This window comes from Balaenoptera musculus, chromosome 1, assembly GCF_009873245.2.
Source record: "Balaenoptera musculus isolate JJ_BM4_2016_0621 chromosome 1, mBalMus1.pri.v3, whole genome shotgun sequence".
Classification (NCBI taxonomy): Eukaryota; Metazoa; Chordata; class Mammalia; order Artiodactyla; family Balaenopteridae; genus Balaenoptera; species Balaenoptera musculus.
Window position 1 is genome coordinate 184395513 of NC_045785.1, and position 542788 is coordinate 184938300.

The 542788-nt window shown below is 48.8% G+C and overlaps 10 protein-coding genes and 2 long non-coding RNA genes across 45 annotated transcripts; 4 read left to right on the plus strand and 8 right to left on the minus strand.

The window, feature by feature from the left end:
- Window positions 1-5925: 5925 nt before the first annotated feature.
- Window positions 5926-17963, minus strand: UBE2T (ubiquitin conjugating enzyme E2 T). Of its 3 annotated transcripts, none has more exons than XM_036833467.1 (7): window positions 17685-17963; window positions 9105-9275; window positions 8462-8531; window positions 7336-7441; window positions 7126-7224; window positions 6914-6991; window positions 5926-6321 (listed from the first exon to the last, which is right to left on the minus strand). In XM_036833467.1, exons 2-7 carry the CDS (start codon window positions 9211-9213, stop codon window positions 6196-6198), a joined length of 588 nt encoding a protein of 195 aa, XP_036689362.1. In that variant the 5' UTR covers window positions 9214-9275; window positions 17685-17963; the 3' UTR covers window positions 5926-6195. The 3 variants fall into 3 exon arrangements, with proteins under 3 accessions (XP_036689362.1, XP_036689352.1, XP_036689372.1); XM_036833457.1 differs by lacking the exon at window positions 17685-17963 and adding an exon at window positions 17197-17259; XM_036833477.1 differs by lacking the exon at window positions 17685-17963 and having other exon boundaries at window positions 9062-9269.
- A 3133-nt stretch (window positions 17964-21096) lies between these two features.
- On the plus strand, window positions 21097-230479 carry PPP1R12B (protein phosphatase 1 regulatory subunit 12B). 12 transcript variants are annotated; one of them, XM_036864294.1, is made up of 26 exons: window positions 21097-22114; window positions 22515-22562; window positions 75299-75429; window positions 80288-80406; window positions 86457-86616; window positions 87784-87928; window positions 89109-89183; window positions 90904-90983; window positions 91653-91846; window positions 96467-96579; window positions 104842-105042; window positions 106028-106110; window positions 107093-107218; window positions 112940-113122; window positions 136867-136957; window positions 145705-145908; window positions 148674-148785; window positions 148950-149062; window positions 150060-150101; window positions 208323-208339; window positions 212110-212239; window positions 213133-213237; window positions 216401-216454; window positions 217092-217142; window positions 221122-221282; window positions 225047-225130. In XM_036864294.1, the coding sequence occupies exons 1-25, from the start codon at window positions 21824-21826 to the stop codon at window positions 221254-221256; spliced, it is 3003 nt and encodes a 1000-aa protein (XP_036720189.1). In that variant the 5' UTR covers window positions 21097-21823; the 3' UTR covers window positions 221257-221282; window positions 225047-225130. The 12 variants fall into 12 exon arrangements, with proteins under 12 accessions (XP_036720189.1, XP_036720153.1, XP_036720160.1 ...); XM_036864258.1 differs by having other exon boundaries at window positions 21100-22114; window positions 148674-148863; XM_036864265.1 differs by having other exon boundaries at window positions 21100-22114; window positions 148674-148863; window positions 216404-216454.
- Window positions 230480-235278: 4799 nt separating this feature from the next.
- SYT2 (synaptotagmin 2) lies at window positions 235279-319866 on the minus strand. Of its 3 annotated transcripts, none has more exons than XM_036864364.1 (9): window positions 319715-319866; window positions 241859-242046; window positions 240832-240998; window positions 239862-239981; window positions 239485-239652; window positions 239145-239312; window positions 238123-238240; window positions 237267-237400; window positions 235279-236608 (listed from the first exon to the last, which is right to left on the minus strand). In XM_036864364.1, exons 2-9 carry the CDS (start codon window positions 242028-242030, stop codon window positions 236402-236404), a joined length of 1254 nt encoding a protein of 417 aa, XP_036720259.1. In that variant the 5' UTR covers window positions 242031-242046; window positions 319715-319866; the 3' UTR covers window positions 235279-236401. The 3 variants fall into 3 exon arrangements, with proteins under 3 accessions (XP_036720259.1, XP_036720251.1, XP_036720240.1); XM_036864356.1 differs by lacking the exon at window positions 319715-319866 and adding an exon at window positions 270691-270854; XM_036864345.1 differs by lacking the exons at window positions 241859-242046; window positions 319715-319866 and having other exon boundaries at window positions 240832-241356.
- LOC118901244 lies at window positions 237411-241041 on the plus strand. Its single transcript, XR_005021309.1, has 7 exons — window positions 237411-237564; window positions 237933-238178; window positions 239169-239303; window positions 239569-239647; window positions 239736-239909; window positions 240171-240227; window positions 240929-241041. It is a non-coding gene; the product is annotated as an uncharacterized LOC118901244 (long non-coding RNA).
- A 10999-nt stretch (window positions 319867-330865) lies between the features above and the next one.
- KDM5B (lysine demethylase 5B) lies at window positions 330866-403101 on the minus strand. Of its 11 annotated transcripts, XM_036856230.1 has the most exons (27): window positions 402787-403101; window positions 378729-378806; window positions 377264-377386; window positions 376443-376613; window positions 364190-364324; window positions 362300-362396; window positions 360846-360955; window positions 359205-359363; window positions 358616-358735; window positions 356425-356583; window positions 355612-355793; window positions 354189-354351; window positions 352050-352169; window positions 350895-351089; window positions 347825-348006; window positions 347587-347711; window positions 346529-346679; window positions 346283-346397; window positions 345510-345865; window positions 344059-344197; window positions 341732-341911; window positions 340905-341063; window positions 336899-337384; window positions 335438-335549; window positions 334606-334760; window positions 333065-333385; window positions 330866-332600 (listed from the first exon to the last, which is right to left on the minus strand). In XM_036856230.1, exons 1-27 carry the CDS (start codon window positions 402973-402975, stop codon window positions 332463-332465), a joined length of 4620 nt encoding a protein of 1539 aa, XP_036712125.1. In that variant the 5' UTR covers window positions 402976-403101; the 3' UTR covers window positions 330866-332462. The 11 variants fall into 11 exon arrangements, with proteins under 11 accessions (XP_036712125.1, XP_036712134.1, XP_036712144.1 ...); XM_036856239.1 differs by lacking the exon at window positions 377264-377386; XM_036856249.1 differs by lacking the exon at window positions 359205-359363.
- Window positions 403102-413186: 10085 nt separating this feature from the next.
- LOC118883732 (alpha-1,3-mannosyl-glycoprotein 4-beta-N-acetylglucosaminyltransferase-like protein MGAT4E) lies at window positions 413187-415265 on the plus strand. Its single transcript, XM_036830904.1, has 2 exons — window positions 413187-413441; window positions 414522-415265. Exon 2 carries the CDS (start codon window positions 414630-414632, stop codon window positions 415263-415265), a length of 636 nt encoding a protein of 211 aa, XP_036686799.1. The 5' UTR covers window positions 413187-413441; window positions 414522-414629.
- A 28325-nt stretch (window positions 415266-443590) lies between these two features.
- On the minus strand, window positions 443591-450646 carry RABIF (RAB interacting factor). Its single transcript, XM_036826782.1, has 2 exons — window positions 450454-450646; window positions 443591-445669 (listed from the first exon to the last, which is right to left on the minus strand). The coding sequence occupies exons 1-2, from the start codon at window positions 450577-450579 to the stop codon at window positions 445424-445426; spliced, it is 372 nt and encodes a 123-aa protein (XP_036682677.1). The 5' UTR covers window positions 450580-450646; the 3' UTR covers window positions 443591-445423.
- Window positions 450647-452988: 2342 nt separating this feature from the next.
- On the minus strand, window positions 452989-481877 carry KLHL12 (kelch like family member 12). 4 transcript variants are annotated; one of them, XM_036847004.1, is made up of 12 exons: window positions 480893-481877; window positions 478535-478778; window positions 472567-472720; window positions 471315-471532; window positions 466907-467056; window positions 464615-464729; window positions 457404-457510; window positions 456414-456609; window positions 455821-455979; window positions 455411-455509; window positions 454526-454712; window positions 452989-454384 (listed from the first exon to the last, which is right to left on the minus strand). In XM_036847004.1, the coding sequence occupies exons 1-12, from the start codon at window positions 481189-481191 to the stop codon at window positions 454258-454260; spliced, it is 2055 nt and encodes a 684-aa protein (XP_036702899.1). In that variant the 5' UTR covers window positions 481192-481877; the 3' UTR covers window positions 452989-454257. The 4 variants fall into 4 exon arrangements, with proteins under 4 accessions (XP_036702899.1, XP_036702869.1, XP_036702878.1 ...); XM_036846974.1 differs by lacking the exon at window positions 480893-481877 and adding an exon at window positions 480499-480614 and having other exon boundaries at window positions 478535-478768; XM_036846983.1 differs by lacking the exon at window positions 480893-481877 and adding an exon at window positions 480378-480512 and having other exon boundaries at window positions 478535-478768.
- Window positions 481878-485611: 3734 nt separating this feature from the next.
- ADIPOR1 (adiponectin receptor 1) lies at window positions 485612-499559 on the minus strand. Of its 2 annotated transcripts, none has more exons than XM_036847026.1 (8): window positions 499405-499559; window positions 493015-493249; window positions 491169-491285; window positions 489969-490140; window positions 489336-489522; window positions 488150-488337; window positions 486808-487001; window positions 485612-486461 (listed from the first exon to the last, which is right to left on the minus strand). In XM_036847026.1, exons 2-8 carry the CDS (start codon window positions 493153-493155, stop codon window positions 486333-486335), a joined length of 1128 nt encoding a protein of 375 aa, XP_036702921.1. In that variant the 5' UTR covers window positions 493156-493249; window positions 499405-499559; the 3' UTR covers window positions 485612-486332. The 2 variants fall into 2 exon arrangements, with proteins under 2 accessions (XP_036702921.1, XP_036702911.1); XM_036847016.1 differs by having other exon boundaries at window positions 489336-489546.
- Window positions 499560-502518: 2959 nt separating this feature from the next.
- Window positions 502519-507665, minus strand: LOC118904930 (NADH-cytochrome b5 reductase 1). Of its 3 annotated transcripts, none has more exons than XM_036871088.1 (9): window positions 507590-507664; window positions 507134-507283; window positions 506947-507019; window positions 506321-506427; window positions 505951-506080; window positions 505207-505290; window positions 504236-504321; window positions 503661-503760; window positions 502519-503330 (listed from the first exon to the last, which is right to left on the minus strand). In XM_036871088.1, the coding sequence occupies exons 1-9, from the start codon at window positions 507605-507607 to the stop codon at window positions 503158-503160; spliced, it is 921 nt and encodes a 306-aa protein (XP_036726983.1). In that variant the 5' UTR covers window positions 507608-507664; the 3' UTR covers window positions 502519-503157. The 3 variants fall into 3 exon arrangements, with proteins under 3 accessions (XP_036726983.1, XP_036726972.1, XP_036726991.1); XM_036871077.1 differs by having other exon boundaries at window positions 507527-507663; XM_036871096.1 differs by lacking the exon at window positions 505207-505290 and having other exon boundaries at window positions 507527-507665.
- Window positions 507666-507742: 77 nt separating this feature from the next.
- On the plus strand, window positions 507743-519408 carry LOC118904939. Of its 3 annotated transcripts, XR_005022135.1 has the most exons (5): window positions 507744-508315; window positions 509753-509814; window positions 515324-515435; window positions 518013-518114; window positions 518305-518812. It is a non-coding gene; the product is annotated as an uncharacterized LOC118904939 (long non-coding RNA). The 3 variants fall into 3 exon arrangements; XR_005022134.1 differs by having other exon boundaries at window positions 507743-508315; window positions 509753-509810; window positions 518013-518812; XR_005022133.1 differs by having other exon boundaries at window positions 518013-519408.
- Window positions 514527-518819, minus strand: LOC118904927 (alpha-1,3-mannosyl-glycoprotein 4-beta-N-acetylglucosaminyltransferase-like protein MGAT4E). Its single transcript, XM_036871062.1, is given in 4 exon segments — window positions 514527-515995; window positions 516563-516719; window positions 517968-518097; window positions 518812-518819. Coding segments are annotated over 4 exon segments (1440 nt in total). The 3' UTR covers window positions 514527-514850.
- Window positions 519409-542788: the final 23380 nt, after the last annotated feature.

Here is a 542788-nt window from a genome sequence, read left to right on the forward strand (position 1 = left end):
CAGGATGGAGCTCCGATCCGCATCCTTCCGGCCCATCCGCAGGGGGGGCCACTCAGCTGCCCTCCTTACACTGTTCGGGTTGGGAGGAAGGGTGTTTCTTAAAAGGAAATCGCGTAGAGCGGGAAGGGAGGCAGAATCTCAGCAAATCGAAGGCCAGGAAGAGCCGCGGGGCTGGGCTCACGTGTCTGAAGCCCGAGGGCTGGGCTGGGGTGAGGCTGCGCTGAGATGGGGGAGTGTGAGCTCCCCCGACGGCCCTGCCCCGTCTGCAACCTCCTCCGTGTCCCTTCCTTTCCTTAGTTTTGGATAAGTATCTATAATACACTCACGTGTTGTGAAGAGCACGTATCTTTTCAACTGTCCCCCCGTGCCCGCACCCTGCCACCGTCCCTGACCCTCACTGGTCACCACCACCACTGTTTTCTTCTACATCCTTCCAGAGTTTTCTCCTGCACAAACAACAAGCATGTATGTTCTTACGCGTCGTACCACAGCGTACCACACTTCTGCTTCTGCTTGTTCACCTGCTAATACAGCCCGTATCAGTGGAGAAACGCTCTCATTTTCAAAGAATCCTAGCTGATCTCCTGTTACGTGGATGGAGCATACACTTTATTCATCCCCCTTCGTGGGCATTTGAGTTGCTTGATCTTTTGCTCTTACACACGACACTGCAGCCACTGGCCGTGTGTCCTTCACTGCACTTGTCATACACCCGTGAGGTACCTTCCCAGAAGTGGACCTGTGGGGTCAAAGGCTACTTACAAGTCATGACATCTTCTCTTCACCTCGTAGCTCCTTTTGACGAATGGTCTGTGTTTATTCATAAATTCTGCTTCCAGGGGCCTCCCTGTGAGCCCTGCTCTCCCTCAAGGCCCCACTGTGCATCCCTCGCTTCAGCTCCTGGGCTGGTGGCCTTGTTTTCTCTTGGGGTTTCCGAGGCAACGTCCTGAGAGGTTGAGTGAGAATCCGACTAGCCGGGTATCCTTCTCTCCACCAGGCCAAATCATAGGTCAAAGGTCAACTGATGGGTTGACCACTCAGGCCAGGCCCCTACCCTGGTCCCCTGAAGGGCAGTTGTGTGGACAGGTCTGTGGGGGTCCTGCTAGAGTTTAATCCCAGCTAAACCACCTACTAGTTGACTGAATTTTGTCAGGTTAATCATCTTCCCCATGTATAAAATGGGAATAATAATCTCAAACACTGTTAAAAGAATTTTAAAATAATTTATAAAAAGTGCTGGGACATCCCTGGAGGTCCAGTGGTTAGGACAGTGAGCTTCTGCTGCAGGGGCCTGGGTTCGATCCCTGATTGGGGAACTAAGATCCCACATGCCGCTGGGCACGGCCAAAAGATTTTTTTTTAAAAAGGTGCCCAGTAAAGTATCTCATATATAAAACAATAAATAAATCAAAAGAAACGAGTACATGTAAGCAGACCCTACTCTCAAGGGGCCGTCTGGCAGGGGGATGGGAGCTAAGCCATCCCGTCCCCGAAAAGGGCCACCCGGACACTCAGCCTCGGGTCTGTTGTCACAGCCTCGTCAGAAGGAGGCAGAGCCGCAGAGGCCTCAGCGGTGAGACCCAAGGGCCGCCGCGTGCCCGCCCCCTCTGTCTAGGGAGTAGCCCTCCGAGGGACCAAGGTGGCTGAAGTTCCGCCCTGTGGCTTCTTTCTCCTTGGGGTGGGCCTGTGCCTGGGGTGCCTGTTGCTCTGGCCCAGTGGCCGCTTTCCTCCTTCTGGGAACATCGATTCTACTTCAGCAACTGCCCCCACCGCCCCCTAATGCATGCGGCTTGCCGGGGGACTCGGCTCCGGGTCCAGTGGTGGCCGTGACCCCGGCTTCTCGGCTTATTCTCTCTCTGCCACCGCGATGGGTCCGAGGACGGGCTCCCATCTCCGGGGCTCCCAGCGACCTGGGGAAAGCATGACTGGACCCCTCGGTTTGTGAAGCGATGATTCCTTTGCTCGGGTGCGAGTGTGAGATCTGTCGCTCGGCTAGAGAAGACCCCTCTCTCAACACCCCCCCGCCCAAAGCCCGGAGTAAACCTACTCACCTCTTAGCAACCCCTGGGGGAAGAGGGCAGCCGTGAATGGGGTTTGGATGGGCAAGGAGGGTGGGCGGGGTGGGCTGTCAGGTGGGGAGAGTGGTGCTGGGAGGGGGTCCGCAGGGCAGAGGGGGAGGGGTGGAGGAGGGGGAGGATGGCAGGGGAGGACAGAGGGGCAGGAGACCAGCCTCCTGGCTTCCTCCCTGAACCTGACCCCTGCAGGCTCTCCCCTGGGAGCTCACAGGTGGCTTCAGAATCACAGGACCGTCAGGCGGCAGCACAGGGACACGCCTTCGGGAGCATCCACGCCCCCTCCTCATCGGGTGGAGGAGGCACCACCCCACAGCTGCCCGGGGCCGAGGGGCAGATGCACAAAAGCCAGAACATTGTCTGTGTAGTAGGTACATGGGGTCGTGGAGTTGGTCCAGCCTGGGTTCAGCTCCCAGACCTTCCATTGACAACCCGCTGTCCTGAGGTTTTACTTGACTTCTCTGTCTTATTATCAGTAACATGGAAATGACAACGGTACCTAAGCTCTGAAGGTTATTGAAAAGATTAAAGGAGATTTTTCACGTAAAGAGCTTAGCTTAGTTCCGGGCACCTAGTAAGTACTTGAGAGATGTTAGATGTTATTACTTAATCCAAAAACCGAGGAGAAACTGGGGCTCTGAGCTGTCTTCCGGCTCAGCCTTGAGCACACTTGACAAGGAAGAGGAAGGGTCCCCAGAGGAGCTGCTCCCGAGAAGGCTGGCAACCTGGGCTCCCAGCCTGGCAGGAAGGCTGTGGGTTCGCAGGGGTCCATGGGTGACGGTGCCGGGGGCCCCGGGCCACGAGAGAGGAGCATCCCCTGGCACGGGCCAAGGTGGCTGGTGAGCTGTCAGCAGGGGGAAGCTGGGGGCTCCCCAGAGAGGATGTGTCCAGGTGGTCCCTCAAACACACCTCCGGGTCTGGGGAGAACCCGGAGACTCAACCTCACCCCCAGGGCAGCCGCCTCTGATGGGGGGTCTGGGGGAAAGCGGCTCAGCAGGCCTTTCTCCAAAGCCGAGCTGCAAGGTCCTGCTCAAAGGGAGGCAGCGATGGGTGGGAGGATGGAGGTCCGGCCCAGTGGGAGGTGGGGTCGGGGAGAGGCAAGCGCACGAGGGGGAGAAACCGAGGGGACCTGTCACCTGATGGAGGCTGAGAGCTGGGGCGGATGGGCGCTCGGGGGCCCCGGCAGGAGCCATGCTGACTGGGCAGAAGGAGAAAGTGCAGGCGTAGCTTCTGGGCACAGAGACCTGCGCCCACCACCCCGCCTCTCACAGCCGCCCGGGCTCCCTGTGTGGGATCCAAGCCTCCCAGCGGCCAGTCAGCCCGGGGGCGCCCCCCCCGGCCCCCCCGCCCCCCATCCTTCCCTCCCCCAGGCTGCCCCAACCTAAACAGGGCAACCTCAGGGAGCTGCTTGCTGATGGAAAAATAACTTGGCTGGGAAAGGAGCTTTATTTGTCTGTGCCGAATTCCCGCCGCAGCCGAAGGGTAAAGAGCTAGTCTCCAGCCTCAGCCCGCAAGGTGGGTGCTAAGGTCTGTTCCTACTTAGATTTTGGGGAGCCGCAGGGGCAGCAGGAGAGGATACTTGGAATCCGCAGGGTCTCTGGGATCAGTCACGACGTCATCTCCTCTCCGACTCGGGGGAACGGCGCAGCTTGCTTGTCCTGGCAAGCAGCGCTTTGGGGCCGTGTGTGGCTGGACCGTTGTCCCTGCCCCCAGCCCGCTAAGCTCGCGGGGTCGGCCCCGTGCTGGGCGCTCTGGGTGCAGCACCCCGGTCCGCCCCCACAACTGTCCCCCCTTCTACAGGACAAACCCAAAGCGTGGAGAGGTTGAGCAGGGCTCTGGGGGCGCACAGTTGGCGAGCAGCACTGCCTGGGCCGGGCCAGGGTCTCCTGGACCCGTGTTCATGCTTTTGATGCTTTTCCATCCTTCCCTGGGCTGGGGGCGGGGCTGGGTTTCCTCACCTCCCTCTTCTCTCACTCCTGTTCTCTGCCCAAGGCCCCTGTACTTGTCAACCCAGAGATGGAGGGATGGCCTCTAATGACTCCTGGCTTTGGTATTTCTTGCAATTAGTGCAAAGGCCCTTGTGGCCACTGTGTCCCAGCACTTGGGGTGGACACACTGGCAGACGGGTACAGGGCCATGAGGTACACCAGGTAATGGGCACGGCTCCTCCAGAGGGGCCGGACAAGGGCGTCCCAGGGCAGCTACATGGGCTGAGACCATCACGGTCCAGGTAGAGTCAGGGGGACGGCACAGGCCAGAGGGGCTGGCGTGCTGAGATTGGAGGGGGCCAGTGCGGCTCAGCGCGGTGTACAGAGCGGAGGGTGTGCGGGGAGGGGAGGCTCAGGGAAGGCACTGGAGGGTTTCAGGAGGAGGTGCAATCTGGCTTTTTCATCATCTGAAGATGTTCTTGCTGCTGTGAGGAGCATGGACCGCAGAGGGTCCAGGCTGGAGGCCAGGGGACAAGGTACCGGCCGTGACGGCAGTGCAGGTGAGAGACCTGGTGGTGGCCAGCTGTGGAGGGGGCTTGTCCTTTCCCACAACGACCCCTAAGGCCATCCCACTTCACACCTGGCCTGTACCCCCATCAGCACCATCAGCACTTGGTGTCTCCCTGCCACAGTGGCTGGTTTTTCCACCGCCGCTGGATGTGAACAAGAAACACACGACCCTGAGGGCCGCGGGTGGTCACTCCAGGAGGGGAAGAAGCTGAGGGAGGGGACGGTGAGGACGGATGGCAGCTGCGAGACAGCCTCTGAACCACCAACCCAGACGCCCGCCCTGGCCCCAACTCCCGGTAAACAGGGCAGAGAACTTCCTGGGTATTATCACCAGCCAGCTGGATCTCACAGCTGAAAGCATCCTGGCTGATATACTAATGGCATATAGAAACCCCAAATCTGACTTAAATGTGCCCAAGTATAGGAGACAAGCCTGGAACAAAATTAATTCCTGGGCTTTAACAAGAGAACAGTAGCTGATTTTGAGAAATGGGTTCAAGAATTATGTAGAAGTTGGAAATTTATGAAATGGTGGGGGGGGGGACACAGAGGAAATTTACATTTTCGGTTGACACTGTCGTCTGTCGCTACCACTCGTGCTCTAAGGTGGGCCACTGCCGAGCGCAGGGCGGTTCCGCAGCGGATGAAGGGAAATTGCTTGCTCACTGGATGCACTCTGCGTGCACGGTGCCCAGCCTGGTACAGGACTACCAGCCTGGGATACGAGCGGGACATGACAGTCTCTCTGCCTAGGCGGCCCCGACATCTGCTCTCACTCGGCACCTCATTCCACTTAAGCCGATTTCTGCCCAAATCTGTTTTCTCCGTCATCTAAACAGAATGATAAGCACAAGCCCAAGTGTACTGTAAAGTCACGAGCAGGGATTCGAGCTTGCACCTTAGTACTTGCCGTGAAATGAAGCTAGAGACAGAAAGGATTGTGAAAATCCATGTAAATCTGTACGATTATCTGGTTAATCCCATGCCTGATTTTCTCACCATTATATTCTAAAACACTTGGCACATAGCAGGTGTTCAGTCACTATTTGTTGAACAAACGAAAGTTATACCACAGCCATGTAAGTAAGTCACAGAAAGCGCAAGCTGCAAGAAACATTAACAGAAGGGTAATTATCTTATCCCCACACTGTGTTTAAGACTCCTGAAAACCTAGAATCCCGGAAGCGTGACAGTCACCAAATTGTCTCTAAGGCTATTTGACCCCCACGTCCATCATTCAGTGTCCTGAGTGATGCTGGTGAGTTGGCAAAATAAAGGACAACAATTCCAAATATTTTCACGTTCTTACTGTATAGCTCTCTGGCCAGTTTGCTCCCAGACACACATTCAGGATAAACACATACTCAACACTAAATGATTATTTATTTTCCAGGTTTACAAGTTTTGGAATACATATGTATGAGCTAAATAAAACAAACTACACTCAGAGAATCAATGTAGAGCAGAACATATAAATACACAAGGTCTGTTTCACAGGATACAAAAATGATAATGCCATCAAATACAAAGAAAAACATTCCAGAAATGTAAGCAAATTGGACCATGCTGGCAAAGAACGCTGGCAAAGAACATATTAACTAAGACGGGCCTGGACAAACCCCACCCTAAACATCAGGGCAAAATTTCTTTTCTACGCCCCCCAGGTGCCTGGCTCTCCTTTTCTGTGCTGCGCTTTGTCCTTCTGAGTCACCCGCCTCGGGGGGGCTATCAGGCGTCTCTTCTTCATCAGCCTAAAAAGGAGCAGGCGGGGTAGAGCACAAGGTTCACACCGACTATTCTCCCAGGTCCTTCTCTGCTGCCTCCTGGATAGGACATTCTCTCCGACAACAGCTTCCCCCATCCTCTGTACTGTTTAACTTTTAATTCTTCTCACAAGTGACCCTAACTGCTGCATAACTCAGCCTGAAGCGCGGGACAGCTCAGCGACAACCTCGTGTGCTCATCTCCGCTCCTCAAGTTTGTCTTTTGTTAAATGAGGAAACTACCGATGTAAAACGGGGACGTTTCTCCTTCTCCCTTCCTCCACGTCCATGTCCCCTCCTGCCCTCCCCGACTCCTGCAAAGAGCTCCTTCTGGCCTAAACAACAGACCTCGGCTGCCCTGTGGTGGCGTGGGTGGACCGCAGCTGCTGGGCAACCCTGCAGCCGGTTGAGCTATCTGCTGAGTAATGATGTAGAAGGCTGCGGTAGGAGGAGATCAACCGGCCATCCCAGTGTCCAGTACGAACTTGGCACATCTAATAAACACTTACACACACAGAGACGCATTCACGCTTAACAGAGCAACAACAGGAGTGCAGTCAGAGCTGTAGAGACACCCTACCTTCTGTCTCGCGTGCTTCTCTGTCCACTGCCTGGCATTCCTGAGGAAGACTGGCTTGTTGTATTTAAACTCTGAGGACTAAGATGGAAGCAGACAGTCAATGGAGAGAGAAGGGGCTTGGTAACCAAGCTGCAGCCGCTACGCGACCCTCCCCAACGGAGAGCAGGACGTGGGGAAAGCAGGCCGTGAGCGGGGGGGCCGGGGGCGCTTACGATGTCGGCCATGAGCGGGTCATCAGGGTTGGGCTCGGCCATGAGCTGCTGGACAGAAGTCAGCAGGGTCGCGATGTTGAGGGACGGTCTCCAGGCGCCCTAGGCAGACAGACAGACAGACAGCGGCCCTAAGAACGTGCTTCTCTAACACAGGTTTTAGAGCCGAGGACCACAGAAGGCGAGAGGGTCGCCTCTGCTCCCACCACTCACTTTTGGCGGCAATTTGAGAACATCTAAACAAATCCTTCCAGCGGAATCGATGTTGGGATGGTAGATGGGAGTCAGAAATCGGATCTGAGGAGGTTCAAATGGGTACCTTTGAAAGCGCAGGAGAATACGGAAGTTTTACTAAAATACTGCTTCTTACATTATATACAGCTGCTGGTGACTAATGAGGACGACAGCCTTTGAGAGGCAAACCTTTGCTCTTGCCAAATTTTTATTACAAAAATTTATGAACAGTAGAAAAGTTGAAATAATAGTACTGAAAACCCTCTTATACCCACCACCTGGATCAAGCCCCTTCACCCTCTAAATACTTCAGCATGTCTCTCCTAAGAATAAGGTCCCTCTCCTATAGAGCTGCAAAACTATCAGTATACCTGTGAAAAAAATATAAAAATTATTTTCCAATATCACCTACTACTCAGATTTCCTCAATTTTCCCATTTTTTTTACAGATGGGTGTTGAAAAACAGGATCCAATTTTGATTTATACACTGCATTTGGAAAATCTCTATCGGTCTCAGAACTGACGCCCCCCGTGATTACTGAGCTGCTTCTCTCAGGACTTGTAACAAGCCTGGCCTGGTGAACAGCTGTCTACAAATCACAAACTACACTACAGCTACCACTCCCCTGATTAGAGCCTTACAGGAGACCTGTATTAAAAGGGCCTTAACACAGAGGCAGAGAGAATGGTGGCTGCCAGGTGCCGGGGGAGCCAGTGTTTAATGGGTGCGGGGTTTCAGGTTGGGAAGACGAAGAAGTTCTGGAGATGCATGAGGGGGACGGCTGGATGACAATGTGAATGCATTTAATGCCACTGAACCATGTGCTTAAAAACGGTTTAGACGGTCAATTTTATGTATATCTTACTACAGTGACGGGCAGGGGGTGGGGTGGGGGTGAGGCCTAGATGTGATCCAGCTCAGGGTTAAGAAAAAGAAATCGAACTCCAGAGACATGAAATAACTTGCCCAAGGTCACATTAAGTCATGGTAAGACGAGGATTAAAATCCAGGTCCTTTAACTCCTGCATTCAACACTCTACGACACTGCTGTCTTCCAGTAACTGCGCTTTACCCTGGAAATTTAGGATATAGTTCACACTGACCTCTCAGGAATGTTAACTTCCAGCTTGAAAACACCTTTTTCATAAGGTGTGTTTGCTCCACCTAATATCTCTTAAAAGAAAAAAAAGAAGAAGAACAAAACGTCAAGAGGTAATCAGATGATCTGAATTACCACACCCCATGGACCTAATGAAGTCTGGTCCTAACGGAAAAGCTGGGTCTGGGACAGAAACTCTCTCAGGGCTTAATAAGTCCCCATGCAATGTACCAGTGTACCCAAAGTTGGTGTCAAACAAAGAATACACAGGAGATCAAAACAGAAGGTGGACAACGCTGGCCTCAGATCACATACAACCTGCAGTTCTGCTTTGGTTGGAACGCAGTGTTCTGAACACTTACGTTTCCCATCTGGCCTCACAGATATTTGAGAAGGTGAGCTTTGGTACTAACACTGCTTCAGAGCTGATACCCAGATCTTGGCTTACAAATCAGTAAAAGATGGAATCAAAGGCCAAAGAAGAAATGTCATGGAAACCTTTTATAAATGTAAACAAATCAGGTAGAAAGATGGCGGGGCACTTTGACCTTGCAATTGTCCCCTACTTTAGAAGAACACACAGGTGTTCAAACTTCAGCACAACCTTTGACAGGGTCGTGACCCGTCACGCCTGGTGCAACACCTACGAGCTCGCAGATCTTCCATTCGGTCCCCATCCTGCCAGCATGTGATGCCCGGGGGTGGCTCCGCGGCCAGCAGGCTCAGCTCTCTCTTCAGACGGGATGCTCTCTGCATGACCCCAGGGAGAAGCACCCACACACGGTTCCTGGCGCCGCACTCAACACTGGCTGGGATCCCTGGGGAGAAAAGGGGCACCCACGAAAGGGTCAGTAACAGTGACCCCAGTTTTTAGCACACGGTTTCAATTCACTGAAGGACAAAGTCCTCATATTAATCTCTATTCTGAGATGGGAGTCTGAGTTTTTTCTATTTCCTTCTAGTTATCTATTAAAGCAAACATATCGAAAAAAATAAAGTATAAAACAATGCAAAAATTTCTACAAAGACTCTACATGCTTTAAATTAATGTCTGTTTCCACTGATAAATAATTAACTACTGAGGCAGAGCCTGGGTGTAGTTTTGCTCACCACTGCGTCCTCAGGTGCCCAGCAGAGAAACGGACGGTCAAGTACTAGCTGTGGGGGGAGAGCAAGGGCAGTGACGGGGGACAGTCATCACTCCAACGACAGGTTTATAAACTAATGCTTCAACGTCTGGGGTTTTCTCCACGTAGTTTGGAATCCACGTACTTCTCAACCCTTCAGAGTCCACTCGGTCAATTTCACCTTTCTTTAGTACTTCCAATCTTCCTTCCTTCTTCCCGTCAACACTCAAACAAGTTCAACATCTCTCTCATCTAACACAAGCCCCTCCCCCCTTCTCAGCCCCACTCCCCCCTCTGGCCGCCTCTGGCTCCACAGGTGAGTCACAAACACCACCTCCCAGTCTCCTGCCGTCTCTACACTTCATTCATGACATTTTTGACAAATACATAATATTAATGTAATCAATTACATTAATATTTACACTTTCGTGTGTGAAAATTTTCCTTACCTCCAAACTCAGATACTTTCACATTTAAGTCTTCGATCCACTAGTAATCAATTTGTGTGTATAGTGTGAGTAGGGGTCCAAGTCTGAATTATTTCCCTCATATGAAAAACCAATTGTCCTAGTCCCATTTATTGAAAAGTCCATCTTTTCCCTGCTGATGTTGTCATAAATTTCCATACATGTATGGCCCTGTTTTGGGATTATCGAATTTGTTTCACTGATCAACCTGTATTATCTTTCAGCCAATACCCCACTGCTTTAATTGTAGATTATTAGTAAGACCTGGTATATGGGAAGGTGAGTTCTTCCCCCTTGTTCTTTTTCTTCAGGAATGCCTTGGTTATTTCTTAGTCCTCTGCTCTCCCATATGAATTTTATAACAGTTTAAAAAGTCTACACATATATACACACACACATAGAAAGCTGCTGTGATTTGGACTGGAATTCCACTGACTCCACAGGATCAATTTTGGGAGAACTGACATCTTTATGGTAGTGAGTCCTACAATTCATGAACATGCTATGTTCAGGTCTTTCTGGATGCTTTTCAATCGTTTTATAATTTTCTCTATAAAGAGTTTACCTTTTGTTAGATTCATTCCTAAGTACTTTATATTTTTATCTTTTTTAAAACTCTATTTTCTCCCCATTTCTTATTGATATATGTAAATATAGTAGATTTTTAACCAAAACTTTATAATGCTAATGATGAATCTATTTGGGAGATGGGCTGTGGTTGGTAATTCTACATATATCATCCATGAATAATCAGTTTATTTCTTCCCTTCTAACCTTTTTCCTGTCGTCTATTCTGGCTATAACTTCCAGTACAATGCTGAACAAAAGAGCTGATAGCTGGTATTCTTATCCTATTCCTAACCTTAGAGGAAAAACTTTCAACACTATTGCTTATGGGTAAGACTAGCCTATAGTTTTCCTTCCTAATTTCGTCATCAGTTGTCAAAGTTAAGCTGGCCTCCTGAAATGAGTTAGTTTGACATCCTATAGAAGAATCTGGGAGATTATCTGTTTCTAAGATGTTTGACAGAATGATACCTGGTAATGGCGTTTTCAATGTGAGAAGATTTTAAACTACAAATCCAATTTCTTTAAATATTACAGCATTATTTAAGGTTTCTATTTCTTCTTGAGTCAATTTTGGCAAGTTAAATTTTTCTACAAATTTATCTATTGCATTGTTTTACATTTATTTATATAGAGTTATCTTTTCAATTTTGACATATAATGCTATACATTGCTTTCTAAGTACCAGTGCATTACAAAGTTTTGATATGTAGAATGTTTATTCCTCTATTCTCAATATTTTCTAATTTCCATTACGATTTAATTTATTTAGAAACAGGTTTCTCAATTATCAAACATGCAGGAGCTTCAGAGTTGTATTTACTATTGATTTCTAATATGTAGCTTTTCAAATCCTTTGAAATGTGTTGAGTCTTGCTTTATTGCAAAATATGCAGTCAATGTTCATAAATGTCCCAGGTGTGCTTATAAGTAAGACTGCCCCAAAGTTACAGGCTCAGCGTTCTCTACATGCCCACTAGAGAGGTGTGCTGGTCGTGTTGCTCAAATCTTCTCCAGCCTTACTGATTTTCCCTCCTCTGTGATTTATCAGTAATGAGAGTGATGTTTATTGAGAGTAGATCATTCTGATGCGAAATCTCTTAATTTCTCCTTGTAGTTTTATCAATTTTTGTCTTATGTATTTTAGGCTAAGCTGTTAGATACACACAAATTTAGAACTGCTACATATTCCTAGCAAATTACAGCTTTTATCACTAGCAAAGAGCCCTTCTATTCCCCGGTCATGCCTTTTTCTTAAAGTGTATCTCATGTTAAAGCTACTCCAGCTTTCTTCTGGTTGGTATTTGCTGAGACATCATTTTCCATCTTTTTATTTTCAACCTTTCTGCACCTTTACACTTTAGATGTGCCTCTTGTATATGTCTGGATTGTTTAAACCCAGTCTTTAAATCTTTATCTTTTAATTGGTATATTTAATATATTTACATTTACCAATATATTAGTTATCGATTATCATAAAACCACTCGAAACTTAGTGAACAAAAACAACCACCGTTTTGTTTGCTATAATTCTGTGGGCCAGCAATTTGAGCTGGGCTCAGCTTAACAATACTTCTTTTGGTCTTGTCTGGGATTACTAATGTGGCTGAAGTCATCTGGGGGCTCTACAGACAGCTGAATGGACTGGGAGGTCTAAGCTGGGGTGGTTCATCTCTCTTCCACCTCTGATGGGAGGACCGGCAAAGTCACGTTGAAAAGGGGCACACAGCCTGAGTTGGGAGGAATGATGGCCACCTTTGCAAACAACCTACCACAGTCATAATTACTGACATGTTTATATGTTTCCATATCTTACTTTATATTTTCCATTTGTCGTTTTTCTAATTTTCTTTTCCTCTTCTTTTGGGTTGATTTATTTTCTCATTCCATTTCCCATCTACTAGCTTGAAAGTTATAAACCATATTTGTATTTTTTTCTTAAGTTACCACATAGATTTTAACATGCATATTTAACTCATTCAAGTCTAAAGTTACCATTAGCCTCCTCCCAAACAATACAAAGACACTAGAATGACTTAACTCTGATCACAACCTTCACTGTTGACTTATACTGTTTTCTACTTTGATTCTATCATTTTCTTTAAATCCAACAAGGCATTGTTATTACTATTTTATACAGTCAAAGTGTAAGAAATACTGGGTGAAAAATTTCCAAATATTAAAAAAATAACAATCTACAAACCCAGGAAGATAGGAGCTACCCAAGCAGGATAAATACAAAGAAAACCACACCTAGGCTAGGCATGTTAGGAGAATAGCAAGAATGACAAGGATGGTAAATAACTATATAAGTATATTCCGTATGTTCAAGACGTAGAGAAGAGCATGAGCATGTTAAGAAGAAACATGGAAGATATAAAAAAAAAAAAGATGCAAATTAAACGTCTAGAAATGAAAAACACCATGTCTGAGATTAAAAATATAATGGATGGGATTAACAGCAGACTAGACAGTGTAGAAGATTAATGATTTTTAAGACACAGTGATAAATACAATCCAAAACCAAACAGTGTAAAAAACCATAAAGAAATGATCAGACCCTTATCAAGTGCCTGTGGGGACACGGAAACCTCTGGCTTCCGAGTACTTCATCTAAGGCTGCCCGTCAGTTGCCAAGGAGCTTAAAGATCTCATAAGTTAAATGTTCAGCGAGGATGGAGTGTCAAGAGGGTGTCCCAGAGGCTAACAGTAGGAATGGTAGCACTCCTCACATCTTTGCCCATCCTAAGCAAGGTGAAGGAGATGTAAAAGACCAAAATTCACTTATATGGATATGCGGGTTTGTCTACCAGACCCTTCTATGAGTTACCGTCTTAAATGACATATTATTTTATACTGCTAAACTTTCACAAAAGAGAATGGTTGAAAGATATGATATGTAGTAAGAACATTCTGGATGAATAAGGGCAATAAGCATTCTAAGTATTCCACATACAAGAACATCAGATAAAAGTGTATACTGTGAAACCCTTAATCAAGGACTTCCATGGTAGTGATCAGACAGCACAAACGTCAGATAAACACATTAAAGAATTGTATGTTTTATCCACCAGACATGTTTACTACTGAAGGGACTTTAGAGATCATCTAGTTCAACTTTTTAAAAATACAGACAAAAAAAAAAAATAAGACAAAACAAGTGAAATGGCTTGATTTTTCTGTTTAAAAACTAACTAATGGTTATTTTTGGATCACTGTGACTATGAATAAATAACTTTCTTTTAAAACTTTTTTCTAGAATGATTATATTATTTATAGAATGAGAACAGTAAGTTATTATAGGAAAAAGCATACTATTTCCCCTTAAAAAGAATTTCTGGATCTACCTGAATGAGTTTGCCAGGTTGTGCCCAGTTTCCAGCTTCTAAAGTCTTCATTTCCCTTCAACTAAGATTTCTTAACTACCAAGGGAAATCCCAGTTTTCTAAGACCAATTGTAAGAGCTTCAACAAAAACAGCTTGAAGATGTAACATCAGCTCACCCTGCTAAATGTCCAGTACCTGAATTCTAATAACATAACCCTATCCTGACAGCTTCTCTAATAGCATAAACCCCATAAGAACAGAGCCAATGGTGCGCACGCAAATTCCATGTCCCAAGGGAGTCCAGACCAGGGTTGTCAGATAAAATACAGAATGCCCAGTTAAATCTCAATTCAAGTAAATAAGTTTTTAGTATAAGTATGTCCTAAAAAAAGAAAAATTAAAAAAGAACAGAATATTAGTGATAACATTAAACAGACTTGAGTTGGGAGAGGGAAGAGGAGAGAAAAAATATTTGAAGAAATAACAGCCAAGAAGTTCTCAAATATGATGAAAACTATAAACTCAGATTCAAAATGCTCATGGAGCCACAAGCATAAGAAACATGAAGAAAACACCAAGACACATCCTTATTAAATTGCAGAAAACCAGTGATAAAAAGTTTAAAAAGCATCAAGAGGAAAAAGAAGTCATATTATGTGCAGAGGAACAAAGGAAAAAAGGCAGCAAATGTCTCCTCAGAGACAATGCATGCCGGAGGACAGTGGAACCACATCTTTAAAATATGGAAAGAGAAAACTGTTGACTTAGAATTCTATATCTGGCAAAAATTAAGGAGATAAAATGGAAAAATAATTAAACATAAGAGTAAATCTTTGCGACCTTGCATTGGGCAAAGTCTTCTTACATATGACACCAAGAGCACAAAAGACAAAAGAAAAAATAAACTGAATTTCATCAAACTTAAAAGCTTTTGTGCTTCAAGAACATCGTGAAGAAAGAAAGTGAGGGACTTCCCAGGTGGCACAGTGGTTAAGAATGCAGGGGACACGGGTTCGATCCCTGGTCTGGGAAGATCCCACATGCTGTGGAGCAACTAAGCCCGTGCGCCACAACTACTGAAGCTCATGCGCACCGCAACAAGAGAAGCCACTGCAATGAGAAGCCCACGCACGGCAACAAAGAGTAGCCCCTGCTCTCTGTAACTAGAGAAAGCCTGTGCAGCAACGAAGACCCAGCACAGCCAAAAAAAAAAAAGAAAGTGAGAAAACAATACATAGTAGGAGAGAAAACATTTACATATCATACACTTGATAAGGAACTTATTTGTATCCAGAACATATAAATAACTCAATAATGAAAAGACAACCTGATTAAAAAATGGACAAAGGATCTGAATAGGTATTTCTCCAAAGAGATACACAAATAATTCAATAAGCACGTGAAAAGATGCACAACATCATTAGTCACTAGGGAAATGCAAATCAAAACCACAGTAAGCTGTAACTTCACAACCACTAAGATAACTATAACCAAAAAGACAGCATCTAAGTGTTGGCGAGGGATGTGGAGACACAAATCCTCATATGTTGCTGGTGGAAATGCAAAACGATGCAGCTGCTTTGGAAAACAATCTGCCAGTTCCTCAAAACAGTTAACAAGGAGTAACTTATAACCCTGTAATTCTACTCCTAGGTATATAATCAAGAGAACTGAAAACATATCTACATAAAAATCTGTACATGAATGGTCACAGCAGCATTATTCATAATACCCAAAAAATGGAAACAATCCAAATGTCTGTCAACTGAAGAATGGATAAACGAAACGGGGAATGTCCATACAATGGACTATCATTCTGCAATGAAAAGAAATAAAGTGATTCACCAATTCCACTTCTGGGAATACATCCAAAGGAAACAACTCTAACTTGAAAAGATATCTGCATCCTCATGTTCAAAGTGTTATTAACAATAGCCAAGACTCAGAAACAACATCCATCAATGGATGAACAGCTAAAGAAGTTGTGGGATGTATACACAATTGAATACTATTTAGCCATAAAAAAGAGGAAATCCTACCATTTGCAGCAAGATGAATGGACCTTGAAGGCATTATACTAAGTGAAATAGGTCAAAGACAAATACTGTATGACCTCACTCACTTATATGTGGAAAAGGTCACATTTCAGGATCTGGTTCTCAGTTTTGTAGTCTAAAACTTCAACTTGGCAGTAAACCTAGATTTGATAGGGCTTAGATGTACTAATTCATGCCAAGCTCACTCACAAAGACTTAAACATTAATTAAAAGGTCAATTTATTAATTTGTAAAACTACAGTAAAATTTTTAACTCCACATATTCTCTCCCTAAGTTATTCCTACTTGGAAAACTAATTATAATCAGAAGATTACCTGGTGGTCATAGATTGTAGTTAGGAGGACGATAGCAACTTATGATAATCATAAACTTAAATTGAGGCAGCTATCTTAACCATATGTTTAAAGGTGACTAAGTTTGTGTATTGGTTGGGTCAAGGTACTCTCCTGAACTGGGGTGCAAACACAAAGGGTCCTTTGGTTCTCCTTCTAATCTCCAGGGCTGTTGCTCCTCCACAACTGAGACACTCAGAAATATTTAAATAGAATTGGTAATACTACAGGCAAATTAATACGTTAAATAGAATCAATTACACTACAACAGTCATTCATGTAAGTTATTCCAAATTTCCTTAGCCACACCTTTAAGACCATCATCTCTGGGACCAATTACTTTACTAGGTAATTAACCACTATTTTTATATACTGATCCTCACCACTTTTTCTCAGTAAGCAGACACTGGGAATCAATGACAATAAAACAAATATGCACAAGTCATAGAGTGTCGGAGGGAGGCAGGGGTACGTCTGAGGGGGCAAGGAGGAGGCGGGGGAGCGGGGCCGGCAAGGAGAATGTGTAGAGGAGAGAGAGGAGGTAGCGGGACGGCCGGGGGGAGGGGCATGTCTGGAAGGGATGGGGGAGGCCCGGGGGCTGGGAGGGGGCGGCCGCTGGGGCGTGGTGTTGGCAGCTAGATGGCTGGGGCGGCCGGGGGACAGGGGGACAGGGAGACAGGCCGGGGGCGCGCGCCCGCCACGGCTGTCAAGACATCCATCCAGAGCCTCCGTTCCACAGCCGATAGTCGGAGAAGAGGAAGGTCCCCCGACAGGCAGAAAGCCACCAACCCACCCACCGCCCCACCGCAGACCCCCGCGGGCGGCCTCTCTGCAGAAGAGCCGGAGGACCCGCTCCCTCACCTGCGCTGACGCCCCTCGCAGTGCAGCGGCACAGACCAGCCTGCACCGCGCCTGCACGAGCTCGACGGTTGCGTCGCCCCGCCTCCCGCCCGCGAGGGTGTGATTGGTCGGGAGCGCTGCCCGGGAGGAGCGCGGCTTCCGATTGGCTGGACTCCGAGCGGGCTCCGCCCACGCGCTTTGAACAGGGGCGCGGCGCGCGGGGACTGGCTCGGTTCTGGCTCCGTCTGTCCCAGCGAGAGGCGCGGTAGGAGGAACCGGGAGAATCTGATCGGGAGAAGGGGCTACGGTCAGGGTTTTTCACGCGGAGGGGCTGCCGCTCCAGGACAGTCATACCCGCGGAGGGCGCTCCGGGAATTCAACGGAATCTGAGGGACTGGGGATTCGGAGCCGGGTTCCGACTTGGGGCGCGCGGCCCGGCGGCCCTGGCTTCCCGCGCGGGGAGCGTCCGTCGTGCTCGGACCGCACTGCCGGCCGGAGGCCGTACCCACCCTCGCCTCCTGCTCCGGCCGCGGGAGGGGCGGCCGGTCCTCCTAAACCTGCGGACCGGTACAGTCCGACCGCTGCGGGATTTGTGCGTTCGGCCCAGATCTGCGTTCAGTAGCCGTGGCTCCCGGTGACCGCTGCGTGGGGCGTCCTCTCTGCCCCGCAGACCCGCGCTCTCCAGGACGGTCCGCGGCGCTCCCGGGGCCTCACGTCGGTTGTGGGAGTGAGCCACGCGGGGAGCTGCGAATCACACAGGAATCCTGTTACAGTCCAGTTAGCTGTCGGGTTCGCACCTACTGTTAGCATTTACTCATTGTGGGGAAGTGTTTTCCTTCTTAATTCTGGAGTTGGCTGCTTATTTTAGTACTGATATTTTCTATTTTAATCTCTTCAATGTCTTCTCTTATTTTCCACCCCAACTGTAACTGTGTCACAATTACAGTTCTGTCTTCGGAGCTGAAATTGATTACTTTCTTGGGTGGTTTTCTGAGAATCGAGTCTTTAAAATGTCTCTTAGAAAAACCAGGCACTATGTTGAGTCTGGTGGAAAGGAGAGATAGTATGATAAAACAAGCAAAGACCTGTAGTTTTGGAAGCCAAACCGAAAGAATTGGATAAAAGAAAAAAGAAAAACAGAAAGAACTCCGTAGGCTAAATGTACAGTCTCTGTTTGTCCACCAGAGGGAGGTATGTTGACTGGTGGGAACAGAGGCCACGCTGAAAGGTTTTCATAAACTGTACCGGTGTCATTGCTTTAAAAAATGGAGTATTCTGATTTGTAGTTCATGTTTTAAGTGTATGGGAAATTATTATTTAATAAAAGTTTCCTCACTTTATACAACAGTGTATGTGCATCATAGCTGGTGCACTTAGTACATTTAAAAGTTCAAAAATTGTGGTGATGGTTTTGTAATGTGTAAAAATACCAAATCACTATGTTGTGCACCAGGAACTGACGTAGTTTATAGGTTAATTATACTTCAACAAACAAAAAAATCTTATAGAAAAAGAGAACAGATTTGTGGTTTACCGCAGGCAGGGGAATTGGATGGAGGTGGTCACAAGGTACAAATTCCAGTTATAAGATAAATAAGTACTAGGGATATAATGTCCAATGTGATAAATATAATTAACACTGCTGTATGTTATATATGACGGTTAAGAGAGTAAATCCTAGGAGTTCTCATCACAAAATATAGCTTTTTCTTTTTCTTTTATTTTGTTATCTATATGAGACGATGGCTATTCACCAAGCTTACCGTGGTCATCATCTCATGATGCATGTAAGTCAGATCATCATGCCGCACACCTTAAACTTATACAGTGCTGTATGTCAATTATATCTCAGTAAAACTGGAAGAAAAAAGTACAAAAATTATGTTTTACCTATACACAGGATTATTTGTCAGGATTTATTCACTTGTATATAAAATATTTTTTTCTTTAGAATATTTAGGAAATCTAAACTCTCATGTTTGTTTAATGGTAGTAAACAATTGTATAAGTTTATTGTTTAAGTTTACTCTCAGAGAGCCCTGCTTGAGGGAAGACGTTTCAGAAAAAAACTTAGATGATTTTAATTTTGAAAAGCTTTTCAAATCATTATACACAGATTGATTTGTTTTTTTTTTTTTTTTTGGTGGCATAACTTTTTTTTGGCTGAGCTAGTTAAATTAATTAGATTATAATAATTATCACTGCATTCCGTAATCACATAGCTGGAAGATTCATCTCCTTCCAGGTAGGTTTGCACTTAAATTATGTAAGGAACTTAACTACTTATATTTTTCTTTAAAATCTCCAAAGAGGGTATCATTTTCTTACTACCTCAGGAAAAAAGCAAGTAAAATAGATACAGTAAGGAAGTACTACCTGGAACTTCCTAGTATTGAGACTGAATTCTTCCTATTGAAATTTAAGTTCATACCTCTTGGGAAAGTATGGATTTAACTTGGACTTGGCCAATTTTAGCTTATTTTTACAACTGGAACCAGATGTTTCTTCTTTCCTGATTCTGAATGCGAAAAGAATACAGCCAGAAGAAATATAACATTATCGAGCCATGAAAATTTTACCCTAGTTTAAAAATCCTTATTAGAAAACCAGTATGTAAAATATATGGTCCAATTATACATACTTTTTTTGAGCCGATATTGTGTACCAGGATCGTAATATTAAAATGGTGCACGTGGATTGCTGTCAGAGATCTGTTTCCTGAGATTTCAGCGATTTGCTGAAAACTTGCCCTTCTCTTACTTTTTTGTTTCCTTGCCAGACTAGCAGAGTTCAGCTAATAATGGTTTCTTGAAGAGGGTTAGGTTCCTAGCTGAGTATTATTTCCTATCTTGTTTAATATCAATATTTCTTTTATTCTATAGGGACGGTTCTATTTGAGAGCTTGTGAGCAATTTTAATTATTAGCAAGAGGCTGAGTTGGAATAAGAAGAGGTTCCATGCTGACAAGTTATAAAGTAAACCTCATACAGAATTTTTAATTCCAATAGATGATGAGGCATGAGAAGTTCTATGGTGACTAAATTAATGCAAGGAAAATATGGCTATATAAAGTATACAGTGTTACATCTTTTATTTTTATGCACATTGTTCTTCACAGTTCTCAAAGATGTATGACTTAATTAGTATTTATAAAGAATTCAAGGATACCTAATTAAAGCATATATGGATAGACGTAGTATTATTAGACATAATAATTTACATTTATATGTCCCTTTTCATTTGATTCTTGGCTTGTCTCAGCGGAAATTGAGGCACATGATAGAACATAGTAAAGTTTCCCTTTACAACGACCTAATCATTTTTGCAACATTTTTTTAAATGAAAAACTTCAACCATACAGGAAAGTTCAAAGAACCTAATAATTGTATATGTTCTCTTTCATAATGGAAAACACAGTTATGTTTTGTCCAGGGCTAAAGCCCTGGGGAGTTAAAGTTACTAAATCAACCTGACAGGTTTTAATAACCAAGTTCACTGTGAATATGAAAATGGCCTGCGTGCTGCCTTAGGAATTTAGGACGCGCATGGTATTTTTTTAAATTGAACTATAGTTGACTTACAATATTGTGTTTGCACCATAGTATTTTTTTGTAGCTTTGGGAAAAAAATCATGGAAGACGGGACATATGTCCCACATATGCCTCCCAAGAACTTAAGATCCATGAAAAGAGTAGAAGAGGAGAGAGAAGGGAAATTAATATTTATTGTGAACTGGTATACGCACAGAGATAGTACTAGATATCCTTGCATGTATTATCTTATCCGCTCCACACGACCACCCTGTGAGATTTTTTTTTTTTTATTAATTTTTTGGCCGCGCCGGGTCTTGTGGGATCTTAGTTCCCGAGCAGGGATTGAACCGGCGCACCCGGCCGTGAAAGCGCCGAGTCCTATCCTCTGGACCTCCAGGGAATTCCCTAAGGTATTATTATTCCCATCTTACAAATCAGGCTCGGAGAAGTCAAGTAACATGTTGGGAGGAGAACTGAACTTGAATGCGCTTCCCACTATACCTGCGAGCATCATTCCCAGGACCTCTTCAGGGCCATGTGTTAATGCGTTCTAAATTACAACTTTAATAAAGCTCTGGATTTACAACCAGGACACTGTTTTGAGAGTTTCGGGTACTTTCCGTCCAGTTTTTCCGCAATAGAAAGTAGGGATAATTGCCGACCCCTTTTCCACTTCAAAAGACTGACGTGATAATTAGGGAGCCAAGATTAGCTGGAATTCAGAACAAGAATAAACTACGACTCCCAACAAGCCCGCGGAGGTGACTCGGGCGGGGGACAGCTCCCGCTTCGGGGCAGAGGTGACCCCGCGCGTCCGTGGCCAAGCAGGGACCCCCCCCCCCCAACCCGGGCCGCGCCTCTTTCCCGATGCATCCAGGGACTTGTAGTTCCCGTCGGGCGCCGGTGCGCCCGGGAGATGGGGAGCGCGCGGATCTTCTACTACAGGTCCCGTGATGCCTCCGGGGCGCCGCCGCGCCTGCGTGCTGAGGCCACGGGGGAGTGCGGGCGGCGCGGGCAGCGGAGCAGTAAAGATGGCTGCGCGCGGGTCTCCGCCCTCCGCTCCCGGCTGAGGTGCCTGGCGGCGGCTGCGGCGGCGGCCCGCAGCAGCGGCGGCGATGGCGGAGATGGAGCACCTGGGCGGGAAGCGGGCCGAGTCGGCGCGGGCACGGCGGGCCGAGCAGCTGCGGCGCTGGCGGGGCTCGCTGACAGAGCAGGAACCCGCCGACCGGCCGGGCGTGGGGCTGCCGCCGCAGGCTCAGCGCGGGGGCCCGCGGGTCCGCTTCGAGGACGGCGCCGTGTTCCTGGCCGCCTGCTCTAGCGCGGACACCGACGAGGTGAGGCGGCTCCTGGCCCGGGGCGCCGACGTGGACACGGCCAACGTGGACGGCCTGACCGCCCTGCACCAGGTGAGCGCGCGGGGCCGGTGGCTGAGCCGCCTCCCGCCCCCCCCGCGGCAGGGGTCCCCGCCGCTCGGCAGTGTCCGCATCCCGCCGCCCCCGGTCGGCGCGGTGTCCCCCGGTGCGCGCCCGCGCCGCCTGCCTGGTGCCCTCTCGGAAGCCGGCTTTCCGTTCTCCCGGGAGCGAGTCCGGGGTCGGGCCGGGGCTGGCAGGTCTGGGTCCGTTCCGCGTCCTCTGGTTTGCGATGGTTCGAAGGCAGCTTCCGTGTCCCGCGGGCCCAGCTCGCGAGTCCCCGACCTCACGCTCTCCCCGCCAGCGTTACCCCCGCCGGCGGAGAACCAACCTGCGGAATCATCTGGTTTGCTTGATGCTCGTGCAATAGCCTTTCTTTCTTTCTTTTCCCCTAAAGCCCCCTGTGGAAATGACACGCCCCGGATCGGGCTGTAATCTGTGGACTGTGGGTAACTTGACAGTTAGTTCTGTGCTTGGTGCGAACACCTTCACTTTCCCCCTCTTATGCAACCATGTTCTGTGTGGCTGTCATGACTAACTCCACCCTCCCTCTCCACGTGGAACTCCATCAGTTATTTCGGTGAGCCGGGAGCTGGACACCCACTCGTAATCTCTCTTGTTTTCCTTCTTCTGCTGTCTGTGCGAAGTGGATGTGTTGGCATGAGAATCCACTTCTAAATAATAATTCAAGTTCGCGTCATGCCACGTTCCTGAACATATTAGCCAGTACCTTAAAAGTCGTCCTCACTACGTTTGCAGTCCTTTTTTTTCCCAGATAAAAGAACCTTCTTTTCACTCTGTTATATGCATTTCTTCATGCTCTTAACCGTGCCCCAGCTAAGGTAGCAACCAACATTTGTGTAGTCCTTTGCTGTTTAAAAATTATTTTATATGTCTTACTGCATGTAATCTCAGCAGTGATCCTTTGAAGTAGGTGTGGCAGGTCGTGTTATAATAACCGTTTTACAGTTGAGGAATCCGAAGCTTAGAAAATTGTTGCTTGTGCGAGATTAGAGCGGCTAGAAGTTGCCCTTAGGCATGGATTTTTCAGATTTAAGCTCCAGAGCTGTATATCTCACCTAATAAAGAGCTGAATATAAATAAGATGGACACAAAGAGTGTAACCGAAAGTGGTGGGGTCCGGCCGCTCGCAGCTCAGAAGCCAATAAAGAGGCAAGTTTGGTGGAAAGGAAAGTTTGCTTTACTTTGGATGCCAGCAAGTGGAGGGGGGCGGGGCGGAGGGTGGACGCCTGCCTAAAGGCCGACTCCCCCCACCGACAGTCAGTGGGCAAGAGCTTTTACAGGCAGAGGGAGGGGGCTATGTGCAGAGACAGCACAGTCAGCTCTGACGGTCATCTTCAAATTGGTCATTGGTGGTCTCATCAGCATCATCTTGATTGTTTTAAGTACAGTTAGGCTTCAGTTCCAGGGTCGGTTTGTTCCCATTTCTTGAGGCCGATTCTCAGAATTGTGGCAGCTTAGGTCATGGCTACAGCCTGGTCATCATGTAGTTAACTTCTTCCAGCTGGCCGGGGTTTCGGTATCTACAAAGTAAACAGCTCACAGGATATGGCTCAGAATATTATCTATAGCCCTTGAGGAGGGACTGAAGGTCCTTGACCATGCTTAAGGACTAAACTATTATTATTTGGTCTCCTTTGACTGTTTTCCTTTGTTTCTGCATTTTGTCACCTCTCTGATTAAACTTATTCTTTGACTAAAGTTATCCCACAGACAAAAGGCAGGCTGAGGACATGGGGGGGCATAGACCATAGGGTCCTTCTGTGTTTCAGGAGGGCCACGTGCATTATTTTAAATTTCTGAGCTCTTTGAGAGGATGAATTTTTACTTTTCAGATGTATTTGGGATGTAGATTCTGAAAGAAAACACTTGAAGGGGTCCTAGAGGCTAGAGGAGTAGAAACCTGTTTCTAGTCCACGTGTTCTTTATTGAAGCACAGTGTTCTGAGTATAACTCAGTAGCCCTGTTTCTCTTAAGGCGACTCTGCTAGCTGAGTCTGGCCCTTACCACACACGTTTTAACAATGCCCTGAGAAAAGCACCTGCTTTGAGGTTACTCCTGGTAGGTCTCCTTCCCACACCAGGAAAGCAGTTTTCTGACCCCTTTTCCTGAGACTGGTCCCCTTGGTGTCTTTCTTTCTCTCTTAATTACCACCCTAGATTGTGAAGTGCAACCTCTCTCAGTTAATATTCTTTCACGTTCCGTAATCTCCTGAAATAGGAGAGGAAGGAGATGACAGCTGTGGAATTTTTTGAAACACCTGCCAGTGCACTATGGCATTCCTCCCTATTTACAGGGCTGGCGGTGAGTTGAGTTGACCAGGTATACTCAATACTAGAAAATTCAGCTAAAGATTAGGCTGCTTGAAGATGTGAGGTCAAACAAACCTTATGTTGAGAGACCGTCCCTTTGTTTGAATCAAGACCGGGGCGTTTATTGGCTCAGGCATCCTTTTACAAGTCAGTTTCTGCAGAGTTACAATATGTTTCTCCCATGTCTGAAGAACTCTGAAGATACATACAAGATTATTTTCGAAATGTGAGGCTGGAGCCGCCAGAGGCTGAACAGCCATGGAGTGAATGACTGCATGTCCCGTGAAGCGGAGAGTGGTACACTTCCCTGAATCACTTAGTGAAAATACCCACCTGCCGTACAAGTGTGATGTGAACTATCAGGATGACTGCTTCCAATCTCTCTTGTTCTGGCCGCAGCCTCTTGACCAGCTGTGCACTATTACCTGAGCACATTGGAAGAAACTCCCAGAAGATGTTGGGGGGATGAGTTTTCCTCTCCCACAAGGTTATAGTAGATGTTTTGCACTTCAGGTTGTGGTGCCTTGATGCTACTTTTGACTTAGAGACCTTTCTTTCTTGGCAGGCTTTGCTTCTGCCACGAGGTGCTTGAGTCAAAGATAAGCTCCAGGGGGCCTATTAATAATGCTTGAAATAGACTGGGATAAGAAGTATCTCAAAGATTAGAACTACTCTGATGAAAGCCTTGGAAACTGATGCAGTCTAACCAAACTTGGGCAAATAAATTAAGATTTGGTGTGTATGTAGAGCTGTCAATGAAAAGGGCGTTAATCTGATTATATAACCTTGGAAGCGCATGTTTGCTCACAGAGGAATACCCGTTTCATTTATGTGTATATATTACAGGGCATGAAGTGTGGGCTAATAATTGTGTGGGCTGGTCCTTTTAAAATTTTCTTTTTATTTGTTTATTTATTTTGTAAGGTCGATTATTAGCACCTATCTTGTATCCTTAGCATTATGATCTTGGGTACTGTAGGTCCAGATACAGGCTCTTAGAACTGTATCTACCAAATTATCAGGTTGCTGAGGGGCAAGTGCTTGCTTTTGGAAAGGAGGTTTTCTGGGATTTGTTAAAATGGCTGCCTGCTCTTCCTTCAGAGTGTATTATATTGACACTTACGTTTACGCGGGTGTGGGGAGGACACCAATGTCAGTACACGTGGATCTTAACACGAGGCCAGGCTGATCAGTCTTCATTTGGAGGGATACCTAGCAGACTAGAATGATACTGTGCTTGACTTAGAATTCAGGTTGGTTTTGTAACAGTCTCAGAGTCCACGTTTGGACCCTCAGGGTCACCCCAGACTGGAATTCAACTCCTAGTAGCCTCTGTCATTCTAGAGCTGCCTCAATCTGACCCTGTATCCTCAGGGAAATCAAAGTTATCTATTTCCCTGGAAGAGAGGTGGAGGTAGGGATAGATGAGGGAAGGAAGAAAGGCAGAGCAGTTTATATTCAGAGTGAGACAGAAGAACACTAAGATGATTACATGTTCAGTTCAATTTCAAATAGTATGTATGTGTGCCAACTTATAAAATAAAACTTGTATTCTTTTTTTAATTGGGGTGTAATTGACATTTAACATTATATTAGTTTCAGGTGCACAACATTTGCTTCAATATTTGTGTGCACTGTGGAACGATCACTGTAGTAAATCTAGTCACCATGCAAAGTTAGTTTTTTTCCCTTGTGATGAGAACTTTTAAGATACACTTTCTTGGCGACTTTCAAATATGCACTACAATATTATTGACTGTGATCACCTTGCTGTACATTACATCCCCATGATTTATTTGTTTATTTAACTTTTTATTTTGTATTGGAGCATAGTTGATTAACAATGTTGTGATAGTTTCAGGTGTAGAGCAGAGTGATTCAGTTGTACATATACAAGTATCCACTCCCTTTTCAAATTCTTTTCCCATTTAGCTTGTCACATAATATTGAGCAGAGTTCCCTGTGCTATTCAGTAAGTCCCTGTTGGTTATCCATTTTAAGTATAGCAGTGTGTACATGTCAATCCCAAACTCCCTAACTATCCCTTCCCCCCACCCTTCCTCCCTGGTAACCATAAGTTCATTCTTTAAGTCTGTGAGTCTGTTTCCGATGACTTGTTTATTTTATAACTAGAATAAAACTTGTATTCTTAACCTTTTCTCTTTTATTCCAAGTTCATTATTTATTCGTCTTATAGTTCCATGTGTGAAGGGACTTATCCTGTATATTGGTGAATTTTGCTTAGTGTTGGGGAGCAAGGTAATCTGGGATTAAGAAAATCCTGTTGGAGTCTTTCTTATTGTGGATCTAGAACAGTCATCCTGAGTCATTTTGGTAGTTTACCTCTTCACATTGGTTAATAGGAGGCATCAGAACATGTTGGCCACCTGGCCACTTGCCTTATGAGTATTTGTCTCAAGTTGCCGTGCCATAATGGAACTCAAAGCCAGATTTGGAAATTAGGCTTATTTTTATGGTGGTTATTTTTGGGGGGGAATGGGTTGGGGGAGTACAGATGCAAGTGACTTTTTTTTTTTTTAATTAATTTCATTTTATTTTATTTATTTTTGGCTGCGTTGGGTCTTTGTTGCTGCATGCGGGCTTTCTCTAGTTGCAGTGAGCGGGGGCCACTCTTCGTTGCGGTGCGCCGGCTTCTCACTGCGGTGGCTTCTCTTGTTGAGGAGCACGGGCTCTAGGTACGCAGGCTTCAGTAGTTGTGGCTCACGGGCTCTAGAGCGCAGGCTCAGTAGTTGTGGCGCACAGGCTCTAAAGCACAGGCTCAGTAGTTGTGGCGCACGGGCTTAGTTGCTCCGCAGCACGTGGGATCTTCCTGGACCAGGGCTTGAACCCGTGTCCCCTGCATTGGCAGGTGGATTCCTAACCACTGCACCACCAGCGAAGCCCTGCAAGTGACTTTTATTTGTTCCCTGGCCAAATTTTTTTCCCCATTCTTAAAGTCCTGTACAGTAGCTATATACTATCATTTGGGCTTTGGAATCTTCTCTGTATTTTCCAGTAGCCAAGCTGTAGTCGTGTGTAGATGATGCACAGTTCTGCTAAAGGTAGAGGGCTGGACAGGTCTTATTGGTAAATTAAAATTAAGTCCTTGCTTATTTTTATTTTTACATATTTTTAAATTAAAGTATACTTTACATACAGTAAAATAACCTTTTAAAAATGTAGAGTTCTGTGAGTTGTGACAAGTGCACACAGTTGTTTGACCACCACAGTCATGATATGGAGCATGTTCGTCACCCCCAAGGTTTCCTTGTGCTCCTGGTAGCCAGCTCCCCCTCCCACCCCCAGCCCTTGGCAGCCCTTCCTCAGTTCCCTGTTCCTGTAACCACGATGCCACGTAGACGGATCGTACAGTATGGAGCCTTTTGAATCTGGCTGCTTTCGTTTGCTGTCATGTGTTGAGGTTCCTCCATGTTGTTGTGTGTGTCTGTAGCACATTGGTCTTTATTCCTGAGGGATGTTCCACGTATGGATGTACCACAGTTTGTTTATCCGTTCACCAGTTGAAGGACATTTAGGTTATTTACAGTTTTCGGTAATAATGAATAAAGCCACCATAAACATTTACGTACACATTTTTGTGTGAACATAATTTTTCATTTCTCTTGGTTACATTCCTAGGAGTGGGGCAACTGAGTCACATGGTAATGAATGTTTAACTTTAAAAGAAACTGCCAAGCTGTTTTCCAAAATGACCCCACCATTTTGCTTCCAAACAGCAGTGTCTGAGTTCTAGTTGCTTCCCGTCCTTACCAGTACTCTGTGTTATTTTTTTTTAAGCCATATTAATAGTCATGTAGTGGTGACTCATTTCCAATGACAGTTATAATACTAGTAGTAATCGTAGTGGCAGCAGCAGTAGGTGGTAAAAGTACTGATCATAGCTCCCACTGTTTATGATGGTATTTACTCTGAGCCAGGGACTGTTCTGTGTTCTTCTGATATGTTAACTCGTGAGTAATACTCAGAAGAACTCACGAGATATGTACTTTATCGTTGTCTGGATTTTACAGAGATGGGGAAACTGAGACACTGCCCAGGGTCACACAGGTAATGAATGGCAGAGCTGGAATTTATTTAAGCTCAGATCCCCAGTGGACACCTGAAACCGTGTGCAGTGTGGAACCCTGTATGTATGTACCCCGGGTGGGTTGGAGTGCTGACCCTGCAAGAGAAAGGCTGTGTGTGACTTTACAGCCGGTCCTGCATTGCCAGGGCTCCACATCTGTGGATCCAACCACCTGGGTATCGTCTAGTGCTGTAGTACATGTTTATTGAAAATATCTGCCTATAAGTGGACCTGCACAGTTCAAACCCCTGCTGTTCAAGGGTCCATGGTACTGTTATTTCCTTACTGACGGGTGGGCAGTGTACGCAGACTGGGTGTTGTGGACAGAACAGACTGGGGCGGAGCGGGTGGATGGGAGAGTTCATCAGCTGTTCTGAACGGCGGTCAATTTAAAACTTAGGAATTGCTTATTTCTGGAATTTTCCATTTGTTATTTTCCGATGACAGGTAACTGAGGAAAGTGAAACCAGGGGTAAGGGGGGGAACTACTGTATATGTCTGCCGATAGGCACAGTTTCTGCTGTCAAGGAACCCAGTCTGGTTTGGAGATAGATAAATAAAAAAACAATTCCTTTTAGAGGGGTACGTTCTATGATTCACTCCTAAGTGGAGGGACAGAGGAAGGCAGTTCAGGGTGAGAGGTAGGAATGGGTGTGGTGTGTAGGCATGGACGTGTCGCAAGGGGTGGGGATGGGGGCATGCAGTCCTTAGTAGAGAACGGTGGGTTTGAGCAGGAGAGGTAACCCAACCAAAGCAGGGTTTTAGGAATAGGAAGCTGCAACTGGATTTCAGAATGGATGGAGGGACAGAGATGAAAGAACCAGCTGAGAGAATAGAGGAGAGAAAAGTGTAATACAGTTCTAGCCTGAGTCTGAGAGACTTGTGTTATTCAGACAGGAATAGGATTCAGTCCTGCATTGGACTGAGCTGCTCTGAAGACATCCACATAGAAATATCCTGTTGACATCTGTGTGATTCAAGGCCAGTCATCACCTCCCATCTAGGCTCCGGTTCTCTCACATTTAAAATGAGAGACTTGGATATTAGCATAAAGGTGAGTGTTGAAGCGATGAGTGTGAAGAGAATGGGATAAAATATGAAAGAGAAGAACAAAAAGCACAATTCGGTGGCAGCAGAGGAGGCAGAAGTTCCAGTTGGAGCTGTAGGGTAGGTGGTAGGCTGAGTGGTGCCCCTCAGAGCTGCCCCAGTCCTAATCCTCAGGACCTGTGGGTGTTACCTTACCTGGTAACAGGGGCTTTGCAGGTGTGACTAAGTTTAGGGTCTTGCGCTGGGAAGATTTGCCTGGATTATCCAGGTGAGCCCAATGTAGTCTTAAGGGTCTTTGTGAAAGGGAGGCAGAACAGTCAGTAGTAGGAGATGTGATGGCAGAAATGAGACTGGAGCCGTGGAGGAAGGGGCCAAGAGCCAAGGCGGGCGGGCAGCCTCTCGCAGCTGAAAAGGGCACGGGGACAGAATCTTCCCTCAGAGCCTCCAGAAGGAGCTAGCCCCGCCAGAAACTTGATTTTGGCCGGTGAGACTGAGTTTAGACTTCTGACCTCCAGATCTGTGAGACGGTAAATATGTGTACTTTTAAGCCACTGAGTTTATTATCATTTGTTGCAGCAGCAAGAGGAAACTAATGCAGAGGAGCACCAAGAAAGCAAGTGATACTGAGGAGTTTCAGGAATGAATGGTCAATAATGTAAAAGGAAATGGAGGAAGAGGCCTGAAAAAAACTTAGATTTGGTCATTTATAATTTTTGTAAGAGCAGTTTCAGTGGGAAGGTGTTTTGAGGACTATTCATGGAGATTATATCACATTTTTACTATTAAGGATAACTTAAGTTAGTCTTTCTGTTGACTTTTGGAAGGGGGAAAAAAAAAACATCTACCATCAGTGTGATTACAACTGTAAATTAGGGCCCAAAATATATGAGAAGACTCCTAAAAGGCTGGTTTCTGGTTAGTTCAAGAGGTTTCATTACTTATGAGTTAAGAATATTTTAGGATATTAAACCTGGCAGGAAGGTTGCATTCCTGTTACTGAAGGGCTGACTAGCTAGTTTAGGTTATTTTATTTCCCAGTTCTGCTTCAGCCCATTTCCCACTCATTAGCACTGTGGCTGGAAGGCAGCCTTAGCGGAGCCGTGACAGGGAGGTTAGTGCCAGCAAACTGTTTCATCTGCTGTTTATTCTTTCACATTCATTTACTGAATGAATAGATGTGCCGGACTCTGTGCTTCTTGTTACATAGCAATTGATACATCTTAGAATCTAAATAGAATTTGGGGAATGCCCTCCAGAATAGCTGGTTACTATTATCATTTATAATAGGAAATTGGCAATGTAGTGATTTCCTTTCTTCCTTCCTTTCTCTTTCTTTCTTTCTCTCTCTTTCTTTCATTTTTGGCTGCATTGGGTCTTCATTGCTGCGCACGGGCTTTCTCTAGTTGGGGTGAGTGAGGGGTACTCTTCGTTGTGGTGTGCGGGCTTCTCATTTCAGTGACTTCTCTTGTTGTGGAGCATGGGCTGTAGGCACAGGCTTCAGTAGTTGTGGCACGTGGGCTCAGTAGTTGTGGCGCACAGGGAATAGTTGCTCGGCTGCATGTGGGATCTTCCCGGACCAGGGCTCGAACCTGGGTCCCCTGAATTGGCAGGTGGATTCTCAACCACTGCGCCACCAGGGAAGTCCCATGTAGTGATTTTCTATTTTAGCATTCTGGCTTTTGGAGGTTGGAGTGAAGTATTACATTCATCGGTATTTGCAACTGTTTTCATCTATACTTAAGGATGAAAATCATCCTATTTTCCTAAAGATGGTGGAAGAGGGAAGTTTGAGATCTTTAATTAATCTTTAGTGGTTCAATAACTCCAGGTAAACGATCTTGACCCAGAGTTTTATGTAAGGCAAGGAATTGAAAGCTCATTTGGGTTACTAATCGAAGGTTGCTCAAATTGTTGACTTTTTTTTTTTTTGGCTTTGAATTTATTTCTTCTTCTGCTTTTGAAGTATAATTTAAAAAATGTTTCTTAGATTTTAGATTGTAACCAGTTTGAGTAAATTTGGGGGGCTTGAAGTTTTATCAGGCACGCAGAGTTTGTATTTGTTTCATAAGTCACGTTAATTGGAAAACTGAAGCCTTAGTTTTCAATATTGAAAATTGATCTGTATGTAGTTTCTGATGCAATGTTGTACTACATTGTACTTACGGAATGAGTTTATGTAAGAATTTATAAAAGATTTTGTTCTTAGTATACTTAAACATCATAATACTGTGGCGATCTGTTGGAATCATGTTCTAAGGCAATTTTCGGAAAATATTTTACAGTGTCACGCTCTGAACATCCATGATATATCTGGCTTTTACATATGAATTTTTGGTCTAGTGACCCACTTTCTTTTTGTTTTTAAATTTTTAAATTATGGAATATTTCAAGATAAAAAAATAGAATAGTATAATGAATTCTCAAAAGTTGTCAACTCATGCCCAGTCTTGTTTCATTTTTAGATCCTTTGCTCCCCATCCCCAATATACTGGATTATTTTACAGCCAGTCCTAATTATCACATAATTTTATTTGTAAATATTTAATATGTATTTGTAAGAGATAGGAATTTAAATAAAAACAATTACAATTTCATTAACACACCTGAAAATTGAACACTCATTCCCTAAAATCATAAGGTATTCAGTAGTGTTTAAATTTCCCTGGTGGTTCATGAATTTTTTTTTTTTTTTTTTTTTTACTATTGGTTTATTCAAATAAGGTCTGCATTGGTTCATAGGTACCTTAAGACTCTCTTAATCTATAGTTTCCCCCTCGTTTTTTTCCTCTGCATTTTATTTGTTGAAAAACTGAATTGTTTGTACTGTAGAGTTTCCCACAATCTTGATTCTGCTGACTGCATGCTTATAATGTTAACATGTTCCTTTGTCTCCTGTATTTTCTATAAACTGATGACCAGATCCAGAGATTTGATTTGATTCAGATTTGAATTTTTTGGCAAGAGTACATCATAGGTGGTGGTATATACTTCTATCAGGAGGTACCTAATACCAAGTTGTTATCTCTTTGTGGTTTAGTGGCCGTTGGTGGCCTAAACAGAATTTTGAAGTTTCAAGCCAGTCTTGACTAGACCTGAATTCTATTAATCAATACATTCTTCTAATCATCATCACATCTCCCTGTGTTGACCTTCTACTTGGGATACCAAAGATCGGTTCAAAGCATGTAAGCTGTGAACCTTGTGAATAAAGTGGCTCATACAGGTCAGTGTAGTGTATTGACTGTTGCACGGCTTGATGTGGGGCTCGGCAAATTTAGATCAGTGCCTTCGTGTGTAAAGATTTGTCAGTGACGATGACCGTGGGGTAAACTTTATCACCTTTTCAAATCTGTTTCATTAACTCTTAGCTGAAGTTCCCCCTATTTTGAAATATTGTTCAAAGTTCTAGTTCAGTACTGTGGTTTCTTGCCCCCCAAGGTCACCACCAGCCCTTGAGCTTCATCATAAAAGAAAACTTCGAAGGAAGGGATCCAAAGAAAACTAAAAATTAGAGTAAATTGGCTGTACGGGGAGAAGAGAGACTTTCTTCCCAGGGCCCTGCCTTATAAGGGGGGAGGCAGGAAGAGAGGAGTGTCCATGCTGGGTGTATCGGTCAGCTGTGGGCAGATGATGTGCTCATCTTTGAAAATGGAAGTGACATTTGGAACATTCAAATGGAGACTGGGTTGGTCGGCAAGGAGAGGTCTGCCCTTCTAGTTGAATGGGAATTTCACAGCAGGGTGTATTGTTTTACAAACTATGTTTTATTTATATGGGGCATTTCATGGGAAGCAGGTTTACTTACTTTCTGCTTCTCTGCAGCATTTTTGCTAGGTGTCTTTTTTTAGTTAGTTATTTTTATTCTTTAATTCATTCATTTTAAAAGTCGGCTGGCCTAGCTATGAGATGTGGCTTTAAAGTGCCAAACACATTATGTTTGGGTCCTTTGGATGCAGCTTCACAGTTTTGTGCTCATGCCTCTGGTATTGAGGCATGCTTAGATTGTCCCCTTTTGATGGTAAATAGCATGAAAAATGAGGTCAGAAGAATGACTCACCTCACTGTAAATCACTAGGGGCGATGGAAATGGTTCTGAAGGGTCACCAAGCTGCTTTCCATCTGCTGAGAGCCTTCTGCCCTGCTGGAGAGCTCCTGCAGCACAGGGGCCAGGTGAAAAGGCCCATCTGTTCGCATCTCCCGACTGCCGCGCTGGGCTCTGGGCACTGGACTGGCGTCAGGAGAGTCTTCCTGCTGGGAAGTGCTCTCAGTGCTCAGTGGGTATATATGGCAGGCACGGACTCATGGTCATGGTTGGCACCAGTTGTCAGGTGCAAGGAGACGCTGTGTGCCTTGCTTAAGCTCTTTCTTTGCTAAAGCCCGTCCATGACGGGATCACCAAGGCTCAAGGGTTTTGAATGGGAAATAACTTTGAAGCATAAGTCAGTATCTACATTATTGTTAAGAAGGCTATTACTGTATCTTCTTTTTCTTTTTTTTTTTTTAATATCAAAAGAAGAGAAATTTCCTGTTCTGTCTCCATAACGCACTTCTGTGGTTTGGATCTTTAAAAATTTAAATGATCCTTTATTAAGTTTTTTTGGGTTTTTTTTTTGCCAGGTATTTATTAAGTACTTCTTAGATGCCAGATCCTATAGTAGCTGCTGGGATACAAAGATGGCATAGTCCCTGCCCTCAGGGATTGGGAAACTCACAGGTTTAAAGACATAGTCTAGTCCATATTGCTCCTGTTTAGCATTGAATCCATTTCCTATTACCCTGTTCATAGTAAAAGTGGAGAAAGAGTATTGATCATTATCTACAATTTGCCTTTGTACATTTTTAGATAATCAGCCTTCTCTAATCCAGTCTTCTTTATTCTGATCTAATACCCATCCCTTTAATTTAAGATCAGTTTCCAAATCATTAATCATTTTGCTGTCTCTTCTGTGGATTTCCTAGCTCTGCAGCTCCCTTTGGCCTCACTGGCTCAGGGGTAAGAGTCAGTAATGGCTTCAGCTCTGGGGGCTACCACTAGGGGAAAAGACTTGTTAGAGGGGCACTTGAATGCAGAGTTGCAGGACTGGCCATATATATTGTTTTGTTATAGGATTATCAAGTTTTAGGACACCATAGCAGAAAGAACCTTAGAGGACAACATCTGATCCACCTCTGTCATTTTTACAAATGAGCAATCTGAGGCCTAGAGAAGGAAGCTGAAAGAATACCATAAGCATGGAACAGAAATAAAATATAATGAAATGTTTTATTTATAAGACATATCAAGTTTCTGCTTGATATTCTTTTCTGTCTCTGAAAATGTGGTTGTTTGCAAGATAACTTCAAGAAAAAGCAGAATATTCTCTAACTCCTTTTGAACTTTTGAAGAAGGATGATACCATATGGTTGTATTTCTCTTTAAAAAACTTCAATATAATAGAAACATCATGGGATAATTATTCACATTTCAAGAAAATGAATCTAAGAGTTCTTTTAAGTATTGGTTTCCCATTTGATTTATTCATCTGTATATTTACTGCTAAGCAACATAACATTAAAACGAAATTATATAAAAGAAAAAACAATTCATTAGTACAAATACCACCTTAACACATTAATTGTTTTTATTTTTATTCTTTCCCAGGTCACGTTAATTTTTACAAATATTTTAACTTGGTAGAACTCACGGTGTGTCATAACTATAATAAGTGCTCTTTACTGAGTGTACACTGTTGAACTGCATTTTGCTGTTTTTATTATCTTTGCCTCAACAGTTCCACCAAGTAGATGGTATTATTCCATTTAATACTGAGGAAGTAGAATCAGAGAAGACAATTTGCCCTAACCTAGATACCATAGGTCATGCCGGTGTTGGAACCTAGATCTGTCTGACTCAGAAGCTTCTGGTTTTCTACCTAGGATACACTGCTTTTCTGAAGTCCTGGTTCCCCTCTCCATCTAGACCTTCTGTTTACTTTCAAAAGACCTCTTAGGTACATACTATTTTGTAGGGGGAGGTTTCTTTTTGCATTCTTTCGCTGCTTTGATTCTTACATAATTCTGCCTTTGCTTAATGTGAGATAATGCCAAAAACATTGCTTCCAGGCCTCATTCATGTCTTGGCATACACAGAAAATGACAATATTTGTATAGCACTCTTGGTAAAGTGGAGATTTGGGAGTTTGGTATAAAAATTCATTAAATTTCTTAATATATCATGATAAGAAAATCTATTAAAAACCAGACTTTGGCTAATTGTTAGCATTAAAATCTATTTTTTAAAATTGAGGTATAGTTGATTACAATGTTGTGTTAGCATTAAAATCTATTAATAAGTAAACAGATCAAGAAGTAACAATCAAGAAATTAATAAAATCAGTTATGTTTTATTTAAGGACATCTAATAATATCAGCTGTATCAATAATGATGATGTTGATGATCATGATGACAATCATGACAACCATACGTATCTTCTAGTTAGAAAAGTTGTGGAAAATTAGAGCAAATTCAGTAGAAAAACAAAATATTTTACATGTGCATGCAAAACATAAATCTCCCCTGATGTTGAACAATGTAGACTAAAATAAAAATATAGATTAAAATGATTCAATAGGAAGAGAAAGGGCTATTTTGTGGACTCACTGTAGCATGCTCTCTGGCAGTGGACTATGTAGCAAAATTATCGTTACTAAATTTAGGAAGTTTCTGGAAGGAGCCATACAAATTAAATATGATTTTACCATTTAAAAATTTTGATTGGTTGCAAAACATTTTTTAATAGCAATACAAAATTTCATTCAAAAGATCTTTGTGTCATACTTGTAACCCATTTGTAATACAATATATGACTGGGGAGATCCAATATAAAGTCCTTTAGCTTAAATATATTAATAAGAAGCACTCAATAAATACTGGCTATTACTATGTTGAGTTACTATTGCAAAATGATTAAGATTATGAGCTTTGGAATTACCTGGGTTGTAATCCTGGTTTTGCTACTTACCTAAGCTTTGTGTTAAGCTATCTGAACTCAGTGCCTGATTCTTAGGAGGCACTTGGGTGACGTTCTGTTAGTCCTAAGACAAAGACCACAATCTTTAATGAGGCCTTACTGTGACCCACCGGGCACTGTATGATCTCATCCCCTGTTATCCCTCGGAACTTGTCTCCCCCTTGTTCTGTCACACCGGCTGCCACTCCAGCCACACTGGCCTCCTTGTTTCTCAGGAACCCCAGTTGCTGCTCTCCCTAAAAGGCCTTGCATCTCTTGTTCCTTCTGCCTGGAATCCTCTTACGTCAGATATCCCCATGGCTGGCTTTTTTTTTTTTTTTAGACTTCCGCAGAGTCTTTATTCAAATGTCACCTTTGTAGTGAAGCATTTCCTGGCCATCCTATCTAAAAATGACAGATGAACTTTCCTCACTTTCTCATTTTTAAAAATTGAGGTATATTTTACTTGTAGTAAAAATGCATAGATATTAAGTCTGTAATTGATGGGTTTTGAGAGTGTATACAACCATGTGCCCATCACCCAGATCAAGAAACAGGACATTTTCATCGTCCTTGGAAGTTCCTCTCGAACCTCCTTTCCCCAGGGAATCATAGTTAGGATTTCTATCATTCTGCATTAGTCTTGACTGTTCTTAAAATGGATTATATTGTGTGTACTGTTTTATGTTTGGTTTCTTCAACTGAACATGTGTTTGAGGTTTATCCATTCCTTTGTATGGCTGAGTAGTATTCCATTGTGTGACTGTTCCACAATTTGCTTATCCTCCTGTTGATTGACATTTGGGTTATTTCCTCTTTTGTTGGTGGCCATTATGAATAAAGCTGTTATGAATGTTGTTCTATAAGTCTTTTCATAGATATATGTTTTCATTTCTCTTGGGCAAATACATAGGAATGAAATTGCTGGGTCTTAGAGTTGTAAAATTCTAACTTTATTAACAGCTTGCAGTTTTCCAGTGTGGTTGTAGCATTTTACACTATCCTAGCCATGAATGAGAGTTCTGTTTGCTCTGCATCCTTGTTAAGTTTTGATAATGTCAGTCTTTTTTTGTTGTTGTTTAGTCATTTTAATATTAGTCATTCTAGTGTTTGTGTATTGTTATCTCATTGTGGTTTTAATTTGCATTTAGTGACTAATAATGTTGAATACCTTCTCAGAATTTTTTGGTCATTTGGAGAGAGAGAGAGAGAGAGAAGTGTCTAGTTCAAATCTTCTGCACTTAAAAACATTTTTTGTCTTTTTATTGATTTGTAGACATTCTTTATATTTTCTGGATATAAGTCCTTGTTTTGATATACATTATAAATATTTTTCTCCCAGTCTGTGACTTGTTTTGTCATGTTCTTATCTTTTTTTTTAAATAAACCTTTTATTTTAGAGTGATTTTAGAGATACAAAAAAGTTGCAAAGCTAGTTCAGAGAGAGCTTGTATCCCCGTCACCCAGCTGCCCCTACTGTTAACATCTTACATAATGATGGCACGTTTGCCCAGACAGTATTGTGTTGTTTTATGGATGTTCTGAATGGCATTTTCCTCATATTATCTAACCAGTTTAAGCTGTTTCTTTAAAAATTTATTTATTTATTTATTTATTTTTGGCCGCATTGGGTCTTCACTGCTGTGTGTGGGCTTTCTCTAGTTGTGGCGAGCAGGGGCCACTCTTAGTTGCTGTGCGCAGGCTTCTCATTGCGGTGTCTTGTCTTGTTGCAGAGCACAGGCTCTAGGCGCGCGGGCTTCAGTAGTTGTGGCACGTGGGCTCAGTAGTTGTGGCTTGCGGGCTCTAGAGCGCAGGCTCAGTAGTTGTGACATATGGGTCTAGCCGCTCCGCGGCATGTGGGATCTTCCAGGACCAGGGCTCGAACCCATGTTCCCTGCATTGGCAGGCGGATTCTTAACCACTGCGCCACCAGGGAAGTCCTAAGCTGTTTTTTAAAAATAGTATTGGGCTTCCCTGGTGGCGCAGTGGTTGGGAGTCTGCCTGCCAATGCAGGAGACACGGGTTCGAGCCCTGGTCTGGGAAGATCCCACATGCCGCGGAGCGGCTGGGCCCGTGAGCCACAATTGCTGAGCCTGTGCATCTGGAGCCTGTGCTCTGCAGCAGGAGAGGCCGCGATGGTGAGAGGCCCGCGCACCGCGATGAAGAGTGGCCCCCACTCGCCGCAACTGGAGAAAGCCCTCGCACAGAAACGAAGACCCAACACAGCCATAAATGAATAAATGAATGAATGAATGAATAAGTAAGTAAGTAAGTAAATAAATAAATAAAAATAATCTTCTAAAAAAATAGTATTTATTTGATTTCCTTACTGAACTCTATTTATTAGTTTTATCAAGTGCTGGTTTTTCTAGTTAGATGTTAGCATCTATGAACCATGATGGTGTTTTTTTCCCCCCCAATATTTAAACCTTTGAAGCACAAAAGTTTAAAATTTTAATGATGTCCAATTTATTTGTTTTTTTCTTTTGTTGCTTGTGCTTTTAATATATCTAAGAAATGATTGACTAATCCAAGGTCACAAATATTCACATCTGTGTTTTCTTCTAACAGTTTTAGAGTTTTAGTTACTACATTTTGGTCTTTGATCCATTCTGAGTTAGTTTTTCATATGGTGTGAGGTAGAGATCCAACTTCATTCGTTTGCATGCGAATATCCAGGTGCCTCAACACCATTTGTTGCAAAAACTCTAAAGTTTAAACCTTTCCTTTTCTGGTCTGCATTTTTTGACCAGAACCTCAAAGAGTGTTGAATAATAATTGTGATGGAAGGCATCTTCCATCTGTTGTCTTTCTTTAATTAGGATGTCTCTCATATGTCTCCATTAAATATGATGTTTACTTTGTTTTTAATAGCTTCTTTTGATTAATTTAAGCAATTTATTTCTAGTTTGTTAAGGTTTTTAAAAACCTTTTTTATTGCAAAATTTAATATACATACAGAAAAGTATATGTAAAACAAAAATATATAATCAATGGATTTTTATAAAGTAAAGGCCTGAGTTACCATCCCCTTGGACAAGAAATGAAAGATTATTTGCTAACTGTTCTAAGATCAGGAATGAATATTAATTTTTTGATACCTTTGATGTTAGAGCCATTAGTTAATAACCCTGGGAAGTTTAAAAGGTGATTGGAGTCATGTGACACATAGTATGCTTTAAAAGTGCCTCTGGGCTTCCCTGGTGGCGCAGTGGTTAAGAATCCGCCTGCCAATGCAGGGGACACAGGTTCGAGCCCTGGTCCGGGATGATCCCGCATGCCGCGGAGCGACTAGGCCCGTGTGTCACAACTACTGAGCCTGCGCTCTAGAGCCCGCAAGCCACAACTACTGAAAGCCGCGTGTCTAGAGCCCGTGCTCCGCAACAAGAGAAGCCACCGCAATGAGAAGCCCGCGCACCGCAACGAAGAGTAGCCCCCGCTCGCTGCAACTAGAGAAAGCCCGCGCGCAGCAACGAAGACCCAACGCAGCCAAAAAAAAAAAAAAAAAAAAAAAAAGTGCCTCTTCCCCCCAGAAAAGTGCCGGTTATCAACTGTAGTTTAGCTGAGCCACTGAGGCTGCCGTGATTTAACATTTCCAGGAAGATCTGTTTTTCTCCTGAGCTTTGTAAGGGCCATCCACCTGCATTCTCATTGTCTGTCCTTGGATGGCTCACAGGTATGTCAAACCCAGCATACTTCACGGGTTCCTGTGTTTCCTCTCTCAGTAAATGGCACCTCCCTCTACCCAGCTGTTATGCAAAACCTGGGTAACATCTGTGGCTCCTTATTTTTCTTGATTCATTTGTTCACAGTTACTGTGTGTTAGGTGCTTATTAGGCCTGAGGGTGTGCAGGGAACAAAACAGACATGGTCCTCTCATGAGCTTCCAGCCACCAGATCCTGCGGATTCATCTCCTAAATGTCTCTCGAGTCTGTCTGCTTTCATTTGGTCTCTTTTTCATTACTTTAGTCCAAGCCTTTATCTCTCACCTGGGTAATAGAAATAGTCTGCTGAGTGGTTTCCCTGCTTCTCCTCTTGTTTCCTCTATTTCCTATACTTCAGCCAAGAGTTGCTGAACATTCCATACTTCCCTTAAAACCCTTAAGTGGTTGTCATTGCCCTGTTCTCTAGTCTCCTTCTCACCATTCCCAACTTTGGATTCTGTGCTTCAGCTACATTGATTGTCTTTCATTCCCTCAGTTGTGGCGTGTTCTCTTGTCTCCCCTTTCCCAACCTTATTGTCTCTCCTCTTTGCCTGCCCATCTTTCAGGTCTCAGGTTCAACATCGTTGCTTCTAATCGCCCCCGCCACCCCATGGCTTACCCATACTCTGTTTTCCCATGTTAGGTGCTTCTCCTATGCTTTCCCTTGGTATCTTATAGCTTACCTGTCATGGCACTTGACATATGGTCTTATAGTTTCTCATTTAATTGTCTGTCTTCCCCTAACCAGACTGTAAGCTCTGAGAAGCCAGGGACTGTGCCTGAGTTATTCACCATTATGTTAGCTACATCCACCATAATATCTATTCAGTTTTAGACATTGGGAATAACTATTTATTCAGTGAATGAATTCATGAGAAGAAGCTGGTGGTGGCAAGGGAGGAGCAGTGAGTTGTTCCAGAGACTAATTTAATGAGAATAATCAGAATTGGAATTTGGGTTCCTATTTATAACTTTCTTTGCTGCAAAGTATATGATTTTCTTTCTTAATAATTGATTCTTATTTTAGATTTTTTTTGTTTTGTTAAACTTTGCTTGGTTAGGTCTTAGAGATAATTAGGAATTGGATATCATGTTCTTATGACTTTGAAAGACCAGCAGAACAAGGAGGAGAGCATAAAGCAGGATTTTAGATGCTAAAAATATTGCAGAATTTAGAGCCTTGACCTACAAGCAGTATGTCAACATGAGAAGTACAGCTGTAGGAGTGTCTCTGATATAGAAAGTTTTTGCAAAGTTCAGACGATTTGCTGTAGCAGAAGTACTACAGCTTTTATATCAGCTTGAAGCAAACTCTAAATTGAATGAATTGATACAAATATGAGAGTTGTAATAAGAATAAAACAGATTTTTTTTTAGTACAGTTTGGGGATTGGAATGTAAATTCAGTCTTGTACGTAAAGATAAAAGACTTGCATCCTTTTAGAAATTATATGTGAATTAAGTAAAATTAGTCTTTATTTGATATAAAAATTACCCTGGAAGTTGTTGTATGTAGTAAAGTAATATGGAAAGAATCATTAAAGTGTTTTCAATATAACATAAACATCAAACACTAAAATAGGGTGATGGACCGAACCAGAACCCATCAAGGGCGATGTGTCTGCTCTCTTCCTGAGCGCTGGGCGCTGCTGGCCGGGAGCAGCAGGGCCGCTCTGTGCCCCGCGCGTGCCGCAGGTCCAGTGGGGAGAGCAAAAGAGACACCCTCCCCGCTCAAGAACTTGTGCGCCTTCGGGTGAGATGAGACGTTATTACGTGAGAGAATAAGGACTAGCTGTGTAAGACGGGGCAACTGGGATGAATAGACAATTAGTGTGGGTGTTCTGAGGAAACGGGTTACTTTCAGTTGGAAAGGGCACAGTTTCTGGCAGGTTGGGCATCTCATAACTGCTTCTTGAATAAAGAGACTGAATATTTTGGAGCAGAAGAGTAATGTGAGAAGGATAGTATTTTAAATGATGAATTTGGTAAAATTATATTGGATTGAGGAGGGAGAAGCAAAAATTAAGATGCACAGTAGCTTATTAGAATAGCTTCTACAGCAATGGTGAAAAGGGGTTAAGAGAGCAGTAAGGTATGAGTAGGCATGTAGGCAAAACACAGGATGTTGAGAATTACTGGATGTAGAAAGCAGGAGAAGCCAAAGTCAGAGACAATTTTAAGATTTGGAGAATAAACTGAAATTCAACAAATATTTATTAAGCATCCATTGTGTGCCAGATACTGAACTAGGTGCTGGGGAAAGATGGTGAGAAAGTCCTCTTTGGTGCAGCTTTTTCTCTACACTGTGCTGTGACAGACATGGGGAAGGCACGAGGAAGCTGATGTGGGGCAGAAGCAGAGCTTAGCTTCAGGCATTTACAGCTTGAGGTAGGATTGTGAGATGCCAGACCACTAAGGTGCATTGAACAGTTGGAATATGGAGAAGAGTTTAGGGGCTGAGGTGTATTTTGAAGTCGGAATCCGCTGGACTGGTGGGAAGTCCACTGTTATTACAACCATCCTTTCATAAGTGACCCCAACTTCCTTTAGTGTGTGCTGTTCACAGCACGTATGCTGCCTCCTCCCAGTCCTGCTTTCCTAAGCTTCTCAGAGCGCAAGATGAAGTTTATCCCATTTCCTCTTGGCTACATTACAGACGTATGGATGTTGTATTGAAGAAGCAGCAGAGTAGTCAAGAGCAGGGCTCTGGGGCCAGACCGTGCGGATTTCAGTCCTGGTCCTACCACTTTCGAGCTTAGGCAAGTTCCTTAAAGCCTTTGTGCCTGTTTCACCGTAGGTAGAATGAGGATAATGAGCCTTTCAAACTCATAGAGCTATTATGAGGAATAATTGAGTTAATGTATGTGAAGTGCTCAGAACACTGCCTGCCACCAAGAGTGCTTATATATGTATCGGTTAAATGAAGTGAAATGCCCTCCTCTGGGCCTTCATTACCACCCGCCAGTGTTTTCATCATCCCCAGGGACTCCGCGTCTCATTTTCGTGCTCCAGCCACATCTTCACTTTCTTTCCTAATAAGGATGGTGACCTAATCATCATTTACTCAGCAACAACAACAAAAAAGACATGTTCAGTGCTCCTGTCTGTCCCTCCAGACCCTCTCTGTTGTCATTCCTCCTTCCAGCCTCCTTTTAGAGGCTGGTACCACCCTCCCTGCCTCATCTGGAATGTTACTCGGTCCACCATCTCTTATCACGTGCCCCATGCTTCTCTCCCTTCCTTTCTCCTTCCTTTCTTTAAAACACCTCAAGTTGTCTCCATTCTTAAAATAAAAATGGCCTCCAAAAGAACTTACTCTCTTTTTCAAGCCACTGATTCATCTTTTTTTCCTTTGTCGTCAAATTCTCTTTAAGAAGTGGTGTATAACTGCTCTTCTAGTTTAATTCCTGCCATTCTACTGAAACTGCTTTCTTAAAGGTTACCACAGACTTCCTAAATGCCTCACCTTATCGTTCTTCTTAGTTTCTTTCCTTTTGGACCATTTTATAATATTTTGTCCACATGATTCCTTTTATCAGTGAAAACTCCTGTCCTTTGGCTTCTGAAGCATCGCTTTCCCAGCCCTTCTCTAACCTCCTGAATCAGCTTCCTGCACTTCCTTTACTCTAACCCTCCACTGCCCACTCTCTTCCCAGATGTCCATTCTCAGCCCACTTTTCCGTCCATCATTTCTCCATTTGTAACCTTACCCACTCCCAGGGCCTCGTCCGTAGCTCATGCACGAATGGTGTCCAGATCTGTCCAACCCTGACCTCTGTATAGTTGATCTTTTTTCTGGACTCCAGATATATATTTCTAACTGTCCACTAGACATCATGATCTAGATGTGTTACTCAGGTTTATCTCGGTCTTGGTATTTCCAGAGCAAAACTGTTTTCATGCCAGTCACAAACTTGTTCCTCCTGTCTTGTCCTCGGGGGAGGAAATTATCATCTAAGACATCGGTTCCCAGTTGTCTGTCCCACGTTGCTGCCTGGCTGACCGCATGAGAATCATCAGGGGCACGTGTTGAAGACAGAAACTCCTGAGCCCAACCCTCCAAAGCCCTTCACTCGGTAGGTCTGGGGTAGGACCCAGGGACCCTTTATTCTGTGCTTATCCACATTGGGAGTCACTGTTGGAAACTGGGATTTGCTCTCTCTCCGCCTTCCCCTGTGATCTGCTGAATCATCAGGACTTGCCAGTTCTGTCTTTTAAATGTCTCCGTTCACACTGTCGGGACCCTGTTCGGGCTGTCCTCTCTCCTGTGAACTGTAGGCACATGTTTTCTGAGTGCTTGTGGAATAAATGAGTGCATCATTACTGTAGTCTGCTGTAGGTCTGCCCTTTTCTAATTTTGCACATTTACAGTCCATTTTAGTAGTACCTTCCGAGTTATCTTTAAAATACCAATCTAATAATGCAACTTTTATTTAAAACATTATCAGTGGTTGCTAAATCTAACTATATACCATAGTATTCATTAAAATACGGATGCCTGGGCCCTACCTTTGGAAATTCCAATTCGGTAGCTCTGGGGCACAGCCCAGTAATCTATATTTTTACCATGCATCCCAGGCAATTCTGATGCAGCTTTGTTTTGAAACCCTTGGAACGCAGGTAAAAAGGCTAACAACGTGGCATCTAAACTGTTTCCAACCTGTCTCACCAGTTTCTCTCCCTCTGCTCCCCAGCCACGCTCACAGACCTGCAAGGTTATCCCTCACCGTTGCCCACCCACTCCTCCTGAACTTTTGCTCGTGCTTTTCTCTCTGCCTAGTTGCCCCCTCTGCCCTTCTACACCTGTAAAACCCTCTTAATCCTTCAGGGCTCCGCTCAGATGTCACTTCCTCTGTGACGTCAACCCTGTCAGAATTTATCCTTCCTTCTTGCTCTCATAGCATCTTGCTCGTGATGCTGGTTTAGCAGCCGCATGTGACAGTGTCTCCCACAGATTCATCCTTGCCTTGTCTCGTGCTAGGCCACGAGCCCCTGCCCGCAGAGTGCGTCTCAACCATCCTTTCTCCTTAGTGCCCAGCACACTGCTTGAAAAAAATGAATCAGTGCCTGGGAAGGTTCTGGAAGAAGATGGGCTCTCTCAGTGTCGGGGAGAACAGAAGACCCGGGGCTACCCTTGGGGAATTTGCATATTGAGGAAAGGAAGAGGAAGAGCTGTCAGAGGGGAAGCCGGGAGCCAGTTAGTACATTGCGGAAGCTAAAGAAGGAGAGAGGTGTTGTTCAGTCGTTCATTCATCTAGGCATTTACTTAGATACATGTTTATTGAGCTTTTATTGCTTGTCGGGCACGGTTCTTGGTAACAAGGAACATCACGTGCTGCAGAGAACTTGGATGTGCATTTGCATTTAAAATAGAAAAACAGAAAAGTCAAAATCCTAAAAAACTTGATTTTCTGATGTGATTTTTGTTTTGTTTTGTTTTGTTTTGCTGTGCTGTGCGGCTTGCAGGATCTCTTAGTTCCCTGACCAGGGATCAAACCGGCCCCGGCAGTGAAAGCACCAAGTCCTAACCACTGGACTGCCAGGGAATTCCCTCTGATGAGGTTTAGAATTGAGTCTTCTTCCTATTATGTTCTGGTCAGTTATCTCCATCTCTCAGAGGAGATAAGACTAGTATGTAAGCATCACTATCCCCCCAAGTCCTTGGTCACTACAGGGCCTCAGGTCTGTATTTTTCCTTATTCCCTAAGGATGTAAAGTCCAGCTAGCTGTAGGTTAGATAAAGTTAGACCCCAGTTTTCTAAACTGAATTTTCAAAAAGGTTGTAGGACCTTCTCAGCTATTTGGAATAGATTGTTAAGCTGACCTGAAGGCAGAGAGACTCTGCAGTCTTAGAAATCATAATGTTTTTCTGATGGGATACTTGGGGAAGCAACTAAATCATGTGAGAAAAGTTTAGCTGGAGTGAGAACATCTTACCTACTTTCTCTGAACACATTCACCAGAGGGAATTGTCCCATTCCTTTCCTGTGGGGTCTCACTCACGAAGAGAGCAGGGTGATGGAATGCCACCTCCCTCCCAGACCCCCTGGGGGTCGTGTGCTTGGAAGCCTGACCACATCTTGACTGGAAGCCTTGACTGGATGCTGCATTTTCATGACTACTGTTGTTGGCCAAAGATGAGGAGGCCCATGTCTACCCTATCCTGCTTTTAATAGTTTCTGGTAGTGCCTTCAGAACATTCCTATTTTGCATCTGTTTAGCCCCATCTTAACACAATTTAATTAGGCATGAATGTCAACGATAACTTATTGCCTGGATTGTGGCTTTCTCAGATCTTATTTGTTACTGCTAAAATAAAAGATGTTTCGGGACTTCCCTGGTGGTCCAACAGTTAAGAATCCATCTTTCAACGCAGGGGACGCGGGTTCAATCCCTGGTTGGGGAACTAAGATCCCACGTGCCGCAGGGCAACTAAGCCTGCATGCCACAACAAAAGATCCCTCGTGCCCCACAACTAAGACCCGACACAGCCCCCCCCAAAAAAAGATAAATAAATAAAAATATAAGATGTTTCATTTTTTAAAAATAAATTTATTTATTTTTTATTTATTTATTTTTGGCTGCATTGGGTCTTCGTTGCTGCACACGGGGCTTTCTCTAGTTGCGACAAGTGGGGGCTACTCTTCGTTGCGGTGCGCAAGCCTCTCATCGCGGTGGCCTCTCTTGTCGCAGAGCACGGGCTCTAGGCGCACGGACTTCAGTAGTTGTGGCTCTCGGGCTCAATAGTTGTGGCTCGCGGGCTCTAGAGCACAGGCTCAGTAGTTGTGGTGCACGGGCTTAGTTGCTCCGCGGCATGTGGGATCTTCCCAGAGCAGGGATCGAACCTGTGTCCCCTGCATTGGCAGGCGGATTCTTAACCACTGCGACACCAGGGAAGTCCCAAAATGTTTTATTTTTAATTAATCAATTAATTAATTTATTTATTGGCTGCATGGCTTTCCGGATCTTAGTTCCCTGACCAGGGATTGAACCTGGGCCACCGCAGTGCAAGTGCCATGTCTTTACTACTGGAATGCCAGGGAATTCCCAAGATGCTTCGCTTTAAACAATGGGGAAAAAAAATTAGCTTAGGACTTGACTCTAAGTCAGCATCCAAATGCATAAATTTAATTATTGTAAATTCTGCTCAACTACCAAACAATCAAGATTTGGAGACACAGAGCCTTTGAGCTTTGCAGGCTGTCTGCCAAGTCGTTTGCAGAGTCACACTGGCAGGTGGAAGGCTCAGGTGGGGGTGAAGTAGTTTCATTATTTACCTAGTGTTTCCAGCCTAGGGCTGCTGTGGCCCCAGTGGAGAGATGTATCAAGCAGTTTTGATGTGACCTGTAAATAAGGAGGAAAATGTGTTTCAAATAATTTCTATGAACATAATGGAATTTTGGATTACTGTACTTGTTTCTATCCGCCTATAGAATGGATACACCCACTTCTTCCCCTGACAGCAGAGCTCTGAAGCTTTATGCTCTCAAACTCTCCCTGTCCCTTGGTTCTGTCCTTCCTGGTCTTCTTTTCATGGTGTCAGTAGAGGCATTCCCTCTGCTTTGCTGTCGCCTGCTTGGTTACTGACTTATTCCAAGATTTCTCCTGTCCTGATCATTTCTCTGAACTTGAGTGCATCCCTTTTAAGACCTCTTACTTCTCCAAAGAAATGATTATGTGTATTCCTTTTGAATATGAATTCTTCATATTTGAGTCACATTTGCTCTGGTCTAACACTTGAAGGCCTGAGGTCTGAAGTATCTATTATGTAGTCTTTGAAAGTCACTGTTTCATTTTTATCAGGGTCTCACATGGTCACTTAGGGTAATTGGATTGCACTGATAGCATTAGAATTTGTAAAGCAATTAGTTGTTTTACTAATGACTAGCCCTGTTCTTTATCTTATTCATAGATGCTATCTTTTATTGATGTATACATAGATTGTTTCTTTCTTTCTTTTTTTTTTTTTTTTGAAGACCTATCCAGCATTTTTTTTGGCTGCGCCATGCGTCTTGTACCATATTAGTTCCCTAACCAGGGGCTGAACCCAGGCCCACGACAGTGAAAGCGCTAAGTCCTAACCGCTGGACCGCCAGGGAACTCCCCATAAATTGTTTCTTAATAGCATTCCCCTTATTCAGATTTTACCAATTTACATATATACGTACATGCATGCATTTCAGGTTATTAAAATCCCAAGGGGCCCTGAAGATATTTGCACTTATTCAGTGTAAAACAGTAATTCTTTCTTCTCTGAACTTTATTGGAGCAGAAGTCAGTACTGATAACCCATCTTATTCTTACAGAAAAGGGGGAAAATGCACCTTTTGGTTAAACCTAATTCAGGTTATCTGAGTCCAGTATTGTGTGTTAATGAGTGCTGGGGTGGCTTTGATGATCTTTATTTTGGTTGTGTGAGAGTGTGTGTGCCTCCCGTACCTCAGCCAAGACTCAGGGGGCAGTGCTTTCTGGCCAGGTTGCTGCTTATCTGGGCTTTCAGTGATGACTTGTGAATTTCCATTAGTGTTTTTCCTGAGCTAATGGAAAAACTTCATCTAGCTTAGCAGCGTATCCTTCTCTGTGCTTTTGGACCAGCTTCAAGACTCCTTCCAAGTAGGATAGTCAGTACTGCATTGTCCATGCTTCCTGGGAATAGCCTAAGAAAGGGAAATCTAATCATTCCAACCCTTCCTTTGTGGTATCTGTGAATAAGTAGCATATTAAAATTATTAGAATTTCACCTTTCTTCTTTCTCCTCACCCTCTCGTGCACAGTGAGTAGCTTAAAGGCCAGAATTATTAGGGTAGCAGCAAAATATGTATTTGTAGTGCTGATTCAATTTGTTATGCAGCAGAAACTAACACACCATTGTAAAGCAATTATACTCCAATAAAAAAGAATTATACTAGTCTCAAAACAAAAAAAACAAAAAAACAAAGGACTTGAGGAATCTGTAAACCAACAACTATGGGACTGAAAAATGTCTGGATAAAGGAGTCTCATGCAGAGCTCAGAGAGATGTAGGCAGATTATTTCTCAGTATCTAATGTCAGATCCCAAGAATTTTTTTTTTTTAATTTTTATTTTGAAATAATTGTAGATTCATAGGAAGTTATACAGAAAGGTCCTGTATATCCTTCACCCAATTTTTTCCCACTGGTAACATCTTACATAACTATTTTACATTATCAAAACCATGGAATGGACATGGTACAATTCATAGACCTTATTCAGATTTCACCAGTTTTATGTACACTGAGTGTGTGTGTGTGTGTGTGTGTGTGTGTGTGTATGTGTATAGTTACGTGCAGTTTTATCACATGTGTAGATTTGTGTAAACACCAACACAATTAAGATACAGCAGGAATTATATTTTTAAATTTCCAAGCTGTGTTAAGCTTATTCTGTTAATTTAGGTGATGTGACTTTTTTTAAACAATCCAATTTCCAACTTGGAATGACTCGAAAAACAAAGCATATTATGTTGGGGAAAATGAATTTCTTCGAGAACTTTAGAAAGGTTGATTGTGAAATGTGTACTTAAAATCCAAGAATATTTTATGTTATTTAATAGTGATATCAATAAAGTTTAAATCTTATTGATAACCTGAATTTTTTTTAGACTGATTTCCTTATGTAGAGATAGTTATACAACAAAATGAAATTCGTCATATTTTAAAAAACAAAATGAAATTGGTCATATTTTAAAAAGTGTGTGGGATAACAGATTCTGTTAGGGTTTGGATAGGAGGAAGCCCTGTTGCTTTTTAAGATTCTTTCTCATTAAACTGAGAAGTCTTAGGAGATATCATCTATGTTCAGTTGTTTCCTGAGCTTTAACTTTGGTTGTGTATTTGCTAGCAGTGTAAAGCATGCAGAAGGGCCAGATGTAATAGCCAGACTTTTCCTCTCTTTGACTTACTATTTTTAATAAACCCTTTCAAACATTAGAGAAAATGATATAACAGATACCCATGTAGCCACCAACCAGCTTAAGAAAGAAACTATAAACAATATAGTTAAATATGTCTTTATATTTTTACCTCATATAAATGTATCCCCAAATAATTTATAATACTGTTTTACATATTTTTAAAGTTACACAAATGGCATCATATTCTACATATCCTTTTGCTATGTGCTTTTACAGTTTTGATATTACATTTGTAAGATTTGTCTGTGTTGATTCACATAGCACTAGTTCATTCATCTTCACATTGATAGTCACATGGTAGCCCAGCATATGATTATACTAAAATTTATTTACTTTTCTTGTTGATGGACATGTAAGTTGTTTTCAAAATAATGTTTGTGTGTTTTTTGTTTTGTTTTGCTATTAAACATAATGTTGAAATGCAAATCAGAACCACAGAGATAGGGACTTCCCTGGCGGTCCAGTGGTTAAGACTTCGCCTTCCAATGCAGGGGGTGTGGGTTGGATCCCTGGTTGGGGACATAAGATCCCACATGCCTCATGGCCAAAAAATAAAACAGAAGCAATATTGTAACAAATTCAACAAAGACTTTAAAAATGGTCCACATCAAAAAAAAAAAAACAAAAACCCACCGAGATACTACTTCACACCCACTTGGATGGTTTTAATAAAAAAGGTGGCCAATAACAAATATTGGTGAGGTCAGGAAGAAACTGTAGCCTCATGCTTTGCTGGTGGGATTGTAAAATGGTACAGCCACTTTGAAAAAAAGTCTGGTAGTTCCTCAAAGTGTTAAACTTAGAGTTACAATATGACCCAGCAGTTCTGCTCCTAGGCATATATCCAAGGTAGTTGAAAACACATGTCCAAATAAAAACTTGTACATGAATGTTCATAGCAGCATTATTCATAATAGCCAAAAAGTGAACCAAGTCAAATGTCCATCACTGATGAATGGATACACAAAGTATGGTGTATTTATACAATGGAGTATTATTTGGCCGTAAAGAGTAATGAAATCCTGATATGTGGTACATGTGGATGAATCATGAAAACATTATGTTAAGAAGCAGGAAACCAGATGCAGAAGGCCATGTATTGATTCCATTTGTATGAACTGCCCAGAATAGGCAAATCCACAGAGACAGAAAGTAGATTAGTATTTGCCGGGGGCTGGAGAGAGAGAGCAATGGTAGGTGACTGCTGAGGATGTGGGGTTTCTTGTTGGGGTGATGAAATGTTGAGAAATAGATGGGGATGTTGCACAGCTCTGTGAGTATACTAAAAAGCACTGAATTGTAAGCTTTAAACAGGTGGATTTTATGGTCTGTGAATTACATCTCAATGAAGTTGTTGTAAAAACGCAGTTTAAAAACTCATAATGCTATGTGAACTTTCTTGTACAAGGTTCTGTGTGTAAATGTGTTCAGGTTTTTCTGGGATTTATGTGAAAGATCAAATGTTTGTGCACCTTCGCTGGATAGCACTGTTCCAGGTTATTGGCTGCACCAATTTACACTGCTCCCAACTGCCTTTGAAAGTCTCTGTGGCTCCACGTTCTCATCTGCACCAGCTACTGTCAGGTTCTCTATATCACTGACTTCTCAGGCCAAGACTGACACGGTTCCCAAATCGATTACTTGGTGTTCTCAGACAATGTCAACAGCGCTGCATAGAATTCTTAGTGATTAGCTGTAAAATATCAAAGCCCAGGTAGCATATTGCCTGATGTTTGGGGCTTGTGCGTGACTAACTTCACATAAGCTTTATGGAAGTCAAGAGGGGATTGGACACGTCTGTTGCAGAAAACCTTCCTAGCTTCGCGCCAGACAACTGGGTCTCAACAATTCATGTTTGCGCGGCTCCGTTTGCATCTCATCTCAACCCTGTACATCTTCTCCCGCGGCCGTGCTCCCTCAGCAGGTATTTCATGCAGTAGCAGCTCTTTTGTTCCCTGTGGCTTCTTCTTAGTGGAAGAAGTTTTATATGTTGTACTAGGTGTTTTTGTTTTTTAATTCTGACTGAACATCTGGGGAAAAACCCCCTTGGATCCTTTAAATGTATTTTCTATTTCAGTCATAATAATTGCCACTTTTTCCTCTGGTTAGTATTATGATGGTTTAAATGATTATTCCAAGAGCTGCTTTTTTTTTTTTTTTAGTAAGGAGAGACTATTCAAAACGATTTTTGCAAGGGAGGAAGGGACTGTAGTAATAGGGGGAGGGGGATTTTTGCAATAGGGAGAACTCTGTGGCTATGAGAGCTATGAGTGTCTTAAGACCTGTTATTTACAGTATTATTCATGACTGATTTCAGAAATGTACCTGTAAATCTGAATACTTTAATGGGTTCCTGTGTATTTAGCATGTTCCATTGACTCTCTTTGTTGGCAAACTTAAGGCACTGAATAATTAAGAATTGGCTTAAGTGCTATTGTATCAAACACCTTGACACTTTTTTTGTTTTTGTTTGTTTTTTAAGGGCGATATATTTGTCTTACTGCCACTTGCTTTTTATAATATACTGGTCTTCAAGAGGGCCATTTTCACGAGAACATTTCTAGGCATATCTCTGCCTAAGGCCTTTTCCAAACTGCAATTAGAAGAATAGAATTACACAACTTTTCATGGCATCCTTTTTTTTTTTTTTTAAATGAAAAGGCATGAAGAAGCTCAATAGGAGTCCAGGGAGAAGGATGTTTTAGGAGACATTCAAGGCCAGTTCAAACAGTCTGTTGACTGAGAAAGTGGAGCTGATGATGGCTGTGTTCGCACGCAGTTGTCAGTTTTCTGTCAGAAGCTTTTTGGTGCTTTTGCTCTGGTCTTTCCACTGCCCTCTCGGCTAACCCGGAAAAATGACTTTGCTCTTGGCCTTTACCATAGCCTTTGAAAACAGATACTTTAAATTCCTTTAAGACCTTGAATTGCCATTCAGCCTTAAGAACTGTCAACCATGTCAGTGTGGCATATTAACAAGTAAAATTAGCTGGTGCTCTGGGAAGTAGGGTGGGCTAGTACTATTTATGTAGGCTGTCTCATTGAGCTTTTTAAAAATGTTCAGAGCAAGAAAGGTGAAACTTGGTCTCAAAAAGATAAAGGGTTTCTTTCTGCTTAATTCTTAATTAAATAAAGACTTTGGCATGTCGTAATCAAAATTTCCATGAAAATTTGGCAAGATAATTCTGAAGTTTATCTGAAAGAGTCAATCAGAATGTCTTCAGAAATAGCCAGGAAAATTCCCCAAAGCCCAATGAGGTGGGTCTTGCCCTACCAGATGCCAAAACATAGTACCTATAGTAAAGTAATTAAAATCCTATAGTACTGATACAGGAATAGATAAATATTATAGATCAGTGAAAGAAATAGAGATTCCAGAAACAGACTTAAGTACAAATGGGAATTTAATTTTGATAAGGGTGGCATTTCAAATTAATAGGACAAAAATGGACTGATTTATCAATGGTGTTGGGACAGTTGGTTCTTTACTTGGGGGGAAAAATTAGAGCCCCTAATTCTCACCATCCACAAAAATAAATTCCAAAGAATCAAAGAACTGTGTGTGTGTGTGTGTGCGCACGTGCGCACGCATGCGCGCGTATATATAAAATTGTTTTTAAGAAGGAAATACAGGTGAATATTTTTATAACTAGGAAAGAAGGGGTGGGAGGGAAAGGGCTTCCTGAGCAAAATGAAACTCAGAACTTCCGTATGACAAAAGACATCATAAAAAAAGTTGAAAGACAGATGACAGATTAGGAAAAAGGTTTATGATCAAAGGATTAATATCAAGAGAAATGAATTCTTCATACAAGCAATTTTTTTATTTTTTAACTTTTATTTGTTTATTTAATTAAATTGATGTATAGTTGATTAACAGTGTTGTGTTAATTTCTGCTGTATAGCAAAGTGATTCAGTTATACATATATGTATATATTCTTTTCTTTTCCATTATGGTTTATCATAGTATATTTAATATAGTTAGTTCCCTGTGGTATGCAGTAGTACCTTGTTGTTTATCCATTCTGTATATAATAGCTTACATTTGCTAACCCCAATCTCCCATTCCATCCCTCCCCCAACTCCCTCCCCCTTGGCAACCACAAGTCTATTCTCTGTGTCTGTGAGTCTGTTTCTGTTTCATAGATAGGTTCATTTGTGTCATATTTCAGATTCCACATATTAGTGATACCATATGGTATTTGTCTTTCTCTTTCTGACTTACTACACTTAGTATGATAATCTCTAGGTCCATCCATGTTGCTACAAATGGCATCATTTTGTTCTTTTTTATGGCTGAGTAATATTCCATTGTATATATGTACCACATCTTCTTTATCCATTCATCTGTTGATGGACATTTAGATTGTTTCCATGTCTTGGCTATTGTGAATAGTCCTGCTATGAACATGGCGATGCATGTATCTTTTTGAATTTGAGTTCATACAAGCAATTTTTAAGAATTTAACTATCCAAAAGAAAAATGAAGAAAGGCTGCAAATGGGCAACTATTTGTATGGTTAACAAATATATGACATAATATCCATATGGAATTACCAGGGACCCAGAATAGCCAGAACAATCTTGAAAAGAAAGTAGGAGGACTCACACTTCCTGATTTCAAAATTTACTACAAAGCAATGGTAATCAAGACAGTGTGATATGGGCACAAAGATAGACATATAGGTCAGTGGAATAGAATTGAGAGTTCAGAAAGAAACCCATCCATCTATGATCAACTGATTTTTTAAAAAAATTAATTTATTTTTAGCTGCGTTAGGTCTTCGTTGCTGTGCACGGGCTTTCTCTAGTTGCGGGGAGCAGGGGCTACTCTTCATTGCAGTGTGCGGGCTTCTCATTGCAGTGGCTTCTCTTGTTGCGGAGCCCGGGCTCTAGGCACACGGGCTTCAGTAGTTGTGGCACGTAGGCTCAGTAGTCTACATATTGTATGATTCCATTCATATGAAAGCCCAGAATAGGAAAATCTATGGAGATAGAAAGTAGATTAGTGGTTACTTAGGGCTGAAGGGAAGGAAGCTCCGAGGTAGAGGGGTGACAACTAAAGGCTATGGACTTTCTTTTTGAGGTGACAGAAATTTTCTACAGTTGACCGTGGTGATGGATTCACTTATCTGTGACTATACTTAAAAAAACAAAATGCTGAAAAGTAAGCATACCATTGAATTATGTACTTTAAGTGGGTGTGTTGTATGGTATGTGAATTGTGTCTCTGTAAAGCTGTTGAAAAAAAACGAGAAACTGCCCACTTTCATTATTAATCAGAAAAATGCAAATTGAAGCATTATTTTTGTTCAAAGCTTTAATAGGAATTTAAAAATTGGTTCTGTCAAATGTGGGTTCTGGTATGGAGTTGAGACACTGGGCACTCTTAAACACTGTCTTGTGAATGTTAAAGCCTCTTCAGAAGGCAGTTTGGCAGAATTTATAAAAATATATGCAAATTATTTGGCCCCCAAGTTTTCTTTCCTTACACTGGCACATGTGCTGAAAGATGTTTGTACAGAAATGTTCTTTGATTTGTTGTTTTAGTGAGAAAAAATTAGAACAAAACTAAATTTATATAAATAGGGGAATGGTTAAATAAATTATATATTCATAGCATGACAATCTTTTGCATTTGTGAACAAAAGAGGTAGACCTGCATAGACCTGTATTAACATGGAAGGTCTATAAAAATATTGTGAAAGAAAAGTGCACAGAAATACATATAATATGTCCCTATTTATGCTTTAAAAAATCCTAAAAGAGAAAAATCTGTCCATATAGAAGTATATAACTGTTTAGACAACATTTTAGAAAGATATACACCAAACTGTAGATAGTTTTCATTTTTTCTTATTCTTACAATAAAAATATACTCTTATGTTACTGGATTACTTTAAAAAACATGAGTTGGAAGAAAAAGGCTGTAGTATAAGCTGGTAGTGGACAGGCCCTTGGGCTGGGAGTTAGGAACCCTGCTGACATACACTTAAGCCCCATCAAGTGGTTTTATTCTCACATCTCACCTAACTCAGGGTCAGGGAGGAGGATTGGTACCCATGTTCCTCCCCATTATCACTTCCTGAGCGTTACTTTCAGTACCTCTTGTAACAATAAAATACTTTCTGCTCCTTGGATTTGCATGCCATTGAGCTGTGCCATCTTCTTACCCCTCATTCATCAAAGACAACTCATAACTTCCATCTAGTTACTAGCAGACCATCGGACACTCTGGCCTCTTATTTTCTTAACTTCCTCGTTTTGGGTGACTTATCCCTCCGCATTGCTCTGTCACCCACTTCCAGTCACCCCCAACATGGTTCTCACCTAGACTGCTCTTCCTCTAAGCACCTGGCGTTTTTTTTTTTTAATTTTTATTTATTTATTTATTTATTTTTGGCTGTGTTGGGTCTTCGTTTCTGTGCGAGGGCTTTCTCTAGTTGTGGCAAGCGGGGGCCACTCTTCATCGCGGTGCGCGGGCCTCTCACTGTCACGGCCTCTCTTGTTGCGGAGCACAGGCTCCAGACGTGCAGGCTCAGTAGTTGTGGCTCACGGGCCTAGTTGCTCCACGGCATGTAGGATCTTCCCAGACCAGGGCTCGAACCCGTGTCCCCTGCATTGGCAGGCAGATTCTCAACCACTGCGCCACCAGGGAAGCCCGCGCCTGGCTTTTTGACCATCACGGTAGTTGCTGACTCAGTCACTCCCATTATAACCTAGTTCTTATTGGGACTCCCAGTTCCTCCCCCATCTCTCCTCACATCAGCTTCCCTTCTTATCTTGCTTAGATTCTGTGTGCACTCTGTAATGCTTTCCCTGAATCCTAAACTCCTTTATCTCTGAAATGTTTGAATTTATCTGGTAATGTCCTAACTCTGGATGAACCCAAGTCTCTGATTTCTCTTTGGTTCCACCGAAGCGGTGGAAAAATCACAAAATAATACAGATTTTTACCACTTTACATTTATGGTCACCAAGTTCAAACAGGTCCTTACCATTGTCTGGAAATGCTGTTACGTTTTCTCTGGTCAGCTCACCACGCCTTCCCTGAAAAGATCATTTCACACCTCTCTGCTTTCCTGCCCTTCTCACCACCGCGCTTCGTCCTCTCTCTTCCACAGCTGATGCCGCCTCCTACTGCTCTGCCTCCCAGCACAGAATCTCCCACCTGGCTTTTGTCTCCAGCACTGCCCCAAATAGAGCTCTTTAAAGAGCTTTGACGCGGGGCTGTGGGGGTGCTGGACTGAGAGCTGGTTCAGCGAGGAGGCTCAGGGGCAGGCTGATGGGGTTTGAATGCTGTCGTCTTAGTTTTTAGCCTGTGACCTTGGGCAAGTTGTTTAACCTTTAAGAAATGAGAATAATAATAATATCCTTCTTAAAAGCTTTCTAGGAGGATTAAATGAATTAACATATGGGACAGTGCTTAACCCATAGTGCTAAAAAGTTAACTGGTTAATATTGTTTGATATTACTATTTATTAGAATAATTACTATTCTGTTCATTATATAAAATATAATTATATAAACATCGAATCATTATATTATTTAATTACTAGTACATTTTATAATATATTGACTAAATATATTAATTAAATAGATTAATATTTAATATGATAAACACCAGTATTATGATTACTCCCGCCACCACTTCCATTACTGTTATGGTTATTACTGCTGTTTCACAGATAAGATAGAAAACAGAGAAATTAGATGAGAATTTCCTTACCTTTTCACCTCCAAACCACTCTGCCTTTGTCTACAGCATTCTCTGTTCCTTCCCTCCTGTTGCAGTGGCAAAGGTGTTTCTTCCATCTAATTCTTCCATCTTTGTTTTAGAACCTTTCTCCACAACCGAACACCATTCAGTCTTTCTTCAACCTTTTCCTTTTATTTGGACCCTTCCAAATGACATTAACCGTGCTGGCCTCTTCCATTGTACAGTAACACCCCCCAGCCTCTCCCCAGCCTCTAGTTGTCACCCTGTCTCTTCCCTCCCTTTCTTAGCTGTATTTTCCAAGGCTTAGCCGTGCTTTCCTTCCCACTCACTCTTCATTCCATTCCTGTCTCACGTCTGCCTCGTTACTGCGTCGAAGCACTTCATGCTGAGGGCACCTGGGGCCTGTGGGTGGGCCTGACGCTGACGTTTCTGTTCTTTGTTTCACTCGATGCTCAGCAGCATCAGCCACTCTCTCCTTCCTTCTTGAAACCGTTTGATTCTGTGGCTTCCGTGATCAGTGTTTCTCTCTTTTCTTCTCTGGTTGCACCTTCCTTGCTTGCGTGTCCTTTTCTACATGGTTTTGTTTTGGTTTTTTAAATTAATTAATTAATTAATTAATTAATTAATTAATTAATTAATTTATGACTGTGTTGGGTCTTCGTCTCTGTGCGAGGGCCTTCTCCAGTCGTGGCAAGCGGGGGCCACTCTTCATCGTGGTGTGCAGGCCTCTTACCATCGCGGCCTCTCTTGTTGGGGAGCACAGGCTCCAGACGCGCAGGCTCAGTAGTTGTGGCTCACGGGCCCAGTTGCTCCGCGGCATGTGGGATCTTCCCAGACCAGGGCTCGAACCCGTGTCCCCTGCATTGGCAGGCAGACTCCCAACCACTGCGCCACCAGGGAAGCCCTCTACGTGGTTTTTAAAGGCTAGAATGTCTCACCCGGCGTGTCAGGATGGCCGAGTGCTCTAAGGCACCAGACTCGAGGCGTGCACCCTGGAATGTCTCAAAGCTTGGAGCTAGGTCTTCTTTTCACTCCATTCTCTCCCCATCTCTTGTCCACATGCCCAGCTTCAAATAGTCCTCAAAAAATATTGGCTGCTGTCACCATTGTTAACATTATTTGCCAACCTTTCCCTTCCTTAGAGGACTGTTGAGAAGACCCATGGGAATATATTTAAACATTGAATATTTTGGTAAAACGAATGGCATTATATTATAATTTACTTACATCTTATTATTCCACTGAAATTAATCTGGCTCTAAAACACAGTAAAACCCAATCCTATTGACCAACTTTATTACAGTAATATATTATTGGAATAAAAAAGTTGTTGATATGATGTGTCTAGAATTACCTTGTTAAGAATTAGCAATCATCAGAGTGTCCAGATTGAGCAATGTTCAGACACTATACATGAAGCCGTTTCCAGGCACTGAAGAAAATGATATTGATAATAATAGTAATAACAATGACAATGACAAGAATTCAGCATAGTCCTAACAGAAATATCTTCTATATGTTGTTTTCTGTTCCTTAAATTCAGCAGATTTTCATAGGATATGATCTCATGGCCTAAAAGAAGGAAAGAGACCTCTGGAGAAACTGACAATTCTGAGTCGGTACATCACACCCACACCCACGCCTACACATACATATACACGCATACACACACAGAGACACCCCCCCTACATACACATTACACACACACACAGACCTAGACACAGAGACGCACATACACACACACACACCACATTCACACATACATACAAACACAGACACACACATACACACACCAGAAAAAGCAAAAACACTAAAACCAAGGACAAATTGTAATGTCATTTCCACAGCAACAAGCTGGGATTTTAGAAATGTGACGTTAACTTAGAAAATGAAAGGCTCCTACTCCGTGTGACATCATGTTAGTGTCACCTGGTATACGGTGATCTGGGTCTTCACTGGACTGTCTTCATAGTTGTTACAACATTTGACTGATTTTGATGACATTAAATTGCCTTTCAGGAAATGTTCATCATTTAGTTACTTTGAAGTCCCTCCCCCACCAACCTGTTCTTCCAAAACAGTTTTGACTTCTTTAAGAGACGGTGTGCCAGGCGCACGGGCAGCCCAGCATTCCCGGGGACAAGGGTGCTTCCGTCAGAGGGAGTGTTGTGTCTGGTGCAGCACATAGCTTGCCTGGCAGAGGTCTGGGCAGAGGGGCAGATTCCCCAGGCCTGCTGGGCGTGGCGTGGTGGTTCTTGGGTTTCCCTTAGGATGCTGACTAGCTCAGAAAGCATCCCTCTCTCAGTGGCCTTGGTGACGCCTTTTGATCACTATTTCCTTACGAGTTTAAGAGTAGGATCAGAAAAGGGTTCCCCGTTTCCTTCTTGCTCTTTGCCATGTGCAGTGCTACGCTGGTACCGTTTCAGAGTTCGTTGTTCAACCCACTCTCTCCCCTGGTACCAAACACAGATCACTTTGTGTAGACTGAGGTGGGAGATGAACTTCTGAATTACCTAAAGCTGGTATTGTGATCGTCACCGCGTGGACGCTGACACTTCTGCTCCCGGCTAGCGGTGCCAGGACACACTGTGTGCTCACCGGACGTGCCTGGGGGTGAAGGTTAACATGACTGACTGTATTAAAGTAGGATATTAGAAGTTGTTTTCGTATTTGGCTCAAGTCACACATTTGTCCTATAACCAGCAGATTTCTATCCTAGTTACACTTGATGTGTTACGTTACATTCTAAATAGTTACTGGTACCATTAAGCAAATGTGTATTGAATGCTTTCTGTGTGTAGAGTGCTATTCTAAGGCCTGGGGATATACTTAGTAAGTCACAGTCTCCTTGGAAGGAGTTTAGCCTGGTGGGGAAGTTGACAGTCAGCGATAAGTACAATAAGATGCAAGGCGCTTGGAGACGTGGGTGGTGGTAACTGAGTCTGCTAGGATGGGAGGTACAGCAAGGCGGGCTTCATAGAGGAGGTGATGTGTGGACTAGGTCACTGAGACCACGTAGAAGCTCTAAGCAGGGAAGACATTCCAGGCAGAGGAAATGCGTGTGCAGATTTGTGTGGAAATGTGGCACGTTTGGAGACTTGTCATGGTAACGGCATATAATAGCTGGTAGCAACATGCGTGAGCGGGTACATTGACCAGTCCCGTTCCAACCTCTGTACACATATGAAGTCAGGTAGTCCTCATAACAAAACTGTGAGAAAAATACTAGTGTTATTCATCTTTTAAAGATGAGCTAGCCCAGGCAGAGAGAAGGAACTTACCTAGGGCCTTAGAGCCATTAAATTTCACAGCTGGCATTTGAACTCAAGCTTTCTGGCCAATGCTCTAAATTGGGTGTCAGCAAACTAGAGCCCACAGGCCAGATCCAGCCCACTTCCTGGATTTGTACATCCTACAAGCTGAAAATGGATTTTGCATTTTTAATTGGTTGAAAAAAGAAGAAGAAGAACAATATTTTGTGGTGTGAAATTTATATGGAATCTAAATTTCAGTATCCATAAAATTTTTGTGGAGCACAGCTACCCTCATTGGTATTGTCCATGGCTGTTTTCACACTGCAGGCAGAGTTGAGTGTTTGTGGGAGACTATGTGGCCTGCAAAGCCTAAAATACTTACTCTCGGGCTCTTTACAGAGAAAGTTTGCCATCCCCTGCTCTAAATCAGTGGAGCCTCATAGTATATTTTGTTTTATAAAATCACACAAAGACCGTGTGTTAACAGCAGTACTTGGATTTATGTACTAACCTTTTTAAACACCTACTTTCGTATTTGTTATCTCTCATGTCCTCCCATCAACCCTGCGGTCAGAGGAGGGTCCAGTTTGGTGCTCGCTCTCTTACAGCTAGGAAACTTCGCTGTGGAGAGATCGGGCTGGGCTCTGGCATTTGTGTTGGATCTTCTGCTTGTGTCGTACCTTGTGCTGCCCCCACTTCTGTTCTGAAATGTGCCCTCCACCTCTGTCCTGGATGTGCCCGTGCTCACGCCTGGGCTCGGCCCGTCCACGAATGAGTTGATGGAGACCTGTTGAAAGAGCCCACGCTGCCCTTCACCTTCAACACGTCTGCAGCAGCGGCTGACCTGCCCGACCTTGGCGAGGGCTGCCTAATCCTGGGTGCACTGCCCGCCCAGTGCTTCAGGAGTCTGGGGTTTGATTACAGATAAGTAAGCACTTGCCATCAAAGGAGACAGGGACATTTCTCATTTTTATTTCCATAAAGGGACGCCGTTGCATAGCTGGGCTATGTCTTCGACTTGAGTAAATTTTTAATCCTTTTTTCAGGTTTTCACTTGTGCATTATTCTACCTTTGGAACATGAGGTTTCTTTTTGCTATTCCTGATCTTTTCCTGGGCTTAGTAATGCCTTCTCTTAACCAGTAAATAACAGAAGCTCTCCTCGTTACCTTGGCAATACCACTAAGCTAGTCAGAGAGGATGGAGTCTAACTCTTCCGTGTGTGGCCTCAAGGGATGTTTGTGTTATTTATTGATTTGTACTATTCACTCCACTGCCTTACCTCCAGGACATAGCAGTCTGAGAGTTGGACTATAGGCCATGTTTCTTAAATTATTTAGATTGATGCTTTCAGGAAAAGAAAAGTTATTTAGATTTCTAAAGTCTTAACTGCTATTACCTTCTCTTGGAGCCCCAATAGTGAATTTATATTATCAGCAAAATTGATTATCCTTAAAAAACTAGAAATAGAGTTGCCATATGATCCAGCAGTCCCACTCCTGGGCATATATCTGGAGAAAACTCTTAATTCAAAAAGTTACATGTACGCCAATGTTCATAGCAGCAGTGTTTACAATAGCCAAGACATGGAAACAACCTAAATGTCCATCAACAAGGTGTGGTGTACACACACACACACACACACACACACACACACACAGGAATATTACTCAGCCATAAAAAAGAATGAAATAATGCCATTTGCAGCAGCATGGATGGACCTAAAGATGATCATACTAAGTGAGCCAGAGACAAATGTATGATACCAGTTATATGTGGAATCTAAAACAATGATACAGATGAACTTATTTACAAAACAGAAATAGACTCACAGACATAGAAAACAAACTTATGGTTACCAAAGGGGAGGGGGGGAGGGATAAATTAGGAGTTTGGGATTAACATACACACACTAATATATATAATATAGATAAACAACAAGGTCCTACTGTATACCACAGGGAACTATATTCAATATCCTGTAATAAACCATAATGGAAAAGAATTTGAAAAGTAATATATATATAAATATATATATGTATAACTGAGTCACTTGGCTGTAAACCAGGGAACTAACACAACAGTGTAAATCAGCTATACTTCAATTTATTTATGTATTTATTTATTTAGGCCCCGTTGTGCAGCTTGTGGAATCTCAGTTCCCCAACCAGGGATTGAACCTGAGTCACGACAGTGAAAGCACTAAGTCCTAACCACTAGAGCACCAGGGAACTCCCTACTGTACTTCAATTTGAAAAAATGCAATACTTCTAATAAACAAAACAACAACAACAAAAATTGATTATACCCAGATTTGGTCTGTTCAGGCCCAGCAGAAATAAGATGCTGCCTTAAGAAAGGTCAACTATGATTCTGCTCATAGTCAGCGTTTCCTTGGCCACAGGCAGTGCAGAGGTCAGAGCAAGTTGGAAAGCATTCCTCTGTGTCAGGGGTCAGATGCCTCAGGGATGCAGCTCAGACACCCACAGCGGTGGGCAGCACGAGTGCAGACGTTTGTCCAGCCCCAGTGAGTGAAGCACATAAGGTGTGTGCTTTCCCCGTGTGCAGAACCTACTTCAAAAGAAAAATAAGGCTGTGCGCACGCATTGAGCGCTAGTTAACGATATGCAAGGTGAAGGGTTTCGGGGAGTTGTTACGAAGGTCTGAGTCAGCGCGGGGTGGGTGTGTGATACAGCAAGTCTAGCGCAGGGCTCGTGGTGGACTACAGGCCGGGGGGAAGTTGAAGTTCTTTGAACTTCTCTGTATGTTTGAATGTTTTCATGATACAGTATCTGGGGAAAGTGGCTAGGGCATGTAGCGGGCAGGGTAGAACCCAGTGGGGATGGTGGGGCGTCAGGAGCTCACGCTCTGCCCGGAGGCAGCAACTACTGCTCGGCTCCAAACGCTCGTCACTTTGTGGGAATCTGGCCCCAGCGTGGCCAGGTGTTCTTGTTTTTTAAACGCCTCAAATTGGAACTTTTAATGTGAAAAATCTTTTTTTATAATGCCACATGGGCCCAACAAAATGCTTTTAATTTACCAACTCCTTTCCTATCCCAGAGATTTAAACTTCAGAGAAAAAATTGGAGGTGTTCTCTTGAGTTGCAGAGCCACCGCTGTTGTCACTAACACGTGACTTTAGAGAGATTTCAGCTGCAGCTGAGACCTGATCCGTAACCTCAGCTCCCCAGCTCTGTGGGCTGCTGTTCAGTAATGCTTTGCCAGGGCCGGGCCGCAGCACTCCTGACACTGACCCAGCCGGGGCTTAGCTGCGGGGCCGGGGAAGCTGCGAGGTCAGGCTGCTTGGCCTTGGTTTTCCTGGGCTCACTTGGGGGTGGTGTCAGAGGGGAAGGGCAGCAGGCAGTACCCGCTGCACATGGAAGTCACTGAGGCCTTGAGAGAAATCAGCGCTGCCTGGGAATCAGGCACAGAAAGACTTCTAAGACTTGCTTAGAATCCCTGTTTTGGCTCAGTGGTGCCACAGTCCACGCAGGGTCCTAAGCTCCTAAAAGCCTGTGTACCCCTTTTCACCTTCGGCGCTCTGACCAGCCACCCTGTGCCTTCCGCCTCGGGAGCGCTCCTCAAACCCATCCCTCCTCTGTCTCCACCGACAGGACGTTCCTGCAGGACCTCATCCTCTCTGGCCTCGGTTGTGGTTCCCAAGAGGCGTCTCCGTCGGGAGTTTCTCCTGCCGGCAGGTCAGGCCTCATGTTCCCACTGCAGTTCTCACTCTCGGACGGTTTTGATGGTCTCACCCCCTGGCTTCAAAACCTCAGGCCCTCCCTGCTGCCTTCAGGATAAGGTTAAAGTCTATAATTATAGGGGGATACGGGGCCTTCATTGCTGCCAATCTACCCTACCAGCCTCTCCTCCTTCCATGTCCCATTCGCCTGCAGGGTCAAGTTCAAACTCTTCAGTCTGGCAGATGGAAACGCTGTTCAGATTTTCATGTATGCCCCGCGGCCCCCCCCCCCCCACTGAGTACAAACATGCCAAACTTCTCACCATTCCAAAAAACTGTTTTTTTCCCTCTCCTCTGGACCTTTGTATATCTGTTCCCTTTCTTCTGATTCTCTTTATCCCTGCATTTTCAGCTGGCGACGCCTCCTTTATGACTCGGGTGAATAATATCCATTTTGGGAGGTGCTCCCTGTCACCCCCAGACAAAGTTAGTGACGTCTTACTCTGAGCTCTAACACTGTACATGTCTCTTATTTTGTGTTAGAGTATGATTCCTCTTGCATGTATCATTTAAATGACTTTTTCTACCACTAAATGGTAAAGTCTTACTCATTTTTGATTCCTGCCTCTCTTCCTAAGGACTATGTCTGGCCTAGTATAGGCCTCAGTAAATGTTTGTTACATGAATAAATGAGAAGTGCTTCATACTCAAGGCACATCACTAAGATGAAGTCTTAACCTGTTCTTTGGTGATGTGTCAGTGTCAGGTCTGCAACTTAAATCTGTCTTCTCAGATTTTCTGCCTGTGCTAGCAGTAGACGTGATGGGCCTCTACAGCAGTGACTCTGCTGTGTTTGTAAAGCCCTGGCTGCAGCCCCGGAGCCCCCTTGTGAGCTGTTCTTCCAGTCCTGGCTCGCTGTCTCCCTGTCTCCCTCTCCTCTAGTCCCGCCTCTCATTTACTTCCTTCTCTTTCTTACTAACAGAACCTGACTTCTGTGGTCTGTTGGCACCTATTGGAACTTACGTAGAGTTTATACTATTTTTGTGTTTATTTTAAATGAAGTATATAATTTTTGCCCTTTCTTGTGCTCTTAGAGACTAAACAAAAATAATAATATACTGATAATAGTCACAGTAGCAGCTAACACTTCCATAGCATCAAACTATATACTGGGCGCTAAGTGCTTTTGTGTACCTTAGCTCATCTGTGACCCATGACGTAGGTACTGTGATTGGTACGATAATTTTGCAGATGAGGGAACGGAAGCATGCAGAGGTCACTTGTTTCAAGAACACAGAGCTACTGATTGGTCGTCCCAGTGTTTGACCAGGCGGTCTTACTTCCATAGTCTGCACTGCAGACTACCGCACCGTACCCGGTAGGGTTGCGTGATCGCGTTCCCTGCTGCCTCTGCAGTGTAGGACTCTGCCCATGGGAAGACATGACAGTAAGTGATACGGACTAATATATTAGTAGCTTTGCCTATGCAAAACTCTGGATGAAAATGCTGGGAAAATAATAACTTCTTGTTTAATGTCTTCTTTTAGGAATAAAATTTGCTGTACTGATTTATACTTTGAGAGTCTGACCTTCCTGTAATTTCTTTGTGGCTTTTACTCCTTACCCAGCTCAGGTCCCAGAATTGCCTGCCTTCCTTTTCTGAGGCTTACTTGACAGCGTGGAACATTGCCCGTGCCCTTGCTTTCAGACCATACTCTTGCGGCTTGTGAAACACTTGTTTATGGGCACAGAGTGATCTGGAGTTAAATAGAAAAATCCCTCTCCATGGGACAGCAGTTTACATGCCAACTGGCAGCAGGGTGGACCTTGGGCTGCGGTTAGGACAGGTAGCCAAGCTATGAGGGAGGTTTCTAATCTAGACTCATGCTAATAAACAATGGTAACCCAGGCACTTTAAATGGGATCTTTGTGTTTTGCATTTAGTCTAGTCAGGAGTGACCAACTCACATCAACCAGTTGGCCACATTCCTCATATGAAATTATTGCAGAGCTAGACTAATGTCAGTTTACCCTGTATATGCTAAAGCAACGTCATTTTTAGGAAGATAGTGTCAGGTATTAAAAATGTTCCGTCACGCACACACACACACACACACACACACACACACACACACACACACACACACACACACACAAAAGGGGCTTCCTTGTCAGTCCAGTGGTTAAGACTCCCCACACCCAATGCAGGGGGCACAGGTTCGATCCCTGGTTGGGGAGCTAAGATCCCGCATGCCACACAGCGCAGCCAGAAAAAAAAAAAGTTCCATGGGCCAAGTGGTATCTTGAGCATGGCCCATGAATGCTGTTTTGGGTGCCTCTAAATTGGTAGGTAGAAAACTTAGGTGGTTCCACAACTGAGTATGTGACCTTAAATAATTCATTTAACTTTTCTGGGCTAGTTTCTGCATCTGTAGAATGCGAAGTCACAATGCTGCCTGCTCCAGCTGCCACATTCCTTCCTTCCTTCTACAGCTTTGTTATAGTCTACTTTTCCCAAGGAACCTCTTTTGATCTAGCCTGTTAAGGTGAATCATTTCATGACTTGGTATGCCTCAGCCCTTATGTGCACAATCTGTAAGAAGATAATCTCTCCAGGGGCTTTCTTATTGCTATACACATGTCAGGCTGATTTAGCCATGTACACTCTTTTGATCTGAGAGAAACTCATGCTTGGGATTTACCACAATTATTAGGCCTCATTTATGGTTCCTCAATATTAGGATTATCAGTGAGTGACAGGTAGAGGTTTGGAGACTGGAACTATAAAACTTCTGTTTGAGAATAATCATGGGCTTTGAGAAGATGCAGCTTTCATTTTCTGGGCCCTTTCTTCATCTTCTTTCTTCTTCTTGACTTTCCAAAAACCTGCCTTGATGACAAAAGTTAGGTCAGCTGTATATAGCCTTTATAGTACAGAAGTTGCCAAGGTGATACCTGTAAGACAACTTAATGGGCTTTTCTTCATTTAAATGCACGGGGAAGGTTGAGGGAAACATTATTTGAAGTGTTAGGGCTTGTGGCACTTTTAGGATGTCGTATTAGAACCCAGAATGAACATATTTTTGAAATCTAAATACTGTCAACCCTTAGACAGTATAATACTTGCTCTTAACTGAAGGAAGGTGTTCTCTGGTCCCAAATTATGAACACTTACAGTCTGGGGATAATATGCCAGTTTATCGAGAACAAGAATCTTAGTGTGACACTCCATGGAAAAATTCTTTCCTTCTGCTGTCTATGTTGGCTCTCTCTCCTGAAAGGCCTCAGATCTGTGTCCAGAGCCTGCCTGACCACTGAGTACATAATCAAATATAGTTCTCACCATCTGGGAGCCAAACTGTCCGTGCCAGTGGGGCTGTGAGTCTTTCACACAGAGCTGACAGTGGCTGGGTCACCTGTCTGTTGGAGCAGACTGCTGTTAATGGTTCTCACTTCAGTAGTGGTTACACTGTATCACGGTCGGAATGGAAGGTTTGACTCAAGCACTGGGTCAGGCGGTATGAACTACAGTAAGGTAAAGCCTTCTCGTGCTGATCTGCTGATGGTTGAGATTTCCAAATGTACTGACTTCTTTATCACCTTGAATCTGTTCGTCTGAATTCTTGTCACACGGTGCGGCTGCCCTGCTGGAGCAAGGGGACTTTGAGCTCAGACATGCTGGGTCCACAGCGGACTCACATGAATGAGTGAGTCCGCTCACCCACTGCCCCCCGAGCTTCAGCTCCAGTCCTCGGCCAGAGCACCTGCAGCAGCGTGCCTCACGCAAGCACTTGGTCCGCTCTTCCAGGGCAATTGCTCTGTGGGCTGAAAATTGATTGAAAAACCTTCTAAAACCTTCTGTTAAATGCAGCTGTATCTTAAGAAGTGGTATAATTAATTTTTTGACCAGTTTTCATCTGGCAAAGAAGGGTGACCCGCTGCTGTGACTTTTGTTAGTACCAAGGGGTGAGGACGTGGCAGGCTCTCTAGGTTCTGACTTCCTATTCTGCGCCAGTCGTATTAGTTTCCTGCGGCTTCTGTAACAGATCACCAGGAACTTCGTGGCTTAAAACAACAGAAATCTGTTGTCTCACAGCTCTGGAGGCCAGAAGTCTGAAATCAAGGTGTTGATGGGACCACACTGCCTCTGGAGGCTCCAGGGCAGAAACCTGTTCTTTGCCTCTCCCAGCTCCTGGTGACGGTTGGCGTTCCTTGTGGCCGCATCACTCCAGCCTCTGTCTCCGTGGTCACACTGCCACCTCCTCTTCTGCCTTTGTCAGATCTCCCCCTGCCTGCCTGCCTGCCTGCCTACCTCTTCGTTGGACACTTGTCATTGGATTTAGGGTCTCACCTCAAGACCTTGACCTCATCACACCTGCAAAGACCCCTTTTCCAAGTCAGGTCACACTCTCCAGTTCCAAGGATTAGGACGTGGACGTATCTTTTTGGGGCCACTGTTCAACACACTGCATCAAAGGAACGGAGATCTGTGAACAGAACAAAACGTATGGGAGGCAGCAACATACAGCGTCCTCAGTCTGGCCCCAGCCCGTACTGGGAAATGCTGTATGATTTTGTGGGATTAGTCTGGAGAGAGGTCTTTGGTGAATCCAGATAACCGAGAATCAACTGAATGTATAGAAAATGTGACTTTCTGTGCATTTGGGCATTCGTTCTTTTTATTCAACAAACATCTTTTGGTGGCCTCCTAGGTGCCCCGTGCTGTTCTAGGTATTTGGGATATATCAGTGAACAAATAGCCAAAGATTCCTGCCCTTGTGGGATTTACATTCTAGCTTTGCTAGCAATGACTTGAGAATTTCATATAGGTGATTCAGGGTGTTTGGCTGATAAATATTTTTGTGAACGAAATTAGGCTCTTTGCTGTTATCTCCAAGCATTTAGGGTTTTCAACATAAAGTTGAAATTATATAAATTTTGTGTTATATACACTATATGTAAATTATTATTATTGAATTATACAGGTTTGGGAGTATAACGGACAAAATAGTTAAAAGTATGGAATGGGGATGTATTACAAGCATCATCATCTCCCAGCACTTTTGTCAGCATGATTTGTTGAAATCAAGGCAAGCGTGGGCTGAAAAATCCAAACAAGTAGGCGTCCCGCTGCCCCAAGACCAGCGTCAGCATGTCCCCTGTGCTGGGGTGGACGGGACTTTGTTGGGGAGATGCCGTTCTGGGCCCGGGCAGGTAGTCTGAGCAGTGTCCTGAGACACGGCAGCAAGGTCAGCGCTTGGACCAGTGGCGCTTGGTGGCGGTGACAGTTGCAGGCTATTTTGGGAACGGAGGAGGCTTTGTTTTGTAAGGCCGCCTCTGCACTGCCAGATTAACTCTGGCACTGGTCAACCATCAGCCTTTGCTGTAGAGAGAGCAATACTAGGTACAGTAGAGGGACTGTGGTACTCTTTCCCATTTTACTGGTAAAATCAAGGATTTTTCCTTGGAGATAGCTTCTCATTGCCAGGGAAATGTGACATGCTGATTTTAGGAAGCTTTAAATTATTACCTGGCAATTTTTCTGATAGCTTTCTGGACTAATAATTAAATGATATCTCCTTTTCTCAAGGAGCTTAGAACAAGTTGTTACTTTAGTAATATCCTGTGTGTCTTTAGGGAAGGAAAACAGAAAGAAATGGACATAAGCCACAGCAGAAAGAATAGGGTTAAACGCAAAGAAGAATTTTCCCACTGATGTCAAAAGTAACATGAGAACGCTGTTTAGCCTTCTTTGCCTGTTCAAGAGAAGGAAAGAGCCGCGTGTGGGGAAGGCTCGCGCAGCCCTGTGTGGAGGCGCGCTGCTGGGGGCCGCGGCCCCGGACGCGGCTTTCGTAGCTGGCGAGTCTGCCCATCCTGCCCGCTTAGTCCCCGTGAGTCAGCAGCACAGCTGCAGACGGACTGGGCAGAGGGCGTCTAAATTTAGTCATCATTTAGTCGAGAAGGTTTTCAGGGACTGTTTGTCTCTCCCCCATGACTTTAGTCATATTCTTTCTTCTGGAGGGAAAAAAAAACCAACCAAAAACAAAGAACAGAGAACGGTCACTCCAAGATATGTCATGAGAGTGACTGTCCTACAAATTTGTTGACCGGTCTGCCCGACGACGATCCTCTTTAGTTAACTGTGGACGTACTGTTTGAGTCCTATGGCTCCTGACCTTAGGAACCCGCAGGATCCTGGGCCCTGGAGGGAATTTCCTGAAGTCAGATTAACAAACAGGCTCCCAAACCTTGCTTGTTCAAAGACATTTGCAGCCAAGCTGCCTTCCTCCCAAAGGGCGCTGGAGCTGGAGGGCAGTGGTAGGTGAGGAGTAAGTACGACTTGAGCTTTTTCCTGGGGAAGTTGTTGCTGCTTGTTAAAACCATGGCTTGAAAACAGCAGTGCCCCTCGCCCTGCCAAGGGCTCATCTCCTTACACCCTCACTAAGGCCTGCGGGGTGGGCGGCATTCCCGTGCTCCAGGTGAGCCGCTGGCGCTCAGGTTGTATCCTCGCTCAGGACTCCGCGCGCTGGCAGGGCTGGGGCACGAGCCCACGTCCGCCTGGCTCCAAAGCTGACGCTTCTCGCGATACACTGTCCTGCACTCTGTCGAGGGGGTTGGGAATCACCTCACTGTTGTCCTGCTTTATTTTCTCTGAAATGATTCTTTGGAGATTGATGCTTTGTCAGATTACATTGCAGATTAGGCCAGCTTTTTGTTGTCATTGCCTCGGACATCCTCACAGTGTCATTCTTATAAAATACTGTATCAAGGATTCAAGATTCATAGACAGAAATTATGAAACTGAAAAGGAAGAGAACTAAAGTTATGATGGGTGAAGGAGATTAAGAAAAGGAAGGGAGATAAGTAAGAGGGGAGGAGAAAGAAAAGACAGGTTTTCTCCTGTTTGATACCTGGACTAGCTGGGGTTATTTCAGCCTCTGGAATTTGGATGCCATCATCTGCAAAGGGTGAAGAATCATCTTGAAAACACTGGCTTCCAAAATTCTGCCTAGTGTTGGTGTGGCCGTTGGCTAAGTGTTCAGGCTGTTCTTTCAGAGCCAAATACATTTTGCAGCCAAGCAAGGAGCAGTTGGCCCAGCTGCTTAACACAGGTCAAGATGGCACATTTGACCTTCCTGACACAGGAGTTTATGACTACATGGGCAGAGAGTGTCCTTAACCTCTAAAACACTTTCTTCTCTTGGACTTTAGCACCTTTTTGAAAAGTGCCCTCGGACTTCCCTGGTGGTGCAGTGGTTAAGAATCCGCCTGCCAATGCAGGGGAAACGGGTTCAATCCCTGGTCCGGGAAGATCCCACATGCCGTGGAGCAGCTAAGCCCGTGAGCCACGACTACTGAGCCTGCACTCTAGAGCCCGTGAGCCACAACTACTGAAGCCCGGGCACCTAGAGCCCGTGCTCCGCAACAAGAGAAGCCACCTCGATGAGAAGCCCGCGCACCGCAACGAAGAGTAGCCCCCGCTCGCCGCAACTAGAGAAAGCCCGCGTGCAGCAACAAAGACCCAACACAGCCAAAAATAAATTAATTAAAAAAATAATTTTTTTTAAGTGCCCTCTTCCGTCCTCGCAGTTAAAGTATTAATAGTTTTTAGTGAGGTACTCTGCAAGGGGTTGGTTAAATCTTGCCCTGCGGGATTATAGACTGGCAGACATACAGTATATGAGAGATTTAGTGATAATCATAATTATGAAATAGTTTATAATGTTATGAATAGTTATGAAATATTTTACATGGTAAAGAAGTATAAATGGGGAAAGCTTGTAGAAGTTGATCAACCCAAGAAAACATCATAGAAGAAATGTAATTTTTGGAGCTTCTTGTTGAAAAAGAGGCTGTCGTGAATACTGGCTATAAAAGTTGTCTGGCCTCAAAAGATCAGGTTGGAGGAATATATTACATGACATCAAATCAAATCTAGGTTGAGATGTTTAGCTAATCTCACTAATTGTAAAAAGAGTATCAAACGGTTTGGGGGAAATGAATAAAGATGTCTTTTTGTAACCAAGGTTGCCTAATTAAATATCCTCTAGATTGAATCAACCGCTTTTCATCCATCCTTTGTTTCTAAGTGGGATTGACACGCTGTTTATCTGGAGGGGTTTCCTGAAGTCCTCTTGGTAGGATAGGTGCTTCTTAAGTGTAGTAGTTACCCTCTGAATTCTGGCTTGAATTCTTCCCACAGTAATCTTTTGCTGTTTAAACTGTTGCTCATTATCACCATAAAATATCCCTTGGTATATTTCACTGAAGACATCAATTCTCAAACTGTTTGATCTAAGGAATCCTGTACACTCTAAAAACTTATTCAGGACCCCAAAGAGCTTTCGTTCATAAGTATTATTATATATTACTGAAAAATCTTGAAAATACTATTATTATTAATTCATTTAAAATAGCAGTGACCCATTATATGTTCATATAAATCACATATTTTAATTGAAAAGAGCTATATACTTTCAAAAACAAAAGCAAAGTAAGATAAGTCCATTGACATGGTGGCATGAGAAGAGTGGCATTGTTTTACATTTTTACAAATCTCTTAGTGTCTGCATTCAGTCTTGTGATACATTGTTTTCATTAAAGTATATAAAGAACATCTGGCTTCACATGGATGTCTATTTGGAAAAGGGAGGAGTATTTTAATAGTCTGTCCAGACAATTATGGGTATTCTTCTTGGCACTGTACTAAAACGCCAGTAAGTATATAGTAGTTTCTTAAATGTTAGTTGCAGTGTGGAATCTGAAACCATGTCAATGGACTTTTCTTACTTTGAGATATTAAAATCCAGTGGTCTAACTTGTATTTTGAATGAATCTTCTACCCGTGTATGATTTTATCACACTATGCATCTGATTATGTGGAAAATATGGGTTCATTGAGTTATGCACATCTTCCAGATGTTAATACGCTTCAGTCTGTAATATCAAAAAACCACATTTGTTGATAATCCCATTGACTGCATCAGAAAACTGAGTATTAGGAAGCTGTCAAGCTCATGGTAGTGGGTATGTTTCCCAAAATTCTTATTTTAATTGGATGGTCAAATTTTATCATTGGCAACAAATATTAGGTTTTTTTCTTTGAAGTGACAGGCTCACCTTGTTCGTTTTCAAGTCTTAATCATTGTAATTTACCTGTCGGTTGCTCTTTTGAGGAAAAGCAGCATCTGTGGAAAAGCTGCTCGTCCACCTCGCAACTCAAACAGATGCACAGGAGCTTTTTGCTGAGAGATGGCGCTGTGCTTTGTCACGTGGAGAAGGGCTTTATGTGTGCCCGCTGTTTTGTCACACAGAATATTAAGAACACTTACAGTTTAATAAAATTAATAATGTTTACTGCTCCATCAAGGTCATTCTTGAGTGAAACTGGCCTTTTTTGGGTTTTGTTTTGCTTGAGATCATGTGGCCCGGAAGAGTACAGTCAGCACCCGCACCCCCTGGTGCCTCCCTTGACTTGTGCAGAGGCTCCAGGAGTTCTCCCCACCATGGCTTTGCATTGTTAGTGCAAATGTCAACACAGCAGAAAAGGCAAATCATGTATTAATATCGTTATAAAAATCATTTTGATCCAGATAGTTTTAGAAAGAGGAATCTCATTTGTTTCTGGTCCTGAATTGTCTCAGCTGTTTTGGATCCGCCTAAGCCTTGATGATGATCACTTTTATCGGTGTGGGCTTTTTGCCTCCTTTTACTCTGTAGATAGTCCAGATGGCCTTTGGGTCTTGGCAGGCCTCATTGCTGTTTGTGACTGTTCCTTTTAGGCTTCTGGTAGGCCTGAAGCCTTTATTCAGAAAGCTTCTCTGCCTTCTCCTAATTGTTGCTGTGAGTTGGGCAGCTAAGGGTGCCTAACCAACCACAACTGCAAACATACTTCGCCATATTGTCTGCAGCTATTCAGAAGATACATGAAAAGAAAATACATTTCTTCTGTTTGAAGGATCACTGCACCCTTTCTCTCCAAAGTGGGGATAGTTTAGCAACCCTAGAAGATAAACTGCAACTTCCCACTGAGAAAGTTGCATTTGATCCGATGTGACTATTTTCCTCTAAAATTCCTGGGCAAATTAGTGGTTCCTAACATTCCCTCTTTTCTTTATAATGATGAAAGAGCTCACCCACTTATAGTACTTTAGAAGTCGCTTTCCTCGTTTGACCCTAACAGCACTATAAATAAGATTAAATATCATTATACCTGTTTCACAGCTGAGATACTGAGGCATGGAAAGAATTCAGGGATTTGCATAAGATCACAAAGCTGAGAAGTCACACTCTGGACACTTGCATCAGGATGCAAGAAATGGAAATCAGTATTTCATCAGCGCTGCTGCATTGTCCGTGCCCAGAGCAGTGTCTGGCACGGTGTAGAACTCAGTAAGTGCTTGTCGAGTAAATGGATGGACTTTTCTTTCCAGGCTTGTATTGATGAAAATTTGGACATGGTGAAGTTTCTGGTGGAGAACGGAGCCAGTGTAAACCAGCAGGACAACGAGGGCTGGACACCCCTCCACGCAGCAGCGTCCTGTGGCTACCTCAACATAGCAGAGTGAGTCCCTGTACGGGTGCGGTGCTTGTAGGGTAGCCTCTGGTTCTCGTCCACTCTTAAGAATTTGAATTTCATAAATAGGAGTAATTTCTCTTTACTACAAACTATAAAAGCAGGAAATTGAATATGTTTTACATAGCTGCTAAATCTATAGTTCTTTTAGTTGAAATTTTGTGTTTGCTTCTATTTTCAGGTAATTCATATTTGTTGGGATATGCAGAGGTGGCTTCTGTCTGTTGCACTGTCTGGGTTGACTTTTTGAGCGACTATAGCTGGACACATGTGGGCAGGCCTGGAGAATTTTTCTGGACTTTTTTGTAAACCTGTTTTATTGTTTTTTTTTTAAAAAAAAGCAGTGCTTAATACAAATGAAGGTGGAGAATGCCTGGCTGCTGGTCACAGAATTCACGTAGGTAATAGCAGAAGAGTGAGAGCCAAGCATCCGAGCAAAGGAAGGGTAGGAGGGGCACGTGCCCCCCTGCCCGGCCCTCATTGAGACCAGCCTCCAGCACAGCCGGGGCCCTTCCCGGGGCAGAAGAATCCCAACCACATAGTGTCTGGGCTGGAAGGGGCGCTAAGTTGATGTCTGTTGAATGAAGGAGTGGTCAGGGAGGTTATTTTTAAATAGAAAGAGATGTTGGCACTTAAAACATCTTTAAAATGAGGCAACTGAGTGTATTCTAGATGAGAGTAAGTGTAGATTGCTAAGGTAAGTTCTCTAAATAAAATCATGATATGCTATGGTCCTTTGAAGATCCGGTTGCTTGTCTTAAGGCCCCTTTCAGTAGGATTAGAGCTCCGTTACATTTCTCCTGTTCAGCAAACAGCTCTGCAGAGGCCTGGGAATGGCCTCCCACAGAAACTGCTTTGCCCGGGTGTCCCGGGGGAGGGTGCCCAGTGGGGGAAGTCAGACAACGGCAGGGTCAGAGCCAGAGAAAGATCAGGCCGAAGCACTGGTGTTGACTGGGCTTCTTGTTCTGAAAAGCGGGCGGCTGGACTGGCCCCACCGCCAGCAGGAGTCAGCAGTGCGGTTTTCTCCTGTCTCCGTTCTGGTTCCGTGAATCAGTCGCCCCCTCTTGCCGGGCTGCCCCTTCCCAGGGCCTAACGGGAGGGCTCTGATTCTCAGCCTAGCCCACTCGCCGGCGTTCCGATGCCCAGGAGTGAAGGTGGCTGCCTCAGAGGTTTCCATTTTCACTTGAAAACTGTATCTAAGAAACATTTATAGGACATGTTAGTCCCTCATCACTGATGTTTGGTTATCTGTTCAGCTGGCTTGTTTGTGATTTTGAGCTACCAAATCTCATTACATTCAAGGATTTCACTTTTCTCCATTGGAAGGTAACAGGCAGAGCTCACGCTTGGAATTAGGGCCCCTCGTGTTGGCGTAATCCACGGAGGCTCTTTTTTCTTCCTTTTGCGAAGCTGAGTACAGAGGATGATTGTAAATGCTTTTTCACAGTGGTTTCTTTATCTCATCTTTATGGATGAACATAGTTCCTTTGGAAATAAGTTCACAATTTAAGTGTCTCTTGCCCAAATAAATATTACCTTGAGTGAAATGAATTGGTGAGAGTTACTGTTTCCGCATACAGGTGATTAGTAGTCAGACATGAAAGTCTGGCCAGGAAAGGTGAACTGGACCAGACCCCCTTGTGTGATGGGGTGGTGGGAACGGCCCTCCTTACCTTCTGCTGTGCGTCACCGTTAGACGGTATCCACCTGACCGTCCTTACGTACTCATCTGTGCAGCAGCGTTTTGCGGACAACGAAAGAACCCCGTTGCTTATGCTACTCATGTTGGTTGGCTCACCTCAGGGCCTCTGAACAGTGTTTCAGATACGATTAGCATTTGATCATTTTGTCATTTTTCTTTTTGTATCTTAAAGACCTTAAACTCTATATTCTTATTCCCGGAATCATTAGAAACTCTAAATTTCGAGGGAGTGGAAACAAAGAAAAGGCAAACTGGCTTTCTAGGGAAGAATCTAAGAGCATTCTGTTCCATGTTCCATGATGACCTTTTTTTGTCTTATATTTGAACTCAGTATGACATATTTTTTAAAAAGAGGTTTAGGGGCTCTTTATTCCTGATTTTGAGTTCAGGCTTATTGCTAGTTAATGGGATGTTTTCCATTTCTATTACCAGTAAGTGTTTAACTTAGAAGCAGATTATTGACCCAAGGGTACAGCATTTAGTTTGGCTTTATAGTTTATTGGGGTGCTAATTTATTCTGAGTTTTTGAACACGTTTCATTTTCTTTCTTCCCCCCTTAGAATAGTAGCAAAAAGACCTTATGTCAATGATGAGTTAAGAAGAATACAGAGGCTTTATTTTCTTTCTGTCTTTCTTGGCCACACCGCACGTGGCTTGTGGGATCTTAGTTCCCCGACCAGGGATTGAACCCGTATCCTCGGCAGTGAGTCCTAACCACTGGACCACCAGGGAATTCCCACAGAGGCTTTATTTTCTAAAGGGCATATTTACGGAGCTAATGGGTATTTCTGAAGCCTCAGGAACTATAAAGATTCTCAGGAATAAAGTAAATATTACTTTTTAGGGACTTCCCTGGCGGTCCAGTGGTTAAGACTCTGTGTTCCCAATGCAGGGGACCCAGGTTTGATCCCTGGTCAGGGAACTAAGATCCCCCATGCTGCATGGTGTGGCCAAAGGTTAAAAAAAAATAATAATAAATGAACAAATCTTACCTCATAGGTTGATATTGATTCTTGTTCAGGTAAAAGTGTGAAACTAGAGAGGTTTTTCCTGTTTCCTCCTCACCCTTAAAATGGTTTAGGAAGGTAGCCTTACTTAAGAAGAATCTCTTCTGAACCAGATTACTTTCTAGAAATGTGTCTTCTTGATCATGGGTCTAAGAACTTGTCAGAAAAGGGAAAAGCAGGGGCCTGTATGCCCAAGTGACATTGTGCCTGATCCAGTAAAGAATGGAATAGATGTCAGAGCAGGGTGGCTAAGATGTTTTATTTATTTCACGTAATATTTGTGGATTGCCAAAAGGAAAAAGAGCGTGTCAGACCTCATGATGGTGATAACCATGAGGAAGGCACAGCTGTTGTCCTGAAGTAGCTTTCAGCCTGGTGGGGCGGTTGCATCAAGATCCGTGTATGTCATGACAGAAGCGCAGACTTAGTGCCGGGGAGGACGGAGTTCAAGGAAGGAAAGGGAAGGCGTGGTTGGTGAGAACAGGCAAAGGCATTTTCAATGGACCTTGAAAGATATGAGAAGTTTCTAGCAGGGAGAGGAGAAGGGGAGGGTGTTTCATCGATTGGGAGAAACTACTCAAGCTGTGGGAGAGGCTGAGCGACAGTGGGGTGTGTCTGGGGACAGTGAGGCGTTGAGTTTGATTGGAGTAGAGGGTACAGTTCCATCCAGAAAGCATTTCTCGAGTGCTTACCGTGTATATTATTTGCATTTTGATTTTTCAGGGTTGGGGAGGTGTAGTTGAATGTCCTCTTTGTCCTGAAGGGGAGAAACCAAAAGAGAGGAGCTCTTGATTCGGGAAATGAGGGGCAACAGATGGACAGAGGACTGGGCCTCAGCACAATTAAGAAAACACATGGAGCAGGTTAGCCTTGGAGGAGAAAGAGTTTGTTTCCGTCTGAGTCTGTGAGGGAAAGATGGAGAAAGCCGAAAATGAGATGAGTTCATATATGTGGAATCAATCTGTAAGTTAAAAACATTTATTGAAGCTCTATTTATACTAGGTACTAGGCAATCAGAAAGCAAAAACGTGGTCTTGATGTAATCTTTGTTGATTCTCCTCTGCCTCCTTGAATACAGTGGCCATGCATTGATTATCCTCTTAAGATCTTCTACAGTGTCTAAAATGTAGTACCTTTAAATGCAGGAGGGGACCAGTACATGCTTACTGAATTGTTGATTCGTTGAAGTTTAATTTAAACAGTTTTTCTTTCTCCTTTAAATACTTATATTTGATAGAGCTCCCAGCATAATTGGGATTCTCACTGGCCCAAAAGTAACTTGATTTAGTGCCAAGGTGAACTAGACTTGAATTCAAAAGACTGGAGCATAACCTCTGCCATTTGCCCCCTAATAGTACCCACCTTGCCTACTTCATAAAATTGTTTAAGACTCATTATATAATTTTACGTGAAAGTACTTTGAAAATCAAAAAGGATCTATGTAAGGTATTAAAATTGTCAGACCTTTCCTCTTTAGGATCAAGTATTATATTTCAATATAGAATCTAATCATTTAGAATAGAACAATTTGTTTCTTCAGGAATTTAGTTTCTTCTTAGAGTGTAGATTTCATGTATATGGCTGGTTGAAGGGAGAGTTTTATGGAGGCGTAATTTAGGCAGACTCATGAAAATTTTAATTCATCCTTTATTTTTCTGTTTTCATGCCCCAACACTACTTAATATACTCTTAATGTGGCATTGGGAAAGTTTCTGTGAGAATTACTTCTTTACATGTCTTCTGGGAACTCTCATTCTCAACATTACAGGTGTAGTAAGTCCTTTTGGGAGCCTGTGTTTGGACCCCAGGGATGGTGGGTGAGCTTTAGGGCTGCATGTCTTCCATGTGATATTTAGAAAGTCTCTTGCTGTCCACTGGGAATGAGAGGGTGGGGTTAGGAACATGAGTGTGAAGGAAATCCCGCTTGTAGGCATTGTTCTTACCAAGAAATAGGGAAGCTTTTGATCCTAATTATTGAAGGCTAGTGGAGTTAGAAATTAACAGTGGAATACCTTATATGGGACCACATTAAAAACTCCAGAACACAGGCCGTGCACTGCACTGAACCCCAGGGATAGGAGTGTAAGCTGATGTTAGACTGGGGAGAGAACCTTGATTCTGTATCTTGTCTGCACAGGTATTTCATTAACCATGGAGCCAGCGTGGGTGTTGTGAACAGTGAAGGAGAAGTCCCCTCTGACCTCGCAGAAGAGCCTGCCATGAAGGATCTTCTTCTGCAGCAAGTGAAGAAGCAAGGTAAGCTAAGGGGTTAGAGGGGCAGGTGAGGCTCTGCTGTGCAGGGCCGTGCGCTGTAGTGTGATAGGAAGGTTGGGTCTACCCACACAGTGTTAGTCATCATTACCCACATCACATACCCTCTTAATACTCACACAAGCATTGGCCAGATGCCAAAAGGAGGGCCAGTCCTTCCTTGTTTTTGCCGTTCTGGGGCTGTGTACCCATTGTGCAGTTAGGCGACCTGACTGTTCTTTGATGACGCAGGTTAGACTGAGGAGGGGCATGAGCGTGTCTTACTCTGTGTACACGGTGTGGACTTTGCTTCACACTGTGAAGTCTAAAGAAAGGATGAGATACAGTGTCCCTTCGAGTACTGGCCAAATTCTGTTTATGACTTTGCATCTTTTCTCTTGATGAGAGCTGAAAGTGGTGCTGGTTGAGGTATTTATTACAACCTCTGAAATGATCTTTAACCATACTAATCATGAAAATTATTCTGGTAGTTTGTCACGGTAAGGAAGCTAACTTAGAAGAATAAACTCTGAAAGAACTTATTTTATATTTTCAGAAGAATCCATTTCAGAGAATAGGTCAGGATTCTGCTACTGGAGGTCTTTGGGTTCTTTTAGTTAAAAAAGTTGCAGATAACACTTGTTAGCAGGGAGGACAGGTCTTAGGGCGTTTGCTAGAACCACCACAAAACTGTGTGGACGTGGTTTATAGTGATGTGTAGTCTTTCTGTTAAACCACTTTACCCACAATCTGCAGTTGAGTCCAAAAGATTTCTCTCCAGTGACCTTTTCTGACATGATGCTTTAGAACAGTCAGGGCCAGTCCTGGCCATATCCGTTTGCTCACATGTTATCCAAAGCTGCATTTGCACTCCTACAGCAAAGCTGAATAGCTGTGACAGACCAAATGGTCTGCAACGCTGAAAACATTTAATATCTGGCCTTAAATAGAAAGTATGCTGACCCCTGCCTTAAAAGAATGATATTCTAGGGCAGAAAATACTTGTATGAATACTGTGTATAGTTTTTGTGTCCTATTGAATTGAAGAACTTTATGCCTAATTTACCATCAAGTCCCACTCAGCCTTATCTCCTCAGATTGGTGTTACAATTTACAAGTGACTTTTTAAAAATAAACTGGATTTTTAATAGTAGTTTTGATTTTAATTTCTGACTCTTCCATTAAGGAGTATACTCTGTTGGAAGAGGTATGCATATGTATGCTTACCTTTGCAGCACTGTTAACTCTTTGTGTGTGGAATTCTGGTCTGTTCCAGATCAGTTACCCCTTTCAGTTCATCGAGAGGATATAATAATTGTGAATACAATACACGTGCACCCAGCGTCGGAACACCTAAATATATTAAGCAAATACTGACAGAGCTGAAGGGGGAAATAGACAATAACACAATGATAGTATCCTGCTTTCAACAATGGATAGATCATCCAGGCAGAAAATCAACAAAGAAACGCTGGACTTAAACTATCCTTTAGACCAAATGGACCGAGTAGACATACAGAACATTCCATCCAACAGCAGAACAAACATCCTTGCCAAGTGCACACAGAACATTCTCCGGGATAGGTCATATGACAGGCCACAATACACGTCTTGGCAAATTTAAGAAGACTGAAATCATACCAAGTATATTTTCTGACCACAGTGGTATGAAAGTAGAAATCAATAGCAGGAGGAAAACTAGAAAATTCACAGACTGTGGAGATTAAACAACATGCTACTGAACAACCAGTGGGTCAAAGAAGAAATCAAAAGAAAAATCCAAAAATATCCTGAAACAAACGAAAATGAAACACAACATACCAAAACTTGTAGGAGGTAGCAAAAGCAGTTCTAAGAGGGAAGTTTATAGCGATAAATGCATGCCTTAGGAAAAAAGAAAGATCTCAAATAACCTAACTTTACACCTCTAGGAACTAGAAAAAGAAGGACAAGCTAAGCCCAAAGTTCACAGAAGGAAGAAAATAACAAAGATCAGAGCAGAAATAATGGAAATAAGAGACCAGAAAAACAATAGAAAGTATGAATGAAACTAAGAGCTTTTATGTTTTTTGAAAAAATAAACAAATTGACAAACCTTTAGCTAGACTAAGAAAAAGAAGACTCAAATAAATAAAATGAGAAATGAAGAAGACATTACAACAGATACCATAGAAATACACAGGATCATAAGAGACTACTGTGAACAATTGTGTGCAAACAAATTGGATAACCTAGAAGAAACGGGTAAATCCTCAGAAATATGCAACTTACCAAGACTGAATCAGGAAGAAATAGAAAATCTGAATGGATCAATAACAGATAAGGAGATTGAATCAGTAATCAAACAGCAAGAAAAACCCAGGACCAGATGGTTTCCCTGGTGAACACTACCAAACATTTAAAGAAGAATTAATACCAGTCCTTCTCAAACTCTTCCCCAAAAATTGAAATGGAAGGAACACTTTCAAACTCTTTTTACAAAACCAGCATTACCCTGATAACAAAGCCAGATAGGTACACTACAAGAAAAGAAAACTCTAGGCCAATATTCCTGATGAATATAGATGCAAAGATTCTCAACACAATATTAGCAACCTGAATTTAACAGCACAATAAAAGGATCACACATCATGATCAAACGGGATTTATCCCTGGGATGCAAGGATGGCTCAACATATGCGAATCAATAAAAGTGATACACCAGTTAGTAGAATGAAAGATAAAAATTATATGATCATCTCAACAGATGCAGGAAAAGCATTTGACAGAATGCAACATCCTTTCGTGATAAAAATTCTCAACAAACTGATTGTAGGAGGAATGTCCCTCAACATAATAAAGGCCATATACAACAAGCCCACAGTTAACATTATCCTCAGTGGTGAAAGTTTGAAAGCTTTTCCTCTAAGATCAGGAATAAGACAAGGGTGCCCACTCTCACCACTCCTATTCAACATAGTACTGGAAGTCATATCCAGGCAAGAAAAAGAAATAAAAGGCATCCAAATCAGAAAGGAAGAAGTAAGATTGTCTTTGTTTACAGATGATATGATCTCATGTATAGAAAATCCTAAAGACTCAAACAAAACACTGTTAGAATTAATCAACAAATTTGGTAAAGTTGTAGAATACAAAATCAGTATACAGAAATCAGTTGCGTTTCTATACAATAATGACAACCTATCTGAAAAAGAAGTAAAAAATACATTCCCATTTAAAATGGCATCAAAAACAATAAAATACTTAGGAATAAATTTAAGGAGGTGAAAGATCTGTACGCTGAAAACTGTAAGACTCTGATGAAAGAAACTGAAGAAGACACAAATAAATGGAAAGATATTCTATGTTCATGGATTGGAAGAATTAATATGGTTAAAACATTCATACAACCCAAAGCCATATATAGATTCAATGCAATTTCTATCAAAATTCCAATGGCATTTTTCGCAGAACTAGAAAAAACAGTCCTAAAACTTGGTACCACAAAAGACCCTGAATAGCCAAAGAAAGAAGGCAAAGCTGGAGGCATCACATTTCCTGATTGCAAACTATAGTAATCAAAACAGTATGGTACTGGCAGAAAAGTAGGCACATAGACCAATGGAACAGACTGCAGAGCCCAGAAACGAACCCTCACATATACGGTCAACTAATATTTGAACAAGAGAGCCAGGAAGACTCAATGGGAAAAAGATAGTCTCTTCAATAAATGGTGTTGGGAAAACTGGATAATCACATGCAGAAGAATGACATTGGACCCTTATTTTCATGCTCACAAAAATTAACTCAAAATGGAGTCAAGTAAGTCCTGAAACTATGAAACTCCTATGAGAAGACCTTCTCGATGTTGGTCTTGAGAATGATTTTTTTGGATATTACACCAAAAGCACAAGGAACAAAAGCAAAAATAAATAAATGGTTCTACATCAAACTAAAAAACTTCTGCACAGCAAAACAAACAATCAACACAATGAAAAGGCAACCTACGGAATGGGAGAAAATATTTGCAAGTCACATATCTGATAAGAGGTCAATATCCAAAATATATAGGGAACTCATACAACTCAATAGCAAAAAACCAAACAATCCAATTAAAAAAGCAGAAGAGCTGAATAGAAATTTTTCCTAAGAAGACATACAAATGGACAACAGGCACATGAAAAGATGCTCAACATCACTAATCATCAGAGAAGTCCAACTCAAAACCCTATTGAGCCTCACACCTGTTAGAATGGCTATTATCAAAAAGACAAGAAATAACAAGTGTTGGTGAGGGTGTGGAGAAAAGGGAGCCCTCCCACACCGCTGGTGGGAATGTAAATTGGTGCAGCCACTGTGGAAAACTGTATGGAGGGTCCTTAAAAAATTAAAAATAGAACTGCCATATGATCCAGCAATTCCACTTCTGAGTGTATATCCAAAGGAAATGAAATCAGAATTTCAAAGAGATATCTGCACTCCCGTGTTCAATGCAGCATTATTCACAGTAGCCGAGATAGGAAACAACCTGAGTGTCAGTGTATGCATGAATGGATGAAGAAGACACGGTATGTGTATATATATCTATTTATACTGTAGCTAGTAGAATAGTATTCAGCCACGAGAAAGAAGGAAGTTGTGCCATATACGATGACATGCATGGACCTTGAGGGCATCATGCTAAGTGAAATAAGTCAGACAGAGAAAGACAGATACTGTATGATATTGCTGGTATGTGGAACCTAAAAATGCAGAACTCATAGAAACAGAGAGCAGAATGGTGGTTTGCAAGGGCTGGGGAGTGGGGGAGATGTTGGTCAAAGGGCACAAACTTCCAGTTATAAGATGAACAGGTTCTGGGGATCTAATGTACAGCAGGTGACCATAGTTAACAATACTGTATTATATACTGGAAAGTTGCTAAGAGATCTTAAATGTTCTCACCACAAAAGAGAAATGGTAATTATGTGAGGTGATGGAGGTATTTAATAACTGCTGTGGTAATCATGCAATATATAGGTGTTGTACACCTTTAACTTATACAAAGTTATATGTCAATTAAATCTCAATAAAGCTGTAAAAAAAAAAAGAAGAAATAAAATAAATCAGTTACCTCTTCCCCCCATCCATCTCGTCAAATCAGACAGGTAATCCTCAGGTAGTTCCCAGGGTCTCGTTCAAGAATTGAGAAGGAGGGGAGCAGACCGTGCACAGGTAAAGCCTACCAATGAGTGTGAGACTCCTTGGGCGGGTGTGTTGGTCCTAGGAACAGGTCATTGTCTTACGCAACAGGGAATACCCCACCCCAGCTCCTTTTCACTGACACGGAGGTTGGAGAGTTGTTGGCTAAAGGGAGGCACCCTGGGATTTCGTCCATAATGTTTTAAAGGGAAACAAAATCCACATTCCCTTGGAAGTTTCACTGTGCATCACCTACTCCTCGGCTCTAGGGCATATAGCTTCAGTCAGCGTATTTCCCTACACAGGGAGATGAACTTCAGAGGTAGTTAATTTTTTAAAGTATATTATACCTGAAACTAAGATTTTTGATACCAATCCTAAGGAGTAGTGAGTGGAAAAGAGGAGCAGACGGGGACCTAGGATATCAGCGTTCTGGTGACAGCTCTGATGTGTCCTGTGGCCTTGAGTGAGGCACCTGACCTTTGTATGTTTATTTCCTCATCTGTTAAGTGGGGATAGCAGTATCTATTATATTTACCTCAAAGGATTGTGGGGAAACTAAAATGGTATAACATGTAAAAGGACTTTGAAATGTGTACTTTGTACAAATACTATAATATAAAATTACATCCCCTTTGGTTTTTATGTTCTTAAAATTGAAAACACTGTTAAGTGTGGTCCCTTAGTGGATCTGCCATCAGGTACTATTTAACCTGGTGATTTTACCCTGATAAAACCACTGATAAGTCGGTGGATGTCATGGCTCTTCTAAATGAAGATAAATCTGAAGACTACCCCACTTGATGACTAAACTGCCATTAGTGGTTGTATTTAGGATGTGTCTTGAATCCAAGGGACCTTTGGTGATGCTGGCCGTCTGGATCTGGTCTCTGCAGGGGTCGATCTCGAACAGTCGAGGAAGGCAGAGGAACAGCAGATGCTGCAGGACGCCCGCCAGTGGCTCAACAGCGGGAAGATACAGGATGTGAGGCAGGCGCGCTCAGGGGCCACTGCCCTCCACGTGGCTGCCGCCAAGGGCTACTCTGAGGTCCTCAGGTAACGTCCACGCACGTGGTCCGGGCTGCACGGACCGGGAGAAGAGGAGTTGGTTGGACGCGGGATGGATTAGGTCATCAGCTGTGCTGCGTTTCTTTGCTGCTTCCCTCCTGGGCCACGCAGTCTCTCCTTCTGTGTTTGCTGGTACTCTTCACCTCCCTCCTCCCGCCACACCGCCCTCTAGCTTCTCCTGACGGGTCTGACGTGAGGCAGAGTTGAGCTGGACTGGCCTGAAGGGGACCTTGCGTGAGCGCTTCCAGCTCCACAGTTCGTCATTAGCATCCCTGGCACCTCCTCTCCTGGTGACATGCAGTACAGAGCAGACTCGCAGTCCTTTTGGTCCTCTTTGACTCGTTAGACTAATGACATAGGTCTCGAGTGTGCAGCATCCAGCTGGAGCAGGGTGGTCCCACGTACACGAGGAATCTGGACTCTTCTCTGCCTGTTCCCTTTCCCTTTACATCCTTCCCCGCTTTGTGTGGCCCTGCTCCTGGGCTTGCCCGGTACCTGGGCTGCTGGCGGCACCGCATGTGTCCTTGTCGCCAGATGCTCTCACTGCCTCGTGTTCCACCCAGTACGAGCTTCCTGGTCTGCGTGGTGAGTGTCGGTGCACCTTTCTGCCTGGCAGCGTGTTCACGTGCTCGTTTCTTGGACGGCGTCTGGAGGCCCACAGCGTAGGCCGCCTGCGTCCGCCCGGTGCCGCCAGGGCCTCAAGAGTCACGCTGTCCTCCACGCACACAGCTGGGCTGTAGCCTTAGCGTTAGCGAGCGGCCCCCGCACGTACTCCCGTGGAGTCGGAGGTGCGAGCGTGGTGTCCGGGGAAGACCAGCCAGAGAGCTGGTGAGGGAGTGAGAGAATCAGGTGCCCGAAAGCCCCTGCCTGCGCTGCAAAGCTGACAGCACCCCCCCGACGGAGCTGAGCTAGGCGCTGGCCGGCCTCAGGTGCCTGCGTGGTATGACGCGGGTGTGCCAGGGAGCGCCGCGGCCTCTGGGACAGGGTGGTTGCAACTTACCCGTGGCGGCTCTCAGGCAGCAGCTGGCGCCGACTGTGCCGTAGAGGCCGGGGGGCGGCGCAGGGCAGGGCCTGAAGCGCCAGCTGGGTGGCCGCTGGCGTGGCCCGGAGCTCTGCCACTGAGCACGTAATGGCTGGTTCGGGGTTTCTCCTCAGACTTTTGACTCAGGCTGGCTATGAGCTCAATGTCCGGGACCGCGACGGCTGGACCCCGCTCCATGCCGCCGCACACTGGGGGGTGAAGGAGGCGTGCTCCATCCTGGCAGAAGCCCTCTGTGACATGGACGTCAGGAGCAAACTGGTTAGTGAGCGCCACCCTCTCACGGGGCTCGGGAACAAAAGGCTTCAGGTCCCTGCTAAGTGACCAGGCTTGCTGGCCGGGCTTGGGCATCCCTGGTGGTCCCTGCTAAGTGACCAGGCTTGCTGGCCGGGCTTGGGCATCCCTGGTGGTCCCTGCTAAGTGACCAGGCTTGCTGGCCAGGCTTGGGCATCCCTGGTGGTCCCTGCTAAGTGACCAGGCTTGCTGGCCGGGCTTGGGCATCCCTGGTGGCTGTAGTTCTGCTTCCCGCCCCGTTATCCACGCGGACATGTTGGCTTTGTGAAATAAAGCTCCACTGAGCCGGTCTGCTGATTCTGTTTATGCTGAAGCCCCTAAAACAAACAAACGGGAAAAAAAAAAAGGTATTTTTCCCCTTAGCAGAAATGAGCAGTGGGGAAGCCCAAGGCCACTATCTGTGGTGAACTATGAAATATTTTGGTTTTACTTTTAATTCAAAGACTTAATAGCTGAGCCCTAGTCACATCCAGTTGTTAAAAAAACGTTATAATGATGAGATCCTGCAGTTTGGCTGAAAGTAGTCTTATTCAGCCTCACTTCAAGCAATATAGAAGTCCTGCAGCTTCTATCCCTACATCTACTGATTTTCTAGGAATCCAGAGACATGGCTTTTTACTTAGTAGATGTTCTTATCTACCTCCCATCTCTCCTGACCCAGGGTTCATTCTCACATTATGGGTTAGGGTCCTTAACTGTGCTGTTTCCTGAGGTAACCCTTCTCTCACTTAAAGGGAGATGATTCCTGTGACTTAGTCTTTAGTGCACCCATGCCCTGGACCTCCTTCTGAGGCTTCTAAGAGCCCTTTGTTGAATTTATCATAGCAATTAAGAGCATTTTAGAATAGGTACAAGTAGAGATTTCAATTGATCATTTGCCAAGAGGCAATAAACGTTAGAAATAATGTGGTGATTTCCTCCATCCAGCTTTACAAAATATAAAGCCCTGTATTTTAGGGTTTGCTGTTTCTTGTTGTGTTTCCTCTGTGATAGATGAAGGTATTACCACGGTGTCGAGTAGGCTAGTCAGTGAAGCAGCTGTCACTGGAGTCAGAGGCATACAGTGGACATCCCCTAGTTCTCTGATAAAGTCCCGTGATCGCTGCGCCTGCTTCCGATTGGTCATGGCGCCCCTTTTCTCTGCCAGGGCCAGACACCATTTGATGTGGCTGACGAGGGCCTCGTGGAGCACCTGGAGATGCTGCAGAAGAAGCAGAGCGTGGTGAGTCTGGGGGGACAGTCCTCACCACAGGCCACACCAGCTGTAGTTTGTCCGCTGAGAGTGGAGTTGGACGTCCCTGCATTCCAGCAATGGCAGTGGTTCCCTCCAGGAATATCCACAGTCTGTTAGAAGAAAATATCCCAGACACTGTTGTTGCTAAAGTTCGCTTGTTATCTCCTCATTACCTTAGAGCCTTCAAGCAGCTGAAAGGCAAACATGACGACGACGACTCTAGTTACACTTGAGCTCTAGGAAATGAGTGTGGTGGGTTCAAGGCAGAAGTTTTTGCAAATAGGGGTAGAGGACCCCTCATAACTTTTCCTTATGGACTGAAAGGACTTCTTTGTTGACAGAACATCGATTACAGGGGGGAATATATTTCTTAAAAAGCAAACAAACCCACAAAAACTAAAACATTTGGCATTGGACAGTGCTTGGTCAGTGATTCATATTTATTCCATTCATCAAATATCCAAAATTCAGTCCTTTTCTCCCTCTTCTAGATCTTTGATGGTTTCATTGTCTGTGCCCTTCTGCTTAGTGCAGCACAGGAGGACCATGTAAGCATGGTACCCACGTCCAGACTGCAGGGTGGAAAACCCTGCCAATACTCGGGTGAACAGGGAGTGAGTCACACTCTGCCTGAAAGAGGGAGGAGTAATTAGGTGAGGAGGATAAAGTCAATCACATTAGGGGCTTGAGAATCTCCTGTTTAAGCAGAGTAGGACAGAAAAAAAATCACTAGCTTTCCTTGTGTTTTCCTTTGCATGGGTTGTGGCTCAGGGCACATGAGCTCAAGGTCAGGAGAATGTGCGAAGCTGAGAGCAGTTCTGAATGAAAGACCCGTGTGGTTCAGTGATGGGACAGATCAGCTGTCCTGCCCGCCCCTGTGCTCAGCACCGTCTGGAGTGGGAAGTGGAGATGCTCATTTCTTCAGGGCTGCCTGGGAAAGCTGCAGACCCAGAGCGCAGGCGCAGCTTGCGGTTCAGTTTTCTCCTCTGATGAGCAGCTGGAATCTGTTTCTGAGCAGCAGCAGCCTTCCTAATATAAGATTATAATTTGCATGGTTAGGTGTTTGTTGTTTCTTAAATTTTTTATTCTGAAATAATTTTTAAGCTTACAAAGACGTTGTGGAAATAGTAGAGAGTTCTCGTGTATCCTTTACCCAGCATGGTTCGGTCTTTGAACATGAGTAATATCCTCACTAAATAACATTTCTGTGCTACTGGGAATGGTGCCTGCCTTTGCCCCCTGCATAACTTTGGGGTCCAGGGATTTAAGTACATTTTTTCTAGAGCATGTGTCTAAGTACCAGACAGTTTTTTCCAAGGGCTTATTTCCCATTTGGCACCTGCTTCTTCTTTAGAACTGTTGCCAACTTAATTCAGTATATGGATCATAAAGAGTTCTTTCAGAGGTACTTCTGGCGTTTTATCCTTTACACCTAGGTTTTTGGGACGATTGGGTTTGGATATTTGACGGGGCAGTTTTCACTGAAGCTCTAACGCTGTGGATTTCCTCTTCTCATTGAATGAGGATCTTTCTCTGTCATTATCTTCCAAGGAGACACAGCACACAGCTGATGTGTTTCCCTTCTCCCCAGTTCTCTCCTCCCCTTTGGTGTTGGTCCAGTAACAGGGCCATTTTAGTTTTTCTCATGGCTGCTGATTTTTTACCAATAGTCAACGTCTTCCCTTTTTTCTGTTTTCTCAATTTCCAGCTTCGAAGTGAAAAAGAGACACGGAATAAGCTCATTGAGTCAGACCTGAACAGCAAGTTGCACGGTAGACTCTTTAAGAAGTAAGATATTTGGGTTTGAGAAATGTGATGAGCCCTGCTGAGTGTGACACGTTTAGCTTGAGAATTTATACAGTGAAGAGACCCCGTGTTTGTAGCCAAATGATCTTTAAACACGTGGGAATGTTTGAGGGGCAAGGAGGTGAGTGGCATTGACTTGTGGGGGGACACTGAGAGTGGGTGGATGTGTTTTAAATTTGTGAATTAACGGAGACTGTGTGCATTGCTTTTCTCCCAGCTTAAGGGTTCTTAGTCCCAACTGCTTCCCTAACTAGAAGGTCTGAGCTCAGGGGCCGTGTCTGTTTTGTTTACACCATACTGTTGCCTAGCATGGTCCTGGCGTGTGAGAAACACTCAGTAAACATTTGTTAAATGATTTTTAAAAAATATTTACCTGGTCACTCATCATGAAGATGCATAGCCCTCCTTGTTCCTGTGTGTTAAACAGGCTGGATCTTCTTCCATCACACTCTCAAATCACATACTAACGCTTAGTCAGCAGAAAACCCAGGATTCAGAAGAATACGGATGTAAAGGAGGATTTGAATATATTTCTGTTACTGCTTCCACACAGAGCTTCATAGACTTGTCCTTCTCATACCGGATCCCCAGTGAGCGTAGGAAATGGTGTGTCCTTTCTGAATTACGCTCAAATTGTCATCTTTAATTTAGCAAAGAGAAGATGCTCTATGAGGAGGAGACACCGAAGCCCCAAGAAACGGAGGATGAAAACAAAGAATCCAGCAGCTCCAGCTCAGACGAGGACGAAGGTGCAGATGAGGCTTCTGAGTCAGAAACCGAGAAGGAGGCGGGTGATGCCGAGACCCTCTGTCCCCAGAGCACGGCGGGTCGCTGCTTGTCACAAGGCAGGTGATGCCAGGGCCCTCAGGTGGAACCGATTCCCTAAACAGAACCTCCAAGTCTTTTTCTTTTTCCTTCCCATTATGTGAAGCTGCTTCAATTCCTGATTTGGGGATTGAAGAAGGAACAAAATCATATTTACCTTTGTGACTCTTATTGATGATACACATCATATGGAGCTTCTTAAGTTTGTCATGTGGCGAGACAGGAACCCCAGCGGTGAGAGTTGGGTGCTGAGCACGGTCAGAGTGCCAGGCTATCCATTAGCCTGGGGTTTTGATACACAGTGAGGCAAACACTTAGAAAAGAGACATGGGGTTTTGCTGAGTAGAGGTTCATCTGCCACAGAGTAGTTCTCATGGATAATTGGGAGCTCGTGATAAACTAAGATTTCACCGTGCCCATGTCCTGCAATTACCGGCATGTTATTTCTCCAGACTGGTGTCCGCGAGAAGATGCAGTGTTTTCAGTGAGAGGACCGAGTTAGAGGGAAGAGTCCACATTCAGTTTATATCAATAGTAAAGTCTGTGTTTCCCTCTGAACTCTGCCCCAGCCAGCTGCCCATCACGAAGATGTTCAGCTCTTTCTGTTTCCTGGGCCCCAGCTCCCATAAAGTGGGTCTGCCTTTACTGACATGGTTTCTCTCAGTTGCAAGAGAGCACTGCCTTTGTCCATGTCTCCGTCTCTCAGAGGAAGTTAGAGACCCTTGCTTCTGTAGAACAGACGGGCCCCAGCTAGGTTTGTAGTGTAGGAGACGACCTTTTGTTCACTGAGTCTTGAATTGCTATTCTTAAGCAGGCACAGCTTGCTCTGGAAATGCCAGTGTAGTATCTGTCAAAATCTATACATGTTCATCTTTTTAATATTTGTATTGTTTACTGAGTGCTTACACATCTTAGGCTTCCAGCATTGTCTGGAATGAGCATCTAGACTTGCTCTGTGCCGGGTCACTGTGTTAGCTACCAAGGCGTTGGCGGAACGGGAGGGCACCGCCGGGGCTACTGGAATTACCCACGATGTGTCCCCAGGCCTCAGGTCTCTTGTTCCCTGCAGCCCAGCGCCACGTTGCTATTGGGGTGAAACACCCCGCACCCCTTGATGATGCTGCACTCCTGTTCAGGAACCTTCCATGACCACCTTCCTGACTCTGCCTGCAGAGTGAGTCCCAAGCCCTGTGGCCCGGCCTTCAAGACCTCTCGTAGTCTAGCTCCCGCTGACCTTTCCAGTGTCGTCTGTAAGTGCGGGTGTGTGCTATCCAAGCCGGATCGCCGGGGTTCCCAGACGAGCCTGAGTGCTCTACCCCTGAACAGTTATTCATGCTGTAGCATTTGTTCCTGGCCATCAGATGTTTATTGCATGGTTTCTGGCAGAAGCTGTAGGGTCTGCCAGATTGAAGAGTCCTTCTTTAGGTTTCTCCTGTACGGGAACCTGCAGAGGAGGGACCCCTCCCTGTGCGCTCACCCCCCGTGTGGACCCCAGCACTGCTCATTCCTCTCGGTTGCAGCGTCCTTGGGCTGGGAATTCCAAGTGTGTCACTCCCAGGTCTCAGCACCGCACCTGGCACGTGACAGGCAGCCACATCCACTGAACGTTTTGCTGAATGTATCTCGGGGACGTAGGGGGCTAGGAAGGCGTGTACATGAGTAAAGCCCATGTCACGTGAGAGAGGTAAACGCAGCCAATGGTGTTCACTAGTACGAAAGACTGCGTTGAGTTTGGGGGTTCATCGTGACACCTTAGGGTGGAGATCAAGGAGGCGGAATAGAAGGACACAGAGCTCACCTCCTCCCACGAATACATCAAAAATACATCTACACATGGGACAGTTCTCACAGAATATGGTAACACTTCACATTTATGTAGTGCTTATTTATTTATTTATTTGGTTGCGCCATGTCTTCGTTGTGGTGGGCGGGCTCCTTAGTTGCGGCACACGGGCTCCTTAGTTGTGGCATGTGAACTCTTAGTTGCAGCATCCGGGATCTAGTTCCCTGAGCGGGGATTGAACCTGGACCCCTGCATTGGGAGTACAGAGTCTTATCCACCAGGGTAGTCCCTATATATGGCTTTTTAATTTGCGACACACGTAACACATTTTTCTTTAATCCTTACACCCCCACTCCGAGGTGATGTATTATTGCCTCCACTTTTTAGAACGGAAGTGACACCGCAAGTGAGGTGACTTAGGTCTCACACCTGTGGGTGGTGTGCCCGAGCCCCCGCCTTTGACCTGGACTCCTCGGAGTAGCAGGGGCAGAAAGCTAACACGGGGGGCAAGAGCGAGAATTCCCCAGGGGAGGGGTTGTCACAGAAGAGCTACATACTCGGTCTGGGAGGTGAGATGGAGTCCGGTGGAGGAGGGGTGCTCCCAGAGGATGTGTGTGTCTGCGTCAGGAAGGCCGGGCAGGAGTGAGGAGGAGACCAGAGGCGCCAGCGGGTCAGTCTCAGAAGCTGGCGACTGCAGTGAGCTTCCCTGCGCACTTCTGTCTGTGGACATTTTACTCCTGACTAGAGCCCGGCTCAAAGCAGCGTCCTTTGTGAAGCCCTGTCGTCACAGCTACAAGGTTTTCTCACCTCTTCTGACTCCTGTAGCTGTGGTCGGAGCCTTTGTGTTGCTTGGACTACTTAGCGTTAGTGTTACCTCGGTTCTCCTCTCGTCTGCTCTGCTCTCCCCCCACCAGCGAGCTGCGGGAGCACTGGGACACACCGTGTGTCCTGCTGACCTCCGCGTCCTTCCTGGTGCCCGACGCCGGGCCTTGTGCAGGGCAGGTGCTCAGCACACCCCGGCGGGGGCGTGGGGGGCGGGTGGTGCCTGAACCTCCAGGTGCCGCCTGGCACCCGTGCGCACACTGAGCAGGCCCTTGTTGAGTGCATTTCTCCTCTTTTTAAACCTCCACAGGTGCAGCCTCATAAAATGACAGTTTCCATGTGTGTTACAAACAACCGTAGTTGTAAGGAATGTTAATTATATTTTGAGGTAAATGTAAGCAGTTTGATTTGGATTTCTGTTTTTCCCTTTCTTTTACTTATTTGACGTATTACTTATCTACTGCTGCATAACAAGCCATCCCAAAACTTAGTGGCAGGTAACACAACTCTTTGTACGCACCCAGTGTTACAGGTTGGTAATTTGGGAAGGGCTCTGCCGGGGCAGCTTCTCTGTTGTCCGTGTGGCAGTGCCGGCACACTCACGGGTGTGATGAGTTGGTGCGTGGCTGAGGGGTGGCCTTCTCCCTTCCTGGTGGCTTGCCGGGACGTTTGGGGCAAGTGGGCCGTGTGTCTCTTGCCATCAGGCAGGCCAGCCCCTGCTCCACATGGCAGCTGAATTCCAGCCTTCATCAGAGAGGGCGAGCTCTGCGCACACGCACTCTCCAGGCCTCTGCTTGTGTCCCGTTTGCTAATGTCCCAGGGGCCACAGAAAGTCACAGGGCCAAGCCCGGAGTCAGTATGAGGGGTACCACACAGGGTGTGGACTCACCTGGAGTCAGCCTGTGACAGTGTCAGTGAGGTTTGGCAGTGAGGTCCATTTCCTGGGGGTAGAGACGTTCAGATTGTATTCAAAGACTGCCTTGAGTATTCACAATAGCCACAAAGACAGTGACGTTAATAATAATAAACTATTTTCTAGGGACTTAATATTGAGTTATGCTATTTAAACACATTTTATCTCTAATCTGTACAGCAACTCACAAGACAAGAATTTGAGTCCCTGATTTATCAGTGAGAAAATAGAAGTTCAAATATGCTAAGTAACTTGCCCAGTGTCCCACATCTAGGATGTGGCTTAAAACTGTCCCGTCGTTCATGAGGGGGTTACCCTGGGGCTGTGTTTCTGGAGTCCAGGGACCAGAGGCCCAGCAGCCACTGGACGCAGGCAGACGGGGCTTCTGTCAGCGCCCCGTGAGGGCCCCCTCCCGCTTATGTCACCACAGTGTTCTACACGACCCTCCTTCTGGCCTTATTTCCTGTTGTGGCCCCAAGAGCCCTTGTTACTTGGTGGCTGCCTTTCCTGACCAGCGGACGCGGGTGTTGTGATTTCCCGGCCCTTCACCGTCCCTCCCGCCCTTCCTCCTGCTGCTGTGTGCCCTCCAGCTTCCTCCACAGCGCCTTCCCTACGTTCCCTCCCTCAGGGGATCTGCCTCTTCTCTGAACCCCCGGAGCGCTTGCTGATTTAAATCAACCAGTTCAGCGCCGGACGTCTTTGACCTTGTGTTGTTACCGTGATTATTTTGCATCTTATGTCTCTTCTTTTTGTAACTGCCTAGAAAGCAAGGTCTATCTTATACCTTCTCTGGCTTTTCCTGCCCAACCCCCCAAACAGTAGATTCTTACTATGTACTTACTGATGAATTTTATATGTGACATATAGTGTGGAGAAGGTTGTCAGCTCTACATGTGGGAATTAGAATTGGCGCCTGTCAAGACAGGAATTCCACTTGAGTCTGTTTTCTTATAAGAGACAGTGGTTGCCAGAGGTTTCATAGTAGTTTGAATCCAAGCATTACAGGGCCCTAGTGATCTGTCTTGATAATGGGTAAACCCTTTCTGTTAGCTGAAAAGTACACATACACACAGATAAGGTTTTCATCCTTGTACTTGTTGCTTCTCTTGTCTTAAATAACAGATAAAAAGCTGGGAGCCATCGTCAACCATTCCGACTCTGAAAGCAAGAGTAGTGCCGCAGAGCCGACACCAGCGCCGGCGCAGAGCACCTCCTCCACCTCTTCAGCCAGGAGAGTGAGTATTTTGGAATTAATTTGGATATTTCCCACTATTGCAGTAACATACAGTTAGAAAGGCCTTAAAGGTACATTCATGCTTTTTTTTTTTTTTTTTAGTTGTTTTGTTTGTTTTTTTATACTGCAGGTTCTTATTAGGCATCAATTTTATACACATCAGTGTATACATGTCAATCCCAATCGCCCAATTCAGCACACCCCCATCCCAACCTCACCACAGTTTTCCCCCCTTGGTGTCCATATGTCCATTCTCTACATCTGTGTCTCAACTTCTGCCCTGCAAACTGGCTCATCTGTACCATTTTTCTAGGTTCCACATACATGCATTAATATATGATATTTGTTTTTCTCTTTCTGACTTACTTCACTCTGTATGACACTCTCTAGATCCATCCACGTCTCAACAAATGACTCAATTTCGTTCCTTTTTATGGCTGAGTAATATTCCATTGTATATATGTACCACAACTTCTTTATCCATTCGTCTGTTGATGGGCATTTAGGTTGCTTCCATGACCTGGCTATTGTAAATAGTGCTGCAATGAACATTCGGGTGCATGTGTCTTTTTGAATTACGGTTTTCTCTGGGTATATGCCCAGTAGTGGGATTGCTGGGTCATACGGTAATTCTATTTTTAGTTTTTTAAGGAACCTCCATATTGTTCTCCATAGTGGCTGTATCAATTTACATTCCCACCAACAGTGCAAGAGGGTTCCCTTTTCTCCACACCCTCTCCAGCATTTGTTGTTTGTAGATTTTCTGATGATGCCCATTCTAACAGGAGTGAGGTGATACCTCATTGTAGTTTTGATTTGCATTTCTCTAATAATTAATGATGTTGAGCATCTTTTCATGTGCTTCGTGGCCGTCTGTATGTCTTCTTTGGAGAAATGTCTATTTAGGTCTTCTGCCCATTTTTGGATTGGGGTGTTTGTTTCTTTGATATTGAGCTGAATGAGCTGTTTATATATTTTGGAGATTAATCCTTTGTCTGTTGATTCATTTGCAAATATTTTCTCCCATTCTGAGGGTTGTCTTTTCGTTTTGTTTATGGTTTCCTTTGCTGTGCAAAAGCTTTGAAGTTTCATTAGGTCCCACTTGTTTATTTTTGTTTTTATTTCCATTACTCTAGGAGGTGGATCAAAAAAGATCTTGCTGTGATTTATGTCAAAGAGTGTTCTTCCTATGTTTTCCTCTAAGAGTTTTATAGTGTCCAGTCTTATATTTAGGTCTCTAATCCATTTTGAGTTTATTTTTGTGTATGGTGTTAGGGAGTATTCTAATTTCATTCTTTTACATGTAGCTGTCCAGTTTTCCCAGCACCACTTATTGAAGAGACTGTCTTTTCTCCATTGTATATCTTTGCCTCCTTGGTCATAGATTAGTTGACCATAGGTGCGTGGGTTAATCTCTGGGCTTTCTATCTTGTTCCATTGATCTATGTTTCTGTTTTTGTGCCAGTACCATATTGTCTTGATTACTGTAGCTTTGTAGTATAGTCTGAAGTCAGGGAGTCTGATTCCTCCAGCTCCATTTTTTTCCCTCAAGACTGCTTTGGCTATTCGGGGTGTTTTGTGTCTCCATACAAATTTTAAGATGATTTGTTCTAGCTTCGTAAAAAATGCCATTGGTAATTTGATAGGGATTGCATTGAACCTGTAGATTGCTTTGGGTAGTATACTCATTTTCACAAGGTTGATTCTTCCAATCCAAGAACATGGTATATCTCTCCATCTGTTGGTATCATCTTTAATTTCTTTCATCAGTGTCTTATAGTTTTCTGCATACAGGTCTTTTGTCTCCCTAGGTAGGTTTATTCCTAGGTATTTTATTCTTTTTGTTGCAATGGTAAATGGGAGTGTTTCCATAATTTCTCTTTCAGATTTTTCATCATTAGTGTATAGGAATGCAAGAGATTTCTGTGCATTAATTTTGTATCCTGCAACTTTACCATATTCATTAATTAGCTCTAGCAGTTTTCTGGTGGCAGTTTTAGGATTCTCTATGTATAGTATCATGTCATCCGCAAACAGTGACAGTTTTACTTCTTCTTTTCCAATTTGTATTCCTTTTATTTCTTTTTCTTCTCTGATTGCCGTGGCTAGGACTTCCAGAACTATGTTGAATAATAGTGGTGAGAGTGGACATCCTTGTCTCGTTCCTGATCTTAGAGGAAATGCTTTCAGTTTTTCACCATTGAGAATGATGTTTGCTGTGGGTTTGTCATATATGGCCTTTATTATGTTGAGGTAGGTTCCCTCTATGCCCACTTTCTGGAGAGTTTTTATCAGAAATGGGTGTTGAATTTTGTCAAAAGCTTTTTCTGCATCTATTGAGATGATCGTATGGTTTTTATTCTTCAATTTGTTAATATGGTGTATCACATTGATTGATTTGCGTATATTGAAGAATCCTTGCATCCCTGGGATAAATCCCACTTGATCGTGGTGTATGATCCTTTTAATGTATTGTTGGATTCTGTTTGCTAGTATTTTGTTGAGGATTTTTGCATCTATATTCATCAGTGATATTGGTCTGTAATTTTCTTTTTTTGTAGTGTCTTTGTCTGGTTTTGGTATCAGGGTGATGGTGGCCTCATAGAATGAGTTTGGGAGTGTTCCTTCCTCTGCAATTTTTTGGAAGAGTTTGAGAAGGATGGATGTTAGCTCTTCTCTAAATGTTTGATAGAATTCACCTGTGAAGGTCCTGGACTTTTGTTTGTTGGAAGATTTTTAATCACAGTTTCAATTTCATTACTTGTGATTGGTCTGTTCATATTTTCTGTTTCTTCCTGATTCAGTCTTGGAAGGTTATACCTTTCTAAGAATTTGTCCATTTCTTCCAGGTTGTCCATTTTATTGGCATAAAGTTGCTTGTAGTAGTCTCTTAGGATGCTTTGTATTTCTGCGGTGTCTGTTGTAACTTCTCCTTTTTCATTTCTGAGTTTATTGATTTGAGTCCTCTCCCTCTTTTTCTTGATGTGTCTGGCTAATGGCTTATCAATTTTGTTTATCTTCTCAAAGAACCAACTTTTAGTTTTATTGATCTTTGCTATTGTTTTCTTTGTTTCTATTTCATTTATTTCTGCTCTGATCTTTATGATTTCTTTCCTTCTGCTAACTTTGGGTTTTGTTTGTTCTTCTTTCTCTAGTTTCTTTAGGTGTAAGGTTAGATTGTTTACTTGAGATTTTTCTTGTTTCTTTAGGTAGGCTTGTATAGCTATAAACTTCCCTCTTAGAACCGCTTTTGCTGCATCCCATAGGTTTTGGGTCGTCGTGTTTTCATTGTCATTTGTCTCTAGGTATTTTTTTATTTCCTCTTTGATTTCTTCAGTGATCTCTTGGTTATTTAGTAACGTATTGTTTAGCCTCCATGTGTTTGTCTTTTTTACGTTTTTTTCCCTGTAATTCATTTCTAATCTCATAGCGTTGTGGTCAGAAAAGATGCTTGATATGATTTCAATTTTCTTAAATTTACTGAGGCTTGATTTGTGACCCAAGATGTGATCTATCCTGGAGAATGTTCCGTGCGCCCTTGAGAACAACGTGTAATCTGCTGTTTTTGGATGTGATGTCCTATATATATCAATTAAATCTCTCTGGTCTATTGTGTCATTTAAAGCTTCTGTTTCCTTATTTATTTTCATTTTGGATGATCTGTCCATTGGTGTAAGTGAAGTGTTAAAGTCCCCCACTATTATTGTGTTACTGTCGATTTCCTCTTTTATAGCTGTTAGCAGTTGCCTTATGTATTGAGGTGCTCCTATGTTGGGTGCATATATATTTATAATTGTTATATCTTCTTCTTGGATTGATTCCTTGATCATTATGTAGTGTCCTTCCTTGTCTCTTGTAACATTCTTTATTTTAAAGTCTATTTTATCTGATATGAGTATAGCTACTCCAGCTTTCTTTTGATTTCCATTTGCATGGAATATCTTTTTCCATCCCCTCACTTTCAGTCTGTATGTGTCCCTAGGTCTAAAGTGGGTCTCTTGTAGACAGTATATATATGGGTCTTGTTTTTGTATCCATTCAGCCAGTCTGTGTCTTTTGGTTGGGGCATTTAATCCATTCACGTTTAAGGTAATTATCGATATGTATGTTCCTATGACCATTTTCTTAATTGTTTTGGGTTTGTTTTTGTAGATCCTTTTCTTCTCTTGTGTTTCCCACTTAGAGAAGTTCCTTTAGCATTTGTTGTAGAGCTGGTTTGGTGGTGCTGAATTCTCTTAGCTTTTGCTTGTCTGTAAAGCTTTTGATTTCTCCATCAAATCTAAATGAGATCCTTGCCGGGTAGAGTAATCTTGGTTGTAGGTTCTTCCCTTTCATCACTTTAAGTATATCATGCCACTCCCTTCTGGCTTGCAGAGTTTTTGCTGAGAAATCAGCTGTTAACCTTATGGGAGTTCCCTTGTATGTTATTTGTCGTTTTTCCCTTGCTGCTTTCAATAATTTCTCTTTGTCTTTAATTTTTGCCACTTTGATTACTATGTGTCTCGGCGTGTTTCTCCTTGGGTTTATTCTGTATGGGACTCTCTGCGCTTCCTGGACTTGGGTGGCTATTTCCTTTCCCATGTTAGGGAAGTTTTCGACTATAATCTCTTCAAATATTTTCTCTGGTCCTTTCTCTCTCTCTTCTCCTTCTGGGACCCCTATAATGCGAATGTTGTTGCGTTTAATGTTGTCCCAGAGGTCTCTTAGGCTGTCTTCATTTCTTTTCATTCTTTTTTCTTTAGTCTGTTCCGCAGCAGTGAATTCCACCATTCTGTCTTCCAGGTCACTTATCCGTTCTTCTGCCTCAGTTATTCTGCTATTGATTCTTTCTAGTGTAGTTTTCATTTCAGTTATTGTATTGGTCATCTCTGTTTGTTTGTTCTTTAATTCTTCTAGGTCTTTGTTAATCATTTCTTGCATCTTCTCAATCTTTGCCTCCATTCTTATTCCGAGGTCCTGGATCATCTTCACTATCATTATTCTGAATTCTTTTTCTGGAAGGTTTCCTATCTCCACTTCATTTAGTTGTTTTTCTGGGGTTTTATGTGTTCCTTCATCTGGTACATAGCCCTCTGCCTTTTCATCTTCTCTATCTTTCTGTAACTGTGGTTTTTCCATGCTTTTTTTTTTTTTTTTTAAATTGAGTATAGTTGATTTACGATGTTGTGTTAGTTTCAGGTGTACAGCAAAGTGATTCGGTTATACATACATATATATCTTTTCCTTTCAGATTTTTTTTCCTTTATAGGTTATTACAAAATACTTAGTAGAGTTCCCTGTGCTATACAGTAGGTCCATGTTGTTGATCTATTTTGTATATAGTAGTGTGTATATGTTAATCCCAAACTCCTAATTTATCCCTCCCCCCTTCCCCTTTGGTAACCATAAGTTTGTTTTCTATGTCTGTGAGTCTCTTTCTGTTTCGTAAATAAGCTCATTTGTATCCTTTTTTTTAGATTCCACATGTGAGTGATATCATATGATATTTATCTTTCTCTGTCTGACTTAACTTCACTTAGTATGATAATCTCTAGGTCCATCCATGTTGCTGCAAATGGCATGATTTCACTCTTTTTTATGGCTGAGTAATACTCTATTGTATATATGTACCACATCTTTATATTCCTGCCTTAGTCAGCTCAGCTGCCATAACAAAATACCACAAACAGGGTGGCTTTAAATAGAAATTTATGTCTCACAGTCTGGAGGCTGGAAGTCCAAGATCAAGGTGCTGGCAGGTTCAGTTCATGGTGAGGGCTCTCTTCCTGGCTCTCAGACAACCACCTGGTCTCCAAGTATAATCACACTGGGGGCTAGGGCTTCAGTATATGGATTTGGAGGAGTGGACACAATATTTGTGTCCATGACTTTGCCCACAGTATATTTAAGAAAACTATAGGGCTTCCCTGGTGGCGCAGTGGTTGAGAATCTGCCTGCCAATGCAGGGGACACGGGTTTGAGCCCTGGTCTGGGAAGATCCCACATGCCGCGGAGCAACTAGGCCCGTGAGCCACAACTACTGAGACTGCGCGTCTGGAACCTGTGCTCCGCAACAAGAGAGGCCGCGATAGTGAGAGGCCCGCGCACCGCGATGAAGAGTGGCCCCCACTTGCCGCAACTAGAGAAAGCCCTCGCACAGAAATGAAGACCCAATACAGCCAAAAATTTAAAAAAAAAACTAATTAATAAAAAAAAATAAAACTATAAAGCCATCACCAAACAAATTTGGCTACAGTGTGTTTAGATGACACAGGCCCTAGTAACCTGGGACCAAGGAAATGTTGTCAGTTGCCTATTTTCTTTGTATCTGACGTTGAGGTGAGCATATGTGAAGCTCAGATTGGGCTGGGAAGATAGCCAGCATCCAGCCTTGATTGTTCTGATGACTGCTCTTCTTTTTTTACTTCTCGTGTTACATTTTACTTTCCTGAGTTGTCTTTACAGTCGATGATGAGTAGAGAGCAGAGGTTGAAAGCACTTGTTGAAATACGTGAGTGCCCCCTGCCGCCTCCCCAGGCCACTCAGAAAATGCGGGCTCCTCACTGGCGATGACGCCGCCCCACAGCGTGGGGGCTTGATGTTGAGGAGAATTGGCCCGAGCTCTTTGGAGTGCAGCTCTTGGAAAGCTCTGTGCTTCTGCACATGTTAACTTACTGATCTTCTTAGAGCCTCGTGAACGTGCAGGTGGGATTCTGGTGTCCTTGTGGAAACGAGGAAGCAGAGGCTCAGCTGTGCGTTGGTTTCTGGGAGCGTCCAGCCTCTTAGTCCTGCACACTCCCCCTGCTTCTGCGCATGACTAAATCGCCTGCTTTTTTTAAGAGGAAAAGTACTAAATTAAAAAAGATACAAACTCACACCCATACTTATTCCACTTTGCTAAAAGAATGCTGGGAAAGACATTTTTCCCCTCAAAACCAGGGTGGCTTACAAAGAGCCGACAGGATTGATTCTCTGAAGCTGGAAGGAGTACGTAAATATATCCGTTCAGATGATCGGGTAAAAGAGAAAAATCTAAGCATGGTTTTACATTTCTATTGCGTTTTCACTATGCCAGGCGGTAGAGGTGGCCTGGTTCTGGAGAAAGACCGACGCTTCTAGCAGCGCCCCCCACGGCCCAGGAAGAGGCCTATGGCTGATGGTCTGTAGACCAGATGTGCCCCAGCCTGGTCTTCAGGCTGACACTAGTCTGTGATGTTTTCTGTGGTTTATAGCAAGATGAGATGGTTAAGGACAATGTAAGCTTTCCATGAAGCTTTCTTTTTCTAATGTTAAAATTACTTCTCTCTCTTTTTTTTTAATGCAATGATGGTACCAGAAATGGTAATCCATTTCTGAAAGCTGTTCTCCTGGCAAAATTTAAAAACTGGCAACTCTGTGACTTGTACAATTTTTTTTTTCTTTTTTAATTTTGCTGCTCGCTGAAATCTGAAATGCTTAGAACTGCTGCCCTCGATCAGATAAACCATTGTCTTGAAATAAGCAGTCAGAATTTGAGTGGAGTGGCCTTTAGCATCTGTGTGTGTGTTACCTTCCACCAGCTTACCACAGTCCCATCACAGGACCTTGAAACACAGCGACACCTGGCCCGCCCTGTGTTTTCCAGTGTCCACGTGGTATAAGAGGGGTAAGCTCTTTGCCAGGGTTACAGATGGGCATGTTGAGGCCTGGAGAGGTGAGGTGTCCTGTCCCCAGGCACTCAGCGGACAGGAGAGGGTTACAGACGGGCATGTTGAGGCCTGGAGAGGTGAGGTGTCCTGTCCCCAGGCACTCAGCGGACAGGAGAGGGTTACAGACGGGCATGTTGAGGCCTGGAGAGGTGAGGTGTCCCGTCCCCAGGCACTCAGCGGACAGGAGAGGGTTACAGACGGGCATGTTGAGACCTGGAGAGGTGAGGTGTCCCGTCCCCAGGCACTCAGCGGACAGGAGAGGGTTACAGACGGGCATGTTGAGACCTGGAGAGGTGAGGTGTCCCGTCCCCAGGCACTCAGCGGACAGGAGAGCGCGTGTCACCAGGCCTGGATCAGCACTCAGCCCGCTGTTGTATTCCTCAGAGCAGCTCTGTCAGGTGGGAGCCTCTTAGGCTGTCTCTGGCCCAGCAGAAAGGGAGCCCTGCCAGGGCCTGGTGGCTGCCAGGTGGGACAGGGCCGCGGCGCCTGGCCTGCCGCGTGCTTCTCCCTGCTCCGCCCCACATCGCCCCACGGAGCTCAGCTGGGTGTGGAAAGAACCATCAGGACCTTTCTTTCCTTTGCTTCGTCCCTCGTAGTTCTCCGGCCTTTTCAACAAGCCGGAAGAGCCCAGAGATGAGTCTCCATCTTCGTGGAGGCTGGGCCTCAGGAAGACCGGCAGCCAGAACGTGCTGAGCGAGGCGGCCAGGTCCAGGGAGGCCCTGCGGGACCGGGGCGCGTCCATCCACCGCTCGGCCTCCAGCCCCCGCATCTCCGCTGTGCTGGACAACAGAGAAAAGGTGCAGTTTCCTTCCGTGACAGTTCAACCTCGGGAACAAAGGAAAACATTCTTTAGTCCCTAATTTGATTCTGGAAGTACAGAGTCTTTAAAAGGAGACAGGCATGTTGATTAATCATGTAGCTGTTTGCTTGCTATTATTTGCTTGGCCAAGAAAGAAAGAAACCCCTTTTCCTTTTGGCATATACCCTCTGTTCATTCCTCCTTACCCTCCTTACCTAGGGCAAAAAAGTGTGTCAGAAGCATGAAGATTTGGATACGGCCTAAAAGGTTCCTCTGAACCAATAACACTAATTTATTCTTTTTATGTTTAGAAGCAGAGTTCCTTGGTTGGGCATTCAATCCTAATGAGGCTCAGGCAGAGTAGCACTTAGAAAAAAAAATTTTAGTGTCTCATTTTTTCATTAATTGATGTACGATCCGGCTACCTTCTCATCTGCTGTTCATCCAGAAGGAGCACATTTCTGTGTCTTCACTCTGGTTCCAGAGTTCACAGGGCTCGCTTGGTGCACCTTTCTGAGGCTGGGTCTCCTTTAACCACAGACCCCTCGCTCGGTGCTGGGTTTCCGGAGACACTCGGGCCCGAGGTGTGTTGGCTGGATTAGCTCTGGGGCCCATTTGTACCTGAGGCTGCATTTCGAGGAAAAGAACTTCAGAGTGCAGTTGCTGTCTGTGGCTTTTCAAAAGCTCCCTGTCTCTGTAGGGCTGCTGCTTGGTGTAATTTGTGCTGCTCTTTCCTGTTTGATGGTCCTGGCTTTTCCCATGAGAATTATTTCCCTACATATTGGTTTTTAACGGAGGAGAGCTGGGAATGAGCCTTTGAATGCTGACAGGTATACCTTTTTTAATACCACTCAAACTGGAATTGGTATTGAATCTGGAAATAAGATTATATAGGTATATTAAGTTCTGCTTTTTTACCCAAAATGTTTTACACTGTGTCAGTACTGTGCCTTCCATGTGCGTTCCTTGTTTTGATTTTACAGGAGAGAGAAAACAGAAGCTGTCTCAGTTCACTGGGGCCGCGGAGGCTCAGCAGCGCCGGCGACCTGGAGGAGAAGGAGAACAGGTACTCCGCACACCGGGGCCCTGCGGCCGCCCTCCCGCTCAGGACCCCTAGCCCTCAACCCGCGCTTTGCCGCTGCTTCGCCCTCCAGGTCGACCCTCCCGTGTGGGCTCGCTTTAGTCCACGGCTGGCTCTGTGCATGTGGGGTCTGTGTCCACTGGAGTCTCAGGCGCTCCTCGTGCCCAGGACAGGGCCTGTCCCCTGGTGAACACCAAAAATGTGGTTATTTAATTGAATTGATCAACTTCTAATTTGTAAGTAAAGTCTTCCTCATCAGTTAAAATGGATATGGGAATGTTGAGGTGTCGCTGCATCTCAGAGCAGAGCCTGGGCTAAAGCCTTGCTTCTCAGGGTGCGGTCCTCCACCCAGCAGCACTGGGGCCACTGGAAGCCCGTTAGAATTGCGGAGTCTCAGTCCCACCCAGACCTGCTGAAGTAGATGGGCACTTGCACAAATCCCCTCGGTGACTAAAAGGCACGTGAAAGCTTGGGAAGGACTGCCCTGGGGGACCTCCCCGGGTTGCCAGCTGTGGTTAGGAAGAGGTGCCAGGGCCACTCCTGGGCGTCGCTCCGTGTAGGAAGCTGAGGAGGCGCCTTCACTTGCGGCGCACGTTCTCTCTGCCTCCCCCGCCCCTCCTCTGCGTGCTTTGAGCGACCCACACCGGGCTGACCTGCCAGGCTTTCTAACTGAGGAACAAAGTGCCCTCTCCTTACGGAAGGGCTCTAGATCCTCACCATGAGGACTTGGTACCTACTGAGATGGGTTGGCTTTGAAGTTGCTAAAAGGAAGCAGACAGGAAGCCTTAACCAGTCCCCCGTCTGTGCGGGGAGACAGGTGTATGAGCACCTATCTCTTGAAAAGGGTCCCGTTGCTGTCTCTGCAGCCACATGCGCTCCGCCTGCCCGGCCCCCCTCCCAGTTTATGCCGTGCCCTGGACAGAGGGCAGGGCCAGTGTTTTGTTTTGTGTCCGTCCTGCATCCACAGAGAGTCGGCTGCTCACCTGGTGCGGAGCGGCCCCCCTGCCCGCCAGCTGTGGAGGGACGCAGCGGAGGGGAGCGAATCTCTGCAGACGGCCGCTCCTTCCACCTACGTGACAACCTACCTGAAGAGGTACCAGGCTCCAGGGCTGGGCGGTGGTTTCCTTCACTCTGGCCACGGGCAGATGGGCAGTAGCTTGCATGCCTGTTTACACCCAGTTAGCACCACGAAAACGAATCAAGAATGAATTGCTTTTACATTTCTTGGGAGTAACATCTTAAGTAATTTTAAATCAAAGTTAATTTCTTTCCCTAACTGAATCAGAGTAAGCTAATTCCACGTTCTCCCCACAGACAGATCTGAATATATACTCCATCCTTTCAGTCCTGTAAAATCTTCAACCAGATAGGACTTCGAGTAGACTCTGAGCAGGGCTGAATTTAAATCTCACCCTTGCCCGGTAGCCAGCTCTCCTTCCTCATCTCAAGTCACGCTTTGGGGGGAGGCAGGGAGGGACCTGTAGGGTGTAGCGGGGGCAGGATGGGGACAGATGTTAATTGCATTAAAAAAAATTTCATATTGAAGCCTGTTTATTTAGGGACTTGAGTTGTTGTTTTTTTTTTTATGACTTTAATGGCCCTCAGATCCATCAAGATATGAAACTCGCAAGTTTGGTGCAGAGAAGGTACCTGGGTCTCCTTCCCCTTTTCTCATCTGTATACCCCTTTCTGCAGTTATCTTCTTTACCATGTACCAGCCAGCAAGCAAAGCACCTTTGCCAGAGCCGTTAAGCTACAAGACACACTTAATTAATATTTCCACTTGAACTTCGCTGCCGACGTGGAGGAATCTGATTCTCATTGCTTCCTCTGAATTCTTTCTTCACTTGTACTCTCTTAACCAAACCCCTCCAACTGCCTTGTCATGCCACAGCCTTCATCAGTAGGTTTTTAGGTGATTCTTGGCTACCCTAGACACAGGCTTTGGCCACAGACTGTATGTTTGGGATCAAAACCTATTTTCGCTTGATAGGAATAATCTCGTCAACCAGTTAATGTCGGAATGTGGGGACTGTGCCATAAATCAAACAGCCACTGTCACCTTTTAACGCCCTTCAGCTCTGCAGATACGTCCTGTAAGAGAGGGCTCAACTTTGAAAGTGAGCAAGTAGAATTCGTTGATGTCACTGAAGCTTCGTCCTACAGCCTCAGTGTTTTTGGCTTTAATGAGGCTGTTGCCTGTTTGTCTTTGAGGGTGAGGCCTTAGTCTGAATAGATAACTTATTACTCCTTATAGCTGGATCCAAGACCAAGAAAAGAATGTTCTAGAACTTAGGAAAGATGAAGGTGCCATCTTCATCTTCATCTTTAATGTTCAAGCCTGGTGTTATTTTGTGGTAGGGTTGGTGGCTTTCTGGATCCAAGTCATCAGCAGATGGATGGAGTGGGTAGTATTTGGTTTCATAGATGTCGTTTGGCATAATCATGGTGAACAGAGGAGAGGGGACACTTCTCTTTAGGGTGGGAAGCATGCTTAATTATGTGAGCATGTTTGAGAAAGTATCTACAGCTTGCTCTATACCTTGGACTTCCAAAGCTTTTCTTCTGTAATCCTAAAGCACTTTTTTATTTTACAAATCTTATTTTATGATCTTTCACAAGGAAAGAATCATATACAATCACTGTTTCAAACAGAAAGTGTGAATAGACATTTGTCATTCTTGGACTATGCCAAACCTCAGAAACTTTCCATTTTCAGTTTCCTTCTTATTTTTTAGGCAGAAATTCCTTTTATAACAGCCCAGTAAAATGCATCTTTTGTCGAAGAACTCTTCCTGGCTTTTTTGGGTCACCCCTGCCTCAAGTGTTTCATTACTGTTATAGTCAAGAAGTTTTTAAAAAAATTCTAATCCAAATAATTTTTTGCCGCAGTTGAGATGGTTCCTACCTGTCTTCAGCTGAGACAGGGGAAAGCTGTCCTCTGTTGCCTGTACAGTATTACTTGCCAGACCTAAACCTTTAAATCCTCCCAAGGCGTTTTGGCCTCTGTCCTCTTCTCTACTCTTTAATCCTGAGTCTCTGCTCCAAACCCTCTGCAGATTCTCGGGCTCACTTTAGCTTTGGCAGTGTTGCTTCTGTCTCAGGGAAGCAGCTGGGGTTGCATGACTTTGTCGGGGGTGTTGGAGTTCCTTTTTCTGGTACGATGCCTCTGTCTCCCGTCTTTCCCCTCTCCCAGCCCCACTCCACGCGTGCACTCCGCTCCCTCCTGTTGCTCTTCATCTCTCCTCCTCTCCGCGCCTTCCCTCTGTGGGGTGATGGACGGAGGCCTGCTTGCCGCCGGGGCCCGGCTCGAGCCGGGCTGGGCCCCTCCACTTCCCAGCTGTCGTGCCCTCTCTCCATCCACCTTCCTTTAAGCGCGTAGTCTGGGTGGGGCGGTGGTGCTGGGCGGGCGGCGAGCAGCGTGTCCTGAAGGAAGTGACCGTGTGCTGTTTTGCAGTGCGTCCTGTGGTGGACGTAGTGGCCCCTCAAGTCCCTACCTCTCAGCCAATCGCAACCCACCTCCTGCCGCCTCACTCATTACCATTGGGTCCTCCAGCTCTGGGGCGGCAGGTGGCAGCCCGCCGCCTGCGCCCCGCGCCACTCAGTGCAGACACTGCTGCATCTGTGCACCACGCAGGTAAGGCTGCTGGGGGCCGCTGGAGTCACGTCTGCAGGCTCCAGCCAGGAGACTCCGGACTCCTGGAGCGTGTCCCCGAGTCAGTGAGGACGCTTTTGCCGTGACCTGTGTCGGCCAGGCAGCAGCTGCTCGTCAGGCAGCCGTAGGGCGTGCTTAGGCCTTGCCTCCCAGTCGCTCTCCCAGCTGGGTTACAGTGTAAGGGCCCTGCTATCGTGCTAAATCGCGTGTTACAAACAGCCCACACGTCATTTATACTGATTTCCCAGGAAGTATCAGGAGGGATCTCTTCTGTTCACTCTTTTTGGAAGATGGCATTCAACCCAAATCGAAAGGAACGCTAATTCTTGTCCCAGAAGCCTCCTACAGCCCCCTTCTGAGAGTTTCCAGCAGTGAGTGTTTTGCGGCACCCGTTGTGGGAAGCAGGAGATGTGTGTTTGTCTCCACTCTGTTGCCGGCTGATATCTTCTTGGTTTCTAGCTCATCCAACGGGTGGCACGGGCAGAGTGTCGTGTGAACCTGGAGCAGAACTTCAGCTGTGCTTGTAACTATGGCGTGAATGTGGTCAGAGACCTTTTCCTTTGGGTGCAGCATAGGGGCTCCTCCACTGGGTCTTGTTTCTACAGCTGACACAAAGAAAATGAAAAATGTCATCGAGGCCAGTGTTGCAGCAAGGACACGGCTGGTGGTGGTGCCCGACTGGTGCCTGACTGGTCGCTGGGTTTCTTTTCCTGACAAAAGTGGTGCTCATTTGTTTGGCCAAGTGGGGTGGCTTATGATGGACCGCTTCTAATAATACTGTATGATTATTTACACATTTACTAGGCCCCATAACAATCCATTTGCACAGGCATGGTAAACGTTATCCCCACAGATGGAGACACTGAAGCACAGAGGGGCTACTGATTAATTCAGAACGAGGCCTGGGGAAGAATGGTAATGGCCACCCTTTGTTGAACCCCAGCGTGTGCCAGGCATGGGGCTCGTACCGTACAGAATTACATCAGGACTTGCTTTACTCACACATAACAGCGTATCCAAATAATACTGACTAGGTTTATTTTAAAGGTTTATTTTTTTTCTCTCAGTTAAGACAGTCCAGAAATAGGCAGGGCTGGCACGTAGCTCCAGAGCCACCAAAGGGTCTGTGTTCCTTCTGTCTTTCTGCTTCACAGTGTTTAGATCGTGGCTTCCATTTCCACGGGTTGCCTAATGGTCCAAAATAGCTGCTAGAGTTCTAGCCATCATGGCTGTATTCTAGGCAGGGAGGAGGAGGAAAGGGGGAAGTATGCGAAGAGGGAATGCCTCTGAACTGAGAATTTCCCCAAACGCACTGATCTTCTGCTCGTGTCTCCCTGGCCACCTGTAGCAGCCAGGGAGGCTTTGAAAAGTGTAGATTTTTAGCTAGGCACATTGATGCCCTGAATAGTAGGGTCCTGTTAGTAAGGAGGGAAAGGAACATGAACATGGGTGAGGCAGCTGGCTGCGTTACATATAGCCCTAAAGAGCCCTCCAGTGTATGGAACTTACCCTCATTTTATGGATGAGGAAGCTGAGACCAAAAATGTAATGATCTGCCCGAGGTCACTCGGCCAGGAAGGAACCGCCAAGGCAGGATTGGAGCCTAGATTTGTGCGTTTTGGGGCTCTTTTCTTTTTCACTATTTTCTTTCCACTGAGTTTATCTTTTGTTGTGGGCACTATACTGAGTGTTCCACAGACATTATTTGATTTAATCATCACAAGATCCCTGCACTTCAAGGCAGCATTATCCCCATTTTACAGGGGAGAGATTGGAGAGGTTACACTCAGCCCCAGGTGGTTCCAGAGCCTCTGATCCCTGCTCTGGAGCTTTTTCTGTTCTGATCCTAACAACCTACTTGTAAAATTATAGATTTCAAAATAATAGTAAGAATCCTATTCTATAATTTGACAAATAAAATCCTTGGCATTTCTCCAGCATAAGATATTGCAGAGACCGAAGCATGTTATGAAGCTAAAAAGAATTCCATGTAAGGTTTCGATAAGTGTAATTATTTTATAGCTTTGTTCCTGGCTGATTTCATTAGTGCTTCCTATAGGCTCATACATCTTGTAAGTCTGAGGAATTATTTGCCTTCATTTTTTAAATTAAAAAATAAATGTAAAATTTCACCTTTTTTCTGAGCTATTAATTGCTTCTGGAGAAGTGGCTTGTATTTTTTAGATGCCACTTCAAAACTGTTCTCATTTTATACTGGCATTTAGGTACCATATTTAGGTTTTTATGATCTGATTAATTCTTTCAAGCTTATTATAATAATGTGATTATTTGAAAATGAGCTTATAGCTACTTATAAGCATTTTGGTAATTGTAAGTAGGTGAAAAAACCAGATTTTTTAGCATTCATTATTTTTATTTCTTTCCCCATCTCTGTGAGTATCAATTTTGGATCTCTGTTACCCCAGCAACAAGCTGTGACATCACAAATGATAGCTTTTTGGGTGGAAAGCCAATGGTTGATCTCAACTCTTTGTTAAGAAACAAAGGTCTTGTTTTCATGTAAATGAATGTAATTGTACAGCTTGCTATTGGAAAGTCTGTAGTTAAGGTTGCATGTAGAATCCTGTTAGTTTTGGTTTCAGTCTCTCCTGTCTGCAGTTATGAATACGGACAATCAGGCATTTGGTTCCGTGGAAAGAGAGCAGTTGCTAAGCTAGGTGAGGTTGCTGAGTGTCTGTCGAGTGTGTCTGGGTGATCCAGGAAGACGGCCGTCCGCTGTGAGGCCACCGCAGGCACTCACTGCCCGGGACTGAAGGGCAGTGACGTGATCGTAAGTGACTTCAGTGTCTGTTGTGTGTGTGTGGAGACCAGATGGTGCTCAGGACTCATTCAGAGCTCTCTCGCATGTGTCACTATCTTGCCTTGTGCCATAGCTAATCAAAAAAAAATTTTTTTCTAATCTCAAGTAAAAAATATTTTCTGTAAAACATAACTGCTTGGGCAGAAGATATCAGACGGAAGGCGTAATCACTGTTCTAAGATTTAAGAGCTCAGAATTAAGAAAGCAGACCAACCACAGACAAATTCTGAGCGAGAAGATTCTCTGGGTAAACCCACCTCGAAGCTCTGTCTCTGCCACTGCGTTGTCAGTGTGCGTGCCTGACCGCTCTCTTTCTGCTTGTGTCCTTTCGATTTCAGGCCTCCTCACAAATCCCAGGCTGACTCCACAGCGGAGAGAACAGTAGACAGTGTGTCTTGCGGCACCCCGCTCTGTGTGATCACGAATCGCGCCCCACCTAGCACTGCCAATGGGGTCACAGCTGCCGCTCTGCTCTCCACTCCTGGGACAGACTCCTCTGTGGAAGCCAGGGAGAGGAGGAGGTGGGTCACGACTGATGTCACTTGTGGGGCTCTGCTCTGAGGGAGTAGGTAGAGGGGTGGGCGGGAAGTGTTTTCCCCAATCGCACACACTTCTGTGAAAACGGGTCTTCATGTTACAGCTTGGGATTTCTATTTTGCCTGTGGGAGATTTTTGGTGGAGATCTTAATTCTTTCTGATTATTTAACATAGATACTTCTTCTGTTATGGATCTAGGTATTTCTTCTTTCTGTTTGTCTTACGAGAGAGATCACTGTCAGGCACTATTTCCCCCTTTTGTGATGGAGCACCTGAGCAGAGAGAAGCATCTTTGGTTTTGCTCTGGGTGGTCCACGATGACTTCTGGCAGCAAAGAAAAGCAGTGGTATGATAAAAGGCTCAGAGAAACAGAGCTAGGATATACAGTTTTGATTAATTTGAGAAGAATACCAGAAAAGGAAGTGGATGGCACATGATGATACTGTAGAGGGACGGTGGCCAACTGTTCTGCAGGCTCCTTGGAGGGATGGTGGGAGCAGCCGTGAGCTGACCTCAGAGAGATCTAAGGCAGAAGCTAAGAGAACCTTCTGAGTGTCAGGATTAAGAGACCATGGAAGGTGTGACCAAGGAGAACAGGCCATTTTCTTCCACTAGAAGAAGTGGTAAAAATAGAATGCATTCCATTTGGGAGTTTCAGATCTACATAAAGACTGAAGCCATAATTATCCCTTTTTTAAGACTAGAAAAAGAGGTCAAATCTTACCAAAATTTAGATTTCACTTTGACTTCATTTTATTTTGAATATCCAAAGGAAGGAGGTGTTATATTTCTGAGTGTGTCTATATGTGTAACAAGTCAGAGTGTCTTTTCATCTACAAGGTACAATGAGTTAAACTTTTTAGACGTTCGTTTATTATAAAGATAGCTCTAAGACATGCATTTTGAGAAGAAATAGAAGGAAGATGTTAAGTTGAAAAATAGTGTTTTTCTTCCTTTCCTCCCTTTCTTTTTTCATTTCTTTACGTAAAACTTGAAGAAATTCCATTTTCTGGGCTAACAGATTGTAGAGCTAACAGTCGTCATCTTTTAATAGGCTTCCAGCCAGGAAAGTTTTAATAAATCAATCTTCAATATTTAATGTCTATGTATTTCATAGCTCAGACGTTACTTAGATACTGTTAGTTTCATCTAGAAACTAAATGCAAAAGCAGTCTTTCATTAGCTGGGGAAAAAACTCTCTTTAAAAACTCCTTCTGAGCTGAGACAAGTGAAATGAGTTAAATTCATCATTAAGATCATGGTCCCTGGAAGGATGCGTAAACCAGGTTCTTTATCAAACTGCATTATTAAATACTTAGTTGCATGAACCATCATTTAGAGAAATCTGGAGAAACAATTACCGTCTTCTGGGAATTTTATAACCTGTGTGATCAATGACCTGCTACAGATTGTGATTTTTGTTTTAGAAGTTCTATTCAAGCCACAAATATTTATTGAGTACCAGCCGTGTGCCACATGTTTTATAGAACTAGGATGTATTTCCTCAAGGAGCAGCAAATGTAAGAATAAAAGAATTAGGTCAAGATATTAATGAATTGTAATATGAATGTGGTATATCAAGATGAGTGCATTTTAGGGATGGCACAGAATAGGTATAGATATTTGTTAGATAAATAATTACTAGATAATAAAATAAATAAATAGCTGGCACAAGATAAATAGCTGGGAGAGTATTCGATAAAGAGCTGTTGGACTCAGTCACTCGATCTGTAGCAGCGTTTATTCCTCCCAGAGTTTTCTGAGCACCTGCTGCTACCAAGCACCGTGACAAGCGCAGACCGAACAGCCGTGAGCTGACGAGTATGGTCTGAGCCCTTGCGAGGTGTATACACTAGGGAAGAGGAACGACGGTAATTACACTTGTGATAGATGCTGTGCCTGGTGCCTTACAGAAGATCCGCCTACCGTAGACTCGCCTTCTCTGGGGGGATCAGAGAAAGTCACTCTCAGGGTGTGATGCCCGAGTGAGAACTGCAGGGCAAATAACAGCCAGGGGAGGGGGAGGGGCGGGTGTTCCAGGCAGAGCAGGCAGCCACCGCAGAGACACCAAGCGGAGGACGGTGCTCGATCCTTCGGAGAAGCTGGAAGGAGACGTGGCAGCTGGAGTGCAGAGAGTGAGGGACAGAGCCGTCTGCGGTGAGGCCCGCGGCGCAGGCAGGGCTCCGTGATGCAGTCTCACCCCCAGCGAGGAGGTTGTGGGTTTATGTGCCGAGAACCATGGTGAGCCACCGGAAGAGTTTTTTGATCCGCTTTGCAGAGATGTGCTTCACACAGCGTGTAATTCACCAGTTCAACGCAGCCATCACCACAGTCAATTTTAGAGCATTTTCATCACCTTAAAAAGAAATCCCGTACCCTTTAGCTGTCACCACCCCGTCTGCCCATTCCCCAGAGGCCTAAGCAACCACTCATCTACTTTCTGTTTCTGTCAAGTTGCCTGCTCTGGAGATTTCATCTAAACGGAATCAGAATGTGATCTTCTGTGACTGGCTCCTTTCCCTTAGCGGCATGTTTTCAAGAGTCATCTGCGTTGTAGCGCGCGTCAGTGCTTTATTCTTTTCATGGCCGGATACTGTTTCGTTACGTGGATACACTGCATTTTGTTTGCCATTCATAGGTTGGGGACATTTGGATTGTTTCCACCTTTCAGCTATTTGAAGAATGTTATTATAAACATTCATGTACAAGTTTTTGTGTGAACATAATGTTTTCATTTCTCTTGGGTGTGTACCTAGGAGTAGAATTTCTGGGTCATCTGTCAGTAGAAGATTTTAGACAAAAAAAAGTTGATGTGACTTACATTTTTAAAAATTCTGCCTTTTAAACTCTGGTTGCAGTATTGCATACGAAGTGGACAGGGGAAGAATGGACAGGAATGGATGTGAGATGACCAGTTAGGAGACCACTGCAGAGGAGCGATCGTGAAGAAGAGCAGTAGCTGGCACTGAGGTAGTCGTTGGAAGAGATGGAAAAGAGTGAATGTGCTCAACGTTTATTTAGGGGGTGCTTCCAGCAGCATGGCAGGCAGGCCCACAAGGGCCCTGTTCCTATGATAAACAGACGAAAGGGTGGCTCAGTTCAGAAGAATGAAAGGGAACCCTCAGGTGACAAAAATGAAGAGACCCCAAAAGCCAGAATGGTCTGAGTGGCCCAGGGTGGTATGAGACCTAGAGTCTGGAGGCTCCGGTTTAGTGCCGTGTGTGGATGTAAGACACGTGGCTGTGGACCTGACTAGGCTTGGATCCATCACCAAGAACCTGTGTAGAGCTGGAATTTTCAAAGGGCTGCCCAGTTCTTTGCCCACGGTCCAAAGATGTGTCAAGAGTCCGGGCAGGTTTTTTTCTTAAGAATATATATAGGGACTTCCCTGGTGGCACGGTGGTTAAGAATCCGCCTGCCAATGCAGGGGACATGGGTTTGAGCCCTGGTCCAGGAAGATCCCACATGCCGCGGAGCAGCTGAGCCGGTGCACCACAACTACTGAGCCTGCTCTCTAGAGCCTGAGAGCCACAGCTACTGAACCTGCACGCCACAGCTAGTGAAGCCCACGTGCCTAGAGCCCGTGCTCCCCAACAAGAGAAGCCACTGCAATGAGAAGCCTGTGCGCCACATCGAAGAGTAGCCCCTGCTCGCCGCAACTAGAGAAAGCCCGCGCGCAGCAACAAAGACCGAACGCAACCCAAAAATCAATCAATCCACTTCTTACTTAAAAAAAAAAAGACTGTATATATTTTTTAAAGAATATGTTTATATATTCTTTCTGAGATTCTTCTCCATTATAGGTTATTACAAGATATTGAATATAGTTTCCTGTGTTACACAGTAGTCTTTGTTGTCAGAAAAATCTTTTATGGGATATTTTTACTACCCATATAGTTTGGAAAGCCTAAGCCAAGAATTTAACATAGGAAGTAGGTCTGTACTCTTAAAATTTTGGGGCCATCATGGCACAAACAAATTCAAAACTACCTTGAAGATAAACACATCTTCAACCTGGGGTCCAAGGGATTTCTGTACAACAGTCCCCACCAGAGACAAACTCACACAGGACACTGTGAACACTGGAGAGGGAGAGGCACCGTGAGGGAGAGCTCCCGGGGCAGCGTCTAGATGCTCAGGATGCAGATGAGCGGCAGACAGAAACCTCAGACCGTGACTTCAGTCGGTGATGTTGACAAAAATTAGTCAGTTGATCTAAGAAGTGGAGAATTTTATTTGAGCCGGATTTGAGGATTATAACCTGGAAGAACATCTCAGGAAGCTCCAAGAACTGTTCCACCTGTTAGAGGTCACGGCACAGTAGCATAAGTTTTTGAGACACAAGGCTGTACGCGAAATGACGTCTTATTGACAGGTCACACAAGCCACGTCTGAGCGTCATCGTGGCCCCATCAAGAAGGAAGGTTATCTTTAAGGCGCTGCTTGTTGGTGCTGGGAGAACGCTGCTCTTCGTGGCGCTGGGAGAACGCTGCTCTTCGTGGCTGAGCAGGTGTTCCTGCCGATGGAGGTTGGTCGATGTAAAATGCAGATACGCCCTGCACAGTAAGGGGGAGAGCGGGGGCCAGAGGGCAGAGCAGATGTGTTTATGTCTGAATTGTTCTGGTCTTGCCATAAAATATGAACTTTATTTCACAGTAACGATAATTAGAAGTGACCAGCTGTACTAAAGATAGAGCGAGCGATCTGGAGGAGCAGTGAGGTAAGTGCATCAGGAGTCGCTGTTGAGACAGAAGGTGTTGCACATGCACTGTTGTATCCGGTAGAGAGCTGCTACGGGAACCTGCGTGTGTAAGGCGTCCAACAGCCGTCTAGTGAGAGGCTGCCGTGTGCCCGGCGCGGGGGCGTTAAGGATCCAAGGTCAGGGAAAAGCTAGCCCGTGTCCGTGTGGAAGGCAGCTCGGAAGCTGCAGTACAGTGTCTGATGTGGGAACAGAGGGGAGTAGAGGGGCAGGGAAGGGGCCGCAGAGGAGGTGCCTGGGCTTGAGTTTTGAGAGGCTGGTCATAACAGGAGGGTGGTATTTTAGAGGGACATGAGAAATTCGGGGAACAAGTTCACTGTGCCTGGCACTGGGAGGAGGGCAAGGCCAGTGCAGCATTTCCACAGGTGTCTTGTGTGAAGTAGGTTTAGATGCAGAAAAAAAGTGTTCTGTGGCCCAGTGAATTTGTGAAACGACGGCTTAAACACAGGTAAACGGTTGCTCCGAAACCTGGGGATCGCTCCTCTCCAGGGCGTGGGGCTGGTTAGAATTTGCAGCAGTTGCCAGATTTCTGTGTCCGTCGAATAGTTTTGTTTTTTTACAGAAACCTGACTGGTACTCCATTGGGAATACTTTGGAAATTGTGGCGCTAGAGAGAGGCGGGCAGGAACCACATGGTGTAGTTTCTGTCTGTGCTGTGCTGAGAAACTTGAACTTCCGCTCTTAGAGCTGTGGACTGGAGTGCTTTCAGCCGGAGAATGGCTTGATCAAATAAAACGTCATTTAAGCCTTTACAGAATTAAAGCCGTTCAGTTTCTCCTTCAGACAAACACACGCTGAAAAAAAAGCACATGTTTTGAAAACAACTAAATGTTCCTTCTGAAAGAGCATGCTGGGTACTAATTCTTCTCTTGAAGCTGCAGCTTTCTCTGTAATCAGCTCCTTGTGGAAGCATTTTGGCTCTTGCTGGGAAATGGAGGCCTGGAGCCTGTGTTGACAGGTCCCGTTGGAAACAATTAGCATCAGGCAAATGGGTCTTCAAACTGGCCATAGCAAGACCTGCCCAGCGGAAAAGTCATCTCAGAAAGAATCTCTGTTTGCAGGGTAACTAGAGCTCGTGCATTGGGGTGTGGGTCTTCCCATGGAACCGGCACACCTGACTTTCCCTTTCTGAGCCGGTTTTGTTCGAAGAGGGGGGAAGTGGGCGCGTGCAGCGCTGGCCAGGGAGCGGGTGCCACTCTCCCTGGGGGGGGGGGTGGCCCTTCGCTCAGCCTGTGAACTACAGATATGATTACAGATTCATCAGTAGACAGGGCTGGATGCAAGTGGTCATTATGATAACAAATCGTGATCAACACGGAGAGGTTAACACTAGATTTTCCTGAGGGATGATGGGTAATTTTTATTTTATTTTTATTTTTTCCTGTATTTTCCAAAGTTCCAGAGTGATGAAGATTTACCATTGTAATGGGGGTGGGGGGCAGGTGAGCTTGAAAAAAAATTAATTCTGTGGACAACAGTCTCTGTTATGATGTAAGTCTGTGAAGATGGCCACAGTCACTGAAGAGTAGACACAGTAGTCAAGCGAGTCAAGGTAATTTATGCAGGATTCCAGATAATTTGTGATTTTGTTACATAAGCTCAGGGCAGGACCTCTGAAAGTTTATTACTTTTGAGAAGGGCACAGTCTTGGATTTACAAAGTTCCTTTTTTAAATTTTCTTTCTTTTTCTTTGTTTTTTTTTTTTCTGAAAAGCTCCCCTGTGACCAGTGTGTTCCTTTTACCTGATGGAAAGGAAGAGGAGTTATGCCCCTGTTTTGCAGATGGAAATGCCGAGGCCCTAAGAGCATGGAGTGATTTGCCTGATATCACACCTTGAGTCAGGCACAGTGGAGACCATAACTTAAGCCTCTTTTTCCTCCCCATTGAACTCACTAACCATTTCTTCTTTTGGATTAAAAAAAAGTTTTGGTCCAGGGGCCAGTCCATCTCCATCAGTGGCCTGGAACACGGCAGCCTCTGCCTTCATGGCACTCCGATCACTGCATCCCATTTTGGGGTTGCTCCTGAGGACGGTAGAAACCACCAGCGTCCTCCGATTGTGCAGGGGTTGACTGGGCTGGCGGACGGCAGGGTGGAGAGGGCACACGGCACGCAACTGGCAGAAGGCGGCAGGGTGTCAGGGCAGGCAGCAGCTGTCGCAGGGCGTGGCAGCTGCCTGCATTCCCAAAGCCCCAGGTTTTCCTCAGCAACAGCGTCAACAGTGTCAACAACTCCCGGGGCTAATGTTGGAGTCTGCGGGCTCCCGCCTTTGATCCTCTCGCCCCAGCCCTGAATTTTACACCTTCTTTTTTATTGGTGCCCTTCCTTTTCTTGTAGAAATGGCCAAAACAGTTTTTCTCTACAAGAAGCTAAAGTTATTTGTCTTTCCCAGATAGCTCACATGCGACTTGCTTTGTTTGGTCTGTTCACGGCCGAGTCATATATACCGCACGTGTTGACCTTCTTGAATCCTTTGGGTTCTTTATAAGCTGGGTAGTTATTCCACTAAGTGAAGCTGTCAGCAGATTAATTTGGCATCGTCTTTGGAATGTCAGAAATTTAAAACAAGTAATTAAACACTGAGTCATGGTTTTTAAAAGTTGTTTGACTCATCTCCCTGTCTCCAAGCTAAAGTCAGGCAGTTGTCAATTCAAGGAGGTGTTCTAGAGAAGAGGTTCTCAAGCTCCTCCAGCCTCTCTCGGTTCTTGTTCTGAAATGAGTATTTTCTTTCCCTAAGAGCCCGCAGCAGTGCTGAGCTTACCAGGCTTTTCTCTGCTGGTATAAGTAGTTCTCTCTCTTCCTAACTAGGAACAGGAAGAGAGTGAAATGTATGCAGCGGTCGGTACATTCTCTTAAGTATTGCCATGCTGGAGGTTTCTGGGTTGCTTGTATGATTAGTTATTATGTTAGCCCATTAGCTGTTAAAGATTACGCTTGCTTGACTCCTTTCTTGCCATGGTTAGGAGGTCAGTTTCTGCTGTTTTGTCGCTGAGCACGTGCCATGTCGTGCAGCGTTGGGTGTTGTTGATTCTGGGGGCCGCTTTTTTCATGTCTCACAAGCTCCGCCATCAGGACATGTCATCACTGCCAGTTGTCATCCCCACACGTGTGTGCATTTGGTCATCAGTGCTCACGTTACTTCTACTGGGTTATGTGCACTGCTGGTACTAAATATGTCTAAATAAGTCTGAAAGAGCCCTTTCAATAACTATTAAAGTAAGTAATTTTTAAATGGTGATAAAAGAGCATGTGTGATTGACACCTGATTGGCACTGCTTCCCTTTCTCGGTGGTAAAGTGCTGGTGCGTCCTGCAGTTGATGACGGGCCAGATCTGATGGCACTAGTTAGCCAGTGGGAAAGATGCTGTTGGTCTGTATTTAAAAACCCCAAGTGGGAAGTGACTATAATGCATGTGGGGTTTCTTTTTGGGGTGGTCAAAATGTTTTTAAATTGATTATGGTGATAATTGCGTAACTATGAGTATACTGAAAGCCACTGAATGGTACACTTAAATGGGGATGTGAATTATATCTCAGTAAAGCTGTTTAAAAATAACACTCGGACCATTTTGCCCCACTCGGCAGTTCTGGGAAAGAAGACCTGGTTGGTGCCTGCTGAGACTTACTACAGTAAGATGGAAGGGCCTGGAATTTTCAAGTCTTATTATCTTTTTTCTGTATTTCTGTTGCTAAACACAGCTGCTGAGACATGAACCCTCTTCATTTCCAGAGACAGTGGCGTTTGTCACACAGTTCCTCAGCACACCACCTAACATTTCAGGAGTGGCGGCTTAAAAGTGCCCCCCCCCCCCCACAGGACACAAGCATTCCAGAGGCAGCCAGGAAGCCGACTGCCTGAAGCTGCAGAGCCTCTGGCGGCTCTGCCCCAGCTCCCAGCCACTTCAGAGTACAGCCAGCAGTCACCCGACACCTGCTGCACAAAGCTCTTATCAGCCTTGTGTTTACAGTTAATCTCCTTCTGATAAAGTGGTTCTTTTTTCAGAGCTGTGAGTGTTGGTGACATGTGGGAGGGACCAAAATTTTGTGCCCTCACTCAAGCCCCCCCAATACCAGGTGATTTTCCCATGTTGGAAGAAGATGGTCGCTTGTGACAACCTCACAAAACGAGCTCTAGTGTTTACTAGGGAAGGACAGCCGGAGGAGTGGGCACTTTTTCAACAAATTGGGCTTCTGGGAAAGCTGCTGCACAGGTGTGTGGCAGGTGTGTGGCAGGTGTGTCTGAGGTGCTTGACCTCTCACCTGTGATGGTTTGATCTGGCAGTGGAGTCCTTGCCGTTCCCGGTTTTATGGAAATGGGAGGCGCAGGAGGTTGATCTTTGTGTTCTGGGTTTGCGGGCCGACTGGTGTGCCGAGCTGGGCACCCGTGAGCACTGGGCCTGGAGGGGCAGGAGCCGCAGGTGAGTGTCTGCTTGGCAGCTCTGATGGCCGAGAGCGTCCTTCTGCTCTCCGTCCGCGTCTCTTCCTGGTGGTTCTTTGGGAAGCTGGCTGGTTGCGCACACCATTTGGGCGCTATGGTTGGGGTGGGGGGATGGTAAGAATAAGATGCAGTGTTTGGAATAACCAGTTGGCAACTATTCTGGTTTTTCTTCCTATTCCTAATTGATTTAAACATGTGTGCTGACTTAAGGATCCCATCCAAGAGATTAGAGTGGCAGAGGACGGTTAAGAATTTCAGGAAGTAGAAACATGCATCTCTTTTTAAGAGGAAACTGGTATCAGTAATGTTATACTTCAGTTGGATAGTAGTACACAGGTGGTGGTTGTATTGTTTATATCCTTTATAGCTTAAGTATTACATAGTATATATTTTAAGTAAATAAGACGGGAAAAATGTCAGATATTTAGGGCAATTACAGAGAAGCTGGTTTAGGTATGTGAAGGCATAGATCGCTCCTTGAGTTGGCCTTTGAACAGGAAATTATAAAATGAAGAGACTAACTCATTGAGGTCTGGGTAAAAGCACTTTGCTTACTACAAACTGTACAGTCAGATTGAATCTTTTCTATTTCATTTTTTTCATACTTTATTTTTTATTTTATTTATTATTATTTTTGGCTGCATTGGGTCTTCGTTGCTGCGCACGGGCTTTCTCTAGTGGCGGTGAGCGGGGGCTACTCCTCGTTATGGTGCACGGGCTTCTCATTGCGGTGGCTTCTCGTTGCGGAGCACGGGCTCTAGGCGAGGGCTTCAGTAGTTGTGGAACGGGTGCTCAGTAGTTGTGGCTTATGGGCTCTAGAGCTCAGGCTCAGGAGTTGTGGCGCACGGGCTTAGTTGCTCCGCGGCATGTGGGATCTTCCTGGACCAGGGCTCGAACCCGTGTCCCCTGCATTGGCAGGCGGATTCTCAACCACTGCACCACCAGGGAAGTCCCAATCAGGTTGAATCTTAATGGTAATAAATGTTTTCCCATACGTGTAAGAAGTTTCCTCATTGATCTTGGTTGCTCAGAGGACCAGATTGTAGACAGTTCAAAATGGGGCTGAGTCAGGCATTTGGGCGCCCCTGCGGCTGGCCGTCATCACAGCCCCATGGGGAGACTGCTCGTTGGACCGTCTGCCCAGCCTGCCAGAACTGGACTGTTCTCTCCCTGCTCCTCCTCTCCTTCCTGTATTGTGTGTCTTTGGCGATCGTGCCACTTTGTGTTCCCTGAACGTGTTTGATGTCCGCGCTGACCCTTCTTTCTGGGACAGCCTTCTGTCACCTTCTCTGCTGAGCAGAGTTCTGTTCGTACCGTAAGAGCCCCTGAGATTCACCCCCCTGCCGGCTTCCCGTTCCCCCAGCCCCAGGCTGAAGCCGGGGTCCTCTTGCCAGTGTTCTTCTGTGGCCCTGTCCTTAGGGCTGGTCCAGCTGACACCCTTGCATCGGGAGCTCCGGGAGGTGCTCCTTCTGCTGGGTTTTCTTCATACCGCAGAGCCCACTACTCAGCAAGGAGTCGGGTAAATGGGTGGGGATGAACAAGCCGCTGTGTAGTGATCCTGGTGTCCAGAGGGGGGCAGCAGAGGCACGCCTGTCGATCCACTTCGCAGAAGGCTGGCTCCCCAAGACCCCGTCCTGTGTTTGGCTCGGTGTGCGGGTAAGCACACCAACCCCATTCCACTTCAGGTGTTTTAATGTAGGCAGAGAAGGTGTGTCCCGGCAGGTGGCGGTTCATTCACGTGAGAGCAGCAGGCACAGGTGGCAGCCCCCTGGGCTGCCAGGCAAGAGCCCTGGTTTGCTCTCCAGCCGAGAGTGCACAGCTTGTGCGTCGAGGTTGCCTTTTAGCTTCTGAATCGGTCTGTGTGGAGTTAGGAGGTGGCTGTCCTGCCGCTCGCGCGTTCAGTGCTGTGCGAGGACTGCAGGTGCGACACGAGAGAGGCCTGCCTGCCTTGTGCCCTCGAGACTGAGGACGCTGGGTACGCGCCTCGGAAACCACGAGGCCGCGTGGGGGGTGGACCCTCGAGGGCAGACTGTGTAGGTGGCGTACTGCGCGCTCGGAGGAGGAGGCGGGTCCTGTGAGACGGGAGGCCGTGGCGGCATCTCAGGTGGCCTCAGACATGCGAAAGGTGTAGACTGGGTTAGAGAATTAGTGTTCTGAATGCTTACCGTATGCCAGTACTCCCTAGATGCATTTAATCCTCATAGCTTTGTGAGACGAATAATATTATTTTCTTTAATACATATAAGAAAATTAAGGCTCAGATGACGGGCCCTGCCCACAGTCACAGAGCCAGTAAGTGGCAAAGCCAGGATTCAAAACCGGGTCTTTGGGACTTCACAGCCCACGTGCTCTGACCCCACCGGTCCGTGTCCGAGGAGCCGGTCTCCCCTGGGCCGTGCGATACCGTCAGCTGGCACTGTGGGCACAGGGGTTAGGCTCTCTTGATGTTTTGTTTTTTGAAGGAAGTGAGTATCTGTCTTGGGAGAAACCACTTCTGAAAGCAAAGTAAATTGAAAGCTTTCCATCCTCTCTGGAATCCGAATGGGGAATCCGGGCTTTTGGAAACCAACTGAGGCATCGTCTTGTCGGCCATCAGGCTGGTCCAGCATTCTGTACTGGGCGTAGGGAGTTTCCCTTGGGGAGGATCCCAGAGCCGGGGCGCACAGTGTTTCCCAGAAGGAGCACCAAGAGCTCACTGGTGACGGGGACGGAGGCGCACCTGCCCACGTGCCTGTCCTTTCCGGGCCGCCGCCTCACCCCACTCTCCCTGTCGCTCTCGAGGGAGGGCTCTGACCGCACTCTGTCCCCCACCTCCTGCTCCCTCTCCAGCCTGCCGAATCGGAGCCCTGCCCCCTCGCCCTTCTGGCACCTCCACCACGGACTCTCCGTGCCCTTGGTCGTGGGCCACTGCCTTCTGGAACCTGTGTCTTCCACGGCCTCTGGTTCCAGTCTTCCCTGCCCCTCCGTCCTTCCCCGCCGCCCCTGCTCTGTGCTCTTCCAGCCCTTCCGCCTCGGCAGGCACCTGGGGCTTCCTGGGCTTCCTCCTCTTCTCCTCCCAGGACCCTCCTGAGCTGCTCTGCCGCCTCCTGCATCACTCGGGTCTCTGTTTCCCGCCTGGATCTCCCTGCGGAGCTTCCCGACACCACGTGTACAGCGGCGCCTGACTTCCGGCGGCCACCCAGAACTCTAGCCGTATCTGGCCATTCTTTTCCTTTCCCACATTATTTCTTCATCTGTTTAAAGTATTGCTGCAGGTATGCATTTCCTTTAGTTCCCAGGTCCTCTTTAGGACAAGGGTATAAACAAATAAACCAAACCACTCCCTTCCCTCTGACCCTAAAAGGCAAGAAAGAGCCTTTCTTGTTAGTTAATGGCTAAGCTGACACTAGAACCCAGGAACACCATTCCTAGTTAGAAACGGCGAGGAAAACCTGCACTAACGCCTGGCCGCCGTGGGGGCTGCGTCCTCTGCAGGAGAATTCGGTCTCTCTTGTCACCTGTCCCTTCCGGCTTGTCCGGGATGGCCGTACTGCATGTGAATGGCAACCTCTGGAGATACGAAAGCATCCTTTCCCCAGATGGAGTGTTGCTGATGGCAGACTTTTGGAAGATATCAGGGGACACTAAGAGAAGCCTAACATAAGACAGTACCCCCGTCCTGATGTTGCTAGATTTGGAAAAAGGAATGTCTTGCTGCACGAATCCACACAGCTGGGGTGCCGTGGCGCTAGGTGAAGAGCCCGTTTTCGTGTGGTGCTGAGGCCGGGAGGCCGGTCCTGCTCCCTTTAGGTCTCACCTGCCAGCGCTGTGACCCTGGGTGGGCGCTTCAGTGTTTGCTTGGGCCTCGGTCAGCTCTTCCGTAAAACAGGAATGATTTTATCCTCTCTACCTGAAGTCTTGAAGTTAGATCATGTGGCTCCTCGAACTCATAACATCTTTAGCCACAGGTCCGTGCTCTGTTCTTCTCTGGCTCATCCCCTGCCCCGTAGCTGTCCCTGCGTGCTTCCAGGTTGATCTTTAGGAAGTTCCTTCTCACCTCTCTGAAATGTACCTGTGCCTGTGCAACCTCATTCACAGGATGTAGTCCGAGGAATGACAGGCCCTGGTAGAGGACCAGTAGGCATTCTGTAATTAATGACCACAGCATCCCGAGTGCTGTAAAGACATACTCTCAACTTGGTTCCTGCCCCGTTTGAAGTTAACCGTTAAGTACCATTCTGTCTTCACAGATTTTAAATGTAGGACTCCCTAAAGCTATTCCAAACACCAGTTTCCTGTTAGTGGGCTCTGGATGAGAGATTATTCTCTCATCATTCTGGGGAAAACAGCTTTGTACTCTCCCTGGAAATCTTCTTGGTTATTTTCCTTTCATTCTTCTACTTAAAGTAGCTTTATTTTACTTAGCCCTTCAAACCTGCATGGAGAATATTTTCATGGGCATTAAGACCGCTTCCCAATGAATTATCCATTTCTGGGAAAAATAATTAAGGGGAGCTCTTTATTAGACCAGGTGGGATGGATATTCTAGCACCTTTCTTTCTTCCCCAAATTGCCACGCGGAGCTATTAACGTGAGGATGGAAACAGTGCAGCAGGAGCGGTGGTGATGCGAGAGCAACAGCCAGGCCGTCCGGTCCTCACGGCAGCCCTGCTGATTTCTGCTCATACCTATTGCAGCTGCTGATACCTTTGCTGCGTAAGAAACTTGGGTTTAGAGTGCTTAAACGTTTTATCCGAGATCACCTAGCAAGGAAGTTGAGGAGCCAGGGTTCAAACCCAGGCGGTCTGATTCCCATGTCAGGGTACTTTATCACCACACTGTACTTGTCAGAAGATAGTCTAGGTCTTTTATTATTATGATGATGGTTTTCTTGATGTTCATTGATGATTTGCTCTAGGCATTTTGCACGGCTTCTTGAGATAAAATTAGCCGTTGTGTAGTATGTAAAGGAGCACTGTGAACTTGAGAGGCAGAGAACAAATTATTTTTGTGTAGTCATGCTTAAATTCTCTGCTAAGTGTTTGAATTCCACTGATCATGTAACCTCAGAGTCATAGCAAATACAAAGAAAAATGCTTCCTGCCCTCTAGGAAACAGGAGTAGGAAACAGAGTAGACAGAAACAGTGTAGACAGGCATGGTAATTAGAAGACTTCAGCATCGAATCCCCTCCTCTGTCACTGCATTGCGGATGTTAGCCTAGTTTTATCTGGAGGCCAGAGCAGGGATGGCTGTGAAGCCACGGCTGCCACTGTGCTTCCGTCGCAGGACCTTGTGGGCCGAGACCATCGTCTTTTCAGGGCGGTGAAGAGCCACGTGATGCACAGGTTCACGAGGCCCAGATGGTGTGCTGGGTGTGGGTGTGGTCTGGCACGGGCGTTGCCAAGTTTTGTCTGTAAACGGCCAGATAACATACATTTTAGGTTTTGCAGGCCATTTTGTCTCCATTGCAAATATTAAACTCTGCTGCTGTCGTTGGTAAAACTTGATTTACAGGATGTGGCAGCCAGGTTTGGCTCCAGGACTACAGTTTGCTCCCCTGTCTGGGTTTAGAAGGTACAAGGGCTCAGGCTCTACTGAAGACGCAGTGTGTCCCCCAGGAAACCGTATGTTAAGGTGCATCACTTCTGTGAATTTGGAATCCATACCTGGGTAAGCGAAAGTGAATGAAAATGTTCCTTCCCTCCTCAAAAACCTTTAAAACTCAAGTACTGGGGTTTTCTGGGTTTGGTTTTTATAGATTTCTTTTCTTACAACTTAGTAAAAGTTTCATATATTGACACAGGTTACAAAGTAATATACATAATATTCATTAAGAATGGACTATAATATACTATATATAGGTATAGAATAGACATACATAGATAAAAATCTAGGCATACGTGTAGTAGAATAAAAATGGGCTTATCTTCATGTGGTAGAATTCAGTTTATTTTTATTTTCACATGTTGATCTGTTTTCTAATTTTTTCCGGAAAAAGCATGTATGATTTCAAATATTTAAGACTCCAAGTGAGGCAAAAGGCCCTCGATTTCACCCCCAGACCTGTTTTTACCAGCTCCATCTCTCTCATTCCGTAAAACTCGCCGGAGCAGGCAGTGCGATAGGCCAGTCAGAAGCTTGCGCCTTCACTGTGGCGTCTGTCTAGGACGCAGAGAAGAGACAGCAGTCAAGAAGTGGTGCAGTGGGGTGCTGTGTGTGTTTGCAGGTGGAGGTGGTGTGTGAGGACGCCGGCTGGTAACCCGGGCAGCATTTCCTGAGGGGTTCGTCCTCGGTGTGCTCACCGACTCCAGGGCTGGTCCACAGCTTTGCAAGTCTGGGGACTCAGGTTTTTCCACTTCACCCAGAGAAGAGGAATCTATTAAGGAAAGAGGCACACATACCGAACTCACAGTGGATTGAGACATGTATGGCAATTCCAGTTTACTAATCCACGTGGAGGAAAATAATCTCTTAATATATAGCCTGGTTGAGAACTTCTGTTTCAGGCTATGGCATATCTTGTAATAGACAAACCCTCCTACTGAGAATAACCAGAATAAACATAAGAAAAAAAAGTCTTTGAAGGCATTGGAGAGATGGTAAGGAAGTGAGGACTTGAGGGACCCAGATCCCAGAGAGAAGGAAAGCATAGGAGGGGAGCCCAGCACCCGGCTGTGCTTGTCCCCCAAGGTGCTGGCTGACCAGTGAGGCAGTGGCTACAAGGCTGAGAAGCTGGGTGAGGTTTCCAGCCATCTCCCAGTGCTTAGGGAACAGAAATTAGAGTTCAGAGACAGGGGCCCCAGTGGACACCCCAGACTTCCCCTGGGACCATCGAAGGGCTGCCTTCTAGCAGGAGGGGCTTGCCAGACATGGCCAGCTCTGTAAAGACTGAAGCCCAGCTTCCAGGCGGCTCAGTCTCAAAGTGGGTGAAGGGGGTTTGCTTACCCCATGGTTTTCACAGTGTGGTCTCCACATCAGCAGCGTCACCTGAGAACTAATCAGAAATGCAGATTCCCAGACCCCCTCCACACCTGCTAAATCAGGGCTTCTGAGGGGAGAGCCTCATGAGATTTGTATTTCACAAGCCTTCCAAGTGATTCTGATGCAATGAAAGTTTGAGAACCAGTTTCTTAGCCTAACTAAGCCAGAGAAAAGACTATCCTCTCTGGAGGATGACGACATCTTCCAGAGCTGCAAGTTATTACTACATTGTTTCATTACAAATTCTGGCATTAATTCAAAAATTACCAGACATACTGCATAATAAGACTGATTTACAAAACACTAAGAGAAAATACAGACACTAGGAACAGACCCAGATATTGATTGTTATCAGATGTGGACTTTCAAATAATCATAGTAAATCACGGTTAATATGTTCAAGAAAATAGAAGACAAGATAGAGGATTTCAATAGAGAACTGCCCTCTCTTTGGAAAGATGGAAATGCTAGAACTGAAAAATAAAATAACAAATTAAGAAATTCAATTGTAGTAAAGCAGCTGAAGAGAGGATTTGTGAACTAGTTAGACCGGACGGTGGAAAACACCCAAAATGAAGCCCAGAGAGAGAGGAGGATAGGAAATACAGGAAAAGTGTAGTAAACAGTAGGAGGGTGACCAGCGAGTTGTGATAGACGTGTGCCCGTAGTTGGAGAAGGCGAGGCGAGGGCTGGCTGTTTCTCCTGGGCACCACTTCTTCCGGAAAAGTGGCTGCTCAGACCAGTTATTCAGAGGTGGGCGTGTGGCCGCCATTCTCCTGAACATGAACAAAGCGCACCTGTCACTCTGAGTGCTGGTTGCCAATTGTAACATTTAAAGCAGAAATTAGAACTTCGGAAAACTTGTACCTGTCACTGTGGGTGATACCGTTGACTGCTTCCCAATGTGGAAAGACTGTTCTGAGACCAAAGATAATATTAGAGAATGTGGGGTTTTTTTTTTTTAACTTTTATTATTTTTTATTGATATAATTGAAATAAAACAATCCTTTTTGGTATACAACATAATGATTTGATAAGCATATTACAAAATGACCACCACAATAAATTTAGTTAACATCTATCACCACACATATTTTCCTTGCGATGAGCGCTTTTAAGATCTGCTTTCTTAGCAGCTTTCGAATACATTAGTGTTGTTGACTGTAGTCACCTTGTTGTGCATACATTCCCAGGACTTATTTATCTTATAACTGGAAGTTTGTACCTTTTGACCACCTCCACCCACTTCGCCCACCCCCCCACCTCTGGCAACCACCAGTCTGTTCTCTGTACCTATGAATTCAGTTTTTTAGATTCCACATACAAATGAGATCGTACAGTATTTGTCTTTCTCTGTTTCTCTTAGCATAATGCCCTCAAGACCCATCCATGTTGTTGCAAATGGCAAGATTTCCTCTTTTTTTTTTTTTTAAAAAAAAATGCCTGGCTTTTTATTTATTTATTTATTTATTTTTGGCTGTGTTGGGTCTTCGTTTCTGCGCGAGGGCTTTCTCCAGTTGCGGCAAGCGGGGGCCACTGTTCATCGCGGTGCGCGGGCCTCTCACTGTCGTGGCCTCTCTTGTTGCGGAGCACAGGCTCCAGACGCGCAGGCTCAGTAGTTGTGGCTCACGGGCCCAGTTGCTCCGTGGCATGTGGGATCTTCCCAGACCAGGGCTCGAACCCATGTCCCCTGCATTAGCAGGCAGATTCTCAACCACTGCGCCACCAGGGAAACCCAAGATTTCCTCTTTTTTATGACTGAATAATATTCCATTAGGTATGTACATGTGCGCACGCGCGCGGGTGTGTGTGTGTGTATACACACACATACATACGCCACATTTTCTTTATCCATTCATCTGTCAGTAGACACTTAGGTTGTTTCCGTATCTTGGCAATCGTGAATAGTCCTGCTGTGAACATTGGGGTACAGGTTTAGTACAGATCGAGACTGCGATTTGGTTTCCTTCAGATAAACACCCAGAAGTGGAACTGCTGGATCATATGGTAGTTCTATTTTTAATTTTTCGAGGAACCTCCATACTGTTTTCCAGAGTGGCTGCACCGATTTACATTCCCACCAGCAGTGCGTGAGGGCTCCCTTTTCTCCACGCCCTCACCAGCACTTGTTATTCCTTATCGAATAGCCATTCTGACAGGTGTGAGGTGACATCTCACTGTGGTTCTGATTTGCATTTCCCTGATGGTTGGTGATGTTGAGCATCTTTTCATGTGCCTGTTGTCCATCTGTATACCTTCTTTGGAAAAAGTCTGTTCAGATCCTCTGTCCATTTTTTAATCAGGTTGTGTGTTTTCTTTTGAGTTGTATGAGTTCTTTATCTAGTTTGGCTATTAACCCCTTATCAGATATATGACTTGCAAATATTTTCTCCCATTCAGTAGGTTGCCTTATTGTTTTGTTGCTGATTTTCTTTGCTGTGCAGAAGCAAAAAGTTTGATGAAGTCCCACTTGTTCATTTTTGTTTTTCGTGTCAAATCCAAAAAATCATTGCCAAGACTGATGTTAAGGAGCTTAAACCGTATGTTGAAGAATGTGATTTTTAAAATTACTATTGCATAATGAAACGTGTCACCATTTGGGAGATTTTACCAAAGACACGCCTGGGTAAGACATTCCATCCAAAGTACAAGATAGACCACTGGATTTCGGCATAACAGAATATGAAAATTCTGTTAACGTCATTTCAGATTCCACATTGCGACTAACCTTGAAGAAAGTACCACTTGTGTTTGACTGTAGGATCAAAGAAGACTGTCCACAATTATCTGAAAAAGCTATTCTAATACTCCTTGCTTTTCCAACTACATATCTGTGCAGGACTGGGTATTTTTTATATATTTTAACTAAAACAACATATTGCAGCATATCGAATACAAAAATGTATATGAGAATCGGGCTGTCTTCTATTAAGCCACCATTAAAGAAATTTACAAAAATGTAAAATAATGCCACTCTTACTAAATTTTTTTTTAGAAAATTTAGTTATTTTTCATAAAAGATAAGTTATTGATGTTAACATGTAATAGGGCTATCATTTTCAGATGAATTAATAAACACATGTTTAATTTCTCAACTTTACTGCCTAATAAGGTAAATATTAATAGATATACCCCACATAAACAAAAGCTGTTTGGGGATCCTCAGTAATTTTTTAAAATATAAAAGGGTCCTCAGACCAAACAGTTTGAGAATCGTTGCTATAGGTGCAAGTAGACCTAATTTTATTGTGCTTCACATTATCGCTTCCAGATACTGCGTTGTTCACAAATTGAAGGTTGGTGGCAGCCTGTGTCGAACGAGTCTCTCGGCGCCATTTTCCCAACAGCATCTGGTCACTTCATGTCTCTGTGTCACATTTGGTTATTCTCACAATATTTCAAACTTTTTCATTATTATGATATCTGTGATCAGTGATATTTGAGGTTACTATTGTAATTGTTTGGGGTGCCACACACCACACCCATATGAAACCACAAACTTAATCAACAAATGCTGTATTTTTACTGCTCTACCCAGCAGCAGTTCCCCTGTCCCTCTCCCTCTCCTTGGGCCTCCCTATTGCCTGAGACACAACAATACTGCAATTAGGCCAATTAATAACCCTACGAGGGTCTCTAAGTATTCAAGTGAAAGGAAGAGTTGCACATCTCTCACTTTAAATCAAAAACTAGAAATTATTACCCTTAGTGAGGAAGGCACGTGGAAAGCCAAGATAGGCCTAAAGCTGGGCCTCTTGCACCAAAGAGTTAGCCAAGCTGGAAATGCAAAAGAAAAGTTCTTGAAGGAAATTAAAAGTGCTACTTCAGTGAACACACAAATGATAAGAAAGCGAAACAGCCTTATCGCTGATATGGAGAAAGTCTGAGTGGTCTGGATAGAAGATCAAACCAGAAACAACAAAGCCTCATCCAGAGCAAGGCCCTAACTCTCTTCAGTTCCATGAAGGCTGAAAGCGGTGGGGAAGCTGCAGAAGAAAAACTTGAAGCTTAGCAGAGGTTGATTCATGAGGTTTAAGGAAAGATGCATTCTCAATAACGTAAAAGTGCAAGGTGAAGCAACAGGTGCTGATGTAGAAGCTGCAGCAAGTTACCCAGAAGATCCAGCTAAGATAATTCATGAAAGTGGCTGCACTAAACAACAGATTTTCAGTGTAGGTTAAACAGCCTTCTATTGGAAGAAGATGCCATCCAGGACTTCCATAGTTAGAGAGGGGACGTCAGTGCCTGGCTTCAAAGGACAGGCTGACTCTCTCCTTAGGGGCTAATGCAGCTGGTGACTTTCAGTTGAAGCCAGTGCTCATTTACCATTCCGAAAATCCTAGGGCCCTTAAGAATTATGCTACGTCTGCTCTGTGCTCTGTAAATGGAACAACAAAGCCTGGGTGACAGCACACCTGTTTACCACATGGTTTACTGAATATTTTAAGCCCACTGTTGAGACCTACTGCTCGGAAAAAAAAAAGATTCAAAATATTACTGTTCGTTGACAGTGCACCTGGTGTCACCCAAGAGCTCTGATAGAGATGGACAATGAGACTCATGTTGTTTTCATGCCTGCAAACACAACATCCGTCCTGCAGCCTGTGGATCAAGGAGTAACTTTCAAGCCTTATTGTTTAAGAAATACATTTCGGGGACTTCGCTAGCGGTGCAATGGATAAGAATCCGCCTGCCAATGCAGGCGACACGGGTTCGATCCCTGGTCCAGGAAGATCCCACATGCTGTGGAACAACTAAGCCTGTGTGCCACAACTACTGAGCCTGTGCTCTAGAGCCTGTGAGCCAAAACTACTGAGCCCTTTTGCCACAACTACTGAAGCCCATGCGCCTGGAGCCCGTGCTCTGCAACAAAGAGAAGCCACTGCAGTGAGAAGCCTGTGCTCCGCAATGAAGAGTAGCCCCCGCTCACTGCAACTAGAGAAAAGCCCATGCGCAGCAACGAAGACCCAGTGCAGCCAAAAATAAATAAATAAATTTATGAAAAAAGAAAAAAAGAAATACATTTCATCACGCTATAGCTGCCGTAGATGGTGACTCCTCTGATGGATCTGGGCAAAGTCAATTGAAAACCCTCTGGAAAGGAATCACCATTCTAGATGCCATTAAGAACATTTGTGATTCATGGGAAGAGATCAGAATATCCGCCTTAACAGGAGTTTGGAAGAAGTAGATTCCAACCCTCATGGATGACTTCGAGGGGTTCAAGACTCCAGTGGAGGAGGTAACTGCAGATTTGGTGGAGAAAGCAAGAGAAATAGAATTAGAAATGGGGGCCTGAAGATGTGACTGAATTGCTGCAATCTCATGATACAACTTGAAGGATGAGGAGTTGCTTCTTATGGGTGACCAAAGGAAGTGGTTTCTTATTCATAGCAGCGCTAGTTACAGTAGCGAAGACATAGAAGCAACCTAAATGTCCATCGACAGATGAATGGATAAAGAGGATGTGGTACAGATAGACAATGGAGTATCACTCAGCCATTAAAAAAAGAATGAAATAATGCCATTCGCAGCAACATGGATGGACCTAGAGATTGTCATACTAGGTGAAGTAAGCTAGACAAAGACAAATACCATATGATATCACTTGTATGTGGAATCTTAAAAATAAATAAATAAATAAAAGATACAAATGAACTTATATACAAAACGGAAATAGACTCACAGACATAGAAAACAAACTTATGGTTACCGAAGGGGAAGGGTAGGAGTAAATTAGGAGTTTGGGATCAACGTGTACATACTACTACACATAAAACCTAAACAATAAGGACTACTGTGTAGCACAGGGAACTCCACTCAATATTTGGTAATAACGTATAAGGGAAAAGAAGCTGAAAAAGAATAGATAATATGTATATGTATAACTGAATCACTTTGCTATACACTTGAAACTAACACATGTAAATCAACTATACTCCAATTAAAAAAATAAAATTTAAAGAAAAAAAGAAAGTGGTTTTTTGCAATGGACTCTACTCCTGGTGAAGATACTGTGAAGGTTATTAAGATGACAACAAAGGATTTAGAATATTACATAACTTAGTTGATAAAGCAGGGGCAGGATTTGAGGGGATTGACTCCAGTCTTGAAAGAAGTTCTACTGTGGGTAAAATGGTATCAGCCAGCATCGCAGGCTACAGAGAAATCGTTCATGAAGGGAAGAGTCAGTCAATGAGGCAAACGTCACTGCTGTCTTCTTCCAAGACATCGCCACGGCCACCCCAGCCCTCAGCAACCGCCATCCTGACCAGTGAGCCGCCAGCAACATCAAGGCAAGACCCTCCACCAGCAAAAAGATTACAGCTTGCTGAAGGCTCTGATGATGGCTAGCGTTTTTAACAATATTTTTTAATTAAAGTATGTACCTTGTTTTTTTAAGATATGCTATTTATTGCACACTTACTACAGTATAGCGTAAACATAATTTTTATATGTACTGGACAACCAAAAATTTCACATGACTGACTTTATTGCAAGACTCACTTTATTGTGGTGGTCTGGAACTGACCTTGCAGTATCTCTGAGATATGCTTGTATTACAGTAACAATTAAAATGTATTGTTAGGATATTATGAACCGTTTTGTGGTACTGAATATGAAAATATAGATAAGATTCCTTGAAAAACAAATATTACCAAAACAGAAAATCTGAATAGGCCTAATTCTATTAAAGAAATTGAAACCCTTATTTAAAACCTTCCCATAAAGAACACTCTAAACCCAGATGGGTCTGTTGGTGAACCCTTCCAATTATTTAAGGAGGAAATGACCCCAGTCTTACACAGATTCTCAAAGAAAATAGACAAGGAGAAAACACTTCCCAACTTTCATACTTTAATTTCAAGACTGGCTGGGTTATTATAAGGGAAAATTACAGGCCAGTTTCTTGCATGAATACAGATGGAGGAATCCTAAAGTAAATAACACTGAATCTATATAAAGAGTAAGTCTATATGAATGATGATACATCATGATGAAGTTGAGCTTATCCCAAGCATGTAGGGTGGTTTTATCATTCAAAAATTGTTCAGTGTAATTCTCCATATTAACAGAAGAAAGAAATGATAATCTCAGTATACAGGGAAGAAAAGCCTATGATGAAGTTCGCACACTAATGATTAAAAAACGAAACAAATAACAACAGGCCCCTCCTAGCCCACTCCCATGGGCGGGGAAGGAGTTGCCTTCACTTGAGCAGCGTCTGCAGTGTCTTAGCCAGAAGCTGTCTCTCTGAAGGCAGGAGCGAAGCAGGGAAACGACTGTCATCACTGCTAGCCAGAGCGTGAAATAAATAAATAAAATAAATAAAAAGTCTAAGGATGGGAAAGAGGAAAGAAAATTTTCATTTTACAGTTACAGATGGTGTGATTCTGCACGAACACTAATACGTTTACAGATAATGTCTTGGCTTATGTAATGTTCACCCATAGGCTGTCGGGTTGAGTCGGCCTGACTTCATCTTAGCTCACAGAAATCCCCTCGGTGTGCAGACGCACCTGCTGTCCCCCAGGGCCTTACCTCTGGTGTGACTCTTCTTCCCCGCAGGTCATATCTGACTCCTGTACGGGATGAGGAAGCAGAGTCGTTACGGAAAGCGCGCTCCAGACAAGCTCGGCAGACTCGAAGGTCTACCCAAGTGAGTGTGACCTCCGTGTTTAAGTCCTGTTTTGTCTGTCTGCCTTTCCACTGGAAGTACAATTAAACAATGATAAAACGTGTGCCTTATTCCAGCCATTGTAGTGAACGCTTTCCTGTTAAATCTTACACTACATAGAATCAAATGAATTCATAGCTACATCTACCCCCTCTCGCTTCTGTTCTTCAGGCGCAGGGCAGGTTTCTCTCCTTCCCTCCCTAAGACTAGTCATTCCACGTGTGCTTAAGGCCCACACCTTAATTCCTGCAGGAGGACAGTCTGGCACAATCTCAGAGTGTTAACCACAGAGTCACCATGGGACCCAGCCATGCTGCTCCTGGGTGTGTACTCAAGAGAAATAAAGCAGGCTTCTACAGAAAAGCCCTACACAGATACTCATATCAGCGTTATTCACAGGAGCCAGAAACCCAAATTCAGTGTCATCTCTGGCCAGAGTTAACTTGCTGTATAGACCAAAATTACGTGTGGAGTGTGCAGGTTCGCTGGAGGGCTGAGCCCTGGGCTCCCGGCAGCGTCAAGGTCAGCGTTCTGGGACTGGTGGTGCCCCAGCGAGTGTTGGGCAGTGGGCCCAAGTGGGGCCATTGCACAGACCAAATAAATGAAGCAGCTAACAAAACTGGAAAAAAACCCTCACAAATTTCCATTGATTCGGGAATAAAAAGAAATGAAGTCCTGATGCATGCTAATGCTGCAATGTGGATGAACCTTAAGCAAAAGTTATGCTGCATGAAAGAAACCTGGCATGATTCCATTTGTATGAAAATGTCCAGAATAGGCAAATCCAGAGAAATAGAAAGTGGATTAGTACTTGCTGGGGGCTGGAGAGAGGGAGGAATGGGAAGTGACCACTAAGGGTGTGGGGTTTCTTTCTTTCTGTGGTGATGAAATGTCCTGAAATTAGATGGGGATTTTGCACAGTTCTGTGAATATACTAGAAAACAGCGAACCGTACTCTTCAAAAGGGTGGATTTTATGATATGTGGATTATGTTTCAATAATGATGTTATAAAAAGAAAAAAGGAGAGTCCCTCAGGGAAGCTTTGAAGTAAGGAAGACATGATCTCCATTATATTTTTGCAAAAGTCGCCGTGCAGAGAACTGCCGCGAGTGGTCTGGGAAGCCTGGAGGCCCGTGGGAAGCTGTTCCTTGGCTGAGCTGGAGATGACAGGCGTGTGGCAGCAACAGTTGAGGGAGGCTGTGACCGGGCGTCAAGGAAGCAGAGGAGGATGGGCCGGGCAGCAGAGCTGAGGAGCAGCCAGAGGGCTGAGGGATCAACCAGGAGGTGGTCCACGAGGGAGCGAAAGGCAGGCTCCAGGGAAGAGGGGGCGCCCCGCAGCTTCGGATGCTACAGACGCCAAGCAGGAGAGCTGAGGACCGAGAGAGGGACCTTTCGCGTAGCCCCCGAAGTGCCCTCCAGGGTCGGGCAGGTGCCGTCCTGTGCGGTCATTGCCACAGCTGTTACTGCTTGTGCTTGATGGTGGTTTGTCTCCCCAGAGGGTGTAACCCCCACGAGGGCCAGACAAGCATTCGTTTGTTTTGGTTTGGTTTATTGTGGCAGACTACACGTAACATGCAACTTAATCTTTTAGCCATTTTTAAGCATACGATTCATCGGCATTAAGCGCGCTCACATTATCGTGCAGTCATCAGCGCCATCCATCTCCAGAAGAGCTTTCGTCTCCCCAGACTGAACCTCGCTACCCGTTAAACAGCTCCCTCTCTCCCCACAGCTTCTGGCAACCACCGTTCTACTTTTTATCTCTATGACCTTGACTCTAGGTAGCTCACGTGAGTGGAATCACACAGTTTTTGTCTTTTTTGTGACTGGCTTGTTTCACTCAGTGTAATGTCTTCAGGGTTCATCCATGTGGTAGCACATGTCAGAATTTCCTTCCTTTGTAAGGCTGAATAATATTTTGTTGTATGTTTAGACCACATTTTGTTCATCCATCATCCGTTGATGGACACTTAGGTTGCTTCCACCTTTTGGCTGCTGTGAACAGTCTTGCTGTGAACGTGGGTGTGCAAATATCTCATCAGACCCTGCTTTTAGTTCTTTTGAGTATAGACCCAGAAGTAGAATAGGCTGGATCATATATGTTTCTGTCTTAATACTTACTTTCCATTATACTCATCTGTTTTCTTATGTCTTTTCCATTAGATTATGGTTCTTGAGTACAGGAATCGTTTGATTTGTCTTTGTAGTTCCAGTGCTTAGAAACGCAGTAACTTTTTATTAAGAGAATGAGTGAACAAATTAGCTAATAGTTACTTCCGGCTTTGGAACTTCCCTCTTATGAGGACGTGAGCATATGACTACTTGAGTTAGAATCAGCTCACTCTCTTCCTAACCCTTTTCCCCCTTCTCCTGCAGATGTCTCCTCATTATTTCCTTTTCTTCTGTACTACTGCTCCTATGAGCCTGGGGAAAATTTTAATTGGTAGAATGTCTCTGTGTGATTCCTACAGTTACAAAAGTATGTTAGAGAAAAGCTAGTTCAGGGCTTGCAGGGTTTTTTAAAAATTTTTTAAAATGGAGGTATAGTTGGTTTACAACATTGTTAGCTTCAGGTGTACATCATACTGAATAAAATTTTTAAGATTATATGCCCTTTATAGTTATAAAATATTGGCTGTACTCCCTGTGTTGTAAATATATCCTTGTAGCTTATTTTATGCATAATAAGTTGTACCTCTTAATCCCCTGCCCCAGTATTTCCCTCCCCCTTCCCTCTCCCTCTGGCAACCACTGGTTTTTTCTCTATATCTGTGAGTCTGTGTCTTTTTTGTTATATTCACTAGTTTATTTTATTTTTTAGATTCCACATAGAAGTGATATCATACAGTATTTGTTCTCTGACTTTTTTCACTCAGCATGATACACTCCAGGTCCATCCATGTTGTTGCAAATGGCAAAATTTCATGCCAATGGCTAATACTCCATATATGTATGTATGCATATATGGAGTATGTGTATATATGTGTGTGTGTGTGTGTGTGTGTGTGTCTCACGTCTTCTGTATCCATGCATCTGTTGATAGACAGCTAGATGGCTTCCATATCTTGGCAGTTGTAAATAATGCTGCTGTGAATATTGGGGTGCATGTGTCTTTTCAAATTAGTGTTTTTGGTTTTTTCAGATATATGCCCAGGAGTGGAATTGCTGGATCATATGGGAGTTCTATTTTTAGTTTACTGAGGATCCTCTATACTGTTTTCCACAGTGGCTGCACCAGTGTACACTCCCATCAACAGTGTACTAGGGTTCCCTTTTCTCTGCAGTCTCACCAACATTTGTCATTTATGGTCTTTCTGATGACAGCCATTCTGACAGGTGTGAGGTGACATCTCATTGTGGTTTTGATTTGCATTTCCCTGGTGATGAGTGATGTTGAGCATCTTTTCATGTACCTGTTGGTCATCTGTATGTCTTCTTTGGAAAAATGTCTATTCAGGTCTTTGGCCCATTTTTAAATTGGCTTGTTTGTTTTTTTGATATTGAGTTGTATGAGCTGTTTATATATTTTGGAGATTAACCCCTTATTGGTCATATCATTTGCAAATATTTTCTCCCATTCAGTCTTTCCCATTTGTCTTTTCGTTTTGTTGATGGTTTCATTTACCATGCAAAAGCTTTTAAGTTTCATTAGGTCCCATTTGCTTATTTTTGTTTTTGTTTCCTTGCCGTAGGAGACAGATCCAAAAAAATATTGCTGTGATTTATGTCAAAAGAGTGTTCTGCCTATGTGTTCTCCTAGGAGAAATTCTGCTAACTTTGGGTTTTGTTTATTCTTCTTTTTCTAATTCCTTTAGGTTAAGGTTAGGTTGTGTATTTGAGATTTTTCTTGTTTCCTGAGAGGGCTGTATTGCTATAGACTTCCCTCTTAGAATTGCTTTCCCGAAGATCTTGGAACACTGTGTTTTCATTTCATTTGTCTCCAGGTATATTTTGCATTCTTCTTTGATTTTTGCAGTGATCCATTGATTGTTTAGTAGCATTTTGTTTAGGCCACACATACTTGTGTTTTCTGTGGTTTTTATTCTTGTAGTTGATTTCTAGTCTCATAACCTTGTGGTTGGAAAAGATGCTTGATATGATTGCAGCCTTCTTAAATGTACTGCGACTTGTTTCATGATATAGCACAGATGTATCCTGGAGAATATGCATTTGAAAAGAATGTGTATTCTGCTGCTTTTGGATGGAATATTCTCTCTCTATATCTATTAAGTCCATCTGGTCTAATGTGTCATTTAAGGCCAGAGTTTCCTTACTGATTTTTTGTGTGGATGATCTGTCCATTGATGTAAGTGGGGTGTTAAAGTCCCCTACTATTTTTGTGTTACTGTTGATTTCTCCCTTTATGTCTATTAATATTTGTTTTATTCATTTAGGTGCTCCTATGTTGGGTGCAAATATATTTTCAATTGTTATATCTTCTTGGATTCATCCCTTGATTATTATGTACTGTCCTTCTTTGTCTCTTGTAACAGTCTTTATTTTATTTTATTTTTATTATTTATTTATTTATATATTTTTGGCTGTGTTGGGTCTTCGTTGCTGTGCACAGGCTTTCTCTAGTTGCGGCGAGCGGGGGCTACTCTTCGTTGCAGTGCGTGGGCTTCTCATTGCGGTGGCTTTTCTTATTGTGGAGCACACGCTCTAGGCGCATGGGCTTCAGTAGTTGCAACACGTGGGCTCAGTAGTTGTGGCACGCGGGCTCTAGAGCACAGGCTCGGTAGTTGTGGCACATGGGATTAGTTGCTCCACGGCATGTGGGATCTTCCCAGACCAGGGATCGAACACATGTCTCCCACACTGGCAGGTGGATTCTTAACCACTGTGCCACCAGGGAAGTCCCAACAGTCTCTATTTTAAAGTCTATTTTTCTGTTATAAGTACTGCTACCCAGCTTTCTTTTCATTTCCATTTGTATGGAATACTTTTTTCCATTCCCTCACTTTCAGTCTGTTTGTGTCTTTAGATCTGAAGTGTGTCTCTTGTAGGCAGCATATATTGGGTTGGCCAGAAAGTTCATTCAGGTTTTTCCGTAACATCGTACAGAAAAACCAAACGAACTTTTTGGCCAACCCCAATGTATGGGTCTTGCTTTTGTGTCCTTTCAGCCACTCCATCTTTTGATTGCAGCATTTAATCCATTTCATATAAAGTAGTTACTGATATGTATGTACTTATTGCCATTTTGTTACTGTTTTGGGATTGTTTTTTAGCCCTTTTTTTGTTCCTTTCCTCTTTTGTTCTCTTCCCTTGTGATTTGATGGCTCTCTTTAGTGTTATGTTTGGATTTCTTTCCCCTTTATGTGTATGTATCTGTTACAGATTTTTTGGTTTGTAATTACCATGAAGTTGGCATATAGCAATATATGTGTGTGTGTGTATGTGTGTGTGTGTATATATATATATATATATATATATATATACACACACACACATACACACGATTATTTCAAGTCACTGATCTCTTTAATTTCAAATAACATTTTAATAACCCTGCATTTTTCCTTCTCTCCCCCCATGATTACTGTTTTTGACATCATATTTTATATCCTTTCATTTTGTGTATCCCTTAACTGCTTATTGTGGATATAGTTGATTTTACTACTTTGTCTTTTAACCTTTCTAGTAGCTTTGTACTTGGTTGATTTACTACCTTTACTGTATATTTGCCTTTACCAATGAGATTTTTCCTTTCATAATTTTCATGTTTCTAGTTGTGATCTTTTTTTGTTTTCTTTTTTTTTCTTTTTCCTTTCTTTTGCTTAGATAAATGCCTTTAACATTTCTTATAAAGCTGGTTTGTTGGTGCTGAACTCTTTTAGCTTTTGCTTGTGTGTAAAACTTTTGCTTTCTCCATCATCTCTGAATGAGAGCCTTGCTGGGTAGAGCATTCTTGGTTGTAGCCTTTTCCTTTTCATCAGTCTAATTATATTGTGCCACTCCCTTCTGGCCTGCAGAGTTTCTGCTGAAAAGTCAGCCGATAACTTTATGGGAGTTCCCTTGTATATAACGTGCTGCTTTTAATATTCTATCTTTAACTTTTGCCATTTTAATTCCAATATGTCTTGCTGTGGTCCTCTTTGGGTTGATCCTGTTTGGGACTCTGTGCTTCCTAGACCTGGATGTCTGTTTCCCTTCCCAGGTTAGGGAAGTTTTCAACTGTTATGTCTTCAAATACATTCTGTGACCCTTTCTCTCTCTCTCTTCTCCTTTTGAGACCTCTATGATGTGACTGTTAGTGCATTTGATGTCATCTTAGAGGTCTCTTAAAGTGTCCTCATTTATTTATATATATATATTTTTTCTGTTCGGTGGCAGTGATCTCCACTATTCTGTCTTACAGCTCACTGGTCTGTTCCTCTGTATCATTTAGTGTACTGTTGATTCCTTCTAGTGCATCTTTCATTTCAGTTATTGTATTCTTCATCTCTGTTTGGTTGTTCTTTGTATTTTCCAACTCTTTGTTAAAAACTTAACAACTTCTCACTCTGTTCATTCTTTCTTAAGTTCTTTGATCATCTTTACGATCATAACCTTGAACTTTTTCTCAGGTAGATCGCCTGTCTCCACTTCACTTAGTTGTTCTTCTGCGGTTTTATCTTGTTCTTTCATTTGGAACATGTTCTTCTGTCGCCTCATTTTGCCTAACTTGCTGTTTGTGTTTCCATGTATCTGGTAGGTTGGCTACCTTTCTTGACCTTGGGGAAGTGGCCTTCTGTAGGAGGCGTCCTATACATCCCAGCAGTGCACTCCTCTCTGGTCACCAGAGCTGTATGCTCTAGGGGTGCCCCCTCTGTGGGCTGCGTGGGTCATTCTGTCGTGGTGGGCTATGTGGGTGGGCTGGTTGGTTGCCAGGCCCTGCCTTGTGTGGAGGCTGCTGGTTGGCGTGGCCAGGTCATGAGGTGGCTGACTGTGGAACCCAGGGGCGCCCCAGGGCTAGTGCTGGCTCACTGGGAGTAGAGTCAGTGGGGCTGTGGCCCGCCCACTTCACTGGTGAGTGAAGCTAGGTCCTGGGGCTAGTGCTGGCCTGCTGGTGGGCAGAGCCGGGTCCTGAGGGTCTGGCTGCAGGGCCCCAGGGTCCAGAGCTGGTGTCAGACTGCTGATTGTTGGGGCTGGTTCGTGATACAGCTAGCTGTGGGGTCCAGGGTGTTCTGAAGCTTGTGTTGGCCTGCTGGTGGGCAGGGCTGGGGCCCAGCTGGCCCCTGGGCTGGTGCTGACCTGCTGGTGGATGGACTGAGTCCTCCCACGGCTGTGGGAGCTGTGATTGTCCTGGGGCTGGTGTCCACCCATTGGTGTGGTGTCCACCCATTGGCGTGTGAGGCTGGTCTGAAGGCTAGAGGAGGCTTACCGGTGGGCAGGGCCAGGGCCCAGGGGTTTCTGGGGCTGGTGTCTGCCCGCTGTTTGGAGGAGCTGGGTCCCAGTGTCTCTGGCTGTAGGTCCCTGGTGGTCCCGGGTCCAGTGCCTGTGCACTGGTGTGTGGGGCTGGGTCCTGGGCCCTCTGGTGGGCAGGGCTGTGTCCAGGGGGTCATAAGGCAGCCTGTCTGCTGGTGGGTGGGGCTGTGTCCCTGCCTAGTTAGTTGCTTGGCCTGAGGCCGTCCCATTCCTGGTGCCTGTGTTCTGTTGGCTATGAGCGGGTCTGGGTCCTGAGGGTAATAAGCTAGAGGGAGGATTCCACGATGGTGCCTGCCTGCACCAGTGTCCTTGCGCTTGAACCAGCTCCCCAGCGTGGCTGCCAGCGTCTGTGTCCCCAGCATCACAGGCCTGCCTCTCCGGGAGACTCTCCAAGATCAGCGTGTGGGTCTGACCCAGGCTCCTGTGAAATTACTGCTTCTGCCCTGGGTTGTGGAGCATGTGAGATTTTGTGTGTGCCCTGTAAGAGTGGGGTCTCCATCCCCACACAGCCCTCTGGGACTCCTGAAAGGAAGCACTGCTGGCCTTCAAAGCCAGACGTTCTGGGGGCTTGTCTTCCCCAGCGCAGGACCCCCAGGCTGGGGCTCAGACCCCTCGCTCCTTGGGGAGAACCTCCACAGTTGTAAGTATTCTCCCATTTGCGGGTCGCCCCTCCTCCCCATCTTGTTGTGGTTCTTTCGTTACGTCTTTAGTTGTAGCAGATCTCTTCTGGTCGCCCCTGGTCAATAGCTGCTCTGTGCATCGTTATCCTGGTGTGCCCTGGGAAGAGGTGAGCTCAGGGTCTTCCTGCTCTGGCATCTTGGCAGCTCCCTCAGGGGTGGTTTTTTGTTTGTTTGTGTGGGTTTGGTTTTTGGTTTTGGTAGTGGTTCTAGCCTGGCTCTGAATTTTCACCATTTTGAGCCTGGTTCTTCTTTCTGTGCGTAAACTTAAGTTTTCCTTGTATCTGCTGGACGGTCTCTGTTGGTGACTGCATGCTCTTGGGGGGTCGGGAGCGTCCAGGTGGAGATGTGAGAACCATGAGTGTGGAAGCAGCGGGCAGGCCTCAGTGCTGACCTGTTTCTGGAACTCAAGCAGGAAACGCTCAAGTATCGTGTTTGAAGTGTACCTGGGCTCAGGCCTGGGGCCTCTGCATACTGAGGTGTTTGTTTTCCGCGTGTATTGCTTGAAGCGGCCTCACACATTTCGGGAGCTTCTTTTGGAATTTGGTACCATTAGATCTTTGCGGAGTTTCCCTGCTCGTTCACGGGGAGTTATTCCATGGTTAGGGTGAAACCTCTCTGACCTTGTGGTATTTTCCCAGGGTGTAACCCTGACGGATCTCCAGGAAGCAGAAAGGACGTTCAGCCGGTCGAGGGCAGAGCGTCAGGCTCAGGAACAGCCCAGCCCGAAGCCCGTGGGCCCCAGAGGGCTTGAGGGCAGCGCCCAGAAGCATGAGCCCCTAGCAGCCCCTGCAGAGGAAGCTGGGGAGAGCCGCCAGCCCTGGGACCGGAGCCTGGAGGATCAGGTGAGCTCTCTGCGCTGAAAGCAGGTGGCTGGGGGAGTCTCTTCCTCACTGATAATTCCAGAACTGTCCTACTCTGCAGGGGACGCCTCATAGAACACGCTATTTATGTCCATCTTTAGTTGGCAGACCTGCGTAATTGAAAGAATTCAGAGAATGTTAGTCCTTAAGTGATCCATTTTTTCCTCTGGGAGTTAACTAATGCGCTTTTTTTCCAGTTTTATTGAGATGTAATGGACATGTAATGTTGCAACATGATTTGATGTGTGTACATGTTGTGAAATGATTACCACCATACGCTTGGTTAACTAAATGTGTCTTTCTATTCTGAAAAGAGAGATCTTGGTATAAAAAAAATGCAAATAGAACTATAAGCATTTATTATTTAGTTTATGCCAGGCACTATTTTAACAACTTCAATATGTGTATTAAATTGTTTAGTCCTCACAACAACCCTCTGAGGTAAGTATTATTATTCCTTCTTAAACTATGAGTCAGTGGAGTGACAGAGAGGTTAAGTAACTTGCCCAGCATTTTGCACGGCTAAGAAGAGGTCAAGGACTTCCCTGGCGGTCCAGTGGTTAGGAATTGACGCCTTCACTGCTGGCCGCCCAGGTTCGATACCTCGTCGGGGAACTAAGATCCCACAAGCCACGCGACCAAAATAATAATAATATTGATTTGTGTGTGTGTCTGCCTGTCTGTGTATGTTCTGGTGTTAGACTGTTTGGGTTCAAACCGCAGTATCCTTACTAACTAGCTGTAGGGCTTTGGGTAATTTATTTAACCTTGTTTTACATAGTTTCCTAGTTTGTAAAAACAGAGCTTCTAATAGAGGGTACTCCTTGTGAGGTAATACGTGTATAGTGCTTGACACGTTAAGTGTTCACCAAATCTTAACTACTACGATGATGATGATGTACTTAAAAGCCTCCAAATTCCTCTTTTCTCTCTCCCTTTCCAACCGAATATATACGTATGTATAATAACCATTTAGGTAATTGGATGAATGCTTATTTTGAATTTTAATTTGATGGTACAGTATTATAAAATAAAAGATTTTACTGGAAAAAAAAAAACAAAAGCAGAGGTGGAGCGAGGCGTTGGCCCCACAGCTTGCCCTCCTCACCACTAGTATGTTGTTCTACAAACTTCCGCAGACCCAAGCACTTACAGAGCACCCTTATTCTCAGCCACGAGCTGTCACTTTGGGGTAGACGTTTTGACTTACGTTCCATTTCTCAATTGCAGTTGGTAGTCAAAGTTATAGGGTTATATTTAAGGTGATCGTAACTCCTGGTTTACCTAAGATTGTTCCAGTGACACCTTTTATCTCTGGGTAATTATCCATACCATTCCTTTTCACTCTCAGAAATGTCCCAGTTGGGATGATAAACTTTATGGTCACCATAATTACAGGAGAAAGAAGTCTTCTTGCTCTAACTTTGAATGGCTAGGCTGCATAAGCTAACTGAGGTTCTGTTGTTTATTTCATTGTTTTATCGGCTATTTTTTGAGTACTTATTACATACTAGGGACCGTTCTAAGCACATAACATACATTCTCATTTAATCCTCACAGCCCTCTCTGAGGAAGATATTATTATCCCTGTTTTATACATGAGGAAGCAGAGATCAAAACTCAAGTCACTTACTTCAGGTCACACAGCTCATTCAAGCTGGAATTTGAGCCAAGTTCTATCAGACTCCCAAGCTGACTATATTTTATTGCTTCTGTCTCTATAATTTATAAACAAAAATTTATACAATCTCTGCATGTAGTAAGAATTTCTTTATCTCTGCATGTTCAACAAACCACATTAAGATTTTTTTTTTTTTAATTTATTTACTTTTGGCTGTGCTGGGTCCTCGTCTCTGTGCGAGGGCTTCCTCCAATTGCGGCGAGCGGGGGCCACTCTTCATCGCGGTGCGCGGGCCTCTCACCATCGCGGCCTCTCCTGTTGTGGAGCACAGGCTCCAGACGCGCAGGCTCAGTAGTTGTGGCTCAAGGGCCCAGTTGCTTTGCGGCATGTGGGATCTTCCCAGACCAGGGCTCGAACCTGTGTCCCCTGCATTGGCAGGCAGACTCTCAACCACCGCGCCACCAGGGAAGCCCCACATTAAGGTTTATTGTCAAGCTCTGTCTGTCCTAACTCTCAAGGGAAAAAGAAGTTCAAAAGGGAAAGTGGGAATTTTTTTTTTTAATTTTAATTTATTTTGGGGGTGGGGGTGTGGCACGCGGGATCTTAGTTCCCCAACTAGGGATCAAACCTGTGCCCGCTGCAGTAGAAGCACGTGGTCTTAACCGCTGGACCGCCAGGGAAGTCTCAGAAAGTGGGAATTTTTCAGAAGTGTCAATAAGCCTAGTTAATGGCAAGTTGGTAGAAAGCTCAGATTTGGTCTGTTTTCAGATAACTCCTACATTGTTTCTTCATATTCCTGAGCTTTTTCTTTTCCTACATAAACCTTACCTTTCAGTGCGCCGTCTTAAAAAGGCCATCGTCCTTCCTATTTGCGTTGCAAAATCAAAGGAATTTTTATTACCAAGGTTGGTGCCCCCTAGTGCCCTTTGATCAGTTTAGGAAGAACTTTCCTGGACTGCTATCAGCCTGTAGCATCTTCAGAGTAGGCGTCTAGAACTCTTTCCTGTCTGGCTAATTAACTACTTATAAGCCTCTTGATATAGAAAAGCCCATTTTTAATAAATGTGCTGTCCTTACCCTTTGGTTAGACTTGACCTCTGACATCTCATCATGTGGATTGTTCCAGCCTGTGTATCGTCGCCTGAGGTGTCCGGCTCAGCCAGACAAACCCACGACACCAGTGTCACCTCCTGCCCCGAGACCCTCCCTCTACACCAGTTCCTACCTGCTCCGGACGGGTAGGTCTTCAGCCCCTGATTCAGAGAGTTCAGAGCCCCCCGCCAGCCCTGCAGGGGCAAAGGAAATGGACAAAAACGGTAGGTCGAGCTTCAGAAACCGCACCCTCCTCCAGTGCGCGTGCCCCAGGTTCTTAAGATCCATGCTTTGTTTTCTCTCTGACCAGAGGGCGAAGAAGCAGATTTGGGTGATCAGTCCTCTAACAGGCTGTCCATTCGTGAGAGGAGGCGGCCCAAGGAGCGACGAAGAGGCACAGGCATCAACTTCTGGACGAAGGATGTAAGTGGGCTGTCCGTGCTGGGACATCTCGCGTTACCCTGCGCTGCCCGCCGTCCTGTGTGTCGGGCTCAAAAGGAAGAGTTCCACATCTGCACATGAATCGTGCAGATTGTCAGGAAGCATCACTGAGAAAAAGAGCAGAAGAAGAAAGACTCCACTAGTGTGGGACTCATTTGGAAGGTTCTGGGTGGGACGCCCAGGGCCTGGGACAGTGCCGAGCACACGGTAGGCAGGCAGCAAATAAGCGGTGAATTTACAGCAGCCGTGCAAACAAATACAACAAGTGCATAAGCCACTCAGACTTAGCAGCCCCCCAGCGGCCCCTGAGAGTCCCGTGGTGAGTCAGCAACACCTCAACATCGTGTGTGTGCAGGTGCTAACCAGGTATTTCAGGGGCACTGCCAGAATCTCGAGAATTTCAGAATTTCATCTGACTCAGGTTTACTCTTTTGGAGAAAAAAAGGAGCAAGTGCTATAAAACAGCTTGACTTTGGGTTTTAAATGAAGACAGGGGCTCCTGTGCCTCCTGATGATGAGCACACACTCAGTTCTTTCCTTCCCCTCTGGTCTGTTCCCTGCTCGCTCAGCCTTGTCACTGGCATTTAACAGTCAAGTGGCCAAGATCAGGTCCCTGGTCACTAGTGACTCATTTGGAATTAGATGGGCCATTCAGTGAGACAAGAAATGAGACAATGACGGTCGCCTGTTAGAAACTACTGGACGGAAGTGTTTGATTATTATAGGACCAAACGGGCTGACAGCTACTGACAGAGCCCAAGTGAGGTCCGTCTGTCTTAAAGATTCTCCTTTTCCCGCCAGGTTCATTTGACTCTTTGACTGCAGGTGGTGCTCCTGAGGTGCTGCCAAAGCAGCAGTGACAGTGCCCTTGGCCGTCAGCCCTCACTGCCCAGGGGCGTAATTGATGGGGCTGACCTTGTTGCCTCGAGGGATGCCTGTGACCGTGATCCTCTTGTCTTTCTTCTTTCTCCCTTTCCAGGAAGATGAAACTGATGTCTCGGAAGAGGTGAAAGCAGCGTGGGTAAGCAACCGGCAGGGAGGCTGCCCCCGTGGGGCTCAGCGTCCCCGTAGGTCTCATCCCGGCTCGCGTGCACACAGTTAACAGAAGGAAGAGCGGGCTCTGTGCAGACTTGGGTCCAGGGAGAGTTTGGAGGCAGACGCTCCTCTGCGAGATGGGACGGGTGCTCGCTGGTGTACTGTTTTCTTTTCTTTTTTATTTAATTTATTTATTTTATTTCTTTTATTTTTGGCTGCGTTGAGTCTTCGTTGCTGTGCGCGGGCTTTCTCTAGTTGCCGTGAGCCGGGGCTACTCTTCATTGCGGTGCGCAGGCTTCTCGTTGCGGTGGCTTCTCGTTGCGGAGCGCAGGCTGTAGGTGCACGGGCTTCAGTAGTTGTGGCACATGGGCTCTAGAGCGCAGGCTCAGTAGTTGTGGCTCGCGGGCTCTAGAGCACAGGCTCAGTAGTTGTGGTGCATGGGCTCAGTTGCCCCGTGGCATGTGGGATCTTCCTGGACCAGGCATCGAACCCATGTCCCCTGCGTTGGCAGGCAGATTCTTAACCACTGCGCCACCAGGGAAGTCCCCCGTTTTCTTAAATGGTGTAACAATGCCCATGTTCTTGAACGAGTTTCCTGCATGTTTCGGTGCCACCTGCCAGGCTCTAACACAGTTACGGGCTCTTTTTCTCTATTGTGCTATTGGATCGTATAAAGTACTTGGAAATCTTGGGAAGAAAAGTGAAGAGTGGTGCTGTTTCTTATGGATCTACATCCTCTCCACGCTAACAGAGAGGAACACAAGAGTGAATAGTGTAAACGGTCCAGAAATCACTTACATTTGACTTTGAAATAAGGTTTAGCTCCTTGGCTCTTGTGTAACCAGATCCCTTAAGGCCTGGCACCCAGCTCTTCTCTGCTGTGGGCACTGCGGGTCAGCTCTCCTGAAGCTCCAGGTTCCTGTAAGCCACTCACATGTGATAGAAATTTAATGCTTTTCTAGTACCATTAGTACCATTTTTCTTTGGTTTTTGTTTTGTTTTGTTTCGTTTTTGTTTGTTTGTTTATTTGGCCGCACCACACAGGTTGCAGGATCTTAGTTCCCTGACCAGGGATCGAACCGGGCCACGGCAGTGAAAGCACTGAGTTGTAACCACTGGACCACCAGGGAAGTCCCTAGTACCATTTTTCAAGAAGGAAGGGATTTGGTTTTGACTAAATGAATTGAGACTCCATGTACATTTCTATTGGGAATTATGTAAGAAGATGGCCTTTTTTCTACCCTACAGTTATGTGACAGTATGTTCTCAGAATATGTTTAATAACTCATACTGAAAATGAACAACTGATTTGTTTTTAGCAGAGGAAGTAGAAATGCTATATTATGTCATTGACCTGCCTATATTTTGGTCGAGATCCTAAACAGTCAGCAGGGGCTTCCAGAAAGCAGTGCCCATGGTGGCGTGGTGAGAGCTGCCTGCGTGCATCTGCAGCCGGGGCTGCCTCATGGTGGGGAGTGGGCGTCAGGTGCAGATGCCGCGTGGAGGCTCCCCGGGGCAGGGGGTGTGTGCACACGACAGCGACTTCATTCCGCAGGGGCTTGGGGAGGCTTCAGGGGATGAAGAGTGAATGCAGGAGAGCTTCTGTGGGGAACTATATTAGAAAACTCCTAACGAGAGATCCCGGGTGCTGACTACAGAGCACTGAAGTGGCCCGTCACCCGTAGAGGGTCGTAGAGGCCAGTGAGCTCCATGGAGGGAGTTACACAGGAGAGCTTGGTGTTGGCCAGCGTCTCTGTCAGTGAAAATCTTTGCCTGCACGTTTCTAAGCTACTTGGTGTGAAAAGTCCTTGCCTGGTGCACCAGGCAAGGGCCACGAAGATGCCTCTGATGCCATGCTTCCCAGAGAAGTTCACTGAACGACCACTGACTTAAAATTACAGAAAAGATTTTCTGATTGGTGAGATTGGACATAGAGTCATTTGTCAGTTTGAAAAACGGTCCACTCATCCCATTGCTCGAGGCATCCGCCGGTGTTCACCGCGGGTCCGGCAGACGCCAGTGTGGGTCTTCAGAGAGGGATGAAGGGCCGGTCCCCTCTCTACTGGCAACTGAGTGTGTGCAGGTGGCCAGCGCTCACAGCATGCCTGGCATGTCTCCTGCCCGCCACGGTGCCCGGGGCGGCAGCACCCTGACCCCGGCCTGCGTTAGCGCAGCTCTGACTGGTTCTCTCCCGAGCGCTCGTCCAGCCCTGGCAGGCGTGATGCCGGGATCCATACGGCCCACAGAACAACAGGCCCGTCACTGTAAATTGTGGGAATCTAACCTCAAGATGGTCAGGACTGTGTCACGATCGCTCTCCCACTCCAGGAATCTACTGTTTTTTAAGTTAACTCTTCCCAAGACTCTGACATCTGTTATTTTAAATTGGGATAGATTTACAATCAGTGAACTGCACAGACCTAAAGTGTACTGTTGGATGAGTTTTGACAGTTGTAATCAGTGGTGTAACCACCACTCAAGTCAAGATGTAGAACTCTTCCGTCACCTTGAAAAGTTCCCTCATCCCGCATCCCCTGTCCTGAGAGGCAGCCTCTCTTCTGATTGCCGCCACCGTAGAGTAGTGTTGCCTGTTCTTGAGCTTCGCGTACATGGAATCATTCGGTGATAATACTTTACTTTAAGGGTAGAAAGGAAACTCTATCTCCAGTCCTAGTTGGACCTAAAATGATTCCAAATGTGTACAGATGCTCTCCTTTTCTCGAAGATTCTTCAGCCTCTCGCCCATATATCAGTAACAAGAGCATGGCTAAGAAAACCTTTCTGTTGTTTAACCTTAATCTCTGTAGACATCATGGAAATTTATTTCTTTTTGTGGACCTAAGCTAGAAAAATGTAACCGACATTTGTATACAGGTAAGGTTGATGGCCAGGAATGGCCCTGGTGTTTGTCGTGCAGTCTGGGAGGGAGGAAGGCCAGTCGTGCATTTCTGTGGTGGTGACACAAGGGACACTGAGAAGGCTGGGGGCTTGGTCGGGGCCCCGCACAGTGCGCGATTTTAATCAAAACCATCCCCACCAGAAAACCGACAATGGGCACAGGGCTTCACGTCTTAGCACCCCCTTAGCCGACGTGCTTAGAGCAGACGTGCGTGGTTGTCCGCGTTAGACGGGGGCCGTCTCCAGAAGTCCTAGTATATCCTGTATCTTGCTAAGTGAAGAAGAAACTGAGTCTGGATTTACCGTGAGGAAGGAGGCTACGGCAGTCAGAAGTGCTGCCCTCCTCCGCTGGTCGAGAGGGGCAGGCTGCGGGGCAGTCGCGGGCACACTGCAGACGCTGCTGGCCTTGGGCTCTTTGCATCCTTTTTTCACCTGCGTCTTTGGCCTGCCTTCATTTTGCTTAACACTGAGTTTTCTCTACGCATTCTTGTCCTCTGAAGCAGACTGTTTCCCACGCCAGTTCTGATGTATAATTGAATTTATCACTAGAGGGCACAAGTCGTCAAAAGAAAAGATGGTGAACAAGCAGAATGGTGTCTAAGGAAGCTGAACAGGAGACAGATTGCTTTTGTTTTAAAGGAATTGTTGAACAGTCCAGTTCAATGCAGTGAAGTTACCTGCCTCCCAAATTTGGGCATCTTAGAATTGGGAAGGAATTTAGAGAAAACTTGGGTTAGGAACCTCATTTTACAGTTAAGAGAACTGAGGCCCAGGGCAGTTAGGAAGTACTTGGGGACGTGAAAGCTCTAGGTGAGCGCCCCACGCCCCGTGTCAGGGAGCCTTTATGGGACTGTGGTGGGGCCGACTTCACATCGCCCTCCATTCCCCATCCTTTTTTTTTAAGGGATACAGGTGAACAGTCAGATGAAGAGGTCCATCAGGTGAGGTGTGGCTGTGTCCCAAGGTCAGAAGCTTTGTCCCCATGGAGGTGGTTGTCCCACCCGCCCGGCAGGTGGATATTACACCAACCCAGAAGTTCTCCAGACCTCATAGTTCAGGGATATGGAGGCTTCAACATGGGCATAATTCGTTATTAACTCAATCTCCACCCGCTTTACCTTCCCCCCAGAAGATGGGGGGTGAGTCTAAAAGTTACAAGTTTTTTTTTTTTATTAAAGTATAGTTAACATACAGTATTCTGTAAGTTACAGGTGTACAATATAGTGATTCACAATTTTTAAAGGTTATACTCCATTTATAGTTATTATAGAATATTGGCTATATTCCCCATGTTATGCAATGTGTCCTTGTCGCTTATTTTTTACCCAGTAGATTGTACCCCCCCTGCCCCCTGCCCCCATTCTTCATTTGTTTTTTACTGAGCAGGTTACATGTTTGAATTGAGTTGCTAGTGGCATCTCGCCTCCTTAATAAGTAAAGTAAGGTCTTCTTGAAGGACACCTCGAAAGCCTCCTGAGAGTTTCAGGTTCAGTGGTAGAGGATCAGCCTTCTGCCAGGTGGGAGGGTACTTATGTAGGGAGGGTACATAAGTAGGTGGGTACTTATGTCTGTCCATCCTTCAAACAGGAAAATGCTTCTCCCTCTAGAATCCCTATTGCTTTTAGGCAAATCTGGTGGCATCAGTCTGAACAAAATCACGACACTTTACCTTCAAAGTCAGCAGTGTAGCGTCCAGTCCAGAGTGGAGCCCGTGGTCTGGTGGCTAACCCTGCAAGAGGCCTTGGTTATAGGAGACACTGTTAAGGAAGCACTGACCAGTAGGTGTTCAGATACCGGCCGTAGATAACCGGTAGCAGCTAGTCGGGAGAGACCTTGGTCAAGTGTGCAGAAGATAGAAGCGATTAAGCGTAAGACTTTCAAACTAAATCAAAGAGAGGCTCAAAGTGAAATTTGCCAGCAGAGCTTGGTTTTAAACTAAGCTTTAACAGAAAATAAAACTTGCTTTGGGAGCCATTTGGCCCCAGAAATATCTCTAATACCAAAAGCCACTAAATGCATTTCCCATTTTGTCCTGCCTTCTCTTTTATAAGCTTCTCGTGTATTCACTGAACAAGCACTTCCACGTGCCTGTGGGCAGGGGTGCAGCAGAGAACAAAAAGCCCTGCTCTTGTAGCGTCTCCATTCTGGTGAAGCAGGCGGGCAGTGAGTAAAGTGAACGTGCCAAGCAAACAGTGTGTGGAAGGTGAAAAGCCGTGTGGAGTGGCCCCAGGGCTCAGGAGTGGGGAGTGCGGGGCGGGGGCGCTGAGCATCTGAGGGGTCAGTGTCGGCCTTGCCGCGCAGGCAGCACTGGAGCCCAGCGTGAAGGGAGTGAGTGGGGAGCCCCGTGGACGGGCGCAGGCGGAGGGAACAGGGCTCGGGGGGCCGTGAGGCAGGAGGACAGGCAGGACCTGTGAGGAGACGGCGTGGGCATGAGAGCCCGCGGCAGAGCCGGGCGGTCGGTGCCAGGGCATGCGAGCCCGTGTAGAGCTCTGCGCAGCAGAGGGGCAGGAGTCACATTCTGGGGGCACTCCACCTGCTGTTTGGAGAAGACCCTCTGTGTCACCCTAACCCAGCGGGACTGACGAGGGGTTTGGGCCAGGTGATCGCGGGTGGTGAAGGTGCTGAGAAGTTTTCATACGCACGGCGTATTTCAGAGTTAGAATCAGCAAGACTTCTGTTGGATTGGGTATACGGTGGGAAAAACAGAGGGGGGTCAAGGTTGACACCAAAGCTTTTGGCTCAAGTGCCTGAGAGGGTGGAGTTTTCATGAACTGAGATGGAGAGGACTGTGGAAGGCAGGCCTTTGGGTTTGGCTCTAGAAGCCCTGGATTTGATGTGTCTGACCGCCGTCCACAGGGAAATGTCAGGGGCGGAGTTGGAGGTACAGACAGGATGCAAACGTGCAGGTTGTGTCGGGAGCCGTGACACTGGCGCAGCTCACCAGGAGTGCGAGTGTAGACACAGAAGACGCCCAGGCAACGGGCGAGCCCGAGCACTGGGCTCTGAGAAGGGGGCTGCAGTTCCCCCTTTTCCAAAACCAAGTCAGCCAAACAAAGCGCACTCGCACAGAACAGGAGGGAGTCTGCTAATTTTTTCACCAGTTTTTCTCAGCCGGTGCAGGGGTGTTCCCCATGAAAGCTGCCCGGCCTGTTTATGGAAGAGCCGTGTAGTCGGGGAGGAGAGCCGGTTCCTGGAGCTCCCCTGACAGCTTCTGGAATAGAAATTACTGCCTCTCTGCAGACCTTGTCTGGAGGTCTCTGAAGGCCGGGAATGTCATAAGACTTTTTGTTACATGAGAGGAATTCTACTGATTAACCGTATCTGCAAATGATCTTTTAAGCTGACTCAGCTTTTGGTTCCCTTTGCCTTACCTGACTTTCCTCAGTTTTATTACATCTTTGAATAACTTGCACTCCATTTCACTTAAGGAGAGGCTTTCTTTGAAAAACTTATTTCTAGGTGCTCTTCTATATCAAACTCTGATTTATCCCTGTGATGGCTAAGAATGATAGTCGTAGACTTGGAATTTTAGAACCGAAAGCAGCTTTAAACTTCTTCCCTGCCCTGCCCTCCTCTCCCCTCCCCTCCCCTCCCCTCCCCTTCCTTTCCCTCCCTTCCTTCCCCTCCCTTCCTTCCTTCTTCCCTCCTTCCTTCCCTCCCTCCCTTCCTTCCCTCCTTCCTTCCCTCCCTCCCTTCCTTCCTTCCTTCCTTCCTTCCTTCCTTTCCCACATTGCGTACCTTGCAGGATCTCAGTTCCCCGACCAGGGATTGAACCCAAGCCACGGCAGTGAGAGCACCAAGTCCTAACCACTGGACCACCAGGGAACTCCCCAAACTTCTCATTTTAGAGATCACAGCTGAGGAGGCCCAGAGAGAGGGAGCACAGCCGTGTCCGGGGCTTTGCACCGCGTTCTCCTGAGTCTGTATCTGTCGTGTATGTTGGGTGATGTCCTGTCACAACAGGCTAGGAGTGCAGACCCAGGAGCTGGGCTCCCGGAGCAACCCCACCTTGACCGCTGAACTGCTTTGGACGAGATGCTTCAGTTTCCTCATCTGTCAAGTGGGGATAGTAATAGTGTCTACCTCTTAGAGTTGTAAAATGAAAATGAGTTAATGCATTTAAATACTTAGAGATGAGTAAGATCCACTCAAATTATTTTCCAAATCTGTAGGTTCCTAAATCTGGATGAGAGAAAGGCTTTTGGAATACTCTCATTGACCTTAGAATCCTGTGATTTTGAAGTGAAGTTATTAATTTATCCATGAAGAATGGATTCTTTGGAGAGTCAGAGAAGTAGCTCAGGCTCCAGCGTGTGCTTGTGCTCTGAAAATGAACCTGATGAGTTTTGAGAAATAAATCTTAAAAGGAATTGCCGAGGTAGGGACAGAAATGAGTAGAGAAGGAAGGACCGAGAACTCAGTGTTTCCTCTTTTGCTTGGAGCCCTTTGAAGACCTGATGAGACCACGTCCCTGCACGTTTCTGTGTCCTCAAGCAGGCTTTCATCCTTCTGCCTAAACTGCCCCTCCCGTTTCTGTTTTTCTGCTCGTGTTCCCACAGATGTTTACCACTTCCCCCCACTCTCTTTCTTCGAGTAAATAATAGCCCTTTTTCCTACTTGCTCTAATTTTTCACAATTTTGCTTCTGGCTGTTTGCTGGATCTTCTCCCCTCTGTCAAGCAGGATTTTGAATCTTGTTACTTAATCTGGTGAAGCCCCTTTATCTGCTGGAGGGCGTCCAGCGATTTTCTGTCCGCTCTCCACCGCTGGGCAGTGTCTTTGCCCTTCTCCTTTTAGGTAAAAGCCTAGGACTGTTTTGCTTTCCCTTCTCTCCGGGGCCTGATTGCCTAATATGGTAAAGTATGTCCCAGACAAGCCTGTGCTGTTGAGATAGAACAACAGTCTAAGTTTAAAGACACGGTAGGTAAGCTCTCGGGTGGAGTTGCTTATTTCTGTAGTAAAGTAGTATTTTTCACAGTGTACCGTAAAACCACCATAATCTTTTTTTTTAAAGCAAGCCACTCTTCCTTTTAATCGAGTGAAAAGATAGTAAAATATAGATTTTCCTCCCTCAGCTTCTTTATCTTCAGCCAGATAAGAAGAAGAGGAGAAAAGGGTGGTTAGCTTGTCCCTAGAATGAGAGGGCTTGAGAAGCCCGAGAAACTTGATGATAATGCTCATAGGAGTAGATTTAATGAGCAGGGCCGTCATGAACAGCCCCCAGGGGTTGGCAGATTCTCCACGCAGGCCGTCGGGGTCCCAGCAGTGACGGCGGGGGGCCGGGGGTGCGGGTGGGGAGACTGGGAAGCGCCTTCTGTCCAGGCTGCGTGAGGGCGCTTCTCCAGCTGTGACTCCACGCTCACTGGACGGCCTCTCCTTTCACTGCACACTTGCTCTTGCTTTGCAGCTGTCGTTCTTAAAATACTACAGCTGCTGGGATTTGCTATATATGGGTCATACTTGTGCCTTGCTCTAGCCAAGCTGTATAAACCGTCTTAAGAACAAAGTTTCTTTTGGCATCTTCCTTCCTTTTAAGGACTCTATTAATTTTGGGTCATGCCATTGCCAAGCAAATCTCAGTAATCAAACTGCACATGTATTCCTTTCAGACCCTGTAATTTTTGGACCCGCTGTCCCATCTCATCAGTGAATTCTGCTTCCGTCAGAAATCTTTTTTAAGATAGAATAAATTGACCTTCAGGGTATCTGTTTGAGCTTTGCTCAAATGTCTTATACAAAGATGTGGAAGGTTTATCAACTGCTGAGGGTAGGACAGTTAACCTCTTGACCTTTCCTTTTATTCCAGTCTCTTCTTCCACGACTGCCTTCAAGGTATCAGTTTTTGTTAGTGACCTGTGACCTTATGTCTCTTTGTTGGAGGGACACCAGTGAGCTTGAAACTCTGCTGGAACTTGTCTTTTATGATTACAAAGGCAGTGCATTTCATTATAGAAAATATGTGAAGTACCGAAAAGTGTAGAGAGTATTTCTAGAGGAGGCTGTACTTTTAGGGGTCACCGTGATGGGCGATGTTGTGCATGCGTTTCGTGGGCAGGGGCCAGGGAAGCCAGACACCCTTGTGTGTCCCGTAAAACAGACAGTTGTCCCGCAGCTGGGCTTCTCACCGTCTCCCTGGACAGTCAGAGATAAAAGCCTTTCTGTTATCTGAGTTCAAAACCCAAGTGGATTTTATGTATGAACTCACATTTTTTGGCAGAGGGAGGTTCTAAATATTCAACCACCGTGTCGGCTGAGGAGAAACCGCACCTTGGTTTTGCTCGTCCCTGACAGCAGTGCCTCTTGTACGATGACGTCATCATACAGCACACCCCTTCGGGACAGTCCTGTGGTGGGTCCACGCCTCCGGCTGCTCCATGACACCTGCTAGTATTATTGGTGCCCAGATTTACACATTGAAATCCGTGTTTCATTATAAATGATTTTCCCTTTGTTTCTTCTTCATGTTTAATCATTGATTTTTGTGATTTTAGCTGAGTTTTACATCTAAGAATTTCATTTCAGGATAGTCAAGGTCGGGGCAGGGCGGGTAGAAGATATTTGTTATAAAAGGAGATTCATACCACTATAAAGAATAAGAAAATGTTGTCTAAGTCATTCACTCAAAAGAGATTATTGTTTGACATTACGGTGAATTTCCTGCCGGTATTTTTCCTAAGAGTTTTTTTTTCCCAAGATCAACTAATGACATTCTTGAGAGGAGGATCATTTTCAACCTGAGCATTCCTGGGACCCCATCATTACCATGATGACAATTTCGTGTGAGGTTGTCTTCAAAGCACTTGGGTTCGGCTCTTTTATGGAAGCAGTCAGTCTGTGCTGGCTTTGATCGTGGAGAGCCTCCAGGGATAATTGCTCCCCTTTCAGTGCAGTCTGGGGGTTACCTTAGTTACAGGAGTCTTCATTTCTTCTGTTGATGGTGTGGCTGGAGAGCTTTAACCACGGCTTAGGCTTAGCTAATGTCAGCGTTCTAGCCCCATGATTGAGGTAAAAAGCTTAGTGTGGGATTTGCAGCTCTTTCTCAGCAAATGAAGTGTTTATAGATCTGCCCCAGCAGGAATGTTGAGCTTGAGGCACTGACAGATGTTGCCTTTCCCAGTGTTGTTGTGGGAGGACCGGAGGGGTAGGGTGGTGGGGAGAATGGTCACAGTTTACCAGTCTTCATTTTCTCCAGCTCCGTCTTCAGTCAGGCAAGCTCAAGAATTGGAGAGCAGGCATTTAGGGACATGAATTTCTTTCATGAAAAACCATAACATTCTATCCAAACGTAATCCTGTAAGGTACACAAATGTTCCCACAGGTGTGCCTTAGCAGTGCATGCTTTCCTGTGCTTTAACAGTTTTTGTCTTCTTACAACCTGAACTCTTACACTGTGAATTATGCCAAGGTTATTGGCTACTGAGAAGAAAGAAGGGACTTTTAAAAAGCCCTTTAGCAAATTAATAGCTCAGACTGAAATACTTAGTATGGTCTTGGAGCTTATAACTCCGGTTATATTCCTGAAATTGTTTTCAGGTTATAGAAGCATTTTAAGAGGAAAATAACGTGTTTGGATATTGTTTAGCCAAGTGAAACAGATCATGCGTCAAGGTGGGGTTTTGCCTGGCGCTGAGGGACTTCCAGAAGTGCTTCACCAAGGTGGCGGTCACGGGGCTGTCATCACCGCGTGCTGCGGTCTCCCTTGCCCCGAGTGCCCGGCTGCTGTGGAGGGCCCGCACTCTGCGCCCTGGGGGGAGGCGGCGGGCAGGCGCTCGGGCCTGTTCCCCAGCAGTGGGCGCGGAGGGGCGGCCAGCCTAGTCCTGCTCTCGGCACCTAACACTCTAGGTCGGGGTTCAGCAGACTTGTTATGTGAAGGGCCTGACTGTCAGCGTTTTCTCCTTTGCCGGCCACGTGGTCTGCCGCGGCTGCTCGGCTCTGCTGTCCCAGTGGGAAAGCAGCCGTGGACGGTGTGTCGTGAATGGGCGTGGCTGTGTTCCAATAAAACTTTATGCACAAGCGGGCTGGTGGGCTGGACTCGGCCTCCGGGCCAGGCCCCAGTTTGGCAGCCTCTGCTCTAGGTTCCCGGCTCAGAAGGAGTTTGCGGACGTCAGCGTGGCTCCAAGGGCCCACTCTCCCCCACCCAAGCGCTCCTTTGGTAATGCCGCATCTTGCTGCCTCTGGAGCACCGCTGACAGCTCGTGGGCAGGGGAGTCACCTGTTGGGAGGCGTCCGTGTTGTCTGCCCTCAGCCGGAAAGGCACTGGTGGATTTTGGTCCCGCTGCAGGAAGCGTGGCAAAGCTTCCTGAAGGAGGAGCCCGGGAGGGAGAGTGTCTTCTGTGTCGTCCACACGGAGTTTCTCTGCCCTGTTGCAGTTCTTTACCTTCTGAGGAGAAAGTCTGAGATGGTGGGTTCCCGGTCTGTCCCTTACCGGCTTTTCTCATCTGAGCCGTCCCTTCCTGCCTCCCAGGGACCTGGACACAGCCAGTCGCTTGCCTCGTGAGAAGTTCAGCTCTTTGTAGGCTCTGACCACATCCTGAGGCTCACAGGCTTTTAGGAGGGTGCCTGCCAGAAGGCTGTTGGTTGCTGTCACTCACGCTAATGGCTGGTTATCATTTGAATTCCTCAGGAGTAGATTCTGGAATTTATTGTCTTTTTGCCTTGTTAACTTTCAGTCTGCAGAATATATGCAGGAAGGATTGCGGGCGGGGGGCGGATTTGTGGGGGGGGGGTGACATAAATCTTAAAAGCTTTGACCCTGCTTTTACTTGAAATGATATTGAAAACGAGTGGATTTTTAGAAAGAAGCTAATAAAATTTTGATCCTTCAACAATTTTAGGGAAAAAAGTGATGAAAGCTGACAGTAATCTGTCACAGTAAAGACTCCTATCAGATGTGGGAACTGATGATAGGTTAGCACAATTAATTTTGTGCCAAGTAAGCAAAACCAGACCTTCTCTTGAGAATACGGGTCTACCTAACGTGTGCCTGTTGTCCGAGAAGTCTCTTGGGTCACCGGTGACCTTTGGTGCTCAGGAATAAAACAATGAAATACCGTTCGGGCAACTTCGAGATCATTTCTGGTGTGCTTGACTCAGAGCTCCGGGCAGGCTTGGATACTGACGCCCAGCCAGCTGCGCAGTTCTCAGTGATGACGGGTGAAGGTAACAGGTAGAGCCTCTGCCGTCGTCTTCCTCAAACTGGTCGGGAAGAATCGCCGCGGTCATTTGTTTAGGACGTGGGTTTCCGAGCCTCTCCCCAGGCGATTCCGAATTGGTGGAGGGTGGAAAGCCTGGGAGGCTGGGTCATACGAGTCTCAGGAGACCCAACGGGCAGGTGTCACAGACACTGTTCTCGAGGTACGTGAACGTTTAGGGGTTGCTAGCATCCCGGGGAGGCCGTCATGAAGCCTAGGACCCCCTGGGGCACAGCTCAGAGCCAGCCTCCGCTCCCTCCCTCCCTGCAGAAGGCACACGCTGATTGGGTACCCGCCACGTGTCGGGCGGCGCGCCTTAGGGATGCGGGAGTGTGACGGCAGGCGTGCTCACATCCTGAGGGGCAGGAGCCAGTCCTGTTAGACGCCCCCTATCGAGACACCTAATAGGCCGTTGAACCTAGGAATCTGGTGGTTGTGGAAGACGTGCGACGGATCTGGAGTCACTGCCTTAGGACGGGGATTTAGTGCCCGAGGACTGGGTGAGACTGCTCAGGAAAAGGGCACAGTTAGCACAGAAGGGCCTGTGGCCACGTTCCCGATTATTCCAGGGCTGGCCCTGGACAAGACCCAGAGTATTTCTCCGATTGTAATGGAAGAACATGTACAGAGAAGTTGGTGGGTCCCATGATGGGAAAACGAAGTAGCTCTGATCTGACTTTTTGTCACACGCACACTTTATATGTACAGAGCAATCAGAGCCTGTTAGAATCCAGATGAAAGATAACGAACTAGGTCTCTAGTGCTTCGCGTGGACTGAACGGGAGAAGTCGAGGGAGCGTGAGAAGTCGGCAGGACTCACTGTCTTCCTGGCTGTGGAGCGGGAGCATAGCGGAAGTGTGGGGTGGCTGGGAAGATGCAGGGTCGGTAGAGACGGTGCTGGCTTTGGAGCCAGAGACCTACATTCAGAGCCAGTTCCACCTCTTATTAGCTGTATGGCCTTGGAAAAGTCGTTTAACCTCTCGGAACTCTGACAGCGCTTTCATCTGCAAAATGAGATTACTGTTCCTATCGTGCAGGCTTAATGTAAGGAACAGCAGTACAAATGTCTTTAACTTTAGATAGTGCCTGGCTTTGGTAAGCTTTTAATAAATGAAAGCTACTAGTATAATGGTCCTGCACCCGTCTCTCTTCCCCCCCCATCTTTGAGCTTCTTCATTCCCATTCCTTGGAATGCTCTTCTTCTCGCTTTACTGCCTGTTTCTCCTCCTCCTCGTCCCTTTTTAATGCACGTTCATGTTTTAGGTTAAGCTCCACCTCCTCCAAGAAGCCTTCCTTTGACCCCTCCTCCGACCAGACTAGATTCTTTTCAGTATCTTGAATTTACCTTTAATACATGGTGATCATCATTATGAGCTTGTATTTGCAAATTAAATTAAAATCGTTAAAGGCGTGGTCTGTTTCTTCTTCATTCTTTTACCCTCAGGATCTAGTGTGTAGGCATGTTTTCTCTGAAGACTTATAGAAGAGCTCAGTTGGTGTCGTTCACGTTTCTGATTTGGTGACTGTGTGTGTTGCGTGCCAAGTGAGGCCGGGAATTCAGGAGGAAGAGCGTGTTTGGGGTGCAGGTGACCATTTTGCGTTTGGTCGCGCTGAGCTGGAAGGGAAGCGTCCCACACGCGACCAGACGCGTGGGCTGCGTGTGGGGAAGCGCGGGGCTGGCGGAAGCGAGGGCGCCGTCACGTAGGCCGTCTCTTCAGACGCGCTGCTGCCTGCGAGTGCTGAGTGACCGCAGCCAGCGCGGTGAGCGTGGTGGCTGTGGCCGTGGCGCCGCCGCGGCTGCGCTGGTGGCAGGGGCGGGTCCGGGGACGGGCCGCTGCGCGGAACAGCTTCCCCACGGGAGGTGGGAGCTCCGCTGCCAGAGGAAGGGGAGGGGAGCAAGTGCCCCCACGCCTGCCTCGGCCACGTCGCAGGACTCTGCTGCCCACAGAGGGTGTGTGCGCGGAGGCCCCGGGGCTGGGTGATTGGCAGGCATTGCTGGCTCGGGAGGGCAGTTTGGGGGCGGCGGACAGGCCCTGGAGCAGCGGCATCTACTCTGTGACTGACTGCGTGCAGGGCGTCTGATGAGTTTTCTGGGGTTAATAGTGTCTGGTTCGTAGCCATTTGCTCTGTGGGCAAAGCTCCGAAATAGTTTGCTGATGAAAAGAATCTTCTACACGCACCCCAGTGTTCATAGCAGCACTCTTCACAATAGCCGGGACATGGAAACAGCCTAAATGTCCAACAACAGAGGAATGGATGGAGAAGATGTGATGCATATGTACAGTGGAATATTACTCAGCCATGAAAAGGCTTGAAATGATGCCATTTGCAGTAACATGGATGGACCTAGAGATGATCATACTAAGTGAAGTAAATCAGACAGAGAAAGACAAATACCATATGATATCGCTTATCTGTGGAATCTAAAATATGACACAAATGAACTTATCTATGAAACAGAAACAGACTCACGGACGTAGAGAACAGATTTGTGGCTGCCAAGGGGGAGGGGTTGGTGAGGGAAGGATTGGGAGTTTGGGGTTAGCAGATGCAAACTATTATATATAACATGGATAAGCAACAAGGTCCTACTTTATAGCACAGGGATGTATATTCAATATCCTGTGATAAAACATAATGGAAAAGAATGAAAAAGAATATATGTGTAACTGAATCCCTTTGTTGTACACCTGAAACTAACACAACATTGTGAATCAATTCTACTTCAATTAAAAAAAAAAAAATCTTCCTAAAGGCTGGAAGAGTTCAAATAGATCTAATCTTCCTATCATTTGGCCGATCGTGGTGACAGCCTGATTTTATGCTTCACCCTGACTACTCCCCCCAGCACTCCTTACTCTGCATTTCTGCTCTCCCCCGGCCGCCCGCTCCCGCTCCCGCTCCCGCAAGGATGTTCTGAGGGAATGAAAAGCAGAGTGTCTCTGCCTCAGAGGAGCTCTTTCCACAGTTGACGCCAACTGTTAGGCAGGGGTCGGTTACTGATCCGTCGGCGGGGGGTGACCGTCTGGCACCGTCAGGCTCTCAGCTTCTCTTCTCTGACGTGCTTCTGCCTTTTTTTGTGTTGAGCTTACTCGTTTACAGGACGCTTTCAGAGAGAAAGCCTAATCCAGGATTGAGAGAGTTCTGCTTACGCCACACCGAGAAGCTTTTATAGAGCGCAGCTGTGGAGAACAGCCCTAAGAGGTTCTGGTTCATCTAGAGGGTTTCCTCAAAGCAGAAAGCTTCCTCCCAGCCCCCGCTTCTCCCCGTCCTCAGTTGCGTCATCTCCCCAGAAAGGTGCCACCGGTAAAGCAGAGCCCCTGACGGTGCGCCTTGGGGAGGGTCAGGAGCTGGGGTCTGCCCCCAGCCTCTCTGCCTCTGGTCCGCAGCAGCGCATCGCTCTGAGGACCTGCCCCTGCGGTGTGTTCCGTGGCCCCTTGAAGAACGCGCCCGCTGCCTGACAGCGACGTTGTTCTGCCGCAGCCTACAGCTGACCTTAAAGGGGTAGATTTGATTTGGGTAGTAATGACTATTAGAAAACCATTTCAGCGTAGACTAGCTAACAGATACAAGGAGGAGCACGTAACCTCACCAGTACTCAAGACTGTAAGTGAGCATAATGAAGCAGGGTTTTGTCTTTCACAGAGCAAAACAGGGAAAGATGCTGAAAAGATAATGGCCAGTTTAGGTGGGAGGGGAGTGAGATGGGTCTCCTCGTAGTTCATGTTGGGAATGCTAATTAATACTTCCTTTTTGGAAAGCAAATTGCCAAGCTATCAGAGTCCCTGAGTTGATGCAGAATTTTAATTTTTGGAAATCTATCTCTATGAAATACTCCTGACTATGAAAAAGGAAAAAAAAAAAGCTTTATGTACAGAGATTTGAAGCACAGGGTATATTATATATATGTGGCTCTATAAACATTTGTCCATTCAGTAAATACTCAAGTGCCTGTTACATGGGAGGCATTTGTTTGGTGCTGTTGAACAGAACGAGTCCACTTAGCGATTTATAATAGTGGAAAAAACGGAAACAACCTAAATGTCCAGTGTTCTGGCAGCAGTGAAGTAAATGGTGATTCGCCCACGATTTATAACAGTGGAAAAAACGGAAACAACCTAAATGTCCAGTGTTCTGGCAGCAGTGAAGTAAATGATGATTCGCCCACGATGTATAACAGTGGAAAAAACGGAAACAACCTAAATGTCCAGTGTTCTGGCAGCAGTGAAGTAAATGATGATTCGCCCACGATTTATAATAGTGGAAAAAACGGAAACAACCTAAATGTCCAGTGTTCTGGCAGCAGTGAAGTAAATGATGATTCGCCCACGCAGTGGGTGCTGCGAATCACAGCTTGCTTTCCATCCCTGACGGCCGGCCCTTTAGGGTGTTTCCTTGGAACAGACTGGAGTAGGAGGCGGCCGTTTGGAAATGAGTTGCAAAGGCAGTGTCACGCCCTGGATAAATGCTCGTGATGAAGTGTCATCGAATGAGCTGGACCCACAGGTATATCTGTTACATGAGCACACGTGTGAGGGTCAGAGACCGAGGACGGCCACCATGTGTTGGCGGTGGCTGTGTTCCTGTGGTGGGACAGAGCATGACCGACTCTTTTCTACTCATCTTTATTTTCTGAATCTTCTTTGATGAGCCCCTGTTGCTTGTGTAATTTTTTTTCCTAAATGCTTTGGCAGCACAAACTTTCAGAAAGTAGAGGCTTGAAAGTGAAGCAAGGTGGAGTGTAGGCTTCTGTCATGAGCTGTATCCCGCTCTCCGACTGTCGCCTGTTTCCGCTGCGTGGAGTACCGCGGGGGGATCGGGGCGCAGACAGCCAGGGGCCTCTCAGGGCCTGTGTGTTTGGGAAGCCCTCTGGGGTGTTATCTGAGCACTGCCTGGGACTGGGGGGCTGAGGGCCACCCCTGTAACGTCAGGATCAGCGTGGTTTCTGGCGCCGTGTGCTGAAATTGAGCAGCTCACGTACAGTCACAGTTCTGAGAAGCTGTGAAATGTACCCCTGAGCTTTTGTGCGCCTGAACCCAGTTTCACTCCTACCCCCGTCTCCCCTGCCTCGCTCCCTCTCTCCACGGCTGCTCGTCTGCTCGCCTGCTCGCGGGCGGGCCGTCCCTCCCAGAGCTGACTCCACGGTGCTCGGGGCCCGCGTGCCTACCTCCCGGGTACAGCCGCGTCGTGCTGCCTGCTTGTGTTCCTCTCGCACTTGGAGCTGGTCAGCTTGAGATTTATTTTTGTTGTCTTCTCAGCTCTCAGGGACAGACGTGTCTGGGGCTTGGGCGGAGGGGGTTCTGTTTTGTCCGGGCTGGCTTGCTGCGTTCTGTTTGAAGCTCAGATTGCGTCTACACCCAGCACCAGGCACCAGCAGGTGTGCTTTGCAGAGTGGTGGTCAGACAGACAGATCCCTGCGTCTGGTGAGGCTCATTCCAGGAGTGCTTGGCCTTCTCCCTTCCCCTGGCAACCTATTGACTCAGCATACTTACACGCCACCAAACCGTGGAGGTCTCAGAAAGCTATTTCTGGAAGGCACTTTACAAACTGTTCTAGCCCAGCTCCCTTATTTTATAGATTAAAAACCTGGGCCCCCAAGGGGGCATGGCTTCACCTGAGCTGTGCAAGGACTGGGTGTCAGAGAGTGCGAGCCCTGAGCCCCCAGACCCGCTGTCCTCCTGCGGGGCTGGGGGCGCCCCCCGGCACAGGGGCTGGGTGCCCTGGCTCCCGGGTGGGGAGAGCGCCCTCTTCTTGTGCCCGTTGACTCAAGTATGGGACATAGAGGTAGAGTTTATACGCGAGCTTTACAGCAGAGGCTGCTGCTGCCCCCAGCTTATTACCTTTTTAAAGCCACCTTCCCTCCGTACATCACTTTCCAGTATATCCGTTATTTCTTTCAATCCACACAGCTTCCAAATAGCAGCAGTATTCCTCCACTACAGTTGATTTTGAGTTTGAACTTTGGATATATTTGCTAATGTTTACAGACTGGTGAGGTTAGGGGAACTGAACTGCTATTATTTCAAAAGTAAAAGCCATTAATGATAAGGGTAATTCACAAACGAATGGTAGTCATACTGGCAATGGTAGATACCAGAAAACAGGATAGTATCTTCAAAGTGCTGTGGGAAAACAATTATGAACCTACAATTCTATGTAGTGATTTATTTACACAGCAAGTGTAAAATAAAGGCGTTTTCAGATACACAGGGGCTAACTTCTCAACCCACAAACCCTAACTGATGAAAGAACTAAGGAATGTTTTTCAGCAAAAAGAAAAATAAATGCAGAAAGAAATGAAATACAGGAGACAAAGCATTGAATATGATAATAAAGCTATTTTTTTTAATGTTTAAAACACTGGATCTAGAATTCTAGAAATAATGTGGTGTTAAAGGTGTAAAAATGTCCTGTGGTTCTTGTTTTCAGCAGAAAAGATACTGATTAACTTTACACACTTTTAAAGAAAAAAAATGTACTTAAATAAGTGTTAAACTACTGTGTAGGAATAACCACTAAAGTCATACAGAATTAGAAGGTACAGCTCCTAAATCAGTAGAGGAAAACAGGTAAGTTTAAGATTCATTCACTCCATCCAATGGAAGATAGGAAAGGGGATGAAAAGAAGCAAAGGGGAAAATAGTAAACAGGAAATACAAAATAAAATGTGTAAGTAGTCATGATGAACGTGAATTTACCTATAAAGCCAGAGAGGCACTCAGGTTGGATTATTCTACTATATGCTGTCTTCAAAGTTGTACTTAGTGGTAAAAGGTAAAAGTATTGGGCGGGTGGGGGGAATATATGCAAATACTCACCAAGAGGAAGCTGATCTGGCAACATTAATAGCCATCAAAGATAATTTTAAGCAAAAGGCATCAAATGACAGGAAGATATTTCTTGATTGTGAAAAAGGAACAATCCACGAAGAAGTTATAAAATAATGGACTGTAGGCACTGAAAATATAGTCTCAAGATTTATAAAACAAAAGCTGTCAGAATAACACAAAGAAATAGTATATCCACAATCAGAGTTGCAGATTTTAACACACCTCTCTCAGAAACTATGTCAAACAGACAAAAGTAGTTAAAGGACATAAAGGATTTGAACGCCGTAATTAACCAACTTGATTCAATAAATACAGAGCACACATGGCATGTGTATCATGAGGACCACCCTAAATTAAAACTCAGCATTCTCGCATTCATTCATCAAATATTTCTTGAGTGCCCAGCGTTTGCCATACGTCGTTCTAGGCATGTGGAATGCATTAGTCAACAAAACAGACAAGACCCTGGACTCGTGACGCTTGTCTTCTCCCGGGAGCGGAAGAGCAGGCAGGCAGTGGCCGGTAACCACAAGGAGGTGTGCGATACGTTAGGCACAGTTTGGGGGAAATAACAGTTGGATCGAGAGGATTGGCTGGACAGAGGACAGCTTGTCTTATCACATAGCGTGTCTCAGTAAATCTCATTGGCAGGCTGAGATTGGGACAAAGAATTGAAGAAGCTGAGTGAGTTAGCCATAAAGATATCTGGAGGAAGAGTATTCCAGGCAGAGGCATCAGCTAGAGCAGAGGCCATGGAAGAAGCTGGGGAGGAGAGTAATAGGAACGAGAATCAGATCATGTGGGTGTAGGGTGTTGTAGGCCTTTTTCATTTACTCTGCGTGAACTGAGGAGCCATTGCAGGAATCTGAGTAGAGGAATGGCATGGTCTGACTTACGTTTTAAGATAATCCCTCTAGCTGCTGTATTGAGATCAGACTTGAGACAAGAGCAGAAGCTGCAGGACCGTTACAGTAATTCAGGCAGGAAATGATGGGGGCTTGGACCACATGGTAGCAGGATAGGAGCTGAGAGTTGATAAGATTCTGGACGTGAGGAAAATATGACAATCCAAAATCCAATGCAGTAAAAACAGTTCTAAGAGGAAAGTTTATAGCAATGCAAGCCTGCCTCAGGAAACAAATATCTCAAATAAGCAACCCTAACCTAAAGGAGCTAGAAAAAGAACAAACAAAGCCCAAAGTTAGTAGAAGGAAAGAAATCATAAAGATCAGAGCAGAAATAAAATGAAATCGAGACCAAAAAAAAAAAAAAGAAAAAGAAAAGACCAATGAAATTAAGAATTGATTCTTTGAAAAGATAAACAAAATTTATAAACCTTTAGCCAGATTCATGAAGAAAAAAACAGGGCCTAAATCAATAAAATCAGAAATGAAAAAGGAGAAGTTACAGCTGACACCACAGAAATACAAAGGATCGTAAGAGACTGCTACGAACAACTATATGCCAATAAAATAGACAACCTGGAAGAAATGGACAAATTCCTAGAAATGTTCAAACTCCTAAGACTGAATTAAGAAGAAGTAGAAAATATGAACAGACCAATTACCAGTAATGAAATTGAATCAGTTATTTTATTTTTTTTTATTGGAGTATAATTGCTTTACAATGTTGTGTTCATTTCTGCTGTACAGTGAAGTGAATCAGCTCTATGTATACATATATCCCCTCCCTCTTGGACCTCCCCCCACCCATCCCACCCACCTAGGTCATCACAGAGCACCAAGCTGAGCTCCCTGTGCTATACAGCAGGTTCCCACTAGCTATCTGTCTTACACATGGTAGTGTATTTATGTCAAAACTAATCTTCCAATTCATCCCACCCTCCCCTTCCCCCTCTGTGTCCACACGTCTTTTCTCTACGTCCGTGTTTCTATTCCTCCCCTGCAGATATGTTCATCTGTACCATTTTCCTACATTCCACATATATGTGTTAATATACGATATTTGTTTTTCTCTTTCTGACTTACTTCACTCTGTATGACAGACTCTAGGTCCATCCACGTCTCTACAGATGACCCAAATTCATTTCTTTTTATGGCTGAGTAATACTCCATTATATATATGTACCACATCTTCTTTATCCATTCATCTGTTGATGGACATTTAGGTTGTTTCCATGTCCTGGCTATTGTGAACAGTGCTGCAATGAACATTGGGGTACATGTGTCTTTTTGAATTATGGTTTTCTCAGGGTATATGCCCAGTAGTGGGATTGCTGGATCATATGGTAGTTCTATTTTTAGTTTTTAAAGGAACCTCCATACTGTTCTCCATAGTGGCTGTATCAGTTTCCATTCCCACCAACAGTCCAAGAGGGTTCCCTTTTCTCCACACCCTCTCTAGCATTTATTGTTTGTAGATTTTTTGATGATGGCCATTCTGACCAGTGTGAGGTGATACGTCATTGTAGTTTTGATTTGCATTTCTCTAATAGTTAGTGATGTTGAGCGTCTTTTCATGTGCCTCTTGGCCATCTGTGTGTCTTCCTTGGTGAAATGTCTGTTTAGGTCTCCTGCCTATAGTTTGATTGGGTTGTTTGTTTTTTTTTGATATTGAGCTGCATGAGCTTTTTGTATATTTTGATTAATCCTTTGTCCGTTGCTTCGTTAGCAAATATTTTCTCCCATTCTGTGGGTTGCCTTTTCGTCTTGTTCATGGTTTCCTTTGCTGTGCAAAAGCTTTTAAGTTTAGTTAGGTCCCATTTACTTATTCTTTTTTAATTTTCATTACTCTAGGAGGTGGGTCATAAAAGATCTTGCTGTGATTTATGTCAAAGAGTGTTTTTCTTATGTTTTTCTCTATGAGTTTTATAGTGTCCGGTCTTACATTTAGGTCTTTAATCCATTTTGAGTTCATTTTTGTGTATGGTGTCAGGTAGTGTTCTAATTTCATTCTTTTACATGTAGTTGTCCAGTTTTCCCAGCACCATTTACTGAAGAGGCTGTCTTTTCTCCATTGTATATTCTTGCCCCCTTTGTCATAGATTAGGTGACCATAGGTGTGTGGGTTTACCTCTGGGCTTTCTATCCTGTTCCATTGATCTGTATTTCTGTTTTTGTGCCAGTACCATATTGTCTTGATTACTGTAGCTTTGTAGTATAGTCTGAAGTCAGAGAATGTGATTCCTCCAGCTCCATTTTTCTTTCTCAAGATTGCTTTGGCTATTCGGGATCTGTTGTATCTCCATACAAATTGTCAAATTTTTTGTTCTAATTCTGTGAAAAATGCCATTGGTAATTTGACAGGGATTGCATTGAACCTGTAGATTGTTTTGGGTAGTATAGTCATTTGCACATTATTGATTCTTCCAATCCAGGAGCATGGTATATCTCTCCATCTGTTTGTGTCATCTTTGATTTCTTTCATCAGTGTTCTGTAGTTTTCTGTGTACAGGTCTTTTGCATCCTTAGGTAAGTTTATTCCTAAGTACTTTATTCTTTCTGTTGCCATGGTAAATGGTATTGTTTCCTTAATTTCTCTTTCTGGTATTTTGTTGTTAGTGTAGAGGAATGCAAGAGATTTCTGTGCATTAATTTTGTATCCTGCAACCTTACCAAATTCATTGATTAGTTCTAGTAGTTTTCTGGTTGCATTTTTGGGATTTTCTATATATATTATCATGTCATCTGCGAACAGTGACGGTTTTACTTCTTCTTTTCCAATGTGTATTCCTTTTATTTCGTTTTTCTTCTCTGATTGCTGTGGCTAGGACTTCCAATACTATGTTGAATAATAGTGGTGAGAGTGGACATCCTTGTCTTCTTCCTGATCTTAGAGGAAATGATTTCAGTTTTTCACCATTGAGAAATGATGTTTGCTGTGGGTTTGTCATATATGGCCCTTATTATGTTGAGGTAGGTTCCCTCTATGCCCACTTTCTGGTGAGTTTTTACCATAAATGGGTGCTGAATTTTGTCAAAAGCTTTTTCTGCATCTATTGAGATGATCATATGGTTTTTATTCTTCAGTTTGTTAATATGGTGTATCACATTGATTGATTTGCGTATATTGAAGAATCCTTGCATCCCTGGGGTAAATCCCACTTGATCATGTTGTATGGTCTTTTTAATGTGCTGTTGGATTCTGTTTGCTAGTATTTTGCTGAGGATTTTTGCGTCTATGTTCATCAGTGATATTGGTCTGTAATTTTCTTTTTTTGTAGTATCTTTGTCTGGTTTTGGTATCAGGGTGATGGTGGCCTCATAGAACAAGTTTGGAGTGTTCCCTCCTCTGTAGTTGTTTGGAAGAGTTTGAGAAGGTTAGGTGTTAGTTCTTCTCTAAATGTTTGGTAGAATTCGCCTGTGAAGCCATCTGGTCCTGGACTTTTGTTTGTTGGAAGATTTTTAATCACAGTTTCAATTTCATTCCTTGTGATTGATCTGTTCATATTTTCTATTTCTTCCTGGTTCAGTCTTGGATGGTTGTACTTTTCTAAGAATTTGTCCGTTTCTTCCAGGTTGTCCATTTTATTGGCATATTGTTGCTTGTAGAAGTCTCTTACGGTCCTTTGTATTTCTGCAGTATCAGTTGTGATTTTTCCTTTTTAATTTCTAATTTTATTGATTTGACTCCTCTCCCTTTTTTTCTTGATGAGTCTGGCTAAAGGCTTATCAATTTTGTTTATCTTCTCAAAGAACCAACTTTTAATTTTATTGATCTTTGCTATTGTTTTCTTTTCTATCTCATTTATTTCTGCTCTGATCTTTATGGTTTCTTTCCTTCTACTAACTTCAGGTCTTCTTTGTTCTTCTTTTTCTAGTTGCTTTAGGTGTAAGGTTAGGTTGTTTATTTGAGATTTTTCTTGTTTCTTGAGGTGAGCTTGGATTGCTATAAACTTCCGTCTTAGAACTGCTTTTGCTGTGTCCCATAGGTTTTGGATCGTCGTGTTTTCATTGTCATTTGTTTCTAGGTATTTTTTTATTTCCTCTTTGATTTCTTCAGTGATCTCTCAGTTATTTAGCAGCACACTGCTTAGCGTCCATGTGTTTGTGTTTTTTTACAGTTTTTTTCCTGTAATTGATTTCTAATCTCATAACGTTGTGGTCAGAAAAGATGCTTGATACGATTTCAGTTTTCTTAAATTTTCCAAGGTTTGATTTGTGACCCAAGATGTGATCTATCCTGGAGAATGTTCTGTGTGCAGTTGAGAAGAAAGTGTATTCTTCTGCTTTCGGGTGGAATGTCCTATAAATATCAATTAAGTCTGTCTGGTCTGTTGTGTCATTTAAAGCTTGTGTTTCCTTATTTATTTTCTGTCTGGATGATCTGTCCATTGGTGTAAGTGGGGTGTTGAAGTCTCCCACTATTATTGTGTTACTGTTGATTTCCCCTTTTATGGCTGTTAGCATTTGCCTTATGTATTGAGGTGCTCCTGTGTTGGGTGCATAAATACTTCAATTGTTATGTTTTCTTCTTGGATTGATCCCTTGATCATTATGTAGTGTCCTTCCTTGTCTCTTGTAACATTCTTTATTTTAAAGTCTGTTTTATCTGATATGAGTATTGCTACTCCAGCTTTCTTGTGATTTCCTTTTGATAGAATATCTTTTTCCATCCCCTCACTTTCAGTCTGTGTGTCCCTAGGTCTGAAGTGGGTCTCTTGTAGACAGCATATATAGGGGTCTTGTTTTTGTATCCATTCAGCCAGTCTGTGTCTTTTGATTGGAGCATTTAATCCATTTACCTTCAAGGTGATTGTCAATATGTATGTTCCTATTACCATTTTCTCAATTGATTTGGGTTTGTTTTTGTGGGTCTTTTTCTTCTTTTGTGTTTTTTGCCTAGAAAGGTTCCTTTAGCATTTGTTGTAAAGCTGGTTTGGTGGTGCTGAATTCTCTTAACTTTTGCTTATCTGTAAAAGTTTTAATTTCTCCGTCGAATCTGAATGAGATCCTTGCTGGGTAGAGTAATCTTGGTTGTTGTAAGTTTTTCCCTTTCATCACTTTAAATATATCCTGCCACTCCCTTCTGGCCTGCAGAGTTTCTGCTGAAAAATCAGCTGATAACCTTATGGGGATTCCCTTGTATGTTATTTGTTGCTTTTCCCTTGCTTCTTTTAATATTTTTCTTTGAATTTAATATTTGTTAGTTCGATCAGTATGTGTCTTGGTGTGTTTCTCCTAGGGTTTATCCTGTATGGGACTCTTCTGTGCTTCCTGGACTTGGGTGGCTATTTCCTTTCTCATGTTAGGGAAGTTTTCGACTATAATCTCTTCAAATATTTTCTCAGACCCTTTCTCTTTCTCTTCTTCTTCTGGGACCCCTATAATTCGAATGTTGGTGTGTTTAATGTTGTCCCAGAGGTCTCTGAGACTGTCCTCAATTCTTTTCATTCTTTTTTCTTTATTCTGCTCCTCGGCAGTTACTTCCACCATTCCATCTTCCAGCTCAATTATTCGTTCTTCTGCCTCAGGTATTGTGCTATTGATTCCTCCTAGTGTATTTTTCATTTCAGTTATTGTGTTGTTCATCACTGTTCGTTTGTTCTTTAGTTCTTCTGGATCCTTGTTAAACACTTCTTGTATTTTCTTGATCCGTGCCTCCATTCTATTTCCGAGGTTTTGGATCGTCTTTACTATCATTACTCTGAATTCTTATTCAGGTAGGTTGCATGTTTCCTATTCATTTATTTGGTCTTGTAGGTTTTTACCTTACTCCTTCATCTGTAACATATTTTTTTGTCATCTCATTTTTTTTTTGATGGGTGGGGCTGTATTCCTTTCTTACTGGTTATTTGGCCTGAGACGTCCCACCCACACTGGAGTTTGCAGGCAGTTGGGCAGAGCTGGGCCTTGGTGCTGAGATGAGGACCTCCAGGAGACCTCACTCCAATTAATATTCCCTGGGGTCTGAGCTTCTCTGTTAGTCCAGTGGTTTGGACTCAGCGCTCCCACCACAGGAGCTCGGGCCCAAGTCCCGGCCTGGGAACCAAGATCCTGCTAGCCGGGCAGCATGGCAAAAGAAAAGAGAGAGAAAAAAAAGGAGCAGTACAATAACAAAAAATAAGAAATAAAATAAAATTAGAAAAATAAAAAATACATTAGGAAAAGTAATAAGTGAAACAATTACAACAAGGTGAAACAGAACCACAACAGAAAAAAGAAAAGAAAAAAAGGAGCAGAACAATAACAAAGTATAAAGAATAAAATAAAATTAGAAAGATAAACTATTTATTAGAAAAAAGAAAAATATAAAACAATCAACAACAAAGTGAAGCGGAGCCACAATCTATAAAAAAAAAAAAAAAAAGGCCGGAAAAGGCCTTGGCTTTGGGGGGGCAGAGCTTAGGCAGAAGCGGGGTTTGGGGTGGGGGGGGGCCTTAGGCGGGAGCAACCTTTAAGCGTGGGGCGGGGCCTAGGCTTAGGACCTGCATGGTGGGGAAAGGCAGCGCAGCCTGAGGGGGCCTCTGATGGCCTTGGAGTGTGTGCGGAGGTCGGGAGTTCAGAGGTGGGCCCTGGGTTGCGGGTGTGTGGGTGAAGTTTAGGCGCAGCGTGGTTGGAGGGGGTCTGGGAGTGTGGTGTGTAGAGGTAGGGCCCTGGGCAAGGGTGTGGGGCAGGGCTTCGGCTCAGCATGGCCAGAGGGAGCCCCGAGGGCGGAGGATTAGGCCTGGGATTTCAGCAGGCTCCCCGGGGCCCAAGTGGGCAGGGGAACTGCTGGCCACGCTCCCTTACATTCCTCCACTCTCCCAAGGGTCTCCCCTGTCCCCATTGATCCCCTAACTGTGGGTGGGCCCCACCAGGTGTGGGAACCCCTCCCCTCTCTGAGCCACCCCTAAGGGGCGCCGGTCCTGTCCATCTGGCCTTTACTTTTCCTTCCCCCTCCCTCCCACTCCCTCAGGACCCATGTGGCTGGAGGGGGCCTCGGTGGGCAGAGCATCAGGCCCAGGACCTCAGCAGGCTCCCCAGGGCCCAAGTGGGCAGGGGGAATGCTGGCTGTGTTCCCTTCTGATCCTCCGCCCTCTGGTCTGTCTCTCCTGTTACCCCTCTGGGCATGGGAGCCCCTGCCCTCCCCCAGCCGCCCTTCAGGGGCGCTGGTCCCATCCCACCTCCACTTCTCCTCCCCCCTCACTCCCCCCCACATCCTACCTGGTTGCTCAGGGGTTCCTCCCATCCACTTACATGTCTCTGGTCCCCTCCAGTGCCTGTTTGGTGCCCTAGTTGTATGGAGACATGAACTCCCCATCTTCCTAGTCTGCCATCTTGACTCCACCCCTCTGAATCAGTTATTTTAAAAACTCCTAACAAACAAAAGTCCAGGACCAGATGGCTTCACGGGTGAATTCTGCCACACATTTACTATCCTTCTGAAACTATCGCAAAAAGTTGCAGAGGAAGGAGCACTTCCAAACTCAGTCTGTGAGGCCAGCATCACCCTGATACCAAAACCAGACAAAGATATCACCAGAAAAAAAAAATTTACAGGCCAATATCACTGATGAACGTAGTTGCAAAAACTCTCAATTAAATATTAGCAAACTGAATCCAGCAATACACTAAAAGGATCATACACCATGATCAAGTGGGACTCATTCCAGGCATGCAAGGATGGTTCAGTATCTGCAAATGAATCAATGTGATACACCACACTAACAAACTGAAGAATAAAAACCATATGATCATCTCAGTAGATGCCCAAAAAGCTTTTGACAAAATTCAACATCCATTTATGATAAAAAAAAAAAAAAACTCTCCAGAAAGTAGGGATAAAGGAAACATACCTCAACATAATAAAGGCCATACATGACAAGCCCACTGCTGACATCATACTCAGTGGTGAAAAGCTGAAAGCATTTCCTCTAAGATCAGGAACAAGTCAAGGATGTCCACTCTTGCCACTTTTATTCAACATAGTATTGGAAGTCCTAGCTATAGCAATCAGAGAAGAACGAGAAATAAAAGGAATCCAAATTGGAAAGGAAGTAAAACTGTCACTCTTTGCAGATGACGTGTTACTCTACGTAGAAAATCCTAAAGACACAACCAGAAAACTACCAGAACTAATCGATGAATTTGGTAAGGTTGCAGGATACAAAATTAATGCACAGAAGTCCATTGCATTACTCTACACTAACAACAAAATACCAGAAAGAGAAATTAAGGAAACAATCTCATTTACCATCACATCAAAAAGAATAAACCTATCTAAGGAGGCAAAAGACCTGCACTCTGAAAACTATAAGATGCTTGTGAAAGAAACTGAAGATGACACAAACAGGTGGAAAGATATACCGTGTTTATGAATTGGAAGAATATTGTTAAAATGACCATACTACCCAAGGCAATCTAGAGATTTGATATAATCCCTATCAAAATACCAATGACATTTTTCACAGAACTAGAGCAAGTAATTTTTAAAGTTGTATGGAAACACAAAAGACCCCAAATAGCCAAAATAATCTTGAGAAAGAACAGAGCTGGAGTAATCACGCTCCCTCACTTCAGAGTTTACTACAAAGCTACAATAATCAAAACAGTCTGGTACTGGCACAAAAACAGACATGGAGATCAATGGAACAGAATAGAAAGCCCAGAAATAAACCCACACACTTATGGACAGTTTATCTATGACAAAGGAAGCAAGAATATACAACAGAGAATAGACAGTCTCTTCAATAAGTGGTGCTGGGAAAACTTCATGGCTACATGTAAAACAATGAAGTTAGAACATTTTCTCACACCATATGCAGAAATAAACTCAAAATGGATCAAAGACCTAAATGTAAGACTGGGAACCATAAAATTCTCAGGAGAACACATAGGTGGAACACTGTTTGACATAAACCATAACAATATTTCTTTCTGTCTCCTAAGGCAAAGGAAACAAAAGCCAAAATAAACAAATGGGACCTAATTAATTAAAAGCTTTTGCACAGCAAACGAAACTCTTGACAAAAGACAACCTACTGAATGGGAGAAAATACTTGGCAAGTGATATGACTGATAAGGGGTTAATATCCAAAATACATAAAGAGCTCATACAACTCAACATCATAAAAACAAACAACCCAATTAAAAAACCTGAAGACCTGAATAGACATCTTTCCAAAGAAGACATACAAGTGACCAACAGGTACATGAAAAGATGCTCAACATCATTAATGATCAGGAAAAGGCAAACTAAAACCACAATGAGATATCACCTCACACCTGTCACAATGGCTGTCATCGAAAAGAACACAAATAACGTTGGTGAGGATCTGGAGAAAAGGGAACCCCCCCTACACTGTTCATGGGAATGTAAATTGGTACAGCCAATGTGGAAAACAGTATGGAGGTTCCTCAAAATACTAAGAATAGAACTACCATATGACCCAGCAACTTTGCTCCTGGGTATACATCCAAAGAAAACAAAAACACTAATTTGAAAAGGTAATGCACCCCAGTTTTCATAACAGCATTATTTACAATTGCCAACATATGGAAGCCACATCAGTGTCTGTCAACAGATGAGGGGATAAAGAAGATGTGGTGCATATATGCAATGGAATAGTACTCAGACACAGAGAAGAAGGAAATTTTGCTCTTTACAGCAACCTCGATGGACTGGAAGGCATTATGCTAAGTGAAGTAAGTCAGACAAAAGCACCATGTGATATCACTTATGTGTGGAGTCTAAAAAATAAAGCTAGTGGATATAACGAAAAAGAAACAGTCTCATAGATACAGAGAACAAACTAGTGGTTACCAGTGGGGTGAGGGAAGGGGGAGGGGAATATTGGGGTAGGGGATTAAGAGGTACAAACTACAATGTATAAAATAAATAAGGTACAAGGATATATTGTACAGCACAGGGAATATAGCCAATATTTTATTATAACTATAAATGAAACGTAACCTTTAAAAATTGTAAATCACTATGTTGTACACTGGAAACTTATATTGTACATGAACTATACCTCAGTGGGAAAGAAAATATTCTGGATGTATGGTATGTCAGGGAAAGAGCAGTCTTGGCTGACCCCAAGGTCTTTGGCCTGAGCAATTGGAAGGATAGAGTTGCCGTCAGCTGACATGGGAAGTCTGCAGCTGAAGCAGGTTGGGGAGGAAAAGCAGGAATTCAGGGTGGGATCTGTTGAGTTTGAGGTCTCTATAGACGTCTAGCTGGAAGATTGGGCAGTCAGATATGTGGCGTCTGTGGAGCGTTTGGATGATATTTAAAGCCATGAGACTGTGAGGTGATGGAAAGGCAGTTTAGACAGGAGAGGGCCGAGGACTGAGCCTGGCCCGCTCCCCACTCGGGGGGAACCGGGGGTACCAGCCAGTGGGCAGGAAGAGACCCAGGAAGTGGCGGTGTCCTTTCCAGTGTCAATGAAAAGAACGTACGGAGAAGGAAGCAGTTATCATGGTATTAAGTGTTCCTGATGGGTCGAGCTGATGAAGACGAAGGACTGACCAGTGAGTCTGTCAACGTGGAGGTCAGCGGGGACCTTGGTAAGACTAGTTCTGGTGGCGTTGTGGGACAGAAAGGCCGATCGCAGTGGTTTTCAGGCGCAGTGGGGGGAGAGAAGTTAGAAACATTGAGAAGAGTCATTTTTTAAAAACAAGTTTTTCAGCAGAGGGGGCAGAGACATGGAGTGACAGCTCCAGGGGAGACGGGGTCCAGAGAAGGGTGCTTTGGCACAGCTCCAGGGGAGACGGGGGAAGTAGCTGCGTGCTGGCTGATGGGAATGAGCGGGGAGAGAGCAAACCAGGACAGAACAGAATGGTGACCTGGGCGGAAGGAAGCACAGTGTCCTGGTGGAGTGCTGTCCGCGAGGGGCGGGGTCCGAGCTGCGAGGTCGACTCCAGACCAGCACGCCAAGCCCGTGGGCAGGCGCAGCAGGGGAGGGCCCGGCGACTGCGGGTAAACGTGGCCTGGGGGGGGGGGGGTCTTGTCTGAGCGAAATCGAAAGTGGACCAGCAGCCCGAGAAGAATACGCCGAAGTGGGTGAGATCGCTGCCCAGGAAGGCGCGTGGCCCGGGGGTGTCTGTACGCCTGGCAGCGTGCGGTCCACCCAGGTTCAAGGGAGTGAATTTAAAATGAGGCCGATGAGCGTGGCTGTGTATTTTTCTCCTGGCCACTTGCAGTGGCACATAGTTACAGTGGCAGCGTAGGCAGAAAGTCTAATTTAAATGAGGTCGTGGTTTTGCTGCGTGCAGTGCAGGGAGAGCGGGGGAACAGTAGCGTAACAGTGGACCTTTGCACTCACACTAGGTGAGGAGGGAGTGGAGGTCTTGGAGGGCCTGAGACAGTGGACAGTCCCTGACAGTGAGGGACAGCTCAGGGTCACTCCTGAGAGGGCAGGAGAGACAGGCGTGGGGGGCAAAATCGAGATCACAGCAGGGTTACAGAGTTTTGTAACAACAATGAAGAGATAGTGGGACAAGAAGAGTATTTTGGAAACAAAAACTCCCTTCTAAATACTACATGGGTTAAGGAGATAATTGTAATGAGAATTAGAAGATATTTAGAATGAGATTACTTCACATTAGATCTTGTAGGAGTAGTTAAAAGAGAGAAAGCTATACCCTGAAATGCAGAGATATGGTTGAAAATATTTGAAAATAAGAAAGAATGAAAACAAATGAGCCAAGCTTCCAAACTCAAGATGCTGGGAAGAGAACAGAGCACGCCCAAATAAAGTAGAAAGGATGAAATAAAATAAAGAGCAGAAATGAATGAACCAAAAACAAAATAGCAGTAGAGATGATTGGTAAAACCAAAAGCTGATTCTTTGAAAAAACTTATAAAATAAACCTTTGACCAGCTGATGGGGGGCAGGGGGTGGGGTGGGCAATAGGTATGAACAGTATCAGGAAAGGAAAGGGGGACAGAATTAGAAAACAGTTTAATCATAAGACATGCTTTTTTTTAAAATTTATTTATTTATTTATGGCTGTGTTGGGTCTTCATTTCTGTGCGAGGGCTTTCTCTAGTTGCGGCGAGCGGGGGCCACTCTTCATCGCGGTGCGCGGGCCTCTCACTGTCGCGGCCTCTCTTGTTGCGGAGCACAGGCTCCAGACGCGCAGGCTCAGTAGTTGTGGCTCACGGGCCTAGTTGCTCTGTGGCATGTGGGATCTTCCCAGACCAGGGCTCGAACCCGTGTCCCCTGCATTGGCAGGCAGATTCTCAACCACTGCGCCACCAGGGAAGTCCAAGACATGCTTTTGAACAGCATTATGACAGCAAGCATGAAAACTTAAGTTTAAGCAGATACTTTTCTGGGAAAATATAAAATATCAAAATTACTCAAGAAGAAATAGGAAAACAGAAAAGCCCAATAACCATTAAAGGAAATTGGATAATACTTTAACCACCACGCTCCAACCTTGGGCCAAAGGCACCAGGCCCGAACTAATTTGAGGGGAGATTTTACCTTCAAGGAACACGCATAAAGGAGATTTGTCCTTTATCAACCGTTTCAGAGAATAAAAAGGAAACCAGAATCCACACGAAATCATCTTGCCTCCAAGTTGTTCAGGGACAACGAGGGCCGCTGAGGCCTGGGGCGGGACCACAAGCCAGAGTCCGCGCGTCCCGAGGCCAGGCAGCACCGGACAACGAAGGCGCCTGGCCAGTCACGCCTGGTGGCCCAAGGGTCCCCCTGTGGACGTCGGCCTCGTGACCCCTTGAGGAGTCGAGCAGGCTCGCTTTGCCCTCGGAACTGTGATCCCAGGTTTAGTGATGGGTTGTGTATACTGTCACTCTGTCTGTGTTAGGACCGAGCACGCGCGTTTGTGAGACAGCGGGGTCACCGGTGGTCTGGGCGTGGAGAGGGTGGGGCGTTTCAGTTTGTGTAAACATGTGCTACCAGCACGTACAGAGATTGACTCCAGGACCACAGTTACCAGCATCCCGCTTGAGCAGCCCCCGTGTCACATGACACGCGTCACGCCGAGGGCCGAGGACAGCGCCCGGGACACCCAGACGTCCGCTCTGTGCCCCTGGACGCCGCGTGTGCCCCGTCAGCACGGAGCGTGGTTCTCTCCTGCGTCCGGCGCTGTACTGCAGGCACCCACGGCCATGTCAGTTTGGTCCGCACGCTGTCCCGCTGGCCGCGCGCACGGCTGTGTTTCTTGGGGGGACGCGCGTGCAGCGCCACACCTTGCAGCGCTGTCTGCCTCTGAGGGGCGTGTCTGGGTGGGATGCATGGGCCTTGCCATGGGGGGACAGAGAGGACAGGCCCCACGAGTTGTTCCGGCCCCCGCTCTCCCCGACGGCAGAGCACCAGCTGTGCTACCAGGTGACATCACGGTAGGGAGTGGAGTGCGCTTCCTACTACGCAGGACGCAGACTGTTCCTTACCTGCATTGGCAGACGTAATCTGGACAAAAATAGTGCTCTATGAAAGGCTTTTTCTTTCACCTTTTTCTCCCTAATGATTCACTTTTGGGGGGTATTTCCAGTGTCTTAGGCACAGGGAGAAACTTTTATGTCATTTTCTGAGTCATGGCTGTATTTTTTAGCCAGAACCAAAGCTTAAACCTTCCCTGCAGAACCCTAGTGAAGGAGCAAACTGTTGTACAGTGGAAATGAGAAAGAGAAAAAGGAAAGTGGGATATTTGGAGGATTCATTTGCCACAGGAGAAAATAATTTGAGCATAAGAGAAATGAGAGGATTAGAAACTAACCCTAATGGTGCAATGGCATCTTTCATCTTCAGCTGTTTTAAAGCACTTTTAACTGAGAGCATGGACATAAAGCACATATAGACGCCCCAAACAACTCACAAAGCATTTGGACAGGCATTCACACCGTAGGCATCAGCGGCATCTGAGGCAGGAAGCCTGCATGCGGTTCGCTGGGGCCGGGAAGGTACTTGTGCTGCTCCAGGATCTGCGCTGTTACAGGAAAAACAGGTGTTGAGTTTCTATACATTTTTAACGCTAAGGAGGGAGTCTTCTCAGTAAACCCAGATGAATGGAGCAGGCTTAGTTCTGGACCAACAATAAGCCCACAACTGTGAGGACCGGTTGAAACATTCACGTTTCTCCACGAACCGGATGCGTAAATCGTTTTTCTTAGGCAGGACCTTTTCCCTTAAAACTCTGCCATTACTAATAATGAGAAATAATTGTTTTTCCTTACCCCCTGATGGAGCATTCAGCCAAAATTACAGGCTTTAAAGAAAATGACCAAAGTATTTAAAAAATAAATCCAGTTGATGACAGGAAACTTGAACTTAAAATAGAATTTCTGGACGTTCGTTTTTAAAGTTTATTTGTGTAGGCTGCTGCTCCTCATAGCTCACTGTGGTTCTCTGATTTTATAACTTTTAAGTTGTAGGTTTCGTCTTCATCCAAACACTTGAGCCTAAATTTTAGGTACACTGCCACTCGATGGTAGTATGTTTTGCCTGACATACTGATTATAAGCACCACCTAAATATCACAAATTAAACACACGTTAAACGGGTTTCTTTTAAACGTTACCCTAAAATGTAATTAAATATTATATGGTACTATGAAAATGTATTATTCAGCATCTTTCTCCTTGACTTTTTTTTTTATAAATTTATTTATTTATTTTTATTTATTTTTGGCTGTGTTGGGTCTTCGTTTCTGTGCGAGGGCTTTCTCTAGTTGCGGCGAGCGGGGGCCACTCTTCATCGCGGTGCGCAGGCCTCTCACTGTCGCGGCCTCTCTTGTTGCAGAGCACAGGCTCCAGACGTGCAGGCTCAGTAGTTGTGGCTCACAGGCCTAGTTGCTCGCGGCATGTGGGATCTTCCCAGAGCAGGGCTCGAACCCGTGTCCCCTGCATTGGCAGGCAGATTCTCAACCACTGCGCCACCAGGGAAGCCTCTCCTTGACTTTTTAAAACAACTTATTGAGATAAACAACTTTATGGAATAACTCTTTTATTTTTTTTTTTTTTTTTGTCATGGGCAATCCTTTATTCAGTAAAATGGGTAATTTAAGTTACAATAATACACATTTTTTTTCTGTAGTACTTTTTTTTTTTCTTCACATCTTTGCCAAAACTTATTTTTTATTTTTCCGTATTTTCCTTTTTCAAAAAATTTCCTAATGAGCTTGAGGTGGTACCTCATTGTGATTTGGAATAACTCTTAACTTTACCGAAGAGTTACAGCTTTAACAGAAGTTTCAGATAAGTCATACTCTTTTTCTCTACTCATCCAGTGTTTAAGCAGCCATATAACCTATAGAGAGCCCTCTTGGCTACTTTTTAAGCTAAAGATTTTAATTTGCCCTGATAGTGTTTCTGATCAGTTCAAGCGTTTCTTTCTCGTCGAGGCACCGTGAGCATTCTGGCAGAGTACTTCTTTATCGTGCCGGCCTGTCTGGAACATGGTCTGACATTGGCATTCCCGACCCTGCCCTACTGGGTGCTGACCGCACGCGCCAGTCGCCCTGGGCACCGTGTCCCCACATACTTCCAGGGGACCCTGTGGAGGTCTTGCCTCCACTCCCACCTCCACCCTTGAGAGCCTCTGCTGAGGTTCTGCGCCGCCCCTTCTGACTCTCCTGCTGTTCTGTCCTGTGTGGCCGAAGAAAAGTGGCAGCGGGGAAAAGCTGCTGTGAGTTACTCACATGAAAAGGGGGTAGCTTTCCACTTCTGTTTTGCCTTTTTTAGCTGTTGCTAAATTTAAATTTAATTGCAAAACTAAACCCATAAACCAGTTCTAGGACAGGCTTGCAGAAAGGTTTTCTTAAGAGGCCTGTATAATCCCTTACCCTGAAGTGGGTTTCTGGGATTTAAACGTTGATGACACTGGGACGTGACTGTTCAAGTGTGCGAGAGCGAGAGTGGGAGCACCTGCTGAAGGTCGGCTCCTGCCAGGCAGCATGCAGGTCCTCCCCTGCTCCTGCCTCGGCCTCAGGGCTCTTGCGTCCTCGTAGCAGATGCACTTTGTCGCTCTGATTTTTAACTTCTGTTGCTTTTTCATAAAGGGCACATGTCCAAAGCCCTTCATCTAGTGGAAAGAACTGCATGGCTTCTTGGCTCTGCATGTCCTTATGTGTGGAATGAAGACTGACTTTTCTCTCGGGAAGGATTCGTTTCAAAGGAGCAGTTGAGGGTAGGAGGTTAGTTTTGTGGTGAGACCCCTGATACGTCCTCCTCACTCAGGAGCGTCTGTGCAAGAGTCGCTGGAGGTGAGTTGTCACCACTGTACCCCCACCCCCGGAGGAGGGGAGAACTTCACCTCACGCAAATTAAGGCTGAGGATTAAGATGGGGAAGTGGGAAGAGAAGGGGACAAGTGGCAGAGAACTTGCTGCTTCCTTCAGAGCTCCTCCCTCATCCCTTCCCCCCACGGTGCTCGTGCCCCTCTAGGTGCCCAGGAATGAAAACAGCAGGATAAACCAATGGAGCTTCTCCTGACTGGGCCGTGTGCTGCCGACGGTCTCCTTTAAATGAAAAGAGCTTGTTTATTTAGTAAGTTTGTTGAGTTAGCACTCAGTAGTGTCTGATGGGTTGAAGGAAGCAAAGGGTCAGTTGACGGTTAAAAATAAAAATATTTTATTTGGCCCTCATATTCATACATAGGCCTGAAAATGATTGTTCTATTGCAAACTCTTAGTTCCAAAAGGAGGAACAGGGATCTTGAACTATTTATAGTTCTTAATTGTTAATACTTGACTCATTACCTTCTTCCCTAAATCTGAACTAAAATATTGTGTATTGTGTCTTCTCGGAAGTTTATAACCTAGTTACCCCCAAAAAATTGATTTGCAGGAAGCAGCAGCAAAATTTTTGAAATACTAGGTAATGTCTGCCAAACTTTTGACAAACTCCCTTGGGGCCTTGAAGACCTTGTTGGAAGCCATGCTCACCTTCCAGAAGGAACTTTCCTGCCCTTCTGTATCTGAAGAAATGGGCAATGATAACGCATTCTGTTGGCTTTGTGCCCCCCAAAAAAAAAAAAAAAAAAAACCTGAAAGATTGCAGTTCTAGATGATAGGGTTTCAGGTTAGGGACCTTCAGAAAAATCTAGGCCTTACACTTCTGGCTAAAGTCTTACAACATTTGTTTATTGACTTAAATGTCTCATACTTAGGCTCAGCTGCAACGCTCACAAGTGCTAACAGAGAGGCTCTTTTCTGACCCCCTTGGCCAGAGCACTCCAGAACTTTATTCTGCAGTCCTGTGTTCTTTTTTGTAACAAAAGAACTTGAAAGATGTAGATGGGGACCATGTGAGATTGTGAAGCTAGTTTCAGATAACTTTAATTTTGAAAGTAACCAATTCTGAGAGGTTATATGTAGCACGATAAAATGAAGTCTGTTTGGGTTTTACAATCTAATTATGAGGATTATTTTTAGCAGTTGTTCGTATTTGATATACAGTTTTGCCGGTATCCCCACCCTCTTCCTATGCACACACATTTATATTTGTATATTCTACCCTCAGGAATTAAAAAATTAGTTTGGCCATGAACCAAAGAGTAAATATTCTTTCTAACCTGTCTGTTGTTTCACCTGTGCCTTCAACTTCTCTCCTCCGTTAAATACTCTTCCGTCTTTGTCTTATTCAAAATCTTTACTAGGTGAAGGTTTTTAAATATATATATATTTAAGCACTTTGATCTAGTCTGGGTAAACATCAGGACCCCTTCTGCAGGCTAGTGGTCTCTGTTGAGTGGCAAATACAGCAAGCAGCATAACTAAGATGTTTTTCTGTGAGTGTAATAATCCTGTCACGTACGATGCCCCAAATGTCATCTGCTCACAGATTCTGAAGACAGAGGCAGCTGCCGTCTGCTCTTCCTCTGGTGATGAACACAGTCGATCTGGAATTGTCAGCTCACTGGGGAAGGCGGGGAATCACGTTCTTCTTTTAGGAAAGAGTGAGTTGGAATCCCAGATGTTCCTTTCTCAAGATGCTGGAAGGGCTGTGCTGGTTCCTCTGGCTGAAGCCCTTCCGGGACACGCGAGGAGTCTCCATTCGTGCCCCCAGCCACAGGGCACGTGCGGGGTCCGCGTGGATGTCCTGAGTGTTTGTGTGGTGAAATGCTGACCGTCTGATGCAGTGGCGATTCTGGGAATTGTAGCCACCATGATAAAAAAGCTTTCTCTCCTGACTTGTGATGTTATTTGTCTGCCAAACCCCAAATTTTGTTTAAAGAGTGGTGACTTCCGTAGTGTTTTCACATTCTCCTGATCCAGTAGTGTGACACTGGGAAGACTCTGGTTCAGAGCACGCATCCTTCGCCAGTTTGGTAACTCGGGGAGTAGGGACCGCTGTGCCCTTCTCACTGGGAAAGGACTTGCACTGGCTGCAGTCTTGTCTTTCAAGCTGTTTGACTGCGAGCCGGGACGCACGGAAGGAGTCGTGTGCCGGGAGCGCCCCTCCGCTCCGGAGCGCACGCGGAGCTGCTCTGCTTGTGAGACGACACCTGCGTCCGCTCACAAGCCCGGTTCTCTGCCGAGCCTGTGGCCGAATCCCTCTGTGACGAGACCCGCTCTCCGAAGTCCTCTGGGGTTAAAAGAAGTTACCTCATTCACACCGCTCATACCCTAGTATGATGAGAGAAGTGGGTCGTTTTAACTTTTTACTTTGAAACAGTTTCACATCTGTAGCAGTATTTCAAGAATAGTACAAAGAACTGTAAACCCTTCACCCAGAGACCACATTAAAACATCACCAGTTGTCCCAGTAAGGCCCTTCGTGGCAGAAGGATCCAGTCTGACCTTCCTCTCTCCTTGGTTCTCACGACCTTGGCATTTAGAAGGCGAGAGGCCTGCGTGTACCCCAGGGTGTGGGCTGCTTTGCCTCAGAAGCAGGCCTGTTTCTGCATGTTTTACACAACGTCTCAGAAGTGACACTTGGCTCTTCTCTTGCTGCCCTGACGGTCTGTCCACTCCTGGGGGCACTGACCCTGAGTCCCTTGGTTAGGACGGTGTCGCCACAGGGAAGTCCCATTTTCTTCCTTAGTGATTAGCATTTTATGAGGTGATACTTTGAGATTACGCAAAATCCAGCTTCTCATCCTGCTTTTACCCACTGGTTTTGGCATCCATTAATGTTTCTTTCTTGAACTGATTTTCCAGTGACATTTCCCAAATGGGGATTTTTATCTAATTTGATTACTCCTTTTACATTCATTGGTAGGCATTCTAGTGTAAGGAAGAGCTTTCTCTCCTCCTCTGTTTTGTCATTCCTTTATTTGTATTAGAGTGTGCTTATGAATTCCTGTTTCCCTCAGTGGGTTTTTACTTGTTACTCTTATTTATTTTGATGATCTGACCGTCCCAGGTTTGGCTTTTTAAGCAGGTCTGTGTGTCCTTCTGTCACGCCCCCATCCTCGTCTGAGTGCTTTTCTTCTTCCTGACACAAGAGACCCAGGCTCATTTGCTTTCCTCCCCCAACTCTGGAATCAACAGCCATTTCTCCAGGGAACCCCATTGCCACTAGCGGAGAGTGGCATTTAGAAACAGTGGTCTGGGCACTGATTGTGCAAAGGCTCCTCCACCAGTGAGGAGCCTATTGCTTCCTAACCCCGAGACCTAACCCTAAGCCCTAACCTAACCCCCAACCCTAACCCCTAACCCCTAACCCCCTCTGTCTTCAGGCCCCCGACTAGGCCGGGCTCCTGCCTCACGGCTGCACCTTCCCTTACACTAGGGCATTGCCTTCCAAGAAGGAGGACTGGGAAGGAGGGAACAAGGTAGGTTCTTCCCTAAAGCATTTGGAAAGGAGATTCTGTCTTCATTCAGTCGCTGTTTACTAACCGTCATCTGAGCTCTTTGCTTCAGATTTTCATTTAGATCCTTGCGTGTGTTTTCTAGATGCGTGTGCGTGTGCGTGTTGATCAGCACTTTGGTGATAAATCCCCTGTATTGAGCACATCCGTATGCTCGGCACTGCATAGACATTAGGCCTAAATTATAGAATAACTCTGCAAGACAGGCATTATTTTACCGTTTTTGAAGTGAGCCGAATAAGATTCAGTGAGGATAAAGCATTTTGATCACGTCGGACAGTTAAGTAGGGGTTGGATTTCAGCACAGCCTACCTGACCTCAAAGCCCACACCCTTCCCGAACCACAGGGCGGTGTGCTGGTGTGCTGATGCTTTGGGGGTCCTCACTGGGGGGCATTTTACCACGCATCATCACTCTTAAACCATAACATTTAACTTTCTTGATTTAAAATATAAGAGGAAAAGTGAGAAATTACTCAACTGGCTCATTAATTTCTATACTAAGAAGACCCCACTGGAGGAGACTTTGGGACCCTGTGTCTGCTGGTTCTTACGTTTATTGGAGATTCTGTTGAGCTGTCTGCCTGGGACTCTTCATTCAGTTATAACAAAGAACCTCCTAAAGTTTAGGAACTTCTTTCTCTACCTTACCTGGAAGAAATAAAACATGAACCCAACATTCTCTCCTGCCTGTCGCAAATAGATTATTTTCCAAACAGATGGCTGTTGCGTAGCTCTCACTCCGGAGAGTTTGTTTACCAGGCTCCTTGGTTACTAGACCTTAACTTTAGAAAGAATATACCGGACCCTCAGTTGGGGAAGAAAAGAAGAGAGCGATTCCTTGTTATTCTGTGCTCTTCCTCCATGCTGCTTGTCTGATAAGCAGCCTCCTCGGCTGTCATGTGTGTGCCCGGGTCAGAATGTTACGCTCTGCGCCAGGCCAGTGTGGAGGGAAATGCGGATTGTTTTCATCTCTGGCTCCCTGACGTGGGAACGGTACTGGAAACGTGGTACTGCCTGAAAGCTAGATTGTGATATAACCAGAAGGCACAAGACTGTGACCACGAACACTTCCACCCACGTTTACCGTCACTGGGATGTGAAGGCTACTTTGATGTTCTCAGGGGAGTTAATGTCTCTTCAGTAAGAAAGGAAACAACAAGTGCCTGTTGGAGAAAAAAACTAAATATATAAAAGAACAAGTGAACAAAAGAAAGAGCTTAGGTGAAACTTTCTGGAGAATTTTTCTCTGTTTCTCAGTTTCTGACGTGTTCCTGTGAGTGTCTCAAATAGGCAGCACCTCCCTGAAGGATTTGAACTGGCCGGTCTTTTCAGACCCTTCGAGGGGCCGTTGTGTTTTGCGCCCTCTTACTGGCTGTGTGTCTTCTGCCCAGGCTCGCAGCCCCTGAGAGCTTGTCCCCTCGCCTGTAAGATGATAGTGCTTTTCAGCACAGGTGAGAGCACCAGGTGAGACCGTGCACGCTAAAGCACTCTGTACAACTTGAAGGGCTTCGCCGTTGTCAGTGCCGCCGAGAAGCAGACGTAAGAGGTGAAGAGAAACAGAGCAGTACTAAACAGGCTGTTACCTTCCTTCCCCCATCGCCCACGGGGATGGAATCACTGCGCGTGCCTCACAGAGGCAGCCCGGAAACTGTGCTCATCAGAATCGTTCCTGCCATCTGGTTGAGGGGTCTGGGTCGTGAACAAGGTTCTCGTCCTTCTCACCCCAGCCTTCCCGGAGCCAGTCTTGCTGTGGGAATGTTACATCAGTATTTCTTTTCTAAGTGAAGGGGTCTAATAGAGTAAAACTCACTTACAGATGGGAGTAGCTACAAAGTAGGGTTTTTATTGTATGTTTTTTAATTCAGCCACACCACGCAGCAAACAGGGTCTTAGTTCCCCGACCAGGGATCGAACCCGGGCCCTCGGCAGCAAATGCACCAAGTCCTATCCACTGGACCACCAGGGAATGCCCCATAAGTAGGATTTAGAACATAAGATTCATAGATCTGAACCCCCAAGATAGCTGGCCTTTTAGACACAGTACAATTGTGGTTTGTGGTAGAATTCTTCAGTCCTCCTAAGGAGTTTTTTAGGTTACAAGTGAATCAGGACCCCTTTATAAACTTTTCAACCTGTGTTCTTCAGACCAACCCCATTTCCCTTGATTCAGTTTCACAAATTGGTTATAAGAATAAAGAAGATATCAAGACAGTTGGAGGGAAAAGAGTGGCTTGCTGGGAAGATATGAAGGAAAAAGTATCAATTTCATGTGGGGAAAGGAGGGCATGATAGAGTTTCCAAGATCCCAGAGAGAAGTGAGTTGTTAACTTTGGGGATAAACCCATCTGCTTAGAAAGCATTTGGCCTAGAAGTGTTGGATAGGGTAGTGATGACACAGAGTGCAAAAGATTAAACTTGAGATGTTTCAAGGCCAAATCCAAAATCCTTTGACACCAAGCAAATAAATTCCTTTCTTTTTAACTCTTGACGTTCTCTGCGGTCATGCAGTCAGTTCCCCTGTCTCTGTTCTCTCCTTATTTCTGACCCTCCTCTCTCTCCCCTCGCCTGGCCCCCCGCCCCATCTCAATCCTCCCGATTATGGCATTTTGTAAAACTCTGCTAAGCACTGTACTCAGAGGCTCTGCCGTCCAGGTCTCTTGTGTACGGAGAGTTTCCTCTGCCGTGGCCGGAGTTTCAACTTGCGGCTTCCTCGTGGGGCGGCAGGAATGACGTGTCGTTAAACTTGGACATAAAAGGGCTGAAGGTGCTTTGACTGATGTGTCTGTCTGGGCTTTGTTACTTAGGGACCCAGATGTGGAAAAGTCCCCGCTCTCCCACGTGGAGAAGCGTCTGAGAAGCTGGCTGAGGGGGTGGGTGCCAGGGGCGGTGGCTTTGTCCCTGAGCCCCCAGGGGGCCCCCCTGAATTCCCAGAGCCCAGCGGGCTTTCCTTTCCTCCTGCAAGTGGCAACCCGAATTCTGAGTGGAAAGTGCATCTTTGCCCTTGGCCCGTGTCCAGCATTCCTCGCTGAGCGAATAGGATTTGGAATGTCAGAGTCGGAGGGCGGGAGCGTGTGGGGCTGCGTGTTTATATGTGCAAGCGGCCTCCTCTGGCTTCCTGAGACTGCTTCCTTCTCCTGAACTCTTAGTGCCTTATTTACGTGTTGGTCTTTGGTTTTTGTTTCTAAGTCGTTTAAGCTGCATTTCTCACGGCGGTCGGTCACGGGGCACTTCCAGACCCCGTTCAGCCCTGGAGCCCGGCCCCGGGGAGGCAGCGTGGTGTCCAGAGGATTTGCGTGTCTTCCCTCCGGATGAAGAGATGGGAGCTGTTCACTGGCTCGTCCTCCGGGGGATCTGAGGTCGTCCCCTCCGCGGGGTGACCTGCTGTCCCGGAGCCTGGACCCAGGTTCCGTGGGGCACAGGCCTCCGTGAGCGGCGCCCCTTGGGAAGATTGGGGCCGGGCTGGGTCAGCGGCGGGGCCCAGCCCAGCGCCGGTGCTGGAGCCGGACTGAGACACGCCTCGGCCCCCGTGTGACTGTGGACTCATTGACGGGGTGGCTTCTACCCTCGATTCAGTTCAGCTCGAAGGCGAGATCCGGGGGTGCCCGACCGGCCCTGCCCCCGAGGGGCCATGTCCTCCCTGCACGGCCGAGGCAAGGACCTCGCTCGGAGCAGGACGGCTCAGTCGCACTCGCCCCCGGGCTCGCCCTCCCCGACGGCCAAGACGCTCCGAGTAAGCGGCCCTCCTTCCGCCCGCGGTCTGTCGGGGGTGGGCTGTGAGGCCGGGCCCTGGGGGTCGGTCAGGGCAGGGGGGATTCAGGGCGTGTGGAACCAGCCAGGGGGACGGCGGCCCTGCCGGGAGCTGTTCTGCAGGAGGTTCCTGTCCCTGACTCTTAATGGCATCTTCGGTGAGAGCGGGCTTGAATGCGTGACACGGCTGCTGTCTTTCAGCTTTTCAGCGTCAGTTGTGAAACGCTTGACAGGAAGAGTGTAGAGGCCTCCTTACCGTGCCTTACGGGCTTTCTCTGATTTACGCGGCTGTGTTTAGTCTGTCCCTTTCCTGTGTTTTATGGGTCAATGCGGTGTTTCAGGAGAAGCAGCTCCCGGTGGCTGCGGAACCACGTTCAGTGACCTCAGGCACGTGTAGGCTCTGCGTGTGCAGGTTCTGCACGTGCATTTGTGCAGGCGTGTACGTGCAGGGGCGTCCTTGCGATCCTGTGTGTCTGTGAGTGATACAGAGAGAACAGGAGGGGCAGGCGTTCCGGACACTGGGATCCTACTCCTCCGTGACCGTCAGGAAACTTTGCACTTAAAAAGCCAAGGAAGTGCCTCCCGGCTGTAGACAGCCAGCTCTGGGGGTGTTTGCAACGCCCCAGGCAGGTCCAGTCTCTCTAGCGCGTGCTTCTGTGGACGTGGGTTGCACGTGGGTTCAGGTGCCCCCTGTGGGAGGCCGGCAGAAGCCAGCCGTGCTGCCAGGGGCCCTGCTGGGTGGGGGGTGAGGCGGCAGCCCCTCCTTAGGGGGCGAGAGCGTCTGTGCTGGGGAGCAGGCTGGTCACAGCTTCCTTATTTGGAGAGGAAGCCTGAAGAAGTCCTGGGCTCTTCTGAGTGACTTGATACCACGTTCAGTGTCTGTCTCCCAGTGTAAGTGACCACGGGGTCTCTCCTGTGTGCGTATCGCCGTCGCGGGTGTGGCAGCCTCTTTGCACGTGGCCTGGGCTGCTCTCTCCGGGGCAGCGCGCCCCCGCCGCGCGCACAGCTGCCAGGCTGGGCCCCCAGGACGGAGCGTGCCCTGGTTCCCTTCCCTGTCGGCGGCACCGGGGGTGCCTCGTGGTGTGAGGAGCCCTTGTCAGCCTCGCCCAGCCCTGTAGCCCCGGCTCCTGGAGCAGGGACGCCCCCTTTTCCCTTCCTGGGTGAACCCGTGTCCTCCCTAGAGGGGCTGCTGCTTTCTCCTTGTCCCAGTCCTCATGCCACCGTTCCTCCTACCCCCGACTTTTTAGACAGAGGCCGCAGTGGGAGAGGACTTGAGGATTTGGGTTATAGGAACTGAAAGGTTGTGGCTTGCGTGACGGGCTGCTTCCCAGGTTCAGTGCCCGTGGCCGCGGGTTCCCCCGTCACCTCAGCTCCGTCTGTAGCTCCCGGAGTCCAGACAGCCTGGGCCTGTGCTGCAGAGACCGCTCACGCTCCACTGTAGTGTTGGGCAGAGTGGCAGACACACGGACTCATGCAGGGGCTGCTGACCCTTGGAATGGGTTAGAAAGCCAAGATGTACCTCCTAGGAGTCCAGTCTCGTCTCGTCTCATCTCGTGTGCTGGCGGGCTCGCGTGCTCCCTGAGAGCTGGTCTGGGCGTCGGGTGGTGGTGGTGTCTTACCTGCCTCCTGATGCTGCTTCCGGACAGACGCGGGGTTACACCTGCACCATGTGATACAGATGTCACTGCAGGACAGGCTGGGGCAGACTTCTGAGCATCTAATGCCAATAAAAACACAAGCATTCTATCCAAAATACCGAACACATTCCAGGCCTGGGACTATCACTGCCTCGAGTAATCCCCAGGCCCCTACAAGGCGGGTGTTGCCATCCCCGTGTCACAGGTGAGGACACTGAGGGACGCAGAGGAGTGGTTCCTTCCCCAGCGTCCTCACCAGCGAGAGCAGAATCCGGTCCCACCCTCCTCGTCAGCAGCACCGGAGCACACATCAAATACATTTGAAGGTTAAGGACACGCCAGGGTCAAAGCGGACAGCTAAGAGCTTGGGCAGCTCTGGACGTGGTGGGGACGCAGGAAGCTGAAATGGGGGGGCTGCGTCTACAGACGGGGAGCCACACCACAGGGGCCTGGGAGCCCCCTTAGGGGCAGAAACGCCTGGGCCTCTCGCAGCACAGGTGCTGGGGTGCGTCTGCTGGGAACAGCTCTCTCCGTCCTCACGGAACCTGGGGGACCCCTGCTCGCGCCGGTCCTGTTAGAGGTCACGCACGGCTGAGGACCTGTAGCCGCCGGAGCCGGTTCTGTAATTCAGAGGGCCGAAGCACACACCAAGAGAAATAGTGCTGTCAGAAGGGCCAAACAGTAAATGGTTCCGTGCAAGGAAAACGTCCTCAAAGGGAACTTTAAAATAATGGCTGTTGGACACCTTGCTCTTAGATGTTCAGGAAGCAGAAAGGGCAGCCTGTAAACTGCAGCTCATATGGGTTATTTCTAACTTGAGAAAACAAGTGGTAGGATGATTTTTCAGTAATTGGAAAACCGAAACTGTCTTATCATGCCTTGAAACTCCCAGCAGCATCTGATACTTTTAATATTATGTAATTCAGTGTTTCTGTACTTGGTAAAACTATGACCCTTTTTAAATAACGTGATAACCTAATGTTTGCCGAGAGATTGTGCAACTAATGTCCTCCCTAATGAAATAATCACTTACATGAGAAAGACACTATGTGTCCTCACCAGCCAAGGATTTTGTTTACTTTCTCTAGTTTGTAGTTTAAAAATAATAAACATTTGTCATTCTCTGAACACAAGATTATACTATTAAACATCGTTTTTAAATCCACCCCTCCCTCTGTAAGGAAGACGTCCACCACCCACCCCTCATAACCCACTAAAGCTGTCCTGGTCTCTGCTGACCCTGAGAGTGAAATACTTTTTTTAAACAGTTCTTTTGACTTTCACAATAGGTTCACACTAGTCCAACGTCTCTTTGTCTCTAAAAATTGGGGGGCAGGGGGAGGGGGTGCTCCCTGAGTGACAGACCTGCTCGTCTCTGATTTCTCTCTCAGGGAAAGCGGAACAGCTTGCAGAGTCACCCTCGTGACTGATGGGCGCCATGCAGGTATTTACTGGTGAGACTTTGAAGGCTCAGCCTCTCCTCACACTGTGAGCCACTCCACGAGGTGCCAAGCTCACACGTTTGTACAAAAGCTTCCTTTTGATGTAATTTTCCAACATAAAAAAAAGAATAATTCTGAACTACAAACATATTAGACACCTCTAGCTCTTTCTTGCTCCTTAATCACTGTGAATATTATTGGGTCTCAAGTTTATAAATTCTGTTAACTTAAAAACTAGTCAATTTAGATGGTTTAGCATTTTAAAATCATCTTGAAAGCAAGAGCCAGGTAATCACTGGTCAGTATTCTCAAATTATTATTTGCTAATTTAACAAAATATTCTTCAATACAGGGCATATCGAAAGATAACAGACTACTTGAGAATGTCCAACTTGTAGTGCTTAGTTGATATTTGTTGTACTGAATAGTTTTGAAGTAAGTGGGACATCAGCTGAACCCTGGGAATCTTTTAAATAGACAGATTTTCTTTGAATTGGTTGGTATTTATGATAACAGGATTTGGCCCGTGTCTATCAACCAAGATCAGTAGCATTTTTCCCATGTAACCTGGATTGTTATTCCTTTAGGACTTAACATCTCAAGAGAAAATACACAGATTTTACATAATATTTTTCACCCCAGCTGTTAGTGTAGATAAAGGGGAAATTTTACCAGCTTGTTTTGTTTTATAACCAGCTCTACAAGCTAATGAGGGTACATTTGGTAGAAAGTCGGGGGACAGAGGATCGCTGCTCTCGAGAGCTCACCCACGAGGCGCTCTTCCCTTCCAGGCGCTGGTGTGGGGTCCGCGTCTTTGCCTCCTCTGTGCTCTCCTGTGGCCGACACCGAACAGCTTTTAGGCTGTTCCTTTATCCTTTGTTCCTCTCATCCTGCTCTCGCGCTTCCAATCTGGAATCCATTTTTTACCCCTTTATAATCTGTTGTCAGGGGATGAGAAGCGTTTGTCTGGGTGAATAATACTAACTAAGGGTGCAAGCTGTTAACCATTTTTTTTCTCTCTAATTAAAACCACTAGTGTATTGGGTTGGGTTGGATTGGGTTGGGTTGGGTTTTTTAAATTCCACTCAAGAAAAGTCAGTAAGCAGTAACTCTTTCACAAGGAATCTTCCTAAGCAATGTAGTAGAACCTGTAGGAATGAAAGCAGTTCCCCACTGGGAACGGTTCCATGAATCCTAGGTGGACGCTGGGCTGGGTCAGCCATGGAGGAGAGGCTTGTTCACCAGAGACTGGTTCCATGGCAAATGGACACCAAGGCCACCTACCCTGTTCTGAATCCTCCCACTGTTAACGTTCCATGAGCGTCTGCTCCGTAAGTAGGCCTGTACTAGATCTGGAATCGAGAGATGAAAGACACAGTCCCTGCCCTCAGGGAGCCAGCAGTCTAACTGGGGAGATGAGAAGGGAACTCCAGGATTATAACAAAGGGAAGTGAATCTTCTAATAAAGGTATGTGGGCCCAGGTGCTTTGTTTTAGGAGACCAGTCAAGCGGGAGATGCATTAGGCTGTTGAACGGACAGTAAAAGCAAGCAGTGCATTACCAAGGTGGAAAAAAGACGAGAGGAAGTAGAGTACTACTCTGAGAGCTGCAGATCGGTGTGGCTGGGACAGAAGGTATAATTAGGAGGGTGAACGAGGAGTGTAATCGGAAGTTCAGCTGGAGACGCACAGGGGCCGGTTCGTGTTGGGCTTGGCATGTCTTTCCAAGGATTTGGAGAGCTGGCCTGTGGGTGAAGGACTGAAAAGCTGGGGTCAAGTTGCTGTGATCAGAGCTGTTTGCTTGTTAGAGAAATCGCTCCGGCAGCTGAAGGCTGGACTGTCGGCGGGCCTGGGGGTAAGGTCGGTCCTCCGGTGAGAAGTGAGGGCCTGGACGGAGGCGCTGTCCGGTGGTCGGAGGACCGTCCAGCTGTTTAGAAATGGACTGGGGCGGGGTGAGGCCGTGAGCGGGCAGGGGCCAGGGCGACTCTCAGGCCTCTGGTTTGGGCCGCTCGGTAGAAACCAGCAGGACACGGCTCAGCGGGCAGGGCAGGAAGCAGAGGGTGCCGAGTGCGGAGGCGCCTCACGCTGGGATGTGCTGAGTTAGAGGGACTTCGGGAGTTTCGGTACTGACGCCAGAAAGTAGTTGGTCCGAAGCTCAGAAGAAAATAATGGGCTGAAAATACTGATATTTATGATTAAAACCAAGGAGTAGATGTCACGTAAGGAACGAGCTGGGAATAAAGCCTTGGGGAGTAACAGCAAGAGGTTAGAAGGCTCTTCCCGTGCGTGGCCTTTTCCTCTCCAGTCACCACGGGGTCACGTGAGGGAAGACAGAAGGCCTTGAGTCTTGTCTGTCTGTCTGCAGGTATTGTGGTCAACTTGATGTTCCAGTGATGAGCTTCAGCCCCAAAGAACCCGGAAATGGAGGGTCAGTCGGGTCAAGAGGTTGGGGTTCTCCTGTTCAGCACAGCCAGCGGGGCCCCCGGGGAGAGCGTCTCCCACTTGAGCAGCTCCCAGATTACGCAGCGTTGCTTCTCCCTTTTCCTCAGCCTCGTCATGTGTGTGGGAGCTGGCGATGAGAATCAGGAGGTGGAGGGGAACGGCTCGAGCTGGCTTCCCGCTGCCTTTTGCTCCTTGCGTTTCTGGTCCTGACTGCGTCACTCGGGGCGGCAGCTGTCCACACCTGGGGTCAGTGCTCTTCCCAGCCCAGAGCCCAGCCTCCTCCTTGGGTCACAGTGCAGGAGCCCTCCCGGTGAGCTGACGGGGTAAAGACATGGAAGCGTGTCTAGACTTTGACCTCCGCCTGCTTCCTTGTGAAAGCAGCGTCTTGGTGTCAGAGCGTCACAGCTCCTGTGGACTTCCAAAATCGACCTCCCGTGGTTGGTTATCTGGGAGAGAGTGTAACTATGCGGACAGTAAAATAATAACCTTAAATGCCTGTGGGTTAGAAAGGGTAAGTGGGAATTAGCCTGGATAATCAAAATCTACAAACAATCAAAACCCTTGACTTGAGTGGAAGCGTTTGCTTGAGCTTATTCCTCTGGCAGCCAGCAGGCCCCGGCAGAGAGGAGTGGGCAGTGGAAACTGGTATTTATAGAGCGTCACCTGTGCCGGGTGCTGTGCCAGGCACGCGACTCTCACTTTCATCCTGCTGATAACCTTACGCACTGGGTACCATTCCCCCGACTTTACCCATGAGGACGCTGAGGCAGAGGGAAGTTAGTAGTTGTCTGAGCCCATGTACCAGCAGATGCTGGAGCCGGCAGCGCTGTGCTGTGTAGCGGTCCAGGGAACCACTGCGTCTCCGTGAAATACCTCCTGAGTTATTGCTAATATCCCTGACCATTCAATCTGTTTTGAAAAGAGATGGCGGTAATAAACCTATTGTAAAGAAGGAAAAAGTTCACAGAATAATTTAGAAAGAGACAAATCAATTTAGATAAAGTCAGAATTTTGCAAAATTTAAAAGTAGGTATAGTTTTGTTACTTCTAAGTATCTACATTAGAACTGTTGCTAAGGAGAAAAGATCTGCTCTACCCTTGAAGGTTGTCACCTAAAATCATTTTTAGCGAGTGTATTAGTAAATAGTTCTCTAAAGCCATTTTTATAAGTGCTCAAAAACAGATCTGTTAGGTAAGGTCATTTATCTTATCTTTTTACGCTATTCATTTACTTATAAAATAATTTTTAAGCAGATGGTACAAAGGTATGCTTCAATTCAGGACCTGTTACATTATAACAAGTTCTGAATTAGAAGAGCCTGAATTTCTGAGGTTTCTCTTGTCTAAGGGATCTTTCACCTGCCAAAAATCAAACACCCTGCACATGTCTCCTCTCCCTAAGGCCTATACTGTAAAACACCAGTTTTGCTCTGGGAGTACAGTTTAGCCCCCTAAATCCAAAGAACCTTGTGCATCTGAAGACTCAAGGTCCATAGGGGGTATAAAAGGTCAAATTTAGTGGCAGAATCAAAGAAAGCTTCAGTTCTTTACTTTTCAGAGCTGCCAGTAGCACTTGGGCTACTGACGAGGTCCCAGCTAGTGCCCGATTTCTCACAGGACAGGTCATGCAGAACAGCGTCATTCTTCACGACCACCCTGTTTCTAACTCCAGGCTGATGCTTTTCATAGAGTCGTCCTTCCACGAAGCCTTAGCAGAAACCTCCAGACAGCGTCGGTCTTTCTTTTCTGGCAGCCCTTTTTATCTGCTGTGTGTACCAGACAGCCTAGTGTCTGACTGCACTCAGGTGATGACTGTCATTGTTTTGTGGGTGTGCTCAACTTTCCGCCACCAGAGAAGGGATCTGAGCCCAGAGGACCCTGTCTGAGGCCCCCTCACTCACAGGGAAAGGATGCGCTGCCCGACCCCGGTCTGGTCTCTACTCCTGGCCTGTGCGGCCCCCTGGAGGGGCTCGGCCGTGCGCTGTGAAATCCTGTTTCTGTAGTGAGGGCTGATAGCCACAGGTGTTCTCGAGGCTCTTCAGATCCCTGCTTGTTGCAGGTTGCTGGTGTGTCGACGGCTCTAAAATATGTGAGTTAATATTTTGGTTTCTGTGGGAACGGAGAGAGAAAGCTAAGAACAAAGGAAGTCCCTAACCTTTTGTGGAACTTACTTAGCAGAAAAAGTTTTTCCTTAGGCTACTTAGGTCCCTAGTATCTGTTTCCTCTTAAGAGGTGAGGTCTGGAGAGCCTCACTAACCCCTTGGCAAGGGTTTTGAGTCACAACCTAGTCTGAATAAAATTAAAATAACTGCTACCCAAATAGGCTGCTGGACAGTGATGTTTCCCAGGTAAAAATCCACCTCTTCCCAGGCTGTGGGCCTGGAAAGCTTAATGCTGAGGAGGCATGATGATGGCCTTCACGGGGTGGCGGGACCCACTACCCTGCAGAGCCTCACAGCCCTGGGGGCCATGCTCAGACCGCACTTGGAATCGTCTGCACGATGTCAGGGGCTACTGCAACTTCGTGCACCGTGCACGCCAGTGCAGACCTGAGACTAAGTGAAAGTGTGTGTGAAATGTGAGTGACATGACCCCTGGCTAGAGCCACATGCGCTAGAGCAGCTCGTTGTCCCTGGTCACCGTCACCTGCCGTGTGCAATCTGCCAGGAGAAGATGCCGCAGTCTGCGAGTGTGTTTACAGATCATAGGGGTTTACAGATGACCTTTAAACACAAAGAGCTTGCCTTGGATATTTCCGGGAAACTTTAGTACGTTCAGTTATTTCCTTCTACAATAAGTACATTTTGTGAGTTCCCCAAAAAAATCTAGAAATTCTTCAGAAGCTGGGAATATCCATAAAGAAAAGGTACAGGCCTGCATAGAAAATAAGAGCTGTAGAATTCCAGTAATGTTTGGGCAGTGTGATCTATAGATATAGCAAAAGATGGGTCTCTTTCTACCATTTGAAATAGAATGAGATGGACCAGGATACGTGCAGCAACATTCAGTCATCTTGTTTCTACGTCCAGTATTAAATTGGTAGGGTCGTCACAATCTGGCAGTGAGGTTTTTCAGAAATATTTACAGCGTAAACGGGATTATAAGTATTTCTTGACTTTCCTGGGTTTTTTTTTTTTCCCCATATGTATAAAGTACTTGGTAAAGACAAATCAAGGAGTAAACTAAGATGAAGTTAGGTGTAACCTCATACCTTTAATACTGTTAGAATCTGGCCTGGAAGCATCCTCCGGCACACGCAGCTGCTCGGTGGGCGCACACTTCCCCAGCATCAGTCGTGCTTTCAGCATTATTCTGATTCAGAGTGTCTGTAATCACCCAACTGCAGCCGGCTGGCCGTGTACTGTGGATATTTCTTACTCTGAGGATGTTATAGGTAAACTAGACCATGTCTTTTTAAAGCGGGACTTTCTAAAGTGGCTCGTTTAGATGTCCTGGCCTGGGCTCCAGGGCCCGTATATGTGGTGAGGTGGTTCTCCCTCGACCGTGTCATGGGCATCACCGACCGTATGAGAGGTGGGCCTGATCCAGTCACCAGCCCTAAACTCAGAGGGCTTTCTTGGCTGATGGCAGAGGAGTGTGGAAAGGAGCCCCCGTGTCACTGTGTGAAGGGGGGGAGGACACGGGGGCCCCCAGGAGCAGGGGCAGCCCCGGCGGCCACCGGCAGGGGTTGTCCCCCGAGCCTCCAGGTGAGAGCCCAGCCAGCAGACACCCGGTTCTGCCCGTGAGAGCCTGAGCAGGGCGCAGCCAAGCCGATGGTGGGCAGCAGCAAGAGAAAATGAATACAGTTGGAAGTCTGATGATATTAAGGGAATACTCATTTCTTAGGTACAGGGAAAAGCACCTAATGCAGGCCTCAGCATCACCGTCCCCTACTGTCACATCTCTGCGTACATGGTGAAAGTCTTTATTCCCCCCACCCGCCCCTGCCCCCACGTGTACCTCCAAATTGTCCAGGATCCCCAGGTACATTACTGGAACAATACAGACTCAGCCACCCCCACTCCTGCCCCCACGTGTACCTCCAAATTGTCCAGGATCCCCAGGTGCATTCCTGGAACGATACAGACTCAGAAAGACCCTTTTCAGAGCTGGAGCCTACGAGGCTGCCCTTCCAAGTCTCCCGAGAGCCCCGATCGTTTGGGCTATGAGGGTGCCCTTCCCTGCAGGCAGAAGGCTAGGAAGCCCGAGGCTGTCTGAGACGAGCATAGGGAAGGATTCTCAAACTCAAAACGTCGTAGAATGATTGTCCCCCGAGCTCAGGTAGCGGCCAGGTCTGCGGCGGGTCCTCACTGCAGCCACACCCACGCTCCTCAGAGCTCAGGCACCCCGGGGCAGCGCCGACGGCCCCTGCTCGGGCCTCTCCAGGGAACGCGGGAGTGAAGTAGGAGGTTTACCAGGAGGCTTTCCCATCGCTGCGGGGTCGGGCCCATTTTGGTCTTGGTGTGGACACGTGACGCGGTTCGTTCCTTTCCCTTGGGCCCAGCTTCCAGAGCTAAGATTTTATTTTAAACTTGGTCAGAAGAGTTTGGTTTTAATTATCTGCCTTCCTGAACTCCCGATAACTTCACGTTAAAAGCTTTCGTGGGGGGTTTCCTAGCCAGTCTCTGGTGTTCTGAGAACTCTCCACATTTCACAAATCAAAACCAGCCCTGTTCCCGTCCCTTCCCAGGATTTCCATCTGAATTCATGGTGCTCTTCGCTCTGTTCTTTTATTAGAAACAGGCCCCAACCAATGAGATTGTTATGGGAGAATTCAGGAGGTATGAAAGGAAGGAGCCTGCTTCTTGGTTTTGGAGCATTTTTTAAATTATGGTGCGTCTGGCTCGTCTTTCTTTTTACTTTCTGTTTTCTGTGTTCGCCTTGGTTTCTAAAGTCTCTGCTGCTGCAGGCCCCATTCACAATGTCTACGGCCCCCAGTTGGGCCATAAAAGCTGTGAAAGTAATTCCTTCTCTGAGCCGTTTGCCTCTAGCTCAGACACACCAGAGAGCCCGGCCTCAGCGGCCATCAGGCGTTTGTTTTCAGTGGCAGCAGAGCAGCAGTCTTCAAGCAGAAGTTCCTCCTGAGACGTCCTGGCTAGAGCACATGCCACGGGACGTTGGTCTTATCCTGTAGGCTGCGTAGAAAGCTCGGGCCTCTCCTGACATAACGGTGTCACCATGGGCAGATGAGCCGTCAGACCCGGCTCGAGAGTGGAGTGAGAGCCGCTGCTCCACGTCCACGGGGGGAGCTTGCAGGGAGAGAGGGGCCGTTCCCAGAACACAGGCGAGGGGAACCCCGCTCCTGGCCTCCGTAGGGCGCAGATTGGCTGGGGCCCCGGGCCCTGTGTTCCGGGGTTTCTTCTCAGTCGCTGCCGATGGGGCTGACTCTTCAGGCTCCGCTCTGGAGGGTCTTCGATGTCCTTCCGCAGCCTCTGACGCTGTCCTTTACTGCCCCCCGCCCCGGCGAGACCACGTAGGCAAGCCCGCACTGCCCCGCCCCTGCTCTCCGGACCCACTCTGTGCTTGCCCTGCGGGGACGGGGTCAGCTCTTTAGACTGAGACACTGTGTCCGGGTGACGGTGAACTGTGCTCAGTCTGAGTGACGGGAGGAGGAAGAGGGAAAATGGAAGTTAAGTCTCCACCAGTGCAGCCTCTCTGCTCCTTTTACCCAAGAAACCCAAACTTCCTCTCCCTAAATCTAACCAGTGTTTGTTCGTCAAACACCAGATTATCTAGGATATCAAGAAACCAAGCAAAACAATAGTTTCTGGAAGCATGATCTAAATACCAAAGCCATTTTATCAGAAGCTGGGGATTGAGTCCCAGGTCCCGTACACTTTTAACCCACTTGCCCTCTGGCCTCTAAGAGCTGTCTTCTCAGGCTAATTTCTGTTACGATGAGAACACCATCTCCTCCAGAAATCCCAGGTGTCTTCCTTCTTTGAAATGATCTTGTTTGCTTTATGGCAACCGCGCTACCTCTATGGCCCCAAATCTTGTTTTCTGAGACTCTCACTCTTCTCTAAGGAGTTCGGTCACCTTCCCGGGACGTGGCTAAGGCGAGTCCTTGAAGGCAATGATAAAAAGCCCGAGGGTTCCAGAGGGCTCCAAGAGTTGGGGGAGGGGGCGGGGGGGGGAGAGCTAGAAGGATGGGGGGCGGGCTTGGAGGGAGCCCTGTTTGCTCTGACACCCGGATCAGGTGACAGTCTACTCGTCACCACGCCTGATGAAAGTTCATCCCGAAGAACTTGATAACACGCATCTTACATGCCTGAAAAGTACAACAAACAACAGACTGTGCTATTTGCTTTCAGTTACCCCTGGCAGGTAGAAATAGGAGTGCCGCTCTTGGGCAGCCCCCGTAGGACACACCGCCCTCCAGGCTGGCCTCCGGGGAGGGCGTGCCTGGGACTGCCGGGACCCCGTGGGCTTCTTCTGATTGCTGCGTGGCAGTGCTAACCTATTTTCTGTGTCTTTAAGTTTTTGCCTGTATGTATCTTGCATCCGCTTCCTCAGTGGAGGCCACTCAGTGTCACCGCATGCGACGCTGCCCTGTGTCTGAGAACTTGGGCTGGTGCGATGACAGGGCGTCAGCGGCTCCGCAGTACTTCCAGGCCATCCCGAGTGGGAAGGGTTAGTTACCCGGCGCTCTAATAGGAGTCGGTCAGTGGAGGTGAGTCGTATGCTTTGATACTACAAAATGGCTCAGACTGAGGCCTGGGAGAAGCCGAATTTCCGTGCCTTAATGAAAGGAAGAACTTTCTTCACTAGAGAGGCAACTGCCAGCGTCTGCACAGCAGACTGAAAGCTGGAGATGTAGTAAAATCTCACCCCACAAATCACGTTCTTACAGGGAGGATGTTACAACGCCCTCAAATGAGATCCCACAGTTTGGGCACCACCGAGTCGGTAAACAGACGCGTCTGTCGGTCACGTGGTCAGGCCCCCGTCTGCGCGCTGGGCACAGGTGTGCTTGGGATTCTGTGGGAGAAGACGACCAAGGCGTGGGGCAAGCTGGCGAGGTTGTAAAGTGGTCGTTCTCCGTGCCTGGGGGAGGGCGTGGGAGGCTCACAGAGGCTCTCCCATGGGGGCGATGGAGCGTGAGAAAGGCCATTCTGCCCAGAAGCCGCAAGAGAGTGGACGGTCGGCGCCTGTGAGCTCAGTCCCCCAGGCCCGCCCTGCCCCGGTCTCCCAGGTCCTGAGTTAACTTGCTGCTCTAACCAGCAGCAGCCAGTGTGGTGCGTTTACAGCTGCATAGTGAGGGGGAGCTGGCAGGGCGTTGAGTCGTCACGGGTCTAGATGTCAGAACAGAGACCGGTGCCCAGGCCCAGCCGATGCTGAGGCCGGCAGGCCCCTTCCCGAAGCCTGAGCTGTTGGCTGGGTGTTTGGTGAGCAGTGCAGGCCCTGAGGGCGTCACTGGCAGTGAGCCGGTGGCCAGGCCGCAGGGAGGGGGGCGCAGGGAGACCTTGAACGTGTGTGTGTGCGCGCGTTTCCCGGGCATCATCTTCTCGTCCACTTCTGTTGGGAAGCGGCCCCCGGGCTCGGCACTGTTCTCTGTCGCCCCTCCTCCCCGTCTGCCCCGCGCTGCTCAGACGGGCCCGTCGGCGCTGCTCTCACACAGCTTCTGGCGCACGGCTTCTCTGCTGCCCCCCCTCGGGGCCTCCCCTACGGGCCCTGCTCTCAGCGGGCCTTCAGTTCGGTAGGGCCCCTGGCGTTGCCTGGGACGGAGTTCGGCCTCAGTTACTCACGGGTCTGGGGCGTGTCCCATTGGGCAGTCCCCCTGGGCTGTGAATGCCCCCCGCGTCCCCCGGGCACCACCAAGGCCAGCTCTCAGCACAGAGCTGGCAGGTGGGCATGGCCACCGGGGAAACCTCAGCGCCACTGAGCACACTGGAAGCGTTTTTATATATTAAGTAATTCTTGAGACGTGGCTAAAGTTTAGTTTCTTTCTTGACAAAAGTCTTCAAGTCAGAGAAAAACAACCCTTAGTTAATGTTGGTAAAAGCAGTGATTGATAGTATGGGATATTATAAATGTGAGACAGGAGAATTCCTGAATCCCAGACTCACACGTTTTAGGGTGCCCGATTCCAGTGTAGGAGAACGTTACAGATACAGCGCACGGTCTCTTACTGATTCCTCCACCTCAGGTGGGACACGTCTTCACCTTAAAACGCCCGTGGTTAAGTGGTGCTTAACCTGGGCTGCATGATGGGTCACCTGGGGGACTTTTTACAATTTGTGGAAGAAGGCCCAGCTCTAGGCCTGTGGAGAGAGAACCTCCCAGACTGAGGTTAGGCTGAGGATGTTTTGGAAAAGCCCATGAGAGAATTGATGCATGGAAGCCCCGGTTCAAGACAGAAGTCCACGGGGAAAAGCCACCTTGCAGTGAGGTTGCCTGGTCGGTCCCTCCAGCCAGCAGTGCTGGTGCTCTGCCCCCCTGGACGGCTTCAGGGCGTGGTATGTGGGGCCGTCACATGGTGTGACCTTCCGCAGAGCAGTGTCCCCAGGCGACGCCCAGACGAGCAGGGGTTCGCTGCTCCTGCTTAGATAATCGGGCCTGGTTTCTCATCTTCCTTCTTTTGTCTGCCCTTGAGGATTTTGTTATTCTTTAACACCTCAAAGGAGGAAAAAAAAAAAACATTTAAATCAATTGAGGTTTTTTTTGGCCTCAGTTCTTTTTATAAAAAAGTGGAGATAGCGGGTAAAGGTCATCTGTGATTAAAAATAAATGTAAAACAGGCATAATCATTGTTGTTTGCAGCAACCGTAGGTAACCATAGGTAACCGAGCTCAGAGGTCAAATCTGTAAACTCCTTTCTTCTGAGATCTCAGTACTTTGTTACTCTTTTCGTTTTTTTACCACCATCCTAGGGACGGGGGTGGGCCTTTCCCCCCGCCCCCGCTCTCCTCTCCCTTCACTAGGGACCTGGGAGGAAGTGGGGACCGTCCTGACCGTCACAGCCATGGATACCGTGTTCACACGGGCAGGGCCGAGGGTGTGAGTGGAGGGAGATGGGTAGAATGGACGCTGAGACCCAGAGAGGCAGCCTGTCACACAGGCCCAGGCAGTCCTGGGACACAGGACGGCTTGGTAGGTGGCAGGGCGGGTGATCATTTCACACGTTGCTGGACTCCAGTTTAATGAGATGTGCTCCCAAAGCCTCAAGTCTCGCAAGTTGTGGGCACAGGCGTGGGCGCTTAGCCGAGGAGCCTTTTCTTACACTGTGAGGCTGCACCCCTGTCTTCAGCCGTGAAGCTGAGACGTCTGATTTGAAGAGAACATTTGTAAACGGAAATAATAAATGTCAGTCCCTTGCTAATGCTGATTTTTTTGTTTGTCTCTTCTTTCTCCAGCATGAACGACTTTCTAGGTAAGACCTTGCCTGCCTCACACTCGTGAGTAGACGCATGTGTGGTTGCACGCGGCTTTGCCTAGTCTAACAGCCTCTCTCCATCCTCCCGTCTCGTTTCCACTGCCCCACAGTCACAAGTGGCTCCCTTCGGCCCCCGCACAGGCCCCTCTGTCCAGTCACGCTGCATCCCACCTCCATGTTGGTTCCCCAAGCACCGTGCCCGCTCCCCCCAGCCAGGGCTAGGGAGACATTAGTGTCCTCACCTTCGAGTAGCGTACAGATGACTGGACAGACAGTCTCAGGGCCAGGATGGAAGTACAGAAGGGCACTCAGGGCAGAGGAGAGGCCAACCTGACCAGCTGGTTCAGGGAACCTGACACTGTTCCCTGTACCCACATGGGGCCCAGGAATAGTTTATCCAGTGAACCAAAGACCTGTTTTGCAATTGCTGAAAAGTTAAGCATATCAGAGTTTGGGGAATGATCCTCTGTAATTTTTCACCTAGTACCTGAGGGTACAAAATTGGTCTTCCTGAAGAATACAATAAAATAATAGAGACTGGGACTTCCGTGGTGGCGCAGTGGTTAAGAATCCTCCTGCCAATGCAGGGGACACAGGTTCAAGCCCTGGTCTGGGAAGATCGCACATGCTGCGGAGCAACTAAGCCCGTGCGCCACAACTACTGAGCCTGCGCTCTAGAGCCCACGAGCCACAACTACTGAGCTCGTGTGCCACAACTACTGAGCCTGCCTTCTAGAGCCCGTGAGCCACAACTACTGAGCCTGCCTTCTAGAGCCCGTGAGCCACAGCTACTGAGCCCGTGCTCTAGAGCCCGCGTGCCACAACTACTGAGCCTGCACTCTAGAGCCCGTGAGCCAGAACTACTGAGCCTGCGCGCCTAGAGCCCGTGAGCCACAGCTACTGAGCCTGCGCACCTAGAGCCCATGAGCCACAGCTACTGAGCCTGCCTTCTAGAGCCCGTGAGCCACAGCTACTGAGCCCGCGCTCTAGAGCCCACGTGCCACAACTACTGAGCCTGCACTCTAGAGCCCGTGAGCCACAACTACTGCAGCGAAGAGTAGCCCCTGCTCGCTGCAACTAGAGAAAAGCTCGGGTTCAGCAACAAAGACCCAAGGCAGCCAAAAAAATTAATTAAATTAATTAATTAAAATAATAGAGAATGTGGAGCCAGAGTTTGAATCTCTCATTTTCCACTGTTCCTCTGATGACGAAATTAAGAAGAGATTGGGAAGATGTAGTTACAGGATACCATAGGGCAAATGAGTTTCATAATTTGTTTAATAATTGTGAGTTGGTTCTACCTTATTAATGTATTTTAAAATTTACAAACTTGCATGTATTCTTCCTTTGCTTGCCCTCTCACCAAGCACCAGCTTAGAATAAATATAATTTCCAACTAACCCAGCAGAAAATTCGTTTTGCAAAATTGGTGGAGAGTGGCATTTTGCTATAGTTAATTTCTTGTAAACTCTGTTACATTATAATGGCCATTTGTGAAAATAAATTTCCCTGCAGACTTCAAAATATGCTATAAAACTGTAGCAATTAAAACAGTGAGATTCTAGAACACAGTCGACAGCCCCCAAAAGTCATGTATGACTTTCCAACGCAGTGGGGAAGGAATCATTCTAATAACATAAAATTTAAAATCTCTGCTATTAAAAGAGACAAAAAGTAAAGTGGGGAAAAACATTTTTTGCAACCTATGTTAGATAGTTTTAAAAGCCCCAGTATATGTAGGATGCTCCTGCAATATAATGAGGCAAAGATTAACAAAGGCTATGAATAGGCCCTTCAAAAACTAAGGTAAATAATCAAAGATATTGAACCTCCATAATGATTTTAAAGCATTAAAATTAACAACAATAAGATATTTCTCCTATTGGATTGAAAAGCTTTAAACCTCTCTAGAGGGCAGTATGGTAACATATATATCTGCATTTAAAATATTATTTATCTCTTGACCATACAGTTCCACTGCTAAGATTTTATCCTAAGAAAATAACAAATACACTAAGATTTACAGGCAAGTCTCATTGTAGCATTATTTATGGTAGCTAAAAAATTTAAAACAATATGTGTCTATCAATAGAGGATTAAACTCTCATACAGCCATACAGTGGAAGGCTACGCAGTCTTTTTTTTTTTTAATGAGGCAGTTGTGTTTTTCCTTACATGGTGAGATGCCTGCAGTCGTGAGTGCGTAGGTGTAGGGGAGAGGAGGGGGAGTCGGACCACAGAAGGTATTCTCTGGTTTTATTTACAGAAATATTTATTTTGACATCCATGTTTAACATCCTGCAAGGATATGAACTGAACTGTTGGTAGAGATTGTTCCTTGGGCAGGACCGTGGGGTGACTTTCACTTTCTATTTTAGACACTTTAGTTCCAATACTTAAACTGTTCAACACGCATGTATTGCTTTTGCAATCAGGAAAGTCAATTAAGAGATTTCTATTTACAAAAGATTGTTTGTTTTGTTTTGTTTTTATTTTATTTATTTATTTATTTATTTATTTATTTATGGCTGTGTTGGGTCTTCGTTTCTGTGCGAGGGCTTTCTCCAGTTGCGGTGAGCGGGGGCCACTCTTCATCGCGGTGCGCGGGCCTCTCACCATCGCAGCCTCTCTTGTTGCGGAGCACAGGCTCCAGACGCGCAGGCTCAGTAATTGTGGCTCACGGGCCCAGCTGCTCCGCGGCATGTGGGATCTTCCCAGACCAGGGCACGAACCCGTGTCCCCTGCATTGGCAGGCAGACTCTCAACCACTGCGCCACCAGGGAAGCCCTACAAAAGACTTTTTAACTATAAGAAGGAGAAGAATGTAGTAGAAAATGTTGTAGGACTGAGCATCTCTGTGAGGAAAAGGCAGCCCTTGGTGTCATCAGCAGCTTTGCCCCCCACCCCTGCTCTGCCTCTTCTGGTACCTAGTCCACCCACCCCCACCCCCACCCCCGCGTGGCTCCCGCCGGACAGGAACGCGGGCGGAAGCTCCACAGCCGGGACTCTTCACACCGCCCCGGTTCAGGGGTAGAGCCCTGGAGGACTGGTCTGCACGTGGCCCTTCCGTGGGCCGCCTTTTAGCTTGGAAAGAGCAAAGTCCCAGGAAAATAGGAACCAGTGTGAAGGATCAGGGTGAGAGTCGTCCGTCCACTTAAGCAGGAGGTCAGCTGAGAGGCCCTTCCACTCATGGACCAGTCAGTACTGGAACGAAGCCACCGTCCGCCCCAAAAGTGCAGTTGCTACGAGACATGAAGTCCTGTCACAGGTGTGGCGTCCAGAGGAGAGGGTGGAACGCGAGCTGTCCCGGCACCGGGAGGCGCCTCCCGACACCTCTGGGGGTCCAGCCGGCCTGCTGAGCCCCGGTTGCCATCCTCACCCACCCCTGCTTGCAGCTCCAGGCCCGTGTGTTTCTGGCTCGTTGGCACTTCATTGGAATCATTTTCTAAGAGCCACTGAGATCCCAGAAACTTCTGCGTTTAAAAGCACGCTCTTGAGGGAAGCTGTTCGGCCCTAAGCTAATTTGAGAAGCTCTGCGATTGCCGTCGGCACACAGCCACACCACCGACCTCCCGAGTCAGCTCCGTCCTGGGTGGGTGCTGGCCTCCTTCCCCGAGCAGTGCCCTCGGCAGGCGGGGAGGCCGGGGCCTGTTCTGGCCAGAGCCCTCAAGCGCATCTTAGGAGAGGTGCCCACTGCCCTTAAGCATCACCTCCCGCCACCTTTTCGTTCTCGGAAGCCACTTGTACCTTTCCTGTGTCTCCCGCAGGTTGGAACTGGGAGGCAGTGACGCCAGCAGCGAGCGGGCCTCGGCCAGAGCCCGCCGGGAGGCCCGCGAGGCCCGCCTGGCCACCCTGAGCAGCCGCGCGGGGGAGGACAGCAGCAGGGACTACAGAAAGGTGGGGGCTCCCGGGTCCCCCCCACTCGACCCTCCCGCCTCTTCCTTGCTGAGAGGCGGGAGGGGAGGTGCTCCAGCGACAGATGCTAACGGCCAGCACGTTTACCCCTCTCAACCAGCTAAATGAAGACCCCTTCACGTATTGCTTTCAGTGCAGTAAAAATGCACCTAAATCAGATATTTAGAGGTGTAGGGAAAATTTACGGGTTAAGAATTGCAGAAAGGGAAATAAGAGTAATGCTGGTTGCCTGGGCCCAGAGAATCACTTGATGGACTCTGATATTTTTAACAAACACGTGCTTTTAATGAGGTCCTGTGAACATCAACCAGATACTTCTTGGCAATGGTAAATAATAACAGTCTGGTTTTGGGGGGTTTCCGTCATTTTACGGTTCGTTTCCTTTGGTTCTTGGGGGAGAGAACCCAGCTCCAGGGGCCGGCTCAAAAACCTTCCCTTTCAAGTGCTTGAGATGCCAGGAAAAAACTTTTTTTGTTAAGAAAATGTTTGTTTGGTTGAACAGAACTTGGCTAAAACGGATACACAGGAGGGCGGCTCCAAAAGGAAGCCTCTTTTGTGTGGGAACCGCGTCTTTAAGCCACGTGACTGCCCTCCCTGCTGGAGGTAGTGGACGGACTTCCCCGCCCCACCCCTACCTCCTGGGGGTCGACACCCCCACCCCTACCTCCTGGGGGTCGACACCCCCACCCCTACCTCCTGGGGGTCGACACCGTTGACAGTGGAGCATCATTCTTCGTGTTCAGCACCGAGGACCTCACGGTTCCAGCAGCAGGAGAGCCAGAGCCCTTGGCTGAATATCCTGTGTCCCTGGGCCCTTCTGTCTTCCTGCTCCGCCCACAGGGTGGGGACCTGACTCCCTCTTCTCCCTCCCCCAGCTCTACGAGAGCGCCCTGACCGAAAACCAGAAACTGAAGACAAAACTTCGGGAGGCCCAGCTCGAGCTGGCAGACGTGAAATCCAAGCTTGAGAAGATGGCCCAGGTGAGGAGGGGGAGGGGGGAGGGGGGCGAGGTAGTCCGGTCAGCCCTCCTCAGAGGTTTCGTTTGGGTGGGGTTCAAACCACATTGAACTTAAAATTGGAAATGGATGGTCCAGTGGACCATTCCTGGCGCCCGAGTGCTGGTAATTACTCTTACGGGTTATCTGCTCATTTCTTAGCGGAGAGTGTGGGCCAGCGTCAGGGCTTGGTCTTGGGCAGTGTGTGCCTCCTGCCTTGTCGGTCGTGGTTTGGTCACAGCAAACCCAGGATGAAGGTGTCGTTGGGACGTTGGGCTCTGTCCTGCAGCACCTGTGACAGAACAAGGAGCCAGATAAAGCTCTTCCTCTCGCTGCCAGGCCTGGTTTAATTAGTGACACATAGCGGGTGGTGCACGCATCACCAGGGAGATAGACCCTCACTGAAGGCTGGCGCGAGCCCTGTCTTGGGTTATTGCTGGGTCAGCAGGAAGCCGCCTGGAGGCCTGGGGATGAGAATTTGGACTGTTACTGGGAAGCTCAGATGAAGACCAGAGCTGGCTGTCGATTCTGCCCCAGGGTGGGATCCAAAGGCAGAGACGAAAACGCTGGGATCGACGACAGTGAGCATGTGGGGCTCGGGGCAGTGCCCTCCCAACACCCCCGGGCAGGCAGGGGTGCTGGCGCTCGAGGGGCCGTGCTTTCCTGAAGGGCTCGGCCAGCGCAGAGCGGGCCTGTCCTGGGAGCTGCCCGTCATTGTCATCGTGGAAGGGCCCCGCGTGGTTGCGGCGGCCGGGGCCAACTTCGTCCCGGCAGGGGCTGGCTGTGCTGGTCTCGGCGGGGGGCATCCTGCAAGCAGCCACGGCCCCGCCCACCCCCGCTCCCTCCTCTGCAGAAGCCCCAACAGTGCATCCTTTCAGCTTTGGGGTCTCGGCTTTGGAGTCGTGAGCCAGGGACACTGATTGCACAGAGGGCGTTGAAAATAAACTCAGCCTTTTAGTCGCTGGGGAAGAGCATTGACTTTCTAGCCAACTGCTCTGCTGGGTGTGTTGGAATATACTGAGTTTTGCCGAATACAAGTTACTGAAATTTAGAAGAAACGGTGGTGCTACAAACCAAGCCTCTGCTCTTTACCAATATTGGACTGTTGGCAGGACAGTGGAGGGGAGGCCTGTCGACCCCACACATCCGTGTGCAAACAGGTACCACGTGCACACACGGCGTGTTCCCATGAGAGGTCCAACCCTAACTCTGAGGGGTTAGGGTTAAAACAGAGCAAAACAAAATTAGTTCTTTGTCGAAGTGAACTAGTTAAGTTCTCTTTGTGTAGGTGAACCAAGTAGTGAAATCGGCACAGCTTCTACGCTGCTCAGGCTTAGGGAAGAGAGGCTTGTGGTGCAGACAGGCCGCGGCTGTGACCTTCAGAGCAGACGGTGAGAGCCCAGGACAGGAGCCAGAAATCCCAATTTACTGCCAGTTCTGGCTAGTTCTTAATTTTTTGAAAAACCTCCTCGGTAAGACCAGCGTAATTTCTGTACTTATTAAATGTTTCTGTGCCTGGTACTAGGCATAAAAATAGTCACTCTGTCGTCATTAACTGTCTATTGATTGTAAGAAATTCTGCCCAAAAGGGACTCAGGGGTCATTTCCCTGCCCTGTTTAAGAGTCATTCCCTAAAGCTGTTTTCTACTTTGTAGCTGTGGCGGCTAAATGTTTTTAGCCCCTCTGCAAAAATTATCTTAAAAGTAGACGATGATCCAGAATAAAGTTCTAATCTTATCTGGAAGCCCAGTGTATAAAACAGTAAAAGTTCTGTTCAAAGCAGGGCAGGTCCCATGAATGGACCCCTGAAAGGCTCTGGCAGCCCGTCCTCCTTGAAAATCACAGCCTCAGTCCCCAAAACAGAAGGAGCAGAGTGGGAAGGGGTCGCTCAGAAGAGCGCCTGGCGCTCAGGCTTTTACAGGAGAAAAGGTACTTTCATTTCCTCTGGGCCTGAGATTCCAGAAAGAGGGGAGGGGCGGTGAGGTGGGAGAAGATGGTTGGCCTTGAAGTGTGTGTGTGTGTGTGTGTGTGTGTGTGTGTTTATATGTGTGTATTGTGTGGTCTGTGTGTATGTGGTGTATGTGTATATGTATTGTGAGGGGTGTGTATGGATGTGGGTGTGGGTGTATATATATATAGTGTGTGTGTGGTGTGTGTGTATGTGGTGAATGTATATGTGTATAAATATGTATTGTATGTGTGTGGTGTGTATATAATTAGTATGTATATGTGGTGGGTGTATTTGTGTTTGTATGTGTTGTGTGTGTGTTGATGTATTGTGTGTTGTGTGTGTGGTGTGTATATGTATTGTGTCTGTGTGTGTATATGTTGTGTGTGAAGGGTGTGTGTGTGGTGTGTATATGTATTGTGTGTGTATGTGTTGTGTATGTATATGTTTTGTGTGTGTGTGGTGTGTATATGTATTGTGTGTGTGTGTATATATTATGTGTGTATGTGTGGTGTGTATGTGTGTGTGTTGTGTATATGTATTGTGGGTGTATGTGTTGTGTGTATATATATTATGTGTGTATGTGTGGTGTGTACGTGTGTATGTGTGGTGTGTGTGTGTGGTGTGTATATGTGTGTGGTGTGTATATGTGTGTGTGGTGTGTATATGTATTTGTGTGTGTGGTGTGATATATATTATGTGTGTATGTGTGGTGTGTATATGTGTGTGTGTGTGTGTGTATATGTATTGTGTGTGTATGTGTTGTGTATATATATGTTTTGTGTGTGTGTGGTGTATATGTATTGTGTCTGTGTGTGTGTATATGTTGTGTGTGAAGGGGGTGTGTGTGGTGTGTGTATATGTATTGTGCGTGTATGTGTTGTGTGTATATATATTATGTGTGTATGTGTGGTGTGTATATGTGTGTGTGTGGTGTGTATATATGTTGTGTGTGTATGTGGGGGGTGGTGTGTCTGGTAACGCCTTTGCACTTGTGACCATGTTACACTTCTGGGAGCACTGCTGCCACCTCCATGCCCGGCGGGGATTCTGTGAACTCGGAAGGGCGGCGACTTCGTCTCTGTGACATCAGGACCCGTGGGTTGGGCCACATGTCTGGGCGTCCGGTGGGGCTGGACTAGACGGGCTCTCTGGCCCTGAGACGCTCCAGTAACAATGTGTTCCTTCCGTTTGCACCAGCAGAAACAAGACAAGACGGCCGACCGGTCGTCGGTGCTGGAGATGGAGAAGCGGGTGCGTGTGCGTGGGGGGGAGGACACCGTCAGAAGGAGGCGGGAGCCTGCACGTCCCATCCCAGGGGGCGCCTCGTTCTCTCTGTCTGACTGGATAGCAGTTTGGTCGCTGGTGCTTCGGCCTCCTCAGAGCTCGGGGCGGGAGGGTCCTCGGGGTCGTCCGCATCGCCCTGGGAAAGCGGAACCGCACAGGCTCACCTGCCATGGCGTGTAGCCCAGGCCTCTGGACCCTTCCTGTCCCTTTGGACAGAAGGGGAGCTTCAGCAGGACCCTCTGCCCCAGGTTGAGGTCTTAGGACTCCAACCCTAAGAGCAGACAGTCTGCTGGCTCTGACCGAGGTGGGGCGGCTCTGGGTCAGCTGCTGACCCCTCCTGACCACACTCAGAGTATCTTTCTGGGGGCTGACATTCTCGGGTTGGGAAAACTCAGATTTATTGATGAACCCTAGCTTTGACTCGACCCTGGGCGTATAATGGGTTCCCATCTCCCCTGATGGTGTTTAATTTGGAAAGCAGCTGAGTTTTAAGTTTTATTCCCATGGCTCTGGGGTCCGGATAAGTCGGGGGTGGGGTGGGAGGCAGGGTTTTGACTGCTTTCCAGCTCTGTCCGACGTTCAGCAGTTTCGTTGTGTTGAACAGGAGAGGCGAGCCTTGGAGCGGAAGATGTCGGAGATGGAGGAGGAGATGAAGGTATGGAGAAGCGCGCCTGCCGTGCGCATGCACCCAGGCCTGCGGGGCGGGTCACGGGCAGCTCGTGAGGGATGCGGGCATGGAGAGGACGAGGTGAGCCTGTGCGCGGCCCCTAGCCTGGCTCTCGGCTCACCCGGCGCCCCTGGGGCCCCTCACAGCCTCTCTGGGGACAGACATGGCCTTCGGTGTAAGGGGATGTCGTCCAGCAGGCTGGAGGCAGACCTGAGCGGAACGCGTAAGGTTTCCTCAGCAGCAGCTTCACCCCGAGGGAGGGACGGCTGACGCCGGGTTCCCAGCTCCTGGCCCCAGGGGAGAGCCTGGGAAGTGCGAGCCGGGAAGGCACGCAGGTGGAGCCACTCCTCCGTGGAGGGCAGGCTGATTCTCCTGTTGGTCTCCTGCCCCGCCCTTGCCCCTGGAATATTCAGCCACATCTCCCTCCCCGGGACCTGTGGCCACCACGCCCTCCATCAGCCCTCAGTGGACGGTCACCATCCGGGCAGCGAGTCCTGGGAGCCGCACTCGCGCTGCCCAGGGGAGGGGGAGAGGGAAGGAGCCGTGGGAGTGCATGGGACCTGGGCCTTGGGGCTGCAGCGCGTGGGGCCGCGCCACGGTGGCTGGGTGCCGCTTGGCTGCTTTCCTCTGTTGGCGGATCTTTGCCCGTGAAACACGTGCCTCTGGCTCCCGGGAGTGTGAGCAGAGCCCTCAGGCCAGGAGCTCTCCGGGAGAGACGTTTATTGCTCCCATGGCCTGAGAAGGTTGGTTCTTTACTGAAAAAAGTTGCTCAGGGCTCAACAAGGTCAAATGCCCGGAATCCTGTTGGTCTACGTGGCTGCTGCACGAGGGAGGGGCAAGCCCTGTGCGCGCTCCACGCGCTCCATCCCGGACGCGCCGGGACGCCCGCACGCAGTGCCAGGCCGTGCCGCCTGCGTCTCGAGAACAGCCAGGAGCAAAAATAGCTGGTGGTTGCTTCTCCAGCTGCTGGTTTCTCCAGACCCACCTCACCTGCCGCTCAGAGCACGTTCGCAGGCTGAACAGGTCTGAATGGCAGGTCCACGGCTCACGGTCGTGCAGGGGCTCCTCCATTTTTGCAGCCCTTGCGTTATACTATCTGTTGGCAGCTAACAGGATGCTCATTAAGAAATGGCCCAGACGCTGATCAGGAGCGTAGATAAGGCCCGAGCTGTTGCCTTGTAGGGTCCTTGAGGGCCCAGGCCGCCTCGTACCCTCCAGCCGGGAGGCGCTTTCTTTCTCATCCATTCAGCCCCACACGAGGGCCGGATCGAGGGCCGGATCGCAAGCCGAAGGAGAGCAGCTGGGTTCCCCCCCACCCCCGATTTCCGCTCTGAGTACAGACGTGCCAGGCACCCTTGGGGCCATGGGCTGGGGCAGGTGCGTCTTTCTCTCTGTCTCATCAGCCTCTCGGGCTGAGATTTCATGAACGAGGTCGTGAGTCCTTTTCTTTCCTCGATGGAGATCAGGTACACGGAAGCTCGTGCCCCACTCAGCCCTGGGTCGTGTGCCGGCCCACCTCAAATTCAGGCGGAGCCTGGCCATGACCATCTAGGCCCCAGACCAGTAGGTATACTGATTGAAAGCCAATCTTCTTTCAGTTAAAAGATTTCTTCATGAGTCAGCTGCCCTTGCTCTGCAGTGCCAGTCGCAGACCCCTGGGGGAGAAGCTCCTGCCGGCTCAGCCCTGAGCACGTTCGCTCAGCTTGCAGCCCGGCCAAGTGAGCAGACAGCCCCGCTCCACCCAGGGACTGGGGGGGACGTGCCAGCCGCCCGCCAGCCGACCTTAGGGTGTTTGCACCTGGACCCTCTTTGGGGACAGAGACTTCAGACGTACAGACGCAAGCATCGTCAAATCGGTGTGCTGGCCTGCAGGGGGTTCAGGGGATGCTTGGTCAGCTTTCAGGCTCTTCACGCAGACGGCGGTCTGTGGGGACGTGCGTGTATGCTCGGTCACACCCGGGGCCCAGTTGAGCTGAGGGCGAGTGGACCCTGTTCAGTTTATACAGATGCTCAGATCCTCCGGGCGTGGTCCGCAGGGAGCAGGGGTGACCTCCAGTGAACCCTGAGGAGTCCGGGGGAGCTCAGGGACAGAAAGGGACTCAGGCCTGTTCCCCGGCTCCGGGAACCGTGAGATGGGCTCACCCGCGGGGTGTGGGGCTCCGTGGTGGCGACGCAGGCCGCGCCTTTCTGGCCTTTACTTGGGAAGGTAGGCGTTTACGGACTCTCCGCAGGAGAAGCGCACGCGGCTGGGCTGGAGCGGGGTTGCGCGCCAGCCTCTCCCGGGGTGCAGGTCAGCACGCCTGCGTCAGCCGGAGAGCTTTCCCATGGCGGCCTCCTCCCACGCCTCCTCCCCTTCCCCCAGGCCCTCGCATGGGAGGAGCCTGGCAGCCAATCCCCCATGAGACTGCTCTTGGATTCTTCGTTTTCCCTGCCCTGGCAGCCTCCCCGGCCACCCTGCTCTGTGCCCTCCCACCGCCTCCCCACCACGCCTTGTTCTCAGCCTCGTGCCTACGGCAGCTTCCTGCCTTTATGGCCACGCTCTTCCCCCTCAACCTGCCTGTGCTCACAGGTTCACAGGAATCGTCCTCATAGTTTATCGTTATCCCCCAGGAGGCAAGGACCGCTTCATGTAAGGACCATGACTGCATTCAAAGCTTTGGTCCAGCGTCAACCCCGAAGAAGGGTGAGAGCCAGGGACTCTCCGTTGGTTCTTAAATTGGGTCCCGCAGGCTGCACCGGGACCCCCTCTGTCCTCTCCCAGCCGCTCCAGGCTGCTCAGAACTGTGTGGCTGACCTCCTTTTCCCAAGGTGGCGATTCTCCCTCTGTGGGGAGAGAGAGGCAGCCGTTTGTCTCTGCTTGTTTTTCCTTTTCACTGTTTTCATCTTCATGCTGCCTTGCATTTTCTTGCTTCTTTCACTCCCAAACAGCTATACCTCCTCCCGTCTTTCATTTCTGTCCTTCTGTCCACGTGGGCAGGAGAGACTTCCTCTGGTGCCCGGCGACCTGTCTGTAGTCACCGCAGCCCACAGGATTGTCATCTCCGTCTGTGAAGCCCCGTTCGCATGACAAAACCGCGTTCTCTCTCCCAGAGCTGGTGGCCTCAGGGCCAGGGTCAGGGAACTCTTAGGAAGGACTAGTGACAGGAAGCAGGCCTGGATAGGACTCCGTTTATCGCTGGCTTTAGATCCTTCATGGGACACAGGGATCGGGAAGAATGGCTTTGGGCAGGTTGTTCTGTTCCATGTGCAACACAGACACATGCTAACAGCTGGACTGGCAAGGGTATCGGTCACTGGTCCATTTTCGTTGGGCACGACGCCCTCCACCTTTGTGCAGAGCTGTGATTCCACGGCGGAGGCTGTCTGTGGCAGCTTTAGGTAGCTCCCAGCCTCTTTGTGACCCGGGCAGAGACAGTATAGTCTGCCATGGGTTCCCTGGTGCATACCCTCCCGGAGCAGGTGGGGGCAGGCGGGCAGTTCTTGATCCTGGAACAGGCGTCCGGGCAGCAGAGGAGGCCTGGTGATGATGCTTCCAGGAAAGGTAGAGGGCCTTCTGTAGGTGCGCCTCCCACAGAAAACACTTCAGCAGCAGGCCCTCTCTTCTTTGCCTCGTTCCATTTTTTAAAATGAAAAATAAATGAGGTAATAGAAAGACGCAGAAAGAAAACAAGTGGGAGTAGGGGGCCAAGTGTGGGGGGAGGAGGAGAGGAGGGGAGAGCAGGGCAGCAGCTGGACTTGGGAGAAGCTCCGGGCGCCCTGGGCCGGCCCCGCCTCCGCACAGCCAGACCTCGGCCCCGCCCCCCGCCCCCGCCCCCCCCACCATTCCTCTGGCCTCTCTCCTTTCCTTTCTTGCATGCGAACTAAAAACAGAAACAAAACGTCAACGTGATTTCCTTGTCCCACTTTTCTCTCCTCTGGTCCGTCTTGTCTCTGCCTGCCTGTCTGTCCCTCGTGTCTCACTCTGCAGAACCTCCACCAGCTAAAACAGATTCAGACCTTGAAGCAGATGAACGGGCAGCTGCAGGCTGAGAACAGGGCCCTGACCCGGGTTGTGGCCAGGCTCTCGGAGACCATCGAGGGCTCGGACCCCCAGGGGCTCTAGTCCTGCCCCCCCCTCCTCCACTCCAGGCACGTTCCCTCTTGTTGTTGGTCCCGGGCTCTGCGCTCGCCCACCAGAGCCTGCACGCAGGTTCCTGTGAAGGGTGGTGGTCTGCAGACGCGGCATGGGCCGTGACGACCCAGGGCCGGGGCCTGGCCTGGGCGGCCGTCGGTGTGGTGAGACTCTTCCCCTTGAGACGGAGCGCGGGTCACTCAGCCAGACGGGTCCACGCCTACCTGTGTGTGGGCACGCACACGTTTCTGGGGGGAGGTCAGGGTCTCGGTCAACAGCAATCCACGTGCAACCTGGTCCCTGGAGCAGTCGGGCTGCGCCTGGGGTGACGGTGACCAAGGGCAGGGGCCACACGTTCCAGACACCTGGGGGCTTGAGCACATTGGTGCCAGGCACCCCTCAGAGGCAAAGGCCTGGGTGTCTGTTCAGAGCTCCCCTGCTGGTTCTGTTGCGCAGCTGGGCTGAGAACCGCGGCCCCAGGGCCTGACCAGAACCAGCGCTGGGGGGGCACTGACCCAGCCCCGCTCCGCCCACCCCCTGCTGGGTCTTTGCATCCTTCTCCCTTCTTGGCGGGTGTTACCCTCCTCCCTGTCACGGATCTGGGCCTGGGGATGTGCCCTCCCACGGCCAAACCCCCAGCCCCACTGCCAGCGGGGGGCTTGCAGAGGAGGCGGCAGGTGAGCGGGGGCTCGTCTTCACCTGAGAACCAGGAAATGCATCTTCTGAACTTGGCGCCTCTCCCTGGTTGTGGGTCTGAAAACAGGCTTGCAGATGGCTCACTTTCCCACCGTGGCAGCGTGCGGGGTCCTCACTGCTGAGCGGTTTCACTCTCTGAAATGAGATTTTAATTTCCAGCAACAATCGGATGAGTCCTGACCCAGGCCTGTTCTTTCTGCCTGTTTGCTGTGTCTTCGGGGTCAGTAGCTGGCAGCTAGTATCCACTAGATCTGAAGCACCCGAATTACTGTCGGGCGGAGCTGATACCCTGCTGGAGACGCTGGGACACAGAAGCTTGAGAGGAGGTGACCCGCGGCCCCGAGCAGCCTGCCGGCCCTCCTCGTGAAGGCGCATCAGGGCCAAGCGCCACGCCAGGAGATGAGCCAGCTTTGACCTGGGGCGAACGGGGGGCCCCCAGAAGGTGGCCCAGTCTTCTCGGTTTCCCTCCTGCTGCGGGCGAGCATGGGGTCAGGAGGGGCTGGTGACCCTGGAGATGGCTGTCGCCTGTGAAGGCCTGTACTGAGCACTGTACTCGCTCTTTCTCATTTATTCCCCGTAACAGTCCCTTTTCTTACGGAAAAAACCGAGTCACAGAAGAAGTAACTTGCCCGAGGTCACTCGGAGGGTACGGGGCGGGCAGACCAAGGACGTCAGGCTCCGGGCCAGCTGCGCACCCACCGCCTGGCGGCCCTGGCGTCGGGGGACGGGGCAGCCCGCGGCCCCTCAGTGCCGACTCCCCAGCAGGGCCACGCAGAGAGGCCCGCCCGGGTCACGGGGAAACCAACAAGACGCGTGGGGATTCCGTGGGGTCAGGTTCCAGCCTCCACGAGCGCCGTCTTCCTGGAGCCGGGCCGTTGTGTGCACATCGCCGTGTCTGCGGGCCCTTGAGAGGCGGGCGTCGCTCAGAGACCACGCGGCTTCAGACCCGGGCCTTCGCCACCCAGCCCTTTCCGGAAGGAGCCTGCCGTCCCCGCCGACGGGCGCTCGGGAGGGCCGGCCTGCCCCCGGTTTGGGGGTCTCGCGGGGCCGCTGCAGCGTCGGGACACCCCGCCCGCACGCGCCTCACCCAGGGTTGGAAGAGGTGACGCTGGAGAAGAGGCGCTTTGTTTTATTTGTCTTTCACGTCAAACTGAGGCAGACCGGGCACTTAGAAACGAGGAAGCCGTGCAAGCTCCCCGTGCGCGGCGCTTCCACGGGCGTCCTGCGTAGTCGTCCCGTGCCTCACGTGTGGCTCCAAGAAGCCCCTCTGCTTCCTCCTCTCCCTCCTGAGCCCGGCTTCCCCATGGTTCCTCCGCGCCCCTCTCTTCCTTCCTGACGCTCCCTGGAGCTGGCCGCAGGAGCTCGGGCAGCTGGGAAAGTGCCTTGGCCAAGTTTTTCCCAAAGAATTGAGTCTCCATGTGGAGAGAAGTCTCCAAGGCTCGAGGACGCGTTTGTACGTGTTTTTAAAGGGGAGTGGTTCAGATCCGACCTGACGAGCTGCCAGGGGTGACACACGGCCTGTCCCCACGTAGAGCTTCTCCCCACCCGGGGCTCCCGTCGTGGGAACACGGCCTGAGAGCCTCGCTGGCGCCCAGGCTGCCGGCCCCCGGGGTGCCCTGGGAGGGCACATGGCAGGGGAAGCGGAGGGAGGCCACGCCGGCGGGCTGCTGCGGTCCTCTTGGCTTGAGTGTCTGGGCGATTGAGGCCAAGGGGTGGAGGCAGAAGAGGGAGGCCAGCCAGGCTCCGACGGTGTCAGGTCGCAGGTCAGAGGACAGGCCTGCTCTGGTATTTCCTGGATTAACGCCCTCTAACACTGCATGCGGTCCCAGCTGTGGCCCCCATGGAGCCCCTGCTTTGTGAGGGACGAGGGCGGGGATGGGCTTCTTTCGATACAAAATGGAAAGCCAGAGAGGAGAGCGGTGTGCCTCAAGCAGCACAGCTCACGGATGACGAGTTCCGGCTTCTGGACCCGCGACCGCGTCTGCAGGGAAGTGAGCTCTGGAGTCAGCGTCTGCCTCCCGTGAGGGCAGCGCCGTGCGGCAGTGGTGCTGCTGGCCTCGGGCCCTCGTCTGTGGACCTGAGGGTGCTGCGTCACAGACCCTGCGGCCGCCCTGACGCTCCGAATGCTCTCCGTTCCCTCGATACCAGTGCCTCGCGTGTCTGTGGTCCGTGCCCACGAGGCTAAGTCTCCCTCTGCAGCTTAACCTGCGTCTTCCATAAGAGGCTGAGGGAGCAGTTCCGTTCTTCATGGGGATCTGACTGACCCCTGAGTGCTAACAGCAGAGCCAGCACTGGAATTAGCCCTGGGAACGCGGGGGGCCTGGAGGTTTGAATGACCAACCCGAGGACACTCGCCCCGGACAGATGTGGGTGTGGATTTTTGTCGCCTTCACGGTGAAGAAGTGCTTCCCCTCTGACCTGACTCTCCTGCCGCCGGCAAGGCTCACACACCAGCCATGCCCTCGTTGGGACCCGTCGGGGCTGTCAGACGCCCCGCACTTGCCCAGCCTGGGCTCGGGGCCGCTGCTCCCTCGCTGCACGAGTTGTGCGACACAGTGTGATGGTCCGGGGAGGCCAGGCTGGGAGAACAGACGTCTCCACCCCCACCTCCCACAGCAGAGCCCCAGCCCCCTTTGGGCACTCACGGGCTCCTGGGGGTTGGGGGTTGACTGTGGACATGTGCTGCGGCCAACGGGGACCTCAGTGGGTTGCGTCACACGGCACCAGAAGCAAGACCCTAAGTTGTCTTGGGGGTGTGACGGGGAAGTCGAGCTGTGCCCCCCACCACGCGTTCCCGCCTTCCTTCCCTTCACCCCATCACCTTTTCTGACCCACCCCTGTGTCCCCAGCACACATGGCGCTGCCCTGGTTTCTCTGGACCAGAGGTGAGTTCCAGGGAGGAAACCCTGGAACAGTTACTCGTTCAGGAGAAGGAGAGGGTGGCGCACGGGGAAGGGGCTGTTCCTGCCGTGTGCGCGGAGGGGCTGTGGCCCCGAGCGGTACCGTCACCAGCCCGTGAGCAGGAAGATGGGCGTTTGGTCGCCGTCACCGCCCGGACTGACTCGCCTTTCCCTTCCGCCCGCAGGTCCTGACGGAACTGAAATCCGACAACCAGAGGCTGAAGGACGAGAACGGCGCCCTCATCAGGGTCATCAGCAAGCTGTCCAAGTAGACCAGGCGCTGGCTACCCGGGAAGGCGCCGGGCCCCGCCTCTCCCCCGCCGGCGCCCGCCAGCCAAGAGGAGCCAGAAGGACCTTTCTCTGGCCGTCGTCCAGTTGCCGCCTCTGCACCCTCAGTGTCCCCTCCTCCGGCCCCTGCCCCTGGGTTTCAGACAGTTCTCATCGAAGCACGACTGCGATCCCTCAACCGACAGAGCCGCCTGGTGGAGGTCTCGGGGTCACCAGGCCAGCCGTGGACCTGGCTGCCGGGCCGCTGGTCCACGTAGCGCTTGGTCCAGGCCCCAGCCCTGCTGCCACCGCCATGCGCTGTGGCGTGGGACACACAAGGGGAGGCCTCTGGAGCTGCCGCCACTAGATCCAAGTTGACAGTGACTCCACGTCGGGGTGCCTGCTTGTCCTCGCCTCTCAGGAACTGACTTTTCTCTAACTCCCGCCGGTGGTGGTGGAATTTTTTCTACCAGCAACCCAGTGGCACCCTGACTGGTCTTAACGCCCGTTCCCTCCGTGTCTGGCCCTCTCCCCAGGGCTCGGGTGACCTGGCTTGCCCTTTCCCTGTCTGCCCTTTTACTTTCCTTCCTCCATCCACCCCGCGGCACGTGCCCTGGGGGGTAGGCGCTGGGACAGAGCACCGACCCCAGCAGTGTGCCCGGGCAGCGGTACCGCCAGCCTCTCCCTGGCCAAGCTGGGCCGGGCTCAGCTCCCCCTCGTCCTCCCCACGCAGCGTTTCTCTACTAGAACCCCCGCCTGCCCCACCTCCCTTTGACCTCGTCTCCTCTCCTGAAGAGAAGTGGCGCTGCTCTGAGGAGGCGTGGGGGGCGTCTGAGGCCCCCACCCCTCATGCCTTGTGCTGTGAGCGTGGTGGGCTTGATGGCGTCGGGGGCGTGTTCAGGGGAGAGACGATGGTTTGCTCAGAAGCCAGCAGGAGGAATGAGTCTGGACTCGGAGTGGCGAGACCCGGTGGCCAAGGCTGTGTCCCAGGGACCCCACCCCGCGGTCAGGGAGCTTCTGGCGGCTGTGCCTTGATCGCTCGAAAGCTGGGCAGCTTGGATGAGAGTTGAGGTCTTCCTGAGGGTCCCCCTGTAACATGACAGCCCTGCCATACCTGCGGTTGGGGACCCCCAAGGTGCTGATGCTCCCCTGGGCCTGGAAGTCAGTCCCCACGTGCCCTGCTTTTCCCACCTGCCCCGTCTTGGCTATCCTTCTCTGGACGAAAACCTGGACAGGTGGCTCCCTTGGTCCAGCACAGAATTAGGTCATGAGTTCTTGATGATGCTCCAGTATTAACACTTAAGTGTTTGCTTTTTGTAGGCGCTTTATCCCTCGGCTGGTTTGAGTGTGCAGGTCACTTTGGGGTTGCCGGAGACATTCAGTGTGTAGCGGTCCGTTCTCAACATACGCTACCTCTGCCTGGTTTCTCTTTCTTTCCAGCCCCTTCCATGGCCCTCAGAAATGTCACACGCTCTTTAACCCAGAGCCATGATCAAGGTCCCAGTTCAGGATAGGAGATATGTCTCCTGGGACAAAACGCCTTTCTCAGAGTTTGCAAACTCTTCCATGTCCAGCCATTTCCTGCGAGGAGCGACGCCTGGGGGGGGGGTTTGTGTCGTCAGGGCTGAAGGGGGGGGCGGGGGGGATGCTGAGTCAGAGTGAAGTTTCATATCTTCCACTGTAGCGTTTCCTTTGTTCTGGGGGAGGGGACCGGGCACGAGGCCTTGGCCCTGACCCTGACCCTGACTCTCCGGCACACCCGGGGTGCTGGGCCAGGGCTGGCGTTAGCTGCCACCTCTTTCTCAGGAAAAGGGAACTGAATTATTAGGACGTCACCTGGACTCTCTTGCATCAGGCAAAGGGGCCGCAGCACGCCCTTCGCTCCGTCTGTGCCTTTCGGGGGCGCGGGCGGCTCTCGGAACCCGGTCGGGCTGTGTCCCGCACCTCCCTCCAGCCCTTCGGTGTCAGGCCTCTCCACTCAGGAAGCCAGGCTCTGTGGCTGGAGCCTGTGGTGTGGACCATCCTGTGATCTCAGGCGCTCTCTCTTATGCAACTAACTCTGTGAGACAGACTCTGAATCTGGTCTCTTTCCAGGCTGTGCTGGTCCGTGAGGTGATGGCCAGGGGCCTCCTCGCTGCCTCTGGGGTTCCGCCCTGTCACCGTGGTGCCTGGATGGGTGGTCAGCGCTGGGGGGAGGGCCTCGTCGTCCTTGGCCAGCAGTTTTCTGGACAGGCCGCACCTCTGAGAGTGACAACCAGCCTCTGAGAGTCTCAGTCTCTGGCTGAAGCCTCACTGCTTCGCCCCCTTGTGCCTGAGGCCCCAGGCCTGGCCTTGGAAGGGTCTGAAGGAAGGATGAGCCCTGGCCTGTCTCCTCGACCCACTTGCAGGGCGTTAGCTTCTCTGCCTCCCTGCCCTGAGCAAATTGTGTGCATGTTAGCGCCACTCGGGATGAAAGGCGGCTGGAATCCCACTTCTAAGCCTGTGGACCCCACCAAGGTGTGTGTGAACTGCCAGTGTGGAGAGGAGTAGCTCGTTTCCGTCTCCAGGTTTCTGGCCCTGGAGCAGGCCTCTCCCACCCAGACGGACACAGACAGAGGCCGGGGTGGCGGTGGGCGGGGTGGGCGCTGCTCCGGGGTGGGTGCTGCTCCGGGGTGGGCATGAGGCAGCAGGAGCGGCGCAGAGGGGCTTCCCAGATTCCAGGCCACTGTGTGCCTCCAAAGGGAAAACCTCGGGGACTCGGCAGCTGAGCCGGTAGGGAGGGGCCCCTGGTCCCACCCACTGGGTGAGCGTTGGCGTCCCGGCCTCCAGCACCGCCCCTGACTCTGGACGCGGCGGCCAGTGGTCATAGGTGGTCCTGGCCCTGTCGGGGCCCAGTTATAAGTACAGAGCGTGGTCTCCGTTACTGAGTTTTAAGGCAGGTTTCAGCACCTCGGAGGGAGTCTGCTGACCTTGTAGGAAGGCAGCTGTGGCGGCAGAACGAGGCCGCTGAAAGGACCGGGCGTCGGGGCCCGGGGCCAGCGCCTGTCCTGACCAGCCGTGCAGCCGTCTGTGAGAGGGGGCTGGGCCGGTGGTCCTCAGGACCCGTTCTTGGCTTGAGAGTCTGTGATTTGTTGATTCCTAGGGAGACCAGAACATTTCTCACTCAGAGTTTTTGCTCTAACTTCAAAAATTCTTTTCTTCTCATTTAAATTGTTTAAGTGTGTGTCAAGGTGGGAAAGTGAATTCAGTATGGAGGGTAGTGGCCGTCCTTCCTGATGGCCTGGTGAGAATATGCAAACCCGCGGGGGTGGAAACACGGCCTCTGGATGAGTGGTTCTCACGGGAGGGGCCCGGCTCCTGGCGTCCAGACAGCAGACACGCTGTGTTTCTCCCCACCGGCCACTCAGTCTCAGCTCTGCCTTAAGCACCAGAGGGCCTTCCTCGAGGAAACCCCAACCTTTAGTTTTGTGGGGCCATCAGATCCGGACCTGGGCTGTTGCGAGCCGAGGTCCCTCCCCTGAGCAGGACTGCAGGGAGTTTACACCAAAGGCTGCAGGACCGAGCAGCCCCCGGGGAGGAGGGGCAGGGCCAGGGTCTGGGGCCCGCGTCCCTCAGCCTCCAGCCAAGCCGAAGCTTTGCTCAGCCTCCCGGATGGGTATGTAGACTCTATCAAGGATGGCCACGGATCGCTTGTGCTCTGATTAGATTGGGCAGTAGATCAGCTTCATTGCGGCCCCGGGAACCGTCATTGTCACGGCTGCTTGGGAGTGAGGTGGGCTCGGGGGCCGAGAAGAACCAAATAGAGAATCTGGACTGGCTGGTGGTTGCGTAGCAGGCGATGCAGCCCCTCGCGTGAGGGTCGTGGTCGGGCATCGGGTTGAGGAGGGGTCCTGGGAGGCCCTCCTGGGGAAGTACGTCTAGAGACAAGACACTGCTGAGGGTTGCTCTGGTCCTACCTCAGGAGGTTTCGAGCTTTGGGGATCACTCTTGCTTCTAGTCTGTGCGCACACACGTGTTTGCTACATGGAGATTTCAAAATGCAGTCTCATCACCCAGTTTCATCCAAATGTGTTGTTATGTTAACTCATATCTTTTGCTTCCCCCCTCCATTCCCCAGAGGGCTTCTCTCTGAGCTGCTCCAATTAATCTGCTTCTCATTTTGGACTGGGAATCTGCCAGTTACCTTTTCTGTTACTTCTCCAGATTTTCCCCTAATGCTCCCAGTAAACTTTTCCTGGGTGGCCCTTTAAGGTGACCTCAGGATGCTTCTGTCCTTGCAAAATAAACACACCTTTCGTCCTCCCACCTACTCTCATCTTCCTCCACATTAATTTTTTGCTTTTCTCACTTGGAGCTGATGGTGCTTTAGAGGAGAGATTGTCGACGAATCAGCCCCGACCCTTCCGGTTGCAAAGCTGACTGGCTGTGCCACTTGCCCCTCGGAGGTGAGGTTTGGCCCTAGCCTGGGCGGGGCCCATGGGCAGCCTGGCCTCGTCTGCGCAGCTAGAGACTGAGTGAGTCCTCAGGAGGGCAGCGGGCAGTGTCGGTGCGTCTGGGACGGTGGCTCATCTGCTGTTGCCTTGCCAGGAGCAGGTTCAGGGAAGGCAGGGCCCCGGGAGCCTTGTGAAACCTCGATGGTCTCACAGAAGCAGGACTCGGGGTGTGGGCAGGTTCTGGACGTGGGGTGCTAGGCTGGCCTCTGAGCCTGACCTGCGTCTTCTCTCCACAGCGCGCTCTTCTGGGGAGGGGGCCCGGAGGGAAAGACGAGGGGCTCAAGCCAAGACAGCAGGAGGTGGGCCGCAGGGGTGGGGGTCCCCTTGCACCCCTGAAAGGCTGGGGCTGCCGTCAGGCTGGCACCCAGGTGGGGGAGGGCGAGACTGTGTCCCCATGGCCCGCCGTGGGGGACTCTGACTCAGGCCGCAGCGCCGTGGGCCCCCCTCATCCCCCTCCGTTCCCTCTGCCTCGGTCTTGATCAGTCAGTGGAAAGAGCTGTGAGACCCTCCCTGGGGTATCCACACCCCCACTCCAGGGGTAGCGTTTTGTCTCTGATCACCTTACCCCCACCTGACTTCCCCTCCAAGAAAGCACCAGATGGACCGTTTTATAACTTGGCTCCGTTGTAAATACACGTGGTGGGGATGGGGGTTTAGGGAGGGACCCAGATGCGCTTTGTGAGCTGAATGTATTTTTATGCAATTTTGAGTGGCCTTTCAACTCTGAGATGAATGATTTTGTTTTACTGGTTGTTATTATATAGTATTATTAAGTATTCTGTGTTTGAAAGTTTGGGAATAATAATATTCACATCTACATGATGCCTGTAAACACAACAGTATTTATAAATAAGTAAATTAAATTGTGTTTTAACTTTGCGACTGTCTCCACAGTTTAGGAAATGGGGTTTATAGAACCTTACATCTGGGCCAGCCCGTGGTAGTTTCATGTCACCATCCTTGCCACTGGGGGCCGCTGTCCCAGGGACGGCCACAAGGCCCAGGAGGAGCCCGGCGGGGGCTCCCGGCGTCCGGGAATGGGCACTGGTGCTCTCATCCCGGGCGGCTGGGGCCCTGAGAAGGTGGCTTCCTTGGGTTCCCGGGGTCTCTGCCCTCTGCTCTCTGCAGCACTGTCTCTGCAGGGCCACCGTTCGGTTCAGGGGAGCCGGAACCACTCCATGGCTCCAAACTCTAAAGGCAGCTGGCGGGGGTCACTGGAGGTTACGGTGCTCAGCCGCTGGCAGGGGGGCCAGGGTCGGGCCCTCCGTCCGTCCTAGTGCACCCCATCTGGTTTGCTCAGCCCCCGTTCACACCCAGCGGAGGCCCTGTCACCGAGCTGGAGGTCAGGGAGGTGAGGGAGGGAGGCGTCTTCTCCCCTGCGGCCACCCAGCTGCTGTCCTGCGGCCCAAATCGGAGGCAAAGGAGCAGGTCTGTAGCGAGGGCTCCTCTGGGTGCCCGCTGGGCCCGGGCAGTCAGCAGAGACTGGGCATCACCTGGAGGCGGTGAGGCCCGGCCCTTCCCTCCTGAAGCCTCCCCAGCCCTTGCGCTGGGCTGGCCTTGCCCCCGTCTCGATCCCAGCCTGCCAGGCCAGCCGTACGGGCTCTGCCTTCTTGTCCCTGGAGCTTGGCCCTGAGCCGGACGCCCCCCTCCACCTGCTGCAGAGGGGCTGCGGGGGCCTCCCTGAGGAGACGGCCCCCAGGTCGCGGTGAGTACGGGTCACCCTTCCAGGGCTGGGGGTGGTGCTGCCCTACCGTCTCTTTCCAGAAAATCCTGAAGCCCCGTCCTCGGCCTCAGGAGTCACAGACGTCTGAAGGAGTCGGCTGTGGTGAGCTAACCGAGGGCTTGTAGGAACCGTCCCTCCTCCGACCCCACCCCAGGGCCAGACCGTGGCCGCGCCCCGAGCCCGGCTCTGCTGGCGTGGGGGGGCCGAGGGTCTAGTCCACCCCGGCCCCGGGGAGGCCTTGCCCCAGCAGCTGCCCTGAGGGCCCACATGCCCACCGCCCACCCGGACCTGGTCTGGCCTTCTGGCCTCTCCAGCCCCCGAGGGAAGAACCGTGCCCCCAGCCTCACCCCGCGCTGACCCCGGGGGCGGCTCCTGCCCCCAGCCCAGCAGGAACCACCAGAGGCCGCCCCCAGCGTGCTTTCAGCTCATCCCTTTAATAAGGAGACGCTGCTTGTTACAAAAGAGCATGTTGACAAGAGATGAGACAAGAACAGAGCCCACGTGGGGTGGGGGGGGACTGCCAAGCGGGGGCGGGGGCTACACACGGGTCCTTCCTGGGACGACTTAAGGCAGGGGTCCTGGTGGGGCTGCGCGTGCCAGGGGGCCTGGGGCCTGCCCGCCGTGGTCGTGCAGTCTTCAGACCCCAGGGTTTCAGAAGCAGCCGATCCCGTCCTCAGAGGGGAGGCGCCAGGGCAGAACGTCTGGCTTCTCGGAAGGGGTCCTGGGGTCCCGATGGCTGAGGGGGGCCCTGCGCACCCCCGCCTCCACGCCCCCCAGCACAAGGGTTCTGGCTTGTATCGCACAGGGCCCACCTGCCCACCTGCGGCCTCGTCAGCACCCCTGTCAGAGCCCCGCACCTCCCCGTCCTCCCATCAGGGCTGGCCGGAGGGGTCGCTCCCGTGCGTGGTGGTCCTCTGCACCGGGGCCTGCGGCTACTGTCCCTCCTGGTTCAGCGTGATGGCTCGGGACCTGGGGCCCCCCGTCCCCCTTCCACCTCCCGCCCTCCCACGGGACACCTGGCCGGGGCCGGGCTGGGGCGCTGGCGAGGGTCCCTCGTAGCCAGACCCGCCTGGCCACAGGAGAGAGCATGCGGGCGGGGGAGCTTGACCCACTGTGCTCTCCAGCCCCCGGGGTCCCTCCTCGGGGGGACCCTCGGCCCCCCAAGCCCCCAGTGTCACGTGGGCAGGGCTGGTCCACCCAGGCGGCATCGGGGACCTGACCACAGACCCAGCCACCGACAGCTCCTGAGAACCCTCATCGCCTGCAGGGGGTGCCCCCGCTGCCCGTCACCACCCACGTGGAGTCGGACCGCGACACCAGGTGAGCGAGCCGGGCCAGTGGGGACATCTGCTGGGGCCCCACTGGGAGCCCTGGACACCATCCGTCCTCGCAACCTGGGGCTGAGCGCAGAGGGGACGACGGGCGAGCCCTTCACAAGTGTCCTGAGGGGAGCCCGTCAGCGGGGCACGGGAGCTCTGGGAGGATGGCCGCACAGGGGCCCCTGTATGGCTTTTCAGTGAATTCGAACAGTGGGAGGAGGGGGCACACCACACAGGACACAGGGCGCCGAGGGTCAGCTCTGCCCACGGTCCCCTGGTCAGACCAGGGCCGGAGGCCAACTCCCCCCGGCGCATGGCAGGGCGGGGGCCCGGGGGGAAGGGACTCTGCACACACAGTCAAAGGAGCAGCTCAAGTTGTGTAAAACGGGGCTGGGGGCACTCAGCATTGCCGTGCGGTTATTTACACAGAGTTGAGACATGCGTCTTGGCGGGACGAGACTGGGGTCGGGTTCACAGGTGACCACCCTCTCCACGAGGCTCAGATGGCTTCAGAAGGTTCTTGTTTTGTTGTCGCTTAAAAATATATTCTTGTGTCTTCAAGTCACAGTGTCCCCCTTCCCAATATTGCAGCTCAAAGAACGGGTAGAATTCTGGTGACCTGTCCCTGGCCCCCTGAGACTAGGGGTGAGGGCGAGGCAGAAGTGGTCACAGCACGGACGGCAGGGCAGCCTGAGTTTTGGGTGAGTCCCAAACAGCGCCTAGGAGGGACTTACTTACACTTTGAAAGTATTGGTTATCTGAAATTCAAATTTAACTTGGTGCCCTGCATTTTTATTTGCCAAATCTGGCAACCATGTTGGGGGGCTGAGGGTCACCACGATCAGGCCTGGGGACCCTCCCGTCTGCCACCACCCAGGGCTCTGAGGTGGGAAGGGGGATGGAGCGGAGGGACACCCAGGGACAGCCTCTCTGTGGGGCTGGGGGAAACAGAAGCCAGACACGCGGGGGACGGGACGCCCTCCCTCCCCAACCCCAGGGGCGGCCCCCCCGGTTCGCTCACCCACCACCTCCCACCGCAGGGTTGGCGGGGGAGCTGCAGCGACCCCCCCCCCGCCCCCCTCTCTCTCGCTGAAGCCCTGGGCCAGCAAGGTCATCCCAAACCGACTCTAGAAGCACAAGCTACACATGGTTCCTGGGAAGTAAAAAGACCAGGCCTGAGGCTGCGTGAATCCCTGCTGTCCCTTCCCCCAGCCGAGTGCCCCGGAACGTCACTTCCCATCCGGCCCGGCACCGGTCACTCATCATCTGGGGCTTCACCCAGCTTCCCCCAGCCCTCAGCTTCCGCGGCCAAAGTCCGAAAACATGCCCAGAGCCCTGGCAGAGTTGGTTCCACTCTGGAATGATTATTCAAGGAGAAAGGAGGAAACAGAGCTTTCTGGCCTCACCTCCAGTTTCTGGGTGGCACTGGGTTTCGTTTTTCATGGTTTCAGTCCCTTTGTAAAAATCGCTTCTACTTTCCTCTCTGCAATAGACTTTGGGAGTGAAAACACGCAGCCTGGAGGCCTCCGGAACCCCTCGTAGCCGACCTTAATTCTGTCCCACTTAGGGCAGGACCCCGACACCCCAGAAACAGGCCTGGTGGCAGTGAAGGTGCTCTGTGGACAGGGTGAGAACCCTCAGGTGCAGGACACTTCGGACCGTCCGTGTGTTTCCCTACCTAGTTTGTGGGCCCGGTAGATGCCGTCTGCTCAGACGGCTCCTCTGAGGCAGGGGCCCAGCCAGGACCGGCCGGAACCCAGGAGAGCACTGCTCCCCGCCCGGGTCCCCTCGGCTCCGCACTGGTGCCCGCACTCAATCTCCCAGCCCCTGAGGCTGCCCACTCGGGGTGGGCCCAGAGCCGTAATCCAGCCGCATCTCCGGGCCCAGGACCCCCAGAGCAGCAGATGTGCTGCAGGATCCTCTCTCCTTCCCGCCGGGAGACAGGCGAGTCCCGGGCTCGGGAGGGTGGATGAGAATCCCAGGTGGTGGAAGGTGGTCGGGAAGGTGGAGGGTGAGAAGTCAGCTCTGTGGCCCGGGGGAGGCTGGGGGGGAGGGGCCCTGAGGAAGCACCAAATCCCATAGCTCTGCAGGGCGGCATCCAGGCCGGGACGGCCCGCTGTGGTCCCCCCGGTCCTGAAGCCTCACTCTTGTCCTACAGCCCGGGCCCTAGGACCAGCCCCCAGTCTTCGTCAGGTCCCACGTTCTCGGCATCAAGTGAAGAGTGACTTCCCGAGGACCAAGGGCCACGAGCAAGGCTGGGCCCCACTTCCCAGCTGCTCCCGGAGGAGGCGGCGGCTTCTCAGCACCTGCCCGGCCGGCCGGGAAACGCAGCCCGGCAGGAACACAACGCCTGCTCCCTTCTGACGGTAAAAGAGACGTCCCTCTGCCTCAGGTGCCCGCAGACGCCAGGGTGGCCGGATGGGGTGGGAAGTGCCGCCACGTGTGCTGGGAAAGAGGCGCAGCTCCGGGTCTGGGAAGCCGTGAGTGTTGTGCGCCGGGGAGACAGCCAGGGCCTGCGGCTGCAGAGACAAGGGCGGCCGAGGGGGGCCGGGGGCAGGCGGCCGGCCTCTGGCCACAGGGGCCAGATGCTCTCGCCCAGGCTGCAGGTTTGGAAGGAGACTCGGTGCAAACTGGACTAACGTATATATGGCTTTTTATCAATGCTGGGGACACGAGGTGAGCAGGGAATGAGCACAAGTGACCGCGGGGCAGAACCCGGCCCATGTCCTCTGCCACCGTTCGGAGTGGCCGCCCTGCTCCTCGGGATTCACAGGAAGTCCCTCAGGAATGCTAGGAGGGGCCTCCCCGCAGGGCCCCTGGGAAAGCTCGGCCAGCTGTGCACTGCCCTCCCCTTCTTACCTGGACCTCAGGGGAACTAGGGACCCGTAAACCTTCCTTTTCAAGCCCTCTGGCTCTGGACAGATACCGTGTCTTCAGACAGCGCTGCTCCACTTTGATTACGGGAGAAGCACAGGCGGGAGGGGAAGAGATGCCAGTGACTGTCGTCTCCCGTCCTAGAAAGGGAGCCGGCCTCTGGGTCTCCCACCGCAAGGGCGAAGGTCCGGCAGTTTCATTTTGGCCTTTCTGGGAGACGGGTCTTCTGTTTCTTTGCGGCTTGACCTCACCCGTCAGCAAGGTGAGGTCGCGGGACTGACAGTCCCCGTTCGAGTCCAGCCAATCTAGCCTGTAGCTCAGGTCTGTGGTGTCCCGGGAAGCCCCCGGCAGCGGGAGGAGGCCCACGCCGGCATCGGGGTTTGGTCCCGGCTCTGCACAAGCCAGTCTCCCCGTCTCGCCTCCCAAACAGCCACTCGCACGCAGTGTCCGAGCAGGGTTCTAAGGCCTCTGCTCCCGCACGGCACCCGCCCACGGCCCTCCACGGGCACAGAGGGTGCCCACACGCGCACGGTCGCTGGTTGCTTCCGTCGGGAATCGGGAGGTGCTGCCACTCCGTTGGTCCGGAACGCTCAGAAAACAGAAAATGCCGCCGAGAGAGCCTCCCTCGGGGCGAGGCCTGGGTGGAGCTTTGGAGGAGGAGGGTGGCGGGCATGCAGCGAGGGAGCTCCCCGGGCGACGACGGGCCAGGCTTCTCTCACCTCCGGGGGGCCCTCCTCAGCCGCCGTCGGAGGGAAGGGGTCTGTAGAAAGAGGGCGAGGGCGGAGAAACGAGGGCAGGGCCGCGCACAGGTGGGCGGGGACGCCTCGAGGGCTGCCCAGCTGAGGTAGCGGCGGCTCTGGAGCGCGGCTGCGCGGGCCGCGGCCCCTACTTGTTCTTGCCCAGCAGCGCATCCACCTCCTCCTCGGGCTTGAGCGAGTGCCACTGGGCGATGGGCCGGCGGGGGTTGGCCAGCATGTCGGACCAGTGCCGCAGCTCCGTGCCCGTGGCGTTGCTGCCCATGAAGATCTTGCCGATGGCCTCGTTCTTGCCCAGCTTGTCGTAGTCCAGCACGGTGACCACCACCTGGACTCTCTGCAGGAGGCGGGGAGGAGGGGGAGTGGGCAGGAGAAGGGGGCCGGCGACCCAGCCCCCTCCCAGCCCCTCCCTCCCCAGCCCCAACCGAGAGCGCCACACGGAGGCGGGCCTGCGCCTTTGACGCATCCTTCGCTTCCGCCAACGACTGAACACAGGCCCCCGGCAGCGTGCTGAGCGCCTGGGAGCAGAAGAGCAGACGCATCCCCGCAAGGTGACAAAGGTGACGCCCGAGAGGCCAGCACGAGGCACCTCGGGACCTCGGAGGGAGTGACTCCCAGCGGGGCAGTTAGGGCAGGCTTCACGGAGGAAGTGACGGGAACTGGGCGGTGCAGGCTGAGGGCCTCCCCAGGCGGAGAGGAGAGGAGAGGAGAGGAGCCCAGGCAGGAGAGCAGCTGGGTCGGCGGGGAGGGAGGGCGGGGGGGGGGGGCAGCAGGGGCAGGTGGGCGGCCGCCGCCTCGCCACACACACCGCCCTGCCACCGACCTCGAGGCCCAAAGGCAGTATCTGCGCGCAGTTCCTGCTCACCTCCCCGGAGGAGGGGCGGTCTGGGAAGCGCCCGGGACGGAAGCCCCAGGGCGGTGGCCGTCTGTCTGTCTGTGGTGGTCAGTGGGTAAGTAAGTCACCCGCCCCGCGTCCACCCCTGCCAGCCCAGCACCTGGATCTGCTCGAAGGGGATCTCGAAGCTGAAGGACTCGTTGAAGTACGGGTTCAGGGTCTTCTTCTTCACGGTCGTCTTCTTCTTCTTGAGCCTCTTGCCGTTCTGCATCAGGTGGATCTTCACGTAGGGGTCTGTGGGGAGGCAGCCGGCCAGGCCCTGAGCACGCGCCCGGCCCGCCAGCCCAGGGACAGCAGAGCCAGCTTCCGGGCCAGGGCGGCCAGACGCTTCACCTCCGGGACCCGCCATGGCTGTGGCCGCCTGGAGCTCTGCTGGGACGGGCCTGTGCCGGCGCTCGGTGAGGAGCCAGGGGGCCACTTGGTGATGTCCTTCCTGGGCAGGGGCACGTCAGCGACCCACCCCCTCCCATCCTCCCGACCTTGTCGATGAGCCACGAGGCCCAGAGAAGGGAACCCATCTGCCCGAGGTCACACAGGGGCTCAGGGACGGAGCTGGGCTGGCGGGAACCTGAGCACTTCAGGAAGGCAGGGCAGTCGCCCCCCAGCCCCGCCCGGAGCCCCTTCCAAGGCAGAGCCGCCCCCATCTCCCCCTGCAGAAGGTCCCGGGCGCGGACGGAGGGCCTGCGTCGGGCCAAGCCCTCCCACCGCCTGCCCTTCCCTGTCCCTGCCTCACATGGGAGTGACGTCCCTGACCCCTTCCCTCCAGGGCCCACAGGGAGAGCAGCGGAAAGGCAGCTCTCAGCGGGGCTCCCGCCCCGTCTTGCCCTGAGGACCCAAAGCCGCCCAGACAGCCTGTGTGCCCCGCGTGTCTGAGGCCTGCTGTCCAGGTCCAAGGCTCTGGGCCGCGACCGGCTCGCAGGTGCCCCCCTGATGGCAGCCAGAAGCCCCGCACACACCTGAAAGGCCACCCACGTCCATCTTCTTGAGGTTCTTGGCCTCCAGGATGCAGACGGTGAGCTTCCCAGCCGTGGGCACGTAGCGCAACGAGGTGCAGATGTCACCCAGCTTCTCCGGCTGTCAGGGGAAGGGGACGCGGTCAGCACAGCAGCGCCTGTGTCCAGCACGGCTGACCCCCTCGGGGCCTCAGGCCAGGGTCAGCACAGCCCCGGCCGCGACGAGTGGACACTGCAGAGCCGAGGACAGGCTGCTGGCGGCGTGGTGCCGAGGAGGCTCTGGACGGACGTGGGGTTTGTTGGGGCCCCTCCCCAGCCTGAGCAGACAGCGGAGGGGGACGAGGAGCAGACGTGGTACCCGAGGGCCATTTCCAAGGGCACTGGGAGCCCCCCTTCCTGATCACAGCCGTCCCACCCACAGAGTGAGCTGTAGCCTTCAAAGCCCTTGGCATCCCTTTCCTTGTGTTAGTGTCACAGGGCAAGGACCTTGTGACTAGTAAGAGAGGGGAGCGATTTGGCACTGGGGCTCCTGGGCCTGAGAGCTCAGCCAACGCCACGGCACAGTCGAAGCTTCTCAGAGGTGGGCCTCGGGGCCCAGGCTGACCACCCCACCCACACCCCAGTTGGGGTGCTGACCCTTCCTCCGCGCGACCTGAGCCCCGAGGTGAGGAAGGACACGCCTCACATACAGGGACTCGGCCAACACACTTGGCTGGTGCTTGGAAGGGATGGTGGCTAAATGGAGGCTTTGGTACACAGTAGGTGCTCAATAAATATTTGGTGGGTGAGTGAGTGAGTGCTGTAGCAGTTTCTAGGAAGACAAGCCCCCCTTGCTGATGTGGGCTTTCCCTGTGGGTGAATGAGGTCCCCACGTGGGTCACTGGCCCTAAGTGGGCCCAGAGCCGCGGGAGAAACAAGAGCGACGTGTCCTGTCCACCTGAGGTGCCCCGCCAGGTGGCTGATCCTCGTCTGCAGAGACAAAGCCGGGGGCGTGGGGCGGACCCTCCAAGCTCTCCCGCCCTCACCTCCTCCTTCTCTCCGCCCTGCAGGTCCCTCCACTCCTCGATGGGCTGCCCCAGGTCCACGGTGTTCATGGGCACCTTCACCTCCCCGATGATGTCGTGTTTGGAGAAGCGGTCAAAGTCATAGATGGCCATCACCAGGGTCTTGCCCCCCAGCTCCTGGTACGGCACCTGCAGGGCACAGGCAGGATGGAGGGGTCAGGGCAGCTCGGGGCCTCTGGGGGCCCTGCAGGACGCCTGCCGAGTCTGCGGACACCCGGGCTCGGGTCCGGGCCGAGCTGGTTCTGGGCCTCAGCTACAGCCCAGGACCAGGGGAAGGTCCGCAGCAGGCCCAGCCCGTCACCTTGAAGGTGAAGGTCTCGTTGAAGGCGGGGTTCAGCGTCTTCCGATGGACTTTGGTCTCATATTTCTTCTTCTTGTCTGGAAGGAGGAAGACCTTGACGTAAGGGTCCGAGGTGCCGCCCATGTCCAGGGCGGGCAGTTCCGCGGCCTGCAGGATGCCCACGGTGAGCTGTGGAGAGAGTGGGCGCCGGGTCAGCCCCGAGGGGGCGGGTGGGTGCCAGACAGGAAGTTGGTCTCCACCTCCCTCCCCAGGGAATCGGAATAAGATGGGGGAGACGGTCGCCGAGGGGTGACTGGTCTGCCCGAGGAGGGCGGCCCGTGGACGGCCTGAGCACAGCCCTTCCCTGGAGCCCTGGGGGCCGCCCCCGCCCCGCACACCTGGTTGGCCTGGAAGTCGTAGTCCAGGGAGAACTGCAGCTTCCCCAGGTTCTCCGGCTCCTTCTCCTCCTCCCCCTCGCCTTCTCCCTCCGTCAGGCCCGTCTCGGCGTCGTCCTCGTCCTGGGGGGCTGAGGAGGGGAGGGAGGGTCAAGGGAGAGAAGGCGGGGAGCCACCCCCGTGCAGACCCCGACCCAGAGCTGGGGGGGCTCCGTCGGGCCCCGCTTCCCCTCAGCCCCCAGCCCGGCCCGGATGCCACGCGGCTTCTTGAGTGGCGGAGCCTCGCTGCGATCCCCGGCCCCCCCACCCCAGTGCAGGCCACCACGTGGGCAGCACGTACCAGGCGTGCAGTCCGGGCGTCCAGGCCAGGTGAGTCCACAGGTGGGAGGAGAAGGGAGAAAGTGGTAAGAAAATCTGGCAGCTCAGACCAGCTGCGTGGCGGGGCCGGGGCCCCCACAGGCTCACACGCACACACACGTCCACGTGCATGCTCACACACGCTCTCACACACGTGCGCACGCGCAGACTCAAAGGCCACGGCCCCTGGCTGACCTCCTGAGATCAGCCCTCCTTCCTCCCTCCACACTGATTCCTTGAGCAAGAAATTCCTCCCAGAACAAACATGGGGAAAGTGAGGCGCCCAGGGCCTCTGCAAACTTAAAAGGAGACACGGGTACATCAGGGCCTCTTCCAGGCTGACGCCCTGCTCCCTGAAAGACGGGGAGAAAAGCCACGTCCTTGTGGACTAGAGACGGACCCACGGGGCCCCACGATGGGACGTGGTCCAGCAGCCCTGCCGGCGGGAAACCAGGTCACACGATGGTGGCTTCCTGGTGGGCGGGGGTCCCTCTTCCCAGCATTTTGTCCCAACGGCCTCCTTTCGGGTCAATCAGGGACAGGCCCTGCTGACCTGAGTGAGCCCTTCCCACCCGGAAAGCATCGAGGGGCCTCCGGTCTCCCGGCCCCCGCCTACCTGGCCGCCCTTCATGTCCTTCATGTTCATGGCGTTCTTGGCGCCCTTGCCCTTCTCCTTCTTGTTCTTCTTCTTCTTACAGCAGCACTTCTTGCAGATGCAGAAGCAGCAGGTGAGGAGCAGGAGGCCCAGGAGCACCGCGATGGCGACCAGCGCCCAGCGGGGGACTGCCCACGGGGACACCGGGGTCAGCGGTGCCCTCCTGTAGCCCCGACCCCTCGGTGATTGACAGAAGACTGGGTAGGGGCCCGGCCCCCTTTCCACACCCTGCGTTGTAAACCCACAAGTGGTGTGCACGTAAGTTGCACACTTTGGTGGCCGCCCCAGTGGGGACAGCCTGTGACAGGGACAGCAGCCAGGCACACACCACGGGGACCCCATCTGGGCTCTGCTGAGATCTGACAACTTTGATCCTTGGAACTGCGGCTCACACGAAGGATGGGATGGTCCTCATTCAGACCCCGGTGGGGGAGGAAGGCCTGGCCCTCAGGCGCAGTCCTGAGAGGGCTGAGCCTGTGCCAGGAGGCCGGGCTCCAGAGGGGCCGCGGGTTTGGGGGAGTACAGGGAGGGGCGGGCCGGCCGGGGCTGCTCTCTGAGGTGCTGAAGCACCGCCTCCCACCAGTGGGGCTGCTCCCCGAATCCGGACCTCTGGTTTCTCCCCACAGCCTTTACCAGAAATCCAGGAAGCAGTAGGGGGTTTTATTTTCTACCTTGCAAAATAAAGTAGTTTTAAAGTGTGACTGGGAAACTTGAATAATGATTTCTGTTTCATAATTTTTTATCTTCTTTTGGTTCCATCTTTTGACAGATTTCTAAGTATAACAACATTTTTTCCCCCAGGGAGGTTAGGGCACATAAACCCCCTTGTTCCCTTCATTAGTGCCAGACCACACTGCCCCCCATTCCTGAAGGGGATCCCCAAATAATCCAGCCTCGAGTCCAAACTTTAGGAAAGATCGCGGCTGTCAGTCACACCCCCATGGTACCCTCCAACCCCTGCCCCCAGGCCGCACACAGGGACACTCACGAGGGAACTTGACCATCTCATTGAAGAATCGGTCCTTCACCGTGGCAAACCCGTACCCCTTGCCCTCCCTGGCGCCTCCGCTCTCGGTGGAGTTGTCCACGGGCCCAGCAGGCATGGTGGTGGTGGCGGGAGCCACCATGGGCTCCTGGTTCCTCTTGAAGATGTTCCTCATGGTGGCAGAGGGACGGCTATGGGTGAAGGGGGCAGGATGAGCATCCCACAAGCCCAAGTGCAGACGGCTCTGCCCATGGGCCAGGAGAGGCTCTTCCAAAAGCTAAAGACTGTTGTTTATGAATAAAGGCCACTACAACAAACCCACAGCAAACATCATTCTCAATGGTGAAAAAATTAAAGAATTTCCTTTAAGATCAGGAACAAGACAAGGATGTCCACTCTTGCCACTATTATTCAACACAGTTTTGGAAGTCCTAGCCATGGCAATCAATCACAGAAGAAAAAGAAATAAAAGGAATACAAATTGGAAAAGAAGTAGTAAAACTGTCACTGTTTGCAGATGACATGATACTATACATAGAAAATCCTAACGATGCAACCAGAAAACTACTAGAGCTCAATGAATTTGGTAAAGTAGCAGCATACAAAATTAATACACAGAAATCTCTTGCATTCCTATATACTAACAAACAATGAAAGATCAGAAAGAGAAATCAAGGAAACAATCCCATTTACCATAGCATCAAAAAGAATAAAATACCTAGGAATAAACCTACCTAAGGAGGCAAAAGATCTGTACTCAGAAAACTGTAAGACACTGATGAAAGAAATCAAAGATGACACAAATAGAGAGATATACCATGTTCTTGGATGGGAAGAATCAATATTGTCAAAATGACTATACTACCCAAAGCAATCTACAGATTCAATGCAATCCCAGTCATATTACCAATAGTGCTGTTGTTCACAGAAATAGAACAAAATATTTCACAATTTGTATGGAAACACAAAAGACCCCGAATAGCCAAAGCAATCTTGAGAAAGAAAAACAGAGCTGGAGGAATCAGGCTCCCTGACTTCAGACTATACTACAAAGCTACAGTAATCAAGACAGTATGGTACTGGCACAAAAACAGAAATACAGATCAACGGAACAGAATAAAGAGCCCAGAAATAAACCCACACACCTGTGGTAAATTAATCTATGACAAAGGAGGCAAGAATATACAAGGAGAAAAGACAGTCTCTTCAATAAGTGGTGCTGGGAAAACTGGACAGCTACACGTAAAAGAATGAAATTAGAACATTCTCTAACACCGTACACAAAAATAAACTCAAAATGGATTAAAGACCTAAATGTAAGACGATACTGTAAAACTCTTAGCGGAAAACAGGCAGAACACTCTTTGCAATAAATTGCAGCAATATTTTCTTTGATCCACCTCCTAGAGGAATGAAAATAAAAATAAACAAATGGGACCTAATTAAACTTTAAGGCTTTTGCACAGCAAAGGAAACTATAAACAAAACCAAAAGACAACCCACAGAATGAGAGAAAATATTTGCAAATGAAGCAACCAACAAGGGATTAATCTCCAAAATATACAAACAGCTCATGCAGCTCAATATCAAAAACAAAAAAAAACAAAAAAAAACCCAATCAAAAACTGGGGTTAAGATCTAGATAGATAGACATTTCTCCAAAGAAGGCATACAGATGGCCAACAAACACATGAAAAGATGCTCAACATCACTAATTATTAGAGAAATGCAAATCAAAACTACAATGAGCTATCACCTCACACAGGTCAGAATGGCCATCATCAAAAAATCTACAAACAATAATGCTGGAGAAGGTGTGGAGAGAAGGGAACCCTCCTACAATATTGGTGGGAATGTCAATTGATACAGCCACTATGGAGAACAGTATGGAGGTTCCTTAAAAAACTAAAAACAGAACTACCATATGACCCAGCAATCCCACTACTGGGCATATACCTGGAGAAAATCATAATTTGAAAAGATACATGCACCCCAATGTTCACTGCAGCATTCTTTACAATAGCCAGGACATGGAAGCAACCTAAATGTCCATCAACAGATGAATGGATAAAGAAGATGTGGTACATATATACAATGGAATATTACTCAGCCATAAAAAAAACCCCAAAATAATGCCATTCACAGCAACATGGATGGACCTAGAGATTGTCATACTGAGTGAAGTCAGACAGAGAAAGACAAGTATCATATGATATCACTTATATGTGGAATCTTAAAAAATGGTACAAATGAACTTATTTACAGAACAGAAATAGAGTCACAAATGTAGAAAACAAACTTATGGTTAACAGGGGGGAAGGGGGGGTGGGATGAATTGGGAGATTGTGATTGATATATACACACTACTATATATAAAATAGATAACTAATAATAACCTACTGTATAGCACAGGGACTGCTCAATACTCTGTAATGACCTATATGGGAGAAGAATCTAAAAAGAGTGGATATGTGTATATTTATAACAGATTCACTCTGCTGTACAGCAGAAACTAACACATTGTAAATCAACTATACTCCAATAAAAATTAATTAAAAAAAAGACTGTATTAGCCGGGACTTCCCTGGTGGCTCAGTGGTTAAGAATCCACCTGCCAAGGCAGGGGACACAAGTTTGAGCCCTGGTCTGGGAAGATCCCACATGCCGCGGAGCAACTAAGCCCGCGAGCGACAACTACTGAAGCCCGTGTGCCTACAGCCCGTGCTCCGCAACAAAGAGAAGCCACTGAAATGAGAAGCCTGCGCACGGCAATGAAGAGTAGCCCCCGCTCGCTGCAACTAGAGAAAGCCCGCACGCAGCAACGAAGACCCAACACAGCTAAAAATAAATAAATAAAATTCAAAAATATATATATATATATATGAGTCCCTGTTTTAAAAAAAATAAATAAGAATAAAATTTTTAAAAGACTGTATTAGTCGTAATCCCTTTACGTCCCAGGGTACTTCCGGCAGTAGCGACACTGGTGACGCAGCGACCACAGGGCCACCAGTCGCTCCTCCCCATAGTCACGCACCAGCCCCGTTTCACAGACGCAGGAACGGAGGCCCAGGGCCTAGGCGGCCCCCGCCACTTAGCTCACAAGCCCTGGAATTGAGGTTCCAACCAGTCACCTGACCCGAGAGCCTGCAAAAGCACGCTTTCCTGTATCTGGCCGCACCCAAGCACATCACCCAGCGAAGGAGCAAGGTTGCAGCGAGGACTCCCGAGCCACCTCCTGCCTGCGTGACAGCACCCGGCACCCCCGCCCTCCTCATCTCCGTGCCTCAGGCTCCCTCCGCACCCACCCAGGGTGGGTTTCAATCTCTCCTCCAGGAAGACGGCACCCAAGTCCACCCCCGGAGCCCCTTCCTCCCCGGGGTGTCGGGGTCCCTCGCCAGTCCTGCCCCCTCTAAACAGCGGCACATCAACCTCCTACTCAAACCAGGGCTGCCCATTAATAACAAAAGTCATCCAGGTTTACGGGGGACGGAAAGAGACTAAGGGAGACATTCCCCATAATCCTACCTTCCAGAGATAACACAGGTTAGCGTCCTTGGAGAATCTTATAACAGTATTTTCTTCTGAGGGTGTTTTACATGTTGAGATCATACTATATATAATCGGGTATTCTGCCCTTTTTTCACATAAAATTTTGTCACAAGCATTTTCCTTTATCATTAAAAACTTCCTTTGTTGTCAAGTAGCTAAATAATACCCTGCTACATGGTAGTACTGTATTTGATACTTAGATGGTTTGCAAGCTCCTGCTGGTAAAAGTATTATTGTGATGGTCTTCATTTAAGGTAATGTTCTTACGAGTTTTTAAACTCTGCTCCCCCAACCCTCCCCTCCCCACCGAGCTATTTCTGCTTCTCAAAATGGGGGTACGAGCCCCCTCTGCAGGCCCTGTGAGGTCAGACGCAGGCAACGTCAGCACCCCTCTGCCCGGCGCACGGTGGGAGCCCAGGGGGTGTCCGGACGGCAGCGCACACCTGCGGTGCTCCAGGTCATGGGACAAACAGCACATCTCCTAGAAGCACCAAACACACAGCAGGACGCAAACAGCAAAGGCAGAAGCGAGGCTCTTCTCACTGTGCTTCTCCCTACGCTCAGAGCTCTTCGGAGGGCAAGTTTCAGGGGCCCTGAAGCTCCACCCCTGCTCTAAGAACCTGAGTGCTCGCCCCGGAGCCAGTGTGGCCGGCACGAGCCGCCCTGACCACACGGCGATGCAGACGCATTCTCCCCGCTCACACTCGCCGAGCAGTTTAGCAAGCTCTTGTTACGTGCTGGGTAAACTAGCCTTGATCCTAAAACTCATCTCGAAAGGGAAGGTGGAGCCCGCCGGGCCTCGGGGGCTCAGCCCCCATCTCCCTCACCCCCACCTCACTGTCCAGGATTCCGCGGTCCGACTCTAAGAGGGCTTAATTGAGATGCAATTCACATCCATTCAATTCACTCATTTAACGTGTTCAGTTTGGTGGTTTTTAGTATACTTACAGGGTTGTGCAACCACCACCACGATCTAATTTTAGACCATTTTCACCAAAAAGAAGCCCCACTTCATTATCAGTCACTCCCCATTCCCACCCTCCTCCCAGCCCCGGGCAACCACTGACCTATCTGTACAGATTCCCCTATTCTGACTTTTCATACAAATGAATCATATGATAGGTGGCCTTGGTGTTCAGCTTCTCCCACAGAGCGTAGTGTCCTCAAGGGTCATCCATGTGGTAACAGGCGTCAGCACTTCATTCCTCTCTATGGCTGAGTAGTATTCCACTGCCTAGATAACACATTTTACTTCTCCATTCATCAATTTATGGACACGGGTTATTTCCACTTTTTGTCTATAAGAATAATGTTGCAATGAACGTCTCTGTGCACGTTTTTGGACATGTTTTCATTTCTCTTGGGTAAATACCTACGAGTGGAATTGCTGGGTCATATGGTAACTACATTTGACATTTTAAAGAACTACCAAACTATGTTCCAAAGTGGCTGCACTGAGCTACTATGGAGAACAGTGTGGAGGTTCCTTAAACTAAAAATAGAGTCGCCATATGATCCAGCAATCCCACTCCTGGGCATGTATCCAGACAAAACTATAATTCAAAAAGATACATGCACCCCAAAGTTCCTAGTAGCACTATTTACAACAGCTAAGACATGGAATGTCCATCGACAGAGGAATGCATAAAGAAGATGTGGTGTGTGTGTGTGTGTATATATATATATATATATACACATATATATATATATGTGTATATATATATATATATATATATATATATATACACACAATGGAATATTACTCAGCCATAAAAAAGAATGAAATGATGCCATTTGCAGCAACATGGTTGGACCTAGAGATTATCATATTAAGCAAAGTAAGTCAGAAAAAGAAAGACAAATACCATATGGTATCACTAATATGTGGAATCTGAAATATGCCACAAATGAACCTATCTACAAAAGAGAAACAGACTCACAGACGGAGAAAACAGACTTGTGGTTGCCAAGTGGGAGGGAGGGAGGGAGGGGGAGGGAAGAACTGGGAGTTTGGGATTAGCAGATGTAAGCTATTATCCATAGGATGGATAAACAACAAGGTCCTACTGTAGAGCACAGGGAACTATATTCAATATCCTGTGACAAATGATAATGGAAGAGAATATGAAAAAGAATGTATGTATGTGTATAACTGAATCACTTTGCTGTACAGCAGAAATTAACACAACATTGTAAATCACCTATACTTCAAAAAAATTTTTTTTAAACAGCGGCTGCACTGATTTACATTCCCACCAGCACCGTATGAGCATTCCAAGTTCTCCACATCCTGGACAGTACTTGTTATTACATGTCTTTTTGTTTATAGCCGTCCTAGTAGAGGTGAAGTGGCATCTCATTGTGGCTTTGATTTGCATTTCTCTGATGACTAATGATGTCAAGCATCTCTTCATGTGTTTATTGGCCATTTGTATGTCTCCTTTGGAGAAATGTCTGTTCAAATCCTTTGTCCATGTTTTAATTGAGTATTTGTCTCTTTATTATTGAGTTGTATGAGTTCTTTGTGTATTCTGGATACCAGTTCCTTGCCATGTATGTTTTGCAAATATTTTCTCCCATCCTACGGTTATCTTTTCACTTTTTTAATGGTGTCCTTTTTTTTTTTATAATATATTTTTGGATGCATTGGGTCCTCGCCGCTGCGCATGGGCTTTCTCTAGTTGTGGTGAGCAGGGGCTACTCTTCATTGCGGTGTGCGGGCTTTTCACTGTGGTGGCTTCTCATTGCCGAGCACAGGATCTAGGCGCATGGGCTCAGTAGTTGTGGCACACGGGCTCAGTAGTTGTGGCTCGTGGGCTTAGTTGCTCCACGGCATGTGGGATCTTCCCAGGCCAGGGCTCGAACCCGTGTCCCCTGCACTGGCAGGCGGACTCCCAACCACTGCGCCACCAGGGAAGTCCCTTGATGGTATCCTTCGAAGCACAAAAGTTTTCAATTTTGATGATGTCCAATTTATCTGTTTCTTTTGTTGCCTGTGCTTTTGGTGTCATATCTAAGAAATCATCACATAACCCAAGGGCACAAAGATCTACTATATTTTCTTAGAGGAGCCTAGTAGTTTTAGCTCCTACATTCAAGTTACGATCCACTTTGAGTTCGTTTTCGTGAATGTATTTTGTGTATGGATCTCCATTTGTTGCAAAGACTGTTATTCCCCACCGAACCGTCTTCGTACCCTTGTAAAATATTAACCAACCATAAATGTGAGGGGTTATTTCTGGATTCTCTATTGCATTAATCTATGTCTATCCTTATGCCAATACCACACTGTCTTAATCACTGCAGCTTTGTAGTTAAGTTTTTATATCAGGCAGCGTGAGTCTTCCAAATTTGTTCTTTCATGAAGATTATTTTGCCTATTCTGGGTCTCTTGCATTTCCATATGAATTTTATGTTCAGCTTGTTTAAAAAAAAAAAATCAGCTTGTTTATTTCTGTAAAAGCCACCTGGGATTTTGATAGGGATTGCACTGAATCTGTGGGCCAATCTGCGAGTGCTGCTATCTTAACAACGTAATATTCCAATGTCTTTCCCTTTGAGATCTTCTTTAATTTCTTGCAACACTGTTTTGCAGTTCCCAGGATAAAGTCTTACACTTTTGTTAAATTTATTTCTAGATATTTGATTCTCTTTGATGCTGCTGTAGACAGAATTGTTTTCTTAACTTCATTTCAGATTGTTCACTGCTAACAGATAGGAATGCAGTAGATTTTCGTGTATTGATCTCATGTCCTGGCATATGCTGAACTGGCTTACTAGTTCTGATACTGTGTGGTGTGTGTGTGGAATGTGTGTATGTGTGTGTGACACGCGTGTGTGTGTGTGTGTGGTGTGTCTTCCCTAGGACTCTCCATCTACAAGATCATGCAAAGAGATAATTTCACACCTTTCTTTCCAATCCAGATGCCTTTTCTTTCTTTTTCTTCCTTAACTGCCATGGTAAGAACCTCCGTGCAGTGTTGAATAGAAGTCGTGAGAGTGGGGGTTCTTCTCTTTCCTGATCTTCAGAGAGAGTGTTCAGTCTTTCTCCACCAAGTACAACGTTAGCTGCAGGCTTTTCGTCAGGCTCAGCCCGCATGGTCGTTGCTTCTGGATTCCGTGGTGGGCAAGAGGCAGCCCGGCCGGGAGAGGCAGACTGTGATCCTGGGACGCTTACCGCTTGCCAGATGACTCCAAACAAATCTCGTTCTGAAACTCGATTTCCTCATATAAAAATGGCAGAAAATAATACCTACTTTTCAAAACTGTTGTGAAAATTAAAAGAATAAATTTGATTGTGTCTGGCACAGAGATGATGTTCGATAACTGTGGTCGGATCTGAATCCAGGAGCCCCTTCGAAGGGCCTGAGTGGCCTCGGCACAGCAGAGGGACCCCTGCTGGACGTGGACCTTTCCCCAAGCCCACAGGACGAGTGAGATGAATCATGAAACAAAAGAATTGACCAGGGCAGACGGTGCTGCGTGTGCCACAGGCTCAGGGGGCCCCACAGACCAGGACGTCAGCTGGAGAGCCCATCCCAGGGGCCTTGAAGTCCAGGAAAAGGGGCTCGGGTGGACTTACGTCCCCAGCAGGAGTGGCCTGATCTGTTTAAAGGGCAACGACAGCTCCACGGGGAGCAGAGGGGGTGAGGCTGGGGCAGGGGGCCCGCAAGGGGTGAGTGAGTTCACAGTCCGGCCAGAGATGATGTGGACCCAGACAGGGTACGAACGCCGGGGACAGAGCAGAGAGAACAATGGGGGAGGTGTTCATTCATTCATTCAACAAATAACTGATTGAGTGCTTCCCTGGTGGCGCAGTAGTTAAGAATCCGCCTGCCGATGCAGGGGACACGGGTTCGAGCCCTGGTCCGGGAAGATCCCACATGCATGCCTCGGAGCTACTGAGCCCACGAGCCGCAACTACTGAAGCCTGGTCACCTAGAGCCTGTGCTCCACAACAAGAGAAGCCACCTCAATGCGAAGCCCGCTCACCGCAACAAAGAGGAGCCCCCGCTCACCACTACTAGAGAAAGCCCATGCACAGCAATGAAGACCCAACGCAGCCAAAAAAAAAAAACATTGATTGAACTCACATCCCACTTCCCATGCGGGACTTATAAGTGGATAAGTGGATGTTAAATAACTGTACACAAATGAATGTAAAATTGTAACTGTGAGAAATGCACAAAGGAGAGACCCTTGCTGGTGTGAGTCTGTACTGGGGTGTATCTGACCTAATCTGGGAGAGCAGGAATGCTTTCCTGACGAACTGGTGATGGAATGGGGGGCCTCCAGGCAAAGAGGAAAGGAAGCAGCAGCACATGCAAAGGCCCAGGGGTGGGAGCAGCATGGGGAGCCCAGAGCCTGGAAGAAGTCCAGCATGGCCACACGGAAGGAGCACGGTGGAGGTGAGCCCGCAGGACCAGGCACACAACCTTACAGCCACGACAAGGAGTCTAAGGATGCAGGTAACGTGTTCACATTTACATTTTGGAAATTTCGCTTAGACTGAAGAGAGTAGAAGTGGCTGGAAAGGAGCCTGGCTCCAGAGGGAAGGGGAAAAGCGTCAAAAACAGCCAAAATGAATGTCTTGTCATCGCCAAGTTCTTATGAAAGATAAGACAACGTTCCCGGGCGTTCCGGGCGGGGGGTGGGGAGTGACAGCTGCTGGGAGGGAGCAGGGGCCCCAGATCCGTGGATCCCAGGACCTGGGGCCTGAGGACACAGCTGCCCAGAGAGCAGGGGAATAACACACATCCTGAGAAGGCAGATGCCAGCCGGGCGGAGGCGGGGCGGGGGCAGGGCCGGGCCCCCTGCCCAGGCGGCACCAGGGGCCCCGCCCAAAGCCTTGGGGTCCTCAGCCCCTCCTGCCCTCACCGTCCAGCCGGAGCATCTGCAAACTCCCTCCTCCACTCACCACGTCCCCCAGTTCAGCCAAGAACAACAGCCACGTTCTGGAAGGTTCCACAGTCCTCCACTCAGTCTAATCCCCACACGGCAGCCGGGCTGATCCACGTGAAGCCCCCAGGGCCTCTGTTCACACTCAGAAAAGAGGCCCCGCTGGCCTGGGCCCGGCTCCTCCTCACTGCCCTTCCCTCACCTCTGCTCTCTGCGTGGGCCACAAACTCACCCAGCAAACGCCGACCCCCGGCCTGACTCCCCCTCGGCCTGGACGCCCCCCGAAACCTCCTTGGCCTCGGAGGGGCCCCTTAGCCCCTCGGCTCACGTCCTCCCAGGTCCCTGCACCCTGTTTCTCTGTCTTGTTGTGAGACTCACCGGCGAAACACCAGCCCTGAAATTGCCCGGCTCGGACTGAGTGCCCGCGACCCCCAAACTCACGTGTGGATCTAAGGCTCAGTGTGACGGGGGGCGGGGCCTCGGGGGGAATCCGGTCAGGGGGGTGGAGCCCCCACGGGCGGGTGGGCGGGGTTCGCGCCGAGAGCCTGCTGGCCCCGCCCCCTCCACGAGGGCCGGCTGCCGCGGGGGGAGGGCCTCGCGGGATGGGACACGCTGGGCCCTGACCTCGACTCCCGGCCTCCAGGGCCGCCGCGCAGGGAGGGCCGGCCTCCATCTCCAGGCCTGGTCGCCCGCACCCTCCTCTGTCCTCCCGGAGGAGACACTTCACAAAACCCGCCCGCCCAGGCCAGGCGGCGACCCCTGCCCAGCCGAGGACCTTCTCCCGTTTGAAGGGGACCCTCTGACCCGTTCCTTCTCACGCTCACCTCCGGTTCCCCCCTCCGTCCCCCCTGGGCTGTGCCCCTCACCCCACCACGCGGCCCTCTGTGAGGAGAGGTCACCAGACCCCGTGGACACTTGCGTGCCTGTCGCGCCGGACGGCCCGCGATGGCCACCCGACCGGCCCCGCACCCTGGTTTCGGCCACAACTCCGACTCCTCCGTTTGCCTCAAGCCCCTTCTCTGCCAGGCCTCGGTGACCCCGCGACCTTCCCCGCACCCGGCCCCGCACCCACCCTGCCCCCAAAGCAACCTTCTAGAACGTGAATCTCATCCTGCCACCTTTAGGCGCCGCCCTGGGGACCGCAGCTGCCCCTGAAGGCGGCCTTCAGGCCCGTCGCCTGTGTCCGGCGCCCTCGCCCCCACCTCCATCGCCCCCCAGAGCGCCTCCGCCCACCGTGGCCGAGTGACTGCCTCTCTCCGCTCGGCGCAGACGGCTCCCCTTGCTCCGGCGCGAGACCCGGCCTCACCCCGCACACAGCCTGCGCGGCCGGCAGCTCGGCTGCGAGAACCAGACCCGGCGCCGCCGCTTGCTGTGAACAGCCGTCTCCGGAGCACGGCACGCGGGCCCAGGCCGTGGCCTCTCTGGCGGCCCTCCCGCTGCAGCAGAGCGGAGCAGCTGCCACCGAGGTTGAGCGGCGCGAGCCTGAGACGTTTCCTCTCTGGCCCTCGGGCGGAAACTCTGCGACCCTGCCCTGGCAGGTGTCTCGCCGTCTGGCGCGCGACGGGCACTCGGCAGACGCGTGTGGAAGCCAGCAGCACAGGCCCTCGCGTCACAGGGCGGGCGGGGCTCGGCTGCCCCCACGGCCCCCGGGCGGGTCCAGGGGCGCCACCCCAGCACGGGGGCAACGGGCCTGGGGAGCCTGTCGTGACGGGGGGGGCGTGCACCCCTGGGAGCAGCGGGGCTGGGCCCTCCGAGCGTCCTGCCCGGCGGGGCCTTAGGCCTGTTCCCGGCCGCGCGGGCTGTGGCCCGGCGCGGGGCTGGACGAGCTGCCGGCCCTCCCCCAGCACCGGGAAGCCTCCTCCACAGCCTCCAGAGTCCAGCTCGAACCGTAAAGAGAGAAGCAGCCCCAGCCCTTGCACACTGTGCCTCCGGCGCCTCTGAGGGGCAGAGAGTTCCCCGTCAGAAGCGGCAAGACGGGGTCAGACCTACCCAGTGGGGAATGTTCGGGAAATCACCAGCCATTTCTCCAGCAAAAAACCGAGGCTTCACGTTCCCTCCGGATAAGCCTAAGGGGTGGGGGTTTCACCCCCGCTTATTCCACCAGAAGCTAAGGAAGCAAAGATACTCGACAGCAGTTCTCAAGACCCCTGTGGGGAAGAGGCCCAGAGAGGTGAAGTAACCTGTCCAAGGGCACACAGCACATGCTGCCGGGGGCGGTGCTGGACCCGCAGCCCCTGGAGCACAGCGGGAGGAGGGGAAGCGGTCCTCCCCAGGGGCTCAGGCCGCAGTCCTCGGCAGGGCTCCAGGGTTGAGGGTGATGGATGAAGCAGTCTCCCGCGGCTCCCGCACAGGAAGCGTGAAGCGTGAACTGGCGCATTAGCCAGCGCTGCCCGCAGACAGTGCATGCGCAGGAGAGGGGACAGGGTGGGGCTGGTGAAGAGTCAAGAGTCGGGTCACCTGCCACAGCGCCCCCTCCCCCCCGCCCCCAGCCACTCGGCGGGAGGGAGGGAGGGAGGAAATGGGGCCGCTCACCTCGAGGCAGGTGGTTAGGGCCGCGCTCCGTATAAACGAGGCCCTGAGACCCCTAGATCCGAGGGTCAGGCCAGGGGAAGTGCGGGCCCAAGGCCGGGTGTTGGAAGGAAAATAAGCCCCTGAGGCTGTGCCCGCCTGGACCGTCCTCACCTGCCCTCCTGGGGGGCGGGGGCCGTGGCATCACCCCCTCCCGGGACGAGGCTCTTCCGCTCAGACAGCTGAGTGATCTGCCCCACAGGTCGGCGTGAAGGTTGGGCCTCAATCCATCGCGGCCTAAGCCTGCGGACCCCCCACCTCCGCGGCAGGAACAGGGCCCCATCCGTCTGTCTGTCCGTCAGTCCATCTCTCCAGGGTGGCCACTCGGCTCTCTGACCGTCTATCCCAGGCCCTCGGACCCTGCATCTCCCCCGGGAGTCGGTCCCACGACGGGCCGCAGCCCCGCCCTGACCCCACATGGAACCTCTCCCGAGTGTCCCCGAGCGAAAGCAAAGGGACGGTCGCCTCGGCCAGACCCCCAAGGGGCCCAGGCCCTGGATCCGGGTCAGAGGGAGCCTCGCCGACTGGACTGGAGACGGTGGGAGGCGCCCATCTCCCCCTCCCCCTCCCCTCGCGCTGACGCCCACCTGCCCCAAAGAGGCAGCTGCACCTCCTGCTGCTTCTGGGCCCCTCCACACGCTCCCAGAGGAGCACGACCCCTAAATGGAGCCTGACCCCATTTGGGAGACAAGAAAGTTCTACCCCCACGCCCCTGCCAAGGGCACAGGTGCCCACACCCCGACACACACACCCACATGCACACACACACCCCACACACTCAGGCCCGGCTTCCATCGATACGGATAACGGAGAGCTGAGGAGATTCCATCTTTGTCGACGCTGTATTTGCAGAAGCCAAAGGAATGCGATGGAAACAGGTTAACCAGCAAGATGCGTCTCACTGAAGCCAGCGGCTAAGTAGATCGATACTTAAGAATAAGTTTGTCTTTATTTTTCTGGACCGGCTTCAGTCCAACATTTGGTCCTAGGAGAGGTGGAGACTGAAGTTTGAATGAATTAATTTTCTAGCTCGTTTTGAAAATAAATGGCCCATTTCTGTGAGTTCCTCGTGTGCCTGCCGGGGTCGGCCGTGGACACCTGTACCTGGAGCCAGGCCACGGCCCGCGTGCAGAAGCAGAGCCTGCTCTGCACCGGCCCCAGGGCCCCAGCCTTGGGAAGTCCCTCCCAGCGTCTCACTTCAATCTCTCCTGCTCCAGCCACGCGCCATTGCCTTCCCCCGCGTCCGGGCTGAGATGAGCAAATCCCAGGCTTCCGCCTGCACGCCCGAAAGTGAGGATGGTCAGAGAAGAAAGCTCCCGTGAGGCCCCACACATCTGCCACGGGCCGTTCTCCCTGGACCTGGAATCCGGGTGCAGACGAGCAGAACCCGGACCCCGAGAGCCCAGGGAACCCTGCACTCCACGCGGTCCAGAGCCCATGTGTGAAACGTCACACGGGGAAAGGCTGCACGCCCCTCCAGGTGCACCACAGCCACTACCTCGTGCGCAGGGGGCGGGGACACCCCGTCAGGGACCGGCAGGACCACAGCCCGACCCCACCCAGCACCCGCAGTGTCTCCCAAACCCACAGGCGCCCTCATGGGCCTCAGGGTCTCAGCGAGCAGTTGGGGAAGGGGGGACCACGAAGGGTGACTGAGGGGGGTCCGTGGACACGGGGACCACAGGCTGCCGGATGCAGGTTGTGGGAAGGAGGGGGGAGCAAGGCTGGGCCTGGCATGGCCCCCAAGTGTCAGGGGCCCAGGGGCACCCGACCTCGTGCTGTGGATGCGGGCAGGAGGGGCAGCCCCGTGCCCCGGCTGAGCAGTGATGACTCGACGGCACAAACCCGCCCTGCACGCGGGACCGCAGCCCCACGGCCCATTATCCTTCCTCCAGACGCACAAGGACGTGTTCAGCTAAAAACCATTAAAAATGGACACACTGTCTTCCCGGCTAAACGTTACGGGCTCTGACACACAAGGGCTGCTACACACGGCCTCCCCGAAGGAGCTGGGACGGGGGCTTGGGCTGAAAGCAAATGCCTTTTAATGTGAGCATATGAGAGTGTGTGCTGTGTGTGTGAGGTGTGTGTGGGTGTGAGGTGTGTGGTGTGTTTGTGAGATTGTGTGTGTGTGATATGTCTGCAGGTGTGGTCTGTGGTGTGTGTGTCTGTGAGGTGTGTGTGTGATATGTGTGTGGCGTGTGTGAGGTTGTGTGGTGTGTGTGGTGTGTCTGTGTCATGTGTATGTGGCATGTGGTGTGTATGTGTGGTGTATCTTTGGTGCATGTGTGTGGTATGTGGTGTGTGGTACGTGTCTGAGGTGTCTATGGTGTGTACAGTGTGTGTGTGTGGTGTGTACGGTGTGTGTGTGGTGTGTGTGTGGTGTGTACAGTGTGTGTGGTGTGTACAGTGTGTGTGTGGTGTGTGTGGTGTGTACAGTGTGTGTGTGTGGTGTGTACAGTGAGTGTGGTGTCTGTGGTGTGTGCAGTGTGTGTGTGGTGTGTCTGTGGTGTGTAGTGTGTGTGGTGTGTACAGTGTGTGTGGTGTGTCTGTGGTGTGTAGAGTGTGTGGTGTGTACAGTGTGTGTGTGGTGTGTACAGTGTGTGTGGTGTGTACAGTGTGTGTGGTGTGTGTGTGGTGTGTACAGTGTGTGTGTGGTGTGTGTGTGGTGTGTACAGTGTGTGTGGTGTGTGTGTGGTGTGTACAGCGTGTGTGTGGTGTGTACAGTGTGTGTGGTGTGTGTGTGGTGTGTACAGTGTGTGTGTGGTGTGTACAGTGTGTGTGGTGTGTGTGTGGTGTGTACAGTGTGTGTGTGGTGTGTACAGTGTGTGTGTGGTGTGTACAGTGTGTGGTGTGTACAGTGTGTGTGCGCGCCGTGGAGAGGGAAGAGCAGCGGACAGGGGTGACGGGCTGACAGGCTCTGAGAAGACCGCCGACCCCCTCACCGCTCCCCCGCGTGGAGCTGGCAGGCGGGGCCTCCACATCTGGTGGAGCCTGTGCGCCATCCCCTACCCCCCAAACACGCATACACACACGGCGGGACCGCAGGTCACACAGGAGGACGGAGGCCCCAAGGCCACCTGGGAGGGGCCTCAGCAGGGGAACCGGAGAGGCATGTGTGTGACACGTGTGTGATGTGTAAACACCCGTGTGATGCGTGTTATATGGCCGCACGTGGGAACATGAGGCGCCCTGGGGCCGGAGGCTACACCCTGAGGAGGGGCCGGGTTCCCGGGTGGTCACATGGCACAACCACAGCGCCTGGGGGCTGGGAGGGCCACAGGCCACCTGCATCCGCTGGCGTCACCGTCACCTCTGGCCCGTCCCTCGGGCGAAGGGGCCTCTGCCTCCGAAGGTGCCAGGAGACCTGCCCCCTTCCCTCCACCCTCTGCAGAGCGGCACCCCTCCTCCCGGGGGCCCCAGGCTTGAAGACGTCACCTCTGTGAGCAGCACGAGGTGGGCAGTGAGGGGACGCTGGAACCGGACCATCCCAGCCGGGCAGCCCCGGAGACGGACTCTGTCTCAGAGCTGCTCCCTCGGCTCCGCGCAGGGCAAGTGTCCGTCCCCAGGGCAGCCGCTGAGATGAAGCCGCGTGTGTGTCGGATGCAGAGTGGACCCCAGGACACACACATGCCCTTCCTCGGTCCCCTGCGTCACACATGCGCATCGTCTGACCCTGTGTCCCCAGAGCGAGGGGGCAGATGTGGCCCAGCAGCCCAGGCGGCTCTGTCCAGGAAGCAGGGGAGCTGGGAGGGGCGGGTGGGAGTCCGAGCCCCCCCCCCACCAGCTCTGCCCGCTCCTCAGACTGGTCACTCCTGCCCGTGTGACAGCCCCTCGTGTGAGCAGCCCCCGGAGAAGCCCGGCTGCTGGGCCTGGCGGCGGGTAACCGAGAAGGTGGGGTCCACTGGGCGCTGCCCTCTCCCCTCCGCAACCACCATCCTGCCCGCCAAGCCCCCGCTTCAGGGAGAGGAGGGAGACCCACAGCAGAGGCAGGCCTGTCAAGGCCAGACCCACGCACCCTGGGGCCCAGCGGTCACGGTCTGGGCGGGCGGGCCTGGGGTCCTGGATGGCCCAACAGGAGGGAGATAAGCAAGCGATCCTGGGGAGGGGCAGGGCAGCTCAGAGCCTCCAGAGAGTCGGGGGGTTGAGCGTGAGCACCACCTCCCTGATTACCTAGGCGGCGGCGTCTGCCCGTCCAGCCTTGGGAAGGACCCCTGGACGTCTGACTGTTTGGAAGTCCACCCTCCACCTGACCCTCCCTCTCACGCGCTCCCCCAGGTCCCCGCAGGCTCCCTGCTGAGCGGGCAGTCCCCCAGCGGCTCCAGAGATCCACAGACTCAGGCCCTGGTGGGCGCGCAGCAGACGGGCTTCTCCCCATGATGGAGGCCTCCCTGAGGGCGTGGACCCCGAGCTCCCTGCCGCCCGCCAGGGCTCCTTCCCCAGCCAGCAGGTCCCACTGTGGGAGGACGGGGCGGGGGGAGGGGGAGGCCCCACGAGGGCCACGTTGCGTTTCTCTCCACGCTCAGCCCCGTGAGGTCAGTGCTTGGCGCCCACTTCAGAGATGAGCAAGCAGGCTGAGCAGGGACAAAGTCACCGCTACTGAATTCCCTCCCCCTCGGGACCCTCAAGGGGCAAACGTCACGGGGGCTGAGCCAGGAGCCCTGCCTGCCCTCGGTGGGGCGGGGAGTCAGTGAGGAGGATGCAGTCTGTCCCCTCCATTTCCACGAGGGCCTCCTTCCTCCCAGACGCCTGGCGGGCCCTGGGGAAAAGACGTGCCCAAGGCTTCCCTGGTGGCACAGTGGTTAAGAATCTGCCTGCCAGTGCAGGGGACACGGGTTCAAGCCCTGGTCCAGGAAGATCCCACGTGCCGCAGAGCAACTAAGCCAGTGCGCCACAACTACTGAGCCTACGCTGTAGAGCCCACGAGCCACAACTACTGAGCCCGTGTGCCACAACTACTGAGCCCGTGAGCCACAACTACTGAAGCCCGTGCGCCTACAGCCCGTGCTCCGCAACAACAGGCCACCGCAACGAGAAGCCACGCACCGCAACAAAGAGTAGCCCCCACTTGCTGCAACTAGAGAAAGCCCGCGCACAGCAACAAAGACCCAACGCAGCCAAAAATAAAATTAATTAATTAATTTTTTAAAAAAAAGAAAAAAAAGACATGCCCTTCACTCTTCACACAGAGATGCCTGTTCCCGCCAATACCCCTGACAACTCACCGTCTCGTGCGACTCCCAGGACACGATTATCCTCCCTGAAGAAACCAGCTTCCTCCTGCCTGACGCGCCACGCCTCTCCCGGCCCAGACACTGCCCTGTGGCTTTCTCTGCTTCTCCTCCAACTCCAGCGGCACCAAGGGCTGGGGGCCTGACCTTCCCCGGCAGCTCCCCACTTCACAGAGTGGGAGCACAGATCCAGGCTCAGAGTGAGGAGAGAATCTCTGCCTCAGCACTTGCCGAAATCCTGATGGGATGTTGGTTTTGTGACGTAATGAGTGCCCTGTCGTTGGGGGTATTCAAGCTGAGGATAGACCACTACTGGCATGACCCAGGGAGCGACACAGCGTTGGCCTAGACGAATTTCAAGGCCCCCTTTCTAACCCCGCACGTCTCTAAATCCCTGACACCTCCACCCCACCCCTACTGCCAAGTGGCCGGTTCCCCAGGCAGCTTGTCCTCAGGAGGAAGCTGCCACCCAGTTTTTGGGGAGCCCAACGGTTCTCTTTATAACATCACTACTCTTGCAGGGACAGCCTGGCGGTGTTAAAATTAAATACAAAATAGAGACTAGACTTCAGAAATTCCCTGAGCAGACAAAACCATTTAAGCCACGTAAGCAAAAGTACATCTAGCTTATTTCATGAACATAAGCAAACCTTAACCTAGGTTACTTCTTGTAAATGCCTCTGACAATCATAAAAGAAACAAGTCATCGTCCTAAAGGCCGCGGGAGACAAAGGCACACCTCACCCTACCGTGCTACGCAGATATCGTGTATTTCGCAAATCGAAGGTCGTTGCAGCCCCACGCGGAGCAAGTGCATCAGCACCATTCTCCTGACAGCCTTGCTCGCTTTGCGTCTCTGTGTCACATTTTGGGAATTCGCACAATATTCCAAACTTTCATTATTATTGTATCTGCTGCGGTGATTCACGAGCAGTGATCTTTGATGTTACTAGTGCAGGTGTTTGGGCATTTTTTTTAGCAATAAAGTGTTTTGTAATCAAGGCACGTATGTTGTTTTTACAGAGTTGACGCTACTGCACACTTAAAAGACTGCAGTCTGGTGTAAACGTAACTTCTAGATGCACAGGCAAACCAAAAACTTCGTGTGCCTGTCTCTACTGCGGTGTGCCTGCTGTCACTTTTGACCAGCCCCCTGGTGTCTGGAAACCTTGCCGCAATGAGCAACCAAGGTGAAGGGTGAACACTCTCCCGGGCACCAGATGCACCATCCTGGGGCATCCCGCCCGAGCTTCCCGTCAGTCTTTGAATTTGAAAGCTCCCAGTTCACAGTTGGTCCTCACATGCCCGATAAACCCTGATGACACTATTTACTGATTTGGTGGTTTGAACTGTGCTATTTCTGGGTTTGGAACAGGGGTCGGGGTAGGGTGGGGGCTGCTCCGGGGCCTGGGCTCTGTCTGGTGTTGCCACCCCGCGGTGAGCGGGCCACAGGACAGGGCGGAGTCTGGACCAGATGGGGACCAGCCCGGCTCCTGCCAATGGAAGGACGGTGGAGGGGGTGCTGGCAGGAGAAAAGGGAGCCCCGGCCCAGCCCCCCGAGTGTGTGAGAGGAAAGGTGAGTGTTGGAGCGCCTCGGGGCAGGCAGGCGGTCCAGTGGTTAGGACTCGGCGGTCTCACTGTCGTGTCCCGGGTTCAATCCCTGGTCGGGGAACTAAGATCCTGCAAGCTGGGCTGCGGCCAAAAAAAAAAAAACAAAGGGCCCACGGAGCTTAAAAACAGTGGGAGGCACAGGCACGGGGGCGGGGGGAGCTCAGCAACCACAGGCGGGAAACGCCACCCTGGAGACTGAGCACACTCGGTGGAAAGAGCTGGGGGGAGGCAGGCCAGGCCTGCAGGACTGCCCCGGCCTCAGGCAGGGAAAGAGCCAAGACCCAGGGACACGCCGGCCGCCTGCCCAGAGACACTCCGGTGGTCCCCCTGGGTCTGGGCCGCCACAGAAGCCGTCCTCTCCATCTGGCGCGCAGGCTTCTGGAGGAGACAGCCATCGCTCACATCCTCCACTGCCACCTGCCAGCTCGCAGAAGGCACTTCCCCAGAGGCGCCGCTGATCCCTCTGCGGGTTAAAGGCTCGGGACACAGCGCCTGGATCCAGGAGGAGCTCTGACCAGCAGGTGCCAGAAGCGCGAATGCGGAGTGGAGGGAGGGCCAGGAAAGGCTGCAGGACGCGGACACGCGGAAGGAAGACGCACGGCGGCCACGGCTGCCTCTCCTGGTGTCACCAGACGGGGCTGGCAGGCTCGGAGTTGCCTAACGCACACTGGGCGCCTACTGTGTGCACAACACTTTCCCACGGATGAGCCCAGCCCAGGAAGGAGGGCCGAGCCTCAGAAGCCGGCTGGGTGCTTCACCGCTATGAGGCCACAGAGGCTCCAGGGAGCAGGACCGGGGCACAGGTGCGGGGCACACAGTGACGTGGCTCTTCCCGGGCTGACATCCAGGAGGTCCCCAGCCCCTGTCTGCGGTGGGTGCCCCCTCCTCGCGCCCCCCGCACTCAGCCCCCACCTGGCTGGTCGGCACACTAGGTGAGAGAAGCATTGCTGGGGAGACGGCGCAGAATCTCCACGGGAGGTACGACCTGGAAGGAAGCCCAGGATCGGGTACCCCAGCCCCTGCTGCACAGCAGGAAATGAGGCCCAGAGAAGGGAAATCTCTTTCCAAGTCAGGAGGGGAGTCAGAGCTGGGACGCCTCCCTCGCCCCAACCCCAGGTGGAAGGTCCTCTCTGCCTCTTAAGAGCCATGTGGGAGGCTTTCCATACTGGGGGGACACAGGAGCCCCTAAAACCGCACACGGGGACAGAGGATGCAGGGGTCTGGTCACCTCCCCAGGAGGGCCATGTGGTGGGCAGGGAACAGTCCCACAGCATTGCACTCAGGCCAGTGTGTCGGGTTCAAGCCTGGCTCCCCAGCAAGTATCCTTGGAACCTCTGAGCCCCAGGTTCCTAATTCTGTAAAATGGGAATAATAATAATAGTACCTGCTTCACAGAGAACTGTGGTAATTGAAGGAGGCTGTCCACATACAGTACTCAGAACAGGGTCAAGTAAACAGCAGCTTTAAAAATAAGTACCGTTGGGACTTCCCTGGTGGCCCAGTGGTTAAGACTCTGCGCTCCCAATGCAGGGGGCCCGGGTCCGATCCCTGGTCAGGGAACTAGATCCCACACGCGTGCCGCAACTAAGAGTCCGCAGGCCGCGACTAAGGAGCCTGCCTGCCTCAACTAAGACCCGGCACAACTAAACAAATAAATATAAATAAATAAATATTTTTTTTAAAAGTACTGTTGTTCTCAGTCTCCATGGGAACTGGTTCCAGGACCCCTCAGACACCAAAATCCGAGGACGCTCAAGTCTGTTATATAAACAGGCGTTGTGTTTGCGTATAACCTAGCACATCCTCCAGCACGCTTTAGCTCCCCTCTAGATTACTGATAATACCTAATACAATGTAAATACTATGTAAATAGTTGCTGGCATGTGGCAAATTCAAATTTTGCTTTGTGGAACTGTCTGGAATTTTTTTCAAATATTTTCAATCTACAGCTGGTTGAATCTTCAGGTGTGGAGGAGAACCCACGGATGCAGAGAGCAGACTATATACCATTTGACCCAGCAATCCCACTCCTAGGTATGTACCCAAGAGAAATAAAAACATTCATCCTGTCAAAAACCTTTACACGGGGCTTCCCTGGTGGCGCAGTGGTTGAGAATCTGCCTGCCAATGCAGGGGACACGGGTTCAAGCCCTGGTCTGGGAAGATCCCACATGCCGCGGAGCAACTAAGCCCGTGCGCCACAACTACTGAGCCTGCGCGTCTGGAGCCTGTGCTCCGCAACAAGACAGGCCGCGACAGTGAGAGGCCCGCGCACCGCGATGAAGAGCGGCCCCCGCTTGCCGCAACTAGAGAAAGCCCTCGCACAGAAACGAAGACCCAACACAGCCATAAATTAATTAATTAATTAATTAAAAAAAAAAAAACCTTTACACGAATGTTCACAGCACCAGCATTCACAACAGTCAAAAACCAACCAAAATGCCCATCAACAGATGCATGGATAAATACACTGTGGTCTATCCCTGCAACGGAATATTATTCAGCAATTCAAAGGAATGAAGGACTGATACATGATACAATGTGGTTGGACCTTGAAAATATATGTAAGTGAAAGAAGCAAGTCACAAAAAACCACATAATGAACGATTCTATTTATGTGAAACGTCCAGGGAGACAGATTGACAGAGACAGAAGACAGATTATCCACCGGCTAGAGGTTGGGGAAAAGGAGAACAGGAGTGACCACTAATGTTTATACTTTTTCTTTTGGGTGAAAAATGTTCTGAAGTTAGATGGTGGTGGTGGATGCACGACTCTAAGTGCACTAAACCCACTGAACTGTGCACTGCAGCTGAGTGACCCGTACAGTACGTAAATTATAACCCAGTAAAGCCGTCTTTAAAAGTTCTACAAACCCCTGTAAGGTAAGGAGCTTTGATCACAGTTTTGAGGAGGGTGATGGGTTCAGAGAGCTCGAGCATCGGCCCACAGTCTGGGCAGGAGGCTACAGGGTCTGACTCTGAACTCTGTGGTACTGAACTCCAAGTCTGGGGCTCTTTCCCGAAGCTTCTCCCGAGCCCGAATCCAGCCTGACTCCCAAACACCTTGGGAAAAGCCTTTGCCCCTCCTCTCTCACGGAGCCCCTCAGGAAGTCCTTCCAGCTCTCTCATCACACCTCCAGCTTCCTGAGGGAGGACGTTCCATGGGATCTAAGGTCATGGCCAAGGTCACAGGAGACAGGCACCTGACCAGGACCCTACACTCCAGCCAAAGCCCAACACCTTCTTTAGGAAGCCAGGGGGTGGGGCGGACGAAACGCAGTGGGCTCTGGGGGCTGTGCTCGCTTTCGAGGTGACCTTGGCAAAGCAACTCATCTCCAGGGCTCTTGGCAAAATGATAATGAGGAGGCGACATTTCCAAGGCCCTGAGTAGCTCCGAAGACTTAAAGTAGCCTCTCCTCTCCATACCTGCCATTCACCCCAATGACCAGCCAGAGGGCTATGGAGCAGCGGGCATCACTCAGTTGGTGGCCTGGGTACCTGCAGCGTGCCACTCCCCATCCTCAGCAGAGGCCCTTGGCCTAATCATCTGCCCAATACTGTCAGCAGGCAGGAAGGAAGGCGGCAGGCGAGGGAGGGGACAAGGGTGCCATCAACCAGGGCCCTGGACGCGCCTGGCGGGCAAGGTGCTGAATGTGCCTCAAGCCACCCTCCGCCCCACCCCGCCTCCTCGCACTGCAGACAGCCTGGCCGCGGGTGAGGAGGAAGGGCCCCCCTGCCGTCCCAGGGTCACCAACCAGGTGTCCCAGCTCGAAGGAGACGTTCCCCCGCCCCCGACTCTCTGCTTGTACAACCGGGGACCACGTCCAGAGGCACTCCCGCCCGGAGCAGGCCGACCAAGGAGGAGCAGACGCTGGGAGAGGGCGGGCTCAGCCCGGAGCCACCCAGAACCCGCTGTCCTTGTGGGGAGAGCGCCGCACTGGGGCTGGTGCTGTCTGTAGAAAGCGCAACGGGCCAGAGCCTCCACCGGGAAGCCCGCCTTGGTCAGAGGTGAGATGGGAGGAGGCCAGCGTCTCGGACCGTCATCCAGGGCGTCCTGGGGGACGCGAGGGAGGCGGTCACCCTTCTCCGCCTTTCAGAGGGGACAACTGAGGTCCAGGGGTGGGGAGACGCAGCTTGCCTGGGGCCGTGCGCGGTAGCTTCACAGCAAAATCACTGGATTCCAGGTCCTTCTGACCAAATACCATCACAGCCTTGCCTCACCCCCTGCTCCAGGCTCCCACGCTGCTTCTTTATCTACAAAGTGTCCCTTCGGTTTGAAGAAGCACCATAATAACAACAGCGAAATCTTCATACTCTTACTGTTCTCAGAGCTTCACATAAATATTAATACACTGGATCCTCGTATCGACCGTATGGCATGCACACTCTTTTATTCCCACTTTAAAGGTGAGGAAACTGAGGCGCCCAGTGTTGCAGTAACTTAGTTACGGTCCTGCAGGAGATGGGATCTGGACGAGGCGCCTGGCGCCTGGGTGGCGGAGCTGGGCCCCTGTGACGTGCCAGGTCCACACACCCCAGACCCCACCCCGATGGGCCAGGGCCCCGGAAGACGCAGGGAGTCCGCTCTGGGCTGCGCTCTCGCCCAGGGCTGTGCGCTAGGGGTCCCGGCGGACAGGCTGCAAGCTGCCTCTGGCTGAAGGCTGCCCCGCTGCCCCTGCTGCTGCTGGACGGCTGATCAGACCAGGTCGCAGGGCTGGCCTGGGGGGGGGGAGGCGGGGGCCCTCCCTCAGTCTCCCTGCCGCTGCCCCAGGTCCACGTGGGACATCGATCGCCCTGGCTCTCCGGTCTCCGGGGACCGCCAGCCCTGTGATCGTCTGGGGGCCAGGGGACCGGGGTTAGTCTTGGGTGGCAGCCCTGACCACCAGGAACGTCGCGGGGCCCCTCTGGGGCAGGCAGCACAGCCAGAGCATTCCCAAGAGAGGAAGGGGGCTTGGTGGATCCACCCACAGTCTCCCACCTGGCGGATTCCCACGGCAGGCAGCCCCTCCTGTGCCCAGTGCAGCCCCAGGGCCTTGCCCCAGTCGCGTTCTGCTTCCCAAAGCTCCCTTCGTTAACCTGTGAAGGTGCGATCCCAGGCGACCACAAAAGCCACTATAGCAGCCGGCAGCTGCCGTGGGTTCAGGAACTGCATTTCAGTGGAAGAAAGGCTCCGGGCTCTGGCCCTCCTCCCCCGCAGGCCCTTCCCCAACGTCAGGACACAGAACAAGCAAGCAGGATGCAGAGAAGGAAAACGAAAAGATAACAAAAAAAAGGCAGGACAAACAAAATCAGGCACAGCCTCTCTTGACCTGACAAGGACTTTTTCCACATCTTTCCCTGGGCTCAGGGGCCAGATAAGGAGCGAGCCTGAGCCCCGCTCAGGGGGCCATCCGCTCCGAGGCCTTTGTGCAGGAGTCCATTCCTCCAGGGAGCTGGGGGGGCGGCAGCTGCAAGCAATCAGGGAAATGTATCGGGGGTCAGGGCGGCGGGCGGGGTGCAGGCTCTCCGAGACACACACAAAGGGTGATTTAACATGGTGGATCCAAAGGCTGCCTTAGAAGCCGAGTGCTGACGCCGCAGGCCCCAGGCGCTGCGACCTCGCTTTTCAGAATCACTCCCCTCACTCCCGTCCCAAATCAGACTTATTTCCCTTCCTTTGCCACTGGGCAAATATTGACTTTCTTTCACTCGTGTCACCGATGGCACTGAGGCCAGCGGGCTGGCTATTGTCTCCTCTCTACAGGGCGGGCAGGCTGTCACGGAACAGCTCAGAAGGGCCGGCAGAGCCAGGCCAAGAGAGAAAGCCAAGCGAGGAAATCTGGGTCTTGGAAGTAATGTTTCTGCCTTTCTGTCCTCTCTCCCTTGCCCAAGCCCGTGGGGTTTGTTTTTCCACGTCTGGCTGTCCTGCTGCCTTGCAGCCTGTCAGGCCCAAGAGAAGCAGAGCAGCAGCTGGTGTCACCGGCAGAGCTCGGGCCTCGGAGCACGCGTCTCTGGCTCTGGGCGACCTCAGGCCGACCCTTTCATTCTCTTGGGCCTCAGTGTTCTAACCTGCAACCTGGGAATGTTGGATTTGATGATCTCACATCCTTTCCGCTTCAGTCAAGGCCCCTGACCTCGTGCTCTGATTTTAGAAGAGATGGAAAATAGCTGCTCCGTGGTTCATGGGGAGAGTGGGAAGGGCACCGGACTGAGCACCCACAGGGCAGGTGCAGCCCCATCACCGGTGCTCGGATGCTGTGTGACACTGGGCAAGGTGCTCCCCCTCTTTGAGCCCAGCTTCCCCACCATCAAAATCAGAGACTGAGGGCTTCCCTGGTGGCGCAGTGGTTGAGAATCTGCCTGCCAATGCAGGGGACACGGGTTCGAGCCCTGGCCTGGGAAGATCCCACATGCCGCAGAGCAACTAGGCCCGTGAGCCACAATTGCTGAGCCTGCACGTCTGGAGCCCGTGCTCCGCAACAAGAGAGGCCACGACAGTGAGAGGCCCGCACACCGCGATGAAGAGTGGCCCCCACTTGCCACAACTAGAGAAAGCCCTCGCACAGAAACGAAGACCCAACACAGCCATAAATAAATAAAATAAATAAATAAAATTTAAAAAAAAATCAGAGACTGAATGAGATGACGCCCAAGGTCCCTTCCGGCACCCCAGGCTGTGGTCCACTCACCACACACGGCCCGTGGGCGGTGATGCCTTTTCTCCAAGAACTTATTTTCCAGCCCTTTCCTCACGACTAACCTTGAACGGAGGCTGTCGGGCCTCTGCCTTGTATCCTTGTCACCAGAGGCTTCTGTCAGCCTCCCAGTTTCTCTCTGCAGACTCACCTCCGCCTGCAGCCCCTGCCCCCAAGGCCCTGTGATGAGAAGCAGCTCCTGAAGTCCCAGGCAGAGTACAGTGAGAACAGGATGAGGAAGGCAGGGCTTCTCAGCAGCTGTGCGTGGCAACACCTGCGGGACGGTGGGCTCCGTCCCCACTCTTCCTCTAGCCTGAGTCCCCTCTGTGATGACACAGAACCTCAAAAAGCCCATTCCTCATGCAGCACTCAATTCACACTAAGAACTCCCCACATCCCAGAAGTTTTACATAAATTATTCCCGTGTAATCTTCAGAAGAACCCTAAGAAGTAGGTAACATTGTTCCCATTTCACAGATGACATAACTGAGCCTCAGTTATGTCAAGTAATTTGCCCCAGTTCACACAGCTCATCTGGAAAGAGCCAGGATAGGGGTCTGAACCTGTCTGTCTGCAAAGCCTTTACTCTTAAGCATCACCATTCTTGCTGAGGAGATGTCATCATCTCCTCGCAGGCTGTCCCAGGACCTTAACAGAGGGGTGGTGAGAGGCAATGCCCGCGTGACTCCGCAAACCTCCCACCCACCCCGCCCCCAGCCTCAGCAAAGGCAGAGCCAACAGGGTCACAGGCAAGAGGGTCAGAAGGCCCTTCGAGCATCTAAACCAACCTTTTACTTTGCAGTTGAGAAAACAGGGGCCCAAGGGGTGTGACTTGCCTAAGGTCACACGGCAAGTCTAGGGTAACCCCGCTACCCACCCACCAGCGCACCCGTGTTGACACCCCAGGGTCCCGAGAGCGCCCCCAGGCAGGGCCAGGGCCTCTGCCATTCTCCCGCCGCAGCCCTGGGTGCAGATGTGCTCTGGTTGCTCACTCCCGGGGGCCAGCCTCACCCCCTCTCGGCTCCAGTCGGCTCCTGCCTCGAAGGCTGGGGGTGGGGGGGATGGAGTGAAGCCCATCTTGTAACCGCAGAAGGGATGGGAGGTGTGGCAGGAGGTGGGGCCGGGGGAACCAGCGGAAAAGAGGTGAGATGACAGGGAAGTCAAGCATTTTCTTTCTTTCCCGTGAAGTTTCTGCTGCAGAATCACTCGAATGATCCAAGACAGAGACAGAGACAGAGAGAGGCAGGCAGCGCCGCTGTCCCCATTCTGCAGAGATGCTCTGGAAGCTGCAGGGAGATCACACCGCAAGTCCACCCCCACCCCCTCCTCCGGCCTCTGTCCCCGCTCCCCGCAGGTCTTTATCTTTCTCATTGGCAGCAGCTGCTTGCTCGGGACTTGGAAGGCTCAGCACTGGACTAAACATCGTACATGTGTTTCTCATTTACTTCTCACAACAACCTAAAACACCACAGCTGTTACCATTTTGTCGCGACAACTAACTGAAGCTCAGAGACGTAGAGTAACTTGCTCAAGGTCACACAGCCACTAACCAGTGAGCCCGGGCCTCCCGAGGATGCATGGCGGGGGCGCACAGGACCAGACTGTGGCCCACTCATACCGAGTAACTCTCTCGAGCTGTCTCCACTCTGCGGACAGATGTGCACTGGGAATTCCAGGGCCACCTGCCCCATCACCCAACCAAGCCCACTTCTTACGATCAGACTCCAGCCCAGAACTGCAGCCACAGGACTGCAGGGCTGGGAGGGTCCCGGGGAGTCATCTAGTTCAACCCCTTCCATGTATAGGCGAGGAGAGCAAGAAAGGGGCTTGCCCAAGGTCACACAAGGTCACACGAACGGGAAGCAGCGCCTAGAATTAGACTCAGGCCTCCTATCTTAAACCAGGACCCTCTCCACAGCACCCTGAGGCTCAGTGAGGAGCTACCGTCCATCTCCACTGGAACAGAGCCAGAGGCACCCCAAGGAGGCATCAGGTTAGACGCTCCCAGCAAGGGCAGCGAGGTGCACAGCGGGGTGCTATGGGCCATCGCGGTGCAGACCTTTCAGATCCTCCTCCTCATCCTGGACACAAGCGTGACCTTGGGAGGCCCCTGACACCCCCTGAGCCCACAGGCCTCCTGTCCAGCACTGGGAACTTTTCTCCAGGAAAGGCCTTGCCCCTACAAAGAGGGTGGGTGATGCGGAAGATTCTGAGTCTCACAGCCCTGCTGCCTTGTTGCAGGAAGGAGCTACAGTTTCCCCAGAGGCTAGGTCACAGGAGGGGTGCGCGGATGAGGCTGCACCCCAACCCCTCAGCTCACCTCACCTGCGGGCGGGCCAGGACTGAGAGGGACTTCAGACACCGTGAACTCCAAACCCCCATTTTCCAGATGAAGATACTGAGGCCCAGAGGGATAAGTGAGCTGTCCAAGGTCATAGGCGGGGTTGGTATGGAAGCTTCCCGACTCCCCCCAGGCACGCTGGGAGCGCAGCTCCACACCGCCCCCCCCCCGCCCCGCCTCCCCAGGAAGGGAGCGCTGAGCTGCCGCAGACAGGTGGGCGAACGAAGACGGCTCATTTCTAAGCGCCCAGGCCCGGCAGGTGCGCCCGTGGGCTTGTTCACCCACTGCCCTGCCCCCACACGTCCCCACTCCCCACTGGGGCACCACGCACCCCATCACCCGGAGATCAGAGATGTGCAGCAGCTCGTCCAAGGTCACACAGCAGAATGAGTACAGCCTGCTCTCCTACTGCCCTGCTGCTCCTTCCCCACCCCCTCCTTGGTCTCTCCAAGCTCCGCCGCTTGCCAGGATCCTGGGGACCTTGCTTCCCCCGATGTACCGGGCAGCGCGCTGGCTCGTGTATGAAAAAGTTTCGTGGAGAGGAAGGGGCGGAAGACGCCGCCGCCCATCCCAGGCCCGGACGGCCGCGGCCTGGCGGGGGACGCGGAAAGGAAGCGATCTCCGCGCTCCGCCAGGTCCCCGGCGCGCCCCGCTCCCTCACCGTCTCCGCGGTGGGCGCGGCTGGGGTCCCGCGCCCGCACCCACTCTCCAACGCGCACCCATTCCATCCGCCCCCCGCGGCGCCCTTCCCGCGGCTGTCGGAGAGGGGCTCCCGGGATAATTCAGGACACCTCCCCAGGGACCATCAGGGTAATTCCGGCGCAAGCGGACTCCCGGAGCCCCGTTCCGCAGCCGGTTCATCCGCCGCAAGCGCCGAGCCCACAGTCCGGGAGTCCCAGGTGGGCGCCCGCATCCGCCCGCGCCCCCGGCCCCGGCCGCCCCGCCCGGCTCCTCTTACCCGGGGACGTTCCGGCGCCGTGAGCCCGAGCTCTCGGCGAGGGCAGCGGGCGGGACGCCGCGCTCCCGGAGTCCAGGCCCCTCTCCGCCTTCCCGGCGCCCGGCCGCTGCGGCTCCGCTCCGCCCGCCCGCTCCCTCGCGCGCCGCAGTAGTAACACCTGCCCCGCGCCCGCCGGCCAATCGAGATGCTCCTCACATCCGCCAGCACGCGGCGCGGGCTGGGCCTCCGAGGGCGACCCCCTCCGGCCGTCGCGCAAGTCCCCGCCCCGCGATCCCGCCCCCTCTCGGGCCGGGGCGGTGGCTGGCAGGAGGCGGGGGCGCGGGCGGGGAGGGGGAGAAGTTTGCGGTGGGCGGGGCCGGCCGCGCGCCCCCGGAGCCCCGCGGGGAGCCCGTCTCTGCGGAGGCGCCCCCGCCCGCCGCGCCCCCCCCTGCCACACTCCCCCCAGCACCCCGCCACCCACGGGCTTTCCGAGCCTCTCGGGCTTGGGGATTGGCTGGGAAGGACGGCGGGCGGGGGGCCTCCCCGCGATCGGGAAGCAGCTAACGGGTGGGAAGGAGCCGATTTGCTTCGGGGGCTACGGATGAAGGTTTTCCTGAGTCGAGGAAGAAAAGAAAAGGGAGGCGAAGAGGAGCGGTGGAGACAAAAGGGGCGGGGGAGGCGGGGGCGTCGGGCCCAAGAGCCCCGACAGCCCCGGCCCAGCACCTCAGCACCCGTCCGAGCATGAAGTCCCGACTGGTACCCAGGGCTCTCCCCCCCGCGTCTCGGGGAGGAGAGAACGCGGGCCGGGCGGAGGGGCCCTGCGGGGGAGGAGGAAGCGTCTGGGGCACAGGATCCCGGACCGGCTCCCTCATGGGAACCCACCGCTTCTGCCTGTCGAGAAGGCAAGGCCTGGGCCCCCTGAACACAGAGGCAGGTACTCCCCACCCACAAGGCGGGACGGGCAGGGAGGACGCCAGCCCGGGATCGCCTCTGTGCCTCGGTCTCACCCCTGACCCCCATACTGGGCCCTCAGCACCCACCGCCCAGATCTCAGGACCCCAGTTCAGCCGCGCAGAACTTAGCGCTGGTGCCAGGCGGCCCCCATCCCCACCTTCCCCCCTCCCCTCCACTCTCAGCAGCTCCTCCCCGGTTGCTCCCGGTCTGCATACTCAGAATCCTGGATCAAGTTTGGGGTTCGACCCAGGAAGTGACACCCCCAAATCCTGTGTGTTGGGGGAGGCCTTACTCAGGCTTCCGGGGCCCCTCATCTCCGCGGAGTCAGAGCAAGGAACCCCGGGAATTCCCGGTACCTGCAACCCCCCTTGTCTCCCCTCCTCCCTGCGTCCCCAGCCCGCCAGCCACATCGCTGGGAGCCGGGCCACTGCAGTGCGGCGGCGGCACTGCTGCTCTCGCTGGGCTGGAGCCTCCCTTTAGAACCAGCCAGGCACGGACCCTGGTCTGCAGAAAACGCTGACTCGGGGTTTCCAGGCTGCCAGCGCAGCAGGGAGTGTGTGCCACCCGCATACCTGGCTGGGGGGCACGTGGGCGGGAAGAGGGAGACAGGACTGATGCCCGAGACCCTCTAGTCAGTTCTGCTGACCCCTCACCATTCCTCCCGAGGGTAAGGGCTCAAGGTCAGCTGTTCAGCAAGAGGACACCGGGGGTTTCCTCCCACCCCTCCACACCCCGCACCCCAGCTGCTGGTCTACCACACTGAGGGGGGACCTGTCACCCGGCTGTCCCTCTTCTGCTTCTCCCTGGAGAAAGAAATGCTTCTCCTTTGAAATCCCACAAAAGCATCTTTTGCCAGGAGGAGGAAGGAAGGGGCTGAAAGTTCCGCAGGCTGGACTCAGGTCAGACGCTGGGATTTCCTGACGCCCAGGGTCCCGGGATGCCATCCTGCTTGATTAGAAAGCCTGTGGCTTAATGATTGGACAGTCATGCTGCTTGGGTGCAGGGGGATGGATGAAATGGCCCTCATGGCTCCTTCTGGTAAAATGGATCAAAAGATCCCTGAGCCTCACTCAAAGCTGCCTCCAGTAAAGTGGTCCAAGAACTGATGAAACGGTCTAATGACAGGAAAACAAAGCATTTAGGCAGGGCTGTCTGCTCCTCCGGAGGATACCTGTGTTTGAGGTTTGAGCTCCCTTCAGTGCACCCTTCCCCTGCTGGGGGCTGGGGTTCTGAAGGGTCAGGTGACATGTGCACAGGCAGGGCCGGGGACTAGATGGGGAGGTGGGAGCACCGTGGCTCCTTGAAAAGAGGCAGCTTGGAGCCTCTCAAGCACCAGAGGACCCCTCTCCCGGGGCGTGGGGTGGGGGGGTAAAAACAACTTACAGCCTTGATCTCACTTGAGTCTTTTCAACAATCCCAGAGGCAGCAAGGCAAGGATGGGGCAGGTCTTCACTCCACTGTGGCACAGGAAGCCCCCAAAGGCTTCCCAAGGTCTCGTGTTGGTGCCGAGTGAGGCGTGGAGTCAGGTCCTGTGACCCCAGATGCTGGCCCTCCCCTAGTCCACGCAGGCTAGTGCACAGCTATAGCTGCGCCTTCCTCCCGGACGCTCCTTACCTCCTCCCCGCCATTGCCCCTGCTACCCTGTCTTCCCCTGCCGGCTTCCGGTGCACATCACTAGACGTGGCCCTTACCCAGCCTCCAGCCTCACCTGGCACTGCCACGCTTGCCTTCTGTGCTCCAGCTGCACTGATCCCCTTGCAGGTCCTTACAGGGCTGTGCTCTTTCCTGCCACACACAGAACCTCTGCCCACGCTGTCCCCTCCACCCACACTGTCACCCACCACCCCCTTCATCCTGCCAGCCTCATTCCCCGACGCCTCCTCCCATGTACCATGCTTCTCCTCTGCAGCACCTGTCACCTGTTCTTGTTCCTCTCTCCCTGTCCCCGGCCCATGAGCTCCAGGTGGGAAGGACCTCAGTAAATCTCAGTGGTTCTGAGGCTCAGCATCCTCGAATCCTGGCACTGCCGCCTGGATGCTGTGTGATCTTGGGCAACCACTCTATGCCTCGGTTTCTCACCTGCACCACAGGGGTTCTAACTCTAATTCTAAATCAGAGTTACTGTGGGGATTAAAGGGGTGATGTATGTACAGAGACCAGTGCGCTGCCGTGGCTGGCGCACGGCGTCAGCTTCTGCTGGTAAAGAAGGAACAAAGGGTGGACACGTCCCTCTACTGCCAGCCTTCTCCCCAGGGACCAAATACATCTCCTCTCCTTGCCCCCCAGCCCCCTCTCACTTCGCGGCTCCTGAACCCTAACTTCTGCCCCCGGCTTCCGGGATGAGCGGAGAGCGGCTGTAGCCACTCCTTCCCTCCCCGCCCAGGCCTGGCCTCTCCAGTGCTGGCAGCCGGGTTCTCTGCTTTGTCCCCGCATTGGCCTCGGGTGCCAGCACAGCCCGGGTGTGGAGCCCTGGTGGCCGAGCCGGGAGGCAGGGTGGCCTCTGTCACAATCTGCATCAGCGTCTCCCCGAAAACCACGTCCAGTGAAATCCGCGTCCCCAGCCTCTGGAGGGGTCCTTTGGCGCCTCCTCTGCAGAGACCCCCGAGCTGCCCCCGACCTGGGCTGAGGCCAACCCTGCAGGATCGGGTCGGGGCAGTCAGGAGAGGGCCCCAGGGGCCTTGGCTGTGTCCCTGGGTTGGCTTCCTGTTGCTGTACCATGTCCTCCTTTCTGTCTGATCTGGGCCTTCATGAAGGCCGCTGCCGGGGAGGTGGACGGCCCTTCCCCAGCCCTACGGCCTGACACCCCACAGCTGGTCCCCTGGAGAAGTAGCCACGGCAGCCTGGCTAGAAAATTCCCCCAACCCCCAGCCCGGGGGAGAGGGAGGAGGGAGGGAAAGGAGAAGAGGCCTCTCTAAAGGCTCTTGACCGAGTTCCCTCCCCACTTCAGACCTGTCCAGACAAAGTAATGATTCTCAGCTCTTCCTTCCAGAATTGCAGCAATTGGGTTTCTGCAAAGAGCTTCTAAATCCTGCAGTCACCGCCGTAACCACCACTCGTGCTAACGGTGGCCCTCCCACCCCCTCCCTCCTCCCTTCCCTCCTCCCTTCCTCCCCCTGGGCTTCACTGGACAACCTAAGCAGCAGTCTGGGACCACAGACTTTGAAGGACGGGACCCTCACTGCCATCCCGGCCGCACGGTGGACGCTGTCGGGGTTAAGAACATAGGCTCCGCAGCCAGACGCTGGGAGTGAACCCTGGCTCTGCCACTTAGCAGCTGTGTGACTTTGGGCCGGTTACTTAACCTCTCTGTGCCTCCTCTGTAAAATGAGGACAAAAATTGTTTGTGCCTCATACAATCACTGTGAATATTGCATAAGTAAAAAAACATTAAAAAACTTAGCGTCTGGGACATGACGGGCGCCCAGTAAGCAGTAGCTCTTTTTTATATTATCTCTACAGATGGGCAGACAGAAAAGGAGCTCCTGTTTACCGAGTGCCTTTCCACGTGCCAGGCGGTTTGCATGTCGTGGCACAAGGGGTGCAGGATGGGCCACGTCAAACCTGAGGAGTCTGCTGACACCCCTCGTCCGGGAATTTATTTGCATCCACTTGTTGATGTGGGGCTAACGAGCGGCACCTGGGGAAACAAACTGCGTCTACAGCTGGGCTCCAGGCACGGGTGGCGTATCTGGCACCTGTTAAATGGGGGTCTCGGATAAAGAAATGGTCAGAGAGAAAGAACGCAGCTGACGGTGAGCCAGACCCCACAACAGGGCTTGAGGGTCCGAGGGAGGGACCCGACAGGAGGGGGAGAGTGGCTGGCCCTTGACCTCCTCTGACCCGGTGACCTGGGAAGCAGGGCAGGGCCCCGGCCGCCTGCTGGGAGACCTACCCCTGAAAGGAGCATTTCACCCCTGAGTGTTCTCATTCGCTCTCTGAAGGAGTGAGAATGTCTCGGGGGCACCGAGACAGCCCAGCTGCAAGTGGGCAAGTGGCCGCCCAGCAGAGAGGCACCTCGCCGGGCAGCTTGCAGAGGCTCCTGGGACGCTGGCCAGGTGAGGCCGGCGGGCGGGGGGGGAGGTTTCCTGGAGGAGCAGGTGGACAGGGTCGGGTTCTGAGATGGTGAGGACAGGAGACACACCGAGTGCTCTCCTCGTGCCAAGCACTACCTACTTAATGCTTCTTATTCCCATTTTACAGAGGCAGACAGAGGTAAAGCAACCTGCCCAAGGTCACACAGCGAGGGAGTGGAACACGCAGGGTATGAGCTCTGATGTTCTGCTCAGAGGCTGCACCCTGCTCCCCTCTGCCACCTGCTTCGCTGATCAATACTGGGCCCCTCATTCCTAACTGTAAGCTGGACAGGGTGTGGACACTCGGGTCCTACCTAATCCTTACAGCTACCTTATGAAATGGGTGTTTGTCCCCAGCTCACAGCTGAGAAAACTGAGGCTCAAAAATGCAAAGGATTTGCCCGAGTTTACATAGCTGGGAAGTGCCAGAGCCGGGGTTCAGGTCCCCCTGCCCAGGACCACCGGCTGCCATAAATCCAGTTCCAGCCCCCCCTGCACAAAAGGCCACTCCCACACAGGCTTCACCCAGGCATGGGAGAGCGATTCCAAGGTCTCCCCAGACTCTGGCCAGACATGCAAACCATCGAGTTTGGGAGAGACCCCCAAAGAGGAAAAGGAATCGGGTCTGAGCTCGGAGGATCTTCCCAGAGAGTGCGGGAAGCCAAAATGACCGACCCCTGTGACTGTGGGTGTGTAAACCGCAGTCCGAGGGCCTGTGTGTACGGCGTGAGCCTCCTCTGAGCCACGTGTGAGGGGCCCAGACGATCGCCTGCTGGGCAGGGCACAGGTGAGGCTCAGGCTGCTCTTGGGGGGAGGAGAAACTGGCAGGGATCCTTCTGTCCCGCACCCACTGGATGTGTGTCCATCGCGTGTAAGCTCTGCTGGCCGGGTCCGCGGAGCTGGGACACAACCCCTGCCCGTGAGGGTCTCCATCAGGATGGAGCAAGGGACACGGGCTTGGGGCAGCTGTGCACCTGGAGGCCTGGACCGGGCGGAGGGTGCCTCAAGGGGGCGGAGCCATGAGAACTCCCTGGGGAGGGGAGGTGCTCAGCCAGGGCTCGGGCACCGAGTGCTGACAAGCCTGGAGGCGGAGGCACCGGGCAGAGCCGCCGGGGGGGGGGGGGGGTGGGGGGGTGGTCCACACACAGGCCCCCTCGCTTTACTGCGCTTCGCAGACTCTGCGTTTTCACTAACAGAAGGTCTGTGCAGCCCCTAGACAAGCGAGCCCACCGGCGTCTTTTTTCCAACAGCCTTTGCTCACTTCGTGTCTCTGTGTCACATCTGGTAATTCTCAGAATATTTCAACCTTTTTCATTAGTGTTCTGCTTATGATGATCTGTGAGCAGTGGTCTTTGATGTTCCTACAAGGAATAGTAGAAGGCTCAGGTGATGGTCAGCACTTTTACCAACAAAGTATTTTTAAATTACAGTATGCACATTGTTTTTTCAGACATATTGCCACCACACGCTGACGAGGCCACAGGATGGTGTAAACATAACTTTACGTGCACTGGGAGACAGGAAAACTCGTGTGGCCCGGCCGGGCTGAAGGGGCCGGCTTTGACCCACACAGGCAGCAGGGCTGTTGGGTCAGGGGAGACGACCCCGCCAGGCTAAGGGGGAGACCCCACGCTGGGCGACTGGATGGGGTGAGGGGACACGGGGGTCGGATGGCTCCTGGGTCTGGCTGGTGACTGGAAGGGGAATGAGGTCGTTCATTACGAACAGGAGCACGGTGGGCGGGGGTCTGGGGAGGTACGAGCTGGGAGTCCACGTGGGGAGCAGGGCCAGATTCAGGAGGAAATGTCCAGGAGGCTCTTGGAAATGTGGCCTGGAGCTCAGGAAAGGGGTTTGGACGGGAGATGCGCCTTTGGAAGACACTAATTCATAGAACATGGAGAAACACCTGCTCTGAAGATGTTAGTAACCTAAGTGACAGCAACCAGCTTTGGTCCCAGACTTGGACTCAGGCTGGTCACTTCTCGCCACCTCAGTGCTCCTCTCTCTAATAGCTTCTACCTCAGGTCTGAGCAGCTGTGAAATGCCCCCAAACCATCTCCTTTCTCTTTCCTAAAGGTCTCGGGTGTGAGTTTCTAGCCACATATCGTTCTACCCATTTTACAGAATTGGAAAGTTGAGGCACATCTTTACTAAGCCACGCAAGCTGACTGTAGAATCTGAAGCGGTGTCCATCCCCGCCGACCTCAGCTGGGAGAGCGGTTGTTTTTTTGTTTGTTTTTTCTGGGTTTTTTTGTGGGTTTCCCCCCAAAGGAATGCTGTATTGACACATCACCCATTATCTACTTTAAGGAAAAGATAAATCAGTCATTATACCTGCATCCTGCCTTCCCACCACACCCCATCTGAGAGGTTCCAACCCTCAGGAAAGAGCACAGAGCAGCATTCCTCCCAAGGCACGAGTGTGGACTGCAGCCACTGCACCCCGCAGTGTGTCTGAAGTGACCAGCAGACACTCAGGTACCAGACAGCACATCACGGTCGACCAGAGAAGACACTGAGCTGACGGTCCCTCCCCTTCGAGAGTGCACGGATGCAGGCGAGGTCTCTGCCCGCTAAGAGCCTGTAAGGCACAGAGCTGCCCCTGCAGGCGTGCCAGACGTGGCGCCCTGGGTGAGAGGCTGCTGGGCTGTGGCAGCATCGGCGCGGAAAGAGATCTCTGTAGCTCCTGAGAAAAGGCAACAGCAGAGCCCCAGCTGGCCCGACGCCCTGGCCCTGACCTACCTGCGGGTCTGCCTGCCGCTCGCTGGCCCTGGCCCTGGCCCTCAGCTGAGCTGGTGCAGCCGATGCTGGGGAAGGGGTGCCTCCCCTCCACCCCGCCGCCTGGCTTGTGGGGGGAAGCAGGCGTGTGTCAGCGTTGTGGTGACGGCAGAGCATGGAGCGCTGGGGCCATGCACACGCGAGGGCTCCAGCCCCCGTCTCCGCTGCCCCCCCAGGACCCACCCCACAGCCCCTCAGCTCCATCTCCCACGTCTCCCTCAGTTGCTGGCGTCTGGCTTCCGCGGGACATGGTCCCAGACCAACGTTGACGCTCAGGCTGTCTTCTGTGCTTTCGGCCTCCGTGAGCACAGTGGACGAAGCGCATGGGGACAGGAGTCTCCCCCACGGTGGGACGGCGGGAGCTTGCTGCGGCGCAGGGGTCCTCGCCTCTCCGTCCACCAGAATCACCCGAGGAGCTGGGAAGAAGGACCGCCAGCCCCCGCCCCAGACCCACCCCTCCATGGCAAGAGCACGAGTGCAGAGTCAGGCCTGCCTCATGTTCCCGGTGGGGCTGGATGAGCTAGACCCTGAGCTCCAGGTTCTTCTCCTGAAGGAACATCCGTGGCCGGTTCCCCGAGGGAAACGCACAGGAAGCACAGTGCCTGCGGCCCGAGCTGGCCTTTGACGCACGCGCACCACCCCACCTCCCAGCTCCGCGGCGCCTGGGGCTTCCTCCCAACCCGGTGCTGCAGTCAGCCCCCAGCCAGCGTCTGCGGAAGGTGCGCACCTCCTGACGGCACGACGGCCTCACACCTCCAGGCTGTTACCCCAGAACCCTGGTGTCATCCTTTCCGGCTGCACCCACCCAAAACACCGTTCTCAAACTGGCCCATCTGATCACCCAACTCCCGCGGCCCTGCGCCCAGCGCCGACTCTCCTGGACCTTCCGGCCACGCAGCCTCCCAGTGCCCACTCCCCGCCTTGACTCTCACTGTCTGGGTCCCCTCGCAGCCCAGACGCCGTCCCTGCCCCCTGACGGTCCTGTGGACACGAGCCCAGCACTGCACACCCTCCTGCACCACCCCAACGCCTCAGACTGCAAAGCCCTGAGGCAGCGCAGTTGCCGGCACCTGGCGGTGCTTCATCAGCCTTGACCCTTAACCTCACGTGGGGTGACAAAGAGATCGGGACGTGTGCAGAGACTGGGACAGGGACTGAGCCGTCTCCAAGCGCACCCCCAACAAACTCGCGCTTCAGTCTCCAGATGGGGGAGCAGAGACTGGTGCTGAGGCAGGGCTGCTCCAGGGGAGCCAGACCTCACCGGGCCTCCGCGGTGCCACCTCTGTGGATTTTCTCCTCTTCTGGTTCTGATCCGGAAGCCTGGGAAGCTGGGTTCTGGGTGCCCTCATGGGGCGTTCAGTCCACTTAGGGACCTGACACTGATCGTACGACCACAGACACACACGGCAGATCTTCGCTAAGGTCAGAACTGTGACGGAGAGTGGGATGGTGCTATAGGACTATTAGAGGGACTTCTCAGTGAGATCAAGGGCAAAGCTTCCTGGAGGAAGCAGCGCCTGCACTGAGGCTTGAAAGCTGCCCAGAAATTAACCAGGCAGAGCGAGCAGCTTCTGCATGACCCGGGAAAGAGGCGGCCGTGGCTGGACTGGGTGCCGGGATGACGGAGGAGAGTGAAGGGTTGGATGTAGAGGCGCGGTGGGGGGGGGGGCACTGACAGGCGGGACGGGAAACCTGGAGCCAGCCCAGGCGTGGGCAGGTGGGTGAGAGCATGAGGTGGGTGTTGGGTCACCTGTGAGGCATGCAAGTGGAGACTCTGAATGTGCAGGTGGGTGCAGGCGGGCTTCAAAGGAGGGGTCGGGCTGAAGACCTGCGGTGAGTCACCCACTTAGAGGAGGGGGTGAAGCTGAGGGGCCTGGACCCCCCAGACGGCGGCCCTTGTAGAGGGACACGCACCCCGTTTCACAAGGCCGTCCTGTTCAGCTTCTCCATCTCGGACTCATTTAGGTCCCCTGTTTCCTTTATCTGTTGTTAAACCAACAGCTGACCACGTGCCCACGAGCCGTCGGTGACGAGGGAACATCGCTGTCAGCTGAGGCGCGAGGGGGGGCTCCCGCCAGCTTCGTGCCGTCTTCCCACGTCCCTCTCGGCCCTCAGGAGGCAGACATCCCTGCCCTTGTTTCCGGAGCAGGACGCTGGGGCTCAGAGAAGCAAAGCCCTGCCCGGTATCAGTGCCGGACGCCTTCTCACTGCCGGGGCTGCTTCGCCAGAAGAACGGCCCGTGCCCAGAGGGCGGAGGGCAGGATCCAGGCACCACCTCCACTCGGGGACCGACTCGCATCCCTGACGGACCAGCCTCTGCTCACACAGTCCTGGCAGCCCGTGGCCCACTTCTCACACCGTTCAGCGCTATTGGAGTGGATTCCTTATCGTAACTGAAATCTGTCTCCCTGTGGCTTCCTCTGCTGGTCAGAGGCCAGCCGTCCAGGAGACCTGCATCCTCCCTCTCTGAGAACAGTTGCCGGGCCTCCCTGGACGCCAGTGTCTGGTCAGGTTCACTCCTGTTCCAGTGTCTTCCTTTGCCTCTCACATCCTGGCCAAACTCTTCTGGACAAGACCCAGTATGTCTGTGTCCTTCTTGAAACGGGATGTACAGAGAGGTACAACCCACCCTAAATATGAGCCAATTCGCCCAAAATCAAGGTCAGATGGAGGCAGGGCCAATCTCTTTACGGTCAGTGGTACATCAGGCCCAGGCTTGAGCGGAGCTAGTCCAGACCCACTGCACAGGAGGCGTGTCCCAGGTCTTAGGGGACCACAGGAGGCGCCCAGGACTGGAGGGCATCTTTCTGCACCCACGAGTCTCTTCCCTGCAGGCAGGCCTGGAGCCCACTTCCCTGGCCTCCCTCCCTCTGGGGGCCGGGGTACCACGGGGCCCTGGGGAGGAGTTAGGGAGGGAGCAGGCAGTCAACGCAGGGACCCGGAAACCCTGGTGGGTCCCCGCTCGCCTCTCCACCCCACACAGGATCCCGGGGCGGCAGCTGGGAGGTGCCCCCAGGCTCACCTTCCCTGGGGCCGGCCCAGAAGCCGAAGAGGGCAGCCTTGACAAGGTCTGGAAGCCGGGCCGGGCCAGCAGCTGAGGGTGGGTTTTGCCTCTGGAGGGTGGGGGGCACAGGGCTCCAGGGAAGCTGGGGGGACGCCAATCATGCTGACCCCGTATGTGGCATCGGAGCCCGGCTGCCCCACCCCTGGGCCACCTGGAACGGCCAGCCAGTGGGCCCCCAACGTCCTGCACCAGCCCGGCCTCTGCTTGGGACCAGCTCTGCCCCCCTCGCTGACTGACCCGGTCAGGGCACGTCCCCGCTGGGGGCCTCGGATCCCCGTTGGCCCAATAAGCTGGGCCTAGATGGCGGCGTGGGCCCTTTAGCCCCAACAGTTCTGGGGGGTTCGGGGGGGCTGGCAGTGGGTGAATGACCGAGGCTGCCTGGCCCCTTTTGGGGGGGAGAAAGAGGAGAAATGGTGAGCATGGTGATTTCAGCTACAAGCGCCCTCGAGGATGGGGACCCACGGGTGTTGGGATGAAGGCGGCGGAGGCCAGAGCCCCAGGAGCCGGCCCCCCGCCCGGCCACCCCGTTCCCCACTCTCCACACTCCGACTCTGTCCCTCAGGTCCTGCCCCGGCCGTCAGGGCGAGGAGGCCCCTGGAGCTGCACGAGGACACGAGGGTGAGCCTGAGGCAGGAGCAGCCCACGCTGTCACATCGGCTCTGCAATGCAGTGCTGCGCTTTTTTGTTAGTTTTTTTTTTTTCCTAAAAGTCCTCATTTCCCAGGGAAAGTGCAGCCAAGTGCTTCCAGAAAGGGGTGGCCAGGTTGCCTGGGGACGTGTCAGCCCTTCGGATTCCGGGATCTGGCAGCCGCTCCCGCCCCCCGCTCGGGCAAGCAGCTCTGCCCTGGGCTCTGTGGAAGGAGCAGGACGGGCCCGGGGCGCAGCCAGGGGAAGCTCGGGGGTCACGGACTGGAGCACCTCTTAGCGCCGGGCCCAGGCCTCTGGCTTAGGCGCCATCGCAGATGCAGAGACGCCTCAGGTCGAGGGGGGCTCAGCCTCCTCCCACCACCCGCCCTCCTGCTCTCTCTCTGAATGAGCTCTTTTTCGGGGGGGGTGGTGACAACATCCCCCTTTGTTGTATCAAATACCAAATCTGCCGCAGGGTTCTCCGGGGGGAAGGGACCCCTCCCCTTGCCCACTACATGACACACTTTCTGCAGACACTCTGCCCTCTGTTCTCCTCCTGTTCTTGGGTTTCATTTTAAGGGAACTTTTCGATCCAGCTCTGCCTTCCCAACTAAAAAGGTGATGGGTTCAGTCAGCTACGGAAACAAACCCAAACCCGGGCCAGTGGAACGGGCAGACCCTGCCTTCTCCCCAGCGGCCCCAGGGAGACGGAGAGCAGCAGAAGGAAAGGGGCGGGGGAAGAACTGTGGTTCTGGCCGCAGCCCCTGGCTGGGTGAGTGGCAACCCCCGCCCCGGGGGGCAGGTAAAGCTCTCGGTGCCCTGAGCTCTCTCCCCATGACCGGGAGGGGCTGCAAGGTCCCGTCTGCCCTTCTCCTCTGACGGCAGGTCTCTCAGGCACAGATGGCTCTAGCTTGGGGGCAACCAGGACACAGAGGAGCCAATCTGGGCACAGCCCAGGGAGAGGCACTGCCGGTCTGCCATCTGCCGCCCAGGTGACAGCCGGTGACGCAGAGCTCCGGGCTAGGAGGTCAGAGCCTCTCCCTGCTGCCACCAGCCTCCCAGGGCCTGGCAGGAGGTGCCTCCAGGCCCCGAGGTGCAGTAGGTCTTTAAATGAAAACAAGCCAGCCCTCTGCCTGGGAGACGCTGCCCTCTGCACGGTGTTTCCACCAGGGCACAGGCTGTGGACGCAAGTGACAGCTCTCTGTCCCGAGCTCGGGACAGGAAGGGGGTCAGGTCAGCCGTCAGGGGGACACCCACCAGGAGTCAGAGGGAACCCCGTAGGCAGAGTAATGCTGACTAGCCTAGACTGTGGTTCCCAACTCCTCTGCCTTCTGGCCGTGGGTCCCAGGGCGAGTTCACTGACCCCAGAGCCCCGGTTTCCTCACCTGTAACGGGATGGAATCAGCCACAGTCACAGGCTGCTAGGAGGGGTAAAAGGCCTAGTGCCCCTGTGCCCTCAGCAAGTCATGCCTCCTGTTTACTGCAAATACCCCTGGGCTCCCCACCTCAGCAGCCTCAGCCAAACGCCTGCCAGGTTTTCATGTGCATTAAAACTCTCCTGGAAGCTCCACAAAGTGCAGATCCCAGGCCCGGCCCCAGAGATGCCCACTCAGGAGGTTGAGTTCGGGCACCTGGGGGATTACGACATTGTGAGAAGCAGAGGACAAGACGGTCCCAAGCCCGCAGGTCTGAGAGCGTGTGGGCGCGAGCCCAGATCCTCACCACGTCCAAGCCCTGCCCCTGTCTGTCCCCGGCCTACAGCAGCCTGGCTCCTCTCTGCACACAGAGAGTCTCCAGCGCTTTGCTCTTCCTGCTGCGGCCCATCCCTTTGCACCCATGTTCCTCGAGTCAGTGACCCATGAGCCGCCCCCCCGGCTCCAGACTTTTTCTAGGGCTGGGGGTCAGGCCATGGGCCAAAAAAACCCCTCACCCTCGTGGCCCACGTAATTCTTTATTCACTGACACATGGACTCAATCATTCTCTCTCATTCATTTGCTCACTCATTCACTCATTCATTCTCTCATTCATTCATTCACTCACTCATTCACTCATTCATTTGGTCATTCATTCACTCACTCATTCACTCATTCATTCAACACTTCTGCGAGCCTACTCTCTACAAGGCACAACACTAGGGGCCAAGGTTGACACGTGCAAAGCCCCCCCCCCTTGTCAGAAAAAGGCCAAGGAAGTGATGGCCCTTAGAAGCCACATGCCCTTGGGTACCCTCAGCTCCAAACCCAAGGGCAGGCTCAGGCTGACTGCCCCCCACCCCACCCAGGAGGCGGCAAGAATGGGCCCCTGGGCTGCCCCTGCTCCCTGGAGGAGAAGCTGTCTGGAGAGGGGGACGGTTCTCCCCAGCACACACACCGTCACTGCCAGGTACAAAGTACTTTTTCCTCCGATCCAGCCCCGTCCCTTTACCTAATTCTGTGCCTTGTAATTACGTGTGAGGACGGGCCAGTTCCCCCAAACACAGCGCTCCCTGGAGCCGCCAGGCAGGGGAGCTCGGCCGTGGCCTGGATTCTTCCTGCCGCCCCGCATCCAGCCTCTGCTCCCAGAACAGGCTGCAGGCGAAGGCCACTCCCCCACCCCGCGCGGAGCTCAGAAAGCACCCAACCCCCTCATCTTGCAGAAGGGCGACAGGCTCCGAGCAGGGCCTGATTTGCTCTGGGTCGGTCACAATCTAGTCCATTTCCTCCATTCACCCCTCATTCATTCATTCGTCCAACACCTTGAGAGCCTATCAGGTACCGAGGCCGTGCTGGGCACCGTACACACGAGGATGACCAAGACGTGGTCAGTACAACCGCCACAATATAGCACAGGAAGTGCACTGAGAACAGAGAGGGCCAGGGCTCCGGGGAGAAGTTTTAGGGAGGACAGGAATCACACCAGCACATGGCATGGGAAGGGCACCCCAAGCACAGGGAGTGGCAGACGACCGGCGGCAGATTTGGGACCAGGCCCAGATCCTCAGGTTCCGGTGTTTCCCTCCTGCCTCCAAGGCCTCGCTGCTCCCTAATACTTCCTGACCCCCTATGCGGACCTGGGTGTGCCCGGGGGAGAGCTTTGCACGCAAGGGGCCAGAAGGTTCACACCCTCAGGTTAGCAGCGATGTTCAGAGCAGCCCTTCAAGGGCGCGTCAGGGCCAAGGGCTGCCCTTCCCCCACTCAGGGACAGGACGGCCAGGCTGCCGCATGGCATGGACCAGTGGTGCCCCCAGCTTCTCTGGGCAGGTGCCAGGTCACTGGAGACACTGTGCACAGAGATGACAGATGCAGCTGGGGCATCACACACCGCTTGTTTCGACCGTGGGCTCAGCCACTGACCATCTGAGGAGACTCGGGCAAGTCAGGTCACCACTCTGAGCCCCAGATCGTCATCTGTGAAAGAGGGTCAGTAACAGCCATTTAATAAGGTTGGAGGAGTAAACAGAAGGTACACAGACGGTCAACATAAGTGCACACGGTCAGTAGGTCTGTGTGACGGGGCGGAGGGACAAGTGGCTCGTTCTTTCCCGGAGGAGAAGGGGCAGCAGCGGAGGCTCCGAGTCCCCGGAGAGCCTGTCCTCCACCCGAGTCACTGTGCGCACCTGCGCGAGTTACTTAACCTCTCTCGGCTTGTCTGTGGCTGTCTTGGGTTTTGCCCCAGTGGAAATGCAAACACTTCACAGGGTTATTATGAAAATTAAATCCTCCCACGCATGGGAGCGCCTGCCTGCGGTGAGAGTGCAGTAGACACTTTCCTTCCTTCTACAGAACTAGGCTCCTGCTCCACGCTTCTCAGCATCATCTCAGGTCCTATGCCCTGAAGTTTTCCTTCGTGAGACTGAGGATATGGGATGTGGGGCAAGGGATGGGGCCGAGGCCCCAGCCCAGCATAAGGGGTACCCTTCGCGGTCACCGAGAGACAGAACTCAGGCGTCCTTCTGCTCCAGGACAAGGGGTATCACCCTTGGCAAGAAGAACGATTCTCCCCATCGGGCGCCCCAGCTTCGCCTCCAAACGGGATCCTCCTTCAGGACTCCCAGAGCCCATTCACGGCACCTCGGGCTTCTGTCCGCTCTGCTTCAAAACTCAGGGTCAACGTCTCACAAAGACATTTTATTACAGACACCATCAAACTCATGTAGAAGCAAAAAGAACGGCCTCCTGTGCTTGGCCCCCGGCTCCAACATTTATGAACGTTTTCTAATCTCGTTTGCCTAGATCCCTCATGCTTTGCTTTTTTTTTTTTTTTTCCTGTTGTATTTTAAAGTGAGTCCAGATATCATGTTATTTTTCCCATAAATACTTTAGTATAACTAAAAGGCCTTTTTAAAAAATATATCTCTCAACGAACTTATGGTTACTGGGGGGAAGGGTAGGGTGGAGGGATAGACTGGGAGTTTGGGATTGACATGTACACACTGTTATATTTAAAATAGATAACCAACAAGGACCTACTGTATAGCACAGGGAACTCTGCTCAATATTCTGTAATAACCTAAATGGGAAATGAACTTGAAAAAGAATAGATACATGTATATGTATAACTGAATCACTTTGTTGCACACCTGAAACTAACACAACAGTGTTAATCAACTATACTCCAATATAAAATAAAAGAATTAAAAATATATGTATGTATCTTTTTATGACTATCTGGCCATTATCACACCTAGCACAGTAAGATTCTTTAATAGTATTAACACCCAATCCACATTCAAACTTCCCTAATTGTCTCAAATTTTGCCCTCTTTTTCTAAGTCCTATGTTTTCTTCTAGGTTTCAGGTCTTATGTTTAAGTCTATTTTGAGTTGACTTCAGTATATGGTGTAAGATAAGGGTTCAGTTTTCCCAACACCATTTATTGAAGAGACTGTCCTCCCCCCTTTGTATACTCTTGGCTCCTTTGTCGTAAACTAATTGACCAAATACGTGTGGATTTATATCTGGGCTCTATTCTGCTCCATTGATCTGTGTGTCTGTTTTTAATGCCTGTGCCATAACGTTTTGATTACTGTAGCTTTGTCATATAGTTCTTTTTTTAATTTTATTTATTTTTTTGGCTGCGTCGGGTCTTCATTGTTGCACATGGGCTTTCTCTAGTTGCAGAGAGCTGGGGCTACTCTTAGTTGCGGTGCACGGGCTTCTCATCATGGTGGCTTCTCTTGTTGCAGAGCACGGGCTCTAGGCATGCGGGCTTCAGTAGTTGTGGCACACGGGCTCAGTAGTTGTGGCTCGCGGGCTCTAGAGCACAGGCTCAGTAGTTCTGGCACAGGGACTTAGTTGCTCCATGGCATGTGGGATCTTCCTGGACCAGGGCTCCAACCCGTGTCCCCTGCATTGGCAGGCGGATTCTTAACCACTGCGACACCGGGGAAGTCCCTGTCGCATAGTTCTTATAAACTGATGGTTGGATCTCGAGGCTCCATTAGCTGCAGGTTAGATTTCCGCCATGACCCACTCATCTCCTTCCCAGCACCACTGGCCCAGCCACAGCTGTGTGTCCTCTACACTGGGGCTTCCTCAACGTCTTGTAAATCCTAGATGCAGGCTCTCTCTCACCTCTGGGCCTTTGCACCTGCCATCTCCTTCTTCTGCTTCCCTGGGTGGGATGTAACTTTTCGGACACAGTTCAGAGACACTTGTGTGGGTGGGTGCGTCCCCTGCTGTGCCCACTCCCCCTCACAATTCCCGGCTCCGGGCTCCTCACTTACCTCTGTCCTTGCATGCATCTGCCACCCAGGCTGGGAGCCCCTGAGCTGCAGGGCTGACACTAGTCCTCTTCCTACCCCCAGGGCCTGGCACCAGGCCTGGCACAGAACAAGCATTTAATCAGTGTTTAGGAGTGGACGCAACTTGCCCAGCAGCAGCGCTGGCTCACAGGGCGGTAGGGCGGTGATGGGGTTTTAGAAATGTTCTCAGGCCGGGCGCTAGATGAATGGTTAGCACCCGGCAGCAGCAGAAACCCACAGGCCAGGGAGAGCCCGCCTTCTGCGGGGGTGGGAGCAACAATCCAGCCAGGCTCTCCTGGACCCCAGAGCCCGTCCTGCCCTCAGGGAACTGGAGACCGGCACTCCCCAGGGTGCGCTGCGTAAGGAGAGCCTGCTCTGCCTCGGGCCGGGGGGACTGTTTGGGGGCCCATATCACAGGACTTCAGGTGGAGTCTGCACCCACAGGCGGAGGGTTAAACGTCCCCAAAGGTGTCCAGATGGGGCATCTTGACTGGTCACAGCAGGGACTGGACCACGTCACACGTCACGTCTTCCTGCATTTCTCTCCTTTCTGTTCATTACGGCCTCCAAGCACGTTCCCCCCACCCCCTTTGCTCTATCTCCCTTCCCATCTGTCTCCACGCCCATCACACCATCCCTTGTTCTGTTTTTCCACATTAATTAGTCATCAGTCCAACATTTATATTTTTATTACTCGTTGTGCTTATTCAATAGACTTTTGTGGTCACAATTCCTAATTTAAGAAGCAGATAAATGGGACACCAATTTGTTTCTTCAAAGAGCTCACTAAAATAAGTCAGTTTCGTCAGCAGCTCTCAACAGGAAAAAAAAGGTTATCTGGTCCCTGGTCCTTACGATACCAAACAATTCATTTAACTTAAATTTCCCCAGTGATCTGACAGCTTGACTGGCTGTTTCAGCAGAATCTAGATCCAATCTGCTAGGGGAAATGGTAAAATTCTCTTCACCCAGAGAATTTCCCATCCAGGAAACTGGGGCAGACTGACGCCCGCGGAGCAGCCCCATGGCTCAGGCCTCCCTGGGAATCTGCGTCTACTTTATGTCTCACGCTTAATACCAAGAGGAGGGACAGTGTGAGGGCAGGAGCCAAGCAGGGAAACTCTCCCCCAGAGGGAGGCGCTAGTAGGAAACCACAGCTCCTCCAGCTGGCAGAGGGACGGTTGCAGGGGCAGGGGGCAGGGAAGGGAAAATGAGGACCAGAGTCTGGACCACCTGTTAGGGACTAGAGCCACAGAGGACACACAGGCGGCTGCCGGAGCGGCCTCCTGAGCAAAGGGAGAGGGGCCTCCCCCCGCCCTCCAGCCTCAGCCTCCAGCCTCAGCCTCCAGCCTCAGCCTCCAGTCTCAGCCTCCAGCCTCGCCAGCGCCTACCTTTGAGCTGAACCTGCCCAGGTTCCAGCTGGCAAAGGAGCCTGGGAGATGTAGTTCCCTACCTTCTAGGCCGAGAAGAGGGCAGGTGGGGAGTGGGTCTCAGGGCAGCAGGCGACCAGCACAGCGTGTGTGTGTGTGTGTGTGTGTGTGTGTGTGTGTGTGTGTGAATGTCGGGTCTGGCCAGAGAGAGGCACTGACACTTTAGTGCATTCTGGTTTCCCAAGAAGCCCCACGAGGTAATGACCTGAGAGCACAGCAGGCCCCTCCCCTCGCTGTCAGGGCCCCGACACCACGAACGGGTAGACAGCTCGGCGGGAGCAGAACAGAGGCCGGGGTCTCGGGCCCCCCGGGACACAGTGCCCTGAGGGTCCAGCAACAGCGCACTCGTACCCACAGACACGCGTAAGCGAACGCCACACACACGCCTCCTGACTCGTACGTGCATAGCACACTCAGACACGCACAGGAACTGTGGCTGAAACTCCTCATATGGGCTTTGAATCTTCTTCCTAATGTGGTCTAAAACTCTCAGATGTGGTGTGTGGGGTAAACAGGTAATCGTACCTGTGAAAGTGTTTCTAAAGTTCATGGCGCGTCTCACACAAGTGCAGAAACGGCACCTGGGTCGTACCGAACCTCTGGTCTGTGCTCCATCGGCTGGGAGTGGAGGTGACACAGACGTCACAGGTGGAGTCACTGTAAGGGTCACAGGGTTCCGAGGTGCCCCTGACCTGGGGGAAGGTCGAAGGACAGCACCGCCCCCCTGTGGAGCCCCCCAGGACCGGGCGTCTCACGGGCGTGGCTCTGTGCTCCCCTGGGAGCTGGACTGAGAGGCTGGCCCACCTCTCAGAGGTTAAGCAGGAAGACAGGGACGTATCCCCCCCAGTCGGTCGCCGGGAGCCCCTGCCTGTCAGGTCAGGGCGCGAGCCGAGCCCCGCTGTGGCCTGGTGACACTTCCCCACAGCTGTGGGAGGAGGTCCAGGGAACACAGCGTGCGGGCTCCGCCCGCGGGCCGCGATCACGAGCGAGGGGCCCACAGCCGAGCAGCCCAGGAGGACGGAGGCCCAGGGACCAGCCTGGCACCAGGAGCCGGGGTCACAGCGAGGGCTTTCAGGGCTCCGTGTGAGCCTGGACTTAGAACGCAGCCCCTGCAGCTTGGCAGGTCCCCTGCACGACCCCACCTTGGGGCTCTGCGGGCAGACAGAGGGGGCCCAGGGGCGCCGTTACCCCCAGACCCAGGCGGGCGGGTTGCAGGGGACAGAAAAGCTCTTTGGCCAAGTTTCCTTTGACACCAGGGAGCTTCTGGCTGACACGGGGGTTAGGCTCCTGAGAACCCCGTAGCTGAAGACCCGCAGACTCCCCAAACCCCCGGCTGCCATCTCAGGAAAGACATTCTTCCCGAGCCATCTACGAGTAGAAGGAAGGGGTGGGGGGCAACTACACCGGCCACCAAATGGAGATCAGTGAAGTTCCCGCCAGGACTAATTACCGCACTCTCCAGCCGGGAGCATTTCTACCGGCCAAACGGCCTCGGCTGGCTTGAACAGCATGGGTGGGACGTGCTGGTGCCTTAACCCCCTGGCGGCTCTGGTCTGGATGCAGCTGTCAAGGAAGCAGGGTGAAGGGGGGGCACAGCCAGCGGCCCTGGGTCGCGGCTCTGCGTTGAAATTCATCACGGTTTGTCCAGCTCCCTCATCTTTGCTCAACACAGGCCCTGAACAGGTCACGCAGCCACTGGTGCAACCTGGCGGTGGGAAGGCTGGTTCTCACACGCCCTTCCTCCCCGCCTGGGTCCACACGCGCCGCACCGAGGCCTCCCCACCATGTGTGCGTGTGGGCAGCGCTGGCCGAGGCGAGTCCAGTCAGGACTAGTGGCCGGTCACACCCGCGGGCCACTGGCTGGGCTAGAGGAGCTGCCAGAGCAGCACAGCGCAGGGGCGCCGCTCTCCCGCTTCCCCGTGGCTTCCCCGCGGCTTCCCCGCGGCTTCCGCACGGCTTCCCCGCGGCTTCCGCTCGGCTTCCCCGCGGCTTCCGCACGGCTTCCCCGCGGCTTCCCCGCGGCTTCCGCACGGCTTCCCCCCGGCTTCCCCACGGCTTCCCCGCGGCTTCCGCACGGCCGAGCTAGCCCTCAGCCATAGCGAGCGCAGCATGGTCTTCCTCTGACTCTTGAAAAAAACCCGAAAGAGGTTTGGGGAAGAACAAGGACCAGAAGCTCCGAGCTGAAGAGGAGCGTCTGCAACAAAGCCCCAGCTCCAGATGCCAGCCCGGTTGTGCCTCAGGCCGAGGCAGCCATGCGTGTGCAGGACAAAACAGAGGGACCCCCTCTCAGTAAAGGGAAACTAGGCAGCTAAGATCAACCCTCCTTGAAGGCAGCTAGGAAGAGTTTGATGTAACGTAACAATCATCTTAAAAGTATCCAAGACCCAACAAGGTAAGCAGGAGACACTGGGCTGAAATCTGGCAGCTGGAGTCCAGAGGTAAAGGCACTTTTGTCCTGAGAGCGTCCGTCCACCGTCCGGCAGGAAAAACAGCTAAGCAGCCTCCCGGGGGTGGGGCCCACCCGGCAGGGACTTTGATAAAAACTACCTGTCGTTCTAAACCCTGGCCTCATCACGGATGTGCATTTTAGAATGGACCAGATGGACCTCTGCTCCGACTTTTCACCCTCTGGTGATGGAAACCCAAGCCTTGAACTTGAATTAAGGTGCCTGCTTGAGGAATGCCCCCAGCACCTGCTGAAGCAAACAAAAATCCTCTCTGGGGGAAGAGAGCAAACGATTTGTCACACTCGATGCTCAGCAAGAAACTGAAGATCAAGTGCAGAAGGAAACAGAAGCCTTGAGTGCAAGCTGTCAGGAAGAACAGGTGACAGGAGACCCACAGGGGTGCCAGGGGGTCAGAATTCGCAGGTGCCAACCCTAAATACGAAGCCTGTAACTGATAAATGCAATAAAACCCGGTGGACAGATCTCACTGCAGGTTTGACGCAGCTGAGGAGGAAACTAATGAACTGGGAGACAGCTCAGAAGAAGGAGAGGCGCACAGCGGCAAAAACTCGCAAACGCCCAAGGAAGGGTAAAAGACTGTGAAGGAGACGTAGACTTAACTGGAGTTAGAGAGAGGAAAAACAGATGACGGGGCAGAAAGACCGAAAAGGATACTCAGGGCTGAGAAAAGATATCAGTGCACAGATTCAAGAACCCCAGCAAATCCCAAGCAGAAAAAATAAAATAAATGTGCATCTAGACATATCAGAGAGAAAACACAGAAAACAAAGAAGAAAGTCCTAAAAACAGAGACCAAACAACCAGGTGCAGAGTGGGAGAGAGGCAGGTGCCTCCTCATGTCCAGGAGCTGCTGGGACAGAGCTGACGAGACCCTGTCCCTCCTGGACACCCAGGCCTGTGGGTGGGGTGGGCAGAGTTAAAAAGAGCAAAGAAAACCTGGGGCCAGAAACAAACGTAAGGGTCCCCCGATGGCAGGTGGTGGGCCTGGGTCCCTGATCATTGTAACAAACCTCTGGAAAGGGGGAAGGTGCTTCTCAGTCTGGCTTAGAAACTGACAGAGAACAGACAGCAGGACAGTCTCCAGGACAGGCCTCTGTGGCCGGACAGCTTCAGGGCTAGAATGCATAAGTTAAAAAGCAGGTGATGGGGACTTCCCTGGTGGCGCAGTGGTTGAGAATCTGTCTGCCAGTGCAGGGGACACAGGTTCGAGCCCTGGTCCGGGAAGATCCCACATGCCGTGGAGCAACTAAGCCCGTGCGCCACAACTACTGAGCCTGAGCTCTAGAGCCCGCAAGCCACAACTACTGAGCCCGTGTGCCACAACTCCTGAAGCCTGAGCGCCTAGAGCCTGTGCTCCGCAACAAGAGAAGCCACCGCAAGGAGAAGCCCGCGCACTGCAACAAAGAGCAGCCCCCGCTCGCCACAACTAGAGAAAGCCTGCGCGCAGCAACGAAGACTCAACGCAGTCAAAAACAAATAAATAAATTAAATTAAAAAAAAAAAAAGAAAAGCAGGTGATGATGGCCCAAACAATCATACAAAATCATGGGCCTGAAACCTCAGTTACCTTCCAGGAAAGAATCAGCAATCTGTGTCTAAATGAGGCCCAAACAAACCAAACACAGATCATTTTGTCCACATACTCCAAAAGCAGTCTGGAGTGAGTTTGGACTCGACTAGCATCGAATGACGTGGCTGTTACTGTGTCGAGAAGACCTACCCTCACGCTGGGACACGTCGGCTCCAGCCGTCCACCCTGGGGTGACCTCAAGGGAGCAGTGTCGCCACACGCCCGGCCCCTGCCCCGCTCTTGGGTGAGCAGGGAGCCCAGATGCCGGCCGCCCCTCGAAGATTTACTGCTCTGTTCCCACCACCGTCTCCAGCCACCTCTAGTTTCTCAGCCGGTAATGCATTTTCTACATCCGTACAAGGTTTGTTCGGGGCGGGGAGGTTTATTTAGCACACTCAGGCTCAACAAAGCCTCCTCGAGTTCTGAGTGCGTTTGCCATCAGAAGCCTGGATGGGGCGGCTCGGGTGCCGGGCGGCGGCTCCGGGTGCGGTGACGTGGGGACACGTTTACACGGCCACGACGCTGCTGTGCTGTCCCGAGTGGACGGGCCAGCGTGCGGGCGCCCAGGTGGATTTAATTACGCACGGGCCCGGCGTCAGCTGGCGTGCCGAGCACGGGGACACCTGTGTGGAAGGACGATGGTCCAGCCCTGCCCTCCGAGCTGACCTCGGCCCCCTCACACTGCCCTGCACGTGCTGCTTTGGTCCCACGGCACCACCTGTCACTCTCAGGGCCCCTCGAGGCCCTGTGACCACCCCGGGGTCTCAGTCTCCCCGGCTGCTGTAACAAGACACCTCAGACAGCGGCTAGTCCACAGCACTGATTTCTCACAGGCTGGAGGCTGGATGTCCAAGGTCAAGGCCCCGGCAGATTCTGTGTCTGGTGAGGACCCGCTTCCTGGTTCACAGACGGCGTCTGCCCAGGGTCCTCACGTGAGGATGGGGCGGGGGAGCTCCAGGGGTCTCTTCTCATAAAGTCACTGACCCCAGCACAAGGGCCCAACCCCCAGGTCCTCACCCCCCCCCAGAGGCCCAGTGTAGGTCGGGGGTCAGCTCAGGGATTTGGGGGCCCGGCCTTCAGCTTGGAGCCCCGTCCCTGACTGTCTTGCTTTCCTCGGCGCACTCAGCCCGTCCGAGGTTTTCCTGACTGTCCCGTCTCCCACGTCCGCGAGCTGCACAGAGAGCTGCTTCATATTTATCGCCAACCCCCGGGACTCTGCACGTGAGACCACACAGCACACGCTGGGGCAAGTAAGAGGCAGTGAACACCGTGCTTGTGGGGCATGTGAATCAGAATGAGTCGTGTTGCCAAACGTTTAAGTTCAGTCATTCGTTCAACAGACCCTCCGGAGCACCCACCAGACGCTCCAGCCGACGGTGGGGACTTGCGGCAGGCCCGGCTCCCACTGAGCTCCCGGACACGGACACGACCGGACGTGAGATCGCGCGAGACTCTGGATGCCGGGCCAGGGACGTGGTTGCACAGGGGCTCCCGGGCTGCGGGCACGGCGGGCGCAGAAGGACACTGGGCACTGCCTGACCCTCCCGTGTGCACTCGCCCTGGGCGCCGGGGTCTGAGCACCGAGCAGGACTGTGGTCCTGATGAAACACGTTCTGACCCCCAGGATTCCTCTCTGGCCTCCGCCCAGCCCAGCCGGCCGGGCTGACACAGCCGAAGGGCACCGACAGGGCCAGGTCAGGGCTACCAGGCTGAGGTTCGGGCCACCTGTCACCTGGCCTGGCTTCAGCAGGGGTCACTCTCGCCCTGTCCAGACGCTCTGCAGTCCCCCCACTCCACGGGCCGGGCTGGGCAGTGCCTCGGCCTCCTTCACAGACAGGAAACCAGACACTGAACAACCTGCCTGGTCGTCCGGGCAGGACCAGCTTCCACCGGGCACGACTCACCCCGAGGACCAGTCCCTCAGGGGCCTCTGCCCCTCCCACCCCTGCAGCCAGACGGGCGACCCGCCCTGCTCCAGCCGTGACCCAACGTGGCCCATCCCCCGCCCTCCCCTCCCCCTCCCCCCATTCAGAGTCCACTCAAGTCCCACCCCCTGCACCCAATACGCACTTTGAGGTGCTGGGGACTGGAGGGAGGCCGGGTGAGAACCCTGTGGCCCGGAGGGCCCAGAACATCCCTCCCGAAGCCCACCTGGCCCACCTGCTCTGAGCGCCACTCTGCTGACAAGCTCTCGCCACCCTCATGGTGTTTGTGTGTCTCTCCCGATGGGTTATTGGTTTCTCCAGGGCAAGAACCTGCCTTATATTTCTTGCCCACCTTCCAAGTCCTGGCACACAGACCCTCCCTCAACTCATATTGACTGATCACGTTTCTCTTGGCCTTTTCTTGCTGAGACTACTGCTTTAAACAAGTGGCATGAGTCTTGCGTTTCATACCAGACAACCAGGCTCAGCTTTTTGGATATAACAGCTCTCATCAAAACAGAAGCTTTTCACTAGGCTCACATTTGGCCTTAATAATAAAAAGCTAAGCTGAAGCCAAATTCATGGATTTGCTGCTAATCGCTCTTCCTGGCTGCCTGGACCCGAACCCGACTTGACAGGCATAAAGGGGTCAGCTCAGTTCTGAACCCCATGACGAGATGCTAAACGGGAGAAGCAAGTGGAAGAAGAATACGGACTACAGAACGCTATTTGGGTAAAGGCTGTGGACACACGGCCGGCAGACCGTCTCCCATCAACCTCCTCTTCCAACGTGACGTCGACACCGAGAGAGGCCTCTGCCCTCTCCTCGAAACCGGGTGGGTTTGTGACCGAGAGATGACGCGGAAGTGACGCTACATGGGGCGACGGTTAGATAACGAGTGCGTCTCCACCCTGGTCTCCCGGGACACCTGCCCTCGGAACCCAGCCGCCGTCACCCGGAGAGGGACAGAGGTCACCCGCCACCAGCTGACGGCAGCGCCGACTCGCCACACGTGATGAAGCCGTGCCAAGTGGACCCTCTGGGCCGTCCCGTCCCTGCTCAGGTGTCAGCAAAGCAGTCTCAGCAAAGCAGTCACTGCTGTCGCCTGAGCCACGGAATCGGGGCGGCTTGTTACCCGGCACCTCCCCAGTATCAGCAGGCCCTCTGCTGTAACTGATACCAAGGCCAGCCCACCACGCTCCGTGGACGGCCACAGGGACAGGACTGGAGGGGACGCTCCAGCAGGGACTGTGCCTTACCCAGGATGCTTTCTATCCATCCGCACATTCTTATGAAGGAAGAGAGCGTAGGTATATTATTTGTGTTGTTTTTAAAATATGGAAAAAAACTGATGAAACATTAGTTCTGTGAAAATGGATGTTTGTTATATTTCCCTGCTATTTTAACTTTCTAAATTTCTTTTAATATGGCAGCCGGTGAAGACTGATTCTATGACCGCGAGAATCCGGATTTAGGGTCCGTGACTGGGAGGCAGAGACTGTTCCTCCCGACGTGTCTGCACCCCTTCTCCCCTCTTTCCTTCCATTCTGAGGCTCCCCGGACCCGCCTCTTCACGGCATCGCCATCTCCGGCGTCCTCTCTGCCAGAGCCCCGCTCTCCTGACCGCCACCCGCACCCGTCCCCCAGCCCGCTCCCCGCTCTCCTGACCGCCACCCGCACCCGTCCCCCAGCCCGCTCCCCGCTCTCCCCAGGCTCTCTCCTGCCTGCCCCGTGCCCCCCCTCCTCCGTGTGCAGGCGCTCAAGCGCATCCCATCCATGAATTCACACACGCGCCCACGCACGCACCGCCCATCTGCACGCTAACTCAACCCCTGGCGCCGGCAGCCTGGCGGCCTCCGAAGTGCTAGTTCTCATCTGACCACAGCTGCCCGTTACCCCGTCCTTGCTGTGGGGCAGCACCCGTCTCCTGCCCTCCTGCACCCTCTCCCCCTCGGCCTGTCCTCCTGGGGCTGACACCGCCGCCCCTTCTCCTTCCCTCCCTGCCCGGCTCCCGAGATGCCCCAACAGTGAAGACCCCGTGTCCCCTCCCGTGTGCCCTCCCGTGTCCCCTCCCGCGTCCGATGGCCAGAGCCAAGCTCCTCCCCACCCCTCAAGTCGCGTCCACCTTCCCCCTCCGTTTCTGGCTCAGCTCTCGGCATCGCCTGGTCCGGGGCTCGGGGATCATCTCCGGCCTTCTCCTCCTCTGTCTCCCGCTACCAGGTCTGGGGCATTATTCTCCTAATCAGCCCCCAGCGCAGGCACACCCCCAGAGGCCCAGGCCCTCACCGTTTCTCACCTGGATCCCGTTACCCCCCGTCTCCCTGCCGCTCGTCTTTGACCAGGAGTCACGCCTCTGCCAGCGGGAACTTTCTAACACGCGCACCTGGTCCCACCTCACCCGTCATCGTCCCCGATGGGAAAAACCCAACTCCCAGCCCTCACATTGCCTCCTGCAAGCCTGCGTGCAGCTCACGCCTCCCTGCTTTCTCCCGCGGGGCTCCCGCCGCCCAGGACGCCCCGATTCCTCAGGTGACCTCTACTCCTCCTTCAAGGTCAGCTCCAGTCAAGAGTGTCCTCAGCACGACCTGAACCTCGTCTCATGCCGTTGCCCAGGATACAGGCTCCTGAGAGCAGGGCGGTGGCCCTTTCTCCCGTGTCTCAGAATCCAGCATGAACATATGGGGCTCCATACACTTTGGCTAAATACAGAGCTTCCTAAAATCAAACCTGAAAATCCAGAGGATTCTGATTAATATGGGCCATCGTGTGACTGTTGCTGAAACACGAGAGCAGAACACATGGCTCCGCCCCTTGGAGACGGCGCCGGGGACGTGCCTCTGGGGTCAATGAACCTGCGGAGCCAGTGGGGATGAGGTGTCACTGCTGGAACCGAGGGGGGCGTGCCGCGGGGGGGCACCCAAATCCCGCACCCCAGTCTCAGCCCTGCCCACGTCAGACACGCCTGGTGCCGTCCACCGAGCGATCCTGAGGACGGACGAGCCACAGGGGCAGGTGGACGGAGGGGCGGCGTCCAGGGCTGTGCACCCGCTGGGGGCCCCAGGCTGCAGGGTGCTCTGAGGAGCGGGAGGAGAGCCCTCGCAAAGGTGGCGTTTCACGGCGCTCCCGTGCCCCAAGGCCAGGGCCATGGCCACGCCGTCCAGCCGGTGCCTGGGGACCGCGTCGCACACACACGTCCCTGGCCACACACGCACACACGTGCCCCCGGCCACGGCCGAGCATCGGGGCACGACTTCCCTTGCTGCCCCCAGCCGGCCGAGCCTCCCCAAGGCCACCCGCCCACCGGCCTGACTCCAAGGCCATGGACCCTCCCTCAGGCGCCGCGGCCCCGGGGAGTTAGAGGAAGGGCCTTGGGACGGGAGCCAGAGACACGCCCACCCTCCACAGGGGGACCCCAGAGCACGGTCCACTTGGGACGTCGAGTGGAGGCCCCACCGAGAGCCCATCAGCCTCCAGGGCTTCAGACCAGACCGCAGGACCTTGGCCACGAGGGCAAAGCCGGGGCAGGGTCCCCAGAGCAGGATGGGCCCTCCCCAGAGCGGGGGCAGGGAGGCCGCCCTGACCTCGGGTATGGACGGCAGGCCTGAGGCGGCTGCTTGGGGTACTGCTTCCGTCCAGCGGCGGGCAACGTGACGGCTGAGCTGTGCCCCGTCTCCTAGCACTGCCTGCCGTGGAGTGGGAAGTGGGGTCCTTGGTGCCGAGCTTTCTGGAGGGCAGCTGTGAGCCTGGCTGAAGGGTCACATCTCAGATGGTGCCCTCATCAGCGGCCCACCGACCGGCCAACCACGGGCCTTCTGGGTACAGCATCCCTGACGCGGCAGGGGCTGCAGCTGGGGCGGCCCTCAGGCTCCAACACCACCTCCTGGCTCTCTGGGCCCCCATCCCATCTCCGCGCTGAGACGGACCCCGTGCAGGGCAGGAACCACTTCCCGCTGCATCAGCCCCTCGCACAGAGCTGACGCACAGTAGGTGCCCGGGAGGGCGTGCTGGCCCCCTGGGGGCACACACGGGGAGGCAAAGGGAGCAGGAGAAGCTGCCCTGTGACCTGACTCCGGCTGCCCCACCCTTCCTGGCCCAAACAGGTGCCCAGAGAGGCACCACCAGCTCGGGAGGCTGGGCACGAGTACAGAAAGTCAAACAGTGAGATACACAGCCACAGGGGTCACGACAGAAGAGGGTTAACTGCTAAAGGATGCAAACAGACAGGAAGGGCCAAGGGAGCTGTGTCAGCATTAGAAAAGGCTTCAAGGAGAAGCGGGCTTTCGTCTGAGCCTTGAAGGTGGGGTGGGGATGTGAAAACCCAAAACGGCGCCTAGTGAGCGAAGGCCCAGAAGTGGGAAAGCCTGCGGCGGGGGGTGCTGGGGGGGCCTCAGCTGTCCCCCAGGGTTCAAGGGGGGCGGGGGGGAAGGCCGGCGAGCAGGGACCAGCCCACACGCGGGACAGGCAGGAACCTGACCCAGCAGGCGAGGGCAGGAACCGGGGAATACTCAACCAACCAGGCAGATCCTGGCCTCCTGACTTCCCAGCCCTTCCGCTTCAGGAAGAAAAGCACACGTGAAGGATCACAGCCCCGGCCTTCAGGAGACGTAGGGATGCCGCCCACGAATCAGTAAGGAAAAGACAGGTGACCCAGTAGCTAAATGAGCAGAAGACTTATTAAAGAGGCACCGCAAGGAAGGTCAGCGAGTGCGTGGAAAGGGGCTCCACTGCTCAGTCACCGGGGAAATCAAAGGAGAGACCACACCCACCCACCCGAACGGCTGAAACAAAAAGACAGAAAACACCAAGGGTTCGCAAGAATGTGGGGCAGGGGGAGAAACTGGCAAGAGTATTCGGGAAAATGCATAACCTCCGATGAAACACAAGACACACACACAGCCCAGACGCAGCAACTGAAAGGCGTTTATCAAAAGCACAGGGAGCGGTTTGAGCGTGGGGCGGGGCCTAGGCTCAGGACCCACGCAGCCAGAAAAGGCCTTGGCCGGCAGGGCCTGGGCAGGGGGACGTTCAAGCGTGGGGCGGGGCCTCTGCTTAGGACCTTGCGCGGGAGGGGAACGGCAGCACGTGGAAAGGAGGGCCTCCGGAGTGTGGGGTTCCCGAGCGTGGAGGATCGTATGTTCCAGCAGAACGTGCTTCCTTTAGAATTGCCGAACAGACTTTTACAAGAGTAAGTACTGATGATGATACTGAAACAAGTTCATCAACATTTATGAAGGAAATGAGAGAGCCATCATCTATTACATGAGAAAATGCGTCACCATAATAATGACGAATGAAAATACTGCTGGTTATAAAGTCAAGGAAGCTGCCCTGTGAAACTGGGCTATCATTCGGCAGTGTTGTTGAGTTTTCCCTTCTAAATTCAGGTTATAGGTTGTTACAAGATACTGAGGGACTCCCCTGGTGGCGCAGTGGTTAAGAATCTGCCTGCCAATGCAGGCGACACGGGTTCGAGCCCTGGTCCGGGAAGATCCCACATGCCGCGGAGCAACTGAGCCCGTGCGCCACAACTACTGAGCCTGCGCTCTAGAGCCCGCAGGCCACAACTACTGAAGCCCGCGCCCCTAGAGCCCGTGCTCCACAACAAGAGAAGCCAGCGCGATGAGAAGCCCGCGCACCACAACGAAGAGTAGCCCCCGCTCGCCGCAACTAGAGAAAGCCCGCGCGCAGCAACGAAGACCCAACGCAGCCAAAAATAAATAAATAAATAAATAAAAATTCTAAAAAAACATAGAAAGCAGGTTAATGACAGCCCCAGACTGGAAACTACCTAAAGGTCATCAACAGTAGACAGACGGGTAAGTGGAGGTGCATGGTCACGACGAAACACGACCGCCGCGCGAAGAAATAAACCGAATGACGGGCAGCGAGACTGTGAATGTCGCAGGCGAAGCTCTGCGTGAAAGAAGACCGTCACAGGTGAGGGCGTTGGGGGCCGTGTTATTCCAGATCAAAACCAGGCAGAACTAGTCGACGGTGCCAGAGTGAGGCTGGGGAGATGCCCGGAATCCCTGCCCATCTTGGGGCGCCGGGGGTGCTCTGTCCCCTGGTCTGGCTGCCGGTGACGCAGGCTTGTTCCGTTTGTGACCCAACCGGGCTGACAGTCTGTGCACTCTCCTGGACTGATGTTGTACGTCAGTCAAACGTCTCTCAAAGGAGGGCGCGTGCAGAAGCTTGTCCGGGGCACCTTCTCTCCGGCGTCCCCCCCGCCCTGGATGTACGGCCTCTCCTGAACTTCACACGTTTCTTCACACGTGTGGCAGAGCCTCCAACGCCCTCTCAGGCTCCCAGCATCTTAGCTGGACCCCTCCCTCCAGCCCTGACACCCTCCAGGAAAAAGCACTTGGTTGGGGGGGTGGGTGACCTGCCACGTTAACGCAGCAGTGGGCTGGGGGCTAGCGGGGAGGTGCCCAGGAGCCCAGCCTGGATTGGAGGGAGGGAGACAGAGCCCTTGGTGCAATCGGGCTCCTGGAATCCCACCCTCTCCCAGCAAACCGCCTGCCCAGGAAGTAACTGTGGGACAAACAGCACTTTTATCTCCTGAAGAGTGAAATAAACGAGAATAGAGCCGTTTCCGCTCACCTGGTGGCATCACTCGCTCTCTGGGCAAAGTGTGTCTAGAGGTTATGAGAGGTGGGGCTGGGGGTACATGTTGAGAGAGACTGATCTCACTAGTGATCCCCTCCACCCCAGGCCCCCCTCCTCACCACCGCTGCTCACGCCAACAGGAAGTCCACTAGCGGTTAATCCACCAGCGACGCGGGGAATCACCGGCGTCCACCTATCCAGGTCCAGGCATTCAGCACCCCATGCTTCCTTCCATACACCCAATGCCGCCATCATTCTGGAAATTCGAGGCCCAGGTCCCCTGGTGTCTCTGCCCAGAGGGCCCTCTGGAATCAACCTTTCTTAAACATCCACAGTCTTTCCCATGTACTTCACCCCACTGCCCCATCTCACCCGCAGGCAGGGTTGCCACGTGAGGGAGAGAGGAAAGTTCGGGGAAACGTACCCTTGGAAGCTGGTGTCTGGGTGAGGTGCCTGCGTTTCTCCTTTTTAATGCTTTGTTGCAAAATGCACCGGGTGTTTTATTTCAGTCCAGACTGAAGCACATTCCAGGGCAAATTTCCTATCGCCTGTCAAAGCTCAGGGGAAAAAAGAAAGCACGTTTCCCAGCTTCATCACCTAGGGAAACAGGCTCGCGGCAGAAAGCGTGTTTCCTGCAAGTCAGGCGAGGGAATGAGGTCATCGGGAAACAGTCTCACGGGGTCCGAGGCGAGTGCCGGGTGCCCCTGGGGCCGGAGAGAGGACCAGCCCGGGGGACGTGGCCGTAGTCCCCGTTAGCACGTGCTCCCCGGGTCCTCGCTTGTCGCCCTCCTGCCTCAGCCTGGCTTCTCCTTGTCACCCCGCCTCCCATCCTAACCTCGGACAGACAGGGTCTCAGGGAAAACAGGCAACTTCTCTCCTTCTCGAGGGTGGAGTCCCTGCCACCTGGGTCTCCAACGGCCAAAGAAAGAGGGGCTGAGGTCTGGGGCAGGGGCTCCCCACTCCCAGGTCCCCCACGAGGCCGAGGACAAGTTACCCTGAAACCCATTCCCAACACTCTGCCGGGCGGGGCAGGTGGAGACCCTCCACCCCTGACCGCCGGCCCTGGCTCTCTGCCCGCACACCCCCCGGCCACTCCCCGCCCCCGCACGCGGCCCAGCTGCCCCCCCAGCCCCTGCAGTTTTGTTCCGTGACCCCCTCCATCTGTCCGGGAGGCGCCGGCTCTCCTTCAGGACGCCTTCCTGACTTCCTTGGGCAGAACTGACAGCCCCCTCCTTTCACCACTTTGCCGTAGGAGTTCATCTCAACACACCGTCCTGTGCGGTGTGCTGCCCCTGAGCTGGCGCGGGGCAGGGACCGTGTCTGAGCACCTCCACGCCCGCAGCACCTGGCAGCACCTGCCCCCTGCCGAGTCCCCACTAAAACGTCGGCCGCATGAACGAGTGAGGCTGGCAAGGACCCGCCCGCCGGCTGTGTGTCCTCAAGAAGGTCCCCAGCCCCAGCAGTCCCGCACGTGCCAGGTGTGAGATGCTGCCCCGTCACCTCCTCCATCTCCCCCCTCCTGCCTGGAGCAGAGAGGAGCCCAGAGCGTGGCCCCGCTGGGCGGGTTGTGGGCCTTCAGCTGGACTGGGCGCTGAGTGACTGGTGGGCAGAGACGGGGGGCTGGGAGGGGGGCCCCCCCACCGGACACCGGAGAGAGAGCCTGAGGGTGGTGACACCCCGGCCCGCCTGCTCAGGCAGGAAGGGCTGATCTGTGAGAAACAGCCTCGCTGGCTTCATTTTAAAGAATAGATCCTCTTCCATGCCATTAATTTTCCCCTTTGGGAACCTGAGACATAAAAGCTATGCTTTCCTCCCTCTCCCGTGCCTTCCTATTTGCCAAGTCCTTTGCACCAAACACTGAACTGAAGCTGAAATAAGAAGAACGGCCGTCTCTTCAGCCGTCACAGCCCTGAGGGCACATTCTCGGAGGGGGGACAGTGGCCCAGACGGCAGGTGGTCAGCCAGCGCCCCTCCTGCCGCGGCAGAGGCGGGGACAACAGGGACGCCATCGTGAGCAAGAGCTCGTGCCCACGGCCTCTGGTCCCCGTCACCCCTCAGACCTGGGGCTGGACTTCAGGGCAGAACACCAACGTGCGTCCACCCCCCCACCTGCAGCGTGAACTCCGGCCACGCTGCTGTGAGTCTCGGTCGCCCCGTCTGTAAAGTGGGCTGATGCACTGCCTGCACCCTCCTCCTCCACCCCTGGCACCAGCGAGGAGGACCCTGTCACTAAAACACTCTGCCCACCCTGATGGAGGACACAGGCTCAAGCCACAGTCCTGGGAGACCTTCTACTGGCCTCCTGGACGGCGCCCAGGTAGCAAGGGCAGACGTGCGTCGGGTTGGCGAAGAGAGAGCTACCGAGGGATCTGGCTCTGCACCCAAATCCCCAATCACATGTTCCTCTCTGCTGAGCAAGCATCACTCACGGTCTGCCCTGCCTGCCACGTTACAGGGGACCTTGCGGGGGGTGGGGGAAGTACAGACCCAGGCGGCTGCAACAGGGGGGTGCGGGCTGGAGCCCGGGAAAAACTTCTCGACCACGGAAGGAGCTTGCAGGACGTGGAAACAGATGGTCAGAGGAAACGGCCCATCTCTCGGGGTCTTTCAGAACTGGCGAGTGTGGGCCGGGTTAGCCTTTGTGCCTGAAGCAGTGTCCGCAGGCGGCCCCTCACCCACCTCCGGCAGTGATGGCAGAGCCGGGACAGCGTGGCAGAGGGAAGATCAAACGGGGAGTCAGGGTGTGCAGGCCCTGGTCGTGGCCTGCAACTCCGTGGAGGGTTAAACGCTCATGGGAGCGGCTCCAAGGGGGCCGACCCCACACCGACAGAGCCAGGGGCCGTGGAGGCTCTGCGGGGGGGAAGGCTCTCCCTCCATCCCCACCATAGGGCCAGGCCCCGAGCAAATCCTAGCCCAGGCTCCTCCCTAAACACGGGCTCTGCTGTACTCTGCACCCTGCAGAGCTGATCAGGAGGGGCGGGACGGGGTGGGGGGGGGGGAGGGATGGAGGGAGGAGGCTGGTGCAGACCCCTAAGCACACACCGGGAGCACAGCAGACTCTGCCCGACAGACACACACACACACACACACACACACACACACAAAGACATTCCCATCCTCCCATCCCCCACAGGGACCAGCCAGCCTTCTCAGCTGCTGTGGCTGTAATTCTATCCTGGGATCCCAATGACATCATTTACTACCCACCAGCCATATGACCTTAGGCAAATCACTTAAATCCTCTGAGTGTCCTTCCTCATCTGTACTAGAAGGCCATTCTCCAGGACTGCTTTAAGTCCCCAGGGGCAGGCATTGTGGGTGGACCCTCTGTCCACCATCAGTGTCCCACTGCCTCGCAGACACCCCAGGGGACTGCCTGCCCCCTGCCCCGCTGCCCGCCAGTTCACTGACATTCCAAACACTGGGCAGCAGAGACACCCCACAAAGCAGACAAGTCCTGTCCCCAGAATTAAGGACTCTGGGCCCTGCCCCTCCCCCGCAAAGTTCACCCTGAGAAGGCTGCCCCGCCGGCCCCCTTGCACAAAACCCCATCCCCCCCGGGGAAGAACCCCCCACCCCAGGGCTCTGAGAGTCAGGGAAAGCCAGGAGTCCCACACCTCCCAGGAGGGCAGCGGGTAACATCTGATTACACCAGCCTGCTCCGGCCCCGCTGAGTCTTTCATACAGGAGCAGTGATCCATCAGTCACCATCAATTATTCGCCCACGTCAGGGCCAGAGCCAGGCACGCAGCCCGGGAGCCGCTGGAGCGGGTCCCCCCGCCACCCTACCTCCACTCCCCCGAAGGCAGTCGATCACCTCTCCCATCCCCCCCCCCACCCCGCCCACCCGGGGTCTCACGAGCGCCCACCTCTGGAACGCGTACACGATAGTCAGATGGCTATCACCCCGCTGAACACATGGCCAGCAAGTCACAGGCCAAGCAAAGGCCGGCACACAGGAGCCTCACAGCAAGGATTTCCAAGAACCAAGAAACAGAGAGACCTGCTCTCTGTCAAGGTGGACAGGCATGTCTGGTGGCAGAGGTGCCTGGGCAAAAGGTCCCAGGCTCCGTGTCCCCAGAAAGACGCCCACTGCCAGCCCAGCCCCGGCCCCATCCTGAAGGTCCCCTTTCCGCAAGGAGAGGTCACAGGATCCTGCACTCTAAAAGTCAAAGAGGAGGGACTTCCCTGCTGGTCCAGTGGTTGGCACTTTGCCTTCCAATGCAGGGGGTGTGGGTTCGATCCCTGGTCGGGGGGCTGAGATCCCACATGCCTCGCAGCCAAAAACCGAAACATAAAACAGAAGTGATATTGTAACAGACTCAATAAATACTTTAAAAATGGTCCACATCAAAAAAAAAAGATCTTTAAAAAATAAATAAATAAAATAAAAGTCAAAAAGGAAAGGCCCTCAGGACCAAGCCAGCAGTGTTGCAGGTCCCTCCAACAGCACGACCACTGAACCCACCCGCGGACAAGGCCCTCCCATCAGCATTCGCCCAGTAAACATTTACTCGGCATCTTCCAAGGGTCAGGTGCCAAACACGACACTAGTTTACACCCAGCACAGCCCAAGTCCTTGCTGACCGCCTTCCTAAGAGTGGGTCACGGTCAGTCTTTGTGGATCAGGTGTTGTTCACTGGGCCCAGCAGGAGATGAGACGGGGAATCAGTTCTCCTTCGGACCAGAGCCTGGAGCTCGCAGCAGTGAGGCCGGGGCGTCCAGCTTGCTCCCCCAGGCCGGCCCTGTACCACAGCCACCTCCCTGTTTGGCAGTGGTTTTCCAGACTGGACCTTGGCAATGAGCATTCCTGGTGCCAGAGGTTTAAGCCCCAGGTCTCCCGCCCACAAGAACACTGTACCCACGCATGTATCCAGCTGTCTTCTCTGCCAGGATCTGCCTCACTTGTCCCTGCCCTGCCCTACTCCCGGATCTGGTTCTGCCCACGGGTGAGGAAGGCAGTAGACCACCTGGTGTTATGAATGGCATGAGGAAGCACTGCCCAAAATACAGCCCGGTGGGGGGGGGGGCAGGGGAGGGGAGGCCTGGGTGGCAGGGACACCAAGTAGGCACTGGCATCTCTGAGCGGAGTTTGCAGGGAGAGGCACCAAAGGGGAGACAGCAGGTAACCTGACTATTGCGTGGATTTTCCCTTTTGTTAGGTGAGTCCTGGAGGGTCCTAGTGACCCCATGAGGAGGGTGGCACCTGGGCTGCCTGCCTCTCATGACTCAAGGGATGACAGTTACACCCTCTGTCCTGGCCACGTGCCCTAGACAGGGACACAGGAGGGCGTGGATTATCCGCTTTGGAAGGTATATGGTGGTCCAGGTGGAGCTGTGGGTGGGGAAGGATAGAAAGGGAAGGAACAGAGGCGGAAGAGACCTCCTCCACCTGCAGGGCGCCCTGAGCTCCGGAAGCAGAGGAATGAGCCTGTTCAGATGAATGGAGAGGCCGCAAAGCAGCGCTGCCCAGACGCAGGGCCCTCAGAGCTCTGGAGAGCCGCCAGCCCCTGCCCCCTGCCCCGGCAGCTGGCCCCGCGCCCTCCTACCCGGCCACGCCCCCCGCCTGCGGGCGGCCCCCAGCTCAGCCCTCACGCCCGCTCCGACCCACCAGTCTCGAATCCCGGTGCAGCCCCCGCGCCAGGGAGGCCCACCCCAGCCTCGCTTCCTGCTGGGTCCCCGCAAAAGCCTGCCCCTCCCACCAGCCCAGGCTGGTGTCCGCACGAGAGGAGTGGGCAGTGAGGCGTCAGGATAAGGGCCAGAGGGACGAAGTCGCTGACACTGGGAGGCCGCAGCCGGATTCCAGGTCCTGAGGTCGTGTGTCGTGTGTCCCTAGCGCCCACAAGCTAACCGTCCCAACCCCGGCCGCGCGTCAAACCGCTCCTGAAGGCCTCCTGCTAAAGGCGTCCCAGACACGGGCTCACGGCAGAGGTGCTTGGAGCCCGTGCCCCCATTTTATCGTAAAAAGTGGGACCCAGGGGGGAAAGGCGGCTCGGCCACGGTCTCAAAGAGAGGGAACAATATCCACCACACGGGTTGTCCCCTCACCCCCGCCTCTGTCTCCGCCGAAGGTTAGGACGCAGCCGCGACCCTCCATCAACTGAGGCGCGCGGGGCTCTGTCCGTGGTGCTGAACCGCCGCCGCCCCGCGCGCTGTCAGCCCCGCGGGGGCCTTGGCATTGCGGGGGCGGGGGGCGGGTCCATCCTTCTGCAAGGACGGGGGATAAAGAGGCAGACGTCCCGGAGCATGGGAACGGGGAAGCCCACCACTCCAACACCCACCGCTGCTCGTGTCCTGAACTGGGCGTGCGCACCTGAGCGGAGCTGCTGAGATACGGTCCTTGCAGAGAAGTTAGTGAGAAAAGAGGACTGATCTGGTGAGTCCCAGGGTTCCCAAGAGGAAACTTCCTAAGAAGGAATTCACAAGAGAAATGTGGAGGATATGTAACAGGAGAACCTTTCAAGGGTGTGGGGGGATTCTGAAGGGTCCTGCCAAGAAGCTGGAGGTCAGGTGTCAGGATCTTTCAAGGTCACAGGTCCAAAGTCCAGAACCATGACCGTGACCCTTCTGGGGGTGGGGTCCTTGGAGTCTAGTGGGCGGAGTGTCAAAACATTAATGCACTGTCCATCCGTCCTCTGTTGGTGGCAAAGTAACTTCAGATTAGGTTTATGTGTTTCTAGCATAAACCCTGAGATTCGCTGGGAACATTTGAAACAACATCAGGGTTGTGTTGAAAAGAAGGGGCTGAGTCTATCCCGAGCCCCAGCCTGGAGTCCCTGCTGAAAAACCGAGAAGCCGTATTCCTCAGGGACCTGGTTCTCTACTGTCCCTTCACTACTGAGGTTGAGTGATGGTGGCGTGTTGCCGGGCAAACATTCCGCATGTGTGAATGGACCGCACACAAAAGAGCCGTTTCAGCAGGACACGCACAGCCTCCTGGATTTAAATGGGCAGAACAGGTGGTGGGAGCACCTGCGAGTTCCCCTGCAGGTTTGACTCTCACAACTGAAGTCTCCTGATGCTGGGTCCACACACAGACACACACACACCACCCCTTACCCTGGAGACAGCGTCACGGCACGGATGAAGGGGGCTTTCACCCTGCTAAGCCCCTCTCGCCCGGCGTTATTCTCCCCACACACACACTGAGATGCACCCACTGAACATGGTGACACCGGCACACAGCTCTCCCCACACAGACCCTAGGAGGGAGGCAGTTGTGGTGGTCAGTCCACCCTCTCCTAAACCTACCCTGGCCCAGACTCTCCTCTGGGAAGGAGGTCTCACCACCTGCTCAGTCTTCTGTCACAATGTCTAACAACATTTACTGTTCAGAAACTCCTATTACATCCACTTGAAATACTTCACACTTTAGGTTAATCCTATTGCCTTTCTGACATGGTGAATCATTTTTAAAGATGTGGAGAGTCTCCCTCGTTGGAAGTGGGGAACAGGGTTTCATCGGACCCCCCGACCCACATACACACGGAGAACCTGTGGCCACGGGTGACGACAACAAAAAAGTCCAAGGACACAAAGGTCCCTCGAGAGGGCATCTGATCCTCCCATTTCCAGGGACAGCACTGCCCCAGGGTCCCCTGAGGAGAAGGCCTGGAGGAGCCCATCTTCCGCCCTTGTTTCTGGGTCTGAAACGTGAAACACCCTGGCCTCCCTTAACCCCCAAGCCCAGCCCCCCCCCCCCCAGCAATCACATCACCAGCAACTAATACACTTCTCAGAAGCCATATTTCTATTACAGCAGGACAAGAGAGCAAAGGTGTAATTGGGCTCGAAGTGATTGAGTGTGACAACTGCACAGTTAGCCACATGTGTCATCAAGAGACGGGAACTAGGGACAGTTCATGCTCAAAAACTCATTTCCCAGAGGACCTGACATCGCCCTCTCACAGACCTCCAGACGGTGCTGACATCAGTGGCTAAGCCAGGAGGAGAGATCCGTGGACTTGTCTGAGGAGGAGACCTTGGGAGGGCATCCACCACCCGCACCTCCGCACAAACACTCTCTCTGAAAAGCTCTTTCTCTGCTTTTCTGGAACATCTATCCGACACCCTCTCTTCACCCCTTTGATCACCTGCCAGATGTCTCAGTGCCACAAGCAGGAAAGTGCAGCCTAATATCTACCCTAAGCCCTGCGTGCTTCAGTTCTCAACCGCTGCTCTAGTCCCCCCCTCAGGGCAGTGCCAGCCACTTCTCCTGTCCCGTCTCCATCCCTGACCCCGGCCACACTGGGGACACACCTGCAGGCCCACTCACCATCTGAGACACCCCTGGTTCTCGAGCTGTTCTCCATCCCCCTGCTCTCTGGAGGGAGGGCCAAGGAGCCTTCTCAGCCCTGTTCCTGAATTCCTGTCCCAACCTCCAGGGGAAGAACTATAGTTTGGCCTTTGAAAACCTTGAATGCTTTCCTGGGGCTCTGAGAAGGGGCGGCAGGATTTTCTAGCCAATCTCCTCATTTTACAGAGGAAGGGACAGCTACAAAGAGGGAAGGTGACCAGCTGGAGGCCACCTGGCAAACTGAAGGCAGAGACCACACTGCCCGTCCCTCTACAACCCAGGCCCTGCCCCCAACTCAGAGCTCCTCCCACAGCCCCGCCCACAGGTGCAGTGCTGCACGGGTGCACCCACACCCCCGGCAGTCCCGGAGGGACCTCCCGGCCCAGGAGAAGGCCCCTCCTCAGCCCATGAGTCAGGCTGAGCCCCACCACTCCCAACTGCTGGGCGCCCCCAGCATAAACCCTTGGGACACTGGGCACTTTTTACTTCGTACCAATTATCACAATCGTAACTAAGTGACCATCTTTTGTTTACTGTCCTGCCTCCTCAGACTGTAAGGGCCCCGAGGGCAGGGACCGGTCAGCTCTGTTCCAGCAGAGTGCCTGCTCGTGGGTGGAATGAACGAGTGAGTGAGTGAGTGGGAGGCTGGAGGGGGTGGGGGCCTGGCCAGGGACACACAGGGAGGGGCTGTGAGGCTGGGGGCCCTGCTTCTCTACCAGCTCCAACACTGAGGATGGAGAACAGGCGACGTCGTGACTTTCCTTCCCTGGAGAACTCAAGCACGGAAAGGATGCTTGACACTGGGGGCTGGTTTGAGAGGCCCCTGCTTCAGGCGAGCCTTCAGGTTGCTGGAAGGAGTGAATGAGTCTACATGCTTCTGTACGTGCCTCTCCCCCCTCGTCCTTCCCCAAACACCTCTGTCACCAGGGCAGCGCGCCAGGTCCTGACACACACGCACCATCTCACCCACCCCGCACCAAGCCCCTGCAGCCCCTGAGCGACCCCCTCCAGGAGGAGCTGCAGCCTGGAGATACGGCCTCAGGGTCAATTTCATCCTCAATTTCCAAAGAATGTGAGAGAGAGGAACCCGTGCCCATGGGCAGGCTGCCAGCCATGGGTGCACAGCGGGTGTGCCTTGTGTGTTTGTGTGAAATCGTGGCTCTTCCCTACCCTGAGCAACATGCCCGGAGGTGCCGCAAACCCCAGACAAGAAGGAAATGCTCTCTGGAAGGGGGGCCGCTTCAGATCCGTCTAGTTCATTAAGGGCCACAGCCCAGGGCCCCAGAACTGAGAGTCCTGGGGGTCCCAACCCACCCTAGGGAGACCCCTGCCATCCTCTGAGCACCTCCAATCACTCTTGAGTTCTCTGCCCACTAGTGCCAGCCCAGGGCCCACCTTCAGCTCCTGGGTGCAAGGAGGATGAGCCAGAGGGGAGGAGAGCTGGAGAGCGAAGAACTCCCGCTGCAGCTGGAAGACCCCATGGGACACGTCCAGGGTCTGGACGCCCACCGCCCTCCCCAGGAAAGGACAAACTGCTCCAGTGATCCTTCCCATCCGGGGCTGGCGGAACCCATCCTTTCCTGCCTTGGCCTCGCCCCACTCCTGGACTATGGTGGGTAGCCCAGGATGGCTGAGCCGGGAAGCAGCCACGTGCCAGCGCCGTCACTCACCTGGTGAGGCCGTGAAGAGCAGGACGTGGGGCCCCACAGGGCCCAGTGCGCGTGTGCAGGCACCCACCCTTGCCCGGAGGCAGCCTTCCAGCAGCCTCCAGGCCTCCCCGCCCTCCGCTCACCCTCCCGGGATGATCTGACCCCAGCCTCTCAGAGCCAGAGCCGCGGAAGCCACGGAACAGACGGCAAGACTTCCTGTCCTTCCCACCTCGGAGACCACGGCGCTGGATCTGCCTTCCCATACCCCCCTCCACCCCCGCTCACCACCTACCCCTGGGGGAAGCCTGGGGACGCCTCCCAGCCTCTGCAGGGGTGAGGACCTGGCTTCTGTCACTGTCCGTGACCCCTGGGCGCCCCTGCTGCTCCTCCCCCAGGAGCCCTGCTTGGCTGGGGGTGGGCCCGGGTCTCCCCACGAAGCCTCAGACCTCAGGGCGGTTGCCGACCGCGGGCTGGGCCCTGTCCCCTCCCTGCCCCCAGGAGCGCCCAGTTCCCAGCATCATAAAGCTAATCCAGGGGCTTCCCTGGTGGCGCAGTGGTTGAGAATCTGCCTGCCAATGCAGGGGACACGGGTTCGAGCCCTGGCCTGGGAAGATCCCACATGCCGCGGAGCAACTGGGCCCGTGAGCCACAACTACTGAGCCTGCGCGTCTGGAGCCTGTGCTCCGGAACGAGAGGCCGCAATAGTGAGGGGCCTGCGCACCGCGATGAAGAGTGGCCCCCGCTCGCCACAACTAGAGAAAGCCCTCGCACGAAACGAAGACCCAACACAGCCAAAAATAAATAAATAAATAAATAAATAAATTTATTTAAAAAAAAAAAAGCTAATCCAATTTCTTGGCTGTGCTCCCCTCTGCCCCCTGCAGTGCCAGGATGGATCTGGAACCAGGGCAGCCTCATTAAAGGGATGCCTTTTCCTCCCCGTGGGAGAGTCACCCTGGGAGAGCCAGCCCTGTCCCCTCCTGTCACTTAACCCCGTGCTTCCTGCTCACAGCGACCCGGCCACACCTCCACCTTCCTTGGCTCCTGGCGGCGGGGCTGGGCATCAGCCCCCAGGCCTGCTTCCTGGGATCCCAAGCACTCGGCCCCCAGGTTCTTGTTTACCCTCCCTGCACCCCTCCCTCCAGGTGGGTACAGGGAACCCAAGGGCCTGGCCCCTGACCTCCGACCCCATCACTGGGCCTGAGATGGGCCCATGTCAGTGGGCACAAGGGACCACAGCTGACAGTGAAGGGGAAGCCAGGCAGCCCCAGGAGGACAGAGATGAAGGACAGTGTGCTGGCTTTTGTGCAAACACATACAGGAGGTCACAAAGGTCACAAAGGGCTTCGTTTCTGTAAACAGCAGGAAAGTTGCTCCCTCGGTCACTTTCCAAAAGAAGGACACGCCCGAGACACGGGGTGATCAGTTCAGACCAGAGTCGAGGTCAGGAGGAGACACTCCACGCACACCTTCCTGCCCTCGGGGGGGGTCCTTGCACTCCAAAGCTGACCTGGGGATGTCACCTCTGCTCCGGGAGGGGACAGACAGGCAGCCCCACGGGCCCCAGGCCACACACGCATGCCCACCCCACCTGGTGCCGACAGCACAGCATCTGCGCTTCAGAGGAAACCGAACCTAGGAGTGGGCGTGAGGAAGGGGCTACAAGGAGAAAGAATGGGAAGACAGGGGCTGAGAGATGAAGGTGCAAGGCAGCCCCTCTCGCTCACGCACACGCACGCACGCACCCGCTGCAGTCGGTGACAAGTCTGCTTTCTCCACAGCCGAGCAGGAAGCCGGGTGCAGAGCCATCTCCCCCTCGCCTCCCCAACGACCAGCTGCCGTTGTCCCCACCCTGCCCCGGCTGGGCAGCCTGAGCTAAAGGGCTTGCAGGAGGACTGGGGTGAGCTTCCGTGATTTGACCTCCGTACCCCTGCCTCTGCTGGGCTGCGGGGAGGGTTAAGTGCCTCCCAGCCCCCCATCCTCAGTCTCAGAGCCCCTCCCACTCCTCCGTTCATTTCTCTGTTCCCATCTCCCTAGCGCCAGGCTCACACTTACAGCCACTACCCTCGATACTAAATGCATGGCATGGGTGAATTATGCTCTAATTGCAATATTCCCTAAGTGCTAAATTCCAGGGCCACGGCATCAGCCCAATTATGGGAAGCCCTGCTAGGGCTCTCCATGGCCTGAGGATGCCCCATCCCACTCAGAGGCGCCTGGTCCCCACAAAGACCTCAGGGGAACCTCCCCCCTGCCCGGCCATGGTCCTACCCCGGTCCCGGGGTGCCCAGCGATGGGCCTCAGGCTTCCCAGCTTCTTGGCGGAGGGCACAGAGGGCTCCACAGTCAGAGGAAACCTGGCTCTGGGGGGCGGCAGTCCTGGGCCAGGAGCACCGGGAGGCCCAGCCCCACAGTCAGAGGAAACCTGGCTCTGGGGGGCGGCAGTCCTGGGCCAGGAGCACCGGGAGGCCCAGCCCCGCGGGGGCGCCCCCAGGCTGCTCCCTTCTGCGCTGGCACCTTTTAGGAGTAGGTCTTAGTCCGTCTGCACCGGGAGTGGAAGGACGGGAGCCAAGGAGCAGCCTGTGGGTGGCCCTAGCCGCCCTCGCCGGCCAGGCTGGGAGCAGGGCTGGGAGTTCCACGAGGACCCTGCCTTCTCAAGCCCGGACGTGAAGGAGGGGCAGTCAGACACCAACTCGATCCCATCTCCCTCTGCTTTCCAAGGAGCCCCTCTCTATCCAGTCGGTCCCCACGGCCCCCAACATGCATGCGCACACACGTATGCGTGCACACACGTGTGTACACACGCGCGTGTACACAGGCCTGTGCCCTGCTGCTGCTGGGAGGCAGAGGAAGCCTGTAATTAGAGGATTCGGGCCTTGCGGAGGCTCCTGGTGCCAAGCCAGCATCCCACTCAGACAAGGCTACTGAGGCCGGGGCCCCTCCATCTCTCTGGCGCACCCGCCACGGCTCCCCCCCCCCACCCCTTCAGGGCAGGCGCTCCTGAGGCTGCCCAAGCGCCCTGGTGAGTGCCATGAAAACCCAGCACCAGCGCAGGAGGCCGGCTCAATTTTGCCAAGGGGTCGCCACCTCATCTGGGAAACGTCTGTTGCTTGTGCTCAGAGTATGAATGGCCTCATCCCTGAGGACCCGCGAGCGTGTCTGTCGAGGGCTCCACAGGCGGAGCTCGTGGGAAGGGGCAGGGAGGGGAGGAGAGCCCCCAGGACGCCCCCCTCAGTGGTGCGAGATTTTGAACAGGTCACATAACTTCTCTGGGCCTTTGCTGCCTCACTGTGAAATGGGACAGGGGTGGCTGTTCCGAGGACTGCAGTGACGAGAGAGGCAAAAGCTTCATCACGGGGGACGGACCGAGGGAGAGGAGGGCTTGACGAAGCAGCGGGTCGACCCCCAGCTCCGTGTCCCCCCGGCCACGCCGGCCACCGCGGCTCTGCCCACGGCGAACGCGGAGCTCCAAGGCCCCAGACGAGCAGCCGGAGATGAGCCTCTCCTGACTTCACAACAGCAGTCGGGCTCCCCTTCTTCTTCTTTCGCCCGATCCCCAATCTGGGGACTGCCTGGTAGCACCAAACCCTCCAGGGTCAGTGACCGTTATAATGGCCCCAGCAACTCGTACCCCACTTTCCTAAGCGGCCAGGTCTGGAAGGGGCCTAGCAACCAACCTCCAGACCCTGGTGTTCGGTCAGAAGGTCCCACGGCCAGATAGGTGAGGAACTCTGGTGGAGAGTACCCGGGGAGGGGGCTTTCAGGACACCTCTGCGTCCCATGCATTTGGGGATCCTTCTTGGTGTGGAACTTTGGACCCCTGGCTGAAGTTCAGATGTCTTTAGGGGAGGGGCCGGTGGCCAGGGGCTCCCTGCAGTCCAGACTCACAATGACTGGCCAAGATCCAAATTTACCCATCACTCTGGCCACTACCCTGAACTCTCAGTTGCAGGGATGAAAATGAAGAATTCTGGGACAAATCCTTCCCCAAAATTAAGCTTTGGTAAGACACGGCTGGGGAGGCATAAATAGCTGCCTGAAAGTCAGAGGGATGAAACGCTGGAAGAGCGCCCAAGGAAGCTATAGCTGCTCCTTCCCTTGAGTTTTTAAGAAAAGCCAAGGGGGAAGTGCCCAGTCCAGCTACGGAACCCAGAAGGAGCCGTCTGTGTGCTAGGAGGCAACGCAATAATGATGAAAGCGCTTCCACGGCGCTCCCGGCGCTGTGCGCTGCTCCAAGCACGTTCCTGTAACTGATTCATTTAATCCTCACCAAGAACCTGTGTCACATGTGTGAGTTTCATCTCCATTCTACTGATGGGGAGACTGAGAAACAGAGTTTGGTTGACTTGCCCACAGTCGGGGTGAGTGGCAGAGCCCGAGGGAGCCCAGGCGACCCGGCTCCAGTCACCACCCGGCCTCAGATAAACATCCACGCTGTGACACTCCTCCAGGAAGCCACGCAGCTCAGCGCGGGCTTCCTGCTCACTGACAACGCAGGACTGGACCCCAGCTCCTCCAACCGAGTGGATGACGGGTATCAACCCGCTGTCTGTGCAGTGATTGTTCACGTAGAGAATTTAGAATTTTATCTGTCCAGCGGGCTATGTTGACAGTTACCAGTTATTAAGTGCTCACTACCCTGTGGAGTGAGTGTTATCACCTCTGTTTTATAGATGAAGCTCACCAGACCTGGTCAGGTTAGCCCATTATATGCTCTCCAAGCATCCTGTATGCTCACCTAACACCTGTCACAGTTGTGATTAATTACCTATGTAATTATCCGTTTGATTGTGTTACTCACTAGACCGTAAGTGCCATGAAGGCAGGAACCAGGTCTGTTTCGTTCCCACTGAATCTCCACTGCCTAGCGTAGCCCCTGGCAGATAGCAGACTCCCAAAAACTAACGGCTGAGTGACGCAGAACCTGACGCTCAGAGCAGCTAAGTAACTTGCCTCGGCCCCAAGGAACGCAAAATCCAAAACGGCAGGGATCTCGTCTGCTGTGCTCACCGTGGTATCCACGGTGACTAGAACAGAGCCTGGCACGTAGTAGGGCTCACCAATAAGCACTTGTTGAATTAATAAAGTCACACTCTGTAATCAGTGGTCAGGAGATTCGAACCCAGGCCTGTAGGGCTCCCAGCCTCGATGCTTCGCTGCTTCCTACATTAACCACCCCGCCCCGTACTGAGCAAACACCTGCTACTATCCCCTCTGGCTGCCATTCCGGTTCTGAAGGAGTACCCCCATCACCCTGGACCCTGTGTTGTCTGGCTCAAGAAAAGCAAGCCCAGCTTCAGCTAGAACCTACACCAGGAAAGTCCAACTACCCAACCGCGGCGCCAGGTGAAACAGTTCCTCCTTATCCACAGCCTCGGACCACCCATGAGGACGCTCTGTCCAGGGAGGGGGCCGCGAGCCCCACTGTCCCAGCCCAGGAGCTCCAGCCTCCTCCCCCTCCATCCCCACCACACCTGCTGCCCTCTGCCTGAGGGGACCCAGCTGAGTGCCCAGCGGGAGACAGAGGGGCCAGTAGAGGTCACACTTGCCTGGGGCTAGGGAATATTGATTGGCTTGGGGAGGGCAGGGAAGAGGCTTCTGCAGGTCTCTGCTGTGCCAGGGACAGCCCTGTGGCATCTGCCTGGAAGCCGCCTGAGGGTGAAAGGGAGGATGCCCTCCGGCTGCAGTACAAAGTCAGGAGAGCCCGGCCCAGCTCCAGAAAGGGTCTCCCTGCCCCTGCCAGGTCTGCAACTAGGTGCGCGCTTTGCCCAGGGATAAAACCAACACCAGTTATGAGATGAAGCCAGTTGCAAGCTCTTCTGTAGGGAAAGGACAACGTTTACAAACACTAACACCTTTCTCTTTCCCTGGTCCTGATCAGTGGGTAGCAGGTCCCAAAGCTGAAAAAATGAAAATTGTATTTGCGTAATCCCCCCCACCTAAAAACTGTTGCCTGGAAAAAAGTCTTGGACTGCTGAGCAGAACAGACTCTCAGTACAGTAGGCTGGGCTCTACTTCCTGGGGACAGAGGGCCAGGTCCACGTGAGGCTAGAAGTGGAACGCTTACCTCTGCGTCAGCTCCCCCTTGGGCAAGGCAGGGAGGGGAGGGGGCGAGCCTCAAGCACAAGAGGTGCCCAGAAAAAGCCAGGCCCCCCAGGGTCATCTGTCCAAGAGCCAGCAGGGCAGGGGAAGTTCACCCGCAGAGAGGAGCCTGGGGTGAGGACCCAGGTAGCACTGGTCATTCCCTGGGGGCGTGGAGAGGAGAAGGGCTGGGGCCAGGCTCTCTGGGCCAGGCCGCAGTGTGCCTGGCCAGGACCCCTGGCGCTGACTCACCCCCAGAGCCCAGACACAGGCTGCAGCTTGCAGTGCCTGCCAGGCCGCTGCTCACCAGGACGCCAGGCACGTCCCACTGCATCAGAGCTGCCCTGCCCCTCCCACCGGCCCCTGTGCCTGGGTTTTAGGGGCACTGGGCACGGCTCTTTGGCTTCTCTGGTGGTAACAGAGATGTTTCTAGCAGCCTGGAGACTGGACTTGTCGGACCTAAGCAGGGGGAGATGACTTGGGAAGATTAAACCTGCCCTGTTCTTACGGTCACACCCTCTGATGAAGCGCCCATGTTACGGGGAGCTGGATGGGTGGGTTGAGGGCCATCTATTATACATGGGAGCCTCCCCCAGGGCCGAAGCAGGGGTGGGGGTTGGGGGGAGGGGGCCCCCCAGCTCTCCAGGTCAGACCCTAGCCCACCCTCCCGTCTTTCTGGGTACCCCTGGATCCTAAGGACTTCCTGGTCCTTGTGCCCACCCCACTCCAATCTGGGCAGCCCTCTCTCCCCACTGCAGTGCCCCCTCCTGGGCCACCGCCTCCTCTGTCCTTGTGCCGCTTTCGGCCACCACAGGAGAAAGCAGCGACCAGTACTTAATCCTCTACCCTAACAGCGGAGGGGGGAGGCTGCTGCAGAGGGGAGAGATGGGGCCTTGGCGGCCCCCCTCACACACACACACCATGGGCTGGGGGTGTCCTGGAGGCACCTGTGGAATGTGGGAATGAAAAGGGGGAAGGAGAAAGGATAAATCACCTATCTTTTCAGTTAAAAAATAACCACCCGGTGTCCTGAGACGGGGAGGGAATAGAGGCAGGGGAAGGGGGAACCCCAAGCAGGAGAGTAAATGAAGGAGCCCAGGAAGCGAGTGGGTCTGGGTGCCCAGCGGGGGAGGAGGGCTGCCGCGGGACGGGACGTCCTAGGTCTGCTGAGTCATGAGATTTGGAAGAGGTGAGGGGCGCCTCCATCTCCCTCGCGGTCCTTGTCCCAGTTCCTTCGGACCCTCACTTCCAGACAATCCCCGTAGTTTGCCTCCTCACCTTCTCCCCATCCAGGGTCTCCGCCTCCCGGAGCTCTAGGACCCTCCCTGCCCCCCCCCCACGACGGCGGGGCCGGCGGTCCCCGAAGCTTGAGGCGGGGGCAAGAGAACCTCCGTTGGAGACCGCTCAGGCGGCAGGGGTGGGCGAGACGCGAGTGGGGGGCGTCCCGGAGACGCGGGAAGGGCGGGGGGCGCAGAGGCCGGGGGTTCAGGGGACGTCGGCCGCCCCTTGGCCCTGCAGCTCGCCCCGGGGTGCCCAGGGCAGAAACCTGCCCCCTCCTCCCGCCCCAAACCGGCAGAGCAGCCGACTCCTCGCCGCTCGGGTCCAGCTCCCCAAACGAAGCTTCATCTGGACGCGTGCGAACTCCCCCCAAAGCACGGTGCGGGCGCCAGGCCCCCTTGGCCTCAAAGTTCCCCGACCCCACCCACCGCCTGGAGCAGACCCCACCCGAGGCCCCTCGGCTCAGTAGCAGAAACTTCGGAGGTGGAGGTCGGTGCCCCCCACGGCGCGGGGGTACGACTCACCGGGGTGGCCAGCCAGGAGAGAGCCGGGTCCCCGACGTGAGGGCGGCGGGCTGCAGACGACGGCCGAGGAGGCGTCCGCTCCCGGCCCGGAGTCCCGCTGCGCCCCGGCCCCAACTCGCCCGAGTGTCTTTGCCGCAAGACTTGCTGAGCTTGCAGCCTGCGCCGCTGCTACGGAGGCGCGCGACCCGTGGTGCGCGCTGCAGTGCGGGGAGGAGGCTGGGGGCGGGGTCGGAGGAGGGCGGGGACCCGGAGGAGGGGGCGGGGTCCCAGAGGAGGGGGAAGGGAAGGGGAGGAGGGAGACGGGACCAGGAGGAGGGGGCGGAGTCCGGGAGGAGGGGGAGAGGACGAGGAGGAGCGGGGCGGGCTGGAGGAGGTGCAGGGGGCGGCCTGCCCTGAGCAGACCCGGGTCCCCCTTCGCACAGTCCCTCTGAGCTCTCAGCGCCCCGCCCCCTTCCTGCTCAAGGTCACGGCTGCTGCTCAGGGTCAGGAAGGGTCGAAGCGGAACCGGGTCTCGTAGTCCCCGCCCGAGATGGGCTGTGTCTCTAGGGCCAGCTCCTTCTCCCCAACCCACTGCAGCTCGAGGCTCCATTAATGGCCTCAGGAGCCTGTAGCCATTTGGGATCTCTAAGCCCCTCTCCTCCCCGTCCTCCTCCTCGTAAGGCCACCTCTACCTGTAGTTGTCACCTGGAGGGAGGGGTTTCTGAGCCTAAAGGGTTGGTGAGGAAGAGGAGGATCCCTGGGAGAAGTTAAAGGTGCCTGGGGCAGGTGAGAGAACAGGGAGGGAGGGGAGGAGGAGGACCTAGAAGGAGTGGAGATGACCATTTACCACATGACAGGGGTTTCCACACGCGCTGGCCTCTCAGTGCTGAGGACAGCCCTCTAGGTGGGTGTGAGGGCGGTTTGCAGGGAGGAAACGGCCCCTGATGGTACTTTGGCCAAGGAGCCGCAGACTGTCCGTGGTGGATAGAAGGGGCAGGGGTGGCAAGCACCAAGTAGAGCTCTTGCTTCCGGGGCAGCGGGAGGAGGGACACAGCGCCAGGAGCTCCTGGCAGCACGGTGCGACTATCTGAATATTCACGAGCTCATTTCCAGTCAACTTTACAACAGGACTGCAGCACCTGCCTCTCCCAGGGATGCCCAGAGAGGTTCCCCCCAGAATGCGCCTGACCTGAGGTCAGTCCTCAGTACACACTTACTGAGTGAGGGATGGAATACCGCAGTAGCAGGGAAGGAAAGAGGAAGTAAGCTTTGTGGAGGGGGGAGGGGGGAGGCGGGGAGAGAAGCAGGGCTTTTCCAGATCACTTAGCTGATAATACGAGGTAGAACATGGAGGCCATCCCAGCCAGCTTGCCTCAAGGGGATGCAAGGCCTGGGGGATCCTAAATGAAACTGAAGCTGTGCCCGCCCAAGGCCTGGAGGTCACCCCCACTCACCGGGCAAGGGGCAGAGGACGAAGCCGGGAGTGGAGTCTGAATCTGCGACCACGAGGGAGGGTGTCCTCAGGCTACCCACCTCAGCCAGCGCGTCCCGGGACCCGCTGCTTCCCTAAAGGGCTCGGGTCACTCCTTCCTGCTCCCCCTGACGGTGAATCTGCAGGACGCAGGCCAGAGAGAGGGCTGCAGTCTTCTGGCACAGAACCCGGCCAAGCCAACTGGGCCGCCTTGCCGCCCACCACTCCACCCAAAACCTGTGTCGCCTGCTGGCCCCGCATCTGGTAAATGAGCCCGGGGATCTAGCGGCAGAGGGAGACAACCTGCCTCCCAGACTATTTAGAGTCAAGGCTATGGTCAATCTAGTTAAACGAAAAATGTGGTGTCCCGGGCCACGGCCTCCCATGTTCTTTTACTTCATCAGGACCAGCAGTGTCGGCTACAAACCTGACTGGGAGCTCAGCACCCCTGGCGTCCATTCCCCCGGGCTCAGGGGCTAGAAAAGGAAAGGGTGGGAGGGACGTCCACCACCCACCCGCCAGTTACTAGGTACTTCCTTTTCAACTGTTTGTCCTTTGAAAGAAGAGTTCGTGGTCGTACTAGACCACCGTCTCTGAACTGCTGCTCAACTGGGCCACCAAGGCAATCCCTCTGTCTCCATGCAGCACCATTTGAACCCATGAAGGTGGGGGAGGGCTGCCTAGTTTTGAGAGTTCTCCAGGGAGAAAGAGCCCATAAGCCCCCGGTTACGCGGCTGCTCCACTTTCTACCGAACAAGTGCTTCCTGCTGTTTCATTTCTGGTTGTTCCCAGGTCGGAGACAGGGCACAGAGGGGACAGCGGCATCTCCCCCATCACGGCTCTCCCCGGGGACCCAGACTCCCTGCCCCTCCGCCCGCCGGCCGCTGAGCTGCTTAAATCATCCCATTTTTGCCCATCTTCTTCTCTTACAGGTCTGCTGGCACTTGGATTGCTCCCGCCCTCTGTTCTGGTGATGTCTTTGTCCTCACGAAGCTGTCAAAGCTCTGCTGTTGCCATTAGAGCAGACAGAACAGAGCCAGAGCCGCCATAACACCGCAGGCCCCGGGCAGCTCCTGGGCCCTGCTTTCTCTTCACACCCCTCCCAACATAAACCCGCTCCCAACCCTGCCCTTCCCATCCTCCCACGGCACCCCCCCCCCCATCCTGTCACTCTCTGGAGCAGTTTGCATTGTTCCTGACAATTTGGCAGACCTTGGTGAAGCTCTCCACTGAGACACCTGCTTTCCTGCTTGTGAGAGAGTGAAGGCTTTTAAAACTTCTGTGCAATTCCTGCCACTCAGGTCTTGGTGACCTTCATCTCATCTGATTTCGTAGACATACCAAGCTTAAATGTATTTTGAATTTACTTACATCAATATATTTCACACGAAAGTCCACTTAATTTTAGCTATTGCATAAAAATGCTTTTAATACAGAAAACATTAACTCATTAGATGGGGCCAAAAAATGAAACATGGATAAAGTTAAGTATCATACAATTCACATAATATCTTACGTTTTAATTAAAAACCCAAAAAACCCAAAAAACTGGTCTCTAAACAGCCGGTGAAGGCCAACTCCTCCAGGAAGCTGATTAAGTGAACTATAATTGTTTATTCCCCATGCAATGAACAAAATAAAAACAATTTTTAAAAGTGAGTCCAATAAAACTTTTAAATACTACAGAATGGGGAGGGTGGAGGAGGACTTCTTATCTCTAATTTCACACTGCCAGAGAGGGGGCATCTTAAGGTTTTTAGGACCATACCTGACATAGAGAAGAAATTAAGTCACAAAGATAATGATCTCAGATTTTCATCGGATCGAAGGACCTAGTGAACATCATGGGGCCTTCCTCTTTTCACATTCTTCCATCCCCTAACTTGGCTGAAAGTGAACCTGATTTCTCTTCTTTCTCAGAGTCAAAGGGAGTAATAATTTTAAACACCGGATTTTATCACTGTATTTCCTCCTTCCTCGGTGAAGCTCCAGTCAGTCCTGTGTCCCAGGTAAATCCTCTGAGCCCGGGTTCTCACTCCCCCAGGAGAGGAGAGGTTTCTCCTGGACTATTATGCTGCCCCTTCCCCAGACCCCCCGGCCCTCTTGCAGTGAATCCAGAAACGCAGGAGGGGCTCTGCACAGAGGGGCGTGCCCCCCCCCCCCCCGGCATGTGCAGGGCGCGTGCTCTGAGCTGGAAACCACAGCAGGCGGGACGACTCTTCTTTCCCAAGGCAACCATGGCTCTCAGGACACCGACCGTCGAGGGGGTGAAAAGCAAATCAGTTGAGACACTTTCTGAATAATTCACCCGGGCCCTTTACCATGCCCGCATCCATGAACCCTCTATGCGTTGAGGGCGCGTTTCAGAGCGGCCTGGCAGGGCCCGGCGAGGTGAGCACCGGAAGCCAGAGGAGAGGACAGCAGGGGGAGAGGCCTCGATGGACACACGACCGGCTTGGGTGTCCCAGGGCCACCAGCCACCCTTCTCCAGGCCTCGGGTGCCAACCTGGAGCAAAACCTCGACTTCAGCCTCACTCGCGTGCCTCTTCTTGTCCAGTCAGAGCTCTCCCATCACCGAGGATGTTGTGTATCAGGCACCCGCCAGGGGCTGGCGGCATGGAGGCCAACACTTGCACGCCCCCCAGGGCTCATGGCCTCCTTAGGGAAGACGGTGGAAACCACGTGCACCAACTGGAACCCAAGAGAGACCCCCAGGGGGACGGCAAGGGTCCCTCAGTGACTGACCAAGTGACTTTCCAGGGCCTCCAGGCCAGGTGGCAGCAGCAGGTCAAGGTGGACAGAACTGGCGAGTCGGACAGGAAGCCGCGTGGCCAGGGGCGCGTCTCCTAACGCTCTGAAGCTCAGCCCCCGAGTCTGTTGGATGGAGACTCCAGCACCTACCGAGGCACTGCCGTCACCGCTGGGAAAGGACTTCAGAAACCCTGAGCAGGACCTCGACAACAGGCAGCTACTGTTCTGACAATTTAGGGACAGGAAAATAGCCCCGCCAGGGGCCTCGTGTGCTGGGACTGTGGGGTCGTGCAAGGTCAGACGCGAGGGCAAGACCATGGTGGTCGGGCTTTAGACCAGGCTGTTAGGATTTTCTTCAGAAGCGAACGGAGACCATTGAAGGCGTCTACACACAGGAGGAACCTCGTCAGGTTTGTGGTTTAGAAAAGCCACTCATGCTGGGTGGTTGGAGGCCCAGGCTGGTCCCCTCCCCTGCTGGCTTCCCAAAGGGGGCCGCATGTGTGGTGCCGGCCAGTTTGGGTTCTGAAGCCCAGCTGCCTGGGTTCAAATCTCAGCTTGCCTCCCACAGGCCTGGGTCCTTAGCAAGCGAGTTCACGTCATGGGAATGAGGGGAGGATCAATGGAGGGGGTCCAAATACCCGGCCCAGAAGGGGCTGCATTGGAGCCGGGGGTTATGCCATTCTTATTTCTGGCTCTGGGAGGCAAGTTTAATGATGGCTGTCCTCATATGCCCGAGAGGCTGAGTGACTTTCCCAAGGAAACCCAGTGAGTCTAGAAACCTCCTCCTCCTTACCCTTACCTGGGTAAGATTCAGAAGGGAAGAATCCCTGCGCCCAACCCTGGCCCCTTAGGGCACTGCCTTGCAGGTGGCCTCCCGTCTGGAAGATCGGGGTGTGTGTGTGTCTAAGCTCACAAGCGGCACGGCCTGATGGGTCCTTTACCTGGGCTGTGGGTGTTGACGGGGCTTCTGCCCAGATAAGGCCCTGCTACCACAGAGCCCCTGCTTCAGGCCGGGCTAGTCAGGCCAGTCACCTGGAAGCCACGGCCCTCCCGTCACTATAGGCCTTGTTTCCTCGCGCCGACTTGCTCTCGTTGCCAGGATCTCAATGGCTATGCCTGGCCTCCGTCCCGAGTGATGTGCCTTTGCCCACCCCAGGAGCCCCGAAGGGCAGGGTGCCCGCACACAGGCCTGCATCCTGAGGCAGCGGATACCCAGACCTTAACGAGGCAGCTGAAATGCATTTCCAACTTGACTGAATTAACCAACCCAGTTTAAGGAAAAAAAAAAAAAGGTCACTCAGTTCTCTAAAAGTAAGGCTTCTGTAAGCTGCATCCTACTGGTGGTGGGAGAAAACCCACAGCCTTTAAGGGCATCAGAAACTTTGCTGTGGAGTTTTTAGGAATTCTTTATTGCTCTGGGGAGCCACACATCCCAAACGCTAGGCTCAAGGATACACAGAGGCCTTCCACCTTGTTTGTACGGGTTCAGACTCTTGAACCAGACTGTCTGGGTTTGAATCCTGGCTCCTCTATACCAGCTGGATGGCCTTCAGTCTTAACCTCTCTGAAATCCAGGTGCCCATGTGTGAAATGGGTACGAGAGTACTGACCTCATTGGGAGGCTGCGGAGACTGAGTCACTCTATGCAAGGCTTTCAGAGAGTGCCCAGCACGTGTTAAGGGTTGTGTCGGCTTTTGTTATTTCTCGTCGTTGTTCGCCCCACACGTACATCTCGTTCTGGCCACACCGGGCGTCCTTGAAGGTGTCGTCTCCACTCACATGAGCAGAGTTCATACCCAAGGGTCCCACTTGGAGGCAAGGCCTGTCCCTTCCCCAGAACGACGTGCAGTCAACGTCTCTGATTCCCTTAGGTGGGAACTGGGTGGGAATGGGGTGGGGGGGAAGGGAGGCAAGTGGGCCAGGCCTTCATCCTCAGCACGGCCACACAGCCAGTTTGTGGTGAGACAACCCAAGGACAGCTCTTCTCTGACCCCGTCACAGCTGTGATGCCCGTGAGAGCAAGAAACCCCGAAGACCTGTTTACGCGGGCCCCTCCCCCACTGGACTTGAGCTCCTCGGGGACAGCGTCCCCGTTCTGTGGGCCCCGAATCTACAACATTCGCGCGGGGCGCACAACTGGGACCAGCAGCAGCTTGGGTAGAAGGCCTGACTGCCCATCTGAAGTCCACGACTCAGTCTCCCCTAAACAGAGCGGGACCTCTAAGGGGCTCCACGTTGCAGGCGCTGGCGCAGGGGCAGGACGGAGAGGCCCAGGCAGGGCGCCAGCGGGCCCGCAGAGGCCCGGCTCAGGGACCTGGCAGGACAGCAGCCCGGCGCCGGCCCTGTGCTGCTCTCTGCCGCCCGCGAGGCACTCCTGCAGGCTTGTCCTGAGGGCCACCCGACTGTGTCAGCGCATTCAGGGACTGCGGTCGGCGGCCAGGAGAACTGTGATTGCCATGAGCTCAGACTAGGACAGAAAAGCCAGGCCGGCGGCACAATCTCCTCAGGAACCTGGACATCCCTCCCTCGACTAAGACCCACGTGCTCCTTATTTCCAATTCTAAAGCTCAGGATCAAGGGCACAATTTGGCATCAAAATTCCAGCCGTGGCCGCACACCCAAGGGGGAATGTCAGCTCCGGAGTGGGGGTGAAGCCCTAAGAACGGCACCCGGCCGCCGTAAAGCGCTGTGCTGTGCAGCGGTCTCGGCACAGTGGGAAGGCCTGGCTGCGTTATTTCTAGGACACAGGCTTGCGGTCCGGCTCATGAGTGCCCCCGCAGTCCTGCTCAGGCCACACCCCCACGATGCTTGCTCGGGGTTCAGTCTAGAAGGGGCTCTGGGGTCCGGAACCAGCAGGGAGGCTCCCAGTCACACAGCTCAGTCCACTGCCGGCCCGGCCTTTCCCTGTGGTCATCCCGTAAACTGTGATCCCTGCACCGAGGGCCTTTGTCCCCAATCCCTCCCTCCCCATTTTCCAAAGACTGAAGTTGGGGAAGGGAGCATGCGAGGCAGGGCTGGAGCCTTGGTAACGTCTAAGGCGGCCAGAGATTGCCTGGGCCCACTCTGCTCCTCTCCTGGCCGATCCAACCAGGGAAACCTCCGCCTGCACCCACGAGCAGGGCTCCAGGGGCAGAGCCTTGGGCGGCGGTAGGGCCTTGCTGAGCCGAGAGCCCCGTTCCCAGGCACGCTGCCTCATTCCTGCCTCCGTCTGCTTTGCTTCCTGGGCACTGCTTGCCCTCAATGCAGCAATAAGTGCCCTCTAACTTGCTCACTCTTGCTCCTTGAGAAGTTTCTTGGAGGGCGGGGGGGTGGGGGTGGGAATGAAGAGAGCAGGAAACGGGCTGGGCACCCACGTCCACTACGACCTCAGCTAGTCAATGTCCCGAGCACAACAAGGTTGGGAGGCCCGTGCCCAACAGACCCTGGCCTCACGGGGGACACGCAGAGGCATAGTAAGGCCAGCACCATCACGGACACACCACTGTCCTTGATAACTGTGGAGAAAAGGAAACTTAGTGAGGAATTTGGGGGGCTGCTAGATTTCAGTGCATCTCTGTAAGGTAAAAGCCCCTCACAACCAGGGCCACAAAGGCACAGATGACCCATCGATGGCAGTGACATAGATCATCACACCTGCCCCCTCTGGTCCCTGCTGTCTGGGAACAGAAGACGGTGGGGCATGGGCAGAGGGGTGCAGCAGGCTCGCCAGCCCCGGGCAGCACGCTCAGATCTTTGAGAGCCCAGAGGCTGGCTCTCACTTAGAGGAGGCACAGAGCCAGACCAGGCTCATCCGATTCCAAAGCCCACGCTCCAGGGACTGCCGCCCCTCAGCTCTCACACCCGTGAGACAGGGATGCTCGCCACCCGCGCTGAGAACAGAAGCCCCGGGGGGCCGCACCCGGCCGGCAGGTCAGGACGGCCCCGACCAGAGGACACCGGGCTATCTCCTAGGAGCTTACGAAGTCTTCCAAGAGCTGGACCAGGCAGCTGTGAACACAGCAGACGCCCGACTGGCCAACGGCAGCTTCTCCCCGGCTCGGGTCTTGCTTGGCCCGAAGTTGGCCCTCTCCCGGTCTCGCCTGTTCCTAGCTGCCCACGAGTCAGTCTGTTGCAGCCATTATGTTCTGATTATTACATAAACCTATGAGTGTGAAGAGTTGTTTTTATAAAAACTAGATTGAGTTGCTTTACAAAGTTGCTGTTAAATTAGGTACAGGTGAAAACTCTAACAAAAGATTGGAGAAAATAAGTATCTTGAATGCTAAAGTCAAATTCCTTCACAATGTCTAAATTCTTTATCCATTTTAAAGGAAGCCGAAACTGAAAATCATAGATAACGCATGTGATTTTTGTGAAGAAGAGCCCTTGTCTCTCCAAACTAATTTTTCTCAATTTTCGTTTCTTAAGTGGATGGACAAACAACTTAGGTAAGCATATCTTTTTTCATCCGTTAACTGACATTTTGATGAACTGTCCAACGACCTGTTCCGGCCCTATGCAGAAGGGGCCTCCTTCTGTGTATGTTCCTACCAGGATCACGGGCAGACAGGAGCCAGTGCTTTTTTTTTTTCTTTTTTTTAAATTCGGTAGGTGAGTTGTTACACACTCCTTAGCAGATTCCGACTTCCATGGCTACCCTCCTGGAGCCAGTGCTTTTGAACCTGCACTCCCCCTGACCCCAACATCCGGCTAGGGGAGCTTGCAGGAGCCCCACATTTCCTTGCGGGGAGAGGGTGTCTTGGGCATTTCTTTTCAATAGAGCAAATAACCTTGTTCCCTGACAAAGACCATTTTAAATTTCTCTGTGTTCCCATTCAAGGGAAACAGAAAGAAGAGTCCTTTGGCCTCCACTCACCTGCAGCAGCTCCAACGACCTCGCAATCCCATTCCTCCATCCAACGCAGCGGGTCCTCCTGAAAATAAGAGCACATCGCTCGCCACCCTTCATCCTAGTACAAGTAGCCCAGAACCGATAAAGGAGCTGGGTCACCATCTAAAGGTTCCATCCTAACTGATAAAAAGGTGAAGATGTATTCCTATGTAAGCAATCTCGAAACATGAAAATGTTTACAGAAATTTGGAAAAAGTGAAAGGTACACTTTTACAGACGGACTCATTATGCTTTGGAAGTGGATTTATGACAGTACGACTTCACACGAGGTCTTGTCCAGGCAGCTTCTCTGTCCCACGGAACCGCCCAGAGAAGTCGAGGGCCTCAAAGGATCCACGTGCTGGGCTGGAGAGGGCGGAAGATGGGAGCCGTCGCCCTGGTGCTCAAGGAAAGGCACTGGGCTCTTCATCCTTTTCCTCAGCTCTTCCTTCCAACAGGCGAAGTCCAGCAGAAAGGAACTCTGTTCTCTGCATCTTTACGCCGAGGAAGGACCATTCTAACAGAGGCCAACGCGCAGCACAGACTGGCACAGGTACTGAACAGCAACGGGCAACGACGGCTAAAATCCCTGCTGTGCCATTCCGCCTCCTGTCCCAGGTACAGGGCATCGACAGTCCACCCCAGTCTGTGTCACGTGGCAGGAGCCCCAGGTGGGGCCGAGCCCAGAAAAACACCCACAGGCACGAAGGCCTGGTGCAAGCCGGAAGCGGGTCTCCGTTTGAGAGGCTGGTGAGACTAAAGGAGCGGCGGGGGCCCGTGATGAGAGCCCAACCAGAGGGACGGGGGAGCCGGGCTCCAGCCCTCCGGGAGACACCCACCCTGTCCACAGGCTTACCCCTGCCCGGGGACCCATGCTTCTGCCGAAGACCCCAAGTCTCATGAACACCTCTGCCTCTCGTTACTGGAGCGTGCAGGCAGAACAAAGCGGGTTTCTACCACCTGCCACAACCTCAGGTGGCATCTCTGGCTTCAGATTCACTCTGAGAGGGATAAACGAGCCCCTCCCCCCAGGACGCTGAAATGAAGCAGTGAAGAAGCGGACCTTCCTTTTACAGTGCGTCCAAATCCCAGTCTTCCTCCAGGATAGGGACGACACACAGGCAAGCCCTTTGCGCTCGGTGAGAAATCCTACAGCCTGATTTGGGAGGAAAAACAAACAGCAGTCACGGCGCTGAGGCGGGGGCACCAGATTCTTTCTTCACCCACGTGCCCTCCTGGCTTAGGCTCCAATCTCACTCAGCCCTTTCTTCCTCACACCTCACGCAGCTGCAAGACCCGGGACGGAACAGTGTCAGCTTGCGTGTGTTACCGTCTCGCGCATGTTGGCTCGTGTATCCACGAGGGTACAGGCCTGCCTCACAGCTCACACGCACAAGCACGGTTTGTAGATAACACACCCACTCTGGAGTCTCGGTGGGTCCCTCACAGAAGGCGTCCATTGGAGGTCCGTGTTTCCGCGTCGTGCTGGCGTGCAGGTAGGACGGAGGCTCCAGGAGAGCCGTCGTCATTCACTAGCAGGATAACTGTTGGCACGTGACAGGCCTTTAACTTCAGTATCGTCGTGTGTAACAGACCATGGCCCCACCTGCGGGGGAGGTGGTTTACATACACACACTCCTGCCCAACCCCCACCAGCCAGGGCAGAGACTCTTCAGCACAAGGGTGCTACTGTCAGGGACTGCGAACAACCCTCCAGGTGAAGGACAAAAGCTCGCGGGGCAGGGGAGGTGCACACCAGATGGGCAGAAGCTCCCTACAGGCAAAGGCTTTATTCCAGCAGCAAAGTCCCCTTTAAGCTTATGTTCTCCGTGGACCTGGGAGAGTCAGCATTGCGCCCTAATGTCGGGGAGTCTAAGAATCGGGGTGCTTAAAAAGGCCAGAAACCAGCAGAGATTGGCACAACGTTGTGAATCAACTACATGACAATGAAAAAAAAAAAAGGCCAAAACCACTGCCACTCCAGATTGGACTCTGGAGATTGTTCTTCTCCACTGGCCCCAGAAGCCCATCAGACAAGGAGAAATATGACAACTCTGGGAAAACTGCAGACGATTCAAAGTCATTCTTAAAGAGATTTAATTATCTGAATTGCATAAAAGGGGGCAGTACACATTTAAATCTCTGCTACATCACAAACCGCTGTTTTTGTTGTTTTATTAAAGACCCACTGTTTCTACCCATCTTCAGGTTTATGGCTATAGAATGGAGAGAAAACAGGTATTATTAGCAACAGGATAGCAAACAGCAAGCAAGAGTCTGTTCACCAGAATGTCTTCTCCACTGCAGAACAGAGTCCTTTAAAAAGAAAAGGCAGGGAAAGGCTGTGGGCCATCCACGACCAGTAACAACAGCGAGAGAGAGAGACAGCCAGGAAAGCGAGAGGGCAGAGCCTGGGTGTCCACAAGCGTCTCCTCCACCCGCACCCTCCTAGCCCTCTGTGAGGGTGCACTCTCCTTACATCTTCCCTTCTGACATCTCAACCCTAAACCAAGTTTCCCTGTCAATTCAAATATAATAAAGACATCACTCCCACAAGGAGGGCTGATCTGAGGATTGGAATGATTTGCCAACATTCTGAGAAAGCTTATTTAAAAACAGCATGGCTTTAAAGACAGGTTCTATTCCTTGAAGACGGGAGGAAAGGGGGGTCTTTGTTAGTGGGGATTGGAGGCATATGGCCCACCGAACAGAGCAGGATACAAGAGAATCCCCTCATGTCTGCAGGCTACCATCCACCGCTACTGTAGCCTGGCTGGGCAGAGGCAAAAGCAAGCAACCCCTCCAGCTCTTCAAAGCCCACAGGTGGAGGGGCAGAAGCAGATGTAGGCTAATGGCTCTAAATAACCAGCATTTAGTGTTATATTAGGACCAAGGATTTATTCCACAATATAAACTGCAACATTTGATACAAGCTACCAAAAAAACAGGCGAGGAGGGAAGGAGCAAGGAGAAAGCCAAAATACAGCTGTGGCAGGTACTTACAGAGCAGCCTCTTTTCTATGTCACTAGGTCACCAGTGACACTAGAAACTAGACGTTTGCGTTCTGACATCAACCAGATGCTAAAGCACCAACACACTGTTTGGAAGTTTGTTTTAATTCCAGCCACTGAAACCAACATGGAAGTTATTGCTTAGATAAATAAACCTAGTCTACCAGGAAAAAAGAAAAGTGGATAAAAGAAACAAACAAAAACCCCAAAAGTGAAAAACTTAAGCTCCCCAATATGGTAACAGAGTAAACAAGAGAGAAATCCCTCAAATGAGGATTTACTGGAATTTCTGGTGCTCTTCTGGGCACTGAAACTGAGTTGGACTCTTAAGCCGGTAAATCCCAGAAAGAGGTAAGATTTTAATGCTGTACATGAAAAGGTGCAAGCTCCAATCCTTCCACATTGGTGGGAACCCCTGCAAAAAACAGTCAGCATTTCAAACCTCAACAATCACAAACAGCTCTTAAGGAAAAAAATACAAAAAGTGTCAAAAAATTTTTTTAGTCGTTTTTTTCTTTTTTTCAAAGAGTTCTGGAAAAATGATCCCGTAAGGAATAGAAATAGCACCGTTCACAGGCTGGTTTGAATGCCAGTCCTGCAGCTTTGCTGCGACACCGGAGGAGTCCCCTGGCCGAGTCCTGAATTACAGTTAGAGTCTGTTTGTTTTATCTCCGGCCCGGCGCGTCCGTCGCCGCACAGCACGCGCACACGTAGTCCTCCTCCTCGGCCGTCTCGGGAGAGACACCAACACAGACCTGATGGAACCACCGATTGCAGCTGCCATCACACTGGACCCAGTCCACCTGGTTACAGAGAGCAGGGAGACGGGAGGGTTTTCAGGGGAAGAACAGGCCTGACAGACACCGGGCAGGCCACTGCCCCAGCGCTGGGACCTCGGGCACAGCAGCCCAAGCGACCGAGTCAAAGCCAGTCTTCAAGTGGTGACTGCTCTGGGGCTAAGACAGCGCCGCCCTGTGACAAGGAAGCAAAGGGCGTGGCAGCAGCATCCCTCCCACCTTCTTAGCGCTGGGCGGTGAAAGCTGGAGGAGCAGGAAGAGGAAAAAGGGCAGAGGAAGAGTTTCTTCAAGAAAAGGGAGAAGACCCAGGAACGATGTGAGAGCAGAGATACCAGTGGGGGAGGGTGAGCAATCCACTCAGATCGGCTCAAGGCAGGTAAGCAGGAGACAGACCCGGCCGGGTGAGCTGTAGCTTACAGGGTTTCTGAGTTAAGGGAACACACGTCCTCCGCGGCCCAAACCTCACTGACCTCGTCTCCTTCCGGCTGCAGGCAGCTCACGGCCGGGCAGATGGCGTCCTCGTCCTCAGAGTCCTCCTGCCCCGAGTAGGACGTGTCTGAGGGCAGGGACTGAGTGTCGGCAGAAGGGACCAACTCATAGCTACGCTCTCTCTCTAACTTGAAACTGTTCGTGTCCTTGGGGCGGCTCAGTTTGATTCTCTTCTTTTTAGGGGTCCGCATTTTGGCGACTCGATCCCACCGCTCACTGGAGAAACCTTCTCTTTCCAGGCGTCTCTTCAGTTTGCTCTCGAGGCCGCTGACTCCGTCTCGCTTCCCACGGCAGCCGTCACTCTGGGTGGAAGACGGCAAACTCCATTTAGCCTCTCGCTAAAGCCAGCGATGCTAAGAACCGGCTGCCCGAGAAGCGGGTGCTGCCCACCGACACCGACACCGACACGTGCTGCAGCCCGCCCCACCCCTCACGTCCTGCAGGACCGCCTAGCTTCACTGTTCAGTCCACAAAAGCGACACTGGAGAACAGAAATGTCACCGACACAATTCGTTTCAAATTAGCCAACCAGCTCCGGGAGATGGGAGATGTCACATTCTTTTTGCCAAACCCACGAGGAAGTGCCTGACGTCCACAGAGTTTCTATCTAGGTGTTAAGCCACAGACAGCTAAGGAACCAAGGCAATACCTTGCTTCTTTATGGACATCTCCACCCCTTACAGGAGGAAGGTGCAGTAATTGAACACAGCTGATAACAGTGCTACACTATTTGGTGTCATAATGAAAAACAAATCCTAAATGCCAGTGTCTGCCCTCATGCTGTTTTCAGTGACACTCCTCCCTAACTGTCTACATTCTCAGGGGCCTTACATGTTACAGGTCAGCAAGTCCACTCACAGGAAGCAGCAGCAGCATCTTACGCTGCTAAGAAACAGGACATTATCAGTTATCCCCTTCAAGTAAGTCAGCACTCAAAACGGGCACTCTTGGGACTTCCCTGACGGTCCAGTGGTTAAGACTCCTCTCTTCCACTGCAGGGGGCATGGGTTCAATCCCTAGTCGGAGAACTAAAGATCCCGTATGCCGTGCGGTGTGGCCAAAAAAAACCCAAAAAACAAACAAAAAAAAAAGGGTACCCTTGGTCTAGTCACCTGGTCCTCACACCAGCTGTTGGGTTTGGTTTAGAAGAGTTAAAGCATTTGTTACATGTTGGCTCCAAGAATGAAGGCTTTATCCCAAAGGCCTTTCCAGCTATAATTACATTTTCATCTCTACAGTAATTCTCTTACTGAAGAAAAATAATCCTGCTTCTAGCTATTATCACATGGAAACGATGAGAAGCACACCTTGCTAAAAGGAAACAAAAATTTCACACAGTGGCTTAAAAGCCAGTATCAAAATCCAGGTTGTGAGCCCAAAGTGCTCAGTGACAGCCATCGGAACAGGGCTGTGGGGTAGGTGGTCTGCATCCTTTCCTGGACCAAAGACAGCATCTCGTCCCCGAGCTATTGATGGATGACGACACTCCGAAGCACGCCGCCGCCCAGACCCCGACGCCCACCTTCTCACTGCTGGGTCTCACTGGAGAGCTGCGGTCAGCTTGCTGCGCAGGGCTCGGCTTTGCGAGTAGCGTCTGGTAGAGCTCCTGAATTTCAGGAAGGGACACCTGGAGCAGCTGGGCCTCCATCAACAGCTCACTCACTTCTGGGCTTAGACCTGCCGGAGACCAGACCAGATCACGGTGACACCCACCTGCGACATGAGTGGAGGAAGACCACTGCTCCCATTACCACCCTTTCCCTTCAAGTGAGGTTCACTCCACAGGCCCAGAGCCACAGCGTACCAGGCCCAAACTGGACTGTGTCAGTCTGTCAGTGACTAGGAGGACTCCTGCTGATGCAGGAGGGAGGTAACTCTGCTTTCACAGAAGCACAGAAGAGCCAGGGCCTAGGCACTCTGAGTGGGCCCAGGGTTCCAGGCAGAACTCGTGGGGGAGAGTCGCCCTCAGGGAAGGACAGGAGGAAGGAGGCAGGGTCTCTCTAGAGCCCCCTCAAGTCTCCTAAGTAATGAAGCAACAAGGGAACCCATGACTTAGCATCTGATGACCACAATGCTTGGTGTTTAATTATCAGTTGGCATGGGATGAACCCTTTCATCCCTGAAAACAATGGATATAAAGACTTCCTTTCTGTTTCTTTTGCATTTACGAGCCTTTGAACACAATTCTCCTACCTTACGAATACATAGTAATCCATATCCTACATAGGAGGATAAAATCCTTTTTAATGGTTCCTGGTTTATCTGCAACAAAAACCTACTGCACGATCACTTTTTACTATTCAGCCCTCAAAATCATAACAATAATAATGGTGATGATAATAATAAATACAGACCATGGAGGGGGATACAGCTCCGTCCAGTAGAGAAGGGAGAGTGTAAATATGAGGTTCTGTTGTCCCAGTCATCGGGCAAGGAAAAGGACGTGGGGCCAGGAGGCTGAGATAGCTGATGGAAGGAAAACATTGCACAGTGAGGCTTCTCCAGGGTTAAAACTACTCCCACCAGCCCAAGGGAAGTAGTTTGGGTTATCAGGCAGCAACTAGCAAAGAGAAAGACTTGATTTTCCCAAACTGAAAGAAGTCTCCTGGCATCTCAGATCTGGCCAAACCAACTCATATCCACCAAGCCTTTGGTCTTCCTGGTTGTACCTGGACTGACTGCAGAGGTGAAGAGCACCACTGGGAAATAAGTCATTTTCTCTGCATGGAAACAGATCACACAGCCTTTTAATCTCTAGGTAATTCTCCTTCTGAAGATTATAACCAGACTGACACAGACATGTACCCCCTCCGGGTAAACCAACTGAGGAACTGCCAGATAGCATTCGCATCCACGTCCCTACCTTCACCAGAGCTTATTAGAGGAGCTAGGAGAAACAGTCCTTTGACCACAAATCAGTAAGTAAATAACAGCTGTGTCTTTCCCTTTTATTAACACAGGTGAACTCCTAGCACATCGTGTGTAAGGAACACAAATGTCTCCAATGCAGGCTGCCCAAATACCCACAACTCAACTATGAGACAAAAATGTACCCCATCATTTGCTAAGTGCCAGGCACTGTATTTCAGAAGCCTGGGGAGAAATTAAAAAGACAAGGAAACAAATACAACAGAGACCAATCTTCTGTCCTCGTCTCTACTCTGCATGACTTTCATCGCCTACACTTCACACGTCTCTGCTGGTGCAGCACAAGGGACACGTAGTATCTGCAAGAGAACCTGCCAGACTTGCAAGTCACCAGGGTAACGTTGTGAGAGGCCTGAGCACTGCCTGCCTGGCTGCACTCCTCGTCTCCCACGGAGACGACAGAAGCCCGGCCGTCCCGGTGACGCTCAGGGAACATGGCTTTGGCAGGAAGACCACGGATGGTATGAAACCCACCGCCTCTGCTCTGAAGCAACTTACTAACACTCAAGACACCTCAAAACCTCTTCTTCCTCAAAAGGCAACAAGAGACAGGAGGAGGCACTTTCCCTTTCTCCTCGGTGACTTACATGAGAGGAAGCAGGAAAAAAACAGCCAAGCAAAGAATTTTAAAACACATGTATATTAAAAATACATCTGGTTCATACACATAAATGGAAAAATCACATGTACGTATGGAGAGGTGAAATCTGCTCCACAGGAAGCGTGCCTGACTATCAGGAGCAGAGGGAACTGAGGCAACACGGCAGCTACGCACAACCCTTGAAGGTAAGGCACGTGCTGGCACCGGCGGCACCACCAGAGCTACCGGCTCCACAAGAAGGTACAGAGCTAAGTCCGATAAGGAGCGAAGGAGAGTTCCGGCTCACCTTGCTCGTCTCTGGCGCCTGTCCTGCCGCGGCCTGCCATCTGCCGCATAACAGTCCTGCGCCCGCTCGCTCCCGCACGGACTGGAGGTTCCCTGACGAGAGCAGCTGTCGGGCTCTGTGCTGCCAGTTGACGGTTCTTTCGATCATATACCGCAGCGCATCCCCCTCGGGAAGGCGGACTCGGATACGCTGGAGGGAGGCCAGCAGGGGCAGAATTTTCTCTAGTGGAGGTTTCTCTGACCTCCGACAACGGGGACACAGCCAGATCCGGGGGCCCTGCGCAATACTGGGTACCGCCACACAGCCGGTGTGGAAAGCATCCCTGCAGAGTTCACACTGGATCATGGGGGCAGCTGGGGCCTTCTGACACAGGCAGACCTTCATCTCCACATCCTGGACTGGCGACAGCAATTTCCCCTCATTGGCTTGTCTGAGAGACTGCAAGGCTTCCATTTCTCGTAAGCGGGCTTCCCCAAGCGTTGCCATCTAGAAAGGAGATAACAATCAAGGACAATGTCACAGAGAACTCAGCCTTCTCCTAAAACTAGGGTCCTGGTGGCTAAGAACACCGGGCCCCAGAGTAGACTCTGCCTGCCTCACTAAGTCACGTGGGCAACAACATCCCACGGTGGCTAAATTTCCACATGTACAGAGTCAGTAACAGTGCCCACCTCACAGGGCCGCCACGACGGTGACATGGGCTGTGTGACAGATGCTCTGACTGGCACTCAGCAAACCCTCAGTGTGAGCAACTACCTAACACACACCATTCTTCGAAGTCCAACTTCCTCACACATTTCTCTCTTAGAAAATGTACCTCTCTTGAAAGATACAGGCTTTTCACAGTCTAGGTGTACTAATTTCTGAGGTTTTCGATTTGTTTTCAGTTCCACTAGCCTTTGAGTTCTTCCAGAAAGGCACTTTAGATGAGAAAGTCTGTTAAACAGCTGTAGTAACCTGTGTCTCTTACTGCCTTTAACCATTAGGCCTCATACGTGCGCTGGACACCGGAACTGTACGTAGTGAAGCTGGGTCCCTCACGAAAGGATCAAACAGAACCACTTCACCAGACTTCCCTTACACACATACACACACACACTCACACACTGTAAGATCATGAGGGCAGAGACAAAAGCAAGCTGCTTTTCTGCAGAAAGTGGCAAGTATACTCATTATAAAGTCTTTTCTCTCTATTAAAACGAGAGTCATGTCTCAGCAAAGTTCTGAGTTCAGTTAATCTGTATAAGCGACTTGAAAACACAAACATAATCAGCTTCACAACAAAAAGCTGAAGTGACACTGAACATGTTTCTGACCAGTATGTACAAGCTGTCCATACACGGGACTTCTACGTGAACAGACCAGGCGCCCACTACATAAACCAGCCCAGGCATTACAGATTTATTCACCTCGCACCATGAAGTAAAAGCTGCCTAAGGGTGACCAATTCAAATCACTAGCTACGTCAGAGTTAGTCGCTACCCCCTCGAACATAACACATCCATCTTCCACAGCAGAAGGCTGGACCACCAAAATCTTAATACTTCACTGAGAGAGAGATACAGAGCAACAGGGGGTAAACATAGGCCTTTAAAACTGAGCCTTCCCCTCTAGAAATAAAAACTACAGGCTGCAGGAACCATTCCTTTCCCAAGTCTATTCCTATAAGTAAGTCCTTAAAACGTTAATTTGTCATAGTTAAACCATTCTCGATGATCGGATCCAGCCACCACCAGATCCATCCTGATTCACCAGAAGAGGAAGCTGAGTCCTAAGGCCAGATCGACACTTCTGGATGAGAGAAGAAAATGTATGAATGATGGATTAGGGAAGAAACAGATCTAGAAGTAAACCACCTAACAAACCTTTGGTGTATTTAAGAAACCTACTTATTTCTCTAGCTAAAAACAATGTACAGGCAGCATATACGGGTTATGTGATCACAAAGTGATCAACAGGTAATGTGCAGAGGTTCACAGACTAGATCAGCAAGACTAGACAAGCAAAGCTCAAGACAGACAGTGTCTTTACAAAAACGAACCACATAACAGTGGAAAGTAGTACCCTGAAAACACTAGAATTATGCTCAGGCAGCCGCATCTGATTAGAGCCTGAAGTAAGGGACAAACATGCCAAAGAAAGTCTGTGTCAAAATACACAAACACATCAGGGCAATCCCATGTCAATCACAGGAGAGGTCAGGCAGCTACGAAGGATCAGACCAGAAAGAAGGTGCCTGGAGCAAGGACGAGCCCAGGCCCAGTAGCAGGTATGTTCCTGCTCTGGAATGGACAATGCTTTGTGCCTTCAAAACCATCCTAGAAGTTTGACTTCATCAAACCAAAAAGCTTCTGCACAGGGAAGGAAATCATCAACAAAATGGAAAGACAACTTACGGAATGGGAGAAAATATTGGCAAATTATAATTTGATAGGGGTTAATACCCCAAATCAATGAAGAACTCATACAACTCAATAGCACAAACAAACAAACAAAACACGATCACCACTACCAAAAACAAAAATCCAATTAAAATGCGCAGAGGATCCAGTAGACATTTTTCCAAAGCAGATATACAGATGAACAACAGGTACGTGATAAGATGCTCAACATAACTAATCATCAGGGAAATGCAAATCAAAACCGCATTGAGATTATCACCTCACACCTGTTAAAATGACTGTCACCAAAAAGACAAGAAATAACAAGTGTTAGTCAGGATGTGGAAACAAGGGAACCCTCGTGCACTATTGGTGGGAATGTAAACTGGCGCAGCCACTGTGGAAAACAGTACGGAGGGTCCTTAAAAAATAAAAATAGAACTACCATATGACCCAGCAATTCCACTTCTGGGTATACATCTAAAGGCAACAAAAACACTGACTCAAAAAGATTATCTGTACCCCCATGTCCAGTGCAGCATTATTCACAATAGCCAAGATATGGAAACAACCTACATGTCCACTGATGGATGAATGGATAAAGAAAATGTGGTATGTATATACAATGGAGTATTATCAGCCACAGAAAAGAAGAAAATCCTGCCATTTGCAAGAACAAGGATGAACTTTGAGACCATCATGCTAAGTGAAATAAGTCAGAGAAAGACAAGTACTGCATGATCTCACTTATATGTGGAATCTACAAAAACAAAACAAAACAAAAACAACCCCACAGATACAGAGAACAGACTGGCAGTTGCCAGAGGCAACTGGTGGGGGAGATGGGTGAAGAGGATCAAAAGGTCAAAATAAGTCCTGAGGATGTGATGTACAGCATGGTATGACTATAGTCATTAATACTATGTTATATATTTGAAGGTTGCCAAGAGAGTAGATCTTAAAAGTTCTCATCACAAGAAAAAATATTGTAACCATGTGTAGTGATGGATATTAACTAGATTTATAGTGCTCATTCTGCAATATATACATATACTGAACCATTGTACTATACACCTGAAACTAATATAATATTATAGGTCAATTATAGCTCAATTTAAAAAAAATTTTTTTTTTAGTTTTCAAAAAGCATCCAGATCACATAGCTATCCTCTTTTGTTCTGATACTCTGCTCACTAAACATTAGCTAGATACTGCTTCATCTTCCTGAAGATGATACAATCTTTGAATCAACAGGGCTTACGCTAAATGCAGGTCAGACTCAAAAGTATCCAGTACCCTTTTAAGTGTATCTCTTGTTGTAAACTAGTAAGTTGGCATTGCAGTTCACATATCCGTTACAGCCTGAGTGTCCTGAGTCTGCATCCCTGGACCAAGCCTCGGGCACTGGAAAGACTGTTTCTGAATCTGGGAGGCCTTCCCTGAATCCTCTGCACCTCCATGCACCTTCCATTCAAAACTTTTACAAATGACAATTCTCCCAAAGTCGTTTTGGTAAAACAGAGTACTTTTAAAGTTATTCTTCTACTTGCGTTCCCAATATGACCAGTAAGTAAGAGAATATCCTCCCCCATGGAGAAAAGAGGAGGAAAAACCCCAGTACATACAGCTGAAGCAGTCTCTCTGCTTTCAGTCAGAGCTCTCTCCAGGTCACTCAGACTCTCTACTCTGGGGCTTCTCTTCTTGCCACTTGGCAAGGGCTCCTTTAACTTTCTCTGCTTCCTCTTCAATCCCAAAAGGCCAATATCACATCGAGGACACAGCACCTAATGTGGACAAAGCACAACCGCTGGTAAAATGGATTTCAGATGAAGCATTAGGAAGTCCCCAAATAAAAGCCTAAGGAGTGGGAAGGATGTGAGTTTCTTAGTATTTTCTGTGTAACATGCCTCCCTGAAGCCAGAAACTCTTTTCTACAAAGGAAGGAAGAAAGGAAGAGAGGGAGGAAAGAAAGAAGGAAATCTCACAAAAAGACTTTGATTCCAGGTTCAGTCAAACAGTAAGTAAAAAAATGATATAGAACGATTCCAGTCATAATGTGTGACCAGCATCAGCTTACAAAAAAACACAAGAAGTGCAACTATAGCACTTTGAGAAGTGGATGAGATCTTTTATCGAGCTTGTTAAAAGCAAGTGGTGAAGCATGGCCAAGGTTAAACGTCCAATTTCAACAAACTGAGGAACTTCAAGGAGGAAAATTTCTTTCTTAGACAGTGAATGCTATCCCTAAACATATGCAGAAAACATTTCAAGATTCTTCTAAGTCTCTACTGAAACTTTCAGTAGAGACTTAGAAGTATCTCCCTGGCTCCACTGAGAAAAATAACTCCTAGAGCATAGATCAGTCAGTGATGGCACCTCTGTGTGTGAGGACTACATGTTTTGCCAGGCTAGGGAACCCAAGGTCTCGTAGGTGGGCTAACTGCAAACTTACCTCCAAGAGAGAATAGGACGAATTCTCAGTCAGGAATGTATGAGCAGCACATTCTTTCCAAACGTGAACCTCAGCTACTAGTGACTCCAGTCTCGGTAAAGAATTCAGATGCACCGGGATAGACCGGCCTCGCGTAACAAGTTCTATCAGTGTGTCTAACACTGGCACACGTCCTCCAGCCTAATAAATCCAGGGGAAAAAAAATACTTCTATGTAAGTGGGAAAAGTACCATTCGGACTGGGCCTACCCCATGATTTCAACATATTAAATTCACGGACGGATGCTGACAAAACCTGCCAGCTGGCTGATGGTGGTGGAGGTGGAGCAGTGTGGGTTCTTCCACTCGACAAGCAAGAACCTACTTTGTGCTGGGCCCATGGATACAACTTTGGACCCGGCATATACTGTGGTCCCTTTGTTCAGACTGTTTATGCCCTTGTCAATTCACTTGTCATTTTGGTCCCTATGGATGGTTTGAAAAACATTCAGCAGAAGTGTAAATCTGTAATAACTCAAAGGATTTCCATACTTTTATTAGAGAAATAAAAGCAACAAAACAAATATTTTATTCCAATTCACTCACCAATGATGAATTATAGTAACTCAGTATAGATTATTCAGGAAACCAAAATGAGTTGTGAAAGCCCACTGGCTCTCCAACTTTATTATTCATTAAGAATCATCTGGGGGCCTTCTATTGATTCTCACAGGATTGAAACTGTAAGGGCACAGGTATTCTGCTGGATGCGTAAAAAAGGTGACTCACAAATTATAGCCTATGCCTATGATACTCCATTTAGAAACATACGGAGTACTCCCTAAGTGAACAGCAGAATACTGGATGACATTTTAAAATAAATAATCCACTAAACACGAAGAGGTTCCTTGTTGTTGGTCACACCTCTCTACTAGTCCTTAAATATATGATGCAAGGAAAGGCCAGGCTATTATTTCAGGAATGGAGCAAAACTTGCTTTTTGTCCTTATGGACATTGTTGCAAACACAGTACTAAGTAGGACATACATTACAGCACGTGAAGGGAGCAAACCCACCCAGATGTGTGTCCTCGCTTCTGATTTCATACGCTCACCTCTCATCGCCATGACCTCACCTTCTGGCTGCCAGCAACCACGAGTGAAAGGGGGACCACGACTATAACCACTACAGTCCCAACAGTCACAGACAGGAGCCTGCATCAAAGACCTCACTGGGGAAGCTTATGTACGTAGCAAACACTTGCCTTGGTTTTTTCTTTGGCGGGCTGGGGTCACCCCTTAATTATGTAATATTTATCAAACAATGTATCTTCTCTTCCCTATTAACAAGAATAGACGTCCACATGTTTTGTTGAAAACACGTGGCTAAAACTGTCCTGTCTGGCATTTCTCATTAGCAATTGGTTAATTAGCACCACTTAAAATTACGTAGATATTCAGAAGACCAGATGGTATTTTATTCCTAGAATCTGATGGCTTCAACAAAACAGAACTTGAGCCTCAAGACCAATATAAATTAAAATTTTAAAAACCTATCCCATTAAATAATTCAAAGATCTTTTTTCTCAATAGGCCCGTAAGACCCACTGGTTTATGATCGTTAGAGAGAAAAAGGAAGACACTCCCACCAACCACTTTTCAAATGAAGTTATCCAGCTGAATATTGGGAAAAACATAGAATATATTCTGTCTATACCTTAATAATGTTACAAGTGAATTTAATTTTCTATTTTAACTTATAGGTAAGTCTTAGCAAGTATAACGTCTAGCACAGGGGCACAGATACTCAGTGCTGATTACTCTGGACAGTTACTTTAGAACGTGCTAGTCTCACTGCTTTTGTAGGTATGGAGCACATTTAAGTCACTACTTGGCGAAAGTCCTGGGCCGCAGGGCCTAGTTTGGCCATGTAATCACGTATCGAGACTCCCTGAATCTGCTACTCTTCATTATGTAAACTCCAAGCAGTTGGCAAGCCAGCAAGAGACAGCCGTACTTGTCAGACGTTAGAAACTCTGTTTCTCCCACAACTTCATTTTTAGCTCTTTTTCTTCAACCCCAACCAAGTAATTAAGTCTGTTATGGGAGGGTCCCAAGCTCCCAGAAAAGGTTGGTTAAATTACCTAAGCTTTAAATACTGAGCCAACTAGTCAGGACAGTAGATGGGGTGGGTAAGTGCATCTACACAAGGTTGAAGAGAATCAGTAATCTGGCCAACCCAAACACCGAACCTGTGTAGTGAGGTCCAACATGTTCCCCCCTTTGCAAGTGTTTACATTACTGCTCTTTAGAGAAGCACTTACACACACGGGACATTTTGTAAACCCACCTGCAGGGCCTCTACGTCCTGAAGCCAGTCTCTGGCTCTCTGCACAGAGTCTTTCAGAGCCGCACCATTGGGCAGGTATGCGGGGATCTCCTCGATCTCCTTAACCACTGTAGCAAGGCTGTTCAATGAATGCCGAGGCCTACAAAAGCAAAATGACACTACTTAGCTTTTACATTGTGGCTCATTTTTCTCGTGGTTTACTTACCAGAGAAAATAGGAAAATCACTTCAGGGACTTCCCTGGTGGCACAGTGGTTAAGAATCCACCTGCCAATGCAGGGGACGTGGGTTCGATCCCTGGTCTGGGAAGATCCCACATGCTGCGGAGCAACTAAGCCCCTGTGCCACAACTACTGAGCCTGTGCTCTAGAGCCCACAAGCCACAACTACTGAGCCTGCACGCCACAGCTACTGAAGCCCATGCGCCTAGAGCCCATGCTTTCCAACAAGAGAAGCCACTGCAACGAGAAGCCCGCGTACCGCAACGAAGAACAGCCCCCGCTTGCCACAAAAAAGAAAAATCACTTCAAAGGAAATTCAGAATAGCAAATAACTTTTTTCAAATGGCAAATAACTACTAGATATCAAACTACCTATTTTCAAATGGTTGCATAAGACTTAACGCAAATAACTCAGTGAAGCATTTAAGTTCGACTTATTTCTGATTTGACATCGGAATAACCATAAACTCGCATTTGCAAAAGATAACTTAGGGATAATTGACGCTATGTTAAACTAGATACGCTATCAAGACTCATACAGCTTCACTAAGAAAATTAAAAATCTCCAGGATATCAACATACCAAAAGCACAGAACCCAAAACTTTTGTACCGTCTGCTCAGTGACCACTATTTCAGGATTACAAAATAATGTCTGGAACCTAGGTATTTCTTGTACTTTATGTTGTCAATTGGAACAGTAAAGATCTGTCAGACAGAAAGCAAGGTTAGGGAGGAATCATCTTCTCCCCTCGGATGTTTAGCTTGAGTCCAACCCATCTCTCGAGTATAGATAAGGTCACAAAGCAACAGCACTAATGTGGAGAATTACAGCACCATCTTCATCTTAAAGACAGTGCACCCTGACTCTCAGATGTTTCTCTTTAAGACTCCTTGGGATCTTTTTCATTAACTGTGGGTTTAAACAGTTCCACTTATTTGGAAGTGTTTCCTTCTCTCAAAGATGTTATCTTCGAGGTCCAGGGAAATTTCATTAAACCAACTCTAGAAAAGGTATTTCCATTTGAACCATTCATTTCACAATCGGTTAAGCAAGGAAAGAAATTAATATTCTTTTGCCCAAGCTCCAAAGCAGCTCCGAACATCTCAGCTATTTCCGCACGCACAGCTCAGCTACTGTGCCTGCGTCCCGCCCTACTCCCCATGCTCTGTGCTCCCGGATGGACGCAGTGCCAGCTTTCCCCAGGCAGAGGCATGGGTGTGCTTGTTTACCTGGCCTTGAGGAGACTCCTGGCTTTGTCATCCCAGTGCTCTGATACCGTGAGTAGTTCCTGAAGCCGTGCCATAGCCTTCTCCACAGCTGAATACGGGGCCAGACCCACCCCCAGGTCTATGAGACGTCTCATATCATCTAAGGTGAGGGAGCTGGGGTCCAGGCAAGCCTGCTGCACCTCCTCCAGCCAATGGGCCTGCTCCAGCCGGACACGCATCTCAGCAAGCTGGGGAAGCTCGACATCAAATTCAAAGCTGACGTCTAGCAAGTCTTGCAGCTCAGCGGCACTGGGCATCTCCTCAGACAGCAATTTCTGGCTATGCTGTTGGAAGTCTTCTACACGATTCAAGAGATCCTTAAAAAACACAGGTTGTTGCATCAAAACAATATTTTCAGTAACTGGCTTCTTGAAAACTCAGAATCTTCAATGCATATTCAACATGACCCTCTGCCATTTCACTTGATTCTAGCAACAATACGGGTAAACAAGGTAATACATAAGCCAACTGACAGTTACACAAGTGACTCTAAGAGAGACTTATACCAACTGTAGTAGCTGGTGGTCACTGTGAAAGGTAAAAATTTCCAACCTTCTCTCTCCTCTGCAGGCCTGTTACAATCTCTTTATACACATGTACCACTCAACAGGTTACTAAAAGCATTTGCAAATAAATGTACAAATTAACCACACGGGAAGACAACTTGATCATGTGAACTGGGCTTGTATACAAAATACAGGAAGGTGGGCACCCCCACCCCCCCATCCAGGTACCTTCAGCAGTGGCGTCTGACTGAGGACACAGGGCAGGGCGTGCAGCTGGCTCACGAACTGTCGGAGCTCATTCACTGTCAACTGATTGTGGGATTTCCCTCCACCAGATCGATACCTAGACAGACAAAGGCCCAAGGAGACTGCATGAGAGCAGGTACCCCACCAGCCCCAGACTCCAACGTCATGGGGAAAACCAGCCACAGCAGGCTGCCAAAGAGCCCAAGCCAGGGCGTGCACAGTGCCCACCTCGTCTGCCTCTTGCCGTTAAGCAGCTGCTGGGCGACAGAGGCACATTTCTCCGCGTCCTGTGTCACTAAGCGGAGGTGACGTAAAAGATCGTTGTCCGGGAATTTCTTCATCTCAGATTCCTCAATCAAAGCCTTAAAGCTGACAAGGCCTAGGAATAAAGAAAAGATCACCTCTTCTGTGATCATTATGTATGAAATACTGGTATGAAATACAGAGGGGGAGGTTCGATTTGATCAGTTCTTACCTATAGATATTTGCAATGTTTTACCTCTTTAATAAATCTGTTCTTTTTTTTTTTTTTTTGCCTGAGAGTGGAATGCTTTAAAAAGTGCCTAGAGCTGCCCTTCAATGTGGAAATGTTTAACAAACAAAGCACCCCTGCCTTGTCAAAACAGAGCAAATGCAGTTCTTCCTGTGGCTGGAACCACTTCTTCCTCCTGCATTTTACTCTGCACCTGGCAGGGGACTAGTGGGCTCAGAGACAGTGACCTGCGCCCGCCCTGAACAGGAGAGGGCAGGGCCACCTGCTGAGCTACAGAAAGGAAAGCAAATGAAAACACTTTCAAAGAAAAGATGCGAAGGGAAGCAGTGACTTTCAAATGTAATAACAAGAGACAGAGACCTTGACTAGAACGAAGAAGTAATAAACCAGCATTTCACAGACTCTTAATTTAACGATATGCTGTCTTTGTCCTGAGATCTAGTTCAAAAACAACAAGCAAAACAAACAAAAACCTTTTCTAAAGGTCCATATAAAATGTGAAATACTTTTATTTCTGAGACAAAGAGGTGTAAAGGTTATTTTGTAACAATATGATGCTTGTTAAATACATGATCCTGCACAGCTCATATATCAAGACTTCTCTTTGATGTAAGGACATCTGCCTCATTCACTCCTGGCTTTAAAACCTCTGCTAAAGCTCCAAATCTGGCTGGACAGATGGGCTAAGTCAGGCTGCTTCAAGTAATCCATTTGCTGATAACTTTAAGTTGGCTATGTTACAATCCGTCCCAATTTGCCAATCACCAAGTCACACTTTCTATATACCACGTACTTTTCTTCTTATTAATCTTCGCCTCCAAAGCTTCGTTCACATTCAAGGCCCATTCGTTGTAAGATTCTGCTCGAAGCTTCAGTGCATTCATCATGGGGTAGAGATCATCCAGAGTGTATCTATACCTGGAAACAGAATAGCAGGCTTAGCTCTGAGATATGTGGGTTTGGAGGAAATCAGATGTTTTATACTAAGGACTTAGTGTTTTCCATAGAAAAAAATCATTCTTCCTACTCACCGCAGTTTATATTTATAAGGAGGACAGGAACATAATTCCTTTACATGATGCAGGCAAACAAGCAGGCCAGGTTTACAAGAACAGGAGATGGCAGACATGAAGCATGTGGTTTTGCATTTTACACACTGACGCTCATCATCTGGCAACAGCTCAAAATCCATTCTTTCTGAATCAATTACTCCCTAGAATAAAGTGTGTACTTTAGAGATCTCCAAAGGATAATACAATCCATCAGCCCCCAAGACAAACATGTAATAGTTGAGTTTAAATTAAAAAAAAAAAAAAAAAAAAGAGCCTAACCAAAGTAGAGAGTAGAGAGTGCGTGATTAAAAATGTGTGGGGGAATTCCCGTGTGGCGCAGTGGTTAAGAATCCACCTGCCAATGCAGGGGGACACGGGTTTGTCCCTGGTCCGGGAAGATCCCACATGTCGCGGAGCAACTAAGTCCGGGAGCCACAACTACTGAGCCTGCGAGCCACAACTACTAAAGCCCGCGTGCCTAGAGCTGGTGCTCCACAACAAGAGAAGCCACCGCAATGAGAAGTACACGCACCACAACGAAGAGTAGCCCCCGCTCGCCGCAACTAGAGAAAAGCCCGTGCACAGCAACGAAGACTCAACACAGCCAAAAATAAATAAGTAAATTTTTAAAAATGTGTGTGGACCTAGCAAATGTGGGCAAGTTAATCTATTTCACCCACCTAGGGAGAACCTCTTCTGGACACGGTAGGTCCTTATGTTTGGCCATTTTGATCTGAGTATGAGAACAGTTATTAACAGGTCCACAAAACTACAGAGATTAGCTGTTTATTCTACTCCAAATTGGCCTTGTCCATATTTTGGGTCTAGATAAGAGCAAAAGAAATGCATATACTTTCTACTACAGAGGAAATGCTATATAGGGCTTCAGAGTAATGCTGCTGGAGAATCCACAAAAATAACAAATATAAATGAAAGGAAAGAAGATGGGGCAGGTGAAAAAGACTATCGTACAGGAATTGTCAATGTGAAGATGCTGAGTGGTCTATTAGCCTCTTATATGGAAAGTTCTTGGAAAAGGTTCGACAATCTGTGCAACAGAGACTGTAATCGTAACAAGGCATTTCCCAATTGATACTGTCAAGATAAATGAGGTCTTGAACCAGGAAGTTTCTACTGTAGTTTGTACCACCTGACATCTAGCCCTTCTAGGATATACCTTTTGTTATGGAAAAATCAAACTTGTACCACTTTCTCTCCTTATCCGGAACTGGATCCAAATTTAACCTTGAGGATGCCAGGGTCTGATTAAGTCAGTTTATAAACCATCAGGGCTCCTTTGTTTTACTCTTTTATTCTGTATTTCAACCTTTTGACCATTTCACTTCCTGCTAATCAGGAAAGTATGGAAAATCTAACAGAAGAATTTTGGTTTTAATCTGGAATTAATCGTTAAAAAGGACTTTGTGATGGAGATGGCTAAAATTTTGTTTAAAGTAAGATTAAGGATCAACTCCATGGATTTTGGTTGAGAATGAATCATATTAGTTCACCCAATTTTAATTTGTAAATTTCTACATCTGGAAAAAAATTATGTGTGCTCAAAGTTCCAAAGACCTTCGTAAGACGCTTAAACCCTCTGGACATTGTTTTCCTAATTCTACAATATCAGGGGAAGGTGAGTAAACTGCTGTTGGTTCAAGGTGAGCTCCAGGGAGCCAACATTCTAAAGAGGCACATAAAAGAAAAAAAAAAAAAAAATCAATGTGACTATTTGTGGATATGACTGTCCCAAAAGAATCTACAAAAAACTACTAGAACTACTGGGTTTAGCAAGGAGGTAGGATACAGAGTCAATTTTGGAAAGTCAACTGTATTTTTAAATACTAGCAATAAAAATTGGAAATCGAAAAAAATTTTGAAGTACCATTCATAATAGTACCAAAAAAAAAGAAATACCTAATTATAAACCCAAGAAAATATGTGTAAAATCTGTGTGCTGCAGTCTACAAAATACTGAAAGAAATCAAGAACACCTAAATAAATGAGGGGATAGACTATGTTCATGGATTGGAAGACTCAGTATTGTTAAGATGTCAATTCTCCCCCAAACTATCCATAGGTTTAATGCAGTTCCAATCAAAATGCCAACAGGCTTTTTGGTAGAAATCAGTAAGCTGATTCTAAACTTTATATGGAAAAGCAAAGGAACTAAAATAGGCAAAACAATTTTTAAAAGGAACAAAGTTGGAGGACTCACACCACCTCATTTCAAGACTTATTAGAAAGTTACAGTAATCAAGACCATATGGTATTAGCAAGAGGATAAATGCATAGACTAACAGACTAGAACAGAGTCCAGAAGTAGCTCCACACATGTGTGAATTAATTTTCAACAAAGGTGCCAGGGTAATTCAAAGGAAAAAGGAGTCTTTTCAAGAAATGGTGCTGGAACAGTTAGTCAGCCATATGCAAAAACAATGATCTCAACCCACACCTTGCCATAAACAAAAATTACTTAAGAGGATTAAAGACTTAAATGTAAAACCTAAAACTAGAAAATCTAGATGACTACACATGAGAAAACCTTTGTGACTTTGGTTAGGCAAAGATTTCTTAGGAAGGACACACCAAAAAAGATCCATAAAAGAAAAAACTGATAAACTGAACTTCATCAAAATGAAAAACTTCTGCTCTTTGAAAGACACTGCTAAGAGAATGAAAAGACAAGCCACTAGCTGGAAGAAAATACTTGCAGAACACTTATCTGATAAAGGACTGGTGTCTAGAATAAAGAGAAGTCTCCCAACAATCCAATGAAAAAGGGGTAGAGCAAGACATGTGAGAAGACACTTCACCAAAGAGATACATATGCAGGTAGCAAATAAATACATGATAAGATGTTCAATGTATCATTAGCCATTAGAGAAATGAAAAGTAAAAGCACAATGAGACGTCAATAATACATCTATTAGAATGGTCTTAAAGGAAATTAGACTAAGGAAAAGTTTCCTTAAAATGCTATCAAAGTGCATAAGAACTTTACTAAGTAACACCCAATGACATGCAGTTGGGGTTCCAGCAACCTTACCAATTTACGAACAGTTTCCCTTAGAGCCTTCTCGTCCTCAATCATAATGGCCATGTCTTTCTGAACAGTTGATGCCACTACAACGTCTAGTACGTCCGCCTTGGAGGCCATCTTGCAAATCATCTCGTCATGGGAAAATACGCAGTAGCGGTGCAGCAGGCGGTAATGCTCCACACACTGTCGGCCTAAGGGCAGCTGCGCCAAAAGACAGGGAGGACACGTGACGTTCATCTCTCTCCTTCCTGTTTCCAAAGACTCCTGACCTTTATTATCAATGACCAAATATCACATCTTGGGTCATATACTGATATCATATATCAATCCTAAAACTAGACTCTAACAAGCCTTGGACCTTTTAAAATCTTTGCATCTCAAGGATCTGGCAAATTAGGTACATTAATTAAAAACTGGTTTAAAAACCCAACGTATTAATAATGCAGTAATGTCTACAACAATGTAGAATCTAATTGGAAATAAGAATTTACACATTTCCTGAAACAACTGTGTGGAACTGGTGTGGTTAATCTACTTCAGGGAACAATAATGCTCTAAAAACTATAGAACAGAAAATAATTATAGATGTAGGTATTACTATTGGGCCAACTATTTTGGGTTGGCCAAAAAGTTCATTTGGGTTTTTCCATGACATGTTACAGAAAAACCTGAAGGAACTTTTTGGCCAACCCAGTGTTAAAAAAAAAAAAAAAAACACTGAAGATCGTAATTTATTAGATTTAACACCACACCCACTTAAACTAGGTAGCTCTTTTTAGGCAAATGATAAGTATTAATACTAATATAAAAACTCCACTTTACAACCACCTGAAATCAAATGTCATTTAAAATTACTGTGTTTGGATAATTTAAGCCAGTGCTGCGTAAAGTACAGTCTTAAGACTGGAACTGTTTGTTATCAGTTTGCAATGAGATACTAAGCTTCAGCCAAAACGTCACTCAGCAGACTCTTCACCAGGTCTTGGCTGACACTGCAGGGCCAGGGCCTCTCCTGCTGGGAAGGTACACAGCTGGCTGACCTGCCATTTCAGCAGCAACTGGTTTAAGCAACTAGACACATGACAGCTTCTAAGCATTCTATACCATTTCTGCAGGAAAAACGGTAAATGTGAAAAGGCTTGCTAGGTCATAATTACACACCCAGTCGACAGTGCAGAAGTTAACAGCCTCAGCGAAATTAAAACCTTGATTGAAACCGCTGTGGTAGGCTCTTGGAAATGTGATCACAAACTCCCCAGCACACTGATTAGTTCGGTAAACCTAAGGAGACAGAAATTGGAGATTTTCAGTGACATCCTCACGAAAGACAATCTAGACATAGACTATCAGATGATTCTCCAGAAAGGGTAGGGAAAAAAGTATGGCTGAATATTACCTAAAGATATTCATTTCTGCCACAAGATGGAGTAGTTCCCCAGACTGCCAGGTTGATAAGTATCTCAAGAGAACACAGCTTACACCACAAAAATCTGGCTACATCCAGGATCAGGACACATCTTTCCAAGTATTATCATACCGAAATAGGATCTCCTACCACCAACTGAAGAAATTCCACTCTATTTCAAGGATCTCATTCCACACAGAGATCTTCTTGATTTGGGCCTCAAACTTACCTCCCACCAACAATTCCCCTTTTCCCTCTACCCAGAAACACCTATATTGCTCTAGGCACAAAATCCTCAGACTGAACGAACTACTACATAATAGTAATAGTATTAGATGTCTTTTCAATACATCTCTCTCCACCAGCGGTTCTCCAAAATGTAGTTCCCAGACCAAAAGCAGCAACAGCAACTGGGAACTTGTTGGAAATTCCAATTCTCAAGCAGCACCCAGGCCACAAGGACACGCAACTCGGGCTGAGGCCCAGCCCTGTGCTGGAACATGCCCTTCCGGGCTCTGACAGGCCAAGTCTGCAGCCGGCAACCACCGCAGGAGCACAGCCCTCCACCGGGACGGCCTCCTCCTCCTCAACTCTCTGCCACACGCACTCCCCTTCAGAGCCCCATGGCGGAGCCCTTTCCAGCCCTTTCAGAGTTAATGGCTCAGCCCCCGAGTCAACACCACTGTCAAACCACACCACTCTTCCGTGATCTGTGTAAATGCTGTCTTTCCCTTACACTGTGAGTCCCCGAATGCACGAGTTCATTCACCTACCTCTCTAGGTGCAGAGTCTAGCCCCACGTGGTTTGCTCAACTATTAAAGAACAGGGCGAGAGGTCTCTTCTAAAGCCAGCAACTCATAACAAATCAGAAAGACCGATCAACATGGGGCGGGGGTAGGGGGGTCAAGATGGAAAATGCCAACAACGAGGAGATGGTGGTATTTTGATGACTATTGGTCCTTATTTTCTAAGCTTTGGCCCATGAATATTTTATGATCCCTCAAAGAAAATTCCTTTCCATCTGCCCCCATTTACTGGCCTATGAACCCATAGGCATAAAATGAAGGTCACAAGATCAAGAATTCCTCTTAACATTGTAAATGTATCATTTACATTTGGTTGAGCTAAATAAGATGGATTCTTCAACTTCATACATCTCAATCTGGCCTCCCAAAATGCCTTCAGAGTTTCCTCCGAAAGGAAGCCACTAAGCAAAAATAAGTGCCACTTCGTAGAAAAACCTCAGAGGAAGAAGTACCAATAGCATCTTTCAGTCTAGAGTGGGAACCCTGAAATCCATGCTCAAGACACTGAAATAAATTTTCTCTTAAGCTTAATTAGGGGCAGCGGGGAGAATGTAAGATCCACCAAGCATGTCAACCGTGTAAATTCAATGAGTTATTTTCTAAAGTAGGGATGGAGTATGAAGGATTCTGACACAAGAGTTTAGATCTAATTATATCAATAACAGAACCTAGCCATTTTCAGAGTAAACTAATTTATACTAACAACACTTATTTTTTTACAGTTTTTGTTTTGCTGTGCTGAAGGACTGAAGTTATAAACAAAAGTTATAGTTTAGAAAGCAGGAATGGTGATGGTGTACAACCTGTGAATGTACTCTGAACTGAACACCAGAAAGGAAAGGAAGAGACAGCCGCACAGTTACTATTGCAAAGTAAGGCTGCTCAGCAATCTAGTCATCAGCTGCGACAAATCAGCTTTTTATGGTGTCTGAGGATCCAGTCCCACTGGCTTAATGCAATATTGTACTAAATTACACCAAACAGCTGTTTCTATACAACCAAATCAGCTTCATAAAAACGTGAGCAACAGGGAAAAAGAGAAGTGGGGAGTTAAGCCTGGGTGGCAGGAGGACAGACTCAAAACATACAGGCACTTCGTGAGTCATCAGGGTATTGGGGTTCATGATGGTGACGAGCTGGTGGAGGAGGTCGGGCTGGGAGATGAAGAGCTCCGGGGCCAGCCTTTTCATCACAGTCTCCAGCTGCTCGGCGGCGTACCCTGGGACTCCATACCAGGTCTTTGGCTCACCCCTAAAACAGATTGTAAAAGCAGATCAATCTCAAAATTTACATGAAATTTCAGTAGCTTCTTCAACTCATACAACACCAATGCAAACAAGATGGTTAACCAGTTCCTATTTTTTAGATCCTGCTTTGTAAGGCAATGTTCAAGCTGAAGAAATATCACCAGAAATATGATCTGAACATATGTAATGCATTTTCCCTCTTCAAGGATAAAGTTTAAACATGAGACTTCCCATCTGAGGTCCCTCTCTTCCCTCCCATTTTACCTGACCCTTCAGAAAATGTAAATATCTAGCATTTCTAAGAATATAAGGTATTATGTTAGCTACAGGGTATGTGGTCACCACAATTTCCTACAGCAACTAGCAAGGGATGGCAACTCTCCGCCCTGACAGCGAGTTAAACCAAACTCTAAGTAAGGCGATTAGCATTTCTAAAGAGCTCTTCTTCAAAGCACGTTTAACTGTCAACCAATTAATCTGTAACATCCCTGTGAGGTATGGTAAACATCATTTCACAGCTGGGAGCAATTGCCTGGGGAAGCAGGACTGACACTCTGCACGTAAAAGGCCAACTCCCTCTTTCTTGTGGTACATCCTCAAATTCCTTGTGTGGGAATTTAAGTGAGTTACAGATCTTCAAATATTTTTGTACTCAGAAAGCAAGGGAAATGGAGGGGAGGGGAGGGAAACAGATGTGAAATAAAAGTTAAAAAGACCAAATATCCGCCCCAGCCCACCACACACACACACACAGACACGCGCAGATGGGGCGCACTCTACCTACCATGCAGAGTGATGCCAGAACTCGGCAGGCCATAAGGAGCGGTCAGTCCCAAGGTCCTGGAGGACCCACACGACCCACACCCCTCTCCTTGCCCAAAGGGCTATCTGGGCCGCCGGGCCCACAGAACGGCAAGGGGTTTCCACAGTAAAAGCAACTCGGTGCTTTCTAACCTTTCTGCGAGTAAAGACTTCTCTGACAATTAGAGAAAAGCTGTCTATCTTCTCCCCAGAAGCCTGTTATACTTGAAAACTCATGTGCAAGTGCAGGGCTTCATGGATTTCCTACGGATTCTTAAGAACCTTTGTCTTAAATTGTTAGGATGCCTGTCCAATAGTAGTTAAAAAAAAAAAAAAAAAAACCTTAAGGAAAAAAAACCTCATCACTCTTCAGACTCAGTTAAGAGATGTGTCACAACTAAGAGGCGGGTAAGTTTTCTAACTCAGCGTGCATACCATCTGTAGGGGCTCTGGAACCCCTTACCAGTGCAGGTAGTTAATGGAATAGCTCCAGTGGTCTTCAATATGCCAACAGAAGGAAGAAAAGCACATTCCCACGTACAACCAAGGAAGCTTCATGCCGCATATGTCAGCGGTGATGTGAGCGAGGACAGACTGCTCCATCACTGGCATGTTGTTCAAGTTCCAGCCACTGTCAAGATATTCCTAAAAATAAGGAGATAAAGTATGAAGGTTTATACTTTATACTTAAATTCTCTATCATGCCAGCATTTTGGAACTCTGCTGGTTTCAAAAAGCTGGCTGAAAAGTCTCCTTCAAAATAAAAAGAATTTGGGGGGGGTGGGGAGCCACTATGCTTACCTCCTGGATGCCCATAGATTACTTCTGCCCAGCTCTGCGCTTTATATAAATGGACTTGTGTGTGTGTGTGTCTATATTATGTGTATCTGGTTCCAATCCCTCAGATTTTCTTCAGAACGAGAAACCAAAGTTACAGAATCTGAAGTCAAAGGGAGGTAAGTGATTCTCCCATGTCATCTAGTTGGGACTAGAATTCGTCTATGGGTTCTTTCTACTATTCTTTTTTTTTTTTCTACTATTCTTGAAATCATTAAAAATCTGGTAATTAAGGATTTTCTAAAGTATCATAAATTACTTCAAGCCAACCAACCAATTTCCATGACTATCTCAAGTTCCAAGCAACATACGTGTTGTAGCACAGCTGCTACTAGCCCAGCGTGATGACCTCTGGATCAACGGTGGGCTCGCTCTAAAGGCGCCCCCCACCCGTCCCCCCGGCGCCCCCGCAAGTCCACGAGCTCACAGCCACGCCTACCTCCTCCTCAGGCGAGAGCTTCACTTTCCCGTCGCGGACCGGGAAGCCACTGCCGAACTCCTTTGAGGCGATATCAGCTCCATATTCCACGGTAACATCCTCTTCGATGGTGCTCACCAGTCGCCAAAATTCTTTCTCAACCAGTTCTGTGGGAACCATCTGTATACAAAACAAGGAAGTAAAGAGAGTGACTCTCCGCAGACACTCACAAACTGCCCGTGACCAATGTGACTAGACAGGCTAAGTGACAGGAATCACAGGATAGCAACCTGAGGAAAAACTGTGTCCATAACGTCCCAAATGTTCCTCAACTGGCCCCCGACAGCTCAGACATGAACATCACTTTCTAAAAGGAATTTTATAACCAAGAGCTGACTAAGAATTCATGTTCCTCTATCAACAAACCTGGCCACTACTGTAAAAGGAGTCAAGGAAAGCAAAGTGCTAAGATTTAAGAACTGGAGGTGTTTTTCTGTTTTGAGAAATCTAATACACAACCTGGTTGACTTCTGTTTAGTAACAGTAGTTAGCTGTATGTGAACGATGCTTCATTCTCTGAAATGCGTTCAAACACATCACCTGAGTCCACCCTCTCACTCTCTCCACTAGACCTGGCGGAGGGTAATGTGGGCAGCCACGAGGAACAGGCAGGGCGCAGCAACTCTGCGGCTGCAGGCCCGAGCGTGAAGGGCTGGCCAGGCTGAGTGCTTAGGACCTGCGCTACTCTGACATGAGGCCAGAGGCCTGTCCCTCAAAGTGCAAAAGGCCAACCACAAATACAAGAGGCACCAGGACTGGTTAAGTGAACATATGGGGACATAATGTGTAATGTAGGAGAGGTCAAAAGAACTGAAAATTCAAAAGGAATATTACTTGACTTTATAAGCCTGTTAAATAAGGGGACATTTTAAGTAACTTAACAGTTAATGTTAGTGATGTTAGGCGAAGCAGGTTCACTCATACACTGCTATGGTCCCGTAAATGATACAGCTATTAGATGGGAAAAAAATGGATAAATATTAAGAAAATAATCCAATTAAACAGACGCATACAGGACTTCCCTGGTGGTGCAGTGGTTAAGAATCCACCTGCCAATGCAGGGGACACGGGTTCGAGCCCTGGTCCGGGAAGATCCCACATGCTGTGGAGCAACTAAGCCCATGCGCCACAACTACTGAGCCTGCGCTCTAGAGCCCTCACGTCACAACTACTATAGCCCGTGTGCCCTAGGGCCCACGTGCCGCAACTACTGAAGCCTAGAGCCCGTGCTCCTCAACAAGAGAAGCCACCACAATGCGAAGCCCACGCACCGTAACAAAGAATAGTGCCTGCTCACCGCAACTGCAGAAAGCTCACGCGCAGCAATGAAGACCCAACACAGCCCCTGCCCCCCCAAAAAGGAGATGCATACAATGTTTGCTATAGCACTTTGTTGGTAGTGAGAAAAAACAGCTTAAATATCCAGAAGTATGGTAGGAAACCATTCATTTTGGTATACTCATTTGATGGAATAGTAAATGCTGAATGAAGCATGCTTATGCTTCTAAGGGAATAAAGGAGAATTTAAAATACAAACGTTTAGGGACTTCCCTAGCGGTCCAGTGGTTAAGAATCTGCCTTCCAATGCAGGGGACGTGGGTTTGATCCCTGTCGGGGAACTAAAATCCCACATGCCGCAGAGCAACTAAGCCCGCATGCCACAAATAGAGAGAGCCCCGTGCTCCAAAGAGCCCGTGCACCACAACTAAGACCCGACGAAACCAAATAAATAAATAAATATAAAATCCTAAAGTTTACAGCGCTACCTTATGACAACGTAACAAGAGGTAAACGTGCCCCCAGGGCACAGCACATGGACTGGCACACAGGAGTCATTCAATAAATTTTGCAAAGTTTTCTTTGAATTTTATTTGTTGAGCTGAAAGAACTGCTGGTGATTTCCTTTCATTGGTATTCTGTTACTGTCGCTATATGATTTATCTCAAAAAGCCTATCTTTAGAGAAATCAAATGAAAAATTAGAATGCATTTTGAAGTACTGTGGAATGTTAATACTACCGAACAAATTAAAGGTTTCACTGTGCAAGACAATGGCTGACTATCAGGGATAAGGGCCAACTCAAACGTCTTCAGATATACCTTTCCCCAAAGTTATTAAAATCCTAAATCGAAGCAGTTATGTCTGTACATACGTGGACTGGCATGTTGAAGTAATCAGATTTGAACGCATCCGCCATTTCCCCGAAAGTGCGCAGGGTGTAGTCCCTGGCTGCCTGTTCAAAGCCAAAGGCTTCCTGTGGCTTACTGCACTCCTGTCAAAACACAAAGAAAGAAAAAGGAAAGATATTTACTTATATGTATATTTACTTATGGTTCACATACATATGAGAAATCATATATATATGTGTACTAAAATCACTTGTGTAGTGTAATTCCATTTGTGTAATTTCCATTTGTCTGAATATATATCGAAATATTAACAAGTGATTATCTATGGACTATGAAATTACCTATTTAAGTTGTTCAGTGCCTAAGAATTTTTGCAAAGAGCATGCTTTTTTTAAATGAAATTTTAAAAAGTGTAGTTATTAAAATGTTTTTCTGACTCTCAGCTTGCTGCATAGCTGTGCAGCTCACTTCCAAGACCTCTTTCCTATTCAGGCCCACCCCAGTTTTTGTCATGAGACTCCTTATTATCAATTGCCAAATCTAAAACCGGAAGGTGAAGAAAAAACCTTCTTAAGGAAGTTTTCTAATGCCACCTCTGCTATTAATTCTGACCTGAGCCAAACACTTAGGACACCTCCAGTCTCCCTTGGGAACATCATGGAGCGGCGGGATCAGGCAGAAGGTGTGGTAACTGTCATCACACCCATCACACAAGAGAAGCCGGTCCTCATCGTTGCCACTGCCACACAAGAGGCAGACATACAGGTCAACCTGCAGCATGAAAATGGGCACAGAACACAGGGGCATGAGCTGCTGTTTGATTCTGTGAAACTCTAGGAATGAAATGGATCTGAGGCATAATCTAGTCTCTCCAACATGCTGCAAGTGAACATGTTTCACCCTCTATAAGGGGACATTTTAAATAAAAATGCTTCACCTTCTGTTATGAGATATTTCATAATATCTCATGCATTCCCAACTCTGAAGAGTAATCGCCAAGATTTCTCAATTGTGTGTTTTAATTAAAGTTTGTTACTTAAATATCCAGCTTTTAGCAGCTTACAGAAACATAGTCTTCTAGAAGAATAACACGTTAGGCAATAAATTATCCACCTAACCAAAAACAGAACTTAAAAAGAAAAAGTTCAATTCTGCCATGTTAAAAGGCAAAAGTGTTTACAGTTTTTACAAAACTGAAACAGTTTACATTCTAATTAGTCATAGTTAAGAAGTTCCCCCAAATACACAGTAATAAAACTACACAGTCATTACCTACTATGGGTCGTATCATGTTTCCCCAAAATTCCTATGTTGAAGTCCTAACCCCTAATACCTCAGAATGTGACTGTATTTGGAGACAGGGTCTTAAAGAGGTCGTTAAAAAGGTCATATGGTTGGGCCCTAATCCAGTATGACTGGTGTCCTTGTAAGAAGAGACTAGGACACAGACACACACAGAGGAAAACCATGAGGACACAGGGACATGACCGTCTACAAGCCAAGGACAGAGGCCTCAGGAAAAAACCAAGTCTGCAAACACCTTGATCTCAGACTTGTAGCCTCCAGAACCGTGGGAAAATAAACTTTGCTTGTTTGAGCCACTCGGTCTGTGATACTTCATTATGGCAGCCCGAGCAGACTTTTTTGTTGTAGCAAATAGAAACCTGGGCTCTGCTAGTTTTCTGACTGCTTTGTTTGTTTCTGTGCTGGGGCAGAGGGAGATGATAGTTATGAACAGAACATTTAATTGGAATAACTTCCAATTCCAAGATCAAAAGCACTGTCGTCAAGCTGCTCCCAGGGGCTCAGAAGGGGGCTGAGGAAGAGAGCTTGGCTTTTTGTTTCCACCTGAGTGAACAGCTCCCCAGGCCTCTGACCCTGCGAGGCCCTAGCCTCCCTCCTATCTGCACACTCCTTCCCTTATCCTTCCTTGCTGTCAAGTTGGAAAACATCATCTTGATTTCTGATCTACCTTCAGCTCGCTTGGAAGTGGGCTAGTCACTTGTTGACAATTCTCCATAGGATTGAGCTCACCATTACTCAGTGCTAAACTGAACGTCCTCCAGAAAAATGGCTGTCAACGCCCCCAGCTGTTACTACTGATTTCATGACGCATCCGTGTTTCCCTGTTTATAAACTGATACTACAAACCACCTCTAAAGGTCTTTTCATTGTGAGACACTGAACCAGCAGTCCCAGGTAAGGCACTAAGTATAAACTGGGCTGTAAAAGTTTTTAAAGATGTCGACTCACAGCACTGGTGGTTTTTTTCGCTCGACTCCTGGGTTTCTCCTTCTCACTCTCTGTAATACACTCCTTCCTCTCAGCAGGTTCTTGCTTGAGGCTGCTTTTCCCGTCTTTCTCTGTAGGAGGCAGTCCAGGTCAGCACTCCCTCTGCTCTGCTCCCGTCAGCTCCCTCCCGTGCTCATCCCTCCTGCTGCTGAGGCACACCCGGACCCAGTTCTCTGCTCGCTTCAGCGCAGCAGCACCCAGAGTTACTACGTTCAGGAGCTCCGTGCTGACTACTTTATGATGACGTGCAACTCTCACACCATTCAAATTCCAAGATACAAGCACAAGATATGATACCAGATGTTGCTCAGGTCTGTATGCTTTCAAAATGGGAGCCGAAGATATGCTCTTCTTATGACTAAGACATAGCATATGTTGGTGAAAGCAAATTCCTCTTGATCTTGACCATAAGACACTGACCGTTCACCAACAGCAACCCCTCCACGTTACAGATTATCCCTCCATGATCTAAGATTACTAGCCTCTCTAGCTTCCTGGTTTCAAAGACTGAGAATTTTCTAAAACACTAGCTATCAATTAATGAGCTATTCTGCGGAAGGTATTGCGCTAAATGCTTTCCATCAATTGTTATTGTATCAATCATATAATCCTTTGCAACCAATCTGTTTCAAAGACAAGAAAACTGACGGTAAAAGAAGTCAAGAAGTATCTCTAAGGTCATACAACTAGTTAGTGGTTGAGCCAGGATTCAGATTCAGATCTGTATTTTTACAACTCCATCTACTTTCTATTACATTGTGCTGCCTTTTCCACTAACTCACCAGTCACTAAGAAAAGCCCATTTCAATAACTACTTCTTCATTACTAAGTGCCTGCCTATACAGAATTTCTCTCAAGAGAGTGTCAAACCTACCTTTCAGTGACTGACATCAAGCAGTGGCCGGGCAAGCATCTGTCAATTAAAACTCAGATTAAGAAAGCCTGCCTGCCTGCCATGCCTGAAACAAACCTATCAGATATTCAGTCAAAGGCACCTATGCTTCTCACAAATCACTTCTTTACAATTAATGCTGTTGAACCAAATTTCAAAGTATTGGGTTGGCCAAAAAGTTTGTTTGGTTTTAAGTAAAAATAAGACACATTTTTCATTTTCACCAAGAACTGTATTGAACAACATATTCACTAACCGAATGAACTTTTTGGCCAACCCAATAGCAACTAGTTACAGTTGAGAAATTCAATCACATTTCTAATATGCATATATTCATTTGTTTCTCTCTCCTTCCAGTCATCTAATTATGAAAACAAGGATATTAATATAATAAGATTTTATTTCTCAAGGCACAACCCAGTGACTAGTATGTAAAGTTGCTCCAATATTTTCTTAACTACCAGATGAATGATTGTTTTTACTTATTCACTCTTCCTTCCTATTCATGGATGAACTTTCTTACCATTTTCACACTTTGGAGCTGGACATCCCATTCGACGTCTCAGGTTATGAGTTCTGGCTTCTGCTGTCTCTTCTGGTTCTATTTTAATATTCATGGCCTTAAAAAAATTTGTCATATACATGAATATTTCCTTTAAAAAGACAGAAATCTTCTAAAATCCAACTGGAATCACAAAGTGCCTATAATCTTATAAATTATCTCTATTAATAGGACATTCAAAACTCTCTCCCTTCGAGCAGAGATTCCACCCTTAATATTTTTATTACTTAAGGAATGAGTGAGGAAACTTAGAAGTTAGGAGTATTCTCCACTTCAACAGGTCAAAAATTTAGGGAAAAGTCAAAGGATCAGGGATGACTTATGGGAAGTGTTACTACCCAAACTGGGAACAGTGTGTATTTCCTCCTAGAAGTTCCTCAGTTCTCATCTACTCACAACTTACACTTTGTTCAGTCATAACTTAGCCAAATCCTAAACAGTTACATAAATAACGTAATTTCATCAGCCTAGAAGAGTGTGCTGGCTCTTCCAAAGTATGACAGCATTCAAGGAAAACTCAGCTTCCACAACAAGTTTCTATTAATTCTTGTAGTGAACTGTCACTACCAACTGCTCCCCTAACACCGCTGAGTCACGGCTCCCTCATCAGTGAGAGCGTATGAGCCAGTCTCAGTACCTGGTGTCCACGAAGTGCGCATACTGGTTGATAAGCAAAGCCCCGTCTGCTCTGGGACACAAGTGACGTAGTGGAACTGTGCCTGTGTTCATTCGTGCACAATCAGGATGTCTACTGCTAACACGATTTCTTCCAGGGCCATACCGTCACCTTGATGTGTCATCAAGACAGATCTAGGCATCCACAGCACTGGGCATGTCTTACACATTTAAAGATCAAGATGTGCTCAAACAAGAACTGACTTTAAGACGAATAAACTTGAAGCCTGCTTGTGGGCTTCAAATAACCATATATGTTCCTATTCTGAGGGATTCTCACTTCAAAAAAATGGAGTTGCCAAATTTTCTCATATCTCCAACTTACCTAAGTGAAAAGTAATTCTTATTTATCCATTTCCTCAGAAACCAAAATGGCTGATTTTTTTTCATCCTCACCAATAATTATTAAATAACCCAACTATTGATTTAGAAACCTAACTAATGCCATGAGGCTTCCCAGTTCTAAACTGTTCCTAATATATTAACCACTGACTCTTCATACTCACATGTCCATCAAGGAACCCAAAACCTTCCCACCTCTGTGTGGGAACAAGGTAACTGGGAGAATACTCTTCTCCCTTTCCAGGAGAAACCTCTCAGAGCAGAAAAATCTTAGAGGAACTTGTCTTTCTTAAGTATTTCACTCCTCATCTTCCCTCATGCTTCACTCTCATTTTATCTGTGTGTTATATCACCAGCGCCCCTTGCTGCCTGAATATTTTCCGGCTTAGCATAAATGTTTGCTACGGATTCCATACTCCTCTTCAGGAAGTCTGAGAAAAACAGCTTTCACTACCTTCTTCGTAACCTCTCAAAAACAGTACTTTTCAGCAAAAATCTCCAACTGCACTCCTACTAACCTTAATTCCCAGTAAACCTTGCCCGACATCAAGAGGGTCACGATGAACGCCTATTCACCTACTCTTCCCTAGGCTCTGACCGTTAACCATGCAGCAGCTGACTGTCCAGGCAGCATAAACCTAGAAAGATTTCAATTCCTCGCTCCTCTGACAGTGCAATTCCCCCAAGTGTAAAAGCTAGAGTATACACAGCATCCCTCTGTGAGGCTAGTAAAGTTCAATCTATGAAGAGCACGTGCATGAGAAAAATCCAGGGTCAGACACACGTCAGCACCGGGACTTGAGGCCTGTCTGATCAACCTCACGAGGCTCTCACCTCCGCTCTCATGCGTTTTGCTCGTCGAGCTGGGGGACACGTTTCCAAGGGCTGCACAGACTGCCTCTGGGGAATATCATGGGGTTTGTACTCCTTGTCCTTTGTGTCTGTGGTCAGGTTTGGCTTCTGCAGACACTGGAAATAAAACACAACTGTATTGATGAATTCTCCCCCACCCCTTTTTTAAAAAAATAAATTTATTTATTTTTAATTTTGGCCGCGTTGGGTCTTCGTTGCTGCGCACGGGCTTTCTCTAGTTGCGGCAAGAGGGGGCTACTCTTCATTGCGGTGCGTGGGCTTCTCATTGCGGTGGCTTCTCTTGTTGCGGAGCACAGGCTCTGGGCGCACGGGCTTCAGTAGTTGTGGCACGTGGGCTCAGTAGCTGTGGCTCGCGGGCTCAGTAGCTGTGGCTCGCGGGCTCAGTAGTTGTGGCTCGTGGGCTCTAGAGCGAAGGCTCAGTAGTTGTGGCGCACGGGCTTAGTTGCTCTGCAGCATGTGGGATCTTCCCAGAGCAGGGCTCGAACCCGTGTCCCCTGCATTGGCAGGCAGATCCTTAACCACTGCCCCACCAGGGAAGTCCCTTCCCCCTTTTTTAATCTTAAGAGAATTTCACTGGATTTTTGCAGGGTATATTTTACAATGATTTTATGGAAATACATAACAGGTGTGCAATTTTTTAAATCTAAATAAACACAAAGACAAGTCTGCAGTTACCAACCATATACACACACATATAGTTATAACAGCTTGACTTTTTTTCAGGAGGTGAATGGTGTTGCTTCAATTCATTTAATTGTTGATATCACCTCATCAGGCTACAACAGGCCACAGCAGGCTTGAGGCAGTCCCCATGAGCCAGCGACAATTATCCCTGCTTGCAACTGTAAATTAAGTGAAGGCCCAAACTGCTAGAAAGGCCCCCTGTATGTTCCCCAAATAGCTTTCCATAATCAGAATATCTCATTTTAAAAATGTTTACAGTAATAAAATATGGAATCCAGTAAGTTTTCTAAATTTTACAATCCTGTAGGTTTAAACATAATTAGCAACCTTCTATTATCAAAAAGATATCATTTGAATTGAGAAAACAGACCACGTGACTATTATCCCTTATTAAAGCTTTCCTTTTCTTCAATATATTCCTACAAAGTCTAACTCACAAGGCAAAGGTTAATAGATAGCCCACAGCAATAACTTCGGTTCTGATCACAGAAGAATCTCTTCTTGCTTTGATTTTTCTTTTTAGTTTGATTCTAAGCTCACCGGAAAACAGTGTTTAATGCCAATACAACAAAACACAGTGACAACAAAATATTACCACTGAATCTAATATGAATTTCAAGTAAATACCACTCCTTTATAAGAGGTCCTACAAATGCCACAGGAAGCATTTTTAAAAGCAGGCTCCAAAATGTAACCACTGAAGGTCTACTGTATCATCCATACTTGTAATAAGATACACTGAAATTATAACCTTCTACAACTCTTGGCTCTGCGAGCACCATTACAACCATGCAGTGTCACTAACATGACTGGCTCCTTCCTCCTGACATTTGCAGAAAGAATCCAGAGAATGGGGAGAAGGACAAAAGAAAATACAGAGCAACCATCTAACAGAATCTATTTCTGACATTTAAATAATATGTACTATTACAAAAATACTACAGTAGATTTCTTGATACTCTAAACAAGTAACAAATCTACCACTGGGAGCACAACCTATAATATTAAATATTCTGCTTCTTCTAATTAAACCTACACACTGATCTGATCTAGAAACATCAACTCAACTAGTATGGAATATCACTGTCCATTCCATAACAAGTCCTCAATTGAGCGTTTAGAGTATGTTCAATGAAAACATGCAGATGGGAATAAAACCTGTCCCCCATCTAAATTAACCTCCTTTATGTATTATATAAACTTTCTGTTGAGACCTGAAAGTATGTGTGATTGTGGAGATATGAAGTGAGCTGAATCACAGACATTTTATTAAGTGGATGGTCAGAAATTCAGATGTTATATATGTGGTTCTCATCTCCCACTAGTCTAAATGGTTCTGTAATCCATGGCCTGCTTGGCTGTATAAGGACTTTGAAGAACTAAGATAAAATCAAGCTCAGAAGCTCTTTAGAATATATATGAAGAGATTATTTTGTTTCAAACCAGGATTCAAAACATACACTTGATGTGTTTGTTTTATATTTAATGCTATCGCATGCCAACTCTTAAACCTTTGTTTGAGAAACTGGGATTTAGAGGTGATTTGTATCACCACACCGTAATGACATCATCCTACAGGGGGAGAGCAATCCCTTAAGACATTTAGAAAACACAGGGATACAAGACTGAGGCCTCTGTCCCGTTATCCAGCACATCACCACTCAACTTCTCTCAAGTTTCCCGAAACTTACTTTAGGCTTGAGTTTACCCTTTTGCAACAGTTCCTTCATTGTGCACTCTCCCCCTGCCCCCTTTATTACGGGTTTATTTTTTAAGAGCAGTTTTAGGTTTACAGCCTAGTTGAGAGGAAGGTACCTAGATTTTACCATACACCAGCTGCCCCCACACATGCACAGCCTCTCCCATCATCAACATCCCCCACCAGAGTAGTAGAACATTTGCTACAACTGATGAACCTACATTCACACATCACCCAAAGTCCACAGTTCACACGTCAGGGTTCACTCTTGGTGCTGTACATTCTATGAGCTTGGACAAAGGTAGAGGATCATCCAGAGTACTTTCACTGCCCTAATAATTCTCTGTGCTCTGCCTATTCATCTTACACTCCTGTCCCCAGCCCCTTGCAACCACTGATCTTTTTACTGTCTCCATAGGTTTTTCTTTTCCAGAATACCACTGAGTTGGAATCATACAGTAGATGCAGTCCTTTCATATTGGCTTCTTTAACTTTCATAAAAATATGCACTTGGGACTTCCCTGGTGGTCCAGTGGTAAAGAATCCACCTTACAATGCAGGGAATGCGGGTTCGATCAGTGGTCAGGGAACCAAGATCCCACATGCTGCAGGGCAACTAAGACCATGCGCCGCAACTCCTGAGCTCACACACCTCAACTAGAGCCTGCAGGCCACAAACTACAGAGCCCACGTGCTCTAGAGCCCACATGCCACAACTAGAGAAGAGAAAAAAACCTGCACACCACAACTAGAGGGAAGCCCACGCACCACAACGAAGGATCCCGCATGCCACAACTAAGACCCAACGCAGCCAAAAATAAATAAAACAAATAAATAAATAAATCCTAAAAAAAAAAAATGCACTTAAGGTCCCTTCTTGTCCTCTCACGACTTGACAGCTCACTGTTTTTTAGCCTCCATCGTCTGGCTGTACCACAATTTGTTTATCCATTCGCCTACTAAAGGACATCTTGGTTACCTCCAACTTTTGGCAATTATGAATAACAAACCTGCTACAAATATCCACATGCAGGTTTCTGTGTGGATATAAGTTTGCAACTCCTTTGGGTAAATACCAAGGAATGTGATTGCTGCATTGTATGATAAAAGCATGTTTATTAGTTTTCTAAGAAATTGCCCAACTGTCTTCCAAAGTGGCAGTTCCATTTTGTATCCCCACCAGCAATGGAAAAAAGTTCCTGTGGCTCCACATCTTCGCCAGCATGTGGTGTTGTCATGTTCTGAATGTTGGTCATTCTAATGGTGTGCAGTGGTTTCTCGTTGCTGTTTTCCATTCTTTTTTAAAAATATGTATTTTAATTCTCCTTTCCTCTAAGAATTATTTTCAAAAATCAGAAATGGGCATAAAAATTTATGCACAAAGAATTCAGCAAGAGGAGACATTCACAGACAGATGGACAAAATTAAAAGGCAGAGGACTTTCTACCAGATGAAGGAACTAATAAAACCCCAGAAAAACAATCAAATGAATTGGAGATAGGCAACCTTCCAGAAAAAGAATTCAGAATAACGACAGTGAAGATGATCCAGGACCTTGGAAAAAGAATGCAGGCAAAGATCAAGAAGATGCAAGAAATGTTTAACAAAGACTTAGAAGAATTAAAGAACAAACACCTAGAAGAATTAAAAAACAAACAAACAGAGATGAACAATACAGTAACTGAAATGAAAAATACACTAGAAGGAATCAATAGCAGAATAACTGAGGCAGAAGAACGGATAAATGACCTGGAAGACAGAATGGTGGAATTCACTGTTGTGGAACAGAATAAAGAAAAAAGAATGAAAAGAAATGAAGACAGCCTAAGAGACCTCTGGGACAACATTAAACGCACCAACATTTGCATTATAGGGGTCCCAGAAGGAGAAGAGAGAGAGAAGGGACCCGAGAAAATATATGAAGAGATTAGAGTCAAAAACTTCCCTGACATGGGAAAGGAAATAGCCACCCAAGTCCAGGAAGCGCAGAGAGTCCCAGGCAGGATAAACCCAAGGAGAAACACGCCAAGGCACATAGTAATCAAACTGACAAAAATTAAAGGCAAAGAAAAATTATTGAAAGCAACAAGGAAAAAATGACAAATAACATACAAGGGAACTCCCATAAGGTTAACAGCTGATTTCTCAGCAGAAACTATACAAGCCAGAAGGGAGTGGCATGATATATTTAAAGTGATGAAAGGGAAGAACATACAACCAAGATTACTTTACCTGGCAAGGATCTCATTCAGATTCGACGGAGAAATCAAAAGTTTTACAGACGAGCAAAAGTTAAAGAGAATTCAGCACCACCAAACCAGCTCTACAACAAATGCTAAAGGAACTTCTCTAAGTGGGAAACACAAGAAAAGAAAAGGACCTACAAAAAACAAACCCATAACAATTAAGAAAATGGTAACAGGAACATACATATCAATAATTACCTTAAACGTTAATGGATTAAATGCTCCAACCAAAAGACACAGACTGGCTGAATGGATACAAAAACAAGACCTGTATATATGCTGTCTACAAGAGACCCACTTCAGACCTAGGGACACATACGGACTGAAAGTGAGCAGATGGAAAAAGATATTCCATGCAAATGGAAATCAAAAGAAAGGTGGAAAAAAAAAAAAAAAAAGAAAAGAAAGGTGGAATAGCAATACTCATATCAGATAAAATAGACTTTAAAATAAAGAATGTTACAAGAGACAACGAGGGACACTACATAATGATCAAGGGATCAATCCAAGAAGAAGATATAACAATTATAAATATATATGCACCCAGCATAGGAGCACATCAATGCATAAGACAACTGCCAACAGCTATAAAAGAGGAAATGGAGGGACTTCCCCGGTGGCACAGTGGTTAAGAAACCACCTGCCAATACAGGGTACACGGGTTTGAGCCCTGGTCTGGAAGATCCCACATGCCGCAGAGCAACTAAGCCCATGCACCACAACTACTGAGCCTGCACTCTAGAGCCCGTGAGCCACAACTACTGAGGCCACATGCCACAACTACTGAAGCTCACACGCATAGAGCTTGTGATCTGCAACAAGAGAAGCCACCGCAATGAGAAGCATGCACACCTCAACGAAGAGCAGCCCCTGCCCACCACAACTAGAAAAAGCCTGCGCACAGCAACGAAGACCCAACACAGCCATAAATAAATAAATTTTAAAAAAATAATTTAAAAATTTAAAAAAAAGAGGATATCAACAGTAACACAATAATAGTGGGGGACTTTTAACACCTTACTTACACCAATGGACAGATCATACAGACAGAAAGTTAATAAGGAAACACAAGCTTTAAATGACACAAAAGACCAGATTGATTTAACTGATATTTATAGGACATTCCATCCAAAAACAGCAGATTACACTTTCTTCTCAGGTGCATACGGAACATTCTCCAGGATAGATCACATCTTGGGTCACAAATCAAGCCTCGGTAAATTTAAGAAAATTGAAATCATATCAAGCATGTTTTCTGACCACAATGCTATGAGGTTAGAAATCAATTAGAGGGGGGTTTCCCTGGTGGCACAGTGGTTAAGAATCCACCTGCCAATGCAGGGGACATGGGTTCGAACCCTGGTCCAGGAAGATCCCACATGCTGTGGAGCAACTAATCCCGTGCGCCACAACTACTGAGCCTGCACTCTAGCTCCCGTGAGCCACAACTACTGAGCCTGCGAGCCACAACTACTGAGCCTGCGAGCCACAACTACTGAAGCCCACGCTTAGAGCCTGTGCCCTGCAACAAGAGAAGCCACCACAATGAGAAGCCCGTGCACCACAATGTAGAGTAGTCCCAGCTCTCTGCAACTAGAGAAAGCCCATGCCCAGCAACGAAGACCCAATGCAGCCAGAATTAAATAAATAAAATAAAGGAATTTGTTTTAAAAAATCAATTACAAGGGGAAAAAACGTAAAAAACACAAACACATGGAGGCTAAACAATACGTTACTAAATAACCAAGAGATCACTGAAGAAATCAAAGAGGAAATCAAAAAATACCTAGAGACAAATGACAATGAAAACATGATGATCCAAAACCTATGGGATGCAGCAAAAGCAGTTCTAAGAGGGAAGTTTACAGCAATACAAGCCTACCTCAAGAAACAAGAAAAACCTCAAATAAACAATCCAACCTTACACCTAAAGGAACTAGAGAAAGAAGAACAAACAAAACCCAAAGTTAGCAGAAGGAAAGAAATCATAAAGATCAGAGCGAAAATAAATGAAATAGAAACAAAGAAAACAATAGCAAAGATCAATAAAACTAAAAGCTTGTTCTTTGAGAAGATAAACAAAATTGATAAGCCATTAGCCAGACTCATCAAGAAAAAGAGGGAGGGCTTCCCTGGTGGCGCAGTGGTTGGGAATCCGCCTGCCGATGCGGGGGACACGGGTTCGGGCCCTGGTCTGGGAAGATCCCACGTGCCGCGGAGCGACTGGGCCCGTGAGCCACAATTGCTGAGCCTGCGCGTCTGGAGCCTGTGCTCCGCAGCCAGAGAGGCCGCGATGGTGAGAGGCCCGCGCACCGCGATGAAGAGTGGCCCCCGCTCGCCGCAACTGGAGAAAGCCCTCGCACAGAAACGAAGACCCAACACAGCCAAAAATAAATAAATAAATAATTAATTAATTTAAAAAAAAAAAAAAAAAAAGAAAGAAAAAGAGGGAGAGGACTCAAATCAATAAAATTAGAAATGAAAAAGGAGAAGTTACAACAGACACCACTGAAATACAAAGCATCCTAAGAGACTACTACAAGCAACTCTATGACAATAAAATGGACAACCTGGAAGAAATGGACAAATTCTTAGAAAGGTATAACCTTTCAAGACTGAACCAGGAAGAAACAGAAAATATGAACAGACCAATCAGTAACGAAATTGAAACTGTGATTAAAAATCTTCCAACAAACAAAAGTCCAGGGCCAGATGGCTTCACAGGTGAATTCTATCAAACATTTAGAGAAGAGCCAACACCCATCATTCTCAAACTCTTCCAAAAAACGGCAGAGGAAGGAACACTCCCAAACTCATTCTGTGAGGTCACCATCACCCTGATACCAAAACCAGACAAAGACACTACAAAAGAAGAAAATTACAGACCAATATCACTGATGAATATAGATGCAAAAATCCTCAACAAAATACTAGCAAACAGAATCCAACAACACATTAAAAGGATCATACACCACGATCAAGTGGGATTTATCCCAGGGATGCAAGGATTCTTCAATATACGCAAATCAATCAATGTGATACATCATATTAACAAACTGAAGAAGCAAAACCATATGATCACCTCAATAGATGCAGAAAAAGCTTTTGACAAAATTCAACACCCATTTATGATAAAAACTCTCCAGAAAGTGGGCATAGAGGGAACCTACCTCAACATAATAAAGGCCATATATGACAAACCCACAGCAAACATCATTCTCAATGGTGAAAAACTGACAGCATTTCCTCTAAGATCAGGAACAAGACAAGGATATCCACTCTCACTACTATTATTCAACATAGTTTTGGAAGTCCTAGCCATGGCAATCAGAGAAGAAAAAGAAATAAAAGGAATACAAACTGGAAAAGAAGAAGTAAAACTGTCACTGTTTGCAGATGACATGATACTATACATAGAGAATCCTAAAGATGCCACCAGAAAACTACTAGAGCTAATCAATGAATTTGGTAAAGTTGCAGGATACAAAATTAATGCACAGAAATCTCTTGCATTCCTATACACTAATGATGAAAAATCTGAAAGAGAAATTATGGAAACACTCCCATTTACCATTGCAACAAAAAGAATAAAATACCTAGGAATAAACCTACCTAGGGAGACAAAAGACCTGTATGCAGGAAACTATAAGACACTGATGAAAGAAATTAAAGATGATACCAACAGATGGAGAGATATACTATGTTCCTGGATTGGAAGAATCAATATTGTGAAAATGACTATACTACCCAAAGCAATCTACAGATTCAATGCAATCCCTATCAAGTTACCAATGGCATTTTTTACGGAACTAGAACAAATCATCTTAAAATTTGTATGGAGACACAAAAGACCCTGAATAGCCAAAGCAGTCTTGAGGGAAAAAAACAACGGAGCTGGAGGAATCATACTCCCTGACTTCAGACTATACTACAAAGCTATAGTAATCAAGACAATATGGTACTGGCACAAAAACAGAAACATAGATCAATGGAACAAGATAGAAAGCCCAGAGATAAACCCATGCACCTACAGTCAACTAATCTATGACAAAGGAGGCAAAGATATACAATGGAGAAAAGACAGTCTCTTCAATAAGTGGTGCTGGGAAAACTGGACAGCTGCATGTAAAAGAATGAAATTAGAACACTCCCTAACACCATACACAAAAATAAACTCAAAATGGATTAGATACCTAAATGTAGGACCGGACACTATAAAACTCTTAGAGGAAAACATAGGAGGAACACTCTTTGACATAAATCACAGCAAGATCTTTTGTGATCCACTTCCTAGAGAAATGGAAATAAAACAGATGGGACCTAATGAAACTTCAAAGCTTTTGCACAGCAAAGGAAACTACAAACAAGACAAAATGACAACCCTCAGAATGGGAGAAAATATTTGCAAACGAATCAATGGACAAAGGATTAATCTCCAAAATATATAAACAGCTCATGCAGCTCAATATTAAAAAAACAAACAACTCAATCCAAAAATGGGCAGAAGACCTAAATAGACATTTCTCCAAAGAAGACATACAGATGGCCAAGAAGCACATGAAAAACTGCTCAACATCACTAATTATTAGAGAAATGCAAATCAAAATTACAATGAGGTTATCACCTCACACCAGTTAGAATGGGCATCATCAGAAAATCTACAAACAACAAATGCTGGAGAGGGTGTCGAGAAAAGGGAACCCTCTTGAAGTGTTGTGGGAATGTAAATTGATACAGCCACTATGGAGAACAGTATGGAGGGTCATTAAAAAACTAAAAATAGAATTACCATACGACCCAGCAATCCCACTACTGGGCATATACCCAGAGAAAACCATAATTCAAAAAGACCCCAATGTTCACTGCAGCACTATTTACAATAGCCAGGTCATGGAAGCAACCTAAATGCCCACTGACAGACAAATGGATAAAGAAGATGTGGGACATATGTACAATGGAATATTACTCAGCCATAAAAAGGAATGAAATTGGGTCATTTGTAGAGATGTGGATGGATCCAGAGACTGTCGTACAGAGTGAAGTAAGTCAGAAAGAGAAAAACAAATATCGTATATTAACACATATATGTCGAACCTAGAAAAATGGTACAGATGAACTGGTTTGCAGGGCAGAAATTGAGACACAGATGTACAAAACAAACGTATGGACACCAAGGGGGGAAAGTGGCGGGACGGGGTGATGGTGGCGGGATGAACTGGGAGATTAGGATTGACATATATACACTAATATGTATAAAATAGATAACTAATGAGAACCTGCTGTATAAAAAATAAATAAAATTCAAAAATTCCAGAAAAATAAAAGAATTGAGCAACAGGAGAAATCAAATCAAGTTATGGGTATTAAAATGGAATGACACAGGGTCATTAAAACCTGTATCTTCAGGCTTCCCTGGTGGCACAGTGGTTAAGAATCTGCCTGCCAATGCAGGGGACACGGGTTCGAGCCCTGGTCCGGGAAGATCCCACATGCTGTGGAGCAACTAAGCCCATGCGCCACAACTACTGAGCCTGCGCTCTAGAGCCCGCGAGCCACAACTACTGGGCCTGTGTGCTGTCACTACTGAAGCCTGCATGCCTAGAGCCCGTGCTCCGCAAAAGAGAAGCCACCACAATGAGAAGCCTGAGTACCGTAACGAACAGTAGCCCCAGCTTGCCACAACTAGAGAAAGCCTGAGCACAGCAATGAAGACCCAACGCAGCCAAAAATAAATAAATTAAAAAAAAACCCCCAAAAACCTGTATTTTCAAAAATATACAGTGACATGTTAGGCAGGAAAAATACTGTATACGTAAAGAAAACACTTCCAATTTGTGTATATGTGCATAAAAATAGCCTTGAAAGAAAAAGCAGATAAGAGGATTAGGAGGGATTTATTTTCATCATACTTTCCTTTGTTTTTATACTTTCCACAAGGAACATGTATCAGCAGGCCCCTCAACAGATATTTATCTGTGTTGTAGATGTAATGTTTGTAAAGGGTATCGTTAAATACCTGTTCCTTTCAGACTATGACTGTATAAATGCTTACCCACTTTTCAACTATGAAACTTAGGGCCTCTCTAAGTATATAGACGAGCTGTTTCTAAACCCATAAAGCAGGGAGACGCTCTCTCCCCCCTTATTCATCTAACTTCTGCACCGAGATAAAAAGGTTCAAAGGAGAAAATCTATTGTGGGCAACTGTATGTAGATCTGACTATAAAACAGAGACATAAAGGCTCCATATACAACACTTTAAACAATTTCATCCATGGGTTCACTAAACATTCACACAGTGCACATTTCTTTAAACAACTTTCTGAGTATTAGATTAGTCACATTTTCTAGACTAAAAAGAAAGCCCACCTGGAATCAAGGGAGAGAGAAAAGAAAAACACAATGCTACGAAAACCTATAGGATTTAAGCATTCCAGATGATATGTCTGTATCAAGACAGAGTTTTGATTAGCAGGTTTACCCTCGGAAACTATGTTGTGATCTTTCTCCCTCTCTATAGCACAGTAACAATTCCTAAAATTATAGGGCTCACTGCTCTAGTGTAGAATATCTCAAAGAGTGTAAACAATTATGACATTCTGCTTTCTACCAGGGCCTAAAGTAAGTGGGAAGTTTTTATAATATTGTTTTGCTTTTAATTAGAATAAAAGTTTGTGTCTGAATAATTTGGCAAATACCACCTTTGGGGCTTCCCTGGTGGCGCAGTGGTTGAGAATCTGCCTGCCAATGCAGGGGACACAGGTTCGAGCCCTGGTCTGGGAAGATCCCACATGCCGCGGAGCAACTAGGCCCGTGAGCCACAACTACTGAGCCTGCGCGTTTGGAGCCTGTGCCCCGCAACAAGAGAGGCCGCGATAGTGAGAGGCCCGCGCACCGCGATGAAGAGTGGCCCCCACTCGCCGCAACTAGAGAAAGCCCTCGCACAGAAACGAAGACCCAACACAGCCAAAAATAACTAAATTAATTAATTAATTAAAAAAAAGGAAAAAGAAAGAAAAAAAAACTTGCCAAAATGTCACCCGCAAAAAAAAAAAAATACCACCTTTGTAAGGAAACAAACACGGTTACATAGGAACTATTAGCAGAGGGCTCCATGAGCTGTCCAGCAATACTGAGTCCCCTACTCTCTACCAATGTCAACATTCTATGAAAATCTCCTTGGAGACCTCAGCTGGCAAAAGAGAGCAGGCAGGCAAGTTATTTCACAGGTTGTATTTTCATGTGACAACCAGGAATACACTTTAAACAGTAAGTGAATGCAAAAGCATAAGCCGTAACAAGTAGGTAATAACCAACTGCTGTAAGAAAGGAACATCTATAGTGAAGTTAATACAGATTTCAGTTTTTGATAACAAAAGAATATTTCCTCTGTAACCTTATTCATTCCAAAACAACCTTCTTAGTATGGTTGCTCTCAAAACAGAACTAAAACATTGGAGGAAAAATCCATAAAACAAGTCTTCCAAGCAAGTCTTCCACACATAATCAAGGCCTTTTCATTCCTCCCAAAGACCATGTGCCAATAAGCAGTGAAATAAAACAGGTTAAGGCTAGCCCCACTCACCCTCAAACTGTCTCCAGACAGGAATAAGTTGTAGGGGTTGAGAATTCGCTCATAATGCCCTCTGATATGGGAGCCTACAGCTTTGCCAGGAGCAAACCCCATCTTGGTGGCAATTTTGGTCCATTTTCTATCCTTGCAAACAACTGCAAATCCACCTTCCTCTGCAACTAACTGTTAAATAAATCAGCAAAAGAAATTAGTTCTTGGCTGTGGTCATCTTTTAAAAATACATTTTCCAAGTAAAATATATATATATGCATTATTAATTTTAAACTAGGAATTTAAAACACTGCTTTTAACAGCATATTCCATAAACTTTTTGTACCCCTCCAAAAGCTACTTCTCAGTTCCCCAAAGCAGCCAAGACTTTCCATGAGGAAGAATTAAATTAGCAATGAAATCTCTGATAAAGAAAAGGTTCTAGTAAACTGAGGAGTAGCAAGAACGGCAGCATGTCTGGTGGAAATAATGCAGGCTTTAGACTGAAATGAACTTTAAGATATAGAATTATAACTCAGCCTTTTCAGTTGGTCAACTTGGACACTGAAAGCCTCTGTTGTCTTATCTGCAATAAAACAGACAGGAATATCTAAGAGGACCACTACAAAGTTTAAAAATTACCAAAAAACAGGTGGCAGCAAAATATTTCACAAGATAAGGCTTTCAGACCTGACAAGCAGAGACCAATTAATCAGAAAACTAAATGAAGAATTTTATTTTACATATTTCAAGCAGTAAATTTCTTATTTTAAGGCAAAGAAGATCAAATTCATGCTGTCAGAAGAATTATTCAGTGAGAAAGATGGTCATTAGGCTTTTACCTTATTAAGCTGAAACAAGTCCAAGATCTTCCTCTCCACATGTGGAATTTTCAGAGTACTTCCCTGTAATTCCCAGTACTTTGCAATCTGGTCCAAGAAATTTAATTTTACACGAGTTTGAGCCTAAATGACAAAGAACTGAGTTTTACTTTTACCTAGCTTATTATAAAGCTCCTGTCTATTACCTGTGCATGTGATATTTTCATTCTTAGAATATTTAAGTGCAATACCACTTATGAATTCAATAGGGGAAACTTCCCCAAAATATACAAAATAAAACTGGTTAAATAATTATAGGTTAACTCAACAAAAATTTAATCCAGCCCCTAGCATGTGCCAGGTAAGCAGTAGTTACACACTCAATAAGTCCTCCCGTAACATAAATAGGCGATCTGAGAGGTGCTTTATTTAAGGAGTATCATAAGTAAGCTTCTATATGCCCCTTTCGTCCTTTTACAGTTTGGGTATTTTAAAGTCCTGTTCTGAGTACAAATTTTCTGATTTGCTCAAAAACAAATCTAAAAGCAGATTTACAACAGAACCACTTATCTTTAAAGTCCTGATAACTTAAAGGTAACAGAAAACCAGAAACTTTCTTAAATGTTATTCCCTTGACAGATTATTACTGTCGCCTACAAGTCATTTTTTAAAATTTTGTCATTTTTCTTTCCACTCATTGTGAAATTAAGTCAGACAGTCTTAAGACTTTTATCTTGCACAAGACCAAAATTGAGATCAATATTCAGATATTCCCAACCACGTCAAAGTTAATACCCATCTCCCTATCTTTCAAGCTCGACATGAAAATACATTGAAATACTTGAAAATACATACACTAGATGCTACTACTGCCAATGCCCACAGAACTCCAGTGGACATATGTGCCATTTAAGTTAAGAATGTTTGGTTTAGTATAGAAAAACAAAACATGGTTCAATATGAAAATCAGATTAGCAAAACATTCATATAAACAATGAACCTCTATGCTATCAATACCCAAGCCTTATTCACCCAGCACTTTAGGGCTTAAGTCACCCAAAGACTAAAGAAGAAATAATACCTCTTCTCTAGAGAATCCCCTGTGCTATTCACTCCTCCTAGGGAAAGTAAAGTGTGTTATTAAATCTAACTGAAGACGTGTATTTTGGAAGAATATCAGAGCTGGAGAATCTTTTCCATTAAATGGTTCTGAAAACCTTTCAAAACCTAAACTCTATTGGTTGTCACCTAGATTGAGAAGGATTTAAATGCATTTATTAATTAATAGGCTGGCAATTATTGACAAAAATCAGTGTTTTTAATGAAACTGGGTTAGCTGCAAAGGTTTATCACCATTTGTTTTACCATGATTATCAGTTACTAGCCATGTTTTAGCTTCACTGAAACCACTAGATTTGTGACACAGCCTCTTTCAAAGAAGCCCCCGCTGGAATACAGGCAACCAGTATAGTAGTTAAGACATTACCTCCAATTCATTCAGCCTCTGGATACGTGGGGTAAAATGAAGTTTGTCAACATCACACGCAAATGGTGGCTGCCAATCCTAGTGGAGAAGCAAAGGTTTTCATTAGAAAAATTTATAATTCTGACATTTAAAAAATGGTTTTAAAGTTAAAACCCTGGTTAAGTAAAGCATGTTATCTCTAATGAGTCAAACAGAACACAGGGCAGTAGTTTCTGAACTCTTTTTCCACCAGAACAGCAGAATATGTATGATGACCCTTCTCCAAATGATACATCCTGTACACACCCCGCCTAGCACCCCTCCAACCAGCAACGTCACTGAGCCTCAACTGCCGTTGAAAAATCATCAACTCAGGCAAAAAAGACTTTGACTCCTCTATTCCATAAGTATCTCTCCTCCTACAAAATAGCTATATTAATGTCCAATTATCTACAAACTGTATTTTAATATACGTAACCCAGTTACATTAACTTTTATTATAAAATTGAGGATAAGTTCTTCTGTGGGGGGAAAAGAAAAAAACTGACATCCAAAACCAATTTTAAGAATCACCCTTAACATATCTACTGATACAGGTTCTTGGAAGAACTGCTATCAGGAGAAAATAGACAGGAAGGAGAGTGTGTATGGACTGTTGTCTGTAAGTGGAGAAAACTGGAAACAACTTAAATGTTCACGATAAGAGAACAGTTTAAAGGCATAAAAATTATGCTGTGTAAATAGGTACAGAGTTTCAGTTTGGAATAATGAAAAGGTTCTGGAGACGGACAGTGGTGATGATTTTACAACACTGTGAATGTACTTAATGTTACTGAATTGCATGCACCCTTAAAATCATTACAATGGTATATTTTATATTATTCAGTATTTTAATATTTCTACATAATTTTTTAAGACAAAAAAGTTCATGCTGTTGTATAGCTCTATTTATTGACATTGAAAATTTTCCTTATATATATTTTATGAAAGAAAGAAAAACAGGCTGTGCAACAGAAAAATAAAACACTGGAAAGAGACAGCAAAAAGGTTAACAGCGGTTTGTCTTTGGTAGGATTATAGGTGATTTTTCTTTTGCTTCCTTACCCATTTTAAATACAATCGGAAATATATTAAATACATTAAGTAATACCTATTTAATAAATTATTTTAGAGTAAGAGAACAAGTTAATACAAATGTTGGTACATCTGTAAATAACAATAAAATACTCTGCAGCGGTAATAAAGAATATCTAGATGTTCTAAACATGGAAAGATAGCCAACAGTGGATGAGTAAAAAACTAAAACATGCAAATTTGTGTTAAAATATGTAAATTTTAAAGACTATTGTAATAGAAAGGGAGAAAGACATTATTTTTATTTCAAATTTATACTGCTGGAGTTTATCACTGCTTTTAGTTTAAAAGTAAAACAGGTTTTGTTTTCGTGATACAAACACTTAAGTAAAAATGCCCACCAGCAATGCCTGACTAAATATTATGTTAAAAAGTAAATTTTACAATTTCTTTTTCAAAGGAAAAAAGCAGATTACAAATTGGTACAAAGCTTTTTACTACCACCCCAAAAAAGGATAGGAAGGAAAAAAAAGAAAAGAAAAAAGAAAAAATGGCAATACCGTTTAAGAAGTCAATGACAGATCAGGACTTCAAGTGTCTAATGCTGTCATACAGCCTCTTCAACAAAAACTATGGCTAATGTTTAAACGCCAGTTAAAGATATACTGTACTGCTAATACACTTAAAAAAATACTACCTACTCCATCCTGGGTCAAAAAGATTACAGTGATTTTTGTTTACCTTGATAACTAAAGATAAAGAAAGCAATGTGTTTAATTATACATAATACCATGTAGCAGAAGGAAATCCCATCGCTTCTTAATATTCTGTGGCAGGCTAATGGAAGACTTGATATTGCTCAGAGCTTTGCTCTCTAATACTTTATAAAAGCTGTAGCGCTTCCCTGGTGGCGCAGTGGTTGAGAGTCTGCCTGCCAATGCAGGGGACACGGGTTCGAGCCCTGGTCTGGGAAGATCCCACATGCCGCGGAGCAACTAGGCCCGTGAGCCACAATTACTGAGCCTGCGCGTCTGGAGCCTGTGCTCCGCAACAAGAGAGGCCGCGGTAGTGAGAGGCCCGCACACCGCGATGAAGAGTGGCCCCCGCTTGCCACAACTAGAGAAAGCCCTCGCACAGAAACGAAGACCCAACACAGCCATAAATAAATTAAAAAAAAAAAAAAAAAAAGCTGTAGGCTTTCTGAAATGAATTGATCTGGGTTGAAGGTTAGACCAAAAATATATCAAAGACAATGTGTCAGAATATACAAGTAAATGATTAACATACTGTCCAAATGACCTGCAATTTTTATAGATTAAGATTTATGAGTAACGTATAATGATATCCTCCAATGAATCAAATATGCCTTCTACTCCCAAAACACGATACAAAAATTAATTTCATCGTTAAGTCTACATATTAAAGTTTTATAAATTAAGGTGAGCTGTGTCTTTGTATGTATGTATGTTATTTAATTTATACTTGTTTTAGCCTGAACCCTTTTTCAAATAAAATAAATCCTAAAAATCAAACATCAAAGGGAAAACACTATGTATCTGTCACTAAGGAAGTTCACACAGTGGGTATAATACGTTTAAAACTAAAACTGTGTCAGCAGATCATTCCTTCATCAAACACAGATCACTGCAAATTCTGTCTCCTCCTCTGGTTACAAAGAATGAGAGAAAATGGGATAAATGTCATTCGGTTTTGAGACTTTGTCAGCTGTAAAGCTCTACCCCAATAAAAGAATTACATATTATTTGCAATGCTCACTGTCATATTAGAACAAAGATATCCTTGGCAAAGTCTGGCCTCACTGGGCCATGACTTTTACATGTGGAAAAAAGCCATTTACACAACATTGTATATCAACTAATTTCAATAAAAAGATTTTTAATTCAAAAAAAAGCCATCAGAGAAGGAAAGAGACCATATTAAAGCCTCTAAGAAGTGAAAAATTTCCAACAGGAATATAATCCTCAAATTAAGTAGTCAAATAAATAATGAAAATCTCCATTTAGAAATGTGATAATTTTTGGTTTGACACTTAAGTATCTAAAAGGGATATCATGTAATCTAACCAAAACTTTTAGCCTCTACCAATAAAATGGTTCATAAAATCATTTTTTTTCTAACATAAAAATAGCATTTCCAGGGCTTCCCTGGTGGCGCACAAGTTAAGAATCCGCTTGCCAATGCAGGGGACATGCGCTCGAGCCCTGGTCCAGGAAGATCCCACGTGCTGTGGAGCAACTAAGCCCGTGCACCACAACTACTGAGCCTGCGCGTTAGAGCCCACGAGCCACAACTACTGAGCCCGCATGCCACAACTCCTGAAGCCCACACACCTAGAGCCCACGCTCCACAACAAGAGAAGCCACCGCAGTGAGAAGCCCGCGCACCGCAATGAAGCCCCTGCTCACCTCAACTAGAGAAAGCCCACGCTCAGCAACGAAGACCCAATGCAGCCAAAAATTATTATTATTATTTTTTTAAAAACAGCATTTCCATACAAACAAGATAATAGATTGCAAGGAGTTCCATGTAAATTCCCTGCTGAAATTCATCTTAATTTCCTTTAAAAACTTTAAAATGGTTTTATTTTAACCCTTTTAAAATAAAAGTACAGCTTAAAAGCTCAATTATTTTCCTGAGCATTAAAAAATATATTCCTTGGGAAAGCAGTTAAGTAGGCCATTGACGCTTTAAAACCCTCAGAGAGGCCTGAGAAACACCAGGTAAACATTTTCCTTAGTCCTAGCACTAACCAAGCAAAAATAACTTACAGCACATTTAACTAAGAGAAATGTTTGAAATTATAAAATTGACCAGTATGAAAATAACTTTCATCGAATGCTAATGATTTTTCAAAAACACCGTGAAAATTCACTCTGTAAAATGATCCACTGTTAGCACCCACATACTTAACATACTGGAATACTGTTTTAATCTTTCTAGAGGCTGCCATCATTTTAAGACCTAACGATCAGCAAAACAAGAAAGTACACCCTCTACAGAGCTTACAGGTCAGGTCTCTGATTCCCTGCAGGCAAAACCAATTAAAAATCAGTGTCAAAAGCACATTCTGGTTAGTTTACAAATAACAACATGAATTAAGAACGAAAGCATTTTTCTAATTGCGTATATTCTATCAAACCCAGTCATCACTGAATAAATGCACTCACAGGATTTTAATCCAATGCCAGCAGAGGTAAACTCAGTGTTGTAAACACAGGTTCTTACAGTTTCTATGTTATCAACATTACCACAGAACTTCGGTGCAACTTTTAAGGATCCAAACAAAGAATTTATCTTAGTATTTTAAGGCAAGTTAGAAAAGCTTTCTGTTGAGCTTAAGATTTATCAACCTTAATAAAGATTTCAGTAACACATATATGAAATACAATTTAAAAGACTACTTTCTCATCAATTAAATGGTTTGTCAGTAAGATATCCTTAAGACACCTGCACAAATGGAAGAGGTAGTACAAGGCACAGCATAATCATTATAAATTCCCACTTATAAACTGTAAGAACAGACTTACTATTTATGAACCCCTCAGGCATCCTATGCCACTCATGACGACACCGATAGGTGTCTATCAGGAAAGCTTTGTAATACAAAAGGCTGCATTCAAAGTCTTCCCAAGGTAAATAAAATGCTAGTGCTGCTGCTTCTTACTTCCCTCTGGGCAGACTTGGCCCCAAGCAGCTTTAATTAGCCACCAATTTGTTCAAAGCCTGTTTAAGATCTCCGGTCCTTAGTGAGCCACTAGTAAAAACACTTTGAGGATTTCCTTTTTAGACTATGGAACCACACTTTTATACCCTAAAGCCTAGGCATTTAAATTGTAAATAGAATTGAGTGTATGTGGATTTTTCTGGGAAGGCTCACAGCTTTCACCAGGGTCTCAAAGGGGTCTGTAACCAAACAAAGGTCCTGAGAATATGTCTGGCTTTCCTTTAAAAATTTTGCACCTTCAAGTTCTTATCTTACTACCCCAACCCACTTTCTTTCAATCCCTTCTCTTTTTACTTAACCAAGCATAATAATAATGGATAAGACACTTGTTCCTCAGAATGTAAGCAGACGATTAGTATAGGACCAAAAAAAAAAAAGAGCAACGCACTGAAAGTCAGAAGACCAGAATTTGCGATTCGATTCTCTTACCACCACTTCAGGAATCTCAACTTTTCCATCTGGAAAGTACGAACAATAGCTACTTTCAGGACTATGGTAAGAACTGAAATTACAAATGTAAAGTTTGTTTTATTATAAAGCAAAAATAACAAGTATTACATGACATTAAGTTCTGACCACTGAAATGTAATTTTCCTCTAGCAAGAAGTGAATGCAACCTCAACTTTCAAGGAGCAACTGACCTCTGAAGTTTACCTTTAAGGACCCCATCCTTTCAGCCTAACTCTAGTTAGCATCTAGTGGCCAACCAGCACTTTTCATCATAGCAATTTCAACACAGGTTAAAGAGTTCCCCTAAATAAAGCAAATATTTTATAATAACTATAACTGGAGTATAACCTTTAAAAAAGAAGAGGGCTTCCCTGGTGGTGCAGTGGTTAAGAATCTGCCTCCCAATGCAGGGGACACGGGTTCGAGCCCTGGTCTGGGAAGATCCCACATGCCGGGGAGCAACTAAGCCCGTGAGCCACAACTACTGAGCCTGCGCTCAAGAGCCTGCAAGCCCGCATGCCACAACTACCAAAGCCTGCACTCCAGAACTACTGAAGCCCACGCGCCTAGAGCCCGTGCTCCGCAACAAGAAGCCACCACAATGAGAAGCCCGCGCACCTCAAGGAAGAGTAGCCCCCGCTCACCGCAACTGAAGAAAGCCCGCGCACAGCAACAAAGACCCAATGCAGCCAAAAATAAATAAATATATAATAAAGTTCCCTTTAAAAAAAAAAGAAGAAAGCAACATTAAAAAAAAAAATAACAGTATATTTGGGAGAGAAAAGAACTTTTTGTTTTAACTTGCATCCTGACTTTTTAAAGATAATTATATATATTATGTATTAAATCCCTCTGTGTATACATTGCTATTTTATACATTTAACTCAATAAAGTCAGAATAAGCTTATATAAAATTAAAAGCAAAAACAAAAAAGGGCTCCCCTGTGTCATCCTCATCTGTCATTTCTTCAGTGCTGAGTTTTAAGGCACAGTGGTGCCCTTTACCACCTCCTGTACAGTAGAACAGACGTTAAAGAGGGCAGGCTCTCAGTCACACTGCCTGGGTTCAAATCCTGACTCTACTGTGTGGGTTTGAACTAGGTTAATCTCCCTGTGCCTTAGGTACATGTAAAAAGGGGAAACCAGGAGGCTTAAATAAAATAATAGCAGCAAAGCCTTTAGACAGGTGCCTGGCATTTACAAAGTAAATCGTAAAAAAAAAAAAAAAAAAAAAGAAAAGATAACGATTAGGGAATGTTCATGTTGCAAAGCTTTGTAGTTTCCAGGAAGCCTACTGCAACCTTGTTTTTGTTTTTGATTGGTTATGTTTAACACAGTGGTTTTGATTCTCTAATCTTCATTATAAATTTGTATAAGATAGAATTCATTAATATATACTACTCAAGGTCCATTAATCTATTTTTTTGCTGTATTCTTTTTCCAGCATTGAGATACATGCATCTTGCTTTTTAAAGTCAGGAGAATGTACTGTCAGATCTCCGTGCTTAAAGAGCTTCCTAGGGAATTCCCTGGCGGTCCAGTGGTTAGGACTCTATGCTCAGGTTCAATCCCTGGTCAGGGAAATAAGATCCCACATGCCGCACGGTGTGGCCAAAAAAAAAAAGGAAAAAAAAAGAAGAAAGAGAGAGAGCTTCCTGTAAGATTGTCTTCGGTTTATTAATTCAAGGGTAGAGGCAGTTAACAATGGATCTGCCAAGAGAGGAGCTGCGAGGGTGGCAATGGAATTCAGCTTCCGTAACACAAAAAACAACACTCTAGTGGGCAAGCCTACATACCGTCCCATATCAGTATTTTATACTGACCAAGCCATTTCCTGTATGTCCACTACATAAAACTTCCTAACTGCATACTCTCTTATGGGACAAAGACTAAGCAATAGAATGGGTCTAAAATACTTTTTTCCTAATACAAAAGTAATGCTTATTACTGAAATTTCAGAAAAAACATACAAAGAAGAAAAAATGAGCCAAAATCGCAGAGAAAAACCTGCTACATTTTGTTACACGTCCTTCCAGTATTTTTTCCAAAATGCTTATCTTCACAATTTCAAACCAAAAAAAAATTATATTGCCTTTTACTTATTACTATACTGGGAACATTAACATTTCATTGTATTGATACTTTAAAAATTTCTTAGTATTGGACATTTAGGTTATTTCCGTTACTTTCCAATGTTATTCATTATAAACAAAATATCTATACCTTCTAGGAAGCTTGTTTCAGCTCCATTCAGGGTCACATTTTACATACTGCAGTTACAGGAAAAAAGAAATCAACATGATCACAGTGATTGCAGGTGCCTGCCTGAAACTGCCTTTTATGAATGATGGCGTGTTCTGCCTCTATAGAGAAGTGTAAAAATGGTTATTAAGGAAGAATTTAAAATGAAAACTACCTTCATAGAACAGTGCTATGGATGTTCAATAGATGTTACTGAACAAGTAAAAAGTCTAATTAGGAAAATTAATTTTAAATGTCTCTATAAAGCTAAAGATTAAAAAATATAAAATCAAAAAAGCTCTGCTAAAAATCTGCCAATGAAGAAAACCTGGTGACAAGAATTTGGAAACAAAGAGAACAATGTTTTAGTAAAAACACATCATGCTCCTTATTTAGATACGGGCAACTGTATCAAGCGAGGTTCATATTGTAGCACAGGGTTAACTTTAGTTAAGTGTAATACAAAAACTCCCACAGCTTTAGTGTTCAAATCATTCCACAGCCAACAGAAAAGACTGCAAGAATAAATGTCCCTTAAAAAAAAAAAATTTGCCCATATACCCAGTCAGTCCTCCTCAAAACGGTCAAGGTCATCAAAACCAAGAAATCTGAGAAACTGCCACAGCTAAGAAGAGCCTAAAGAGACCTGACAACCAAACGCAATGTGGTGTCCTGAATGAGATCCTGGAACAGAAGAGGACGTTAGGCAAAACCTGAGTTCATCTGTGTAAGTTCATGGACTTGGGTTAATAACAACAGCGGTTCACTGATTATAATAAATGTGTCATACTAAATGCAGAATGGTAAGAAAAGGGGAAACCAGGTGAGGAGTATATGGGAACTCAACTATCTTCTCAATTTTTCTGTAAATCTACAACAGTTCAAAAAAAAAAGTCAATTAAAAAATCATTTGGATCAATTTTTATCTTTTGTGTTCCAAACTCTTCTGATTCCAACAGAAAGCTCTCAAAAAATGAAACACAATCATATCTTTAATATAAAAAATTTTAAACTTGACAAAATGAGACCAAAAAGGCCCCCTTCGACAGTTTAGTTGTTACTGGCTATGTGGAAAAATTTATTGTTTGCCTTTTTGAAAACACTTTAAGATTTTCACTTCACAGAAGCAACAGATAGGTGAATAAGGGAAGTTTTTACCAAACCCTCTACTGGTGTTATACTATCCTCTTCAAAGGTTGAGCACAAAGAGAAACTGCTTATGCATAGGTCCTAGATTTACTCCTATTGAGTCAAGCCCTTGCAGAAGTAAGTTCCTTTTTTAAAGAACTGCAACTCTCAAATTCTTGGCCTTAGGTCCCCTTTAAACTCTTAAAAATTGATGACCTCAAAGAGTTTTACTTCAGATGGGTTCTATCCATTTATTTTTATTGCATTAGAAATTAAAAGACATTAAAAAAAACAAATTCATTTAATAATAAGCAAAGAATTGGTGAGAAGAGTTTTATTTTGCAAATCTCTTTAATGTCTGGCTTAATAGAAATAAGCTGGATTTTCATATCTTCTGCTGTCAATCAGTTGTTGTATATGTTGTTTTGGTTAAAATATATGAAGAAAAGCTGGTCACAGATAAACATTTAGTTGAAAAGAGGAAGTTCCCGCAGACGTGCTGAAAAGGTCCTGTGAACTCTCCCAAGAGTCCTCAGCCCAAACCTTGGAAACAACTGCCCTAACAGATCCCTACAGGGTTCCCCACCCAATCTGCCCCTCCAGAGAACTCTGTCCACACAGATTTTAAAAGCAGCCCCTTCAAGTGTTTTCTCCATTCACTAACAATGATTTCTTGACCTGTTCGTGTAATGCCAACGTTTTTAGAAAAGCTATATGGCAACCCAGTCTTCCCTAAAGTCCTACCACCAAAAAGAACCTGAAAATACCAATGCAATCATTTGCAAACATACACGGACTTTTGATAGTTGCACTAAGATAATAAGTACCAAGGAATAAGAACATTTGTTAAATGTTCCTCCTATAGATGGGGCTTGGTAAGAGCCAGTTCGCAGTTTTACACAACTTCGTTTAAAAGAATGTTTTAATTTCTGAATATTAAGTATTTGGGAAGGCAAAGCATTGTTTCTATGGACCATCTATTAGTAAATGAAAATACACCAGTAAAAAAGAGACATGTTGGGACTTCCCTGGTGGTCCAGTGGTTAAGAATCCGTCTTCCAATGCAAAGGATGCGGGTTCGATCCCTGGTTGGGGAACTAAGACCCCCACATGCTGTGGGGCAATTAAACCCACATGCTGCAACGAAAGATCCCGCGTGCCGCAACTATGACCCAGCGCAGCCAAAAATAAATAAATACATAGAGGCATGTCATGGTGTTTACTTATTTAGCATTAGTCCCAATAAGTTCCTTTTCCACCACTTTTAATAAAACTTGGAAATGATAATCTGTATTTATACGGCCTCTAAATGACTTAAATTTATTATTGTTAAAGCCATATGAAAATATTGATATAAAACAGTCCTCCCATTGATACTGCTTCTCAAACCTCAAAGAAATAGTTTCCTCCCAGGCCCCTCTGTAGGAACAAGCTAAGTACAATCTGGTTTATAAACAGTAAGAGGGAATAACTAGATCACATGGAGGCCATCTTACTCTTCCAAAATGTCAACAGGTAACTACCAAAGTTACCTGGAGTGATTCATACAGATTTTTGGCATATCCCAAAAATCTCATCAAGCCTATAATGGAAGTATCCTTTTAAATTCACAGAGGGGGCTTCCCTAGTGGCGCAGTGGTTAAAAAATCCACCTGCCAATGCAGGGGACACAGGGTTCAAGCCCTGGGCCAGGAAGATCCCACATGCCACAGAGCAACTAAGCCAGTGCGCCACAACTACTGAGCCTGCGCTCTAGAGCCTGCGAGCCACAACTACTGAGCCCTCGTGCCACAACTACTGAAGACTGCGCTCCTAGAGCCCGTGCTCTGCAACAAGAGAAGCCACCGCAATGAGAAGCCCGCGCACCACAACGAAGAGAAGCCCCTGCTCGCCACAACAAGAGAAAGCCCGCGCACAGCAACGAAGACCCAATGCAGCCAAATAAATAAATAAATTTATTTTTTTTAAAAATTATAAAATTCACAAGGAAGGATCCTAAGAAAGCTAAATCCCTAGAACAAATCATCTTCCACTTAAATGGGTTGACAACATGATGGCCAATCATGAAAAGTTAACAGGAAAGCATTATACATGTCAGGTCATTCACAGACATCTTATGGTCACTGAATGAGTCCAGGAGAAATTTCAGATCCCTCTCCCTTACAGCAATTGTAACTGGTGCAAACGTTACTTCAATATGCCTACACCAAACCATATTACGATCAAGTAGCTACAGTGCCACGGTTCCCCACTGCAAGGAAATTATTTAGTAAGTAGTTTTGATTGTTTTCTTTCATACCTAGGATCCCAGTGAGGAAAAGGCAGTTTTCTGGCAGAAAACTGAGACTGCTAAAGTTAAGAGAAGATTACATACTTCAGAAAGGTTCAAAAAATGATTTGTCAGGCTTCCCTGGTGGCGCAGTGGTTAAGAATCTGCCTGCCAATGTAGGGAACATGGGTTTGAGCCCTGGTCCAGGAAGATCCTACATGCCACGAAACAACTAAGCCCGTGCGCCACAACTACTGAATCTGCGCTCTAGAGCCCATGAGCCACAACTACTGAGCCCACATGCCACAGCTACTGAAGGCTACATGCCTAGAGCCCGTGCCCCACAACAAGAGAAGCCACCGCAACGAGAAGCCTGCGCACCGCAACAAAGAGTAGCCCCCGCTCGCCATGACTAGAGAAAGCCCGCGCCCAGCAACAAAGACCCAACGCAGCCAAAAATAAATAAATAAATATTTTTTAAAAAAATGATTTGTCGGGGAAGGGGTTTAGGAACGAGGTTGAACTCTGCCCCCTCAACCTTCACTCAGCAACACCCAAACCTACCTGGGCACCAAGGGCAGGGAAAGTTAAACATCCCACACCCTAACTTTAAGGCCTCATTAGATCTGTAAACACTTGCTGCTCTACACCTTTAGTACTTTACAAACTGGTGGTCACTCCTGGAGATTCAAAATCAAAGTCAGGAAAGGGACAGTAGTGACACTAAAAATCAGCCTGAGCCTCAGAGAAGTACTAAAGGGTAAATCTTTGTTTTGTTTGATGTTCCATCTCAAGAAACATTTGCAACTGCACTAAAAAAACAAACAAAAAAAGAGCAAATAGTAAGCCACACATTTCACTAAAAGCAAATGTTTAACAGCTCTTCAGTCCTGCTGCAATTAAGACATATTAACTACACGTCTAGCAATAAAAGTGGAAATAATTTTACAACACATGTGATCCCTAATAGCCGTATCTGAAGTAGAAGACTGAAGCTCGAACCTGAACTGGAATTGCTAGGAAGCTGCTCTGTTTATCCCACTGCCGATCATCTAATATTTACACAAGTACAACCTGATAGTCTATTCAGTATACTCTAATTCTGACCATGCTTCAAGGCTAGATCTCCTGTATGAAAGATAAAAGGGTGTACTATTACACAGGCAAGCTCAATTTAGGATAGTAGATAAATAAATCTCATGTCCAAAACTCTTAAAATAAATTTATAATGTATCTCAGTGTTATTGTTTTAGAGAGAGCACTATCTTATTTCTTTCACATTTATTGCCACATTTAATAATCAATTTGGGGAATCCCCTGGAGGTCCAGTAGTTAGGACTCAGCACATTCGCTGCCAGGGCCCAGGTTCGATCCCTGGTGGGGGAACTAAGATCCTGCAAGCCACGCGGCACGGCCAAAAATAATAATAATTTGATTTAAAAGATGACCCACTTTAACCTAAAATATGAGGAAGTTCCAGCCTGATAAAACTGGTCCTCATTTGAATGGCTGCCTGGTATCAGTGGGACACACTATAAAAACTCTTCTATTATCTACTTTCCCAGATTTTAAATAGAGGATTTTACAGCTGTGTCTACAGTTGAGACTTAAGAAAATCATCACCAAGAAGTCATGTAAGTCTGAAATACAGGCTCAACAAACCAGCTTTTTCTCTCCTTGACTTCCCAGCACATTTCCTGCGGCCTCCAACTAGATCCTCTTTATTCCTTAAATGCTGGTGTTTCTGAGAGTTCTCATGATCCTCATTCTCATTCTACACTCCTATTTCCTCCCTAACCCTGGCCTAACCCAATGCCTTCCCAGATACCCCCAGGCAGCCCCCTCTCCCCATACTCCACCCACCTCCATATCTCCCCAACCCTAATATCTTCAATCATTCTATATACAATTTCCATTACTTGCACACATCCTACTATATAATCTAATTACTGATCTTTCTCACCAGCAGACTATGAGTTCCTTTAAGTCAAAGTTGTAAACTGCAGAACCTTGACACAATTCCTGGCACTTACTGACATATCAATAAATGTACTGAATTCAACCCATAACCAACCCCAAGGACCCAATCCATTTCTTCATTCACCAGAGCTGACAGAAAGGATTCCTTAGTTTCTTGTAGTGGAGCTGAGAATTTCTATTAATTCAAAGTCAACAGGTAAGAAAATTCCTTATACTGGCTTCCCTGGTGGCGCAGTGGTTGAGAATCTGCCTGCCAATGTAGGGGACACGGGTTCGTGCCCAGGTCTGGGAAGATCCCACATGCCGCGGAGCAACTGGGCCCGTGAGCCACAACTCCTGAGCCTGCGCGTCTGGAGCCTGTGCTCCGCAACAAGAGAGGCCGCGATAGTGAGAGGCCCGCGCACCGCGATGAAGAGTGGCCCCCGCTTGCCACAACTAGAGAAAGCCCTCGCACAGAAACGAAGACCCAACACAGCCAAAAATAAATAATTTTTTAAAAAAAATTTTTAAAAAAAGAAAATTCCTTATATTAACAGCTGCCTAAACCTCATCAGGGAATTACCTAAACTAGTAGTTCTCAAACCTAGCTGAGCTTTCCAATGGCCAGAGGAGCTTCTTCCATATTCTTCCAATTGAAGCTAAGCAGTCACTGAAATTGATGAGCCAGGAGTTTCCACACAAATGAGCCAACCAACCAAAAGTATATGGAATGGCCAAGCTCATACACATTGATAAGTTAAAAAATAAGGGCACACGGTTTACTTAAAATTTTATAATTACATTTTACAGACAACTATAACAGACAAAACAAAATGGTACTGTACTTTGGTATCACATAAGGGCAGCTTTCTAGTTCTGATTTTCCTGCAGTGCGTTAGGATAACCAGAAAGAAGCAAAGGAAGATCACACTCTCCTTCCCAAAAAGCCCAGCTAATTTCTGGGATCTATGAAAGGAGCCATTGGCCACCATGTATGAGAAAGAAGAACACTGAACTTGGAAGTAAAAAGCCAGTTTGGAATTCCCCAATTTGTCCTTTAAAAGCTGTGTCACCTTAGACAAGTCATTTAACATCTCTCAGCACAGCTTCCTTTTCTACAAAATTGTCCTTGGAATTCGCTGGCAGTCCAGTGGTTAGGACTCAGTGCTTTCAATGCCGTGGGCCCGGGTTCAGTTCAGTCCCTGGTCAGGAAACTAAGATCCCGCAAGCCGCACAGCACAGGGGGGAAAATAAAATCCTACCTTAGCAGCAAGAACTAAGTTAACAAAAGGGAACCCTCCTACACTGTTGGTGGGAATGTAAATTGGTGCAGCCACTATGGAGAACAGTATGGAGGTTCCTTAAAAACCAAAAACAGAGTTACCACAGGATCCAGCAATCCCACTCCTGGGCCTGTATCTGGAGAAAACCACACTTTGAAAAGCTACATGCACCCCAATGTTCATAGCAGCACTATTTACAACAGCCAAGACATGGAAGCAACCTAAGTGTCCATCAACAGATGAATGGATAAAGATGTGGTACATATATACAATGGATTATTACGCAGCCATAAAAAAGAACGAAATGATGCCATTTGCAGCAACATGGATGGACCTAGAAATTATCATATTGAGTGAAGTAAATCAAAGACAAATATCATATGATATCACTTATATGTGGAATCTAAAAGATTACAGCAATGAATCTATGTACAACACAGAAACAGACTCACAGACATAGAAAACAAACTTAGGGGTACCAAGGGGGAAAGGGAGGGATGGGGAGGGATAAATTAGGAGTATGGGATCAACAGATACAAACTACTATACATAGAATAGATAAGCACAAGGATTTATTGCATAACACAGGGAGCAATATTCAATACCTTGTAATAACCTATAACGGAAAATTATCTGAAAAAGTATGTATATAACTGAACTACTTTGCTGTACACCTGAAACTAACACAATATTGTCAATCAACTACACTTCAACTTAAAAAAAAAGAATAAAAAGATTCATAATTTTCCATCTGCCGTCTCGTGTAATCCCAATTTCATGTGGATATAGGCAATATAAATAATGGTTAAGAGTACTGTGTGGGCTCATATCAGGCTCCTCCACTTAGTAGTGGTGACCTTGAGCCTGTTTACTTACCTCTTTATGCCTCATCATGTAAAGCAGGGCCAGAATTATCCTCATTTTAAAAGGCAGGTTAGGGCTTCCCTGGTGGCGCAGTGGTTAGGAATCCGCCTGCCAATGCAGTGGGCACAGGTTCGAGCCCTGGTCTGGAAAGATACCACATGCCACAAAGCAACTAAGCCTGTGTGCCACAACTACTGAGCCTGTGCTCTAGAGCCCGTGAGCCACAACTACTGAGCCCACATGCCACAACTACTGAAGCCCACGCACCTAGAGCCCGTGCTCTGCAACAAGAGAAGCCACCAAAATGAAAAGCCCGCACACGTAAGAGTAGCCCTGCTCGCTGCAACCAGAGAAAGCCCGCGCACAGCACAAGGCAGCCAAAAATAAATAAATAAATAAATTTATTAAAACAAACCAAAAAAGGCAAGTTAATGGAATAAAACCTTGAAAATCCAACCTCAAGGCTGGAAGCTCAAGGATAACATGAAGATAATGGAACACACACCAGAAGCCAAATGTTTGGATTCCTGCTCCACGATTTTTCCATGAAATTCCTATTCTCTGCAAGTTGTCATGTCCTAGCTAGCTAAAGCCAACCGCCAAAAACAAATTACCTTGGATCCTAAATCAAGTTTTAAACCCTGTTCCCCTCAAAAAAAATCTGATGAGCAATTATCTATTAACATAAGTCAAGGATGTATTTTACACTTAGAAGACAGGAAAAGCCACAAGGTTAGCAGTGGAAAAGAAAGTACTTATAGAAAGGAACCCAGAAGAATGGGCTGCCATTAAGTACAATCTTTAAAAACCCCAAACCAGAGCTTCCCTGGTGGCGCAGTGGTTGGGGGTCTGCAGGGGACACGGGTTAGAGCCCTGGTCTGGGAGGATCCCATATGCCGCGGAGCGACTAGGCCTGTGAGCCACGATTACTGAGCCTGTGTGTCTAGAGCCTGTGCTCTGCAACAAGAGAGGCCCGAGCACCGCAACGAAGAGTGGCCCCCGCTCGCCGCAACTAGAGAAAGCCCTCACACAGAAACGAAGACCCAACACAGCCAAAAGTAAATTAATTAATTAATTAATTAAAAAAAATAAAAACCTTTATAAACCCCAAACCCACACCCTACACAAATCCCCGAAGCCAGCCTTCCGCTGGAAAATCTGGTGGCTGTTCTCAATTTGTCCAAAATATTGGATAAGAGCCTCTCTGCGAGAGGAAAAAGCTTGGAATACCTGGAATTTTACAAAATGGAGGTTACAGTCCCCAAATTCTCTTTCTAGACCTTGCTCATCTTCATGGCCTCACCCCATCCCACAAATAAAAAGACACCAGAGTACAAATCCCAAGAGATCCTCACTCTCCCCGTCCAAGTTAAAGCCTGGCAAGGATGACATGTTCCCATCTGGTTTAAATATCACCAAATGATGAGTTGGTATAACCGCACAGAAAATTGGGAGGATCTTGCCTTAAAGACCTTGAAATTATGTGGTTTTGACAGGATTTGTTCTTTGTCTCTGGAGTTAGCAGTGGAGTAGACGGCCATGTTCAGGTATCTGTATGCCTCATAGGAACGCATGCTTAACAAAAGCTCCAGCCAACTGCTGAAAACCCACTCAGGTTTAAACTCAGTTTTCTAACACTACAATTTGATCAAGCTGTGAGGTGGCAAGAATTAATGTAGGAATGCACAAAAATCTGCCTAGGGCCACACAAGGAACATAGCTGGGAAGAGAAGCTCAGCCTAGCTACGTGCTCGCAACTAAACGAAAACGCTTTCAACATTTAAAGATTTTAAAACTTTGTACACCACTAGACAGTGTTTTAACACATGTAGAAAACCGTATTGAGTGAACTGCTTGATTCAAGACAAAAACAAAAAAGCCGCACTAGTAGAAATACAATATATACGGGTCCACCTAAGAAGCAATGTTGAGATCCCATAACATATTTGAACAAAAAAACATGGTGAATCCAAATTTGTATGATCATATAGAAGCTCTAATTAGCTTTATTATAAAAAAAAAAAGTCTGCCTACTTGTTAGTAAAAGAATAAAATATAATCGGGCTCTGTCCTGAAGACCAAAATAAACCTTTTCCCTGACACCTCTTGTACTTTTCTCCCCACTTTACAAGTAACTTATTAAAGACTCAATCTACTAACCCTTCAGGCAAGAACTGGGACTATTTAAATTATGTTAGACAAAATATAATGCTGCAGGGCTTCCACAGCATCACAGCCCTCCCACACTAGGGGAAATTAAATAATCTTAAACACTTCTTAACACAAAGCTTACCAAATACAAACTCCTGCCTGTATAACACACATACACTGCAAATTTTCTGTAATAATTTATAACAGCTCTACCTGAAAAAAATTTTTTATTTCAACTAATTTAAAAAAAATCCAGGTACAGAAAAGCTTCATCTAAACCAACAGAAGAATTTACATTTTGTATATTCTAGTTCTGATGTTGGGCTTTTGACTTTTCAAGTTTCACTTTTAAAAATCCCTTCGCTGTAGGAGAAATGAGGGTTATGTATTTGGCACTAACCCTCGTCTCTCTAAATCTGTCCCCAGACCCTTCTTAGCAGCGAGCAAATAAAAGCTCTGGAATTTAAGCTCCTTGCAATCCATCAATTAATCTGGACAACAGCTCTAAGTCAGTGTCAGATCTCCTTACAGCAGGTAAGAAGGCACACATTGGAAAAAAATGACTCTGTCCAAGGTCGTGATGGAAAAAAATGACTCTGTCCAAGGTCGTGATGGTATTAGATTCAAGATTCTACCCACTCATTTAAAAAAATTTAGAAACACTGACTCCTTCTTTTACGTAATAGAAAAAATAAAAATCCACATACACTCCACTTGATAAAGCTTATTTTTATCCCTGCAAAATATTTCTTAAAATTTACATCAGTTGTAAAATAACATTTCCAAGTGAAATGGAATCAACAAGTTTAAAAAAAAAAGCCATTTATTATGTCACATTCTGCCTAGTGATGTTTAACTTAGTTCCTGAAAAATGAAGTTATTTATTATTTTGGGGAGGAGAGTGCTTAGACTTTAAGGGGTTATTTACAGAAAATATTTTTCAATGGCCTGACTTTTAAATCACTTCTTTTGAACATTTGAGGCCATCTAAATGTTCATCAGCAATTCTGCTGAAACAGGAACTGCATCATCAAGGCTGGAAGTCGAACCACCATCTTCACAGGAAAGTGAACCTAATGACATCCTGACCAGCCACTCATTAGACCCTTTGACTCTCATTTCCTTCAAACTCCTTTTCCAAAAGGGACTTCGTTCTACTTCTTGGTCACTCCCGACTCCCAGCTCTGTGCTGCTGAGATGACGTCAGACAGGAAAATGGACCAAGAGCAGGAAAGGGAACGACGGGCACCACCTCTGACCACCACCTCCGACCACCACGCCTCTGCATCCAGGAGCTGGCCTGACAGCGGTCAGGTTCCCACACAGGCTCCAACAAACGTGTCACAAAGCAACAAAGGCCCTGGAAAGACTGAGAAATCCAATCCCCATCCTGATTAGGCAAAGAGTGGCCATCTCTCACTAAATGCTAGAAACCTCATTCCTAATTGCCCAAATCTCACTCACCCTGAATAAGACAAAAGCTAAGCCAAGTTGTTCTCTACACCTGAGGTCACTAGTTTGCTCTCAATTCCAACACTGCTGCTCTGCTTTCTGCCCTCTTATAACCAGGAAAATACATAAAGGGACTATATTCTCTACACTTTTGTGTATGCTTGAATTATTTTCATAATTTAAAAAATGTCATTTATACCCTGGAAATGAAGGCTCTAGCAGAGCAAAGTAACTGGTCCTAAGTCCAGAAAGAAAACTTAAATGATTAAAAGAAATAAAACAGAGGAACAGATGGGATGACTCTAGGCCATGTCTAAAGGCATATGACAATGATGCTTTAAGAGGAATGGTCTACAATTAAAATTCTGAATGTTTAAAAAAAAATTTAAAAAGACAAGAATACATTTAGTCAAATTCTTCCATCTTACAGTTACGAAACAGAAATGTCCCACTGCCCTAGAGGCGGCTTCTCCCCGTTAGTCTTCATAAACTTGGAGGTTGAAAAAGCAAAGTCACCATTGAACTCATCTAATAGTTAATGACAGAAAAAGCATTTTTAGAAGAATTTTTTTTAGGTGTACAAAGGTAATATCTCATTTTTCTCTTTAATCCCATGTTAGGACACAGCAGTTGATAAATACTTAAGAAATCCTTGTTAAGCTGCATACAATTCTCATGTCTTAGACAAGTTTCTCACAACTCAGATTTTAAAATCCACTTATTAGTTTCTCAAACCTTAAGTAATCGAAAGTAAATGAGAGTGGCCCAGTGATATGGCACAGACCCACTCACCCCAAAGGGACTCACTGGTGTGCTTCTGATGATTCCTCTTCAAGGGACCCAAACTTAGAGATTTCTGAAAGTATAGTCAGTCCTTCAGTTCCCAACATTTATTCCACATAATTAAAAAAAATTTTTTTTGAGACTGCAGTGATCTTCTACACATAAAACAGGTATATTAGCATAATCTCCAAAGAATATCTAATTCTCTTAGAAAGGAAAAATCACACCACCAGCTCAATGCAAGAACTGTACAATGAGGAAAGCCAGGTCTTTCCAGGTAACTGGTTTTTAAACCCACAGATGGCCTTTGCCAAGAGATACACAAGTAGGCTTCGTAGAACCTAATTAATCAGCACTTTCATTTGGGGGCATGAGGTCTCCCTCTATCCTTTTCTACAACCAAACTTTAATGTGGCCCAATTAAAACGAGAGGTTACCAAAGCCTGCAAAAAGCTCCCATTTACAGCACATAAACCAGATTCCTTTTTGTTTTTTTTTTTAAATTGAATAGTTCACAATGATATTTTTGCCTTTCTAAAAGAAAATTCTCTCACTGGCAGATTTCTGTCTGCCTATATTAAAGTACTGTAAACATCTGGACTTTGTTATTGTCTCCCAAACTAAACAAATAAGTAAATGAGTTTACTACTGATCTATCAATCAGAAATAAAGAAAATTAAGGACCTTAGAGACAAAGAATGAAACTGAGGATTGATCATTTTCTCTAATTTTTCTTATCAGTGTCTCTCAATAATGAACTCAACACCCCAGCTTTAAATCAGAACATTTATTAAGACTCTTCAAAGGCAATTCTCTAGTCATTCTGTTCTTTAAAAAAAGTTTGGACTGCATGTTTAAAAACAAATCCTACAACCACAGGAAAGGAAACTTTTCCAGTGGGGGTGGGGATGTAAACCTTAAGCTGTCTCATATATTTGCAATATCACTCACATTCCATTCTAAGAGTCTATTATTAACTTGTTGATTAGTTCACTAAGAGTTACAGCTAGATGGATGTCTGTGAGTGTGACCAATCTACCACTGGCAAAGTCAAATTTAGCTAATCACCCATTCAAAGACTACAACAAATGAAGTTTGTTTTTACTTTAAGGCAGACACATTCAAACTAAAACTGTAGGACTTAATCCAGCCTCCTACCAAGTGAGAAAATAAAGTTCTTCTTTTGAGAGGCATAGTTCTAAATTTCCCTTTAAAAACTAGTTACAATTGGGTACAGGGTTTCTTTTGCGGGTGATAAACATGTCCTAACACTGACTGTGATGATGGTTGTAAAACTCCATGTAAATACTAAAAACTACTGAATTGCACACTTTAAATTGATGAACTGTATGGTAAATATATTATGTCTAAACAAAACTGTTATTTTAAAAAAGTAATTATAAGTTCTTCCTTTGCTCAAGAATATTTCCATTGATAAGCTTTTCCCCCAAATATTAAAAGGTTTAAGGTGGCAAGGAATCACAACTAGAGTAAAATTTCATGACACCAAAGAAACTGGAAAAACAACAGAGAGGATTGGGCCACAGTCAAGCAAAGGTAACATTAGGGAGAATGATGGGCTGGAATGAGAGTAAAAGAGCTCTGTATCACTCACACCTCCCCCCATACAAAGAGAAGTGTATTTAAGTTCCTTCATGTTCTAAGGGCGGAACCAACAGGCTCAATCAAAGACACTGACTGGATTAAGACACTGACTGTATTAGAACATTTGAAAGTTTTACACTTTGGCTATGAAGCCTAAGGAATCAAACTAACGACCACAAGAAGTTAAAGTTGAAAAATGTGTCTATTGTGCCATCTGGGGTTTGACTTAAATCTCTAGCGTCTGGACACCTCCAGAGAAGAAATTTGTGGAATCTGCCTATCTATGGCCAAATGTTACATGTTTGAGAGCAACACAGTAAATTACTGAAGCCATCAAATATATTCCTATCAAACTCGAGATTGAGAAAAGTATTTACTGAGCAGTCCACTATTTTTTGCCTAATAGTTACAGCCCTAAAATTAATCATCTCCAAATACCACAAAGTGACAAGGAAAATATAATTTGTCCTTAAAAAGAAATCTAAGTACATCAAGGAGGAAATGAAAATTTGCATTCTAAAGGTAACAAACCAGAAGTCAGATTAACTGTAAATTGGAAAAAAAAAAAAAAAAAAAAGTCCAGGAAACAAGCCTAGTTATCCCACATACTTGATGTAATTTGAGAAAAGGTTTGTTTACTACCCTCTTTAAACTTGTAACTCAGGATCTGAATAACATCTTCTTGATTTTATTACCTTTTATCATATTTATCTTACTATATTTTCACAAACAAATTTCTGTGAACCTCAAGTTTTCAGTAGCAAAGCAGTTTAGGACCATCACTAAGAATCAGCTATAAATTGAAGCTACGTTAAGTACCATTAATTAAAGATGCAAAGGTAAGGACAAAAGGAAATAGAAATGCTTTGTAATTCTTCCCCTTATCTCCGAGAAATAAAATACCAATAAACCCAATCCCCATTTTAATACAGTCGCTTGTATTCCAAAAACTTAGTGGTCACAAATCATCTAGAAACACGGGCATTATATAGCTATCGCCATGGAAAATATTTCCTATCTCTTGGTTTGTTGTTGCTTTATTTCAACTATATGAAACCACTTGTTCACAGTTAGCTTTCTAAAAGAAAACGGTTTCTAAAACAAAGACTGTTTACATCTCCATCTCTTAAGATCCCTTTGTTCCAACAAGACCCTTCTTCAAGAGCTACAACTTCTGGAAAGGTTTCCCTTTTTGCGGTTATATCAACTAGAAATACTCCCAAACTCTTTCCAATTGGCATAGGAGTTTGTTAAACAAAGGAGGAAGCAAGCCTCCTCCACACAAAGGAGGTCTCCAAAACAGAGCACTGGTTATGTTTGTGGATTATTTATTTGTGCCTCTTTAATACCCTTCTCCTCGGCTGTAGTAAGTACCACTCTCAATACAAAATGGTGGCCATCACGTCTGTCTGACATTCAGAATGGGGAAAGGCAGTAAGAGAACACGTTTCGCAGAGCTTACCATTAATATTCTGGCCAAGATGCGGAAATGAGTAGCCAAACCTAACCAGAGCAACACTATCCTTCTAGGAAAAGAACCCAACAAAAGGAATAGTGTAAGAAAGTAGATAAAGGGTTTACCCCAGCCCTAGTGCACCACAATACCAACATGGAGGACAACTCACCCCCAGGAACCGACTGCACACATTTGGGCTACCGAGAACTTACTCAAGTTGCCTAGTTCCAGAATAGACGCCCATGGATGCAAACGCGGACTATTCATAGTCCCCGTCCCTAACGCTTGACACGAAGCTCCGCTGCTACCTGCCCGTGCCCTATTCTTCCACAACTAAAACCCTGGCCCCAATCACCGCACAACTTCTGCAGGCCTCCGCGCTCCCACCGACACGCACTTCCCTTAATTAAGCGACGACAATCAACCTTGTCTACTTCTTGAGAGAAAGGCGTCTATTCTCAATCATCTCCCCCATCCTAACTGACCAGTTATTCACGGAAACAGGTATTTCATCTCCACTTCTAACTACTCCAAGAAAAACTCCAATATAGAGTCCGCGTTTCAATTCGGGGGGAGGGGGGACTTGGGATCAGACAGCCTCAGTCGGGATCTCCCTCGACACAGCTCTCCAGGCTGAGCGGTTACGCACAGAACCCCTCAACTCCAACGTCATTACAAAGAGCAAGCCTAAGAAAGAAAGGGGCGGGAGGGGGGCCTTCCTCCGAGGGAGCGGGGGCGGAGCGGGCAGAAGCTTCGCAAACTGTCGGAAAGGCAGTTAAACCTCCGGCCAACGGTCCCGGCCCATCCAACTGCTCAGGCCGCCTCGGCCGGTCCGAAAGGTGGGCACAGCCCAGGGGTGCGGAGCTTGCGGCCGGGGGCTGGGGGAGGGGGAGGGGAAGTGACGGGAGAGGAGGGGGAGGGGAGGGGGCAGGGGCCGGCCGGGCTTCTCCGCCGACGTTGCAGCCGTTGGTGACCGTTTCGGGAACACCCACCCTCACGCCCACCCGGGCAGGGAGCTGCGCGGGGGCCTCCGCTCCGGGTCGCGGGACGCAGGGCGGCCTCCGCCTTCGGAGCTGACACCGCCCGCCACGGGCAGCTCTCGGGGCGGGGGCCGGGGAGCCCCTGGGCGGCCGCCCCCCGAACCCCACGCTCACGCCCCCTCGGCACGTCCGCTCGTCCCGGCCCGCGGTGCCTCCGTCTGGCGCCGTCGCCCCGCCTAGTTCCCGGCCCGGGGGGCCCGCCAGGGGTCCGGGCCGGGGCGGGGGGTCCGGGGCCGGAGGGTGGGGCGCCAGGTGAAGCCGCCCGGGCCGCCGCCGCCTCCACACAAAGGACCAGGGGCTCCGCCGCCATATTGAAAACTTTCCTCCTCGCGACAACTCGCGGGGCGCGCACCCCGCACCCCCAGCGCCCCGCACCCGCCGCACCCACGCCCGGGGGCCTCCGCGCCAGCCCGCCCTCCGCCCCGCGGGCTCCGGCGCACGGCCGCGACCCCGGTGCCTGTGGTGCCGCCGCCTCTCCGTCCGCATCCGAACCCCGGCCGCGCTCCGTCCGCTGCCCCCGCGCCCCGCGCAGAGGCCCAGCCGCCCGCCGGCCGGCCGTGAGCCCCACTCGAGACTCACCGGCGGCGGCCGCACCTTGCAGATCCCGGTCTGCTCGGCTATGGGCCGAATCTTGTGGATGAAAGCGAAAGGGTCGGCGAACTCCTCCCAGCTGGGCTCAAAGACCGGGCACTCGGGCGGCGGCAGGAACTCGCCCAGCGGGCCGGGGCCGCCGAGGGCCGGCGCGGGGCGCGGGCCAGGGGCCTCCATCCTCGCGGCGCCGCGGACGCGGCTAAGCGACGGTTCTCGGCCTCCTCCGGTTCCTTGGCCTTCCTCCTAATCCTCCTTCTTCTCTTCCTCCTTTTCCTCCTCCTTCTCCTCCTCCTTCTCCTCCTCCTCTTCCTCCTCCTCTTCCTCCTCCTCCTCTTCCTCCTCCTCCTCCTCTTCCTCAGCCTCGGATCCGGCTCCTCAGACTCCGACTCCGACTCCGACTCCGACTCCGACACCGACCGACGCTGCCGCGCCGCGCCGCACCAGCCACGCCGTGCGCCTCCGCCGCCACGGCGAGGAAAAGGAGTCCCACCCCACCCCCACCCAGCCCGTGCTGAGCGCCCGCCCCCGGGCCGGGCGGGGCCGCCCCCGGGGGACGGAGCTCGTCCTCACGGTCCAGCCCAGCCGGCACCCACTGACTACGTGCCAGAGCCCCTTCCCTCCCTCGGGAAGTTACGGGTCTGGGGGAGAAGCCGGGCCCACGGGTGGACGCTCCGTCCCGTTCCGCCCCGTGGGAAGCGCCGTGGTGGAAGTGCAAGGACACCTAGTCAGACCCCGAGGGGCGCAGGGTGTCGGGGACGGAGGAGGCTTTTCCAGGTAGAGGGAAGAGCTTGAACGTGACAACAGCCTGTAGGTGAGAAAACAAGTTAGGGGGATAATAAGCTAACACTCTGAGCACTTCATCTCCTAGGCCCTGTGCCACGTGCTTTCATGATTAATATACACAGCAACCCTACGAGGCAGGTACTCGTTTCCATTTTACAAATAAGGACAGCGAAGCATAGGTTGATCAAGAAATTTGATCAAATTCCTAAGCTAACAAGTGATGGAGACTCCACTTATTGGAAGGTAGGGTGTTGCAGGGAAGTGTGGTCTGCGAGCAATACACGGCGAAGCTGGATGTGAGAAGAGCGGGAGCCTTGAAATAATCCAGATGAGGAATGATGGGGCCTAAATTAAGGCAGTGGTGCTATTCATTAGGAGAGACGGATGCAAATGGAGGGCATAAAAGTGACAAATTGGGGAGGCGCGATTCAGGGGTGTAGGTACATGCCTGAGTGGGTGCGGCCGCTGGCATCGCTGGGGAACAAGAAGTCAGTCTGGGGAGGGAGCTCGTGGGTCCACTTCTGGCCCTGTTGAGTCTGAGGTGTCTGGTACAGTTGGAGATACCCAACAGGCTTAGCATATAAATCAGAAGGGGAGAGATCAGAAGTGGAGATGTAAATCTGGGAGTGATTAGCCTGAATGAGAGCCCTTCTTTACCTGATGCTTACTGTGTGTAAGGCGTCCTTGTAAATGCCTTGTGTGTAGTGGTATATAATTCGCTCCTTGAAGCTTCACTCTCATCCCGCTGGGGAGGCACTGCTATTACCCCCATTTTGCAGAGCAGATCATGAAGGCACAGAGAGGTTCAGTCACTTTAAGAGGTAAGAACAATTTTGACACATGGGGGGGGGGGGCGTCAGGTAATGTCCTGCCCCAGAAAAGGGGAGAGAACTCGAAAAGTAGGACTTCAACATTAAAAAAGATCTCTTTTATCCAGAAAGCAGACAAACCCATGCAAGGACTGTTTGCCAGGGCCTCCTTCGCAGGTAGGTGTCAACAGAGTCCTAGCCCTGCTTTTAGATTGACTTGGAGTAAAGAAGTCTCATCCTTGAGGATTCTTCGACTAAAAGGCCGGCGAGGGGAGAAGGCTCCTCTTCAGTAAACTCTTAAATAAACCGAAAGGTCCTTGGAGAAGGCAGGCCTTATCTGTCTAGGGCTTTGGGACCTAGCTAAGCCACGACAATGGAGACTGAGGCCAAGAGCAGCTGGCATCCTAGTAGAGAATAAGTCATCGGTGTAAGAAAGATATGAGATAGCAAGTTAGAATCTAGGTGCGGGGGATAGAGGAGTCGGCTGCAAAAAATTCTTTTAACTTTGCTGAATAAAATTTTTTTACAGTAAAACGTTGGGGAGAAAAAATCCTCGTTGTTGCTCTTTGCCGTGGGCGGTCTGTGCTCTAGAGGGTCTCTCTGGACTTCATTTCCTGTCATGTGCTCTTTCCTAGGAGCGACGTTAAGACTATTTTCCCACTTAGCATTGGCATCCGCCAAGCCAGGTAGGCATAACTTTGAGGAAAACTCTAGACACGTACGGATTATGACCGAGATGCAGGACAGCGAACCCACGGAAAACTCTCCAGTCCCCAGCTACCCCTGGGCCGCCCCCGCCCCTCCCTGCCTCGCGTCCCCAACTTCCGGTAGCGACCCCAGCCACGGGATTTCGTGGCTCCAGACGGCGCAGCGGCTGTCGGCTCCCCGCGGACGCGTCGTGACGCTGAGAGAGGGTCGGCCGCCGGCGGCGAGGGGACCATAGAGATGCTCCGCAAAAGGCTGCTCCGCCCGCGGGGACGCGGAGGCGCTCCCGGCCCTTTATGATGTGTGTTTACATGCGCGGAGGGATCCAGCCAGCTGACAGCGGCGCCGCGCCGGTCCTTCTTTTTTTAAAGAGCCCGGCCGCGGGCGCTGATTGGCCGGCCGGCGTGGGCGCTGATTGGCCGGCCGGCGCGGCGCTCGGGGGCGGGGCACGCGCCTCATTGTCTGCTCCGCGGCCGCCGGGCTCCCTAGTGGCTGGGCTGCGCTCTCGGCCGGAGGTCCGGGTCTCTGGGCAGCTGGTAGCGAGGCAGGGGCGGGCCGGTGTCGTGGCCGGGGCCGGGGCCGGCGGGTGGCAGTCCCGGCGGCCGGAGCGGAACCGAGCCCTGTCCGGGTGCCACGTCTCCAGTAACCCCTCCTCACCCGGGACGACACCCCGCCCCGCCGGGCTCAGTCTCCAGCCGCCGCCTGTGTGCGGCCCCGGAGCGTCGCACACGTCCCTGGGGTCTCTATCCTCCTCCCGCCCGCTCAGCCCCCAGGCCTCCCGAACAGCCTGCCCGACCCCACCCGGGCCCGCGCCCCCGGCTCTGCAGCCTGCACCCCGGGCCGGCCGGCCGGTGATGGGACGCCCTCGCGTTCCTTCCGGGCGCCGCAGACTCGCAAACCGGGGGGCGACCTGGTCCCGCGCCCACCTCCGGACTGGGCTCCGGGAGCGGGGAGGCCGGCTCCCCGGCGGCCGCAGAGGGGGCGGCCCGCGCGGCACGTAGCGCACGTGGAGGGCAGCTCCTGCCCCGAGGCCGCCGCCGCCTCCGGCCGCTTTCCTGGCGCGCGGGGTGGGCGTGCGCCTGCCCTCCGCGCGGCACCCGGTCTCTGCGCGGCGTCCCTTCCACAGCGCCCGTCCCTCCCCAGCGCTGTTGGACCTCCTCTCTCCTCTCCTTTCCCCTAATTTCACCGACGCACAGGCCTTTCCTTGGCCTCCTCACGGTCCAGCTCGGCTCCTTCCTCTAGTTCACTGTCGTCCTCTCCCACCCCTTTGGGGGCCCTGGAATGCTTGGTGTCAGATGTCCCCTGTGGAGACAGACCCACAGACCTTGAGATCTCAGGATGAGCTGCCGCCTTGGTGGCCTCCGTGTTTTGCTTTATTTATTTTGTGCACTCCCACGACGTCTCTCTATTCCTGTACCTTTAACCAGGCATTTGTCTTTTTCCACTGCCGTCCCTGCCCTCTTGCCCTACACAGGCAAGGGTCTCCACCGGATTGTAAACCGCTGGAGGGAGGGAGTCACGGTCTCCAGCCCGGGACCAGGCACGTGGTAGGAGCTCCACACGTTTGTTGAAGGGGAAGGGAAATGGCCTTTAGTGTCTGTGGCTCCGTCTGGTCGAGGATGGAGTTTTGGACCAGACAAGGAGAAGAATCTGGTTGCCCAGGGGAAGCAGGAAGAGGTCTCACAACAGATCAGTGTGGGGCGGGGGCGGGGGGAGCCCACACACTGGGATGCGCCCCTGACATTCCCCAGCTCCCCTGCCCTGCTTATTTCCCTGGAACCAGCAACCTCTCCTGCTCCGCTGGACGTCTCTTTGGCGGGACTTCTGTGCTCCCGGTTCTGCCCCAGCCGCAGCTATGGGGGCTGCCCTTGCAGATTAACTCCCACGGAGACAAGGGTCTCATCCCTGGGCTTCTGTCCCTGGGAAGCTGGGCTTGGGGAGGCACCTGGTTATACCTCTTCCTCCTCCCCATCCGCTCTTCCTCTCCAGTCCTGGGACCCCTTCTCTCTGGCTCAGCCCAAAGGGATCCAGGATCAGGACTTTGGTTTACCTGGATGTGTGGGTCCCTCCCCAGGGAGCCTCAGTCCTGGTGCCGCCAGCCCTGCCCATAGGGGTGGGGCGGGGCAGCAGCGTTACCCACACTCGCTTCGGGGTGTTTCCTCCCATTCAGGTTGGGCCACTTTGGAGGTTCTGAACTCTGCTGGGAAAAGCTGAGAGGCAGAGAGAAGAACTCAAGTTCCCTGTTCACACTGCAGCCGCCACCGTCACCCCTAAGGAAGGTCTCTGGACTGAGGACCCCTCTCAGCATGCTCTAGGGTCTTGGATGGTTGGAATGTTTGAAATTCTCTGCACCCGGGATGAAAGTCTTGCAACAGGAATAAAAGGACTTCTACACTAATTATATCTGAACTTCCCAGAGCACTCCCGAATCCACCGTGCTCATTTGAAATCCAGTGTTCAACCAAATCCTGTCACATGTCCGGCACAGGGTCTGACACAAAATCCTAACGCCGAGTCCCTTTCTTCTCTCCCCTGGCAGGAAGGGATGCTATTTGAGCACCTAGAGATACTGTGCGACCAGGAATAAGACCACACCAGCGGCTGGGAGTAATTCATAGTCTATTGGACATACCAACCCTGTGAAGTAGATGGGTGATACTGTCACCATTTTTCAAATAGAGAAACTGAGACTCGGAAGAGTTAATTAGGCAAAATCACACAGGTGACAACAGAGCTAGGACTGGAACACTGGAGCCTGTGATCTTCCCTAAACACCAAGCTGAGGAAAGAGGACATGGAAGCCCCATCCCAAATCTGACCACCAGCTGGCCCTGCAGCTGCCAACACGTGTCCATTCTCTCCCCTCTGAGCTGCGCTGGTTTCACACTTTCTGGACTGTCATCTATAGTACCTTCGCTTACATTCTAACGGTTTCACAAAACAATACTTGCCGTTATACAGTGACGCACGTGCCGGTTGAGGCTCATGAGGTTGGTTTTGTAACCTGTTATGGATTCTGACCCTCAGTTGGAAAAATGCTGCTTGGAGGTTAGTTTGTCCTCTTGTTTGGTAGCTTTCAAGAAGATGTAGCTGCAGTAGTTTCTTCACACCCGCCTCACCTCAAGGTTTGGCCATTGCCCCTTGCCACGTCTTCCCTGCAACCTCCAGAACACTGTCCGCATCACATACAAGATCAATCCCTATTGCTTATCTCTTCGGTCTGCTTTGTACTGTTTATTATTCACTTGGCTGCAATCTTCTATTCATTTCCCTCCTACCTCTGCCCACAGCCCTTCAACTCGAGGGGTCACTTTGTGCCCCATCTTTTCAGGTGCCCAGTATAAGACCATAGGCCTAGCATAGTCTTCAAGTCTCCCAAGACCTGACTTAGAGCAGAGGCCAAAGACTCAAATGCCTACAGGGGACAGAAATAAATGAGAGGAACCAGCCAGGTGGACACTGAAGAAGAGAATGCACGTCCGGCTGCCGGGGCCATCACTGCTCAGGCCAGGGTGGCAGCAAGTTGCAGTTTTTCAAGAGAAGCCAGAAGTCTAATTATTTATACAATCTCTCCTAATTTTTAGATGTTCAATCTTCAATCAAATTTCTAAAAAACAGTGCGTGGGCCAACCAGACGCGCTTGTGGTCCAAGTGTGTTCTGGGTGGAGCCACCTCCCCGGAGAGGCTGGTGGGATGATGAGTGTGCTGACCTTCAGGGAGAACAGTGGTTACCAAGGGAGCACCAGCGGAAGCACCAGAGAGAGATGCTGGAGGGACAGAGGTGAGCTCCTGCCCGTCTCCCCACCTCCCCGCCGGGGGTCAAGTTCATGCTTCGAGGCTGGAAGGAGAGCTCTGACTTCCAGCGAAGTGTGGAGCCCACACCTGGGACACACCCTGGCAACAGACACAGCATCTCAGACGGCTCACCCCGACCTGCGCTGCTGCCAAGGGGCCTGCCAGGGCTTGTTTAGTATTTATTTTCATTTTACGTCCACTGCGCTTCAAGTAAAACATACGTATTTTCCCCTCTTCCTCCACTGTTTGCCCCCTCTAAAGCCCTCAGAGGAGTGCGAATCAGGTGCCAAGATGCGGAAGTGTTCTCAAAGTGCTGTGCGTCTGTTTAAGAGTCTAAAAGTAAAAATTTGGGTGGGGGTTTAGGAGTAAAGGGAGATGGGCCTCTCAAACATGACAGAAAGGAAGCCGGTGCTGGTCTCCGTGTTTGAAAAGCAGTCATTGTTAGCACAAAAGTGCTGACATTTATTGAGTACTTGCTGTACGCTAGGCATTTTTCTGGGGATGATTTCTTTTCATCCTCATAAGAACACCTGAGAGTAGCGATCATTATCTTTAGTTTCTAGATGAGGAACTGGGGTTCAGAGAGACTGAGTCATTTGGCCAAGGTCACATGGCCAGTAAGTTTAGCAGAACCACATTCTGGCCCAAGTCTGAGTCTGGGTCGAGAATCTGAGCTCTTAACCATTACCCACATATTGCCCTTCTCTGTTGTACTGCCTGGTCCTCCTGGCACTGCTGTGTCCCTGGCACCTAGCACATGTTTGTGGAAGACATAGATGACCACTCACCATATCGCATAATCCCGATAACTAGTGACTTAATACATACTTGTTGAGCTTGCTCTCTGGGCCAGGTACTGTGCGAAGTGCCGTGGATGTGGCATTGAATAAAACAAAGGCCCGGCCATCAGCCTAGTTGATAGAGACAGACAGCGACGCATACAAGGAGGATAGCTTCTGGCAGAAAGAAATGCTAAGGAAAATAGAATACATGGTAGCGCAACGGGAGGATGGGAGAGGTGGCGAGAGGCGCCTTTAGCCACGATGACTGGAGGCCGGAGAAAGAACGTCTGAGCTCCGATGTGAGTGTTGGGAGGGGTCGGCTCTCGGAGAGTCTCCGGAGGAAAGTTCTAAGAAGAAGACCAAATGCAGAGGCCTGAGTTGAGAAACAGCTTGGTTTGTCCGAGGGATGCTCCCTCCCCCAGACAGCCGGGGGAGGAGGGGCGGGGAGGGGGGGACGGGACATGGAGTCAAAGAGGCAGATGGCCAGTCGGGCAGGACCGAGGAGGCTGTGGTCTGGAGTTCGGGAAGGGCTACCGCTTGGTCTACAATGTAAAAGACCTCTTTGCCGCGTGGAGGGGAGGTTGCAGGAGAACAAGGGTGGAGGGGAGGGACCAGTCAGGTGGTGGCAGTGGTCCAGGCAGGAGATGGTGCTGGTGTGGACTCGGGTTGTAGCAGCAGAGATGGAGAGAAAGGGTCGTATTCCGGGTGCATTTTGGAGGAAAAGGTAACAGGACTGAGTAGATTGAACGTGGAGTGTTAAGGAGAGAGAGGCATTGAGGATTTTTCCCATGAGTAGCTGGAAAAATGGTGGTGCTATTTACTGAGATGGGGAAAACTTGGGGAGGAAAAGATTTGGGAAATAGGAAGAGTCTATAGTTCTATTTGGCTCCGTTAAAATTAAGATACCTGTTATCCAAAAGGAGGTGCTGAAGAGTCAGGTAATTTGGAGCTCAGGACAGAGGCCAAAGCTGGAGGTAAGATCAGCCCTAGGAGTTCTCAGTGTGTGCATGTGTGTGTGTGTCTGTGTGTGTGCGCGTGCACGTATATATGAAACGTACGTATATATGAAAGGATGTATGTAGATATACACACACCTTATATGTGTATGTATGTACACACGTGTATGCACATGCCTGTAATGTACACATTACTTAAAGCCGTGGGACTGGGTCAGAACCCTGGGACGCTCGACATTCACTGGCTGGCAAGAGGAGGAGCCAAGGAAAGAACCGGGGAAGGAGGGTCAGGCTGGCAAGAGCTGCATGGGAAGGGTGTCTCCAGGAGGAAGGGGCTGAGTGAGATGCAGGAGGAAACGGCGAAGTGAGACTGATGATGATGGCACAGCTTTCCAGGGGTGTTGCTCTTGAGGGCTGCAGAGGGACGGGGCAGGATTTGGAGAGAACATGAAGTCAGGGAGGGATTTGCTTTTTGCCTTTTTTACCCACCGGAAGATAGTAGACGTCCTTTTTACAGTGACGGGAATGGTCCAGTAGAGCGGGAGAAGTGGCAACATCGCAGAAGTGAAAAAGGGTAATTGCAGGGGTGACGAAGTCAGAAGGTGAGAGGGAATGAGAGTCGGGGGCCAACCGAGGGCAGGAGGGACGGGGTAGAGGGAGGGCCTGCTGCAGGGCACTTCCGTGCTTCTCAGGTAAGCACCGCCCACAGGTAAGTCCTGGCCGGGTATAGCCCTGATGATGGGACACAGGACACAGAGCGACATCACAGAGGGAGCTTAGCTCAAGGCTGGAGAACTGGGGGGAGGGGCCCAGTTTGCTTTGCTGGTCCTCAGCACCCCAGCTCCTCTTTCTCTCTCTCCTCGCCTCCCAGGAGCCTGTCAAACTCAGGGCTGAGCGAGGGCAGTGCTCCCGGTGGTGTGACAGGTAAACCGCACAGGAGGGGCCGAGGGAACGGGGCTGTTCCCTTGAGGGTGAATTCCTCCGGCTATAGTTGTAGAGCCTTTTATTCAGTCAGTATATGTATCCATGTATTTATGTTCTAGAAAAAAGAAGCCTATTTCTGTTACATGTAGTGGTTTGTATCTGAATGACCTATCTGACTTAAGGAAACCAGGTAAGGAAAGTTTAAGCCTTCCTACCATATATAAGTACTGTTTTTGTAACTCTTATCAAAAAGCTAAATGGTTAAGGGAGGGAAGCATGGTAACCTCTACCAAAATACTAAACTGGCAGGGAACCATGAAAATGGGGAAATTGGAGAATAGTATAGCCTTGGGAGCATAGAAATTACTATGATTTCTTTCCTTTTGTGTCCTGACTAGGCAGACAAATGACCAAGAGTGTGAGACAAGGTATATCAGAGCCTTTCCTCTGATCATTTAGAAACAATCAGAAAAACACATTCTCTCCGGAGAAAAGACACTAACAGGGAAAAAGCAGCACACAAGTGCTTTTGAGTCTGAGCCAGCCTGAATTCCAGCAGTCCACCACAAAAGGCTTTTTTTTTTTTACTCTGAGTTAACAGAATCATGTTCTTTTTTTGTTGTGGAGCATGGGCTCTAGAGCGCGGGCTCAGTAGTTGTGGCGCACGGGATTAGTTGCTCCGCGGCATGTGGGATCTTCCTGGACCAGGGATCGAACCCATGTCCCCTGCATTGGCAGGCGGATTCTTAACCACTGCACCACCAGGGAGGTCCCAGAATCATGTTCTAATCAAGGTCTGTGAATGAGATTAAGGATTGGGATAAATTAAGGACGCCCTTTACAAGAAGTAAGAAAGGCACCAAATTGCTTAGCACTTAGCAACACTTCAAGTTCAGCTATTTTAACAAATTGTTTGACTTTTGTTTAAAAAAGTAGGGGTGGGTGGTGACCATCTTTCTAAGATAAACGGCGCTCATCACTGAAGGCCCAGCAGACTGTTACCATTTGAGCAGGGAGAGCCCTGGGGAAGTGGAATCTCCAGACAAACCTATAAAGAGAAGGCGGCAAACGTCCCAGGACAGGTGGCCTCCCCTCTTGAGGGCGGGAAGAAGGCTCAGGTTCCCAGGTCAGACAGAAAGGCGGGCGTGGGAAGTGAGTTAACCGTGGTGAGAGGAAGGCTGGAATAGGGGCGTCGGGAGGGCCAGGCTCCCAGGAGTCGGGGAGGTGGAGGCGAGGACCAGGGAGCACCCCCTGCCATCCTGTCGCCCTCCTGCCCTCTTGCTGTAGGAGCTGCCATGCAGGGTTCCTTCCGGCGCTGCTGCGTCACCGTGGTGGGCGTTGGGTTCCTGTGGCTCTGGTTCACTCTGAAAGTCCCCAGGGAAGTCGAAGACGACCAGAGCAGGATGGCTATCGAAGCCCAAGTAGCAACCTTGCCTCACTGTGGGGATTAAGGGTGTGTGTGGGTGTGGATAGGTAGAGTCTTGGAAATGCCCTGTACCTCTCACCGGAGTGGAGGAGGCACCGAAGGGGGTGGGGTGCGGACCTGGCTGGACCCGCTGGTCCACAGAGAAGCTGCATTTCCCCCCGTATTTGTTAAGGTAAGGAAGACAGCAAATACTGCTTGAGCCCTGGGTACTCTGGCCGGTGGTCAGACATCCTGAGAATGTGCTGGGCTTGCTCTGGGGAGACTGACCCACTCTTTCCTTGGAAAGGCTCATGGGAAACCACTAGTGGCTAAACCCTGTTCTTTTTATGAAAGGAGGACCAGGCGTTGCCTCTGCCAAGGCCGCAGGAGGGCAGTTATAGGAGAAGGAAGGATCTGGAGCCACTAGAAGACTGGCAGAATCTCACCTTCAAATATTGGGAAAAAATCCAGCAGAGAAAGAAGAGTGAGTTCCAAGGAGGGGAGTGGGTTCCCCAGGGGAGCAGGGGCATCAAGAGAAGAAGGGGACCCAGAGGGAAGCAGGGGGGAAGACGAGAGGGCAGGGGGCCTGGCAGACAGTCCTCTCCCTGCCGAGGCCTTTGTGTGGAGGGGGAAGGAGGGAAGAGGTAACGTGGCCGCTCCAGGAGGTGGGATCACTGCGTGCGAGAACCCTGGAGGGCGAGGGGGCCTTCGGGCCACGTGTCCAGCTCCCCCAGGGTTAAGCTCAGGGGCACAGGGACCTGCTGGAGGCCACATAGTCAGTGAGAGCTGAGACAATAATCTTGGGCTCCTGACTCCCAGGAGAAGAGCTTTTTCTAATAGATCTTCTTTAAAGGAGAGCTTTGGGAAGATGAGCTGGGTAAAATCAAAAGGAATAACTATAAAAATAGCTAATATTGGGAATTCCCTGGCGGTCAAGTGGTTAGGACTCGGCACTTTCACTGCCGAGGGCACAGATTTGATCCCTGGTGGGGGAACTAAGATCCCACAAGCCGAGTGGCGCAGACAAAAATTAAAAAAAAAAAAAAAAAAAGCTAATATTTATTGAGCACTTAAACCATGTGCCACAAAATTCCGGTTCAAAGAAGCCTCGGAGGCCCGTGCGGACGCAGCACCCCAGCTCAGGCACCTGGTGACGTTGTTAAAATGCAGACTCTGCTTCACTAGGTTCTGCATTTCTAATAAGCTTCCAAATGGGGCGATGTTGCTGGACTAAGGCCCACACTTTGCGTGGCGAGGATCTGAACCTCCCCCCTGGGGTGGGAAGTAGCAGAGCGAGGGCGGGAAGAGGGGCGGTCCCGCAGAGCATGCACCCGGCCTGCCTGCACGCTGACCGCGCCGCTTGCCTCCCCCGCGTGGCTGACGGTGGGCATCTCCTCGAGGCCCCGGCCAGACCGCAGCGGCCTCCCGTCCACGCTGCTCTCCGTGTTCGCGCCACCTCGAAGGTGCAGCGGAAGCGCCTCACGGTGCCGGTCCACCTGGCGGCGCTGACCTGGCCTGGCTCAGGGAGACCGTCCTCCACATTTCCAGCCTCTTCGGCCCACAGATCGTGGCGGGGCAGCCGCTGCCGACCCACGCCCCGCCGGAGGCCTATCCCCCCGAGGGCGGTGTCGGGGCGGGGGCATCTCGCCAGGAGCCCTGCTCCCGGCGGACCATGGACCACGCCTTCCTCATGAGCTTGGCCACGAAGCTCTCGGAGTACTTCCTGCTGCTGGAGGACGACGCCTTGTGCGCCCCCAACTTCATCAGCCACGTTCAGCGGAAAGTGGACACCCTGGGGTCCCAGCCCTGGGCGCTCCTGGAGTTCTCCAACCTGGGCTTCCTGGGCAAGCTCTTCCGCAGCGGGGACCTCCCGGTGCTGGCCCACTTCCTCCTCCTCTTCTACAGGGAGAAGCCCCTCGCCAGGCTCCTCCCTCACTTCCGCACCCTCCTGGCCCAGAAGGACCCGATCCTCTGCCGACCGTTCCTGTTCTACCACCGGGTCTCCTACCATGCGCCGAACGACAGCCAGAAGGCCTCGGGCATGCAGAAAAAGAGCCCCTACGCCCCTGACAACCCACCAGGAGCCGTTTTCACCGACATGAAGGTTTTTGAGGTCCATTTCCCCTGGGAGGCCTACACTCTGGACGAGTCCTTCTTTTGGACCCACAATGTTAGCGCAGGGAACCACCTGACGGTCATCCTGAACCACCCAGCAGACCCGAGGAGGGTGCCGGTACTGACGGGCACCATCGTGGATGGCAAGCACGCCCTGCAGAAGGGGCAGGTGGAGCTGGGCTACGAGCCCTAGGGGACACCGCAGCGCTGCACCAGCCTCGCCTTGCTGGGCCAGCTCCCGGAAGGGCAGCTGGACCAGGAGGTAGCTCCAAAGAGCGTTGGGCACGAGGTGAGCTGCATGAGGCTGGTGGCGAACGCTACCCAGGTGGGTGGGCTCATCATCAGGCACATCTACCTCTGGGAGGAACATTCCAGGGACATGGGGGCAGCTCAGGAGGAAGATCACTCAATAAGACGGTGAAAACTTACAATCTTGCAGCTATGTCATTCTAGCCTATCTGAGTGACCCAGGGGCGGGGTGGGGATGCCAGGGAATGAGGGGCAGAGAGGGAAGACGTGGCCGTTCTTCTGGTGCCGCCGAGATGTTAGACCTGTTCCTTCCTTTTTCTACCCAAACGAGTGACTCTTATAGGCTGTCTTTTCCTGGGCTGGATATAGCTTAGCCCAGTTTGGGACAAGGCCTTGGTCATTCCCAGAATCTATCTCTGGGATGCTGAGATCGGCACAAATACAGGGCGTTGGTGTGTGTGTTCGCACATAGTTAGAGGCCAGGGGTGAGGGGTAGCAGGAGGGGAAATCATGGCCAGGCCCTGGAATTCACATCATAAGAAGCCAAGGAAGGGCCTCTCATCAGAAGTCGAACTCTCTGAGGCTCTGGAATGCAGCAGATGGACACGTACCAATAAAACTAAGCCCCTGACTCTGTCCTTTTAAGCTGTTCTGTGGCGCCAATCTAGTTCCCTTCTTCCCTCACAAACGAACTCGGGCATAAATAGCTTGTAACCAAAGCTTCACTTTCTCCTCTGCATTCACTCCTCATCCCCACTCTGGCTTCTGCATCCCAGCGCTGCTGAAACTCCTCCCTATCTGTAACGACAAAAATAGTCAAAACCTAGTGGCATTTTTTTTTTTTTCAGATCTCATTCTCCTTAACTCTCTGCAGCAGTACACAGTACAAATTAGTCTTCTTCCTTGACTTCTGGGCTTCATCCATTCATCAGAATTACTGAATCCCCACTATGTGCCAGGGACAAAAAAAAGCTCCTCTTGGGGTTAAGAAGTACAGGGTCCTTGGGGAGTACAGACCTGTGTTAAAACTTTATTGGGAGCTTAGGAAAGGCTTTTTGGAAGACATGTAAGCCTAGACCTGCCAGATAATTGGAGAAGATAGCCAGGTGATGAGGAAAGAAGGTCAGGGAAATTTTCCAGTAAAAGAAACAACATGTAGAGAAGTGGGCCAGAGGTGAGAAGAAACATGGCTCATTTGGGAAAAAAAATCATTTAGTGGGGCTGGCGATGGAGGGCAAGCAGGAGTAGTGGCGGGGAAGAAGGCGAGGCCACAGGACTAAGAAAAGACCTGCTTACAAAGGGCCATGGACAGTTCAGTGGGGGAAAGAATCGTCTTTTCAACAAGTGGTGGTGGAACAGCTGAACACCCATGTGCAAAAGAATGAAGTGTGACTCCTACCTCACATTGTATTAAAAGTGAACTCAGAATGGATCATAGACCTAGTTGTAAGAGCTAAAAGTTATAAAACGCTTAGAAGAAAACATAGGTGTAAATCGTTGTGACCTTGGATTAGGCAATAGATTATTAGGTATGACACCAAAAGCACAAGTCATCAAAGAATAGATAAATTGGACTTCATCAAAATTTAAAACTTTTGTGGTTCATAGGACACTATCAATAAAGTGAAAAGACAACCCACAGAATGGAAGAAAATATTTGCAAATCATATATCTGATGAGAGACTGGTGTCCAGAATATATAAAGAAAGCTTACACACAATAATAAAAAGACAAATAACCCAATTAAAAATGGGCAAAGGATTTGAATAGACATTTCTCCAAAGAAGATACACAAATGGCCAATAAGCACGTGAAAAGACACTCATCATTAGTCATTAGGGAAATGCAAATCAAAACCACAGTGAAATACCACTTCACACCCACTAGGACGGCTATTTAAAAAACAGAAAATAAGGGCTTCCCTGGTGGCACAGTGATTAAGAATCCGCCTGCCAATGCAGGGAACATGGGTTCAAGCCCTGGTCCAGGAAGATCCCACATGCTGCAGAGCAACTAAGCCCGTATGACACAACTACTGAGCCTGCGAGCCACAACTACTGAGCCCACGTGCCACAACTACTGAAGCCCATGCGCTTAGAGCCCGTGCTCTGCAACAAGAGAAGCCACCACAATGAGAAACCCATGCACCGCAACGAAGAGTAGCCCCCGCTCGCCGCAACTAGAGAAAGCCTGCGCACAGCAACGAAGACACAACACAACCAAAAATAAATAAATAAAATAAATTTTAAAAATAAATAAAAAACAGAAAATAAGTGTTGGTGAGGTGTGGAGAAATTGGAGCCTCATACATGCTGGTGGGGTTGTAAAATGGGGCAGCCACTTTGGAAAACCACTGAACAATCCTCAAAATGTTAGATAGAGTTACCATATGATCCAGCAATTCCACTCCTAGGTCTGTAGAAGTGAAAATGAATGAAAAAATGAAAACATATATCCACACAAAGACTTACACATGAATGGTCATGGCAGCATTATAATAACCAACATGTGGAAACAATCCATATGTCCCGCAACTGATGGGTGAATAAACAAAATGTGGGGTATCAGATGATGGAAGTGAAATACTACTCAGCCACAAAAAGGAATGGAATACTGACACACGGTACAACACGCACAAACCTTCAAAACATTGGGCTACATGAAAGAAATCAGTCACAAAAGGTCACACAGTATATGATTCCACTTGTATGAAATGTCCACAATAAGCAAGCCCAAAGGGGCTCATATGGGGGTGATGAAAATGTTCTAAAATTGATTGTGGTAATGGTTGCACTCTGTGAATATACTAAAAACGATTGAATTGTATACTTCAAGAAGAGTGAATTCTAGGGTATGTGAATGATATCTCAGTAAGGCAGTTATTTGTTTAAAAGCTGTAGAAGCAAATGAAAGGGTTTAGAATACCCTGGTGGCAACAGAGAATCACGGAGCAGTCCTGAGCAGGAGAGCGAAGTGACTGTTCGTGCTTTGGGGGGGTCGCCCCAGGCATCCCGGCGGGGTAGCCAGGGGGTCAGGATAGGGAGCCGATGAGAACAGGCACTCCCTCGCCTTCTCCCTTCCAGCCCTCAGCTTTCTTCTCACCAATCAATCATAAACTAACCTGTTTTTCCACATACCTCTCTGACTAGTCGTGGTCTCCGTCTCCGCCACCCCTAAATGTGGGAAAATTCCGAGACCTTTCACTCTGTCTGCATCTTCTGTCTTTGATGACTTTCAATCACGGTCAGAGCCTTACCTGAATGAACTTTGAGGCACCACCCAAGTCGACATCACCCTCTGAGGTCTCCAATCTGAGCCTACAAGTCCCGTGTCCAGCTGATGATGACACTCTCCACTTGGGTTTAACTGTCACCTCAGCCCAGCACGTCTGACACCAAATTCTTCAGCTTGTATGTGTTTCTGGCAATGGTTACCTTACATACATAAACTCAAAATCCTAAAACAGTGCTTTGAAAAAATGGTCTATGAACCACTTGCATCAGAATCCCCTGGAATTGCTTATTTAAAATGCTTTTACCCAACCTTGCTCGTTCTCCCATCAAAGTGCTTCAACCGCTGTAAGCTCCTACTTTCCCATCCAGCCCAGTCTAGGCCTGCCGCTTAGGCTCATGTCCAGACTTTTCCTGACTGACCACTACATGTCAGGCCCCGGGCACAGGGACAGAGTAAAAGCCTGCAGACTCTGGCCTTGAAGAGCTTCTAGTCCAGAGAGAGAGAGAAGTGAAATACCGCATTGAAGGGGCAGAGAAGGGACTTCCCTGGTGGCGCAGTGGTTAAGAATCTGCCTGCCAATGCAGGGGACACAGGTTCGAGCGCTGGTCCGGGAAGATCCCACATGTCGTGGAGCAACTACTGAGCCTGCGCTCCAGAGCTCGTGAGCCACAACTACTGATGCCCTCGCACCTAGAGCCCATGCTCTGCAACAAGAGAAGCCACGACAATGAGAAGCTCGCGCACGGCAACAAACAGTAGCCCCTGCTCGCCGCAACTAGAGAAAGCCCACGCGCAGCAACGAAGACCCAGTGCAGCCAAAAATAAATAAATAAATTAATTAATTAAAAGGGGGCAGAGAAGAGGGATCAGGGAGGCTTCCCAGAGGAGGTGACAGCCAACAGGTGCGGTGTCCTCAGACAGGGAAGTGGAAGGAAGCTGCGAGCAAGTGGCCTGAGGTCCCACCAGGGCCTCCCCTCCCCGCCATGTCTCCGGGGCCCGAGGGTCTGCCGCCTTGACGAGCCCCGTGCAGGACCCCACACCAGGGAGAGAGCTCTGTTACAGGGGCAGGGAGGTCAGGAAGGCTGGAGGCTGAGCTCCTGCCAGAAGGGAAGAGGGGTCTCTCTTCTTCTCTTGGGCTTTGCAATCCCCTGATGGCCTCCTGACTCTCTTTTAATTGAGGTTTCTGTTAATTTTCACAGCAAGCTCCCCGCTTCTTGGGGATCTTGGTCGTTAGGTGGGGCTCCGGTGCGGGTGGGGAGGAATCAAAGTTCCCACCAGCCCCCCACGCCCTCCGAGTGGTCCCTCAGCAGCCTGTCGGGCTCCCCTCGGGTCAGTCCTCGCTGACCTCTTTCCCTCCCTCCATGCCTGCCACATCCTCTGTTTTGCGTCCTCCTGAATTGCCTGTGTCTTGGGAGCTGGGTTCCTGCTCCCAAGTGCTGGCCCGGCAGGACAGGACCTGGCTTCCCAGTGAGACTGGGGAGGCCTGGACACCCATCCCCAGGGAGCGGGGGAGAGCCCACTGCCTCCGTTCCCCCACCCCGGCCCCAGTCCAGGACCCAGCGGCAACCCTTTCCTTCCAGCTTTTCATTCATCCAAACCTTTACTGAGTACCCAAGGGGTGCCAGGCACCTGTGCAAACTCCCCCTTCTCCTGACGCCGTGGGCTCTATCCACGGGTTAACCGGCCTCAGTGGGAAACCCGGACGGAGGCTTTGTCATCACCAGACCTGGGTTTCAGTCCCAGCTCCACTTCCGAGCTGAGAGATCTTAAAACGTTATTAACCTCTCGGAGCCGTCTCCCCACCGAGGATTCCACCCGCCACACAGCGTTGGCACGAGGGTTAAAGGGACTCAAACCTGCGAGGCAGGTGCCAGACCCCCAGGTGCATCAGCTTACCTGCCCGTCAACTCTGGGTGCCAAGGCTCAGCATGTAGAGCACCCAGCCCTCCCCCCACCCGAGCTCCCCCCGCGGAGGAGGACCCCAGGCCTCCACTCACTCCCAAGCAGTGTCTGGGGGGCTCCCTGCTGGCGCATCCCGGGGCTCCTACTACGCGTCTGAGCTCCTCCCCTCCTCCCTGGGAGCCCCAGGCAGGCCCGGGCAGGTAGGAGTTTCCGCTGTGTTGCCCACCTGGCCCCAGGTGGGTGGGGAGGGGCAGACTTCCCACCAGAAGGCCTCAGGGCGTGCGCCTCCTCTTGCTGGTTGGGCTGCTTTGGGATCTGGTTGGATTCCTGGAAGCAGTATCGTCACCCAGAGGGCTGACAGACAGGGCAGCTGGGGCTCCCTGCTCCTCGGGCACCGGGGCAGCTCCCTTGTAGGGCAGGAGAATGGGGTGGGGTCTGGACCGCTGTGATCCCAAGTGGTCTCACCTGTAGGATGAGGACATTCAGGGCCGCTGAGGGAGCAGATGACAGCTGCACGTGTGAGGGGTCAGACTCTCAAGAGACACACCACGTCGGGTCACACTACCCGGTTAGCCCCGTCGGCCAACCTCCAGGCTTCCCCTCCCCTCCCTGCCAACCTAGGAGCCGGGCCTGTCCTGGCTGGAAGTCAGTTTCTGCACCTGAGAAACAGGAATGCCACTTCCCCAAAGAGCTGAAACCTCGAGGGACGCAATCACTGCCTACGTGTCAGGCCGTCCAGCACCTCGGCAGCATGTCAGCCCGATGGAATCCGTTTCCCTTAGAGTCCATCGGGGTCCTCGGGGCTCCTTCCCACCCGCACGCTGGCCCTGTCAGGTCAGGGTCGGTTCAGGGGACTCTGATCCAGGTCCACAAGGCGCTGACGCAGTGGGAAGGGCGCGACCCGGTGCCCACTTGGGGCCCCTGCGAGGCTGCATCTGAGGCAGGGACCCTCTTCTTGGCTTCGAGGAGTGAGCCCCGCCCTTTCTTGGCCTGTAACTGTTGGTGGCCGTAGGGACGCTGGGACCGGAGGCAGGTCCAGAGCGTTCGGAGGAGGACACAGGGACTTGAAGGGCAGTCAGGTCTGTAACCTCGGGGAGTCAGGAACACTTGCACACGGCTTGCAGGATCTTAGTTCCCTGACCAGGGATCAAACCTGGGCCCCTGGCAGTGAGAGCACCGAGTCCTAACCACTGGACCGCCAGGGAACTCCCAGGAACACTTTTCTCTTCATTTTATTAAAGCTCTATCTTGTTTGGGCTGTGTGTGTCACTGAGGAAAGTTTTTCTAACAAGTGTGCCCTGACCTGGTCCCATCGCACTGGTTCCTCATGGTCTGGGGCCCCGGGAGCAGCACTTGTCACCCCCAGCTCAGGCTCTCTCAACGCCAGAGCCTGGACGCTACCCTAGATGAGCCCCAGAAGCCCTGGGGTGGTTGGTAAAACTCCGGTGACCCCGACGCCAGGCCCTCCAGGCCGCTCCCCGTGTGCTCCTGAGAGAACCTGTTAGAAGGGCAGAGTGTCAGGCCCCCACCTGCTGCGTCGGACAACTGTTGGGGGGTGGGACCAGCAGTCTGTGTGGACAAGCCCTCCAGGAGATTCTGATCCAGGCGAAAGAACCCTCAGAGGCACAAAGTTTTAAAGCTGGACAATCAAGAAGGACATCTTATCTAAGATGGGAAAAGAGGGACGGCTTCCTCACGGCCACCAGCAAGCCCTTGGCAGCAGGTGGTCTGCAAACACAGCCACCACAATGCCCCAGCCTGGACGCGGAGGGCACCCCTCCCATCAAGGGTGGACGTCATTCCCCTTCTGTATTAGCTTGCTGGGCTGCGGTCACGAAGTGCCACAGACCGGGGGGCTTAGACAACAGAAACTCATTGTCTGACAGTTCTGGGGGCTGGAATTCCAAGGTCGAGGGGTTGTCAGTCCTCTTTCCTAGAATCTGGTAACGGTGGGTGCTTAACTCCAATCTTCAGGGACCTTCTCCTTTGTACGTGTCTGTGTCCAAACTCCCCCTTATATATGGACACCAGTCATGTCGGATTCGGGGTCCACCCTCCTCCAGTTACATCCGCAGAGACCCTACTTCCAATGACGTTCAGGTCCTGAGGAACCGAGGGTTAGGACTTCAGCATGCGGTTTGGTCGCGGGGAGGGGGGATGGTGTTCGGCTTGTAACACGTCCCGCTGAACCTGGACCTTGGGCCTGGGTCCTTCGAGTCTCCCTGGTTTCTGTGCACCCTCTGGAAGCGGCCGTCCGTGAACAAAGTGTCCCCCCGCTGGAGGGAGGGGCCCTGGACCCAGAGGCTTGGCAGAGGGAGGGAGGCCCAGGACACCCACGGTCCAGCCACCTTAGTGGAGGCGGCCCCGCCCACCCTACCTGGGGGGCAGGGGGGCGGCGAGCCACCTCCATGTGCCCTGCCCGCTCACAGAATCCCGAGCGAATACGCGGTGGTGGTTGCCCGGCACCAGATTTGGGGTGGTTTGTCACAAAGCGTGAGATGAGTGCCACAAGCCTCAGGCCCGGAGCCTGGTCACTAACGCTCATTGCTTCTGTCGGAGGCCCTTCTGCCAGGACCCAGCGCCGGCCCATCACTCCGATAAGGTATTCGGGTCTCACTGCTGGCGGAGTGGCTGGGAATGAGGACAGAGTTCTGCTTGTACCTAATGAATGGCCCCTCTGACCTACCTCCAAGCTGCTGGGAGCTCGGGGGGGCGGGCCGAGTGTCTGGCAGTGAGAGCGCGAGCGGGACGGGCCGAGAGCCACTTTGTGCGATGAGCCCGGACGCTCAGGGCCAGTCATGCGGCTCCAGACACAGCACGACTGGTGAGAGGCCTTGGCTGCAGAAATCGGGATAATTAACCACTGAGAACAAGTGTCTTCAAAAGCGCTTAATTTTTGACCCAGCTCCTAGAGAAATGGAAATAAAAACAAAACTAAACAAATGGGACCTAATGAAACTTAAAAGCTTTTGCACAGCAAAGGAAACCATAAACAAGACCAAAAGACAACCATCAGAATGGGAGAAAATATTTGCAAATGAAGCAACTGACAAAGGATTAATCTCCAAGATTTACAAGCAGCTCATGCAGCTCAATAACAAAAAAACGAACAACCCAATCCAAAAATGGGCAGAAGACCTAAATAGACATTTCTCCAAAGAAGATATACAGATTGCCAACAGACACATGACAGAATGCTCAACATCATTAATCATTAGAGAAATGCAAATCAAAACTACAATGAGATATCATCTCACACTGGTCAGAATGGCCATCATCAAAAAATCTAGAAACAATAAATGCTGGAGAGGGTGTGGAGAAAAGGGAACACTCTTGCACTGTTGGTGGGAATGTAAATTGATACAGCCACTATGGAGAACAGTATGGAGGTTCCTTAAAAAACTACAAATAGAACTACCATACGACCCAGCAATCCCACTACTGGGCATATACCCTGAGAAAACCATACTTCAAAAAGAGTCATGTACCAAAATGTTCATTGCAGCTCTATTTACAATAGCCAGGACGTGGAAGCAACCTAAGTGTCCATCATCGGATGAATGGATAAAGAAGATGTGGCACATATATACAATGGAATATTACTCAGCCATAAAAAGAAATGAAATGGAGGTATTTGTAATGAGGTGGATGGAGTTAGAGTCTGTCATACAGAGTGAAGTAAGTCAGAAAGAGAAAAACAAATCCAGTATGCTAACACATATACATGGAATCTAAGGAAAAAAAAAAAAGGCCATGAAGAACCTAGTGGCAAGACGGGAATAAAGACACAGACCTACTAGAGAATGGACTTGAGGATATGGGGAGGGGGAGGGGTGAGATGTGACAGGGTGAGAGAGTGTCATGGACATATATACACTACCAAACGTAAAATAGATAGCTAGTGGGAAGCAGCCGCATAGCACAGGGAGATCAGCTCGGTGCTTTGTGACCACCTAGAGGGGTAGGATGGGGAGGGTGGGAGGGAGGGAGATGCAAGAGGGAAGAGATATGGGAACATATGTATATGTATAACTGATTCACTTTGTTATAAAGCAGAAACTAACACACCATTGTAAAGCAATTATACTTCAATAAAGATGTTTTAAAAAAAAAAGCGCTTAATTTGGGGGAAAGGAAGAGCTACAGGGAAGCACAGAGAAGGGAATCCTTCGAATCAGAACAGAGGCTCATTGTGCACAGAGCACTGATGGAAGGTGACCGCTCAGATCAGCCCCGGGGGGGGGGTGGGGACGGGCTTCTGCTGACGGCCACGCTGACAACAGCCAACACCGGGGACCCTCGAGGTGCCCCAGGTGCTGTTCTAGGCATTTAATCCTCCTCACAGCCCTCGGCCGCGGGTCCTACCGTTTTGGTCTCAGTTTATAGATGGGAAACTGAGGCCCAGCGGCTGGACAGGGGCCACACACAGTTCTTGAGCAGCAAGGCTGGGACTCACATCTGGCCAGTCCGGCTTCAGAGTCTGTGCTCTCAACCATGAGTAACACCGCTGGATTCCCACGTGGCCCCTCACACCTCTGCAGAGCCTTAAACGCAGCAAGTAGATGTGACTTGTGCTCAGGGCTAATAAAATCCACACCGAGGGGTCCGGCCACCAGGGATGGGGCTTCTTCCCCCCGAGCTGCTCTCTAGAAGAAGATGGCCAAATGGGCCAGGATCTGCCGCCTCCCCCCTAGTTGCTGCTGCATGAAATCCTGCGTGGGACTCGCCTGCTGCCCTTCCGACGGCAGGAAAGCCGCCCCTTCCGGGAGAGGCCAGCAGTGGCCCGGACTTGCTGGGAAGAACTGCAGACGCCCCCTCCTTCAACTTCTCCCCCGTTGCCTGGGTTCTGCATCCTCGTCCAGAGAGACATGGGGTGTCCTTAGCTGGAGATCTAGTCCACACCCCTCAGTTTACAGAGAAGGAGTGACCAGAGGAAAGAATTCCTCCTCCCAGCGGCACACTCACTGGGCTTTCTTCCCGAGGACCGGGGTGCAGAGGGGAGGAAGCCCCGGGGGGGCCCACGACGCCCCTCGGCTGGGTCCTGCCGGGTCCTTCTGAGCAGGTGTTAGGTCACCAGCTGCATCTCCCCAGGCGATGAGCTGGCCTCAAGGTGAGGTGTCAGGGACACGGGGAGGACCAACATTTATGACCGCCCCGTGAACCTTAACCCCCGCACTCCTGAGGTCTCAGGTGGTCACTGCCCTTCTCTGCCCACAGCCGGGCACCACAGCTACCCCACACCTTGCCCCGAGACCTTTAACCTGGCTCGGAGCTGGGCACGTGCCTCGTGGGATGCACCCACACAGGGACCCTGGTGGCGCAGTGGTTAAGAATCCGCCTGCCAATGCAGGGGACACGGGTTCGAGCCCTGGTCCGGGAAGATGCCACATGCCGCGGAGCAACTAGGCCCGCGAGCCACAACTACTGAGCCTGCGCTCTAGAGCCCGCAAGCCACAACTACTGAGCCTGCGTGCCACAACTACTGAAACCCGTGTGCTCCGCAACAAGAGAAGCCACTGCAATGAGAAGCCCACATACCGCAATGAAGAGTAGCCCCCGCTCGCTGCAACTAGGCCCCGCCTCCGGGGCCCTCACTCCTCACCAGGGGGCTCCTGTCTGGGCAGGGGTCCCTCTCCTGTGAACGGCCTGCTCCGTAGTTTTCACCTTTTCCCACCACTCTGCCCTGCTCCTCCAGGGAAAGCTGGGTGTAGTTCTAAGATGTTAGGCTGTGCCCTCTGCCTCATTCCTTCCAATCGGCCTGGTCAACTCCTATGCAGCCTTGAAAACCCATTCAGTCAACGCCCCGGGGACTGTCTGCCCAGGTTCACAGTCACACTGTACTGTGGCCTGTTCACAGAGCTTCCCCCCCTGACTTTGTTTCTTCCCTCCTAAGCTTAGACTCCAGCGGCAGGTGTTGCGGTCCCTGTGCCAGGGACCCCTTGGTAGTGGCTGTGTTGAGGCCCCAGGGTTCGGGGGGTGGGGTCACGTGTACTGCTTGAGGAACTGATGTCATGGGTCCCCAGGGTGCCGGGGGGGGTCGTCTCACTCCAGGTGCTTCTTCCCCTCCCCCCAGAAGATCAAAAGTCTTGAAGACCGTCTGACTCGTGTCTTGCATTCATGTGAATAAATAAAATGAATTCTTCTCCCAGGAAGTCCAACTTCCCACCTTCAGACGCACCTGTCCAAGCACCCACCTGTCACTGCGTCTCTGAGCCTCGTAGTCCGCACCAGAACACGTCCCGTGCCCTAGCCATCCGTGGCTCTCCTCTCGTGGCTGGGCGTCTCTCCCGCTGTGGACAGCCGCACCCCAACTGTCCCCTCTGTCCTTCCACACTCCCCGCAGCTGACCTCGCCCTGACCTCAGGCTCCAGAGCAGCCCCTGGGCACCTCAAGCTGAACGATCTACTAGGGGCTGAACTGTGCCCCTGAAGTCCTGGCCCCAGCACCTCGGAATGTGACTGTTTGGAAACAGGACCTTTAAAGAGGTGATGAGGATAAACTAAGGTCATCGGGTGAGTCCTGTATGACTGGTGTCCTTACAAGAAGAGAGAATTAGGACGTAGGCACAGAGGGAAGACACAGGAGGAAGACGGCTGTCTGTGAAGCGAGGAGAAAGGCCTCGGAAGAATCCAACCCCGCTGACACCTTGATGGTGGACGTCCAGCCCCCAGAACGGTGAGAAAATCAACTTCTGTGGTTGAAGGCTCCCAGCCTGTGGGACTCTGTTACGGCAGCCTCAGGGGAGTCATACAACGTCCAGAGCTGAATCCGTCTCCACATCCAGATGGGACCACGTGGCAGGGACAGCATCGCATGAGGGCCGAGGCAGGAATCCAAAGTCAACCACGCTCCGCTCCATGTGACACGTCATCTGGCCACCAAGTGCCGTGACCCCAGCCCCTCCCTCCCCCACCTCACTGCTCCGAGTGAAGCCTATTCACCACCTTGGTCACTACAGCTGCCTCTGTCCCTTCACCGCCCGTGCGTGGAGACCTGCCCACCCTGAAAGCTCCCCTCCTGCAAACACCAAGCCATCCTTTGAGGCTAGGTCTTCCCAGCTCAGCACTATTGACATTTGGGGGAGGGATCATTCTTGTGGTGGGGACCTGTCCTGTGCTTTGTAGGGTGTAGAGCAGCGCCCCTGGTCTCTACCTACCACGTGCCCCAGTGTGACAACCTAAAACATCTCGCGGCTTCACCGCAGGCTGAGAACCACTGACCCTGAGGACAGGGTCTTCCCAAGTGCAGCACCTGAAGATTTCATACAGGAGGAAGTTAAACTCCTTTGTTCCCCACTGGTTCCCTAGAGCGTCTAGAAAAATCCATGGCACGTAGAAATGCTCGATAAATATTTGAGAAAGAAATGCAAAGCCAAGGTCATCCAGCTCTGTACGCTTTTCTCTAGCTGCCTCTTCCTCCACCTCGAGTTTCAGCTACAAACAACTCAGCATCACCTGAGCATAAGCGTGCCCGCATTTCCCACACCTTTTCCCACTCCCGCCTCTGCCGCCTTCAGCACCCGGCTGCCGGAAGCCTCCCCTGGGCTGGGCCGGGGCCCCCGTGCCCTCCAGGCTCATCCACGCAGTTCTCATCCAATTCGCCGGAGCTCTAAGGACGGACAGAGCCAGCAGGTTCTCACATCGCAGCTGTCCCCGGGGAGGAGGCAGGGAACACACGAGACTAGGAAAACTGTTAAAAGCTTCACAAAGGAACAATTCGACCCAGGAGCCTGTCTTTCACCTTATACGTGCGGAAACCTGTCAACACGTCCGACAGAAGACAAACTTACCCCTGAGAGCGGTCAGATCTACAGGCTCTGGTCTCAGCCACCCGGTCACAGCGCAGGTGCGGAGCCAGCCTGAGACCGGGTACCACGGAGAGAAACAGCCTCCCACCCCATCCATACGGTCTCTGAGCGCAGGAATTTTCTGTTTTGCCTGGCATATGGGCCACGTGCTCTAGCCTTCCCACCCGTATCGGGGCTAATTCCCTGTCGTCTTCTGCCCTGGACCATCAGCAGGAGAACCACCAACTTCCCCCAGTGGCCCCGGGGGCTGGGTCAGGGGAGGTGGTGGTACCTGCAGGAAGTCACCTGGGTTCAGACCTCTGCTGTGGCCAGGACCGCAGTCCTACAGCTCCAACTCCAGCCCAGTAACAGCAGCTTTGAGAAAATCCCAGCCCTGCCGGGGAAGCGGTCACTTCATGCTCACGCATTAGGCAGAGCACCTACTGACTTCAGGTGTCTCCAGTTCAGGCCACAGCTCCGAAGGCAGTGCTTTCTCCTTCCATCCTCACCCTACCAAGGGCTCCCTACTTTGAAAGGAACCCGGGCAAGGCTCTCCCTGGGGACTGAGGGACTTGGCTCCAGCTGGGTCTTGGAGGTGGGGTCCAGCACAGATTTAACAAAGATCCTCTCTGCTTATTTAAAAAATTCAAAAAGGATGGGAGGTGGGAAAAGAGCATGACTCACATCTATTCCAGTTTAGGGCCACGAGAGAAGGAAACGGCAGCTGGGACTTTGTCCAGGTGAATCACGCAGCTTGCTCTGCACACTAGTGACTGACTCACTATCTGGTACGGGACCACGACGGGGGCTGGGGGGGCTCGGCTCAGGGTGATATGTCCAACCCTCCCTGGCCTTCCTCCTTCCCGTTGCCTGGGCTCCTGTGTGATGAGGGGTGGTCGCTCTTCTTGGTGCTTTGAACAAACAGAAGGACTGCTAATATTGATATGTATGAATTCATGTGCCCAGCAAGGGAAAAAGCAGAGAAAGGAAGAGAGGAAAGAGAATGTCGGCTGTTGGTGTCCAGGTAAGATCCCAGCAGAGCAGGCTGGATGGACCCACCCAACATAGACCCAGATCCTTGACGCGGCCCCGGGGAAGGTTTCTCTGACCACCCCCTTTTCCTGTTGTTCCTTAACGGCCCCCCCAATCCCAGCCCCCAGAGCCCTAGAGGAACCAGGAAGTTAAAAGGTTCTTAAGTAGAAAGTTAACAGCTCTAGGGGCTTCCCTCGTGGCGCAGTGGTTAAGAATCCGCCCGCCAATGCAGGGGACACGGGTTCGAGCCCTGGTCTGGGAAGATCCCACATGCCGAGGAGCAACTAAGCCCATGCACCACAACTACGGAGCCTGTGCTCTAGAGCCCGTGAGCCACAACTACTGAGCCCTTGTGCCACGACTACTGAAGCCCACACACCTAGAGCACGTGCTCCACAACAAGAGAAGCCACCGCAATGAGAAGCCTCTGCACAGCAAAGAAGAGTAGCCCCCGCTCAGCACAAGAGAAAGCCTGCGCGCAGCAAGGAAGACCCATCTCAGCAAAAATAAATAAATAAAATAAATAAATTTTTAAAAAGAAGTTAACACCTCTAGCAAGGGAGACTCTGTTCCCTAAAATGGAAGAAAGGGGTGCAGGTAAGGAAGACCCAGGCCAGGGCCAGAGCTGGGCTTTTTAAGATTAAGACAAACCAATAAAATAGGCTGAGGGCCTTGTCGAGCGGGAACTGTCAGACCTCTGCCCTCAGACCTGTGGGGACAGAGGAAGCTGGGGGGCCAGAGCCACAGCTTGGGACTGACAGCCCCCATGACACGCATGTGCGGGCCCCGTGGGGGTCACGGGGTGGGGCTGGGCACCATCCTCTCAGCAAACCCCTCCCAGGGGTCCATCACATAGGGCTCACAGACGCTGGGGTCAGTTCCTAGGTTAATGCTAATACCTCGTCCCCTGAACCCAAGGCAAGGCCTCCAGTGACATTCCCAGGCAGCCCCAGGGCTCACTGGTGCAGACACACATCCTGAGCTATAGGCCAGAAGTGAGCGTCCAAAAATCAGAGCAGGGAGACCCAGGGCGAGAGCACAGGCCCCCGCGCCCCTTGCCGAAGGGGCCTCTCAAGCCGCCTGGACCCCGGGCTGCGCTGGCAGGGCGTCCGCCCAGCCCTTGGCTCCTGCCGTGCCCTTGCACTGACGACACACTGATCTCTCAGACCATAGACCCTAGAAAAATAGTTCCTTTCTCTTTGGGGACCCTGTTGAGAATAAAAGCTATAGACCTCCTCGCCTAAGAGGCTCTTGGGCACTTTGTAAATTATTTCAGGGGCTCGTCTTTTGGAATCCTTGTTCTTGGACGCCGTGCCTTAACAAGGTGTCGGGTGGAGCCCTTGTAAGACGCTCGCGGACCGGCCTGCGAGTGCACAGGGCCTCGGCCTCCACTGCCCTCGCGGGGACAGTCTCCTGGGCCCAGGGACTGAGACGCTCTCCCTCGGCTCCCAGGCAGGTGCACCCGCAGCAGCTCCAGCCGGAGCCCCTAGGCGGCGCGGCTCACCTTTCCTTGAGGCCGGTGCTAACACCCGTGGGGCTCACCCGGGACCACAGGCGCCCTTGCGGGCGGAGGCCACCCTGCGCTACCTTGGAAGGAGGGCAAGGGCGTTGGAAGGTTGGAGACCGCCCACTGCCCGGCGGAATCCCGCATCACAGCTCCGCCCGCCCGGGGCGTGGGAACAGCGGACGGAGGATGCAGAAGTGCGGAGAGACGACCTAACATCCGGGTCCTCGCTCTCGTCCTCGCCATCCCCCCACCCTGTGCCCCTCTTCACGGTCTTCCAAGGCGGCCAGGTCCTCAGGGGGCTCCTGTCCTCCCCCCTGGCACCCAGACACTGGGCAGCGGCGGGGCGGGGCTGGGGCCTCAGCCGACCATGCAGACACCCCCTCCCCCCCCCCCCCCCCCCCCGCTGTTCCCCGGCGCCACCGCGGGGCTGGTGGCTGATGTCGAGCTAAGAAGAACCAGCAAGTAGCACGAGTGCCTGCGTCTGTGTTCCCTGGAAGTTGTCTGTACGAGGGTTCTTAGGACTGGGAAGGGCGGTCACCTGCGGTTCGTCTGCCAGCATGCAGGACACGGAGGCACAGAGCAATGTGCTGCCCACCACCAGGAAACAGAACTCCAGAACGTGGGGCATTCAAGACGGTGAGACGAGTCCCTTCCGAATCACAGTTCAGAAAAAGGGTGGCTGCTTTATGGCAAAAAATTGAAGACACAAATAAATACAACACTTGGTCCTTGATTATATGCTGACTTTGAAAAACTGACTCAAATTTTGTGGCAACTGGGAAAGTTTGAATACCGATTAGGTATTCTTTGGGGAAGTATTATTAGTTTCGTTAGTCACAAAAAACAGATTTGTGTGTTATGTAGTAGCTATAAGTGAGTTTAAATGGGTCGGCAGAGCAAAATAAACACAGTAGACTCAGATATTGAATCCAGGTAGTGGGTATATGGGCATTAATTACACTAGTCTCACCACTTTCCTGTAGTTTAGAAAATTAATAGTTTAAACAATATAAAACCTTGTGACAATCTCCAATTGGATCTAAACTTAACCTACTTTAAACATTGCTCTGTTCAGAATATATAAATACATTTCCTATTCAGTGTTTTAAAAAAGGGCAACTTCATGTGGTACACATACACAAGGGAATACTACTCAGCCATAAAAAAGAATGAAATGATGCCATTTGCAGCAACACGGATGGACCTAGAGATTATCATACTAAGTGAAGTTAAATCAGACAGAGAAAGACAAATACCATATGATGTCACTTACATGTGAAATCGAAATTACGACACAAATGAACTTACTTGCAAAACGGAAACAGACTCACAGACATAGAAAACAAACTCATGGTTACAAAAGGGGAAAGGTGGGGAAGGGATAAATTAGGAGTTTGGGATTAACAGATACACACTACTATATATAAAATAGATAAACAACAAGGTCCTACTGTATAGCACAGGGAACTACAGTCAACACTCTGTTATGACCTATATGGGAAAAGAATCGGAAAAAGAATAGATATATGTATAATTGAATCATTTTGCTGTACAGTAGAAATTAACACAACCTTGTGAATCAACTATACTTCAATACAAATTTTTCTTTTAAAAAAGGACATCTTCCCCTCAAAGCCTCTAAGGACGGCAAGGGCGCTACTTCCTGAGGGCAGCTGCTCCACCCCGAGAAGCCACAGCTTTCCTAACGTGCAGCCTCCCGGATACGCTGCCCTGCTGCCCTCGTGCTGAGCTACAGACACCTCTTCACTATTATCTTTGTGATCAGGAGCCCTGCTTGCCTTCCCTTCATGCTCACGTGGGCAGCAGGGTAACAGGGTGGCAAAGCTGCCTGTTTCCTAAACGCCACAGCTGCTAGAGTCTCACCCTGGAAGAAAACCCATAAAACTTGCACCAGGTCTTAACGCCAGGTTCCCTCTGGAACTGTGAACTGATGAGAGGGTGGAGTGGAAACCAGTTACTCAAAAGGAAGAGACGGTGTTCTTAGACCTCTGACCCCCGTGTTGCCCGTTATCTGAATGGAGGCCTTTCTGTGCCCCCCGCCTCCCTGCCCCGACCTGGCCCCTGTGGGAGCCACAGTGAGCGGGTGTGTCCCCGGCATGTGACGGGTGAGGCCCTCGCCCCAGCCTGACTGGCAGGCCCGGGGACGCCTGTCTGACAGGCTAACAGGCATGAAACACTTTTCCTTTCACAAAGGCAGACTTTCGGATAGATTCGACCCTGTGGCACAGGCCAAAGACCTGGGTTCCAGACACGGTGGGATCTGTTAAGTGAAAGACAGCCTCTGAAGCTGAATTTGCAGGACTCTCCCATCCCTAGTGTGTTTGTTTTCATGCCTCCAGCTCTGCAGGACCCTCCCCGCTCAGGGGGTCCACAGGCCGCCGCCAATCCCTCCCTTCATTCCCACTTGCCTTGAAAGCTGTGGGACACCAGCCCAGCCGGACGAGTGCCTGCCCTTGACCATAGCCACGGCAGCTCCCATCCTGGGCACCGGGTCTCCATTGTGGATCTGCCATGGCGGGGGCCGCACTCGACCCTCTGGCTGGAGGGCTCAAAGCAGGCACTGGAGATCTTGGACACTGAGAGCTCCTCTGGTCGGCCTTTGCAGCCAAGACAACGGGTGAGTCAGTGACCAGAGGCACCTGGAGCTCTGTGAGGTCCAGGCCAGGGCATCCTCAAAGCAGGGAGGCAGAGATGAGCCAGCTGAGGCTGGTGGAGGTGGGGCACTCGGTGTCCGGGTTGGGGCATCATGGATGATCTCATTGTTCACCACAAGGGCAGAGTCTGGGTGCTCAGGATGGAGCTGGAAGGGTTCTACAACTGCTGTAGACACTTGGGAGCCGGTAAGTAGCAAACTTCAACTTGGACCTCTTGTCCTGTCAGCAGAAAGCCACTCCCACCAGCAGGGACTTGGGGCCTGAGTGCCCCCAGAGCTGTCAGGAAACAGGAAACCCTGAAGCTGGTGCCCCGGTCCATCCAAGGCAGGAGTAACACCGTAAGGATGCAGACGGCACATCACCTGCCCGGCCCTCTTCTCCACACAGGGCCCTTTTGTGTCTAGAAAACTACTGCGACCTAATACAACTGTGTCCACTTCTGCATTTCAAAAACAAGACTTTGAAGCATACTTTACACTTAAGTGCATATGCTTTACTGTATGTGCAGTGAGTGATAAAAGTGTATGGACCTATAGAACAAGCCAGAAGAGATATAGAAATTCCCATCCCTCCCTCTCATGCTGTGCTGCTTCACCTCTTCAGAGGTGACAAGAGAATGCCCACAGGGGCTTGGAGTCCTGGGGAGACATACGACGTGGAAGGCCGTGCCGTGTGTGTGCGTGATGGGGGAGGTGAGGTAGGGGAGATGAGGGTTGGGGGACAGAGGGCATGTCGTCAGAGCTTGGCCACCTTGCTGCGGTAGAGTGGGGGTGCGGTACCTTGTTGAGCATGCAGATTCCTAGGCCCCACCTCAGACGGGAACCCAGGAACCTGCAGGTTTAACAAGCGCCCTTGGTGCCCCCTGGACTAGAAAAGCACCAACCTACAGCAGACACACAGTAGTGACAGTATAAAAATTCTCCATTTACTCGCAATATATACACATATCAAGTCATTATGTTGTGCACCTGAAACTAATAGAATGTTGCCTATTGTATATCAATAAAAATAAATTTAAAAAAAGAAAAGCAGAAGGAAAGAAAGAAAGAAAAAAAAGCAGGTTTTATGCAAGTTGTTGACTAAGAAAAAGAAAATTTTCCTTTTAAGAAAGATCTAAGCCTAGGGGTGTGTTAATGTCCTCAGGTCACCGAGCAGCAGACAGTGTCTGGACAATCCCTCTAAAGGTCCAGTGCCAACTGCTGGCTCCCAGCCGGCCTCACCCCTGGCTCTCCAGGCCTCGGGCAGGGGATGGGGGGAACTGGAGAAGGGGTAGAAGGTAAGCAGGAGCCCCTCCCAGCTGGAAAGCCCTGCTCAGGAGTCTAAGAACAGCAGAGCATCAAGGCTGATTCCTCCCACCTGCTGGGCTAGACACAGACCAGAGTTCAAAGGAGGCTTGGATCAGACAGTCAGACGGCAAAGCCAGGAGCCAGCCGGGCAGGGCCTGCGTCCACAGTCTCAGGGCAGGGCTGGCAGCTCAGGCTTCTATCCCTGATCCACACCCGGGACACACAGCGGCCCCAGGGGAAGCTGAGTGGACAGACAGGCCAGAGGAAGCATGTGGATGCCACCGGCACCGGCCACAGCCCACATCCTGTGGTTCTCTTGCTTCCACATGTATCCAGCCTCCTGGGCCAGAGAGGAGGCTCCAGACATGCTGATCTCCCGCAGGTGCCCAGGGCACATGGTCCACTCACCAGTGTCCAGTTGGTCCCGCACCGGCTGGAGCATCTCCTTCCCTGTGTGCAGTGGCCTCGGGCAGGGTTGCTGGCTGCATCTTCCTCACAAGATGCCAGCGGCTCAGGGTGGGTGCCTGTAAATGCCAATTCTTACCCCACCCAGAGGGGAAGCGAGGTCCATCCCCCACGAGGACACGGGGCACGAGGACTGTGCGGCTGAGCCCCCAGGTGGAGCCCACCACAGGGCGTGAGGGACGCGAGGCCCACTTCTCAGCCAGTCCTGCCTCCTGCCTGGGCAGGGAGGGGGACTCAGGGGTCCCGTAGCAGCCGTCCCTCAGATCACAGACACCGCGTCCTGCTTGGTGAGGAATCGGGGTGTTTAGGGGGGTCTCACTTGACTTTTGATTGGGATAAGAACACAGGCTAATGCAGAAAGCCCGGGCCACAGCTTAACACCTACAACATGTCTTTAGAAAGACGGGGAGGGTTTTCCAGGAACAGGAAACTGAGGAGGATCCAGCTGCAGAAAGGAGGCGGCCAGGACCCCGGGAGCTGGCGACACATCCTACCAGGGCCGCCTCAGTTCAGGCTGAGCAGGGGCCCCTGGGAATGTTCTCCTTCGGCCACGCTGTGCTCAAGAGTCTGAGGGTAGGAGAGGGAGTTTCCAGCCTCTGCTTTTATATCCGCCCTTTTCTGCAGTCTCCGTGCTGGGCTGGACCCCGACTCGAGCATCTGACGGTTTCCAGGCAGAGCTGTTTGCCAGGACCGCAGTGTCACAGAAGCTCGGCCTCGGTGCTGTTCTTGACAGGGGCCCCCAGAGTCCCAAGAGCTTCTCCCCCCAAGCAGAGCTCCCCTGACTCTGGGTTGGAGGAGGGGACCCCCAAGCACCCAGTCACCCAGGACAGAAGGCTCCGGGTCCACAGAGGCAGCTTTGTGCGGGTCTGGCCAGGGTGGTGAGGGGCCTCTCGGGTCCCCAGGCCGCGTGCGTGGGCGTGGCGCCCTCGGGCTGGCACTGCCCGCCTGGCCCCGCCCCGGGTGGAGGTAGGGGCGGGGGGTGGGGATCCGAGCAGGGCGTGGGGAGAGGAGGGGGACCTGAGATTCTCCAGGAGTCTGACGCCTCTTAGTGCGCCACCTGGTCTGAAACCCAGAGGCTGGGCTCCCTTTCCCGGCGCCCCTCCCCGCTTTAAGGCCCTCGTTTTCTCTTCATGCGCTCAGGGCTTGAGCTCTCCAGCGGCAGGAACTAGAGAAAACCGACACCAAGCAGCACCCCCCCCCACCCCGCCCCGGCCTCCCCCCCTGTCTGCTGGGTCGGAGCGGCTGGGGAGGCTCAGAGCCCGGCGTGCTTCTAGCCCCGGGCCCCTCGGAGAGGGGTCTCCACGCCGCGACCCTGTGCCCCTACGCCCCGAGGGGCAGAGGACTAAGCTCAGGGCTGTGGGTTAACAGAGGCAGAGGCTCCGGAGTTAAGCCGGTCTGAAAGCTCGCCCACACGGTCCTCTTTCGGGGAGCTGCGCCCCTACTCTGGACACCTGTCGCGGTCCCCTGCAGTGCAGAAGAGTTAATCCAGATGAGGACTGCCCGGGGGTCACCGCGGAGGCAGAAGACTCACCCCTCCTGTCAGCTCTCCTCACTCCAGCGAGTCCGGAGCCGGGCGGACTCCCGCTTCTGGTCCTGCGCGCAGCCCGCTGGAGCTGGTCGAGTCGTCTACACCCGCAGCCGTTCAACAGTTTAGTTAGGAGCTCCCTCAGGACGGCCTCAGGGCCCTGGCAGGGGCTGGGCACGGGGTGGGATCACAGGTTCCCGAGAGGCGCCGGGACCCGGGGAGACACCCGGGCTCTTCGTTCCACGGAGGGACTTCGCGTCCCGGGCACCGACGGCGGAGAGAGGGCCGCCGGGAACACCCCGGTCAGCTGGGCCGAAGCTCGGGCGCCTCTGACCTCGGGCCGGAGTGCAGAACAGCCGGCTCAGAACTGGACAACCCGCGGGAGCCCCGGCCACCCGGGGGCGGAGAGGTCCCGCGAACTCCCGCCGCGGCGCCCGGGCTCCTCCGGCGCGTGCGCCCCACGCCACCCGCCTTTCCGTGCAGCCCGCAGTCGCTGCGGATGCCCGACGGCTCCCAGCCCCGCACCGCGGACTCCGAGAACCTCAAAGCAGACGCGCTACCCGCAGCGGCGCCCCCAGTCCAGGCGCCGGCTGCCTAGAGGGGTCTACCTCCCCGCAGCGGCCGCCTAGCCGCCCCCTACCCCGCGCTCTCGCGCTGCCCGCCCACACGAGGCCCCCTCGCCCCGCTACTGGGCGGCCGCTTATGCAAGAGCCCCGCCCCCCCGGTCATTGGGCAGGTTGTAGCCCAAGGGAGGGAAAGCCGCGAGCGTCGAGTCCTTCTGGCCAGCTCGACCCGCTTCCCCGGTGGCCTGTGTGCCGGGCTGAGAGCTTGAAGCGCTGGGCAGAGCCTTCGTTCCGTTTTTATCTTAGCGTAACACCGCAGACCTGTCGAAAAAGTGCGTAACCGGAGGGTGGTGCAGACTTGAGGTGCGCAACCACTAGAGAGGGAGAGATCCTGTGATGAGAACCAGGTGCGGGGAGGGTCGAAGGCGGGGCAGAATGCGGCTGGGGGAGGGGTGCCAGACAGGTGTGGGGAGAGCATCGCAGGTGCAGGTGACTGAAATTTACCTGCCCTTGGGGGCTTCCCTGGTGGCGCAGTGGTTAAGAATCCGCCTGCCAATGCAGGAGACATGGGTTCGAGCCCTCGTCCGTCATGATTCCCACATGCCGCGGAGCAACTATGCCCCTGTGCCACAACTACTGAAGCCCGCGCACCACAACTACTGAGCCCGTGTGCCACAACTACTGAAGCCCGGGCGCCTAGAGCCCTGCTTGGCAACATGAGAAGCCACCGCAATGAGAAGCCCCTGCACAGCAACGAAGGGTAGCCCCCGCTCGCCACAGCTAGAGAAAGCCCCTGCGCAGCAACGAAGACCCAACGCAGCCAAAAATTAATTAATTAAATAAATAAATTAAAAAAAAAAAGTACCTGCCCTTTGACTGGGGCCCCTGCTCCAGTTCAGGTGACTTCAGTCCCCCAAAGAGCGAGGGGTCCAGGCTGCCTGAAGCAGATGAAAGAGGACTTGTGGCTGAAGATGGAAAGGGCCTTGGATGCTAGTCTGGAGAGTATGCACATCATTGCACCGGCGATGGGGCGCTATTGAGGTTTTGGGGTTTTTTTCTGGCTGCGGCCGTGCTGCATGTGGGATCATAGTCCCCTGACCAGGGATTGAACCCTTGCCCTCTGCATCCGAAGCGCGGTGTCTTAACCGCTGGATCACCAGGGAAGTCCCCATTGAGGGGTTTTGATCAGAGAAACATTTTAGACAGTACACAGATGTACTTTTTTTTCCCCCCAGTAGTGGTTTCGTATTTTTCCATGATGAAGGGCATACACACATTTTCCCTCTCCCCAAGCTGTCAGCTGAGGGACCTCTGAGATGAGGTTTTACTTCTAAATATCTAAGTGTAACTCGCTGATCCATCTTCTAGTGTGAGAGGCTGGCTGTCGTCTGGTTTTATAAGGTGATTGGGGCCCCGCAATGATACCCTCACTATTGTGCAGCACCGTCCAAAGGACCTCACGCACCTGTCATCTCCTGTGGACAGGTGACTGCACCCAGTGTATGTGGGTCGGGCTTGGAGGCTTGGATTCTTGCCTTGGAAAACCTGCAGCGGTAATGACTTCCTGCTGGTAGAGGTCAGGAAGACAAAGTTAGGGTCACCCACCAGTGCCCCTGGATTCCTGCACCTGTTTACCCACAAGACACTAGCCATGTCATTTGAAAGTATCCTGAAATATTTTAAAACTAAATGCCCAGGCTTCCCTGGTGGCGCAGTGGTTAAGAATCCACCTGCCAATGCAGGGGACACGGGTTAGAGCCCTGGTCTGGGAAGATCCCACGTGCCACGGAGCAACTAAGCCCGTGCACCACGACTACTGAGCCTGTGCTCTAGAGCCCACGAGCCACAACTACTGAGCCCACGTGCCGCAACTACTGAGCCCGTGCACCACAACTACTGAGCCTGAGCTCTAGAGCCCTCAAGCCACAACTACTGAGCCCACGTGCCACAACTACTGAAGCCTGCGCGCCCAGAGCCCGTGCTCCGCAACAAGAGAAGCCACCGCAATGAGAAGCCCACGCACCGCAACGAAGAGTAGCCCCTGCTCGCCGCAACCAGAGAAAGCCCGCATGTAGCAACGAAGACCCAACACAGCCAAAAATAAATAAATTAATTAATTTTAAAAAAACCCCAAAAAACCTAAATGCCCAAGTGTCTCAGGTGGCTTAAGTCCAGGGTGCCCAGCTGAACCTGGAACTCTGAAAAGTGTCCTTTGGTCTCAACTGTGGGGTTTTCTGAGGCTGTCAACTCTAAAGTGGATGTTCTGGTCAAGGGATAAGAGGAGAATGTGTGGGTGGACATTCAAGTGAGTGCTTTGAAACCTCGTGTGTACAAAGCTCAGATGTATAACCTATTGCCTGTCACTGCCTTGAACCAAACAATTTGCACGGGGTGGCCTGCTGAAGGTGGGCACTTCAACGATCAGAGTGAAGCTGCCTGGCCATGAACTCAACACCATCGTCTCTCCCTTTGCCTCTTTGGCATTCATGCCGCCCGCTGGCAGAGTCACCCGGTTAAAGTCCTTCCATCCCCCTACTGGATAGAGCCCCTCTGACCCAGGGATTGTAAATACATTTGAAACAGTGACATCCTCAGTGTTACTTGTGGAAATGACACCGGCCCCTTGACACTATGCTTCTTTACATCACACCAATTAAAATTAGTCCTTTTTACAAGGTATTTGGATTTATTTCTATTATCTAGACTATTTCCAAGTTTAGATTTTTATTTCTGACTTTTCCTCCTCCTTTTCTCTATATCTACTGTTAACCTCAAAAATAAAAGAGGCAGTTATTTTACCAGCAAAATGGGTTTATTCAGGAATGGCAGAGAATTTCGACTTGGGACAGGCAAGCTGTGGTGAATCACAGGTAAGTTGGGACAGCGCAGAGGGACGTGCTTTCACCAGGTTTAGGAGCTTGGGGACATGTGTTCTGAACAGGACACAGTGGAAAAACAGGAGTCCAAGGTTGTGAGGGCTTCTCATTGGCTGCCAGGGGTGGTCAGAGTGGGACCACCACTGGGCAGGGAGGGATTTTCCTTCCCTTTTTTTAAGCAGGAGATAAACTGCCTATGTGAAAAATGCACTCCCTTGTACCAGAGGGAAAAAAGCGACATCTTATCTTCCCTCTTCCTGCTGGTGATGCAGGCACGGGGGTGAAATGCCCCCCTTCCGGCCTCCCCACTCCATGTAAGATGGGGTTCCTTGATTTCTTCTCACACCCCACACTCATCTCAGCTTCAGGAATTCAAAATACTCCCAAGGTTGGAGGGGAAGGCCCACGGTCAACTCTAGTTTTCAAGCCATCTGAAGAATCCTGACAAGTCTGCATCCTTTTCCTGTCGGCACCCCGTCCCCATGCTCCCCCATCACGTAGCAACAAAATGACATGTAACTGAAATGACAAACACGGTGAGCCCGGGCAGGGGAGGGGCAAAGGAAGAGGGAGAGTCTTTGTGGGAACAAGATTATCCTCTTGGTGAACAATCAAGGTACCAGGGAGACACCAGGGCCATGCCCAGGCTCATCATTCTTGAGCCAGTGACAAGGCTGTGCAGGTGGTTCCTGCTTTCGAATGACTGAATTGCTTACAAAAGTGGGCTCTGTATAGGACCATTAGTTACTTTCTTTTAAAAACCTTTTTATTATGAAAATATAACATGCGTTCAGAAAAGTGCACAAAAGATGTACAGCTTAAGTTATGACATAACCACTATGCAGATATTTAAAAACTAGAACATTACCAACCTTGCAGAAGCCCTCCTGACCCTGTCCTTCCAGATCATGACCCCCACCTTTGTCATAAATCAAGTGTCCATCTGCATGGTGCTGTTTCTGGGAGATTTTGTTTTACCCTTGTGACAAACTATGATGTCTCTCCAACAGAGAAATTCTCCCATCTGGTTTTTCTCCATGACCGTCTTGGCTAGTCTTAGTCCTCTGCACTTACATATAACTTTTATTTTATTTTATTACTTTATTTAAAAAAATATTTATCTATTTATTTGGCTGTGCCAGGTCTTAGTTGCAGCACTTGGGATCTCCATTGCTGAGTGTGGGATCTTTAGTTGCGGCATGCATGTGGGATCTAGTTCCCTGACCCGGGATCGAACCTGGGTCCCCTGCATTGGGAGCTCGGAGTCTTAGCCACTGGATCACCAGGGAAGTCCCCTTACATATAACTTTTAGAATCAGTTTGTTGAATTTCACACACACAAAACCTGTTGGGTTTTTGATTGGGATTTTATTAAATTTATATACATCAGTTTGGGGAAAAGTCAACATCTTTACAATTAGTCATGAGTTGGCAAAATTTTTCTTTAAGGACCAGATAAATATTTTAGGCTTTGTGGGCTAAGAGGCAAAACTGAGAATTTTATGTAGGCAAAAACCATCCTTAACTCACAGGCTCCTGAATCTCAATAAATCAGATGTCAGCTTGAATGGATCTGGGCTGTGGTTTTCTGGCCCCGTGAATTTGCTTGTTTTCCTTTAACTTCTCTCAGTAACGCTGTATGAGGTTTTGCGTTGCGGGCTTGCAAATCTACTGCCAGCTCCCAGTTTCCTAGTTCTCTCTCCAGCTGTGTCTAATCTTCTATTAAAACCTTCCAGTGAATTCTCACTTTTGGTTTTGGATTTTTTTAGATTCTAGGATTCATTTTTTTTTTTCTCACATGTCTGGTGTCTCCTTTACAGAGTAAGCAGTTATTTTACCGTCTACATCTGAAAGCTCCTGTTTCCGCAGCCTCAGTGGGCCTGTTCCCACGGTCTTTTGTTTTACTGGTTTTATCATCTTGTCTCATATGCTTGGTTACATTTTATTATATTCAGGATATTGTAGTAGCAAAATAGTTTGCAGAAAGAATTTGAAGTTTCGGATGGTGACATTTTCCTCTAGAGAGGGTTTTTGTTTGCTCATGCCAAAGGCCTGGGGCAACGACCACTTGGGATCACCTTAATCCAATGTCAAGGGCTGAGATTTTGAGGCTGTGCTGCAATCCGTCTTAGAAACTTTCTACTCCCCACCCTGCTTCGCCCTGCTTCCGGGGGCAAAGGACCGAGGGCCCCAACCCGAAGTGAGGGCCGGCCGCCTGGTCCACACCCTGTGACAGGCCCTGTCCCTGCCTTCTGCGAGGCCATCAGGACCACCCATCACCCTCCGAGCTGCCTCCTCTAAGTTGGGAAACGCCCCCAGGAGGAGAGCGTCCATCACACTAAGCCCACCGCCCGGGGCCTCCATCTTCTCCGTGGTCCCGATCCAGTAATTCTCCAAACTCGTGTTAGCGCCCTGATGCCTACGGACTTTTAAAGTATGTATCCAGCCTTTGGAGCTGCCCTCACTGGGATGGTCAGTCCACCAGTACTGGGAGCACAAGTCCTCATAGTCACACGGCGGAGTTACTGAGGAGCTTCATACAGTGCGCTGACAGCAGTAAAGTGTCAGTACACCGCTATCCATCTTTAATTCTGTGTCAAAACAGGAAGGCCCTGGAAAAATCAACTGCTCCCCCACTGCAGCTGCAGCCTCGATACTCACAGCCGCGGTCGTGGGCTCCCCCTCGTGCCCCAGCGCACACAGCAACCTGACTCGCAAGGGTTTCCCCAGAGCCCACCATGTGTGGGGGGCAGGGAGACGACCCTCATTCCACGACAGACACCGAGGGGCTGATTCGTCAGCTGACAGACCCCAGGGTAAATCCTAAGGCGCAGGTTTCAGCCCTCCTCTCTGTTTCCAATTATACATTCTTCCCAAGGACGTGCAAGAATCTAATTGTCACTGTTTAAATGCCTTTATTTCTTTCAAATCAAGCTGAAAAGGCAGAATAACTCGATATTTTGGCTATTGGAGGAACAAAGTTTGGGAAATCTCAAGAAACGAAACACAAATGACCAGTAAATATATAAAAATTTCATTAGAAATAAAATAAATGCAAATTAAAACAATGAGACACTATTTTTCCTATGAAAGTAGCAACATATTCATTTAAGATAATAAATACCCAGTGTTAGGAACTGCTGGGGAGGAGGGTAAAGCCGCACAGCTGTTCCGAGGTGTGTGCGTCAGTCAGCAGAGCCGTGAAGACGCACACACCCTGCAAGTCCGCTGCTGCTGACGCAGTCGGGGAAACAGTACAAAAGCCTGGACAGATTCAGCTACGAGGTTGCACCTTATATCACATGGTTTAGGAGAGGCTGGAGACAATCTAACAGTGGACTGTAAAATAAATTACAGTACAGAAATACAACGGCGGAGATGGACATCACCTATGTGGGAAGTATTTTGTTAAATGGAAAAAGCAAGTTATGAGAGTACTACATGATCTCATATTTGTTTTAAAAACCCTACGTTTATTTATACAGTACATATAGAAAAACACTGAGAAGAACATACACCGCATTACCGTCTGCAATCTCTGCATGGTGAAAATATGAATGATTAAAAACATTTTTATACCTACTTTTTTTTTAACATCTTTATTGGAGTATAATTGCTTTACAATGGTGTGTTAGTTTCTGCCCTACAACAAAGTGAATCAGCTATACATATACACATATCCCCATATACCTACTTTTGTATTTATCTGCGATGAATGTGTACTATTTCTGTGATTAAAAAAGAAAAGTCAAAGTCTAATTTAAAAAACGCTTTGCCCAGGTTTTGGCTCATGATATGAGGGGCCACATGTCCCCAGAGGCATCTACGTGGTTTTGTGCCTTCTGACCTGAGTGGATATTCTCACAGGTTTTCTGCAAATGCCATAATCATGGACGTCTGACCATCCGTCTAGAAAACCGTTCTCTCACTTTCTACCAGAGCTTGTGAGGCTACGGCCGGGGACGGAAGCCACCTTTCTAGGGGAGGAGGTTGGTGGCAGAACTGTGCCCAAGGCCCGCACTTTAGTTGGGGGGCCCTTAGACCACGTTCTGGGGAGAAGGAGGGAGGAAGCAACTGGAAAACAGGTCCGAAGGAATGTCTGTAAGGTCTCCACTTAGTCCTCATTTCCATTCTAGGTCTCCTGAGCCTTAGAGGCACGGAAGATGGGAGGATACCTGGAACCTGGTCTCACAGATTCCTTCTGAGATGGTGAGTCGTTTCAGAAGAGAAATGACAGAACTGAGAATCGTACTGAACATCAAACTGTCAGAGCAACCCCACAGCTACAAAGAGCGGCATCTGGATGGAAAGTCTGTATTCTGGGTTAGTCTAGAGATTCCAACTGAATAAGAAATCTGTGAGGACCACGCCCAGTGCATACAGTAATGACGACACCATCCACTTAAGAAGTCTGTGCTAGGAGCAAAGAGAGAGTTATATGAGAGTTATGAGTCCAGGTAAGACAAACCAATGAACTCACGTATGATGTGGCAAAGGCCCGCCCCCTACGTCCCACACTCTCCGCTGACTCCAGGAGATCTTGGGAACACAGCCAGGGCTGAGTTTTCCTTGGGGTAGCTGACAGATGGGGTTGGAAATCTGACTTTCAGCTTACAGGCTATATATAGCAGTGCGGAGCTAATACAAAGAAAAACTACATCAAGATTTGAAGGGAAGAGTGGCCACACCCACCTTGACAATAAAGTCACTGTCAGCCTAGAGGAGAGGCCCCCAAACGTGGTCTTAGAGGCATGTCCAAAGGAATGTATTTCTGATTAGTGGTTTAAATACTGCAGTTTGGAAATGCTTTACTTTTAGAAAGAATAAATTACTGTAAAGTTAGCCACACAGATGTTCGTGCACTTTCCTGAATGAGAAAAAGGCGGGTTTCAACCGTCAGCACCATCATGAGCACCATCTGTCACGTGTCATCATGGCTAAAAGGTTGCATAACCGCTCTCTGAGGGTAAGGAACAGGGAGCCCCAGGGTTCAGGAGAGCAGGAGGCCGGGAGGGGAGCAGATCTGTGGAAGCACCCCGTGTCCTAAACCCGGGGGCAAAGGGAGCTGAGGAAAGGCGGTAATGCATGTGAACTAAGCAGGAGGCCGGCGCTGAGGCCGTGAGGAAGCACGTGGACGCGTGCTGGACGGGGCGGGCTGACACTCGTGACTGACGTTAGTGCAGACAAGGCGACTCGGCCGTCCTTGTGGGGAGTAGCTTTTATAGTGGGGGTGGAGCTGAGTCCCCTCCCCTCACTCATGGGAAACCCGTTCCAAGGCCACATAGAAACTGTTCTTGTCGTCCAGGCAGTGCCAGCCGATGGGGCCGATCTCGCAGTCTGCGCAGACCAGGAACTTGATGTTGCCCACGTCCTTGGTGAAGCCCACGTTCTCGAAAGTGAACATGTCCTCCACCAGCCAGTGCTCCTGCAGAAGGTCGCCCTCAGGACTGCCGCCGTCGGCCAGCGCCGGCTTCTTCCTCATGGGCGGGAGGCAGAGCTGCGTGGAGAGAACACAGCAGAGCCCTGCTCACTCCGCACGGCCCCCGAAGCTCCCACAGTCCAGGCGCCCGGCAGTAAGCCCCAGGCCAGGATGCGCCCGCCACCCCCGTCCACGCCAGCCTCTCCGGAGAAGGCGGAGAGGCGCTGCCTGGTTGCCGTGGTAACCGGGACCGCCCTGCGCCCACAGGGCCGGCCTGCTCCTCCTCTCCCCCTCCTCGGGCTCCTCCTCCCCGACTCCTAATGGGGCCAGTCTGCTCCGCCCCCGGACCTTGCAGGGCCAGCTCCTCCCCGACACTCGGCTCACACATGGCCTCCTCAGGGTCTCCCCCAACCGGACAAGCTGGACGAGCTTCCCATGCTGCCCACTGCGTTTGTGTTTTTTAAAGTGGCTCAACTGAGGCATAACTGACGCACACTGCACAGATCCGAAGCGGACAATCCGACACATTCTGGCACACGTATACTGCACGCCAACGAGGCTTTACCATGATCACGATGACGAGCATGTGCATCACCCCCGAAGCTTCCTTATGCTGCGCCACTTCTTACTCACCGTTTCTGAAATCATCTTATCAGTTCACTGCCTCAGTCATCTAGCAGGGGCTCCCTCCACCAGCTCACTTTTCCTGTTCATTACCACATCCCCAGTGCCTGGAACGGCAAGTGACACAGAGCAGAACGCCAACATTTGGGACAAGAGTAAACACAGGATGTCTGGCTTCACGCTATTCCATCACTGTTGTTACGAAGATACTGGGTTTATCTCATAAAAGGAACATTAAGAAGGAAAATCTAGCTCTAGAATTTGGAATATTATCTCTAGGACCCTTGCACCTCCCATTCATGAGGAGAAAGCACGCGCACACACGCACGCACGCACGCAATCCCTTAGACTTCTTCCACATGGTCAGCTGACGCCTCAGCTGCCCCCGACTGCAGAACACGTCAGCCAAGCTCCTTCCCTGCTCCTCACTACGGCTGCCGCCAATGCACGGAGTATTTCCCACCCCATGATTCACTTCTAACGCACCCCCAAACTCTAATAAAATAGGATGGCCTTAGTGTGCTAGCCTGGCATTGGCAATCAGGACAAAAGCAAACAATTTAAGAAGTTTTTTAAAAATTAGACTGACATCAATCCAAAACAGGTAAACGCTCTGGTGGGGATGAGAATGTCAGGAAGTCCACAAGAGCTGCCAAGGTGTGAAATACCCTGGAGCCTGCACTTCTGAACTCCAGGCCTGCTGACGCTGGTAGGGTATCCCTGGCAGGCAGGAGGGAGCTCTGATCCAGAACATTCCCCCTCCCTGTCCCCCAAGCACTCGGCTTGTTAAAACACATCTGTGCATTTCCCTTTGCTGTGTCACCTGAGACTTCATCTGAGGACATCACAAAATATGATAGTCCTTCTTCCTGTTATATTGTCATTCCAGCCACTCTTTTTGCCTCATCTGATGGTTAAATGAGTCCCTAACGCTTTGTTTTACCCTGAGTGAAAATGGGAACAGGCAGAGGCAAAGAGAGGTAGGAATCAAAATTCAGGAACCAGAAAACCTGAATTCCAGTCCTAAGAGTTATTTTCTGTGGGCCTAAACGTCCCTAGGTACATTTCCAGCCTACCTCCTATATTGTCGGTGTGAAATCACATCTTAACTAAATGCAAGAGGAGTGAAATGTGAGGGGAGAAAATCGAAGACTACATAAGCATTAGCCCTCGGGACATGTCTAGCAAAGGAGCACGAGTCTCCCTCACATTGTCCCCGTTCGCAGTGCGTAAGGCCACCTCTGCTGTCTCCCATTTGATTAGTGACTAAAGGGCAATACTACTACTAGCCATCCATTCAAGGGGTCAGTCACACTGGGTCTTGTTCCCTCTCTTCCTCAACATTCCCATTTTTACTGAAATCCTGTTAAGTCAGACCCATGAATGTGCACTTGCCTGTGTATCTGTGCCTGGATCTCAACAAAGTAGAGGACAACACTAGGGTCACGCTGTGGGATGTAACACGTGGGACACAATGAGGCTTTCTGGATAGACTACTGGGGTGGAAATCCAGAAATTAATACCTAATTTGAGGTGGCCAACTCGGTTGTTAGGGGGCCAAAGTCGCCAGATCCCTGACGAGTGGGTTAACTATGCGGCCAGGGCCCCGGCCAGCACCCCTGACCCTGGACAGGTTTCCGAGACGCATCGAACACCACGACTCTGAGATTCTGCTGATGTCTCGGTGAAACCTCTTTTGCTTTCTTCAAGAACCATTAACAGTACCCTTTAAAAAATAAAATATGTTCTTTCTCTTCGTAAAAATACATTCTCATTATAGAGAACTTGGCAAGCATGCTGCACTATAGATGAGAATAAAAACTGTTACAGTACAAAGTAAACTTCTGTTAACCTTTTTTGTAATTTTTCCCCCTTCAGTGAGTACTTGTGGTGGTTTTATTATTTTTTATTATTATTTTTTTAAAGATACTGACATGGGGAAAGAACCCGTGATATATATATATATATTTATTTATTTATTTATGGCTGCGTTGGGTCTTCATTGCCGCGCGTGGTTTTCTCTAGTTGCAGTGAGTGGGGGCTACTCTTCGTTGCGGTGTGCGGGCTTCTCATTGCAGTGGCTTCTCTTGTTGTGGAGCACGGGCTCTACGTGCACGGGCTTTAGTAGTTGCAGTGTGAGGGCTCAGTACTTGTGGCTCACGGGCTCTAGAGCGCAGGCTCAGTAGTTGTGGTGCACGGGCTTAGTTGCTCCGCGGCACGTGGGATCTTCCTGGACCAGGGGTCAAACCTGTGTCTCCTGCATTGGCAGGTGGATTCTTAACCACTGCGCCACCAGGTAAGTCCCTTGTGGTGGTTTTAGAACCACACAAATGTCCACGAATTCTTTGACAACCTTTCCAAGATGTGGAGACTGTGCCTCTCCCCTTGAGCCTGGGCAGGCCAAGGTGGGAGTGACAGGCTAGGTTAGGGAAGGCTGGGCCACTTTTGCAGGTTGCTCTTGGAACAGTTGCTCTGGGAGCCCTGGTGACCCTGTAAGAACCATGGCTGCCCTGAGGCCTCGTGGCAGATACCGGGAGGAGCAGCCCATCACAGCCTGTTCCAGGTGCCTGAATCCTCTCAGTCCACAGGCAGACACGGGAGTGAGCAAGCTTCTGAGATGAGCCCTCTAACCGCTGCCCCGTGAAAGACCATGAATGAGAACTGCCGAGCTGTAGCTGGGCCCCGCCAACCCCCAAATTTGTGAGCAAAATAAACGTTAATGTTTTAAGTCACTGTCTGGGGTGATTTTGTTATGCAGCAATAACTAGAACAACACTGCCTAACACACCTGAGGCATGTTCCATTTTGATTCCTGATTTTTTACTGTGATAAACTATACATAACATAAACTGTACCATTTAAATAATTTTTAAGTGGGCAATTTGATGCCATTAAGTACATTCACATTATTGTGCAACCATCACCACCATCCATCTACCCTTTTATAACCACACTTGCCAACACCCCTGACCCGCCCCCGCTTCCTAAACCCTGGCAATCACTAATCTGTTGACCATTTCTAAAATTCAAAAATGTCATATAAATGGAATGATACAATAGTAATCTTTTGGGACCAGCTTTCTTCACTCAGCGTAACTCCCTGGAGACTCATCCTCATCCAAGTTGTGGTGCCCGTGGTGTGGCATCATTCACCAGCAGAAGGCCCGCTGGGCTGTTTCTGGTTTTCAGCTCTTGGGAAGAAAGGTGCAGTGAACACTCGTGCACAGGTTTTGTGTGAACATGTTTTCATCCCGCCAGGGATAAAGGCCCGGAGAACACTTGCTGGGTCCTATGTTAGGTGCATGCTTAGTTTGAGAATAATGTCTCGGTTTGCTCGCATTCTCATCCAAACAGTGCTCTATCCTTTCTCTCCCACCAGCTCATCTTCCACCCCGCTCTCCTGCCCCAACTGCCCTCTCCCTCAAAAGGTAACAAAGCAACTATTCCCTTCTCTAACTCATCACCCTTTCCCTACATTCTCAAGCTCTTTGGTGTTTCTTTCCTCTGTGACTGTAATTTCCTCTGCCCCAGACTGCAGGTGAGATTTCACAAAGGACCGAGTCGGGGGTCTGAACATTTTATAAAGAAACCGTTCACAGGACTTAAAAAAAAGAACACGTCAGGTGATCGATGGCGCCTGCGACACACGGATCCGCTCCGCCTGCTCTAACCCTTAGTCTCAGGGACTGAGAACTTCACTCCCTCATTTACTTAAATCCCAATGTCTGTGTCCTCCCTCACGCACAGTCTCGGGGCAGCGGGCGCGGGACACGGGACGTGAGACACGGGATCTGTGCAGCGGTGTGAACGACACTCCTAGGGATTCACGACGTCGGCGGGGATCACAGACCCGGGAGCGAGCGAGCGCTCTGCGGGTTCGGGCCTCGCCCCCAGGACGGCCCCCGCGTCCCGTCCCTCCCTCCCGTGCCCACCCGCCCAGTCCCTACGAACCGCCCCCCAGTTTCCCCGCCCACTCCTCCCCGGGACCCCGCGCCCACTCCCGGGGTGGGGCGTGGCGGCGCAGTGGGAAGGAGGCTGTGGAACGTGACAGCGGGACGACGGGCACTGACACCTGAGCCTGAGGAAGTAACGCTCAGGCTCCCTAGAAAGTCGGTCTGCAGCGGCCCGGCGTCGGGACCCCGCGGTCGGCAAGCGCGGCCCCGGGGCACCAGTGTCCGGGTCCAAGCCGAACGGGACCCGGTGTCGCCGCCCCCCACCCCCCCGCCGCGTCCCCTCACCTGCCGGCGGGAGAAGAGCGCCGTGCCCGGCTGCAGCACGCGGGAGCCACAGCGCTGGCACAGCACTGCCTTCCGGTTCCGGCCCTCAGCCGACACGAGCTCGCTCGGCGGCGCCGCGGGCTCCATGGCCTCCACCCCGGCCCTTGGCGGCGACACGCGTCTCAGGGCGACCTCTTCGCACTGCGCAGGCGCGGTCTCGGCGGCGCCGACGGCGCTCCTTCAGCGCAGGCGCCGCTTCCCGGCCCTGGACGCCACTGCGCAGGCGCTGCCGGTCGCCGCCGCACAGGCGGCCGGGTGTTGGCGTGGCTTTGTGACAGGTTCCTCCTGGGACGTGACAGAGCTTCTGTCCAGGCTCACCTGGGCGCTGGCCTTCCCTTACACTGAGTGAAACCTGGGCCAGTCCAGGTGTGCGTTTAGTCCCGTGAACGACGGGGACGTCCTGGGGTCGGACCCCCCCATCAGCAAATCTCAGCCGCAGTGGCTCACAGGGGACGCGACCTACAGGGACACCTGCCTTGTGGGCGGAGACAGGCGCCTGGAAGCTTCAGTTGCTGCTCTCTGTTCTAATCATACTGACCACTAACTACGTGGCAAGACCCGGTGTTGACGCGCTTCCAGAAACGTCTCGAGTCCCAGTCTCCCTATGGGTCGGTCGTAGCGCAGTGAGGCGGTAAAAGTCGGAAAGGCTACGTTCCAGGGCCCACGGGTCCAGGCATGGCCCTAGCGCCACTGCTGGGACGTTACACTGTATCTCACTCTCACCGGTTCGTCTTCAGATGTCTAGCTTACTAGTTGTAGTGCGGCAGGCGCGGCCCTCCTGAGATGGCAGGGGAGGCAGATACGAAGGGGAGCCAAGCCACCTGAGAAGCGTCTCATCTACCCACCCCCCCACCCCGTCGGCGGCACGTTTTACTTCTTCCTCTTTGTCCTTCATTAATTCAACATTTGCTGAGCAATTACAGAATATGCTACACCCTGAGGATACTATGACGATAGGCACTTTGTACTGGAGAACACAGTTTAAACAGGCAGACAGACCCAAACCCAAGGACGTGTGATAAAGACAATCCAGGGAACAAAGTAAATGGAAGCACGGATCAGGAGTAATTCCATATGGGGAGTCAGAAAAGGTTTTACCTAGGTGACACTTGAATTGGGCATTAAAAGGTGACTAGGATTTTGCCGGGAGAGCAAGATTATTTCAGATAGAAGGAACAGTATAATATATCCACAAGGGTGAGAACAAATTTAGGAATGGTTAAGACCACTGTGGATGAAGCACATTATACCTGGGGGAAGTGAGGGTGGTAGAGGAGACAAAATCAGAAAGGTGCAGTGAGTCCAGATCACCATGGGTCTAACGTCATGCTAAGGAATTCAAACTTTATAACATGGACAATGAGAATCTATGGAATTTTAGGCCAGAAATAACTTTGGTATTTACTGAAAACGTGCTGTATGTTCGGTATTGTAATGGCCCTGTCCGTGCTTTAGAAAGATAACTGATGACGAAAGGGAGGGGCTAGACTGGAAAGCAAGAGAAGAGTAGAGGTAAGGATATCAGGAGACTATGCTCCATGAGTCTGGGCAAAAGATAAAGTCTGAACTATGTGGTAGCAGAGGGAAAAAAAAATACAGGAATGGATTTGGAACAATTAAAGTAAACTCGTGTACAACCTAAAAACTAATCGGATGTCTGTATTGTGGTGGAGGTGACAGGTGACACAAGATGAAGGTAGCTTTCAGAGGTTGCATAACTTAGTGGCTGCCTGCCAGTTATGGGAGCTAGAAAAACAGGAGGAACCACCAAATAAGGGGTAGCTGTGTGTAGGTCCATGGGCAGGGGAAAGCACAGAAGATTGGGGGAAGAGTGGAAAGGGATGGAGGGGGCTATTCAGCTGTGGCTGCCATCTAAGAACTATTTGGGAATTTGGTCTGAAACTCAGAAGTCAGCCATGAAGACAGCCCAGAGCCAACAGGCATGGGTCCTTCACCCCCGTCCCCTCTTCTGCCTCCCCTGGTCTCTTCCCAAGAGAACGAGGCACATGTTTCACAGTTTGGTTTAATCAGCAGGCACAATCCATCTGCTAGAGAAAGGCTGGCAGGCCTCTTTCCTGAACCTCTTTGGCTCCCCCTTCCCTTTGCTCTGGGAGTATCAAGAGTTTTGCAGTTTTGCAAGCCTTCCACATAGCTGTTTGTATCACAAACAGCTGTTTGTGGCACAAATCGAGGCAAATGGAAAAAGGACTGGGGCGACTAAAACCCTAAAATTCAAGTGGTTACAAAACGAGCCCAAGATTGCCTCTTCTTTATCCCCTGTGGTTTCTAAGTAAAGTCCAACTGTGAGAGTCCGTGAATATGCAATTCAGATAACCTTGTATTGATGGGAGTCTCCAGAGATCTCTTACCTGTCTAACAGAGACACAGCAGAGCTAGCTGGCAAACACACAGGTGAACGGGCTGAAGAGACAGGACCTGCAGCTGATCCCTATGCCTGGTCCCCCAAAATGTCTGCAAGACAGGCACTTGAGACCATTGATTTTCAATATTTTCTTAAAAAAAATACAAACAAAATGAACTTGAGGTCAGTACAACTCAGGGAAAGAGGAATAAAAGGAATTTCAGAGCAAAGAGAAAATGCATCCTTCTTTAGGTGATCACGTCCCCACACTCCCAATACCCACAGAGCAGGAATGTCACTGCACGGCACAGGGGAGCCTTGGAGGGACAGCGGGTACCGAAACTAACAAAAGGATTTTAGTTCTCGTTGATTATTCTGTCCTGGGATGAATAAAATCCACTTTAAAGACAGGGAAGGGGCGTTCTAATAGCAAAGAACTACATGTACAAAACACAGCAGTAAAAACCACACCTTAGCAGAAGTATGCCCTTAAAAGAATGAGGGAGTAATCAGGCAGCTGAACTTCTAGGCGGCTGCCATCCCCGCCCCTCCCCCGCCCCCTCTAAACAGTATGGACGCCTAACAGTGGAGTGAGTAGTATTTGATTCAACAGAGGAAGACCTTCCCCATATAGATGAGTCACGGCAGGGAGGACTACTGTGAAGTCACAGGAACTTCTGGTTTATCCCTGGCCCACTGAAGGCCCACTTCTCCTCCACCTCTGCTCACCTAACATGTGCTGGCTCTGTTACTCTCTCAGTCCCCAGGGCCCAGAAATACCAGGGGGCCACGGAAAGACCCTCAAATAACACTCCCTCCTCAGCCTTCCAGCTGTTGCAGGTTCACTCACATTCCACCACGTCCAGCTCCCTTCCCACACTCTACACCCAGCTCTGACGCCAACCCTGTCCCCCTCTCCCCAGGCCCCCGAAGTTTTGACAGGGCTCTTCCCTCTGTTTTCCTCCAGAACGGAACTGTGTTGCCCCTGCTACCTGTAGACTAGGAAAGCTATTTATTGTTGTAAAACAAGAGCTGGTATCCTTCCAATCATCGAGGCTGGATACTGTCCACACCCCGGCGCTCATACTCACCTTAATTCTCTGCAACACGCGAGGCACAACTTAAATGTATATTCTCCCAAGCGCACGCTGAGTCAGAAATGAGGAGAAAGCGCCCCCGCGGCCGGGAGGAGAGGTGGTCTGGCCTCTCACACCCACTCAGTGTGCAGTCTCCTCCCTTGAGGGTCGGCTGCCCACCCTCCTCCGGGACAACCACCAGCGCGAGGGGCGTCAAATAAGCACAATCATCGCGGCACTGGTGCCTGTAATCACCCTGTGCACACAGTGAGAAACAGACATTCTGGAAAGGATCCTTGGTTCCCTGCAAACTGTCTCTGGGACCGGTCACTTCTCGCGGAGAACACACACGCCAGCGTCGCAGCGCTGGGTTCCCATGGAGGTCACGACCTCCCAGCTGTCGATGATGGGGTCGTAGCACTCGATGCTGCTCAGCAGGGAGTTCCCGTCGTAGCTGAGGGGGAAGAGTCGGGACTGAGCTCTGCAGCCACACGGCCCCCTCCCACACGAGCCGTCTCCCTCCCGAATCAAACCCCATCGCCACCCCAAATGCGGCTCGGATCACACCGCCCTGGATGACTGGTTTAACCCTCACCCTGCAATTGCATAAAGTCTCCCCCGAAGCACCGTGGCCCCGACGTAGCATCGCGGGGTGGTCATGCTAGTGACCGTTGTCCAGGAATCGGTGCGAATGTTGTACGCTTCAACAGAAGAAAGGTGGGCTGTACCATCGAATCCCCCCACCACATAAATATGGTCATTCAGCAGGGCTACTCCCGCACCTGGGGGAGAAAAGGTACAGCAAATGAATACTGCTAAGCTCAGGATCTGAATTCTAGAAACAAAACACTGTCACTGACGGCTAGCTGAATTCCAGAATGGCCGAGGGATGGGGACGGGGCCAGACAGGCCTGGAAGAATCTAGTCCAGCACAGGTTACCCGCCTGTAAACCCTCTTGAACTGGCTGTCATCTTCACCTTCGTTAATTCACAGCCCAACCCTTATCAGGAGAAAAGAAGGAAGCGGAAAAAAGAAGGCAATAAAGGGAGGAAAGGGGTTGTGACTGGCTCTGGAGCACATCTAGCCCAGAGGAAGGGTGCTCTCCTTCCTGTACCCCAGCCTGGGGGCTCAGGAAGCCCCTTCGCTGCACACGCACATTCCCTCAGGCAGTGCGCACCACGTGCACAGAGCAGGACTGGCTGCTAGGATGCAGGGAGGGGCCCAGATGCAAGAAACGAGTAAGACAGGAAGCCTTCGCCCTCAGACTGTACCCTAGTCAAAGTTTAGGCTGCCTTTAGTCTCACTGTATTTAGAGACAACAGGCTGGAGGAGAATGGACCTGACTCACGTCTCCCTCTGTCTCCAGTGAAGACGGGGCTGCAGCCCTGGTCCGACGCCTGGCCTGTGGCTGCACCCTCACCGCACGTACAAGGTTTGGACAGCTCCGTCTGTTGCCCCCCCAGATCTGACTGGTCTTACCAGAGCGCTTGGTGGCCATCGGTGTGACATTAGTCCAGTGTCCTGTATGGGGATCATATTTCTCAACTGAATTTAAGATATTCAAGCCATCATATCCTCCTGAAAGACAAAGCAGAGACCACTCCAGAAAGAATGGTAAGTCCTTATGCCCATTCCCATTCTGCCTTTCTCAAGTGTTTCAACTAAGTCTTTTAGTTCCAGTTCTCCCTCAAGGGTTCCAATAATCCAAAAAGAAATCTGACAGTACCCTGTTTTCTGCTTCCATGAAAAGGAGAATCCCAGTTAATGAAAAATATACTGCGATAGACCGGGGTTTTAGTGGAAGGAAGTCTGTGAACGTCAGTCTGGTAAAAAGGATCCCACCCCGAGGCTGCCGCCCATCAGTTCTCCCCGCGTCCCAGCCCGCACACCTAGGCAGTAGATGACCCCGCTGGCCACCACGAGGCCGGCGCCTTCCCGGGCCGTCTGCATGTCTCCCAGCATGCTCCACTGGTCGATGTTTGGGTCATACCGCTCCATACTGGTGTGACGCCTGCTTCCGTCAAAGCCCCCAGAGACATAGATCATATCTGCTCAGAATGAACAAGTCACAGCTATTAGAGAACGAGAGCCTTCTAATAACTCTTTTCTCTACAGATCTCCCACAACTCTTTCCAATGTTTGGGGGCAAAAACAAGTGTTTTTTTAAGGGATAAGTCAATTAAGTCCTTTTTAAAGAGGACAGCACAATCGAGACATGTAAAAAGAATGGGGTAAGATGGAATCTTCAGAAACATTCCAAGACTAGATGGGAATTTGCAAAAATACAACTAGTGCCAATTCCCCACTCAGCACACTGTAACTTGATTTACCAACTCTGTTGTCAGCGTTGAAACACCCATGAGTATTTCCGAAAGCAGAAAGGCGTATCTGATCTTACCAGCAGCCTCCACATTTCATAGAGAGGTATGAACCCCAATCCAGCCACCCCAAAATGCAAACACTGCCCTGTGCACCAGCCTACCTCCTAAGGTGGTGGCTCCAGCCAGACCTCGTCGGACATTCATAGGGGCCACAGAATACCAGACCCCATCTTCGTCTGCTGTGTAGTCTAGACACTCCACTGAGCTGAGACGGGAACGGCCATCATAGCCGCCAATCACGTAGATCCGGTCGTGAAGGGACACTGAGGCTACGTAGCGTCTCTTCCGAGTGATGCTCTAGGATTCAGGAGAGAAGAGGTCCCTCTGTCATTTCAGTCACGCCAGACTTAGGCCTCACCTTCTGCTGTCCGTCCTGTTTTTATCTATGCACCTCTGCTTCTTCACCTGTCACTGTGCAGCCTTCTGAGCAGAGGTTCATCTGCTGTCTGGATGAAAACCTCTTGCTTCTTGCGTTGCTCTAACAGATTAAAGCCTTCCGTACATTTGCCTCCTTCCAAGGCTTCCAAAGGACCTAATGTCCTTCTGTTATCCAGTATCCGATTCCTTTCTATTCCATAAGGCACTGGGCTAAAGACCGACATCCTTCCATAAAGTAGAAAGCTATTACCACAGTGCTATCTAAGGGCCAGGACCCAAAGACCCGAAAAGTTACGAGAAACGATCAAAAGATATCCAAGTTTTCTCAGAATTACTATTGTTCATTCAGCACTGAAACAGAGACACACTGAAGGAGAGAGATACAAACTTCCAAGTTCCACTGGACGCCAGTTCAGCGCAGCACAGCTTAACACAGTGTTCAGGTTACCAGGGCACGAGGGGAGCACGCTGGGAGCTGCACAGGCAGCTCGGGAAGGCGCGGGAATGGTGGCAGCCAGCTGAGTGTGACCTGACACAGGGTCATTAATATTTCTGATGTCTCATTAGTCAATAACTAACTACTGTGACTAAGTGCTGTGAGGAACATGATGCTGTTACCAGGCCTTTCTACTCTAAGGGCTGGATTAGCTATGATCTGGAGTCAGGGACTGCATTGAAGCTCTTTCCCCAGGCTTGGTTCCACCACTACTTACTGGCAAAAAGCTCCACTCCTGAGTCTTGGGGTCATACTTCTCTACCACGTCGATGGGAGACTGCTGGCTTCCAAAGCCCCCGACCACCAGAAGCACTTCGTTGGCTCCTGAGGACAAGGGAGAAGGAGAGAGTTCACTTCCCCATCGCTGCTGGGTAACTCCTCACCGGGAAGGAGAAGGAGAAACAGGGCTAGGATACCTTGTTCTCTGCAGCCCAGAGAAGCCATCTGAAATAGGAGATTCCTCATAAGCCTGCCTAATAGGAAATTATTTCTTCCTGAGAACCTGAATCTCTGAAATTTAAATTTCTGGACAACATTAAAACTCCGGAAGGCAAGCTTGAACACACCCTACACCATTTCAACCCATCTAGACAACTCTGGCTGCTTTCACAACAGGCTCCAAGTGCAGGCTGGAGGCTGGAGGAGCTCTCTGCCCTTCTCACCCCGTAAAACTCAAAAGGGGAGTTTTTTTGTGATGGCAAAGAATGCTCTCCTAACCTTGTCCCCCAAAAGTTGAGAGTTGTGGCTTAGGAACCAAATGATAGATTAAAAAAATCTTTTCCATGACTTTAATTTTTCCAAATTAGCCAACTATATGACCACATTCCCTGCTAATTCATCAAAACTGCCAGGTAATCTAAGACTAGGCTTTTAAAGGGAGTCTTTTTCTCTACTATTTTCCCAAACAAGACATTTTGATAGCTTTTATATCGTCCCCTTTCCCCTAAGGACTTATTTGGATAACATTATTCTGATAGTATTTCTTTTGAGGAAATCCCCCGTGTATTGCTCTACTGGAGAGAACACTTAGCTGGAGCATTTAGGGAAATTCAGTCACCAGGAGGGCATTTTGTTGACCTGGACTTGAAAGAGCAAATGTAGTACCTTTAAACTGACAAGAAATACAGACAAGCCCCTAATGAAGTCACGGCTGTGACAAACATCCACAGCTGCTATGACCATCAGGGGAAAGCTCACATACCGCTTCATAACACTCAGCAGGAAGCACGCCACCATCACTTATGGAGTATTCTCGCCGAAAAATTGAGGCTGAATCTTGAATCTTATCAAGCGTCTAGTCTAACCACCAGTTTACAGGAAATATAGGGGACAGAAGAATGTGTTAAATGAGACTACTTGGATGCAGTCAACAAAATCTAGACTGTGGGAAATTCTACAGGTTTCTTCAACAAATAAATTACAAAGGAAAACCAAAGCAGGAGGGAAAAACCTATGGATTAAAAGAGACTAAACAGGACTTCCTGGTGGCACACTGGTTAAGAATCTGCCTATCAATGCAGGGGACACGGGTTCAATCCCTGGTCCAGGAAGATCCCACATGTCACGGGGCAACTAAGCCCGTGCGCCACAACTACTGAGCTTGCGCTCTAGAGCCTGCGAGCCACAACTACTGAGCCCACACGCCACAACTACTGAGCCTGCGTGCCTAGGGCACGTGCTCCGCAACAAGAGAAGCCACTGCAATGAGAAGTCCACGCACCGCAACAAAGACTAGCCCCGGCTCGCCGCAACTAGAGAAAGCTCATGCGCAGCAACAAAGACCCAACGCAGCCAAAAATAAATAAATAAATTAAAGCCCAACAAAACATATGTGGAAAAAAATAAAGTTTCAAAATAAAATAAAATAAAAGAGACGAAAGAGTGCTATGAACTCAGTGCAATGTGTGGGCCTTGTCTGGATCCTGATTGGAGCAACTGAAGTGTCAAAAACAAAGAAAAATCAATTACGGGAAAACTGAGGAAGTGTGTATGTGTACTTGATATCTGATGAAGATAAATGCTGGGTTGTGTGTTTCTTATCTTTTAGAGATACACACAAAAGCATAATATATATGGATGGAATTTTATCCTGTCTGGGATTTGCTTCAAAATACATAGGCTACGAGTTGATAATTGTTGAAACTGGACAATAGGTGTGGGGGAAATGCTTATATTATTCTGTTTTTATACTTGTTTGAAATTTTTCTTAAACCCACACATAAAGCATGGACTTCAGCCTCCCCCTCTGAGAGGGCGCCTGTCTGTGAACTTGCCAAATAAAGTACGTGGCCCCTTCTCCAAGGTGAGCAGCCACCTCCTTTTAGGAAACGAAGCATGTGAACAAAGGGCCCTTTTGTGCGATGCAGGTTTTCTTTCTGGAATCCCTCCAGGCTGCGGGAGGCCAGGGCCTGCGCTGGCAGCACCTCCCCGCCATCTGCCCCTTTCTCCCGCCTCTGACTTGAGCAGAGGAGGTGAGACAGAGATGACTCCCGAAAGCACCCACAACAGCCAAGGGGCTTTTCTACGCTTCGCACGTTAAAAAAAACTCCATTGATTTTCAGCATTAATTTCAAAATCTGGAGGACCAATAGCACTCCCGTTGGCTGCACGTTTCTCAGTAAACGTCCTGCTAACCCTGCATCCACAGAGGAACGTGGACAGGGTGTCAGCATGAGTCGCTCAGCGATTTATGGCTCTGAACCCTGGGGCTCCTAGACCACTAGAGGCTGGGGTGTCCGAACCTCTCTGCCAGGAAGGCCTCTTTTCATTACTTTCCCTGAAAGATCCTGTGTTTTAAAAAACTGCCTGCCACGTGAGTGTAAGTGGTTAACTTCCCCACTGCGGCCAGAGTTGATGTCGGTGCCAACAGAGCTTTTGATAAGGACGAGAGGGCCAGTGTCTTAACGCTGAAAACACGTAATTTTAGTCAATTCTGATGTCTGTTTAGCCTGTGTAGCTTTTTCTAGCACAAAAATGATTTTCTTTTAAAAAGTTTAAAAAATAACTCAAGGGCTAGTATGACTGCCATCCTCACTCACGTTACCCACCCTTTGGTTAAAAAGATTTAAGAATTTTATGTCGTGTGATTATAAAACATATAATATATAAAATACATTTTCACTGTTAAAAAGCTTAAAAAGAAAGTGTTATGAAAAAAATTTAGCTATAATTCCACAATACAAAGACACACCAAAACATAAGATTATTTCCTTCCAGTTTTGTTTCTAAATATTTATACAACATAAATGGGACCATATTGTAGTGCATCCTGTTTTTATTTCATTTTCTCAAGATATTAACAAAATCCTTTAATACATGATTTTAATATTCTTAGGCATTTCAGGAGTTCATGATTTGGGGTTATAAATAATCACATATAATGCTATGATAAACATCCTTGAATATGAAACTTTTCCCAGTCATTTTCTTAACACAGTAATGGGAGGGCTGCCTAGTGAAGAACGTGAACCTTAAAGAAATCTTTTGATCTATATTATAAAATACTGAGGTTGAAACAAATTCCATTCCCACCAACACTCTAAAGGTGCCAATCCATTCTACTCTCTGTAGCACTGGTATTGTTTTTTTATTCTTTGATACTTTGGTAGGCAAAAAATTGTATTTATTGTTTTAATTCTTGCCTTATCACTGCTAAGACTTTATAACTACTCTGGCTGAAGCTCGCCCCTTATATTTAGCAGGACTCCCCTTCTGTGAGCCGTACACTCAAGTCTCTAGTGTTTGTTTCTTGCATGCATTTTTATGAGCTCTTTGCATGGAAACGACTTTAACCTTTTGCTGTGCCTGCAGCAGATTTATTTTCCTGATTTGTCTTACAATGTTGTACATGATTTTTATTTAGTCAAGTACACTGGCCTTTTCTTTTGCAACTTCTTCTATTGCTCTGTGCCTAGAAAGTTTTCCTCCCTCAGAGGAACTCCTAGGGTTTCACTGTCTTTGGACCCTCAGCTGGGACCACTACTCCAGCAGACTTACGAATGTGAGAAAGAGCCAGGGAAAGGGCTGACCAGAAGGAAGTCTGTTTGTTCTCTGCCAAGGAATGTGGCACTTGTCAAGTTAGATTTTTATCTTTATGATGAGGAAAATGTGTCTAAAACACCTGATAAGAGCAGTGTGAAAAGGCACATTACTCACATCGAGGCCTCCTGACAGTGCCACGTCACTATTTTTTTGGGGGGAGGAGGGGAACGTGTGTGCGCTGGGGTGTTTTGTTGGAGGAAAGTGCAGACAGGTTGCAGGACTGCTAAGAACAGGTTCAGGGACCGACATTTCCATGTGCTCAGAAAAGAAGCCAGTGACAAAGTAGGAACTACAATTTCTATTACATCTTTTATGAGAGAGTAATGGGTAAGATTAATAGTTAAAACAAAATCCCCACACATTATTTGGCATGCTATTTTTCCTCAGCTGTATATTTAATTTCCTTACGCTGTATGCAAAGAGCCATCATCCTGGTAACTGGCTTAGCAACCTCTATGAATAGAGACGGGCAGAGGATAGGATGGCTGGAACAATTTACTTCTAAGGTACTAACGTGGAGATGCTAAATTAAGAAGCTAGTAGGGTACAGTTTCATTATTTCCTTCCTAGAACTTTGGAAAAAAAATGACCTCAAAACTATGAGGGCATGTAGAATCATATTCTAATCCCTCAAGGTCAGGACAATAAGCAAGTTCTCTGAGCAAGCAGGAGCTTTCTGCTGCCTGTTCAAAGAAAAGCAGGAAATGCACTCTAAAGAACCTTCTGGGTTTGGTGGCTCACACAAATTTTCATTGGACTTAGTTCGGTTTAACAAGCAATTATGTACTGGCTGGGACACTTCTGGCTCTACAAGAAAGAAACACATCTTCTGTATTGGAAAGAACTCTAGTGGCTGAATTTAACTCCTTTCATATGCCGAAGAAGAAATGGTAATCCAGAGAAGCTGAAGGACTTGTCCAAGTTCAAACAGCACGTTAGTAGACTAACAGAACTGGGAGTAAAAAATCAAAGTAAGTGAAATGTCTTGTCTCCTAGTGCCAGATTCTTTCCACTACATCACTGGCCCTCCTGGTACTTATAGAATATATATTTGTTATTTTCTCTGTAAGCTTATAGTAATAACACGGAGGTATATAAACAAAACATTAGTAGTTAATATCCCCCCGCAATCTCACTTTATTAAAGGTTAGTGTTTATCCTGTGTACATATCGTTTGTTTATGCTCAGGCAAACACACATATATAGGAGTTTTTGCCTCCTTCTTTTCCCCCACTCAGTGTACACAATTAATCTTACGTGTATCTGACTCAATGCTTTTAACAGTTTCGTGACATTCTATGGTACAGCTGTGCTATAATTCAGTCAACCATTAATCCCCCCCTTTACTTGGCATTGTTGTATTCATTTTTTTCTGGATATTAGCAATTTCTAGTAAACGTTCTTATGCATATATCTTTCCTCAAATGTGCTTATTTCTGTACTGACACACTGTTTCTACAGTACAGATTCCCGGAGGTGGGACACACAGGGTGTGCCCATTTTAAACTCTAGTGACTACCTTGTTCTAATCTGCGGCTCCAGACCTCCTAGTGGAGCATCTTTGAAGCACAAGGTGTTCCCTCACACGTCCTCCTCTGTGTGCCTCTGTGTGCTACCTGTGCGCCTCCCATGCCGCCTTCTGTGGGGTCACTGCTCTTCTTCTTGTTGATACGTATGGGTTCTTTTTACAGTAGAAATGTTAACCTTTTGTCATACACATTGAGTACATTTTCTCCCAGTCCCCATCTTTTGACTTTACGTCTTTTGCCATCAATTAAAAAACCCAAAAAATCCCAAAAAACTGATGTAGTCAAGTAACCTTGAAGAGTTCTAGGTTTTTCTGTTTTAGTTAAAAAGGGGAGTAGAGGAAAGGGAGGTTGCTCTCTCATGGATACAGAATCTCAGTTTTGTAAGATGAGAAGAGTTCCTGACACGGGTTGTACAACAGTGTGAATGTATTTAACACTGCTGATCTGTAAACTTAAAATGGAGAAGATGGTAAATTTTATGTTATGTATATTTTACCACAATGAAAAATAGAAAAAAAAGGCTCCTACCCAGAAGTTATACAAATAATTTTCGTATAATTTCTTCTAATATTTTCATGATTTTTCACTTAGTCCTTCAGTCTTTTTTAAAAATTACCTTTTCTATTTTTTCAATTTATCTTGTGTTGATTACATATCTCTGTATATAACAAGCGATACAGATCACATTTTGTCATCTCCCAGGAATTAACAGAACAGCATCCCTTTAAAAACAACAATAACAAAAAGTAGTATCTCTGGGTGGTAGAATTATGGATGACTCATTTACTTATTTTTTGCTTCTCTGTATTTCTAAAACTTCTACAGATATATACTACTTATGCCATTAAAAAATGAGATAAATCATCATTCTACTTAAATCTATCAATGAAAGGCTTAATTATCAATTAACACCTTAGCACACATGAGTCCACAGTCAGATAAGAGCAAAAATAGGAAGTGATAAAAACAAGATACCACCCCATATACACAGAGTAATTTATAACCTATGAAATGCTATCACACACAGTATCTAGGATCCTGGGACAGTGAAATGGAAGTGACGTAACATTTGAGCACAGATTACGTGCCAGCTGCAATGTCAGGCATCTTACATGCGTGATGTCATTGGGCCTCCACAACAACCAGTGTGATAAGACATTAGCGTCCTCATTTCAGAGGCGAAAGCGTTGGCTCAGACAAGTGGACACCCTGCCCAGGCTCACAACCAGCCAGTCACTGGCTGGGCTGGGATCTGAACCCAGGTCTGTCTGCTGACATGGCAGCCTCCGTGCACAGCACTCACGTGTGCCGAGAGCCCTTCTCAGCCTTTCACTTGCTCTTCACGACAACCTTCAAGGGAGGAGCTATGATGACCCCCATTTTACAGATGAGGCAACTGACACAGAGAGGCTGAGTTTCCTGCCGAACACCCGGCAAGTGGTAAATGGGGACCCGCACCCAACCCACAGTCTGGCTCGAGTCCAGGCCCTTGACCACTGCATGCCATTGCCTCTGACCACCCTGGACTCCTCTGCAGTTCACCACGCTGCTACTTCCCCTTCCTCTTTTCTCTTCACGTGGAGAAGGGCAGAGGTGGGGGAAGCAGACCAATTACTCACTGCATGGCATTTGAGATATTTCTAATTCACAGGCTCCAAATATACTGAAATACAGTGACAACTTATGTTGCATAATACTTGACAATTTATGAAGTACTTTCACACACTTTATCTCATGTAATCCTCCAAAGAGTCATGTGAAATAGAAGGGAAGATATCCTTGGTTTAAAGGAAAGAAAGCTCAGGGTGGTAAAGGGACTTGTACAAGTTGACACAATTAATACAAGATGCCAGCTTACCTAGACGCGCCCTTGTCCTGGGTCCCTGCATCTGACTGCGCAGCTCAGGCCGCAGGTGAAACTTCTTTGCTTCATCAACGAGGTCCCTGCACTGTAAACTACAGCGGATGAAAGGCTGAAATACAGCAGGTAGGAGAGTGAGCTGCAGGACCATATCTAATAAAAGCATAAATGGCACATATAAAGAATTAAATTCTTAACACAGAAAACCAGTTTCCAAAGCCCTGTGGTTCCAGGAGGGCTGCTGGTAATAATTATGCTGCGGGTTTCCGGAATGATTAAAAAAAGATTTTTTTGAATAGATGTTACATGATTCAAAGGTATGTGAGGGGTATGTGAGTGGACTATAAGGAAGAAATTACAAACAGGAGACAAAGAGTCTGAGATGTGACACTAACCACCGGCATCTTTTCTAATGCGAACGACTGCAAAGCTGTGTCTGTAATTAACTTCCAAAGAGACCAGGGCTGGGCCAGAAGCAGGAGCACACGCGCCGCCCGTCCAGGCCTCACCTACACATTACAAATCAGCGGCCCCCAGGGTACCGTCCAGGTAATGCGCATGGTGAAGGTCAGAAAACGCACCACCGAGATCTCAGGCTGGAGAAACACTTATAAACAAACACGATATGATCCAAGTTGATATTATTGGGTTGACCAAAAAGTTCGTTCGGTTTTCTCGTAAGCTGGCTCTAGTAGCACTTAGCTGTCTTTAACTTCATTCGAAACAATTTTGTTAGACTGTATTGTGACAGCTGTCATATCAGTGTGCATTAAAAAAAAATACTTATCAAAATTGGTGAATTTTTGTGTAGCCATTTTAATACTGAAGACGGAAGAAAAAAAACATTCTTGGCATATTATGCTTTATTATTTCAAGAAAGGTTAAAAACGCAACTGAAATGCAGAAAAAGATTTGTGTAGTGTATGGAGAAGGTGCTGTGACTAATCGAATGCGTCAAAAGTGGTTTGCAAAGTTTCATGCTGGAGATTTTTCACTGGACCATGCTCCACGGTCTGGCAGACCAGTAGATAGTGATCAAATCGAGACATTCATTGAGAAAATCAACGTTATACCACGCGGGAGATAGCCGACATACTCAAAATATCCAAATCAAGCATTGAAAATCATTTGCACCAGCTTGGTTATGTTAATTGCTTTGATGTCTGGGTTCAGTATTAAGGGGAAAAAAACCTTCTTGACCGTATTACCGTAAGCAATTCTCTACTGAAAGGTAACAAAGATGTTCCGTTTTTAATTATTGTGACGGACGATGAAAAGTGGATAGTGTACAACAATGTGGAATGGAAGAGATCGTGGGGCAAGTGAAATGAACCACCACCAACCACACCAAAGGCCGGTCTTCATCCAAAGAAGGTGATGTTGTGTATATGGTGGGATTGGAAGGGAGTCCTCTATGATGAGCTCCTTCCGGAAAAGGAAATGATTAATTTCAACAAGTACTGTTCCCAATTAGACCAACTGAAAGCAGCACTCGACAAAAAGCATCCAGAATTAGTCAACAGAAAACACATAATCTTCCATCAGGATAAAGCAAGGCTGCATTTTTCTTTGATGACCAGGCGAAAACTGTTACAGCTTGGCTGGGAAGTTCTGATTCACCTGCCAGACATTGTACCTTCGGATCTCCACTTATTTTGGTCTTTACAAAATTCTCTTAATGGAAAAAATTCCAATTCCCTGGAATACTGTAAAATGCACCTGGAACAGTTCTTTGCTCAAAAAGATAAAAAGTTTTGGGAAGATGGAATTATGAAGTTGCCTGGAAAACGGCAGAAGGTAGTGGAACAAAACGGTGAATACGGTTTTCAATAGAGTTCTTGGTGAAAATGAAAAATGTGTCTTTTATTTTTACTTAAAAACTGAAGGAACCTTTTGGCCAACCCAATAAATGCATCAAACTCCTTTCATGCTGGCCTCACCAGAAGTCAAAAATAGAGACTAGATAAGCAAAGCATCTTTTCCGAGGCAATTTGGAACAATTTCTGTTTAACAGAGAAGGGGACAAAACTTATCATCCAATGTTGCTTATGCAAAACACTGAGGAGCACGTAAAGTGAAAAGACAACAAAGCACAAAATTAAATTAAGTCATAGACTTTCATTTCTGCCAGGAGACTGACTGGCCAAGCGACCGCCTGCAGACTCCCTGCCCCGGGCCCCCCGGGACATGCTTCCCAGGACGCTCGTGCCTCCTCTGAGGTGACCAGTTCTGAGTTCACGACACGAAGCTACAAGAGACGCCCACAGTCCTGGGTCCTGTGTGACTCACCTCGGCATCTATGACATCCGTGATGTACCTGGGGGTCAGCAGGGGCATACGGACGTACTGCAGCAGGTCCGGCAAAGACTCTTCCCGCTCCTTCTTGGCGTGCTTCACCCAGTTGATGACGGCCTCGAAGACCGGCTCTTCAGAATCCACCTGCGAGTGTGTGACCACATCGTGGGGCTGCTCTGTAACCTCGCTTCCCTTCCCTTCCCGCCCCATTCCCGCCACCATTATTTCCCATCTCTCAGAAATAAGTAGGCTCTTGGGAAAACAATCGTTTCAGACACAACTTGCTGAGATCATGAAGAGAGTTATAGTCAGACTGGGTGAAAAAAATCTAAAAGAGATAGTACCTAATAGACCATCAGTCACAAATCGGCTTTTAATTCAGAATTTTCCCCATTCCTGAATTTTTTTCTGGTCATTTCTGAAACTTCAGCAGGGGAAGGGGGAATCTGTTGCCCTATTCGAAACTGGCTCTTTTTTTAAAAAATTTTATTTATTTTGTTTATTTTTATTTTTGGCTGTGTTGGGTCTTCGTTGCTGCACGTGGGCTTTCTCTAGTTGCGGCGAGCGGGGGCTAGGCTTCGTTGCGGTGCATGGGCGTCTCATTGCGGTGGCTTCTCTTGTTGCAGAGCACGGGCTCTAGGCACACGGGCTTCAGTTGTTGTGGCACGCAGGCTCAGCAGTTGCGGCTCGCGGGCTCTAGAGCGCAGGCTCAGTAGTTGTGGCGCACGGGATTAGTTGCTCCACGGCATGTGGGATCTTCCCGGACCAGGGATCGAACCCGTGTCCCCTGCATTGGCAGCCAGAGTCTTAACCACTGCGCCACCAGGGAAGCCCCCGAAACTGGCTCTTAAAATAACTTTTATTCATAGGTGTTGTCTAAGGACCTCCATGCTCACTCTCGGACCCCTCAGCCAAGGCTGTGAGCAGGAACTTCCCTTACGGCATCGTAAAGCGTGCAGGGTCTTCAAAGCACCGTCAATTAGTATTTGAGCAACTACTCTGTATTAGGCACCATGCTATTTGAGATGACACATATAATTAATAATTTGGGGAACTTAGGTCTAAGCTACATATGACAGACTGGATAAGACACACCCTAAAAAACCTACATTACGTCCCCGGACAAGCACAAGGTACAGTAACACCTAGTACCTCCCCGAGACTGACACCTGAGGACTAGGCCTGTGTCCCTCCATCAGCCCCTAGAGTGTGTCTGCTCGGAGATAACTTTCAGAGTGTGACAGTGCCCAGACAAAGACATCACTCTGTGGACTTCTCTCAAGAACTGAAAATACAGAAAATGTTTCAGAATGTTCATTCATTTGATGGATTTACCAAACACCTACTAGTGCCAGGAATTGTGGAGGGTTAATTATACAACGGTGAAAAAATCAGACATGAACCTTCCTCTTAAGTGGGGAGATAACTGTTAAATCAGAAAAATGAACAATCCCATTCTGTCATTATGTACCACATAGGAAAAGTACAGGGGCCATGAGACAGAATAACACGAGATTTCTTCATTTAGGCTGACGGCACAGGGAATGCCTCCCTTCAGGAGCAATAGGTTTAAACCTGATGGAAGAGTAGCAGTTAGCCTCGGGGCAGACAGAAAGCACTTGGAAAAGCCCTACAACTGCACTGTCCAACACAGTAGCCATGAGCCACGTGTGCTATTTACATCTACATTAATTAAAATGAAGTTAAATTAAAAATTCAGCTTCGGGAATTCCCTGGTGGTCCAGTGGTTAGGACTCCACGCTTCCATTGCAGGGAGCACAGGTTCGATCCCTGGTCGGGGAACTAAGATCCCGAAAGCCGTGTGGTGTGGCTAAAAAACCCCCCAAAACCCCAAAAGTCTGTCCTTAATAGCAATGAACGTGCCCAAAAAAAAAAAAAAAAAAATTCAGCCTCTCTGTCACACTGGCCACATTTCAAGTGCTCAACAGCCACCTGTAGCTACTGGTCAGTGAACTGGACAGCACAGACACAGGTCCTTTCCATCTTCACAGAACTTTCTATTGGACAGCTTGGGAAACGACAGAGGTTGGTGTGGCAGAATGAATGAGGGAGGGGACGAAAAAGATCAAGCTGGAGAAGTAAACAGAGCATCAGGAGACTGGATTTCACTCTAAACCGTTAAGAGGCTTCAAGTAGGCCAGTGTTGGGCCACACTGATGTCTGGTAAAGATTACTCTGAGAGCCACGGGAGGGCGGTTTAGAAGGGCTAAGAGCTGGGAGGCCAGTTAGAGGCTACTCGGGTCCATCAGGCAAAAGGTGACGATGCTTAGACTACGGCAGTGACGACAGAATCTGCGTAACCAAATTTATGGGACGGCAAACTAGCCCAGCCTACTCACGGGTTACACGAGGTGAGGGTGCAGAAGGGTGGTCATGATTTTTTAAATAAACTTTGGTTAAAGGCAAGGACGACAGGCTAATAGTTCTGAACAGCTGTGTGCTAGACTCTGACACATTCTAGGTTTAAATTAGATATATCCATTTAAAATGGGGTTTTTCAATCATGAGCAGAGATCCTTGATCTTACTGAGGACAGAACAAACTAGAATTGCAGAGAAAGAGCTAAACTGGGAAGAAAAACCCCCAACACTAATGCTTCACTATGGAGAAGATATTCTCCATAATAAATTTTCCCAGAGACTTCGTTAATGTATCAGGCACTGACATTCTTATTTAATGCTCAGAACAGCCCTACATACTAAGTACGACTATTACCTACATTTTATGGGAGAGGTATCTGAAGGTCAGGGGTTAGGGGACACGCGTCACACAGCCAAGCCCAAACCCCAGTGTGACCCTGAAGCCCCGTGTTGTTTTAAACAATGTGACACGCTGCCTCCATTGTTTCAAGTACTATTGTTTTACATGGTCCAGAGGAAGCGTTAGCCCTGGGGCCAGACATCTGGTTCCTGCTTCTGGCTGGTATATGAAAGAGAAAAAATGTCATTTGCTGAAAAAAAGCAAAGGCCAGTCTCGCTGGACACTTAAGGAAGACCGTACAAAAGAGTTCATCCCGGCTTCTGCAGAGGTCAGTTGTTTGCCCTCCCTGTTCCATCCGGTTTTATCCCCCAGTCTCCACTGTTCTAAAATAAACGGTTGCTGTGACTACTTCCAGATCTGGTCAGATAGAAACACAGCTCACAGCTCCGTGGTTAAGAGAAGAGACTGGGGGTGCAGATGGGCGGTGCTCGTCCTGCCCCTCCTGGCTGTGTGAGGGTGATGACTAACCACAGCGCCAGTTTCCTCCTCTGAAAAATGGACACAGTTCTGAGAATTCAACAAGATTTGCAGAGGCCGGACTTCCCCAGCAGTCCAGCGGTTAAGACTCTGTGCTCCCAACGCAAGGGCCCGGGTTCGATCCCTGGTCAGGGAACTAGAGCCTGCATGCCGCAACTAAGACCCGGCGCAGACAAATAAATAAATAAGTAAACGTTTAAAGTCGTTTTTCATTATTATCTCAGGAGAGTGAGAGAGGAAAAAAAAATAAAAGAACTCTTAGCCTCCTTAGAGAATCGAATGTCTCCTCACTGGGGAAAACAAACCCAACAGGTGGACCCCTCCCCAGCACTTGGCTCTGCTAGGTGTCTTCCAGAAGCTTCTAACCAGAGGGCTGGAGCACTGGAGAGGAATGCCTGGCTTCCGCGACACGTACAGCCCCTGCTGCACTCACTCCAACGCCCAACCTAACTACAGATCTACACGCGACCACCGCTCTGCGGGGGACTAAGGCTCCCTCTCCGCTGGGCTGCACCCCTGAGCGCTCTGGCACACCAGGCAGGACCCTGCCGCTTCAACGCCCGGTCCGCTTCAACGCCCGGTCCGCGGGGCCCTCTGCTCCCATGGGCGCCAGTCAGCTGGCTCTGGCTCACGATCTCCAACTTCCTGCCCGTCCTTTTCAATCCACTTCCTTTACAATCTCATTTAAATCCAGAAGGTTTTCTTCTTTCCTCTATGGAATTTCCTCCCTTTGAATAGGCTCGTTATTCTCCTGACGCTCAGTCATCATTTTTGTCTTTTTGTCTGTCGCTACTACTACACTGTGAATTCTCTGAAAACAGGACTGTGTCTTACTCACTCTTGGCTCCCCAGCACCTGGCATGGTGATTGCTATATAGGAAGACATTCTTGGTAAATGTTTTAAAATGCGTATTCCATACTGTTTAATAGTGATTCTTAACCACTGGGATCATAAATTTCATTGAGGGAGGTAGCGAACTCCCTTCCATAAATATGCAAATACGTTTGGCATGTAATTTCAGGGACATTTAATGAAACCTTAGAGCTTAATATGGACCCTGCTACAGAAGTACAACAACTCCACCTTGCTTTCTGGTCTTCTGGCCCAGTCCTGAAGAGAGCTAATGCCAAGCCAAGACTGTACCTGGATCTCATCACACTTGATGAGCTTTTCCACCTCTCCTTGACTGAGAAGAATGAATTCTTCATGCTGCACCACTTCAGGAAAATGCTTCTGGCTAAAAACCTCAGCTGCTTGCATCAGATCAACACAGTTGTGAGTTTCCGCAAAGTCCCTGATACCCAGGCAGTTAGAAGGGTCCAGCTGGCTTTCCAAGAACTCGCAGCAGGCTTGCTTCACGCCTAGGACAGACAAAGACAATGAGTCCTTGAGGACACTCGGCCAGGTGGATGGGCCTATATTCTTGGATCACAACATCTCCACGTAGTATCAGAGGAACCCTGGCTCAACGCCTAAGAATCAGATTAGAAATTTTATGCTTTGGGAATTCAAATCCTATTTTTGTCTTACGTGCTGTGTGGCCTTCTGCAAGGACTTTACAAATGTCTGCTGCTGCATTAGAACAAGTACAGCAAGACGAATTGCTTCTATGGACACTGCCACAATTAAACAAACATGCCTATAAAACTCTTGGGAATCAAGCTATAAAACCAACTTAATTTAGCATAGTGTACCTAATTTCTACTCCACATGAAAACTTACTAAAAGACTCCGGTGAAGGAAAAATAGGAGATACTGATAACAATCTCATATTTGTCTAACTGAAAAGCTCAGAATATAAAATTAATGTTAGAGCTGTGCACTAATGCAAAAACTTCACACAGTTTCAATCATGTATGAAAAACTGAAAATAACAGAAACAGAACTGGAGGTTAGGGACAGACAGGTTGGGAACTGGAAGGGGGATCATCTCCAATCCTGTGAAAACTTTACACTTTCACTTTTGTGTGTCAATTTAAATTTTTAATTGATAATTTATATGATTCAACAAATTAAAGGCACAGAAGGGTTTATGTGAATAGCCGCCCTAGCCTCCCTACCCACCTGGTCATCTAGTTCCCTTCCACGGAGGCAACGACACGTATCAGTTTTCTGTGTTTCCCTGCAGGGCTGCTGTGCACATATATGGAAGGAAAGGCATCTATTATCCCCTCCTCCACTTTTTTAAAAACAAAAAGTAAATGCTCTCTTCCAAAGAGCCAAAGACTCACATTTGGAGGCTACTCTATACTGCAACCGAAATCTCAACTTCTGTGCCATGGGCAGTAAACATGAGGCCCACAGTCTGTCTCCTTAATTTTCACGATTAAGTTTACATCACGAATTTTAAACATCTCCAGGGTCACTGTGGCACGAACAAGTTTAGCATCTGTACCTTTCAGCTGAAGCAGGCAGGCTGCAGGGAGCAGTTCCTGGACATTCTCCACCGTCACGTGCACGGTCTCAGTGTACACAAAGTCCAACAGGATTTCCATGGTCGAGGCAGTTAAACCCTGGATATCTACATACGGTTTCCCCTTCTCTGAAAGCTGAAAGTTCAAAGGGTATGAAACCATGGTGGTTATAATTCCACAAGATTAACGCAGAGTCTCATATACAAGAGCTTGAAGGGACATTAACAATATTAACTGAATATCAGAGGAACCCTGGCTCAACGCCTAAGAATCAGATTAGAAATTTTATGCTTTGGGAATTCAAATCCTATTTTTGTCTTATGTGCTGAAAGATCTAAAAAAAAAGATCGACTATTTTGTTTGATTTGTACAAAGCAAACACGGCATATATTTGTAGCTTTTCAAATAGGGGGGAGCTATGTGTAACCCAAGAAGACACAGAGGTGACACCTTCCTGGAATATTAATTTTACTTGTGAATAATTTTAAATGCTGCTTTCATACTAAAACAAATACAGACGTAACACCAAATAGAACCAAAAGTTGCCATGAGCATGCCACTAGTGTCCGTGAGCTTTTAAGATGAAACACAAACTTCACTGAGATTTCATGCTTGTAGATGCCCCAGGAGTTCCAGCTCCAGACCCTCCAGGATGAGCCAGCACGGCCCTATCTGTCCCTAGACTACACGCAGGTCATCTTGAGAGGGCGTCTGCTGTACCACTGAAGACAACAGGATTGTGTGATACTTTTTAAAATACTGGGTTGACTCTCTTTTGGGATTACCGAATTACTGGTGGTACATTTAGTCTAGACTATATCCTTGGAGTTACGAGTGTAGTTGAGGCCAGATAATCATAGAAAATGGTTTAGCTAATGGTAGAAATCTTCAGTTTTACAGGACAGTAAACTATCTGAAAACTGATTACCTCACAAAAATTTTACTCGATTGTAACCTTAGTTTAGAAATTCCAATTACTTACAAAATTCCAGTGCACGTCCATTATGAACTAAATGTCTTTATCATCAGCCCAGAACAATAATCAGAAAGTATTCTCTACCAAAGCCAAGAACAAAATAAATCCCTAACAATACAAAAAGTCACCAGTACATTATTTTGGAAAAACATTTTACTAACATTTAACACAGTATAAGTATTTACAAACAGAAACATATGAGTACATTTATGTCAGGAATTTCTTAGTCAATAAACTATATTCCCATTAGCCAAATAGCTTAAATATGTAAATGAGATCACTATGTAATAACTTAGAGCAACTGTAGTATTTCACATTAATATTTGCTTTACAATTTTTCAGGGTGCCTCTCATTTATTATTATTTCATCTGATTCTCACAGCAAACTGGTAAGGCAGTCAGGTCCGATATTACTGCCCTTTAAGACATAAAGGATCTAACGTTCAGCGAAGTTATGTGACTTAACCAAGGCCTCAACTAATAAGCGACAGATCAAAGCCAGGCCTCCTGCCTCACCCTGTGCTCTTTCAGGTGCACCACATTTAAGGAGCAGTTTAGGGCTGGAAGAGAACGAAGAAGCCACCAAGTTCAATCACTCCGTTCTACAGACAACCTAGTGAGGTTAGATGGTCACCAGGGTTCACAAAGAATTACTAAGAGAACTGAACCTAAAATCCAGGTCTCTCCCGCCTCCTAGAGAAATGGAAATAAAAACAAAAATAAACAAATGGGACCTAATGAAACTTAAAAGCTTTTGCACAGCAAAGGAAACCATAAACAAGACGAAAAGACAACCCTCAGAATGGGAGAAAATATTTGCAAATGAAGCAACTGACAAAGGATTAATCTCCAAAATTTACAAGCAGCTCATGCAGCTCAATATCAAAAAAACAAACAACACAATCCAAAAATGGGCAGAAGACTTAAACAGACATTTCTCCAAAGAAGATATACAGATTGCCAACAAACACATGAAAAAATGCTCAACGTCACTAATCATTAGGGAAATGCAAATCAAAGCTACAATGAGGTATCACCTTACACCAGTCAGAATGGCCATCATCAAAAAATCTACAAACAATAAATGCTGGAGAAGGTGTGGAGAAAAGTGAACCCTCATGCACTGTTGGTGGGAATGTAAATTGACACATTCACTATGGAGAACGGTATGGAGGTTCCTTAAAAAACTAAAAATAGAACTACCATATGACCCAGCAATCCCACTACTGGGCATATACCCTGAGAAAACCATAATTCAAAAAGAGTTCATGTACCACAATGTTCATTGCAGCTCTACTTACAATAGCCAGGACATGGAAGCAACCTAAGTATCCATCGACAGATGAATGGATAAAGAAGATGTGGCATATATACACAATGGAATATTACTCAGCCATAAAAAGAAACAAAATTGAGTTATTTGTAGTGAGGTGGATGGACCTAGAGTCTGTCATACAGAGTGAAGTAAGTCAGAAAGAGAAAAACAAATACTGTATGCTAACACATATATATGGAATCTAAAAAAAAAAAAAAAAGATTCTGAAGAACCTAGGGGCAGGAAAGGAATAAAGACGCAGACGTAGAGAATGGACTTGAGGACACGGGGAGGGGGAAGGGTAAGCTGGGACGAAGTGAGAGAGTGGCATGGACATATATACACTACCAAATGTAAAACTGATAGCTAGTGGGAAGCAGCTGCATAGCACAGGGAGATCAGCTCAGTGCTTTGTGACCACCTAGAGGGGTGGGATAGGGAGGGTGGGAGGGAGAGGCAAGAGGGAGGGGATATGGGGATATATGTATATGTATAGCTGTTATTCAGCTATACATATGTATAGCTGTGATTCACTTTGTTATAAAGCAGAAAGTAACACACCATTGTAAAGCAATTATACTCCAATAAACATGTTAAAAAAAAGAAAAAAAAGTCCAGGTCTCTGGAACCACTCCTTTAAACAACTTAAATGCAAGGGTACGCAGAACAGTATGGAGGTTCTTAAAAAACTAAAAATAGTTATCATACTTTAGTTCTTAAAAAACTAAAAATAGAGTTATCATACTCCTGGGCATATATACGGAAAAGATGAAAACTTTAATTTGAAAAGATACATGCACCCCAGTGTTCACAGCAACACTATTTACAATAACCAAGACATGTAAGAAACCTAAGTGTCCATCAACAGATGAAAGGATAAAGAAGATGTGGTGTGTATACATATATGTGTGTGTGTCTGTATGTATGTATACACACACACACACAATGGAATATTACTCAGCCATAAAATAGTAATAAAAACAATTGTGCCATTTGCAGCAACATGGATGGGCCTAGAGATTATCATATAGTAAGTGAGGTAAATCAGACAGAGAAAGACAAATACCATATGACATCACTTCTGTATGGAGTCTTAAAAAAATGATACAAATGAACTTATTTACAAAACAGAAATAGACTCACAGACACAGGAAACAAATTTATGGTTACCAAAGTGGGGGGGAGGGAAAATTAGCAGTTTGGGATTAACAGATACACACTACTATATATAAAACAGGTAAACAACAAGGACCTACTGTATAGCACAGGGAACTACATTCAATATCCTGCAATAACCTATAATGCAAAAGAATCTGAAAAAGAATATACAACACACACGTATAACTGAATTACTTTGCCGTACACGTGAAACTAACACAATGTTGTAAATCAACTATACTTCAATTAAAAAAAAAAACAAACTCAAGGGGCTAGGAGGATGAGTGAAATAGATGAGGGAGATTAAGAGGTAAAAACTTCCAATTACAAAATAAATGAGTCACAGAGATGAAATGTACAGCATGAGGAATAAAGTGAATAATATTGTAATACCTTTGAACAGTGACAGATGGTAACTAGATTTGTTGCAGTGATCATTTTATATTGCATAGAAATAATGAATTACTATGTTGTGCACCTCAAACATAGCGTTGTAGATTAATTATACCTCAGTTGAAAAAGACAAGACCATTTGACACTTTCTTGCCTGATGTCAGTTTTTAAAGAAAGACTATAAAATAATCACTGGTGAGAAAAAAAATAAAAGAGAGTTCTTTTACAGAACTCCACACTAATTCCTGAACGTGCAGAGAAAGAGTGACGACCGGATGCACAACGTGCAGTGAGCAGCCAGCAGTCCGAGCCCGCAGTGCTTCCTGCTGGCGGCCGTGACACTCGCCCCGCTAAATACCAGCGCTTCTGGTGCTCCTTGGGATACTGTACAGGACAGGGTCTGTAATGTCGCCCGGCACAGGGTCACTTTAAAATTAGCCTGGGGCTTCCCTGGTGGCGCAGTGGTTGAGAATCCGCCTGCCAATGCAGGGGACACGGGATCGAGCCCTGGTCTGGGAAGATCCCACATGCCGCGGAGCAGCTAAGCCCGTGCGTCACAACTACTGAGCCTGCGCTCTAGAGCCCACGAGCCACAACTACTGAGTCTGCGCTCTAGAGCCCGCAAGCCACAACTATTGAGCCCAAGTGCTGCAACTACTGAAGCTCACGCACCTAGAGCCTGTGCTCCGTGACAAGAGAAGCCACTGCAATGAGAAGCCCGCACACCGCAACGAAGAGTAGCCCCCGCTCGCCGCAACTAGAGAAAGCCCACGCGCAGCAACGAAGACCCAGCGCAGCCAAAAATAAATAAATATTAAAAAAAGAAAAAAAAATTAGCCTGGATCTGCTGGGGCGACGTGCCAGGCTTCCGCGTTCTCCCCGCCAGCCATGTGCCTGAGCACTGGTTCAGCATCACACACGACTCTGGCTTTACAATTAGAACATCAAAATTAGAATCAAGCTAAGTTAATTCAGGATTAAATCCCCTCTACCGTTTACAAGCTATAAGGCATTTAGCACCTGAGACCTTATTTCTTCATTTGTAAAATGAGACGGTAACAACTACCCCTGGGGTGAGTGGGATGCGACAATCACCTAACACAGCATCTGCCCGTAAAAGGCAGTTACTGACATTTTCGTGACACGATCTCTCCCACTCAGGTCACCAGCAACACCCGCACTGATAAAACACTGGTGGTTGAGAGGATTTTTAAAAAAGTGTTACTGTAATGAAATATGTCAGCCATACATATAAGTAGAGATAAACGATATAATCAACAGTGGTGTACTCACCATTCAAGCTTAAAAAGGAATCAAGACAATTTATTTAAAATTAAAAAATCAGACTTGAGATACTGGGAGCTGAGGTCTGCAGTGCTCCCCTCTGCTCAGCTGAGTCCCTCACGATTCACCCAGCAGCCTCCTTCACATCTTAGCTGTCTTGCCAGGCAATTACTAAGGCAGTCTTTTTCCTAATACTTTGTGAGCACTACCTCTTTTCTTGCCAAGCCAACCTGTTTTAATTCCCTTGTTAAAGGCTTGTGCTCCAGAGCCAGCATCTTTTTCTAGGTGATACTTCACACACCCACACAGTCAGGCACTAAGCCCTCTCCCTCTCATTTGCAATTACTCTAAAGCCTTCACTGGTAGAATGAAGACTGATTTTCTCCACATATTGTTCGAAGAAATGGGATGAGGACTGAGGCTCACTCCTCTTTCCTTCCCCCCTCCCTCTTCCCCAGTATTCACTTTAAAATATTAAACTTTAGAAGAAGGAAAACAAATTTACAAAACAGTAAGTAAAATCCAATAGCTGGTATTTGTTTTACTACGTGCTAGACATTGTTCTAAGCACGTCATATGTAATTTTCTCAAGTAATTGTAACAGTAACCGTATGCTATTGTGTATTACTATTATCCCTCATTCAAAGATGAGAAAACTAAGGCACAGTCAAGTGGCAGATCTTATCCAGAGTCGGCCCATTTAACACCATACTACAGAAATTCACTATTACATCAAACTTCTACTATTTTATTCAGTGAAATGAGACAACTGTGAAGTGACATGTGTGAGGTTCCACCTGTGAGGAGATGACTCACCACTTACCTCACTGGTGAACATGGCACAGAAGTAATCGCTGCAGGCAGCCAACACAATCCGATGGGCAGGGAAGTCTTTCTGTTCCACTCTCAGTGTCACATCACAGAGCGTATTGCTCTTCCTGAGGGAGTTCATAGAATTAAGGATGGATTTAGCATGAGTATTTGTCATTATGTCTTTGGGGGCCATAATGCCTCCCATCAGGCAATATGGAGAGAGAATGAAAGGGATCCTTGGATTCTGCAGGTACAAGAGAGAGAAAAAAAAAACAACAATGAGCATATTTGAAGGACTGGAGAAACTAAATATATTCAGTTAGCTTTACAAATTAACGAGGCTCCATCAGACTCAAACATCCACAGATAGGAAGCACTCCTATTCCTGGTATTACCAACACAATCTAGCCACTAACTATCCCGAGTAAAAATGATCTCTTCTTCCTCTGAATTCCATTATCATCGAGTGCCCAAACCACTTGACATTTATTGTATTCAGTACTCAACTGTACTGTAAGTAGAAAGAGACTATACATTTCCTGCCTATCTTCACAAGGCTGCTGTCTCACATGATAAAATGAGAAGATAAAATTTCTTAACGGTGTGACATCGCTATTTTTAATATAACCCTAACCCTTAAGTAGATTAAGTAGGTAAATATTTAGAGGGTGGGGACCCTGTTTTATATATTTTTTTCTCTCCTAGCAAGTGTATAATAAATGGTTAGTAATAGAACACAGGAAAAGAAAAACTGCATATTCAACCTAGGGCAATAAAGGCCAGTTATCAGTAAAAATAAACTTTTCTAAAGAAGCGCACAAATAATTATTTATGATGACTTCCAACTATATCTGGATTTCTTCTTAAAGTGAAACTTCAGATGAGGACCCAATACCTATACGGAATAATGGAAACCATGCAAGCTTATTTATGAACTTTCTCTTAAGCTACTGAAGCTCTTGTATAGAAGGGTCTCCCTACTCTATTAGTAAACATCAATCAGCATTAACAAATCAGTATTTGCAGTAATTCTTCTATACTAAGAGAGAGAGACTTACTAAGATAGAAACCTATCAAAACTCTACTACTAATTTTACGGCCATAGCCAGTCACTTGTAAAGTTCACCTGTATGCATCAATTAAATGAACTCAGTAATATCAACAGGTTACATATAAAAAAGAACCAATGTAAGAAGTACTTTCGTGGTTGTTGACAGGCTTTAGTCCCACTATTTTTTTGTTGTTGTTGTTTATTTGCTTCCAGGACAATTTCTGGGGAATGAAATGGGGTGGTTATTAAGAGAGTCTGTCTTATGTGGAATCCAAAACTTTCTGAAAGGATCCAAGAAAATAAAGTCAATCTATGGTTTTCAAGAGTCCACAACTCACAACCATAATTTCATATGAATAGGAAAAACGAGATCCTAAATTCTCATCTACTCCTGTTTATACTTAGCGTATTACTCTATGAGCGCTCCAACCACTCCGCAAGACCCATTTTACAGAAAAGGTGATTCATCAAAGCATAAGATGATTTTCAAAAAGATTTTCCTTAAGTCAACTTAGTTTCAACTCTGGAGATGTGAGAAAGGTCTGCACAGACCCCCTCCCCCCCTTTACGGTGAAGACTTTCTCGGGGGGTTACGACCTGGCTCGGCCTGTCAAACCAACGCGACCCCAACGCGGCTCGGTCTCCCTCCCGGGGTTCTCGACCTCCGCCCTCCGCCCCGAGGTGACCTGGCCCAGGGCTCCCGCGAGCCTCCCGGTGGAGCGGCTGCGCCGCGGAAGCCTTGGGCGGCGTCGAATTGCGGAGGGGCCGCCTTCCCGGCGGGCGAGGAGCGATGCTGTCCTACCCGACAGCCTGCAGGCGGAGGTCTGGGCGCTGGACGCCAGGAAACTCCTCCTCGCCCGGAGGGGACGACGGTGGGAGAGGCGGGAGGGAAGGGCGTCGGCCGCCGCCCCGGGGCCACTCACCTGCGCTCCGGCCCGTGGGCTGGGCGCGGGGCGAGCTGGCGGCCCGGGAAGAACCCAAGCGCCGCCGCCCCGACCCGGAGGCTCAGGCGCGGTCCCGGCGGCCGCGCGCTGTGATGACGCCACGCCCGCCCGCGTCACGTGAGTGGCCACGTCACGTGACCCGCGGGTGCGCATTGCCGGCTTCTGCGAGCCTGGAGAAAGCAGCGAGGAGGGTTCGGGGGACTGGGGACGGAGAACTGGGGGCGGAGGGGGGTTCGGGCGCGAGGGCCGGGGTGCAGCCCCAGCCAGGTGACCGGCTGAGACGATGTTCCCCAGGGCCGCGAGGCGCGGCGCACTGAGAGGATTCCAGCGATTTCTAAGCTAAGGGGCTGACTGCAGGGCGTGTTTTACCTGACAGGTATTCAGGAGCCCTCTCACGTCGAGAAAACCCACGGAGGCTTCCAATTTCTTCACTTCCATTGTCCACAATGGCCTTTTCGGGTCGACCATCGCTGTGGTGAGAATCCTCTGAGTCCTGCGACCACGGACTTCAGCGTTCTCTGTGTCACAATCGGGCCTGTCATCACTGCTGGGTGGTTCTCCTCTGCTTCTGCAGTCCGAGACAGTTAAGTGGAAGGAACTTGCGGTCCCTAGAAGCTGGACACTGCGAGGGAGATTGCGAAGGATCTTCTTAGAAGTCCCAGGAGTCCTCATCTCCCCTATTCCGCTTCTGCTGCCTTTCACAGCTCTTGGATGCTGAGCTTCTGATTGATTTCGGCGCACTTATCTCAGTGGCTCAGAAGGGAATGAGGTTCCTTGATTCAATTCATTTGAAGGTCCAAACCAGTTGTGTTTGTACTGTTTTCCTCTGTGGGGCCTTTGATTCTTTAGGGATAATAAAACTGTAGCCAAGTGGGTAGCAGTCTAATTTTACGTAGTGTTTCCATCTCTCATATCGTATCTCTGATCTAAAATTCTCTCTGATTTACATATTGTGAGTGCAGGATTGGTACAAGTTTTATGGGGGGCATTTTGGAAAAGTTCACCAAAATGATGAATGCAGATATCCTTTAACAGCGATTTTTATAAATCTATCCTGTGTATATATTCACACACATGTAAAATGATGTGTGTGCAAGGTTGTTTGTAGACTGTATTGAAAAAAAGTTTAAAGCCCATCAGTAGGGGACTGGTTCAGTAACGTATAGTACATCCATACAGTTCAATACCATGAAGTTGAGAAAAGTGTGCATACTTTGCTATTAGTTGTGTAAAAAGGTTGGGAAGACATAAATAGTCGTATTTGCCTGTATATGTATAACAATTGCATTTGGAATGATGATACAAAATAGAGTAGTAACATTAGTTTCTTCGGAGAGAGGAACTGGTTGGTTGGGAGACAGGGTGGGAGGGAGATGTTTTCCTCTATATATTTTTATGCCTTTTGAACTTTGCATCATGTGAATTAAAAATATGTATAATTTAAATAAAAATAATCCCTTGTTTTCTGGTTGCAGAATAGCACCCAGATGCTTTAATGATATTGCCTAATTCCTGGCTGCTAAACTGAGTGTTTTTCCAAATATGAGAGGGAACTTAATAAAAGAGGCTTTGTTTAGAATATGCGCACTCCTTTTCCAGAGAGTAAAAGATGGAGAAACTGCTAGCAAGAAAGCCAGCACACTGTGGGAACTAGTTCAGGCTTCTGTTTTCTTCAAGGGTACAGCCCTAGCATGTTTTGAGTGCTTAAGTTGTGGGAACACGGTCCTCAAGTGAGAATATTTCTAGTCGTTTGGACATCTGACTCAGTACGCTACAGCCCAGACTGATTCTGAGTTTCTTAAGTCCATTGTTGGAGGGGTGTGTCTGGATGAGGTGAGTCAATCAGCCAGGTTCCCACACATTGCCCTGCCTTTTTGTTTGGACTCCAGGGATGACTCTGGGTGTTTACAGCTACTGAAGGGTTTCAGTAAGGGAAAACGGGGATGCGCTGTGGAACTCTAGGTCAAGTACGTAGAATATAGGTCAAATCTCTAAACCAGCTAGGCAGAGTGCATTGCATTTTTGTGCCACCAGAGTATGGCAGAAATGAGAATGCGCCTCTTAATTACTAATGTAATCACAGCAGGGCCCCAGCTGCTGCTTTGAAATTCATCGTGTATTTGCACCCAGGCCTACCTCATGCCTCCCAAGGGCTGGTTCCTGCCCCTGACCAGTGATAACAGATACTAAGGAAGGCACTTTCTGGGGGAGATGGGAATCCTCTGTGAGCGGCTTTTACATCAAGGACTTCTCCCAAACATAGGGCTGTGCTGAACCTTTCTTAGACTGCAAGACAATAGATGTTCTATAGCTAGAGATTAGTCTCTTCCCTAATTGTTTACTTAATGATAGGAAGAGGGTAGAGTCAGATTCTTAGCTTTCATTCTTGGCCTTTCTTTAATCAAAACTTATCAGTGTTTCTGTCATCACTTACTTTTCTCCTATATTGTCTAGAACACCGCAGGTCCTCAACAAGTATTTAGGAAGTGAATGAACCATAGCATGCAGTTAGAGAAAGAAGGTAATATTCACCTGCTGCTAGTTAGCAGTTTTGGTAAAGGTAAGGGATAGTGAAATCAGGATTTTTAAATGATCTGAGGCTTTAGAACCTGGGGTTTAAGTCAGAACGATCTGGATTCAGATACTGCAATCCTGTCTGTCATCTTGTGAAAAAGTCTTGGTCTTTTGGGGCCTTAATTTCTTCATCTGTGGAATGGGATAATACCATCTACTTAACAGGGTTAAAAATAAAGACATAAAAGAACATGAAAAGTACAAAGAAGATGCTCAAGACATCAAAGAAGATGTCTCGCTCAGACTGTTTCCCTGGTCCTGTCTACTGGAAGCTGAGGAAGCACATACACGTGGGGTCTCACCAATTGCTGTGGGTCTCATGTTTCCTCAAGTACAACATGGATGGAGTTGGACCAGATGTGGTTCGTTTCCTTCCAGTTCTTTCTATACTAGTGGTTGCAAACTCAGATGCCTCCAGGGGCCAGGCAGGTGACCACACCGCTGGGTAGGGCCTGAGGATGAACCTGAGAGTGCAGCCCTCTGTAAAGACACAGCCGCTATTGGGCCGAGGTTGATTGTTTCCGAACAGGTCAAGTTTGTGAATGTTTGCGGCCTGCAGGTCAGCAGTTTGAGACTTCTGCTATCAGCTCCCTAAGTACTTTTTTAAACTTAAAAATGTTTTGCATTAAACAGATACTTATTATATATGCAAGAAAAAGTGATCACAGTATGAACACCCAGGTATGCAACTCCAATTTAATAAATATAAGCTTTACTTTAGAAATATCCAGTATGTTACCCTGTCCTTTCCCCTTCAGAGGTAACCATTTTTCTGAATTAACATTTCCTTTTTTAAAGTATTTACCATGTTTATACCCTTAAGCTATCATTAACTTTGCACATTTCTGGATGGTACATCAGTGCAATCACACCAGACGTATTACTCCAAGTAGCCCCACTCCCTCCTCCGAATCTTGAGATTCAACCATGTTGTCATCACTGTAACTAGCTCTCACTGCTAAATAGTGTTTCATCATAAGAATAAACCAAGATTTATTTTTCCACTCAAAGTTCTGGACAGTTGGCTTGTCTGCAGTATGTTGCTACTATGCAAAGCTACAATGAATCTGTTAGTACAAGCTAAGTTTTTCAAGGGTAATGTTTTTCAAAATGTGAGTTGTGACCCATTGATGAGTTATGAAACAACTTAGTGGGTCAGAACCAGCATTTTTAAAAAAATTTATTTTTGGCTGCGTCGTTGTGCGCGGGCTTTCTCTTAGTTGTGGCGAGCAGGGGCCACTCTTCTCTGCGGTGCACGGGCTTCTCACTGCGGTGGCCTCTCTTGTTGCAGGGCACGGGCTCTAGGTGCGCGGGCTTCAGTAGTTGTGGCTCGCGGGCTCTAGAGCGCAGGCTCAGTAATTGTGGCACACGGGCTTAGTTGCTCTGCGGCATGTGGGATCTTCCCGGACCAGGGCTCGAACCCGTGTCCCCTGCGTTGGCAGGCGGATTCTCAACCACTGTGCCACCAGGGAAACCCCAGAACCAGCATTTTTTAAATGAAGTAACCTAGGATAGATATCAGATGCATCTCACATTGTATTGTTTCATGTAATGTTTGAATGTTGTAACATGTATACTCCACCATGTCCAAAGTGGTCCTACTATGTACGGTTCCACCAGCAGCATCTGGTCTGCTCCACATCCATACCAACACTCAGTCTTAGGACTTTTAATTTGTGCCAATCTGGTAGGAGTGAAATGGTTTATCAGGTTGGTTTTAATTACATTTCCCTGATTACCACCAGAGGTAGAGATTTGTTGGCCTAGTTGGATTATTTTTGGAAAGGATCACTTGTTCTCCTAGTTGTACAGACTTGACCCTTAAAGTGAACCCAACTCTGTAACTCAAGAAGATTCCCATCTGGGGACTTCCCTGGTGGTCCAGGGGGTAAGACTCCGTGCTCTCAATGCAAGGGGCCTGGGTTCGATCCCTGGTCAGGGAACTAGATCCCGCATACATGCCACAACTAAGAGTCCACATGCTGCAACGAAGATCCCTCGTGCTGCAACTAAGACCTGGCGTAGCCAGAAATTAAATTAAAAAAAAAACAAAACATTCCCATCCAATGCCTACACTAGCTCAGAAGTGACTACTGCAGGCCTTTTGCATCCAATGAACAGAACTCGTTGTCAGGCTGAGGACAATTTGCAAAGGCACAAAAAGGCATGGAATAACCTCTTGACGAGACCACCTTAATCAGGGCAGTTTTAAAAGAACTGAAGTCTAAAGTATTAATATTATGTAGTAGGCCTTTGGTGTTCACAAGGCAGATATCTTCTAATTATTGAACACTACTACAGCATACTAACTTCTCCAGGAAATGTCTGGGCGCTAAGTAGAGACACGTAAAGCGGTCTGGAGGAGCAGATGCTAGGAATTCAGTTAGGCTCATTCACTGGCCCACACACGCCAGCCTGTCAATACCTATGATTCAGATTTGTGCCTCAGCAGAATCTGAAATGATCTTACTGGTTTTAATCCTTTGGACTTATGTGCAAATAGCTGAGACCACTCATGTTAAATCTTTGAATGCCAAGTGTCTTCTGTACTCTTTTATTATCATCATAGTCTTTGCATCAAGATACATAGCAATGATAGCAGGTTTCTTTTTAAAGCTTAGTATTAAATATTAAATATCTTTCCCCACTTTAATTTTACATTACTCTGCCAAGAAAACATTAAAACTCAAGTTATTTGAAGCCTGGACACACTTCCATGATTAGCCGGCTGTGTAAAAGTTGGTGGCTTTGCTCTTCCTGCTGTGTGAGCAGGTCCAGGCCCTAGAAAGATGGACGAGGTTATAACTGTTTTTCAAAAGTGTGCTACAAAAACGGATGGCCTGTTATAAGCCAGGTTACAAAGTCAAGACGGGGGTGAGGGAGGGACAGTTTCTTCCAGAAACAGAATTTCTGAAAAGTCCCAGTCCATCATTTTTCCCCAGAATGGTTGGAGGAGGGGTAAAATCTCAACATGAGCTTCAAAGCCCCGTCTCTGTGAGGGAACAGTAGTTGCCTTACCGAGGGGGGCGCGGCCACGTCTGCCCATCCCCACTGCTCTCAGCGAGGGAATGGAGAGTTTATTGCCCAGTGAGTGTGAAGTGGGCTGAAGCTCGGTTGGTACTGAATTCTCTAAGAGGTTTCTTCTAGAAACAAGACAACTCAGACTCTTCCTCTCACTTCAGCAAAGAAGTTATTTTAAAAGCACTTGGGAAGTTCCTGCTGTGCCCTTGGGGGGCGGCTCAGAGGAGGGAGTCGTCAGTACAGCCTCCTTCCAGGCCGTATCGGAACTCCTGAAGGTTGGAGACCCCGTAGAAGTGGACGAAGGCGGCTGCCACCACCAGGACGTGGAAGATCTGATGAGACTGGAACTGCAGGGACACAAGAGAGGGGCCTCAGGGTGACGGCAGGGAAGGCTGGAGGAAGTGGAGAAGGCACTCGCCTCTCCTCGTTCCTCCCTAAAATTTTTTACATCATAAAAGTGATAAATTTGTTGGAGAAAAAAAATTTTTAAGCCCTGTCAGGGATATGCCAAAATGTTACTATTGGTCACTCCCCTCCCCGCCATTCTCCCACCTACACGCATGGACATGCATGTAGGAACTCGTGTGCAACCCCAGACACTACCTGACCCATGTCTCTCGCTGCCTCTGACTCCGAGCTCTACCTGTGGGCCGGTCTCACCACCACAGGCCCCGCTGAAGCGTCGTTTCTTACCCATATGTCGAATTTTCCAGGGAAGAAGCGCTCAGGAATCCGCGCGGCATAAAGGCCGGCTCCGGTGATGTACATCACAGCCATGAGGAAGAACCAGCCCATCTGGCCCACCGTGGTGGCCTTGACAAAGCCCTCCGCGATTGTAAAGTGCATGGTGGGCACGACGCCACTCAAGCCAAGCCCCAGGAACACCCCTGAACAAAGCAGACACAGAGCGTCAGGCATGGAAACAGTGCTGCTTGGAAGGCACTGCTGTCTCACTCTGATGAGCTCTCTCTGGTGAACAGTACATGTTCAGGAAACTTAGCGCAAGATGGAGAACACTCAGCAGATATTTCTTTAACATTCAGAATGGGAAGAAGGCTATGTAGATGCTGATATAGCTATTCCCTCCTAAGGAGCGCCAAGAACGAACGTCTCACATTCTTTATTATCCGTGAAGCAGCCTAGGCGACCATGTAGGTCAGAACCTCCTGATGGCTGCCTTGGGTACAGAACCGACATGGTGAGGCCTCAGGTGGTTTGCCAGCCGGGGAGGAGCAAGACAGGTTTCCCATTAAGATCAGGACCCTGACCTCCTGAGGAGACAGACAGACCCAGATTACAAGTCGTCAGTGGCCTCTGGACACAAAGTAAGTAAAGGGACGGACAGAACGGGTGGGTGCCGGCTCAACACCACCGCCCTACACGCAACCGCAGGGCAGGGACCGCCTCTCCATTTCTGCAGACGGCCTTGGTAAAGCATCAGTCTGGCACATGGTTGGCACTTGATGAGTACTTAATTCTTTTAAATGAAGGTTAAAACACAGCAGACGTTAAGTCTAAAGGGACCGAAGACTAGTGCTAATTGATGTGCTGCTGCGAGTAATAAAGCTCGAGTCTGGATGAGACAACAGGAAGATGTTTATGCTCACAGCTATCGCGTTACTTGGTAACAGTGTTTATGCCCAAGGTATTTTTATTTACCAAGCCAAGCCTTCCATTTCCTTAGTAAAATAACTTTGGGTGGTTTAATTTTAGCCCCTTGGTTTGAGCTCAGGACTGAGCTCAGTGACCCTCAGGTCACTAAAATGACTGCTTTGTACATTTTTTAACTTCCTCAAACCAAATATAAGAGCAGTCATTTCTACACTTGTAGCTCATTGACCAGGTTGGTAATTATCTGTCCCATTAACATTTTACTGAAATAGTATGAAACTTGGGGGAGAACTGAGCTTTGAAAATGCACGCAGTTTTGAAAGTTCTAAACACAGATCAGGGTCTGGATGGGGGCCCAGGGTTGACCCCCTTGGCCTCAAGGTCCAAATACCTATGAAGTATTGTGCTCTGTCTTCTGACCCACCTGCTCTTGTCTGCCGGTGCTTAGGAGTGGCAAACCGGTCCCACTGTGCCACAATGATGGCAGAGATGCCCAGGACACAGACGATGGAGAGGTAGATGAGCCGTGGCTGTGGGGAGCAGTAGAAGGAGTAATAGAGCCAGGGGACAAAGCTCCCCATAATCAGCAGGGCAATCCCTGAATAATCCAGTCTAAAAAGAGCCACAAAATGAAACGGATCAGTGGGAGAAGTGAAGAACTCTTAGGGCTTGTTAAACTGGTTCTTTCTGTTCTCCAGCTGCTCTCAGATGTGACCAGCCCCGCCCCTCACTTCCCACGCGATCTATCCTATATCCTGAATCAAAATCCCATGAGGTCAAGCACTTCTATTTTGCAGTGGCAAAGTCTGAACTGCATCCCTTTCCCCTGGTTGTGAGCAGCTACATCCCCCTCATGGATACTTAAATTCAGGAATTCCATCACAATCCAGCCAGCCCCAGCTTCCACGCAGGAAGGGCTCTGAGTATTCCCCAGTTCTGACAGGTTGAGTTCTAAAAACAAAACCCTTAAATTGGGAGTATTTAAGGTGTACTGTTCTGTTTTAGTCGACTTTTTAAAGATAAAAATGTTTTCTTGTTACTGGTGTTACTGAGAAAAACAAAATAACTCACCATCACCTCCAAAACCAACAACAACAACAACAAAAACAAGCAAACAAACAGAACTCCAGGCTCAGAACTGGGGAATAAGGAGAGCCTTAGAGGATGGACATCTGGGGCTTCCAGCAATATGCGGGCAGCAAAGGTAAGCTTTACTGGACTGGTGGGTCGGAGCACCAGCAGGACGGAGCACAGAAACTTTGCCACGTCCCCAACGGCTTGGGCCACCAGGAAGCTAGGACAGGACTGGGTACTCAGTCCTAGAGAGCAGCCCACTGGTACCCCAAGTTTCACAAAGGGCAGCACTGCACAGGCAGAAAATATACCCACAACTGGACTCCATCTGTTGAGGAGGCTGCAGTGAAACTTTTCATGAAGGATTTAAGAGAAAAGCTTCCTGATCCTTTTATACCCGCAAAACAGAAAGCCCTTCCTCTGGCACATCAGGGAATCTTTAGGAGTTGCTGGAGTTCCCAGGACCTGCCAGCACCTGGATCACAAGGTGTGACAACAGTGCATGGTCGTTCCCTACCGATGTTCTTCTCACTCACTTGGAAAAGGTCCGAGAGACCTTCTCTGAGTGACAGTAGACGGTGTGGAAGAGCCAGGAGAAGCTGAGGCAGAGCACCGCGCCCAGGAAGAACATCCCGAACACCACCTTCTCCTGAAGGGGGGCCATGAAGTACATGTTTGGTCTGAGCATGGTCAGGATTCCCAGAAAGAGAAACAGCACAAAACCTACAGGACAGAGAGAAAAGAAGCCTGAGGAAAAAGGGAACGTGTGATGATTTAAACCAGCACTAAAGCCACAGGTTGAGCTGTGGGCACCGCGGTCGACAACTTCCGGAGAAAACGGCACCAGTCACACAAACCCAGACAGAAAGAGCATCCTCTGAAATGCTGGCGTTTTGTTTCTATCACGGGGATTATGAAGTGGGAGGAGCTGCGTGCACCGGGGACGGTTCTGACCACAGAGGACGTCGTCTCCTCCCGCTTCTAGGCCCCCCCACCCCTGTCTTACAGACCAGCGATGAAGGGCCCAGCAAGCTCACTGGTAGTTTAAAGGCACGACGCCAGCTGTCAAACTGTCACAACACGTTGTTTTTCTTTCCCATGGACAAAGGCTATACAAGTCCTGGGCATTTAAGGAGACAAAAGTCTGCTTTTCCACGCAGACCACTCACCAAGCAGGTGGGTCCAGATGTTGCCGGTCTCCGTGTGGATGCGGAAGATGCTCCTGAAGCAGGCCCGGAAGGAGGGCATGGGCGGCCTGTGGCCGTGCAGCAGGTAGTCGTTGTCCTTCAGCCAGTCGGGGAGCACATCGTATGGGATGACCCTCCAGCGCCCCTCCCAGACCTGGAACCACACACTCTCTCAGCCGGGCCCGGAGGACGCGAGCATCCCCAGGGACAAGGGGTGAAGGAGAGCATCAGCCCGGCTCCAGAGGGGCCCGGGGAACGGCGGGGCCAGCCTGGGGCCAGAGAAGCCAAGACACAGCACGAGCGAGGCTACCCCAGGACCAACGGCTCGTTAATGGCTTTGTTCTTGTGTCATGATAGTTCACCCGGACATGCTTAGGTAAGTAGATAAGTGTTTCTCAGTCTTTAAAGAGAATACGGCAGGACCTCCTTTCAGCTACTTGAGTTTTAAAATTCAGTAGATGTAGTGAATGAAAACAAGGAAATGGAAATTATATATATGGTTTTAAAAATATACATTTACCCCTCTGCCCCTCTGCCCCCGGAGACTCTGGTGGCCGCCTGTCCATCCTTTCCCCCCTTTAGATGCTAAGTTCTCACTGGGTTGAGCCTATGACTTTTCAGAGCAGGGCTTCTTAACCTGGGATGTATGGACAATGGACAGTGTTGGAAATTTGGATGGAAAAAAAATTTTTATTTTCAATCACTTCTAACTAAATTTAACATTTCCCTCAGTTGTACGTGTGAGCAAGCCTAGTATTAGAATTTGTGACTCTGTCACCGACAGAAATCACAGATATTTTCATACACTAGTTTTGCAGATATCAAAATATTGTTTCCACTCATTACCACTTAGAAATTATAAATTCTAATAAAATGCATTATAGCTTGTTATGCATATTTAACGTATTAATAAAGGTGCCCGTGTTACTATATCACATTCTAATATTTTGATGACTGCCAAAGGGACTGATAGCAAAAATAGTTAAGAACTCCTGTTTTAGAATATATTTTGAGCAACGCCAACACAGTAGGCAGTAAAAATTTAGCCAGATTCCCCTTGATTTACTTCACCGTAAAGAAAACCAAGCCCACGCACAGGAGTGAAAGCTCTTCCCCCCAGTGCATGCCTGCCACGTGGGGGGGAGCCCAGGTGAGCCTGCCCGCCCCGCTCCAGGACAGGACCTTATACACAAACTCCTCCATCTTCTCCATGGCATGGTGGGCTTGCAGGGGCAGTGTCAGCACCCGCACCTCCTCCTCCTCTTCCTGAGGCACTGGGCATGCCTGCTCTTCTTCGGCCTGCAGGAACGAAGGAAACACACACCCACCCCAGGAGTTCCTTAGTCCAGAGTGAGCGATCCAGAGAAACCCCAACTCACTGCCCTCTGCCCAGCCTCTCTCCCACACACAGGCCTTGTGGCCTTTTCTCCTACAGCATGACAGTGCACTAGTTTACAACTCTGTAAATGCTGGAGCGAAAGCCCAACGCAGCACACGGGGGACAGACGGATGGACACTGGCACCCGAGGCACACGGGACTAGCGCACCAGGCCTCCATGCTCTGTAAGTCCAAACAGCCCACCCTTATCGCTAAGACAGCGGTTCTTAACTTGCCCCAATTTCCCGAATATTTCTCTCTCCCAGATCACTGAATTCTCAAAAGAATGAAAAAGACAGAGTTTCAGAGATTCCTCTAACAATTTAAATCTCTTCAGTTCTCTGTTCACTGGCTCTGGGGATGCCACCGCGACTGAAACTCTGCATCCACAGCAGCTCCCAGGAGAAGCAGGGCCTCAGAAGTGGTTCCGCGAAAGAAGCTGCAGGCCCTCCTGTGCTGTACGGAGGCCTGACACACAGTGTGCAGTCCGACAGCCCTCGCCTCCCAGGGAGAGAAGCTCCGAGCCATGCAGGCGGACGGCAGCTCCTCCTCCCGGCTGTTCTTTCTCCTGTGACGCTTCCTCTTAGATTTCGTGACACACACTGATATAGACCCCCTCTCCCCCCATTCTCTCTCTCCCCCTCCGTAACGGAGTCCTTGGTTTCACTCAGGGTGGCAATGCTACTGCAATTTTGCTCAGGCAAAATGAAAAGACCACATCGATGTGCATGAAGTACTGCCAGGTGCTTTCAGGAAGGGTGGGCCCTTCTCCCCCACCCCCACCCCCGCCCCCCGGCGACACATTAAGAATGAGATGGAAGAGCAGGACAGGTGCCTGCCCGGAGTGCAGCGTCCACACCAGCCTGGAGCGGCTACTTCCAGAATTCTTCTACGTGAGAGACTTCTACCTTGTCAAAGCTACAGGTTTGTTTTTTTTTTAAACATCTTTATTGGAGTATAACTGCTTTACACTGTTGTGTTAGTTGCTGCTGTATAACAAAGTGAATCAGGTATACGTAAACATATATCCCCATATTTCCTCCCTCTTGCGTCTCCCTCCCACCCTCCCTATCCCACCCCTCTAGGTGGTCACAAAGCACCCAGCTGATCTCCCTGTGCTATGCAGCTGCTTCCCACTAGCTATCTATCTGTTTTACATTTGGTAGTGTATATGTGTCCATGCCACTCTCTCACTTTGTCCCAGCTTACCCTTCCCCCTCCCCGTGTCCTCAAGTCCATTCTCTACGTCTGCGTCTTTATTCCTGTCCTAACCCTAGGTTCTTCAGAACCATTTTTTTTAGGTTCCATATATATGTGTTAGCATATGGTATTTGTTTTTCTCTTTCTGGCTTACTTCACTCGCTACAGGGGTTTTTGTTTGTTCATTATATGAAGCCCAGCCTAATCTTGCCTGACTGCTTCCTTCCTTCAAGCACAGACAGGCGCTGACCACTTGCAGGATTTCAGGTCTTGTGCTAAGCACTGGGGTATATAAGCAACCGCTTACAGTGGGAAAAACAGATAAAAAGAGTTACACTACAGGTGATGAGGACTGGGGTAGAGAGAGTCCCTTGGGGAGACAGTTGAGACCTTAAGAAACGGAGACCGATAGGCCTAAGGGGAGAGGCAGGCCCTGGGGGGACAACTTACTTTGGTCGGGCTGGCGACGCCCCGCTTGCCCTGCTCCTCTAGCAGGGGGCCCAGCTCAGCCAGCTCCACTGTGTCAGCCTCCCTGTTCCCGGCAGGAGCCCCATTGCCCTGGGCCACCACAGGTCCTTTGTGAGAAGACATCTGGCTGGTACCTCAATGCTCTGCGGCTTCAGCTTGGGGAAAGGGTGGGGTCTCTCGGCCCCAGGGGGCAGAGAGTTCCCTGTGATGGAAGACACTGAAAGCAAACACAAACACAAAGGGTGTCGACAATTTATTCCTCTTACATCTCACTTCTACGAGTCAATACACAGGGACTAAGACACAGCCCCTCAACTAACAGCCTCTCCAGTCCTAGAGGCCAGTTAAGAGCTTTTGTTCTCCTCTTAACTATCACCCTTTACTTGGAACCTCACTAATCTTAAAGATAAGGCTGAAAACCTAGTTGCTTGCCTTCAAAGGATTTGTTTTTTGCACCAAACTGTCACCACAGAAAAACAGCTACCCACCCGCAAGTCCCTCCCACACGTACGGAGCCGAGTTTGGCCCACCATTCCCAGAGCTAGTCTGCCCTGGGAAGTCCTGGCTCTGAGACTGAGGAGCAAAACGAGGAAGCCGACACCTGGCTGTAATTACTACGAGGCCACCCAGGCTTAGACGTGAACTAACTGCCGACTGAACTCAGTGGGCTTTACCTACAAACGCTCTGACACGTGTGCCTTGCACACAAAAGGAACTTGGCTGTGGGCTAGGTGCCCAGTGGTTAATTTCTCTGCCAGGTCTACTACTTCTATTATAGGATCACAGCCTGGGTTCAACACCTGGACAGCAAGCTTTCCTCACAGCCGCTCCTTACAGCAGCAATAACTTGCCTGGACGCGGGAGGCTGAAGGCAGGAGGCAGCCCAGCCTTGCCCTCTGCCACCAAACAACCGGCTCAGCAAGCTGTCCCAGCAACCATGGCTCATGACCTACGCCCCACTCAAACGAGCTTCTCAGAGACCTGAGACAGGCACACAGACCCTGTAAGGGAGTAGTCTTTAATCCGGCCCCAGGGAGATGAAGGCGATACGGAAAGGAGGGGAAAGTGCCCCGAGATTTCCACCCCCGCAACAAAGGCGTTTACTGCTTGCAGCAAGAGGAGCCAGAATATTCACATTTTCTTGCACTGGTCACCTGAGCCCCGATAACCACAGGGCAATGCAAAGAGGGCCAGGCGACACCTGCACACGGAGTGAGCTGCGTGACGGGGAGGAAACGGAAGCTCGGGGAACCCACACCTTGCCTATGGGCAGTCAACACAGCCCTGCTCCCGAGCAAGGCACCGTGTCCGTCCCCCGTGGCTGTTCACCAGACATCCATCTTTGGCATCTTGTACCAGTTCTTTGTTTACCCAACGGTGATCTCAATTCTTTCTCAGGGATTATCATGGGATATATGCAGTCAGGTGAGGGCAATCCTCAAGTTTCAAAACAGTCATGCTACGCTCAACACACAAGCACAGCTGAAAGCTACTGGCAGAGCTGGTTCAAGAGAACAGACGCCCATAACTCAGTGCACGCAGACCTGTCTACAGTGTCAACACACAGGCAGTTCCTCTTCCTCCAAATGTGCAAGACTCTGACAAGAGAGACGCCAGCCCACAGTCATAGCCAACAACTGAGCCCAAGGAGAACAGGAAATTGGAGGCCTCTGAAACCTCAAGAGATAGGCAACCCATGTAAGCAGAAACATTGGGAAATCTTTCTCAATAAGCTGACCACAAAACATATTTCCTCAAAGTGAAGTACTACTGAATAAACAGCTTAAATAAGAAATAATTTATACTGGGGTGAAAACATAAATAGCTTTGGGCGTCTTGGAGAAGTCTGAAAAGGGGAATATACTCAGCTATTCTAGAATACTGCTGCCAGTATTTGAGGGGTGGCCACTAGGGCTTAAAACAGATATATAGATATAGATACAGATATTCTCAGGTTCTGGGATACAACACTACATAGATCACAAATTTATACATATCCCTGATTTTGGTCAGAACACGTATTTCAAAATGAATGAATGAATGAATGAATGAATGAGGCAGCATTCCAGCAAGAAGCATATGACCTATTAGCTTCTGTTGCTAGCTAAGGGTTTATGGACTTGTGCTTGTAGGGCTTTCTCCCGTCCCTCTCCCCAGAGTAAGCCAACACATTCACTGCATACTTAACAAATGTATTTAGTGCCAGCACCCTAAGGCACTTTAAGGTACTGTGCAAAATACAAAGTTGAACAAGTTAAGTCATTGTCTTGAAAGAGTCTGTAATCAGATGGCATAAGATAATCTGTGATATGTACAAAACCAGTGATACAATTGCACTGCTCCAGGAGGACAGTGGACGGAGGACCCCTAAACTAGGATGGCCACACACTAAGTTCAGTTACTTTGAGTGCTGTCATGTCACCATAGTGAGCAAAGTCCACTGTTCAGCTGGGTCTTCTAAACTGTAGCAACACAGGGACAGGAAAGGGAGAGAGAGGGGTCGGAGGTCTGGCAAGAAAGAAAAGCCAATAATGCTAGGACCTGAAAATATAACTTGACAGCGTGGACCACTCACAAACAGCTGGGAATTACTGCAAGCAAGCATTTCAGTTTCTACTATATAACACCAGCCTCAGTCCCTAAAATGTTAAGACTGACTCTGGGAGCCCTCAGGAGAGCCGAATGTACTTCAGCTTTCTACTAGCTTTCCTATCCTTACCTATTTTAGAGGAAACACATTTTCCCTCAAACTCGCCACACCCAATATAGCAATTATAATCGGGCCAGACTCCACTGAGTGCATTTTTGATGGGATTTCTTCAATTCAAGCTGATAAATCTTTACCACTAAGCTTTCCAACTGGATAAACCTATGACATTAGAGAATAAAGCTGTGGAGGCAGGGAGGTGCTTGTGTTCCTATAAATAAGATTATCTGGTGCCAAACTAGGGAAAGGACTGATTCTTAACTGCCAGCATTTGCTGGTGAGTTTATTTCTCTCACACTTTTGGAGACATTTATTTTGTGAACCAGTTCCCAAGTTTTCCAGGCTATAGCACATTCCTTCCCTGGAGTCAAAGGCACAAAACTTCTTCTAGGAGTTTTTAATCTGGGGTCCCTGGGCCCTCAGAGGTTCCATGGGTAAGCTGCATCTTACGCCTGCATGACTCTCATTGTTCTAAAGCAAGACTAGCCTAGCAGTAAAGACAACACAGCCATCTTCTCCTCTACCTGCTTCTCTTTCTTAGGGAAGGTGGTTTCACAGCACTGCTGGGGGGAAATGAGTCAAGGCAAAGGCTTATGTTTGAAAACTATCAAATTGCAGTAAGGGAGCCTCAGCTTTCCTATTGGATCACAGTGTCACTGACTTAAGAGTCTGCAGTGAAAAATCACAATGTAACTTTCTTTGTAGCTCTTCTCCAGATAAAGCTATCCCAACAGAAGCGGTCTGTTTTTTTTTGATCCCAGAGACAGGTAAGCTTTTCAAATGCCATGACAGAAAGACAAAAAGTAAAGTATACAGGAATATGAAGGTGTTTCGTACCAGTCCTTGTTTTTAATACATGGCTTTTAAGTAAATTACACATATATGGCCACTATAGTTACACATTATAGTGATAACTTTATATTGTGAAAGCCCCGATGAAACAAAAGCAAACTAGGTGCATGTCTAAAAGCCAATCACTTGGAACCAGTTTGCCTAGAGGGCACTTTCAAGGATCTCTTCAATCCAAGATAGCTAAAACTTTATAAACGTTAATCACGTCCCCAACATTTCTGAGCAGGTAAAGGGAATCAACTTTGAGTACGGGGAGAGGAACAAAGTCCAGTGGGTGCCATGAGGGACAAATGGACATTAAGGACAAAATGTAACAACTCTGATGAGTACCAGCACCAGAAAATCCCCCACCAGTATTAATAAAGCTTCTGGATTTAAAGATGACTGTTTAGTTCACCAGCATGATCACAAGTAGATGGGACAGCCGCGTCCCCCGCTGTCAACAGCCGTGGTGGCTGCCGTGCCTCCCAGTCGTCGGGGTGAGACGCCCGGATTCGGGCTCCGACTCGGGCCCGCCAGGCCGGAGCTGAGCCTGGTCCCAACGCCGCGCGAGGCCAGCGCGGAGGGGCTGCAGGCCTGGGTCGCGGAACCGCCTCCCGGCGGGGAGTACCTGCCTTTGGTGGCCTGAGGAGCTCCAAGGTTCCTAGACCGTGACAGTGCGCCCACCTTGATGGGGGAGAGGGGAACGTTGGTGGACAATCTGCCTTTGTTTAAGGTAGTCCCAAAAGCTGCAATGTGAGTAAAATCTAAAGTACGTTGGGGAAAAACGAAATTTCATTCCCTCAGAAATCTCTCATTGATGCCATCCTATATTTGAGATTTTTGGTCAAGCCTTCGAGCTTTAAGAAAATAGGTATGTTTCTCCTCGGTTTCTGGTGCTACGTTGGCGAAAGGGAAACGGACAAGAGCGTTAAAGACTTTCCGTTTGGCTTTATAGTAAAGGAGTCAAGGACATTTCTTAGGGAAATAGAGAACAAACTTCTGGGCCGAGAATGAAGTGCAAATGTCTTTTATCCATCTGCGAATACCATTGATCATACACAACACGCGTGGCACTGTGGCTACAGAGAAGGCAAAGAGACCAGTTAGTGCCTTCGCGTGGCTGCTGGCCTCTATTTTAAGAGGAGGCAATAACTTCTGTTTTCTACTAAAACCACTGCAAGGCTAAATGCCATAAAATGCTGGAGGAATTCAGAAGAAAAGCTCAATTTTAGTTGGAATAATCCGGAAAGGTACGGTGGAAGATTTTAAAAAAGGATCTTGATAGGTAAAGATGCGATCAAGGCATTCCAGAAGGGTAGTGCTATGAACCTAGGCAGGCTTGAAAGAACAAAGTCCCCAGGGCAATGAATAATCCACCTTCCATAAGGAAGTCTTGGAAAGGTAAAACGAGGCCAGACTTAAGAAACTGGAGACAGCCTAAAAGCCTACCTACGGTGGTGCACTTTATCCATTAGCAATGGGGAGCCTACTGGGTTAAGGCTGCGCCCTTGTCTGAGTTTCCCTCCTACTTGCAGGCAAAGTGTTTGCTTAAAATTTCTGTTTATCCCCTGGGGATCATGTAATTTCTTGGCCACTGAGCACTGAATGCTTTTAGATTCTACTCAGAAATTAGGTATAGTTTTGTGGAGGTCTACCCTAAGACGGTTGCTCACTGGGAACACAGCAGTTTTTAAGACTGATCCCCCAAGTATCAACCACTATGAGGTAACACGGAAGTTACTCCTGGGATAAAGAAGTTTAGTGGCTGCAAGCTGGGAACTACCACCCTGACGCTGCAACCTGTTTGACACCAGCCCGCCTAAGTTCCTAGCACTAAGTTCCTGTATGGACGCTACAAAACCTAAGGAACAGCAGTTGCTCCATCACCGGTGACGCAACCCCTATTAAGAGAGAAAAGCAGGAGACAGGTCCCACGATCACTTCATTTCAGAAAAGAACCAGCCATTATAGCGTTCGCTTGATTTAAGTCAGTGGCCTATATAGTCCCTGCTGTGTTTTCTAGCCTTTCTTCTACATACTGGGGGGAAACTATGGTTAATCCAGCTAAGTACTTTGTAGGCCTCCTGTTGCTCCTCTGACACCTGAAACTATGTAAATGAAATTCGCCTTGTCAGTTTCCCTTTCGCCAATGTAGCACCAGAAACCGAGGAGAAACATACCTATTTTCTTAAAGCTCGAAGGCTTGACCAAAAATCTCAAATATAGGATGGCATCAAGGAGAGATTTCTGAGGGAATGAAATTTCGTTTTTCCCCAACGTACTTTAGATTTTACTCACATTGCAGCTTTTGGGACTACCTTAAACAAAGGCAGATTGTCCACCAACGTTCCCTTCTCCCCCATCAAGGTGGGCGCACTGTCACGGTCTAGGAACCTTGGAGCTCCTCAGGCCACCAAAGGCGGGTACTCCCCGCCGAGAGGCGGTTCCGCGACCCAGGCCTGCAGCCCCTCCGCGCTGGCCTCGCGCGGCGTTGGGACCAGGCTCAGCTCCGGCCTGGCGGGCCCGAGTCGGAGCCCGAATCCGGACGTCTCACCCCGACGACTGGGAGGCACGGCAGCCACCACGGCTGTTGACAGCGGGGGACGCGGCGCGCAAGGGAGGGGCCACGAAGGTGGACACCCGACGCGGAGTGGCCGGAGGCGCGGCCGGCTTCGGGCGGGGGTCTCGGGGCCCTCGAAGCCCTCGGGACGCCCGGGTGGGCCGGTTCCACGGCTGCCGCCTCAGGCCCGCGCCGAGGCTCCCAGGGGGCCCCGCGCTCCGGCCTACCCCTGCCCTCCCACCCGCTCGCCGCGGAGCCCCGGGAAACTTACGGCGGGCGGCGGGCTCTGCTCGGGGCCACTGACCCCCGCGCTACATCCCGCGGCGTTAAAGACGGCCTGTGGCCGAGCGGCCGGAATCTTCTGCGCCCTCCCCGCGCCGGAAGGGGCGCGCACCCGCACGGCGTCACCTCCGCGGGAGCGTCACGTCCTCACGGGCGCTCCGCCCCCTTGGCCCCAGCAAGGCCCAATCACAGGCCGGCTTCTCAGCCCTGCCCCGAGCGGGCCCCTCCCCTCCATCTGGCCCCGCCCCCTCCAGCCCGACAATCTTTCCTCAGTCCCAATCATAGGCCCGCTCCCTCGGCCCCGCCTCCCCCACGCGGGGCCCCGCCCCTCAGGACGGCCCTCGCCCCCTCCGCGTCTCGGCGGCGCCTCGAGTCCCAGTCGCAGGTCCTCTCCCCTCGGCCCCGCCTCCTGCGCGCGGGCCCCGCCCCCTCGCTCTGCTCCAATCGTAAACTCCCCCCTCGCAAGGCCTCGCGGGGGCCACGCCCCCAAGTTGCAAACTAGGACGAGTGACGGAGAAGGAATTTAAGGGAATTAGACCGAACCCTGCGAAGGAATGCCGAATTTCCTACCCTGCATCTTGTCCTCTAGGCTGGGCACTTCTTAATCCCTCTTTTTCAGCCTCATGGCCCCTCCCTCCCTTCCGTAAATATTTACTGAGCGCCCGTCGTGTGCGAGGCACGAAGCAGGCAGGCTCCTGGTTAGAAACAGCGCGGCGGCGCTGACTGGTCTTTCTCGGGGACTCCCTGCTCCGCCCCGGGCTCCCGCTGCGGCCAGAGGGGGACCGCAGGGTGCTGCGGCCCTCGCCTGGGCGACTGACACTTCTCACTTCTCCCAAGGCTGGTACGTGACCAGTGTATTCTAGATGCAGAGAGAAGGTACTTTAGTATGATCCTGTACGGATGCTTCAGGGCAGTGGGATTAATTCTGGTGCTGGTTAAAAGCGTAGCAGGCTCTGGAGTCACATAGACCCAGGCTTCTGTCCCTGGCCAGGCTCTCACCTTGAGCACGTTACCGAACGCTCCACATCATAAGTACCTCGTCTGAAAAACAGGAATAAAATAGTGCTGTTTCACGGGCTCTTTGTCAGGATTGAGATAATTTATGCAGGCTCTTAGTTTGATGCTTGGCAAATCGTAAATGCTTCACAAACCTTAGCTATTATGTGCTGCCCGCTGTATAAAACCCTCAGAAACGGGGCTTCCCTGGTGGCGCAGTGGTTGAGAGTCTGCCTGCCGGTGCAGGGGACACGGGTTCGAGCCCTGGTCTGGGAAGATCCCACATGCCACGGAGCAACTGGGCCCGTGAGCCACAATTACTGAGCCTGCGCGTCTGGAGCCTGTGCTCCGCAACAAGAGAGGCCGCGATGGTGAGAGGCCCGCGCACCGCGATGAAGAGTGGTCCCCGCTTGCCGCAACTGGGGAAAGCCCTCGCACAGAAACGAAGACTCAACACAGTCGTAAATAAATAAATAAATAAATAAATAAAAAAGAACGTGAATTTCTTTAAAAACAAACAAACAAACAAACAAAAACCCTCAGAAACGTGTGCTGTCCACAGGACTGAGTTTGTTTCTCAGCATGGCGTTACAAGGCTCTCACCTGCTCCCAGGCCTCATCTTCCTCCACTTTCCCTCTGGCGTTTGGGCCTCAATGAACTTGCCTGGTTCTCCAAATATGAACTTCTCTTCTGCTCCTCAGGCTTTTGCACACGCTGATCCTTTTGTTGGATTGCCCATGCCCCCATTCTCTGCCAAAGGATCCAAGCAACTTACAATTCCCAGTTCTAGGTTTGGCTTTGGATCGAGACAATCCTAGCTTCACATTCAGGCTCTGCCAGCCGCTGACCAGCTGTATGACCTTCTGCATATCCTTAATCTCAGACTCACAGGATTATAATAAGGATTCAATTACACAATGATCATTTAGCACAGCACCTGCTACGAGGCTGTTAACTAAAAAACTTTTTTTCTTCTCTTCCTCCTTCTCAGAATCTTTTCCAAACCCTTCCCATCTGCACCCTGTATCTCTTCTGTAGTATTAACCACACTGTGTTGTAATTATTTATCGCTGTCTTACTCTAGACGATGAGTTTTTTGGGGTCTAAGAACAGTCTTGGTCATGGTTGAATCCTCAGGACCTAGCACAGTGCTTGGCACGTGGCAGGTCCTTAATGTTTGTATATTGAGTGGATAAGGCAGGAACCCGTGCGAGACAAGGAATGAGCTTCTGTGTGGGAAATTCTCTTTGCTGGGCTGCTTCACTGTGTGAGCCCAACAACCCTAGGCAAGATTTTCCTTTTTGGAGGTGAGGTGGCCGAGTGTGTCTCACAGAGCCCAATACACACACATACCAGCTGATCAAGACATGTCTGATGGAATTCCAGTACCACAATTTAGTGATGGTTCTACCCTAGGGAGCGTCCACAAGCCTTTCTTCCAGGGGCCCCAGGGGAAGCAGTATACAGTTCCATGCAGAAAAACAATGCCAACCTTCCTCCTGACCTGATGCATTGTTCTGTTCCAGTGTGACTAACAGAAGATCTGAAGAGGTGGCCCTGGTGTGACGCTGGGAGGGAGTGGACTGGGCCAGGCTGTTGGGGCAGGAGAAGGGCGGTCAGGACAGATGTACCTGGGGGCCAACTCTGTCCAGGCACCAACCAGTCTGGCCAGGGCTGGTGATGTCAGGTTACTTTTTAAAGGACAAGGCTTCTCTTCCAAATAGAAAGACAATACTTTGACTTATTTGCCAGGTACCTTGAAGGATAAATGCAGTGAAGAAAGGGCTAAGGGAAGGAAGGAGGGAAGGAGTGGCCAAACCAAGGACCACTGTGAGGGGTACCTGGGCTCCAAAAGCTTCCCTCTCACTTGTATTCTCCTTCCTCCACCTTAAAAGTTCTCCAGGGAGAAGCTGAGCTTCTGGCTCTGCTGAGACAGTTGCTAAGATGAGTGTGGAGTTTGGTGGCAGCTCACATTTCAGCACAGGGTACAACCGCTCAAAGGTTCTTTGGAAGACCCGGGGGAAATTCTGTGCTGGGAAACCCTTCCTCCCAAGATTCTCAGGCATGAAAAGCCTTGGAAACAAGGAGCCCAGACACAACCACCTCTTCGGTAGAACACAAGGGCCTTAGCCCCATTTATTTGCATAAGCCAGAGGTTTCTGCCACAGTAACAGTCTTAGATCACGGGGAGCCCTTTCCCTCCAGCCTCGGCAGGGCCAGAGGGAGACAGACACACGAACACGTATTTCAGATTCCTTTCTCTGAGGTCTGAAGAAACCATCTCCTCCTCTCCTGTTGCCTCTAAAAGATTAGCTTTCTAAGTCTGCACCCCCCCCACCGCACACACAGTCTGCTATGGGTTAAGCACCAAATATTAAATCAAACCCATTAAACAGGTTGTTCTTTAACCACAGACACAAAGAAGGGTGTGATGCCATCAAGGAACCGGCCAGTCCTGGAACAAGTGTATATGCTCCCTGCTTTCTGACCTGTGGAAGAGTCCGCTCCTTGAGCGTGACCCGGATGTTTCATCACAGGGAGACTGGGGAGCCTTCCAGGGAGTGACTCGGCTTGGGCCCTCTTCCACGGCTAGAAGGATGTTGTTCCCGCAGGGACCATCCAGATTCCAGCTCCGGAGAAAGACAAAAAGGCTGACACTGTTGGGAAGGGCATCTAGGGCTTATAGCATTTGAGGGCCGACTTGGGGCAAATGGCGGCAGCGGGACCAGGGAAGTGAGGGGATGCTCAGTAGGTAAATCGCATCTTTTGCGAGTAGCCCAGCTTGTCCAGGTTGGGGTGGCAGGCCAGCTGCACCATCGGGGGCGGCCCACAGAGCAGCAGCAGCATATCGTCCCCTGGGGCGGGCAGGTGCTCCTGGATCATGTTGGCAGACACGAAGCCCTTGCTGTAGGCCCAATCTGCATGGGGAGAGGAGAGAATGACACTCCAGGTCCATGCTGGCAGCGGGGTGCAGTGCGGGGCCGGGGTGGGGTGGTGGTAGTCCAGAAAGGCTCCTGAGAGGGTACAGGGTTGTAGCGGCAGCTGGACGGGTCTCCTCAGCCTGCTTCAGCGGCACGGCCAGCCCTGCCACCCACCCGGGAAACAGGAACCGCGGGAAAGAGTCCAGGAGACCACTGTGTCCGTGAGCTCAGAGTTTGGCAGTGTCGGGCAGGGTCGGTTTCACTGAAACCAGAACCCACCAGCGGGCGAGGCCCTGATTTGGGGATGTCCAGAAATGGGGAGGGTACCTTCTGGGGGGTGATCCAGAGTGAACCAGAGCTTAAAGTGGCTGGGATGTCGGGCCTGCAGCTCCTCCAAGTCCTCCCGTAAGATTATGTCCTTTTCAGTCTGAAATGAAGAGGAGAAGCAAAGTCTTTAGGAACCTTCTCAGGTTCCTAAACGTAACAACATAAGAAGTTCTCTGCTATAACAACTTTCCAACCAGGAAAGAAAAAGAAAACTGAAGTTCTAGGGAATAAGCAAGGGTTTTAGGGAGTTAGGATGAGGGGAGGGAGAGGGGAACAGCCTTTATTTACACAATATGAAGGAATAAAGACAGAATATTTAACAACGGAGACTCAAGGAGCAAGTTTCTATACTCAGGACTAGACTCCTTAAATGTTTTCTTTTTTTCTTTCCTTGTGGGCCAGGGAGGGAATTTGGCTCAGTGCTCTGTCCTCCTTACTGTGGAAGAGGACCCTCTACCCGCACGGAGGCCTTGGGCAGAGGCTGAGCCAGACACTGGGCTAGTTTTGCCCGTTGGTACCACACCTCTCCCCACACAGTAACTCTGAAGTCCCAGGACTGAGAAAAGGAACACAACCTGGTTGGCAAAAAGCAGAAAGCACTGGGTTGGATCTTCTGGGTCTTTCAGGATAGCCTGGATCAGCTGCAGCATTGGGGTGATTCCTGCACACAGATGCCCACGGTGAGATGCGGTGGCCGCCCTCCCCATCCCTGCTCCTTAGCTGCCCAACCCTTTCATCTTAATTCCACTTACTCACCCCTTCACTCTGTTTTCCTTTGTGTCCTAATTAATTCTCTACGCTCCCCCTGTGTCTTCACAGCACCTACATTTCTGGACAGATAGGCCCTTTACCCCAAACTCACTAAAATTCATATCTGGTAGGTGAATTGTGGTCATGTGCTCAAAATTCACATAAAGTTTATATTGCTGAAATCCTTCTAAGGAACCAATCCAAGACTCTCTGGAAGTCCCTCGGAGGCTAAGGCTCCAGTATCACAGATGACTGCAAGTACCTACTGATTCAATGCTGAGATGCCTGGAGCCCTGGACGTGCAGGTTAAGTGCACGTGCTTTGGAACTGAGCAGAGCTGCACGCTAACCCTGCCTCTTGCCATGTGGAAACGATTCAACCTCTCTGAACCTCCGTGTTCCCATCCGTAAAATGGGAAGGCTTGTACCTATGTCATAGACACGTATAAAGAGTCTAGCACAGTGTTTAACATAGGGAAATGTCCAATGTTAATTTTCTATCTTCTCGACTGTCCTATTCTTAGCTGCTTCTCTGTTCTCACCTAAAATTTATTAGATTCATTCCATGTGAGGTCTTGGGAGAGCCCACATGATTTGTCTCTCTCATTCTGTCAGTTAAAATAGATTTTTGGGGGTTTCTACCCGATTATGATTTTGTTTTGTAGCAACTGGGGAGCCCTAGGCATTGCTGGGAATCCCCTGATTAAGTTTGGCCATGATTACCAAACCTTCTGAGGGTCACCTGGAAGCTGCTACGGCAACAGTCACAATGGTGGGAGGGAGCAGGGGACAAGCACCTGTGCCGCCGGCAATCATTCCCAGTTTCCTGGCCACTCTCGGTTCTGGTGGAGACTTTTTGTTGGGCTGAATGCTAAACATCCCTGAGAAGTCCAGTGGAGAGAGGGGTGAAAGAACAGTCAATTCAGGGAACTAAGAAAACAAATGCAGAATCGAAAATACGCCCCAGGCCAGTTCTGCAGCTGCTGTGGAATCTGATCCTGGAGCTTGGGTGTTGAGCCAGCCCTGACAACAAGACACTTGAGGGACAATGGGGCCAGGACTGTCTGTCCCACATTATGAGCTACAAGTCAGTTTAGGAACACACAGTGAGTCATAAGCTGACTCCCATAGAGGGTCACTCCCTGCTCAGGGCGACAGGCATGAGGCCAGGCGTGAATCTATTTTCCCAAGTGGCACAGAGCAGCTCCCAGGCTTGCTAATGCACCCAGCTGTTCCCACTGGAAGGGCTGAACGCATCTCTGGCTCTCTGCACAGCTCAGCCTGAGGGGCGACTCTCTGAGGGAGAGAGAGGCCCGCGTTTGCATTAGTCATCTCCAGGGCTGTCACGGTGGGTGAAAATTCACCGGAACTGATCCCTGTGTCAAGAGGGTCTGAGGAACACGCCTTTCTATAAAGTCAGGGCTGTGTTTACAGGAGGGGCAGCTGGCCCTTACCCGCGTGAGCACACACACATGGACACACAGAACCATACTGTGTGGAGAGGACGCCGGGCACCGGAGACGTGGGAGCTAGGCCATTACCTTTCCCAGCGTAAGTGAGCAACCCACTTGGCCCCCGAAACTCCACCACGTCCCCAGTCTTCAGGCTATCCAGGTACTGAGACATCTTTCCCCCCTCAGGAAATCTGGGGTGCACACCCTTCAGGTAGACCTGATAAGACAGAATGGAAAGTACTTTGTTTGGAATGCCCCTGGTTTCTGAGACCCCTGTTGGCTGAATCTGCCTGAAGCAGGGCAGGGGTGACACACATGCTCTCTCTTCCCAGTCCACATACTTTCTTCCTGTCCACAAAGGACACGCATCTCCTCCTATCAACACATCTTGGAAGTTTCTACAGATCCCAGAGGGAGGAGGATAAGGGGCGCCTGGGGCTCCTTCCTACCTTCTTACCTTGATGACAAGATCCACATAGCCTTGGTCCTCATCGCTGGTGATGGGAGTGTACGGCCTGATGACCAGGCTGCCATCGATCCGGGCAGAGAGGTAGACATGTTTGCCTGGGGACCACGTGCAGAGCTACATAAGGGCTCCTGTGGAGGTGCTGCATTCCTGTTACCTTTCAAAATAATCTGGGAGGTTTGAGAGGACAGAAGCGTCTTGCTCCGTGCTGGGGCCCCAGTGAGCTACCAGGCAGGGAGGATTCACCCCTTTGAGCCCCCAGCTGGATCCCTCATAAACTCCCATCTGCTGAGATTCTTATCAATGACTGCCAGGACCTTAGTAGTGAGTTGAGGGTCTGCGCAATGGGGAAAAGATTAGTGCTTGCTCAGTGGGCATATGAGCAAATGCTGCAGGAAGGAGGGAGGACTGCTGAGTGTCGAAGATATCTAGGGGCACAGAAGCCACACCCTAGTGTGGCCCCAGGGCACCTCACAGCCTGGAGGATACGCGGCCTGGTGGGGAAAGGGTGATGGAGTGGGGAGGCACTAGACTGAAGCAGCGCGTTTCAGGAGACCCCAGAAGGGGGATCACCCTATTAGAGTACCAGGGAAAGGAGCCCACGCCACAGTTCTTACCCACAGGCAGCCCCAGAACGTGGTGGGCGGTCGGCAGGGCAAAGCGGAACCTCTTGGTGTTGTGGTTCACGGTCTGGAGGATGGATGACAAGCGTCTCACCAGGCAGGTCTGGTGTCGCCAACTCCCCGGGGCATCCCAACCACAGCCGAGCGGAACTCCGGTCCCCTCCGCTACTACACAACTCACTGTCTTGTCTAGCAGTCGCAGCAGGTACTTCTCATTGGGGTCCAGGAGCGTGATCCGCGGCCGGCGGGACCTCCGCACCAGGTAGGAGCCCAGAGCCAGGCCGAGCAGAGTCAGCAGCCCCACCCCCAGGGAGGCCAGCAGGACTGGGCTCTGCGGGCAGAGGGGGCAGCGTGACGGTCGCGCTGGGGAAGAGCCCAGGGCGTGGGCGGTGACGGGCCCCTACGACCTGCCCCCCGGGTGGCGACCCCGAACTCCGGCGCAGGAGCAAGCCGAGCTCAGGCGGCAGCCTGGGTGGGGTCCCCAGCCCGAGCGTGCGGTACCGGGACCCCGGCATCCAGGGCGGGTGTAAAGCCCTGCGGGGCGGGGTCGGCGGTGAGAGCCGCTGGTCCGGACCTGAGTGCCGGGAACTATAAGGGGCGGAGTCCCCTGGTGCGGGATACGGAGCGAGGGTCTCACCGGCTGCAACCCCATCATCAACAGCCGCGTCCTCCACCTCGCAGCCAGCGCCCAGATCCCACAATGCGCCGCGGGTCGGGCAGGAGGCGGGTCGGGCAGGAGGCGGGGCCTGTAGGGGCGGGGCCCGACTGGGCGGGGCCCGGTAGGGGCGAAGTCACTCCGCGCCCCACCTCTTTCCCCCGGACTGGGCTCCCAGGTACTCCTACAAGGAGGGCCTGCAGCTCCAGATCCTCCTCCGCAGACTTCTGTCCCTGCTACTTAGACCGCTTAGCCTCGAACAGGGAGAGAGTCCTGTCAAACGTAGAACCACACCAAGCTGGAACTGGAAATCTCCAAGTCTGCAAATTGCTTAGCAGGGAGGAATCTGGCGTTCAGAGAGAGACAGGCTCAAAGTAGAGCAGGAGGGCCTGAAACTGATCATTGTGTAGTCACGTTAGTTCTTCAAAAGGCAGACTTTCAACCAGAGGATTCACAGCCTGGCCAAGTCTCCTCAGGAATGACAGTGGCATCTTCATTTCCTGCTTCCGTGACTGGTTTTGCTCACATGGCCAGGCCCTCACGCCTTCAGGCTCATTCAGGAGCTCCTTTTGGGTCCAGATCAAGCTTCTCATTTGGATCTGGGTTCTCCAGCCCCCGGGGCCAAAGACCTGGCTTTGGGGGCAGACTGGACTGAATCAGAACCTGGACGACTTCCTCAACTTCTTTCTGACTCCTGTCTACAGATAGGTAAGTGCTATAAGACATGTAATGTGCTTAGCATGTGGCCTGTCATAGAACAAAACACTCAACAGATATCAGCTGCTACAGTGACTCTCTGCAGACAGTGCTGATGCTCGGTTAGAGATTCGAGCTGAGCCCTGCTGGCAGCAGAGGCAGGGGACAGGAGGCGACAGTAACAGATGCTGAGGGCCAGGAGCCACACATCGGCCGAGATGCCCATTCCCTCTCATACCCAGTTCCCAGCCGGGTTGACGTTTGCTCTTGATTTCTCCTGAGGCCTCTCTCCCTAGCCTGTAGATGCCCATCTTCTCCTCACTGTGCATTCACATGGTCTTCGCTGTGTGTGTCTGAGTTGGCAACCTTTTTCTGTTTGGGTCAGATGGTAAATATTTTGGTGGCATACGGTCTGTGTAGCAATTATTCTGCTTTGCTGTTGTAGCATGAAAGCAGCCATAGATAATACGTAAATGAATAAAAGTAACTACGTTCTAATAAAATTTTACTTACGAAAACAGGTAGTAGATCCTCATCCAGGATTGCCAAAATCCCTCAAATAAGCTGATACGCAGCCCCTTACAGACCCACAGAAAAGTACTCGGAGACTGTTCTGGGAGGCCGTCCAGACTCTCCAGTCTGGATTTGGACACAGAGAGACACCCCCAAGTGACCCAAAGGACACTGCTCAGGTGACGAGCACTGACCTCCCGCCTGCCCACCAGAGAAGTCACCTGATTCCTGCCCAGGCCTGCATGGGGCCCCATCCGCCACCATCCAGCCACGTTCCAGGCCAGCTCAGAATGGTCTTCACCAGACTGGACAATGCGTGGTGAAGCTCCAGGCACAGAAGAGCCTCCTAATTCCAGCCTCCTGAGACAACCACCCTTCTCTGTCATGTATACATCTAAGAAAGATAAAAATTCCCATGTTCCATGCATTTTGTGTTGACCAGTAAAATGAACGCAAAGTCTTAGGGTGAGGTTTCCATTTAAAAATTCCAATAAGGGCTTTTTCAGCTGACAAAAACCTGTTTTGCATTGGCCTGGTAATTCTTCTTTACCTTGTTATTTTGCTATGGCTCTCAGTCAGATGCTATGTATATTTTGTTCAGCTGTTCTAGTTGTCTTCACTAAGAAGTTTCAAATCACCTAGATTGCTATTATAAAAACCTTTTATATACGACTTGAAAAGATCTTCAAGACACAACCATTAAATGAAAATACTCAGGCTTCAATACAGTAGATTCACTACAAAATTATTAGTTAATGCAAAAAAAAACTACACATTTCTATTCAGTGTAATTACAAATAAAGAAACTACAGAAGATTCTGTTACTGGTGGTTTGTCTGACTATGAACACTATAAAAACTCTCCTGATTAAAACAACTAAATATGTGACTCTGAAGGACATTGATTGTCTCTGTGTCCCATTGATTTTTCTCTTAGGTGACTTTCTGCTCGGCTTCTCCTTTGAGCAAAGTGACTGGAGGGAGAAACTTCCACAGTAGGTAAGACTTGGGTTTTGGCCTCAAATAATGTGGAGGTGACTGTTAGTTTTGCCTCTTTTAGGAATTTATATAAATGGGATCGTACAGTATGTGGTCTTTTGTATCTAGCTTCTTTTTTGCGTTATGTTTGTGAGATTTATCCGTATTGTTGTGATAGTAGTTTATTCATTTTCATTGCTGAGTAGTGTTCCGTTGTATGATTAGATCAAATTTATTTACCCGGTCTACTACTGACGTTCGTTTGGGTTGCCTCCAATTTGTGACCGTTACAAATAATGCTCCTGTATACATTGTCATACATGTCTCCTGGGGCACAGGTACTTGGATGAGTGTTTACCTAGGAATGGGATTACCCCATCGTCAGGTGCACGATATTTGATTCAATGGATTCTGCAAACAGTTTCCTAAAGTGATTGGACCGATTTGCACTTCCACCAGTAGTGATGAGAAGTCTTGCTTTTCTACATCAGAAGTTCACAAATATTTTCTGTAAAGGGCCAGACAGTAAATAGTCTAGATTTTGTGAACTATACAGCCTCTGTCACTGCTATTCAACTCTGGCCTTGCAGCATGAAAGTGGTCCTAGACAATGTATAGACAGGTGATCATGGCTGTGCTCTGATACAGCTGTGTTTGCAAAGCAGTCGGTGGGCTGTGTTTGGTCCATGGGCCATAGTTTACCAATCCTTGTTCTCTGATACATCCTTTCCAATATGCGGTGCTTCAGTCTTTTTAATTTTAGCCATTTTAATTTTTATTTGCAGTTCCCTGAGGAGAAATGAGATGAGCTCCTTTTGAAACACTTCCTCTTTTGCAGAGTTCCTTGTTGAAGTTTTTGGCCCACTGGGTTGCCTGTCTTTTTCTCATTCATCTGTACTAGTTCTTTATACATTTCTGGGTGGACATTCTTTGTTCCATGTACTACAATACTCCTCCCACTGCGTGGCTTGCCATTTCTTTCTCTTCATGATGTTTCTTCATATGACATTAAATTCGGCCTATATTGAAGATTTCTTTCCTTATATTTTCATTGTTTTTTGTTTCTTCTAGTTTACTAAATTCTTATGATGGATGCTTACCTTTTTAATTTTCAGTCTTGTTTATTTTATAATTTATAGTCTCACTTATTTTCACTTAAGGCTATAAATTTCCTTCAAGAACAGGATTAACTGCATGACCCAACTTTTCCTATTAGTAATTCCATTATGGTTCAGTTCTAAATATTTTCTAACCTCCATTGTGATTTTTCTTTAGCTTATGAATTATTTAGAAATATGTGTGTATGCCAAAAAATATGGGTTTAAAAATCTTTCTTTTTATCATTAATTTAGAAACCAGGTAGGTTAGAAGCTAACTGTATTGTTGTCAGTGAACTTGGGGTGCCACTTCAATTCTTCGGGACTTGTTGAGATGCTGCCCGGTCAATTTTCATGTATGTTCCATGTATGCCTTTAAAAAAATTATAAAGGATGCAATGTTCTATATGTGCCCATTGGGTCAAGCTGGATGATTGTATTCCAACCTTACTAATTTTGTTTTTTGGCTGGGGAGAGTATTTGTGAATTTAGCAATTTCTCCTTGGGTGTTTTGTTAATACTAATTTTGTCTCCTTGAGGTAAAGTCTACAGTTAAATACATTGTTTTAGCTCCCTCATCAGGTTCATCTTTCATCAAACAACCCCTAAGATATGTCTTGATCTTCTTTATCTCTGGTGATGCTTCTTTTTCTTTTCCCCTTAACGTCTGTCTTGTCGGATATCGTTTATTTTAGTTGTATTAGCCAGGTATATCTTTTTTCCATGCTGTTTCTTCCAGCTTTTCTGTTATTAGGTTTCAGGTAAGCCTCTTATAAATAGGAAAAGCTGTATATTTTTTTAAATTAAGACAATCTTTTTTAGCTAATGAGTTTGGTTCAGTTTCATCTGTCAGGTAATATTTATAGTTATGAATTTATGCTATTACATCAAGTATCTTCTACTTTTCTTTTTTCTCCCTCTCTTATTGCCTTTTAGGAGACCTGGTTGAGTTTTTCTTTTCTTTCTCATTACTTTTTTTTTTTTTTTCTCTCCCTCTCTCTGGTTTTGGCAGGAAACACTATTTCTAGCCTTTGGAGTTATCCTAGAAATTTAACGTGAATATTTTTACCTAATATTTGAAGTTAATCCAATAATGATTTTTTTTTTCTTCTGGTTCTCACTATGGTGTCTTATTTCCTTGTGTGTTTTGCGATTTTTTTTTGTTTTTACTATGAGTTTCTATTCTTTAGAACTTTGTGAGGATTCTTTGAGTCCTAAATTCTTCAAAAGATTTGCATTTGCCTTTTCCAGGCATCTTGGGGGAAATTACCAACTTGAGTGGTGGCCAATTTAAAATATTATCTTGGCTGGAGATTTTTGAGATCACCTCGTAGTGTTGATGCAGGTGGCTGCAAATCTACACAAGGGACGGCTTGTGTTTGGGAATATCAGGGGAGATATTTTCCCCTCTAGTAGATTTTGTTTCTGTCCCGTTTAGTGGTGTGTACTTTTCCCTAGTTCTCTCTGTTGAGTGTGCAGCCCTTGCTGTTGCGGCTTTACGTGGTTGTCTCCCGTATCTTGAAATCCTAGGTTATCCTGACCTTTTCCCGTCCCTTGCACCCCACTCGGCCCAGTGTCCCAGGCACTTGACTAATTCCCTCAGGGCAAAAGCCAGCTTCAGTCCTTATTTACCTATCTGGAGTCCTATTTTTGTTTAATTTTTTGGTCTCTGAGAATTTCTCATATTGTTTTCATTCCAGTGATACACATAACAACGGCTTTTAAGCGTTATGTGTAGCATATTTAGTTGTTTTAATCAGGAGAGTTTTTATAGGGTTCATAGTCAGACAAACCACCAGTAACAGAATCTTCTGTAGTTTCTTTATTTGTAATTACACGGAATAGAAATGTGTAGATTTTTTTTGCATTAACTAATAATTTTGTAGTGAATCTACTGTATTGAAGCCTGAGTGTTTTCATTTAATGGTTGTGTCTTGAAGATCTTTTCAAGTCGTACATAAAAGTGTTTTTATAATAGCAATCTAGGTAATTTGAAACTTCTTAGTGAAGACAACTAGAACAGCTGAACAAAATATACATAGCATCTGACTGAGAGCCATAGCAAAATAACAAGGTAAAGAAGAATTACCAGGCCAATGCAAAACAGGTTTTTGTCAGCTGAAAAAGCCCTTATTGGAATTTTTAAATGGAAACCTCACCCTAAGACTTTGCTTTCATTTTACTGGTCAACACAAAATGCATGGAACATGGGAATTTTTATCTTTCTTAGATGTATACATGGTATCCCATGATGTTATTCTGTTTCTAATGAAATGGGAGAATAAATATCCCAGTGAGAGACAATTAGTTATATTCAAAGATTTTTTTCATAAGTTTAAATTTAGGAAATATTTCAAAACCAAAAAAAAACTACAAACCTCCTCATTTATGTTGTTGTTGTTTTAAAAAAATATTTATTTATTTATTTATTTGGTTGCACCAGGTCTTAGTTGTGGCAGGCAGGCTCCTTAGTTGTGGCACGCATGTGGGATCTAGTTCCCTGATCAGGGATCGAACCCGGGCCCCCTGCATTGGGAGCGTGGAGTCTCATCCACTATGCCACCAGGGAAGTCCCCTCATTTATGTTTTTATTGGGTTCATCAATTTCAATCATCAAATTAGAGAGAATCAGAACCGATATCACATTTAATTTTAATTACTGATTTTTGTGTTATGTCCTTTGTTGATATCATCCATGTTTGGTTCATCTTATTATTCATATTACCTTTAACAGCACTTAACCTTAAGTTTGCATCCGAATATTTGCTGAATAGATACACGAAGGAATATGTAATACCAACTCATTTTTTCAGTGGAAATAGAAGGATTTCTGTTCTAAGTTACATACAGTTTCTTCCCTCAAGAAGGTTATAGCTGCTGGTTTAGCTATTCTTAACTTTTTGAGGCAGATATGGAACATTTCAATGCTCTGATGGAAGCAAAGTATCCTCTCCTTAGAAAAATGCACATATGAATTCATATCAAATTTTGCACACAGTTCTAGGGGATTCACAACTACTTGAAATGTCTATTCCTGAATCCCAGCTAAGCAAACTTTCCTCCAGCAAGGTCTTAACCTTGACACATTGGAGGTTTGGGTCTTCCTGTGGTCTAAATGTGTCCCCACAGAATTCATACATTGAAACCCTAACCCCCTAGTTGATGGTATTAGAAGGTGGAGCCTTTGGGAGGTGATTAGGGCTTGAGGAAGGAGCCCTTGTGAGTGGGATTTCTGCCCTCATAAAAATGAGAGAGCCCTCTCACCCCCTTGTGAGGTACACACGTGAGGGCGCAGCAGAAAGACGGCCATCTATGAACCAGGATGGGAGCTCTCCCCAGACACTGAATCTGCCAGCACCTTGATCTTGGACTCCCAGCCTCCAGAACGGTGAGAAGTAAAGTTCTGTTGTTTACGAGCCACCCAGACTGTGGCATTCTGTTATAAGAGCCCGAACAGACTGACAGGTGTGTCAATGTGAGGCAAAGGCAGTCCCACCTCCACGATCATGGTGCTGTCAAGACTGTGGCAGTTCCAGATAGGGCGGCAGCTCCTTCCTGCAAAGACCCTAGGATGTTATACTTGTGTGTAGATAAAAATCAAGGCAGTTCACAGTGACTCCTTCCCTCTCACTGGCCCTTGGGAGGTGGAAGTGTATTGTCTTGTTTGTGCCCCTCATCAGACTGTGTCCGCTCTCTTAAGCAGCCTACAAAAACCAGAATTAGGGTGACCATACATCTCGGCTTGCCTGGGACCATCCTGGTTCATATCTGTTGTCTAGTGTCGTTTCGAATAGTGCTTCTTTTTGCTCTCACTCTCAAGAGTGTCCCAGTTAGAACAACAAATCACGTGGTCACCCAACTCAGAGTGAGCAGGCCTCCATCAATTTCTAGCTTTATTTCTTGCCAACCACGGAGATTCCATTCCCCAGCCCCGTCCTTCCCGGATTGGCGGTGTGCTGGCTAACTCTCCTCTTCCTCATCCTCGGTGATCCAGGCTTTGATCTGCCTGATGAGGAGCCAGGACTCTTGAGGTGCTAGCACCAGCAGCTGTATGCAACTCAGCTCCTCCACGGAACCTTCCTCATAAGACACCATCTGGTCCAAATGTCCTGCCACCATTGGACCTAGCAGCATGTAGCGAGCACAGCCTTTGAAATCCTCCAAGGGGCCGTAGCCCAGTTCCACTTGCCCTTGCTCCAGCTTGTACTGCCTTTGTTTGCCAGACCCTGTCAGCACCTCTATCCAGATGACTTTCTGTGGCTTCTCCAGGACCACTGTCAGGTGGTTGCCTTTGACAGGACTGAGGGTGGCGAAGCTCTCCTTGTTCAGAGTGTAGGCGTACTGGGGGACATCGTTCAGCACCGTCACCATGTCCGTGCGGACACTGGCGGTGACGTTGTCTCGTTCACCAAAGACCTTTCCCTTCTCTGCAGGAAAGCACGTGTTCTCGAGCACAGAATCATTGCCCATGTGGTAGAAGGCTGAGGAACCGAAACGAACTGGAACGTTCTGGGCCAGGAGAAGACGGAATTCAGAGAGAAGCAAGTGAGTAGGAGTGTCCTTGTGGAAAAGGAGGAAGAAAGAGGTCAAGCGGGGGAGATCGCTGGAGTGGGAAACTTTCCCAGAGAAGCTCAGGCTGGAGAACTCCAGGGTCACCCAAGGCAGCTCTTTCCAGGCTGACAGTGCCCAGTAGACAGTAGAGATAAACCTGGGGACACGGTGAACCCAGTCTTCCAGCATCAGAAAGTTTTCGGAGAGGTTCGCAGCGAAGTGCATGAGGAGGGCGTAGTCCGCCTTCTGCCTGGAGTACGGGGCCTCGCAGGGGGAGGAGTGGCTGGCGTTGTGCAGACCACCCGGGACAGGGGGGCCGCCGAGCCGGCCACGGACCGCGAGCAGCTGCTGGGCCTCAGTGTGCGCTCGGAAGAGGTCGGAGATATTGGCCGCCGTCTGGCTGAGCCATTCAGAGTCAGAGTCGGACAGGGAGGCCAGCACCACGATGCACTCCGGCTCGGGTCCCGAGGACGCCTGGAACAGGGGCCGCAGGGTGTTCCGGAGGCGGCTCCCGTGGGGCTGCTGCGCTGAGGAGACGCCCACCGTCAGCAGCTCTGGGGGGCGGAGGGGCCGTCCGCACTTCGAGAGGGTGGGGCGGCCCCGGCTCTGTCCCCACACGGCTGCCCCTTATGGTCAGCACCCAATACCCGAGACAAGCTCACACGTCCTCTCCCCGGGGCAATTGACCTCTGGACAGAAGCAGGGACGTGGTTTTATCTCATCACTGCCGTGAAAGGCTGTTGGGGGGTCCTTATGAAGGACAAGCCTCCCTCTGAGGGGAGAGGCTGCCAGGTACCAAAGGAGAGTTTGCTGGCCTTGACCTCAGAGTTCTCTCAGTGGCCATGGATCAACCAGACCTGGGCTGGAGGCTCTCCAGGGACCCGGGTAGACCTGGAGCCCAGGGGTCCGCACCATCACCCTCTGCCCCCTCTGTCCAGGCTTCCCCACGCTGCCCCCGCGGGGGTCCTCTCCCAGCCGGTCCCCCTTCCTTGAGGGGCCTGTCCCGCGGGGGCCCTGCCTCAGAGCGCCCTCCCCTTCCACCCACCTTCCTCTCCCTGCTTGGAATATGTACCTCGTCTACCTTCTGCCAGTCTGACCAATGCCTGCCTGCCACTTCTCACTCTTTTCCCGGGGAGGGGCTCCAGCCAGGAATTTGTACTTGGCATGTCAGAGCAAAGGGGAGGTTTTCTGCATGTCCTTGAAGGCCTCCAGACGGTTCTTGATTTCGGAGCCGATTTGCTCCTGGTTGAGCTGCCCCAGTATTTTCTTCTTTTCCTTCTGCTTAGAGGAAGATAAGCATCACCCCTGAGCTTTTTCCTTAGATCCCTGGAGTCAACTGAGGGTCAGGTTCCCCTTTCAGGACAGGCCAGGCAAGCCCCTGGATGCGGTCAACCACTATCCCCCCCTCATCACGGGAACACGCAGGGCTTTCTTAAAGGGGTGCTGGGCCCTGGAGTCAGGGGAGGGGCCCCCAGTTCTGTGCGGAATGCCTGCGGGAAGGTCCCGGGCTTATGTTGAGTGAGGACTTGTCGGCCCGCACCGGGGCCCACATCTCCCTCTACTCCACTCTCGGGCTGGCAGATGTCATCTAACTCGGTGCAGACTGTGCTGGGCTGTGGGACAGACACTGAAGGCAGTGCCTGGCCCAGTCCTCAGCTCTAAAGGCCTTTCTTTCGCCCAGTTCTGACCACACACACATTTCCGAACCACCTTCCCACACCTGCCTTATGCTAAGCTCTGGCTGGTCTGAGAAGGATCCTCTGGTCCCGAGCTTCCATGCCGACTTCATACGCAAACACGTGAAGGGGTCACGGTTGCATCTGATGCCAGAAGGCAAGCACGACCTGCATTTACGTTTTGCAGATGAATTCAGCAAGTTAGCGGAAGACTTCCTACAGTGACAGTGTCCCCGAGGACACGGGACCTGTGAATCCTGAGCCTGGGGCTTGAGCCTGGTGCTGCCTTTGAAACCCGCCTGCGGGTCACCCCCCAGTTCACCTGCCTTCCCAGGCTCCTCGTGCCTCCCCACAAACTGCTCCTAATCCAACAGCAATAATGACATATTATAAGCATCCTCTAGCTTTCATAGCTACAAAAATTTCAGAAATTTCAGAGAAGCGTGGGCTCTAGGACCCGCGTGACCTGTGCTGGGCCGGTGTCCTCCACAGGCAGGTGGTGTATTATACATTGGGGAGGAGTTACTTCGGGGCCCTGAGTGCCTGTCCCTGTGTGAGGACGGGAGGGATGACGACTCCGGCTCTGGAGAGGGACACCCCCGAGCCCCCCACCCGCCCCCCACAGGTGTCCTGGCAGCTCTCTGCCCTCCCTCCCTCCTCGCCTTTACTCAAACCTTATACGTATTTCAAGGCTGGTCCAACATTTATCTTTTCTCTGACCCTCTCCTGATTTTTCAAGAGCTTTCTTCTTAGAACTTCCACAGTGATTTTAGAGTGTTTGCATAACTGGAGAAACTTCCCCCCCACTGAAGGATTGACAAGTGGTCCAAGCTCAGCCTCAGGGACTCACCAACAATAAACTGTACTTAAGATGCTCTTCATTTTTCTCTTGGAGGAAGAAGCTCAGGAGAATCAAGGTCACGGCAACTGTGATGTATTTCCACAGGCAGTGATGCGTGCTGCCGGGGCCCCGAGCAGCTCTGCAGGGACGTGGCAGGTGTGGTGCTGCGTCCTCTGCTCCCACTTCCTTCCCCCCTCCTCCCCGACGCCACTGCCAAACGACTTCCCTAGCCTTTCCCACCGACGTCGACCTCCCCCCTGCGTGTAGCCCCCTCAGGGAAGACAAAGGCCAGGAAGGTTGGTTCTGTTCGGCCTCCACCTTCCTCACCTCCCGTCTGGGCTTCCAGGTGAGACTGGAGCAGCTTCTGTCACTTACCCACTCTTGGAGCAGAGACCCAGCCAGAAGGATGTATCACCAAGAAGAGGAAAGCAAGGGTTCGGTATTAATCAACCTCAGACCTTAAACTCAAGCCAGAGTCTCCACTTGGGTGTTACTGGCCACTAAATTGGGTCTTGTCTGTTGGTTCCCACTTACTTTTGTGTCTGATCCTTCCCAGGATTATGGTTGGCAGATTATGAGGTTATGAATCAAGTCAGAGAAACAAAGGGAAACTAGTTAGTATGTGTCTCTCTCCCACCCTGGACTGGTCAGAAGGACGGAAACCTAAAAATGGCTGGAAATTCCTAATCATGTGACGTCTTGACAGGGTTTAGAGTGTTACCTCCGTTGGAGTTTTTTGTCTAAAATGTGGCTTGAGGGTTTATCAGAGAGCAGGGATTTCTATGAAATCAAGGAGAAAAAACTTTAACGCTGCAGGATGGGGGCCCAGAGGGCTCTTCTGAGGCGGCTGAACCTGGGCATCCTCCCAGGAGACCCTGCTTGACAACCATTGTTCACCTTGAATGGGGGCTGCTCAGCACCCCAGCTTCACAGCAAGCACCTGCTTCTGGGTAGAGGGGGATCACGTTTGAAAGCCAGCTTTCCAGGCTTTCATCTCAAACCCAGAAGTTTGGAAATTAACTGTGAGTTTGAATCAAATGGACGAGGTGGGTATTGAACGACCCCTCCCGTTCCTGGAGGGCTCCCAGCCGGCCCCTCCCTCCTGGGCTGCGGTCACGCCTGGCTGCCTGCGGGGTCTCTAAGTCACCACAAATAGGACTTCAAATCTCCAGTTCTCCCTGGGGCCCAGAACTGCCCAGGTGGCCTCTGAAGTTTCCTTGTCTTCTCCTTCTCTGTCCTTTTTCATTACTAAGAATATATTTTAGCTCTTTCTGCTCTCCCCTCCCCACGCTAACATGCTTGGCTAGGCACTAGGCAAAATGTAGATTTGGGGAGGGAGACGCAAGAGGGAGGAGATATGGGGAAAAATGTGTACGTATAACTGATTCACTTTGTTATACAGCAGAAACTAACACACCACTGTGAAGCAATTATACGCCAATAAAGATGTTAAAAAAATGTAGATTTGGCCTTTTACTGAGAAAAGAAGATAATGAGATGACATCATCTCGATGTATCAATATTTAGTTTTGTTTAAGGTGTTCAGAATAATAACTTTACTTACATATATTGCAAAATGATTACCACCATAAGTTAACATTCATCTCCTCATATAGATACCAAAAAAAAAAGGAAAAGAAAATTTCCTTGTGATGAGAAGTTTAAAAAAAAAATTATTTATTTATTTTTATTTATTTGGCTGCGCCGGGTCTTAGTTGTGGCACGCGGGATCTTTCAGTTGCAGCGTGCGGGCTCTGAGTTGCGGCATGCGTGATCTAGGGAAAGAAGCCAGGTCCCCTGCATTGGGAGCGTGGAGTCTTAGCCACTGGACCACCCGGGAAGTCCCGTGATGAGAATTTTTAAGATTTACTCTCTCAGTAACTTTCAAATATACTATACAGAGAGTTTACTACAGTCCCCACGCTGTACATCACACCCCCAGGACTTATTTATCTTATAGCTGGAAGTTTGTACCTTTTGATCACCTTCCTCCAATCCGTTCTCCCTCCCCCACCGCCTCTGGTAACCACAAGTCTGATCGCTTCTGTGACTGTTATTTATTTATTTCTAGATTTCACACACATGTGAGATCGTACAGAATTTGTTTTTCTCTGCCTATTTCATTTAATATAGTGCCCTCAAGGTGCCCTCTGTCCTTGTCACAAATGGCAGGATTTCCTTCTTTTTATGGCCAAATAGTATTCCATTGTACGTATGTATGTATGTATCTATCTATTTATCTATTTCTTTATCACATTTTCTTTATCCATAATAGTGTTGTTTTGACAAGGCCATCTACCTAAAAACTGTAGCCTTCTAACAGGGCATAACTTTTTTTTTGATTTATTTTATTTATTTATGGCTGTGTTGGGTTTTCGCCTCTGTGCGAGGGCTTTCTCTAGTTGTGGCAAGCGGGGGCCACTCTTCATTGTGGTGCGCGGGCCTCTTACTATCGCGGCCTCTCTTGTTGCGGGGCGCAGGCTCAGCAATTGTGGCTCATGGGTCCAGTTGCTCCGCGGCATGTGGGATCTTCCCAGACCAGGGCTCGAACCCACGTCCCCTGCATCGGCAGGCAGACTCCCAACCACTGCGCCACCAGGGAAGCCCAGGGCATAACTTTTTGAACTAAAAACTTTTCTCCTCCCCCTCTCTTCCCCACTTTGAATCTTCTTCCAATTTTTGCTCTTTTTCCCCCTCCCTCTTTCTCCTCTGGGAACCAAAAAACAAAAAATCAAACAAACAAAAACTATTCAAAGTTTTGTATTGAAGTTAGGATGGTTAGAGAAGATCTAAAACATTTTTTTTGAACTAACAGTTATGTGTAACCTTGATGTACAATTTATTATTTTTTCTTTTTATGGTCAGTGATTTTTAAAATCCTGTTTAAGAAATATTGTATACTACAGGGTTGCAAAGATATTCTCTTATGTTTCTTTCTAGAAGCTTTACAATTTTGGTTTCTCCCCCCAGCTTTATTGAGGTACAGCTGACAAATAAAAATTATATATATTTTAAGTGTACAACTTGATATTTTGATGCACATTTACATCGTGAAATAATCACCACCATCTACATAGCATACCCATCGCCTCTCATGGTTACCATTTCCTTCTTTCCTTCCTTCTCTCTCTCTTCTTTTCTCTTCTCTTCTTTTGTTTTCTTTCTTTTGTTATTAATCTTAAGACCCTTAAGATCTACCCTCTTAGCAAATTTCATGTATAAAATACAGCATTGTTAACTATATTCACATTGCTGCACATTAGATCTCCAAAGCTTATGAATCTTCGCATCCTTTGATAAGATCTCCGCACTTCTCCCGTCCCCCGGCCCCTGGCAACCAACATTCTACTCTTTGCCTCTCTGAGGTTCGTTATTTTAGATTTTACGTATAAATGAGATCATGCAATGTTTGTCTTTCTGTGTCTGGCTTATTTCACTTAGCATAATGTCCTCCCAGTTCATCCATGTTGTCACAAATGGCAGGATTTCCACCTTTTTAAAGGCTGCACAATACTTCACTGTATATCTTTATACACCACATCTTCTTTATCCATTCCTCTGTCAATGGACATTTAGGTTGTTTCCTGCCTTGGCATTGTGAAGAGTGCTGCTATGAACATGGGAGTGCAGATGTATTTTGGATAACCTGATTCCAATTCCTTTGGATATATAAGTACCAAGAAGTGGGATTGCTGGATCAGAAGTTAGTTCTATTTTTAATTTTTTGAGCAACTCCCATAATAGCTAATAGCTAATTTATGTTCCCACTAACCGTGTACAAGCGTTCACTCTTCCCCACATCCTCACCAACGCTTATCTTTAAAAAAAAAAAAATTTAGTGAAAGCAATTCTAACAGAAGTGAGGTGATATCTCATTGTGGTTTTGGTTTGAATTTCCCTGATGGTTGGTGACGTTGAGTATCTTGTCATGTACCTGTTGGTCGCTTGTATGTCTTCTTTTGAGAAATGTCTATTAAGGTCCTTTGTCCATTTTTAATTGGGTTATTTTTTTCTGCTATGGGTTTCAATGAGTCCCTTATATATTTTGGATATTAACCCCTTATCAGATAAATATCTTGCAAATAAACATGTTCTCCTATTCAGTAGGCTGCCTTTTCATTTTGTTGATGGTTTCCTTCACTGTGAAGAATATAGTGTTAGTTTTTACCTTTAGGTCTGCATTCATCTCAAATTCATATTTGCGTATGGAGTGAGGTAGAGGTTGAGGTTCATTTTTTTTGCACTGATATCCAGTTGTTTCAGCACCATTTTTGGAAAACAGCTTCCCTTGCCTTCTGAATTACCTTGGCATCTTGTCAAAATCCAGTAATGTGTAAGCCTGAGGCTATTTTTACTCTATGTAGTTCCACCGATCTATCTATCTGTACTACGCTGTGAATAGTATCACATCGTCTCCCCTCCCCCCAGCTCTGAGGTCATAATGATGGTCTCCTGTGTGTTCTTCTTGAAGTTATGCAGGATGGAGTTTTCAGTATGAACGTGTGTTGCGGTTTCAGTCATGCTAGCTTTCTCATGTGGATGACCACACATCCTGGTGCTGTTTACTCTCCCCAGGCATTTGCAGCACCATCTCTATGATAAATCAGGTTTCTCTACATCCTTATTTCTCGGGGATGGTTTTCTAACCTTGTGCCTAAACCATGCCATTTTGATTAGAATAATTTATTATTTTCTTTTAGTTTTAAAGTCAGCTCTATTGACATATAACTTACAAACTATTTTTAGCATACAGTTCATTGAATTTTAACAAATGTGTACAGTTAAGGAACCACCGTGACCATCCTCAAGATATAGAGCAGTCCTGTCCCCCTGGAAAGCTGCTTTGTGGTCCTTTATTGTCAATCTCTGTCCTCCCCTGTTCCCCCCACCCCCAGTCCCAGAAAACCACTGATAAGGTTTCTATCAGTATAGTTTGCCTTTTCTACAATTTATTTATGTTTATCTCTTTATGACTTCTGATGAACATTTGAGTTGTTTCAGCTTTTGGCTACAATGAATAAAGCTGCTCTAAAAATTCATGGGCAAGTTTTTGGGTAAGTAAGAGTGGGACGGCTGGTTTGTGTGGTAGGTACAGATTTAATTTTGTAAGAAACGGCCAGGCTGTTTTGCAGACTGGCTGCACCACTTTGCATTCCCACCAGCAACGCTCATCCACATATTTGGCAACACTTGGTATTTCAGTCCTTCAGTTTTAACCATTCTAGCAGGTGTGTGCTGGTATCTCACTGTGGATTTTTCCCGTTTGTAAATTAAGATATAATTTACACATGGTAAAATCACTTTTAGAGTTCTGTAACTTTTTTTTTAATTTTTAAATTAAATTTAATTTTTTTTATACAGCAGGTTCTTATTAGTCATCAATTTTATACACATCAGTGTATACATGTCAATCCCAATCTCCCAATTCATCCCACCACCACACCCACCGCCCCGCGGCTTTCCCCCCTTGGTGTCCATACGTTTGTTCTCTACATCTGTGTCTCAACCTCTGCCCTGCAAACTGGCTCATCTGTACCATTTTTCTAGGTTCCACATATATGCATTAATATACGATATTTGTTTTTCTCTTTCTGACTTACTTCTCTCTGTATGACAGTCTCTAGATCTATCCACGTCTCAACAAATGACCCAAATTCGTTCCTTTTTATGGCTGAGTAATACTCCATTGTATATATGTACCACAACTTTTTTTTTTAATTTTTTCACACACACACACTGTATTTTATTTTTACAAGAGATAAATAGACTGACACCAAGCATTGTACATGGATGACCACAACAAAAGCAACAATGATTGTAATTACCAAACATGAAACACACTCATACTATGTCATAATATTGACATTCAGTCCAGTAATCCTCCACTGTAACAGCTCCTTTACTTTGCAGTGAAAATTTATTTGTATATTCTTTGCCTCTGAGTCCTTGTTGGATTTTTTTTTTAATTCAGACAGAAAGTCACAAAAATTATACTCATCCTCATCAGTTCACTCAGTCCCATGTAATTAATTTTTTTTCATCTTGATCTTTTGTTAGCACTTTTTTGAGTTCATCAGTTTTTCATTAGAGTTCTGAAAATGCTTATTCATTCAGTTAAGCAGTACAGTCAGTTACCAGAAACCTGTACTTGTCAGAGTCTTTTCCATGAATTTCTTAAAGATGAAACCCTTTTACAGGAGCATATTTGCAAAAGCATCAGAGTACACCCAGAACTGTCTGTAAATGACAAAAGACTTAAAAATGACCACAGTTAAAAATTTGATGAAAGTTCATAACAAGACAGTTGACAAGAAAATTAGTTATTTCTGAGATATATATTTTAAGATAATAACTAGAATTATGACTTATAACATTATACCAGAACATATAAGATTTTTAGAAATTTCATGTAATGTCTGAAACATTTATATTAACATATTTCCATACAAATAACCCAATGAAAGTTTAGTATTAGTTGTTTTGTTTGTTTGTTTTTTTATACTGCAGGTTCTTATTAGGCATCAATTTTATACACATCAGTGTATACATGTCAATCCCAATCGCCCAATTCAGCACAACACCATCCCCACCCCACCGCAGTTTTCCCCCCTTGGTGTCCATATGTCCGTTCTCTACATCTGTGTCTCAACCTCTGCCCTGCAAACTGGCTCATCTGTACCATTTTTCTAGGTTCCACATACATGCATTAATATACGATATTTGTTTTTCTCTTTCTGACTTACTTCACTCTGTATGACAGTCTCTAGATCCATCCACGTCTCAACAAATGATTCAATTTCGTTCCTTTTTATGGCTGAGTAATATTCCATTGTATATATGTACCACCTCTTCTTTATCCATTCGTCTGTTGATGGGCATTTAGGTTGCTTCCATGTCCTGGCTATTGTAAATAGTGCTGCAATGAACATTCGAGTGCATGTGTCTTTTTGAATTACGGTTTTCTCTGGGTATATGCCCAGTAGTGGGATTGCTGGGTCATATGGTAATTCTATTTTTAGTTTTTTAAGGAACCTCCATATTGTTCTCCATAGTGGCTGTATCAATTTACATTCCCACCAACAGTGCAAGAGGGTTCCCTTTTCTCCACACCCTCTCCAGCATTTGTTGTTTGTAGATTTTCTGATGATGCCCATTCTAACTGGTGTGAGGTGATACCTCATTGTAGTTTTGATTTGCATTTCTCTAATAATTAGTGATGTTGAGCAGCTTTTCATGTGCTTCGTGGCCGTCTGTATGTGTTCTTTGGAGAAATGTCTATTTAGGTCTTCTGCCCATTTTTGAATTGGGGTGTTTGTTCCTTTAATATTGAGCTGAATGAGCTGTTTATATATTTTGGAGATTAATCCTTTGTCCGTTGATTCGTTTGCAAATATTTTCTCCAATTCTGAGGGTTGTCTTTTCGTCTTGTTTATGGTTTCCTGTGCTGTGCAAAAGCTTTTAAGTTTCATTAGGTCCCATTTGTTTATTTTTGTTTTTATTTCCATTTCTCTAGGAGGTAGGTCAAAAAAGTCTTGCTGTGATTTATGTCAAAGAATGTTCTTCCTATGTTTTCCTCCAAGAGTTCTATAGTGTCCGGTCTTACATTTAGGTCTCTAATCCATTTTGAGTTTGTTTTTATGTATGGTGTTAGGGAGTGTTCTAATTTCATTCTTTTGCATGTAGCTGTCCAGTTTTCCCAGCACAACTTATTGAAGAGACTGTCTTTTCTCCATTGTATGTCCTTGCCTCCTTTGTCATAGATTAGTTGACCATAGGTGCATGGGTTTATCTCTGGTCTTTGCATCTTGTTCCATTGATCTATGTTTCTGTTTTTGTGCCAGTACCATATTGTCTTGATTAATGTAGCTTTGTAGTATAGTCTGAAGTCAGGGAGTCTCATTCCTCCAGCTCCGTTTTTTCCCCTCAAGACTGCTTTGGCTATTCGGGGTCTTTTGTGTCTCCATACAAATTTTAAGATATTTTGTTCTAGTTCTGTAAAAAATGCCATTGGTAATTTGATAGGGATTGCATTGAATCTGTAGATTGCTTTGGGTAGTATAGTCATTTTCACAATATTGATTCTTCCAATCCAAGAACATGGCATATCTCTCCATCTGTTGGTATCATCTTTAATTTCTTTCATCAGTGTCTTATAGTTTTCTGCATACAGGTCTTTTGTCTCCCTAGGTAGGTTTATCCCTAGGTATTTTATTCTTTTTGTTGCAATGGTAAATGGGAGTGTTTCCTTAATTTCCCTTTCAGATTTTTCATCATTAGTGTATAGGCATGCAAGAGATTTCTGTGCATTAATTTTGTATCCTGCAGCTTTACCAAATTCATTGATTAGCTCTAGTAGTTTTCTGGTGGCATCTTTAGGATTCTCTGTGTATAGTATCATGTCATCTGCAAACAGTGACAGTTTTACTTCTTCTTTTCCAACTTGTATTCCTTTTATTTCTTTTTCTCCTCTGATTGCCGAGGCTAGGAGTTCCAAAACTATGTTGAATAATAGCAGTGAGAGTGGACATCCTTGTCTCGTTCCTGATCTTAGAGGAAATGCTTTCAGTTTTTCACCGTTGAGAATGATGTTTGCTGTAGGTTTGTCGTATATGGCCTTTATTATGTTAAGGTAGGTTCCCTCTATGCCCACTTTCTGGAGAGTTTTTATCATAAATGGGTGTTGAATTTTGTCAAAAGCTTTTTCTGCATCTATTGAGGTGATCATATGGTTTTTCTTCTTCAGTTTGTTAATATGATGTATCACATTGATTGATTTGCATATATTGAAGAATCCTTGCATCCCTGGGATAAATCCCACTCGATCGTGGTGTATGATCCTTTTAATGTGTTGTTGGATTCTGTTTGCTAGTATTTTGTTGAGGATTTTTGCATCTATATTCATCAGTGATATTGGTCTGTAATTTTCTTCTTTTGTAGTATCTTTGTCTGGTTTTGGTATCAGGGTGGTGGTGCCCTCACAGAATGAGTTTGGGAGTGTTCCTGCCTCTGCAATTTTTTGGAAGAGTTTGAGAAGGATGGGTGTTAGCTCTTCTCTAAATGTTTGACAGAATTCACTTGTGAAGCCATCTGGTCCTGGACTTTTGTTTGTTGGAAGATTTTTAATCACAGTTTCAATTTTATTACTTGTGATTGGTCTGCTCATATTTTCTATTTCTTCCTGGTTCAGTCTTGGAAGGTTATACCTTTCTAAGAATTTGTCCATTTCTTCCAGATTGTCCATTTTATTGGCATAGAGTTGCTTGTAGTAGTCTCTTAGGATGCTTTGTATTTCAGTGGTGTCTGTTGTAACTTCTCCTTTTTCATTTCTAATTTTATTGATTTGAGTCCTCACCCTCTTTTTCTTGATGAGTCTGGCTAATGGTTTATCAATCTTGTTTATCTTCTCAAAGAACCAGCTTTTAGCTTTATTGATCTTTGCTATTGTTTTCTTTGTTTCTATTTCATTTATTTCCGCTCTGATTTTTATGATTTCTTTCCTTCTGCTAACTTTGGGTTTTGTTTGTTCTTCTTTCTCTAGTTCCTTTAGGTGTAAAGGTAGATTGTTTATTTGAGATTTTTCTTGTTTCTTGAGGTAGGCTTGTATTGCTGTAAACTCCCCTCTTAGAACTGCTTTTGCTGCATCCCATAGGTTTTGGATCGTCCTGTTTTCATTGTCATTTGTCTCTAAGTATTTTGTGATTTCCTCTTTGATTTCTTCAGTGATCTCTTGGTTATTTAGTAACGTATTGTTTAGCCTCCATGTGTTTGTGTTTTTTACGTTTTTTTCCCCTGTAATTCATTTCTAATCTCATAGTGTTGTGGTCAGAAAAGATGCTTGATATGATTTCAATTTTCTTAAATTTACTGAGGCTTGATTTGTGACCCAAGATGTGATCTATCCTGGAGAATGTTCCATGCGCACTTGAGAAGAAAGTGTAGTCTGCTGTTTTTGAATGGAATGTCCTATAAATATCAATTAAATCTATCTGGTCTATTGTGTCATTTAAAGCTTGTGTTTCCTTATTAATTTTCTGTTTGGATGATCTGTCCATTGGTGTAAGTGAGGTGTTGAAGTCCCCCGCTATTATTGTGTTACTGTCGATTTCCTCTTTTATAGCTGTTAGCAGTTGCCTTATGTATTGAGGTGCCCCTATGTTGGGTGCATATACATTTATAATTGTTATATCTTCTTCTTGGATTGATCCCTTGATCATTATGTAGTGTCCTTCCTTGTCTCTTGTAACATTCTTTATTTTAAAGTCTATTTTATCTGATATGAGTATTGCTATTCCAGCTTTCTTTTGATATCCCTTTGCATGGAATATCTTTTTCCATCCCCACACTTTCAGTCCATGTGTCCCTAGATCTGAAGTGGGTCTCTTGTAGACAGCATATATACGGGTCTTGTTTTTGTATCCATTCAGCCTGTCTGTGTCTTTTGGTTGGAGCATTTAATCCATTTACATTCAAGGTGATTATCAATATGTATGTTCCTATTACCATTTTCTTAATTGGTTTGGGTTTGTTTTTGTGGGTCTTTTTCTTCTCTTGTGTTTCTTGCCTAGAAAGGTTCCTTTAGCATTTGTTGTAAAGCTGGTTTGGTGGTGCTGAATTCTCTTAGCTTTTGCTTGTCTGTAAAGCTTTTGATATCTCCATCGAATCTGAATGAGATCCTTGCCGGGTAGAGTAATCTTGGTTGTAGGTTCTTCCCTTTCATCACTTTAAGTATATCATGCCACTCCCTTCTGGCTTGTAGAGTTTCTGCTGAGACATCAGCTGTTAACTTTATGGGAGTTCCCTTGTATGTTATTTGTCGTTTTTCCCTCTCTGCTTTCAATAATTTTTCTTTGTCTTTAATTTTTGTCAGTTCGATTACTATGTGTCTTGGCATGTTTCTCCTTGGGTTTATCCTGCCTGGGACTCTCTGCGCTCCCTGGACTTGGGTGGCTATTTCCTTTCCCATGTTAGGGAAGTTTTCGACTCTAATCTCTTCAAATATTTTCTTGGGTCCTTTCTCTCTCTCTTCTCCTTCTGGGACCCCTATAATGCGAATGTTGTTGCATTTAATATTGTCCCAGAGGTCTCTTAGGCTGTCTTCATTTCTTTTCATTCTTTTTTCTTTATTCTGTTCTGCAGCAGTGAATTCCACCATTCTGTCTTCCAGGTCACTTATCTGTTCTTCTGCCTCAGTTATTCTGCTATTGATTCCTTCTAGAGTATTTTTCATTTCAGTTATTGTATTGTTCATCTCTGTTTGTTTGTTCTTTAATTCTTCTAGGTCTTTGTTAAACCTTTCTTGCATCTTCTAAATCTTTGCCTCCATTGTTTTTCCGAGGTCCTGGATCATCTTCACTATCATTATTCTGAATTCTTTTTCTGGAAGGTTGCCTATCTCCACTTCATTTAGTTGTTTTTCTGGGTTTTTATCTTGTTCCTTCATCTGGTACGTAGCCCTCTGCCTTTTCATCTTGTCTATCTTTCTGTGAATGTGGTTTTTGTTCCACAGGCTGCAGGATTATAGTTCTTCTTGTTTCTGCTGTCTGCCCTCTGGTGGGTGAGGCTATCTAAGAGGCTTGTGCTGGTTTCCTGATGGGAGGGACTGGTGGTGGGTAGAGTTGGGTGTTGCTCTGGTGGGCAGAGCTCAGTAAAACTTTAATCCGTTTGACTGCTCATGGGTGGAGCTGGGTTCCCTCCCTGTTGATTGTTTGGCCTGAGGCAACCCAACAGTGGAGCCTACCTGGGCTCTTTGGTAGGGCTAATGGCAGACTCTGGGAGGGCTCACACCAAGGATTACTTCCCAGAACTTCTGCTGCCAGTGTTCTTGTCCCCACGGTGAGCCACAGCCACCCCCCGCCTCTGCAGGAGACCCTCCAACACTAGGTAGGTCTGGTTCAGTCTCCCCTGGGGTCACTGCTCCTTCCCCTGGGTCCCGATGTGCACACTTCTTTGTGTGTGCCCTCCAAGAGTGGAGTCTCTGTTTTCCCCAGTCCTGTCAAAGTCCTGCAGTCAAATCCCACTAGCCTTCAAAGTCTGATTCTCTAGGAATTCCTCCTTCTGTTGCCGGACACCCAGGTTGGGAAGCCTGACGTGGGGCTCAGAACCTTCACTCCAGTGGGTGGACTTCTGAGGTATAAGTGTTCTCCAGTCTGTGAGTCACCCAACCAGCAGTTATGGGATTTGATTTTGCTGTGATTGCGCCCCTCCTACCATCTCATTGTGGCTTCTCCTTTGTCTTTAGATGTGGGGTATCTTTTTTGGTGAGTTCCAGTGTCTTCCTGTTGATGATTGTCCAGCAGCTGTCCAGTTGTGATTCTGGTGTTCTCATAAGAGGGAGTGAGAGCACCTCCTTCTACTCCGTCATCTTGTTTCAGGCTCCTCTTTGTCCAGCTGATGGATTTAAAGTCGGGTCATGTGATTTAAAAACCAGTGACAGGGGACTTCCCTGGTGGCACAGTGGTTAAGAATCCGTCTGCCAATGCAGGGGACACGGGTTCAAGCCCTGGTCGGGGAAGATCCCACATGCTGCGGAGCAACTAAGCCCGTGCACCACAAATACTGAAGCCTGCTCTCTAGAGCCCGCGTGCCACAGCTACTGAGCCCGCATGCTTAGAGCCCGTGCTCCTCAACAAGAGAAGCCACTGCAATGAGAAGCCTGTGCACCACAACGAAGAGTAGCCCCCGCTCACCACAGCTAGAGAAAGCAGCAACAAAGACCCAAGGCAGCCAGGAAAAAAAAAAAAGTGGCAGCTGATTGATTTAAATCCTGGTCATATGACATGAGGCAGGGTGCTAAACACTTCTTTTTCATCTCTGGCTCGGAATATCATATTTATAACTTGGTTTTTCTTATGACTTAGAAAATGAGCTGTCTCTCCTTGGAATCATCAGGCGAAAAATACAGTATTTCAGGTTCATTCTTGAAACTAACTTCTCATGGTTAAGGTGTATTGACTAAAAGATCTTCCTTCTCCAAGAGATTCTAAACCTCTGTAGGACACTTCATTGTAATTGGAGAAAAAAGAAGAATGAAATCAGGCCAGCAGCTGCAGGAGGCCAAGGCAGCCCCCAGGACTAGGGAAGGAGGAGGAGGAAGGGCTGAGAGTTGCCATTAGAGCAGACAACCTCCAGAGGGCGCTGAAGCACCGGCAGAGCCCACCTGCCACTCCCAGTTTGGCACTCCAGGGTCAGATTTGGGTTTGGAGATGGGGTTGCTGTAACCCCAAGGAGGTGAGCAGAGAGGAGGAGTTGATTACCGGTCTCCTCTGACTCTCTGGTCCAAATTGCCTGGCTTCACAGGGGGGACAGAGTTTTGCTTTCAGCATCCGATGGGGCACTTCCAGGCTGGTCCGTTTGCCCAGTGGCCCGCCAGCCTGACAGGCTGTCTGCGGTGTGACCGCCCTTTGTTTCTCCAGAAGCTGTACATCAGGGGGTGCGCAGGTGCGGGCGCCTATCCACCCCCCACCCCAAGGGGGACGGCACCCTCCCTGGCTGTACCCTATGATCATCAGGTACTTGAAATGACTGCAAGTTTTTTGACTTCAAGGAGAAGCCCACATAACCGCTTCTGCCTCATAATGTGTGGGATTCACTATAATGGAAGGACATTATAAAGAACAGGTAGAAAACTCACCTGTCGGTCTCCATGTAGTTTATTTTGCATGAATCCCTCCTACACAAGTAGATAGCAGAGGATTATTTTTGTTCCTGTGTGTGTAGTTGTGGCAGAGGATGTAGGTATGGTGATTTGAAGCCCTTAAAGAAATATTCTCAGAACTCTCAAGACTTCTCTCGATTGGAACCGAAAGAGACCTGGAAAAGGAGGAAAAGAAAAGGAAGAGGGAGAAAGAACGACTGTTTCTCAGTAAATTCACCGTCTTGGTTGATCTGTCTTCTCATTTCTTCAGTGTTCCTTTCTTCCCCTTTTATTCCCTTCATCTGTGATGCGAGGACTATCTTTAATATATATATATATTAAAAAACTTTTTTTAATTAATTAATTAATTTATTTATTACTTTTGGTTGTGTTGGGTCTTCGTTTCTGTGCGAGGGTTTTCTCTAGTTGCGGCGAGTGGGGACCACTCTTCATCGTGGTGCGCGGGCCTCTCACTGTCGCGGCCTCTCCCGTTGCGGAGCACAGGCTTCAGACGTGCAGGCTCAGTAGTTGTGGCTCACGGGCCTAGTTGCTTCGTGGCATGTGGGATCCTCCTGGACCGGGGCACGAACCCGTGTCCCCTGCATTGGCAGGCGGATTCTCAACCACTGCGCCACCAGGGAAGCCCATTCTTCTCCTGAGTTCTTTGATCATCTTTACAGTCATTACCTTGAACTCTTTCTTGAGTAGATTGGCTATCTCCACTTCACTTAGATCTTCTTCTGGGTTCTTATCTTGTTCCTTCATTTGGATCATGTTTCTGTGTCACCTCATTTTTCTTAACTTGCTGTTTTTATTGCTACATATGTAGTAGGTTCGTTACATTTCCTGACCTTGGAGAAGTGCCCTTTGTAGGAGAGGTCCTATGTGTCCCAGCAGCCCAGTGTCCCCTGGTCACTAGAACTATATGTTCTAGGTGTACCCCCTATGTGGGCTGCTTGGGCTCTTCTGTTGTGGTGGGCTGACTACTGTGGGTGGTCTGGTAGGCTTGGCTGCCCCCAGACTGCTTGTTTGCCAGGCTCTGCCTTGTATGGAGGCTGTCTGTGCTGCTTGGTGAGACTAAATCATAAGGCAGCTGGCTGCACAACTCTGGGGGACACCAAATCTAGTGCTGGTTCACTTATGGGTAGAACTGCAGTCCAGGTGATATCAGGGCTAGTGCCCAGTCACTGGTTCTGGGGCTATGCTGGCTACTGGGAGGAAGAGACAGGTCCTGCGTTCTGGCTGCAGGGCCCAGGAGTCGCAGAGTTGGTGTTGGATCACTGTTCCTGACACAGCTCTCTGCAGGGTCTGGGGTATCCCTAATCTTGTGTTGGCATTCTGATGGGCAGGGTCAGGACCCAGCTGAGTCCATGGCTGCTTCTGGCCTGCAAGTGAGTGTTCTGGTCACACAGGCTGCTGGGCTGTGGTATTCCTGGAGCTGGTGTGTGCCTGTTGGTGTATGAGGCTGATCCCAATGCTAGAGCAGGTTTGCTGTTGGGTAGGTCCAAGCTCCATCCAGTCCCTGTGCAGTTATCACCTGCCGATGGTGAGGCTGACTCCAAGGCCAGAGCAGGCTCACTTGTCAGAGGGGCCGGGGACTCTGGGGCTGGTGCCTGTCCACTGAGGTGTGGAGGCTGGTCCTGGGGCTTTTGGTGGCTGGGCCCATGTCCAGGGGCAGCTGTGCATTGAGAGGGTCTGAAGGCAGCCTGTTTGCTGGTGGATGGGGCTATGCCCCTGCTCAGTTAGTTGCTTGGCCTGCAGCATCCTAGTACTTGTGTCTATAGTCTGGTGGAAATGGGTAGGGCTCGGTCCTGAGGCTGATAAGCTAAAGGGAGGATTCTGAAATTATGCTTGCTGGTACCAGCGTCCACGAGGTAGAAGGAGCTCCCCCGAATGGCTGCTGCCAGTGTCTCTGTCCCTGAGGCTGTGCTGTAGTTGCCTCTTGCCTCTCTGGGAGACTCTCCAAGATCAGGAGGTAGGTGTGACCCGGGATCCTTTCAAATGACTGCTTCTGTTCTGATTCTCGGATCATGTGGGATTTTGTGAGCATCTTTTAAGAGTGGAATCTCTATTTCCCACAACCCTCTGGCTCTCTGGAAAATAAGCACTACTGGTCTTCAAAGCCCAACTTTCTAGGAACTCTTCTTTCCAGCACAGGATCCCTGGGCTTGGGAGCCTGATGTTGGCTTCATACCCCTTGCTACCTGGGAGCACCTCTGAAATTGTAATTATTCTCCCATTTGTGGGCCACCCACCTGGTGGTATGGGTCTTGACTCTATTGAGATTTTGCCCTTCCTTCCTGTCTTGTCGAGGTGCCTTCCTTATGTCTTTAGCTGTAAAACATCTTTTATGGTAGGTCCCGGCCTTTTTCATCAATTGCTGTTCTGTAAACAGTTGTGACTTTGGTGTGCCCATGAGAGGCATCAAGCTCTGGGTCTTTGAATGCTACCATCTTGGACAATCTCTCCACTTCATTCTTAAATCATATTATTTAATTTTTCTTAGTATCTTATTTGATTAGCGACAGTTTGAAATTTATTATCACTCATGTTTACTTCGCCTGTTTAAAAAATTGAATAGTGCATTCATTCATTTTGAAATGAAGGTAGTGACCTGTGAATTTCCATACCTCAAAAATCAAGGATAGGACAAAAGCCTTTTCTACCTGTGTTACCCTCAAACTCTGCACCCCACCCCAGCCTGGGGATTAACCTCTTGCACCCATGCTCACCTTCTGTTTTGGACCGTTAACCATCATTGCATCTGTATGTGTGTTGACAAAGTGAACTCTAGTCTTTCCAGTTTTTGTGTTTTGTTTTTTGGTTTAGGGAACAGTCCTACTATGAATGTACATTTACTGGTCTGCTGAAGTTCATATATAAACCTGTCAAGCACATTACCAGAATTGGAATTGCTTGTATATACACTTTGATAAATTTTAGAGACAATGGTAGAACAGAAGTAAATTGTATTTCAAATCCCACAATATTCTCACACCATGAAAACCCTTCCCTTTTTAATATATTTGTGTGTAGTTTATCTTTATGCCCATACTATATTTCCCAGAGATGGGTAAGTGTTATGTTTCTTGCTGGCACATTTACCGTATTGTTCAAAGTCAGGCGTTTAGTGGTTTTAGCATGATCATATTTCCATGAACTCGCAAATACAAGATCTTCTCTCACACTGTCTTTTACTCCCTGCTGTTTTATATTGCCCTCCTAATTCTCAGTCCTGGTCTTTCTTTATGTTCTTCATCAACCTGGATAGGTTATACTATTTTCTCCCTTATTCAAGACCAATAGAATAGAATAGAACACCCAGAAATAAACCCTGATATATGGCCAAATGATTTTTGACAAGTTGCCAAGACTTTTCAAAGTAGAAAGGATAGTATTTTCAACAAATGGTGCTGAGAAGTCTTGTTGTCAACATGCAAAAGAAGGAAGATGGACCCTTACCTAACATCATATGCAAAAATTAATGAAAACGTATCAAGAAACTAAATATAAGACCTAATAAAATAAAAAGTCTTAGAAGAAGACACAGGACAAGAGCTTCATGACATTGGATTTGGCAGTGTTTTCCTCAATATGAAACGAAGGAACAACAAAGGTACAGCTAACAAAAAAATAAACAATTTGCAGTACATAATTTAAAAAAAATGTGTATCAAAGAAATGTAAACAGAATAAAATGGCAACCCACAAGATGGGAGAAAATATTTGAAAGCCATCTATCTGACAAGAGATTTCTATTCAGAATATACAGAGAACTCCTACAACTCAACAAAAAGCAAACACCCTGATTCAAAAATGGATAAAAGACTTGAATAGATGGTTCTTCAAAAAGATGTACAAATGACTAAGCACTTGAATAGATGCTCCATATCACTAAATGCATGTTTATATATTTGTGTGCATGCATACACACACAAGCACACACACACATACACAAGCAGAAAACAAGTATTGGTGAGGATGTGAGGGAGTTGGAACCATTGTGCTATGTCAGTGGGAATGTAGAATGATACAGCTGCTTTGCAAAAGAGTATGGCAATTTTTCAGATATTGAAAAATAGAATTACTACATGATCCAGGAATTTTACTATGAGGTATACCCAAAGGAATTGAAATCAGGGTCTTAAAGAAATATTTGTACTCCAGTGTTTAGAGCAGTAATAATCACAGTAGCTAAAATATGAAAGCAACCTAAGTGTTCATCCACTAGTTCCTGGATAAGCAAAGTGTGGTATACCCATATAATACAATATTATTCAGTCTTAAGAAGGAAAAGATCTAGGAATATGCTACAACATGGATGAATCTTGAGGAAATTTAGCTACCAAAAATGCCATTTTTGTGACTTTTAGTGAGTCATAACAATACAACTACTTATTTCAATTATATGGGGTACTTAGTGTAGTCAAAACCATAGAAATTGGGAGGGTAATGATGCTTTTCAGGTGGTTATGGAACAAAAAGGAAAGTTATGTTTAAAGGATATAGAGTTACAGTTTTAAAACGTAGAAAAGAATTAGAAAGATAAATGGTGATGTTGATCACCCAATAATATGAATGTATTTAATATCACTGAACGGTGCACTTTATAATAATTAACATGTTATATTTTATGTTATTTGATTTTACCAACATACAAAATTGGGAAAGAATGTAATATCAGGAAAGGGAGTGGACCTGGGATAGAGCAGAGAGTAATCAGAAGGGTGAGACACTGCATATGTTGAAGAAGAAGAGCTGAGAGTCTTCATTGGCCAGAAGAGACTTTATAAAAAAAAATTACTCTGAGGGTGTATTAAATAGATATCTATGGGTGTACTGCTATCTCCCATGGGTTATCTTAAAGAGTCTTTAATAAAGTCCATAAGGCTTGCTGAGGCTTTTTTAAAAACTGGATTCCCTAGGAGATAATTAGAGGGTGGTACTTAAGTCTATGTCTAGGTTGACAGATTTTGCAGGGAAGACGAACTTGAGAACAGTGGAGGTCCTGAGAGTGTAAGTACATGGAAATTAGAAAAAAAATAATAAAGGGAATTAGGAAAACTTTGGACTTCGAAGGTCATGTATTACTGAGTCAGACCTGAGGTTTCTAAGGAGTTATATACACAGTTGCTATTTGGATTACTTGTTGATAAAGATAAGTGGAAAAACTAGAGTCGTTCCAAGTGTAGGTAAGATATAATGAGAGGATGGAGGTGGAAAGTAGGGAGGCCCAGAGAAAAGTGGGAAGGTCATATTGGGCCAAGATGGTGGTAATATCCAGCAGAACAGATGGTAGGGCAGACTATGGATTCATCTTTTTTATTTCGGCTCCCCACCTCATCCTTAATAATTCTTTGGGAATATTTCATTGCTCTGTGATGCAGGTACAGAATTCGAGTGAGGAGACTACACCCTCAGTGTCCAGCTGTCTGAGTCCTCAGTGTGCTTCAAATGATGGAGAACTATTGCTTCTTTATGAGAAGAGTTAGTACCTCGTAGCTAAGCTTAAGCTGGAGCTTATGCAATATTGATTCCATTTTATATATACTGTTGGCATGGAGGTTCCTCCTCCTCTTTTCTTGACCATTATGAAATGAATCTATATTTCTCAATATTTGGGTATATCAGATAAATACATTAAGTAAAGGAATCTTATATATTGCTCCCTGCATAGTTTGCTCTTTCTTGTTTCTCTTTTACCTTTACTAAATTAGCACAGGGAGAGACCTTGAAATGTTCTAATCAGGAGAGATTAGAACATCATATTTCTAGAGAGGTTGGTTGGACAGAGCAGGGGTCCCAGTGAGAATCAAAGCTTCTGTTTCTACTTGGAAGTGTACCTGTATAGAGTAGAGGGCTCCAGGAAATATCCTAGAATATTCCAATGTCCCTGCAGGAGATCATTAAGAGAGGCAGGATCTGGTACCAGATCAGTGTACTATGACATGTTTGTCAGTCATCTGATGTGAGATTCTCAGAGCCAATCCCATATGGTAGGGCTGAGTGCAGAGTGATGAAGAACCTGTGAAAGCCTTTGATTGCATGTTAAAGATGAAGCTCTGATTTCAGGGAGAATTTTCTTACCTGACTGAATGTCACCCTTCTGTGGGGATGAGATTCTGTGCTTTTCCTCTGTTGATGACCACTGACTGAAAATCATTAGAGGATCATGTCTAGAAAGCATTCTTTATTTAATTTCTTAAAGAAGAAAACATAGAAAACATTTTTATCCACTTTCAAATTGAGGATCAAGGGGAATGACATCAGTGAAAATGTCAGAGTAGGGAGCTCTGGCTTGTGTCCATCCCCAGAAACACTGACATACGTGGTAAAACCTGTCAAAATGATCTTATCAACACATGTAAGTTTTCTTTTCTTTTCGCCCTGTAGATTTATCTTTCATTGAAACTTTACTTACTACAGGATGTGGAGAATAAACAAGGAAGTAGAAACTGTATTTCCTGATGAGAGAATCACTAAGTCACATTAGCTGTTCTGAGCTATGTCTTACTCACCGTGACTGTAATTAAAACAAACAAACAAACAAAACACTTTTTTTTTTGTAAGTCAGTTCTGACATTTCCTCGTTAAAGACAAGGTAACAGATACAGACTTAGATTTACCAGAATTGAGCAAAATTTTGATTGTACCTGTGTTGAATATATGAGCATGACCTGCTACAAATCTTCATTATACTTATTGCCACAACTGACAAATTCCCTTTTTCCACTCCTGATATGTTGCATGTAAGGAATGCATAGGTCACTAACCCCAGCTGGTCACAGGTAAACTCTGCCACATGGATTACTGCATGTTTTCCTGCTGGAAGACCACACATTCTCGAGTATCATGCCTGCAGAGTATCTGGGCTCTTCTTTTTTCTGGATAAAGGTTAGATAATCACCTAATTTTATGAGAAATATATAAATTGTATTTGCATATTCTTCAGGTTTTTATTTATCCATTCTCTTTCAAGTCCTAAGTGCAAATATTAAAGTGATTTCCAAGAGGGTGGTAAATAAGACAGCTACGTTTATGCTCCAAAATTAGCAATAAATCATAATACAATTGTAAATGCATTAATGTGTGATTAATATGTAGATACTTATGTAAATGCAATTTTAGTAATGCTTTGTGGAGAGCTTCAGAATCTAGGTATTAAAAAAAAAAGAAGAAGGAGTTCTTGAAACTCTCAGGGAATTATAGAGAAGTCTTTGTGTCTATAAATATCATCTGAAATAATGCATTTTCTCAGAAATAAACTAGGCATAAAATTGTAGGAAAAAACTTCATGAAATGAAAGAGCATGTGAGATGGCCATACAAGAAAAAGAATATTCTCAGAGAATAATGAACAGTGTGGAGTTCAGCAGAAGGGTAATACAGATTCAGAGAGTAAAACTTTGGAGAGCCTAATTATGAGTTCCTCATATTTCATCTTTGGAGACACGGTAGTCATTTGAAATATGATGTTATAAGATGACGTTAACATACTTAAATACTTTCGTTTAGAAATGACCACTTAGAACCAGAATAAATGAAAGAGAACACAAAATTATGTTTTTGTTGATTTTTAAAGACCTCAGGTGAGTGCTGATAATTTAAAAATACATGATGTCTTTCACTGCAAAGTAAAGGAGCTGTTACAGTGGAGGATTACTGGACTGAATGTCAATATTATGACATAGTATGAGTGTGTTTCGTGTTTGGTAATTGCAATCATTGTTGCTTTTGTTGTGGTCATCCATTTACAGTGCTTGGTGTCAGTTGATTTATCTCTTGTAAAAATAAAATACAGTCTGTGTGTGTGTGAAAAAAACATACATGATGTCTTGACTAAAGTTGTATGGAATTTGAGATCTGGAAAAAAGCATTTCTTTTCTGTAATGCTAGGATGCTAATTGGACATTTTTGCAAGAAAGAGATTTCAGGATGCAAATCTCGTGTCTCTAAGGTGGGAAGTCAGTTCATGGCGGAACATTCTATTAAACTTGTGTGAGTGGAGAAATATTTCTTTGGAAGGAAGAGGTCACGAATCCCTTTTTAATAGTTAGTGGTTTATAGTATACCGAATGAGCAAAATGGCTATTTCTGAACTTTAGAAAAAAATAATATAGTTTTTCTGCATTTATAATATGAAGCTGATGTAAAATATCAAAAATTCTTTATTTTGAAAAGCAATGTAATCAATTTGACATAATTCATATATATTGAACCTGTGGTACACACACACAATAAAACTTACATTCAGAAAATTTTTTGCACTTAAGAAATATTTTCAAGTGTAGTTGATTTACAATGTTGTGGGTTTTTAAATACATGTTTATTGGAGTATAATTGCTTTATAACACTGTATTAGTTTCTGCTTTACAACAAAGTGAATCAGCTATATGTATACATATATTCCCCATATCCCCCCCTCTTGAGCCTCCCTCCCACACTCCCTATCCCACCCCTCTGGGGGACATAAAGCACCGAGCTGATCTCCCTGTGCTATGCGGCAGCTTACCACTAGCTATTTTACATTTGGTAGTGTATATATGTCAGTGCTACTCTCTCACTACGTCCCTGTCTCCCCTTCCCCCTGTGTCCTTAAGTCCGTTCTCTACATCTGTGTCTTATTCCTGCCCTGTCACTAGGTTCGTCAGTACCATTTTTCTAGATTCCATATATATGTGTTAGCGTACGGTATTTGTTTTTCTCTTTCTGACTTACTTCACTCTGTATGACAGACTCTAGGTCCAACCACCTCACTACAAATAACTCAATTTTGTTCCTTTTTATGGCTGAGTAATACTCCATTGTATAGATGTGCCACATCTTCTTTATATATTCATCTGTCGATGGACATTTAGGTTGCTTCTATGTCCTGGCTATTGTAAATAGTGCTACAGTGAACATTGTGGTACATGTATCTTTTTGAATTATGTTTTTCTCAGGGTATATGCCCGATAGTGGAATTGCTGGGTCAAATGATAGTTCTAGTTTTAGTTTTTAAGGAATCTCTATACTGTTTTCCACAGTGGCTGTATCAATTTACATTCCCACCAACAGTTCAGGAGGGTTCCCTATTTTCCACACCCTTTCCAGCATATATACAATGTTATGTTAATTTCTGCTGTGCACCAAAGTGATTCAGTTATATATATATATATATTTATTCTTTTCCATTATAGCTTATCACAGGATATTGAATATAATTCCCTCTGCTATATAGTAAGAACTTGGGTTTATCCATCCTATGTATAATAGTGTGCATCTGCTATTCCAAAATTCACAATGTTTCCCTCACCCCCTTCTTGACAACCACAAGTCTGTTTTCTGTATCTGTGTGTTTGTTTCTGGTATATTCTTTTCCGAGGATTACAGTGTACTGAGTCGAGATCTCTGTGCTATACAAGTAGGTCCTTATCGATGATCTATTTTCGCTATGGAAGGATATGCATGCTAATTTCAACCTCCTTGTTTATGCCTAGCCCCATTCCACCTTTCCACTTTGGTAGTCATAAGTTTGTTTTCTAAATCTGTGACTCTGTTTCTGTTTTGTAAGTTCATTGGTATCCATTTTTAGATTCCACCTATAAGTAATATCATATGATAAGACTCTTTCTCTGTCTGACTTATGTCACTTAGTATGATCCTATCGAGTTCCATGCGAGTTGCTACAACTGGCCTTATTTCATTCATTTCATGGCTGAGAATTATTCCATTGTACATAAGTACCACATCTTCTTTATCCATTGTTACCTTCCAAGGACATTAAGGTTGCTTCCAAGTTGAGGCTCTTGTAAACAGGGCTCCACTAAAGGTTGGGGTGCCTGTGTCCTGGCGATTTATGGTTTTCACACGATATACGCCCAGGAGTGGAATGCCGCGTGCTCTGTAGCTCTGTTTTGTGGATTTTTTTAGGAAACAATGTACACTCCTCCAGAGTGGCCGTTGGCAATTTACATTCCCACCATCAGCGTAGCAGGGCTCCCTTTTCTCCACGCCATCTCCTGCATTTCTTGTTTTTAAGTTTGTGAGGGTGACCATTCTGACTGGTGCAAAGTGATACTTCTTTGTACGGTTGATTTGCATTTCCCCAGGTTTGGGTGGCCAAAAAGGGCGTTCGGTGTTTTTGGCCACCCGAATCGTAGGCGATGTTGAACAGCTTTTCATCTGCTTTCACGGGGAGTCCAATCTACCTCTTGAAATCCGGTTCCTGCAATTCTGCCTTGTTTTCAGGTCTTTTTCAAACACTTACCCCATTTTTCAACGCTAGGTATCATTTACAGCCCTGCAGGCTTTGTGCATTGCAGTGCCCCTGAGCACAGGTTTTCAACTTATTGTTTCTGGAACCGGCCACAAAGCGGCAGGATTGCCTCAGGCCCCATTCTGGTTACTGGGGCAACCTGAGCCTTCGGGCAATTCCTCTTCCTGATTGCAGATTAGAGTGGCATGTGCCTTCCAAACACCTAGGGCTTGTGTCTCATTCCTTCCCCCCCTTCCCTTTCATGCCCTGGACAAATTCGAAGCAGCGCAAACCTGCTGTTGAGGGTGCTGACTTCCCCCGGTGGGGAGACTCCAAGGAAGGAGGCTGGGGGGGGGAACCCCACCAGCAGGAGATGTGGAGATAGGGTGACTTTTCCAATCTCCTCCTGCCCAGACGGTCCACCACCCTCTGTGTGTCCCCGGCATGTTTCAGCTGTAGGTAGGCTCCCTGCGCCTGGAGATTAGGGACCCATGCAGCGGGGACTTGCTGTTCCACTCCAGGGGGGCTGCATTTGCTGACCCATCCTCACCAGGTCACTCAGCCCCATGAGTGTCCAGCCTTACAACCCTAGCCAGCTCTGGGTCTACATGACGTGACACCAGGTTGGGTGGCGGCCCCTGAAAGAACTTACTTAGAATTCCTCTCTGTCTCTCTTTATTTTTAATGTGGATTATAGCTGAGTTACAATGCTGTGTTTCTTTCTGGTGTACATCCACTTGATTCACTTACAGAGAGACATCTATGTATTCTTTTCCAGATTCTTACCTGTCTTATATATCCTTTCCCAGTGATTACAGTGTGTTGAATCGAGTTCTGTGTGCCATACTGTACCTCTGTGTTGATTACCTATTTTGTCTGTGGAAGGGTGTGTGTGCTAATTTCAACCTCCTGGTTTAGGCTTTCCTGACCCCACCTTTCCCGGTTAGTAGTCAGAAGTGTGT

Bases quoted from the DNA above. Each gene is read 5' to 3' on its own strand.
- RABIF (XM_036826782.1), bottom strand. From the start codon at position 450,579: ATGGAGCCCGCGGCGCCGCCGAGCGAGCTCGTGTCGGCTGAGGGCCGG. The intron at 445,670-450,453 runs GTGAGGGGACGC...CTCTCCACGCAG, and splicing joins CGCTCTTCTCCCGCCGGCAG to CTCTGCCTCCCGCCCATGAG.
- ADIPOR1 (XM_036847016.1), bottom strand. From the start codon at position 493,155: ATGTCTTCTCACAAAGGACCTGTGGTGGCCCAGGGCAATGGGGCTCCT. The intron at 491,286-493,014 runs GTAAGTTGTCCC...TCGTTCCTGCAG, and splicing joins GCGTCGCCAGCCCGACCAAA to GCCGAAGAAGAGCAGGCATG. The intron at 490,141-491,168 runs GTCCTGTCCTGG...GTGTGGTTCCAG, and splicing joins TGGAGGAGTTTGTGTATAAG to GTCTGGGAGGGGCGCTGGAG.
- PPP1R12B (XM_036864258.1), top strand. From the start codon at position 21,824: ATGGCGGAGATGGAGCACCTGGGCGGGAAGCGGGCCGAGTCGGCGCGG. The intron at 75,430-80,287 runs GTGAGTCCCTGT...TTGTCTGCACAG, and splicing joins GGCTACCTCAACATAGCAGA to GTATTTCATTAACCATGGAG. The intron at 80,407-86,456 runs GTAAGCTAAGGG...TGGTCTCTGCAG, and splicing joins GCAGCAAGTGAAGAAGCAAG to GGGTCGATCTCGAACAGTCG.
- SYT2 (XM_036864345.1), bottom strand. From the start codon at position 241,212: ATGGGGTCCCCGTGGTGTGTGCCTGGCTGCTGTCCCTGTCACAGGCTG. The intron at 239,982-240,831 runs GTAGGCGGGGGC...TCAGCCCCCCAG, and splicing joins AGGACATGAAGGGCGGCCAG to GACGAGGACGACGCCGAGAC. The intron at 239,313-239,484 runs GTGACGGGCTGG...TGTGCCCTGCAG, and splicing joins ACGAGACCTTCACCTTCAAG to GTGCCGTACCAGGAGCTGGG.
- KDM5B (XM_036856230.1), bottom strand. From the start codon at position 402,975: ATGGAGGCCCCTGGCCCGCGCCCCGCGCCGGCCCTCGGCGGCCCCGGC. The intron at 360,956-362,299 runs GTAAGAAAGTTC...TGCCTCCTACAG, and splicing joins AGCTCCAAAGTGTGAAAATG to AGAAAGACGGGAAAAGCAGC. The intron at 332,601-333,064 runs GTCAGTGAGGTT...CTCTGTAACCAG, and splicing joins TGCAGCCGGAAGGAGACGAG to GTGGACTGGGTCCAGTGTGA.
- LOC118904930 (XM_036871077.1), bottom strand. From the start codon at position 507,607: ATGATGGGGTTGCAGCCGGTGAGACCCTCGCTCCGTATCCCGCACCAG. The intron at 504,322-505,206 runs GTGCTTGTCCCC...ATCTGTGTGCAG, and splicing joins AATGATTGCCGGCGGCACAG to GAATCACCCCAATGCTGCAG. The intron at 503,761-504,235 runs GTTGTGTTCCTT...TCTTCATTTCAG, and splicing joins TTCTGCTTTTTGCCAACCAG to ACTGAAAAGGACATAATCTT.
- KLHL12 (XM_036847004.1), bottom strand. From the start codon at position 481,191: ATGAGGACTCCTGGGACTTCTAAGAAGATCCTTCGCAATCTCCCTCGC. The intron at 456,610-457,403 runs GTAAGTAGTGGT...CCTGAATCCTAG, and splicing joins AGGAGTGGAGCTTTTTGCCA to AGCATCACTCGGAAGAGACG. The intron at 455,980-456,413 runs GTAGGCTGGTGC...CATTCTGAGCAG, and splicing joins TGGAGCCACCACCTTAGGAG to ATATGATCTATGTCTCTGGG.
- UBE2T (XM_036833467.1), bottom strand. From the start codon at position 9,213: ATGCAGAGAGCATCCCGTCTGAAGAGAGAGCTGAGCCTGCTGGCCGCG. The intron at 7,442-8,461 runs GTCAGTGTGAAC...GCGCTTTCAAAG, and splicing joins GAAGTTAACATTCCTGAGAG to GTACCCATTTGAACCTCCTC. The intron at 6,322-6,913 runs GTAGGGTGTCTC...GCTCCTTTTTAG, and splicing joins AGAAGCACGCGAGACAGAAG to GCTGATGAAGAAGAGACGCC.
- LOC118883732 (XM_036830904.1), top strand. From the start codon at position 414,630: ATGGACCACGCCTTCCTCATGAGCTTGGCCACGAAGCTCTCGGAGTAC.